This window comes from Rhineura floridana, chromosome 16, assembly GCF_030035675.1.
Source record: "Rhineura floridana isolate rRhiFlo1 chromosome 16, rRhiFlo1.hap2, whole genome shotgun sequence".
NCBI lineage: Eukaryota > Metazoa > Chordata > Lepidosauria > Squamata > Rhineuridae > Rhineura > Rhineura floridana.
Window position 1 is genome coordinate 20,383,284 of NC_084495.1, and position 561,125 is coordinate 20,944,408.

Below are 561,125 nucleotides of genomic sequence, written 5' to 3' on the forward strand. Positions count from 1 at the left end.
AGGATCCTCTGGAAGAATTCCCGCCTAAAGAATTCGGGGGGGGGGCTTCAGGAAGCCTACTCGAGAGTAAGTCTGCACTGGCATACTGCCGCGCCGCACAGTTTTAATAGCCCCAGATCGTATAGTTGTTGTCGGTGGGAAAGTCTTGCCTGCCTGCCTGCCTGCCTGCCAGCCCGATGGTGGAAGAAAGGACTCTTCGCCCTAAGGGGGAATATAAAAGGCAGGACGAAGGGCTAGGGCAGACGGTGCAAGGCGCTGAGTCCATCCGAAGAGGAGCTGGTTTAAAGCTTGGGGCAGCGGAGGTGCTCCGACCGTACCCTGGGAGGAAGAGGTGTGCGTGCACACGCGTGTGTAAGACGCGTGGGGCTGCCAGGGCGGGGGGACTAGAGGGGAAGCGGGTTGAACACTACTCGTCCTAGATGAACTGCGAGCCTGGTAGGGGAGGGCGTTGGGTTAGGGTAGGGGGCAAAACTGCGCGAGTGGGAAGGGGTGGGAAGGCACGGGGGTGAGAGAGGAGGGTCCCGGCCGAGCAGAGGGGAGGGCCTTGGGCAATGGTGAGGAAGACGGGCCCAGGGGAAGAGGAGACGGGCTCGGTCGTCGCCGAGACGGCCCACAGGGGGGCCGGACTGAGCAGGGCGGCGCGGCGCAGCTTGGCGGGGGCTCTTTGCTTGTGCTGTCGCCGCGAGGTGGGACTCGCGGCGGGCCTGGCCGGCGATCGCGGCCTTCGAGGCTTGAGCAACTTCTAGAGCAGGCTCTGCAAGCCCGGACGGTCGGTGGTGGAGGAGAGCGTGGCCGCCAAGCAGGCAGACGACGGACGCTGCCGGCCGGCGGGGGGGGGGATCAAACCCAACAGCCGATCCTCCGGCCGAGCTGGGGCGCCTCCCTCCGGCCGCATCCCCGAGAGGAGCCGAGCAGGCGACGGAAGGAGGTAGGCAGGCCAGCCGCTCCCCGGGGCGCGCCGGTGCTGATCACGGCTTGCGCCGCCCAGGGAGAGAGCGAGCGAGCCGAAGGCAGAGAGAAAAAGGGACGCGGCGCGGCGCCACGGCCCCGAGGGGGCGCCCACCCAACGCAGGTGCGGAACATGAAACACGCGCAGCAGCTCTTCGGGGGCTCGGGCTGCTTCAGGTACCCCCGTTTCTTCCTATCCGCGTGCCATGTCCATCCCAAGTCGCTTGCAGGCTCCCTCCGTCGGTGCAGGTACCGGACTGCACCGCTCCGGGCTTTGCCTTTCTCGCCCTGCTGCGCATAGATGCGCGCTCGCCAGTCTAGGCGCCGCGGAGCCTTCGGCTGATCCGCCGCTTGACCCTTCTGGACTCCGTGCGCACTCTGGGTTTCCTCTCCCCTTCCTTTTATGCCACGCGGGTTTCCTGCCTTTCTCCCCAGCCCCTCCTTGAGGAACCAAAACCGTAGATTCTTTACCCCCCCCCGGCAATCTAACCTCCCACCCCCCCCGAAGGTTTGATGTACCCCGATCCCTCCTCTTTTGTCGCTCCAGTCCCGTGACCTCATCGGTGTGGAAAGCTAATAGGGCATATTTTTGGATTGAATGCCCAGTGCCCAGCCTCCCCCAGGACTTGGTTCTGTGCGTGTGAATAGGTAACCCCGAGGGGGGGGAAGAGGGAAGAAGAGCAAAAGCACAGCAATAGCAGCTGCCGCCTCCTCCTCCTCCTCCTCCCCCCTTCTTATCTCTCCCTCCCCTCGGGTGGAGGACGGTCCCCGCCCTCGCCCCCCGCCCTCGCCCAGCCCCTCACCCTCCTCGGGCAGGGCGCAAAGCCCCTCCCCCTCTCATTCCCCCCCCACCTCCCTTCTTTCCCTCTCCGGACTCGGCTGGCTCAGAGCAACCCCCCCTCCCACACGGGCAGGGCTTGTCGCGGTGCAGCCTGGGAGCCGTAGTCCGCAGGGCAGGGCCCGGCTTGGGGTGGGTGTGGGGGCGGCCGGTGGCCGGACTACACTTCCCGGCAGGCCCCGCAGCAAGTAGCAGTCGGCGGCGGCTCGCTCTCGTCCTCACACTCGGGCTGCCGCTGCCAGGGCTGCCGCCGCCGCCGCCGCCGCTCCTTGCGCTGCGCTCCTGCTCGGCGAGCCCCGCTGACCGGCCCTTGTACTCCTCCGGCTCGGCTTGGGTGGCTTCCCTCGGGCTCGGCCGCTCTTTCTTGTCCCCCGGCGGGGGTCCGCCCCGAGAGCAGGTGCGTGTGAACGCTCCCCAGCGCTTTCCTTTCCCGGGCCCGCTTCTTCTCCCCCCCTCTCTTCCCCCCCCCCGCCGCCTCCGTCGCCATCGGGGAGGGAAAGGGGTGGCGGCGTGTGAGAGGTTTCCATAGAAACAGGGAGCGGGCCTTGGACCGCGGCCCTTTTTTCTCTCTTCCTCTCACCCCCCCCTTTCCTTCCTTCGCGGTAAGGTCCCGTCCAGGACAGGATGGTGACAGCAGGGCCGCTTCTGCTCTCGCCCGCGGAGATCCCCGACGGCGGGGGAGGGAGCCTCATTTCAGGGCAGCAGGGAGAAGAAGATTCACTTTCTCTTCTTCCCAGAAGGGTATGTGGGCTTAGCCCCCCCTCTAATTCTATCACCCCGCTCTCTCTTCCCTGTCTCTTTCTATCGACGGGGCGGACGGAGGGGGTCGACACCTCTTCGCTGCGCCCTTCGGAGACGAAAGGGTGGCTTGCGGGGACTCTGAATGTCGAGGGACTGGTGGCTCTTTCGGCGTGGGCAGCCCGACCTACGCTAGCACCCCGTCTAAATTCTTGTTTTCCTGGGGGGGGGTGTTCTTCAGCGGCCACCCACCTACTGCGTGCATGCGTCGTGGGTCAATCCGTCGATGGAAGGGACCTGAAAAAAGCACACACTTGTGACTGGCCAAGGCACAGTCTTGGTCCCTCCCGTCTGCTTCCTTCCAGGCGTCTTGGGTTGCTGTTTTCCGCCGCCGCCTCCCTCTTTCTTTCCCCTACCCCTTCCCTCCAACAAGAGGCAAGGGCGATGCCCGTGACGGTCCCGAAGGGACGGGTAGCCTAGATCGTGGTGCGCGGGGATAAAGGAGGGGAGAAAGGCGGCACAGCGCGACGAAGAGCGAAGGTTGATGGAATCGCCAGAAATGTTAGACGGCCGGGAGATCGAGATGGGCTGCTGGAGGAGGAACGGAGATTCCCCATCCTCCCGGAGGTTGATTCCTCTGAGCCTCGGCAGAGACCTTGCCTGCGGGGGAGGGGGGGGGAAGAAGCCTGTTTTCAGAGAGAGGGGGATAACTTTTGCTCGGTTTGGGAGGGGAAAGGTATTGATTGGCAGCTTTGCACTCTTTTAACTGGCAGGCTTTTTTAAAGGCCTGCCCTTTAAAATCCGATGTTTCCGTCTTTGCATAGCAAAGCAAAGCAAATATTTTGGGGAGGGGGGCTTGAGAATGCTTGCAAAGCATAAGGTGTGTGGTGATGGGTGGTGCAGAGTTGGCTCTGCATGACATTCCAGGTTGCTTTGCCCTGTCCAGGTACATGGTAATCTATTAGCACACACGCACCCCGTTGGTTGTAATCGTCTCCCTGCCTCCAGGTTGGCCCCACAAATGGCAGCCCTGGGAGCTAGCCTTGTGCGTGTTTACTGGTTTACTGTCGTGTAGTTTTCAGCTTGCCAAGAAAATCGGAGCCTGGCGGTGGCAGCAGGGGAGAGTGAAGGGATGGGACGTTTTTTGAAGCTGAAATAGGGATGAAGGCCGGTGGGGGGGGGAGAATGGGGGGGGGGAGAATGTGCTGCAGGCATCGCGTCATCGCCTGGACAATCCCTGGCTTTGGGCAGAGAGGCATGCACGTGTGTGTGTGTGTGTGTGTGCACGCGCACATGCTTTTTTTCTTCAAAAGGATCTTTTCCCAGCCTTAGTAGGCTGCCTTGTGTTTTTAAAAATGTGATGTTAATCTGCAGCTGCGATAGGTTTCCACAGTGAGGCTTCCTTGCCAGGCTGCAGCAAGCAAAAGAGCAAAGGGAGCAGGCTTTACCTGGAGACCATTGGAAAGTTTGCGAGCGCCTGGCTTCAGCGGAGATGGGTTACTGGCTTTGCACGCTTGGGAGTGTATTGTCCTGGTTGCATATGCTTGAAAGGGGAATGAGCAGGTGTATAGGCAAAGATTGTCTTGGCAGTCATTATATACATACTTGCCTTGTTAGTGAGGGAGGAGAAGGAGGAGCTGGGTTTTAGCGGGGACTTCCACTGCGAGGCCTGTGGTCCGAATACATGCCTTCTACTCAAGCTGGTTGGAAATGGTTGCTGACGCTAGCGTGATAAGGCCTTCACTGGGTACCGTAGTTGTTTTCAAATGAAGAGGGGAGTTTGGCTTTAAGTCTCTAGGAGTTGCTTCCCCTGACCTAGAAACTTTGTTCCTTCAACCTAGATGAGTAGAGAAGGGGAGTGTGTTCTCTCACTTTGAGGTGAGAAAGAGGTACTCTGCCTATACTCAGAGGTATTGTGTTTCAATTGCAGGTTGCCAGCAATGAGTCCTTGCTTCACTTACGTTCTCAATATGCAGTTTCCTGAATCGGTGTAAGAGACAGCTTAAGTAAATAAAGCTACTTTGCCTTTTCCTCATTCCTAACATTTTGGGAACTCTTGGTAGCTGAATTTATCTCCAACATTGTGGGTGCTGTAGATTTGAGTAGGGCAGGGGGCTGGTAAGTATTTTTTAAATATACTGTTGCCATATATGGAATTTGGTTTGGGAGCCTATTTGTTTATGTACTGTGTGTCCGTCACAGGGTAACTTAAAGAGATTGCAGGTTGGGAATAAAGCTCTTTCTTCATCCTGAGAGCAGACTTGAAAACTCAGGGGCTGTAAGAAATGTGGTTAATCCATCTGGCCTTTAACTGTTGACGGAGCTAATTTCCTTTTGGCCTTTGCCTCCGCAAGCACCATGAACAGAGATGTCAATGTTGAGTTTTTGTGGTAGCCACTGAAGCTCTTAAAGCTGTCCCAGCCACTAACTTTCTTGATCTGTTCAGAACCAGCTATGGCCACTGAAATTTATTTATTTGTATGTGTTTGAATAGTGTTTGAAGGCCTTACATTATATCTATCTGAATACAGCTTACCATGAAAACCCTATTCATAGGGTCACCCATAAGTTGGAATCGACTTGAAGGCAGTCCATTTCATTTTTTTCATTTTTCATATCTATATATTTAGTGGTTTTGGCCTGAATTTCAGTAAAAATGTTGAGAGCATCTAAAACTGTATCCAGACGGGATGGAGAGCCTGTGGCTTCCAAGTTGCTGGACTACAACTTCCATCATCAGTGGCCACTCTGGCTGGGGCTGATAGGAGCTGGAGCCCAGCAACATCTGGAGGGCCACAGGCTCCCCCTCTATAGTGTCTAGGGATGGAGCAGGAATTTGATCAGTCTGCTTCTTGAAACAGACAGATTTAATTCAACAGTCCCAGAGTTGCTTGTAGATCAGAGCACAACTCCTAATTGGATTACACATTTTTTTGGATTTTGCTGTGCAGTTTTAGTGTCTAAAAAGTGCACACAAAAATACATTACAGTAGGGCCCCGCTTTACAGCGTTCCGCTAATACAGCAGTTGTGAATTGTAGAAAGGCCCCACTTTACAGCACTTGTTCCGCTTTTATGGTGTTTTTTTGCCGCCGGGCACCATTTTGGTCAATGTAAGTCAATGGGATCCGCTTTACAGCGGTTTTCGCTTTACAGCAGGGGTCTGGAACCTAACCCGCTGTATGAGCAGGGCCCTACTGTATTTATAAAAAGCATATTTTACAGAAAAGCATGTTCAAAAGCATTGATAAATACACATTTTTGGGAAATGCATGTATTAATGCATACAGTTTAAACATGAACTTTTCATACATTCTTTCCAAAAAATCCTCACAAAATAGAAGGGAACAAGTCCAGCAAAAGTGAAACGGGACAGGCAGATTTGTCCATCCTTAATAGTCTCTTTTCTGAGGCTAGTTTAATTTAATGACTTTGAGGCAGAGCCATGAATGAGGAAATCCCCAGTTCAAACTTTGTTCTTCCTGAACTAGGTGCCCTTAGGCAACCACTGTCTCTGCTTGTCTCCCCACTGCCACCCCAAATAATGATATTGACCTACCTTACAGGATTGTTGTAAGAGTTACTGAAATAACCCTCTGAAGAGGAAGGGCGGGATATAATTTTAATAAAATATTTTAAGTGCTTTAAAGTGCAAACTTGTATTATTATTATTAGTAGTAGTAGTATTCCTGTCCTGCCCGTTGCCACCCATGCCAACCAGCAATTTGGTCTAGCAAGAATGATAGTTTTCTGAATCAGTTAATCTGAACTTTGAACAGCCTGCATGGAAATGGTGCGAATGAGTTTGAAAAGGAAGACTACAGTACCTTCCAGGCCCAGCAGGAAAGCTGTAGATTCATGTGCTTTTCCTGCTATGTCACAGGAGAATGTGTGTAGTCCTAGGGGGGAACAAGCCATTGGCTGGGGATGTCCGACAGTGTTGTTTTGTGGTTGGAAAAGGTTGTGCTGTCTTGCTTTAGAAAAAAGTGTTTGATTGTTTGGTGGGGGCTTCAGGTGAAGGTAGACCTAGGGCAGCCTTTCCCAACTAGTGGGCTACCAGATATTGTTGGACCACAATTCCCATCTTTCCTGACCATTGGCAATGCTGGCTGAGGCTGATGGGAGTTGTGGGCCAACAACATCTGGTGGCCCACTAGTTGGGAAAGGCTGCCCTAGGGGGACAATAAATTGAACTAGTTGGTTAAGCGGCAGTCAAAGGGTATATTCATACCAACAAGTGATTTTACACTTTTCTGCTGGAATTTCTATGCCCTGCCTTCAGGGCATCTTAGGCAAGAATACCCAGTTTTCCCCTTTTCCCTTTGCTAGGACTGATGCTGAACTCCTCTATCCAGAGACTTCCCCCAGCTCCAGCTACAAGTGTTCTCAGTCCCTGCCACCTGTTTGCATCCTTCAGAGTCTGTCTGGACCCCTCAGCAGAGAATCCAGTTCATGGTATCCAGGGAGAAAGATATGTTCAGTCCAGGGGGCAGAAAACAGATGTATGCAAAGTCAGGGCTATTGCACATCCTTTCTGCTGAGGACAGAGCAAGAATTAATGGGTTTGAATCCAGACTTTGGAAAACATTTAACATTTCCAAGCACAAGCATTTACAAAACTGTGTAACCCTGTGCATCCTATTTTGGATTATTATACACTAGAATCCAAATTTTGTCATTCCCCCAGCTTTCCAGTGAAGCTCCTTAACAGATACAGACCAAACATGATTTAAGAACTTTGCAGAGTAGTTATGCAATAGGATAACTGCTCTTACTTTTTGGATGGTATCTAGGAGATCTTGTCTAAGGGTAGGAGGTTATTTATTATTATAAGTGATCTTATTCGTATCCTGCCCTCACTGGAAGGATTAAGTGCACTGTACATGAGGATTATCCAAGTTTATATTACAACAGACTTGTGAGGTAGGTTAGGTTGTGTGAACTGAGCCAGGGTCCCCTAGTGAGCTTCACAGCTGAGCAGGAACTCAAACCCATGTTTTTCAGATCCTGGTTTGCACTTGGAGCAACCACACTTCACGGGCTGATCCCACACTGAGACTGTTTTGGAAGATGACCCCCTGAATTCCATCCAGGGTTAGAATTCCTTTTCACATGTTTACTTTGTAGCCCCAAAAATGTGCTATTATTGGTCATTTTTTTGCACATGATCTGGGCATTTTCCCATGAGGAAGTGTTTCTGTTGTGAAAGCCTATTGCATTTTCTCCCCTCCAACCCCCCCACCTCTGATGGAAACATATTGTTGTTGAGAAATTTGAAATTCTTTGCTCAGCTGGGCGAGGGATTGCTATTTAGAGTGCTGTCTGGAATGTGGTTGTATGAGCGAGTATAGTGGATAGTGGCCGTGACTTCACTGATGAGGTGCAACACATGTACGTACACAAAATGTGTAGCACGTGATCCTTAATTCTAATGCGACAGCCTGCAAGCGGGGGGGATTAATTAGTTATAAGAGGGCAAAAATGTGGAGAAGTCCTTTGGTCACTTTCAGCCATTCCCTTTCCACCTGTTCAGAGGGATGGTCAAGGTGTTACTTCAGACTTTTCCTTGAGATTTAGTCCATTTCAGTTCCAGCACGAATCACCTTTTGCACCTTTCCTGAACTTAAGGAAGGAGGTGGGCACAGTTGCCCCTCTCTGCAGCAATCCTATCCACACCTCCTGTCCATTAGGTTTTGACTTGCTTTTCCTCTGTTGCCTTTGAATCAGGACATGAGAACCTGGGAGGCTGCCTTGCATGTTCTCACTAGCAGCCCCACTCCCTTGTTTATACAACTCCTCCCCAGTGTCATTGGATTGTCCACCACTTTGATCATGTTAGCGCAAAATTTAAAAACTCATTTATTTGTCCAGGCCTTTGCAGGGGGTGTGTATGTGTGGGGAAATAAAGGGGCGTAAGGGCCTTATCGGAAGATGTATCTGGTATTGTTTTATGACGGTGATTGACAGTTTTTATAATGCTATATTAAATGTGCTCCCTTTTGGGAAGAAGGACGCAGCACAAGAATGACTGATACATAAATTATACAGAGTCAGGCCATTTACTGACAGGCAGCTGCTCTCCAGGCTTTCCCAGTCCTGCTTGGAGATGCCAGGGATGGAAGCTGGGACCTTCTGCGTACAAAGCATGTGCTCTATAACTGAGCTGCAGCCACTCCGTGACTTGCCTCGGTTATCCCCACAAAAGCTTTAAATGCCATATATGATCATGTTTTGAATTGATCCTCTGGATAAGAGATCCGAATCCCTCCCAATTCTTCCAACAGGCCCACTGAATTTTGGTGTCCCGAACCAAATGCAGCACTCCCAAATGATGATCTTTCTGATGCAGTTGAGTGGATTGCGGTTTGAATAGCTGCGATGAAACGGGACAGGGAGACAGCGGGCGCTGCTGCTTGGGTTCCGTTCAGCTAAGAGCAGTATTATCTCTGGCAACTGGAACAGGCTTCTGGAAAAGGGTGGGGGGAATGGAGAGAAAAGGAGAAGGGGGGGCAGCTCTCCCCCTTTCTCACCAGTTGTACATGCAACACCCAAGCGAAGAACGCCCATCGCTAGGGTGCACTAAATTTGGGGTCCCTTACAAATTACAGCACCCTCAGCCCATTCTGTCCAAAGTCAATTAGGCTGAAAGCAAGGGAACCGAGTAAACATTTATCCATTCTAGCTGAGGTCCTCACGCTTCTGCTTTGTTTTAATGGGAGGTCTGAAATGTACAAAATAATGGAAGGGCCGATGCACAATTATCCCCTGGGGAGGGGGTCAGGAAAGTGTCTTGAAGCTCCTCCCTTAAATTTGTCTGCAAAACAGGGGTGCAGAGCTCAGCTCTGAAGGCCTGGATTCTGCCGCCTCTCCCTCCCTCCCTCCCCCAGTCTTCTCTGGCTAGGGTACCATCCACATGTCCCTTCGGGGGGGCCTGTAGACTGTCAGAGAGAGTGTTGGGTCACGCTAATCTCCGACCAGGACATGTAAAGTGACATTATGGGACCCCAGAGGTGTACATGACTAGATTCCCACTGGGGTCAGGGGGGGGGAGGGTGAGAGTAGTTGCTGCTTCTCAAGGCCCTTCCCCTGCGCTCCTGATTCTGTGTTACAGCTTCCGAAGCTGGGAGAGGGGCAGCTGCCATCAGGATGGCCTTTCAGTGAGCTTGGTCGAGGGCACTTCTGCAAATTCCTTTGTGGAATTCTCTGTGCGCTTGGTGCCTCCTCCTCCTCCCTCCACTGCCTGCCCAGAAGGAAACTCCTAGTAGTTCCTTGGGAACATGTTCTCCTACTGCCTAGATTGGGGGGGTACTGTGTTTCTTTCTCTCCCCCCCCCATTTTGAATCCCTAGATTTTGTTCCCCTGGTTGGGAGGGATTCCTGCTCTCCCCTTTTCTCTCTTCCCTGGGAATGGTTCAGTCTGGCTCACGTCCCACATCCTCCCGAGAAGAAAAAAAAAAGAATGCACTCAACAATGTCAGTTTCTGTGGCTGCATCCTTCGAGAGAGGCCTCCGTGCCTCTGCCGTTGACCCCCATCCTTCCTTGCGCATTCGGCATATGTGCGGCTGCTCGTGCAGCCTCAGTCTCTGCTTTTGGCATCTTTTCTTTTGGTCCACGGAGATCCTGTTCTGTCTGTGCTCTGCTTCTCCTCCAGCAGCATCCTCCCATTTTGTACCAGGCTCTGCTGACTTCCTCTCCTTGGATCCCCCAGGTGTTCCTCCGTGAGCTTGCCTGAATCGTACAGTATTTTCCTTTGCATGTTTACATTAACCCCCCCATGCAAGCCCTATGATAACCTTATAACTTCCCGATGGCTCACACAGTGTGTGTGTGGAGGTTCACGCTTACCTCTTTCTCTTGCCTCTCCTTGTTTTGTTTTATTTACTGGATTTATACTCCACCTTTCCTTCAAGAAGCTCAAGGGGGCATACATGTTTCCCCCTCCCTTTTTATCCTCACAACAATCCTGTTAGGTAGGTTAAATTAAGAGATGGTGACTGGCCCAAGGTTCATGGGTGAGTGGGGATTTGAACCTGGGTCTCCCTAGTCTGAAACTCTAACCACTACACCAGGCAGCTTCTCTTTGAATTTCTTTCCATTGTTGTGTTTTGTGCTAACTGGTCTTTATGAGAAGTCATAGTACTCTTCTCTTTGGTTTGCTCGGAATGCCTATAAGGTCTTCCTGAAGCAGTCTCAGACTGTGGAAATTTGACAGCTCATGTCTTGCATAGCTGTCCTAAGAGCTGCTTTCCTGTCTGGCTACCTTACAACACTTCTGTGGGAAGAGAAGACTACTCCTTTCCTGAACAGAGTTCAGGCTGAGGATTTTCCATCTGTATGCTGTTGTAGATCTCTGGGGCCTGCCTAGGCACTTTGAGATCCAGACACTTTGAACTGAAGGGTTTGGCTGTCCTTTTTGCATTTGCGTTCCTGCAGTGCTCTGCTTTACCTCTAACCATGGGTGTCTGTGTGTGTAGGGGCAGAGTAGGTTTCTAGCACTTACAGATCCTGAGATATAAGGCAAAATGCACAGGCATGATGCTTATTTTCTGTAAGGAAATGAGCCTGCTCTCGTGCACCCACCCCATTCAGTATTTTAGTCCCTTCCCCTTGTGGATACCTTTGCTTCCAGCCTGACATTTGTGTATGGCAGAATCCCACCTTAGCCAGGGGTGGATGTGGCTGGACCTCCTCCTGTCAAAGATAAACTAAGCCTGGGAAAGTGAGTGTTTGCCTGGGAAGCAGTGGCCCAGGGAATTGGGACTGTTTTTGGAAGCAAAGACACCCCCTTGGGGTTGCTGAGGACAAAGGACCCCAGGGGGCAATCTTTGACACCCCCCACCCCACTGCCTTTTCCCTATTTGTTCCCTGTCTGTCTGAACTGCCCCTCGGAAGCCAAAAACAGCCGCTGTGGAATCTGGCCCTAATGCTTTTTGTTTTGGCTTTTACAGGCGGGAGCCCCTGAGTCTAGCTGGCATTGAGTGGCTGTCATGATCTCTGCAGCTCCTCTCTACAGCGGGGTGCACAACTGGACTGGCACTGAGCGGATTCGCATGTGCGGCCTCGGCGAAGAGAGGTGAGGTGCGTGTGGCCTCCACAGGCCAGGAGGGGAGAGTTTCGGCAATGGGCATGTGAGGTGGTTGCATTTCTTATAGCAGGTGTGGAGAACCTTTGGCCCTCCAGGTGCCGCTGAGCTGCAACTCTCACCATCCCTGGCCATTGGCCGTGGTTGCTGGGGCTCATGGGAGTTGTAGTTCAGCAACATCTGGAGGGCCAAAGGTTCCTCCCCCCTGCCATTTAGAGCTGAGATGGACATTGGGAAAAGGATGTTCTCCAGTTTGTTAAAGACGATTCCTTCTGCCCTTCCCTTTGCTTCAGACGAATTATTTATAGAAAGTAACCAATGTTCAAAGATGTTGGGGATTATAGTCCAGCAACATCTGGAGGGCACCATGTTGGCTAACCTTGCTCTTATCTAAAGTAGCCTTTGCCATTCTGGTACCTTTCAGGTGTTTTGAACTACAACTCCCATCAGCCCCAGCCAGTACATCTGAGAGATTTTAATGATCTCTCTTAATGATTTTAACAATATCTTTCGATATATGTGGATGTCTTTGTTTAAAGATACTGACAGTTTTATCCCCACTTCCTCTGAGGAGTCATGGGCCTTCTCTCCTGTTGCTTATCCTCTGTACAGTAGACTACTTGGAATGAGAGTGACCAGCCCAAAGTCACCCAGTGAGCCTCACAAATGAATGGGGACTTGAACCTGGATTGCTCCTTTTCGAGTCAGACACTCTTGACTGCCTCACTACACTGTGTCGAGTCTATTTTGGCATTAAGTGGCACGTTAATAATAACAATAACAATATAACAATAATGGGGACAGTTTTGGTTTAAAGGATGAATTTGGCCTAGTAGTACTTAATATTAACATGGCAGTTTTTAAACTGAAATCTGAAACGTTTGAGGTGCTGGAAGTTTGCTGGACCTTTTGAATTAGTGAGAGATCACGATGTTTCACTTGTAATAACCCTTGCATTCCCAACTGGGGCAAAGGGCCCCGAATCAGTCCTAGGAGGTGACAGTCGCCTCTCTAAGTCCACTGTATGCAGCCGTGCTGTCAGGATAGGGCTTTGGGGCAGATGTCCAGGGACCCGCCCAGCAAAACAAATAGGAGGGGTCCCCAGTGTAGAGAAGCTGCCTTGTCACATTTTGAACTGAAGTAATACACGTGACCACCTAAAGCCCCCCAGTAAAATAGTTGCCCAGAGTCTCAAATTGCCTCGTGGCACCATCACTAATGTCTTTGAAGAGATAAAGCTGTTCTGCCCCCCCCCCCATAAAAAGAAATGTTGGATGGAGAGAAAGAAAGATACTTTTTTTTGGTCAGGCTTTGGTCAGGCTTTCCACTCGCCGCTCAAAACAGAAAAGGGGACTAAGGCCAGGGCAGTTAGTGTTCAGTGGATAATGTTCAGTGCTTGATGCTTCAGATGAAGGAATGGTTTTCTCAGTGGCTGAGATGTGAAAGAGGCTGTGGAGAAGCGTCTGGAGATCTGGGAAGAGATGATGAGGGATCTGAGGAAAATGTTGGTGGGGGTGGAAATCTTTCTGTCATCATCTTAGGCAGGGCTGGATTAAGCTGAGGAGGGCCCCTAGGCTGATTGGTGTTTGGGGGGCCCTATCCCCATGCTTCACCTACCTTTCCGTTGTTTTTTTGCGGCATGCGCAGGCTTGCCATCAATCAAGATGGCGGCCTCTGCCACCATCTTTGTTGATGGCAGTAACACGCACGTGTAGTACGCATGCATGCCATCGCCAACATGGCGGCAGAGGCTTCAGCCCCTTAAGGAAACCTCGGCCGCCATCTTTATTGATGGCAAATCTGTGCGTCGCAAAAAACAACAGAAAGGTAGGTAAAGCGGGAGGATGGCGGTCCGCGGATGCTTCCGCAGATCGCGGAAGGAGAGCAGAGGGGCCCCTGTAGCTCCAGGGGCCCTCGGGCCAGTGCCCCACAGGCCCCCAAGAGCTCCGGGCCCCTAGGCTTCAGCCTACTAAGCCTAATGGATAATCCAGCCCTGCATCTAGGTAATTCTGGGCCTCTTCTTTACCCTGCTTCACCTTTGGCCGTAATCTGACCTGCTACTTCCCACTCTGCTTCCAGTATTCTTGGGGGTACAGTTTGAGAAGCTGTATCCCTGGTCCCAAAGAGTAACCCTGGATTTAGGAGTGGGTGCTGCCGTTTGAAGTGAGAGAAATAAAAGGGGAATGTGAGGTGCTATCTGTCCCTTTTCCCGGCAGTATTCTTCAACCTTGGGTCTCCAGAAGTTGCTGGGCTACAACTCCCATCATCCCTTGACCATTGGCTAAATTGGCTGGGGATTATGGGAGTCGTAGTCCAGCAACATCTGGGGACTCAAGGTTGAAGAGTACTGTGCTAGAGTATGAATTTCTCTAAGACCCGATTTGCACTATACATTTAAAACAGTATTATACCATAGCTTCTCCCAAAGAATCCTGGGAACCCTAGTTTTGTTAAGGGTGCTGAGAGTTCTCAGGAAACCCCTATATCTCTCACAGTGCTACCAGAGTTCCCTGGGAAGAAGGATTGGCTCTTAAGCTACTCTGGGCACTGTAGCTCTGTGAGGGGAATGGGGTCTCCTAACAATGTTCAGCACCCGTAACAAACTACAGTTCCTAGGACTCTTTGGGGAAAGCGATGACTGTTCAGAGTCGTATAATACGGCTTTAAATAGTGCAGATGAGTAGTACAGGCCTTGTACTGAAGGAAAGCCAACTTGTGCAGTGTATGACCTATCAACTGCATCTGGTGGCAAAGGCTTTTCTCTTGTCCCTGGCATAATGCATTCTCTCGCAAGGGACATTCAAAGGCCATTGGGCAATGGGGTGGAGGATGCTTTGGATCTTGCAGGCTTAGGAGAATGTTTTCACTGTCCCCCCCCCAATTCCTTTCTGCAACAGGAGAGCCCCGCTTTCTGATGAAGAATCTAACACCAGCAACTCCCAGCATCTGGGCTCCCCCGACTTCCGTGTTGGCAGCAGCTTTTCCAAGGTGAGGGCAGGGAGCAGCGATGGTGGTGGGTGAATGTTTTGACTCGCTGAGATATGGAGAGCCTTGATGACAAACTGTCTGGCTAGGTTGCCGGTACATCTACAGGAACCTCATTCCAAACTGATGTGTAGTTATTAACTTCACATCGTTTGCTGCCGTGAGATGTAGTGTTAGCTGTGGATTTGGGTGACTTTTTCAAAATGCATTCATAGAGAAGAAGGTGACGTCTGTTGATTAGCCACTGACTGCTAGAGCAACTGCTTTGCATGTAAATAGTCTCAGGTATAATCCCCAGCATTCTCCCTTAAAAGAATCAGGTTGCCTTTTCTTCAGAGGACCCTTGCCTGAGACCCTGGAGAGCCACTGCCAGTTAGAGAAGACATTACTGGGCTAGATGGACCAGTAGTAGTCTCACCTGGCACAAAAACACGTTCCTGTTTTCTTAGCCATGATAGCTAAATGGAACTTCCACAAACAGAGGCTCTGTATCTCTGAATAACAGATATTGGGGACAAACGGGGGGGGGCTTGATCTGATCCAGCCAGAAAAGGATTTTTATGTTGTTTCCCATGAATTCGTGTTGCATAGTGGTTAAAAAAACGGAAGCTGTGAACCAGGTGGTCCTCAGTTCAAACCTTGCGTCTGCCATGATCTTACTAGCTCACCTTAGACAAGCCACTCAGTGTTGGCTCCCAATCTGCAACACAGGGAGAATAATACTGATTTCTGACCTACCGTATGATTCCTGAGAATAACGCACGCTTGAAACAGTGTGCAAATACAGAATGTTGTTAAGACTAATTGCCTTCCTCCCATTGTTGCAGGTGGAGCTCACGGCAGTCTCGAGCAGCGGCAGCGGTGCCCAAGGGTTTGAGGCAGAGGGCATTGTGGAGGAGGAGATTGGGCCTAAACTTAAGGAGCAGCCGTGTGAGCCAGAGTGTGCTGAGAAAGCGTTGAAGGGCGGCGATGCCAACCCAGGAGAAGGTAGAGAGGCCAGAGCCACAAAGCTGGAGAGTGGTGGCAGCGGCCCAGACTGTGTGTGGCCCTCTGCTAAGGAGGCGGCGGCAGAGGTTTCCCCTGCTTGCCCAAAGGCTCTGGAGGAGGAGCATACAGGGAAGGAGAAGAGCACTCCATCAGCTAGCACAACCCTGACCGTCAGTACTGCCGCCACAACCAGCTGCAGCACTTTGACCTCTACCCCGGCCACCTTCACCTTGAAAAGCGTCTGTTTCTCCACTTCTCAGGCCCCTGCTATGCAAAAAATGGCCCTCTCCTTCCCACCTGGAGCAGTCCTAGCCCCCAGCCAGCCCCTGGTTTATCTTCCACCCCTTTCAAGCCCGCTTGGGGTCCCGCCCACCCTTGCCCTGCCCGTCTTACCCCCCTTCCAGCAGGATCCTGGCCTGCCTGGCCTGCTTGCCCCCTCTGAGCTCCACTCGTACCCGTATGCCTTCTCTGTGGCCAGGCCTTTGCCCGCGGATCCCAAAACAGCACCTGTGGAGGCAAACCAGCCAAACTGCCCTCCTCCGCCAGGAGAGAGCGGCACCCCTACGGCCACTGGTCCCTCCGCTCCTGCTGATGGCTCAGACCTCCCTCCAAGCACGCCTGCCTTGGTGGTGCCGGGTGCCAGTGCCGTCCCCCTGCCCGGTGCCACCAGCATGCTCGCCAGGGCCCCAGCAGCCCCCGAACAACTTGCCACGGGCGTCCTGGCCTCCATCTCCCCGCTGAAGTCTCCCCCCCAGCTGGAGCGTGAGATGGCCACCTCCTCGGAATGCAGCGAGATGCCCCTTGACCTCTCCTCCAAATCCAATCGACAGAAGCTGCCTCCTCCGAGCCAGCGGAAGACGCCTCCCATGCCCGTACTGACCCCAGTGCACACCAGTGGCAAAGCTCTGCTCACCACTGTTTTCTCCAAGAGCCAGCGGGTGGCTCAAGCCATGGGCAACCCGGGCGCTGCCTCGCCCTTCGTCATCTTCCCGGAGTTCCTGCGCAATGGGGAGCAGGGCTCTTGGGTGAAAAACTCGACTGCCCTCATCAGCACCATCCCGGGCACCTACGTCGGGGTGGCTAACCCGGTACCGGCTTCCGTGTTGCTGGGCAAGGATTCTGGGGTTGGCTTCAGCAGGGACTCCTGCCATCTTCCCAAGCAGGAGCTCATTTCCATCGTTGACCAGGGAGAGCCCCGCAGTGGCGGGCCGCCTTCCGGGAAGAAAGGCGGCGCAGAGAGGCAGCCAGACCCCCCTGCAAGGCAGCTCCTTCACAGCCGAGGCATCCCGGGGGCCCAGTTGCGCCCATCCAAGGAGCTGACTCTTTGGAACCCTGGCCAGGGAAGCGTTTACCCTCGATGCTCAGTCAACGGAAAGCCCGCCAGCCCTCAGCTTCTGCCTGTGGGGTGGTCGCCCTATCACCAGGGTCCCCTGCTTTCTGTTGGTATCTCGGCAGCCGGACAGCTTTCCCCGAATCAAGTTGGCCTATTCAAGCCAGCCGGCACAGGCGAGCTGGCCACGTTCCCTGGTGTGCAGCCGACAGAGTCCGCCACAGTGGCCCAGAAGGCCCCAGAAGCCCCCTCCCAGGGCAAGGGTTGCAAGGCAGCCTTGCCGAACACGGCTAGCCCTTTGTGTGTCTCACCAGCTCTTCAGACCAACCTCCCAGATACAAGGGGCTCTGAGGGGCTCGTCCCTAAGTACGGCTCTGACAGGCTAGAGGCTGACTCGGTAGTAGAGGCTGCCCCACAGCCTGAAGCTCCCCTGGACAGCTGCAGCCACAAGCGTCCCGGAGACGCCAAGCCTAAAAATCAAGTCTTTGCTGCCTATCTATCCCATGGCCTACCCTTGGCAAGCCAGCCGAGCGTGCGGATGTCCTCGGAGCCGGTGCCCCTTGCGGAGAGTCAGTGCAAGGATCGGAGGTGTAGCACGTCTCGGAACCAGCCGGCAGCAGAAGTCCCTCCCCACAGTGTGCCCCAGGTGGATCTCAGCCGAGTGAAGAAGGAACGGGTGGAACCAGAGATGCCCTTTGCCTCTGCCGCATGCCTGCGCGCTGGGGCAGCCGTGAGAAACCCTCCGAAAGCCAAGCTCAAGGATGTGCTCCACATCAAAGTGGAAGGGGGCTTCCCCTGCAAGTCCAAACGGCGGTGTGATGGTCCAGACCGGCTGGCCCACAAGAAGCCAAAGTGCCGAAGCAGCGAGGAGTCTGGGGCTCCCTGCAAGTCAAACAGCCAGAACCTGCATACCCGCAAGGTGAGTGACGCAGCCCAATGTGAAAGCAGTGCATGGACTCAGAGTTTGGCAGAGCAGCTTCAAGAGGGAGAAGCAGTTGAGACTGGGCTGAGTGTTGGGGAGCCCTCAGTGAGGACTAGCCTCTTGTTGAGCGCTGCAGTTTGGAGGAACACCTAAAAGGCAGTCAGGTCTGAGGACAGGAAAAATGACAAGCCAGGACTGAAAGATGTTGGTGGAATGCTGCCGCTGTTCCTTCAAATGTGCTTCTGATACTGTGGGCAAGAGAGAATCTTGTCTAGACTTCTGGCAGAACTGGGAATTTCTTTGTGATAACACTATGTATCTTAAGTTGCCTCATGAAACTTTTTTTGTGAGAGGTGCTTACACAAGAAGGCTGTTACGATAAGTGTCAATTGTTAACATTAATGTCCTGGTTGACTGTTCTTGTTTTTTAGATTCAGTTTCTTGTTTCTCCTGTATCTGTGTTTATTAGCTAAATGACAAAACAGATTCAGGGGGAATAACTCTTTAATGAGTTGCCTCTGATGTCACATTATCTCTGGGTTTTAAAAACTGTAGCCAAGCTGAACCTCTGTGTAACACTGGAGTATTTAGGGGTGGAGCCAACAAGTGAGTCCCAAGGTGGCCTTGGAAGGATTTCTAGTTCTCTCTGACCATTCCAATGCCTTTGGCTCTTCCCTAGATTTGACATTACTTGTATAGCTAGAGAGAGTATACGACATCAAAAGTAACTTCCAGTAAGAGATTACAAACCTGTCTATTATTATGATCCTATGAGGCAGATTTTCTTGTGCTCCGATTTTATAGATGGGAAGGTACTGAAACTCTCCTTTTGAGACCTGGCAGGCTTTAGCTTTGGATGGCAGCACAGCCTTCCTTGGTTCCCAGGTGGCTACGGTTTACCTAGCGGTGTGGTTACGGCTCAGAGGCACTGTGTATCATACGGTCCAGGGCTGAGGGTTTGCTTCTGTGAGCTGTTTTAATTGCCCTGTCTGTGCCTTCTGGTACCAGCAGCTGCTTGACTGAGACACTGCTGTTAAGAAGCCAAAGCCTGGCTTCTGGTTCATTTCAAAGTTCAGTTCAAAATTGCTGGTGCTGACCATTTTAAGGCCTTACATGGCTTGGATTCCAGATATCCGTGGAACCACCTTCCTCTGTACCAGCAGTAGTGTAAGTGGTAAATTAAGAAGGGCAAGGTCGCTTCACGACAGTCATGCTACACACCCTCCAAGCCACGCCCCTTCCCCATTTTCCCTTGTCTCCCTTGCTGTCTCTGTCCTCTTGCAAGTCCACACTCCACTACAACAGACGTCCCTAGGAGCCAGTCAGCATGCAAGGGGAGGCTGTGTGTTAGCTACTGAGAAGAATCTTCTCGGTGGCTGACTCGCCTCCTTTCACTCTTTGCACGAAAGGACAAGGACTCTTCTCACACTCCCCTGTCGTGATGATTGGCTCATACAAATGGACATGGTTGGTACCCGGCTCCAAAAAACTAATGCGTCTATGACCCACCCGCAACCCAGACAACTACACCCCTATGTACCAGTCTGCCTGCTATCTGAGGTTCACATTTGAAGCTTTTTTGGGGGTGCCTTGTCCTTCAAAGATTAGGTGGATGGCGAGTAGGGCAGGGAGGGACCTTTTGAGCGGTGCTCCCATCTTTTGTAAATGCTTCCTCTGGGAAAGATGCATTGTGCCTGCTTTGATATCATGTCATCACCAGAGAAAGAGCTCTTTATTTTCCCAGACTGTTTACTTTTTTCTTTTACCTGTAAAGCAGTTGGGGTTAGTAATGTCAGTCTGTGTGTCCCTGAATTTTTTTTAATTTGCTGCGTCTTTCTGATATTTCAGTTTGTTCTAGTGTTTTATTCTGTATTGCGTTGTACTTCTGAAAATTCCTTTTAATTGCAAACAGCCCATGGGACATGGTCGTATTGGAGATGCAGGCTATAAACAAAGAAAACTTAAAGAAACTTGACTTAAGTACTCACACACTTGTCCACCACTGACATGTTTCTTCTGTATCCATAGTGGAGGAAACATCACGGTGACCTCCACGAGATCAGCAAACGAGAGAGCCGGTTGGGCTCCACGAAGGAACGTGGCAGCCTCCGTGCCAAGCGCAAGTGCCGGAAGCCATCCCCAGGGCATCGTGGGCACAGCTGCGAAGAAGGTACGGGAGCCCAACCTGGGCCATGGTGATTGCTTTTCCTAAGAATGTCCTACATTCGTGGAAGAATATCTTACACCGTCCCTGTAATCAGCATGGATCTCTCTTAGCTGAGCGTGGCCCGACTTGGCCAGCCTCTTCAAGGATGGGTTGGGAACAGAAGAAGGGGTCCTGCTTTTGGAGAGCAAGCAGCCTTAACAGGACAGGGTTGTAACTATAGTGTATATATATGTGGGGCGGGGTGGAATCTGCCCTGTTGGGGATAACTGAGGCCTGTTCCCTGAAGTTTTGGCTGGCTGACTTTTTTTTTTAAGCGTATCTAGTCTTTTCTGAAAAAAATTTAGGAGATTAAAGGGAAAATGTGTAAGAATTCTAGCCAACTGCTCAGGAAGAATCCTGTTGTGGCCTTCCAGTTTCCATCCAATGACTGCAAAGACTCTGAAATGATTGAAGGGCACTTTACTTAGCAATCAGCTCTAGGTCTTTAAATGTAGTGCTGTTTTATAAACATTAAGCCTATTAGATAACTTCAATTTAGTTTTTTAAAATTGTTTGCAATCCCCTCTCGTAGCCGCGTAGTCTTACCCCCTATGCCACACTGGTTTTGTCTCTGGGACCATGGCAGGACCACTTGCCTGTGGAGCTGGGTGGAAGGTTCATTGTGCTGTTGGACGTTGCTGATTGGGGTGGTGGAGAGGGGAGAGCGAGGCAGTGTCTTCCTCCGTGCCCGTGTGTATCTGTGCCAGGGAAGCCTGAGGAGTTTGATTTTGGTGAATTCCAATGCAAACTGACCCGATAAAATGCGGATTGGAATTATCCTTCGGGCTTTTGCACTTCTCTGAATTTAACAATACAGCTCTCAGCTTTAAATAAAAAAAAAAAGTACCAAAATGCATATTTTAGGAGAAAAGGTGTAAACCGCTCTGAACATCCTTTGCGGGGAAGGGTGGAATATAAATCTAATAAATAAAACAAAAATATGTTAGAATAAGATACATTTAGGAATGCGTTCCTTGAAGTGGAATCCATACTTGAATACACATTTCCTGAATAGCGTTTGAATATGAATTTTTGTGAGGATTTTAAAATAAGTATGTACACATTCACTGATTAATGTGGAAATGGGGCTGAGAACAGACTTATGACTGAACGTATGCAAAATTGACACAGACCAGAGGGAGACCAATCTGTCCGTCTTTAATCTCTACAGGAGATGGGTTGGGGGTCTGGAAAAAAACCCAGCCTCTTGGATTTGTGAGATTACTTTCCAGTCTTCTCACCTGCTATGGCTAAAATCTCCTCTGTGACCCCGGGGAGGGGAAGTATGACTTGACCTGGCCAATAGTTGTCGCCTTTCCAGACATTAGTTTTCAGATCTCTGTCTCTCTGTCTGTCTCTTTTAACACCCCAACCCAAACAACCTCCTCAGCTTTTGTTGAGAAGAAGGCAAAGAACAGCTTCCGGGACTTCATTCCTGTGGTGCTGAGCAGCCGGACACGGAGCCAGTCAGGTTGGTGGCTGAGCAAAGCGACCTCTCGGACCTCGGGTAGGGGAGCCTGGCTGTCTCTCAGGGGATTGTGGTCAGGCTGAAAAGTATTGGTGGCAGATGTGTGTGTTGCGTGAAAGCATCTTAGCTAGCTGCATTAGTCCCACAGCCTTCAAACAACAGTGTAGGAGAAGATAGACAATATCTGTACTTTGGGTCAATTTCATTTTGAAATGGAGTGTGCAAGCTTTTGAGTGACATAGGTTTCTTCCTCAGACTGAATTTAAAAGAAAAATGAATGTGTAGATTTTTGAATTCTTTTCTTTTTTTTGCTACATTAAATAAATTATACTTTTTTTGAGGGGTGGGGGATTCTGAGTGGGAAAATCCGCCATAAAAGCGGGAGGTGGCGCCCAAGCTGATGTCCCTAGATGTAGCTCTTAATTTTGATTGGATGGGGGGGCTTCTTTCCTTTTCCCCTTCCTACAGGAAGCGTGGGGGGCTCTTCTGCAGGCATGTTGGGCGAGTGTGATGGGGCCGGGCAGGAGGTTGTGCCGCTGCTGGACGAGGAAGAAGAGAACGATGAGGAAGAGGAGGAGGAAGAGGAGATTGCCCTGAAGCATCGCAAGCTGAGGAAATCCCATCGCCTCTCCCCTCACGCCAGCTGCAAAGACAGAGAGCGAGACTGGTCGCGGTCGGAGAGGGGCAGTTTCCACGCGAGCAAGAGCCAGGGCCTGGCGTGGCAAGTGGAAGCTACCCGCCAGCTGTGGAGCCGCAAGGAAGTGGAGGAGGAGAGCGGACACGTCAAGAGGAAGAAAAGAAGGCGGCAGAAAAGCTGGAAGTACCAGACTGGAGAGTACTTGATAGAGCGGGAGAAAGAGGAGCACACCAGCTGTTGCCATAAGCGGCGGAAAACAAAAGCAGGTAACAGGTAGCAGGGAGAGCCGCTGGGAAATCCATCAGGAATGGCGACAGGGAATGGGCTCTTGAGACAGCAGCCCTTGGCATAATGGGGGATTCCTTCCTAAGGAAGAATATACGGTGTACATACTATCAGTCCACCAAAATTCAGAAGGTAAAATTTTGCAGCTTGCATTCATTGCGCCAAAGCACATATTGCCTCGCTTTGGATTTGTTACTCTCCTGGCCACGCACATGGCTATGGAAGGTGAATGATACCTTGACTTCTGTGAATCTTAGCCTGTCCTTGGTCTTTGGCGGTTTTGCCATACATTTTGAACCCCGTGGTGCAGTCCTAAGGGCTACATGCGACCCCTGATAGCAGTTGCTGCACTGGTGCGAGGCTTGGCATGGGATTGCAAATCGCACATGGCGTATATGCGAGGCACCCCTGCTGGATGCCCGTCCAACTTGGCTTCCCGACAGATTTCCAAAATAGATCCCACCAGTTTCTTAGGCTGCTTATTTTGTTGCTGAACGGCTGTTAAAGCTATAGGAGCCTTTTCAACAGTGTATCCTGCATCTGCCGCCTCCACAGAATTTAAAGGCAGTGCATAGCCAGAGAGGAAATAACAAGCAATTGTTGTCCCTCTCCTTTCGAGCATCTTTTTGTGTTTTTAACCGTAAGGCCATTGGGAAGGAGAGGGAGAATTGCTCTCGCAGACTTGTCAAATTCATCCTGCTGTCGGCTGCAGGAAAGTGGCCCTGTTTGGCCTGAGGGGGGGTGAACCCTCCGTAGCGGCACAGAGCAAGCCGCGGCCACCCAGCTTGATGGCCACAGCAGCCACCAGGGGGCGGCTGCTCCTGTTTGGGCCCTGCCAGCTCAGGCAGGAAAAGCTGTGGGAGACTTCGTGAGGAGCCTTAAAGGCCCAGAAGCTTTGAGGGTGTGGGGAGGAGAGGGAGAGAGGACAGCGGAGAGATTGTGGAGAAATTCGTAAACAGCACGAAAGCATATGGACTTAAAAGCGCAGCTTCTTGTTGGAAGTCTGTGGTGTGTCTGACAGCAGGTCTGCCTGCCTGTCTGTTTGCTACTCTGTGCCCTCTTGTTTGTGTGTTAATCCTTCGCTTTTGAGCCTCTGGTCAAAGACTTCAAGTTTCCCAGAATCCTTTGCATTTGCACCTCTCTGGCCTTCTAATCCTCCTTCCTCTCTGGTTGTTAGTGAGACCAAACAGTGAACAGGCCCCCACAGGAGGCCTTTTCCAGGTCAAAGGAGAAGACCAGTTAAACCCAGACTCAGTGTGATGTTAGGAAAGAGCCGGTCTGGGACTGGCCTACTCAGTAAGAGGAAGGCCTTCTGTACTATGAGCAGGTGGCTGGGGAGTAGTTCAGAAGGATCACCTTCTGTCTTGGTGCTGCCCTGGCAGAAGAAGCTATGCCCAAGTTCTCCCTTCCAAACAAATGTCTAAAGGCACAGAAGTCTTGCCCCAGAGCAAACAGTGCAGTCATTGACACAATCTCCTGCTGCGTAACAGGAACTGCCTCTTAAGTGCTGCACCTAATTACATAGTTTGCTTTTGAGAGAAGCGTTCCTGGGTGTTCAAAAAGAGCTGCAGGCATACCTGCCTGGTTTTGGAGTGGAATCGTGGGCCTGCAGTGGAAAGCAAATTGAGTTCTGGTGCTTTGAATGTATTATTGGGTTACGTCCTTATGCTATGTTGTAGCCCGCCTTCCCCTAACACTAGGATAGCTAACATGCTGTTCTTCAGATGTTGTTGGACGCCAACTCCCATCATTCCTAACCGTTGCCCGTGCCAGATGGGGCTGATAGGTGTCAAAGTCCAGCAATAACTGGAGAGTACCATGTTGAACACCCCTGCCTATTGCTTTTTAGGGGTGTCACCTGCCACATACTGCCTCATGGTATCATAATGCATTATCCAGAAATGTAACTGATGGTGTCAGGTTCGTGGCCATTAGTTTTCATTGGAGCCAGTGGTTTTGGGGGCTTAGCTACCAGATCAAAGGCCTCAGTTCATATTTCCCAGAATCCTTTGCTTTTGGGCCTCATTGCATCCTAATCCCCCTCTTTCCTCTAGTTTCTCAGATTTCAAGTACCGGGAATGCATGGGGACCAGGATTGAGCTGGAGTGATGCTGGTCTGTGTGCTCACACATGTGTATGTGTATACAGACATGTAAAATAAACCTTTTGAAAGATTAATGGCAGTGAATGGTTGGCCACTTCACCAAGTCTTAGAAATAGAAGGCATTTTATTTAAATTAGAAAACAACAAATTAAAAATAATCAGGAAGTAGTGTTTAGTTTTTTGCAGTGCGCACAGTTAATCCTAAACTGCAAACTCTTTGAGGTTAGTAGGAACTTGTCTTTGGCATGTGTGTTTGTGTGTACTATATTAATAAAGGACCATGTGCACTGATGGCATAATAATAATTATTATAACTCTGGAACTCGCTGCTGCAGCGAGGTGGCAATTGCTCAAAATAGAAGAGGGCAAGGAAAATATGTGTAGAAGTTGTCACATTAGTGTTTCTTGGCTAAAATAGGGCAATCCGTGCAACATTCCATAGATTGAGACTGCTGGACAGTTTTCTGTGACCCACCCAGGAATGGCAATTGAGGGGCATGGGGTGCTGTCCAAAAAGGGCAACTAGCTTAGCCCAGGAAGCCTGCTCTGAAGCCCCTGCTGTTCCCTTCCCCCCCCACACACACACACCTGACTTCTATTTGCATGTTTGGGAGCTAATTTTGAGGCTAGGCAGTCCCTCATGTCATGGGATCCTTTTGCTTTTGAGCCTCCTTCACATTCTCTAATCCTGTTTTTCCTTCTGTTCACCTTTCAGACTTCAGGTACCGAAAGCACAAGGATGCTGTGCTGGGCAAAGGCTCAGAGCTGTGCTTGAGGAGCAGACTTTCTCCAACCCTTCAAGGACGCCTGGACTTCCGCAACGGATTCCTCTTGGATCACTCCAATTCTGCTCCCATCCAGGATGTGCTGGAGAAGCCTTCCGGGAAACGCAAATGCAAAACCAAACACCTGTCAGGCATCTGTGACGAGGGGAAGGTAATGATATCGGTCAGGTGGGGCTGCTGTCAGCTTTGGGTTGAGATGGATGGGAGCTGTGTTCAGAGCTCTGTGCGAGTCCGAGTTACAAAATTCATGAGTCAGACAAGGACTGTGACTTGCTGGTAGAGTGCTTGCTTTGTACTCGGCAGACTCCAGGTTCAGTCCCCAGCACCTCCAGTTAAAACAGGTGTGGGGAGCCTTTGGCCCTTCAGCTGTTGCTGAACTAAACTCCCATCATCCCTGACCGTTGGCTGGTGCAGGAAGGAAAAGGGTTAAACCTACCCTCTCCCAGGGACTCTGACCAGATAATGAATCCCCCCCCACACACACACACAACAGTTGTTTTAAAGTAAAAGTAATGCTTTTAAAAAAGGAAAATAAAACGCTCATCCCTCATTTAATGTGTTTGGTTCTTACTCTGCAGTTGCACTATGCAAAGCAGAATTAACTACAGAGTGCAGAAGTCTGCATCTTGGAGGTCTTGGTTTTCTTTTCTTTTTCAAAGCTGTTAAAATGTTAAAATACACAGACCGTGCCAGTGAGACCCCAGGAAACTGGGCCGGGGTGGTGGTGGCGGCGAGCATGATTGCCACTGATAAGATTTCCAGACTGCAACCCTGTATGTAGTTTTCTGCCCTCTTTCTGGCTTGCAGAAGCAGGAATTAAGTATGCAGACATGTGTAAACATGTTGTTTTAATATGAATTTTGTATACAGGTTGCAGAATGGAGGGGTTTTTTTGTGGTGCAGACTTCTTTTCTTGGCCCTGTTTTTTCACTGTTGGCCCCTTGATCCCACCCCAACCCCGACCAAGTTCCCTCCATCTTTTTTTTTTTCTTTTCAGGCCAAGGCACGGTGGAACCAGTCCAAGACGCGCTCTCCAAAAAAAGCTCGGGAGCCCTGCCCGTTCAACAAGTCCCAGCAGCACAGTTCTGAGAGAGCCCCCGAGACCCCTGCAGCCCCACCGGTGCCCCCCGAAGCTCGGCGCCTGATAGTGAACAAGAACGCTGGGGAGACGCTGCTGCAGAGAGCGGCGCGGCTCGGCTACAAAGTGGGTGCCAGTTCTAGGCGGGTGGGTGGGGGAAAGATAACAGAGCAAGTGGCCAGGGTTGCCTCTGTTTACTAACGCTGGGGTGGGGGCTATGTCTCCAGGACGTGGTGATGTACTGCCTGCAGAAAGAGAACAATGACGTCAACCACAGGGACAACGCTGGCTACACAGCCCTGCACGAGGCCTGCACTCGAGGCTCGACAGACATCCTGCACATCTTGCTGGAGCATGGCGCAAATGTCAACTGCAGTGCCCAGGATGGCACCAGGCAAGTCCACCGAGGAGCCACGATAGCCAAGGACAAAGCCAGGTTTGCCAGAGACCAAGTGTTCCACTGACTCTGGGTCTCAGATGACCAATTTTAACCTCTGGATCTCTGGAATTTCCCTACATTGAAGAGTAAGCCAGTGAGAGCTGGCTTGGTGTAGTGGTTAGTGTCCAATTTAGGACTGAGAAAGCCCAGGTTCCAGTCCTCACTCTGCCATGAAAAAACATTGGGTGACCTTGGATCAGTCATACCCTCTCTGCCTAACGTATTTGCAGGGTGGTTGTTAGGATAGGGAGACTGGCAAGGAGGAAGAGCAAGTACACTTCCTTGAGCTCCTTGGAGGACAGGTGGAATGCAGTGGGTTGCATCCAACTAAGTTAGAGCAGACCCATTGAAATTCATGGACCTAAGTAAGCCATGTCCATTAGTTTCAGTGGGTCTCCTCTGTGTAGGACCAACATTGGATACAACCCAATCTACCTTGCTCCTCTTGGATCACAAACAGCTTATGTTGAACCAGAGCACGTCATACTACAGGTGGTGAGCACTGCCTGTTGAAATGAAACTGCTCTCCTTGGGGAAAAAAAAAGTCTCTGCATATAGAGAAGTAGCATGATAGGGAGAAGGCTGAGCAAGAATCTCCCTGCCTGACCTGTAGTCTGGAAGTGGTACTGCCCAGGAAGAGCACCACACGAAAACCTTTTTTGACTCGTTTAATGAATCTGACGGACAGGCCATCTAGCACAAACCCATCTACCCCAATTGGCAGCAGTTCTGCGAGGTCTGAAGCAGAAGACTTTCCCCAGCTGACTTCTGGATCCTTTATCCAGAGATTCCAGGGACTGGACTGGTGTCGGTGTACATGAGAGGCATGTCCATTGTCGTTGAGTTACAGCTTCTCCCCCATGCCTGGAACTTCTGCAATTCCTGCAGCTCATGATATTATTTATTATTAATAATAATATAGTCGCTGTTCAATTGCCAAGGACTGAAGAGCAGTGACATTTCTCCACATTTTAAGAATGCTTTTTTAAAAAAACCTGTTAAATCTGGCTAGCAGGAGAGCCTAGGAAGTTGCCATCTAGCTCAATATTGTCTCCACTGATTGGCAGCAGCTCGCTAGCTTTTCAGGCAGGGTTCTCTCCCAGCCATATCAGGAGATGCCAGAGATTGAGCCTGGGACCTCCTGCGTGCAAAGCATGTGTTCTGCCATGGAGCTATGGCCCTTCAGAAATGTGTGAATGCAAACAGGCGGGACAGGGTCACGTGCAGGTTCATGAAGGGTTCCCAGAAATAGGACGTCATCACAAGCCTTATTTTTGTCTTTATGATTGTGCAATGGGGAAGGCGGGGAGGACAGGGTAACCTTCAGTCTGCCTGCAGCCTTTTGAATCGACAAAACAGGATTTAAAACGCTCATCTCTTGGCAGGCCTGTCCACGATGCTGTGGTGAACGACAACTTAGAGACCATGTGGCTCCTGCTGTCTTATGGTGCTGACCCCACCCTAGCTATGTATTCAGGACAGACGGCCTTGAAGCTGGCCAGCAGCAAAGGGATGAAAAGCTTCCTTAGTGGTAAGTTTCCTTTTTTTAGGGGGCAATGCAGCAGTTTTATTTTTTCTCCAATGGATGGATGGGTGAGGGGATATGATGCATGTGGAGACTGTGGTGCTAGAATAGAAAATTGTATGGATTTTGCAGGAACAGTACCTGATTTGCAGTAGAGAATTATCTTTCTCAGGGCCACTTCATTGGATTGGTTCTGATGCATAATTTTTCCTCTGAAGCAGAGCTTTGGATGGATTCACATTGCAGGCTATACCTAGAAAATATTGGTTTAAATCTCACATGGATTTTGCAAGAAGTGTCCATGAGCAAAAATCAAGATTCTTGTTCCATGAAGCACTTGCTTGCAAAATCTAATGTGGATTTATCATCCCAATGCAACTGCCTGTGTGTGTGTGTGTATGTTTTAATAGATCTTTGGGAATCTTTGCTAAGCACTCCAGAATGCAGTGACTGCTTAGCTTACTTGTTTCCATCTGTCTTCTTGCAGATTACCTCTTGGATCTGCAGGGGCGAGACGACGGAGACCCCCGCACAGCCTGGGATTTTTACAGCAGTGCTGTATTAGGTGAGTAGAGCCCAGCTGCATTTCCCCCCAGCTCTCCAGCAGAAAAAGTGGCAGAGCTGATTGGCTTCCCTTCACCCCAGAGGCAGGAAGTTTGAAGCAGAGAATGGGAGGCAGGGGATTTCTGGCTTGTTTCCTAATAGCACTGTCTTGTGGCCTGAAACCACTTGCTCCAGCAGCTTAAGGAACAGGGGGAAGGGATCCTCAAGAAATGTGCTTGAACTAGTTTCTTCAAATGACAGGTGATCAGAGTAGCCTGCAAAATTGCATTAGCTGCCTTTTGAAGAAACTGGTTTGGTTGTCCCTAAAGAAGAGTTTTACACTTCAAAATGTGTTGGTCTTACAAATGCATCTTTTCCTTTTCGTCAGTCTAAGTCAGCGATGGGGAACCTGTGGCTTTCCAAATGTTGTTTGTGATTCCTGATGTCCCTGACCATTTGCCATCATGGCTCGGGCTGATGGGAGTCCAACAGCATTTGGAGGGCCACAGGCTCTCCATTCTTACTCTTAAGAGCAGCTGTGAGCCAATGAGGCAAGCAGTAGGCAGCAAGAGATGGGTGACTCTTGGCTATTGTGTTCCAGAGTTCAGGCTAATCTCACTAGGGGAAAAGAGCCTATTACTCCTGTGCCAAAGCAAGTGAGGACGTTCACTTTCCCCCGTAGGTTATGAGGTGGGAGTGAGAGGCAGGATGTGGCCAGGCCTGTTTGTACTCTGCCCTAAAAAGTGGAAGGAAGCTTAACATTTTTGCATCTGTGCAGTCCAGGAGAGTTGAATTTCATGGCTGCCTAAAGTATCCTTCCCTAGCCTGGTGCTCTCCAGGTGTTGCTGGACTCCAATTTCCATCAGCCCCAGTCAACATGGCCCATTGGTCAGGGATGATGGGAGTTGTAGTCCAAAACATCTGGAGGGCACCGGGATGGAGAAGACTGCTCTAAAGGATGCAGGTTGAGCACTGTGCAGTTTTTCTTAACTTGCGCGATTTATTCCAGTTTGGGTTTTGCTTTTGTTTTTTGTCTGCTGTTTATTCTGGTTTTGTGGAGCTACGTGGGTACCGCAGCTGCTGGAAATCTTACATGCTGGCTTCTGAAGTGTCAGGAGGAGACACTGCTTGCTTCAGCTTCTCAGACAAATCTCTGCAGTTAGAAGGGCTAGAAACTTGGGGGGGCGGTGTTAAAACCAGAAGCTGTCATTCTTGCAGATCTGAATTCTGCATCCAATCTGTGCTTTCCCCATCCCACACTCCTGCAGAATCACGACGTAACGCAGCTTCGTATGCGGTCTCTAAATTTCTATCTGCTGCTGCCAGCTGTTCCTCCAGGCTTCTCCATGCTGGGCTTCCTCTGCAACCCATAGTTGGGTTGCTATGGCAGTGGCTGTCCAGCGAGCGAACCGGGCACAGAGAGGCTTAGGCAGCGAGGTTGTGCGTGCAGAGCTCTTGGGGCCAGCAGCGTTTTCCCTCCCTCATCTCCCTTCCCATTTCCTGTGTCCCTCGTTTCAGAGGGGAAAGATGAGATCGGCTGCGACCTTCTGCTCAACCCTCCCGGGAGCTCAGATCAGGAGGAAGACGAGCAGGACTCCGACCGCTTCATGTTTGAGTTCTCTGACAAGCAGCTCCTCCCCTGCTACAACCTGGAAGTGTCCGTCTCCCGGGGGTGAGTACTTGCAGCCTCTCCTTGTTGGCAGAGCTGGAAGGGGGCAGCTTTTGGGACGGGGCCAAATTGTACCATCCCTCTACCCTGTCGGGGGAGAAGGAGCCTTGAAGGGGCATGCAAGCGGTGGAAGGGCCAGTGTCGTCAGAAGGTGAGCCTAGTGGTTAGGCGGGGGGACGGGAGGACAAGCCAGTTAGAGACCATGGGAGCAATCTGAGCAGCTTTTGAGAGCCTGGGGGAAGGGGTGGGGAGTTGCATTTACTTGCTGAGTCAACCCCCCTCCTCCTTTGCCTTCTGGGGCTTGCACAGGGGTGGCAGAGTTTTGCCAGCTGCTCAAGTAGGGGAGGGGCGTTCAGAGAACCCGCTGTGGCAAATGAGGGGCTGGCAAACCAAGACAGGAACGCCACACAAGAGCAGGCTTTATGGTTTTGTGTGGGATGCCTGTTTTGCATGTTTGTGGGGGGGATACCGAACAGTTCCAAAAGGACTGAGGGGATGGTAAGCTGGTGGCCAGGATTCTGCATCTGCAAAACTACAATTCCAAACGCGGTAGTTGCAAAACCATGACCCAAATAAGTGATGCAACGTAAGCAGATCTCAGAAACTTTTGTTTTTGCATCCTTTCGTCTGCTTCGGTTAGACAGAAACTTGGGGGAAGGGATGCACAGCACACAGACAAACAGAGCTGCACAAAAGTTTGGCAGCCTGATCGGTCCAAATCCTGTCTCTTCTCCCTTTACCCCCCCCTTCGCTAATAGCTGCCAGCAGAGACGAGTGCAGAGTTTTCACTCACATCACATGCCAATGAGGCACAGAAGCCTGAGGATTTTTTTTTTAAGCACTAAGGCTCTTTGCACCTACTTGCTCTGTGCAGTTATGGCATCTGGACTGGGGGAAATGGGCTTCCCTCGATATCAGGTGCCGTTGCTTGCAGGTTGGTTTTGGCCCTTGCATTTCATTTTTCAGAAATAACCTTATGGTGGCTAAGAGAGTTACACTTAGAGCCTGGAAGGATAGATACCCACCGTCTATTACTCAAGGGACTGAGGACCTCACTGACCTAGCTACATTGGAAAATATTTCACAATGATGTCAGTTTCGAGTGGATACCTATTTGGACATGTGTAGGACTTATATTCTTATGTGCTTAAATCAAGATGCATGTATGGATGGTTATTGCATCCGTAATGTAAACTGAAGATGGTGGCTTATTGGTGGCAGTGGTGGTGGCAGTAGTAGTAGCGAAAAATGAAATGGACTGCCTTCAAATCAATTCCGACTTACGGCGACCCTATGAATAGGGTCACATAATGAGAAGACATGATTCACTAGACAAGACAATAATGCTGGGGAAAACAGCAGGGAGTAGAAAAAGAGGAAGGCCAAACAAGCGATGGATTCATTCCATAAAGGAAGCCACAGACCTGAACTTACAAGATCTGAACAGGGTGGTTCATGACAGATGCTCTTGAAGGTTACTGATTCATAGGGTCGCCATACGTCGTGGTTGACTTGAAGGCACATAACAACAACAAATGAATAGGGTTTTCATGGTAAGAGGTATCCAGAGGTGGTTTTACCATTGCCTTCCTCTGAGGCTGAGAGGCGGTGACTGGCCTGAGGTCACCCAGTGAGCTTCATGGCTGTGTGGGGATTCGAACCATGGTCTCCCAGGTCGTAGTCCCAACACCTTAACCACTTCACCACACTGGCTCTCTGTAGTAGTAGTAGTTATATATTATTTTTCTTTTTGTATGTTTAATATTTTTATTTCATTTTTCTGTTTTCCCTTTCATTGTTAAATCTGCAAAAACAAACAAAAAACAATTAAATATCGGCTGGTGGGGAGGAGCAGAGTGCGATGGACGGCAGATGGGCAGGGAGGCGTAGAGAGCAGGTCCCCTCTGACTGCCATGCTTCTTCCTTTTGCCCCAGGCCCTGCAACTGGTTCCTCTTCTCGGACGTGCTCAAGCGGCTGAAGCTCTCATCCCGCATCTTCCAGGCTCGCTTCCCGCACTTCGAGGTGACCACCCTGCCCAAGGCAGAGTTCCAGCGCCAGGTGTCGCTGAGCCAGGTGCTGGCCCCAGAAGAAATCCAGGAGCACATGGTACCCCCCTTGGCTCCAGGCGCCGTAGAGACGGTGGAGTTGGTGCGCTATGAGCCGGAGCTGGTTCGGCTGCTGGGCTCGGAGATGGTATTTGAGGCCTGGAGCAGCTGACGGGGGTGTGTGTCAGGCATTCGTTGGACTGCACTGCGAGGCAATAATCTGGACCAATGAGAAGGTGGCCTTGTGGCCAGTGGGCAGGGGCTCTGTCTGCCTGGCCCTCAGTGACAAACAGCAAGCGGTGCTCCTCACCTGCCTGCCCACCCTGGGGGTGGGGTAGGAAGCTGCCGCCTCCCACACCCTGGACTCAGCTGGTTGACCTGCTGCAGGGCCTTGATGGTTTTGAAGCCTCTCCGTGGAACTGCGTCTCTTCCCTCACCCCCAAGCTCTTCCAGAGTATTTATTTAAATTAGTATTTAATTTGTGGTGTTCCTTTTTTGTTCTTGCTAAGTCTGTATCACTGTGATTCGATAGGGGCTGGGGGGGGCTGGACAGATAGACGTCCTGCAGCCCCAGTCCCCATCGGGATGTGCTGGAGGACCAGACTGTGGCTCCCCCCCCCATCCCCCATGACTTAGGCGGAGAGCCCCATTACTTCCCTCCATTTGAGGACCACCCAGCTTCTGTTGGGTGTTTTTCCCTCTCTCTCTCCATCCCCCCCCCCGGCACCCTTTCTGTTAGATTATTTTGTCTCTGAAGTCCAGCCTGCCACTTTTGGAGAGGCAGATGGAGACTGAATTAGTAGACAGCCAAAGGCACCTGATGTTCTCAGCTATTTTCCTCCCCCCCCCGCTTTTAAAATCTCACCTTTGTTCAGTCAGTTCAGGTGGCAAGACAGTAGTCTCCAGCGGTGTGGAAGCAGCAGAGACGAGCCCAGTTGGAGGGCAGGGTGGCGGGGGGGGGGGGTCGTGTCTCTAGATGGTACAGTTTTATTGTACAGGTGCTAACAAGGACTGGACAATCTGTTTTCTGGCTCTCCCCTGCACTGGGGGTGGGGTAGGTTGTTTGGGTGTTAACTTTTTTTGTTCTTTTGTGTTGTGTTTCTCCCCCCCCCAAACTCGGAGAGCTGCATTTCCTTGCACCTCCTCTTCTTTCCCCCCTCTCCAATTTTCCAAACAGGCTGCCTCTTCCTGCTCCCTTCCTTGGAAAAAGGAAACAGCCCTCCCTCACACCCGCCCACCCTCCTTTCTCTTTTACACCAAGGCTTTTTGGGCCTTTGGGGTGTGTGTTCCAGCTGCTGTTTTTTTTCCTTCCTGATTTGTTTTATTCTTAAGCAACGCTTTGGTGTCAAAAACACTTATGTACAGAAAAAACCTGCATCAGGGCCTCCGTCTCCTGCCTCGTCTTTAGGGTCTGGCGTCTCATGGGGGAGGGAGCAGCACCATTGCAGAAGTGCCTTTGCAGCAAGGGGGAAGTGAGCATTGCCTGTGGGCCCTAATGGCTGCCTCTTCCACCCCTTTTAGGCGGCAGGCCAGGAACTGGAGGTTGGGGCTGCACAGATGAAGCGTAGCAGCCACCATTTACCTATACCTTTTTATAGTTGGCTCTTGAAGCAGTTTCTTGACATATCCCTCCCAGGACAGAGCAGGTTGATGGTGGGGAGCAGTTTCTCAGTCTCAGTGAGACAGTAAACACAAGTCCACAAGGAAGGATTTGGCTCCCTACTTCAGTCCATCGCCTAAACTGCTAAACACTGAGGCATCTTGCATGACAGCTGTGATCTGCCCTCCTGCATTCTTTTTGAACTTTTCTCATTTAAGTGATTGAAATTGCCACATGCAGCCAAGCTGTTGTAAGATCCACTAGAGGAAAAAGACAGGTATGTATTGTACTTCCCCACCCCACCCCCAAAGCAGGGCCAATAGCAACTTGCACATGTCTAATAGTGTGTGTGTGTGTAGGGATTCTCTCTCTCTCTCCCAGCATTATCCTAATCCAATGTTTTATTAATTTTTAAAAGGCAAGGGACTTTATCACACAGCTCACTTTTAGGACTCAACCCTTTTGCTCTTTAATGCTTTAAAGCAGGTGTGGGGAACTTTTGGCCCTCAAGGTGTGGCTGAACCACAACTCCCATCAGCCCCAGCAAGCATGGCTGGGATGATGGGAGTTGTAGTTCAGCAACACCTTGAGGGTCAAAGGTTCCCCGTACTTAAAACAATACCGGAGTATCCTCATCCCTTGTGGAAAAATCTTAAGGTACCCTGCTGCTTTATCCCTCATAGCATCCAGCTGTGGTTGAATGCTGTAGTGCCCTGTTGTTTTTACATAAACATCTCAGGCTTGTACTGGGAGAAGGGGAAGGACCAGTTGCAGGGAGACTTGCTTTGGAGTGGATGGTCTTGCTCAGGGACAGGGAAGCTGTGGCCCTCCAGCTGCTGTTGGTAGGCTCCCAACTCCCATCAGCCCCAGCCAACATATCCAGTGGTCAGGGATGATGGACGTTTGAGTCCAACAACGGCTGATGGGCCACAGGTTTGTCATCCCTGATGGAGATTGGTCATGAAAATGAAATGGACTGCCTCCAAGTTGATCCTGACTTATGGCGACCCTATGAACAGGGTTTTCATGGTAAGAGGTATTCAGAGGGGGGTTACCATTGCCTTCCTCTGAGGCTGAGAGGCAGTGACTGGCCCAAGGTCACCTAGTGAGCTTCATGGCTGTGTGGAGATTCGAACCCTGGTCCGCAGGTTGTAGTCCAACACTGTAACCACTACACCACACTGGCTCTCATAGCTCAGTCATAGTTTAGGCTATTATTCCTTGGCAGGACTGTAGGTTTGAGGAATCTGTATTCTCTCCAGCTGTGCTTATCTCAGTTTGTCTTACCCAAATGGGGATAACTTCACAAACCTTGGGTTGGCTTTCTAGCCAGGCCTATTATGGGGGATTGCCACTATCACTTCATTTTCCGAGTCTGCTGGAATGGGCAAAGAACAGGGCGGGGGGGGGCAGTGCTCACTTTTTGTGCAAATCTTTGGCAGAAGAGAAGGTACAGTCTCCACTGTGTTGCCACTGCTTCTTAAAGAAGCCCAGTGGGAAAGTAAAGAAATCACCTCTCCCTTTCCCTGAGTGCTTTCTGGAGCAAAAAAGGGGGCAGTATCTCCCCCCTCCTTTTTGGCAAAAGCCAACACAGAGAAGCAAAATTGCCTCTCCTTTCTTTTACAGCAAATGAGGGAGGAAAAGAGGTATTATTTCTCAACAAAGCAGCACTTTTTAACTTGACTGCAGGGTTCTTGCCTGCTCGATGGAGAGATGCAAGCCTTGCACGAGCAGGTGAATTTCTGAAGCCCTCTGGATCTTACCTACTTTCTCTTGTGCTGCAAGGTGGGTCACTAAAGATGCTGGGTTGAGCTTTAGTGGGCTAAGGTTGATGGCTGTCCTACCCCCATGTAGTGTTCCGCTCTGCTGCTTTCCCTTTGGCACAACACCTTGTTCTTTACTCAAGGCTGGTGCTTGGAGCGTTTCGAGAAGGGATGCTGTTCCAAACTGAACTAGAACGTAAGTGCATTCTGTGCTGAGCAGCGTTAGACAACGAAGGGTAAATCTTACTTGCCTTTAACATGGGATAGCATTTCTTGGCTACTCACTGGAACAAGTAGGCATGATCCCTATTCTGTAAAGCAGGTATTGGTAACCTGTGACCCTGCAGATGTTGAACACCACCATCTCTGACCATTGGCCACATTGATGGGAGTTGCAGTCTAACAGCTGGAGGGGCACAGGCTGCCGTCTCTGTTGAAAGGAGGCACATGCATGCTGCATGATAAACTGGCCAGTGACTACTAAAGCATTGGCGTGAGCCTTATTTAGTTTTCACCTTCCTAATCAGCTGGGGTCCCACCTGGAGCCTAGAATGAAGCTTTAGCAGATTACCACATGGTAGACTCAAGCCCTCCAACTCTTGTGTTTTCCTATTGAGAGCAGGGGACGTTGGACTGGGTGGCTACGACGGTCGAGAGAGAATCCAAGGCCGTTACAAGCCAGCAGCAATGTGGAAGGACACAAACAAAATCACACATGTAGCACCCAACTCCCTGCAGTTGAAGGCACTGATGTGTGACATGCTCAAGGGGGAGGGGGGGCTAGCTTGGACTCATCGAGTCTTCAGTATGACAGAAGGCAACAAAATTTATATCTGAAGTCAGCTAAAAACCACGGCCATTTAGGCCACCGCAGTAGTTAGCATGGGCTCGTGAAAATCTTTTGTAGAACACTTTAGAAGGGAGTTGAGCAGTGGGAGCTTAGTGAAACTGCTGATCTGCGAGCAAAAATATGTATGCCCCTAAGATCAGCCTCTGGTCTTGAGGCCTGGAAAGTGACAGTATAACACAATTTTTCAAAAAGGGAAGCAGTGGGGTTCCAGGAAAATTATAGGCCAGTTAGCTTAATATCTGTTCTGGGAAAACAGGCGGAAAGCATTATCGCCAGTAGCATTTCCAAGCATAAAGAAGAACAAGTCTTGCTGAAGAAGAACAAGCCTGGCTTTTTCTAGAGTACATTTTATCTCACTGATCTGTTATTTTAAGTGTGTCAATGAGCATCTGGATAGGGGTGATCCAGTAGATAGCATGTATTAACAAAACCTTTCATACAGTCCCTCGCTAAAGCCTTCTAAGTGTTGCAGTCATGGAGTAAGAGGACAAGGCCTTTTTATGGATCAGTACCTGATTAAGGGACAGGAAGCAATGTGTAAGAATAAATGGGCAGTTCTCACAATGGAAGGATGTAAACACAGGTCCCCCAAGAGTTAATATTGGTACCTATGTATTTTAACCTGTTCATAAATGAGCTGGAGTTAGGGAATGGCAGTGAAATTGACAAGTTCCCAAATGACACCAAATTGTTCAGGGTAATAACTAAAAAGATCTCTCTAAACTGGGTGTAGGGGCATTAAAATGGAAAATGTAATCAAGCATAAAGTGATGCACATTAGGGCAAAAGAAAAAACACCCAATATCACAATGCTGTTACACAAATCTATGCTTTGTACAGTTCTGTCTCAAAATAGACATTGTCAATCTAGAAAAGGTTCAGAAAAAGGCAATTGAAACAATTATGGGGCTGGAGCAACTGGCCTCTGAGGAAAGCTTACAACATTTGGGGCTTTTTAGTTTACAAAACAAAAGGTAAATAAGGGAAGACATGACAGAAGTGTCTAAAATTATACAGGATGTGAAGAAAGCGGGTAGACTTTTTATGCCTCTCAACACTAGAGCGTGGGGTCATCAAATGAAACTGAAGGATGGGAGATTCAGGACAGGCAAAAAATACTTCATATATCACATAGTGAACTAATCGAATTTGCTACCGGAAAATCTAGTGATGGCTACCAATCTGAATAGCTTTAAAAAGGGCTCAGAGCAGTTCATGGAGGATAAAGCAATCAATGGCTAGTGGCAATCATGGCTTCACACCACCTCTAGTACCAAAGGCCTCTGAATACCAGCTGCTGGGAGCACAAATGGGGAGAGTGTTACTGTGCTCATGTCCTGCTTGCGGACATCCCATAGGCAGCTGGTTGGCCACTGCGAGAACATGACCGGACAAGGTGGGTATTTGGTTTCCCTTCCTGGTTTAGCTGGTCTTCGTTCTCCACTGCAGCAGTTCTGTCACGAGGCTGATAGCAAAAAAGGGTGTTTTAGGAGCTGACGGCCAACATCTCAGCCTTACCCTTCTTCACACAGCCACTCCTCAATGAACAACAAAGAGGTTACCAGGTAAGAGGCCTTGATTGCAATTTAGAAGTTAATCTAGTTTAATGCATGGTGCAAAGAGAGCCCTGGGCCATTCCTGACATTCACAACTATTCACACACGCACACTCTGTGGGGAAGGGGAAGGAGGCAGCAAACAGACACGCTCACGCAGCCCAGGCCTGCCCCTCTCCAGTTTCCAAAGGCATCCCAGCCTGAGGCTTGGGGTGGGACACTCAGTCCTCGTGGATGTTGAAGAGCTTGGCAACTTCGTTGAGGTCAGCGTGCTCTTCCCCGTCCTTAATGATCTGTAGGAGAAAGCAAGCCGTTTCAGCCCGATGTCACTCATTGCTATGTACTGCGAGCCTGCACTGGCCCAGCTGAAGCTTCCTCAAGCACAACTCGCTCCCCTCTGCTATCGCTCCCTTCACGGGGTCTTCTTTGCATCCCCCTGCCCCCTGGAGACCGATCTCGGCACCGTCTCAGCAAACAAGATTAGGTATAAAGCCACACACTTTCAAATAAATCCCAGATTTTACATATTGCCAAAATGTATATACTGCTTGATTGTAAAAAAAGTCTCTTCAGTGGTTTAGAAAAAACATTAAAAATTAGCAACAGAACAATTAAAAACTAATTGAAAACCTTTCTCAAACAATTAAAACAGCAACTAAAAAAATTAAAACGAATAACTGATCAACATCTATGTGTCTGGATAGGCTTGCCGAGAGAAAAGAAGTTTTAAGCAGGCGCTGAAAGGAATACGGTGAAGGCACCTGCCTGATGTCAACAGCTTATGAGAAACAATAAATGGTCCAGCACAAGTCAAATGCAGAACTCCGTATCTCAGATTTCATTCCCTAGCCTCTCCAGTTAAAAGGAGGGCAAAGCAGTGAAATGCTTCTGCGCAGGGCCTTATAGTACTGCCTCCAGCCAGGGTAGATAGTGCCGATCTATAGGGTGACAAGATGACCTAACCACATAAAAGCCAGCCACTGTGATGTAACCTTCAGGTTCCATAGCCAGCTTAACTTCTTATGCGTTGAGCAGGACAGGGAAGGAAGTCTAGTTCTGTACTTCAGTTCCATGAGGCTATTCAAGGAGTATCACATCCAAGCCTCGTATTCTACAAGTTACAACCCACTGATAGCTGTAAACTTTGCCTTTGCACACCATATCCCACTTGCAAGGTCTGGGGATTTTTGCCCCAGTGGAGAAGGGGAGCAGGGTGGGGAGAGCAGGCTGCGCTAGTGTACCGTAATGCTTGCAAAATAGCCATGTAGACCAGGCACAAGGGCATTCCAGTGTGTGTGCACGCATGTGCTCATTCACTAGAAGCACTGTTCTTATCTTCACTAGAATCACCCTATTGGCTCGCAGTCCCCATCTGGTCCATCTAGTACAGCAACTCATTTGCTGACAGCAGCTAACAGGATGCTCTGGAAAGACACTTGCCAATCTCCTGTTCACAGGAGTCCGATTACAGCCTCTTGAGTTGAGCTGGCAGTCAACTCTAGTTCTCATGGTCCTTCCTTTTTAAAGATGAAATTATACAGCCACAAGAGTGGTTGTATACTATAGCCAGCATGGATTTTTCACATTCCACCCAGTAGTGTGTGGCAAATTAAGAAGTGCAGGGTCCCTTCATGATAGCCACAGCCATGCCCCCTTTTTTGCTGCTGGATTGGGAATGAGATCCTTGTTAATGCCTTCTCCCACAACAGATGCTCCTAGGAGCCAATAAGCATGACAGAGAGTGTTAGCTACTGAGAAGAGTCACCTTTCGAGCAATTGGCATCCGATTGAAAATGTTCCACAGCACGATTCCCACCACCACTTTATCCCTGAGGTAGAAAATGATGCCTTTCCCGTAGTCCTCTCCCTGCTGTGGAGCCTGCAGGCTGGAAGGCGAGGCAGCTGAGACCTTCAGCTCTTGTGCTTCCATTTCCGTTTCGCTCTCAGAGCGGATTCCAGTTCCTACAACAGACTTGGTCAAAGTCCTGGCAAGTTCCTCCCTCCTCCTTCCCTCACACCCCAGAGCAGCCTTCCCTGACCTGTGGCCCTCTAGATGTTATTGAACTACAACTCCCATCAGCCTTTGCCAGCATGGCAGGGATGGTGGGTATTGCAATCTAACCGTATTGGGGGGGGGCACAGGTTTCCCATCCCTGGGGTAATCCTATGCAGGCTGTCCTCCCACTCTAAGGGAGGCCAAAAGCTAACCCTAGGAGAGGAGCCGAACACTTCCTGCAATCCAGGGCAACTCCTTTATGAAGGAACGACTGCAAAAATTGAAGCCACGACCCCAAACATGGCATGGCGAAGGAATAAAGTCTCACCTGATTGCTCTGTTGCTGATTTTGGGGTGTCCTTTGCTGTCGCTTTAGCAAACACTCCCACAGTGGGCAAGCTGCTATCCACAAGGCCAATGGCTTCGTAGCCCACATCTGGGCCCAGATCGCTCCTGAAGGACCAGATAAGCACAATAGTGGGCTAATTCAGAAATCCAAGGCAAGCTGTTGCTGTTTTGTTTTTCTTTTTTTTTAAGTACAGAGAAATAAAGGATGACCAAACACAGAGATATTCTGTCTTGAATCTCACTATTGTAGCCCAGGGAGGTTGTTTTAAACACAAATACATAACCACCCATATTTTTACAATGTAGCCTTAAGTCCATCACATTTTGGAGCAGAACTCTTTGATTCTAAAAGCCAGGGATGATGGGAGTTGTGGTCCAACATCTGTAGGCACCATGCTGGCAACCCCTGCATGTAGCCCAGGGGAGGTATCTAGAATTCTGAGATGGGAAAAGAATATACCATTTCAGATGGAGGGGTGGAAGACGGGGGAAATAATGATCTTGAATGTTCCCCTATATTTTTTTATAAAGAAACTCCCTGCAAGGACTAATAAAAAGCTAGCATATAAGGAGGAAAGGTTAGAACCTCTCTGCTTTCTATGTTTTAAGGCAGCCTTTCCCAGCTAGTGGGCCACCAGATGTTGTTGGACCACAATTCCCATCTTTCCTGACCATTGGCAATGCTGGCTGAGGCTGATGGGAGTTGTGGTCCAACAATACCTGGTGGCCCACTAGTTGGGAAAGGCTGTTTTAAGGGTTTTTTTGAGCTTTCAAAAACTGACCCCCCCATTTGTAGCCTGAAATGTTATTTTCTATCTCACCATATCACCCCCACCTTATTCTGCTGCTTGTGGAGACCAGATCTCAGATGGGCCTCCAGGATGGACATGCTGTGCAGAGGGCCCTTCAGTCCTTGCAACAGGTTTTGTGCTTTTTGTGACCGTCTTTCCACACCCCCAGTAGCTCAGTGGGAAGGGCACAAGCTTGTGTGCAGGAGGGCCCAGGTCCAATCCGTGGTATGCCTCGTTAAGGATCTTGGGTAGCAACTGATGAGAGAAGATCTCTGCCGGAGTCCCCGGAGAGCCACTTTCTGTCTGGCAGGAGCAGACAAGGCTGGACCAGGTGGACAACTAGTCTGATGTTAATATCAAAGGCGGCTTCTCCTATGTTGCTACAAGGAGCCCGTGCAACTACAGCGCACTAGGAAGGTCAAGGAGACAGGCCCAAACAGAGCAAAGAGGGGCAGAAGAAGAGAATCCACCTTACCAGAACATGGACTGGTGCCAATATGGCTTGGCTGCTCCTGTCATATTCTCTCCCGCCAGCCTTCCGCTCACCACAGCGTGATCGTGGTGCTCCACGCGTCGCCTGCCTAGCTTGATGTCATAGAAGCAAGCGGCATCCCCTGCCTGGAAAGGAGCGAAGAGTGAGGAATGGCCAGGGGCAGGTCAAGTTAGCAAGGGCTTCTCAGTGCCTTCAAAGTCCCACAGTGGCTTTGGTTTGGGGGCAGTTTTGGGAAAGGCGGCATGGGACTCTTAGGAATGCCCCATATTTAACCCCTGACTGCCACTAGCCACAGCCAGAAACCCTTAGGATTTGTCAGCAGTTAGCAGAAAGCACTTGCAGCCACTTTTTATTTTATTTTGGGAGGAGGGGAAGGCATTGGGGAAAAACCTGTTATCACTATGAGGACTAGAAACTTAACTTTCTCCCCTTTAAATGAAAGCTTAGTTTGTCAGGATCACACACGCACTACCAAGGTCCATGCAAATGTATATTCAAAGATTGCTCCCCTACCCCCCCCAAAAAAAATAATGTGCTTGGATGTTGCTTCCAGCTGCCCTCACGAAGGTCTCCAGAGGGAAAGGAAACAGCATTTGGGGGGGCCCTCCATTGTGCTTAGATGAAAACCCAGCTGAGCCTCTTCCTTGCTCCAGCGACCAGTTGCCATTGCTGAGGCTGGAGGAGCATCAAAAGCCCCTCCATTGCACATGGATTCAGGACCACATCCTGTTTAATTACTCCCACCTGGCATGCCGATGCAAAGGGCTTTGGAGAAGAGAAAAATCAAGACAGGCCAGAGCCATCCTTCTCCAACCTGGTGGCCTCCAGATGCTGCTGGACTCCATTTCCCATCAGTCCCAGACAGCATGGCCAAGGGTCAGGGATGATAGCAGTTGTAGTCCAACAACATCCAGAGGGCACAAGGTTAGGGAAGGCTGGTCTCAATCGCATCCCAAAAGGACTGCTCCTCCGAGATCTCTTCATCGTTCGAACAAAATGGAGGCATCGGACCATCCAAGGAGAGAAATGGAGTCAGGGCAAGGGAAGGCATGTGAGCTGGGAACGTGGTTGGACGGGCAAAATGGATTGCAGGTTGATGGCTAAAAGGAAGGTCACTGGGAGGGTCAGACTGGAAGAACTGCAAATGGATCGTTCTGTAAGTTGTTTGGAAGCATAATGTGCTTGGTGTGTAGAAGAAGCTAGTTATCTTTTGTAAACCATGTTGGGAGGGCTTTCCTCTGAAAGGCTGCATATAAGTACTTGAAATACAGTGGAACCTCACTATGGTGTGGATGGCTGTACCAAGGATTCAGATATACTGTACCAAGGGCATGACGATGTCCCAGAGCACAATACTGCGATTTTTGTTACAACACAGAACCCCTATAAGGCGGGTACATCCTTTGTCCCCTGACCCCCACATTATAACAAGGTCCCACTGTAACAATTGCTGCTCTCATTATCGGTATAATAAGTCTTTATCTCTATCCAGCAGCTCAAGCCCATTTGTCTTTCCACATGCTCAACACACGCACTTACCACCCAGATATTTGAGCGGGCCTGGAGCTCTGCATTAACCCTAAAGCCCCCAAAGTCTGAGTCCACCTCCAGGCCCGCTGATGTGGCCAGTTCCACACTGGGCTCCAAGCCCACAGCTGCCACAATGTGATCTGTCTCCACCTGAGTAGAAAGGGGTAAAAAAGCAGACCGGTGCCTGGGTTATTCATTTTTAACTTACTCATCTAGCACCATCAAAATGCATGGCTCTATGCAGAGAACAAGATGACAAGTCCCTGCCCCAAGGGGCTTACAGTCTAAAATTTGACACGGGAGAAAACAGAGGAAGGGGGAGTAAAAGAGGACAGAGAGCTCAATAGGGGAAAGCTACTGATTGTCATGGCCCCGTCAGAGGACTCCTCCGATGAGGACGACTCGGGAGTAACAGCAGCAGGCCCAGGAGCAGCAGACCCAGAAGGAGACATGGAGGAGACTCCTGAGACTCCAGCTCCTTCTCCCCCTCAGCTGCAGAGCACCCCAGATACAGTAGAGGCCCTGCAGCCAGGCGCAGACAGTGAACAGGATACTCCCCCCTCACCTGCAGAACGTAGACAGCAGAAGGTCAGGCAGAAGAGAGGCAGGCCTGGCCCCTTAAGGCCCAAACGCTGAGGGCTCACACCTGCTGTCAAACCTGCTCCTTATAAGGCACACATTGGCCTCAGCTTGTTGCTGACTGCAACGTCAGGCGTGGCTTCGTGTATTCCTAGTTTCCTTGCAACCTCTTTTGGACTGACCCCTTGGCACTTGATCCCGGACCTCTACTGACCTCGCTTCTGGACTTCTGACTTGGCAAGTACGCTTCGGACAGGCCTGGCCCTTATCAGGTTCCCTCCTCCTAGACCTGGCAGATTTACGGCCAGACTGCCGGCTAAGGACTTTGCTTCCCTGTCAACAACCCAGGAATTTCCAGCCCCCACCGGCACTGCTGACGCAGTGTAGAGCTGACACTGATTTACTTCAGGTACACATACTTAAGCTACTCACAGTATGGAACAGGAACCAAGGAGGTTGAGCTATGTTATAATCATGATTAACTCCTGCTGCACGCATGCACGCACACGCACACACATGTATGTTTCAAAAAGGCAGGCAATCCATTTTGCCACTGCCCAGTACTCACTTTCCTTCCATCCTTCAGTTCTATTAGCAGCCGCTTCCCACTAAGAGATACAGACTTCACTACCGCATTGGGCATTACGTTCACTCCCTCTGAAAGTAAAACACAGAAGACAACTATAGCCTAGGAAGAGAGATGCAGTAAAGCTAACCGGTAATCACAGCCTTCTGAAAACTCAGGCCTGGGTTGCTTTGCTACTAGACAGTAGAGCCAGGCAGAGGAGAGGCACAGAGCAGCAGCAGGGGGAGGGACAGGACCCTGACTGTATCCCACTCCCCTCTGGTCAACAGAAGAAATAGTGCTGGCGTAGCAACATCTTCCACTTAAAGCCAGGGATCAATAACTTGTGGGGTAGGTTGGCCTACTTACAACCACCAGACGCTCACTGCTCCCGATCATTACTAGCAACGTGGTCTGTCTTGCCACCTTGCCTTCCAATACCAAACACACGTGCTGGGGTGCTAACCTGACGGTACTTTATGAGTAATTTGTGCCTCTACGTGCTTGATTGCCTGTTCCTCCCCACCCTGTTTTTGCTTTTGTGTCATACCTATCAGCTCATCAGCCTGCAGGCAGGGGTTGTGGCGTTTTAGAAAAAATCTTTGCAACGTGCAGAAAAGTTTTGTTGTTGTTGTTATGTGCCTTCAAGTCGATTACGACTTATGGTGACCCTATGAATCAGTGACCTCCAAGAGCATGCAAAACACAATGGTCAGAACAGGAGTGCCGGCAACTATTACAACACAGCAGAGAGACAAAACATAAAGGATTGAGGGGCAACATTAACAGGAAAGAGACAGACAGACTTGGCAGGGCAGTTACAGAGGCATGGTAACATAGGAATCATCAGCCTTATACTGAATCACACCCGCTGTCCATCAAGCTCAGTACTGTCGGCGCTGCCTGCCAGTGGCTCTCCAGGGTTTCAGGCAGGGGCCTCTCTCAGCCTGACCTGGAATTTCCAGGGATTGACCCTGAGACTTTCTGCATGCAAGGCAGATGCTCTACCACGGAGCGACGCCCATTCCCCAAAGGCTGAGATGTAGGCTATAAAAAGGGATCTTACCTATGGTTGCAGCAGGGAGCGCAAAGGAAGGGTTGTAATATGAGCTGCACAGAGGTGGGGAGCCTTTTTAATTCGAGGGCCACATTCACACATGGGGGGAAATGGCCAGGTGGGGGTTGTTACGTATTGGCAGTGGGTGCCATTCCCTTCCCTGTCTTTCCTCTCTCCTTCTCTTTTCTTTCTCGGCGTTCAGCACAGAAGAGCTTAACTTCCATGCACAGGAATGAGAAAGAGGCGTCCCCTTCTCAAGGCTTGGCACAGAAATACAGCTGGATACCCGGGGAGGAACACAGCGCTTGCTCCTCACCCCATCGAGTTGCTGGAGGAGAGGAAGAAAGGCAGAGCTAAACGGGAGAGGCTGCAAGGTCAGATGGGAATCCACTGCGGGCCGCATTTGGCCCATGGGACAGCAGTTCCCCACTCCCGAGCAGCGGGGTGAGGCTGACACCAGGCTGTCTGAAAAGCAGAATGCCAAGTTGCCATTATAAGGGCAGATGGGATGCCGAGGGTAGGTAGCTGCTTTGGACTTAAGTGGCTGGACAGACTGACTCCAAGCAGGCAAGACAATGTGCCACCGCCATGCTGCGGACCTGAGATAAGAAGGCTGGCTTTCTGAGCCTGTTGTGCCTTCTGGGATCAAGCTGCAGAGCTACCTCATCACATAATGGTCACGGAACCTGGGGGCCCGTTCTCAGGCAAGGCATCCTGCTGAGAGGACGCTGCAGTATCAAAGCCAGGGCAAGCCAGCTGAGCGCTCAGGCCGCCATACCCCTGGCTGCTCAAGGGTGGCCTCCAAACAGCACCAGCAAGAAGGCAGAGAGGGGAAAGGAGTGGGGTCTTACCTCGCCTGACTTTGTCAGTGGTCCAGTTGCTCAAGTACTCAGGAAGAACCTTGCCCATGTTGCCGTTCTCCGGGAACATCTGGATGACCTCTAGACGCCTCGACTGCGCTACAAAGGGAAGTGGAGAGTTTAGGACTACCTGCCCATTTTGTTTCCGGGCGCAACTCAAAGTGTTTCCTGAAGCCCTCAAAGGCCTGGGGGAAGAGTATCCGAATGATCGCATTTCTCCTACTTAAGCCTGCCCATGCTTTAACACCTTCTGACAAGGGCCTTCTTCAGGTGCCCCCATCTTCAGAGTAGGCAGGCACTGACCTGGAAAAGGGCCTTTTCTGAGGTGGCACCTAGATTAGGAATATGGGAAGCTGCCTTATAGAGTCAGACCACTGGGTCCATCTAGCTCACTACTGTCCGTACCGACTGGCAGAGCCTCTCCCGGGTTTCAGGCAGGATCCTCTCCCAGCTGTTTAAAGTGGAACAATAGTGGAATAAACGTACGGTGTAAATGTGGCCCATGTTGCAAAACTGGCCTACCTGCAGAGAAAACAATGCAGTTCTGTCGTCTTGTACTGGATGAGACAAACTAACATTGCAACTTTATTCTATTCCCATGTCTAGATCCTTGGCCTCGTGCAGAGTGCTTCACAATTCTAGCCTTGTTTACCTCCACAACAGCTGCCCTCCGAGGCAGGTTAGGCAGACAGCAAGAGTGACTTAGGCAAAGAAGCTTGATGGCCGAGCGGCTATTGAAGCCCAGGCCTCACACTCCTAACCCCTGCTCTTGACTCTCACCAATCAGTCATGCTCACCTTTTCGCCCCAAAGCACAGGCCAACTCGCTACCCAGGAAACCGCCGCCAATAACGGTGACTGACTTGACTTCTCTGGAAATTTTCTCCAGCGAACGGAAATCTTCAATCTGCAAGGAGACAGGGGTCCATTTCATCTGTTCTTTTTACTTAACAGCATCAGCAGAGTCAGTACATTTATCAGAAAAGTTCTTAGTTCATAGGTTCTCACTGGGACCAAAAAGCAGCCAGGGGGCAGGGAGAGGGATTAAGAACCAATTCTTCTTCGGTATTGCTTAGGACTTACAAGTAAGCAACGCAGGCCAGGGATCTTTCCATAAAGCACAGAGGTCTAAGGAAGTCTAAGGATGAACCCATGGTGAAAAGATGCCCCCCCTTAGGATTACCTTCCGGAAGAGGGTGAGCCTCTGCTGCACCTCTTTACCCCCTCTCACGATCACAGGAAGATTCCTTGGAGAACCACCTGAGGACAGAAGAGAGATACCAAGATCACACTCAGGTTGAACAGCAGAGCTCTCTGGCGTCTTAGTCAATGCCTCAATCTACCCTACCCTCACCCCCTACAGACTAACAAAGAAAACGATGCAGCCTCCACATCCTAACCTGTGGCAATTAAGCACTTGTCATAGGAGATCTGTGCGCCGTTGTCAAGTTTCACCACGTTGCCTCTGACGTCCATGTGGACCACCTGCAAATCAAACACACACTCATGTCTCCCAGAGAACATAAGATCAGGCCAAAGGCCAAAACTCTGTTCTCATAGTGGTCAACTAGTTGCTTGCAGTAAGTCTGCAAGCAGGACCCAAGCACTACATCATTCTTCCCACCGCCAATTCCCAGCAACTGGTATTCAAAGGCATCCTGCCTCCAACAGGGAAGGGAGAACGTAGCCATTGTGGCTAGTAGCCACTGTTAGCCTCATCCTCTGTGATCTTGTCTACTCCTCTTTAAAAGCATCCAAGTTGGTCGCCTGCAGCCTTTCAACCAGGGCTGTGGAGTCGGTACGCCAAACCTTCGACTCCGACTCCTCTATTTTTCTACTGTCCGACTCCACAGACCTGCTTTCAACAACAGCAAAGCTCCCCGCTGCCAAGACTTTTTTAGCCATCAGAGTTTGCCTCTTGAATACAACTTTTGGACATCTTAATGGATGTTACGCTAACCAGACTGTAATTTCCTGGATTCCTTTTATAAAAACAAACATGTCTAGTCTCTTGCATAGAGGCAGATCTCAGGAACAAGTTACATCTTTTAGCTAGAAGATCAGTAATTTCACATTTGAGTTCTTTAAGAAGTCTCGAGTAGATACCATCCGACCTGGTGGTTTGTTAATTATTTAGATAAGTTCCAGAACTGAATGTCTTGTTGCCACTATTTCGCTCTGTTCTTCAGACTCCCTTGTTAAAAAAAGTCTGTTTTAAGCATGGCTATCTTCCACAGCGACAACAAATTCATGCAACGTTTCTGCCTACTTCAGCCTGCCCGTGTATCAGGGGTAGAAAACCTTTTTTCAGCCTGAAGGCAACATTCCCTCGTGGACAATCTTCTGAGGACCGCATGCCAGTGGTGGGCGGAGCCGGAAGCAAAGTGGATGAGGCAACTGTTGTGACTCTTACTTTTGTACAGAATGCTTGTTTCCAGCCATGCAAAAGCCAGTGGTTTCCCAGCCCACCCTCCCCTCCATCGGGGCAAACAAGACGCATCATCCCAGTTTGATGACACGTTCCAGCCAGGCAAAAAGCACTATAGAGAAGGGCTGGTGAGGGTCATGGCCTAGGAAGACACAGAGCTTGGAAAAGTTACTTTTTTGAACTACAAGTCCCATCAGCCCAATCCAGTAGCCATGCTGGCTGGGGCTGATGGGAGTTGTAGTTCAAAAAAAGTAACTTTTCCAAGCTCTGGGAAGACGTCTGAGGGTCTCCGCACTGGCCCCTGAAACTGAGGTGCTCCACCTCTGTGTGCATCATCTTCAGAGGCCCTCCTCCAGGTGCCCCTGCCGTCTGCGTTGGGAGGAATGACAATAAGAGGAAGGGCCTTCTTTGTGGTGGCCACCACTGCTATGGAATCCTCTCCCCACTGTCTAGTGGAAACTCTTAACATCCTAGTGCCAACCCACTCTTTATTTCCCCGCAAGCCTTTTAACTCCCTAGGAACGTAGGAAGCCACACTGTACCAAGTCAGACCACAGGTCCATGTAGCTACATATTGTCCACACACTGACTGACAACAGTTCTCCATGGTTTCAGAGAGAAGTCTTTCCCACCCCCCGGAGACTGAACCTGGGGTCTTCCACATGCAAAGCCACTGAGCTATGGCCCTTCTCCCAACCCCCTGCTGAGATCTGGGTCATGTTGCTTTTATGTACAGTGGCATCCATGTCTATCTCAAAGACAGGATATAAATCCCTTCATAAATAAAAGACCGATTTCAGATATCAAAGAAACAAAGGGCTGATACGACAGCTGTACTCAATGTCACACTAACCTTCCTTCCAGTGAGGACGGCCACTCCACCATTCTCTATATGAGGCAGGTCACGCGCAGATACATAGAAAGAAGGTGGCTGGAAGTATATACTACAGGATGAAGTGGAGGGAGAGAGATATTTCACTGTAAGTAGTCATTACCGTAGGTTTGCCTCCTCTCATTTATGCCTCCACATGCTTTAATACAGGAGCAGCCAACACGGTGCCCTTCAGATGCTGTTGGACTACAACTCCCATCATCCCCGACCATTGGCCCTGTTGGCTGTGGCTGATTGGAGTTGTAGTCCACCAACATCTGGAAGGCACCATGTTGGCTATCCCTGCTTTAGTATCTTCAGAGGTGTCTCTGCTTCAAAGGACTACCACCATTTTTTATAAGTTAGGCAGATGACTACAAGGGCTCTCTCAGTGGTGGCACCCTCTCGGTGGAATTCACTGCCCTACGAGGCCTGCCAAGGCTCTCGTTCATGACTGTCAGAAAGCTGGTAAAAATTTGGTTCGTTGGGGAAGAGGTTTGCCACTTAAGATTGGTTGCTGCTGCTGCTGGTCATGGTTATGGACTGTTTCAGGCAACTGCGTAGCGTAGCCGTTTTTACTGTGCTTACTCTGTTGGCTTATTATACAATTCAACCGTTTGTAAGCTGCCTTGAGAGCAGCTTTCGGTAGCAAAACAAGACTAACATAAATTAAAATCAAAACTCACAGCATTGCTCAAGACAGAATCAGGCTCCTTTTCATCAGGGGTGGGCCGACTTCACTTTTTTTTTTTTTAACGCCGAATTTCAGTGGTCCACCAGGACGTTTTAAATGTACAGAGTAAGCACACATGTTCATGACCTCTCAGTACCAAAGGCATAACTGGTCTGCTTTGAGCGATCCTGGATGCAAGTCTCAAATATTTCCATCAATTATCATTTTGGCACCACCGGGGTCAGGGGCGGGGCACGAGGGAGAGGCAGGAGGAACAGAAAACCAACCTCCTCTCTTTGCCATTCCACTGCTTGAACCGCAGGGTTTCTGTGACATCTGAGTCTTCCGAAAACCACAGTTCTTTGGAAAGCGGAGGCCGCATGTATGGAAGTTCAGGATCTTCAGACACAATCAGCACCTTGAACGTGGGGCGATGGGAAGATTTATATCAAGTGTCTCAACAACCAAACAAAGCACACTGGATGTCACAACCAAACGCTGTGCTTCCGTCCCTTACCCTGGCCGCGGGATCCCGAGCCCGAATGGATCTGGCAGCAGCGAAAGCGGCAGTGCCTCCGCCGATTAGTAGGAAAGGAACATGAGATGGAAATTCAGGGCGAGGGGCTGCTTCTGTTTCCGGGGCTGCAAACAACCGATAACCAAGTAGACAGTGAAGGCACATCAAATCAAAAAAAGGTTTCCCACCCAAAAGACGGAGAGAAAAGAACCAGTTCTCATCTCTCTGCATTGGGACAATATTATTTTTATTGTGATTAATACCACTGCTTTCTATAGTGATTTGACGTGTGCAAGGTGCATCAAATGTATTTTCTTGTTGCAATCCTCAGAACACCCCTATAAGGTAGGTCAATTTTATTACCCACAAAATGCAGATGAGGGGCTAAGGCTGAGAGGACAGTAGCTTACCTAAAACCATATAATTGCAACTCCCATCAGCTCTCAGCCAGCATGGTCAAAAATGATGAGAGCTGCAGTCCAGCAACATCTGGAGGACCATATGTCCCCTGTCTCCATTGTAAGCATTATTGCAACTGAGCAAACGCTTGGAAGATAACGGTGGTCGCTCCATCAAGACAAAACACGGGAAAAGCACAGGATGGGGAGCCTGTGGCCCTCCAGATGTTGTTGGACTACAGTTCCTATAAGCTCCAGCCAGCACGGCCAATGCTCAGGAATGAGAAGAGTTGGAGCCTCACAACCTCTGGAGAGCCGCAGGTTGCGCATCCCTGTTCTAAAGGCTGAAAGAGACCATCTAGGTACAGATGGAGACCTACCTGCCAGGGGCTTTGTATCCTGCTGGAGGCGCCGATCTACTGCCAGAATGCGCTTCTTATACCGTTCTTGATCTTCTTGCAGCATCTTGTACACCTACACAACCAAACAGGTGACTTCTTTGACATACATTCGGTCCAAGTTTGCATGTAAGCATTAGCATTGCAATTCAGCAGCTGGTATAGCACAGTGAGGAGGAGAGCCTGGCTGGAAGTCCAGAGTCTGTGAGTTCAAATCCCCACTCGTGTCTCTTGGGTGTCAAGGGCCAGCTAAAGATCACCCTCACAGTGAGTGGCTCAGGGATGACGTGCCCTGCCACCTGTGCAGCCGTGGGCAAGCTGCATAGTCCCAAGGAGCCCAGTTGCCCCCCCAGCTGGCAGTTGCGGACAACGAAGGGGCTGGCTGGTGCAGCTGTGACAAGCTGAGCAGGCCCTAGCCAGCTGGGGAGGACTAGCCTCAGAGGGAGGCAATAGTAAACCCCCTCTGAATACCACTTACCATGAACACCCTATTCATAGGGTCACCATAAGTCGGGATGGACTTGAAGGCAGACCATTCCCATTTTTCATTAGCATAGCGATGGGCTTTTGTCCAGCCTGCTCACTCAGGGAAAGTGGCTTTTTTTCAAGGAAACAAAGCAAAACCTACCTAACCGGCAGGAAAGGGAAGAGTCTGAATACTCAGGAGGAAAGGGAGAAACACATCTTATATGAGGACTGTGGGCATGAAATGCAAGGAGGAACACAAGGATCCTCTTCTGCAGATGGGACAGAATTTTTGCAGCTCCAAGTGAAGGTCACTATAGAGGACTGAACAAGTGGAGGATCCAATTTAGCAGGCATGTTAATGTGCAAACAACCAAAACAATCTGAACTGGGGATTAGCCACTACTGGCCTCTGGGGTCAAATCTAGCCCCCTCAAAGTACCATAAATTCAGAGTCAAGATGATTGTGTGGTGGGGTAAGCAGTGGCTGTGGCCTTGGGACTTGTCAGCAGACTAGTCATCCTCAAAATTTCCTCCAGGGAAACTGGCTGCTGACTGGAAAAAGCCACACTGCTCCAAAATAAGCTAGTTCAAAACTTCCCTGTGGACTATTTCTCCCCCTCATAACAAAGGTAAAGAAATCTATGCACGCTTTCAAAAGGGGATCTGCAAAAAACACAGTACCCTGTTAACAGGATATGCTGATTTCATGCAAAAGGTGGACAAAATACTTTCTAAGCAAGAAGCAAACATTGCACAAATGTGAGGAGGAGGGGAGGGGGGAAGAACAGCTAGCAAATACTAAAAATGAAAAAGCATGCATGCCTCTTTTTTATAAGGGTACAAAATGACATAAGAGAGAGGAAGTGTGTGTGTGTGTGTGTGTGTGTGTGAGAGAGAGAGAGAGAGAGACAGAGAGAGAGAGACAGAGAGAGAGAGACAGAGAGAGAGAGAGCCAACCACCATCAACTAAGAAGCTGACTCTTCAAAGAGAGCTGAAGCCAACAACAAGCATTTATCACAACCAGAGGCATGTGCTCAGACCAGTTCCAAAAAGGCAGCTTTCCCTAACCTGGGGCTCCCTGAATGTTGCTGGACTCCTAACCCCATCAGGCCTAGCCAACATGGCTAAAGGTGAGGGCTAATGGGAGTTGTGGTCCAACAACAATTAGAGGAGAGTGGTCTTGTGCTCAGGTCCTCTTGTGGGATCTCCACAGGCATCTGGATGGCCATTGTTAGAACAGGATGCTGGCCTCGATGGGCCACTGGCCTGCTCCAGCAGGCTCTTCTTGCGTTCTGAGAAAGCGCCAGGTTGTGGAAGGCTGCCACAAAGCATGATTTTATAGAAGGACTGGGTTGTGAGGATTGTCGTAAGTCTGCCCACGTGAAAAGGCACGCTTCAGTTATGGCATGCGTCACCCACCAGCCCCTGCAACAAAACTGAATGGAAAGCAGCTTACATAAGCGCCTGCCCCCCCCCCGTGACCGCTCCTCCTACAATTAAGAAGTACACTAGGTTGCTGCCGCCTTGGCCAGGAGCACCTGGAGACATTAGCGATCTAGAAGGGGGTCTAAGATGCAGACACTGCAAAACTGCAGAAGGAGACGGGTGAGGAAAGAAAAGAGGGGAGAGAGAGTGAGAGAGGAAGCAGAAAGCTCTGAGAAGGCTTCCGGCCTTTTCCGCTGCCTTTTGTCAAAAGCAGCATGGCTAAAAGATAGAAGGTGTCAACATGATTTAAGCTTTGTTCATTTATACTAAAGGGCCTCTTTTCATCCCTTATTCAGTGTCGATTTAGCTTTCTCCATGAAGAGAAGAAGCCTTGCTCAGAAGCAGTCACTGCCTCCCTCCCCTGCTGCGGAGGTGTGGGAGAGGCTGAGATCCACACGTAACACCTGCGAGTTCATCAAACATTTTATGCAGAAGAGAACGTTAAGGCAGGCAAAAACTCTCAGATGTCTCAAAAACTCTCCCCACTGCCATGGGCAGTGCAGGTTCTGCTCCCTCGCTGGCCTCGGGTTCTAACCATTTCGGCTTCTTGACATGATGTGCAAGACGCTGACATTGTACATTTGTCTGCCAACGGTCCCTTCCAAGATAAACTGAAGCACACGCCTGGAATCTCCACCTGTGTGCTGTCTGTGATCAGCCACTTCCCTCTGCTTGAGGAACCCAGCCCAATGACTTAACTTGGCAGTTAACTGTGCATGTGCAGCAATGCTCGGTGCACTCGATTTTCATGTGTCTCCACCAAAACATGCCTCACAATCCCTCCCCCAAGCTACCTGCTTTTCACAGGAGGAGCCACATCTGCTTTACAGGTGTTCAACTCAATCTCCGGCATCTCCAGTTTTTAAAAAGGGATCAGACAGCTGGTGATGGGAGACTTCCACCTGAGACCCTGAAGAGCTGCCACTACTCAGCAGACAAATACTGGGCAGCTTCCTAGATTCCTTCGCTTTATCAAGAGGGGTTATTGGCTCCTCTAAGACTATTTTAGGGAAGGTCCTTTGCATGCAGAAGATCCCAAATCCAATCCCTGGCATCTCTGTCTGAAACCCTGGAGAGCTGCTGCCAGTCAGTGTAGGCAATACTAAGCTAGATGGATCTATGTCCAACAGTATAAGGCAGCTTTTGATGTTCCTATTTTAGGCGTTCCCTTGCACTTTCCCTTTTAGAAAATGTTTATAATGTGGTTTTACTGTCATATCCTTTCTTTGGTTTGGGAGGCATCTGATATTGTATAATTGCTCAAGCTAATCAAGGTTAAAACTGGTCAGTTCCACACCTACACAACTCCAGAAAAGTTGGTCAGTTAGCCACTGAATAATAGCAGCTTTTCCACTTTAAAAGTGGCCCATGAAAAGCTTGTCGAGATAGTGCAGCATCTAATCAGGACAAATGAGCCAAGAGTGTACAGCATATCATATGAACACAATCAAAATAAAATAAAATGTAAATGTACTGCCTTCGAATCTGACTTATGGCGACCCTATGAATAGGGTTTTCATGAGGCTGAGAGGCAGTGACTGGCCCAAGGTCACCCAGCGAGCTTCATGGCCTTGTGGGGATTTGAACCCTGGTCTCCCAGGTCGTAGTCCAACACCTTAAGCTTCCTACAAATCCAGGCTGCTTAAAGACTATAGGACTCAATTCTCACAGACAGACAAACCATAGTTTTGCTGTCAGGTTCATGCCCCAGGCTCACACACCTTTTCCTTGAACTCTCCAACAATAGCTTGGAAATCATGGTTTGAAATGGGTTTCCAAATCTGGTTTGGAGGCAAACTATAATTTGTCCAATATGAATATAAAAGCAATCCGCAGTCTACCCAAACAAGGAAGGAAATCAGAGTGTGCAAGGGGAGAAGGGAATGCAATGAACTGGAGGTCTGGTCCTGTTGACTAAACCATAGCTTAAGAACCAAGCCAGTTAGGTTTTTTGCCCTCAGATGAGTCCTACTATTTCAGAATCTGATTTTAAATCATAATATATCACCAACTTTTTAAAAAAAGTACATTGCAAGAGGGAAATTCTTGGACCTAATTTGCATATAACCTATCTCCAAGAATTCTAGACATATGCAAATATCCCGGGAGAAGAAAGCAATTGGTTCGTCTGTTGCTAATGTCATGACCAATGGCATTTACAGCATTCCACAACTCCCGGAAAACAGCAGGAGAGTGATCTCTCAGGCTAAGCAAGTGTGCCTTGGTGCCTGCAAAGTTTGACAGCCTCGTTTAGGGGCATGCTCAGTTTATGATATAAGAGTTGCCATACTAAGCCTCTCTCTTTTTTCAAAGTATCTTAACCAGTAAGAGTAAACACAGAACTCCAGTCGGGCTTATATGTACCAACTCAAGGCAGCGGGCAGAACAGCAGTTAGTTTTTGTACATGTACCGACTGCCCTTGTAACGAGGTAACTGAAACAACAAGAGAAGAAAATATTAACTTTGAAGCCAGGCCCAGCTTTGCTCCCTTAGCGTATTAAGATCCCTGGGAGATTCTGCAGAGAAGCAAAGGGGGGGGGAGAGAAAGGGAGAGAGAGGGGGGGGCACAGAGATGAGAAGCAGGAAGAGCAAAAACTAATTAATTGTTGAGAAAAGGAATGACTACCATGTAGCAGGAGACATGTTGCTTTTTTCTTGACCATCAAGCCTTTCTACTTACATAGGCCCCTGCTCCTAAGGTGGATAAGCCCACAAGGAGGACAAAGACAGCTTTTTCGCCTTTGCCCCCCGGAACACCAGAGTTAGCCATTTGTCTGCTCAGCTGAACTTCTAAGGGAACTTTCCATCGCTGAAGCAAGTTGCCTGGAAGCACAATTTGTTAGGAGGGAGAATTGTCAGCAGCATACTTTAACACACCAACTAAGCTATAAATCGACAGCTGAACAATCCACTGGTCTCAGAGACTACACTGGCACTACAGTTCTTCTGCTGAGACAACAGCATCATGATAAAAATGGAGCTTTTTACCCTCTACTGCAAAACACAAAGGAACATTTATGTCGGCTAGTCACAGATTTAAAGTCATTCATAACATTTGTACCTCACCTTCTCCAAGGGCTCAAGATATCACACATTAGAGCACCCCCCCGCTCCATTTTATCCTCAGCACCATCTTGTGTTGAAGGTTAAGCTGAGAGAAAGACAGCATTCACACATAATGATAACCCAGATTTTCTGACTTTCTGTGGTTTATTGTGAATGAGTGATACACTGGTGTGCATAATGTCCCATCACTCCCACTTCCCTCCTCTCCTGGCATGAGTGGGACGAACAAACTAGGAAGCCTTGGCTTCCCATTATGTCTGAACCAGAGATCACTGTTTGTAGCTCCCAAAGAGGCCACTAGCCATGGCTTCAGATTGGCTAGTGAATGTGGCTTGTTAGGAAGCAACAAACCACGACTCCTAGTTCACACATAATGAGCGGGCAAGGTAATTGGGAGAGCAAGGCAATCCTGCACAGTCAGAGCAACTGGACAGCACACACCAGCACTCTGCTTCTTCACAATAAGCCTTGTGAACACAGCCAGTGACTTGCCCAAATCACCCAGAGAGTTTTGTGGCTGAACAATGATTTGAACCAGACCTCTAGCCTATAGCCAACAATTTACCCACTACATGAGCTCAAATGAAAGATAATTGGGGGACAAAGAAGAGGATTCGCCATGGGCAAATGACATGGGCTGCTTGACATCAGTAAACCCACTGCATGGAAGGAATATCATGTGAAGGAATCAGAACATGTTTAAAAAGAAATCACTGATGACCAGAATCTGAGCACAACTGTGGAGTTCATGGAACCTCTCTGAGATAGATGAATACATTCTGGTTTACACATTACATTTTCACCTACCTCTGACTCACTTGAACGCCCCCATACTTTTAAAAATACTAAGTACGTAAACAGAAACACACTATGAATGGAATTTAGGACGCTAATAAAATAGAACAGCTGAACCAAGAATGTGTGCTTGCTCCCTTTGCTGCTTGCCCTTTAACAACTGGTCGAGACAATTTTATTCCAGTGTGCCCTCTTTTAATCTGACCTCTGTGATGCTTAAACTCAAGGATGGGAAAGCTGTGGGCCCTCCAGATGTTGGATGAGATGCGTAGTCCAACAAAATCTCAAGGTCTACAGGTTCCCCATCCCTGTTTTAAGTGTTGCCTTTTACTGCAGTTAGTATTTTTGACTAATAGTAGTACTTTTATTGTTACTTTCACTACACTCCAGTGCAAAAAGGCAAGATACAAACCATGGCTCTTAGTCCAATCCTATACACATCCCCTAACCCAGCCTTTCCCAACCAGTGGGCCTCCAGATGTTGTTGGACCACAACTCCCATCAGCCTCAACCAGCATTGCCAATGGTCAGGAAAGATGGGAATTGTGGTCCAACAACATCTGGAGGCACACTGGTTGGGAAAGGCTGCCCTAACCGCACTCCCAGGCAAATGTGTATAAGATTGTAGCCTTACTTAGCCAAATTTAAATTACAACTGGATTCAGCAGGATATACTCAAAAGTACTGATAGTAAACTACTTCTCTTGTAACTTCTGAGTCCATAGCTTGAAAGTAGAGTAAAGTCTATTGAGACTTTTCACTGACAGAAAGCAGTGAATGGGTGTGTGATCAAAGCCTCTTACAACATGACATTCCACTCCTGTCCAGAGACAGGTGGACTGATTTCCAGAAACAGAATAACTGTTCATCAGCACCGCATTATCTCCTCATTACTAAGCCCCTGGCCCCCACTACAAGCCTGCAATAATTTTTACTGATCTGCCTTTTACTAAGAGATACTGTTCTTATGAGTAAGAAGCAGGATCATAAGAAAGTGCAGTCTAAAAGTACAGCAAACTGACAAAGGAGTAATTGAGAGTTCTGTCTGCCCTCAATCAGTTTACTCAGTTGCCTGTATGGAAGTCCAGGTTGGCAATGACAAACAGATGGTTACATACAAGCCTGCTTTATAAACCTTCAATGACACAGTAAAAGTTAAGTAAATAAGAGTCAACACACCAACTGTAACTTATCTACACGAGTCTCTCAGCCCAAATCAATGCAGAGTTAAGGTGTTCCTACTGAAATCTTTGGGTTTAGGAGCCCCTAATCTGCATAGGGCTGACCTATTAGCAGAGAGAGAGGCAAACTTTAAATATTCCACCACACAGCAAACCTTCTCTCTTTATTGCTATCATTGCATTTTACTTGGAAACAGAAGAGGTGGACTGAGGCTGCAACTAACACACATTCCAACCCTAAACATACAACAAGAAACACGGACCAAAAAAATTACTGGGACTTATTTCCAGCCAACCCTTTTTATAACCAGCAGGGTGAAATACAGTCTTATCTCCTTGATTTCAGAAATGGGATCACTTTAGAAATTCAACAGCCCAGAACCTATACTGACCAACTAGTTAAATGTATAAACACCCCAAGCGCTGAACACTTCTTGAAATCCTTCATTTGGTTAGCAGATACCAGTAGGGCACATTGATTGACATAGTACTTTGATATTTGCCAATCTAGGCTTACTGAATTCTCTTCTCTCTGGTCTGTTAATCTGAAGTCAGTAATTCCATCCTAACTGCAAATCCTAACCTATCTGGAAATAAATAAATAAATTTTCTTCACAAGTTTAGAGTACTTATGTACTCTAAAGAACTCACGAGGCTTTTTAGGACAGAAGCAAAAAAACGAAACAACCATTATACTTGACTCTGATATTTAATTAAAAATAGCTCTATGTTTTAGGATGGGAATATTTGAGTTCCCTTCACTTGGAAAGATGGTATTTTAGAATCAGAGGCTGTGTAATGCTGTATTAAATAGCTAGCTACATTCCTACTGAATTAATAAATTCAACTGAAATCAACAAGATTAGCTTCCAAGTAAACTTGCCTAGGATTGATGTGTTGGTCCTGGTTCTTTCCTTTAAAAGCTTTGGAGACTTAAAAACATTGCAACCTTTATCCATAAACTTCCTTGCAATCAAGCACCAACTTCGCACTGGATTTGTGTATAATAATATCCAGAGGATTTTGTTAGTTGAAAGCTCCATCCTAAATAGCTCTCCTTGCCTCTGCGCTCAACGCAAGTAGAACCGATTTCCTACTGTGACTATTCCAAATAAAATACCTTCATAACTAGAAGTTGGAAGCAAGTAACCAGATCCAGAATTAACATTTTTTTAAAAAAAAATACACTTTGTTAAAAAAAGACGCGTCATTTATGGCAACTGCATTGCAGCAAAGGAGCCACTAAACCCATTGTACTGATCAGAAGACTGAGGAAGGGGCGGACTTCTGGAGAATCCCCTTCCCTTTTCAAGCCACCCCTGAGGAACCTCCGGCTCACCTGTCTCCGCACGGCCCTGTGACCTTGGGCCGAGCGCCCGCACCAGCCTGGTAGACACGCGGCACCGGAACATGATGGCGGCGTCTACGAGCACCGACCCGATTCAGGTCCGCTGCCGGTCTCCCCTCTCCTGTCCGAGGGACACCCCTCTCCTGCGCACGCGCGGCGACTGTCCTTCTGCGCACGCGTGTTTCTCTGCTGGCATGCCCCGGTGCGGCGGCGCTCTAGGAATCCTTGGTCCGTGCATTTAGGCTGGAGCTGAGTCGCTCTGTCCTCCAGCGGCGCACCTCGTGTGCGGAGTGATCATGCCGCTGTTCTGCCGTCCTGCCGCGCGCTGCCTCCTCCGGGCTGCTACCTCCAAGCAACGTTCGTGGACACGCTGTTACGCTCCGGGTCGGAGTGGTAGTGGCCAGTGGCTGATCACCACGCCTATCTTCTATGTGAACGGCCCGCCGCACATCGGGCATCTCTACTCTGCGGTGCTGGCTGATGCACTGCACCGGCACTGGGAGCTGATGGGCCGGGACGCAGGGTACTTTGCAACGGGTCAGTGAGGACAACTGGCAAGAGGGTTGAGTGAACGGGTTTGTTGTTGTTGTTGTTGTTGTTGTAGACTCGTGTTTGTGTGTCTAGGTCGGAAGGCTGCCAGATTTTGCTGATGTTCTGTGGAGGCTTTTCCTTGAACATCATTTATTTAAAGGGTTCCCAAACTGTGGTCTGTTGTTGTTGTTATGTGCCTTCAAGTCGATCACGACTGATGGCGACCCTATGAATCAGCGACCTCCAACAGCATCTGTAGTGAACCACCCTGTTTAGTTCTTGTAAGTTCAGGTCTGTGGCTTCCTTCATGGAATCAATCCATCTCTTTTTTGGCCTTCCTCTTTTTCTACTCCCTTCTGTTCTCCCCAGCATTATTGTCTTTTCTAGTGAATCAGGTCTTCTCATGATGTGTCCAAAGTATGATCACCTCAGTTTCATCATTTTAGCTTCTAGTGACAGTTCTGGTTTAATTTGTTCTAACACCCAATTATTTGTCTTTTTTGCAGGCCATGGTATGCGCAAAGCTCTCCTCCAACACCACATTTCAAATGAGTTGATTTTTCTCTTATCCACTTTTTTCACTGTCCAACTTTCACATCCATACATAGAGATTGGGAATACCATGGTCTGATGACTTCATTTAGGTAGCTTGTGGCGTGTCTTGTAGTAGGACAGCACTTCCATTGTATTAAAGATTCATATTGAATTTTAATTGTATTTTTATTGCCTCCTTTATTTCTTACACTATATTTTATTGTATTACTTTGTGAATTGATAAGACATTAAGGAAGCAGTAGAATACAATTAAAATCATGCAGCATCTAGTATGGTACATGGCAACTGCTACAACAAGCAGACAAATCATGGAGCGGTCTTCCAAGACTCAGCAGTTTTCAAGGGATCCACGAGGTGGGAAGGTGGGGCATTGTAGAAACCACTGAGCAATTTTACTTCACTTTTTAGCGGAAAAGGCACTTAGAGCTGGTTTACATAATTCAGTAGTCAGACAGTCCCTCAGATTTACTTTATATTCTAAAACAGGGTTTCCCAAACTGTGGTCCATGGACCACCAGTGGTTTGTGAATTTCATTAAGGTGGTCCCCTGAGTGTGTCTGTGGATTTGTGGTTGAAGACAGGAGATGGCACATCCATTGCATTAAATATTAATTTTGCTTTTTACTGCTTCTTTTATTTCTTATATTGTATTTTATTATACTGCAATTTGAATTCTATGGAACTCAAACTGTGATACGCCGGGGTTTGGTACAGAAACAGCCTTGGTCGCCCTGTATGATGACCTCTGTCGGGAGAGGGACAGAGGGAGTGTGACTCTGTTGGTTCTCCTTGATCTCTCGGCGGCTTTTGATACCATCGACCATGGTATCCTTCTGGGGCGACTCGCGGGTTTAGGAGTTGGAGGCACTGCTTGGCGGTGGCTGTGCTCCTATCTTGGGAATCGTCTCCAGAAGGTGATGCTTGGGGAACATTACTCGAGTCCCTGGGTGCTCCAGTATGGGGTCCCGCAGGGCTCAGTTCTGTCCCCCATGCTTTTTAATATCTATATGAAGCCACTGGGTGAGGTCATCAGGAGTTATGGAGTGCGTTTCCAGCAATATGCTGATGATACGCAGCTCTATTTCTCCTTTTCATCTTCTTCAGGTGAGGCTGTTGCTGTGCTGAACCGCTGCCTGGCCGCGATAATGGACTGGATGAGAGCGAACAAACTAAAACTCAATCCTGACAAGACTGAGATGCTGTTAGTTGGAGGGCCCTCTGCTCAGATGGTTGATGTCAGACCTGCCCTAGATGGGGTTACACTCCCCCTAAAGGAACAGGTCCGTAGTTTGGGGATCTTATTAGATCCGCTTCTGTCACTTGAGGCTCAGGTAGCCTCGGTGGCACGAAATGCGTTTTACCAGCTTCGGCTGGTAGCCCAACTACGACCCTATCTGGACAGGGAGAACCTAGCCTCAGTTATTCATGCTCTGGTAACCTCTAGATTGGATTACTGTAATGCTCTCTACATAGGGTTACCTTTGAAAACGATTCGGAAACTTCAGCTAGTGCAGAATGCTGCGGCCAGAGTTCTTACTGGGACGAAGAAATTCGACCACATAACACCTATTCTGGCCCAACTGCACTGGCTTCCAATATGTTTCCGGGCCAGATTCAAAGTGTTGGTCCTTACCTATAAAGCCCTTAACGGCACTGGACTGCAATATCTGATGGAACGCCTCTCTCGCTATGTTCCTTCCCGTTCACTCCGCTCGACGTCTAAGGCCCTTCTCCGGATCCCAACCCATACAGAGGCCCGGAGAACAGTAACAAGATCTAGGGCCTTTTCGGTGGTGGCCCCCGAATTATGGAATGCCCTCCCAGATGAGATACGCCTGGCGCCTTCCCTGTCATCTTTCCGGCGCCAGGTAAAAACCCACCTCTTCACCCAGGCTTTTTAATGTATTTTATGCTTTTAATCTTACTTATTTTATTTCTAGTTTTCTTTTACTTTGTTTATATAATGTTTTATATTGTTTGCGCAATACACACTTGCTGTATTTTAAATATTGTGGTTTTATCATGTTGTACACCGCCCTGGGAGCTGCTAGCTATAGGGCGGTTTAGAAATGCAACTAAATAAATAAAATAAATAAGAATTGGAGGTACTCTGCTAAAAGTGGAGCTTCCATCTTAGCTCTCATGGTTGATAGCCAAATTGATAGGTTTGCTCCACGTAAATTCATCTGAGCCCACCCACCCCTTTTCCCCCCAAAGCCATCTTTGACTAGCTGCATCCATCACAACATCCTCAAGCAATGAATTCTGAAAGTTGATATTTATTTATTATACGTACATCTTGCCTTTTCTCCAGGGAGCTCAAGGTGTGGTGTTAGTGGTTTTCCCCCTCCCCAATTCATTCCTTGCAATGCCCCTGTAAAGTAGGTTGGATTGAGAGATTGTGACTAGCCCAAGATCACCTAACAGGTTTCATGGCTGACTGGGGATCTTAACCTGGTTCTGCTGTCTGTCCGTCCTGTCCCCTGGTTCCCAAATCCATTTTCTGCCCCCATTTCCAAGGTTCTTTATTATTTATTTATTATATTTATATTCCCCCTTTCCTACAAGGAGCTCAAGGCCGCAAATATAGTTCATTTAATCCTAACAACCCTGTGAGGTAGGTTAGGCTGAAAGACTGTAACTGGCCCAAGGTCACCCAGCAAGCTTCATGGCTGAGTGGAGATTTGAACCCTGGTCTCCCAGGTCCTAGTCCAGCTCTCAAACCATTACACCACACCGGCTGTAGGGTTATTCTCAGGGCAAGAATTCCCAGAGTGGTTTAACAATCAATCCCTCTTCCCAGTGAACTCTGGGAACTGTAGCTCTGTGAGGAGAATAGGGGTCTCCTAACAACTCTCAACACCCTGAGAGTGTAAGCATGAACAGTAAATAATTAGTTTGTAGTTCAACTTCTAGTTAAAACAAGCATTCATAAGAACATAACAGCAGCCCACTGGATCAGACCAATGACCCCTCTAGTCAAACATGCTGTTCTCACAGTGGCCAACCAGATACCAATGGGAAGCTCACAAGAAGGACATGAGCGTTAAGAGCACTCTTTCCTTCTGCAATTTCCAAAAACTGGTATTCAGAAACAAACTACAGTTCCCAGGATTCGTTGAGAGAAGCCATTACTGTTGAAGTGGTAAGAGAGTTCTTTATTAGTGCGGATATGGCCCAGATGTTCTTAACACTTGAACTCCTATCATCTCTGACCATTGGCTGTGCTGGCTGGGGACCATAGAAATCCAACAACATTTCAAGAGCCACAGATTTCCCCCTCTGGTCTATTAGATCCTTAGTCTTTTGCATTCTCCTATTTCTCTATACAGGAACTGATGAGCATGGTCTGAAGATTCAGATGACAGCAGCGTCTGCAGGCACTTCCCCTGAACAGTTCTGTGACCATATGTCAGCCAAATTCCGGGAGCTCTTCACCCAGGCTGGCATCTCTTACACTGACTTCATCCGCACCACAGAGCCGCGGCACAAACAGGCTGTAGAGCACTTCTGGACCACTCTGCGGGATCGGGGCTGGCTCTACCAGGCCCACTATGAAGGCTGGTACTGCACTGTAGAAGAGAGCTTCTTGGCTGCTTCCCAAGTCACTGAGCATCTTGATGCCCAAGGCCACAAGTGCATGGTCTCACTTGAGACTGGCCACCAGGTACTGAGAAGCATCTCTGTGTGAGTTCCTTATGTATCTTTTCAGATCTGCTGAGGAAGCCCTGATTTTGGGGGGTTCCATTATGCAGGGAAGTATCTTTTGGGATTTGCAGCAGAGCCTTGTCTGTGATGGCCCCTGTGATCTCATGCAACAGATATGAACCAGCATTTAAGGTATTTAGTAAGCATGTGAAAACTGCTATCTTTTTGAAAGCCTTTTCGTCTGGCCTCTGCCTTGGCTTTAAGCTTAAGAAAGGTTTTGATGCCACTTCTGACATCTAATTATTTATCGATGTAAGAAATGTCTATGCCACTCTTCACTGTAAATAGTCCCAGAGTGTTTCAAACAATAAAAAATAAAACAAATATTATAAAACAATAACTTAAAAAAAATAAAATATGGAACAATGGATAAATACTGTCAGTAATAACAGTAATTATGAATTATCCCCTAATGCATTCACAGAATCTCAGCTATTTTTTAACACTCATAACAGAAATGACTGAGCAATTAAATCAGGGCATAAGGCCAAGTTTGTGTGTATTTTACAATCATGCTGCACAAGCACAGAAATTTGATATTGGGTGCAAAATTCAACATCCTGGGAATCTGCATTTTTGTTTTAGAATTAGAAGAGCAGCTTTCTAGACCTTAAGTGTGCAAAGCGAATATTTGGTGCCTGTTGCAATCTCAGAAGTGAGCAGGCAAACTTTAGCAAGATTTTCAGCAGGAAGCCCTTAATAGGTGTGTTATTCCTTTCCATGAAAAGCAAAGGCGGCCTAAATACTAATAGTGAAGATTCTCTGTCTCTGGATCTTTATGTTACCAAAATGGCACCATCCACACATAAGAGGAAAGTACCAGCAAGCTCAGGCAAACCTCAAGATTTGCAAGAATACTAAAAAACTTAAGGGAAAGAAAAAGCCCTAAAAGTGCAAGAGGAACCAAATGAAGACTGAGTATGCTTAGTGGGCTCAAAATGCTGATTGATTGGGGAAGGGGGAAGAAAGAATGGAAATTCAGTGTGGGAGGGGATGAAAAGACTATCCTGGAAAAGAACATGGCTGACAGAAACTCTGAACACTGACACTCCACACTGCAACATTTTGTTGCAGGTCCCAGTTGCTTATGTAAAATAAGCAGGCACATGAAGGTTGCTTAATTTGCAAAATTGATAAAGGTTGTAGGATTTGGCTACCCTTTGCACCAAACAGTGCAGCATTTGCACAGTCCTGGATCAGGCCAAAACTACTGTCTGGCCTGAAATACTGGATGGATGCTTTCTGCATTTTATGCGGAATTTGATGTATATTTGTTTGTTCACCGCCCTGAGAGCTATTCTGCTAAGGGCGGTATATAAATTGAAATAATAAATAAATATATCTGTATATTTTTTAATAGTTCTCCATTCTGAAGGGAATAGCGAGCATTGACATGAGCAAGCCCACTTTATTGTAGAAAGGCAAAGTATACACACTAAAATAAAATGGATGCATATGGTTTCTGGTTATGGTCTGAAGGCACATGATGTGGCAGTCTTGCTGGAGCTAAATCAGTCAGTGTCTGTATGGGAGACCGTCTTGGAACCCTATGGATGTGTTATGCTCCAGAGCATGCCCTCATGGACTAAGGTCTCCACAAGCCAAAGTCAAGCACAGAGAATCAACTGGTCCAGAAACAAAGTCAGGAAACAGTCCAAGATCAATATTGCAGGGAGTTCAGCAAGGAGGGGGAACGAGAATTAACAACAAGGAGCCAGAAGCCTGTGTTGTTTGAAACAACTGGAGGGCTCAAGAGGGAGGCCTTTTTTTCAGGTGTAGGGAACCTTTGGCCCTCCAGATGTTGCTGGACTAGAACTCCCATAATCCCTGATTATTGGCCATGCTGATTAAGGCTTATGGGAGTTTTGTCCAGCAACCTCTGGAGGACCAAAGGTTTCCTATACCCACCTCATATACTCTGCTTTCCTAAACCACATCCTAACCACAGCTGCAGGAATATCAGGGTTTTCTTACTCACAAGGAGACCAACGACTCTTGGTCCATCGACACATACTGTGCCATCACTCTTTGGCCTGGACCAGCGAGAACTGATGGAAGCACTCCGCTTCCTCCTCTGCTAGTTCCAGGGCTTCCTCATCAGGTGTCAACTCAGAGGGCCCCTCAAGGAGATCCTCAGCACTGGACTGAGGAGGCCCTGCCTGTTCCTCCAGGTCTTTGGCCTGTGGGCGGTCTGCTTCGTCCACCGAGGACTCGGTGTCGGACGGCAGGTCAGGGCTAGGCATAACAGTATGCCTCCTTCCGCTCGGTGGAATACAAACATAATGCAGAGAAGGGGAACCTGTGGCCCTCCAGAAGTTGTTGGACTCCAACTCCCATCAGCTCCAGCCAGCATGGTCCATCGCCAGGAGTAACAGGAGTTGGAGTCCAGCAAAAATCTGGAGGGCCACTGGTTCTATTACTGATGCAATGAATATAAAGGAATGAATAAGTATACTATGAACAGAAGGAGAAAGGTTATGACCAGTTTCTCTCTTGCATCTCAGGTACATTGGACCAAAGAGGAGAACTTCATGTTCAAGCTCTCTGAGTTCCAGGAGCCTCTGCTGAAATGGCTCTGGGAGAGTAAGGCAGCCATCACACCCGAGCCCTTCCACCAGCAGGTGCTCCAGTGGCTGGAGCAGGACTTGCCTGACCTCTCCGTATCTCGTGACCGAAACCGCTTGCAGTGGGGCATCCCCGTCCCTGACGACTCGACGCAGACTATTTACGTCTGGGTGGATGCCCTGGTGAACTACCTAACTGTTGTGGGTTATCCTAACACGCACCATGCCTGGTGGCCAGCTGCCTGCCACGTTGTGGGCAAAGATATCCTTAAATTCCATGCCATCTACTGGCCTGCCCTGCTGATGGCGGTGGGGCTGGCGCCTCCGGAAAAGATCTTTGTGCACTCTCATTGGACGGTGCAAGGGCAGAAGATGTCGAAGAGTCTGGGCAATGTGGTGGACCCGGGGGCCTGTTTCTGGCGGTACTCGGTGGACGGCTTTCGGTACTTCCTGCTGAGGCAGGGTGTTCCTGAGCGAGACTGCGACTACTACGATGAGAAGGCTGTCAAACTGGTCAATTCAGAGCTGGCTGATGCCTTGGGGGGGCTTCTTAACCGGTGCACAGCTCCCAGCCTGAACCCCAAGGGGAGTTATCCAGGCTTCTCAGAGGCATGCTTCCCTAAGGACCCAGCCTCTCGACATGGGAGAGGATCCAGCAAGGCTTTGGCTGAGGATTACAAGCTGGTGACGTTGGTGAAAGACCTGCCTGAGCAAGTGAGTGGCTGCTTCGAACGCTTCCAGATCTACAGAGCTTTGGAATGCATCATGGACTGTGTGAGACAGACGAATGGCTTCGTCCAGAGGCACGCACCCTGGAAACTGTGTCGCAAGGATCCTGAACAGCAGCAGTGGCAGGACACCATCCTCCACATCACCCTGGAATGTCTTCGGATTTACGGGAGCCTCCTGCAACCGGTGATCCCGGCCACTGCTGATAAGATCCTGACCAGGTTGGGTGTTAATCCCTCCGAAAGGTCTCTAAGCAACTTGAACTTTCTTTCCCGCTACTATGGTGGAAAGTGTCCCTTTGAAGGCAGGAGGCTGGGACCAGATACTGGGCTTCTGTTTCCCAAGCTGGAAAAACAGACAGATGCTGCGGGGATTCTGAAATACTAAAAAAAGGAATCGTCCTCTATGAAGGCTTTGGGAAGAACAGGAAGGTGTTGGTGGTGGGGAGTCTTCTGAAAGGGATGGGGAACCTTTGGCCCTCCCAGTGGTGCTAGAATCCAATTCCCATCATCCCTGATTGCTGGCCATGGTGGTGGAAGCTGATGGGAGTTGTAGTCCAACAACATTGGGAGGACCACAGGTTCTCCCATCTGTAGTCTATTTCATACTTTCAAAAGGGGGAAAAATTGGCAGCTTGTGTCTTATGATGACATTTTAACAAATGGATGCTGGTACCATGTGTGTTCTCTCTCTCACTCACTCACACATACACCCTCTTTGGCCCAACCTGGCTGTGTTGCCTTACCACCCTCCTCGCCAGGCCCCAGGTAGCTGTTTTAGTGTAGGGTGGGTGGCGGTGCCACTTTTGAACAGGAGCCAAACTCTGCTCCTTTCTGCAGCTGCCACATTGGGACATGGCATATGTATGGGATGTTGGGGGGCCATCAGCACTGTGCAGAGGGCCTCCTGAAGTCTGGTGCCAGCCCTGGGTCGGGGGATAGATTGTTTTGGAATGGTTGGCTTACTGTGCAATACCTCCTCCCCTTCAAACAAATATCAGGAGAAGATGGAACAGAGATTTCCATTTATTGGTGAGATTTCAACACATTTATACAAAGAGCGCTACATGTTCTGAAGATAATACTAAACTCTAATGGCTGCACTGTTTGTCACAATCTGCACAAGGAAGCAGAAGAGGGCGCATAAGTCAGGAGGGAACATGTTTTGGGTTTTCCCCCCTGCTCTTTGCTGCATTTGGGAATTAATGAGCAGGTTGAACAGCTACCTCTTTCTCTCTCTTCTGGACTAGATGGGCCACTGGCCGGATCCAGCAGGGTGTTTCTTATGTTCTTAAATCTTCCGTGTTCCAGTGTAACTATCCTGGATTGTCACAGTCTACTAGTAAGAGTCCCTTCACATATGCCTGGTGTTAAGTTCCAGAGGAATAGCCACTTTAGTTTGACAGAGTAAAAACAACACATAAAATCTTAAAGCAGGAGTTGGGAACTTGGGGAGTACATTCTGTTTGCGGGGGGGGGGGGCAAGGGATTCATACTGGTTCTGAGTTGGGCCAGAGCCAGCCACATTCTTTTTCTCAAGATCTTGATAATCCCACACTTTTTTCTTTCTTTCTGAGACCCAGATTGGGACTACATTCTTCATTGCACAGATGGGCTGTCTGGCCCTCCAAATGTTGTTGGGACTCCAACTCCCATCAGCCCCAGCTAGCAGTGGGTTAATGGTCAGAGATGATGGGAGCTGGAGTCCCAACAACATCCTGAGGGCCATGTGTCCCCCTTCCCTGCTTTATTATTTGCAAAGATGTATGTCCATTGCTTGACATCTCAGCAGTTGATTATGTGTCCTAACTCCAGCAAAGTGCTGCATTATGTATTGTGAGCTGAAAGATCTCTTGTGTGTAAACCGTGATGATCCTGATACTCAGCAAGCGATGAACATTCATGTATGAACCAACTCCAAAATTGTACCTGCTGTTTGTAGTTGCCTTCCCAGTACCAATGGCTTGTGTTCTTAAGAAGCAGGAAAAACAAATTATAAAACTACATCCAAAGCAATTTACATTGGATGCTTTCTAATTGCTGGAGAAGATTAGAGAAGCCGCAACAGTAGCTTGGAAAGGGTGATTTCTATTGAATTCGTACAGATAGATGAAATGACCTTTTCTATGTGTGTGCATTCAATTTATGGCTGCAATAAAAATCCCTCTGTGTAGGAGCCAATCCTGGAGGCTAAAGGAGATGAAGCAATTTTTAATTTAGTCAGAAGTGCAGCACTGGAGCTGATCCCAAAAACTGCCTGTAAGCCACACCAATCAGTAATGGTGGCTAATGTAATTAAACATTGGAGTACAAGATAAGGCCAAATAGTCCAGGCCTAGCCGTGTTTATGTTGAAGGCAAGCCCCATTAATTTCAGTAGGAGCTATTTCCATGTAACCATGTTTCGGACTGCAGCCCAAACTTTTAGAACGGTAATGTCTTGTGTCCCAAAATAAAGCAAATGAGAAGAATGCACTTGGAGCTGGGAAGAACAGCTGCACAAGGAACAGTCAGAGAAAGACAAAAGTCTTCACAAAGAACAGTGCCTACCCTATACATTGATAGCTATTTTATACATACTTGGGAGGAAGTCCCATTGAACTCAGTGGGAATTATTTCTGAGTAAACATACGTAAGCCTGCAGGATGAGAACTGCAGATGTTTCAATATGTCACAGAACTGAGTACATTTTTCTCAGGCATTATGCCAAATAACATTTTAGTGTTACAAAAACAGAAGAACTGAGATCCAGTAGCCACTCGGCATCTTTCAGCATCCCTGGGAGATGGGATGGAAATGAGGGTTATAATATTCTTTATTAAAGGGTAGAGCTGTACCCTAATTAAATGCAGGACCATAGCTCCGTGGTACATCATCTGCTTTGCATGGAGAAGGTCCCAGGTTCAATCCCTGGCATCTCCAGGTATGGCTGGGGGAAGGCTCCAGTCTGAAATCTTGGAAAGCCACTGCCAGTCAGTGTAGACAATACTGAGCTATATGGACCAATGGTCTGAATTTGAACCAGCCAACTTCCTGTGTTCCTCTCATAGTAGATGTTAACTGATTCGACATAAGGTTGAATTTGAACAAAACAGTACTTCTGCTTTTAGATCAGGAACAGCATTCCAGATGTTAAAAAGCAGAATTAACATAAAATCTAATTATACATTCTCTAAGAAAGTATCTGTTTAAAAAAAATGCAGGATTAATTGAGGGTATCTTTTTATAGTCAATTAAATATTCTATCCCAATAGGCAAAGGTTACAGCTACAAAAATGTGCTGTGTTATAGATGTGTGTGTGTGTGCACACCACTGATAATAAGACACAATTGGGCTGTTTACATGCCATTGGGTTAGTTTTCAGCCCTTCTAGTTTAGCCCCAATAGCTGCTTTAAAAGCCATTCCTGGAAAACGTGAACAAGTGATTAAGAAAAGTGCCTCATTAGCCTCCGTAGTCTCCTCCTGCAGATGTAAAATTTGCTGCCTGTGTCTATCCCTTTGCTTAGCACCAAGCCCTACAGGTGTCAATGTCCACATTTATTAGTTATATCCCACTTTTCCTATAAGGAGCTCAAGGCAGTATACATGAATCCTTCTCTCTCTCAACCCCTCATTTTTACCTTCGCTACAACCCTGCTGAAGAGGGATAGTGACTGGCCGGGGTAGCCAATGTGATGCCCTCGAGCTGTTGTTGGGCCCCAATTCCCATCAGCATGGCCAAAAATCAGGGAGGATGAGACTTGGAGTCCAGCAAACGTTTGGAGGGCACCACCTTGCGTGCCCCTGTTCCCTGGACTGGACCAAGGCCACCCAGTTAACTTCATGGCTGAGTGAGGATTTGAACCCTAGTCTTCCCAGTCCTCCTCTTGACACTCTCTAACCACTACACCACACCAGCATCAGAATGCATTGTTTAGAGTGCAGGTGTTCCTTGGCTGTAATGTGTGTGTAGTGTGGTGCAGTGGTTAGAGTGTCGAACTGGGCACTGGGAGACAAGGGTTCAAATCACCTGCTTGGCCATGAAGTTCACTGGGTGACCTTGAGCCAGTCACTACATGTCTCTGCCTGACCTCCCTCACAGGGTTGTTGTGAGGATAAAACCAGGAGGGGAAGAGCCATGTTTGTACAAAAGATGGAATATAAATGCAGTCATAAATAAAAATAATAGTGTGAGGTTTCTTGATGTGTTTCCTTTGGCAAATCGAGCCCTTTGGGTTCCTTTTGAGCAGCCGAACTTGGCCCACCGACACCATTCCTCTGCCACTGTCGGAGCAAGAGCAAAGGAAAAGTACCCATGCCCTTGCGGAGGTGTGGATGGGGAGGTAGGGGAGAACAGGCAACGACTCGGGGCCGTCCAGGCTCTTCTGATTCCCTCGTCCTGGCTTCTAGTTGGCTAAGCGTAACACAAGGCACCAGTCTGCTGCTGCTGCTGCGGTTAAGGCCCCGCCTTGCCGGGGCTGGGCGCTGGAAGCCGGCTGGCTCCCGGCAGCCAATGGAAGCGTGGCCCGAAGGGCGGCTCCTGCCCACCGAGGCGAGGGTGCTTCAGCGGCTGCGGGTCGCCGCGCAAAGGCGGCTGGCTGGACCGACGGCTTGGAGGAGTCTGGCAGGCAGGCGGGAGTGCAGCGCTCCGCCTCGTCCATCATGCGGGCGCCACCGAGCCGACCCTGAGCTTCTCGGCGCGTCCTGCCGCCCTGCCTCCGTTGGCATTTCTCATTTATCTTCCCATTGCGCGGTGCGCTCCTCCGCTAGAGGCAAGCGGAGCATTACGGCCGCCTAGCCAGCCAGCGCTAACGGCGCGTCCTCCCGGGATGGAGCTGGAGGCCTCGCTGGAGCAGTCGGTGCAGACACGCATCTTCAAGATCATCGTCATTGGCGATTCCAACGTGGGCAAGACCTGCCTGACGGTGCGCTTCTGCGGCGGTGCCTTCCCGGCCAGCACCGAAGCCACCATCGGCGTAGACTTCAGGGAGAAGGCGGTGGAGATTGAGGGCGAGCATATCAAGGTACAGTTGGAAGAAAAGGAAGGGAGGAGGGAGAGGGAAGGAGCCGGGCCTGGTGCCTTACACGACCACCACCACCCCGTCTGTTCGGGGATCGGAGGCTGGGGAGCCGGCTCCTTTTTCCAACGGCTTCTTCTGTTACTACCGGGGTTTTGCTCTGTGGGTTTTTTGGGGGAGATTATCGAGGGTGCTAGCTCAGAAAAGCCCGCTCATTCTCTCTTACTGGCCTTGTCTGAAGGGATGTGGGGCACCCCATCGAGGTGGGGGTGGATGGGAAGCACAATTCGATAGTCTTCCAGAGAGAGAGGATACAGAACCCTCTCAGGCCATGGAAGAACCCTAAGCATCCCCTATAAGAAAGGGAGCAACCATAGCCCATCCACCCAGATTTGCAAGCTGCTTTAGCCACAGAGGCACAGCGTGTAAGGCAAAGGCAAGATATACAAATATGTATATATTCCATCTGATCTGAATTTATTATTATTATTATTATTAATTAGATTTATATACCGCCCGACTAGCGATAGCTCTCTGGGCGGTGAACATAAAATAGCATAAAAATACAATAAATAACAGAATAATACTAGTAATACAATCAAAAATCAAGTACAATAACATTTTTAAAATAAATCAGTTTAGCTTAAAATGCTTCGGAGAATAGGAAAGTTTTGACCTGGCGCCGAAAAGAGAGCAAAGTCGGCGCCAGGCGTACTTCCTCGGGGAGACTGTTCCATAATTCGGGGGCCACCACTGAGAAGGCCCTAGATCTTGTCACCACCCTCCGGGCCTCCCTATGAGTTGGAACCCGGAGGAGGGCCTTCGTAGCAGAACGTAGTGTACGGGCCGGTTCATATCGGAAGAGGCGTTCCGCCAGGTATCGTGGTCCCGCATCGTATAAGGCTTTATAGGTCAATACCAACACTTTGAATCTGGCCCGGAAACATATTGGCAACCAGTGCAAGTGGGCCAGAACAGGTGTTATATGCTCAGACCGCTTGGTCCTTGTCAGCAATCTGGCCGCCGCATTTTGCACTAGCTGTAGCTTCCGAACTGTCTTCAAAGGTAGCCCTACGTAAAGCGCATTACAGTAATCCAAACGTGAGGTTACCAGAGCATGTACCACTGATGTAAGGTCCTCTTTACTCAAATAGGGACGTAGCTGGGCTACCAACCGAAGTTGGTAAAACACATTCCTAGCCACCGAGGCTACTTGAGCCTCAAGTGAAAGGGAAGAGTCTAAAAAGACTCCCAGACTATGAACCCGGTCCTTTAGGGGGAGTGTAACCACGTCCAGGACAGGGTATATATCAACCATCCGATCAGAGAACCCGTCCACCAACAGCATCTCAGTCTTGTCTGGATTGAGCTTCAGTTTGTTAACTCTCATCCAGTCCATTGTCGCGGCCAGGCAACGGTTCAGCACATCGACAGCCTCACCTGAAGAAGATGAAAAGGAGAAGAAGAGCTGCATGTCATCAGCATACTGATGACAACACACTCCAAAACTCCTGATGACCTCTCCCAATGGCTTCATATAGATATTAAAAAGCAGGGGGGACAAAACTGGCCCCTGCGGGACCCCATATTGGAGAACCCGCGGTGTCGAGCAATGTTCCCCAAGCACTACCTTCTGGAGACGACCTGCCAAGTAGGAGCGGAACCACTGCCAAGCAGTACCTCCAACTCCCAACTCTGCGAGCCTCTCCAGAAGGATACCATGGTCGATGGTATCAAAAGCCGCTGAGAGATCAAGGAGAATCAATAGAGTTACACTCCCTCTGTCTCTCTCCCGACATAGGTCATCGAACAGGGCGACCAAGGCTGTCTCGGTGCCAAAATGGATCTAGATAATCGGTTTCATCCAATAGCGTCTGGAGCTGGCCAGGAACCACTCGTTCCAAGACCATGCCCAGGAATGGAATATTCGCCACTGGCCTGTAGCTGTTAAAATTGTCTGGGTCCAAGGAAGGCTTTTTCAGGAGTGGTCTCACCACTGCCTCTTTCAGACAGCCCGGGACCACTCCCTCTCGTAAAGAGGCATTTATCACTTCCTTGGCCCAGCTACCTGTTCCATTCCTGCTAGTTTTTATCAGCCAGGAGGGGCAAGGATCCAGTACCGAAGTGGTTGCACGTACCTGTCCAAGCACCTTGTCCACGTCCTCGAGCTGAACCAACTGGAGCTCATCCAACAAAACATGACAAGACTGTGCTCCGGACATCTCACTAGGATCAACTGCTATAACTTGAGAGTCTAGGTCCCGGCGGATACATGAGATCTTATTCTGGAAGTGATCGGCGAACTGATTGCAGCGGGCCTCCAATGATTCCACCGTGTCCGGAGGGTTTGAATGAAGAAGCCCCCGGACAACTCGAAAGAGCTCCGCTGGGCGGCAGAGAGATGATTTAATAGTGGCAGCAAAATGATGTTTTTTAGCTGCCTTCACCGCTCCTACATAGAGCTTAGTCGAAGCACTAACCAGCGCATAATTGTATCCGTCGGGAGTTCGCCTCCATTTCCGCTCAAGCCGCCTCCTATCTTGCTTCATCGCTCTCAGCTCCGGAGTATACCATAGAGCTGTATGAGCTCTACATAGGAGAGGGCGTGCAGGAGTGATCGTGTTTACAGCCCTGGTCATCTCCATATTCCACAGAGCGACCAGGGCTTCAGCAGGAGCGCCAGTCCTATCAGCCGGAAAATCCCCCAGAGCCCTTTGAAAACCTTCAGGATCCATTAGTCTCCGGGGGCGAACCAGTTTAATAGGTCCCCCACCCTTGCAGAGGGAAGAGGTTACTGAAAGTCTAAACTTCAGCAAGCAGTGGTCTGTCCATGACAAAGGGAGTGTTGTAAGACTCCCCACATCCAGATCACTATCCCCATGCTCAGTAGCAAAAACAAGGTCTAGAGTGTGCCCCAATACATGCATTGGACCACTAACATATTGAGACAGCCCCATGGCTGTCATGGAAGCCATGAAGTCCTGAGCTGCGCCAGACAAAGTAGTCTCGGCATGAATGTTGAAATCCCCCAGTACTAATAGTTTGGGGGATTTCAACAATATATCCGAGACCACTTCCTCCAACTCAGTTAGGGAAGCCGTTGGGCAGCAAGGTGGGCGGTACACCAAAAGGATTCCCAGCCTGTCCGTCTGGCCCAACACAAGGTGCAAACACTCCAGGCCAGTAACTGCATGAACATGGTGCTTGGTGAGTGAGATGGAACTCTTATAGACGACAGCAACCACACCTCCCCGACCCTCAGATCTGCCATGATGCTGAACCAAGTACCCCGGTGGGCAGAGCTGAGAGAGACCAACTCCTCCCTGCTCACCCACCCAGGTCTCGGTTATACATGCCAGATCGGCTGCCTCATCCACAATCAAATCGTGGACGAGGGAGGTTTTATTATATACCGAATTGTAGTGCATTTTTCACCATCATTATATTATGCTCACAACAACCCTATGGGGTGGGCAGTGATGAGAGAGAAAGTGTGACTAGTCCAGTAAACTTCACGGTTAGGTAAGCATTTGAACCTGGGTCTCCCTGGTCTGACGTTCTAATCTCTTCCACCATTCAGGCCCTAAAGATGAGAAGGTTGTTCTGAAGGTTGGGGGATTAATTTCACAGTGGCTGATTTCTAAAATTACAAACCTTGAGGGCTCCACAGTGTCTGAAAGGCAGGTGTGTTGAAAGCATTCCCTGGCCTTCCATCCGTCCCCCACATCTATGATTCCTTATAATGGCAAGAAAACAACAGGGACAGTGTATGCCATGCATTGCATTTACATCACTGGATTACTCAACTTTTGATGACTTGCATCTGTGAACTGACACCTCCTCCCCCGTGTGCGAACACTCACTGGAAAAGGTTGTGCTTGATAAGGAAGTTCAGTCTGTGGTGTCGGGATCCGTGGTGGCTCATTCACACAGGCAAAATGTCAACGTGCCATAATCAAATTAATGGGCATGGATGAACCGTTCCCTCAAGTCTGTGCTATGCTGGGATGCATTCTCTTCTTTATGCCTACATCACTTGTTCCGCTGCGCAAAGGCCTCCTTCCCATCACAAACAAAGGAGAGGGGGAAATGCATTGGTGGAAAAGGCAGAGATGGACAGGAGCAAGATTTCAGCACATTCTGATTGTTGCATCCCAGCCCAGAAGCTGTACTTGACCCTGGTGCTGCTGTCGTGCATCCTGCTCTTGGGTTCTCTGTGGGATTGCACAAAGGACTGTCTGTACGGTGGGGTTTTGAAACTGGAATTGACCCTGGAAGCCTTATTTTTTTATTGCTTTTGCATATCGGGGAGGGCTCGATGTAGAAGTGTAATGCTTCAATCCTCTCTGCTACATCCTTGCAATGTTAGGCCAGTCAAGAGCTCTCATATTGCCAGTGAGGGTGGGAGAAGAGATAAAACCCAGAATATTTCGATACCATCAAATCAACTTCTGCAGAAGTGTTCAGGTTCTTTGGTTACACTCAGTTCTGGGGTAAACGGCACTAACCAGTGCTTGTCAACCTTTTCAGACCCATTTTTAATCGGACTTTGCCTTTTACCAAGCCAGACCATTGGTCCAGGTAGCTCACTGTTGTCTACACCAGCCTCTCCCAATTTGATACCCTCTAGATATGTTGGATTGCATCTCCCATAATCCCTGACCATTGGCCATTCTTGCTGGGGCTGATGAGAGTTGTAGGCCAAAAAATCTGGAGGGCACCAGGTTGGGGAAGTTTCTTTCCCAGCCCAACCTGGAGATGTTAGGGCTTGAACTGGGGACACTTCATGCACTCCATCACTGAGCGAAGGCCCTTTCCTAAAGAGGGAGCTCTTGAGACTCAACCCCACACTGTGGACTTGATACAGCAATGAGCAATTCTCTAATGGCTCAGCTGCAGCGGCTGACCTGTACCGATGGGGCCCACTTGTAATGTCTGGACACTCTATATCCATCTTTCTCCTTTTTCTCTCCAAGATATCCAGATGCAAATGATGGCAGCAGGGCTTCTGAAGCTTTAATAATAGAGGGAAATAATATAAAATTTCCTAATAATAATAATAGGAGAGGGAATTTAGTGTAGTTGCAGCTGTTTTGATCTATGAGTAACAAGCTGCTTCAGTCAACATTATTCCATCCCCTGCTCAACTCTGAAAGGTAGAAGGGCTCTGTCCTCTTTTGCATCGGATAGCTCCTTCTCTTTCTGTTTCTCCTTTTTTAGAGAAAATGGCAGAGATACCATTGGTCAGGGTGCCCCGAAGTTGTTGGTTCTGACCCACACTGCGCTAATAGATGTAATATTTAAGCATGTCTTAAAATAAAATAAAAAGATGCTTTGGAAACGGGAATTTACATTGGAGAGGTGGCAGGAAAGGTTGTGCTTCACCCTTTCCCAACTGCCATTTCTTCACTCCAAACCACACCGCCCCCAGCAGCTTTCCCCCACCACCCAGAGTTGTAAATGCACCTTCCCCTCTGTGTAATGCCAGTTTGCATCCTCTCCCAACACCATGAGTACATCCTGTGGATCCATCTTTGTTGCTAGAGGCCCAGGTGACCTCAGTGACTAGGAGTGCCTTTTACCACCTTTGGCTGGCAAGACAGCTGCGGCCATTTTTGGACCAAGATAGCCTGACCACTGTTGTCCAAGCACTGAAAACTTTCAGGCTGGATTACTGTAATGCGCTCTATGCGGGGCTGCCCCTGAGGTTGGTCCGGAAGCTGCAGCTGGTGCAAAATGCGGCAGCACAAGTGATCACTGGGGCACTCCAACATGTTACCCCACTGCTGAAAGAATTGCACTGGCTGCCCATTAGTTACCAGGCCAAGTTCAAGGTTCTAGTTTACAAAGCTCTATGCAGCTTGGGACCAGGATACCTGAAAGATTATCTTATCCCTTATATACCCAGTCAATCACTGCGCTCTGCAGGTGAGGGCCTCCTGCAGATACCATCTTATCAGGAGATCCATTCTTCACAATATAGGAAATGGACCTTTAGTGTTGTGGCACCAACCCTTTGGAATTCCCTCCCCTTAAACATTAGACAAGTGTCATCTCTGTTATTTTTTTGGTGCCTACAGAAGATCTTCCTCTTTCAACAAGCCTTTTACGTAGAGACCTTATCCCAGTCTGGATCTGTGTTGGAATTGCTTTTTAAGATGGTTTTAAAGCTTTTTTAAAAAAGGGGTTCTAACATGTTTAATATGTTTTAAAGTCTTTTGTTTTAAGATGTTTTAGAGTGCTTTTAATGTTTTTGTTTGCTGCCTGGGGCTCCTTCTGGGAGGAAGGGCAGGATATAAATTTAATAATAAATAAATAAAAATAAATTTCAAATAACCCCATACAGGTTAAAACAGGCATGTGGTCTTCCAGATGCTGTTGGACTCCAACTATCGTTGGTCCCAAGAAGCATAGCCAGTGGTCAGGATTATGGGAGTTGAGTCCAGTAACAACTGGAGTTCTGCAGGTCCCCAGTTCCTGAATTAGAACAATAAAGTTTTGGCTTTGACCTTTAAAACCCAAAACAACTTGGTTCCAGGACACCTGATGAAGTGCCTTCTCCTTCATTGCCCCAGACAATCATTAGCTTGGCTGGTGGCAAGCAAGGGGAAGGTCTTTTCTGCAGTGGTGCCCTCCCCTCGTGAGTTTAGGTGTGCACCAAAAACTCATGATGTTCCAACACCTTCTAAAAATACATTTGTGCTATCAGGTTTTTGTGGGTGCTTCATTCCAACAGGGTTTTTTTAACCATTGTTAACTCTGCCCTGGTTTATCAGCTGCATTTTATTTTATTTTATTTTGCATCATACGCTGCCTCAGGACATTCAGTGGAAGGTGGTATAGAAATATTTTCACAAACAAAACAAATAAAAAGTCCCACAGGGTTCCCATACTGGCTTTTTGGGGCCGGTGCAGTGATAATGTTCAGTTTTTCTCTCCAGCTGCAAAATCTGAGATGATTTAGTGTTGCCAAAGGTCTTAAGATGATTCTTGCTGGATCAGACCAAAGGGCTATTGAGCTCAGCGTCCTCTGAATCCTGGGAACTGTGGTTTTTTAAGGGTGCTGAGAGTTGTTAGGAGACCCCTCTTCTCCTCACAGAGCTACAATTCTGAGTTGTTTCACAATCAGTTCCTCTTCCCAGGGAATTCTGGGAATTGTAGCTCTCAGTACCCTTAACAAACTAGAGTTCCCAGGATTCCTTGGTGGGGGGGAGCCATGACTGTTTAAAGTGGTATGATACATTTAAAGTAGCATAATGCAGCTGGGCCTGATATGAAGACACCTAGAGGCGGGGCCATATTCAACACTGGGGGCAGGGGCAGACACCCGCTCCACATCTGATCGAATAGCCCCTTCACACTAAATGACATATGGGCTTATGTAGGTTCATGCGTGTCAGTGTGAGTTGTTTTTTGTAGATAAGAAATGAAGTTGCCATAATAAGCAAGAAGAATGTGGTCAGTCAGGCCAGGGTTTCCCAAAGTGGTCGATATTTATCCCCTGGGGTCAATGAGACTGTGCAGGGGGTGCATAAAGATCTGAACGTCAAAAAGGGTTTAGGGATGAGAAAGAAGTTTACAAGGTATGTGCAAAGAGTTTTAATTAGGAACTATGATCCTCAGAAATAAAAGGCATGTACAGAGTGCACCTGCCTTTCCAATGAGGAACCTCTGCAATAAGATGATTCCATGCTTCAACAGTATTTCTTATTTTTTACATTTTATGATCCTAGTAATGTTATTGATGATTAATAAATGTTGATTATATATTGATAATTCTTGACTTTGTTTCATTTACATTCCTAAGAATTTGGGTTGGAGTCCATGACACCTTTACAAACTCATCAAGGGGTCAGTGAACTCAGAAGTTTGGGAAACCCTGTGCCAGGCAGAATCTCTGACTAACAGATAACTGGCACTGTGCTAGGTGTTAAGTTGAACATTTGGGCGGGTGCTGTCTTTCTGATGTAAAGCATGGCCTGATGGATATGGGCAGCAAAATAAGGTGGTAAAATAGACTGTGCTACTTTGGGCAGTGGATGGAAGAATCATATTTTAGAATGTAACAGTGTCCTGGTTTGCGCATTTTGCTAAGCTAAACTGTGGCTAAACGTGACCACACAAGTGTGCAGTAGTTGCAGTAAAAATTACAGTTACTTTGCTTCTGTCCTGGTCGTCCTGCTGCCACACTACTTGGCACTAAGCCATGGTTTGGTGTAGCATTAAGGCCAAGGTTTGTTTTTCGGATTACTACTCATGCTTTATCTGGGGGAGGCAAACCATGAGCCCATGTTCAGATGCAACACTAAGCTAAACCATAGCTTAGCTCCAGATAGCCAGGCAGCAGGACAACCCAGGGAGGAGCGAAGCGGCCACAATTTTTTTCACTGTGAGTAGCTGCATACTTGCATGTTCATGCTTAGCCGTGGTTTGGGCTTAGTGGTTGTGTGCGGAATGGGTCAATGTGTTGGAAAAACTCCCTTCAAATAGAAAGCCAGCATAGCAAGCAAAGGTCTGCACTAGGACTTTTCTCCCAGATGAGCTCCTACCCCCCCACACCTATTTGCGCAGTGTGTGTGATGTTATCTTTTTAAATATGAGGAAGCATTCAACAGTGATGCTTTCCCCCTGTTTGAAGTAGAACAGTGCATTCCTATCACCTCATTTTGTTATATGTGTAGGTCCAGTCACCCCCAAGACAAGGACAAAGGCTGGACCTTTTAGCCTTGGCAGATTTCAAGACCAGAGTACAAAGGTCAACATGTGCAAAAAATTGTTGCTTTCAGAGGGAGATTAGGTGCAGGGAGTGCCTGTCCATGTTTACTTAACCAAGAGTGTGGGCTAGAAGGTAGGCCCTTGTTTTCTTGTTAATCTCTTCTTGCCTGGGTTGGGGAGAAGAGTGATCCTACAGATGAAGTGGGATCATTTCATTGAATCTGTATAATGTAGAAATGGTGTTTATTTAGTTTTCTTGAGTTTGCAATCTTTTGTATTTTATCGTTTATTTTATTGAATATACCGCTTCAGTGACTTTTTGTTGTTGTTATGAAGCAGTTTATAGCTCTTCAAATAAATTAATTAAATTAGGTCACATCCACACCATACATTTAAAGCACATTCAACAGTCGTGGCTTCCCCCAGAGAATCCTGGGGACTGCAGTTTACAGAGCAACAGTTCCCAGTACCGTAAACAAACTGCAGTTCCCAGGATTCTTTGGGGGAAGCCATGCTCTTTAAATGTGCTTTATGTGGTGTGGACATGCCCTTACATCATGTAGTGGCCAAGGGTGTTAGAGTAGGACCTGACTTCAAATCATTAGCCAGCCGTGAAGCTCAGTGGTTAAATTTGGGAAAATCTCTTTCTCTCCCTCTCTTTCTGCCACACCAGGGTGGTTGTGAAAATAAAATGAAGGGGGAAGAAAACCATGTTGGATGCCTTGCGCTACTTGGAGGAAAGGCGGGTTATACATGCAGGCTGAAATCCTTTGGCAGCTGTCAGAAGACTCCTGCACTCCCTCAGAGCCCAATAACACCTGTGCCTGCCCTGGATGCATGCGCGTGTGTGTGGATACACACACACACACACACAAAATGGGTGTCTGGATCTGTGAGCTGCCATTTTAAGTTTCCCACAATCCCTCTGGTATTGTTTTGCTCCAGGCATTATACAAAACAAAAATGCAACAGTATAGCAGGGGGGCTGTGTGATTTTTTTTTTTTAATGGTGTCTTGTAGCTGTCTTCTGTCTCTGAAAGGTCCCATAGCCAGGAGCCTTCCAAAAGCGCTTTACTGAGGGTCCCCTTAGGAACATAGGTAGCTGCCTTATACCAAGTTGATCCGTCTACCTGAGTCTGGTCCACTCTGACTGGCTGTAGTTCTGCAGGGATTGAGACAGGCGACATTCCCAGCCCTACCTGATGATTCCGTGGATTGAACCTCGGATCCTTCTGCAGACAAAGCAGATGCTCTGCCATTGCTCTATGGGTCTTCCTCCACTTCCCCCTTAATGCTGAAGCTGGTCCTGTATAAATATTAGCTGCCGGGCTAAGTTCAAGGTTCTAGTTTTGGTGTACAAAGCCCTATACAGCTTGGGACCAGGATACCTGAAAGACCATCTTATCCCTTATATACCCAGTTGATCACTGCGCTGTGCAGGTGAGGGCCTCCTGCAGATACCACCTTATCAGGAGGTCTGTTCTGCACAACATAGGAAATGGACCTTTAGTGTGGCAGCACCTACCCTGTGGAATTCCCTCCCTTTCAGTATTAGACAGGTGCCATCTCTGTCTTCAGCGCCTACTGAAGACCTTCCTCTTTCAACAAGCCTCTAAGTTGAGACCTCATCCCAGTCTGCTTCTGTGTTGGAATTGCTTTTTAATTTTTTTGAAGTGTTTTTAAAGCATTTTTAAAGAGGTTTTGTTTCACTATATTTTAAAGTCTGTTTTTATGGTGTTTTAAAGTGTGTTCAGTGCTTTTGTTTGCCGCCCTGGGCTCCTACTGGGAGGAAGGGCGGGATGTAAATAACATATAAAATAAAATAAATATTGTAAATATCGCTTTCTGCCTGACTTATAGTTTCATCAGGAATTCTGCTCTGTTCCACAGGTGCAGGTCTGGGACACAGCAGGCCAGGAGAGGTTCCGGAAGAGCATGGTGGAGCACTACTACCGCAATGTGCATGCTGTCGTCTTTGTCTATGATGTCACCAAGATGGCTTCCTTCCTCAACCTCAAGACCTGGATTGAGGAGTGCAATGGCCACGCAGTCCCTGCCCTTGTCCCAAAGGTGCTTGTGGGGAACAAGTGTGACTTGCGGGACCAGATCCAGGTGCCATCCAGTGTGGCCCTGAAGTTTGCCGATGCACACAACATGCTTTTATTTGAAACCTCAGCCAAGGACCCCAAAGAGAGTCAGAATGTGGAGTCTATTTTCATGTGTCTGGCTTGCCGGCTGAAGGCCCAGAAGTCTCTGCTTTATCGGGACATGGAGAGGCAACAGGGGAAGGTGCCGAAGATGGCGCTCATGCCTGAGGGAAGCAGCAAAAATGCCTGTCCCTGCTGAACTGTTGAGGTGGCAATTCCAACCATTTAGTGTGTGTGTGTATGTGTGTGTGTGTGAGTGAGAAGGGCAAATAGTTTTGTGCCTCCATAAACTGAACCGAGACCTGCTTGTCTCAAATGAAGTTAAATGTTAAATTGATAATAAAATTTGTATGGCTCACAACTGGTTTGGTTGTAGCTTTATCTCTGCTGGTTTGTGATCTGAACAAGCATTTCCCCTAAGGTGGAGCTGAAGTTCAATTATCTCTGAGCTGATCCATGTGAAACATATACCTAAGGTTAGCAAAAATACAAAATACCACCCAGGTGTTATCAGAGATAAAGGACATATTCTAGCCACGTGAAAACACTCAAGGAGGGTGTGAAGGAGGGACAGTGAGGATGGCCTGAGGAGAGTCACAAAGGCCCCACAGAGAGGCCTGGAGGACCACACTGGGTTTGCCACCCCTGGTGTAGACAATGCTGATCAAGTTGGACCAGTGGCCTGACTCAGTATAAGGTATCCTCTTGCATTGCTGGCTTGAACTGAAGTCAAGTGATGTAAAGGATCTTTCTCTGTAGGTGTGCCTGCAAAAGATTTGGGGGGGGGAGGTTAGGGTCACCTGACATCATTGTCAGGTGTCAAAGTGGCCTGTGAGGGTGGGAGGAGATCAGGAGTCTGACCCACTGGCCAGATCCTGTTCCCCACCTCTGCTTTATGGGGAGTGCAATTGCGTCTAGAATAAGCTGAACACCACTCACCTGGGTGGATGAACCACCAAGTGACATTCCTCTGTCTTGTCTGGATTGAATCTCAGTTTGCTTACCTTCATCCAGCCCATTACCAGGCGCAGGCACTAGTTCAGGACAGCCGTACCCTCACTGGTGTCTGATGAAAATGAGAAATAAAGCTCAGTGTTACACTGAGTATATTGGTGGAGACACCTCAGACCAAATCTCTAGAAGACCTCTCCCAGTGGTTTCAAGCAGATGTTATGAGCTGGGGAACATTTTCAGCTTGAGGACTGCATTCCCTCCTGGGCAACCTTCGAGGGACGACATGCCAGTGGTGTGCAGAGACAGAGGCAAAAGTGGACAGAGCAAAGCAAATGATTTTTACCTTTGTTCAGTAGGCTAGTTTCTATACACACTTCTGTCTATCCTCCATCCAGGCAAGCAAGAAGCATTATCAGAGTTGAAGGACATTGAGCAGGGGGTTGGACTTGATGGCCTTATAGGCCCCTTTCAACTCTACTATTCTATGATTCTATGACACATTGCAGCCAGGCAGAAACACACAAGGAGGGTGAGAAGTTGCGCCAGTTGGGGCTTTGGCTTAGGGAAAGGTGGGTAACTAGGGGCTGTAGTTTGCAGGAGCTTAGTCATCCAGGGTCTTAGACCCCCTTACTTTTTTGGGATCAGGGTCCCTATGTCTCCAGCATCCAATGGGCCAATCAGCAAGAAAGGGGGATGTTTTAGCCACTGAGAAGAATCTTCCAACATTATTTTTTGTCCTTTCCTGCTGATTTTAGCCAAGAGTGAAAGGAGATGAGTCAAACACTCTCCCCTTTCATGCTTATTGGCTCCTAGGAACATCTTTTGTTGTGGGTAAAGGCATTAACAAGGATGTCATTCTCAACCCAGCAGCACAAGGGGGCGCATGGCTGTGGCAATCATGAAGGGACCCTGCACTTCTGAATTTGTCACAACACTGGTGGTAGCTTTGGGAGAGTCTCGAGGGCCACACAGAGAAGCTTTGGGGGGCCCATTTGAACCTGAGGTCCCCCAGGTTCCTGGAAAGAACCCTGCAGAACCCCAAAGCACAACTGATAAGGGATTGAACAGTAATCTAGTACCACCTTCTAGAAACAGCCGTTCAAGTAAGAGTGGAACCACCTAACCCACACAGCCTACCCAGAAGGCCTAGCTGTAGTCAATGCCCCACGGTATAGAAAGTTGCTGAGCAAGTTCAGGAGAATCAACAGGGCCACACTGCCCTACCTTTCTCTCAACAAAGGTCATCCCACAGGGTGACCAAGGCAGTTTCTGACTGAAACCCAACTGAAATTGATCTAGATAATCAATTTTATCTAAGAGTAACTGCAGTTCCCAAAGATCCCAGATCTTTGGGCTGGTAGCCACTGGAGGCTGATCCATTAGGACACATGGGGCCCTTCCCCACCAAGCTCAGTCCGCCTTCAGCTAGCCGTCACCTAAATACCTCCTTACTTACAACCAATCCAAGGGGGTGGCACTGGCTGTCAGCCTCCTGCTCTTTAGTCTCAGTGTTGCCTTTGTACAAGTGCAAATTTCAAAGGATGGATGTGTTTTGGTTCTCAAGTTGTTTCGGAAAGTGAACGTTTTATCAGTTTGGCTTTAAATGTGAATTGATCAGATTTCTCCCCCATCCCTAGCAGCAGCACAGGGTCACTGTCTCTAGTCAGTTCAACCACACTAACATCTTGCACCAGGCTAGTAATTGCAGGCTAGTCCCTTTTGCGGGCTTGTAAAAATGTCCTTTAATTCAGTGATCTTCCACTGGTGGGTTGGGACCTACTACCAGGTTGTGGCCTGATTTAAGGTGGGTCACAACATCATCACTACCCCCATACAAATATAAGGTTAAAAAAACCAAAACAGAAATGGGTCGCAAAATGCATGTTTTGGTGAAAGGTGAGTCCTGGGTCTGAAAAAGTGGAAGGCTATTGCTCTAACCAGATTGGAAGGAGCAGCATAAAATACCTCCTCCTGCCCCTGCAGATTTATGACAGATTACCACCAAACTGTATTTTCATAGCTCAGCACCTTACATGGATATGTAAGCACCATAAATATGTTTTTAAATGGAACAGCATTGTCTGCTGGCTTACACTGCTCCTCTAACATTTCGAGCTGGTGTGAGGAGGAAGGAAGCAATGATGTGTGAGCAATGGCAGCCAGCCTCACAAAGAGGCAGCTAATTACTTTTTGGCAGGCAATTACATCATCAGTGCCTGATGAGCAGTAGTCCATTTCTAAGTGTTTACCTCTCTTTCAGAAGCAATCACCATGCTGGGCTTATCTTGCCTCTAGCCTATTGCAGTTGACATCAGGAACCAAAGCTGTGGGGTCTGTATAATGCTTCTGGGATGCTGAGTGTAAGCCTTTTTCTAGGGCAACCTTTCCACCTAGGGTTGCCAGGTTCAGGGCCTGAGAATTATTCTGTATCTTTAAGAGAAAAGAAAATTCAGTCAAGTGCAGGTTTTCTTGCAACATTGTAATGGGAAAAACCACAAGGTGAAATTCTCCCTTCCCCCTGCACAACTGTGTACAGCTTACCATGAAAATCCTATTCATAGGGTCACCATAAGTTGGAATCGACTTGGAGGCAGTACATTTACATTTACATGTGTGAAGTGTATTGCTGAAGTAATTCGATTGTCTTTCAGAGGTGATTCAGGGTGTGAACCATCAGAAGTAAATGCAAGTGGGCTCTTCTTACAGTTCTTTGCATTTTCTAAGGAGAACAAAACTGGCAAATTGCGAAACTATTCCTGCAAATACACTAACCCTGAAATCCAAAATGAAATAATCCACATCATGGCTAAAACAATTGTAGAAATTGTTATGGAAAAGATTTAATTAAAGTATTTGTGCTGTGTTGTAGGCTGATGAGACTAAGGACAAACAAGGCATTGAAGATGTAGCAATTGCTCTCTGATAACTTGTAAGCATGATGCCAACAGAAATATGTGTTTTAGAGCTTCATTCACAAAGTGCTCAAAGTGTAACATCTGAAATTTTGTCAACACTGACTGGCAAACAGTTAAATTTTGACAAACTACTTGCTCAATCGTATGATGGGCCATCTGTCATGGAAGGCACATCTGGTGATGTTTAAGCTTTGATCTCGAAACAACTTGACTAAAACATTTTGTTTCTTCATTGCTTTACTCACCAACTCCATTTGGTAACAGTACAGCCAATTGAAGGTATACCTGAGATGAAGGAATGTTTTAATTTTTGTGAACAGTTGTATGTAAGTAGAATCTCTGGTAAAAGGGGTCGAGGTCCACTCAGCCTTCCATCCATCCGTGGTTGGTAAAATGCGCACCCGGCATACGCTGGGATGTAAAGAAAGGCCGGGGAAGGAACTGGCAAACTCACCCCATTTATACGGTCTGCCTAGTAAACGTCGCAAGATGTCACCCTAAGAGTCGGAAACGACTTGCACTATAAGTGCGGGGACACCTTTACCTTTTTAAATAATAAATAACCACAATATTGTCTACATTGATAACAATAATGCCAATAGTAATATTGTCTATACTGACTGGTAGCAGCTCTCCAGGGTTTTAGACAGGGTTGAGATGCCAAGGACTGAACTGGGGATCTTCTCCATCCAAAGCAGAGGTGCTTGACCAGTGATATGGGCGTTCCCCAAAAGGACCACCTCACTTGCTAGGTAGAACCTGTTGAGAGATGCCCCTTACGTGATTTACCCAGGAGGAGCAGCCCACACCCACTTTTTAATACCTTAGTTTGAACATGTGGAAATATAAAGCTACATAATCTTAAAAAGCAGAGACGTTTATTACATTTAAATTTATTAAATAGGTTTACATTTATTTTGAATACATTTTTACAATTATTTTAAACACATTTATTCCATTTATTATCAGAGCACAAAGAAAGAAATCACACACACACATACACTCTCTTACTCTCTCACACACATGCACACTCTCTCCCCCCACTCCCTCTCTCTCCCCCCAACAGTCCGATCTTCAATGGTAACGCAAAGAAAAGAGAATTTTCATCACCGAGACTCAAAAGGGTAGAGCGACGTCACTGTGCAACCAGCGCCAATTGGTGGCTTTGGATGTGAAAGGCAGTTTAGACCACGTGTGACTCTACTTTCTATCTCTATGCTGCTTTTACGTAGATCCCAGAAGGAGGCTGGACCAGATGGGTGAGAAACGGGAGATGAGAGGACCAGGATTGGTTACCTTCACGGGAGGCCGCGGTCTATCAGCGAGAGGGGACTGGGTGGGATCATTCTTGCACAGCCTGTCGGGATGTCGGACGCATGCGCGAAAACAGAGGCGAAGGCACCAAAATGAAGTAGGTTGGAGGATGGGAGATTGGGAGTGAAGAGTAAAGGCTGTAGTTCGGTATAGTTTGCGAAGGAGCGGATGCAAGGCTTCTGCTGAATCAGCGCTCAGTCCTAGAAGTTATTTTATGTGAATCGGGGCTCAGCCTGCAACATGTGAAATATTAGCAGGGAAGAATGCTTCTAGGCATGCAGAGAGTGCCTTGTCATTATGCAGTTATCATAACAGACTCTCACGCTCTTGGGACTAGGGTTCTGTAAATATGGCTCTTTGTAGTTTTGAGCCACAGAGCCTAGACCAGCGGTTAAAGCGTCGGACTAGGACGGGGGCAGCCATATTCAAATCCCCCTTTGTCATGAATCTCGCTGGGTGACTTTGGGTTGGTTATCTCTGTCAGCCTAACCTACATCATAGGATTGTTGCTGCTGCAAGGATAAACGGGAAGAACTATGCATGCTGAGCCCTGTGGATGTAGAGTTGGATAAATCAAAAACTAATAAACGTTGAGACACCCTCCCCCCACTCCCTTTAGAAAATAGTCGGTATGGTTGTAAGATTGAGTGTGAGATCTCAAGACTCATGGTGTTTTTTTCTCTTTGTCTTCTTTTCTAGCCCATTAACCAAAGTGAAACTGATAAATGAGCTGAATGAGCGTGAGGCACAACTGGGTGTGCAAGATAAGGTCTCCTGGCATTCAGAGTACAGTGACAGTGCCTGGGTATTTGTAGGTGTGTGTCAAGCTTAAAGGCAGTCTTGGATGCCCAATCCCCAGAGTTGTGACTTTGCTGAAAACATATCTCCCTCTCTTTTCTTCTAGGGGGTCTGCCATATGAGCTGACAGAAGGTGACATTATCTGTGTATTTTCACAGTAAGTAGTTTTCTAATGTCAGAAGCTGAGGACTTGTTTATTTAGGATTTTAAAAAATCCTGCTTCTCAGTTAAAACCAATTTCCAAAGTAGGTAACATTTTTTTACATTTACAGAAATAATTTAAAGAACATTTACAGTGTAGTCTACTCAAAAGTAAGTCTCATAAAGTACAGTGTGACTTACTTCCCGATAAGGGAGTGTAGAATTGCAGCTGCAGGGAATTGCAGCCTCAGCATTGTTTCTGGCTCCTTCTTGGCCGTGGTGCTGATGGTGAACTTTTTATTTACTTAGATTTTAAACTCTCAATGTTAAGTCTCAAAGTCCAATATTAGTCAGAGTAGACCCATTGAAATGAAAGGACATGACTGACTTAGGCCTATTAATTTAAATAAGTCTGCTCTGAGTAAAAATAGCTGGATACAATGCCTGACTGATTTCGTTTTTAAGCAAACATCCAATAATCCATTTGAATGTATAATAAAATAACCCCTTGCTCATCTCTGACTGGTTAATGTTTGTGGTCCTGCAATTCTTCTGGAAAGCACTCATGTTTAGTTTTTTTTTGACCCCCAGAGAATTTCAAAATCACAGAGTGTTTACCAACAGTGTCTTCCCATCTGCCCTTGCTATTTCCACTTGTTGCCTACAAGAAATGCACCTCTTTACTCTGGTCTTTGACAGCGGAGATCCGTATTTTCAGGACCCACCCTATTCCTGTGACTGTAACTTGTTTTAACTGTTTTTAATACTGAGTTATAAATTGTTGTGACCTGCCCTGGGACCTACTGGTGAAGGGTGGATGGTAATAATAATAACAATAAATATCAGCACTGAGATATCACTGGGCTGACAGTAATAAGTGTCTGGGGTTTCCCCCCACTATCTGATGGCTTTTAGCTTTTTTATTTGCAACATTTTACGTACAGCTTTTCAACAGCAAGGTCTCAAGAGTGGTTTTCCATAGTCAAACTGAAGAACAGTTACAAATATCTTTGAAAGTTTTCATTAGTTGCTCTTCCTCAAACAGAATGTTCCTTGAATCCTTTAGACAAGCAATAGGGAAACATATGGTCCTTTCAGACTACAACTCCCATCAACTGCAGCCAGCATAGCCAATGATCAGGGATGATGGGAGTTGTGATCCATCAGCATATGTGGAGGGCTATAGGTTCCCCACCCATGGTTTAGACCTTGTTGGGCAAATGATATCGGCAGGTCCTGGGTTGCTGAACTCTAATGGTGGTGTCTTCTGGTAGAGTTGAGATGATGTAAAAAAAGTTCTGTCCCTCGGCTGCTTATGCTGCTATTTCCTTGCTCGGCCTGCCGTAGACATAGGTGTCTTACTGTCATTTCCTTAGGTAACACAAGATGTTAGTATCTCTAAAATGGGCTTTGAAAAAAAGTTTAGACACAATCAGAGAGGACAGACCTTAGCCATGATAACGAAATTCTGTTTCCATGTACAGAGGCAGTATACCTTTGAATGCCAGATGCTGGATTGAAACAAGGGAAGGCTGTATCATGCCTTGCTTGTGAATCCTCAGAGGCTCCTGGAGGGTTGTTTATACATTGAAAGCAGATTGCCAGATTAGACGGATCTTGACCCAGCGTAGTAATTATGTTCATAGTTCCAATATATGAAGCAGGATTGTGCTTCTCTGCCTTGAGGAATTAAACCCTACGTCAGCATTTGTGTTTTCCCAGTATATTGCTACTTGAGCTGTATCCTTCCAGATTTTTAGTTAGAAGGCTAAGGTCTGGTGACCTCTGTTTTTCCCTTCAGGTATGGGGAAATTGTGAACATAAACCTGGTACGTGATAAGAAGACGGGGAAATCCAAAGGTTTCTGCTTTGTTTGCTATGAAGATCAGCGAAGCACCATCCTTGCAGTTGATAATTTTAATGGGATAAAGGTTGGTTTGGCATTGGAGACATAAAAAGTGTCTGGAAATCCTCTCGGTTGTGGTAGATTATTAGCACTGGGCTGTGCTAAGCTCCCACTCTGGAAGGTGCATTGAGACACTTGGGCCTTGTAGGGAGGGTTTGTAGAAGGAGCTGGTGACTCTACGGCAGGACTCCTAGGGCTGTGTCTGAAAGGAGGCAGTAATTCTAAAGTACTGTTTCTCATGCTGTAGTTGCAGAAATCAAACATTTTCAACAGCGCTCAAAATGACTAGTCAAAGTATTCTTTCAGGCATCAACATTTTAAAGGGCGGACCCTTATTCTGCTCCAGGCTTATGCTTTGGGGTTCCACTCCTGCCCAGCTTCAAAGAAAAGGGAGAGAATAATGTGGACCACTTACACGTGTTTGTCCCGTAACTCCAGTGATTCTCTTCGCAGATTAAAGGAAGAACAATTCGTGTGGACCATGTGGCTAACTATCGCCCACCAAAAGACTCTGAGGACATTGATGATGTAACAAAAGCCCTCCGGGAAAAAGGATGTGGTGTTAAAACACCTCCTCCAAGTTCACCTGAGTCCTCCAAAGACAGTGAGGTGGAAGTAAAGAAACACAAAAAAGGTGACAGCTCTCCTATATGTGTGTGTGTCAAATGTTTAAATCCACTTGAAACTTCCAGGTCTAGAAATGATGAATTACATTTATGTTTCCTAGGGAGAGATGGGGGGAAGACAGCGCCAAAGCATGCTGGGAAGTCCAAAGTTCTGTCAATTTCTTTTACCTTTCTTGGCTTATCTGTCTTTTTACCTGACTAGTGTGGGCTGGAGAGCAGCTGTGCTGGGATGCATTAGTGGTTCTACCTCTTGTTTAACTGGAGGGGAAAGAAGGCAAATGCCTTAATTTTAATGGCTTGCTTCAATATACTGTGAAAAAAATGGTCTTCATTTGTGTCTTGAAATGGAATACAACTGAAGTATCTTTGTAAGGCTCATGTATAAGGCAGGATTAGCAACAAAGCAGACCTGAGATCACACATGGAAAACAATGAACTGGATTGGGGCGACATGGGTTCTAGAAAAGTTTCCTGTCTGAGTACCTTGGGAATGTCATGGCGTATAAAGTGCTAGGAAGAAGAGTTTTCTGGAAAGGTGAAAAATCAGATAATGTGATATAGAGGTAGAAGAGCAGGAATATTAAGGGCCTTTGGGAGGGATGTTGATGGAACCCTTTTTGACATCTGTGTCTTGCCTTTCATCTAAAGAGAAGAGCAAAAAGAAGAAGAAAGATAAGAGAGAGCACCGGAAAAGGGTGAAAGAGGATCAGCTCGGTGACTCACCCCCTTCTAAAACCAGGATCAAAGTGGAGAAGAAAGACCCAGGCTACGAACGATACGCTAGTGCCAGTCAGCAGACCTCGAGTAGCACATCTGGACACAAACACACAAACCTGGTGGAAGAGGAGCCCAGGTATGAGCGTGTGAGAGAGAGGTCTCGTGACAGTGGCACAGACAGGGACAGGCAAGAACAGAGAGCATCCCATAGTGAGGACAAGCACAAGAAGGTAGATGCCCCTAAAGAAAGGTCCCGAGCACCAGAAAGCAGAAGATCTCGAGAACGATGGGAGAGAAGAGATAAGCCTTCCAGGGAGGTGTCCTCAAGCCACTATTAACCCTCTTCCACCCTTGTGAGTGGAAAGAGACACAAAGGGGGATGGTGACCTTAACTGCCAGAGCATCAGGTCAGTGAGATGAATAGTACTGGGGGTCAGTAAGGAGTCTGGCTGACTGGGATGACTTCTTGGTAGGGTGCAGGGTGTGCGCTGTTGGCCTCCCCTTCTGTGCTGCACTGTACTTCTTCTCTTTGGGGAAAAAGAGGCACAAGGAATAGAGCTGGGCTTCTCTAGTTCCTTGGCGGAAAGATGTGTACAGTTGACTGGTCATCTTCATTCTCTGAAGTTTGGAAATAAAGCTTCCATTGGTTTGAGAGTTTGTTTTTTTTAAATCTAGTATTAATAAATCCACTTTGAATAGTTATGGTTGCCCACACTAGTTTATTCTTGTGGAACCTGGAGAATGCAAAGCTCCTGGAACTGCTCAGGTTGTTGTGTATCCTTGTTGTTTTGGATAGTGTAAACACTGGAGCTGGGAGCCCCAGTGTGGTGCCCTCAGACACCCTCTTTGGCACCTGTCAAGACCCTTTGCTCCTCCCAATTTTTATTTTATTTTTCAGAAATTGAGTTTCTTTCTTCCAGGGGGTGTTGTTGCTTTTTCTTCAGTCTGTGTTTTGTTCATTATGGGTATGTGTAGGTGTTCTGTCTGTCGGTGGTAGTGGTGGTGTGGTTCTGAGCATCACCAGTTTTTCTTCTGTGAAAAGGGTATTTTTGGTGCCCGTAACGGTTCCTTAGAATTCCAAATGAGCCCCCAGGGTGAAAAAGATTTGGGACCCCTGCACCAGAAGGTAAAGAATTGGTATGTTTTACCTGTACAGATAACCTTAATTATAGAGCAAAGAGGAAGCAAAGTCTTGTAGTAACTGGGCATGTCACTACTGAAAAGAAAATGAAGGCGTGCTGTTCTTCCTTTCACCAAGCCTCAGTGGGAAGCACCGTAAAAGCTTTTCATTTGGGCAGAATTTTGTTGGATGGAGCAGCAGTGGGGAGCTTTACACCTGGGGGATGAATGCATCCCTCCAAGCCTGTCTCTGGCCCTTGGGACTTTCCCCAGACCACGCCCCTCACTGGCCCTGCACAGTGCCCACATTGCCTGCGGGGAATATGTTACTGAACGGTGATAATGCCTCCTGCTTACCTGGATAGAGAGGCTTGTGTAGAAGCCTCTCGCATTTGCATGGCTGGAATGTAGCCGACTATACAGACCACTGCTTCTTGCCTCTGGCTCCCACCCACCTCTGCTGCGTGGCCCCTGGAACGGTGCCCATGATGGAATGTGATCCTCAGGCTGAACAAAGGTTTCCTACTCCTTGGCCCTCCAGATGTTGTTGGACTCCCAACTCCCGCCAGCCCAGCCAGCATGGCTAGTGGTCAGGGATCGTGTGACCTGGAGGACCACAGGTTAGCCACCTCTTGCATGACAGGGAAAATCTTCACTTGTTGAAGGCACCAAAACAGAGAGATGGCATATACACCTGCCCTGTAGAAAGCCCGTTCAGAAGTGCAGTGGGATAATTTAAATACTTCACTCAATAATCTCAAATGGCCTTCCCTCTAGATGATAAAAGAGTATTCATTTGCTTCGGAAGTACTACTGTTTATTAAATGTATACCCCACCCTTCCTATCAAAGGAGCTCTGGGCAGCAATAATCAACATAAATGTAGTCAGCTAGCCTTCTGTTCATGCTGCTAAGTGGGGCCCTGAACTTCTGTCCCAAAGGCAGCATCACTGAGCCCATCTCCCTGTATCAGCCGTCCGATAGGGAGATTGGGGCTGCATTCACACAATACACTTATTCTACTATTATTCCACTTTAAACAGTCACAGTTTCCCCCAAAGAATCCTGGGAAGCATAGTTTGTGAAGAGTGCAGGGTGATGCTCTCTTGGGATTCCTAGACTGTCAATCCCCCTTCCCTGGGAACTCTGGGAATCATAGCTCTGTGGTGGAAATGGGTCTTGCCACAACTCTCAGCACTCATAACAAACTACAGTTCCCAGGATTCTTGGGGGGATGCCATGACTGTTTAAAGTGGAATAATAGTAGAATAAATGTATGGTATGAATGTGGCCAAAGGCTGCAATCCTAACCCCATTTTTCTGGGACTTTCGAATTCCCATTGAATTCAGTAGGACTTATTTCTGAGTAGACATAGTTGGGATTGCTCTCCTAAACTACCTGCTTAAATGGCTTTAGAACAGCCAAATTCGCAGAGGATAAGTCTCTCAGTGGCTACTAATTGTGATGGCTATATGCACCACCCCCAGGTGCAGAGGCCTTAGGCACTCAAATTCTCTTATGTATGTAGAGGGAACAGCTTGAAAAGGGGAGGATAGGTGAAGCAAGAGAAGCTACCATCTTTGTGGTGGTTGTTTTTCCGGAACAGCAGGAACTAGGATTACCAAATACTCCAATCACTCTTATTGTACCTTTAAAAGTAGCACAACAGGCAGATATTTAGTAGGTGCAGGTTTTCCCTTCACTATATTCATGCTGTGCTGGATTTGTTGACTCCAGTATATGTCACACACTTATTATTGGCACACAAAGCATCTCTGATGAGTTATAGGAAAACATTGGTAAGAATTGGCTCCATTCATTCACTCCATCCTCCAGCCCCATTCAGAAAAATCAGCCCATATTTTTAAGCATAAAAAATGTCAGTCTTGCATTGGCTAAGTGTACACCTTTTGTAGAGAGCTGGCCACAACTCTTTTAATAAACCCTCCCATTAGAGGAGTGATGCTCTCTTGGGATTCCTAGACTGTCAATCCCCCTTCCCTGGGAACTCTGGGAATCATAGCTCTGTGATGGAAATGGGTCTCGCCACAACTCTCAGCACTCTTAACAAACTACAGTCCCCAGGATTCTTTGCTAAAAGCCGTGACTGTTTAAAGTGGTATGATACTGCATTAATTGTATAGTGCAAATGGGACCTAAATAGCAATGAAATGTGTGAGGCTTACTTTTGAGTAGAGAATAGCACCATCTTGCAAGACATGGCAGGTTCAATATCATTGTTAAAGCTTTGTTAAGTGTGAAAATGAGATGAGTGGCTTTGTTATATACCACAAAGTCTAGAAATGTCTTCCCTCTATTTAGATGTGTACTTTGCTTTTGGTACATATTATTAGATGTGTACCTGGGGTTAATTAAAAGTAATAATTCATACTTGGTCGTCAAGCATCTACTTTACATGCAGAAGGTTCCAAGTTCAAACCTGGGCATCCCTAAGTAAGGCTGGAAGAGACTCCTGCGTGAAACCCTGGAGAGCCGCTATCAATCAATGTAGACCAGCGATTCCCAATGTGGGCAGTAGCACCCCCTTGGGGGGCGTTACAGCCTTTCAGGGGGGCATTGGCGTGACTACAAACTTTAGGGGGGCATTTGGGTTCATTAGGGGGGGTGTTGACATTTGGCGGTCTGATGCGACAGTTGAAGCATTTAAGTTTAATTTTATTTAATACACAAATCATTAATTTTTAAACTGTTTTGTCCCCAGTTAGAATGTATTTAATAGTCTCAATTCATGGAAATAACACTATAAATGGTGTGTGCTCTTTAGTAAAGAAATTCTGAATAGCGGCCAGTGTCATATCAAGGAATGGGGATATTAGCCATGCCCCGGCACTAGGTAATGTTCCGATGCTGTCTTGAGGGATGTTGGAACCAATCACGAGAGAGTGTTTGATAAGCTGGGTGTACTGGTGGAGGGCGCATTCTTCTAACGGATGAGTGCCATGTGCAAACGGGTGACGCAGACAGTTATTCGCTGGTTTTCTTCAGGAATGGGACACACTTGCTACCCGTTGTTTCTGTGATGTTTAAATGAACTTGTTTAACAAAACAATGCCAGTAAACTGAATGAGTTTGTTAAGTATATTAAGTATAATAGGTAGCATTGGCGTATACTTAATCTGAGGGATGCGTTGGGCACAAAAAAGATTTTGCAAAGGGGCGTTGGGTCAAAAAAGGTTGGGTAACACTGATGTAGACAATACTGAGCTCGATGAACCGATGGTCTGATTCGGAATAAGGCAGTTTCCTATGTTCCTGTTACATATAACCAACTCCCAAGCTGCTGAACACACAAGTAGTGTAGTGGCAAATTCAGAAGGGCAGGGTCCCTTCATGATAGTCATACCATGCTCCCCTTTCAACATTCCCTCGGCTTCATTGCTCTTATCCACAACAGACATCCCAGAAGGCAATCAGCATGAGAGGCTGTGTGTTTGCTACTGACAAAAGTCTTCTCAGCGGATGACTTGCCTCCTTTCACTATGATTGGTTCCAATCAGCAAGAAAGACAAAGACTCTTTCTAGTGGCTAACACACTCCTCTTTCATGCTGATTGGCTCATACATTGGCTGGGACCATGCTCCCAAAAAAGTAAGCGACCCTGGAGGACTACACCCCTGGGTGTAGCCTTTGGCACGTGCCGCTCCCTCAGTCCACTCTGGCGACTTCACACTCTTTGACACTTCCCCCTTGCTATAAGACCAGAAGCGCTAACCCTGCAGAACTCCTTGACTAAGGAAAGGGGGGCGTAGTCGGAGGGCGCGACGACACACGCTCCCCGTGTGGGCGAGACGGACCCTCCGCCGCTTTGCCATTGGCCAAGTTTTGTCCCGCCTCCTCCAAAACTCCCATTTCGCCCGTCCAATCACAAGCGTCAAGCCTGCTTTGCGCAACAGAGATCACTCGGCGGCGAAGCCTCTTTCTTTCTTTTCTTGGCCTCTGCCGGCTGCCATCCAGGCCCGCTCAGAATCCCGGTCTTTCTCTCTCCAGCTAAGGAAAAAGCACCGCGCCGCCGCCGTGTGAAAGAAGAGCGAGGCTGCTCGTCCGAAGAAGAAGAGGAGGAGGGGGGCCTGGCGGCTCCCTTCCTCAGCCGCCATGTCGGTCCTGAGCTGGAAGCCGTTCGTCTACGGCGGGTTGGCCTCGCTCGTGGCCGAGTTCGGTGGGTACGGAGCGGGGCGGGGGGAAGGTGCGTGTATTCTTCCTTAGCCCCGCCTCTTTCCCGTTACCGGGCAACAGGCCATGCCCCTTTCTGGGCCTAGTCATGACAAGCTCACCTCTAAGGCAGCATAGAAGGTTTTTTAGGACGACCTTTGTGGGCTGTTCCTTTCCCTCCCCCCTCTTATGGGCTCTTCTCCCCCCACCCGCTGTTGCTGATGGTGCAGTCCATTCTGAGTACGGTCCTCAGCGCCTTGCCAAAAAAGGGCAGGGAAGCCAGTGTGGTGCAATGCTTTAAGAGTATCGGGCTAGGACAGGAGATAACCTGCTTCGAATCTCGCTCCGGAATCTCACTGGATGACCTTGAGCTAGTCATACTCTCCCAGCCTAACCTACCTCTTAGGGTTGCTGTGAGCCGGGTAAAACTGAGGCAAAAACATCTCTGGTGCTGAGGGTCTTGCAGGAAAAATTGGAATCTTAAGTGTTAATAGTGGGTAGAAATTGCAGGGTAGGTTCTTGGAAATGGGGAGAGAAAACGGATGGGGGAGAAGAGAGCAGTATGGTGTAGGGTTAAAATGTGGGATTAGGACTAGAGGGGCCTAGGTTCAAAATGCCTGTGAAGCTCATGAGGTGACCTTGGGCCAACATCTCATAGCCTAGCCTACCTTGTAGGGCTGTCATGGGGAGAGAGCACCACGTACACCACATTCTTCTCCTGGGAGGAAAGATGGGATATAAATAGAAGCCAGTGTGTTGGAGTGCTTAGTCTGCTCTACTAAGACAGGAGAGAACCTGGTTTGAATCTCCATCCACCCTGAAGCTCCCTGGGTGACTTTCATCTGGTCGCTGTCTGTCAGGTCAACCTACCTCCAGGGTTGTTGTGAAGATAAAAATGGAGAGGGTAGAACAGAATGTAAAATGCTAAGCGCAGCTTCTCAGAGGAAGGATGGTATATAAAATATAAAAATATAAAATAATGGATGTCTGCGTTCATGGATTGTTCATGAAGTTTTCATTTGGGGACTGATTAGCTAAGTTCAGGGACAGAGTGCCTATGTGTGAATGCTCTCTTTTAGCTGTAAAAGCAACTAAGTGTTCCTGTGGTACCTTTAAGATTTATGAGATTAATTGTGACACATTTTTGTGGACTGGAGATCTCTTCCACAATTGTCTATATGTGCATGCATACATCATGCACATTGCTCTGTGTGTCTGCATAATAAGTTGTGAAGCACCTAATGTTTTCTAGGTGCTATGCAAAGATTTGGTTTTGTTTTTTAAAAAACACAGTTCCTTCTGCAAGCTTACAGTCTAGTAGACATGATATTAAAGGAAATGGGGATTGATGGGAAACAGGAGAAGAAGCGAATTCAGGTGCTAATTCTTCATAAGTTACGTAATTTTTTCATGACCAGATGAAATGGCCACTGAAAGAGACAGTTCTGTGGGAAGAAGAGCCAAATGACAGTTAGTTCCAGCTCAGCCGATGAAGTGAGCCTCTGCTTCCTTTGCTGCAAGTCAGGTGGAATATCATATGTTGCATACATCCATGAATTATGTGTGCATAAAAGTATCAAAGAGTACCTCAGACAAATTTTCTCTGGATCCTGATAGGATGCAATTAATCACTAAATTCTTTTATTTATTACAGTGACTAACAAAACCAGATTAATTTCTTATGGCAAAACGTTTTGGTTTCTTCCTTCTTGAGCTTCTCTGATGTGAATCAAAGGGTGTTGTAGCCAAAGTGGCAGTTATAGAACATCGAGAAAAGAATATTCTGAGGTGTTGCCTTTCCTGTAGCTGAGTAATGTTGGGTATTATCCTCCAGGTTGAGGCTGTGTCAAGTCCAGCGACAAGAGAGAATTTCTGGATCTACAATTTCTTGGATCAGGTGGCATCTCTATTGTAATAATAGATTGGAGAGGCTGTGATACTCTGAACCAAAGTACTTTGCAACTGATGGTTTCAATTTTTGGGTCAAGATGTGAATTTCTGGTTTCTGGAGCATGTGCATAGGTCAGTTGTACAGAATATGGTATCCTCCTGGGTGTCTGTGCTCACGGATATGAATTATATTGCAAGGCCTGCAGGAGGTGATTTGTTTGATGCAATAAGTTCTGCCAGCCATAGTGCTCTTTAAGGTAACTGTTACGGCTCAGTGGAGAGTGCATCTTTGCACGCCAAAGGCACCAGATTCCATTCCTAGCATGTCCAGGTTATGACTGGGAATGCCTTCAGACTGAAACTCTGGAGAGCTGCTGCCAGTCAAGATTCAAGATACTGAGCTAGTTGGACAGAGCTGATTGTTGAGGTGTCAAAGCACCACGCAGGACCCTTTGCAAGCCCTTTGCAGAAAGCCCTGAAGGGCACTTTAAAACGCAACCCATAAGCCGTTCGTTGGGACTCAGAAGCACTGTGACCCGCTGCCTTTTTGTCTGCACATACCTGATGTTATAGCTAACATCAGGTGTTTGACAGGCGAGTGTCAGATGGCCAGAATAGCCTGGTCCTAGTGGCCTAATTAGACCTGTGGGCTGGAGGTTCCCCACTTCTGTGATACAGTGTACATATACATGCACTTAATTTTTCAGTTTGGTGAGCTTTAGCCCACCAAAGCTTGTACCACGAAACTTCCTTTTTCCTTTTGTGCGGTCATAAACTAGCCCTCTAGAATTTGTCTTTTGGTTGTGTAAATGCCCCAATGTGGTTGAAGGATTTACCTTTCATATAATAAGTAGCATTTATATGATTATGCTTGTCTCCTGTAGGGAGAATTCCACCTGGCTGTTAAGTAATTTCTCTCTATAATAGTTTGAAAGAGTTTGTACTGAATATGCTTCTTTTCCGTTTCCCTCTTCCATATGCTTCCCTCTCCCCATTTTTATTAATTGGGTCTTATGCTGCTTTGAGCATGTTGTTAGAAAGACAGCATATCAATGAAATAAATAAACATGTAGCAATTTAGAGGGTTCAAAGCACTTCTCAGACATTATCAGTAATCCTTATTAGCAACCCTGTAATGTAGGCAGTGTTGTAGAATAGAAGGCCAATGGTGATATATATTGACAAGTTTGTCTTGGATTGTGGTGAAAGGCAGGGGAATACCTTGACTCATAGCTTTAGTAGCTGCAACACTACAGTACCTTTCAAAGAGAAAAGGCAACTGATGTGATAACATAAAATTGCCACATCTCTGTAAAATGCATGGAAGGTTTCACCTTGGACTGTTACTGATTCACTATCACTTTTAGAGTAAATTCGGCTGCTGATTATAGTTCCCTCTCTGAAGATGAGTACATCTAGGTCTGGTGAATACTTGGATGAAAGGTTGTCAGAGAAGGCCATTAATGCTTAGAAATACTTAAGAATGCTCAGAGATAACTGTTAAGTCTCTAGTAGCAACAACAACAACATCTTGTGGCACCTGAAAAGATGAATAAATTTATTATGGCATAAATTTTCATGGACCAGAGTTGCATCTGATGAAATGAACTTTGGTCTATGATCGCTTAGAGGAAGGGCCATAGCTCAGTAGTAGAGGATGTGCTTTGAATGCAGAAAGTCCCAGGTTAAATCCTTGGCATCTCCAGGTAGGGCTGGGAATGGCCCCCTTCTGCAACCCTGGAGAACTCTGCTAGTCAGTTTAGACAGTACTGAGCTAGATGGACCAATGGTCTGACCAGGGTTGATCAATGATTTTTTAAAAAAAAAATAAAATTGGATTTTTAAATTTTAAATTGGATTTTAAACTTTTCTTAAAACAACTAGTAAAAAAAGAGCCTATGTCAAAGATATCATCATGAATACTAATTATACAATTTCTAATTATATTCTATGAATATGTTAACAGCAGTCTATGGAGCTGGAAGATAACCTGATCAATCCTATTCTGAAGGTGATGTAAATGAAATGCTCGCTGTCTCCCTCTCTCTCTCTTTAAGGCCTTGCCTCTCTCTAAGTGCAAAGATGAAAAATGGAGTGCCTTCAAGTCGATCCTGACTTATGGCGACCCCATGAATAGTGTTTTCATGGTAAGCGGTATTCAGAGGTGGTTTACCATTGCCTCCCTCTGAGGCTGAGAGGCAGTGACTGGCCCAAGGTCACCCAGTGAGCTTCATGGCTGTGTGGGGATTTGAATCCTGGTCTCCCAGGTCGTAGTCCAACACCTTAACCACTACACCACACTGGCTCTCTCTTTTTTAGTAGAAGTCCATTATTATTTAATATAAAAATACATATTTGGATATGTAAGTTTCATTAGAAGGTTGGTACACACTAAGCAATTATTCATAGGGTCGCCATAAGTCAGGATCGACTTGAAGGCACTCCATTTCCATTTTACTGAAAAAGATGATTAAATAGAATCTTCCTCACTAGTGATTTAAACTGTGATTTAAATCATTAGATTGAGTCTTTCAGAGAAGCGATTTAAATCATGATTTAAATCTATTTAATTTAAATCAAATCAACCCTGGGTCTGATTCAGTATAAGAAGACAGCTTTCTATGTTCCTATTATGCCATAATACTGTAGATTGGTTAATCTGTAACAGTGCCATAAGACTTGTTTTGGAAGGGATCTGGGAAGCAGATGGAACAAATACATCTTATTGGATCCATTTGGAGAGCTTAGGTTAGTACAGTCAAATCTTGGGCTTTGTAGGGAGAAGAACAAACATTTAAGCCTATTTGCATCCCAGTCAAATCCACAATCATTATGGAGAGGCTAGCAGTGGCACAGATTTTGGACAGGGTCAATCAACCAATGATCACCCTTCTCAGCCCTCATCAGGTGTCTGAACAGTTTCCTTCCCCTCCCCCCCTTACAGGAACCTTCCCTGTGGATCTCACCAAAACACGACTTCAAGTTCAAGGCCAAAGCATTGATGCCCGTTTCCGAGAGATCAAGTATCGGGGCATGTTCCATGCCTTATTTCGCATCTCCAGGGAGGAAGGCATTCTGGCACTCTATTCCGGGTAAATCTCTGCCCCATCCTTTACATACAGTAACCCCACAATGCTTCACGTATTTTCACCACCTTTCAAGTTGAGGTTTCAGAACCCATAGATAATGATAGTCAAAATCTGGTACTTGAAATGCTGGAGAAAGCACAGAAAGAAAGAAAAAGAGTGGTGGTGCTCTTGCTCTTCTGAGTAGATCTTAACTGTCTTTTCTTCTACTGCAGGATTGCTCCAGCCTTGTTAAGACAAGCCTCTTATGGCACCATAAAGATTGGTATATACCAGAGTTTGAAGCGGCTTTTCGTGGATCGCTTAGAAGGTCAGTATGCCAAGAAAACAGTGTGGGTCCTTTTTTCTTAAGCTGTAGAGCCTCGTGCGTTAATGGTACTGTATAAATATTTTTTTTAATCTGGTTTGGGCTTTCCTGTCTTATTCCTCTAGCTTCAAATCCCCAAGGTGGCCAAAAGAGCTGCAGCAATCCAGTACCAAAAAAATCTGGAGCTGCACCCAAAGGTGCTGTAGGAAGACACGTTTAATCTTAAAAGACTCAACATGTTTCAAATGATAAAGCTTGTTCCTTGGGGGGTATTTTCTTTTTTGCTTCACTTCTTTCAAGGAAGAGTAAGTTGGCTTTGCCTCCCCTTAATTTGCTACCTTTGCCCGTTTCTACAGCATCTTTGGATGCAATTGCTCTTATTTTATCCTGATTGGGGTCAAAAACAGAGCTCCCACTCAGTGTTGTTCATCAGTGGCTGCTACCTGAAATTTGGTCATTTGGCGATGGGTACACTGGCATAAGAGCATGCAGGGATGTTTCTGCTACAGATAGCACACTTGCTATTCCAGACAAAATTGGAGAGATGGGGGGGGTTCTCCTTCTTAGAGGTAGGTAAGTTGCTACAGCCAGTAAAGCTCTAATCTTCATTCCATCTACTGACTGCTACTTAGCTTCATCTTGGTGCATTTCCTCTCTAGCGCTTCCTGTAAATCAGGATCCTGGGCAGTACTGCCCTCTTGTTTTCCCTTTGGAAGCTTAGAGCTCAGTAATGTTGCTCTTGAGGATTCTGGTTAAGCCGGTAGTCCTGCTGCCCCCAGGCTAGATATGGAGAAGCCATGATAGAAACTGAGGAAAGACTTTCTCTGGAATTTGCAATGGGGGGAACCTAACATCCTGGTTAGAATCCAACAATCATGCGTCCCTGCTTGTCTCTTCACTGCCCAGCACAGTTGCCTCTGTCTACACCCTGTCACATATGTTGTATTGTGGTCTCTCTGCTTCTGGGTATTGTGTCCTAAATGTTTGTTTCCCTGCAGGCCCTGGGCAGCCAGTGACCCGGTCTCCTTTGGAGAGCGCTGCGGTCAGTACCACTGCCCTTCCCAGCATTAACTCTGCTCTGACTCTTGGCTTTTCCTTTCTGACCTAACAATCTAATCCCCTCTGCTGGGTTTTTCAGTCTTGGGGCTGGTGCTTTCAATAGACCCCCCCCCCTCTCCATCAAAGTTGTTTGAACATGGCTCACATGAGAGCCCCATGGGATTGGATGGCATTCCTTTCGAGGCAGATAACTGCTGTGAACAGCAGGTTAATTGGTAGTCTGCTCCTGTGCTCTCACTTCTCAAGCTGTAGAGGTACTCTTTTTAGAATCCCGCAGTTGCACAACACTGTCCTTCATGTCATAGACCCAGGACAGAAGAGGCTAGAAAGTTGGAGCACTTGGTCTTTACATAGCGCTGTATCTTTGTCATCTTCATGTTTCCTTCCTGAAATCTGCTCTCTTGCTGTCCCTTCTTCGGGGTCCAGTTTGGGCTTATAACTCCCTTCCCAAACGCCTTCTTCCTGCTTTTAGATGAAACGTTGCTAATTAATGTCATCTGTGGGGTCGTGTCGGGAGTGATCTCCTCTGCGATTGCAAATCCAACGGATGTGCTGAAGGTAAGATGGACCTGCCTTTGCTGGCATGGCTGCTACTTCCTTCAGTCCCTAGCCTATGGAGGTACTATTTTACCTTCCCTACCCATAGCACTCCTATAGCTGATGCTTCGTGTGTGTGTCTGTCCCACCTTGCAACCCCCAGCGGATTGAATGGAGGGCAGCAAGGAGCAGAGAGGACATTGAATGTAATTTAGCTTACTCTTATAATAGTTGGAAGGGTGTAGAACTTGTGGTCTCTGAGTTTCATTCAGGTGGTCCGCACTGTGTCTGTGGATTTTTGGTTGTGGATCCATCGCATTAAACCTTAATATTATTTTAAAATTGTATGTTTTTTGCTTCTTTTCTCCTTTTGCATTCTTTTGTATTGCAATTTGAATTCTATGGAATATATAAGAATACAATATATAAGAAATAAAAGAAGCAATAAAAATACAATTAAAAAACATACAGCATCTAGCACAGTGCATTGTAATTGCTACAACTGGCAGAAAAATTGAGTGGTCCATCGAGATCCTTAGCAGTTTTCAGGTGGTCCATGGGAAAAAGAATTTGGGAACCAGTGGTTTAGAGCAATAGTCTTCTGCTATTCAGATCCAGGACTTGCCTTTAACTATCACCTGTAACCTATTAAAAAGTTTTATTGATTTTTATCTTTGTTTTTAATGATGATGGTATCTATTACTTCTGTTTGTATTTGGAGAACGTTTTGATCAAGTGGTTTATACATTTTCTAAATAAATGCAAGACCCACTTTGATCCCCCCCCCAAAAAACCCCGTATATAATAATCTTCCTGTTTCTCTCTTGTGACCAGGAGGAAAGGAGGACAGCAGGAGTATCTGTGCAGAATAGGGAATTTCAACAGGTGCAGCTTCTAATTGAGGGATGAGAAAAGCTGTGCTGGTCACTTCCTTCTTCTGCTTAGGCCCCAAATATGTGAGAGACCACCTCCTTCCCTATAAGATCAACAGCGGAGCCCCCCTTGGTAGTTCTGCTGTCCTCAGAAGCTCAGGTGGTGGTAGCGTGGGAGAAATAATTCTCTGTGGCATCCCCTAAGTTATGGCATCTTCACTACACATGCACCTCTTTACCTTGGTCATTTACAACTGAGATGTATATTTTTAGGACCTGCCCTACTTATGTGATTGTAATTTGTTTTTAAACTGTTTTCAGTGTTGTGTTTTAAATGACCTGCCCTGGGATCTTAGGGTGAAGGGCAGGTAATAAAGTAACAATAACAACAGTTTACAGGTAGAGAAGGTTTGTCCTCATTGTATCTATGTGCTGTCTCTCTCATAAACTCTGCAACCTTCTTAAAAAAAAGATAGTGCTGATGATACCATCATAGGTTAGAGCATGACCCACTGATGGACCCTGACTCATCAGTTGAGGACCAATTGCATACAACAAATGGTCTGGGAGACAGTGTGAGCCAGCTGTGTGGACTTGTACTCTCAGAAGGGGCTGTGTCGTGCTTAGTTTCTTGGGCCCCACAAGCAATAATTTTGGATCACAGCTGGCGCATTACTTTTTCAGGAACAATGTGATCTACTTCTCCAATGGGGAAGTCTCTTGCTGATCTCTGTCCTCTTTTAGATCCGAATGCAGGCTCAGGGCAGTCTGTTCCAGGGAGGCATGATTGGAAGCTTTATAGACATCTACCAGCAGGAAGGCACACGGGGGCTCTGGAGGGTAAGTGCTGCTTAGCATGCATTAGGATTAGCCCAACTCTACCCTACGTGAATTATGTGCTCAGAATAAACAGAAGTGCTTATGTATAGGTAAGGAGTTATTAAAAGGCATAGTTCTCATTGCAAAATTTAGTTGTTTTTTCTCCAGACTAGATGGATGACATGGGACAGGTATAAAAGGGGGCACTAATGACATAAAGCCGAAGTTAAAAGTTTTGCAGTGGGCACAGAGCTTCCTCTCCATTACTGCCCCCCACTTCTGGTTAAGGCAAACTGATTCTGTTCCCTAATAGGTGGCTTAAATGACAGGTCAGTGTGGTTGCATGCCTAGCAAAGTGCTAGAGTGTGTGCGTGTGTGCGCGATTAATTTTACTTAGTTCCACCTTATCAGTCACTAGTTTTTCCTTCTCCTTCTGTAGCTGTTGGGTCTGCCTAATAAGCCTCTGCAGGATCTTCATTTGTCCAATTCAGCAGGGGGGATCCAGTAGCTTACTGCTTCAGTGGAAACAACTGGGATAGTGGCATAAGACAAATTGGCTTTGTAGAGATAAGCTGAGGTAATGTAAGTGAGAGGCTTTAGGACTCATTTTGGCCACAAATTGGGGTCCAATACTGCCTCTTTCCTGAATTATTGTTCCAAGTTTTGATCCAAACATGCAGAAATCAAGATGCAAATTCTTAGAAGAAGGGAAACTGCAAGGGAAGAAGGTGAAATAGGTGAAGGAAGAAGGTGAAGGGGAAATCAACATAACGTATTCCAGTCAGGAAGTTTGGGTTTCTATTGCAAAACTGAGGATTTGGCCAGGGAGCAAGGGCACAGGAAACAATCTTTTTTGAAGGAGACCAGGAGCTGTTTTTCCCAGGACCCTCAGTTGACCTTAATAGGCCAGTGGGCCTTTCTGTTCTGAAAGATTATGCAGGTTGCAACTATCAAGTATTTAATATTTAATATTCGACTTATTAGTCACTTATCTGGCTGAATTGTCAGCCACTCTAAGCAACGTACAAAGCAGAACATGTAAACATCAAAACATTAAGAGACTAACAACCCAAGGCAGCTTACACACAAAAAAAATACAAATACAAAATACAAATAAAAACAATACAATTTACAAAAAAAAAAAAATCAAACTAACGAAGTCTTAACATCTCTAAAAAAACAGGAACAGCAAACCAAAAGCATTCATCTTCCTGGTAAAAGGCAGTCCCCAGAAAAATGTCACTAAGAGCAGGGGTGAGGGGCAAGGCAGGTGGAAATGCTTGCCCCTTGATGGTCCCAGCCCAGTCTCATCCCTGCAGCAGCACGACTCAGCCTGCAGCTCCTCCTGATAAGGCCCAGGCAGAGGGGTGGGGCAAGGCAGGTGGAAATGCTTGCCCCTTGATGGTCCCAGCACAGTCTCATCCCTGCAGCAGCACGACTCAGCCTGCACCTCCTCCTGATAAGGCCCAGGCAGAGGGGTGGGGCAAGGCAGGTGGAAATGCTTGCCCCTTGATGGTCCCAGCACAGTCTCATCCCTGCAGCAGCACGACTCAGCCTGCAGCTCCTCCTGATAAGGCCCAGGCAGAGGGGTGGGGCAAGGCAGGTGGAAATGCTTGCCCCTTGATGGTCCCAGCACAGTCTCATATTTGGGGGTGGGGATGCAAGGGAGCTACTAGATGGAAAGTCTCCTATGGCAGCACTGTGGCCAAGCACATGTTTATCTTCCAATCTTTTCACTTGGTAGGGTGTGGTCCCCACTGCTCAGCGAGCTGCTATAGTGGTGGGAGTTGAACTGCCAGTCTATGACATCACCAAGAAGCACTTAATCCTTTCCGGACTTGTGGGGGACACAATCCTCGCTCATTTTATGTGAGTATCTGCCAGTTTTGCAAGTCTTAAACCAACTTGGCTGATTCCTAGGTTTTGTAGGCAATGAGGGGAGGTGATATATTTATTAAAGCAGGTGTAGGGAACCTTTTATCCTCCAGATGTTGCTGAACTATAATTCCCATCAGCCCTAGCAAGTATGACCAATGGCCAGGGATGCCGGGAGTTGTAGTCCAGCGACATCTGGCGGGCCAAAGTTCCCCACACCTGTTTTAAAGGGAGTGTTGGAGCGGAGTTGTACCAGTTGCTGGAAAGCCATACAACTAGGAAAGTGCTGTTTGCACTCAGGTCCTGTTTGCGGTGTTCCTATAGGTATCTGGTTGTCTACAGTGAGATGAGGATACTGGACTAGATGGACATTTGGACTGAGAGAGCAGGACTCTTTATGTTCTTTAAGTTCTTACTCCTGTGGGGCTAGCTCACTTGAAATAACTCGCAACTTGTCTTGTGGCTCTGCGTAGTCTGGGGAGGTGGTGTTCTTCCAGTTGTCTGCTTGCAGGCTGATTTGCCACTTTGCTATTTTGGCAGGGGAGGGGGAGGAACTGAAGCTCTCTGTAGGAGAGTTCTGGGGTGCCCTCCAAGATCAAGGGCTAAAGATACATTTGGTAGGTCAGGTAACTATCCCAATACCTTCTGTGCAAACTCGCCATAGTGCAAGGTGAATAGTCTTGAACCATAAAAAAGGAATAGCAGAAATGAGCATGGCAAGAGGGTACATATTTGGGGAATTATAAATGGCTGCAAGGGCCCATTTGTCAGAGGAGCAATGGTTCAGGTAGACTTGCTACTGCTTAACATCTTGGAGGGCTGACATGGGCATCCTTTTAAGCCAGGGATGACTACCCACTTGAGGACATGATCCAGCTGCCCAGTCAATTTTTTTCCTGGTTCTCTCAAGACTTCACCAATTTTTGTGGCAAGAAAACAACAACAAAAGAACTAATGTAGGCATAGTGCTGGGGTGGGCAGAGCCCAGCAATGTGATGGGTATAAATTACCTCCTTCCCCATTATCAGATTGATTGATTTGATGGGCCAAGAGGGTGATAACCCCTTCTGCTTGGCCGATCTGCATGGGCCAGCTGAGGAGGGGGGGAGTCTATGTGTGTGAGAGACAGTGAGTGTTGGATGGACACATCCGCTTTTGGCCACGCCCACTGTTGCCATGCGGTACCCGGAGGATTAGCCAAGGAGCTCTTCATCTTCATGGAGGAGTCTCTGTCTCCACTACCTGAGTGATGGGTGTGGCTTTTTTATGACTTTGTCCTGGAAATAATGTACACCCATCAAAATATCAAATACAATTGCCAGATTGCCCGTAGCAACCTTGCATTCAGTTCTAGCAGATACCTCCTCTCTCCTTTTGCCTGTTTCCAGGACTGAGACCTAGAACCTTCCACGCTTTGTAATTAGGAGGGGAAAGGGTTTCATCTTTCACTTCATACTGAGAATGAGAGGCAAACCCTGTCCCTCTCTGAGTACTCTGGCAGATACAGAGATCTCGGAAATGGAAGGGGGTCTCATCTCTTAACTTCTGACCTTACCTGTCGAGAAGCTGTAGGAAGAGATTTGCCCTGCTTCTAACCTTCACCAAAGCCGGTGCCAAGTGAGGGACTTACTGTGGTCGTCCTCTGAATGTCAGAAGACTCAGTGGAGGGGCTAGTAGTAACTGCAAATGATAGCTAAGTCCAGCTAAAGTCTGTGGATTTCTGCACACATCACCTGTTCCATTCACGCCTTCATTCTGTTGGGCCTGTTTTGAGAAGCAGTATATCAGGAACGGGAAGAATCTCCAACCCAAAATTGTTACATCTGGAGTGCAAAAAGCAATCTCTTGTATGCTTGTCTTAGTTCCAGTTTCACATGCGGACTTGCTGGTGCCATTGCTTCAAATCCAGTGGATGTGGTGCGGACACGTATGATGAATCAACGGGCCATCGTGGGGAGTGTGGACCTCTACAGAGGTACACTGGATGGTCTGGTAAAGGTAAGGTTTGAAATGGAGTCCCTTTTGAATCTTGAAATATCAGGGAGGGGGAATAGGACATGAGGCAAAATCCTAAAATTGGGAGGAAGGGCGAGATATAAATTTAGTTAATCAAATAAGTAATCATAAGTTGCCCATATAAAGCTAAAAGAATGTAATGATGTGTGTATGGCAAGTGATGTTCTTGCTGCTTCCCAAAAGGGGTTGATTAAAATCCCAGTACTTATGCCATCCACTTGCACTTTGTAGAGGTACTAGGTATGAAGGGGCCTCTTTCAATCCATTCCTTTCTCCTTGACTAATTTTTTAAAAAATAAATTTGGATATAAGATGATCATGAATTTGACTTCTTTAAGAAGACTTCTGCTCATTGGTGGATACAATAGGATTGTGTCTTTTCCAGGACAAGGATAAAGACCATCTGCCTGGAACATGTGCCACAAGCCCCATGCTAATGCAGGACACTTGCACACAAGCACATGTGTGTGTATTTCTGGAAATTTCTTGTACCCGCCCCAAAGCTAGCTACTGGAGTTTGCCTGTGGTTAAAACACTAGAAGGGGAGAGGCAAGTGGTGAACTACTAGAGCAGGGGAAGGGAACTTGTGGTCCTGCAGATGTGCTGTGCTAGAAAGTCCCATCATCCCTAACCCATTGATCATGCTGGCCGGGATTGGTGAGAATTGGACTGCAACAACACCTGGCGGGCCACAGGTTCTCCACCTCTGAATGAGAGGTAATTTCGAGACTGAGTTTGACCCAACAGAAAGCGAATTGCTTTCTGCTCTGCCATATGGCCCCAGGCCGTTGAGAACACTGGGAGGTGGATCACATTGAATCATGAATGCTTTCTCTCTCCTCAGACGTGGAAAAGTGAGGGTTTCTTCGCACTTTACAAAGGATTCTGGCCAAATTGGTTGCGACTGGGCCCCTGGAACATCATTGTATCCTTTTTACACGTAAGAGGCCTTGGTGGGCAAGGAAAGCTGGACAGAGTTCTCAAAGCACTTCTTGCATGGGATTATTTCTGGTGGTAGATATTTGGCCACAGCTAGGCAGATATTATATATGCAACGGTGACCATGTTCTCATGTCACTTTAAACCACGGCTGGGGAACCTCCGACCCGTGGGCCCAACTTGGCCTGTTGAGCCTCCCCTTATGGCTCGCCAGGCTGTTTTGGGGAAGCCACACCCGCCCACCCCTACACCTGACATCATACATGACATCGGGTGTCAGGTGGGTAAGGGCAGGGTTTCAAAGGAACAATTGGGAGCTTAAAGTTATTCTTTTGCTGGAGCAAGGCACGTTCCCAACTTCCACTCAGCTAAAAGAAAAGGTTCCCCACTCCTAGCCTCTAGCATGAGCACCACAATAGATAAGCAGGCTTTGTAGTTCTCAAGCTGCAAAGACAATCAAGTAAGTCCCAGGGATAGTTATTTTGTGTTTGTTTTTTGTCCTGTATTTTGACCAAAAAAGTACTAATCCCATTGTGTTCTGCAACTGACTGTAGAGCTGCCTTATTACTTGAGTTAGAAAATGGCTGCTGTAATGTTTCAGAAGTGGATTGTTCTAGGTTAGCTAACAACAGGAAACTGTTGAGAGTCTCCTTATCCTAGCAGCTTCAGTTCAAGAGCATGGCTGGCTTGCCTCCTGTTGCATGCTTTGGAATGGGAAACTGTAAAATGGTTGCTTATTTGAGGTGAGACTTGGGGCGTAAAATGAGAAAACCAGTTCTTGAAGGCATTTCTTTAACTTGGTGGCAGTTTTTTATCACCTACGAGCAGCTGAAGAGGCTCCCTTTCTAGGGACCAGTTCAGGTTGGTGATCCAGCTGCCTTTCCTGCTCACCTCCCTCGCTCCTGCATCTTCATGTCTTTTTTTTGCCTATGCGGACTGAGGCCTACCATCCCCACTCTGAGTGCTCAGTCTCAGGAGCATAGCTTGGATGAGAAGGGGGATGTTGGGGCCAGAGATACTCGGAGCCTGTTGCATGTGCTTTCCCATGAAGGGAAGAGTGGAGTGCGATGGGGAAAGCGCATGGGTCTGAGCCTATATCTTCTGTGAAGAGATGTGTGATTTTCAAAGGTCCTTCCGAGTGCAGCTTATTGCAGTATGGGTTTTGCAGTAGGCTGTGCCTTCCCCTAACCTGTTCAAGGGGAATCTCAAAAGGAGCTGCTGCATTCCCTCCATTGTCATGTAACCTTATTAAACTATTTATTGGAGGGGTGTGGGTGTGTGTCTTGCTTTCTTCAATATTGTATAAGTTTCTCTTTGGTGCTGGAGCAGGCAGCGTTTGCATTACAACAGCCGTTTACTAACCCCCACGGCTGTACTGCTGTGATGTCACAGAATGCCTGAATTAACCAACTTCTGATGACACAGAATCTTGGTGAACATTCTGACTACAGCGGACAAAGGATCAGTTGTTGAATGTTTAGTTCAGTGCTGCTACTGCCCTGAAGAAACTGAAATTAGTCAGTTTGGCGGAGATGATAATTTGCACTTGGCCTGGTGATTAATGGCTGTGTCTTTGTGATAGAAGGACAGCTAAATCACTGGGGAGAACAAAGCAGCAAAGAAGAAGAGAATGCCCTATATCAATTTGAAATAATCAACCAAGTGCTTGGCTGTGTATTGCTAGTATATATATTTACTATCACCAGTGTCCTTGAGTTTGTTGAAAGTGCCCCCCCCCCAAATGTGGCAAACTCACCTGTAAAGGAACTGGGAATGTGTTTTCTCTTCTCTAGAAGGTGAATAATTATACATCCAAGAGCTCCTATGTATGAAGTTTCAGAAGGTGAAAAATGCATTAATTGCATATAAGTGGCAAACAAATGTTAATGCGTGGCGAATGAGTTGCTTTTTAAGAATGTGGACATCTGAGATATACAGGAAATGAGGTTGCCTGTTGGGATAGAACTTCATCAGTGGGATGCTTTTTATTACAGATTTAAAAACAGGTGCACTGCAGAGTAGGGAATAAAAATAGCCTTGCAGCAGGTTTCCCCAGTGCTGTGTATATTTTGATTTTACCTCTGTGTTTGCCTGAGCCATGGAACAAAAAATAGAAATAAGAGACATGGAGTTACCCTGATGCATTATGTAGTCCTTCACCCTGGAGAGAGTGTGCTATGTACTGATGATGCTGGGTCTGCATAACAACAGCTACAGCCAAGGGACCTCATGAAGCTAGCAGACAGTCATTCTCTTTGTCTTGATCCTTCTGAGGTGCTTTATGGAATTGGCACTGGAAGATCAACTAACTCCAGGATCCTTCCCCTTCACCAGTCAGATGGGCCTACGTCCTGCCCTGCCCTCTGTGCCTGTGCTTTTCTCAGGCAGCATTGTCACAGATGGCACCTTTGTTCTCCCCATGCTGTGCTGTGCCATATTGGCTAATATATATTTCCTCAGTGTTTCTCTAGTATCATTCACTTTGTAAGTGCAAACATAATCAAGGGGCAATAAAGCTGGACAAAGGGGAAATATCTTGCAGCTTCTCTGTTTGCTTATTCTGGAGTAGCTGAATTTTTAATATTTATTCAGTGTCAATTAAGCATTGAGAGTTGTACAGAGTATAGATACAGACCTAAATCAAGCTTCCAGGTAAGTTCGCCAAAGCTGGTATGACATGACACTTTTAATTTTTACCTTGGCCACACCTGACTACCTAGGACTAGTCATCTACAGCTGGGAAGAACTTCCATGGAGCTTCTGTGTTTTGTCCGTTCAAAGCAATTACATGCCCTAGCCCACTGGTTGTATAATAGCCTAGTCAGAGTGGTAAAAAGTAAATAACCTCTGCATAGTGTAGCTGCCTCGCTACCTAGGCTGGCTGGGTGCTAGGTAGGGGTTGCCAACGTGGTGTCCTCCAGATGTTTTGGACTCCAGCTCCCATCAGCCCCAACCAGCATGGCTAACGATGATGATAGGATTTGTAGTCTATTACATGGGGGGGGTACTACATTAGCTAATCTTTTGCTAAGGTATGTGGCCTGGGCATGTTGTACCTGCAGTTTTCTGGCATCCCTCTCCAGATTTAACTAGCATGCAAGGATGAATGTGAGCCAGACTGACACTGGCTTTACACTCAACCTCTCTGTTTTGTTACATTTTGTCCTGCCTGTTCTCCAAGAAGCTCAGAATGATGCACCAAGTTGGCATTCTCCCCAATTTTGCCCTTCTATAACAGCTTTGTGAGGTAAGTTGGACTGAGAAGCTGGGGGCAAAGTCATCCAGTGAGCTGTAGTACAATAACTGGATCTCCTAGCACAGCACTATCTCCTGTTCTGCACCACCTATGCAAGACTCTGCTCAGGGCCTATGTGCATGCAGCTTGTATGTGCATAGGTTCTGTTCAGAGTTTAATGTGTAGAGGGAGAGGTATGTGGCTAGTGTATGAGATCCTTGTTCCACATGCTTTCCTCCCACATCAACTTAGTTTGTGTGAAAAGGGCTAGCCTGGTTTGCCTCTTCTGCATCTTTGTTTTGCTGGATAAGAGGCAAGAGATAAATTGCTACAATTCTTTTGCAATGGCTTATCTCCACTTGCTATTTACAATTATGGGAACTCAAATTATTAGCAGATGATCAGTGTGGAAGCACTGCCTACAGCATCAAATATGATTCTTCATATCATGCAGAACATTAGAAATTGTGTTCATATTTTTCTTTAATTTAACAGCCCAGCCCCATTTCTCACCTCCATTATTCCCTAATGTACAGAAATGATTTAAGTGTTTGCATCTCTCCTTTTAAAGCATCAATCAATACATGGTAGCATATCTCCCACTTTTTGTCGAGTCAGGTTGCAACTGGTCAGTTCACTGGCAATGGCTACTATGTGATGTGACATCTAATTTCATATGCCCTGTCAATTATTAGAGGCTGGAGAACTTGAGACTATTGGCCGTAAGTAAGGCAATGGAACTCTGAAGCTTGCAGCCTCTGCTACTTTAGAGTCTTGTGAAAAATAAGGGAGTGTGCAATAGAATCAGTTGTACTGGCATTAATTATGCTATATTTGTGTTCTTTGCATATTATGTTTTGTATATACATTTCCCTGGATTTCCTCAGTGTAAAAGTGTGTTTGCTGGTCACTCAGGTCCTGGTTATCTCATGCTGCGTTATCAATAATTATATAAGTGTTGCTTTTTCTAGTATATAAAGGTTTCTAAAAAGCCAGCACCAATCACATGGGTGTCATTTCTAGTTATGTCCAATGCCCCTAAAGTTTAGGGTTTTTTCTTCAAAGGAAACGTGGAGAAGCCTAAAACACTTGTGATCAGTGGAGGATCCCAGTTATGTCATTGTCTTCAAAGGGCGATGCTCTTCCCCTGTAGCAGTGCAAACCTGGCAGCCTGCATTGGCTCATCACAAATTCACCAAATGTGCATTGGAGGGGAATGGCTCAGGTTGCCTTCACTCTGGAGAGGCAGCTGAGCAGATGCCCTGGAGCTGGCTCATAGTTCTGTCCTGTTGCCCAGAACAGAGGAGGCTTCTCTTCCTGGTAGTGCAAGACATTCACTCAGTACTGCAAAAAGAAGCAAGAAAGTACAGTTAGCACCATCCTAGAACTTGTTCTCACACATCATACTGCAAGTATGGGGAACCTCCAGATGCTGTTAAACCAACACCCATCATCCCTGACCACTGGCTGTGACTGATGAGAGTTGGGTGTCCATCAACATCTGGAAAACTATAAGTTCCCCATCCCTGTTCGCTGGAAATGGACATTTGCTTTTCTTAAGCAAAAAGAAACAACAAAAAAGGCGAGGGGGAGTGCAATGTAATTTGTACCTCTAAGGTCCCAGCTTCAGTCCCTAGAAGGTCTCAAGTAGGAGAGCTCTGCCTAAGGCCTTGGAGAGTAGATTCACAGACTACTAGGCAGACTAGTAGTCTTAGGGGAAGGGCTGCAGCTCATCTGCACACAGATCCCTGGCTCAATCCCTGGCATATCTAGGTAGGTCCTGCTGCCATTCAGTGTCAACAGTGTTGTGGTAGATGGGCCAGTTGTCTGGCTAACACTGAATATTCCTATGTTGTATGTATGATTTTTATACAGTGCAGTTCTATCCAAATGTAGAATTTGATCCATTTTTACCTGTGAGCTAAATAAGAAGGCCTTTTTTCTCTGATATCTTGCCTGTTTTTTAAACAAGCTTTTCTTGGCATCTTTTAAGCAATCCTTTACCCTCCTTTTTGTTACTAAAAGAAGCAAAGAAGGCAGTTCCTTCTAACTCAAAAGCATTTTGAACTTGTCTCTATTGAGCAAACTATTGTTGACGTATGTGCGTTGTTGCGTGAAACAGCATACGTTACGTTGGAGTTAAGTTGCTCAAGAAACTTCTCAGATGCATTAGATCAGGTTAAGAGTCTTTTATTAAGACATTATGGCTTAAGGCTTTAAGATCCCCCCCTCTAGGAGAGAAGTTCTCAGTTCAAAGACATTACACAGAAGACTCAGCTCAACACAGATAACAGAACTCTCCCAGTCTATCTTGATGCTGCCATGACAACGGCCTTGGCTATCCGTTCCCAGACTGGGCAAAGACATAACTTCTCTTAGCTACAGATTTCCACACTTTCAGACTTGATGGAAAAACACTCAGTGACAGTGTGGTCAATGGTCAACAACTGTGTCCTCAACGCCCTACAGGGCAGGAGGGGAAAATGTAACCTACTGCCTGCTCAGTTGATCTTTCTTTGCACAGTCTGTGGCATTTTATTTATTGGGGTTAGATCCGGATTTAGTCATAGTTGGAGCAGACCCACTGAGATCAATATGACATACTGTAAGTTAGTCCAACCCTTGCTCTATAAACTACATTTTAAAAAAAATCAAACTTCCAAGAGATTTGGGACTCTCCACTGAGTAAAACCCACAACTAGAAGTGGGAGGCACAATGCAATGCAGGGATGGAAACGTCTCCAGCTAAACAGTTGCTCATCTGGGACCCCAGCGGAACATTGACACTCATTTACCTTAACTCTTATCTGAGCATGCGAATCTGAACATTGCATAACACGCTAAACAACTGAACATCAGAGATGAAAATGTGAATTAAAGGAAAAAGGGCATGAGGATAGAGCGAGGGAGGGGGAAAGGGACTGTACTGTTTTATTGTAATAATGTGAAAACCCTAATAAACTAGATTAAAGTTAGTTTACCCCATTTTTTTGGCAGGGTTTGTGCTAGTTGCTTATGACTTCATGATTTATATATAAATTATGGGGATGATTTTGTTTTATTGCCATTTGCTGATTTTTTAAAAAGTACATGTTATATGTGAAATGGATTATTGCATTGTGTTAATTATGTTTTGAATTGTTATAGCATGACAATGTGATTTTTGTATATCTTTTTATAGGTGATAAAACCCACCTTCAGTGCAGTCATGTAGAAAGGTGGTAAACATTAAAATGAAATGAAAATTTAGTCATAGGCTCATGCTTAAATATTACATAAAGATACTGTAGCCAGTGCTGATATTTCAGACACCTGAAGCTTAACAAATCAAAGTGAACTTTTGCAATAATTGCTGAAACAAATTTGCAAAAACCTGCTCATCTGCTTGGCTATGATGTTCACTGGGTGCCCTTGGGCTGGTCACTATCTCAGCCTAACCTACCTCACAAAGTTGTTGAGAGGGAGAACAGTCGGGGCTTCAAAGAGCAGAATTACCTGACATTACTATGATGTCAGTTGATTGGCAGGCATAGCCCTGCCCACCTGTCAAATTGGACCCTCCAGGGGTGGGAAGATAAGGATTTGGCCAGATAAGATTCCCCACCCTATTCTAGAATGTGAGGACTACTCCACAGATTATAGAGAATGCATGAATGTCATACATTCAAGGCAGAACTTTGGGGCACAGTCCCACTCACCAAAATGAGCGCAAGGTTCTCCAAACATGGCAAGACTTGCCTACTACATTTTGAAGTGAAGCAAAGTGATAAGCATCATCTAAAGGTGTGGGGGGAAGAAGCCTGTAAAACCATTAAGTCCAGAGCCCCTGCCCTGTAAGTCTATTCAGTCCAGAGTCTAAAATTACCAACTGTGCTTTCCTCATGCTTCTGTGCCTCAGAAAAACACTCTAACGGTCTTGTCTTAATGCTGACACACGATTGCAACTTCTGCCCTAGCTACAGCAGGGATAACTGACCTGAGGTGTGGGGAAAATGCTGAAATGTTGCCTAAAACCCTCCAAAATAGAGAGTGCCTTCTGGCAATCGGCCTCCATAGCAGCTGATGGGGGTCACGATACATTTAATATTGTGAAGAAAGGGATACATAACACCCAGCAACTTGATCCTTTGCTCAGAGGGCCAGCTGTTCCTCCCTAAGTCCCATAGTGTCAGGGCATCTGGCACATATGATAAGGCCTGCAAATAGCCTTATCCTCCATAAGCAACATGCTCTTAATGGATACTAGCCAATTTTGGACCCTGTGTCTCAAAGCAGCACATAGGAACCTGCTCAGGTCTTTATGCTCTTTAGGAGAAGCCATTCTTTCCGTCCTGACAACAACTAAAGCACATTTAGTTGCGACTTGAGAGGATTCTTGATGGCTGCCCCCAAGCTGCAGAACTCCTTGCCACAGGAAGCCTATCTAAGGTCACAGCCACACCATACATTTTAAAGTGTATTTATAGCACTTCCCCTCCAAATAATCCTGAGGACTGCAGTTTACCCATCACAGAGCTACATTTCCCAACACCCTTAACAAACTACAGCTCTGAGGATTCTTTTGGGGAAACCATGTGCTTTGAATGTATGGTGCAGATGTGATAGTCTCTGATCACCTTCTGCCAGCAGACAAAGTTGAGATACAAGAGTAAAGAAAGAGCAAAACAGACAAAAAACCTGAAGAAGTTACTTTCTGTTGCCCAGAATGTGCATCTTGAGTACTTTTCCCAGCTAAACTGTGCTTTGTGTATTTGCTACATGCCACTCTGGATGTCGGGTATTGTTGGGAGGCGAGTACAGCCTTCACTACAGTCTCTTATCTCGCCCAATTGCCGCTTGCGTCAAAGCAAAGTGGTTAATTTATTTCAGGCTTCCTCCCTCTTTTATGCACTGGCAGGGTCTGAAATAGAAAGCCTCACGCTTCGGTGCTCCCAAGCAAAGCTGTGTTTCCGCTCTCCTGTTGCTTCACGGCTCCGCATTGTATTATTGTAAGCTGCTATTTCTCTGCCAGAATCAGGGCTGGCGTCAGGGGTAGGCCTCACTGGGCACCCGTTGAGGCCCACACTGCTGCAGGGGGACCCACAGCCAAACCTTGGAGTCTTCTGGCCCTGTTGCTCTTAACCGCTGTTGCTTCTGCTGCCTATTCATTTACCTTCTGCAAGCAATGACCAGTGTGAGGAAGGCAGCACAACATCTCTCACTTGCCTTGAACTCTTCATTTGGGTAACTGTTTTTCAGGAACAGGAGATGGACCTGCTCAGGGAGGGGGCCTGCAAAATACATCTAGCCCAAGGGGGCCTCCAAAACCTGGAGCCAGCACTGCCCATACTTCATTAGCAAAGTAGGGTATGAAGGCAGCTGGAATACCTTCCAAAGGCCTGTGGGTGCTCCAGGGTGCACATACGAGATCCTATGGGGCTGGGATTCCACATTTGTTTGACCACTAAGATGCACAATGAGCTGATTTTATTAATATGCATGTAAGCTAGGGTGTGAAATTGTGACCCTCTACATGTTTTGGACACGTCGTTTGGGGAAGGTCCATAGCTTGGTGGTAGAGCATCTGCCTTGCATGCAGAAGGTCTCAGGGGCAAGCACCAGCAGCTCCAGGTAGGATTGGAAATATGCCCAATCTGAAACCTTAGAGAGCCACAGCCAGTCAGTGTAGACAATACTGAGTTGGATAGTCCGATTATCTGATTTAGTATAAGGTAGCTTCCTACGTTCCTATGGACCCCATCAGCCCCAGCCAGAATGGGCAGCGGTCAGGGATGACAGGAGTTGTAGTCCAACGTCATGTGAAGGGCCACAGATTGGCCTCCCAACATATGCACACTCCCAGACCTCTAGACAAGGAGATCTTCACTTTGTATCTTGCACAGACTAAGACAAGCTCAAATGGCTTAGACCTACTTTGCAGAGGACAGTTCTCTGTTTCCGGTGTGGGGAACCGAACCAGTGGCCTTCCATATGGTGTGGGACTAATACTCCCATCAGCCCCAGCCAATTTGGCAGGAATGAAAGGAATTGCACTCCTACAATACCTGGCAGGCCACATGTTCCCTGTTTGAAGGGCAGGCTATCGGGTTCAAGTCTGACTAAAAGAAAAAGAAAGATAAGGAGGGGGGGCTTTGAAGTTGCCCATCAGTGGTTAGCACTGGACAGCAGACTATGCAGGCACATAGGTCACCTGGTCACAATCTTCCCCACTATGGTGAGATGTGTTGTGTTTCTATTTAAATAATTTCTAAATTAGCATCTATAAATATAAATTAACAATTATGCAATTTTAATATAATCTGTACGGTGCCCTCTCTTTGGAGGAGTGATGCATTTGCTCTCTTATAGCAATGTGTAGGTGGCCAGAGTGCTGGGTGTTTTTTGTTTTGTTTTTTATTTGTTGACTTAGGGGCCTTCTTCCACCGCCACTCCAGAATTTGTGGGCCTTTCGGCAAGTTTTACACCTTGCCACTGTCACCGCCGCCCATCCACCTTCCCTCTCCCTCTGGACACAATCCTCGCTAGAGGAGATACCTACCATACCATACCATACATCTTTATTATGGTCAATAACCCGTCAAAAGGGATAAACAACAATCAGGTTACAAACCAAGAAGGATAAAAGATAATTAAAAATTAATAAAAGGCAAGCAAGAACTAAAACTTTAAGAAAACAAGGATAAGCGTTTACATTGCGCTGCATAAAAGAATTTTGCTACTGGTACCAAATGATCACTAATAGCGCCAGATAAAAGCCAGGCCAATTGAAGTTCGGGAGATATATTGGGTCGTTTGTTAAGAAAGGGCAATATGTATAGGTCCCTTTCCGCTAGATATAGCGGACAGGAAAAAAGAACGTGAGAAAGCGGTTCAATCAAGCCTTCCTTGCACGGGCACGTACGTTGCACTAGGGGTATGCCCTGAAATCTGCCCTCCAATAGAGCTGAATCTAAGCAGTTAAAACGGGCCTTAGAAAATGCTAAGCAATATTTGGGATTCGTTAGGGCCTCAAGGTAGGGAGCATGCTTTAATAAATTAAAACTCAAATTATGATAAAGGGGGGAGCAAACTTTAGCTGCTGCTTGTAATGTGGTTTGTCTATCAATGTCTTTGAGCCGAGACCAGATATACTGTCTGGCCTTACAAAAATCTAGGGAAGAAAGAAATTCTATAGACAAACCTAACCTAAAAAGTTTATCTGAAAAGGATTTCATCCAAGTGGATTGGTACCCGTCTTCCCATAGGAGCGACAGATATCCAATAGGACAAGTATACGAGATTTTAGTCCAATAGTTGAAGGCAAGAATCCACGCTTGGCATTCAACCGAGCATAGACCAGCTTCTAATCTTAGGGCCGCACTTGGGACGCAGTTTGGAACTCTGAAAATTTGATGTAAGAAAATGGAGAGGACTGCTTCTATAGTAACATTAAATGCATGGACCCAAAGCGGAGCCCCATAAAGAAGTTGGGCTAGAATTTTTGCTCTGAAGACTTGGAGATACCTGTTGCTCCTTCTTCTTGTTCTTGTTGCTGCTTTCACGTGCCGCTTGGAAGGAGGTGAATAGGAAGCAGCAGCAAGGAGGAGGAGCGATCTCTGGGAATCATCAGTGGGGCCTTTCCTAGAGTATGGGCCTACATTGCCACCCTCTGTTACTGGCCCTGCCTCCTCCTTTAATAAGAGCAAAAGGGTTTGTACTAAGAAATTGTGATGCATAGTGCTGCGAGCCATGCGGCCTTGTTGGAGACAATAAAGTAACTATTCTCTCCCTAGGCTTGGCTTATTGATGGGAGATAATGGACACTACTGGCAGTTGGCTGGTCTAGGCATCTTGGCATACAATTCACAAACACCGTAAGGACCACAGCATCTGCTCTGCATGCAGAAGGTCTTGGGTTCAATCCCTGGCATCTCCAGGTAGAGCTACAAGAGACCCTCTGTCTGAAACCCTAGAAAGCTGCTATGAATACTGACCTGGATGGACCAATGGTCTGACTCTATTTAAGGCGCAGCTTTTCAACAATCCTGTGAACATATGCCCAGCTGGAATGAATCTGAAACCAGGTATATGCGCAAAACTTTGGACTGCACTGGGGAGAGTAACTTTGGGGCTATCAATGTGTGCTTGCTTTTGTGCTTTGCGCTGCCTGCTCAGCCTGTATGCTTTGAAATCAACAGATTCTATGGAGAAGCTATAGATTGCTATGGTCTCACCTCCAAAGGTAACTTGCCCAATAAAGATTGCCCTGAATGTCTTCCCACAGAAAGGAGTGTGAAACAATATTTTTGCCGGTCTCGTACAATGCAAGAGCTTCTCCAAGTTGAAGGCTGTAGTATTTTTATTATTTGTTTACAAAAAAATTGCATACCACAATTTTGTTTTTAAAAAGCGGTTTACGACAATTATAGTAGAATAAAAACCACACAAAAATTAAAGCAGCTCACCTGACTATTATGGAAAATATTTCTTAAATGTGTTGCATTTGGAACTCATAATTGTGATTTATAAATATTATGCTTCTCTACTGATCTCGTTTAACTATTAATACTAGATGAGTGGCTCCATAATGTGAGAATGAAAACATTTAATATATATCCCCTAATTGTATTTGAATTATATTTGTTTTGTTATTAAAAACATTAAAAAGGAAAATGGCAGCAACAAATGCTACTTCCTGCTGTTTCAGCAAACGTTTGGAAATTAGTACAAAAGGCGCCTGATGAATCTCTAGTGGAAGAACATTCCACAGGAGTGGGCCAACACTAAAGTCTCAGTTTCATGTAGGTGTCAAGTGAGCCTCACCAACTCAGGGAACAACCAGCGATGTTGCAACAGGTGATATCAGTGATCGAGCTGGGATATAAGGGTTCAGGTGGTCCCTAAGATACCTTGGACCTAAACAGTTGAGGGCTTTGTAAATTAGCACAAGAAACTTGACCTGGCTTAGTAGATGGGCAGCCAATCCCGCATATTTTGCCCAACATATGTCAAAAGGGCCCCCACCACAAAAACACATGTCCTACAGACACTTTTCTTACCAGATCACTCCTCGAGCTGGGCCAACGAGATGGCATGCACTGAAGCCACAACCCTGCTGGGAGCACGAGAGTGGCTGTTGACCCGGAACAAAGGGAAGACCCTGTTTCTCATGCACATGCATATCCGATAGATCTGAAGGCGCACTTCCTTCTGCCAATAGGCATAGACCAAGGGGTTGACCAGAGAGTTGCACAAGCCTAGCACCCAGAGATACCGCTCGAGGAGGCACTGCAAGACACAGTGCTGGCATGCAACCTGTATGATACTCCCGACAAAGAAAGGTGACCAGGAGAGTGCAAAGCACCCTACCAGAATGGTGACGGTGCGCAGCGCCTTGGTGTCACTGGAGGGCTGAGGAGCTGGGCAGGTTGCCTCCAACCCAATGTGTTCCTGTTCTCGGATCTGCTGGGCGTGCAGGGAGGCAATCTTCAGCAACTGGCAGTGGAAGTAGATGAAAACAAAGAAAGCCGGGAAGAATGCCGCACAGAAGACGGTGAGCATGTAAGTGGGCTGGAAGACTCCGAAGAAGGTGCAGAACCCTTGGTAGGTCTCCTGCTGGAACCTGTGAGCAATCACAGGAAGGAAGCCAATCAAGCAGGCCAGGAGCCAGAGCCCTCCAATACAAGCCCCAATCACTGGACTCCGCATGATTTTGAAGTACCGGAAAGGATGCTTAATAGCCAGGTACCTGTCAAAGGTGACCAGAATAACTGTGAGGACAGAGGCAGCCGAGGGACAGGTGATACAAGCCATTCGCAGGACACAATACTTTTGAGGGGTCCTGTGCTCAGGGCCGGAGAGCTCTTCTGTGACCAGGCCCGTTATGGTAAATCCAACCAAGAAGTCAGCGACGGCAAGATTTAAAACAAAGCACAGCCCAAGACAACCACTCTTCCAGATCAGCTGCACCAATGCAACCGCCACAAGGGCATTGACAGCTATGATGAGGGAGGCCAGGATAGCAAGGATTACCCCAAACCCAACATTCCCCATGGCACTTATTCTTTTTGAAGGAATGAAGGAAGGCTTGAGAGTCTCACGTATTTCCTGGCTGACGTTTGCCAGCAGGAGAACTACTATCAGTACAAGTACCTCGAGCTGCGTCTCAGGGAGATCACCTTGCTTGTAGAACTTATTTGGAACAATCTCAGACAGGGAGGCGATGTGTCGGATGGACATGTGTCTTGTCGTCTCCTGGGAGCTAACCAATTTAGCCAGTGCCTTCTGCCACCTTAAGCTCACTAGCCTTGCAAAGCTCATAGCAGCAGTAACCATTAAAGTGCTAGGTCTAGTCCCTCCCCTAGTTTCCAGACAACCTGAGAGTGGAGAAGGGAAATGCTTCCTGCAACTTTGCTATCCAAGCTAAGGCTGCTCTTCAAGTACCATTGGCAATGAGTCTCTCTGGGTTCTACAATTCCCCACCACCATGGCATGCTTCTGTGATGAAACTGTAAGTTGTTGTATTGTATTCCTAAATTTTATTATCAGGGATTTAAAAAAACATTTCCTACTTGTATATTTCCTTGAGGAGCCTTCCATGCAAAGCTAATTTAGTAAGGTCTAAAACGGGTGGGGAGCCTTTTTTTTTTTGGTCAAGGGCCGCATTCTCCTGGAGATAGTCTGTCACGGTCTGCCTTCTAGCAGTGGGCAGAAACAAAGCTGGTTATGTGAAAAGTGCTAAAATGAGTGGTAGGTGGTGTCAGAAGAAAAAATGGGCAGGGCACCTCTCTCTCTCTCTCTCTCTCTCCCTCCCTTCCATTTTTCTTCACCTGTGTGAAATCAGGGTGAGGATTTAATGCAGTTGCTGGATGGCAAATTACTCTTCCCTGATCTAAAACAAAACAACAAACTGAGCTCTTCAAAAAGGCACACTGGGCAAAAGGAAATAGTTTTGGGGGCGGACCTACATAAGGAAAAGGCCCTGTTTAAAGCACATCTGACACACATTTAAAGCACATGACTTCCCCCAAAGAACCCTAGGAACTCTGGTTTTCCCTTCACAGAGGTACAATTCCAAGCACCCTTAACAAACAATCCAAAGTTCTCAAGATTCTTTGGAGGAAGTCACATGCTTTAAATGTGTGTTGGACATGCTTTGAATGTATGGTGTGGACCAAGAGCATTATAGTGATTTAGAGTTTTGTAGCATGGAATGCATAAAATCACACAAATCCATTTGGGATATCGAGGATCACACATACAACTTTATTTCTTTTACTTCTTCCAATATGGAAGAAAGAGGTGCATTGTGGGATGCATGGGACACACATGGGAGGCAAGCACAGGCAAGCACATTGTGCATTGTTAGGGGGCAAGAGTGATGCAAGCATATGGCTTGCTGCGTCGTATTCTCTTGTTCCATTTTCAGAACAGTCTGTCACTGACAGCACAATTACTACCGCCATCATGTGGTGTTTCAGGGTACACTGGAAGCTGCACTATAGTGATTCACACCACTGGCCCATCTAGCTTATTACTGTCGACACTTTTTGGCAGCAACTCTCCAGGCTTTCAGACATGGGTCTTTCCCACCCCCACCTAGAGATGCCAGGGATTGAAGCTGGGACCTTCTGCATGTAAAACAGATGCTCTACCACTTAGCTACTGCCCATCCCCAAAAGTGGGCTTGGCCAGAGGACTTAATGTTTTAGATTCCAACGACAGTCATGGAAGATGCCCCATATATTCACTTTCGTTTAAAACAAAGAATGGTTGTTTCCTCGGCTGTGAGAACTATACACCAAAAGTCTTTGTGGTTGTAGGAACTGTAGTACATCCTTCCCAACCTTCCCAATACGGTTTCTCATTCCCTAGCAACTTTCCCACATTTTTTTTCATGCTGGTACTTCTCCTTCCTTGCTCTGGCCAATATATGCTGTTCACCCTGGCATCAGCTCCTTTGTCTCAGTTCCTGGCCCTTCTCCCACACCACACCAAATCATCCTATTTATCCTGACCCAAGAACAAAGCCTGGCATCCCCTTTTTGGGCCTCACTGATTGCCATTACTTCCTTTGCTGTTTGCCAGCTTGGACAGTCCAGCACTAGGAAGGCATTGTGGTGTAGTGGTTGGAGTGTTGGACTAGGACCTGGGAGACCAGGGTTCAAATCAAATCAGACTTAGCCATGAAGATCACCTGATGACCTTGAGTCAGTCTCTCAGCCTAACCTACCAAACAGGGTTGTTGTGAGGATAAAATGGGGAGGGGGAATACACCACTTTGGGCTCCTTGGAGGACAGGTGGGATACAAATATGATCATAATAAATAAGTAGGGAATGTCCCATTTTAGAATGTTGTCATAGTCAATGCTGCATACTTTGGGCACAATATTATGTGCCAAAGTAGTGGAGACTATTCCCACAGAGGGCTTTTTCTTTTTTAAGCTCTGGTTGAGCTCTGATTGCAGGTAGGGGGCTGGGGCTAGATTTGCAGAACATGAGGGGAGAAGGATACAGGTCTGGAAAAGTTCAAAGAGGTATACCAAGAAAGTAAGAAGAACCCTGCTGGATCAGACCAAAGATGTATTTAGTCCAGCATCACAGTGGCCAATCAGATACCTATAGCAAACCCAGAAACAGCACAATGAGTACATTAGCACTCTCGTGGTTGTATGGAAATGTACCCTTTATGCCAGAATTCTTGTGCCACCTACAGGAACAAGACTGGTTTTTCCTCTCTTTGCTTTTCTGCTCCATAAGGAGGAGTTACTTTCCTATACATTGCGCAGGTGTGGATGTTATGGCCAAAACATTGTTAAACTCAGGCTCACATGATCTCTCCTCCTCACACATCTGCCAATTCCAGCTCTGGCTGGTTTGCCAGCTTTGGCCCCTTTTGGAGAGAGAAGTCTTGGCCACAGTGCTCTATGCTCTGGTAACTTCCAGACTGGATTATTGCAATGCACTCTGCCCTTGAAGACAACTACTTCAGCTGGTCCAAAATGCAGTAGCCAGATTACTGGCTGGGGTTCCCTTTAGAACAGACCCTCTCGGGTGTTGGGATCAACAGTGGGGGCCCTTTTGGTAGTTCTGCCACCCTTGGGAGTTTTGGGGGTAGCCTAAGAGAGGGTATTCTCTGTGGTAGCCCCTAAGCTATGGAACTCCCTCCTCAGTGAGATGCATCTGGCAACTTCATTGTACAACTTGCAGTGAATACTGAAAATGCATCTCTTTATCCTGGTGTTCAACACCTGAGATGTATATTTTAGGACCCACCCTATTTTCTGTGAAATTGTTTTGGTTGTTTTTAACTGTTTTTAATTATGTGTTTTAAAATTGTTGTATCCCACCCTGGGACCTTTGGGTGAAGGGCAGGTAAAAAAATTATAGTAATAAAAAATACAATAAATAATAATTCTTCCTTGACTTCTAGTTTGAAGCAGTCCGATGTTTGCCATTACATCCAAATCTGCAACTGTGGTTTGATCTTGTCTTCCAAACAGCAACTGGAAACCCACTTCAATCTATGGTTCCTAATTCTGATTTTGAGAGCAAGCAGGAGTTTGTATGCCAAAATAATCTCAAGAATGGCCAAACCATGGTTTAGAGTTGCATGTAAATTATCCCAATGTAAGAGAGTATTCCCCTTGTCTAATGGAACTCACTTTTGGTCAGAATGTGGCTGGTCAAGGAAAAGTGAGCCATTTTGAAGTGCTTGAGAATGTACCAGTGCAGTAGCTCCTGAACAAAGGGTTGCCCATTCAATTGGTTTCAGTCTAACTACCTATAGTTGCTCTGGACCAAGATCCAGCAAGCATAGCAATATTCCTGTTTCTATCCTGAATCACTGCTTTACAGTGCTCCATCATAGTAGCCCACAGTTTATTTCATCTGATTCTAGAGGCTAGTGAGGGAGTCACAAGAACCCTCCCCCTGCAGTCCACCATTAGGCAATATGGTTATCAGGACCAACCATGTTTGCAAAATATTGCGCAATCTTTTCAGTTCTTCAGAATTCTTTCTCAGGCTGTTTTCATCAACACTAGAATGATCTCTTGCACTTCCTTTGTTTATAAATATTTAAATATTTGTGTAAATAAATATTCCCACAAATACAAACCATTGCATGCATTCTTCCCACCCATCCCCGCTTCCTGCGTTACAGTTTGTATGTTTTATTTGTTCTTCAAAGCTGCCTTGAGGGACGTGTAACGTTGAAATAAAAACAAGCACAATCATCATCTTATTTGTATAACTTTCTGTCCTTACTCACTCACGCACACTTACTACTCTGATGAGGATACAACACTACCAAGAAACCTCTCTCTCTCTCTCTCTCTCTCTCTCTCCAGGACCCGGCAGAGTACCTAAGACAGTCTTTAAACTACATTACCCAGAAGCCTTAAGAGAGTTGGGATCCTAAGAAGCCAATCAGAGCAGGCGAAAGCCATTCCCTTCTCTCCCCCTTTCCATTCTTCTTCGGTCTGCTCCTCGAGCCGTCCACACACACATGAAACTACGTTGCCCATCGTGCCCTCGGGCTTCAAGCCACGCCCCCTGGAGACCGACAATCGATGTGATGCCCCGCAGGCAGCTTGGAGACGGGATTTGTGAAGGGACCGAAGCTCTGCTGGCTGGGGCCCACAGGTGAAGAGAGACCGGGGTCCGGATCTACGGATGTTTCAGGAGTATCGCCATCGGAGGGCCGCGGGCCCAGCAGGTGGGCGTTGCTGGGCCACGGGTTCGTCGGGGCGTTGCTTCCTTCTCTTTCGGGCTCGGATGGAGCGAGGGTTATTGGGTCATCTCGCTGCGGTTGTTATGGGAACCGGCAACGGCCTGCACTTTCTAAGAGGGCAGCTCGCCGGGTGTTGTCCTCTGGCCCTGCTTACCTGGCGCAGTCACCGTTTGTGTACCTGGTCAGTCGCTGCCCCTGTTGTGGCCCTATTTTTGTATCGGCTGGTGTGGTGGTGTAGTGGTTAGAGTTCTAAACTAGGACTGGGGAGACCTGAGTTCGAATCCCAACTTGGCCATGAAGCTTCTTCGCTGAGCTTGGGCCAGTCGCGTGCTCTCGCTTGCTCAGCCTAGCCTACCTCAAAAGGGTTTTCATTTCCATTTTGAATTTGTACACCACCTTTCTACATTACTGTACTCAAGGTGGTTTACAACTATAGACATGACAAAATATACCGAAAAAACCCTCACTATTTTCCTATAAAAATTCAAAATATAAATAAAGAAAATTAGCAAAATTCTAGAATCTATTTCACATATCGTATTCACAAAATATTCACCAATGACAGCAAAGCAAAAACACTTCCATCAATTACAGATAAATCATTAAGGATGTAATCCAAGCCCCCCGCCCCCCTAACACTGGGCTGTAGCATGTCTCCTGTCGCTTCAGTCAGCCTCCCGGCACCAACAAAGTGGTACTTAACATCACTCCACCGGAACAGATCTTCCCCATCTCCCCACCAAATGGGTGGGAGGCTTGCCAGTGATATCACTGGCAGTGGAGTATGGTGGAAGGCCCCAAGGGTTGTTCTGAGGATAAATGGGAGGGGGTGTATTTATTTATTTATTATTTGACTTATATCCTGCCCTTCCTCCCAACAGGAGCCCCAGGTGGCAAATTTATTTACCTAAGGCTGTATTCAGCTAAGTCCTACCCAGAGTAAACCCACTCAAATTAATGAAACTAAGTTAGTTGTATCCATTAATTTCAGTAAGTCTAGTCTAGGTAGGACTGATATTGGTAAGACCCATAATTTATATCCTGAAGCTTTAATATAAATTTATATTTTCAAGGTGGCTTGGTAAAAACAAAGAAATGCTTAATAATTGTAATAATAAATTAATAGTTAAGCTTTATATTATTAGTGTTATTATTAATAATATAACAATTTAAAATAACAGCTAATGTAGCAGTAGCTCATTGAAACAGGCAGTGAAATTAAACTGCTCTAGTTTGAAAATGCTTACAAAAGCAGATCTGTGAAAATATAGATAGAAATATTTTTCCCTGCAGCGCTTACATTAGCAGTTCTGTGGAAATAAGAAATGTTTTTGGCCTGCCCCTAAGTGATAGTAACAAGGTCTCCAGGCGAGCCTTCTTTGGGAGGGCATTCCAAGGGCAAGGAGCCCACACAGAAAATTATGACAATGATTATTTTTACTACTACTACTACATTTATATCCTACTTTTCCTCCAAGGAGCTCCAGGTGGTGTGCATGGTTTTCTCCCTCTCTGTTTTATCCTGTGAAATAGGTTAGACTGAGAGAATGTGCCTGGCCCAGAGTCATCCAGTGAGCGTCATAGCTGAGTGGGGATTTTAACTCAGGTTTCCCAGGTCCTAGTTCTACATTCTAACCACCACACCACTCTGGATCTTTTGTTGCACATGTTCCTGTTTTCATCTCTGAAATTGAGAGAATGTGGCATTTGCAAAACTTGAAGCCACTAAATCCATGGGACAGGGAAGGTATTAATGTTTAATTTGTGCCTGACCTTAAACTGAAACCTGTTATAGGTATTGGGACTTACTGCACAATCCTATGCGTGTCTATTTAAAAGTAAACTATAATTTCTGAGCATGTTTGAGCCCAGCACATCCCTCCTTCTTAGAAACCATATATTCAGTATGTGGTTCTTCTGCCCTCCCATACTGTGCTCCCCAAGCAAAAAGTGCAATAAAGCTTCAGTGTTCAGTGTTTGAGGAAGACAACTGATGTACTTGTTTATTTGGACATCAGAAATAAGAGGTGCTGGTTGTCCATCAACTGATTACTTGCTTGCTTGCCGCTCTACGTTAATGATGGGCATTTGACATGCATGTCAAGTGTGAGAATACAGTAATCAAAAATCCCAAGTAAATGTTAATCACATGTGAGGCTATATGTTTGTTTGCTTTCCATATAGAAATTTGATGCTCTAGTCTAGATAATGCCCCCTTCTCTTGTCCACGCCAATTCCTTTCACTGGAAGATGAGTTACTGCACATCATCCTGTGCAACAACAGATACTGCTTTCTGTGACAATAATGGATCCCCTAATCAAATTCACATGAAGGGATCTTATTTTATTTTTATAGATATCTGTACCACTCTACATTTCCAAGGTGAGCTTAAACAGAATGATCCTATCCTCTAAGGCCATATTGGCACATAGTAAGACCTTGCACGTCTATAATTTGATTGTGAGGCGCCACATCAGGTTGCTGATCTGGTTTGTATTACTATTACTGAACTGGTAGATGAGCTGGGAGGAGTTGATCTGACCCAGCTGTGCCCACTTGACTACTTGGTACAGCATCAGTGCAGGCTGCAAGGGTTGGGACAGTAAATTGCAGTTGTCCACAGGACTTCCATCTGTATTACCGTTATATCTTGGAGCTGGCCATGGAGGCCCGTACCTATTGTCAGGCTAAAGAGACAGTAAGCTAGGGTCGTTGCTGGTGCACTGTCCACCCTGCTGGCAGAGGTGGTGGTGTTGTAGGACCCCAGAATGATAGTTCTGGTGATATCGGCATCCATCCAGAGGCCGCCTCTAGTGTCCCAGCTCAGGACTTCATGGCCTCTGTGATTATCTTAGGGCTGTCTCAAGTTGTCATTGATCTGACACGCAGAGCAGAAGAAGGAAGGGGTGGTCATTGTCATGGTCAGATCAGTTTCTGGTGTAGTTTGAACGTAATGCTCCAATTCCCCCTTCTTCCCCAGCAGGTGTGGTGGACTGGTTTGTATAGTCTGCCATTGGAGACTGATGGAATCCAATCCAGTGCATTCCTGAAAGCTCTTGGGCTTTTTCCAGTCTATAGAGCAGGAAAGCCTATTAAAGCCCTTGTCTTGCTGTGGAGCAGTGAGATGCATTGGGCTCTTGATATGGTTGCCCTTGAGCACCATCTCTGGTGCTAAGGGAACTAAGGGTGATGAAACAGGCTGGATGATGGCTGCAGTGCAAGTGACAAAAGACATGCTGTGAAGCTGATCAGGCATGAGTGAGAACACATAACTGTGCCTCCTGTGTGGCAATGAGGGAAGCAAAGAAGACCCACTGCTCTGCTTCCATAACATCCTGAAGTACCCGTTCAGCACTGCTCTTTTATATTGTCACAGACCTGTTGAATTGGTAATGTCCCTCACTTCTGTAGCAATCTTGGTACCGCATTTATTGCAGTCTCCAGTGAGGTGTCTAGCACAACATTTGTTGTGACATCATGTGATCACTTTCAATTGACGTGACTTGATGACATGGACAGGGTGCTTGCAACGATGCACCTAACCATATGTTCTGTTGAGCTTTGCTCCTCTTGACTTATTAAAGTATGCCGAGAGGTATGGCTAGGTGAATCAAGGAAATGGTAAACACATCCTTGCAGGAGAGAGTAATCCCAGCTGTCTTGAAAGAGGCAGTGATTCATCCATTCTTTAAAAAGCACACCCTGGACACACTAGTTTGTGACAACTATTGCCTAGTTGCAAATACCCTCTTCTTGGGAAAGGTGATTGAGAGGGTCAGGGCGGGGCAGTTGCAAGCAGTCTTGGATGAAACGGATTATTTTGACCCATTTCAGAGTTCTGGGACTGAATCAGCCTTGTTTGCTGTGATGGATGACCTTTATCAAGAGAAGGGTGGGGACCATGACCCTGTTGTTCTTACTTTAGCTCTCAGTGGCTTTTTATGCTGTCAACCATGGTATCCTCCTGAACCAATTCAATGAGATGGGTATTGTGGGCACTGTTTTACAGTGTTTCCAATCCTATCTCCATGGTCGGTTTCAGAGAATAGCATTGGGTGATTAGTTTTTGGCACCCTGGCAATTGTGCTGTGGGGTGCCGCAGGGTACCTTCTTGTCCCCAATGCCATATAAAATCTACATGAAGCCATTGGCAGCGGTCCTTAGAAGATATGGAGTAAGGTGTCATCAGTAACTTCTGATTCAGAAGCCATGCAGGTCTTGGCCCAGTGCCTAGACTCAGTGGTGAGCTGGATGAGGGCCAACAACCTGAGCCTGAATCCTGCCAAGACAGAAATGCTGTGCATGAGCTGTTCCTCAATTCAGATAATTGTTCAGTTGCCTGCTTTGGATTATTTATTTATTATTTATTTATTAGATTTTTATCCTGCCCTTTCTCCCAAATGAGTCCAGGGCAGCAAATGAAACAGTTTAACAACAACAAAAAAGCATTCTAAAACCAATTTAAAATATTCTAAGAAACAGTTCGAGATAAAAACATTATTCTGTCCAGTGATATCCACGTTGCCAGGAACAGTCTCCTTCAGCCTCAGGTGCCTGGCTAAACAGGAATGTTTTCAAATGTGGTTGTACTCCTGGTGCAGGAGCAGGTTTGTAGTCTAGAGGTGCTCCTGGATCCATCTCTGTCACTAGAGGCCCTAGTAAGCTCCTTGGAGGAAAGGTGGTATTTAAATGTAATGAATAAATAGTAAACTCAGTGGCTATGAGTGCGTATTCAGCTGGTGCAACAGCTAGGGCAGTTTCTTGCCTGGGATAGCCTCACCACTGCCATCCCATGTCCAATCAGATTGGATTGCTGCAATGTGCACTATGTGAGAACTGCTCGTGCTAGTGAAAAATGCAATGGCTCAACTGCTCAGACTATCACCATCCTGTTATGCCGCTGCTGAAAGAATTGCACCGGCTGCCAATTAGCTACGGGGCCAGGTTCAAAGTTCTGGTATTGGTGTGCAAAACTCTATACAGTTACAGCTTGGGATCAGAATACCTAAAAGATCATCTCTCTCCAACCAATCACTGTGCTCTGCAGGAGAGGGCCTCCTGTAGATACCAACGCATCAGGAGGTCTGTTTCATACAGTGTAGGAATCAGGCCTTTAATGTGGTGGCACCTAGCCTTTGGAACTTCCTCCTGTTACTTATCAGATAGGTGCTGTTTCTGTTATCTTTTTGGTGCCTAGTGAAGACCTTCCTTTTCCAACAAGCCTTTCACATGGGTATTTTTTATCCCATTCTGTATCTGTATTAGACACACACATGCACATATATAGTTGATGTTTTTATTGTCAAATTGCTTTGGGATGTTATATGGGAAGTGATTCGTAAATGAAATAAACAAATAAATAATACTTGATAAACATTCAGTAAGCCTTACTTTCCTTGCATGACAAAAGGATATGTAAGGCATGGATATATTTTGTAGGAAGGAGTCCTTGTAGCAGTTACCTCTAGAACTTCCTGCCACTCAGGGGAGTGTGCTAATATTAACTTTATGGAATCTTGACCATCTTCCTGGTTCGTGTTTATGTCCAGCCTTGTAAATAAGCCCACAAAAGGTAGTAGCCTGCTAAGAGACTAGCAGCCTGCATCTCCACGCTGGTTGTAGAGGAAGGGAAGCTGCCTCCTTTGCAGCCAGATGGAAATTCAGGCAATTAGCTTCTTTGCAGGATAGTAAAAAAAAAAGTGCCTTCTATCAATTGGATTGTTAGAGAAGGCCAGTACAGAGTAATCTTTCCCTCCTCTGCCAGCCCACTTGCTCACCTTAATGGAATTCCTGGTCACTTATAGCTATAAGGTGAGTGGTTTAAATATAAAGTTGTTTGAATATCTGCTGATTGGTAGTCTTGGATTCCTCCTGCCTCTTTTCTGTATCAAAGATATGAGTACAAAATAGGTACGTTGGGGAGTTGAAAAAGCTGGTTTTGAATGTGATTTTTTCCCCAGAACAAAGAAGCACTGGGTTCTCTGAGGGGCTAAATTATGGTAAGGCCTATCTGCTAAGATGACTGTTCACAAGGCACACAGCCAGCGAGATTGGGGCTTGTCAACTGTGTGCTGCTGCTCAGTGATCCAAAGACTGAAATCCTTTGCAAATTCTCAGATGAGCATGCTGTTAATTGCTTCACCACCTGCTCTCTGGCCATCTCCCCTCAATGTTCAGGATTCAGTCTCTTAAAAGTTGCTGATTGGTAACTGATGGGGACAGATGGAGCATTGGGCAGCAATTCCATGCCTTTCCTCTTTAGCATCCCAGCGTTTCCAATTGCCTGCTGTGCAGTTTTATTGACGTTAAGCTCTCCTCTTGTTACTCTGGTTGCTGGCACTCAGTTTGTTTGCGGGATCCAGCATCGCATATACGCCACACATGAGTTGAACTGTGATGTGTTGGTTTGTGTATATATATGTGTTGGTGTGGTAGTGTGGGTAGCAAGATAAAACACGCCGGGACTGAAGATCACCCCTCATCATGTTTTTGGTGCATTTCACAGGTACGGTGTGGGTTCTGGTGTCATGAGCTTCATCTTAGGAAGTGTTCCTCTCCGGTATGTTTGCCATAAGCAGTATTAATTTGGGGTGGTGTGGTGGCCGTTAAGTCTACAGGTACCAGCAGATATTTGAGATTGGTGCCCCAGCCGGAGTTCCTGCAGCCAAGTGTAACAGTCTGAGCTTCCAGAGCTCTTGGATTATATGGATTTAGCAAGAGCACAGTTGAAACATTGGAATAGTTGGAATTAAATCCTCAGTGTATCTTGATAAAACTGGTAATCTCAATAGCCTTTTAATGCTCAGTTCCCATCTTTTAGCCTTCCAAATCTGCCGTGGAGTCACAGAAGGCTCTTTTATTTGGAAAGGGAGGTTCAAAAGAGCTTTCAGTATTTTCTGTTCTTCCATCTCCGTTTCTCTAGACTGTCATTTTCTAAATCTTTTTCTTTGCAGCTTGAAATGTGTTCTGCGAAGGACTTGGAATAGTGACTTTGAATGTGCTTTTTGAAATAGGGAATATTTAAATAGATGGGTATTGGCTTCATCACGTCTAGCTGTGGCTTGAAACAGAATCAAGACACTCCTAAGTGGAAAATAGGTCATCTCTAAATATCAAATGTCAGTGTAATGGGGAAAATGAATACTGTCAATATCCAAAACGTAATTGAGATTGCCTCAAATTGGAAATTAAGCTCTGTTCTTTGTGCAGATTATCACTGCTGATAAGGAAATGCTTTGCAACTGGTGAATATTGAAGATTAAAATGATTCTATATGGGGCAAAAGTCTGAAACTTAGTGTGCTGATTCCATTTTGTCTGCCTTTTTGTAGCTGCTTCTGAAGCAAGCTTTTATGTGTTTCATTGTGTAGTTCTCATAGTCTGTCTCTTCTGTATGTGTGGCATGCAGCTGATAAAAGAAACCCGTGTGGCATGACATCCCTGTAATGTTTATAGATTATAATATTTAGGTCAAGGTGTCTTCCTGCTACATGAGCATTTTGGAAAATGAAGCCGGATATGTGGGCAACTTAGTCTTTGCAGACTATTAGCCACTATAGCAGTCGTGTTCACTGTACAGTTGTGGAGGTCAATGGAGCATGCCATTAGTAGTGAGTGACAGTTGGTTCAAATAGGTTTACGTTTATTGCAATCACTGGAAGCCACAGAGTAGTGAGCTAGTTTTCAGGTTTCACAGCTCTTCTTCAGGCAAGATGTTAAATAAAAAAAGAGAAGTGGTGGTACAGGGCATGTTGGGGGCCAAATTATACATGATCTTAAATGTGTGGTTTGCCATTGAATACAGGTTCCCTGCCCACCAATAAATTAATGTTTCAGACCGACTGATCCAGATCTGAATTGTAGTGGGAGACCTAAGTTTAAAGCTCCCTCACCCCTTGCAGTACACTCCCAATATGGATCAAGCCCCTGGTATTGGCAGTGTGATGTTTGTTTGCAGAGGGGACACCGGCATTTAATGGCAGAACTATACAGTTGGGTCCTTAAGCATGCTAATTCAGTAAACTCTCTAAATTATTGGGCCAAGGGCAAAATATATCAAATTGCATCGAAGTATATACCAGGATGGAGAAACAATTGCTTCCCTTTGAAAATATTCTAAATATTCTAAATATTATGTGTTACTGATTTGAACATTTTTGTCATCTTTACACTTTGATTACCAAATTTATTGTTAAGAAATTATAGAAAAGGAGGAAGATTACCTTTTACCACCTAATGTGACTTTTTCTAGGGGTGAAACAGAATGTCCTCCAACTACTATGTATTATTTTTCACTTTGGCCTCTATTGATTTTATTTTTAGGTGATGCACTAGTTGTAATCTCCAGTTTCATTAGTCTCCCTCACCCCTTTTTTAATTTAGAATCCTGCCTGCGGGAGAATTCCATGAAACTCACAAGCTATCTTAACTTTTTTTAAAACTGTCACTTGGTCCGAATAAAGATAATATGCTGCCACTGTTTTGATTAGTTTCTAAATCAAATGTGGTGATCTGCACTTTTTTTGGTCTGTTTTAGCTCCTTCAAAAAGGTTATCTGTAACTAGGTAAATACGGAGTAACACGTTTTCAAATGTTTTTAGGCAGATGCGTGGGTTTTGTTTCCTTGATGGCTTCATACTTTTGTTTAAAGTTTGTGGGGCTATTGCTGAAGGGTGTGTGATTGTAGTGGTAAGTCTTCAGGTAATACCTTGAGATTTAGCTAAATTTGCTGCCAAGAAACAGGCAAGAAGTTTCTGCAGACTTTACTTTAAAGCAGTAGTTCCCAATCCCCCCCCCCCCATGGACCACTTGAAAATTGCTGATGGCCTTGGCAGACCACTTAATGATTTTTCTGTCTGTTGTAGCAATTGTAGTGCACTGTACTAGGTACTGTATGATTTTTAATTGTATTTGTATTGCTTCTTATATTTTTATTTGCATTCTGCAGAATTTAAATTTTAATACATTCAAATGCAACATAAGAAATAAAAGAAGCAATAAAAATACAGTGAAAAATTCATATGCATATTTAATGCGGACATGCTGCAGAGCTGATAAAAATCAATGATTTAAAAAATAAATAAATCAGATTTCAATTTTTTCTTAAAACAATTAGTAAAAAGGAGCCTAGGTCAAAGATATCATCATGAATACTAATTATACAACTTCTGATTATATTCTATGAATATGTTAACAGCAGTTTATGGAGATGGGAGATAACCTGATCAGTCCTATTCTGCAGGTGGCATACATGAACTATATGTTATCTTGATCGCTCACTCTCACTCACTCGCTGCCTTGCCTCTCTGTGCAAAGACAGAGAATCAATGAATAGAGAATTTTGGGAGATGGAATAGATCTAAACAAGGAGGCAATAACGGAAGTGACAATCCAGTTCTTAACAGCTGTTGCTTCTTCTGCTGGAATAGAATTTTTTTTTCCTTTGGACCAATTCATTTTAAATTGAGAAATAAAATGGAAACTTAAAAAGCAGGAAAGGTTGCATTTCTTTTCCAGACAATGAACAAGGAAGACAAAGGTAAAGAAGACCGAGTTATCTGTACCACCCAATATTTTAAATTTCTCCTGTTGACTTGGTTGAAATTGTTTAACTTTTATTTTTTAAAGAACTTTACATTTATCTAAGAACTCAAATAGTTAACCATTCAAAAATCCATGTGCATGTTTTGTTAATGTTGTTTGTTGAAGAAGAAAACTAACCAGAAGAATAAATAATCTCTTTAGTACAATGTAAAAGCCTGTTTGATGGTGGTGATTCTGGCACATCATGTGAAAAATATCATGATTAATTGAACAGTTGGAACTGGTTCATCTCTTGAATGACTTCACAAGTTCATTCTGCTTTAGTACTAAAATAACCAAATTATCATCCCATTTTTGAAGAAAATTAATCTGAAAACAATTCAGAATAATTGCTTAGTGTGTACCAACCTTCTAATGAAACCTACATCTCTTAATATATATTAAAGTTATATTAAACAATAATGTATTTCTATTAAACAAATTATGATTAAATAGAATCTTCCTCACTAGTGATTTAAACTGCAATTTAGATCATTAAAATTGAGTCCTCCAGAGAAGCGATTTAAATCAACTTGATTTAAATCAACTCAACCCTGACATGCTGAGGATCATCTAAATGAAGCTTGTGAGCCACTGGAGATCCATGGACCACACTTTGGGAACCCCTGCTTTAAAATAGTCAGGTTCAGTTCCTATGTCTGTACATTCTTTGTGAGCTGAGAATAGGCACACTCCCTTGACCCTGTAATGCACATCATCCAGCCTTTAAAACAATCCGAGTGGGAAAGCAAGAACAGCAGCACAGAGATTCCTTTATTACTGACCTATTTATGATTTGGGCCCTATTTAGCTGTATCATGCTATGCTTTTGACTTTGGGCTGTCACCAGACTGATTTGACTAATCATATGGGTTTTAGTTGGATGATTGATTGATTGGACCCACATCTGAAAGGGGAAAAACCATTCTAAAGGCGGGGGGAAGCATGGTTTTTTTCTTTTAATTGATGCTAACATATATGTAGAAAAGGCATCCCCTGTTCTCTCTCAGATAGAAAGGAATGCCTGTTCTATTGGTGTGCTAGCTACTTGCCATCTTTTGTAAATACTTGTATTAGATGTAATTTATTTTATTTTAATTAGCTTCCCAATTAATCAGAGTCACTTTTTTGTCAAAATGTTTTAAATAAATTACAGCCCAATCCTATGCGCACTTACTTGGGAGCAAGTAAACATGTCAGAAAATTCCATCAGAAATGGAAATTGCCTCTGTTCGCATTTTTGTCCCAGGTCTGGAACAGAAATCAGTCCATTGAATACATTCGGTATTCACTCACAGTGTTCTTGTGTTTTTTTTAAAGCCTGCAACCGATACATAATTAATGCTTTTTTTACATTGTTTTGATGTTTTCTTTACATTGAAATGAATGGTGTGGAAATAATTACATCATTAAAGTGTGAAATTCATAGCTTACAAAAATTACATAAATAATTTCATAAATTATAATATTAAACAGCATACAGCAAGACAAATAACACAGTATTTGAAAGAAACTGAATTGCAGCAGAACGGAAACAGTGCTGATTGTGACAAAGACAGGTCAGAACAGAAGTTGCTGCCTTCTTACATCCCTAGGAGCAAGCTCTAGTAGACTTGGTGAGTCTTTCTACCAAGTAAACATGTACAGGATGGGGGTATATACATTGCAGTCCTGTTTTGAATTGGAACTTGCAAGACTATTCCTCAGACTAAGAACATATCTATACCATAGAATTAAACTGGTTTAATAGACATATTCTATAACTAGGGAACTCTGGGACTTGTACTTCCTTAAGTGCTAGGGATCTCTAAGGGAGAGTCCTTAACACCTGCACAATTGACAATTCCAAGGATTCTTTTGAGAAAGCAACAACGCTTAAGCTGGTATAAAACGAACTTAAGTCAGTAATGTAGATATGTGTAGGGTAAGCTTTGAACTGATCAGATGCATAAGCCCCTTGGTGCTATTTTCTTTGTACATTTGTGCAGACTGCGCCCTCATAGATAGGGCAATAAGAACATGCCTCTTGTAAACCAAGCAGCTTACAGATGGTATTCCCAATTGCTGATGCTTTCACCATTCCTTTTAAATTAGCTGTGGCATTTCCAGAATGCACTCGTGTCTCAGATCAGGGGCTTCAAGTCCAGCAATCGTATTCCGCGCACTTTGCATTCTTTTCATTTGCTGCTTGGACCACTAGAGAATTTGAACAGATGGTTCCTAAAGCTTTGGCTGTGTTGTGAACTCCTCCAACTACAAATATATCATCCTGAGCTGCATCAGAGTTCCCAAAATCACTTTATGATGATTAAGGCCAACTGAATTGAGTTGGACCATTATTTCATCTTGGTTCTTGGCCTTGGCTTACAACAGCCACATACATGTAAATACTTCAAGATTGGTTTTAGTTGTTGGTGTTGTAACAATAGCACAAGATTCTCTGTCACCATTTCAAGTTAACGTAGTATTTTCTCTTACTGCTTTTTGCTGTTTAGTTAACCCCTTATTCCCCATGCCTACTGAAGTTAAATCTTAGTATATGTGACTCAAATGAACCCACCTTTCCCTCATGTTTACGGTACTCCCAAGTCCCTCCCTCTGTTTCCTTTTTCAGATTATAAATTGTAAACTCCCCTGGGCAGGGCCCTGTCATTTCTAGTCTGTAAAGCGGTGTGCAGATAGATGGTGCTATATAAATAAATAATTTGCAAGGGGACCATCTCTGCAAGGGAAACAGAGTTGAACAGATCTGGCTATTTCTGTTCCCTGTCACTTACATCTATTCTGTCCCTTTTCTTTATTAATATGCGATTTTAAAAAAAAAGTGCTGGGGAGAGGGAGATCGCATTTGAAATAATATTTCTGAATTATTTTCTCTCAAAATACACATTTCTGAACATATTCACATTTTTAAACACATGTTGATGCAGTGTTTGTTTAAATTTTGCAAAGACATTTTTGAAAGAAGGGCAAAGCTCAAGAGATAAAGACATTCTGATTTGCATGTTAGTCCAAGAGGTCCAGATCAGGTCAGTTCATATAGAAATTCACAAAGAATCTTTTTTTTAAAAGCATCCCTAGAACCAACACTGCAACGGATGATCCTTAATTAACTTCTCTTGCCCTTGGTGAAGTTAGGCTGGGGAATGCACTCAGGATCTTACAAGATCAGTCTGGCATAGAGAAATGGGAGAAGCGTAAGTTAGCACGTGTATGTTCACATTGGATGAACTGGGTGCAATCCTTTTATCTGGGAAGGGACCCTAGCTCTCTCCTCTTGGCCCTGGTTCTTCCAGCTTTCCACCTTTTCTTCCAGGTGAGCCGAATCAAGTGGCATTCCCTGGACTTCGGCATCCCAAATAAATCTGCAGCAGCTACTCATGCATGCATTGTTTGTTCTCTCTGTAGCTAGTATGCGGGAATCATTCCCTGATTCCCATGATCTTTCCCCTTTTTTGTCATAGCTACCAGAGCTTAGGGATGTTAATCTGTTGCATCAAAAATGACTATGTCTTCTTGTACCTTAAAGTCTGAACACATTTATTACAGCATAAGCTTTCATGAAGTAGAGTCTCATCAGACAAGTCCACAAAAGCTAGTGCCATACTTTTTTACTTTGCTATCCTTTGTATTTGAGGAAATGTACACATCCCCTACTTTGTGTCTACTGTCCTGTCTCTTTTTTACTGTGGAGCCAGCATCGTACAGTGCTTAGGAAGTTGGACTAGGACCTGAGAGAGCAACGTTCAAATCCCCACTAAGCCACGAAGCTTGCTGGGTGACTTTGGGCCAGACACAATCTCTCAGGCCAATCCACCTCACAGCGTTGTTGTGAGGATAAAATGGAGAGGAGGAAGAACCATGTATGCTACTTTGAGCATCTTGGAAGAAAGGTGGGTATAAATATAATAATAAATAATAAAATAAAATTGAGAGGTGTGGTAACAGCACTTCTGTGTGCAAGCAAGTATTGCTTATTAGTATATACCAGGCCTATTCATGGGACCTACCAAGCCCCAATGTCTTTTATTTTGTGGCTTGACAAACACACACACACACCACAATTTTTTTGGACCCAGGCGAAAAGAGGAGAATTGTTGAACCTATGTTTGGCTCAGTAGATTGCAAATTGTGCAGGCTTGATATATATATATAATTGGAGAGGCTTGCTGGTTTTACAATGCAAGTCTATAAATTTACTTTATGTATTCCCAGTTCAGAGTTTTCTGTCATGTCTGTCCCAGTACATTGGCAAGTGAGAAGACCATCACTACTGCAACCTTGGTTCAAGGTGCAGGAAATGTAAACCAGGCTATGTAGTGAATGCTCTTACCATAAATGTTTATCATTCTGAAGTGCCCCAAGACTCTCCAACCATCCCAGTGATGGCTGAGACTCGTTGCTGCTCTTCTCACTGGGGCTTTGGGATTAGCATAGGGTTTAACACCTAGCACCATGAAATAAATTTCTTTCGTCAAGAGGCAAGTTTGCGTGAGATGCAACAGGACAGGAGAATTCCTCCATAGCTGCTCATTCTGATGTTTGCTTCAAAAAGACTCTTTCACAAATGGCTCACTTCTCAAGGTTCTTCCTGTGTGACAAGCCACTTAGGTGAGGACTTCAGTCAAGATATTCTGCTCAGTGTAGCTTTTCTTGAGCTTTTGAGGCATTCCAATGCTAGACTGTTTCAGCATTTGTGTGCTGTATCTGCTGTCATAATTGGTTTGTGCTAGGTACCCAGGTTAAATTGCAGCCAAACGTCTGAAGCTTGTGTCTCAAGGATTTTTTCCCTTAGCCCTGTAAGAAGGTATTCAGCACTGGGGGCATCAGTGGCTATCGATTATTACATTCCTGTTTGTTATGATTATTATTTCTGGCTTTGAAAAACCTGCTGGGCCCTGTACAGCAGAGTACAATCTAACTATACCTCCTTTTAGCAAATGCCCTTCAAATTATAAAGTTACCATCAGTTTTTGCACTCAGTGGTATACAGAAATGCTTCGTTAAAACGTAGGTGAATTAGCTTTTATGGTTATTGGACCAATTTAGATTTATTAGGGAGTATGTGAACTTTCTGCTTTCACAGAACTCTTCATATCACCTCTTCCTCATTCCCTCAAGCAGGGAGAAGAGGGTTGGCAATTAGAGAAGGGGAAAAAATCCCTGCAGTGTTTGTTCTGGGGGCTGCTTGTTGCCAACCTCTTTCCTTGGGGAATATCAGGAGGCAAATGGTGCTGTGTTTTTTGTATTACTTAAGGGCTTTCTGTCTCTGAGGCTCCAGTCAGAAACCACTTGGCTTTCACTTGAGTATCTGGGTTTTGTTTGACACTCAGAAAGCATCAGTGGTGATCCCTGATGAATTCTTCCTTGTTCTGTCTTTCTCAGGACTTAACCACATGCCCTTTGACCCTGGCAACAGCAAGCCCCTGCCACTCAACAGCAGGGACAGCCCTGCTGAAAATGGAAGTGAGGCAAGCCAGAAACGGAAGAGGATAAATATGCCTACAGGTAAGCCAAGGGGTGTGTATGTGGAGTAGCAAACTGTGTTTTGTGCCTGGGAGATGTTTTAACCAGGGCGGTGGAGTCGGAGTCGTGGAGTCGGAGTCGGAAGCAATTTTGGGTGGAGTCAGAGTCGGTAGAAATGTACCGACTCCAGCTTCAAAATAAATTTTGATTGACAATTTAAAAAAAATATAAATTCAAAATGTCAAAGAAGCTTCCCATGAAGTCAGCTGTAGTTGAGCATTTCACCATAACTCAAGATGGAAAACATTTTGTGTGTCAGTGTATGACACAGGACCCAGATGAAGACAAATGCTGTGATGCCAAGATCAGCGCATATTCAGGCAGCGATAAAAATGCTCCTACGAGAGCTTCCAGTTTAAAAAGACATTTACAGCGCTTTCCAGGGCTGTGGAGTCAGAAGCAATTTTGGGTGCAGTCGGAGTCGGACAGTAGAAAAATAGAGGAGTTGGAGTCGGAGTCAAAGGTTTGGCATACTGACTCCACAGCTCTGGTTTTAACTATAAATGGGGGACTCAAGAAACATAACAGGACAGGCCCCAAAGGTGCTGCTGCTCCATGGCTGCTTCTGCCTCTCTTGTCTTTCTCTCTTTTTATTTATTTATTTATTTATTTGTTCCATTTTTAAACCGCCCATAGCGAATAGCTCTCTGGGCGGTGTACAAAAGATTAAAATACAAAATATCATAATAAAAACAGCCGAACAATAATAAACACAAACAGAAACCACAGAAATATAAAAGTAAACACATTAAAATGCCTGGGAGCATAGCCAGGTCTTAACCTGGCGCCGAAAAGATAGCAGCGTAGGCGCCAGGCGTATTTCTTCGGGGAGGCTATTCCACAATTCAGGGGCCACTACAGAAAAGGCCCTAGATCGTGTAACTGTCCTCCGGGCTTCCTGACGTGTTGGTACCCGGAGGAGGGCCTTAGCTGCTGAGCGAAGTGACCGGGTAGGTTCATAGTGGGAGAGGCGTTCCACAAGATATTGCGGTCCCACGCCGTGTAAGGCTTTATAGGTCATGACCAGCACCTTGAATCTGGCTCGGAAACAGATGGGTAGCCAGTGCAAATGGGCCAGAACAGGTGTTATATGTGCTGACCGGCTGGTCCGTGTCAGCAGTCTGGCTGCTGCATTTTGCACTAGCTGAAGTTTCCGAACTGTCTTCAGGGGCAGCCCAATGTAGAGCGCATTACAGTAATCCAACCTAGAAGTTACCAGAGCATGAACAACTGAGGCGAGGTCATCCCTGTCAAGATAGGGGCGTAGCTGGGCTACCAACCGAAGGTGGTAGAACGCATTCCTTGCCACCGAGGCCACTTGCGCCTCAAGAGACAAGGAAGGATCGAAAAGCACCCCCAGACTACGAACCTGTTCCTTCAAGGGGAGTGTAACCCCATCTAGAACAGGGTAAACATCCACCATCTGAACAGGGAAGGCATTCACCAACAGTGTCTCAGTCTTGTCTGGATTGAGTCTCAGTTTATTAGCTCTCATCCAGTCCATTATCACGGTCAGGCAGTGGTTCAGCACATCCACAGACTCACCTGTAGAGGATGAAAAGGAGAAATAGAGCTGCTTGTCATCAGCGTACTGGTGGCAACGCACTCCAAAACTCCTGATGACGGCACCCAGAGGCTGCATGTAGATGTTAAAAAGCATGGGGGACAAAACCGACCCCTGAGGGACTCCACAATGGAGAGTCCAAGGTGTCGAGCAATGTTCCCCAAGCACTACCTTCTGGTGACGATCCGCCAAGTAGGAGCGGAACCACTGCCAAGCAGTGCCTCCAACTCCCCACTCCGCGAGTCTCCCCAGAAGGATACCATGGTCGATGGTATCAAACGCCGCTGAGAGATCAAGGAGAATCAACAGAGTCACACTCCCTCTGTCCCTCTCCCGACAAAGGTCATCGTACAGGGCGACCAAGGCTGTTTCAGTGCCAAAACCAGGCCTAAAACCAGATTGAAACGGATCCAGATAATCGGTCTCATCCAAGAGCGCCTGGAGCTGACCGGCAACCACCCGCTCCAGAACCTTGCCCAAAAAGGGGACATTCGCCACCGGTCTATAGTTGTTCAGGTCATCTGGGTCTAAGGAAGGTTTCTTTAAAAGAGGTCTTACTACTGCCTCCTTGAGGCTACTAGGGACTACTCCCTCACTCAAGGAGGCATTTATCACTTCCTTAGCCCAGCCGGTGGTACCAGTCCTACTAGCCTTCACTAGCCAAGGTGGACAAGGATCCAGCACAGACGTGGTCGCACGCACCATTCCAAGCACCTTGTCCACTTCCTCAAGCTGCACCAACTGAAACTCATCCAATAATGAAGGACAAGACATGAAACTGCTGGGAGAAGTCTTTGGGAAGTTTGGGCTAAAGCACGTGTGGGGAACCTTTGGCCCTCCATATGTTGCTGAACTACAATGCCCATCATCCCTAACCATTGGTCATTCTTGCTGGGGCTCATGGGAGTTGTAGTTCAACAACATCTGACGGTTCCCCACACCTGGGCTAAATTGTCATCGGTGTGTGGATGATGCACAGCTCTGCTTCTCATTTCCATCTGCTAGTCCTAGGGAGGCTGTGGAAAGTCTGAACAGGTGTCTGGAGACAGTTTGGGGGGCGGATGAGGCCAAGCAAGTTGAAGCTTAATTTGGATAAGACAGAGGTACTGTAGGTAGGAAATGTGCTGACCTGAATGGAGGTATATGCCCAGTGTTACATGGGGTTGCATTCCCCCCTCCCCTCCTTGAAGGATTAGCCATGCAGTCTGGGGATTCTCCTGGATTTGGCACTTTCTTTGGAGGTGAAGATGGAGTCTGTTTCCAGAATCACCTTTTTATCCATTTTGGCTGATTAGCCAGGTGCAACTCTATCTGGAGAAAGTGGAGCTGGCCTCAGTAATTCATGTCCTGGTTATGTCCCAGTGATGCTACTTTATCATGCTTTTGAAAACTGTTCAGAAGCTTTGGCTGGTATAGAATGGAGCCCCCAGTTGCTTTTGGGGGCCAAGCGACTGGAGCATATAACACCAATTCTGCACTGGCTAGACCAGCCTTTCCCAACCGGTGTGCCTCCAGATGTTGTTGGACCACAACTCCCATCAGCCTCAGCCATTGGCTGAGGCTGATGGGAGTTGTGGTCCAACAACATCTGGAGGCACACCGGTTGGGAAAGGCTGGGCTAGGCTATTTACCAGTGTGTTTTCAGGCCCAAATAAAGTGCTGGTGGTTATCTTTTAAAACCGAAATGGTTTGGGACCAGGATATCTGAATGACTGCCTATATTTTGTATGAACCCCTCCAGGCCCTGAGACTGGCTGCAGTGGCCCTATTAGCATGTCTGCCATTAAGCTTCATCAAGTTGGCAGGAACCAGAAATGAGATCATTTCAGTGGTGGCCCCATCATTGTGGAACCTCCTCCCTCAGGATGTTTGCCTTCCTCCCGCTCTGGTTGTGTTCAAGCAGACCTTAAACACATGGCTATCCTAAGTAGCTTTTAATTGAATAAGATTGTTAGTCTATAATTTTAACTGTTGCTGTTTTTATCTACAGTGTTACGTTGGATAATTTAATTCTTTTTTATCTTATGTTGTAAATTGTTTTTATGATTTTGCACTATGTAGCTCCATGAGAGGACCTAAGTAGACCGTGGCTCTTTCTCTGTATGGAATACATCTTGTTATTCTAGCTCATTCCATGACAGGGGCCCTGAGTTCTGGGATTTCTGTTATTTGTCACCTGATAGCCAGAAGTCAGCAAGTCACAGCTGTGTACATGCTTGAATCAGGATGAATCTGTTTTGGGGGTTTATTTTTGTTGGTCTGGTTGTTATGCAGTGGCAAAAGCAAAATGCTTGTTATTCATTCAGAAAACTCCCTCAGTGCCATTGAAAATGGGTGTGAAAAAGGAGACAGAAACTAGAGGAAAGGGTATATTTTATTGAGCCAACATTGGTTGATATAGGAATATGCCTTGATTTCACAGGATTTCATTAGCTAGGCAACTCCTTTTGTCAGAGGAACAGCTCTGTATGTGAAACTTGATAGTTTGTATGTTCATATACCAATCTGCTTTAGCTCAGTATAGACTTCATTTAATGTATAGCAGTTACATGAGAAGATGTGGGGCACTTCTCATTTTCGTGATTTGTGATAATCAAAAGAATCCTGATGAAAACACCATATCCATCTGAAAAGGAAGTAGAGTCCCATGCTGCACATTGGGATTGACGATGGTGCTAAGATACTACATGAAGCAAAAACATGCTTATTCCTGAGGACCCTCCCCTCCAAAAGGGAGCATTGTACAGGGAACCTGTGGCCAGATATTGTTGGGTTCCAACTCCCATCAGTCACAGCCAGCATAGCCAATGTTCATTAATGGTGGGAGGTAATCGATTTACAGGTTCTTCTGGCTATTAAAGGAATGGGTCAGAAAATATGAAGCACTCCTGCTCCAGTAGAAACTGATCTGATGAGATGTGCAAGGGAGCTCCTGAGCAATCCATCCCCAGTGCTTTCCCTCTGCTGTTGTGCTAGAAAAGAGCAATCACAAGTCTAAGAGGCGGGGACAAGGAATTTTTTCAATCAGAGAAGGTGATTGTGCTGGTGAACTTTCTTTATGACTGGTGGTGAGATTTCCTAGAAGCAGCTTTCCCCATCAAACCTTTACCCTTTTGCCCTGATCAAGCTTTGAGAATGGTTGGGGAGGCTTTCTTGGTAATACAATTGCTTAATGAGGTAAGGGGATTTATGTCCTGCGGGGGGGGGGTGTCTTGGCAGTAGCGCTCTGGCCGTGGAACAGTCTCTTTCCCCCGAGGTTTGGCTGGCAGCGACTTTTATCTTCTGGCGCCAGCTGGAGACCATCCACTTGGCAGGCTTTTCAAGGGCAATATAGGGCTTGCGCTGTGATAGATGAGAGATTTTTTTATATAATATTGACTGTTTTAACTGACTCCGTTTTAGTTTTGCTTATTGTGTATTGTCCCGTTGTGACCTTGAGGTGAAGAGCCTCTTGATGAAAGGGTGGGTTATAAATATATAATGAAACAAACAAATTTCAACTATTAGTACTTGTCATGAGAGCTGAGATGGCCTTGTGGAGTATGTGCTGAGTTTTGTGTGTGTGTCCTTTCCACTCTAAGCTGCCTTTGCACTAAATCTCTTGCTCTACTTTCTACGCTTGGGGCGGACGGGGGACAAGTTTGAAAATCAGTTCAGGAGTTTGGTAGCAGGATTTTGCCACATGCCCTTGGGCAAAAAAATAACACATGTGCTCTGTTCTGGATTGTGGCCTAGTTTTTTTTTTAGGAGTTATGGGCCTGCCATCAGAGAATCAGGCTGGGCCCACATAAGTGCTAGCATGGGTCTATTTTAAGGCCTGTGTCTTTATGAATAGATCTCTTATTTTGGAAAGAGCAAAACCTTGGTTGATGGGTGGGTGGGGAAGAGGGGGCACAGACAAATGTGTTTTGTGTCAAATAGTTTGTCTTTCAGGGGAGTGTTTGTGCATTGTATTCTGTCTTTGGAGTTTACCCCTATCATTTATGGAGAGATGTAGGGCGTCCTTTCACTGGAGAGGTGCCTTTGGCGTCTCTCTCTCTTTCTCTTCCAGTTTTTACCACTAACAAGAAGAAAAAAATCCTGTTGTAAGTGGTGTTGCTAACCAAAAAAAAAAAAGTAATTTGTTAACACGTTTGGCAATCATCATCCCTTCTACAGAGACCATCCCAAATCTGAGTCTTGAGTCTCCTCCTATGGATTTGGGCATGTCTGACCCAACAGCATGGGCCACTGCAATGAATAACTTGGGGATGGCATCGATGGGAATAACAGGAGATCCTCTTTTGCCTGGTAGGTTGTGCTCTTGGTTTGGTATCGCCAATGCAAGTATGCTGTGTTTAATTGTTCCAGCGGAGTGTTGAGGGGAGTAAACGCTCAGAGAACTGGGATCTATGCCCTAAAACGGGGTGGGGATTGGGGAACCTCCAGCCTGTGGGTCTGAATAGACCTGCTAGGCCTCCCCATTTGGCCAGCAAGGCCATTTCAGGCAAGACACACCCACCTGCTGTCATACATGATGTTAAGTATGGGGCAAGTAAAACCCTGGATCAGCCAAAAGGGTTTTTTGCAGACACCACTGATCAGCTGATTGGCAGTGCCTGCAAAACCCTATTCAAAGCGCTCTGCCAAATAGTGCTTTAAAAGGGACTTTGAAAGACCTGTCAATCAGCTGAGCATTGTCTTGCTCCGCCCCTGTTAAACTTGGCCCACGAGGGATAGGGGAGATAAAAATCTGGTCCTCCAGCCAGTAGGCGCCAAAAAGATAACAGAGATAGTGCCTGTCTAATATTGAAGGGGAGGGAATTCCAAAGGGTAGGTACCACTATTCTACAGGTTCACTTCCTATGTTGTGCCGAACAGACCTGATGAGATGGTATCTGCAGGAGGCAATCACCTGCAGAGCGCAGTGATCAGCTGGGTATATAAGGGGTAAGATAATCTTTCAGGTATCCTGGTCCCAAGCTGTATAGGGCTTTATACACCAAAACGAGGAACTTAGCCCGTTAGCTAATAGGTAGCCAGTGCAATTCTTTCAGTAGCGGGGTGACATGTTGGTAATACCCTACCCCAGTGAGCAGTCTCATTGCTGCATTTTGCACCAGCTGCAGCTTCCAGACCAACCTCAAGGGCAGCTCCACATACAGTGCATTACAGTAATCCAGCCTGGAGGTTACTAGTGCATGGACAACAGTGGTCAGGCTATCCTGGTCCAGAAACAGCGGCAGTTGTCTTACCAGCCAAAGGTGGTAAAAGGCACTCCTAGCCACTGAGGTCACCTGGGCCTCTAGCAACAAATATGGATCTAGAAGCACCCCCAGACTATGGACTGGCTTTTTCAGAGGGAGTACAACTGACCAGTTATCCCTGGCATCTCCAGGTAGGGCTGGGAGAGGCTCCTGCCTGAAACCCTGGAGAGCCACTGCCAGTCAGTGTAGACAATACTGAGCGAGATGGATCATTGGTCTGATTCAGTATTGGGCAATGTCCTATGTTATCTAAACCCCATACTATCTCTTTGAAATATTGCACAGAGTTTAAGGTGGTGGTGGTGATTTTTTCCCTTGTCTTCTTTGCAACTCATGGCTTGGCTTACTTGCTTGAGTTGTTTCTAGAACTGTTCATGCACAAGCAACTTTGTGTGGTACAGCCACCCGTTGGGCCGGAACAGTAGATTAGGTAGCAATTCAGCTTAACATTGGTATTTCTGTTATGCTTACTATCTACTCAGCTGTTACCATGGGAAAGGATTTTCAGTCAGGGTGCTTCTGATCTATGAAGTACTTTGAATGTGCAAAGTACTGTACAGTCCTAATTTAATTTATCATCCAATGCTGAGAAGCGGGCCAGTTTAAAGTCCTATGGGAGTTTGGTTTCCTCTGTCCCTCCATGTGAAGTAGGATTCTTCATACTCGTAGCCAAGAAATCAAATGTGTAACCCTTTTGCAACTCCTTATTCAAGTGAGCCAAGTTGGCAATTTATAAACATAAATATATTGGGCTTCCACAGAGGCCTCAGGATTCATTGGAGAATCTTACCCAATTTGGGGGCACTTCAGTCCATGGATGTGTAGGCACCAGTAGGGCCAAATTAGAGGATGCAGCATGTAACATCTTTTCAGGTTCTTTTTATATGACATCTGAGGAATGAGTCTCAAAGGATGGTGAGGCAGAGGGATGCCATAATCCTTTGGGGCCCCTTTCTCTCTACTGCAAGGATGGGGAACCTGGGGCCTTCCAGATGTTGGCATGCTGGCTGGGGCTGATGGGAGTTGGGAGTCCATCAACATCTGATGGGCCACAGGGTCTCCACTCCCTGTTCTACTACCAGTTATTGGGGCCAATAATTATTGGGGCCAAGCTTCCTAAAGGAGCATTCCATGCATACCTTTTACTCTGTGGGGTTGAACTAAGGAAAAATCAAATAAGTTCTGCAACTTTTAGAGCTGTGATTGTGTTGATTGGTTGATTCCCTGTGATACTACAAAGAAACACCTCCTCCCTGTCCTTGGAGCAGTTATGCACTTTAAAAAGTTTCCTTTTTAAAAAAACTGAACAGATGAATGGATGTATGCATGAACATTCATGCCGCACTTCTAAAAATAAAAAAAGACAACCTAGGGTGGAAGAAGCAACGCTGATACGTGAGCCAGCATTCAGTTTGCTAGTATGCATGGTGGTTATTTCAGTTGCAAAGCAAAAGGAAGTCATGCTGATCTTGCAGCAGAGGGACATGTTATGGGCTCTCTTTCTTTTAATACTATCTGTCCTCACCCTTAGCCTCCCAAGCATAAGAATGGGCTTTTGGGGGGATTATGTGGTCTGTCAAATAGCTGCAGTTCTCCAGACTCTTTGCCTTTGGCATCCCCAGGCCCCTGAAGTTTTGATTTTACAAATGGATAATCTGCTTGGAATCCCAATTAGAGTGCTTGTGCCCTTGCATCTGAAATAGCTTGTTGGTCTCTCTCTTTCAGACTTTGACGCTGCCCTTGGAATGATGACAGGGATCCCGCCAATCAGTCCCATGATACCTGGCTTGGAGATAGTGCCGCCACCACCAGTAGTTAAGGAGATCATTCACTGCAAAAGTTGCACGCTCTTCCCACCTAACCCAAGTAATCCTTACCATAATCCTTGTAGTTGAACTGGGATCAGAGGGCTGAGAGTGACATCTGATGAACGAGTCTGGGGACTGAACAGGAAAGGGCCTTCTGTTGATCATGGAGTGAAGAGGAAGCTTTCCTCTGGAATTTTCCTGTCAGGACCTTTGTTTTGGTAGTCTAACCAAGCCAGAATAGCTCTTAGAACATAAAGGTGGTCAGAACTACCTCCATGGAAGCAGTGGCAGCCTCAAGTTCCTTTATGTCCTTAAGGAAGAAGGTCATGTCAGTCCCACCCATGCTATGCTCCTTGCTGACTGTGGTTACTTAATAGTTAAAGCAGCAGTCTAGAACAGGAGTGGGGAACCAAGGGTCCTCCAGATGTTACTGGTGGACAGGGATAAATGGAGGTTAGAGTAACAACATCTGGAGGGCTACAGGTTTTCCATGCCTGAGCTAGAACATTACTTGATGAAGGAAAGCAAATGAATAACTTCCCAAAACTAGTGTGCTTGGTAATGTGTCTCTACCACTTTCTGTCTGAACCCTCTCTCTTACAATATTCTAAAGTTTAGAGAGCAATTGGGAGAGGGAGCTATAGAAATGAGAATAATTAAACTACACTTACAAATCTTTTTTTAAAAAAATGTGTTAGCCTTTCAACGTCCTGAAGGGGAATATACTGCTAGCAGTGCTGATTGTTTAACGTTCTTGACTATGGATTGGAACGAAAGAATGTAGAAGTCATTTTCCAAATGGAAACCTTTGTTTTGCATAGCTGTTGCAGCAGGCTGCTAATCAGTAAGCAATAATGAAAAGCACCCAAGTCAACTTTATAACCTTATTTATAAAGCTGATGGTATTATGTCCAGTGGTGTCAGGTGTTTGCCTTTGGTTGTGCACTGTTTATGTAGTTTATCTTTAGTAGACATCTAGCAGAGAGCTGTCACCAAATAAAAAGAAGTCTCTTTTCTGCTTTGGGAAATACCCCGGGCTGGAAAGATCTTGGTTTTTGACATTTTGAGGCAGGCAGGATATAACCTTGGCTGGCAGGGCAGATTAGCCAAGCTTTCTGACACTTACACATGAAGGCACAGCACTTGTTGTCAGATTGTAGATGAATTCCAGATGTCTTTTGCTTGTGGCAAGCTTATGTATCATATTCCTTGCTGTTCTTAGATCTCCTTCCTCCCGCTACAAGGGAAAGACCTCCAGGATGCAAGACGGTATTTGTTGGAGGACTGCCGGAAAATGCAACCGAAGAGACCATTGTGGAGATTTTTGGGCAGTGCGGAGAGATCTTAGCCCTTCGGAAGAGTAAAAAGCATTTCTGCCATATCCGTTTTGCTGAGGAATATATGGTGGACAAGGCTATATATCTGTCTGGTATGGTATTGCTTGTCTATGCTTTGGACTCAGAGATAAGGGCTCCTGGTGGGAGGAAGGGCGGGACATAAATCAAATAAATAAATAAATATTTCTGTAGAGTTGCACAGGCCACGTGCAGTTGTGTCAGTTGTGCTTTTTCCCAATTGTAGTCAATTCTCCCCAATTCAATTATTTCACTAAGGAGCCTTTTAACTTCACAGTAGCATGCAGTGGTGACACAGTGAACTGTGAATAAATTTGATAAATTTGACTAATATAAATGGAAAAATGCCCAGCTTCAAAATTCCTAAGAGCGAAAATATATTAGTGAATGTTTTTAATGTACTGTTTCAAACAACAGTAAGGAACTCCTCTCTTGTGAATTGACCAGATCATCAAGAGGGGGAGATTTCTAGTGCAACAAGCAACGAATCCCCAGGAAGAAGAATTCAAAATGTCTGCCTAAAGTCTTCTTTATAGTGTTGAAAACACCTGATTGTTGAAACTTACCAGCCTTTTACAACTATCCAAAGCCTACATAGCATAAGAGCATAGGAAGCAGCCTTACACTGAATCAGACAATTGGTCCATCTAACTCAGTATCGTCTACACTGACTGGAAGCAACTGTTAAGGGTTTCAGGCAGGAGCCTCTTCCAGCCATACCTGGAGATTGAATCTGGGATCTTCTGCATGCAAGGCAGATGCTCTACCACTGAGCTATGGACCTAGCTTCTTTGGAGGACTTTGGAGGCTAGTTTTCGTTCTAGAATCTAGGAGGTGTCTAACTTAATGGGTTTCTAATCTGGGCAGTGTGATGGTTCCCTATGAGAGCCATCTTCCCTTGTTATCAGAGGGATCTGGCCAGGCTTCACCAGCTTAACAGGAACAGCAGCAACCTTTCACCTGACCCTTCCTGCCAAGCTTACTGTGTGCTCTTTGACAACTTTGAAATTGTAATTGCAATATTTGTTTAGAGAATTTACATAAAGTGTTTTTGGGGCTGTGTAGCTGGGCTGCAGCATAGTTGTAATGCAATCATTGATAAACCAAGCAAATTGATGTATGTAACAGAGCATGCAGAGCACAGAATGTTCATTTGTGTATCCAGTTTGAACATGAATATTGTTAAGGCTGAGTTGTAGCTACTCATGTTTCCTCCAATAGGAGTTTCTGGCAGTGATGGAGACTGAGCAGACAGACACACACACACACACACGTTGCAAGTGGGAGGTAGAGGTTGAGTCAAATCACAGGATAACTGCTTAAGATTATTTCTGTAACTATATTTGTCAGGTTATCGCATCAGGCTGGGCTCCAGCAATGATAAAAAGGACACGGGGCGCCTACATGTGGATTTCGCTCAAGCCCGGGACGACCTCTACGAGTGGGAATGCAAGCAGCGGATGCTGGCCCGAGAGGAGCGCCATCGCAGGAGGATGGTGGAAAAACAGTTCCATCCTCCCTCCCCACCCCCTGTTGTCCACTATTCATATTATGAATGCAGTATTGTTGCTGAGAAGCTAAAAGGTACTTGGGGCTGCAGAGGAAAGCCCTAAACTGGCAGGCTATTATGTGAGGGCAGTGGTAAGAGGCTGCCATATACCAGGTCAGACTGGTTGTTTGTCTCACCCAGTGCTGTCTGCTCTGACTTGCAGTGGCTGTCTAGGGTCTTGGATGGAGAAAGATCTTTCTCATCACCTGACCCTTTTAACTGACCCTGATGGTTATGTTCTACTTCCACTGTTGGAGGCAGTATGTTTCTTAACAACAGTTGCTGGAAACTGCAGGAGGGGAAAGTGCTCTTGCACTCAGGTCCGGCTTGCGGGCCTGTTATAAGCATCTGGTTGGTCACTGTGAGAACAGGATGCTGACAGGATCCTGATCAGCAGGGTCGTCTTTATGTTCTTATCTTAACTGTGCTATGGTCCTCCTTGTGTAGGCGTAGGGTTGACCTTCTCCTCTATATCCTTTTAGAGTTTTGCCTTCTTGGGTGGACCATTTCACATAGACCCATGAGAGATGAGCCTTATGTTTTTGTATTTTTAAAATATCGCACAGGGATGGATGATTTAAATAACTGTGCTCACAAAATGCATCAGTGCTTTGCATCTGAACAGTAATTCTTTCTCGGGCCAGATGATTCCAAGTTTTTGGAAGCGGTGCAGACGTTGCTGACCTGGATAGAGCGTGGGGAAGTGAACAGACAGACAGCAAACAGCTTTTACTCCATGATCCAGTCAGTCAACAGCCACATCCGCTGTCTTATAAATGAAAAAGCATCCCACGAAAAGGAAATGGAGGAAGCGAAGGAGAAGTTCAAGTTTGCACTCTCAGGGATTCTTGCTCAGTGTAAGTGTACAGGGCTTGTAAGCAGGAAATCAAAGTCTTGCTTGATGAAAATGTACCATTCCTGTTTCCTTTTTTCCTGATGGAAGACTGAACAAGAGAGAAACACAGATCTGGAACATGTGCTCCTTGTTTTAAGAAACGTATTTGGGTTTATTTCTTATTCATTTCTAACTCACCCACCTTATTGCACTAGTATAAAATGTCAGAAAAAAACAGCCAATTTTTAAAAAAAGAAAAAGATAACCCATTTAACATATAAATGCTATATACCAAAACTAATTTTAAATTAACCCAATCTTACCAGGCCATTAATGATCGCTGCAAATAAAGTGTTACAAAGCTTTTAAAAAACGATCAGACTCTCATTTTGAAGGATCTCTGGAAAAAGAGACAGTCAGAAAACACAAATATACCCCCCCAAAACTCCTGGATGATCGTAAACATTGTAATGGGACATAAGGAAGGGTCTGTAAGGTTTGTAGGTACCAGGCTGTTTAGTTCTTATGCTTGAAGGCTAATAGTGAGCCTTAGCAGATGTGCTTACAGCAAACCCACCCCTTCAGGAAACAGGCCAGCAATTTCTGCAGCAGCTGAAGTTCTCAATATTTGTTGAAGTGTCTTCTTAATTTTTGCTCACGCTCCGAGGTGGGTGAGGGAGGTATTTTTTGCCTTAGTGATGTTCCTTCTTGCAGATTGCTCCTGTGTTAATAGCAGCCTTGTACTTTTGGTGATTGCTAAGAGGCTTATGCAACAAAGGTAGGTTTATAACCAAAACCCTCCTCTTCCTGTCCATTTGAGGAGCTACAGGTCGTCTTACTAAATAGGAGATTTAAGCCTTCAAGGTAATGTAATATTGCTGCATTTTCCCCTTTTCCCCCACTTTAAACTCTATGTACAGAATATTTGATGCCCTTTATGAACCCTGAGAGCGCTTTGCATTGCTCGCCAGAATCAATCTCTAAGCAGGAGATTATATTCCTATTAAATGTCCTGCAGAGCTTTTTCTCCTTCATTCTCTGGAACTGAGTAACTAACCAGGAACGTCCTTAGCAGACAGACAGCAACACTGCAGTGCCTCACAGCTGGGAGTATCAACATCTCGGCAAACTCCTGGTCTTGATGATCTAATTTTAAGGTCATCTTGTTATGGATGACAGGGCAGTGCAGCCTTCAGTCTCCTGAGGTGTACCAAGAGGATTCTGAAGTTGTCTACAGTCTGCTTAGTTTTTGTTTTGAATCGTTTTATTTTTGTTAGCGTTAAAACAAATATTGGCCCTGGAGTCCAGAAGGAGGCACAGTACACATTGCAGAGTAAGTAGTAACTCGAGGAGTAGGAGGTAAGGGTGGGTGGGTGGGGGGACAACAAAGTCTCACACTTTAATCTGTTCATGATGTTGGCATTTGTCAATCTTTCACTAGGGCAAGAGCAATTCAAGAGCCTGTCTAAGCAGCTGTGGGTAGGAAACTGATCTCTGTCATCTAAATCTTTTGGCTAGAAATTTGCAGGGAAGGATAACCTGTTTTGGGAAAGGGCCTGTATTACTTTACAAAGTGTGGGGCAGTATATCATACTTCCTACATCATCACCAGGGCTGTGTGTATTCTGGTGTTTAAAAATAAAATAACGTTCCAAGAAAAGTTGTGTGTTGTAACTTTTCATGTACATGTGCAAATAAGTACATGTGCTGATTTTTGAATAATTATTCATAGAGCTGACTTGTACATAAAGCTAAGGCAGACCATGGCTTAGCATGAATTTGAGTGTGAGTCTTCTTGCAGAGGAAATCATGGCTGCTGTGCTCCTTCCCTGATCCTCTTCCTGCCGCACTGCTCTGAGCTCAGCCATGGTTTGGTTTAACATGTTGTCTCAACCCAAGTTTGTGGTTTGTCTCACTGCAGACAAACCATGAGCTGTGAACCCAAGAACAAACCTGGAGTGAGACAAACCATGAGACCATGGTTTAGCTCAGAGCAGCACAGCATCATGACCAGAGGAAGAATAAAGCGGCTGTGATCCCTCTGGGAGCCTACACTAAACCTCAGTTTGTCTTAGTGTTACATGTGAACCAGCTCATTGGTGGTATTGAAGGTCCACTGGAAGTCACATTCCATTTCCTTTTGGCTTCTTTTTGTAAGCTTTGCCTACTTACTTTCAAGCCTGTCTATATAGTGGTATTAAGGATTATAAACTTAATTTTAAAATCAAAGGGAAGATTTCCAGTGCTCAGAATTCTGGGTCCAGGACCAATTTGCAGTTGAAGTCTTACGGAATACACACAGCTCTGATGATGACCCTGTGTTTGTGAAGTAAAAAAACCACCTCTCTCTCTCTTTCTCTCTCTGGCGAAACAACATCTGCTTCTTTTTATTTGAGTGTCTTTCTTCCTCTTGAGTTTCTAGAGAAACTCCTTTTTGGAGTGCTTTTCTAACACTTTAGTGTTGCCCTCCTCCTCCTCAAGACAGCTTACTCTGACCTTCGCTTCTACCTGATTGGACCCACAAACCAACAGAGCTTGCCTCTTGTGCTGCTTTGATCTCTGTGACTCTAGCTTCATCCTGAGCAGTATCTCCGCTGTGGCCCTTCCCCCCAGTAAAGCATCGTAAGAAAAAGAATCAGTGGACCACCTGCCTGATCCCGCTCTCTTACTCCTTTCTCTTGCCCTCTCTGGATGATATGGTGGCCTGGTTCTTCCTGCTGATTTTGAAACTGCAGTCGAGCAGATAGTGGCTGTGTACCATTCTGCATCCAAACAAAAGGCTTGGGACCATTTCACGAAAGCACAACGTAAGAACATCACCGTATGGTGCAAGCAAGCTGAGGTTGGTACCTTCTATTACTTTTTTGTTAGCTCCTTTTGGCCTATAGGCTTGCTTGTACAGGGGTGGGTTTTTCCAGCCTTGCCCTGGCAGGTAAGTAGCAATGCACATGGAGCTAAGTTCATAAGAAATTACAGCACAAGGAAGTTGAGGGGAGGAAACGAACAGCCGCTGAAGAGCACTATTGAGAAGTAGCTTGCAATAATAGTGGGTCACAAATGAAGCACCTTGGCAATGGATGTAAATGCACTTTTCAGCAACATTATACCCATGACCTGAAGATAGCAACTTTGCTCCCTCCAGTAGTGGGGTGGATTCGGGTGCTTGGAGACACATTATAAATCTTCCTGCACGGTACCTGTAGCCATGGGAGGTAGGCCATCATCTGTAACCTCTAGTCATCTGAATGCCAGCTGTTTTGGAACATGAGTGGGAGAGTGTCCTGCTTGTGGGCTTCCCATCAGCTTCTGATTGGCCACTGTGGAAACAGTGTTGGATTAGATGAGCCTTTCACCTGATCCAGCAGGGCTTTTTTTTAGGTTCAGTGGCTGCAAAGATGTGGTAGCGCTGGAACTTGCTGTGTGGTTGCAACAAGTCTACAGACGGTGCACGTGGCATAGCCACCACGGAGAAAAGAGCTGTTGTGCCAGGTTCACGTTGCAGCAGAGGCTGGGTTCCCCAGTAATAATTATGCTTTAGCTGTAATAGCAGTTGAACAAAGGAGTGTGGAATCTCCTTCCATGGAGGTCTTTTCTCCCTTCACATTCGAGGAGACCAGAAGAACCGCTGTCAGGTACTGTATGGTTTAAAGAAGTTCTGCTGTTGCAAGGGGTTTGACTCTTTGACCTATCAAGTTAATTCTAGCTCTGATTTCCAGGCAGCAGTGCAAACTGCCTGCTACCGAAGCCCACAGCAGAAATATTGAATGTGCCAGGCATAATTTGAAGGAAGCTCCTAAGTGAGGGAGTCTTGTAGCACTATAAAGAGTCTGGGTTTTCTAAGGCTTTAGGAAAAGCTAAAGATGGACAGCCCTGTTCCAAAGAACATTTAGAAACTTTCAGTCATGCACTCGCTTGTCAGGCATATGGAACTGAGAACATGAGAGACATGAAAGTTGCATTCCTCTTCAGTAGAAACCTGTGCCCCCCCCCATGTTGTTGGCCTGCAACTCCCATCAGCCCCAGCCAGCATAGCCAATGGCCAGAAATGGTGGGAGTTGTAATCCAACAACATCCAGAGGGCCACAGGTTCAACATCACGCTTTACACCAAGGCTATAATGATAATGATTTAGGGGTCCATAAAAGACTATGATACACCTTTGTGCTAAAATAGGCCGTAACCAATATTGATATGGAAGGGCAGTTTTAAACAAAGATTCCTTTATGTCTGGCCCCATTCAAGAGTAGTGCTTGTGCTTTCATAAGGTTATATTCCGCTAACATTTACTCGGAATAGACCTATTGAAATTAATGACCGTGACTAACTTGGGTCCATTAATTTCAATGGGTCTACTCTGGGTAAAAGTCAGTTAAATACAACCCATAGTGCACTCATTATCTTTCTGAATCACATAGTGATAAATTGTTGGGGGGGGGGGAGAAGCAGCTGGGCATGTGTCATTCTCAGGAAGCTAGTTTTCCAAACAGTAAACAAATACAATGAGGTTCCTTGCAGTTTGTGGCAGCCTCAGGTAAGTAATTGTGATCCAGAACATACGGCAAGTATTTTTTTGCACAATATTATTGGTAGTTTCATAACTGGAATAGAGTATAGAATAATGCAGGATGTCATGAAATGAAATTTAGATCCTGTTCTGCCCGCAGAGGAATTGGCACGCTTGTACCAAAACCCTTTTAATTTATTTCTGTTTGCAAAAAACAATGCTATCGTGCCTTTCTGTTTTCCTAAAAAAGACCTGCAAATGGTTAACGGATGGCAGCATTGAAAGCAACTCGACATGCAACAAAAAGGACGACAGAATCGGCCCAAATAGCAATATGCTGTGTTGTTGCTGTCTGTCTGCCAAATGCTCTATGAAAAAGCCATGCTTTTGCAGTGTGGCAGGAAGCCAGAAGGGATGGGGCCAGACGGGCCTGTCTCAGGAGAGCAAGAAAGATCTGTCATGCATACCTCGCCCACTGCACCTCAGATATTGCTATTAGTGGTTGAGAAGGGACATGTCAGTGGAGAGTTCTTCAGGAGCTACAATTACATGGCCAGTTATTTCAGTTTAACATTATTCCAGTTATTTCAGTTAAGCGCTTTTCAGTCGTGGTCTGTCTTCATCAAGAGAGGAGGTAATAAGAGGTGAAAATGTAGACTTAAGAGGGGTCTGCAGCCCTCCTCCTAAATTTCTAGTTTATGTGAATGTTACTAGATTGGGCTCTGCTCCTCCCCCTCCTTTTGAGAAACTGCTGTAGCTCAGTGGTAAGAGCACGCGGCAAAGACCCCCACCTGAAACCCTGCAGGGCCACTGACAGTTAGTGTGGACCAGAGGTGGCTAACACGTGGCCCATGGGCTGGACCCAGCCCCTCCAGAGCCCCAGACCTGCAACAGATTTGTACATTTAATTTTTAAATGTGTTTTACTGACTGCTCCCATAGGCACCCCACTGTGATGCCGAAAGGCTTTTGGGAGTGGGGGCACCAACATGTGTCAATCTTTTTAAAAAATGTATTTTTATTTCATTTAAAAAAATTTACTGACGACTTCCATGGATCATCCACTGTAATTCTGTGATGCCAAAAAGTTTTTGTGATGTTCAAAATTTGTCCTTGTTTTTTAAGAAATAAAAATTGGCCAGACCTGCTTTTTATACTTTGGTCCTAAGAGGGTTGACTATAGATCAGTGTGGCCCTCAGCCTGAAAAGGTTCAGCCATCCCTGGTGTAGACAATATTGCTCTAGATGTGTCAGTGGTATGAGGCAGATTACTATGTTCCAAGGTTGCATTTGTCCACCATCATGACTATTTTATTTATTTAACAAAATTTATATACCGCTTGATCATGAGAAAACTCTAAGTGGTTTATAAAAAACATTAAAATCATCAATAAAAACAGTTAAAAACAAGTAATTAAAGACATTTTTTAAAAAAATTAAAAACAACAGTAGGCTAAAAAGAGACTAAAACGCATTGTAGGGTATATATATTCCCTATGTAAAGCATATTCAGATAGCACAAAAGTAATGTACACACACTCCTGAATAACATATACCACCATATCTAGTGGTGTTGCCTGTCTTCATCTTAATGGAAATCTCATGAAAATCAGATCCAGTTTTTGATCCATCGTGTACAAACTGAAGAGGCAATATGTTCAGACATCTGACAGGTTGGCTTGGCTTTCGGGGATCACATGGAAAAAGCTGTGTTGCTGGGGGGCAGAGACCACCCACAATAATCCACAGTTTAGTTCTGAATTTAGTTCAGTTTATCTGCCACTTTCCCATGGTGGACCAGGCCCAAAATAGCCCACAATAAAACAGTCAATTATCAAAATACAGTGTTATAAAAAACATAATTACAAAACGTATCAAACAAATGAAAATGGAAGAATGTCAGTGCATCAAATGCAATGATGCAATAAAATGGTACAATCAAACAATCAAATACAAAAGCAATTTCAAAATGAACTGTAAAGAAATGGCTAACCCACACCCTGCTAGTCTTGTTACATTCCAAGGGCTGCAGCAGCCCAGCGTAAATAACAGTTTGGGTTCTTGTGGGGTAGGGCAGGGTCTTCTCCCCAGGCTAGATGGTTTGCAGCTGGGTCCTCATCTCTCCACCATGAAGGCACCGGAAGCAGCAAAGCGGAGCTGCTGAAGAGTGGCAATGATGGTAAATCCTGCTTCCAGCCTGCCAGGTGTTCTGGCCACTACTGCTGATCTCAAAGGGTATATGAATTTTCTTCTACACTTTTATCATGCCATAGAGGAGGCCCATAGCTCAATGGTAGAGGATCTACTTTACATGCAGAACGTTCCAGATTCAGTCCCCAGCAGCTCCAGGTCAGGTTGAGAATGTCCCCTGTCTGACTCTGTATATGGCAGATTCCTATGTTCCATATTTACAGGTAGGTTTCTCAAGGGCCTCAAGTGATCTTGAGCTGTGGGATGCTACAGGAATTGAGGTATTAAGTGAAAGACTATCAGAAAGACAGGGACTGAAATGGTAGTTTACAACATTTTGAGAGCTTGGCCAGAATATCACCAAAGGCACTGGAAGCACCGGGTAGAAAGGGACCATAGCTGAGTGGTAAGTCACCTGTTTTGCATGTCAAGGTCCCAGGTTCAATCCTGGGCATCTCCAGTTGGAAAGATCAGGTAGCAAAATGATGGGAATGAGTCTTCCATCTGATGTCCTGGACAGCTGCTGGGTAGTCCATAGTAGATAAGACAAACTTAGCATAAGGTAGTTTCCTATGAGTCTCAGATGCCCCTGGAGCAAGCCATTCCATTAGTTTAACCACCATTTCTACTTAGCTGCTGTGTGGATTTTCCCTGTATTCTGGGCTATTACTCACTGTAACCCCCTTGCAAGACTATAAATGGGGCCCTCCACTATTGGCATCTACAGAGGATGCTGAAGGTCAGTGGGATTTTGCAGACTAGTCCATGGAACAGGCAAAAGATGCAGAACCAGGCCTCTTAGTTTTGTTCCTCCTTCCAAACCAACAACTTTTCAGACAGGCTACTTCTACCTTAGGGCCTGGCTGTTGCTAAGATCTGGTGTTCCAGGAGCTCAAGGGTTTGACTGGGGAGGCCTTGGTTTACATCTTGCCTCAGCCATACATATAAAGAATAAGGAAACATAAGGTTTGTTTGATGATAAAAGAATGGACGAGAAACATGAAGCATTTTGTTGAACGTGCTATATAAGCTGCTGTATTTATCGCAGAGAGTAGGAGCTCATTAGAATTCCATACTATTTTTTTTCTAAAAACCCGTGAAAGAATCATATCAAATTAGCTGTGCACATTGGGAGCTTGGCTGGTGGTGTTACACTTTGGGCAGTTACGCGTAACACAGAATCACTAGACTTCTCCCTTCCGATTCATCTTGTACTTCCTGCAGGTTCTTAACTGTGCACCAGCATGTGGTGTAATCAGTAGCATCTCTTTTTTATGCTCTTTAAATCCTAGGAAATCCGTAACATTCAGAATGATGAGCTGATGGGCATCCGACGAGAAGAGGAGATGGAGATGTCTGACGATGACACAGAGCCACCAGACACCAAAGAGATGGAAGAGTCAGGTATCTATATCACTTCCACAGTATTAAAAATGTAGCCAGAGTATTCTAATTCAGGGATGAGCAACATTCAGGCATGTGTGTTCTACTTATATTTTTTTTAACCAGGGCCCCAAGTTCTTCCAGCTATAGTCATTGGAGCATCCATCATCTGTGCCCTTTGAGTGCCCTCTCCAAAGGAGGTGCCAGAGGGTGGCAATATAAGGACAGGCTTTTTCAGTGGTGGCTCCCTGATTGTGGAACGCTGTTCTCAGGGATTCACCTGGCACCATCATTTAGGCTCCAAGCAAAGGCTTTTCTGTTCACCTAGGCGTTCAGCTCTTAATTGGGGTAATAGGGTATGGTGATACCCAAGCCTATATTGGTGTTCATCTTTTAAGAAGGGTGGGTAGGATTTGTCCTTTTTGTGTTATTGCAGGATGAGCACTTTTTGTCAATTAATGTTGTTTTAACTTTTTTTGGTGTATATTAAATTCTGTATCATGTCTGTTTTTATAATTGTAAGTCACTTTGAACCCTTTTTTGTAATAAGTGATGAAGGAATGCAATCAACAACAAACAAACACAATTTGCATCCTGTATCCCTTGACTGCACATTCTGGGATGATCTGCCTATACAATATGTTTGCATTCCTGCAGATTCAGATTCTAATGTCCAATCTAAAAATACACTAAGCAAGCTCCACAAAGACCCTGCCAGAGGCACCAATTAATACAGGGGCTGGGGCCAAGGAAAATGATTTGCTCCTCTGGTGTACATCAGTTGCATGTGCTTACTAGTCTCTTTCCAGGAAGCACCTATGGTGTCATGCGTCCCGCAGATCAGTCTAACACAGTCCATGCTACAGCTGTGTCCCAGCCAAAAAACAAGAAGAGCAAGTAGCTCAAGCAGGTGAGCCCAGGCACAGATGGGCACATGTACAACACAAACATATCCAGCGCACAGTTATTAAGGAATTAAGCATTTATGTAGAAGTCGTCATTCTAGAAAATATATACCCATGGTACAGGTGGGGAACAATAAAGGTGAAACTACTCCCAAGGACAACCAATGAGTCCATCATCCTATTTTCTCTTTCTGTGCCTCCCTCCCAGCTTTAATATCTCAGACAGAAGCTCTGAAGGAAGAAAATGACAGCTTGCGATGTCAGCTTGATGCCTACAGGAATGAGGTGGATCTCTTGAAGCAAGAGCAGGGCAAACCGGACCGAGATGAAGACCCAAGCAAAGACCAGCAATTAAAGCTCCTCCAACAAGCTTTGCACGGCATGCAGCAGGTAGGACTCCTTTTGTGCTGTGAAAGGAAAGCACCTCTGAGAAAGCTTTGCAATGGTCTCCTTGTGCCAAAGACAGTCTCTCTTCCCAAACTTGTTGCCCTCCAGACATTTTGAATTCTAACTCGTATCATTCCCAGCCATTGACTATGCTGGTTGGGACTGACAAGGAGTTGTAGCCTAAAACATCTGCAGAGCATTAGGCTGGAGAAAGCTGCTCCAGTGACCTTTTCTTGGAGTATAAAGACACACTATTGTGAAGCTTGCAACACATTCGAAACCTCTTTCCAAAGTTACATCATAAGAATGCTAACCCCCTAAGAAGGAGAACATATCATAGAGCAATACTGTTTAAGCTTAGGAAATATTTAGAAGTGTCTGAGCCTTCCCTGAATCCACTTAACAAAATACAGTGTCTGATGTGCCATTTAGCTCTTCTCCCAGCTGCACAGGAGCAGTGTATCAATTAACAACTCCCACGTAGCTGGAGGAACACTTAAAGGACCCAACCATGTGGACAGGAGCTGATCAAAGTGGGTCTTCTTCATGGAATTGGCACCATGAAAGGGCACCTAAATTGTATGTTCCAAGAGGCTGTTTCAGGGATGTCTTTTATATTCCTAAATGCTGCACAAGGCAAAGGTACTATAGGTGCTCCCTTGTCCCCAGAAATAACAGTTGCAGGTGTTTTATTATCCCAAGGATGTTCAGTTGTCCTTTGAAAATAGACAGCTTGAATAACTTTAACTTTCGTATGCAAAAGTTCTGGATGTTGTATAATAAATGTTTCTCAACACATTGAAGATAGATTAGGCCAGAAAAGGTGTTCCATTGGGGGAAGGGGTTAAGAAAATTGGGGGTGAGAGAACAGGAAAGCAGATGGGGCAAGTACAGATGAGTGCATTTAATTTTCTTGTACTGTGCTCAGTGTCTGGGATTAGGTGGCTGAAAATACAATAAATGAAACAGCCCTTGCTTTTCCTCCTTCCCAGCATCTCCTGAAACTCCAAGATGACTGTGAAAGAAGAGATGCTGAACTGGAAAAAGCAAAGCGAGAAAAAGCACAGCTCGACACATTGCTTGAAAGCCTAAAAGAAAAGGTAAGCATTGTTCCCACACACTGATCTTGCAAGCTCCTGTCTCCCACAGCGGCTGTTTGGATGCTTGAGTCCTGTGCTAGCTTTTTTCCTAAAGACTGTTTGTGGTGATGCATGTCCGCAGCATTGGGTTCAGGAGACTGGTACAAATGTAAGATAATATGCTACTGAAACTATTACTTTTTCTTTCTCCAACTGAATATAGCAAGAGCAGGCAGCTGGACCAGATTGGGGGAAAGACTCCGCCAATCATCAAGACCATGTGAGTCCCTGGGTTTCTTTCTGAATACTTTTGAATGGCATTATTTTTTATATATCCTTGTGAATTCAGGTTCAAATGTTGCTGCTTTCTATATTAACCCATCTCCACTATATTGGGTTGTAGACCGTGTTTTCCTTCATTGTGAACCCTAGACTAAGCACACAGGCCAGAGTGTGCTGCCCTGTAGCTCTGCAATCCCAAGGCAACTATCAGTTGCAACAGAGGGTTCTTTCTCTCTGTATTAGGAGAGAGATTGTACGTTGTCCGACTCTGATGTGCAATTGTGTGTTTTCCAGAAGCATGCTATGCTAATTCTGAGTATGCAAAATACATGAACAATCCATTGCCTGTGAACAAGTCAGTATTCAGTGTGTGTGCGCATGTGAGCGCATGTGTGTGAAAGAGATTTCACTTGGGAATGAGTTCTAAGATGTATTCTCCAGCCACTTAACTTCACTATGTCCATCCTATATTTTTTTTCTACCAGTTCCTCTTTGTTAAAGTATACTTGCTCAGTACCATGCAGGATGCAGCTGATGACTTAACTGGCAAATTACTAGGAAATGGCTTCTGCGCCAGAAAGTAATTATCTGTAATTGTCTTCAGGCTAGCAACTTGTCGCCAGTCTGCTCAGTGAGCCAGGAGAAGGAGAGCAGTCTCGAGGCAGGACTCAGCAGCAGCCCTATCAAATCGGAGAGGGAAGCTTTACTAGTGGGTAAGCACCAGTGGGCCACAATGTCCTTGAGGCCAGGAAAGATTCCACACAGGAAGCTGCTGTATACCATTGCACCATTGGTCCCTCTGCCTCAGTATCAACTGACAGCGCCCTTCCAAGGTTTTGGGCAGGGGTCTTTCCTAGCCCTATCTGGAGATGCTAGGGATTGAACCTGGGACCTTCTGCATGCAAAGCAGGTGCTCTAACACTTAAGTTGAAAGAACAAGGAAATATAAACCCAACCTACAAAGATGGATAGCAATACAGAACTGGGTTTGGGTATCCAGGTATAAAAAATATTGATACCAAAGTTAATAAAATAAATAAAAATGTATTGTGTGTGTGTGTGTGTGTGTTGTGTATGTGTAAACGATACAAGGAAAATACCAAGAAATAAAATCAGATGTCTAGAAACTTGAATGTTATTGACACCTATATGGAATATATCATAACGTCAACTAATGTAGCCAACGATGTTGTGACAAACCAGATTTAGCATCCAAATAGATAGTGGACCAAATGCGTTTCTACCCTGAATGGGTCTTCTTCAGTGGTATTTGTATGCTAGATAATGGACCAGGTTGTGCTGGCTGACCTGTGAAGAATTTGGAAAAGGCCCTGTAAGTAGGAATGATTGGGCAAGCCACATGATAAATCCAGATGCGTCAAAGGATATAAATATATTCTCAGAAGTAGATAGGTCATTATATTATGCTTTATTACAACAGCAAACTCTGCCTGTAGTGACAAAATTTAATCATATATTGTATGTATATTGACCACTGCAGAAGACCCATTCAGGGTATAAATGTATTTGGTCCACTATCTATGTATTTGTATGCTAAATCTTGTTTGTCACAACATCGTTGGCTACATTAGTTAACATGATATAGTCCATATATGTATCAATAACACTGAGTTTCTAGACATTTGATTTTATTTATTGGTATTTTCCCTGTAATGTATATATACATTAATTGTTTGAGATTAAAGTTGGACATTTTTCTTTATTTTTTAACTTTGGTATCAATATTTTTTTATACCTGGATACCCAAATCCAATTCCGTATTGCTCTAACACTAAGTTACAGGCCCTCCCTTCTAAAGATATACCAGCTTTCTAAGCTGAGGTGAAAAGGACTCCATATTACCTCTTGGAATATGCATAGTCTAATTTTATTCTGCATTTCAAGCCTCTTTCATGTAAAAGAAAATGACATTTTTTCCCATGGACTGAATTTTCCACCAAAGTAAAAACTTTTCCATTGGGTGGGAAGAATGATGTGGTCCTGAGGCAAAAACAAGGTTAAGTATCAGTGGCTTGTGCATACTTCCACTGGGTTAAGTCCCACAATGCACCAAGCTGTGAAAACTTTTGCCAAGCCAGCAAAAGTGGTTCTGATAGCTCCAGAACAAAGGCCTATTTGCTGTAAAGAACTTTTGGATAATTTTCTCCGGATCTTGCCCCAACCACCAGAAATTATATCCAGTAATGCAGCCTGGTCTGAATTAGACCCACATATGTAGCAAGACATCATGATGTTTTAGCAAACAAGTTGGAGTGCCCATGGGAATATCTCCCTACTTGAGATGTGGGGAACCTGTGGCAGTCCAGATGTTGAACTCCAGCTCCCACCATCCTTGACCATTAGCCATGCTGACTGGGGCTGATGGAAGTTGGAGACCAAGAACATCTGGAGGGCCACATGTTCTTCACCTTGGCCCCTACGCTAATGACATGTTGCTTGGGCATTCTGCTAAGCCCAAGAATGGCTTCTGCTTATCCCAAAGGGTGCAGAAATGCTCCCATTAGTGACAAATGTCTTCTCTGCCGGCATCTGGGTCTTTGGCGTAACTACCAAAATGTTGTTTTTCTAGGGATAATCTCAACTTTCCTACATGTTCACCCTTTTGGAGCAAGCATTGAATACATCTGTTCCTACCTCCAGCGCCTTGATAGTAAGGTATATATTTGTACTTCTCTCTGTTCAGCAAAGTAAAGGTTTGCTACTAGGCATCCCATGGCACAATTAAATGCAGCCCAAGCTGTTGCCAGTCAGTGAATCTTTCCATGATTTCTGAGTCCCTGCAGATGATTTATTAGATTTAATTCCTGTCCTTCACCATGAGGTCCTAGGGTGGATTACAACAATGTTAAAATACAATGTTAAAACAAATTATATGCAAGAGGATAGGGTGGATCCTAAAATATATATCTCAGGTGTCAAAGGGTAAAGAGGTGTCTCTTTAACTTAAGATGGAAACTACATGAAGGTGAATTCTGAATGTGGTGGAACTTCCAAAAGGGCCCTCTCTGCTGATCTTAACACCTGATAGGGTCTATAGGGAAGGAGGTGGTCTTTCGGATATTTGGTACCTAAATCATTTAGGACTTTATACACTAATGTGAGCACCTTGCATTGAGCCCAGAAACAAACTGGCAATCAATGCAATACAACTGTTTTAAAAGGGGTTATATGAGATCTAAATGGAACCCCAACCACTAATCTGGCTGCTGCATTTTGGACAAGTTGACGTTTCTGAGTTTTCTCGAAGGGCAGCCCCACGTAGAGCACATGCAATAAACCAGTCTGGAAGTTACCAGAGCATGGAGTACAGTGGCCAAGTCATCTGAACAAAAGTGGACATAGCTGGCAAACCAGCCAGAGCTGGAAATAGGCACTCCTAACCAAGACCACCTGAACCTCCATTGATAATGTTGGATCCAGGTGTATCCCCAAGCTACAGACTTGCTCTTTCCAGGGGAGTCCAGAACAGGCCATCTCCCCACCTCCCAGACTCAAGAACTTGGGACACATAACACCAACTCCATTTCACATATTATTGCCGGGGAGGCGGGTAATGGTGTTTCCCAAATGATAGAAGCTATGATGGTTCTTGTTTCCAGTACTTGTGTGCCACAATATTTTTAATAAGGTAGTAAATGTCCTCTCAGGCTTACAGCCACCCACCTATAGCTGCAATGACTACCATTACTTAAAGCAGGGATGGGGAACCTGTGACCCTCCAGTCGTTGTTGGGCTACAACCCTCATCGTCCCTGACCATTGGCTGATTATGCTGGCTGAGGTTTATAGGAATTGGAGGCCAACAACATCTGGAGGGCTGCAGGTTCCCTAACATGTCTTAGAACCTGTGTTCATGCAGTCTGTCTTGCTATGATAACAAGCTCTTGACTTTATCCACATATTCTGGCTGGCCAGTGAATTAGAAACTGAAGAGACTTAAAAAAAGCAGAGGCAACGCCTGGAAAGATTAGGAGCTCTTTAATTCTCTTTTAAGCTGGGATACCAGTCGTAGAACTAATGTTTCTGGTCAGTGAGTTCCCGTGAGAAACAGCAGCCTGTGAATGAACTGAGATAGTTACAAAGAGTGTGTGTCTGGAATTTCTTGTTCATGATAGAAGTGAGAGAATCATCCATTGTTTTTGGTCTTGAGCTATGCTCTTTTCAGTGACATGTTGCTTCTCTTTTCTAGATTTGTGCTAGCGAAGTGGAAGCCCTCATGACGCGACTTCAGCACACTTTCAAGCAGGAGATGAGTGGTGTTGGGGCTAGCCTGGAAAAAAGATGGAAATTTTGTGGCTTTGAGGGACTAAAGATGGCAACATGAACTTGAACCTAGTAGCACTTTGGACAGTGGCACTCATCCAGGATGTTCAGGTTGCAAAAGCCTGTATTCTGCACAGATATGGATTCTTCTCTGGCAGAGCCAGTGGCTTGCCTTGCAGTCCTCAAACAGCATCAAGAAAACTGGGGCCAATTGTTAAGGGCTGTAATATTCCTGATGTATTTTGTTGTTGTTTTTTATGGGTTTTTTTGATAACAAACTGAGTCCTTTTGCAAAAGTCAGTCCTAACACTACTGTTTGGTTCTTTGATACTTTTTACAAAATACTGTTGGCTAAAAACATTTTAAGAGCTTGTTTGTACATAGTGAGAGCCAGTGTGGCGTAGTGGTTAAGGTGTTGGACTGCGACCTGGGAGACCAGGGTTCGAATCCCTACACAGCCATGAAGCTCACTGGGTGACCTTGGGCCAGTCACTGCCTCTCAGCCTCAGAGGGAGGCAATGGTAAATCCCCTCTGAATGCCGCTTACCGTGAAAACCCTATTCATAGGGTCACCATGAGTCAGGATCGACTTGAAGGCAGTCCATTTCCATTTTTTTGTACATAGTACTCTCAAACCCCTGTTGACCTTCAAAATGTTTTTACTTTTGAAAGCAAAACAGAATATTGAGAAAACCACACAAGAAAGACCTTTTTCTGGCTTCTAGAATCCCTTGATAATAATATTAAATGTTTACAAGTAGAAACAGTTGCCGTTTTGCAATAGAAACGTTTTGTTGGGTGAGTTTACTACCACCAGAGGGGCCTAACAGTTCTGTCTCAGATAAACTGTAAGCATCTAACATTTCATTCCAATGCTGCAACTACTCTGTTTCAAGAATGCTATTGAAAATGCCCTTATGTGCATCTCTCTCACACCCCCTGCCTACAGACCCTCTCAGGTGTTAAGATCAGCAGAGGGGTAGTTCCACCACCCTCAGAAGCTCAGGGGAATGGCAGCCTAGGAGAGAGCTTCCTCTCTGGCAGCTCCTAGGTTGCGGAATACCCTCCCCACAGAGGTGCATCTCACACTTTTATTTATATCGTTTCTGACCATGGTGAACACACACACACTTCTTTACCCAGGTCTTTGACACCTGAGATAATTGTTTTCAAGACCCCGCCCTACTTCTGTGACTGTAACTTGTTTTAACTTTTTTAATTGTTGTAATCTGCCCTGGGACCTGCTGGTGAAGGGTGAATCATCATCATCATGTGATGTAATAATAATCATCTGATGGCAACAAGGACACAGAGCTTTGGGGCCTCTGATGCTGATCATATTTGTTTGGCACGATCAGGGAGTGGGCAGGCCACTTATATATTGGCAAAAGAAGAGAAAATGCATTACCAGAAAAACAAAACAAAGGGCATCAATTTGTACATGCTAATTTATATGTATAGATGCAAATTTAGAATAATTACTGTAATTTACATAGACATATGTCTCACCATTGTGGTGAAGACTGTAGGTGACTTGTATGCCAGCTTAGTCTGCTGTCCAGGTGCTGATGGGCAACTTCAAGGCCCTGCTTTCTCTCTCCTTATCTTGAAACCGGACTTGAAACAACTGTCATCTGTAAAAGAGGGTACATGGCGAGCCTACGTGGAAGATTATTTTTAAGGTTTCAGATCACATAGCAGGGAAAAACATGATAATGTAGTCTTGCTTCCATCTGGTGTTTTGGTTTGCCAGTGCCACTAGGGTTGGCAAGTATCCAGCTTCCCAAATCCTATGACTCATGGGAAAGGACATAGTGGTGTCATGGGGGCTACTAGGCTATTTAAAAACATTCTGAATGAGACAGGGCCCTGAGCTGTAGTCCAGTAGTAAAGGGGTAGAATTAAAATACATGAAGTCTCAGGAGAATGGAAACATTGGGGAAGAAGATTTTTTCATAGCAGAAGTCCAGTTTTTCCATTGGGGAAAAATGGAAATTTGAGGGAACTCCTACACAGTATTTTCTCTTTCAAAATGAGCACCTTTTTTAGTGTTTTAAATTTTTTGACCTTTTATTGAACCCCCCAACTCAACCCTATATGCACTTTCCATATCACTCTGAGGATTCTGCTGAAGAGGTGAGAATATATTGAAAATATTAGCACACTTGCAGTTTTAGTGCTCTACCTCTGAAATGGAAATGACAGTAATGCAGCCTTCTATTTAAGCAAGCACCTCAGCACATCATACTGAAAGCCAATATGATGTAGTGATTTGGAGTGTTGAACTAGGAACTGAGAGACCTTGGGCTGGTCACCATTTCTCCCTGACAGGATTGTTATGAGGAGAGAGGGGAAACCAAGTTGGCCACCTTGAGCTCCTTGAAGGAAAGGTAGGATAGAAATGTAACAGACAAATAAATAAAACAACAATGGGGCAAGAGGAATTGCATGTAGGTAAGTGACTAGGCGCATAAAGGAGGGGCAAAGCACTCCATCCAATGCGCCCAGCTCAGAAAACCAGTTGGGCTGCCAGCTTCTCTGCAACGCGAGAGAGGTACAGCTCTCTTTGCCTTTCCTCTGCCAGCCCCCAGCAAACTAGAAAAAAAATCTGCAGACTTGTACTTTTCTGGGCTTATTAGCAAGGCTGCAAGAATGAGGCGCTGTAAGGATGAAATTCGTTCTTTCGCCACCACGAGAGGGTGGAGGGAAGATGTTTAGCTTATAACATCCCACGAATAAACCAGTATGCGGAAGTTGATTTGCATGCCGTCGCCGCAGTTGACAGGTCAGCGAAGCCCCGCCTGCAGGCAGGCATCTAATTGGCCCGATCTCGCCAAGGAAGTGGAGCCCTGAATGTGCCCGTCGCGCTTGATGATGTCAGAGAAGAGTGACTCCCGTGTGCTTTGGAGAGGGAGCAAGAAGCCGTAAACATGCCTCCGAAAGGGAAAAGCGGCGGCAAAGGGGGGAAGGGTGAGGGATGAAGGCGCCGAGCAAGGGGTGGGAGGAGGAATTCCAGCTGGAACCAGGGGACACAGCAGTCGTAATCTCCTCTGTCTCTTACTCCCGGATTTGCTAACAACAGGGAAGCCAGGAATCCTGATTCCTCTTAACTCCTAGAAGAAAATATACAGCCCGAGAGACTCAGCCCCACACTCGCTTTTTTTGGCTGAAGCTGCCTAACGCTATACATTTTAACCCAGTTTGAAACAGGTTTAAGTATCAGGATGGTCTGCAGGGATTTCTGGGCCATGTAGTTGTGTGAGGGTGCCTGGAATGTCTTGATTGATTTCTAGCCCCTTTGCAGACTGACAGTTCCCTGGCATTGTTTGTTTCAGGAGCGTGAGAAGTTTGTAGTTTTGAAAAACTGGTTTATGCATATAGCACTTCATAGATCAGGGATGGGGAACCTGTGGCCCTTCAGATGTTGTTGGACTCTGACTGCCATCAGCCCCAGCCTGTATGGCCAGGAATGATGGGAGGTGTGTTCCCAAAAACTGGAGAGCCGCAAGTTCTCCAGCCCTGTCCTGAATGGAACAAACCAGCTGTTAGGATGCGTGGTGTTTTTGTAAAGAAAGTAAGGCAATACTTTTTATTAGGACTGACTAAAGAGTCACAAATCAGTGAGTAACTTTTCATACTGTCCAGAACTCTGACCTGAACTTACAAGAGCTGAACAGGGTGCTTTATAACAGATGCTACTGAAGGTCGCTGATTCATAGGGTCACTGTAAGTTGTAATCGACTTGAAGGCATATAACAACAAAACCAGAACTCTTCTTCAGGCTGAATATTAAGCAAAACAGGGATGGGAGGAGAAAAGAAAAAAACTGGGCATGGTGTTGGAAGTACCCAACACTATGGTTTGTGGTGCTTCCATGTGCTTTTGCTTCCTGCCTGCGTTCAAATGTGTGTGGTGGTGGTGGAGGAGGAGCAACCTTTACCCCACAACAGATTGAGCCTATCGTGCATCTATGCATTTTCATGAAACTAGCCACCTGGAGTTGGGCTGCACCTGACAAGCAAAGCCCAGGACAGGGGTAAGCTTGGCACTATAGAAGGAAGGTGCCATTGCCCATCCACGTTGTCTCACTGTTGCCACTGGTCATGTGTTTTCAAAGCAGGTGCATCCTCTGGCAGTGATGCTGCAGATAAGAAAGCCCAGGGCCCTAAAGGAGGTGGCAGTACTGTGAAGGTGGGTGTTTTGTGTCATTTCATCTTGGATGGAGTCTTTGGGAGTGCAACTTTACACAACAAAAGGGAATGGGAAGCGCCCCGTGAAAAGTACAGCATTGTGTTACTCAGTTAAATTGGGGTGGGTGCTTTGTTTCCTAGTCTGTCACCACTCACTTACACAGCTACCTTGATACTGATCCCCCTAGGGGTGGGGAACCAGGTGTTGCTGGACTATAACTTCCACCATTCCTGATGATTGGCCATTCTGGCTGGAGTTGATAGGAGTTGGAGTGCAGCAACATCTGGAGGGCCACAGGTCCTCACATCTGCCCTGCAGTAATGACTCTCTGCTTGGACATCCCACGGTATTGTGACTAGGTGCTGGAAGCCGGATCAAATAGCAGTCAAGTGTCAGAAGTGTGGTCAGAATTGAGGTGGGGGTAAAGACATAGCGATTTGTTGGATTACCTAGTGAGGGACTGCATTGTGTGTTCTAGTAATTGATTGTTACATTGATTCATTTAATATTTGTATGGCACTTTTCCAGCAACCAAGTTGAGCTCAAAGTACCTCACAACAGTAATAAAGCATTAACAAATGAAAATAGCACATCTTACTACAGAAAGAAAATATCCAGTAAAAATACAATAAGTACAAGAAATGAGTCAGAACAACGAAAGTACAATATATACAATAACTGAATAAAAAAATGGTAAATCAAAAAATATCAATGTTATGTCCGGCATGTCAGTCAACCCTGGTGGCTGAGGATGATGTTCGTGTTTTTTCAGTGTGTGTCTGATCTGCATTCTGCTTTTCTAGGTGAGGCATATTTTGTGTGAGAAACACAGCAGAGTCCTGGAGGCCCTGGAGAAACTAAAGGCTGGGGTGCGCTTCAGCGAAGTAGCCTCTCAGTACAGTGAGGACAAAGCCAGACAAGGGGTATGTGCCTCTTCCCCCCCCCCCAAATCAGTGCAGGACTAGGGCAGTTGATAGAGCATCTCCAGCTACAGTGGCCACTTTCCTTTCTCTGCCCTGAGGACTTGAGGGAAGGGGGCAGTGAAGGTGTGCTCTTGCTCGCACCTTAGCAGCCTATTTCGTCCTGGGAGCAACGGTCATATTTGGGAGCACTGAGCTAGTTGAGATCTGGACTTAAAGGGCCAGAGTGAAGTTTTGTGGCAGCAGCAGAGAGACTCAACCAAGTGAAAGTTGTGTGTATAGCACTTTGCAGAGTAACTTGAGCAAAAACAAAAAAAACCCCAGATCTCTGGCCCCAAAAAGCTTATAATAGAAATCCTAACAGGAGAAGAATTTGGGGTGGGGGGCGAGGAGAGGGAAAGGTAACAAAGGATGAACACAGCCAAATTGTTGATTTGGTATCTTAGTAGCCTGTCCAACAGGGAAAGCAAAATAGTCTTGTCAGGAACATGTGGCAAGCAAATTACAGTTTCTTGGAAACGGCACCGAGGTCAAGACTTGTGATCAATAGCTGTACATATTATAGAACGGGTGAGCAGAAGGTAGATGGGACCTACTAGTATGTTGCTGGATGATTTCCAGTAGAGTGGCAAGGGTTTTGGACTCTCAGTTGTTTGACAATATCAACAATATTTCCCACCCCTTTCTAAATTAGGCTGTTGGAATCCCTGATCTGCATTAGCTCGGATGTAGATTTGGACTTGTAAATACAACGCACTCTGGTGTGTGGGCTCATGGAGTACAGTACCTGCCCCTTGCAATTTCCATTTGCATCTGGCTCTACCCCCTGAGCCATTCTTTTGCACCTGGCTCTAGTTGGTGGCCCTTGGAGTTCTAAGAAAAACCAAAGTACTGGAGTCTGGCAGAGATCCCTGCTTTACCGCTTTCACAGCCCCCAATTGTGTTCCTTTTCCAGGGAGACCTGGGCTGGATGAGCAGAGGCTCTATGGTGGGACCATTCCAAGACGCAGCCTTCGCCTTGCCAGTCAGCAGCATGGACAAGCCCGTGTACACAGACCCACCTGTCAAAACCAAGTTTGGCTATCACATCATAATGGTTGAAGGGCGTAAATAAAAATGTTCTCTGCAATGCTGGGAAGTCCTTGTCTTTCATTTAGTCCAGGTGGGGGGATCTTTGTCCCTCCAGATGTTGCTGAGCTACAGCTCCCATCAGCCCCAGAAAGACTGGCTAATGGCCAGGGATGATGGGAGTTGTAGTTCAGCAATATCTGGGGGACCAAATATTCCTCACACCAGCAGATGTGAAGGCCCAGAAAAAATTGGGGAAAAACTGGTTTTTGCCTTTTTTCTGAAGCTGTTTTTTGTCTTCTGAAAAATTGGGAAAAACAGAAAAGTTGGTTATCTGTCCCCTCCCCCAATTTCCCTGTTTCCCCCCCCCAGGTCTTCACATCTTTATCCACACCTGATTCAATCCTTTAATATGGTGGTGTGGGAAACCTTTTTCCCCCAAGATGTGTCAAGTCTGGTGAGTGCATGCAGCGGTATGCGCTTCTGTCATTTGATGGGCTGTAGGAATGGTGGAGTGGAAACACTGGTGGCGGAAGGGGGGTTTAATTTAGAAAAAAGGCACCTGAAGAGGGACATCTTTGAAATTACACATGGTGTAAAGACAGTGCATAGTTTTTCACTCTCTGACAATACCAGAACTCTCCTTAATCCAATGAAATTGACTAGGGCTAGATTTGGAACAGACATTAACTTATGAAATATTGCCACAAGGGGTGATGGCTTCTAGTTCAGGCAGCTTTAAAAGAGATTTAGAATATTCATAGCAAATAAGGCTGTCTTTTGGCAAGTAGTCACAATGGCTATATGCTACCTTCAGGGTCAAAAGCAGCATGACTCTGAATACGTTGGTGGGTATATGACGGAGAGCCAGTCGTATAGCCAGTGTGGCGTAGTAGTTGCGGTGTTGGACTACGACCTGGGAGACCAGGGTTCGAATCCCCACACAGCCACGAAGCTCACTGGGTGACTTTAGGCCAGTCACTGCCTCTCATCCTCAGAGGAGGGCAATGGTAAACCCCCTCTGAATACCGCTTACCATGAAAACCCTATTCGTAGGGTCGCCATAAGTCAGGATCGACTTGAAGGCAGTCCATTTTCATAACGGATATATTCTAATTACGGCTGGGTTGCGAAAGAGTTAATGCCTCTTCTCTCCCTGCTCTGTCGTGTGACTTCGCCCCCGTACAATCCCGATTTCACGTGACCTTCCTCGTAGAAGAGAAACCGGTCGTTCTCTTTCTGCAAGATTGTCCCCTCCTTCACAGGCTTCTAAGGAGTGGATTGATTCCTCCCACAGGTCGCCTGAGAGCTGTGTGATTGGCTGAGCGGCGAGAGCGAAGCGCTGCGATTGGCTGGCGTGCTGCCCCTGGCGTCGGGCAGACTGAACTCTGTTTGCAGTGGTCCCAAGCTCGGGAGTGGCGGAACCGGAGGGAGGCGAGAATGCAGCGGAGCGGAGCGTCGAGGGCAGCAGCCGTAGCAGCGCTGGCGGTTGAGGTGCTGGTGTCGCTGGCCTGCCCGGCGAGCGCGCTGGAGAACGGGCTGGCGCGGACGCCGCCCATGGGCTGGCTGCACTGGGAGCGCTTCCTCTGCGAGACCGATTGCGTCCGATATCCCCGCCGGTGCATCAGGTAGGCGTCTGGGAGCTTGGCCTAAGACGGCCGCCAGCCGGAACGTGGCTTTTTAATTCTCTTTTCTGCTTGCATGAGTGCGAGCGCACCAAAGGGATGTGTGGCACTCCTCACATGTTCAGGGGCGTTCTTGGGTTTTATGACGCCCATCTTCGTATGCATTTGGGTTAACATGTCGTCAAATTATAATAGTTGGGCTCAGTCGACAACGCCAGGACCGTTTTATCTCCTGCTACAGCTGGGACGGTTGTGTTATTACAAAGGATTCTGTGGTGAACCGTCACTCTGCTTATCTTGCTTTGAGGTTTGTATGGAAACGCCACAGTCTGTGCCTCTTGCACTTACTGGCATTTGGTCATGAATCCTCACCCACCCACGCATGCACATACACCCTTCTTTATACCTGTGACGCACACTTTTATATCTGCGTGTATTAGAGAGAGAGATCTGTTATGTGCATCAAGTTCATGGAAGGTTATGCCACAATAAATCTTTAAAGGTGTTACAAGACTTTGTGTATGACCTGTATCAGTTGTCATTTCTTCTGTGAGCTAAGACAGGCCTTGGATGGGGAACTTGTGGTCCTCCAGATGATGTTGGAGTACAGTTCTCATCTTCCCTGATGGTTGGCCATGTTGGCTGGAGCTGATAAGAGTTGGAGTCAAACAACATCTGGAGGGCCACAGGTTCCCCAATCTTGTGTGCTTTAAAAAAGGGATGACTCTATGGAGATAGGAGGTTACAGATAAGTTTTCCACTTTTTAAAATGATGTGGTTCCTTTGCTTTTTAAGAGCTGCATACACCAACAGGTGATGCTTTTCCCTCTGTGAAGATTGTGGAGAGGGACAGTTTCATCTGTTGACTGCCTGTTTTGCAGATGTTAAAGGGACAAGAGCCTTTGCTCTTGAAAAAGTTAAAGGTGAATGCCAGATGTGTTAATTCTCTGACATTGTGAAACTCCAAAATGGGAATTTGTGTCCACATATTCTAGTATGTGCTGATGATCTCCGCTTTTGACAACTGTCTCTATTTGCCATGTGCCATTTGATGGGAAACCGTAGCATTCGCTGGAGCTATACTGTCATTTGTGCTGTTGTGGAAGTATTTAGCGGGAGATGGAAAATACCTTGAAATTCTAATATAATTTTAATAACCCCGTTTTTACTGGCATGTGTGATCTGGACTCACTTAAGAAGTGGTCTAATCATCAAAATGAAGGGGTAGAATGGAGTACATACCGCATCAGATTGCAGATCAGTTTTCGCCTAGATAAACAACAGTAATAACAAGCTCCCTGTAAATAGCAAAGTAGATCAGCAGAGCTAGAACCTTTCTGGCTGATGGACTAAGTTTTTAAGGTGTTTCCTAGTAGGAGAGAGGGAGAGAGGGGGAGAGAGAGAGAGAGTGGGGGAGAGGGGGAGAGGGGGAGAGATTAAAAAGTAATACTAGCCTGCAGTCGGAAGTGGTTCAGTCCACTGTGCTACCTCATTCTGCTAAGTGTGTAAACCCAGACCAAAGATACAAATTGTACAGTTTGCACAAATCATATGACTGACTTGACTTGGCAGTAAGACTCTCTCCCTGCTTGCTGGCCTCTTTCCACCTGGCCTGGAAGGGTGGGGCCTTGACTGACTGCAGCTGTAAAAGGTATCACTACCTGAAGATGCCAGAGACCACCTTGACTGTGGGGTGTTGTTTAGGGGCTTCTGTTTGGGTAAAAGTTTAATTTCTGATGATCGGTTTTTTGTTTTGCTGTTATTGGGATTATGCTTCTGTATTTTATTGTTGGATTTTATTAGGAATTATAAGGATGTATCCATTTATTGTATGTTTTTATGATGTTTTTGTTAACAATGACCATTTGAATTTATTTCTTACAATGAGTTATGTAACTTTTTTTCTGTTCATGTTGTGAGCCGCCTTGTGCATAAATTGTTATGGAAAGGCGGCATACAAATAAACAGTGATGATGATGATGACTTCTGGTGTTCCACTTAACTTTTTTGTGCCTTAAGTGCAAAGAAGACCAATAGCGGCTTGCCTGTGGCTGCTATTGTGGTTTCCTCTTTAAAGGTCTTTGTAGCCTAAAACTAAGGTATTCCACACTCCAGGGATTGTGTGATTCAGGGAATTAGCTAAGCTTTCCATGCCATGGGATGGAACTCAATCATCATGATTTATTTTTACATAGTGCCACTGGTGCACACAGGCATTTTATAGAATGGTAGGTCCTTGTCCCAAAGAACTTAGTTTTTCCAGATGGGATGAGAAAATTTGATATAATCTGAGGAAAGAGCAATGAGGCATTGTTGCTGCTTGGAACCATAAGAGTTTAAGCTTCACAGAAAAGCTGACTTTTGGGGAGAGATTTAAAGGCTATCACTATGAAGTTCAGAATGCATAATGGTATTGCTTCATCAGTAAGATGAATGGGTGGGGCTTATGGCACTTCTCAATAGTCATTATTCTATTAGCAACATTTCCATCTGAATGATGATATTTCATCAGAAGCAGAAACAAGCTTCCATGTTGTGGTTGGCAGTTTGTAACCCAGGTATTAACGCAGGTATTAAATACCTTCTAGGTGTGTTTTTGGGGGGTTGCCAGTAGAAGCAGAAAATAGTTCTATTTTCGCTATAGAAAAACATAATGTAGATCTTCTCTTTCTGGTGCTTTAATGTCAACCTGGTTGGTTATCTTGTCAATAAATGCAACCTGTTGCTATCCACCAAGATGTGTCTTCTCCATCCGTCAGACAGTGCCTGGCTTGCAAGTCCCAAGGAGTGACATTAGCAAAGTCATGACTTTTCGCATGGTTTCCTTCCCCGCCCCACACCACTGTTTTGCCATGTGAAGCAATGACCTGATCTGCGATGCCTCTTCCCCCTTTCCTGCCACCAAGGCCACAATTCTCTTCCCGGCAAATGGGGTGGGGTGGGGACAAAAGAAACAAAAAAATGACAAGGAGGTGAAAGGACTACAAATGGGGAGGAAGAAACAAGGGTCCATGGAGGTGGCACGGGTGAAGAGGTTCTGGTTGATCTCCCTCTGGCCTTTTCTCTAGTGCCTTCCCCCCTTTCCCTGCTGTGCTTGCCTTGCTGGAGAAAGGCCAATCTGCCTGCCTGCGTATTGTGCCCCATATATTTTTAATGTTCACCACCCAGAGAGCTGTTGCTAGTCGGGCGGTATATAAGCTTAATTAAATAAATTAAATAAAATATATGTGCAAGGCATGTGCCATTTCCATTACAGATTTCTAATTCTCGCGTGGGGCTGCTTTCATGCCAGGATTGAGTAACTGATAAATATATCCGCACAAAACAAGTTGATGACTGATGTAAAGATTCTGATTTAATGCACGTGCGATAAACAACCCCCCCCAAAAAGGGGGGAAAAGGTGTGTGTGCACGAGTGGAAAAAACCTGTGCCTGTGCATAACGGCTGAGAGACTGATGATGATATTTAGCAATTGGTAAGGAATGCACATTGGGGTACAACATAATCCACATAATCATTTATCCGCCCACTGGTGTGTATCCGGATTCATTACAATCCAAACAGAATCAAATTATAAAGATGCGTACATCAGGGGAAGGTTAGTTTTAAATTGCACAGAGATAAAATGGACGGACAACTTCTTAAGCAACTGGTGTGCATGTACCCTTAGTATATTTTGTATTTATTTAACGGAATTTGTGTACTGCTTAATCATAAAACCTCTAAGTGGTTTACACTAGATGGGATATGAATCATGGAAAACTTAGTTTATCCAATTACCATAATCATTTTATTTGTTTAGCGATATGCCATTACAAACGTAGATCATTCAAGGCTGAGACACAAATTTAGCTCTTAAATTCCTAGCTGCCAGGGGAAATAAGGAAACACATAATGATATATATATTTCTTTGTCCGATAACAAAAAACACACAAACTCACTTGGTGAAACAAAATTTTTCCTATGGCTAAATTCAGACAGCTATTCCTCACGAGGATCTTTATATAAAGGACACTGGGTAACATAGACATCCTCTATAGCTATTTTACAAAACACTCAAAACCGGTATTCTAAGGGAAGTTTTTTATAACAGCCGTTGAGAAATGCAGAGGTCATTTATCATTACCTCCATTAGTTCTCATGGACGTAGTAATCTGTATGTGTGTTGTACCACTTTGGACTTCAGGTGGGAACTCGCATGATGGAATGCTCCTCCATCTAAAAAATAATCCCGCACACAGAAGACTTGTATTTCAGGGAAATGACTAAGCTAGAACCCTTCTGTTCTCCCTGATGTGCTAGCTTTCTGCATGGATGGATTCTTTTCATTTTTTGAAATGGCACCTCCAGTGTGAAGTGGTGCAACACAAGTCTATAATCTACACAAGAACTAGATTTAAGACTGCTAAATATTGATGGATGTGCGTGTCTGTACTTGCTTATGATGTATATATTTTAAAACAGTAAAGCAATAGGACATTGGATCCTACTTGCTGCTTTGCCACCCAAACACTCAGCTGAGTGTTGGCATCCAGCTTTGAGACATAGCCTAGTGGTAGAGCACATCTGTCTGCAAAAAGTCCCAGGCTCACTCAGTCCTTGGCATCTCCAGTTAACAGGACCAGGCAGCAAGGGTGATGGGAAAGATCCTTTTTGCATGAGACCCTGCAGAGCCTCTGCCAGTTAAAGAGTCGATAGTGCTGAGCTAAATGGGCAAAGAGCCTGACCTGATGCAAGGCAGTGTCACTCAGTGGCAGAGCATCTGCCTTGCATGCAGAAGGGCCCAGGTGCAATCCCAACATCTCCAGGTAGGATTGGGAGAGCTACTGCCAGCCAGTGTAGACGATACTGAGCTAGATGGACTATGGTCCCATGACTTTCTAGCTCCCGTTAAGCCCTGCCCATTTGCCCTCTCCAGCGAGCAGCTGTTCATGGAGATGGCAGATACGATGGTGTCCGATGGATGGAGGGATGCTGGGTACCAGTATCTGTGTATCGACGACTGCTGGATGGCTCCAACACGCGACAAGCAGGGCAGGCTCCAGCCGGATCCAAAGCGTTTTCCTAGCGGGATTGGCAAACTAGCAGACTATGTAAGTGGACGATTGATAACTTTCTCCCTGAAGCTTCTTTCACCTCGAAGAAGTTGAGAATATATAAAGGAGGTGTTGGAAGAGGCTGCTGCTGCTGCTGACATCCGAGTCCCTTCCGGAGGAGGTTGGGAGTTTGCTGACCTGCTTCGGTTTCCTAGTCTTCTTTCTATCCAGGTCTAACTGCAGCACTATAGAACTGCAGGGCTGAAAGTGACCAAGGTGAGGAATGACCCTCTCTGGGTGCAATCGTCCGTAAGAACGGTTAAGAATTGTCCTACTGGTTCAGACCAATGGTTCATTTAGACCAGCAACTGGCTTCCATACAGAAGTCCAGCAATCTAGAATCTCACAAGCAGGATGTGAAGGCAACAGCTCCCCCTAGTTCTCTGCCTCCAGCATCTGGTATTTAGATAGACAGCCCACTGAACATGGAGGCTTCACTTTGCTAATCTGTGTTATGACATGTGTCCTTAGGAACATGAGTGTGTGAACTTGCCACCCACATGTCCCATGAAACACACCTCCTTGAGAGGAGGGGGATCTTTTGCTAAGGATAAAACAAGTGCTTTGCCCTGAAATGTGCCTAAATGGTGCGTATATAACCCAAATGGGGTGGGAATTATAGTCCAGCAAGCTCTAGGGCCTTGCCCCTCGTAACACCTGGCAGTGGCCACTGATAGGATAGTCCCATCCTCCATGTACTTCTCTTGTGTTGATCCCTTTGTGACATAGCATCATAACCCTCCTTTGTAGAAAACTATTGTACCCTTTCTTACCCTCTTTCTTTTTAACAGGCCAAATTATTTTGACCTCAGCTCATGTATGTTTTCCACTCCTCTGATCTTGCCATATTTTGCCTTTCAACCTCTGTCATCCAGGTCCACTCCAAAGGACTGAAGTTTGGCATTTACGCAGATGTTGGGAATAAAACATGTGCCGGTTTTCCTGGAAGTTACGGCTACTACAATCTGGATGCAGAGACCTTTGCTGCCTGGGGGGTGGACCTGCTGAAGTTTGATGGCTGTCACTTTGGGACACTGGAGCTGCTGGCAGAAGGTGGGTCCCAGATCTGGACTTGCCAGGAGGCCAGAGGGGGGGCTTTAGCCTGGACGGAACTTGCTGTTTTTTAGAGACCTCCACCCAGTTTACTTGTCTAGAAATGGGGGAGAGGGCTGTCCCCTTCTCTGCCCTCCCAAAACCACTTCCGCAATCTCAGACAATTTGCTGGACTGTCTACAGTTGGGAGAAGCCACTTGCAGTTTCTATTCTGCCCTCCCATACTCAACAGATCCTTGTTCCAAAGGCTGTCTTCCATTAAGGGCCTTAGTCAGTTTCAGTTATTTATTATTGCATTTATATCCCGCCATTCCCCCAAGGAGCTCAAGGTGGCATACATGTTTCTCCCTCTCCATTTTGTCCTCACAACAACCCTGTGAGGTAGGTTAGGCTGAGTGAGCTTCCTGGCTCAGTGGAGGATTTGAACCTTGGTCGCCCAGGTTCTAGTCGTGACACTCGAAGCACGTTGCCACACTGGCTTTCTGGTGCCACATTTTAAGAAGGGCACTGACAGATTGAAGCATGTTCAGAGGAGGTGACCAGTATGGGGATGGGGGTCTGGAAGTCAAGTTCAATGTGTGCAGGGATGGGGAACCTGTGGCCCTCCAGATTGCATTCCAGTTTGCAAAAGCTGCAGCCAGCAGGGCCAATGATCAAGGATGACAGGAACTGTAGTCCCTCAGTATCTGGAGGGCCACAGGTCCCCACCCAATCCAGAGCCAGAATTAAGTCAAATGGGCCCCGTTGACCCCTAAATTGCATGCCCTTGGAATTTTCACTTCCGCATTGCAGACCTTGGAAGGAAGGCTTGGCTTCTTGTTTTAATTCTAGGGTCTCTGTTCCTTGCCATCAGGTTATAAGAACATGTCTCATGCTTTGAATAAAACCGGCAGAAGCATGGTGTACTCATGCGAGTGGCCGCTGTATGAGCGATACCTGCAGAAGGTAAGGAGAGGCCGCTTTGCATACTCGCTGTTGTCCTTGCTGAAGAGTCAGGAGGGGGCGATAGCCCTCTGTGTCAGCTGAGGAAGGAGAGGCTGTGTACCTGTGTTTGTGTATGCCCGTGATTGTGTTTGTGCCCACACACGTGCACATGCTGCATGCAGGGGAGTGTGAGGTGGTCACACCTACTGCCAAGAAAACCTGGCTGAAAACGGTTCCCTGTTCTTGCTGCAGTGTTGGAATGTATTGTTTTGTCTCTTTGGAGGACAAGAAGGGGAAAGGGAGATGTCAGCTCTATGAGGTAAACGACTGCAGAACTTGTAAAGAGTGAGCAAGCACCTATCCAGGTCCTTTCCACTCTTCATTTAAAACCAAGGAGAGCCAGTGGTGCAAAACCTTTTTTTGGGTACTGCCCTGCACACACTCTAGTAGAAGATCCAGCTAACCTGGTGTGCACCCTCACCTACATTCTGGTGTGATGTTTAAGAGGGCAAAAAGTGAACTCGGTGGATGTAGACGAGTTGCTGTCTCTCAGCCTTGGCCCTCCATTTGTAACGAGTAGCCTACCTTGCAGGGTGGTTGTTAGGCCTCCTAAAAGCATGTGTAATACACATGCTTTGTGTGTGAAAGATCCCAAGTTCAATCCTTGGCATTTCCAGATAGGTGTGGGGAAGAACCTTGTTTGAAACTAGACAGCCCCTCTAGTTGGTGTAGAATCTACACAGCAGACAGTACTGAGCAAGATGAACCATGGGCTGAATATATATAAGGCAACTTCCTATGATTTCTGAAGCATGTTGAACGTACACAAATAACATCAGTTCCCGAGGTTCTTCCGTGTGCATCCTGAAATCAACACAATCCGTTCCACTCTGACGCTGGACTCTTGTTTAACTCAGTCTTGGGGACTGGAAGGTGAGAAATATTTTAAATAAATAAGCAAGCCACCTTTTCCTCTTCCCCCCCCCTTGGTAGCCCAACTACACAGAGATCAAACACTACTGCAATTACTGGAGGAATTATGCTGACATCTACGATGCCTGGAACAGCATCAAGAATGTCTTGGATTGGACCTTTTATAACCAGGACAGTATCGTGGACATAGCTGGGCCAGGGGGCTGGAATGACCCGGACATGGTAAGGGAATGTGTTATTGGCTAATTTGTTGCAGATCCCACTCTGTTGCTAAATCCCGTCCCCCCCAGCCTTTCAGAGCCCAGAGGAGGAGGCTGTAGCTCACTGGTAAAACACCCACTCTGCAAGCAAAAGATCCCACGTTCAATCTGTGGCACCTCCCAGTAGGGTTGGAAGAGAGTCCCATCCGAAACCCTGGAGAGCTGTTGCTTGTCACTGTAGACCAGCCTTCCGCAGCCTGGTGCCTTCCAGGTGTTTGGGGCTATAACTCCCATCAGCTGAGGAGTCATTTCTTAATTATTTTTTGGGGCCGTATTATTTGTATGGTGGTAGTGCTACTGTTACAATCTACTGTAGATCAGGCCACAGCCAAGTAGAGGCTCCTGACCCGCTAGTGAGTACCGGTGCTGTAGACCGTACTGAGCTAGATGAACCAGTGCTTTGACTTGCTATAAAGCAGCTTCCTCTGTCCCTAAATAAAGCTCATCCCAACTGTCTGTGCTCCTCAGCAGCTGCTGAAGATGGGGAATCCCTGCTCATTCGTCCACCCGGCAGTGTTCCCCACGTGTCTGCCTTTTCTATATGCTCTCCCAGCTTTTCTGCAGAATGTCTGGATTGTCAGTGGGGGAGGGGGCATGCACGCACATGTAGAGGAAGCAGCATTTCTTAATTTAATGTATTTTTGAATCACTTTCCCCAAAACATTCCAAAGCTATTTAACAATAAAAACATCAATAAAAATGTATATTAAAAACCTTTACAGAGTCCAATACAGGTAGAGGAGGAAAAAATCTCCACTTAAAAGGCTTGAGAAAGGAAGGCCTTCAGTACTTACTGAAAATATAATAGACACTTCCTGTCTGATATGTAGAGAGAGTTCCAAAGGTTAGGATTCCTACATTGTATGGAATGGACCTCTTGATGAGATGGTGTTTGCAGGAGGCCCTTATACCAGGTCAGACCACTTGTTCATGTAACCCAGAATTATCTGCTCAGACTGGCGGTGGCTCTCAAGGGCTTCAGGCAGACACAGGTCTTTCCTACTGTCTGATCTTTTTAACTAGAAATGCCCGGGATTGTATCTGGGACCTTCAGCCTCTGAGCTGCAGGCTGGTGATAATCAAGGGCTGGGTGTGGGGACCTCCAGGGGCTGGCCGCCAGCCTAGTTCAATTGCCTAATGCATTGCCCTAATATGTAAAGAGTTGTAACCCCCTTCCAATTTTATCTTTCCTGCACCACCTCCTACACCAGCTGGTAATCGGAAACTTTGGACTGAGCTGGGATCAGCAAGTAACACAGATGGCACTCTGGGCCATCATGGCTGCTCCACTCCTCATGTCCAATGACCTACGCCGGATTAGCCCACAGGCCAAGGCTCTGCTACAAAACAAGGAAGTGATAGCCATCAACCAGGATCCGCTGGGCAAGCAAGGATATCGAATTACCCAGGTAAGACCACAGGGGGTGGGTGGGAAGGAAATATCATTTCCAAGTCAACGAGTTCGATTTAGTACTGTTTCCAATCTGGATGTCTTTAGCCTTATTACTTTAGCAAAATTTAAAAACGGTACTCATCCAGATCATGATCTAAACAGGAACATTGGAAGGTGCCTTATAGCAGTCAGATTATTAATTCATTGAGCCCCGTATTATCTATTCTGGACTGGCAGTAGTGGGACTTAGGCAGAGGTCTGTCACACCAAGTGCTATCCCATCCTTTTAATGGGAGACACTTTACGGAAGGACTGTACATTTTAAGGATCTCAAGAGCAAATGGTTTGCACCATTAACAGTATGAGCTGGGAAGTTCCCTTTCAATTGTCACCTCAGACGTGAACTTACAGGGCAGCTGCCTTAAGCAAGCTGTCTTTCTCTCTGCCATAGCCAACGCTGATTGATTTAAATCAGGTGGAATCTTTTTCAGTCTGAAAGCCACAGAAGTAAATCCTTTGGGAGGCCGCATGCCAGAGGTGGGCAAGGCCAGAGGCAAAAGTGGGCAGAGCAACAAGTGTAACTCACACCTTTAAACAGTAAGCTACACTCCATCCATACAAAACTCCAGATGTTCCAACACACAACTCCCATCAGCCCCAGATAGCCAATGGACAGGGATAATGGAAGTTGTACTCAAACATCTAGAGGGCTACAGGTTCCCCACCCATGCTTTAAAGCAATAAATGGCATTGGATCAGGGTATCGAAGGACTGTTTTCCTCTAGTATGAACCTGATGAAAACATGAAATTCGCATTGGAGGCCCTCCTTCAGGTGCCCCTACTAGAGAGGGCCTTTGCAGTGGTGGCACCATTTATTGAACACCTTTGCCCAGCAGGTAAAGAAGGCCCTCACATATATTTTCTGTTCTCTGAGGCCTGTTAGTACTTTAATAGTACTGAATGTTTAACAAGATCTGTGCCCTTGCTGCTGCAAGGTTTCTTTGTGAGAAGCTTTGTTTTAATAGAAACAGCAGCTTATGAGCAAGAGTTTTACATGACTGTTCCTGCAGCTACTAATGGATGTTGTGTATTCTTTCCAGGATGACAGCTTTGAATTGTGGGAGCGGCCTCTCTCTGGCGGAGCCTTTGCCATAGCTGTGCTGAACCGGAAGGAGATGGGTGGGCCGCAGACTTTTACCTTCTCTACCGCCTTCCTTGGGAACGGCTTAGCTTGTAACCCTGCCTGCTCCATTAAGCAGATCCTACCCATTAGCAGGGATTTGGGGCTAAAAAACTGGCTTTCATTTTTGAAGGTGGTGGTGAACCCAACTGGCACTGTGCTGCTGAAGACTGTAGTGATTGAGGAGAAGTTGGTTATACGTTACGGAAACAACCACTCTCCAGAATTCTTATAACACAACGGGCTCTTTTCCTTCATTCCTTCCCCTAAGAAGATCTACTCAACAGGCAGCCGTTAACCTTCCTAAACGTCTGGGAAGGGTTGCTGCAACATCTCCTTAGCTCAGTGAATATTAATTGCCAAGAAATGTGCAGAAATGGCCTTTTGCTAATCCTGCGCCGATTTCTAAATTTTCTCTGAAGTGTAACAACCTACACTTCTGGAGAAATAGCTAGTGATTGATGCCTTACTGGTGGTAGCCAAACACAGTATCATCACTATATTTTCTTCTTCTACCTCTTGGGGGTACTGTGCAAGATGAATGTCATATTTTAAGAAAAACGCAGTGACTATCAGCCAATGTCTCCTCCGAGCAGCAATGTGCACCAGTTTTTTCTATTGCCAAAATTGTGGTGAATGTATTGACATTTTTGCCACATGACAAAAAAAATTAACTGTGTTTTGAGGGTGGAAAAATACACAATTGTTTTGAATTGAATTAGTGAAAAATCTGATGTATCTTTTCATTTAGTAGGGCATGCAAATCCATCTCCAAACTTTTGTGCAATATCTGTGTCTGTATTTTGACTTCACCATTTTTACCACAGAAAAAGTTGGTTCAGAGCCACAGTGAGCCAAAAATTGAAGAGATTTGGAATAACTGTATTTAGAACCACAAACTCGTTTTGATTTAAATATGAGTCCACATTGTAACAACTGAATCATCTTTCAAATGAGTCAGAAAAGCTTAAAACCCAAAGATGAATCTGTGATTGTTAAGGGCAAAGTGTGGACACTTTTTTGAACTGGTGCATGTTTAAAATAATTGTATTTTAAAATATTTGTTTAAAGTAAAGCACAATTTGCCACAAGTCAGTAGTCACTTTGCTATGTGTAGTGAATGGCAACTCTGTTGAATACCAAGGCATTAGAGGCTTCAGCTTATTCTAAGTACAATACATACAACCCTGTTACTTTTAAACCCTCCTCTCCCCTAAAGATAGCACATTTGAGATCAGACAGCACCCCCCTTTCTGTTGAACTTCAGCTGCTTGATGAAGACCTATTTCAGCAGGCATTTTAAGCAAACTGTACTATGCCTATTTATTGAAGGTGTGTTTTTACCTGTGGTTTTTATGTTTGTGTAAACCACTTTGTGACCATCTATGCAGAAAGTGTTGTATAAATCAGGAAAAATCCTAGATCTGTGGCTGCTTGTTGTTATATGCCCTCAAGTCAATTCCGACTTATGGCAACCCCATGAACCCTTTTTTTGGTTGCATGAATAGGGTTTTCATGGTAAGGTATTCAGAGGGGGTTTACTATTGCCTCCCTCTGAGGCTAGTCCTCCCCAGCTGGCTAAGGTCTGCTCAGCTTGCCACGATGCACAAGCCAGCCCCTTCCTTGTCTGCAACTGCCAGCTGGGGGGCAAATGGGCTCCTTGGGACTATGCAGCTTGCCCACAGCTGCACAGGTGGCAGGGCACGTAACCCCTGAGCCACTCACTGTGGGGGTGATCTTTAGCTGGTCCTTGACAGCCAGGAGACACGAGTGGGGATTTGAACTCACAGACTCTGGCCTCTCCCCTGTGCTATACCAGCTATCATCTGTAGCTGCTTACAAGCTTGAAATCTCAGGCCACTTCACTAAAATAGTCATTCAACATGATTGTAAAAGTGGTAAATACTGCCAAAATGTTTTCAGTGAATTTTGCATCTCTCTCTGCCACAAACTATATTTCTATTGCTAGTAATGAACACTGTAAATGAAGGAATATGTTCACATGATCAAGTTAGTAGGGTTCTCTGGTTGTTGTATTCCAGGTGCTGCTGTTGATAGGACAAAAAAAAGCTAAAATAGAAAGAACCTAGTCGGTTCGAGACACTGGCTAAGGAGGAAGAAACCAAAGTTTGGTTATGATTTCTTGAAACTGAAGATTTATGTTCAGCTGATGTTAAGTTGTATACATTTGGTAGTTGTATATATTAGACAAATCTCAAAATTTTGCTCCAATACACTTCCCTGCATATTATCTTATGAGCACACAGATTAATAGGCTATACTGATTGGGCTGATTTGTGGCTCAGTCAGACCTGCCCCCCCCCATGGTATGCACTGTGGGCAGATGGCAATTCCCTCCTACATGTTAGGGTTGACTGCTTTACCTAGTTTCCCATGGGGAACACCAACCTACAGTGTGTGACTGCACGTTTAATTACTCACCAGTGAGGAAAGGCACTCTGCCTCTGGCTTGGAGCCACTCTTAGAATTACAACTGCTTAGCTCCAACAGCAGAATCCTAGCAATGAAAATAGTCCCAGAGAAATCTGCTCTGTCAGTGATGAATCCTGCTTATAAAGCGAGATATGCATAAATGCTGAAATGGGGAATTAGCAAATCCCTTGTTTTGGTGTCAATCCTGAGTTTTGTGAGAGATGACATCAAATGAGTTTACTTACACAAAAATGAATTTGCAACACGTGGGTGTGTTTCAACAGGACTTTAATGGGTTTCGTGCCAAATAACAAGATGAATGCCTAGAACTGGATAACCTGGCCCTGTAGGGGAAGAAGAAAAAAACAGAATTAAGTGTATACCACAGCAACTGAAAAGGCATTTTTAACTTGGCAGCTTCCCCCTCCAAGTTTGCAAAAGAGACCCCGTCACTTGCAATCAGCTGACCAGGACCACTCCAAGAAGTGCTGAAGGTACATCTAGAAAATGATTTCAAACCTGTATAACCAATAAGTCCCACGTAAGGGACCATGAAAAGTATACTTTTACATACTCTTTGAACTCATGGCACTCCTCCAAAAATTAACAAGCTCTCAAGGGAAGGCCTCACACAAGGCAGCTGAAAAAATTCACCAGGGTATATATACCTTCCTCATGTACCTATCTATTCATCCAACACTTTCCTGTCATTTTGCTGCACCCAACCCCCTTTTGCAATTTTTGTGATGGTCCAACAGTTATTGTCTCCCAGTCACTAAAAACCCATAGTTAGCCAGAGACGCAACGTCACATGTGGGCCACCGTTGTACAGACCGTAGCTTAGTGCAGCACTGTACCTTTCTCTTCTTGTCTCCTCCCAGCTCAAAGTGCTTGCACCTCTTAATGGCCAGCATCCTTTTTGACCTGCAATTGGGCTCCACACACTCCAGCCTCAGCACAATCTTCTTTGTGGTCTTTGCCTGAAAAAGAAAGCAAAGGCTTATTCAGGCCCTGACCCAGGCAAACATCAACTTTTGCCCTCTACCTTCCCTACAACTACTGCAAAGCAGAAAGAGGAGCAGAAAAGTGAAAACTTTTGAGACCATCAGCCAGGAGAGTTTTCTGTGAAGGTGAAAACACTCTGGGGTTCTTTAAGCTTTTGCAATTTGGGGGAATGGTCAACAATTACATGATCGGAGCTCCTAAAAACGAAGATCAAGTTCTGCAAGTCCTGATATTCATTCACCCGTTCCTCAAGTAAGTTTGAACAAGAATCCTCCAGATCACCTCAGATCCACAGCAGCACACTCGTTTCACTACAAAGTTTCCACAACCCTCTGGTCATGCTCACCTTTTTGCGGAAGATAGGCTTTGTCTGACCACCATAGCCACTCTGCTTGCGATCATATCGACGCTTTCCTAAAGAGAAAAAATCAAATCCTTCAGATAAAAGCAAAGTCTGCTTGAAACTCGCATCCTCGGAACACCATGGGATGCACGTAGTAGGTTGGTTGTCTGTTACTATAACATGCTTTCCCCCCAGCCTCACATCCTTATGAGTGGTAAAGGTTATAATATAAGGCTTCCATGCAGTGTTGGATGGTCTACTGAAATAATTCCTGGATGGTAACGCTAAGTGGGGAAGGATCCCTGTCTCCAGATTTAATAGAAAAGCTTACATTTCCCAATTTATGATTTTGAGATTTCACAGAACCAGGTGATGTTTATCTTGAAAGAGTTAAATATTAGTTTTCATGAGGCTTTTTTATTTTCATTTTATGTTCTGGTGAGGGTCAAGTTCTTTTTTCTTTACCAAGAAATCACACTGTGTTATCTCTGATGTTGTATTGTGTGGTGAGGTGTGCATGAATGTATGCATATAGCTTATCTTCATATTTAACATGAAGTGAACCTGGGGGTCTTTCTGTTTTTCCCCGTTCGGTAGGGGGAGTGGACACAGAGGTCCCACGCCCCAAAATAAAAGCAAAATCTACCAAGTAAAAGACCACATATCTAAGTGGGCTCACTCCATTCTGCCCACATGCTCTGTACTCATTCTGCATTTCTTGAAAATTAATGAAAGATGTGCCCAAGAAGCATTTTGCAAATAGCAACTCACTTTCCAAGAATCTACCCAACAGCCTGGCAAGTTTTTTCTATTTCCCCGGCCTGTTCTTTGTGATCCCAAGGAATCAAAGATCTGTGCAGTTCTGCAACTTACCCTGAGCGTACAAAGATTCTTTGCCCTTCTTATACTGGGTTACTTTGTGGGGCTGGTGCTTTCCACATTTCTTGCAGTAAGTCCTGCGGGTTTTGGGGACATTCACCTGGCAAAGAAGAGAGAGGGTCAGTTTTACAGCAGCAGTGAGCGTCTCTCCTTGGCCTTGCATACAAAAACATTCCCATTTTGTAGTACCTGAGTAATTAGCATGTCACAAGGAAATATAGGATAAGGTGTTCCTCCACAAGACTGATTGAACAGGAAGAGCCATCTGAAGCTCAGCAAGAAAGCAAGTAGAGAAGCCCAGGTTCCATCCTGGGGCATCTCCAGCAGCTGGGAAAGGCTTCTGCCTTGAGGAGCCACTATGAATCAGAGTAAGTAGAGCTGGGCTAGACGGATTTAATATAAGACAACTTCATATAGTATTCATATGCATACCTTAGAATAACCGCCCTGCAAGGCAAACCTTATTATCCTCCATAGGGCAAATGAGGAAGACTGTGGCTGAGCATGTATTGTTTACATAAGGTCCTCTATGAGTTCAGAGCAGAAGTGGGATTCAAACCAGGGGCTTCCCCATTCATAACTCAGTCTCTTAACCACTATGTTACATATCTTTTATCTAGGTCTGTTCCCTTCAAGTCCCAAGACTTTCCAAAAGCCGCCAGTCTTAGTAATGCAAAAACTAAGGGAACTCGGATGCCAAGCTATGATAGCCTGAACGTGCATTAACTATTGTCTCTCATTTTGCAGCTCCAGAAACTCACTACAGAGAAGAAACATCCCAGCTCACTAGACTAGGGGTCAGTTCATATACAATCTACAATAAAATGGGAGATGTTTTACCTGAGCTGGTGTAGTTTAACGTTAAGATTAGGTTGTGATCCTAAAATATCCAGACCTCTGTCATGAACTCGCTATGTAACGTTAGGCAGGCTGCTGCTTCTCTACTCTTGCTGCCTCATGAGATTAACACTGCACATAAACGGCTATGAAAAGGTGCTAGAATGCCAACAATGTTTCTCAATTGCACCACTTCAAAATCGCAAGTCCTATCTATACACAGAAAGTTAGCATGTCAAGAAGGCCACCCTTTGTCTCAGCATGCTAGTTTTCTACCTGAGGGAGTGTTCAAATACACAAACCCTGTCTGAAGTAGTGCAACTTGATTTGCCCCTCAAGTTTTCTCCTCCTCTCTATCCCCATCATTTTCTGTTGTCTCTGCCCTGCAAAATGCCCTTCCCTTTGAATTACTTGAAGCAACCACCAGTTGCTTCAGATGTCTTGTGAAGACGTATCTTTTTACCCAGGCCTGACCCCTAAGATTATACCCTGATCGACGTATTTGAATCCTCTGAATTTGTTTTATTTGCTTTTAAATACCGTTGTGCGTTTTTCTATTGCAGTTTTACATCGGGTTGTGTTTTAATGATATATTGTTGTTTTAGACTGTACACTGCTGAAGAGATTTTTGAAATATTAAGCAGTATTAAAATGCTTTTAAATAAATTAATGTGACAGAGCCAACTACCTTACAAGACTATTGCACCACTCAGTACTTAATCCAGGACAAGACTATGCTGACTGATTTCCAGACACTGGAAGGAAGACTAGTCCCCACTTCCAAATGCTAACCTTAGGACTGTGTACTGGACTTGATTACCCATCCCTTAATATCTTCTACAACATCCTTTGACCTTTTATTATCTGGGCTGGTTGACTGCCGAAGAGATAGGGGCATGTGTAAATCAGGGAGGGAAGAAAAGGGAAGGGTGGGGGGCCAAAGTATAGCAAGATTGGTCGGCAGGCGCTGGAATGGTGCTGGGGGCAGACCACGTCAACGGAGAGAAACAAGGGATAGATACATAATATCCATCCCTTGTTCCAGGTCTGTCCAGAACCAGAAGGAAGCTGGGGGACGCAGGATTCCTACTGACCTTCGACTGCTGATGTGTAATGCCAGGTCTGTAGTACAAAAGACATCTATCATTCATGACTTGATCTTGGATGAATGTGCAGACCTGGCATGTATTACGGAGATCTGGTTGGATGAAACCTCAGCTCCTATTCTTGAGGCTATGTGCCCACCGGGTTTCCGTTACGCACAGCAGCCGAGGGTCGGAAGGCGGGGAGGGGGAGTGGCAGTTATTTACCGAGAGTCGCTGCTCTTTGCCAGACCTCCCCTTCGTGGGACTAGCTTCGTTGATTGTATGTACTGGAGGTTGGGCTCTAAGGGCAGTTTAGGGATCCTGCTCGTGTACCGCCCGCCCCGCTGCACGGCAGACTCCCTGGCCGAGGTGCTCGAGGTGATCTCAGACGTGCGAATGTTGTCCCCAGAGCTGTTAGTTCTGGGTGACTTTAACATACACGCTGAGACCACTCTCATGGGAGCTCCTCGGGATTTCCTGGAAACCATGACTTCCTGGGAACTGCGCCTTAGTAACACTGAGCCCACCCATGTAGCCGGTCATACTCTTGACCTTGTATTTGTCCCGGGGGGGGGAGGGTAGTGTGCTGAAGTTAGGGGCTAATTCTTTTACCCCTGTGTCATGGTCAGACCATTATCTGGTAAAGATGGATCTCTCGATGCCGCACGGCCTCTGCAGGGGTAAAGGTCCTATTAGAATGGTCCGCCCCAGGCGCATGATGGATCCAGATGGTTTCCTGACGGCGCTTGGGGAATTGGAACCCGCTGAAGGTCGCTCGGTCGAAGCCCTGGTGATGGAGTGGAACGAGAGGATCACCGGGACCTTAGACCGAGTGGCTCCGAAATGTCCTCTCCCCCTGAACAGAACTCAAGTAGCACCATGGTATACACCACGGTTGCGTACATTGAGACAGGAGGTGAGACGACTAGAGCGCCGGTGGCGGAAGTCGCGCTCCGAAGATGCCCGAACACAGGTTAGAGCAGCAATAGCTGCCTACCAGGTGGCGGTAAGGGCAGCAAAGAGGGAATTCTTTGCTGCCTCTATTGCGTCAGCAGAGTGCTGTCCCAGGAGGTTGTTCCAAGTGGTCCGAAGCCTGGTCGGTCCAGTTACTCAGGAACCCTTGGAACAGTCTAAGGCCTCCTGTGACAAATTGGCAAAGCACTTTGCTGATAAAATCGAGCACCTGAGGAGCTCGATTCCGTACGCCGTGGATACAGTGAGTGAGCTAGAGTTGGCCAGTTGCAAACCGGTCAAATGGGATCGATTTCGGCCTCTTTCTTCTGAGGATGTGGACAAGGTGCTCTCATCTGTAAAGCCTACCACTTGTCTAAATGACCCTTGCCCAGCATGGCTCCTTATGAGCTGTAAAGAGAAATTGGGTGAGGGGATCAAGGCAGTGGTTAATGCATCCTTGCAAGAGGGTGTTATGCCACTAGCCTTCAAGGAGGCTATTATAAAACCCATCTTAAAGAAGTCCTCCTTGGATCCCCAGATCTTAAACAACTTCTGCCCGATTTCAAACTTACCATTCTTGGGCAAGGTCATTGAGAGAGTGGTGGCAAATCAGTTGCAGACACACTTGGATGAAACGGATTATCTTGATCCATACCAATCGGGTTTCAGGACTGGACATGGAACTGAAACAGCCTTGGTCGCTCTGGTTGATGATATGAGGAGGGCATTGGATAGGGGAGAATTCACCTTCCTTGTCCTCCTGGATCTCTCAGCGGCTTTTGATACCGTAGACCACGGTATCCTTTTAGATCGTCTGGAGAGTTTGGGATTGGGAGGCACGGTCTTACAGTGGTTCCACTCCTTTCTCTCTGACAGGCGCCAACAGGTAGCATTGGGTGAGGAGGTTTCAGACCCTTGGCCTCTCAATTGTGGTGTGCCACAGGGTTCTATCCTCTCTCCCATGCTATTTAACATCTATGTAAAGCCGTTGGGAGAGATCATCAGGAGATTTGGGCTGCAGTGTCACCAATATGCGGATGACACTCAGCTCTATCTCTCATTTAAATCTTCACCGGAGAGGGCTGTGGAGACCATGTCCAAGTGCCTGGAATCCGTGAGTGGATGGATGGGCAGGAACAGGTTGAAGTTGAACCCGGATAAGACCGAGGTACTACTTGTGGGAGACAAGGGAGGGTTAGGAGATGTTGACCTGGTGTTTGATGGGGTGAAATTGCCCCTACAGGACCAGGTCCGCAGCCTCGGAGTTGTTCTTGATTCCAGGCTGTCCATGGAGGCTCAGATTTCGGCTGTGAGCTGGGCAGCTTGGTATCAATTACATCTTATACGTAAGCTGCAACCCTACCTCCCTGTTCAACAGCTCACGCTCGTGGTACACGCCCTGGTCACCTCTCGATTAGACTACTGTAATGCGCTTTACGTGGGGTTACCCTTGAAAATGACCCGGAAATTACAATTTATACAGAATGCAGCGACGAGCTTACTTACCAACAGCCGCCGCCTGGACCACATCACGCCAGTATTACTTGATCTACACTGGCTGCCGGTTGTCTTCCGGGCCCGATTCAAGGTGTTGGTATTAACCTTTAAAACCCTAAACGGTTTCGGCCCTGCTTACCTGAAAGAGCGCCTCCACTGCCACCAACTATGCCGCCCTACTAGATCAGCCACACAAGGCCTTCTCTCAATCCCGCCAACCAAAACAGTTAGGTTGGTGGGTACTAGGGAGAAAGCCTTTTCTGTGGTGGCCCCCACTCTCTGGAACTCCCTCCCATGTGATCTCCGACATGACCCTTCCCTAGACGTATTCCGCAAGGCCCTGAAGACGTGGCTATTCCAACAGGCCTATGAGGTCCTTGGGATGGGTAAATCTCCATGATTTTGTCATCTGTCGTATGCTGCTATTATAACTGTTTTTATATGTACCGATGACTGTCCAATATTTTATTTATTGTTATTATGTGATTGCATTTGAATTTTTGTATTTTATCTCATTTTAATGTACGTCGCCTAGAGTGGCTAATTGCCAGATAGGTGACAAACAAATTAAATATTATTATTATTATTATTATTATTAAATGCAGCCCTTTACTTATTCCCTTGTAAGTGAATGGCCGGCATTCATTTTCAGAAGACTAAGTCAAATGCTGCATCGGGATGGAGCAAAATCTGCCTTCCATCCAGCACTGGATGCCTTCCTTGCTGATGGGGATCCCACAGAGAACGTTAAGGGGGTGATTTTTGCAGCATACAAGCCCTCCATTCTTGCCTTAAAACAGAGAAGCCATATTGATCCATTAAAAAAATGTCAAAATCCATTTAGACATCGCTTAATAAGTGTAATCAAGCAGTATATAAACTGGCAAAACAGTTTTTTTAAAAACATATAGGACAACCAAAATATCTGAAGAGCGAACATGCTTTTCAGTTCACCGCACATCTCACACATTTTACTAGTAAGTATTAAATACCAGTAGTGAGGAAAATGAAATGCAAGTAACTACAGAGCATTTTCCACATTAGAATACAAGAACAGTCACTGTGTGTAAATACCAGCAGAAGGATGAGCATCCACTGACGTTTACGACAGGCTGCTTTACAAAATTCTAGCCTCAGCAGGCCACCAGTTTGCCAAAATTCTCTGCCCGCCCAGAAACTGTGTGTGCATATGCTTTTGGTCTATAGGAGATAATACTGCTATAAATCATGTCAGCATCAAGCAGAACGAAAGCAAGTCCTATAACATCATTAAGGACAAGGATATAAGGCGGCCCATCTAATCCTACATTCTGATCCGACATTGGCCACCAGATGCAACTGGGAAATTTACAAGCAAGACAGGAGCGCAACAGCACTCTCATGTTTATGGCTAGGGCCACTGGCATTCAGAAGCACACTGGAGGTCATAAATAGCCTTAGTTAGTAGCCATTGATCGGCTTACACAACGGAACGCTCCCCCATACGAAAGATAAAATCCTTGCAAATAGACAACTACCATGTCAAGGAAAATGTTGGGTTGGAGCCCATTCCACTGACAGGCTAGTTTTCTACATGCAGGGACTTTAACGTATACGGGAACATTCTGCCGTGTGCGCCTCCACCCGCAACCTGCACCACAGCCCAAGACACCGACCGCTTGGGCCCTACACAACTTAAGCGCGATCAGCACTATCGCCAGAGGGTCAGGGGACAAACAGCGGCAGGGGAAAAAAGCCGGTGTGGGGCCTGTCCTTCCACTCCATGCCCGTTCCGGCCTTGCCAACCTCGGGCCTTTCCCGCCGCCCTTCTCTTGACAACTCGCTAAGCACCCAACCAAACCCCAACACCATATCGGCTGGCCCTCCCCACTTCCCTCAGACCCACTCCCGTATCCCTGCCCCCAGCCCCCGAGGAGGATGGCACCGGATTCGACAACTCACCATCTTGCCAGCAACAACGTCGTCCAGAGAAAGAGCCCCAGCCAGAAAGCGGAAGTCGCCGGTACTCAGGAGAAAAAACACCAAGAAGCCAAAAGGCTAGAGCGTCACGCTCGTCCAGAGGAGAACAACATAAGAGAGCCGTGCCCGCCACCTACCGGAAAGAAAAGGGAGTTGCGGACACGTGTGGTTTTACGTCGGCAAGTTTTTTTTCACGGCACGCTGATTTGGGAGTAACGAAGCCCCATTGAACTCAGTGGGACTTACGCCCAAGTAATAAGCACGGTGAAGATCGTACTCTCTGAGTTGGCATAAGGAGGAGAATTTTGCCAAGTACAACGTTTCGCGATCAGTGTATTATAACGACGGGAGAAGGTGCAGGTGGTGGACTAGATCCCCCTTTACGCGACTCTTAGAAAGACACAGCAGTCTGGCACTGGTTAAAAGCTTCAAATCAACATGCGAACTAAAAAAAAAAAAAAGAATGGCAAGAGGAGGGGATTATACTAGTAGACCCTCATGGCCGGCCCCCACCCACCCCGTTTTATTTAGCCATTTTGTCAGGCAGACAACTGCTCACGTACTCCTTAACGCAGTGCATGACTTGGAAAGAGGAAGCGTCTGTGGCTCGGCTGCTCCGAAGATTTTCTTTTTTTGCACGTTATCTCCAACGGGCCCCACACGTGCTTTCAAGGGCTGCCTTGTGGGCCTGGTCTCTCCTCTACACGCGCACAGCGCAATAATGAGCTTTGCGCTGTCTAACGGGGTCTCTCTCTCCCTGCCTGAGCCAAACAGCTATTTCGCCAGTACTGTGCGCATGCATGGAGAACTCTCCCTGCCTGGAGTTAATCTCGGTTGTGTGGGGCAGGCTGGGGTTGAAACAGAGAACACACAAAGCCCACATCTGGGCAACGGACATGTTATGAAAGAGTGCGGCTGTGTTCAGGCTGTTGAGTTCCCCAGAATTCTTAAAGCCACAACCACACCAGATATGTATTCCACTTTAATGGCTTTCTCCAAAGAATCCTGGGAAGTGCAGTTTGTGGGTGTGCTGAGATTTGTTAGGAGACGCTGTATTCCCTTCACAGAGCTTGGAAGAGCAGGAGACTGTTAAACCACTCTGGCCATTAGAACTCTGTCAGGGGAATAGGAGTCTCCTAAAACACTACACCCTTCACAAACTACACTTCCCAGGATTTTTTTTGGGGGGGAAGCCATGGCTGTTTAAAGTGGAATAAATGTCTGGTGTGGATGTGCATTGGATATGGGGTGGATCTGCCTTATGCCAATGATAGTCTGGCAAACTGGTAAGCAAAACAGGCGGGGAGGGAAAAGGTTGGCTGATGTTAGTTGGAGCCATGGATGGAGGCATGTTGTATGACAACAAGCATCCTGATGTGTTTGGAGGGCGTTTCCATGTCTTCCCATTATCATTCATTCATCCCACACTTTTCAGTGCATTTCCTGTCACTTGCAAAAAGTCTGTATTTTCTTAAAAAGTGGGTTTGTTGCATTAGGGCAACAGAGTGCTTTAACCCACTCTAATTGCAGAAACCTAAACTTATGGTATGCACTTGAACTGCTCCCACAAAACAGCAGCAGTCTGGTGGCACCCAGAATATGCTTCCAAATGGCTTTTATTGTGGGATATGTGCTCCTTATGTGTGCAAGTTTGGGTTTTTTTACAGTATCTGTATAATATCATTGGTATAAGGCAGATCCACCCCATATCCAATGCACATTTAAAGCACATGACTTCCCCCAAAGAATCATGGGAATTATAGTTTGTTAAGGATGCTGGGAAGCTGTAGCTCTGGGGGGGAACCATAGTTCCCAAGATTCTTTGGGGAAGTCAATCATTTTAATTGTGGTTGCATGTGATTTAAATGTATGTTGTGGATCTGCCCTACATAATGCCAGCAAGTTTCCCCACCATCATCCCATTTAATCAGGATTTACCCTTTTCAAGGGAAATGCAGTAAGTTCAAAAAAAACCTCCATTTGTTGCCAACAGCCTGTTAGCAAATTAGGAATGGAAAGATCTGTCCATTTCAGTTCTCTGTTTCTCATTTTTTCCAGTGTGAAACCAGTTCTTCACATTTCTGCAGCAATTAGCATTTTCTTTATAAATCCTTATGATAACTCTTCAGCATTTTAGTGTGATTTCTCCTAATAAACACATTTTTGTATGAGTTGGACTAATGTACACATTTTTGCAACCAATTTCTCCTAACGTAATACATTTCTGCATGATATGTTTCACTAAGATATTCATTTTGTTGCACACTTTCCCCTACTGTATGCATTTTTGAAAGCTTCTGTTGGCTTGCATCACACATTTGGAAGGATGGCTGTGTTTTGGTTCTCATACTGTTTCGGAAACTGCAAATTTGATAGATTCGGCTTTAAATGTGAATTGAATAAAATGTCTCCCCCGTTCCTGTTGCAAATGAAGGCCCTTGTCTGGAAGCAGCCTGAGGATGGCATCATGGTTGAAAGGAAATAAAGACAGTTTGGTCAGAAACTAAGAAAAGGGGAACTGAAAGGGTGGGGTTAAGCTCCGGATGACAATCTTCCCTGCAGTTCAACACAGTGCTTCAAATGAGTCTCCTGCTACTGCCATCCCCTTCACCGGCCCTTCAGATATTTTGAAACACTCCATATCTGTGTGCTGGTTGTTCCACAGTCCAGAAGCATCTCAAGGAACTTGTTGCTTGTGAGAGGAGCCTGCTGCAGCCACGGTGTGTGGAGAAGGAAGAGCCAACCAGTGAGTCTTTCTTGTTTTGGGCCGACCCAGAATCAACAGAGCATTAAAGGATAGAGGGGTGGGGGTGGGGAGGAGTAGAGCAAACTATCAAATGGAAGAGATAGAAAGCAAGCAATGAAAACCGATTACTTTGTAGCTCCGTTCTGGAATTGAGTGGAAATCCTCAGCGTGGTGTGACCTTGGGCCTGAGGGCGCCAATAGCATCAGAGCAATTGCAGTCTAGTTCAGTGTTGTATAATTAAATTGTGGACCAGGCAGACTTTCCAGTTTTCTGTTCTCAGGTATATTTCCTGACCCACACCCCTGCTGCTTGCACTGGTCGTCAGCACCCAAATCCTGGATGCCATGTCTTCTGAATCCTGTATCTTGTGCAGATACCTGTGAATACATAGGAACTTAGGAAGCTGCCTTATATCAAGACAGACCATTGATCCATCTGGCTCTATATTGTCTGTACTGACTGGCAGGCGCTCTCCAGGGTTTCAGACAGGGCACATTACAATCCCTACCTGGGGATGCTGGAGACTGAACCTCAGACCTTCTGCAGGCAAAGCATGTATTCTTCCCTTGAGCTACAGCTCCTCAGTACAGTGCATGTGTGCACGCTTCCAAGGGCCATGGCATCAGGACCAAAGTTCTAGTGGCCATTGCAAGCCATCAGTGCACAGAGGCCAGTCATTTACTTTACTTACTTTGTTTTATATAGAAAAAATCCCCCAAAACATTAACTTTTAAAGAAAAGAAGAAATTAGAATTCTGTTTAATCTTCTTCCTTATGTACGTGGCTTCAGTAATCCTTTGCTGCATTGCTATGCTGTCCAGCACTTTGGAGTCCCATGGGCCAAAAAGTGGTATATAAAAAACAACAATGGCAATAATATAAGAAACTCATCAGATGTTGTTAGGGATCGGAAGTGGGGAACCTGTGAGCATCCGGATGTTGCTGGACTCTGTGAATGCTTGATGATTGGCTGAATGTTTAAAATGGCTGACAGTATAAATGAAAGGATGACAGGTAAATCTGGGGGAATGTGAGGTGGTGAATTGTGGAATCTGGGAGGAGAAGAGAAAGAGTGGATTGCTTGGTGGGGTTTAGAGAGTTGTTTACCAGGAGGGAGGTGGAGTTCGGATTAGTATTGAGTAAAACCATATGCTTATGTGCCTTAAGAAGAAATCTTGTTAATCTTGTTAGCTTTGTTATCTGTAATAAATACTTAATTTGGTTTACCAAAGGCCTGATCCTTGGCTGGGGTTTCACAGACCAGAAGGGAGGGTAAGGTAATGACCAAGGCTGAAGGGGAACTGTAACAAATGGTGGCAGCGGTGAAGAGAATAACAATACCAGTATTCAGAGTCTCTGGGAATACTAGTATTGGGACGTTACTGGTGGTTGCCTAGCAGGGGGATCTGTTGAGATCTGTGCTAGAGCGGGGAGAGAAATCATAAGAGAGAGCGGTCCGGACTGGTGGAGTCCCTGGTGGTGCCTAGAGACAGGCAGTAACCACAAGCAGGTAGGAACCTGACAGGGAGAGCCAGGGAAGGACACCTCACAGACTCCAATTCCCATTAGCCCTAGCCAGCATAGCCAGTGGTCATAGATGATGGGAGTTGTAGTCCAACAGTATCGGGAGGGTTTTTTTTGCCAGTCCCTGCATTAATATAATTTATAGTGCAATCTTATGCATGTTTATTCAGAAGTGGTGGGACATTCTGGAGTGCAAACTTGCTGGCTATGTTAGAGCCACAGATGGAGTCTGAATTTAGACACAGTCTTAAAATGGAATGTAGGAGGAGGTAGCATCAGGGGTGTGGTCATCTGGGGTTGGATGTGGGGGGGATCTTAGCCCTTACTTTTTTGGGAGCCAGATACCAGCAAGATCCTATGTCTCCAGTGTCCTATGAGCCAATGAGAATGAAAGGGGAGTGAATTAGCCACTGGGGCCACTGAAAGTGTCCCAAGTAGTATCAATTGCAAGCAAGCCTTCCTTAGTTCATACTTCAAAAAGCCAAGACAAGTTGTGGAGAGTGAGAATTCTGTAACTGCAGAAGAAGAGACAGTTAATCCTGCTGATAGCACCTCATCTACATCATCAAGCAGCTTGGTAGTAGCAGGAGATAAATATATAAATGCTGAATTCAGTAATTCAAGCAATATTTCTGACAGTGTGAAAGGACAGTTAAATGGTGACAGTGATAGAGAAGCAGAAAGCAGTATTCAAGCCTAGCCAGCTTATTTTATAATCTTAGAAGGGGGGGTGGCTGTATGAGGGGGCATGCCTGTGAATATCATGAAGGGACCCCGCACTTCTGAATTTGCCACTACTGGGTTGCATATATTCAAATGAGGATCTGTTTGGTGCTTTGCAGGTTTCAGGTTGCATGGAGAAACATACAATAGTTGATTCTCCATGCTTATAAAAATGAAAATTTATAATCCACCTGTTACCCAGACCAGTCTCTGTCCTTAGGCAAAAGACAAAGGCTTCCTGAAAACAGGAATACATACAGAGAAATTAGGCAGTTTTTATGCTAACAAAATTGAGGAGGTAGCACATACCGTTCTTGTACAGTTCTTCTTTCTGATGGCCTTATCTCAAAACCTCACTTTTGGGCAGATGATGAGCCTTATCAAAGCCTTAGAAAGATCAACAGATATCGCTGCTATCTCCAAGCAGCCAGTGTCTTCTCTTGTATGAATTTGGACCCAGTTCCAACTGCACGAGCAACTCAGATGGTAACTTTGGCCAGGCATGTTTTTAGCAGCTGAAAGAACAAGGAAATATAAACCCAACCTACAAAAACAGATAGCAATACAGAACTGGGTTTGCGTATCCAGGTATAAAAAATATTGATACCAAAGTTAATAAAACAAATAAATAAAAGTATCCAACTTTAATCTCAAACAATTTATATACACACACACACACACACATATAACAATACAGGAAAAATACCGATAAATAAAACCAAATGTCTAAAACCTCAGTGTTATTGACACATATATGTAATATGTCATAACATCAACTAATGTAGCCAACAGTGTTGTGATGTACAACAGCAGAGCATACAAATACTTAGTGAACCAAACACTTTTCTCCCCTGAATGTTTGCTGGCTGACCTGTGAGAGAATTTGGAAAAAGCCCTGTAAGTAGGAATATTGGGCAAGCCACATGATCCATCCAGATCCATCAAAGGATATACATATATTCTCAGGAGCAGATAGGTCATTATATTATGCTTTGTTACAACAGCAAACTGTGCATGTAGTGACAAAATTGAATCATATATTGTTATGTATATTGACCACTGAAGAAGACCCATTCAAAGTAGAAACGCATTTGGTCCACTATCTAAATATTTGTATGCTACATTTGGTTTGTCACATTGTTGGCTACATTAAAAACTGATAATGCTGAGGGAATTGCCTTGGCTGCCCATTAGCTACCGGGCCAAGTTCAAGGTTCTAGTTTTGGTATAAAAAGCCCTACGCAGCTTGGGACCAGGATACTTGAAAGACCATCTTATCCCTTATATACCCAGTCGATCACTGCGCTCTGCAGGTGAGGGCCTCCTGCAGATACCATCGTATCAGGAGGTCCGTTCTGCACAACACAGGAAACGGACCTTTAGTGTGGCAGCATCTACTCTGTTAAATATTAGACAGGCACCATCTCTGTTATCTTTTTGGCACCTACTGAAGACCTTCCTCTTTCAACAAGCCTTTTAGGTAGAGACCTTATCCCCAGTCTGCGTCTGTGTTAGAATTGCTTTTTAAGGTGTTTTTAAAGATTTTTTAAAAGATTTTTTTCAAAGATATTTTGTTTTAATATGTTTTAAAGTCTTTTGTTTTTAAGATGTTTCAGAGTGTTTTTTAGTGTTTTTGTTTGCCGCCCTGGGCTCCTAAGAGGAAGGGCGGGATATAAATTTAATAAATAATAATAAAATAATATTGGGGAAAGACATATGCTTTGCATGCAGAAGATCCCTAGTTCAATCTCCGATAACTCCAGTTAAATGGCCGGGTAGAAGGTTTGCTGGAGACTTTGCCGAGCTGTTGGTATTCAAAGTAGACAAGGAAGGGCCATAGCTCAGTGGCAGAGCATCTCCTTTGCAGGCAGAAGGTCCCAGGTAGGGCTAGGAGAGATATTGTCTGAAATGGTGGAGAGCCACTGCCAGCCAGTGTGGGCAATACTGGGCTAGACAGACCAAATGGTGGGACTCAGTAGAATGATATCTGGGAGGCTTACAGTAGCAATAAACTGTTAAAATACAACCGTGAAAACAATATCACAGCAGATTTCAACAAAACTGAAAATATATTTCAACAAAATCAATAAACGTCAAAATAATTATAATCAATAATTACAGCATATTAATACAATAAAGTACAACAAAAGGCCTGAGAATATGAAAAAGTCTTTGAGGGGAAGGGCTATGGCTTAATGATAGAGCATCTGCTGTGCATGCAGACAGTCCCAATTTCAATTGTTTTAAATTTTTAAATTGTGTTTTAAATTGTTTTTAAAATATGTGTTTTTAAATTTGTATATTTGTTTTAATGTTTTTTGTTACTGTAAACCACCCAGAGAGCTTCGGCTATGGGGCGGTATATAAAAACAATAAATAAATAAATAAAACTAAATCCCTGGCATCTCCAGGTAGGGCTGGGAGAGACTCCTGTCTGAAATCCTGGAGAGCCACTGCCAGTCAGTGTAGACAATATTGAGCTAGATGGACCAATGGTGTAACTTGGTATATGTCAGCTTCCTAAGTTCCTATGTTTGCTTGGCACCCAAAGGAGGCACCAGGCAACCCTCTTTAGGGACAGCATTCCACAGTAAGGGTGCCACCACCAAAAAAGCCCTCTCTCAAACAGCCATCTGCTGCCCCTCGCTTGGCAGGGACACCCACCAGAGAAGTGCCTCTGGAGATGATCTCAGTGTCTGGGTATGTGCATCTTGAATATTTAGCATATCTTTGATTTCATAAGAAAGAGAGCTAACTAGGTTTGGGTCATTAATAGGGCAACCTACGCTTGTTTACTCAGGTCTATTCAGCAGGGCTTCCTCCCAAGCCTGTATGCTTATGATTGCAGCTGTTTCTTTTTTGTTGGTAGCGGCAGTCCAGCACATCCAAAGCAGAAGAGGAGGAGGAGGAGAAGGCAACAAGAGCCATGTCAAATGCTATCCTGGAGAGCATCTTTCTGAAACGCTCTCAGCAGAAGAAAAAGACTTCGCCTCTCAACTTCAAAAAGCGCCTCTTCTTACTGACGGAGAACAAGCTCTCATACTATGAGTATGACTTTGAGCGTGGGGTGAGTCCTGGAGAAAGGGAGAAACAGAAACAAGGGGGCCAGATGCAAAAGGGCCGAGGGCTTCAGCACCTTTAATAGCTGCATTTAAAAAGAGCTTTCAGCAGGTAACTTATTAAAGGTGCAGGAGCCTTGTCCTTTTTTGAACCTGACCAGTCCATGGCCACAGATTTTAGATGTCGTTAAGGGGCAGCAAATGTTTATTTATGTATTTATTTATTTTATTATTATTCATGGCTGAGTGGGAATTTGAAGCTGGGTCTGCATAGTCCTTATCTGACATGCTAAACCAAGAATGGAGAACCTATAGCTCTCCAGATGTTGCTGGACTCCAGCTCCCCACAGCCCCAGCCAATGGTCAGGGATGATGGGAATTTAAAAACAACTGGGGGGGGGGGAAGCACGGTGGCATATGTCCTCCATCCCGGCTCTCATCACTACCTCACACAAGCTCTCCGAAGACACTCAAACAGCCTGATCTTGCAAAGGAGATGTACATAAGGAAGGAGGCTTCTGTCTGTGCAGGCAACGCAAATGCAGATGTGCATTATGACGCTCATCTCAGTGCATCTTGGTGCAGATGGTGAGAAGGATGCACATTTTCATGCTAGGGTTGTGTACACACCATATATTTAAAGCACATTCCCCCTGGGAACTGTAGTTTGTCAAGGCTGCTGGGAACTGTAGTTTGTCAAGGCTGCTGGGAATCGTAGCTCTGTGAGGGCTAAACTATAATTCACAGGATGCTTTGGAGGAAAAAAATATGGTTTACGTGTGATTTAAATGCATGGGGTGTGTGCCGCCTTCATCACTAGCTAGGCAACTAGTGCTGGCTCAAAGCCGGACTATCTTAAAGTACTCCTGTTTTCTCCTTGCAGCGCCGAGGAAGTAAGAAAGGCTCCGTGGACATTGAGAAAATCACCTGTGTGGAGACTGTGGCTCCAGAGAACAATCCTCCACCAGAACGGCGGATCCCAGTATTGAGACATTTATGCATCTTCATTCCAGGCAGGATCAATGGAGACTGATGGCTCTGATGTCAATGAAGCAATGAATCCACTCCAGGTTTTGGTCTGAACTTCCAAGGAGCTGTCCAAGGTGTTGCTGCAGCTCAGACAGCTCCTTGAAAATTCAGGCGAAAACCCAGAGTGGATTTACTGCCCCTTTGACCTTGGAGCCACCGGTCTCCACTGGGCAGGAAGCTCCAGTGGCTGCCGAGAGCAGCCAATTGGTGGCGGGGTGGGCCACACTGTACTGCATTGTTCCACTGTTACATTCTTCCACAACTTACCATCCAGGGACAGAGCCCCACACCAGCTGTGCCCCGTGGCTGTTGGTGCTTCAGTCTTCTTGGGTGACTGGTCTTCTTATGTTCAGTGGTTTAATGGGGCTCCCAAGAAGGGTCCATATGCTCAACAAGGGAGTCCAGGATAAGGGACCAACACAGCTACCTGAGTTTTTGGATTCTCCTGGTGGGTGTGCCTATGGACTTGGGCCTTTGAGGGCCTGTCTGTGTGGGCTGTCATGACAAAGTCCTGCATTTCACAATCTATCACTGCACCACTGGCCCTAGGTGCTTAATGGGGATTGGGGAAGGGCCGTAGCTCAGTGGTACAACATCTGCTTTGCATGCAAAAGAGCCCAGGTTCAATCCCCGGCATCTCTAGGTAGGGCTGGGAGGTAGGATTGTCATTGCCAGTCAGTATAGACTAGGGATATACTAGAATTCCATCCAGTTCGGATTTGGTACCGAATTTTCCATTAATTTGCTTATTCTCCATCACTGAGGACTGGATTTTAATGTAGCAAATTTCCATGGCTATTTTTGAAAACAGACCTTTTTTTAAAAAAAAACAAACTTCCAAAATATCAATGTTAAGTTACAATTTATTGGTATTTCCTTTTAAAATAATATATCCTTCAAAATGTCAATATTTTTACAGGAAATATCTATCTTTCCTTCAAAATATCAATATTTCCTTAACAAATATCAGTATTAATATCAATATTTTTTCCAAGTGAAAAAACCCTACGGATTGGTAAAAGCAGCGGCTAGTGGACAAAGAACAAACTCGAATCAGTGCCAGCCTGTTAGGTTGATGAAATGCTTTCGAACCAGCACCAACCAACAGATCGCATCCCTAGTGCAGACCCAGGGGGGAGGGAACTTCAGGTTCAGGAGCCAAATGTGGCTCTCCAGGCCTTTCTGTCTGGCCCTTGGAACCCCCCTCACTGGCTCTGCTTCACATCCTAAACTGGCTGGAATGTGTCCTTGAAGCCTGAGAAGGACTCTTCGCTTGCCAAGATGGTGGAGAGAGGGGAGTGAGTGTGTGCATGTAAAAACTAATCTACTGTACAAAGGTAATATTTACATTTGTCACTCTGCCCACTTGTGCCTCTCCACAGTCTTCTGGTCATGGGTTTTGGTGTGTGGGGACTGGGAACCAATTCTAATGCGCTAATCTCCCATTTCTCTCACGTACACATGCAGCAAAAAGGAGATGTAAATGAGACTGAGCAAATCTCCATCATAGAGAGGTTTCCCTATCCTTTCCAGGTGAGCTGTCCTCCCTATTAGACTTCCTGTCCCAGACATTTAGGTCGTATGTCTCAGGAGAAGGGGGGGGGAGAGAAGGGGGGGGAGAGAGATTGTAACGCCTTTCTACCTGTCATGTCTAATGCTCTTGGAAAAAATGGAAAAGGGCTGCCTTCAAGTCGATCCCGACTTATGGCGACCCTATGAATAGAGTTTTCATGGTAAGCGGTATTCAGAGGGGGGTTACCATTGCCTCCCTCTGAGGCTGAGAGGCAGTGACTGGCCCAAGGTGAGCTTCATGGCTGTGTGGGGATTCGAACCTTTGTCTCCCAGGTCGTAGTCCAGCCCCTTAACCACTACACCACACTGGCTCTCAAAGTCTACTGCTTCACAAATCTGCAGCCTGGCTGCACGGTCAAGCCACCTGCTTACAGGTGTGGGTAAAACATTCTCAGGTCTATGCATGCAAAGATGTAGGTGGAAGATCCCATCAGCAAGGTGATTTCGACTCAAAATGTGTTTCTTGCTCAGAAAAATACAGCCGAAGCAATGTTACCCTGCGGCTATGTACACACCATATATTTAAAGCACATGATTTCCCACAAAGGATTCTGGGAAGTGTGGTTTGTTAAGGGTGCTGGGAACTGTAGCTCTGTGAGAGGTAAACTACAGTTCCCAGGATTTTTGGGGGGAAGTCATATGATTTAAATGAGCTTTAAATGTACGGTATGCAGCCTTAGATAATCCAACACTCTGGATTTAATAGTTTTATGCCTCCCCTCCCCGACTAAAGGCGTAATCTTGACCCCCAACCAGCTGCACCAGCACTTGATGGAGCAGTTCAGCTAGTGCTGCATCCACAGTCCTGATGCTTGCGCCTGCCAGAGCAGAAGGTGGGAGCAGAGGGGGAGGAAAAAATGTCTCTTCTCTGTGCCACATCCCAGGCTGACATAGCAAAGAGGCCAAGATCAGGCCTGCTGTTGCTGCATGACTGCAGCAGGATCCACACAGGATCCAGGGGGAAAAGGTTCCCCACCCCTTTCTTACCGGTTGGAAGCCCCTCTTTAGATTTTAACACGCATTACTCCTTTCAAAGTGTGGCAAACCAGCCCTGCTGCATTTAAGGGCCCCCTGTGCTTAGCAGGGCCTTGGATGTCTGCCCCAAAGTCCTGTGCTTCTGACGGCACCATCGTCTGTAAGAACTCACCTTCTGACTGTGCTCCCCTCTAGGTGGTGTATGACGAAGGGCCCCTCTATGTCTTCTCCCCCACGGAGGAGTTACGGAGCCGCTGGATTCACCAGCTGAAGAATGGTGAGTCTCTGTGAGGTTAAAAGTTGTATATTTTGCACAGGAACAGTATCTTGTGGGAGGGATTGAAGCACATACCGGAAATATAGGTGCTATGTCACCCTGGCACAACAGAGCCACTTTGAAGCAAAACCAACCAGACTTTTTGCAGTTAGGAAAGTGATGGGGAAATGCACTTGAACAAACGATGAACAGGAAGTTGTATAATTGTCCACTGCACAAGCAAATCAGGATGAATGCTGAATAAAAACCAGACATAGGCTGTGTACATATTACCGACGTAAAACACAGCTAGGTCATTCTTTTTCTCAATTTGGATTAAAGTTGGTTCAGGAAAAAATACATAAAAATCCAGTATTTCATAAGAACCAACACAATAGATACAGGACAGAGATGGCTAACATCGTGTGTACATCAGTCCCCAAATCAGCCGTGGGAGTGCACTGGGCCAGTCACTGCCTCTTGGCCTAACCTACCTCACAGGGTTGTTGTGAGGATAAAATTGGGAGGGGGAGGACCATGGATGCCACTTTGAACTCCTTGGAGGAAAAAAGGTGGGATATAAATGTAATAAATAAATAAATCTTCCGGACAGGCCCTGTTCGAGTTGCCCCCAGCTTCGTAGGTTAGGTGGGTGGTAACACCTGTATCAGGGCTGGCACCAGGGCTGAGGGGACCCTGGGAAGGATACATTCTAGGACACACCTAGCACTGCACTGGTGCTCCCCAAAATAAGCTTACCAGGGGACAGAGTGGTGGGGACAGGCAGTGGGTGGCAGGCAACAACAGGTGCAGGCTTTTAATATGCCATAAGACTGTCTCTTCAGGGCCAAGATTAAGCAAGGAGACATGCTGGGGAGAGGGTTAACACTATCGACCACATTTGGATGATCATATCTTGGCTTCATAAGCTGAGATATGAATGAGCCTTTGGCCCATGCATGCAACTCTTCGCTTCCTCCTTTCCCTTCAGCTGGCAAACAAGCCAGGAAGCTCTCATTAGCAATTGTTTCCTGTTTTGTCCTAACTGGGAAACTGTGGCTAGCAGCTTCAGGAAAAGCCGGGACATTAAACCAACTTCAAACTCTGTTTTCATATCCTGGCTTTTTCTGAAGCTGCTAACCATCGTTTCCTGGTTCAGAAAAAATGGAAAGCTATAGTTAATGGAAAACTTCTTGGATTGTTTGTCAGGTTGTGCAAAGTGGCTCCCCGTGCAAGAAGAAGACTCATTCAAGTCAAGATTCCAAAATCTGCCATGATGCTCATTACAGGACTGGGCTACAAATGAATCAGTACCAGGCGCTGTACAAAATGTAACCCCACTTTCAATCCCGCTACAGTGATCTGCTACAACAGCAACCTGGTGCAGAAGTATCACCCCTGCTTCTGGACTGATGGACAATACATCTGCTGCTCCCAGACAGCAAAAATGGCAATGGGCTGCCAAATCCTAGAAGGCAAGAGCAGAAGTAAGAGTTCACTTTGGCTTCTCTTTACCTGTCTTCCCTTGCAGCAATTCTAGTTTCCCATGACCAGGAGCTTATATGTGTCTGTCCCTTTCACCATACTTGGTTTTTTTTCACGTAAAGGAGGGATGGGGGAAGCTGTGGCCCTCCAGATGTTGCTGGACTCCAATTCCCATCATCCCTGTCCCTTGGCGACACTGGCTGGGCCTGGGGCTGATGGGAATTGGAGACAAGCATCATCTGGAAAGCCACAGCTTCCTCCATCCCTGATGTAAAGAACTGAACATTTACCTCACCCAGTGGAGGTTGGTCCATCTGGGTGATAGGGCAGTGCCCTACCAATCTCATTCTACCCTCAGCCAGCCCCCACCTGCCTGCCTTCTTACACACATCTTGTCCAGGCGGTGGACCTGGCTGTCAGCTTCCTCCTCTTTAGTGTTCTCCTTGTAGGACTCAGCAGGGAAGAGGATGGGGACAAAATTAGTTGGTTCCAGCTGTCATTGGCTCTGGCTAGGGGTGGGATGGCGCTTCGAAAGCATTCTGTCAACCTAACAGGCAGTATCGGTTCGAGTTCATCCTTTGTCCCCTTTCTGCTGCTTTTACTGGTCCAATTTTTCCCCTCTCCAAAAATATTGATATTAATATTGATATTTTCTTCCAAAAATATTAATATCGATGTTTTCTTTCAAACTGTTGATTTTTTTCAACTGTTATTTTGAAAGGAAATCTCGATAAATTAAAGAAAATACCAGTATTTTGAAAGAAATACTGATAATTTGAAAGAAATACTGATAATTTGAAAGAAATACTGATAATTTGAAAGAAAATATTGATTAAGGAAAGCGGTTTTGCCACCTTCTCCTTCTCCACTGTGACTGAGACTGGTCAATTTTCATGTTAGCAAGGAAGCAAAGACCAGCTGAGGAGGAAAGCAGCTTTCAGTGCCCCCCCCCCTCCTAGAGTCAACATGGTTGAGACTTGGCTTTTTTCCTCCCATTTGGAGTTTGGATTATTGGAGTGGGGGGTGGTAGCAGAGAGAGAGAGAGAGAGAGAGAGAGAGAGAGAGAGAGAGAGAGAGAGCACTGTTATGCTGTGCTGTGTGGTGCATAAAACAATACAAGAACAATCTATTTGAGGGAATATTTGAGGGGGGGGAAACTGTGTTGGGGGAAAGCCACTGAAATTCAGATCAAACAGGTTTGCTCTGCAAAGATGGAGAATACTAAATCTGAATTCTGCTGAATTCTCACCCATCCCTAGTTCTGGCTCCATGCCTTCCGCCCCAACAGTCCCAATGAGCGCCAGACACCACTTATTTTATATGTGAACAGGACAGACACGCAGATAAAAACACACGTGGCTGCATTGTCATGTCTAGTTTGGCATATTTAGCCTAGTTTCAGTGTATAGAACCAGGAAACTCTCCCTTCTTGTGATTCCCAACAACTGGTATTCAGAGAGACTAAACCTAGGCCTTTCCGCATGCAAAACCTATGCTTTACTACTGAGGAGTGCAATATAGCAGTTCACTACTATGGACAAGTGCCATATATGAGACTAAGACTGAATGCACCCTAGTCACTTCAAAAGCAGCAAGAATGGTTTTCCTGGCTGCGTTTTGAAGTGACTCTGCCTTTGGCTGGACTCATCTCCCTTCCCCACTGCTGGCTTCAGACCTTTCAGGACCGCCCATAGCAAAGCATTGGGCCAATCACTGTCTGTGCCTGAGCCTACAGCAAAGCATTTCCATTGGCCACACCTGGACTGGCAACGGATTGATCTACCAGTCATTTGCGAAATCTGTCTGAAGCTGGATTAAAAAAAAATCTGCAGGGGAGCTGATAAAATCAGGTCTTAGAGTAAAAAGGGGTGGAGTTTGACTAGCGTCATGCGCCCATTTTCAGAAAACAGAGGTGGAGATGCACTGGACCGGCACAACAGTAAGTGTGTCTCTGCCCTAAGGAAGGTATTCTCAACATCACTTGTGGATAGGGATAGACATATCAGTCTCAGTTTCTCCTGTCTCATTTTTGCTGGCATGCCCTCTTGTCTTCCTCTTGCTGGAGGTTTCAGAAGTGGCCGTTCTCTTCCCAAGTCTGACAAGCCTCTACCACCGACTCCAGAGAACAACAAGGTATGAGCAGCAGCAGGAGTGGCAATTTTTGCAGCAGGTGCAACTTGGGGAAGTGATGGGGGGACCTCTGGCCCATTGGCTGATCTTGGTCAAGGGGATGATGGGAGTTGTAATCCAGCAACATCGGGGGGGGTGTTTCCACAAGTTTCCCACCGCTGGGACAGGTGTTGAGAGTTTCAACAGCATCTCACTGCTTTCCTGTTTCCGCACCAACCCCGGCAAAGATGATGAAGAAGGTGTTGCCCCCCGAACCGACGCCCAGTGCCCAGTCTAGGACACGGAAGGTTGTGGCTCTCTATGACTACGTCCCAATGACTGAACAGGACCTGGAGCTTCAAAAAGGCAAAGAGTACCTTGTCCTGGAGGAGAGCAATGAGTCTTGGTGGAGGGCCCAAGATCAGAACGGGTAAGTTCTGAAGATTCTTTGGGGAAAGCCATGTGCTTTAAATGTATGGGGTGGTATTCAGTGCTAATCCTATTTAGACCAATTGAAGTTAGTAGACATCGCTAACTTAGATTCATTAATTTCAGTGAGTCTACTAAGAATAGGACTTAGTTGAATACAACTTACGGTGTGGAAGTTACTGAGCAGTAGTCAACAGATCCTGCGGGGGGGGGGGAATTGGAAAGGCTAATGGTTACTATGCTTTCTACATTTCTTTGGCAATCTGTTCTAAGTAATTCTTTTTACAATTCTTTTTCCTTTTGTTTTTGTTACAAAAAGGCATAACCTGTTGTATTTCATTTCTCTGTAATAAATAAAATAAAACAGTAGTTCTTATAATAACTGCAACAGAAACAGCTTATTTATTTAACACATTTTTACCCGGCTCTTCAGTGCCCCCTCCCAAAAAAAGTTCTCAGAGTGGTTTACAAATCAGGAAGGAAAAATGGAAATGGACTGCCTTCTTTCCAGCCTTCTTTGAGGAAACCTATAACAGATAAATTATATAAAGTATTTTCATCCTGCCTGAACATATGAAGGTGCCTTATACCATTGGTCTGTCTAGCTTAATGTTGTCTAAGGCAGAAGTTTCCAAACCTTTCTCCACAGACCACTTGAAAATCGCTGTGGGGCTTGGTGGACCACTTTAATGATTTTTTTTTGGTCTGTTGTAGCAATTGTAATGTACTGTGCTAGATGCTTTATATTTGTAATTCAGAGGGGGTTTACCATTGCCTCCCTCTGAGGCTAGTCCTCCCCAGCTGGCTAGGGCCTGCTCAGCTTGCCACAGCTGCACAAGCCAGCCCCTTCCTTGTCTGCAACTGCCAGCTCCTTGGGACTGTGTAGCTTGCCCATGGCTGCACAGGTGGCTGGGCAAGTAACCCCTGAGCCACTCACTGTGGGGGTGATCTTTAGCTGGCCCTTGACGCCCAGGAGACACGAGCAGGGAATTGAACTCACAGACTCTGGACTCCCAGCCAGGCTCTCCTCCCCACTGTGCTATACCAGCTGTTAAATCAGGACAAGAAGAAGCCAAATGGATTTGGTCCCTCAGTAGAGCAGATGGAGCACCCCCTGCTTCCATCCTTTCCTTGTGCAGCCAGATGGAATGGCCACTGGTAGATGACAGCTGGGGGAGGGAGGAGCCCAGTGGAGGTGGTTTTTCAGCTGAAACAATGGAGTGGTTCTGCTTCTCATCTACCTTCTGCTGCAGCTTCTATGGGGCTACTAGTTTAACAGTCATACCCTCTCCCATACAGAGAACTATAATTCTATGAGAGGGGGCTAGGGACCTATAACTGGTATTTCTTTGCAATTTCCAGCCTTCTTTGAGGAAACCTATAACAGATAAATTATATAAAGTATTTTCATCCTGCCTGAACATATGAAGCTGCCTTATACCATTGGTCTGTCTAGCTTAATGTTGTCTAAGGCAGACGTTTCCAAACCTTTCTCCACAGACCACTTGAAAATCGCTGAGGGGCTTGGTGGACCACTTTAATGATTTTTTTTGGTCTGTTGTAGCAATTGTAATGTACTGTGCTAGATGCTTTATATTTGTAATTGTATTTGTCTTCTTTTATTTCTTAAAGTTGTATGTTATTGTATTATGATTTTAATTCTATGGAATTCAAATTGTAATACAGTAAAATACAATTTAAGAAATAAAAGAGGCAAGAAAAATACAATTTAAAATCAATATGGATATTTGATGGACCACCTGAATGAAGTTTACAGACCACAGTTTGGAAGCCCTGGTCTAAGGCCTCCCCCAGGAGATACAAGGTTTTGAACCTGGGACATTCTGCAATGCTCCCCTACTGAGCTAAGGCTCTTTCCTCTTGGGTTTCTGCCAGTCGCATAGGAAGTGACTTGTGATTTCCCCCCCTTTCATCCTACAGGAAAGAAGGTTACATTCCCAGCAACTATGTCACAGAAACAAGAGATTCTCTGGAGATGTACGAGTGAGTGTCCTTGAAACTGTGGGTCTGAGGGTAGAAGTTAAAAATATAAGAATATCTGTTCCTTTGTATTCATCAAGGTACATTCTGGGGTCAGGATTGGGGGTACAGATGAGGGAGGAATTTGATTGGTTTGCATTTTAATGAACCTTCCAAATTTGCACTCTCTGAACTAATTTGTGAACTGAATCACAGCTCTCCTTCCAAACGTGCACCTCTCCAAATTTTGCAATGCAGTTCATCAAAGAATGCATATAAAAATGTGTCAGTGCAAATAATGTACAAACATGCATTCCATTAGTAGAAATGGCTTGCAGAAATGCATATACTAAGCGAAACTGCGTGCACAAATGCATATATTAGAATAAATGAACATGGAGATGCATAAGAATTATGTTGCGTACTTTTTATTTTTTAATTTCAAATGTATGCGGACTTGGGGCAAACCAAACTTACGACTGGAAAAATGAGAAATGGAGAAACTGAAATGGACAGATTTGTCTCTTCCTGTGTGTGACTCTTCCTTGCAAATTCCTCCCCCCACCGGCCATGTTTAATCATCCTACTTGGGGAAAGAGGGGAAATGGCCTTGGAGAGGGAAAACTGATGGGTGCAGGAATGGTTAAGCATCCATCCCTCTGTCCTGCCAGAAGTTTCCCCTTACAAATGCTTCCTCTGACTCCAGATCTGCAGTCTGGGGTACACCCGTTTGCCAAGGTACCAAGTGGTTCTGTCCTGACTGGGTGGAGAAAATTTGGGCTTCATTTGAACGTTTCATCCCAAATGTAGGGTCTCCCAACACCAACACCTCTCAGCCCCTTTCATAGGCTTTCCTCCCTAAAAAGTATTACGTTGTGTTTCAGGTGGTATTTGAAAAACATAACCAGAAGGCAAGCAGAGGAACTGCTGAAGCAAGAGGTGAAAGTACAAAAATGCACACCTTCCTTCCTTCCTTCCTTCCCTTTCATTGTGAGCTAAATGATAAATTCAACAAATAATAACAAAAATACCGTACGGGTTTTTTTGGCTAGGAGTAGGGGAGCAATTGGTTTTATTTTTTGGATGGCTGGATCTTTGACCTTTCCTTCCCTCCCCCCAAAAACAGAATTTTGCAGGTGCAAGAACAATGCCCACAATTAGGTTTATTGAAGGACTTCTAGGCAAAGTCTGAGGAGGGGCTTCCACATGCTGGTAGAGTCAGAAGAGCATTACTGGAGTTGGCACTAGGGACTCCAGGCTTCTTCCTGCCTTACTCCAACAGGGTTTCTGGTATATTGGAAGTTCGCTCTTTGTCCCCCCCCCCAATTCCTCCCCCTCAACATGCAATGTATTAGTGATCTCGTCTGTTTATAAATTATAAATTTCAGGGCAAAGATGGTGGTTTCATCGTCCGAGATTCCATCAGCAAGACAGGAAAATATACTGTCTCTGTGTTCGCCAAGTCATCTGGGTAAGTGTGGCTTGCTGATGCAGAAATCAAAGTGACCCATGCACTACACTAGTCCTCAGCAGAAGACTCACCTGTACACCTGATACAGGGATTCATCAGCCCCAGATGGAGCATAGCTGCCCCTGTCCCAGTTCTGAAAGCGAACTGTGTTCTCTTCTGGTCTAGTCCTGCTACAGTACAGTTGGCCAACTCACAGGCTGCTTGAGGCCCTTGTCCTCTCTCTGTGTGGCCCCAGTGCCCACCTCCCGTACCTCCACAGCAACAGAGGAAGAGGTGAGAGAATGAACGGGTGATGGACAAATGGGGTGCATGCTTGTGTATGAGTGTGTGTGTGTAATAGATGATGACAGGAAGAAAAAGAGAAGGGGTGGCAGAGAAAGAGAGAGGAAAGAAGTGTCCCTGCCCACTTCTGGCTTTGGCCCTGCCCAGCTAGCACTGCTCTCTTGGAGGAATGTGGTCCTCCTCTCAGTGGAGGGTGGCCCATTAGGGTGAATGGGGCACTGCCCCACCAGCCTCAGTCTGCCCTCAGCCAACCCCCATCTGCCTGTCTTCTTTCATGTAAGCAGTTAGGAGATGGCTTTGCCTGTCATTGGCTCTGGCTCCACCTATTGCTGGTGTCCTTGCTTTCTGCCCCTCCAGTTTTAAAGACCACTAGCCGCCACTTCCTTTACTTCTGAAAAGGTTGCTCACCTCCGTGCTGCCCCCTTTGCTACAACCTCCTTATCCTATCTCATCCACCTCATTTTATTCTTCTCATTTGTTGTGTGGCGATGGCTGAAATCCATCAACGGCATTCTCTGGCTGGGATTAATGGTTTTACCACCTCACTTCCAGTTATCCCGTTACTCGGAGGGTGATGGTCCCTGAGAACACCTGAGTTAGCCTTCCTCTGGATTCTTCTCTGTTGATGCCTTACACCTTGTAGGTTCAGGTCCAGCATCAAATCTGGAGAGGTGTTCCTATTTTGCAGGAGTGATAGCTGGCCGAAGTGGTTGGCTTGATGCTCAGTCCTCATGCTGCCCCCTCCCTCCTTCCCACAGCAACCTCCCACTGGAATGCCTGTCTGCAACTTATGCAAATACCCCTCTGTACTCCTGTACCATCACATCCCCTTGCATCATCAGCAATGGTGCAGAGAAGCAGAATTGTGGGAGGAGCACAGGTCTAGTGGTGTTGTTTCCACAGCAGGAGTGATGTCATTTGCTGGAGTGCTACTTGCCAATGCTGTAAGCCTGGGGAGTTGAGGCACAGGCCTTCTACATGATCTCATCAGAGCTTGGAAAAGTTACTTTTTTTAAACTACAACTCCCATCAGCCCCAGCCAGCATGGCCACTGGATTGGGCTGATGGGAGTTGTAGTTCAAAAAAGTAACTTTTCCAAGCGCTGGATCTCACTGATAAGTAGGCTAGGCCTAGCCTCAGACAGTGACTGGCCAACATTACCCAGTGGACTTTGTGGAGCTGTCAGGGTTATGAACCCAGGTCGCACCAGCCAAAGTCCAACATGCTAACTGCTACATCTAACTGAAACTGGCTGCTTCTTCAAGTACCACATAACGCTTGTTCTGCACTTGCAAGGAATCATTCGTACTCTTGGTGTGTGTGCAAGAGGAATGAAAGAGCAGGCGCAACTAATCAAGCCCCTACTCTTTGGAACTCCCTGCCCATTGATATTAGGCGAAGGCTTTTGCTGTCTTGGTTTTGGCACCTTTTAAAAGCAGAAGTGCTGGTTTTATTTATATTTTGATAAATTTTATGTTTACTTGTTTTTAACATTTGATTTTATTGATTTTTAAGTGAATATTTTATATTGTCCTATGTAAATATTTTATATTGGTCTATGGGCTCCTACTGGGAGGAAGGGCGGGATATAAATCTAATAATAAATAAATAAAATAAAATGCATAGAGGTTTTTCTCAATTAAGCAGTATATAAATCTTGTTTAATAAGTACACCTCTCTTTGTGAGCTCACTATTCTATGAGTCTCAGCTGATCCTAAAAAAATGGATATGGATATTATACTATGTATTGCTGTTCTTTGGGGTAGGTATGTACTGTATATGTATGTGTGTATGTGGGACACTGGTTTCATCCTTATTAATGTAAACAGCTTTGCTCTGAAGTGCTGCAATGTGTATTCCTTTGAAGTTCTGTCTCAATGAGTTGATAACAATAGCCATTAACATCTTTTATCAGCGCTGTTGTAACCTGAGGCAAGAGGCAGAACTGACAGGCAATGATCTGCCTAATTAAAATTTAAATAGAAACCCAAGAGACCATTGGTAAGCCAACAGCATTAACAATTTCGTTAGCTATTACAAGAGGATCGGAAATGTAAAAAAAAATAGAGGGGAAATGTTGTGGATCGACACCACAAGCCAGTTGCGAAAACCAAAACATGGACCAAAGAACAAACCCCATCCCTACTGATCACCAACCCACGATTGATTTCACAGGGACCCACAGGGAATGATCCGCCATTATGTTGTGTGTTCCACCCCCCAGAACGAGTACTTCCTGGCGGAGAAGCACCTTTTCAGCACCATTCCAGAGCTTATCAACTACCATCAACATAACTCAGCAGGTGAGGAGTAAAAAGGTTGAGGGCCAAAGGCATTTGTTGGCTTTCATGATGGAGATGCAGAGATAGGAGGAGGGAGAGGGATCAACACCAACATCTTCACAAAGGCAAAAAAGACACACTAGCTCCTTGTTCTTCAGCCTTGAGTCCTCAGATGTTGTTGAACTACAACTCCCATCAACTCCAGCTAGCTTAGTCAATGGTCAAGGACAACTGGAGTTGCAATCCAACATCTGGGGACCCAAGGTTGAAGAACAGGGAGCGAGCTAAGTTGTGTGGTTGAGGCCACTCGTATAGGGATGTGCCAGAATTCTGCCCAATTCAGATTTGGTAATGAATTTTTCATTAATTTGCTTATTTTCTGTCATCGCAGATTGGATTTTTATGTAGCGATTTTCCTTGGCTATTTTCAAAAAGTTTTTTTTAAAATCCACCTCTAAAATATCAATAACGATAATTTTATCAATATTTCCTTTCATTTATTGATATTTCCTTTCAAAACAGCAATATTTCAATTATTATTATTTATTAAATTTATGTCCTGCCTTTCCTCCCAGAATATTTCAATATTTCTTTTAAAATATCAATATTAATATTTATTTATTATTTGATTTATATCCCGCCCTTCCTCCCAGTAGGAACCCAGGGAGGCATATCAATATTTTTTGCAAGGGGAAAAAACCTGGATTGGTAAAAGGAGTGGTAAGTGGGCAAAGAACAAACCCATATCAATACTGGCCTGTTACATCAATGGAATGCTTGTGAACCAGCACCAGCCAATGTATCCCATCTTTACACTCGTATACATTTGCAACGATGGTTCCTGTCTTGCACAAAATGGACCACTCAGCTGTAAATGGGAAACTGATCTCATGGGCCAGCAAAATCACAATGGCTGCTTGATGGGAGGCTTCTGTCTAATGTGAGGAACATCTTGAACCCCTACTCTGCAGGGATATAGACCAGGACTTTGTGCATGCAGCAATTCTGCAAGGATTAGGGATGGAGGAGAAATTTGATTCAGTTCGCTTTTAAAGGCGAAGCTACCTAATTCACACTTTCCAAAAGGATATGCGAACCGAAACACTGTCATCCTTCAAAATGCATGCTTCTCTGAATTTTGCAATATGGTTCTCCAGCCAAGTAATGTGTACAAAAATACTTATAGTGTGGAAAAGAATGAGTAGAAATGGATATGTTACTGAAAATAACATACAAAAATGCATTTTATTGGAGAAAATTGCTTTGGAAAAATGTGTATATTAGGCAAAATTCAATACCCGCATGGCTCCTGTGAGCAGCCAAACCACAATAAATTAAGTAAAATTAAGTAACTGCAAAGTGACCGATGCAGATTGAAAGAAATTATGCAACTTTGCTCAGTGTCCAAAGAATCATAGAACTGCACATTTGGAAGAGATCTTGGAGATCACTTAGTCAATCCCCTTACTCAGTGCAGGAACTGCAATGAAGGATGCAACTACAGCATCCCGGACAGCTGGCCACCCTGCCTCTGCTTAAATACCTCCAAATGAAGGAGAGTCCACCACCAAAGCCAATCTGTTCCACTGTTGAACAGCTCTTATCCTACCGACGTTTCTCCTCCTGACATTTAGCCCAAATCTGTTCCACTGCAGTTTTCACCCACTGGTTGGTCTCCTGTCCTCTGGAGTAACAGAGAACAAGACTGCTCCACCTTAAGAAATTTGAAGACAGCTATCATGTTTCCCTGTAATCTTCTGTTCTCCAAACAAAACATACATATCTCTTGCAACTATTCCTCATCAGACTTGGTTTCCAAACCCCTCTTCATTCCGGTCACCATCCTTTGGGACATGCTCCATTTTGTCAATATCCTTCTTAAAATATGGCACCCAGGACTGCACACAATATTCCTGATGAGGCCTGCCCAGCAGAATGACTACTTCTTACACTATGCTTCTGCGGCTAAGATTGTATTAGCATAATTTATACAGGTTGCACAATTTGCACTGGCCATCTCAGTGCTGAATGTTGCAGAGCATATGCAGTTCTGCATATATAGCATATTATTGATACAGTTTATATTCCTTTGCATCGATCTGGAAACATTATCATGAATGCAGTCCCCAAATATAATTGTTTCGATGCACCCTAGGGCTTATTTCCAGACTGAAGTACCCTGTGTCATCACAACAGAGAACTGCTCCTTCTACTGCAGGACTTGGATATGGTAAGGGTTGAATGTCCTTAATTTGGGATTTGTCTGTATATTGTACCTGCATGCTTGGTGGCTGCAGTGAAAGCTGGGCTTGGGACAGGACGGTGAACCAAATGGCTGTTCCTGCTGCTTTATCTCTATATCTGGGTTGGGGAACCTGTGGCCCTCCAAATGTTGTTGGGAATACAGTTCCCAGCATCCCTGACCATTGGCCATGCTAACTAGGGCTGGAGTCCAAAAGCATCTGGAGCGCTGTAAGTTCCCTGCCTGCAATGACTTGCTCCCACGCTGTCTTGTGTTGGTTCTAGGGGCATGGGAGATTGATCCAAAAGACCTGACATTCCTCAAGGAGCTGGGGACAGGGCAGTTTGGGGTGGTGAAGCATGGGAAATGGAGAGGACAGCACAACGTGGCGGTCAAGATGATCAAGGAAGGCTCCATGTCGGAGGATGCATTTATCGATGAAGCCAAAGTCATGATGTGAGTGGCAGCAACTTTTTACTTTTTCTCTCTCTCTCTGTCTTAGAGTCTTTCTCTTAGATGATTCTTTCTTCAGGAACAAGGATGGGGAGCCTCAAGATTGCTGGACTACAACTCTTAGGGATAATGGGAGTTAAGTCCAGCAATGCCTGGGGGGCTACAGGTCTCCTATTCCTGCTTTAGCTGTTGATGCCAGGGATTAAGGGCTACTCCAGATGACCTCCTTATTGAGCATTCTTCTTGATTTGCTTGCACAGAGTTTACACAGAGGTTAGATGATATCCAGTCTTTATTAAACATTTGTTCTGATTTGTTTGTGGGGGTCACATGGTTTTAAGACAAAAAGCATGCATTCCGATTTGCTTGTGCCATGGTGATATATCTTCCCATTAATAATTTGCTTGTGCCACACTTTTCAATGCCCCTTTCTTGACCACAGTAAAAGTCCCTTTCTTTTTTAATGCAGATTTGTTGTGCCAGGGTGATAGAGCACTTTAATCCATTTCAATGGCACAAATCTAAAATTCCAGTATGTGTTTGAATCCCTCCCACAAAATACTAGCAGTCTGGAGACACCTTTTGCATGCAACACATATGCTCTGCTGCTGAGCTATAGGAGGGAATCCAAAGGGCCATTTAGTCCAACCCCTCCTGCCAAATCTCTCACTCATTGGTGCTTCCACAGAGCCAACAATCACACCCAGAGTAATCACACCAGATGACTTAGGACCTTTCAAAACAGACACAAAGATACCCAGAGTCCTTTAAAAATAGCACAAGGATGGAGAACCTGTGGCCCTCTAGATGTTGTTGTACTCCAACTCCCATCAGCCCCAGTCAGCATGGCCAATGACTAAGGATGATGGGAGTTGTAGTCTATTAACATCTCAAAGTTCACAGATTCTCCATCCCTGAAATAGCAGGATGCCCTAACCCAGGTGATGGTTTTATTAGTATTTGTGCTCTTGTAGAGAGAGATAACAATGGAGAATGGGAAGGGCCATTGCTTAGTGACAGAGCATCTGCTTTGCATGCAGAAGGTCCCAGGTTCAATCATCAGCATCTCCAGGTAGGGTTGAGAGAGAGTCCTGTCTGAAATCTCGGAGAGCCACTGCCAGTCAGTGCAGACAATACTGAGGTAGGTGGACCGAAGGCCTGACTCGGTATATTGCAGATAATTATGATGATTTCTTCTCCCCCGGGGAAATGTGGTGAAATGGTCTTTCCCCTCCATCCCATTTCTCTGCCCACCATTAGGTTGAAGAATCTCAAGAGGCCACTGTGCACAAAGCTACTAGTCCAAAGTTGCTAAACTCATTTATCGTAATAGTAGAACTCTGGGCCATCCAGTGAAGCTGAATGTTGGAAAATTCAGGACAGACAGAAGGAAGGACCTCTTCACACAGTGTGGAGTTAAACTGTGGAATTGCTCTCAAAACCAGTAGTGATGGCCTCCAGCTTGGATGGCTTTCAAAGAGATTGCGACAAATTCATGGAGGATAAGGCTACTGATGGCTACCAGCCATGATAGCCATGCTCTGCCTCCACTGCTGGAGGCAGTAAGCCTCTGAATACCAGTTGCTGGGAATCGTAAGTGGGGAGAGCACTGTTGCTGTCAGATCTTGCTTGGTTGCAGGCTTCCTATATGCATGTAGTTGGTGTTGTGTAAATTTGTATAGATATTAGCAGAGATCGGCAATGGTCTGAAATGCGTTTGTGCCAGTGTGTGTGTTTACCTAAGTAGCAGGCTTTTACCCTGCATTGAGATCACTGAGACTTAAGACTTAGTAAAATATGAAAAACTACTTTATTTACAGAAATACGTAGTAGATAGAAAGGCATACCTAGTTCTAACTAACAAGCTAAGTTGGAGGCGCAACTCTCATGTTTGGAAGTTGCCCTCATGGCTCAGGAGAGAGAGAGCAGAGACAAAGGTGTCTCCTCTCTCTCGGACAGTCGAAAAAGAGAAGAGGCGAAAGGGCGGAAGGAGAAGGGGCAGATAAGCTTCCCTAGGCATATCAGTCTAAAGACAGAAGGAAGTCAGTCAGAGCATCACAGGTAAAGGTAGGCAAGCCTAGCCAGCTGGAGGACCCTAACTCTCTCTCCCTTCTGGAACATAAACAAAAGAACAAAACAGGAGTTGCTCTTGCCCCACTTCCAACAATTGGCCACTGTCAGAACAAGATCCTGAACTTGATGAGCATTTGGCCTGACCCAGCAGGCTCTACTTAGGTTCTTATGATGTTTCTTGCTCCACTCTTTAGGAACCTCTCCCACGAGAAGCTAGTACAGCTGTTTGGGGTCTGCACCAAGGAGAGGCCAATCTTGATCGTTACGGAGTATCTGCCCAAAGGCTGTCTCTTGACCTATCTAAGGGACACTCGGCGTTCCTTACAGGCCAGTGAACTTCTAGAGATGTGTAAGGATGTTTGCGAGGCCATGGAGTATCTGGAATCCAAGCAGTTCCTGCACAGAGACCTGGTAGGTGATGCCTTTTCACTGCTCTATGTGTGCCTCTGCCAGGTTAAGTGAGATGGGTGGCTTCTAGGGAGAGGGCCTCCTTGTTAGTGGCACCTCTGCTTTTTAATAACTTCCACAGAAAGGATTACCTATCACCTTGTTTGAAGTGTTTTATAAACCTGAATAAGTAGGTGGAGACCTGCCTTTTAAGTCATGCCTTTTAAACAGTATCTGTTTTTGCAAAATCTGGCCTTTCAGTGGTGTGAGCTGTGTCTTATTTCATAATCTTTGCTGCTATTTGGAACACAGGAATATAGAAAGTTGCCTTATGCCGAGTCAGACCACTAGTCAGTGTAGTTCAGTATTATCCACACCATAGCTTGGAAAAGTTACTTTTTTAAAACTACAACTCCCATCAGCCCCAGCCAGCTTGGCCACTGGATTGGGCTGATGGGAGTTGTAGTTCAAAAAAGTAACTTTCCAGGCTCTGATCCACACTGACTGGCAGCAGCTCTCCATAGTTTCAGATGGGGGACATTCCCAGTCCTACCTGGAGATGCCAAGGATTGAACCTGGGACCTTCTACATGCAAAGCATCTGCTCTACCACTGAGCTACAGTTATTGGTTTTATGCTTCTTCTCTGCTAGAAAGGAGGTTTTCAGGCTGCATTTTGTTTTGTTCTTGCATTTTAATGACTCTATGTTGTAATATTTTGTTACTGTTGTTTTTTATTCCTGCTCTGGGAACCGCCCAGCTAATGTGTGTTACTTGGCAGCCTATACAAATCTAGTAAATAAAGAAAATTTTGCCCATGGCCTACTCCTCACTGATGCAGGCCAACCACTGTCTGGACTAGCTGAAAGCAGGGACTCGCATGATCAAATGTCTCTGCAGTGCATACAGAAACATTTCCTGCATTTTTGACTTGTTCCCAAGTAGGGATGGGAAAGACATTCACTTCACTTCACAGTTAAAGGTGAACCTACCTACTTTGTGTGTGCGCACGCACACATATGGAAAAGGAACAGTGGCTCTGCCTTTTTAGGCTGTGGTGTTCTCTTCCCCGAGACCTCTTTCTCTTCTCTCTCTGCCACAGGCTGCTCGCAACTGTTTGGTCAGTGGACAAGGTGTTGTCAAAGTCTCTGATTTTGGTCTCTCCAGGTCAGTGTGTATGCATAAGTGTGTAGAGGGAGCTGGGTTGCTCAGTTTTTATCTTTCTCATTTTAATATGGCTTTTTTGTATTCCTTTTGCTCTCTTTCTCATTATGACTGCCATTCTACTGCCCTTTGTCATCTAGTTTCTTTGCATCCTTCTCCATCAGTTCACCCACTGTAGCCACTATTTTGGGTTACCTCTTTTTACCTACATCTTTAGGCCTTTTGCCTGATTAAACAACACTTAGTTGTTGCTTGTTGTTATTACCTTCTCATAAATTGTCTAACATTTTCTAAGCATAGCACAGATATTAACAATTAGAAAGTTCCTGCCTGCAGCTCACAGTCTAACAGACATACAAAAGGAAAAAGGAATGTGGAGGGATGAGGAAAGCTAGCATTGAAGCTACTGCTCCTTCTCTAGCCAATGGATGCAGGTAGTCTGGCCTCCCCCTTACCATGATGTTCTTCCTGGGAAGCAGGGGGTGCATATCTAGCTCATATGAGTTTTAGTTGTTTGTCTGATTCATTAAGTGTATGAACTGGCGTGTGAAAAAAAATGCAGCAGCTGGTTCTAATGGTTTTGATGAGCAGCACAAATTTAGCTTTTCAAGAAAGCATTTGCTGAGATGGGCAATGCAATCCTATACAGAAGCTGCATTTGAGTTCAGTGAGGCTTACTCCTAGGAAAGTGTTATAGCAGGGGTGGGGACCCTTTTTCAGCTTGAGGACTGCATTCCCTACTGGCGAATCTTCCAGGGATTCCCTAACTGCAAAAGTCCACGTTTTTTTAAAAAAAGTGGATATGTTGCACTGGAATGACAAGAGCACTTTAATCCAATTTAATTGTGCAAACCTAACTTTCTAGCATGTGACTGAATCCCTCCTACATAATACTGACAGCCTGGAGGCAGCTTTTGCGGTTAAGAGAGTGATGGGAAAATGCTCTAAAGGGAAAACTATTCATTGACATATAACCTCTGCACAAATGAATCAGGATGAATGGTCATTATTGTATAACCTCCCCCAAAACAAATCAGAACAAATGCTCAATAGAGAGCGAACATTGTATAACCTCTGTGCATGCAAATTGGGGTGAATGCTCAGAAAATAGATCATTGCTCAGTAAAAAGGTCATCTGGAGGAAGCCCTTAGTCGTTCAGGTACCACAAGATCCTGTAAGTCAATATAAATTAGCACAAGTAAAATCTGTCTATGCAGGTATGTCTTGGATGATGACTACATTAGTTCCATGGGATCCAAATTTCCAGTCCGGTGGTCCCCTCCAGAGGTTCTTCTGTACAGCAAGTTCAGCAGCAAATCAGACATTTGGGCGTTTGGTGAGCTGAAAGCATGTGATACTGATGTGGTGGAACCCAAAATAGTCATGGCTTCCTGTGAAGAATCCTGGCAACTGTCATTTATTAAGGGTCCAGAGAGTTGTTAGGAGACCCCTGTTTCCCTCACAGGAATTCCCAGAGATTCCCTGGGAAGGGGGATTGATCATTAAACCAGTCTGAGAATTGTAGCTCTGTGAGGGAAATAAGAGTCTCCTAATAACTCTCAGTGGGAGTCACTGTGGTGTAGTGGTTGGAATGTTGGACTACAACCTGGGAAACCAGGGTTCGAATCCCCACACAGCCATGAAGCTCACTGGGTGACCTTGGGCCAGTCACTGCCTCTCAGCCTCAGAGGAAGGCAATGGTAAAACCACCTCTGAATACCGCTTACCATGAAAACCCTATTCATAGGGTTGCCATAAGTCAGGATCGACTTGAAGGCAGTCCATTTCCATTTTCAATAACTCTCAGCACCCTTAACAAACTAAGTTCCTAGGATTCTTCGGGGGAAGCCAGGACTGTTTAAAGTGGTATTATACTGCTTTAAATGTATTGTGTGGATGGGGTTTGTACTAAGGAGTACACAGAACTCTGTGCTGCTGATATGATTAACAGGCCCCAGAACAGATGTGAGGGGTAGGCCTTTAAGAACCCTGCCTATAAATACAAAGTAGGTAGCCAGAAATGTCAGGAGCTTAAACAAAGGGACTTTTAAAAAAGCTAAAGGACTGTTTCCTCCCCACGTCCCAAACAGACAAGGGACAATGGGAGAAGAACGTCCATATTATAGCTTCTAGAACAGGGGGTGGGGAACCTTTGGCCCTCTATATGTTGCTGGACTCCAGCTCCCATCATCCGGGCCTCAACCAGTGCTGCCAGCAGTCATGGATGATGGGAGTTGTAGTCCAACACCATCTGGAGGGCCACAGGTTCCCCAGCCTTGTCCAGAGGAACGATGCTTGGGTACTGACAACAGCAAAATTGGTTTATCTTGTCCACTTAGCATGTCACAAATTTCAGTAGAACCATGCTGAGGTTTATAGTGGAAAGGATTTGTAGTGGTGTGGGTATTGTGTGATTTCAAAGGAACTTTTATTCTTTAGTGACACATAAATACCTGTTCATCTTCGCATGGCAGACCTATGGCTCTGCAGTGCTGTGTGGTCATTGCACTGTCACCAAAGCTGGCCAGTGTCCTAGCGATCCTGGGCACTCTCAGCAGCATGGCCAACAGCACAAGAATTAGAAACAAAAGCTAACATAGCAACATGGACAACCACTCCGACAATGTGCCTTGAAACTTTGCTGCTACCTGAAATATTGAACAATGATAATGCCCCCCTGCATCAGCAATGTAGGGAAAGCACCAATCAGAGTGAGGCATCAGTGAGAATTCCAAGACGGCATCAACCTGCCCGGCAACACTCCCTCCATACACTACGTACAAGCATACTCTCAGGAAGAATTCACAAAGCCTCCCCCTGAGCTGGTGCCAGAGGCTGGCATAGTAGGGCACCAGCCAAGGTCCATAGCCAAGCAAAGGGCCCACTGCTGAATCCCTGGCCTTGCTCCTGCTATTTACTGTTGCTTCCTATTCACCTGCTCTATCCAAGTGGCACATGAAAACAGAAACAAGAGCGAGGAGGAGGAGCAACAGCACCACTTGCCCAAGCTTCTCCTTCTGGCATTGGTGAGGATTGAGCTCAGAGGGAGAGGGAATGTGAATGGGCAGTGGTGACAGTGGCAAGGAGGTGGGCCTACTTGAAGCCAGCATTGCCTCTCTTGTTAGAGTCTCCCACGGCCCAGTTGTCAGGAAGATGCATGTAGAACACAGAGGCATCCCAAATGAAGGGGGTTGAGTTCTACTGTGGTGCCAATGATTCTAAGTTCAATGATGGTGCTTTCCTGACTGACAGGTGTCCTGATGTGGGAGATTTACACTTTGGGAAAGATGCCCTACGAGAGATTTAGCAACAGCGAGACTACCGAATATGTGACTAAAGGGCTGCGTCTTTATCGTCCCCAGATGGCCTCTGAGAGAGTCTATACCATCATGTACAGCTGCTGGCATGAGGTAAAGCTTTCCTTGCGCTGCCCCAAATGCCTGCTTTCGTTTTTATGAACAAGATTTATATGTCACCCAATAACAAAGTCCTCTGGGTGGTTTACAATCACAATGAAACACGACTATAAACAATAACATCTAAAGCAATGAATAACAAGCATTTTATTTATTTATTATATTTATATCCACCTTTCCTGGAAGGAGCTCAATGTGATGTGCAAGGTAGGTTAGGCTGCGAGAGAGTGACTGGCCCAAGATCACCAAGTGAGCTCCATGGTTGAGTGGGGATTTGAACCCTGGTCTCCCAGGTCCTAGTCCGACACCCCAATAAACATCACTTTTCCCTCCAGTCTCTCCAACACCTCCCAGCTCTATCTTTAGGCACTTTTCTTTATGCCATGTATGGGGAATCTTTGGCCCTCCAGATGTTGTTAAACTACAACTCTCACCATCCCTAGCCATTGGCCGTGCTTGCTGGGGCTGATGGGAGTTGTAGTTCAGCAGCATCTGGAGGGCCAAATACATGCTTAATGCCAACCTGAGTACAAGCAGAGGTCTTTCTAAACCCTGCTGCCTCATTCTTTAATTCCCCTCCCAGGCATTGAATCTGGGAGGGTCCTTATTCAAGTGCTACCACTGAGCTTCAGACTGAAAATGGCACTCACAGTATTGACGCAGGGATATGCACTTGTTTTATTCCAGTCTAGTCTATAATAATCCCATCCAATATTTCCTATTTGTCTTATTTTGGTGAGAATATAAGAAGGCCTATCTAGTTAAGCATCTTATTTTCCACAGCAATCAATCAGATGCCTCTTAGGAAGCCCACAAGCAGGACATGAGCGCAATAGCACTGTCATGCTCAAAGTCCTCAGCATATAGCATGCTGCCTCTGATCTTGGAATTAGAATACAGCATGATTATTATTAGCCTCTGGTAGCCTTAGCCTCCATAAATTTGCCTAATCCCCATTGAAAGCCATCCAATTTGTGGCCCTTGCAAAATCTTGTGGAATTCCATAGTCAACTCTTTTCTTTGTGAGGAAGGTTGAATCTCCCAACATTCTGGTTCATTGGATGATGGTTCCAGTATTGTGAAAGAGGGAGAAAAAGGTTTCCTTATCCACTTTCTCCACCCTAGCTATAAGAGATAAGAGAGGCTTTGGATACTTAACATAAGGGTTCTCTTTATAGGGAGGTGGGCAGGGTGGCAACAGAGCAGGCATTTTCAGTGGTGGTTCCACAACTGTGGAATGCTCTCCCCAGGGAAACACAGCTAGCACTAACATTGCCAGCTTTTAACTACCAGGTTAAGACTTTCCTGTTTGCCTAGCCTTTTGTTTTGTTTTAACTTAGATAGTACTTTGGTATGATTTATGGCCTGATGTTTTGCTCATCTTTTAGCGGGGTGGGATAGGATTCATCCTTTTTACTCTTGCTGTTGGATGAACACTTCTAGAAATTATTGTTTTATTGTATTTTTATTCTGTATATTTGATTTTAAGTGACTGACAAATTGTTTAGTATATATTCTGTAAATCACTTTCAGACTTTTTTTATAAAAAGCAATGAATAAATGCAATCAATCAATCAATCATCTCTCTTAAAGAAACTCATCAGTGTAAGCTTTTTCCTTTCTTCTGTTCTTTTGCTTCAGAAAGCAGAGGAGCGTCCCACCTTCCAAGTCCTTCTGAGCCACATTTTGGATTTAGCAAATGAAGACCCCTGAACTGCCACCCAGCACCCAATTGCTCTTTTGCTACTGCTTGTTTTTGCTATTTTTGTATATTTGCTCATGAACTTCTGCATGGATTAATCTACAAGGGAGTCCATCGTGGCAGAAGTAATTGGACCTATCAGACAACACCAGATTCTCTTTTTTCCCCTGCGTCCATATAATAACTGGCTTGTATCTGAAGTCACTGAAGTACTCAAGAACTAACATATGACAGAATATGCTGGTTGGATATTATTTCCCTCCTCAGCAGAGCAAATCCCTTTATCAGAATGCATGGTTCTTTCCTTGTAACTTGAAATAGCATGATGGGATTTAAATAATTTTTCAAAGATGATGCAACCATTTGGAAACCTGTTGTGCTACAATGAAGTAACAATTACAAGATATGAAAATGAAGGATATCTCATTAAAAAAAGGAAACATACCTGATTGTTTTTTCATCTTTCCTGGGTACTTCCCTGCACAGCACATTGCTGTCCTGATTTTCACACACTCCCCATCACATCTGCTTTGCCCTGCCTGAAGTATAAATTTATTTATTTATTTACTTTTAAAAGACTGAATTTATACAATTACACTCATGGGCTCACACATTAGGAGAAGGGCCATAGCTCAGTGGTAGAGCATCTGCCTTGCTTGCAGAAGGTCCAAGGTTTAATCTTCAGCTGCTCCAAATAGGACGGGGAGAAATTCTCTGCCTGAAACCTTGGAGAGCTGGCGTTGCTAGACAATACTCAGTGTAGATAATCTGACTAATGGGACTGACTCATTATAAGGCAGCTTTTTAATTTTTCTGTCCCCCAATAAGTTAGATTCTGTATGCTGGGAATTATTCCATGGTGGTCCTGCCGTCGGAAAAGGAAGGGGGAAGGAAGGTAACATGAGCTTGTGAATATAGGCTCTAGGATAACAAAGGAACTCGTTTTTATCTTCTGCTTCAAACACTGGTAAATTTGGAGAACTTAAAGTAATGCAGAAATTGAGGCAGAGCAATGCATACAACTTCTAGCAAGATTAGTCACAGCAAAATCCGTTCCATTTTAAAAGGTGCTAATTTTTCTGTGAGAAAACCCAGGAGCGAAGCGCTACACATGAAGGAAAAGCAGAGAGCCCTAAACTATGTTGTATGTGGACTGAGCTTCTTCCTCACGGGAGAGAGATTATGCCCATAATATGTGTGTTGGGAGGGGGGAGTGAGAGGCTGAGAGGTTTGGGACAATCCTGAAATTTAGGCTGCATACGCACTAAGTGTGTGTTATGTGCCTTCAAGTCGATTACGATTTATGGCAACCCTATAAATCAGCGGCCTCCAATAGTTTATTAGGAAAAAGGAAGATTAGGAATGAAGGCTCGGAGGCAGTTACTTAAAACAGCTACGTAATATAGTTTACTACTGTTAACCCCACATTGCAGATTATGAGTTTTGTTATTCATGCTGACACCTTATAATGTAGTCTAGGGCAGCCTTTCCCAACCTTAGGGTCCCCAGATGTTGCCGTACTGGTTTCTGTAGTTCCTGACTGGTGGCCATGCTGGCTGGGGCTGATGGGAGTTGTACTCCAGCAATATCTGGGAACTCAAAGGTTGGGAAAGGCTGATCTAGTTTTATCCCAAATTACATGGAGAGCTAAGGTTGACAGAGTGGCTTACAACATCCCCGTAATGTAGTCCACTACTAATATTCCCACACGGTCTGCAGGAGAGCATGTGTTGAGGGTCAGAGAGAGCAGCTTATGGGAACCCTACAAGGTCACATGTCTACTTTGCAAGGAAAATGCTGAGGGGCAGAGAGAGCTATGTGACAATTCTGTTCCAACCAGCAGCGCGCAGACATCTGGGGTTCTGACCGCTCTATCAAAAAAGATCCCAAATAATACTGGGAGGCAGTGGTGGGAAAGTTGTGGCCCTCCTGATGTTGTTGGACTCCAACTCCCATCAGCCCCCAGCCAGCATAGCCAATGGTCAGGGATGATGGGAGTTGTTGTCCAACCGCATCTGGAGGGCCACAGATTTCCACATCCCTGCACTATATACATTTTCCCGGGAGTAAGTCCCATTCAACTCAGTGAAGCTTACTTCCGTGTATGGAACTGAGCTGTAAAACCAGCTGCCTGATGACTACTCTAGCCTCTCTCCGCCGGCTCTCTCTATGGCTGGCGCGCCCACACAAACTTACAACTCCGCCGGAAAAAGGAAGTCCTTTCAGTTTTGCACATGCGCAGTTATGCGCCAGGCAAGGCTTTGCGCGCTTGCGCGGAGGGCTGGCCTGGGGTGGCACGTGAAGGTCGCCCGCTAGCCAGACTGCTTCATTCACTCGCTCGCTCAAGTCAGGCCCGGCATGGACTCTTCGTCCGCCGCGGGGGACTTGGGAGCGGCCGTCAACGACCCGCAGCTGCAGCACTTCATTGAGGTGGAGACACAGAAGCAGCGCTTCCAGCAGCTCGTGCACCAGATGACGGAGCTCTGCTGGGTAGGGCGGAGCGGGACGGGGACCGATAGCCTTAGAGGATAAAGGCCGCCTTCATGCGGCTTGTAATTAACTTGTGAACTTGTGGAACTTCCCGCTGCAAGTTATGGTGCTAGCCCTGGCTTAAAGGATCAGGCAAAATCTTTAAAAGAGGTTTTAAAAGGGAACCAGAGAAAGGGATAGAGGAGGAGGACCAACGGTTCAGGGGGCGAAAGTCTTCTTTAAGCTATGTGTAATTCATTTGTGGAACTCTCTGCCACAAGATGCGGTGATGCCCCCTGAAAAGTGGCGTTAAAAGCTGGTCTGGCAAGATCATGGAGGAGAAGGAGGAGGAAAACTGATGGCCCTGGCGTGAAGTTTCATTTTGTGCTATGGATGATCAATTCAAATGAATTAACATGTTGCTGCAAGATGGTGGTGATGGGCTGTAGCTTTAACAGGTCAGGCAAAGGGCTGATGGCCCTAGGCAGGGTTAAATTCTTTGTGCTACATGTACTTACATTTGTGGGGTTTACTGCTGCAAAATTGAGGGGATCAGGCAAAATCATGGAGATCTGATGGCCCTGAGAGACAGCTTGGTGGAACTCTCTTCTGCAAGATGATGGCCTCTGCCTTAGGTGGCTTTAAAAGACAATCGGGCAAAGTCCTGTAGCAGAAGGAGAGGTCTATCAATGTCTTTTAGCGGTGGTGGTTAAATAGAACCTCCAGGTTCAGAGGTAGTGTGCTTCTGAATGCCATACACTGTTGGAAACAACCAGTGGAAGAGGACTCTTGCCTGCATGCTCTGCGCTGTAGGGAACAGGGTGCTGGACTTGATGGATTATCAGTCTGATCCAGGCAGGGTGCTTTTTATGTTTGTATTGGTGGCCTGTAGTGTGCAGGTGCAAGCTCACTACCTAGAGTTGCTGCCTACTCTCGCCACTGCCACCATGGCAGAGCTCCAATTCCTTTAACAGCTGAAGTGTAATAAGTGGTGTTGGCATAGAGATGTACTCATGAAGAAGTGTACACCCACTGCAACCTGCCAGTGATGCTGCTGATTATGGGTCTAAGCAAAGCTTGTATTGTACCACTGGGTTGTGACACCTCATTTGTGTATTTGGCTTCCCTCTTTGTTGGGTACTGAGAGAATTACCATTGCACAAGTGCAGATGTTGTAGCATATGCTAAGAATAATCATAGGGAAGGTTATTTTTGGTTTGAAACTTGGGAGCACTGATTTTGGCCACTGCCTTGACTACTGTCTGTTAAAGGTCTTCTGGCTCCAGCGATAAGGGGGATTCAGACAAGCCCCCCCCATGTGTTGAAAGAACACATGGGGGTGTTTGCAGGGCTTTATGGGCTAGCCCCACCCTTGCTGTCTGTGTGTTCAGCAATGTAAAGGGACTCTACACATGTGGAGCTCCTTCACGTGAGAGAAGATCCTGTTTGGGTCATATTTCTCTTCTCCATGTGGAGGCGCTCCACACACCTACAGCAGCATGTGCATAGAGCAGCCTCACACGACAGCCAAATGTTCAGATGTTGTGGCTGTTGTGCGTGGCAGCAGTGGACATAGCTACCCAGGCATGTCAAGAGATGGAACCTGGAACCTACTGTGTGAAAGCATGTGCTCTACCGCTGAGCTGTGGCTCCTAATAGTGTTGCCTATACCAGGATAGAGGCAAGTTATGAATCAGGAAAACTGCAGGTGATGTTGCAGTTTTTTATATAGTATTCTTATCACAGGGACAGCCGTGGCGGTAGTGATGACCAGGGCTGTGGTGTCGGTATGCCAAACCTTCGACTCCGACTCCTCTATTTTTCTACTGTCTGACTCCGACTCCACCCAAAATTGCTTCCAACTCCACAGCCCTGGAAAGGGCTGTAAATGTCTTTTTAAATTGGAAGCTCTCGTAGGAGCATTTTTATCGCTGCCTGAATATGCGCTGATCTTGGCATCACAGCCAGCGGCATCACTAGCAGGAGTGCGGGGGGGGGTGCGGACCTCCGGCGCGCACCCTCCCAGGTGCATGGATGGGGGTGGCTGTTTTTGCGTATGCGCGCATGCCCTCACCACGCGCTCCAGGCTGGCGGTGGAAGGCCCGTCCCGGCTTCACCGCCAGTGAGCGGGTGCCTGCTTTCAGTCTCGCCTGCCTGCCTCCGAGGAGGAGTTGGCTGCGCCGACCTGGAGCGCTTCTCGGCTCTTTTGCCGGGCAACAGCGCAGGGCGGGGCGGCTCTGGGTGTCACCCGGGTGCAGTCCACACCCTCCGCAACCTGGTAGTGACGCCCCTGATCACAGCATTTGTCTTCATCTGGGTCCTGTGTCATACACTGACACACAAAATGTTTTCCATCTTGAGTTATGGTGAAATGCTCAAATACAGCTGACTTCATGGGAAGCTTCTTTGACATTGTGAATTTATATTTTAAAAAATGTGTCAATCCAAATTTATTTTGAAGTCGGAGTCGGTACATTTCTACCGACTCCGACTGCACCCAAAATTGCTTACGACTCCGACTCCACAGCCCTGGTGATGACACTGGAGAAGGCAATGAGGATGGTGAGACAACCTGGGTGTTTGTGTTCTGATGCTGCTGTTCTGTTTGGAGAAACTGAACAAGGAAGCCAGGCATGTTGCGGTTGTGTAGTGTGCTACAGAAAAGGGTGGTAAGGGGAGCAAGGATGGGAGACCTGTGCATTTTTGAACTAGTTCTGCACTTCAAGGTTCTGAGCTGCTGCTTGCCTCTTGGGTGCCCGTAAGCCCTAGAAAAGAAGGGAAGGGTCGTAGCTCAATGGTAGAACATCTGCCTGCAAAATGCTCTGATCCCCAGCATCTCCAGGGATGGCTGGAAATGTCCCCTGCCTGAAATCCTGGAGAGCCACTGCCCGTCAGTGCAGGCAGTACTGAGCTAGATGGACCCAATGGTCTGATTCGGTATAAGGGTTTTTCCTACATTCCTCAATAATTCTTTCTCCTCTATGTCTTGAATAGGAGAAATGCATGGACAAACCTGGCCCCAAGCTGGACAGCCGAGCGGAGACCTGCTTTGTGAACTGTGTGGAACGTTTCATTGATACCAGTCAGTTCATTCTCAACCGGTTGGAGCAGACGCAGAAATCCAAGTTGCCCTTCTCTGAAAGCTTGTCTGACTGATTTGGCCCTTGCAATGTCTCCGTTTCCTTTGTTAAAGGGAAAGCAACCTACTGAATGGGAGAAGAGGAGAAAGAGGTGGGCGGGGGAAGGAGAACAGAGGAAAGGATCAAAAGTGGTATTAAGCTGTGAGGGAGGTTGGCCTCCACATTTGTGACAGACTTCAGGACTTCCTGGCCAACTTGTCAGTTCTGGTTTTCAATTCCCATCTTGTGAGCTTTAACAGTCAAGCAAGTGAGGCCGTGCCACATCGCTTACTTGCTGACTAGCATGGGCTTGTGCTGCCCAAGGTGGTTTATTTCTATAACAGGAACTTCACACCAGAACTGTAGTATGAACATCTTGCTTTCCCAACAGTCTGGCCAGGGAAGTGCACCTATCAGTACTCAAGAACTTCTTCCTTCTTGCTGAGATACAGGGGCTTGGAGGCTTCAGATTTTAATGTGGATCCTGGGAAAGGCAGGGGTGCAAATGTGCCTTTAAAAATGGTACTGCGCTTTAGCACGACTCTTTTAGGTTATATAAATTGCTCGCCTGCCACTTGAACATGCAACTGAGTTTGACCTTTTGTAAACCGCATCTAGCGTTTCAGTTGGACAGAGAAAAACAGACTTAACTTGCAGAAGTGTGCCAGTAAGGTGCTTATTCAAACCCTTGTTAGCATAACTAGGAAGAAAATACTCCACCGGAAAAGGGGAGGGAATGTCACTCATGTGGTCATGTAAATGTTTCACTTAATCCAAGCACAAAAGTCCAATTTTTACTTTCTCCATTAATTCCTTTCCTCCAGATCAGCAGAATAAACATTAATTAGATCCATTTTAAACTGCTTGTTCAGTTGGTAGTGGTTCCTTCTGCTGGGATTGCTAGGGATTCGAAAATAGGGGGACTGTTGTCAGTAGTAATGATGGTGTTCTGGAATAAGGAGCACTTGAAAGGAATTATCGTGCTGGACTGCTAAAGGATAGCTGGAAATGTTGTTCTCACTGTTTCCCAAGCTGTCATGTGTGAATTAAGCATATTAAGAGGTACATTGACCATTGCTCTGCCAGTAAACCCACGCATTATTAGCCTTCAGGTTTTGTAGCAAGTTGCTCACTTGTATGTTTATTAGTGATATATGCTCCCAAAAGAAACCATGTCTGTAAAGCTTGCCTGCCGGCTGGTCTAAACAAATCCTTACTTGCCACAGGTGACCAAGTCAGTTGTTGCATGGAGACCAGCCGAGCCATAAAATGATCAATGCAGAGGAAAGGAATGGGTTGGGACGCAGGGATAATCACAAGAGGCTTCTATCAGTTCTTCATCATAAATTGTTTCATTAACAGACATCACTGAAATAACGCTGACCCAATATGTCGCAAGACTCATTGCTTTTGCTGCAGAGTCCCGTGGCACCTTAAAGACTAGCAGATGCATTGTGGCATATGCTTTTGTGGGGTAGCATTGTCTCTGTCTGATATGTAAAGTTGTTACCTAAGTGGCTAGGTGTATATGAGTACAGACTTCTTTTTCCTTTACAAAATGAGACCCATAGACCAGGCAATGCAAAAGAGCAGTCAGTGTGCAAATAAGCCCATAAAGTTTACTAGCCTGCTGGGGACTGACAGAGGAAAGAGAGGCTCATGCAACAGCCTGTTTCACAGGAACATATTCAGTAGCTCAGTACACTAACTCAGTATTATTTACACCAGCCTTTCCCAATCATTGTATTGTAGCCAACGGAACAGATTGCAGTGTGTGTACTGCCCACGAGTTTCTCTGCTTTGCAAATGTACCCATGGGTCCAAAAAGCTTGGCTACCTCTGCCTTAATACTTTAAAAAAATGTTCATCTTATGGCCACTTAAAATACATTGGTATTCAACTAAGTCCTACTTAGAGTAGACCCATTCAGATGAATGAACCAAAGTCATGTCCATTAATTTCTGTGGGTATACTCTGAGTAGGCCTAGTGTTGAATACCACCCATTGTCCTTGCATTCAGAAAGTTGTAAAACGCTGTTATTGCTAAAATCAGGCACATACAAAGTAGCAGCTGCGTTCTCATAAGAGACGTGTATATTATGCTTAAACAGTTACACAAAAACAGGTCTTACCAATTTCAACTTCCGTGCATTCTGATTCTAAAGTACACTTATTCAGAAGGTCTGAGCTCCTTCAAGAGTGAAACTCCCTGCTTATCACCTAGTTTCATCGGTGGGGCACTCTACATGGTAGGGCTGAGCTTGCCCGTACCCTGAGTGGCCAGCTATCCATTCCAGCTTCTGCCCACATGCTCTCACATGAATTCCCTTAATCTCCATCTTCCTTAAAATGACCCAGAGAAAGAAAAACACAAGGAGAATCCCTCTTCTCTCTTGCCTGTCCACATGCAAGCCCTCTTCCTCGTACAGATCTTCCCGTTTCTCCTCTTTAGTTCCTCGAGATGCGATACAACTGTGGCAGGTCAGTTACAAGACAAAGAGGCCAATTCTGCTTTGTGCATACCTGTCTCTGGCTAGGAGGACCCTCAAGTATTTTACTTGTGGCTACTCCGTAAGATTCCCACCCACCCCCATGTGTAATCCATAAGATTCACCCCTCTTCAGCAATGCACCCCCTCCTGCCCAATGCCACATTACCAATTAATTCTGAAACTCCATGGAGTTTCAAAAATAGTTTTCTGTGTTCAAGAAATAAGTCCAAAACCCACTCAGACATCAGATTTTTGGTCCTGGTCTATCCGTCTTTCTCCGCATCACTTCTGGATGCATAAAAGGGAGGGAGAGAGCAGATTCAGCCCCAGGACTGCTACTTGCTGAATGCTAGCTTGACCTGTTTGGGTCTTCTATTTGGTTCAAGTATGTTACCAGTGAAAAGAACACAGTTTCAAATAGCTCAGTGTTGCCTACGGGTGTGTGATTCAAGTTCTGTAGTGGAAAACAGCAGCAGTCTTAGGAAGCCCTTTGGAAGAGCTTAAAAATGGAATGGGGTGTGTTGGTCTTTTAGCCAATAAGCTATACGTAACACATTAGCTTTCATAAACTTGGACCGTCCTGCACCTCTGCTTTCTCTGTCCCATCTTTCTGGGTGTCCAAAAGGGGCTGGTGAAGGCAAGACTGATGCTTGCCCCCTGTTCTCCAAGCAGCTGCTTCCATCTTGGATCCGTTATCCTTCAGGAATAGGGGCAGCAAGTCTGCAGTGAAGGGGACGTCTCTGAAAGCATGCAGCAGGAAGATGCCAAGGACAATGGTGAGGAAACCGCTGATGGTGCCAATGATGTTCATCAGGACCAGATGCTGCCACTCCTTGAACAGAATGGCAGAGCAAGTCATAACTGCCGTAGTGAAGAGGACATAATAGATGGGTGTGACCACAGATGTGTTGAAGATATCCAAGGCCTTGTTCAGGTAATTAATCTGGATGCTGATGCAGATCACAAGGCAAATGAAAAGCACCCAGCCCAATGGCTCCTTCCAGACAGGCTTCCCAGCAAACAGTTCTTTCAGGGCAATACCCAAGCCTTTCACACATGAGACAGAGAGCGAACCAATAGCGGAGCAGACCAGCACATACACCAGGACGTTGCTGTGCCCGTAGCGAGGCCCGGCCACAAAGATAAGAAGAACTGAACTGGCCAGCATACACACAGCAAATACTATGAATCCTGTGAGGAAAAGGGGAGGGGGGAGAAATAGTTAAGGACAATATGTAACTTTGAGGCACAGCTGACACTAGCAGGGTTTAAACAGTTTTGCCCAGATCAGTGACTGCACAAGCCGGATGAGATTAGTTGAATCTGGTGAGAAAAATAGATGGAGGAACCCAGTCTCTCTAGTTATTCAAGCCTGACAACAGCAGGGCTAAGACAGCGGCTCAAAGGATTAGACATACAGACCTCAGGGTGTAAGAAATGAACGCTTGCACTGGGTTTGACCAAAACTAATACTTTCTTCAGTTGGTAGTAGCAATATTTCTACAAATTTTCAGGCTCAATAAATCCAACTAAATGTTATCAGTGGGTGGAGAAAGAAAAAAGCAGAACAGGTGCTATAAAAATTTCTTCACTTGCAGGTTACTTTTTATCAACAAGACTTCATTCCCTTCAATGAAATTGGGGAATGACATTTCTGTTGAGTTCTTCTCCCCCAAAACAATATTTTGCTAATGTGTGATGTGGATAAAGACAAGGGGCAAGTTAGTACCTGGATCCTTCAGTTTCTCAGCCATTGACTCCACACTGGACACCTCTTCCTCCTGGGGGGCATGGATGACCATCACAGTGGAGCCTAAAATGCTCAGGATACAGCCAATCTTCCCATGAAGGTTTAGCTGCTCATTCAGGAAGTAGGAGGCTAAAACTGCACTATAGGAAGAAATGACAGTGTTAAAAGAGGACCTGAGGTTGGCATGTTTGGAGACCTTGTCTCTGGGTAAGGATTTAGAGGATGGGAAGCATCTGATCGCCTTCTGCTTACCTGACTAAAACACTTAGTGCTCCTAGAGGAGTGACCAGTGTTGCTGGGGCAAAAGCGTATGCAGCAAAGTTGGCAGCTTCTCCAATTCCCACTGCAAGAGAGAAGCAGGCTGCCATAGGTTAAAAAGGACATTTGCACAGAACAAAAAGGACTTTCCCCCCCTTCATAATGTTATTTGTTATTTAGTTTAATTTTAGTAAATTGTATTGCTTTTATTGATGTATTTTTATACTTGTGTTTATTTTTCTTTGTAAGCTGCCTTGAGGGCCTTTGGCCAAAAGGCGGGGTATTAATAAATTTAATAATAATAATAATAAAATAGCGCAGAGCAAATTTTGTCTTGCTTTTAAAACAGATTCATAAATAGACGCTTGACTACTCCCTTGTGAGTTAAAAAAAAATCAGGTGAACAGCAGATGAGGTCTGTTAAATTCAGAGAGTTTTTCCTCCCCAGGTTATTGGTATTGTACAAATGACTAAATTATTAGGCAGGCCAGTCATGAATTTTGTAGACTTATTTGCAAGGTTGCTTTACGATCCAGCTTCTTCCACCAAGGAACTCATTTGGAGCTATTTGGTGGTCATGTAAGAAGGCAAACGCAACAACGAAGGCTACCTACATGTAGACAAAGGCTGTAAAATCTTGCATGGAAGTACTTACTGGATAGCAGTCCTGCCCACCACATCCACTCCTTCAGGTATGCATGACCCCCTAGACCTGGGAAAAGAGCAAAAGAAACCTAAGATGAAGTTCAAATGAAAGCAAAAGCTGGTATGGAAAAAGTTTTCCAACTCTTAGGAGCCTGGGCAACCTGGTGTCAGGGATTTTCCTGTCCACGACGCACAGCACAATAATTCTGTGAGCTCCAGTTTACCATTACCTGCTCTGGTAGATCCTCTGCCACTCAAGCTGAGAAGCCCTTTCTTCTTTAGGATAAAGCTTCCTCCAATGAACAAGCTGGAGCTGAGAGCCAGGCCCAGTCCAATGTAGAAGTCGAAATGTCCCATTAAATCCTTCATTCTAATCACCTGAAGTTTTCAGAGAGAGAGAGAGAGAGAGAGGGCAGAGTTTAGATGTCTGCTCTAGAAGAACAGCCATGTTGAATCTATTATAGCAGGAAATCAAAACAGTGATGTAACATTGACAAGTATGTCTTACAAATGTTTCACTAAATGATAATTCTGTCTTACATTCACTTATGACCTGCATATATTTATTTGAAAGTAAGCCCCACCAATTATGTACAGGGGACCACACAATTTACTAGAAGTGATTTTTATGTGAAATGGCCTGATGTCCAGTAAGCATATAAGACCTGTCCATTCTACTCTTGATAGGAAAAGGAAAGAGAATTATTTTGTCTGACCCAAGCTTTGTGGAGTGCACTGTCTTTATCATAACCTCATATAGACTAGTTACCTCTCTTGTACTACAGGTGATGTGGAAACTAATTGTTAATGATCTTCCATAAGTCTGCTGAATGACAAGGAAATACCTGAAACGGCATATATTTCTCCCCTCTCCATTCTGGGTGGAGAGGCTGCAATTTAGATGTTTGTAAAGAACAACAGACTGCAATTTGAGTCTGAGATTGAGAGACATCTGAGTTTCGAACTCTGTAAGGTAATCAGATGCTGGCTATCTCTGGAGATGCTTCCAGGCTGTCACTATTTTGAGGGTGGGATTCAGATGCATACTGGCAAATCCAGGTTGTGCAATTAAAATGGATTTGGCACTCTTGTGCATCAAACCCACTTCCAAACACACACACACACACACACACTGAACTTCTTGTGGAAAGGAAAGTGATATAAAAATGCACCGTTGCTTGATTGGACATTGTATAATCTCTCCACAAAAAAATCAGGATGAACACTCCACAAACAGGTTGTCTAGAAGCGACCCTGATGTGGAAGCAGCGGGTTTTGGCTCTGTGTTGCAAGTGGTCAAGCTGTGCCTTCACCTGTGCTCAACCTGTATATTTGTACTTAAACATAAAACAAAAAAGCCAATAAGCCTACAGGGACCTCTTCCTAAAGGAAAGGAAACTAAACCAGGATAAGCATGGCACCCTTGAAACTTCTCCCTGTTTACAGATGGTGGGATGGTGAGTGAACAATATCAACTAATTATTGATTGTGTACCTTGATAGAAAGGCAAATCAATCAAAGTAGCTAAATATTAGATAATTGCTAGCTTATTACTTGTCGCTGTCACTGATAAATTTTGTATAAACATATCTACCTGGGAGACCAGGGTTCGAATCCCCACACAGCCATGAAGCTCCCTGGGTGACTTTGGGCCAGTCACTGCCTCTCAGCCTCAGAGGAAGGCAATGGTAAACCCCCTCTGAATACCGCTTACCATGAAAACCCTATTCATAGGGTCGCCATAAGTCGGAATCGACTCGAAGGCAGTACATTGAAAGCTCTGGAGTAGAAAGGCATTATTTTTATTATTATAACTACATTTATATTCCACTTTCCTCCAAAGACCTCAAGGTGGAGTACATGGTCCTCCTCCATTGTATCCTCATAACTATCCTGCGAGGTATGTTAGGCTGATAAATAGTGACGGGGCCAAGGTCTCCCAGTGAGATTCAAGGCTTAGTGGGGATCCTGACCTCTCTGGCACTTTAACCGCTACACCACACTGGCTCTGTAAACAGTCATGATATATATATATGAGTATATATCAGCGTGTGTAAATATATATACATTTACACACACATATTGTGTCTTTGTGTGAAGCTGCCAGCACCATATAAAATTAAAGGTACTTCTTTTGAGAAGGTATAGTTTGAAGAGAATCAAGTTATAAACTGTTTTTTCTCCTCCAAGCTCAGGGCTCTTCCCTGTGGTTCCCCCAGCCCTAAAGAGCACCCACCCCCAAGAAGCTAAACAGGGCAAACTATATGGAAATAAGACTACGGATTTATTAATCCGGGTTTGAAGGGGAAGCGCACCTTTTCGCAAATGTGAAGCCAGCCTTATGGGATGGGGAGAGAAAGCCCTTCCTCAAGACGGCGGAGGGATGCCGGTGCCGGCAAGGCTTGTATTGGGGGAAAAAGGATATCGATACCTGCCTCTCTCGTCTCTCTCTTCCCGTTCGGGTCCTGCCGCCCTCTCTTTCTCTCTCTCCCTCTCCTTCCACGCCTTGTCAGCCGAGTAGCCGTCCGTTCCGCTTCCGCAGCGTCAGGGTTTCCGGGAGAGACTGGCCTACCTCGGCCGACCGGGCGGGCGGCTGGTGAGTCACGGGAAAGTGGGCGAAACGGGTCCCCGAGTTAGGCCTCACCTGGCTGTGGGCTTCTAAGAAACGGCCTCCCTTGGACACCCTCCCACCCTAATTTCTTACTCCCACAGAGGTCTCTGCATCTCCCAAGATCAGGGCGCCCCCAGACTCTCCCAAGACCCTACAGTTCCCCCCCCCACCGCAATCCTTTTCTTTCTCCAAGCTCAGGACCTTTCCCTGCTCCCCCCGCCTCCCCCATTGCAGATCGATCCGAATCCTAAAACAGCCTCCCTCCGCGAGAGGGTAGGAAAACAGAACCCCTCTCCCTACAACAGCGCCCCGCTCCCCCTCCTTTTCTCTTATAAGCTCTGGGCTCTTCTCTGTTCTCTCTCCCCCCGCCCCCATTTCAGAGCGAGCCTGGAATGCCCACATATGTTTTAATGCCTTCTTGCTTACTGTTGATTTTAATTTATCTTTTGAGCGTTTTTAAATACTCAGGTTTTTTTCTTGGCAATTTTAATGTTTTTATTTTTACTTTTGTAAACTGCGTAGAGGTTTTATTGCAATCAAGTGGTATAGAGATGTTGAATAATAATAATAGTAGTAGTAGTAATAAATGATTATTAAGATGATGTCATAGGAAAACCATGCACAACACCCATACGACTCGTTTGTCATTTTTTCCCCAAGGCCACCATTCTGCATTGGTATCCCCTGTCTATTTCAGAGCAATCCCCCCCCCATTGGGCATCCCTGAGAACATATGGAAAGAGGATTCTCCAGCAGTATAACAGCTCCCCCCCACATCTTCCTCCAAGTTCAGAATTCTTTCCTCTTATACCTCCCCTGTTTCACAGGGCCTCCCTAAGAAGATATAGGAAAGAGCCCCCCACCCACCTTACAGAATACTGCCAAGAAACTATAGGAAAATTAAACTGTGGAATTTGCTCCCACAGGAGGCAGGGATGACCATCAACTTGGATGGCTTTAAAAGAGGATTAGACAAATTCACGAAGGAAAAGGCTATCAGTGGCTACTAGCCATAATGGCTGTGCTCTGGCACTATAGTCAGAGGCAGTCTGCTCCTGAAAACCAGTTGCCGGGAGGGGAGGGTGCTCTGGTGCTCAGGTCCTGCTTACGGGCTTCCCATGGGCATCTGGTTGGCCACTGTGAGAACAGGATGCTGGCCTAGATGGGCCACTGGCCGGATCCAGCAGGCTGTTCTTATGTTCTTATGTCTCTGCTCTGTTTTTTCTAATAAGCTCAGGACTCTTTCCTGACATTTTACACCCCTGCTCCAACATTTCAGAGCCACCCTCTTTCTTATTGATTGATTGATTGATTGATACCCCTCCTTTCTTTTCATGATAGAAACCAAAGGCGGCTTACATATGGTTTCCAGGTGGTCTCCCATCTGGGCACTGACCAGACCTGACCCTGCCTAGCTTCAGCAGAGTGCTGGCCTTATGTGCCTTCAGACCACAGCCAACTCCTCAGAAGGTCCTGAACAAGGCTTCTGTCTTCCTTCCACTATGAGATGCCTGCACTTTCTTACCCCTTTCACAAGGTAAACTTCAGACCTTTTCCCCATAGCAGGGTGCCTGTCCTTCTCCCTGATCCATAAAAAAAATCTGAAAATGTCCCCACATAGTCATCTAGCTCCCCTCCCACACTCTTACAGTAGTCTCAAATAAGTGCTTTTTGGAACACTCTTGTATTGGATGGTTCCTGTACAATATATTGATGGATTAGATTTATTCCGAAGCATGAAATTCTATGCACATTTACTAGAAATAAGCTCTATTGAATTAATTGGAAAGATATTCCCAAGTAAATGTGTAGTGAACATATACTGAGGCAGACTTAGTGTCCTAATTTTTTAAAAATAACTAATTCAAAAAACATGGACATGGAAATGGACTGCCTTCAAGTCAATCCGGACGTATGGCAACCCTACAAAATGGGTTTTCTTGGTAAGCGGTATTCAGAGGGGGTTTACCATTGCCTTCCTCTGAGGCTGAGAGGCAGTGACTGGCCCAAAGTCACCCAGTGAGCTTCATGGCTGTGTGGGGATTCAAGCCCTGGTTCCCAGGTCGTAGTCCAACACTATAACCACTACGCCACACTGGCTCTCTGAAAAAAACATAAGAACATATAAAAGCCATGCTGGATTAGACCAAAGACCCATCTAGTCTAGCATCCTTTTCTCAGAGTGGCCAACCAAATGCCTATGGGAAGCCACCAAGCAGGACCTGAGCGCAACAGCACCTTCCCCGCAACTGGTATACAGAGGTACCCTGCCTCCCACAACGATGGTAGAACACTGCTATTGTGACTAGTAATCGTCAACAGCCCTTATCCTCCATGAATTTGTCTAATTCTCTTTTAAAGCTATGCAAAGGTGACGGCTTTAACACAATTTTAATGTCCTGTTGTATATGTAAGTAAGATGGTTAAAGGATGCATTTTCATACACTTTCATCAGGGGGATTTTAATCAGGGAGTTGGGGGGGAGAAGCTCAGGAGTAGAGCGCATGCTTTGTATGGAGAAGGTCTCAGGTTCAGCCCCTGACATCTCCTTTATCAGCATGGGAAACGGCTACTCAGCGTAGCGATCCTAGCCTAGGAGGCCCAGTGATCTGACTCAGCATAAGACAACATCATATGTCAGTTCATCCAGATGAATGTAGAGTGCAAAGGTGTGGTTTTGTACATGTAGTGATGGCCTCATTTGAGTAGAGTTTCCCCTGTTGCCATGCAAATTGTTATGATTTCCAGCTAACCTGATATAAATATTTATACCTCTGGTATAAATCAGCCCTCAGGTTCTCCTCTTGTAAAGCATCATTTGCAAGGAAGAGCTGGTGTTGTGTAATGATTTGGTGACTAAACTGAATCAGGATGCTTAAACAGCCTCAGACCCTTCCTTTATCTCTAGTATGGAGATAATAATACCTTGCATAGCTGTCGTAAGGATTGCAGCAAGATATCGCATGCAACGTGCTTTGAACACTACAGATATGTTTCAAAATTCTAATGTTAATTGTTACTTTCAGTATGTGTTAGATCACTGCTTCTTGGTAGTGTCCTGTCTCTGCAGTCCTTGAAAATGCTTATATTTTGATATTGATTAATTACCGGCAACCTGTAAAATAGCTGAGGATCGTCTAACTTGTGGGGAATGTTTTAAAACCTATATAGCAAAGGTAGCCAACATCATGCCCTCCAGATATTGTAGACTATAACTCACATCAGATCTGACTGTTACCATGCTGTCTGGGGCTGATGGGAATTGGAGTCTACAACCTCTGGAGAATACCACATTGATTACCCCTCCTATATAGAGAGTGAGAAGAGTTCAAGGGAATCACTCTTATATTTTAATAGAATCTTATTCCTGGAGAGAGGGAAACAACAATTTGGTGTATTTAATCTCCCTTGATTATAGCAGGCAATGTTTAATCTACATTTGTTTTTCTTTTATTTATTTTTAACTGGGTTTTTTTTTCTGCATTTATGTTTAGTTGTTTTGAATGGTACAAGTTTTAATAAACGTTTGCGTGAAGCAAGAAGAGGAGAGATGGCATCTACAAGTAATGCATTCGTTTCTTTTACGTTTCTCTGGTGTTGGGTCTGTAGCTCTTTCTAGAAGAAGGATCAAAAATACAAAGATTACTCCTTCCTTTCTGAAATGATCCAAAAGAGAATTGCAGGCCTTTGAAGTGTGATTGGGGGAATGGGGGACCCCAAAAGATGATGAGCTGCTGTGATTTGAGGCAGTGGAATCTGTAGCCTGTCACACATGTGGCATGCCTAGTCATCTTTAGATAAGGGGTATTTGTCACTAGTTTGGTGGGAATCAATCACCACCTTTTCTTCCCCTCTCAGCACCCTATGTTCTGCTCCAATGGCTGCATTCTCATGCTTTAAACAGTAATCTTATACTGTGTGGTTGCTGCATTCCTTTGGTCTTGTCTGTGATCAAATCTGAATTTCTCCACTGTTGGTCACTCCTTATTTGAAAGGACTAAGGATGGCTTTTGCAAAGGAGGGGTGAGGGAGAAGAGGAGGGCTTGTGCTAGCTTAATCTTGCTCTTACCTCGAAGCTGAGAAAGTTTTGCCCTGGCTGATGACTGAAATCGCAACTCAGAGTAAGTGGTGGGCAGAGCAGAGTGTAGTGACTTTGTGGGGAAACATTTCTGCTTTCACCGTCATGCCTTTTATTCCTTAAGCCTCCAGTTGCATCTCTGGCTTTGGGTCTGGAATGTGCTTTTAATGTGTGGCGCAAGTTCTCTAGTTCCCTCGAATGAGGTGCTTTGGAGCAGAATGTGTTTGTGTTTACTGCTATTTTACGATGCTTAGCAATGCAGCAGGTTGGATAGCAAAGACTGAGAGACGCTGCTGCTAGGCCAGTGGATAACCATGCCTTGTCTTCCCTTGTTTCCTGAAACATAAGAACAAAAGATGAGCAAGAACAAGGACGATGCTCCCCATGAGTTGGAGAGCCAATTCATTTTGAGACTGCCTCCGGTAAGAGACCCTTTGCAACAAATAAACTTTAAAGTGCTTTCTGTTTGCGGCCTGATTCTGTTGCTGGCGGCATGAATATGGGCTGGTATCCTCTAACTTTGCCTCTCCCTCCCTCCACCACCCACTTTGCTTTCCAGGAATATGCTTCTACTGTGCGGAGGGCTGTTCAATCTGGAAGCGTCAACTTGAAGGACAGGCTTACCATTGAATTGCATGGTAAGAGGACAAGGTCAACTAGTTCTAACTTCTTGGCTTCTGCCATTATTCCTCTTTGGCCTCGAGCTGCTAATCAAATCCTGGAGTTCAGAATGTTCAGGCTTATTAGGAAGGTATTGTTGGGGAGCCCTACAGGAAATTGCTGGAAAGAGAGAGGGATTGTTCTGCCGCTAATGTCACTGCACTCTCTGAAGGCTGTGGAGAAGGTGAATTGAAGAGGTTTCTGTAAATGGGTGTAGTACAAACAGTCTCTCCTCTTATCTGTACATCAGGAGGGTGATATATCTAATCCATCTTCCTGCTGTTAGGGCTGGTTCACATGTACATGTGCATCACTTGATTTGGTTTGCTATACAGTTGATGACTGGCTGCTGAGCGTGTGAACAGACTCCACTGAAAAGTATTTTGTATTTGAGGTTATGTAAGGATTCTTTCAGTGATGGCCCAATCATGTTTGCAAGTCATCACTGGACGGTGAAGTAATCAAAGCCCTGAAAAAATAAGCCAGTATTATTATCTGTTGTAGAGGGAGAAATTATTGATGTATAAAATTATGTATGGCGTGGACAGAGAGAAAAATTATCTTTTTCTCATAGTACTAGTAGAACCTGGCACCCACTGGAGCCAAAGGGTGAGAGATTCAGGACAGACAGATAAAAGTAAGGAATTCTTCCTACAGTATATATTTAAACTATGGAATCTGCTATTACAAAATGGAGTGATGGTCACAACTAGGATGTCTTTAAGAGGGGATTTAGACCAATTCTTGGAGGTATTATGCTCTCAGTAGCTACTGTTATGATGGCTGAATTGCCTCCAGTATCAGAAGCAGCATGTCTCTGAATATCAGTTGCTGAGAAACATGAGCAGGAGAGGACTATTGCACTTCTGTCCTCTGGGTAGCCACTGTGGGAGATAGGAAATTGAACTAGAAGACCTTTGGTCTCGTGTCCAGCTTGTGGGCTTCCCATTGACATTTGGGTAGCTACTGTGAGAATAGGATGCTGGATTAGATAGGCCAGGTATGGGGAACCTCTGGCCTTCCACATGTTGCTGAATTCCAACTCCCATCAGCCCCAGCAAGCGTAGCCTGTGGACAGGAATGATGGGAGTTGTAGTTCAGCAGCATCTGGAGGGCCAAAGGTTAGGCCTTTGGTCTGATCCAGCAGGGCTGTTCTTATGAACATGCAAGCATGAAGTATGCTGGAACTGTGTTCTGAATTGTTAATAGAATACAAAGTATCTTCAGGTGTTCTATTGAACATCTCAGAGCACCGCCCTATTTTCCTGTTGATTTCTGCAGCAGATGGCCGTCATGGGATTGTGCGAGTAGACCGCGTCCCGTTAGCTGCCAAGCTGGTAGACTTGCCCTGCATCACTGAGAGTCTGAAAACTATTGATAAGAAAACTTTCTATAAGACAGCAGATATTTGCCAGGTAAGTATGGCCATACAGTCTGAATATCAAACTTTCTCCATTGGCTCCCCTTGTACATGGCCTCACTTATGATACTTCTTCTTGACCCTAAATTCTGCTGCCACTCATTTCTATACTAGAAGTACTTAATGGAATAGCTATGATGTAAAACATTTAGTCCTAGTCTTGAGAGTGAAGAATTCTTTACTGGCGGCTGGTCCCCTGAAGCAAGAAACCTGAGTGGTCCTTGAGATGCTTGTGTCAGAGGTTTGACCTCCTATGTAAGTAGAAAAATCTTTCTGCTAGAATAAAGCAAAGTTCTCAGATTTCCCAAACGCTATAAAGACCCTGACTGGTTAGAATGGCTCTTTACAAAGCATACCTGAATAAAATAAGGTTTGGGGTTCTTCAAGTTTTGCTCGTTTGATAATATAACAGATATATATTGGTAAGTGCCAAGAATATAAAATGAGATGTAATAAAATGAGATGCTCTTATAAAACATCTCTAACCAAAAATTCCAGAGCTTGTCTACTCTGTCTCCCATAACTGACTCAAACTGAAATCCTTGTGTTGTGCTTGCTCAGTACTCACCCCATCTCCCCTCTTCAGCCTTTCTTCATTATCACAAAACTGTTCTCCTCTCAAGGCCAAGAGGGAGTCAAAACATGAATTAGCTTCTGTGGCTTGCAACTGTCTCCTTGCTATACAGATTTCACAAAAAGCTCGATTCCAGACAATATGGTTGACTGCTTCTGTGCCCAAACTATTGGTGCCAAAAAGATTTGTTGTCTCCCCTCCTCCACAATGCTTTTATATATAACCAGTGCCAGCTTTGGGTTTTGGGGAGCTGTCAGGCTAAATGCTCTCAGTGGGCCCTTACCTCCATGAACAGGCCCATGTCTTCCTTGACGCCATTACTGCTGCCCGTTCACTTGCCTTCTTTCTGAGCTGAATACACACAACCAAAGAGAAGGAGAGTGCAAGGCAACAGGAGAGGACCATGTTCTTTCTCCTCACCCTGGTCATTGCTTTTAAGTTTGGAGTGTGGAGGTGAATAGGCAGCAACTCCAAGTGGGAAGAGCAACAGGCCTGGAAGCTCTGGAGGTAAGCAGTGTGTCCCGTGCATGGATGTGGGCCTTGGTCGATCCTCAACAATAACAAACCAGGCTAGGGAGAAAATATCCCTGACTGTTCAAACAGAAACATAAAGCGCAAAAGTCTAGATTAACGAACTATACAAAGTAAACATGCTATATTTTCAACTTATGTATATAAACCTTGCGGCTGTAATGTCAGTGAGTGCATTTGCAATATCTAATACAAGCAATTAATAAGAAAAAAAGTTAAACCTTGTCATGAATGTGAAAAGTAAAAACAATACAAAAATAGAAAAATGTGGGAAGTACAAATTTTAAATAGAACCATTGCAATGCACAAACTTCAGATGGCTACATCCATAAAATATGATGATGATGTTGTATCCACAGCATGTGTAAAAACATGCAATAATATAATATTATGAGCATCATAATACGAGCATTACAGCCGTCAGGTACCCAACCATGCCAACCCTTGACACTGGCCTTGCATATAAAAGTTGCCTCTCTCTGTGTTTTTTGGGGGGTTTCAGATGCTTGTATGTACTGTGGGTGGTGAACTCTACCCTGCTCAGGAAGAGCCAGCTCCTGCAAGTACTGACGGCAAAACAAATAAGAAAAAAGACAAGGACAGAGAGAAAAAGTTCCTCTGGAATCATGGCAGTGAGTAGTAGAACTATCTTCCACTTCACCTTCCCTACTTGGCTTTCTGTGAGCCTTCCCCTCATCTCCATCCCTTCCAATGATCCTGAAGGGGCGGGGCTCTTGTTTGCCAATACTACCAAGATTCACCCGTGCTTATTTCTTTGGTTAAGGATGCTACCCTCATTCAGCCGCGTCAGTGGGAGCCGCTAGCTATTCTCTTCCTTGCGGCCTTGCTCACTAGCCAGGGAGAAAGAGAGATTTTTCTTTAGTAAATCGTCTGTCCTTCAGGTCTCCCTTTTGCTTAATATAATCTCTTTGCTGTGGTGTTCCAGTTACTCTCCCCCTAAAGAACGTGAGGAAGAGGCGGTTCAGAAAGACGGCCAAGAAGAAGGTGAGTTGCATCCCCTGGTTAGCATTGGCTTTGTATCACTGCTCACACTGCTAGGGCAAAACCACAGTGCAAACCAAAGGAGTCTAGAAGTCCAACCAAATCGGATATATATTTAAACTAGTCTGGTATGACTTCATGACCTAAGTTAGCAAGAGAGGCAACGGCAGAGAGCGCCGACACAACATGTCTCCATCTGGAACGCTTAATTAATGCTCATATATAGAAGTGATAGATTGTAACCTCTAATTATATTTATATTGTTGTATATTTGTTGGTTTTGGATTATTGAGATCATTTAAAGGAAAAAAAGAAAAAACCAACCACAAAAATGAAAAAAGCCCCAATGGCAGGCAATAGGAGTCCCATGCATTTAAGAGCAAGGGTTCCCAAACTATGGTCTGTGGACCGCCAGTGGTCCATGAGCTTCATTCAGGTGGTCCGCAGCATGCATATTGATTTTTAATTGGATTTTTATTGCTGCTTTTATTTCTTATATTGTATTTTATTGTATTATTTTTTGAAATCTTACTTGAACAAAAGAAGCAATTAAAAATACAATTAAAAACCATACAGCATTTAGCACAACACATTACAATTGCCACAGCAGGCAGAAAAATCATTAAGTGGTCCACCAAGAACATCCGCAAATTTTGAGTGGTCCATGGGAAAAAAAGGTTTGGTAATCACAGATGTAGAGAGAATTGCATGTAGAGAAAATTGCTAATAAAAGGATTTGTTCTAAAATACTTTAGGCCTGAAGTAAAATTTACCCCAAGCACGTGGATTTTTTTCCTCCCCCCCCCCCCTTGAAATTCTGCTCTGAAGGTTAGTTGGATATTTTAAAACTGCCTCTTGGTTAGAGAATAGAGGAAATATCAATACCAAACAAAGGCTGGTTTTTGCCTTACTGTTGAGACTTGCCTTGCTTGAAGGAGTGGCAAGAACATTAGCAGAGAAATAAGGTAGGTTCTCTCTCTCTGCTGGCTTTCCACCCAATGTCCTCTCTGTAATGTGAGCCTTTTCCACAGCAATGGCATTCAGGAGGTTATGCGTCTGATGAAATAGACTCTTCACTACAAAAACACACAAACTCATGCCACAATATGTTTATTAGTCTTTAAGGCACTTCAAGACTCTTGTTTTAATTCAGCAGATTAGAAGTTCAGTTACAGGATTATTGGCAGAGTAAGTTTTGTAAAATGTTTCTGAATTCTTACAGCAGAGAACTTGGGAGGGGGGAAATGCTGCTAGCATAGAACATCTGCTCTTTGCTCTTAGGACCATAGATTTATGAACTCAGAGCACCCCTTTTAAGAAGATAAGAGCCTTGCTGGACCAGACCAGACAGCCATCTAGTCCAATATTCTGTTTTCACAGAGATTAACCAGATGCCTACAGGAAACCTATTAGGAGGACATGAGCTCAGTACCCCCTCACACTTATGATCCCTAGAAACTGGTGTTCAGAGGCATTGTAATATATAGCCATTGTAGTCATTGATAGTTTCAAGGCAAGCTATGGCTCCAAACTTTCTTTCATATTGTAAATAATCCACTATAAGTCATTCTGGGTTTTTGTTTTTTAAAAATGGGGAGAAGTTTCATGTCGTCTGCTGAGAAAATGTAATAATCCGGTCAGCAGGAACAAGTTTAACCAGTCTTGCATGGTGTTTTTGTTGTTGCTGCTGTTTTCAAACTGGAATTCCCATGATTCAAGTCAGCTTCCTCCAACCTGCTGCCTTCCAGATGATTTGGGCTGCTATTCCAATCAGCCCCAATCAGTGTGGCCGATAGTTAGGAGTGATGGGAGTTGTAGTCTGAAAAATGTAGAGGGCACCAGGTTGGGGAAAGCTGTTTTAAGGCAAACCTAATGTGTTCTGAATGATCCTGAACATGTAGCTTTAAGAACTGTAAGAAGTTCCTTGCAGGAACAGATCAAGATCTGCCTTGTCCTGCGTTCTTTGCAAGAATCTCGGCAATCAGGAGGCCCTAGGTGGTTTACCAGAAATTGTCCCCCGCGGTCTGCTGTTTGGACCACAATCTCCTTTCTACCCACCTCCATTTAAAGGTGTTCAGTAGGTGTTTGGAGAGGAAGTTGTGACCTGTTTGGAATAGTTGCAGGACTCTTATGGCAAAAAGGAGGAGTGATGGATTTGGGGATGAGAATGCCCATGATGGCGTTCTCTGTGGCAGGAAGTAGGACTGACACCAGGCTGAGGCACAGCCAATTTGTGGGTGCATAACATCCTCTTTCTCTCTTTCTTCTCTCTGGCCCAGTACATTGAGTCCCCAGATGTGGAAAAGGAAGTGAAACGCCTGCTGAGCACAGATGCTGAAGCTGTCAGTGTCCGTATCCTTTCTTTCTAGGATTTGCCTTTTATCTAGACCCATTTGCCATCCTTGCCTGAACATTCATATACTGAAAGTATGAAGGGGGGGGGCAAGGTTCTTTTTTTTAAGCAATTCTTTTATTTGCAAATTTAACAGTGAACAGGGCCAGACATTATTTAATGTCCTTTATGTGGAAGGTTAGAGCGAGCTTTCTGACTATCGAAAGAATATTGCTGTAGATATGTCATATGTGTGTAGATTCTATTTTTCCAGAATGACACTTCCCCATTAAACGGAGTTTCCCTTGACTCTTCCTTACCTGCTCTCAGGCTGGGAGGTCATAGCTGAAGATGAAACAAAAGAACCTGACAACCATGGTTCACTCACAAGCCTGGATATTTCTTCTCCTGGGATGTCCGGACACAAAGCAAGCCATGGTTCATCAGGTACTTCCAGACTTCAGTAGCCTTCAAATTTGTGAGAAGAGTTGTAGTTCAGCTCAGCTTGTATGCCAAAGTTTCCAGGTTCAGTCCCTGGAATCTCCAGTTAAATCATAAAGCAGCTGATGGGAGACACACCAAGACCCAAGAGAGCTGCTGCCAGTCAGAGTGGACAGACCTGGACTAGGTGGACAAATCATCTGACCTGGCAGCTTCCCTTGTCCAAATTCTAAAGCACTGATGTTCACCTGCTTTGATTCTAGATTTGTTTTCATGGAAAATACGTGCACTGGAGAATAGAGTGCAATAGGGATTCATCTCCCTATTGTCTTGAAACACTTTAATATTTCCATTGACGGGGACCTTTTGGGTACAGAACTTTATATTTGTTTTGTCCCAGTGAGGAATTTCCCTTGTCCTATTGAGGAAGGTGGAGGTATATTTAAAAGTATAGGCACAAGGAGGTTATTGGGGGACACGACAGGGTTAGCAGCACTTTTCAGTGAAAAATGTACTGGGTGTTTCATCAGCCATCCTCCTTCCTTTTTTCCTTGCTGCTACAAAGCGATAGAACATGATGAACTCCGGGAGATGTTTAAGGACGTCAGCAGTACCAGCAGTGATGAGGATGAGAGGGATCACCACGATGATGAAGACCTGAACATCATGGACACAGAAGAGGACCTGGAGAGGAGGCTGCAGGGCAAGCTGAATGAACTGGATGGGCAACAGGAAGAAAATGAAGGGACCAACCAGATAGGTTAGATGCCTGGGGCCCCTTGAAGAGGGTTATATGGTAGATGGAGTGGGCAACTTGGATCAGGACCATGCCAGATCTGGCTCATGCCAGAATGTGCAGAGGAGTGTTTGGCTTGTTGCTAGGGGTGTCAAGTGATCTGCTCTGTCTTCCAGCCATGGGAATCCAGAAGCAGATTGACAACCTGAAAGGCAAGTTGCAGGAGACCCAGGAACGCAGGAAACGGCAAGAAGATCTCATCATGAAAGTAGAGAACCTGGCCCTCAAGGTGAGTCCAGCATCATGGTCCCTGTTCCTTCTCTTGAATCTCGAGAGAGCCTGGATAGACGCCTGCTCATATCAGCTGAGACTGGAGAAAGTTTATAGCCAAGAGGTGTCTTGTTCAGCAGAGAATACAGTCTCTATGGCAAGAGACTTCAGCTTGGTGATATACATGATTTACAGAAAGTCTTGAGGTTCAATCCTTGAATCTCTAGTTAAAAAATGATTAGGTAGCAGTTGAGAGGAAGGATTTTGGGGAGCCACTGCCACCCAGAGTAGACCAGGGATGGGGAATCTTTTTCAGATCAGGGTCCGCATTCGCACATGGGCAACCTCCGGGGACCTATTTGAAAACTGCAGTCCACAAGAGATGTCCAAATGGCCTGGAGCGAATCTGCCAAGAAGAATGGGCCAAAATCCCTCTGACACTGTATGCAAACCTGGTACATACCTACCCCAAAAGACTTAAAGCTGTTATTGCAACGAAAGGTGGCTCTACCAACTATTAATGTGTGTGGGTTGAATACTTACACAAGCAGTATATTTCAGTTTTTATGCTTCTTACAAACATTTCCCAACATAAAAGCAATGTCACCTTACAATAATTGATTTTGAGTTCAGTGTTTCAAAATAAAATATCATACAGAATGAAATTACAGTGTACCGTTTGTAATTCAGTAACAGAGCATTGGTCAGGGGTCTGAGTACTTTTGCAAGGCACTGTATATGGTCTGCTCCTTTGTTGAAGAATTCCAGCAGCAGTAACCATGTTTGCTGCTATTGCTTATTTTCCAGACCCGCCTCCAAGCTGTGCTGGATGAATTCAAACAGCAGGAGGAGCGAGAGAAACAGCAGGTAAGGTGGTCTGTAAGAAACAAATGGAAAAAGGGCTGGAAAAGAATTGGAAACTCACAAACAATGCAGACATCTTTTTTCTATGCAGCAATGCATCATATTGTCCCAACTGTGAGCATAAAAAGCCTTTTGTCATGGGAAAGAATTATATTGTGCTCAGTGTGAAATGCTTGCTGATAGCTGAGCTGTGACCAGGTGGTTTGTTCTGTAACTTAACAGCTCTTAATTAGATATGATCTTGGTCTGCTTAGTGATTTCCTCTTCTTTCAGACTAACAGGAAACAATAGTTATAACTCATCTTAAGCTCAGGATGGCTTCATAGCAGCAGTTGTACATGACTGTGGAAATCATATTGTTTGGTTGAGACCACTCACAAAGCCCTTGTCCATTTCCTTGCCACCCTTGTCATCCCCTTAACCCAGAGGTCCCAAAGTGCGGCCTGCGGCCCCAGTGGTCTGTAAACTTCATTCAGATTGTTTCTGTAAAAACACAGTTAAAAATCATACAGCATCTAGCAGAGTGCTTTACAATTGCTACAATGGCTGAAATCAATAAGTGATCCACCAAGACCCTCTGCAATTTTCAGATGGTCCGTGGGGAAAAGTTTGGGAACCACCACCACAATCATAATAGTTTCCTTAGGTTGGAAAGATCATATCCTAAGCTGTCTCGAGTTTTCCCAAGCATATTTGCCATTTTAGTATCTGATGAAGATCCTACTTTGTGACTTACAACAGAGCCTGGAGTCAGCTGCCCAGAGTCACTACGGATGTTGAGTGCTCCTAGAGAACAGCTGGCCTTGAAGGCCCACAGATTCTTTTTTTTTTGGAGGGTGAGGGAGGGAGTGTGATAGTGGGAGATGCAAACTAGCCATGATTTGGAGAGATCCATTGCTGAGCATTCCATCTTTTAAAATATATATATATATAAATGCAACCATGCTCAGGGCAAGGAGAATTACACTGTGGCTATGGCGCTGGGAGAATGGGTTTGACCCCATGCTGTTTTCCTAATTTCACCGCTCTCCACAAAATGTGCTATTTTCCCTGTGGGAGGAAAGATACAAACATTTGTAAGATTTCCCCTGCATGGCAGTTAGCAGTTTTGGGGAGGAATTTTAATTGGGAAAGTGATATTGGGGTTGGGGAGGGGGAGAATTCCCATCTGATATCCCTCCACCACCACTCCGACTTCTATTAGTTTTAAAAACACCATCAATACAGGAGATCCTTATTTCAGATCTCATATGTCATGTCTAGTTGTCCTCTAACTAGAGAGCTAATGAGAAAGAGGAATGATGAGAAAAAGAGCTGGTGTGGGTGCATCTCCCTCGAGGTCAAGAGATTACAGGGAATGAAATGAAAGATTTTGGGGTACTTATTTTGAAGGATGCAGGTGGGTTGAGTAATAATATCTCTTTTATCTCCCTACCTTTTCTTTTTTTCTTTAGCTGGCTTCTCTCCAAGAACAGCTGGAAGCCCTTATGGAAAAGTGAGGCCAGTTCTAACTTTTCAAGTAGTGCAGCTATGACATCGTCTGGAAACCTTCAGAGCCTGCCTTTCCTTCTGGGGCCTTTAAATTCACCAACATTAATCTCCTTATATTCTGTGACTGAGAAGGAGGTCGCTTGCAGTTTTAGTTTTGTTTTTTCCAAAGAGCTGGTGTTTTGCAGATAATAGACTAGACATGCAAATACCAACAGTTGGGGGAAACACAGGTTTCCTGGAACAAGATTAGTGTTCCTGCTTAAGACAGAAAAATATTTGTTGCAGTCTTGGTTCTAAAAAATACCATCTTTTTACATATTGCTCAGCCGGCATGCAACATGCTCATTTTTTTTAAGGCAGTTTGTGCTCCTAAGAGCAGCATGAAATGAATTCTTGCCTGGAAGGAAAGGTGGTAGGGCAGTGCAGAGAGACTTCTCCTTATTTGTAAATATTGCTTGTAAGAAGGAAGACAACACTGTTCCCATCCTAACCAGCCTTCACACTTTGACAGAGTTTGCCATCTCCTTGTCTGTAAGAGGTTTTCATACAAAATAAAAACCAATAAAGGTGTATGTGTTGGCATCTTGTCTTCTAATATGGACAGTCTGCCCTAACTTGTTGGATGTGCGTCGGAGAACCTCATCTTTCTTCCTCCAGAGGAATGGCTTTCTCTTTATGGTTACAGATAACTATTTCAAGAAGCAACAGCCATCTGAGCTATACATTTTTTTTCCAAAAGGGAAAAAAAAGCTTCATTTCTCTCCAGACACCTTAATCCTCAAGTATTCTGCCATCTCCTCATGTTCTATCTCTCCACCCTCTGCACTGCCTTATTCACAAATGAACCCTGATACGGAAGGAGCAGAGTGGAAATAAACAGCTTTTGCTGATACTAAGTGGCAATTGTAGTCAATGTGTGTTAGATTAAATTTTTAAAGGAAGCAATTTAACTAACTAGACCTCTGTGAGTTTTATCGTTTTTTAAAAAAAGGATGATGTGCACACTATTTTTTTTGTAAAGAAGAAGGGGGCAACCTGTGGCCCTCCAGATGTTGTTAGGCTCTGTTCCCCTAAGCCAGCAGCACTAATGGTCAGAGATGATGGACATTGTAGTCCAGTAACATCTGGAGGCCACAGGTCAATCCCTGCTGTCCAGATGCCATATAAAACAGATGGGAAAACAAATTCTAAATTAAAAGCTGACTCTCCGCATCTGTGTCATTTTTGTATAATTCTACTTGGATCAATATAGCTTTCTCCCATGTGAAGTTTTGGTCTCTGGATTTGCAGCAAACTAATATCCCAGAATTAGGATGTCCTCTTGGTGATCCATCTGTATCTTGGAGGGAAATCGACTGTGAATGGCCTGTGTGCTCCTGGCATTGGCAGACATAAAAATGTTTTCTATGTACTTTTTAAAAATGAGTTGCACTTAGTTCCCATTGAAATCAACTGGGCAGGTTAGTCATGATTTTGCCCCATTGATTTCAAGGGGAGCTAACATGGATCCAACCCTGTGTATTGATGCAAACCATGCATCAAAGTCATGCAGTGGGCTACAACAAAAAGGTATTCAGCAGCGGAACAAATGGAAGGGGTAGCAGTGGTACCAAATACATTATTTACCTGGGACGCCATTTGGTCTCGGGCCATCCCTGGCAGGGAGGATTCTAGCCTAGCTTAGTTCAGCTTAGCTTTCCTTTGCAGAGGGAATATTTTTGTGTAGAGGAGAGAATTCACTTACATGAGCCCTCATCTGTAGGCTACAGTGGGAAAACTGAAAACCACTTTCACCACCTTGGAACTAATCCTGGGAAATTGCTGGCATCATCTAGAAGGATGATGGGGGATTGCTCTGTTTACTAAGTAGCCTGATCTAATTCCATACAAGGTAAATCCTGGATTAACCTGGCATGGCAAGGGGATCAGAAAGGCAGAATTCCAGTGTGCAGCTTCCCCAGCACATTGGAGAAGGTGGTAAGGACTGAGCAGGAGATCTGTGCCTCTGAAAAGGGTCTCCACAGAGAAGAATTGCTACTCCGTTACTTTCAGCAGAGTCTCTTGCAATTGCAGGGAACATCAGGGCTGTGCTGTTCAGAACATAAAGGTCAGAAGAAATTGGGACATAGTCCCATTGAAATAGGTCAGGTATGGAATGTGGGTTGAAGTGGGTCTGTCCCAGTAAGGCCCTGTAAAACAAACTGAATTGAGAGTTCTCTGGAACAGAAGAAAGATCTGCTAGGAACTTGGCCATGGAGGAAACCTATCTACTGAACATGAAAGGTGTCAAGAAAAAGATTTTGCACGGAGGCTATGGAGAGTTGCCAGACTTCAAAGACGGGAGCAAGGTAAATGACTGCAAGCACAGAAGAGGCTGCCTACAGAAATGTTGTATAAATAGGAATATAGGAAACTGCCTTATACCAAGTCAGACCATTGGTCCATCTAGCTCAGTGTTTTCTATACTGTGGCAGCGGCTGTCCAGAGTTTCAGACATGAGACTTTCCTAGCTTTGCCTGGAGATGCTAGAGAATGAATTGGGGACCTTTTGCATGCAAAGCATCTGCTCTGCCACTGAACTACAGCTCACTGAGCCTCCATATTCAGAGACAGTATACCCCTAAATATGAATTACTGGGATCAACAGCACAGCCGGGTGATTGCCTTCATATCCTGCTTATGGGTTTCCTGGATGCATGTGGTTTGTCCCTGTTAGAGCCAGGATGCTGGCCTAGGTGGGCCTTTGATGTGATCCAGCAGGGCTGTAATGCAATTAGAAGGAGGAAAGGCGGCAATAGATAATATTGGTGCCATGGGGTGGACCTGGGACATTGATCTTGAGTTCTCCCCCTCTTCTTTCTCCTCTTTTCTGTCTTTGCTGACAGCTGGCTCTAGAACATTGTTTCTTGGGTTACAGAGTTAAAACAAACCCATACTTTTAAAGTCAGGGAATCCTATTTCAATTGGATGACATTGCCCAATGGTTAGAGCGGTGGAGGCTAAGTGTTTGGGTCCCTGTCCTAACTCTCAGTTGTGGGCTGCTTTTAGAATCATGGCACCCATTTGCTGCTGGAGAAAGGAGAACAGTTCCCACCTAGGAAGAGGAAGCTCCCATACAATGGAGGGTTGCTATAAAGAGTTGCATGAATATCGCGGGGGCAATGCAAAGGTGGTTCTGAAGTCCAGTGCTTTAGAGTCCTATTATTAATCTTTGTCTGTCTCTGATCCAGGTCACATTCCACTTCCAGACGCTGAAAGACAACTTTGAACGAACAGTGATAGATGACAGCCGAGAGGCTGGTATCCCCATGGAGATTATTGTGGGGAAGATGTTCAAAATCGAGGTGTGGGAGACCCTCCTGACATCCATGCGGATCGGCGAAGTGGCAGAGTTCTGGTGTGACGCTGTTGTGAGTGTGCAATTATGCCAGACTTACCCTGTTTTATTGTTCTAATATTGGATTTTATAAATAAGTAGGATTCCTTTATAAATAATAACTACTGTTTTCTATCCCATCTAGGTGGAGGACCCCTCCTCCTACAAACGGGATACATGGGCCATGAACAAGTACCTTTAGGAATAGGGATGGGGTAGAAATTTAATTCAATTCATGTTTAAAGCTGAATCTATGAAAGTTGCACTTTCTGAAACTGTTTCAGAACTAAAACAGTAATCTTTTGAAATCGCACTTTCCTGAATTTCTCCAACCAATTGCAATTCTCCAGTCAAACAATTCTTACAGAAATGCATACAAACAGGGAAAGTGTGCAGAAAAGCGAGTATATTAGTAAAAATAACATGCAAAAATGCATAATATTAGGAGAAATGGCTTGTAAAAAAGTGTACATTAGTCAAAATGCATCCAAAAATATGTTTATTAGGGGAAATTCGCACTAAAATGCCAAAGAATGTTCATGAGGATATTGTTTTAAAATTGCAAATTGTGGGTTCAAATATCTGTTAAGTCACAGACACTCACCTTCAGGTCTTGGGCAAATTGCCATCTCTTCACCTCAGCTTTGTCATCTGTGAAATGGAAATAGTAGAGACCCTTGTACTGGGTTGTTGTGAGCTGACTAAGGTCACTTCCAGATTACCTGTTTATTGAGCATTTATCCTGATTTGTTTGTAGGAGGATTAGATGACTGAATCAAAGCAAGTGTTACCCCATATTTCCCTCCCAGTGCATTTCCCTGTCACTTCCCTTATTACAAAAAGTCAAATATTTTGGGGAAGTGGACTTGTTGTGCAAGACCTCTCAATCAACAATAATTGTGCAACCTGCAATTCCTTATGTGATTGAATCCCACCTGAAAATAGTGACAGTCTGGAAGCGCCCTAAGATAAATTATTTAGCCTTGGGATTAGGATAGGATGGGCAATGCCTGCTCTGCACTACAGTTAACCAAATTCAGTGCCAAGAAAAGTGCATGTGTGAACATGCATTCTCGCATGCTGCCTGATCCTAACCACCTCTTCTTGGCATTTAAAACAGAGCAGCGAAATCTCTTGTAGGGGAGCATAGTACAGCAGGATCTCCAGCAATCTCTTCACCTTTAAAGCCCTAAATGCTTTCTTGAAGGGCTGTGTATACACATATTAATCTCCTTGGGCCTTAAGATTTCTGTTCTCCAATGGGGAAAAATCAGAGTGCCAGGGACAGGGCATATTTAGAGCACCTTTGGAACTCCCTTCTTCCCCTCCTTAAACAGACTCTGAAGACCTTTTTATTTTTTAATAATAATAATAATAAAATAAAATTTTATTTGTTAGTTGCTCATCTGTCTGACTTAACAGACACTCTGGGCAACTTACACAATATAAAATACAATTTAAAACATATTCATACAACAAGCTTTCAAGAGCCATAAGACAGGAGATAACATGTCAATCAACAGTGAGCACCTGAACATCAGAATGAACAGTCACACACCCAGTCACTGGCTTACCCACTATGGAGAGATGTATTTCTATTCAAATTATTTTTAAATGTGCATCTATATATATAAATTAGCACCTGCAAATTGTATGCAAATCTGTGTTGTTTTTCCTCTTCTTTGGTGATGCAGAAGTGGTGACCTTAAATCTTTGGTATGAGAAGTGAGGTATTATATGTGTGGGGGAAAGGACCACAGCTCAGTGCTAGATCACTTGCTTTGCATGCAAAAGGTCCCAAGTTCAATCCTGGGCACCTCCAAGTAAGGGTGGGAAGGACTGGAGAGACTGTTCGTAATCAAAGTAAATAATTATCTGTCTTGGTATAAAGCAGCTGCCGATGTTTCGATGTTTGTTTATTTATTTAAACAATTTATATACTGCTTATATTTAAATGAAACTCTTCAAGTGGTGTCCAAGTTAAAACATCTTAAACAGCAAATACAAAACAACCTACACAATTTATAAAATGTGATTAATAATTGAACAGGACACCCTCTTTAGTAACAACGTTTAGTATAAACATTGCATATAAAAATTAACAAAACAAATACAAGAAAAAGTCATTACAAACATAGCAGACTGAACAAAATATCCCAAGGGAAAATAAACAATGTATTTTCATTTGCGCAATGTTGGAGGCCACGTGTATACAGCAGAAAGAGGTATTCATAGAGGTTTCGCACTTTGTCCTGCTTGCTCGCCAAGATAATCTTCCCTCTGCTGTTCAGCTGCTTCCAGCACATCACGTTGTCCACAATGCACCTGATGCCTTTTATGCTCTCTCGCTCTTCCAGTCTTACGCTTCTCTCCTTTGTGCTTTCAGCACACAGGGATGTACGCCTTGGTCTCCAAGGCCATGAGAAAAATTGCTGAAGACAAAGATCCTCTGGAGGGCCAGAAGCACTGCTGTGGGATGGGCAACATGTTTGATTATCACAGCACAGGCTACACAGACCTGGATGAGCTGCAGCGGACACCGCAGCCCCTTATCTTCATCATGGAGCTGTTCAAAGTGAGTGGGAGAATTGGAAGGAAACCACAGACCGTCTAGTCCAATGCCTGTAGCAATAGATTGTTATTTATTAATTAATTACCTTTACATCCCCTTTTTCCTCCTAGCTCAAAGCAGTATACATTAATCTCTGCCCCACCTTCCCCATTTTATCCTCACTACAACCCTGTGTAGTAAGTTAGCCTGAGATATATTAGCAATTGGCCCAAGGACACTCATTGAGCTTCATGGCTGAGTGGAGATTTGAACCTGGATCCCTTCCATTCCCGGTCCAGTGCTGTAGGCACTACACCCCAGTGGCTTGGCAGTGGGCTCCAATGAGAACCAGTTAGTATTCAGCTGCATTAAGCACTGAAACTTTTTGTGGATTGTACCACTACAGATGGAGGGGGGAAGTATTTGTGTTTCAATTATCCCACCACACACAAAAAAACTCTGCTCTTAGAAAACTAGCATGACTGAGGAAAAGGCTCAGCTAACCTTATCCCTGATGTGGTGTTTTTCCATATCAACTTCCTGTGCATTCTGTACATCTTCAGAGGTCTGAGACCTGAAACATGCTCCATAGGGAGGCTCATTTGTATGACTCATCATGTGTCCTTTATGACACTAGGAAAAGTTCCCCAGACCTTCCAAAACCCAAGTTGACCTTAATTTTAGCTGTACTCCCCGATGCTTGCAAATAAGTATGCACTGAGACAGCCTTGGTTGCCCTGTATGATGACCTATGTCGGGAGAGGGACGGAGGGAGTGTAACTCTGTTGATTCTCCTTGATCTCTCAGCGGCTTTTGATACCATCGACCATGGTATCCTCCTGGAGAGGCTCGCGGAGCTGGGGGTTGGAGGTACTGCTTGGCAGTGGTTCCGCTCCTACTTAGCAAGTCGTCTCCAGAGGGTAGTGCTTGGGGAACATTGCTCAACACCGTGGGCTCTCCAATGTGGAGTCCTGCAGGGGTCAGTTCTGTTCCCCATGCTTTTTAACATCTATATGAAGCCGTTGGGTGTGGTCATCAGGAGTTTTGGAGTGCGTTGTCATCAGTACGCTGATGACACGCAGCTCTATTTCTCCTTTTCATCTTCTTCAGGTGAGGCTGTCAATGTGCTGAACCGCTGCCTGGCCGCAATAATGGACTGGATGAGAGCTAACAAACTGAGGCTCAATCCAGACAAGACTGAGATGCTGCTGGTGGACGGTTTTTCTGACCAGATGGTGGATATACACCCTGTCCTAGACGGGGTTACACTCCCCCTAAAGGAACAGGTTCGTAGTCTGGGAGTTGTTTTAGATCCTTCCCTGTCACTTGAGGCTCAAGTAGCCTCGGTGGCACGGAATGCGTTCTACCAACTTTGGTTGGTAGCCCAGCTACGTCCCTATCTGAGCAGGGAGGACCTAACATCAGTGGTACACGCTCTGGTAACCTCGCGATTGGATTACTGCAATGCGCTCTACGTAGGGCTACCTTTGAAGACAGTTCAGAAGCTGCAGCTCGCGCAAAACGCTGCGGCCAGATTGATAACGAAGACCAAGTGGTCTGAACATATAACACCTGTTCTGGCTCGCTTGCACTGGCTGCCAATATGCTTCCGGGCCAGAATCAAAGTGTTGGTTCTGACTTATAAAGCCTTACACGGCGCGGGACCACAATATCTGCTGGAACGCCTCTCCCAATATGAACCTGTCCGTACACTACGTTCTACATCGAAGGCCCTCCTCCGAGTTCCGACTCAGAGAGAAGCTCGGAGGATGGTAACAAGAACTAGGGCCTTCTCAGTGGTGGCCCCCGAATTGTGGAACAGTCTCCCCGATGAGGTGCGCTTGGTGCCAACGTTGCTATCTTTTCGGCGCCAAGTTAAAACTTTCCTCTTTTCCAGGGCATTTTAATCTAATTTTAATCTTATCTAGTTTAAATTTCCTGTAATTGATTTTAGATTTTCATTATTCTATATGTGTTTTTGTTGTATTATGTATTTTGTATTTTTGCTGTACACTACCCAGAGAGCTATGCTAGTGGGGCGGTATAAAAATATAACAAATAAATAAATAAATAAATATGTTGTGTCTGCTGTTTTAAAGGGCGGTTCACGACAGATGCTCTTGGAGGTCACTGATTCATAGGGTTGCCATAAGTCGTAATCGACTTGAAGGCACATAACAACAACAACAACAACAAATGAACATGGGAAGCTGTGCTACACAGAGTCAGACCATCTAGTCCATCTAGTTCAGCACTGTTCACACTGTCTCCAGAGTTTCAGGCAGGCAGTCTTTTCTACCCGTACCTGGAGTTTCTGGGGATTGAACTTGGAACTTTCTGCATCTAAAGATTTTTTCTGCTGTCCTGCAATTTATTGATTTGCTATTTTATTGTTCTAATATTGGATTGGTTATACATTTTATAAATAAGTAGCATTCCTATATAAATCATAACTACTGTTTTCTATCCCATCTAGGTGGAGGACCCCTCCTCATACAAACGAGATACATGGGCCATGAACAACGAAGAGCAGCTATCGGCCGTGCCAAAGCTACATACTGAAGGCAACTGCCTGGTCCTGTCCAGGAAATTCAAGGAAGCAGCAGAGAAATATCAGGAAGCTGTCATTTGCTTGTGCAATGTCCAGGCCAAGGTGAGAGTTGGGTTTAGATAAAATAAATATGATTAAAATATATTGGATCTAAATGGACTGGCTGTCTCCACATGTGCCTACCTGAATGGTAAGACCTTCTGTTGGCGCCCCCACCATCTGAAGTGAGGTGGGTGGCTACCTAGGAGAGGGCCTTTCCGGTGGTGGCTCCTCAATTATGGAATGCTGTCTCGGGAGAGCAGGTGCTCTACCACTGAGCTACAGCCCTTCTCCAAATCCACCCTCTTGTTCTTTGCTGGGTCTCTCGACAGGAGAAGCCGTGGGACGAGGACTGGCTGAAGCTGGAGAATCTCATTACGCCGCTTGTGCTGAACTATTGCCAGTGCCAGCTGGAGCTGGGGGAGTATTATGAGGTGCTGGAGCACACCACCGACCTACTCCAGAAGAACAACGGTGAGCTGCCCTGACTACTAGCAGACCACTCTGGCATCATGTCCTGTAGCATTATGTGTGAATCAACCCAACGTGCCTGGGAGAGTAATTGGGGAGGAAACAAGTCAACAGGTGGGTTAGGGCCTATTGAAACATCGTTACTAGAAAGAGAGAGCGAGAGTACATTCAGAGTGGGTGGACTTAAATTTTATGTGGTAATCTCAGCTCACAATGTAAGAAGTACATTCTTGCATGGCCCATGAAAGCAGAACAGTTTGAGATTGATAAGATTAGATTTTTGGCCCCATCTGCACTGTACCTTTAAAACAATATTGTATCTCTGTAAACACAGAGCTTGGAAAAGTTGCTTTTTTGAACTACAACTCCCATCAGCCCAATCCAGTGGCCATGCTGGCTGGGCTGATGGGAGTTGTAGTGCAAAAAAGTAACTTTTCCAAGCTCTGTAAACAGTCGTGATTTTCCCACCCTCCAAAAAGATCCTGGAACTTTAGTTTAAGGGGTGTAGTTGTGCAGGGTCTCGGGAAATCTTAAGACTCCTTACTTTTTTGGGAGCAAGGTCCTGGCAGGGTCCCTATGTCTCCAGCATCGTACAAGCCAATCAGCATGAAAGGGGTGTGTGCTAGCCACTGAGAAGAGTCTTCTAACATGCTTCCTTCTCCTTTCCTGCTAATTGGAGCCAATCAGAGTGAAAGGAGATGAGTCACCCAAGGGAAGATTATTCTCAGTAGCTAACACTCTCCTTTTTCATGCTTATTGGCTCCTAGGGATGTCTGTTGTTATGGGAGAAGGCACTAACAAGGTTCTAATTCTCAATCCAGCAGCAAAAAAAAAAAAAAAAAAGAAGCAGGAGGGGCTTGGCTTTGACTATCACGAAGGGACCCTGCACTTCTGAATTTGTCACTACACTACTGGTTAGGAGGTACCCTCAGAGAGCTACAATTTTCAGAGTGGCTTAACAAGCAATCCCTCTTCCCAAGGTATTCTGGAAATTATAGCTCTATGAAGGGAATAGGGGTCTTCTACCCATACCCTTAAAAGACTCAATTTCCCAGCATCCTTTGGGGGAAGTAATGATTGTTAAGGTGATATAGTAGTGTTTTAAATGTATAGTGCAGATTCAAACAGATTCCATGAGACAAGACTAGAATTTATCAAATTCATTCATGAGTACTAGCAAACGAACTGAATTTTGTCCTTTGCCAGAAAACGTCAAAGCCTATTTCAAGCGGGCCAAAGCCCACGCCGCTATCTGGAATGACCAGGAGGCCCGAACAGACTTCTTGAGGGCGGCCCAGCTGGATCCATCGCTGGCTGCCACCGTGAGGAAAGAGTTAAAGCTCTTGGGAGAGAGGATAAGGCGGAAACATGTGGAAGACCGCAAGAGGTACCAAGATCTCTTCCAGCAGCCTCCTCCTAAAGGGGAAACTGAAGGGAAATCAGCGGAGGAGACAGAAGAGCTGTCAGACCCTGGCCTTGGGCCACAGATGGAGGAAAAGAATCGAGAAACCCAGAAGCCTGAGAGAAGAGGAGCAGAGGAAGGGACAGGGACTGGACACACAGAGCAAGGCAACTTAGCAGAGGAAAAGGACGGGCTCCTTATGAAGATGGATGGAGAGGATGCTGCTCCTCAGAAAGTGAGGGAAGAGGAAACGGGAAAAGACGAGCGGGAAGGCCAAGGGGAAGGAAAGATGCACAGTCATTCTGGAGATGATGTGACAGGCTGTGAAACCTCTGGGAGCAAGCACCAGTTAGGGTTTGGGCAACAGAAGCTTCAAAAAGAGAGGGGCAGTGTAGAAGAGATGAATGCTGGGCCCTGGGAAGGTTTTGCGACCCTGAAGGAAGAGGCGGTGGAAAGGAGAGACATCTCTCGGAGCTCCGGGAAGGGAGGAGGGGGAGTTGCAGGAAACTGTGTAGGGGAAGGGTCTGTTGAAGGAGACTGTGAGGCTGAGGGGAGCCTCAGAGCAGAGAACCCCACTAGAGAGAGGGAAGAATATGAAGCAAGTTGTGGGGGAAAAGAAACCAAGACTGGGGAACAGTTGAGGGTACCAGGCGATATGGACTTTGGAGCAGAAAATTCCAAGAAAGGAGCAAGAGTGGCGAGTCCTGAGGGACGCAGGGAGGGAGATTGCTTCCAAGTGTGGCAGGAAGGCTCAAAGAGAGAAGCAAAGGGGACAACAGAGCTTAATTTCAGGGGAAAGGCCAGCTCCTACTGGGAGAGTAGTGGAGGGCCAAGAAACGAGAATTCTGTTGGGGAGGAAGAGGTGCCTGGAGAGGAAACAGAATTGGGAAAGGAAAGAGGAGAAGCTGATGATCATTCTATGCCAGGGGTGGCAACAGGTTGCTATGAACCAGGCCCAGGACACTTTGAGGGAGAGACAGACCCAGAAGACGGAGAGACGGCAACTGGGGATCGCAGGATAGGAAGAAGCGATGATAGTGCTGAGGAAGTGATCAGCCTTGGAGCAAAGCATGTCAGAGAAGAGAAGGATGGCTACAGAGAGGCAGCTGGCTGTAGGAAGGAAGGAAGGAATGAAAGCTGGCTACAGATCTAGGCTACTGGAGGAGGCACAAAGGGATCAGGCAGGAAGACTTTGAGGCAGAAATAAGCAGAGAATTTGAAGATGGGAACAAGAGGGGAGAACTCTGAGATGAAACAAGCAGATGTGCAAGACAGGTGGGAAGAGCCAGAAGAGAAAACGGGAGGGGAAGAAGAACTGAATATGGGGCAAGAATCTCTCTGGGCCAGGGGTGAAGTGTCAAGAAAGAAGGGTAGAGCTATAGATACCGCATCATCCACCTGCTGCAGAAAAGATGGAAATGGCTTGACCTGAAGCAACAGGTGAGCTGGATGCTTCTGCCCTGAGATAATCCAACCGGATGCAGAAGGAAACTCAGAAGAATGAAAAATATTGGGCAGTAGAGCCAGTTGCCAAGGCCTACTGTGACTTTTGGGACCAGTGTCAGAGTGAAGGTGTGTTAGCTAAAGATACTTGAATTGGCCAATTCAGCTTCTTGCAAAAAGGCAGCTCAGTTCTAAGAGCTGCTTATGCTGATCAAGGGATACGTCTGGTGCAGCAATCGCAGGTGCAAGGAGGGAGCTGTCGTTGCATCTAAACCCAACAGGGTTTCATGCCTATCCTATCTTGGTCTGTTGGTAATTCTTTTTGGCTCCCTCCCCTTCCTGCAGAGTTGCCAGCTAAAAAAAAGGCAACCCTGTACAGCCACTCAACTGGTATTTTGCCACCGAAGGTGAAAATGGATGATGATTCCGCCCCCGCCATCCAAAAGTTTAATAGCAGATGCTTTAAACTATGTTTTAATTCTACAATGCCCAGAGAACTCATTTTATGAAGCATCTAAGCAACATAAATGAAGCTGCAGGTGCTTTGAGAATTAGATTACTGTTCATGCTGTGTCCATTAATTCTGGTGTTGCCCTGGCAAACAAGTTTTATATTTGACCACAGATGGCGAGAGGCATAAAGAAACACGTCAAGACTGGCTGCAAGGTGGCCCTAGCTTACAAGCTGCCATTTTAAGTTTCCTATCATGCCTCACAGCTAAGACATTGTGGGAAATTTTTAAATGGTGGCTTTCTGCTAGCTACCAGAGAGTACGGACTGTTGATATTGGGCCTGAAATGTGTTACAACATAATAGGAAACACCAACTCTCCATCAGTGTATAATTCATAAACATGATTGTGGCTTGTCCAGCCGTGCAATCACATATGCTTAGAGAGAGAAAAGGATGGCTTTGGCACAGAAAGCGGGGAAATAACTTAGACTGGAATCTTTTCTAACAAGCTGCTATCTCACAAATTGGATTGTTGTACCATATGCTGTCTGTGGAGTGAATTGGCCTATACTTGGATCCCACAAAAAAGCAAAAGGGAAGTGTTGGCAGTTAAAGCAGTAATGCATGTTACAAGTGACCTAAACTGCGGGTGGGCGATAGCCAGAAAGGCAATCTATTCTCGCCTCTGCTGATTCCTCCTCTAAAGTGTTTGTTGTTTTTGCAGGCTTTGCGCCTTCTTTTCCTTTGTTCTTATTCATGGCTCCCTGAGCACAGGCCACATGGCTGCTTCAGCATGTATGACTTTACATTTGTAGTAATAAACCTTAAGTTTCTTTGTTCTTTCAATTAGCAGTCTTAAGAGTTATCTCTGCACTCTGCACTCCACTGCAATGTGTGTATGTATGTGTATATATATATAAATAATACACAAAAAAATCATACAGGAAAAATATGTGATTCTTTTTTTCAGTTATATAGGGTATGAGGGTTGAGCTTTCGGCTTAATAGAAAAGGTGAATTTTGTGCCACCCTAGTCAGAGGCAGCATGCTTCTGAAAACCAGTTGCCGGAAGCCTCAGGAGGGGAGAGTGTTCTTGCACTTGGGTCCTGCTTGCGGGCTTCCCCCAGGCACCTGGTTGGCCACTGTGAGAACAGGATGCTGGACTAGATGGGCCACTGGCCTGATCCAGCAGGCTCTTCTTATGTTCTTATGATAGTCCCTCAGCTTTTCTGAGTTGTTCTATCCATAAGGAACAAGTACGGGAACAGTTGTCCCACAGAGGTGATTTTTCAGATGAAGGTACGGCCTTGGCTTGAGGAAATCTGGGTTAAAACACCGATACAGCCATGAAACTTACTGCATGGTCTTGGCCTACTCACTATCTCTTCCAGCTAGGGATGGGAGAGAAATTTGATTCTGTTCACATTCAAAGGCAGACATACCTAATTTGCACTTTTTGAAACCAGATGTGAACCCAGCCATCCTTCAAAATTTCCACTTCTCTGAATTTTGAATGTATATGAAAATGCACATACGAGGATAAAAGTGTACATACAGATGCATATATTAGTGCAAATTGCTTTGCAAAATGTGTACATTAGGAGAAATTCACAAACTAATGTTGAAATATGGAGAACTGAATTTAAGATTGGAAAAATGAGAAACCAAAATTGACATCTTCACCAAACCTTTCACATCTGGCTCTTACAAACGTAATGGGAGGAACCCCTCTTGTGTTACCTTGAGCAAGACACAAATAAGAAAAAACAATTCTCCTGTCACTTAATTTTGTAAAATTTTCTTTTTAAAGGATCTTTTCAGGCTATATGAGAGAACATAAAAAAAGAACCCAGAGCTCTTCCCAAGAAAGGCAAAATCCCGAGAACCAAAAATGAAACAACACAACACTACAAATACAAATTTATTCATTTTTTCCAGAGCAGAAATAGAAAAGACTCAAGTGAAGACAGCACATTATAACCAGTCATGATTAGTTCTGCTCCTGTTTTTTAAACAAAGAAACTCTTGACTCGCTTGCGCCCCCTTTTAATTGCTTCAACAGACACAAGCTTAAGAAAAAATTCCACGTGGCCAACTGTCACCTGCAGTTGCAACTCTAATGAACTGCGGCATGGGTTCCTGGTGGTTTTCAGAAAGTGGGAGGAGAGAGAATGATGAAGCTGGGAGACTGAGGAAGCCACCACATACTACAGAGCAATTATTCTTTTCAGAAATAATTGGACCTTTATGTCCCTTGATGACACACTGTACAATAAATTACATATATTCCAAAATCAACAAACTTCTGACAAGCTCAATAGGCAACTACAGATTCTCTGATGGCAGGGGTGAAGGCACAAGACTTAAGATTTTACTTTATGATAAAATCAACAAAGTGGCTGAAATTTTAAGTTACTTGGATGCTGATTTTATAAAATTAAAGAATAATAAATCTATTTACACAAACAAAAACTTAAGAACTTCTCCTCCACATCTTAGCACCATGAAGAAAAGTGATCATGTTAAACCACATAGTTTCTTCATATGTTATAATTAACAATATTGCCCGTATTTCTGTCTTCGTTCACCTTAGATGAGATAAAGGAAGAGAGTGGTTGGATTTAAGTGTGGGCTCCTGTGCCTTTTAGGAACTGTGCAGAAGAGGGAATTTTGGTAGGTGCTGCTCTCCTGCCTGCTGCATGATAAGGTGGCCTGACTAAAATTGTCTGTCCTATACAGGTATTAAAGGTTAAAAAAATAATGAGTGAGGAGAAACTCAATTCAGTTCACATTTAAAGGTGAACCTACCTAATTTGCACTTTCCAAAATAATATGTGAACTGAGAAACAGCCCATCCTTTGAAATGTGCACTTCCGTTCTCCGGCCAAGTAATCTGTACAAAAACGCATATATAAGGGCAAAATGTACATGTTTGTTTGTGAAAATGCATTGTATTAGGCAAAATTGCATATAAACATATGTGCATATTAGAAGACATTCATATGAAAAAGCTGATGAATTTTCAGGCGTTTGCCATTTTTTACAAACTCATATGAAAGGTGGAGAATGGAACTTAAGAGTAGGGAAATGAGAAAGAGACTGAAACTGACAGATTTGTCCATTCCTAGTTAAAAGCCCCTGTTCCTCCTTTGCACCTGGCCACCCTGACTGTGGATATGGCCTGCCTCAAAGTCCTGGTTGGTTCTGTGGGCTAACGTGGTTACTAAACTCTTGATCACATACAAAACCATCACTTAACTCACATGCAGTAGTTCCATCAGAACAGGTCTTTGGGGCAGATGTCCAGGGCCCTTCCCAGCAACATGAGCAGGAAGGCCCCCAGAAGCAGCAGGGATGGATTACCACAATTTGAAGTAAGAGAAATAATATGCATTGCCCCTCTCCTCTTTAGATGTCAGACTCTTAAAATTGCCTAGCTGTGCTGTTGTTGCCCATGTGCTACATTAGGAAAAGAATACACTCTTCCTGCAATGTGTGGACACTAGGGATGGAAAGATCTGTCTGTTTCAGTTCTCTCAGTTTCTCATTTTTCCAATGTTAAATTCAGTTCTCTACATTTCTACAGAGATCTATGATTTTTTTTAAAAAAATCCTCATGAAAATTTACCACCATTTTAGTGCAAATTTCTCCAAATTAACACATTTTTGTAGGCAGTTTTAACAAAGGTAAAACATTTTTGCAAGCAGTTTCTCATCATTTCATGCCCTTTTGCATGTTATTTTCACTCATGTATTCATTTTCATGCACACTTTCCCCTAATATATGCATTTTTGTAAATGTCGTTTAATTGGCAAACTGCATCCCAAAATTCTAATAAATTTCAAAGGATGGCTGTGTTTTGGTTCTGGTATTGTTCTGGAAATTGCAAATTTGATACATTCTGCTTGAAATGCGAACTGAATCAAAATTCTCACCCATCCTTAGTGGACACCCAATGTGAATACTGCACATGATCTCACCTCAAGAGAGGAACACAAGATGTCCCTTGGCATGTTTTTTCCAGAAACAAGAAGAGAGGAAGCATAGCTTACAAGAACTGTTGAGAGGAGGAAACTTATGGCCTAAGCCAGAGATGGGGAACCTGTGGCCATCCAGATGTTGGGCTCCAGCTCCCATCAGTCAGAGTGGCCAATGGTCAAGGATGATGTGGGTTGTAGTCCAGCAATCTCTGGAGATCCACAGGTCCCTCGCCTCTGTCCCAAGCATTCCTGCATGCTACTTTATGTAACCACTTGGCGTATGGGACATCCACATGAGGCTCACTTCCAAACTGGAATTTCATTCTCTCCCAAAACTGAGACATGTTTGTTTTTTAAATACATTTCAGAATCACAATGGAGATTTCAGCAGGGCCTTTTTAAAGACTCAAACATCAAGCCAAACAAGGAATTTCTTTGGAAGGAAGAAATGGCATAGGCCTACAAAGGACATTCTTGGCCCAGGCTAAAGGTCCGCCATTGTAGAATACTTAACAAAATATTCTTTGTCATGCCTTAATCACACACACATAGGATAACTTCTTGTGCGTACCACCTTGATGGTCTAAAAAAAATTCTACATCCCTCTACAGATACCATGACACAAATCAGCCTACTTCATTTGGTATCCCCCACTCCCACATTCACCCTGGGAGCCTACCAGATTCTCAACAGCCAACATGCTGTAGCAACCCACTAATGTAACCCACATAAATTTACGACATGCTACAAACAACCCTCGCAACCTACAGTGCTTTCAACATACGTAACATTCCTTACAATCCATAATGCTGCTACAAAGAGCTAGCAGATTGCATTGTGGCACCACCAACCAAGCAAAACCCACTACATACCTTCCATTTTTCAGGGATCGCATTTAGTTTGGCAATACTGCAACTCAACAGCAGAGGCAGGCCTCAAATGTATAGTTGCCGTTTTATTTTTTTGAACTGGCAGCCCCTGACTACATACATATTCTGCAAATTATGCAACGTCCACAGAGAACCCACTACAGACATGATATATGACAGTGAATTCAGTGATAGGCAAAGCCTCCAATCCACTTGATCGTAAACCAGTTTCTATCATCTGTCTTTGCTTCACAGCATATTTTGCAATTCACAGCCCACTATTTTCAGCATTATCCATTGACACCTTCAAGCCACAACCACAGATATTTGCTTTAAGATATACTTTCCAGCACCTAAAATACTTCACTAATTGTCATGAGCTGCCCTTTCACCTGTGAGTTTGTCACCTGCATCCCCAAAACACAGCTTCAGAGGATCCGGCAGGATGCTGCAAAGCAAGTTGATCTAGTGGATGTTCAGGGCCAAGCTGGGGGTGAAATCCTGAGCAATTAGGCTGTGACTGTGATGTGCATCAGACACTCCATTCCTAACGAAGAGGGAAGGGACACATGGTTTCAGGTTTAAATTAGGAAACCTGTGGTACATAACCACCTTGTGCCAAGATTGATCTTGGATTGGCCCAAATCTGTCAACTCTTGTGCCCAAATGCTGTCGGAAGAATCAACAGATTTGGGCTACGTGAATAGCATAGTATGCTTTGTTCAAGTCCAGTGTGTTTTAGATGAGCATTGGACCTGCACAAATCAGTGTGTGCAGAGACACAGCCATAGTATCACTGGGAGCTGACCATTGCCAATTGATTTTAATGGGCTATGGTTTCTAATGTCTTTTTTTCTTTTGGGGGGGCATGCCTCTCTGCCCCTTTTCTTTCTGCTTATTGTCTATTGGAGCTGTAGAAGCTCTGGTGTCCTTGGTCTCTCACCTAGAGAAATCACCCACACTCCATGCCTTTCCCTCGGCCGTTGTTTGGGACATAGGAAGCTGCCTTATACTGAATCAGACCATTAGTCCGTCTAGGTCAGTTTTGCCTACACTGACTGGCAGAGGCTCTCCAGTGTTTCAGGTAGGGAATCTTTCCAAGGCCGAGTTGGAGATGCCAGGGATTGAACCTGGGACCTCCTGCTTGCAAAGTAGATGCTCTTCCACTGAGCTATGGCCCTTCCTGATGCAGATGCAGCAGTTTCACCCCATAACTCCTAACATATTCATTGCCACACCAACCAAGAACAAGAGCCTTGAGCTGCCTGATCCACAACAGGTGGATTATGTAGATTTAAGCTTATTGCAGCCCATATTTCAAATTATTACAATAGGATCACACTGTCTTAAATCTAAGCAACTCCAAAGGGCTAACTCTAGTCCATCTGAATAGTTGCAATCTGACTGAAGAGGTTGTACTGCTGAGGGAGTAAACACAACTCAAAAGGAGAAGCCCATGCCAGGAGTTTTGTTCACCCCAAACCACAGAGAGACTATGCTCGCAAGTGCTCCTACATCTGAGTATTTTGTATTGTGTTTCTCTTGATTATCATTTGACCTGGGTGGCATGTAATTTAAAGTTAACAGCATGCGCAAGAAGTTCAAGACAGTAGCTATCCATATGCTTCTCAAGCATGGATTGAATCAATGGAGAGGGATTGCATCCCTTACACACTGATCCAATGGGAAGGGATTGCACCCCTTACCACAATCTGTAAATAAATCTTATGGATGTCAGGAGGTACTGGCTCCCAACACCCCTTGTTCGCAAGAGGTCACTCGGATGAAGGTCATTCCAACTCCAAAAGGAAGCATATCGATCTTGGGAAAAGCTGCTGGGGCAGACAAAAGAAGAGGTGGAGCTGCCTCCCATCACATTAAAAAACAACAACAGAGTTTGGAACAGAGCAAAACAGCAAAGCCAGCATAAACACATTAACAAGGAATTAGAATTTAATGCACATGGAAGTCCATGACAGCACTTAAATACAGTATATATAATATGTATTTATATATTATGTGTGTATATATATAAATATGCAAATTAAAATAAGGCTCTCTGTTATAAAGCTTCTCTCCCATAAGGCTGCTGTTACTGCCATTGGAACAAGGTGTTTTAAAGTCTGCTCTCTCCCTCATTTTCCATTTCTCTGAGATTTCATCTGGGCCGTGACTCCATTGGCCACTGAACTTGGTAGATATGGAGACGCCTGGTCGCTTGCATGTTCCTTTCACAACACACCAAAGCTTCCCTTTCTTTTTTCTTTTTCTGTTTGAAGAGGTTTTGGATCCCCCCCCCCAAAAAAATATACTTGGTTGTTTATCAGTCGCTGTAGGACCATTCCAAGTCCCTGCGGCTTGTGTCATCTTAAACCATCATCCAGTGGAGGCCACAGACAGTTAACTTGGGCAAAATCCACTATAGGTCACTTCCTGGCTCAACTCCAAAATCAGCCCCACAAAAGGCAATAGTTCACAAACTGCAGTGGGGGGGGGGAACCCTATTCATGTCAGTTTGTAGTCTGTGCAGAAAGGCATCTCCGTGTGCCATTTGTTTCCTTCCTTTCACAATTCCTTGGAACCAGGCCTCTCTCAGAATCAGGTTTTGACCTCATCCAGACTACAGGTAACTCTGGATTGCCCTTTCCCGAAAAAAACACTCTGTGGGTATTAAGGAGTGCTTTCCTGGAAGCCAAACCCTGCAAGGATTCTGGTGACTTTCTGATGAGGGTGTCCCCTTAAGGATCCGAGTGACGCCTGTCACACGGGGCGGGGGGGGGGAGAAGAAGAGAGAGAGAGGAGCAGCTGCTGAGGAACTGGTTAGACAAAGCCTCTTGCTCACAGGAGGTATTAGATAAGGGAAGTCAGACCTGAAAGAGAAAACAAAACCGGGTCGTATCCAATGGAATCTGTGCTGGTACCTGCTGGGTTAATGTTATGAAGGTCGCCTCCAGACTGTTACTTTTTTGCAGAAGGTATTCAGTTACACAACAGAAACTTAGGTTTGCACAATGAGTGGATTAAAGCCCTCTGGTGTAACAAATCCACTTAAAAAAACCCAAGCCAAACGGAACTTTTTGCACTTAGGAAAGTGATGGGGAAATGTACTAAAAAGTGTGGGACAATGATAGATTGACAGGAAGACATATAACTTCCGAGTTTGGAGAGTGGAGATGTTAAAGGCTGTGCATATTGTGTTTACTGCATGGGTATCATCTGCACTGGACCATTTTCATTTGATAATACCTGCACTCTTGTTAATTTTCAGCACTGAAATTAGTACCTCAGACAACAGGCATTAAACTTTAGCAAAGTGTTCCTTAGTAACAGCATAAGGCATATAGACAAATGTTAATCAGATTGTGTGCATGTCTACTTAACTCCTTTAAGTTGATTAAATTCCCTCCCCCCCAGGTTTTCCATACATCCATCTATTTTACAGTCTCATGTAAATATGACATTAAAGCTGCAACCTTAACGGCCATAAGTTACACATTGGTTCCCTCTCTCTGATGCTGAATCCCCTGCCCACCTGTCAAAGTGATCTGTAGGGAGTGGGGGAGCAAAGGATCCCACCCACTGCCCAGATCCTGTTCCCCAATACTGGTCTACATTGGCAACAGCTCTCTGGCGTTTCAGACAGGAATCTTTCCCAGACAGAACAGATGCATTCATAAATTGTTGTATCTTTACTAGGGATGGGATCCATTGGCTGGTGCCAGTTCAAAAGCATTCCATCAACCTAACAGACCGGTACCGATTTAAATTCATTCTTTGTCCACTAGCCGCTGCTTTTACCGATCTAGTTTTTTTTCCCCCTCATAAAAAATGGATATTAATATCAATATTTTGAAAGCAAATATTGATAAATGAAAGGAAATATTGACAATATCATTATTATTGATATTTTATGAGATGATTATTTTTAATTATTATTTTTAATACAGCTGTGGAAAATCACTGCATAAAAATCCAATCCGCAATGGCACAGAATTAGCAAATTAATGAACAATTAATTACCAAATCCAAACTGGGCGGAATTCCAGCACATCCTTAATCTGTACACCTAAACAGTGTCTGGTAGCCTACCTCAGATGGAAAATAGTTTCTGTGTGGGGCTTCATTTATCCCTGAAGTGAGTCCGTCAAAAACATAACATGCTCATCCACAATACAGCCGATGCTCAGCAGTGTGCATCTGTACTGGAATTGTTTTTAGGACGTCTTGTTTTTAAAATGTTTTGTTTGCCACCCTGGGCTCCTTTTTGGGTGGAAAGGCAGGGTATAAATTTAATAAACAATAAACACTTTCTTGGGTCCCTTTTCATTAGGGTTTTGCCTGAGATACAGAGGTGAAGATAGCCTTGGGGCCTATTCTGCCATTGTGAGGCAAAAAGGAGGCTTGTGTTATCCCTATCAGATTAATACTGACATGCTGGCAAAGCAGTAAGGCAAGGTTACAGGGTTGGTATACCCAAACATCCATGCAGGCTGGGAGCAAGTCTTTTTAAAAAAACACAACATTTAATACCAGCTGATACCAATTTCAGCTTTGGGGAGGGGAACACCTAGGAGAACTTGAGAGACTTCTTCAGGAAGGCCAAGGGGTGTGGTCTTTGCCTTGTCAGGAAAAAAAGGAACCATGACTCTAGGGCACCCTGAAAGTCCTTCTCAGGCATTCTTTACGCATGTGAAGTAAGCAATGTGGGGAGAGGAGAGAGCGCCTGGGGACCAACGCACCTAGCTCTGTTGCCATTCTGATCACCTTCCAATTTGTAGAGCACAACTGTCTCAAGGGGGGAGTCTTTTACACTCAGGGAGGTTCCTCTCCCACGTTTTAGCACCAGCTGCTGGAAACAGCAGGAACAGGGAGTGCTCCTGAACTCATGTCCTGCTTGTGGGCTTCCAATAGGCATCTGGTTGGCCACAGTGGGAACAGGATGTTGGACTACACGGGCCTTTGGCCTGATCCAGCAGGGCTCTTCTTAGTACCCTGATTTTCTAGGTCTCTAAAAGATGTGGGGAGCTTTCATGAGATCAGGTAAAAAGGCTGCAGTGAGGGTTTCAGCCAGGCCTAATGCCACCATGCAGCATCCCTGGGCAGCTGCCAGGCTTCCTGCGCATCCCAGCCGAACCACCACAAATGGCTGCCTTGGGGCCTCCAGTGGGGGCCACCATTTTAATTTCTCCCTCAGTAACCAAGGGCAGTGCTATTTCAGCGACATTGTGGAAAATTAAAATGGAGGTCACCCTGCGCTGACTGAAGTAGTAAGAACAGACAAACTTGCTGGGGGGGGGCTTTTGTGGAGAGCCTCCTCAAACCTGGAACTAAACCTCCAGCACTCCTACCGGATAAGAATAAAGAAGCTGGAGACGTCAAGTGCTTCCGAAATGTCTGCTCAGGATAGTGGTAGTGGTTGTGTTTGGCTGGGGTCTTTGTCCTAACATTGCAGTGGCCATAATTTCCTATTCTGAGGACTATTTAAAGTGCTGTCCAGTCCAAGTCCAGTTTAAAGACAAAGAAGCAAAAGCCAGGGGAGAGAGAGAGGGGCCTTGATGTGGCCACCCTACCAAACATGACCCCCAGATTTCATCACTGGAAAAATCTAAACCCGCAATATTCCGTATCTGCATGATTTTATTTCATTTTTCCTAATTTATGCCATTTCCCAAAGTTCTGTTTTTCCACAAAAGGCTGTCCTGACCATTTGAAGGATGGTTTAAGACCTATTTATGGCCTGTGAAAGAGACTGGGAGATATATTAAGTGCAGTTGCAGTGTCTCTCCAAATGGAGGAATGAGACTGATCACCCCTTTCAAGATCGCTTCATGCAGACCAGCGTTCTTCAGCTTTGGGTCACCTGATGTTGCTGGACTACAGCTCTCACCATCTCCAGCCATCTTACAAAATAGTCAAGGATGATGAGAGTTGTAGTCCAACAGTGTTTGGGGACCCAAGGTTGAAGAACACTGATGCAGACCAGGAATGAGGAATCCATGATCCTCCAGATATTACTGGACCTAGAACTCCCATCATCCCTGAACTGAGGCTGATGGGAGTTGGAGTCCAAAAATATTTGGAGGGTCACAGATTCCCCATCCCTGATGTAGACCCAGATTTCATGCAATGTACCTCCAGAGTTGGGAAAAGCATTCCGAAGCTTCTCCATGATATCCTCCAGACACAGACTGACGTCCTGAGTACTCACCTCCACCTCATCTGAGAGAAAGGAACATGTGGGGGGAGAGAGAGAATACTACGTTTATATTGTTGTATCTGGGATTTTCAATGAAGAGTGGATAAAAGGGCTCTAATTAATTAATCATCATCATTCTGCTGAAAGACTGGGGCTAACATTGCCAGACAAGCTAACACTGCAAGACAGACCTGGGACCACCTGATGATAAACCCCTTTGTGCATCATAGGCCACATCAGTACCATACATTTAAAGCAGATTTAAAGCACATGGCTTCCCCCAAGGAATCCTAGTTAAGGGTGCTGGAATGTGTAGTTCTGTGCGGTGTAAACTACAGTTCCCACAGTTCTTTGGGGAAGCCATGTGCTTTAAATGTATAGTGGGCCAAGCCATAGCCTAGCTCAAACACAGGCTTATGTTGTCAAAATCCTATTCTCAATCAGATGATAAAGAAGAGAGTATCTATGAGCATGTAACAAAGGAACCTGCCCTTTTCTCAGGAATAATCTCCACCAGCCTTTGTACATCTAGCATTAGGAGAGAGGCCTTCCTTCAGTGGAAACCGTGTGACCCCCATCAGGGAGCTTCAGCAGAAATAGGAAGGAGAGGAAGAAACACAGTAGCCCACAGGGCACTGATCAGGGGAGAGGAGAGCTTCATGGCACCACCGAACCTCACCTGCAGTTCCTGTGTCTGGAGTGCCAGAATCTTTCTCCCTGCACTGACTCTCCTCAGATGGATGGGGAGAAGAAGCCAAGGATGAGGCCGTAGAGCCATCGCCTTTGGAATCTGTTGGAGGCTGAGAAGAGAAGAGAGATGGTCAGGATGCTTGTCGCCAACTGCTCATGTGCCAACCCTCCCTCCTTCCTGCATGGCACAAGGCTGCTGGCTCCTGCCCTCCTTTTGCCACAGCCTCACAAACCCAACTACAATCTCAGGGTTGGTCTAGAGCAGCCTTTCCCAACCAGTGGGCCTCCAGATGTTGTTGGACCACAATTCCCATCTTTCCTGTCCATTGGCAATGCTGGCTGAGGCTGATGGGAGTTGTGGTCCAACAACATCTGGTAGCCCACTAGTTGGGAAAGGCTGGTCTATACACTAAATAGATGGTCTCCAACTGATGGCTTGTGACCCACAAGAGTGTCATAGCCTGACCTAAAGGAGATCACAACAGCGGTGTTGGTACCGTTTTCTTTTCACCAGGTAGTGATGGGAAGCACCATAGCTCAGCTGCCATATTGAGCTAGCTGAAGCAATGCTCTGACTCGGGCAGGTTTTGAAAGTGACCTTGATTTAGGATGAATGTTCCATATCCAATGCAGGCCAAAAAAAACACATCACTCGAGTTACAGCCCACAGTCAATACCTGCAGAAGCAGCTCCCTCAGGCGCTGCAGCTGGGATTCTAACTGTTTGTTGTGGTCCTCCAAGATCTGCATCCGTGTCTCCAGGCGGCTCTTGTGCTGTCGAAGGATCCGGGCCTCCGCCAGCAGCTCTTCGTTGTGTGGACCCTGTGTCAGTTCTGGAGTTCCTTCTGCTGACTCTGCGGCCTCCTCGTGCTGCCATTTGAGTCGCTTCAGCTCTCCCTGGAGAACCCTGCAAGGAGAAACCCAGCTGAGGATGAAGCAAGAACGTGTCAGCATCAAGTGCTTAACAAATACAGGAATACCCCGCTATACGGACCTCCACTTTAAGGACACTCACGAGTATGGACATACTTACAGTAGCACCATTCCCGTTTATGTACGCTCGCTTTGCAAGAATGGACACTTAACCTTTGGTTGTGGCCTGTTCTTTTGGTGCGTGGGGGGTGGTTGAAAGAGACGCGATTGCGCGACCGCAGATCAGCTGGGAGGCGCGATTGCGATCAGCTGGGAGACGTGATCGCAATCAGCTGGGAGGCGTGGCAGCGCAGCAGCAGAGGCTTTAGCGTGGGGCTTTGAGGCTCCACGTGAAGGAGAGGTGGCACAGTGGCGGCGCAAGTGAAAAAAGGTAGTGCTTCACTTTAAGTACATTTTCGGTTCACGTACGTGCTCTGGACCCATTGCGTATGTTAATGCAGGGTATTCCTGTACTCACCAGCTCAATATGGGTTTGCAGCAGATGTTACAGGTTAGTTTTCATGTGAAAACCCCAACTATGGCCCCATCTGCGCTATACATTTAAAGCACTACTTTAAACAGTCACGGCTTCCACCAAAGAATCCTGGGAACTGTCATTTGTTAAGGGTGCAGAGAGTTTTTAGGGGACCCCCTACTTCCCACACAGAGTTTCCTGGGAAGAGGCATTGCTTTTTAAACCACTCGAAATTGTAGCTCTGTGAGGGGAATAGGGGTCTCCTATCAATTCTCAGCACCCTTAAACTATAGTTCCCAGGAATGTTTGGAGGAAGCCATGACTGTAAATGTATAGTGCAGGTGGATATGAGACTATCATCTCATTAACCAAGGCAAACTTCGACAGGAACTTCTGTCCCTTTCATACCCAAGACCCCAAAAAGATTCACACATGCCTTGCATGTCTATAATAGCATGATGATAAGAACTCTGTTCGTCATAATCACTTTACCTGTTCTCATCCTCCAGGTGGGCCAAGATTCTCTCCAGTTCCCCTTTATCATCTGTGTTGGTGCTGTTCTGGGGCTGCTGGATACTGACCGGTTCTCTGTCTGTGATGGGGCTGGAATGGCGCAAAAGATACTGGTCCTCGTCCCTGTTGTGGACAGAGCTGTGATGAGGTTAAGGCAGAAGAGAAAGATGCAATAGCGAGGCCTGGGTTTCTGCATAAGGTGAACTGTTGAGAGTCCCTTCACAGGATGATGACTCTAGAGCAGGGAAACTAGACCTGTTACTAGGAGTGTCTTGATGTACGACACCTCACATCTGGCCTGCAGAACCAATCCAAACAACTGGTCTGCTAAGCTTCTTCCCCTTCATCGGAACACAAGAAGGTGCCTTATTCTGAATGACTCCATTCATCCGTCTAGCTCAGTGTTGTCTACTCTGACCGGCAGCAGCTCTCCAGGGTTTCAGACAGAGGACTCCCTCCCTGCCCCACCTGGAGATGTTGGGGATTGAACCTGGGACCTTCTGCCTGCATGGCAGATGATACTCTACCACTGAGCTACAGCCCTTCATCTTGTTCTACTACTTGTGATGTCTTCAATCCAGCCTCCACATTTCTTTATGTCTTTCACATGCATACCCATAGCCCTGCATCCCTTTCCTAATTTTTGATGTGTCTTTTAGATTGTAAGCCAGTGGACAGGGGCTGTCCTGTGTCTTGTTTGTTACTGATACTTTGCAGGCTGCTCTGGGAGCAATTTTGCCTGAACAAAGAGAGCGGTAAAATTGATATACATTTTTAAAAATGTGGATGGGATAGGTGGAGGTTAGCCCCTCCTCCACTTTTTATCTGAATAATACTTGCACTAATGGGATAGGGGATGATGACATTATTTGGGGAAATGTCGTAGCTCAGTGGTAGAGCATCTGCCTTGGATGCAAAAGGTCTCAGGTTTAATCTCTGACATCTCCAAGCAGGACTTGGAATGTCCCCTGCCTGAATCCCCAAACAGCCACTGCCAGTTAGTGTAGACAGTACTGAACTAGACAGACCAAAGGCCTGGCTTGGTATAAAGGCAGCTTCCTATTGTCTTCCCAGCACGGAAAGGAAACCTCAATGTGTGCCAGTGAAGAGCAGGGGTGACATGAATCATAACAACTATAGCTTGCTATGCTATTTGATCCTTTCCAAAAAATGTACACCCAATTTGCCTCTGAAAGAGCCTATGGCATTTGCAAGTGGGAGAAGCCAGACTGAAGGCAGCACAGAGCTACACTCTACCATGATGCTCATTTCTGCTACCCAAGGGAACTGGGGTTAATGTCCACCTGGAACCCTTCCCAACCAAAAAATAAAAGGTGATGCAGCAGAGGGGATGAGTTGGGAACATTTGCGTAGCTTCAGGGTGCAGCCCTGTACACACTCACCAGGGAGTAAGTCTCATTGAACTCAACAGAACATATTTTATTTTATTATTACATTTATATCTCATCTTTCCTCCAAGGAGCTCAAGGTGGCATATGAACATGGATCTCCCCTCCCAATTGTATCCTCACAACAACCCCGTGAGGTAGGTTGGGCTAAGGGACAGTGACTGGCCGAAGGACACCCAGTGAGCTTAATGGCTGAGTGGGGATTTAAACCTGGATGTCCCAGGTCCCAATCTGACATTCTAACCACTACACCACACTGGCCATTTCCATGTATACATGCATAGGATTGCATCTAGCTTAATGGGGCCTCTGTCTAGGCCTTGGTATCTCCCCTCCATGCAATTTGACATAGCACAAGATATCAAGGCTCCACAAAGTTTGTAAGAAAGACAGTAGCAACTCACAGGCTGTCGTCCGGAGAAAGGCTGTCATTGTAAAAGGAGGAATTCTGGCTTTCCATCTCTGCAAGCCTGCAGGAAAACAGAACAGAGCCAACGAACTGAATGGAAATGATGAGGAGAGGCAGGAGAACTTCCAGGACACCCCAAAAGGTGCCAGATGGGAGAGAAATTGCAGGTCTCATAAGGGTACGAAATTCTGGGTATGAAACAGGCTCCTCCAAATATTCCCTTGCTGGATCGGACCAAAGATCCATCTAATCCAGCATTCTGTTTCCACCAGCAGCCAGACGGATGCCCCTGAGACCTCATGAGCAAGGAATGATGGCTATCCCGTTTGCTCCCATCATCTGGTACTCCCTGAACAAGGGAGTTTCATTTTGCTACCATAGGGACCGCTATGGGTTTTTTTGTGGGTGTAATCCGCAATGTGATTGACACAATAATAGCGCATTAGTGGTGCAGTTATATTGGACCATCGACAGATCATTCCACTTCAGTTAGTTGTCCTGCGATGTTTCCCTAATGCTACCACATCACTGCTATCCAGAGGGGCACTCGTGCACTATAACGCAACAAAAGCACGACACCTGCCCCCCTCCCCGGAACATTTGGTATGAAGCGTTCCAGGATTTCAGCAGGAAGCTACAGGGCATGCACTGTTTGGAAAGGAAGCAGTATGTCCTCACCAAAATTTGTGCAAACCATTTTGAAAGTGGGATTGTGTACTACCGCCCAGATAAGATCATGAATGCAGTCCAGAAGAGCCCACACTTAGCAGCCATCGAGGAACTTGTCCTCCAGGAACTTTAAGTTACATCCTTAAAAAGAGCTCTGTTTCTCTTAGGAACATTGTGGTGATTGATGTAGGTCATCTTCTGCCTCTTTGCTACAGAGGCTGCTCTGGTGTAACCAGCTTATTCTCCACCCACTATATCTGTTGTACTGGGTGTGCCACCCCCTTCCCCAAGCCGCCCAACACCTTTGCTTGGCCCCTCTCTTAGAGTTGTCAAGTGGTACCTGCTGGCGAAGTGCTCGATCCGAGAGTGGGTATCGGCATGAGGTAACATCGGAGAGGAAGCTGGCCTGGAACGGACAGGCAGAAGTCAGGAAGGATTCAGATCTGAAATTCTCAGCAGCTGCCCAATAGGGGTCTGTGAAAGTGTCACCTGTATCAGGAGTTCTGAAACTAGCCTCTGGTCCATTACAATCCACTTCATTCAGGTGGTCCATGGCATGTCTGCATTAAATATTCCCACCGATTTTTAATTATATTTTGATTGTTTCTGTTATATTGTGTATATTATTGTATTACAATTTGAATTCTATGGAATGCAAATTGTTGCATCATAAGATACAATATAAGAAATAAAAGAGGCAACAGAAATGTAATTAGAAATCATACAGCATCTAGCACGGTGCATGACAATTGCTACAAGAGGCAGAAAAATCATTAAAGTGGTCCACCAAGACCCTCAGCGATTTCCATGTGGTCCGTGAGGAAAACAGATTGGGAACCACTGACCTATATTATCTGTGGGGAGATCTCCTAGCCTTTGGGAAGGAACACCAACAGGCTTCATGGCATTGTCCAGTTCAAGGAAGAAGGCAGGGTGGGGGGTTTGGTGGCCAGCCCCAGACTCACAACTTACGTTTCAATGAAATCTGCCTCCAGTACAGACTGGACTGGCAGGTACCCTCTCTGGGGATGCTTGCTGAAATACTGCTTCGACCGGAACTTGTTTTTCAGGGTGGTGGCAAAGTCCCTCATGTCCTCACTAGAGGTAGTCTGCAGAGAGACAAAGAGGAGGCTGAGAACTCTACCTGCCGGATCTGACCAAAGGTACATCCACTTGAGCATCCTCTTTCCAACTGTGGCCAAGCAAATGTCTCCAGGAAGACTGTAACCAGGGCAGGAAGGCAATATCCCTCCCTCCCTCTTGCATCTAGCATAAAGGGAGATACAGCTTCTGAATACGGACATGACATTAAGCGATCATGACGACATGGCACCGAGAGACCTCTTTTATATGACAGCCTTTCCCAACATGGTGCCCTCTGGGTGTTGATGGGCTATAACTCTCATCACCCATAATCACTGGCTGCCCTGGCTGAGAGCGACGGGAACTGTAGTTCAGAATATCTAGAGGGCACCACTTGGGGAAGGCTGTTCGGTAAATTTGCCCAATGACTATATACTGTACATTAAGGCAGGGATTCCCAAACTGTGCTCTAGGGGATTCATTCAGGTGGTCTGCGGCAGGTCCACATTAAATATTTAGACTGATTTTTTATTGTATTTTTATTACTGCTTTCATTTCTTATATTGTATTTTATTGTGCTACAATTTGAATTCTATGGAATGCAAACTTTAATAATATACAATATAAGAAACAAGAAGCAATACAATTACAATTAAAAAGTCATACGGTATCTAGTGCAGCATATTACAATTGCTTCAACAGGCAGGAAAAATCATTCAGTGGTCCGCCAAGACCCTCAGCAATTTTCAAGTGGTCTGTGGGGGGAAAAGTTTGGGAAGCGCTGCATGAATGTGTTTGTAGTTAGACATAAACAGAATACCAAAAGTAACAACAGTAGCAACAGAGGGTGCTTAGAATGCACATGCTATATATATATCAAAGTTAAAAACAGATGAATCTTATAGAATACATACAAAACACTACTGACACTAGCTTAAAAATCATTTTCATGCATTGGTAGAATGCCTCTCAAAATTATTTGGGTTTGCAGCCAACAGTAGTAGTACTTAGAGTAGACCCATTGAAATGAAAAGGCATTTTATTACTGAGGTTCATTCATTTCAGTGGGTTTACTCTGAGCAGAATTTAGTTGGTTACAACCATTTATCTTAAAGCATACATGAGGACCCAGCATTACACTGAATTTACAAAAATCAACAAGTGGTGCCCAGTTCTCCATAACCTCTGAAATTCTCCTTTGTTCTTAGAAAGATACCCATTTGGACATTACCGTGAAATCCCAGATCTTTACTATCCATTCTTTCATGTTTGGTGTTGTAGCTAATTTCCCACATTTTGCACACTAGTCTAGCAGCTGTTAGATGACTAGTGAATACTCTATGTTCTTTTTGTATTAAATCTTTTGTATGGGCTACAAGAAAGAGCAATGGGTCCACTCTGATGTCATAGCCTATTTTCATTCTGTTAAACCATGTATTTTCTTCCAGCATTTTTTTTTATAACAAAGGCTTAGTAATGCAGGCAGGTTGCTGTATGGCCAAGGCCAGAGATAGGAAACCTGTGGCCCTTCTGGTGTAGCTGGTCTACAACTCCCGTCATCCCTGACTGCTACTATGCTAGCTGGGGCTGATGGGAGTTGGAGTTCAACAATATCTGAAGGCCCACAGATTCCCCACTCCTGCTGACCCAAGTCTAAGTGATGGTTTCAGAGCTGGCACCTTGAGCAACTCAAGGCCCATTCACACTACACATTTGAAGTCCTAAGATACCACTGTAAACATTCATGGCTCCTCTCAAATAATCCTGGGAACTGTAGTTTGTTGAATTGCTCAGAGTTATTAGGTGACCCCTATTCTCCTCACAGAGCTACAATTCCCAAAGGTTCCCAGGGAAGGGGCATTGACGGTTAACCACTCTGGAAACTATAGTTCCGTGAGGGAACTAGGGTTCTTCTAACCACTTTCAGCACCCTCGACAAACAACAATTCCCAGAATACTTTGAGGGAAGCTGTAGCTGTAGCTACACTGTGCAACTGTAGCTGGGGCCTAGATAGTAGTATCACTGGGAAAACACCAGGGTCCACTAACGGTTCTCCCTAGACAACTCCTCGCTTATTTTACCGGTGTGTAGTACTCCATAATTGGATAGTGCAGCTTGTTGCCTTTGCTGGCTCGCCCCGTCAAGAAACAAGTCTGGCAGATGTCCACATTGAACTGCTTCAGACTTCGGTACCTGGAACAAAGGAGAATCAGGGCTGGATCACACAATCCGCAGCATCAAAATGACAAAGCGTTTTCTGGATCACACGATCAGCAGCATCAAAATGACAAAGCGTTTTCTGGATCACACGATCAGCAGCATCAAAATGACAAAGCGTTTTCTGGATCACACGATCAGCAGCATCAAAATGACAAAGCGTTTTCTGGATCACACGATCAGCAGCATCAAAATGACAAAGCGTTTTCTGGATCACACGATCAGCAGCATCAAAATGACAAAGCGTTTTCTGGATCACACGATCAGCAGCATCAAAATGACAAAGCGTTTTCTGGATCACACGATCAGCAGCATCAAAATGACAAAGCGTTTTCTGGATCACACGATCAGCAGCATCAAAATGACAAAGCGTTTTCTGGACCGCACCCACTTCAGGATGCAAGGAGGGTTTGTATGTCTGAATGCTCCCCTACTTTTTTGTTTTGAGTCCTCCATACAGAAAATGAGTACATTAGGAAAAAAGAGTTCCAGTTTCCTATGTGCAGAGGGGATTGTTTGGTGTGGGAGAGCATTCAAATTGTTTCATAAGCAATCTTCTGGGGTCTGCATGCCAGTGGTGGGTGGGGCCAGAGGCAAAAATGGGTGGAACAACACATGCAACTCCTATCTTTGTACAGTAGCCTATATTCCAGCCATGCAGGCACCCCTTCATCCAGGAAAGCAAGAGGCATGATTACAATTCAAGGACACATTCCAGCCAGGCAAGGGGACTCAAGGAGGGTGTGGGGCAGGGGTGTGGCCTGAGGAAAAGGGGTGTGGCTTAGAAAAGGCGCATTGCTTAGGGAGAGCTTTGAGGGCCAGATAGAAACAGAGCTTGGAAAAGTTATTTTTTGAACTACAACTCCCATCAGCCCAATCCAGTGACCATGCTGGCTGGGGCTGATGGGAGTTGTAGTTTAAAAAAATCAACTTTTCCAAGCTCTGGATAGAGAGACATGGAGGGCTACATGTGGACCCCAAGACCTGAGGTTCCTAACCCCTGCTTTAGTAGAACTGTATCCACTGTAGCACCCTCCATACCTGAAACCTTTGATCGGGCATTGCCGGCAGACAGAACACTTAGTCTGGTGTTTGACTTGCTCAGCAATCATCACTCGGTGCAGGACTGCTAGCCACACCATCGACTGCGGCTCCAGGTTAGCCCATTGCAAGAACTGAGCAGCCTCAATTGCCGGCTTGCCGTTACCCTAGAAGAAGAGAGAGGAGGTGGGAGCTGATCGCTATCCATAAGAATAGATTGTAGGGCTCCACATCTGTTGTGTATCTACTTCGCTTTTATTATATTTTAACAAAATTTATATACCGTTTGATTGTGAACAACCTCTAAGAGTTTTTCCAAAACACTAAAACAATGAATTAAAACAGTAAACAAGTAATTAAAACATTTTAAAAAATGATTAAAAACAACAGTAGACTAAAAAAAGATTAAAGCATATCAGCATCTATATGTCTAGATAGGCTTGCTTAAAAAAAAACTATTTATATTTATACTATTCTGTTCACATTTACCCTTGAAATTGCCACTGGTCTTACTCATTTTCCTGGTTTGCAAATTATTTGATTAAAATGATTGAAGCCATTAAATCATGTTAAAATTAAATATTATATATATATATAAAGATATTTTATATTGCCCTTCAAATTCCCGGTGTGGCTTCTATAAAAAAGACATAATATACAGCAAAACAATTAAAATCCAAGTACCAATAATTTTTTTTTTTTTTTAAAAGAGGCAGTAAATCTCAAATCAGCATTAAAACCACCAGAATAAAAAATTAGGGGGATAAGCTTGGTTAAAAAAACAACAAAAGCCCTTTGTCTGCTGCCAAAAAGATAACTACTGAGGTGTCAGGAGAACCTTGCTGGCAAGAACATTCCACCATCACCATCACCATCTCCTTCATTTATTATCTACTCTTTACCATAAGGTCTCAGGGCAGGTTACAGTAATTTAAAAATGCAATATTAAAAACAAGTTACAGTCACCAGAATAGGGTGGGTCTTGAAAATATATATCTTAAGTGTCAAAGGCCAAGGTAAAGAGGTCTGTCTTCAGCATACAATGGACACTATACAATGAAGGTGCCAGATGCACCTCTGTGGGGAGGGAATTCCACAACTTAGGAGCTGTCACGGAATGTCCTTTTGTAGGTTGCCACCTCCTAAACTTCTTATGGTCATGGAACTACCAAGACGGCCCCCTTCTGCTGATCTTAACACCCAAGAGGGTGTGCAGGGAATTTGACAATCTTTCTTGGGATGCCGCAGCCGAGAAGGACCTCTTCCTGATATGCACACTTTAGATTGCAGAGTCAATCACTGAAGGCTCTCTACTGAAGCTCCTAATATACAGCTACCTAGGGAGATAGGAGGTCTTAAGCCTAAATGATATTGCAATACTAGATGTTAAGTGAACTTCCATGTGAAGGGAGGCTTTTCTGCAGTAGCTCCCCATCTATGGAATGCTCTCCCCAGTGAAACCCACCTGGCACCAACTTTGGTATTGTTTTGGAAAAGATGTTTCTGTTTTTCCGAGCAGTTGGGTGGCACCAAAGATTGGATGTTTTTTACAGTCAACATATAGTTAAAGCACATTTAAGACCCACAACTTCCCCTAAAGAATCCTGGGAACTGTATTTTGTAAAGGGTGCTGGGAATTGTAGCCCTGCAGAGGGTTAACTACAGTTCGCAAGATTTTTTGGGACAAGTCATGTGCTTTAAATGTGTGGTATGTAAGCAGCCTCTGTATTTTTTGATTCGTTTATGTATTTTGATTACTGTATTTCATTCTTGTAAATTGCTTTGGGACTTTTTGTTGTGGAAAGCGATTCATACATTCAATAAACCTAAACCTAAGGAACCTAAACCTGTGAGCTTGTTACCTTTGGCTTCATCCTGTACTGCTGCTGTTAACATTAAATGTCAGGTGCAACATGGGTGGAACCACAGGGTCCTACCGATCCCTTTATTTTGGCTGGTTGATGGTTGCGTGGGGAGGACCTATGCAACTGGGCCCACCCATGTGGCAATAGGCCTTGAAATGTACCTTGCAGCAGAGTAGGATGGAGCCTCAAAAAAGCCACTGAAGGGCACCTATCTTCTCCATTGGCTCCTTCTACAACTCTTCTCGCTAAAGCATCTCTTTCGGTGAGGTCCATGTGGACAAAGCACCCATCTGCGTCACTTACAAAGCGAAAGCAGCTGCGGACACTGGGTTCCACGTTGCTCCCACCAAAGGCGGCCACCTCCCCCAGCTGCCGTGGAACCTGGATGGCCTCATGGAGCAGGATGCCAAGGTGCCGCTGGTCACAAAGTCCGCTGGCGTTTGCCACCTGACTGAAGAGATCTGAAGGGCACAAGGAAAGAGCGTGGAGGCACCACAAAGGGTGGGACAGGGGCGGTGGGGGAGAGGGAGAGAGAGAGAGAGAGAGAGAGAGAGGAGGAGAAAGGCTCAAACAGCAGCCTTTCCCAGAGCTCTCAAATCATGAGGAAAGTGAAGCTTTGGAAGAGAGAAGGTACGACTCTTAACAATTAGATTTAAACCACAGAGTTAACACTGGCTTAAAAGACTCTCCCTCTCATGGGAACTGTAGTTTTATAGATCTGTATTTCTCTAACAGAAAACTCTCATCACCTTCATTGAACTACAGTTCCCAGGATCCTTTGAGGGAAGCCATGACACTTACACAAACAACCTACATTTGTACTGTAGTTCTGCCCTAAGGCAGTGGTTTGAAAAACTTTCTACCTCCGGAAAACCTTTTCACTTCAACTAGTATGCCAAAGAACCTCGACATCAGAGGTGGACAACCGCAGTCTGTCAGGGGTTTCAAATTTGACCCATGAGGTTATTTTGCTCAAAGCATGCCCACCTCCCCCATACCTGACATCAGATGTGGGGCAGGTAGAGATACAGCTGGCAATGCTTCATTAGCAGCCTTAACATGTGCTCCCGATGGTGCGTTGGCAAGGGCAAGCAGGCTTTGGCTCTACCATCCATCAGTTGACAGATGGTAAAGTCAAAGCCTTGAAAATGGAAATGGCCTGCTTTCAAGTCAATCCCGACTTATGGCGACCCTACGAATAAGATTTTCATGGTAAGCGGTATTCAGAGGTGGTTTATCATCGCCTTCCTCTGAGGCTGAGAGGCAGTGGCTGGCCCAGGGTCACCCAGTGAGCTTCATGGCTGCGTGGGGATTCGAACCCTGGTCTCCCAGGTCGTAGTCCGACACTCTAAGCACTACACCACACTGGCTCTCCAAAGCAAAGCCTTAGGCAATTAAAAACCCTGTGCAAGGCTCTTTGCAAGCCCTGCATGGTGCTCTGAAAACCCGACTTCGGGACTTCAAAGGCACTCATTCACCTGATGTCATTATCCCACTAATTCAGAGGTGGACAGGAAGGAAACAGGTGGCCTGTTTCAAAACTCAATAGAGCACCACTGAAGTGCTTTTTCCTGGATCAAGGCAGGACTGGAACTGGGAGGGTATCTCATGCAGGATGGAGTGTCGTTTTGCATAGCCCCGCCTATTAATGCAAGTGGGAGGAGCAACACCTAGGACGCTACTCTCCTGCACTGCAGGAAAACAGGAGTGTTGTGAGCGCATGAAATTCCCATATTTCCATCTGTGCAATACTGGAGAGGATGCAGGATTCATGCAGTTGACTTGTGATGCAGCTGCAACTCCGCTTGAACTTGCATCTCTTCACCCTTGCTAAACCTGGAAGCTTCCCGCTCTTCAACCATCTTCCCAGGGTGACTCACACTGGAATTTTTCCTTCACTTCCGTTCCACACAGACACGCTATGCCCGTCTTGAAGGAAAGTGCCCGCATCTTGCCGCTGCGTCCACTGGAAGACAAAAGGCACAGAATGAGGGGGGGAAAACAGCCATATCTGTGCCCTGCAGTACTTTCCACCAAAAACTACTGATAGGATAGATCCAATCAGGCCCTGCAAGAGGCCTATGCAAGTTGTGATACGAGTATAGCCCATCAGCCTGCATGATGGCCCACCAAGGGCTCAATAAAACCTGCCTTTCCTGCCTGCAGCTGCAAAAACAGAGAGCTTGCCAAGTACCTTGCAGGCCACAGTGTATGGCTGGTGGCCTGTGTTTGGCTTACCACACCCACCCTAGCAAAATGTGCTTTTTCCTTGCAGTGCCACATCAAGGCCAGCCACAACACTTTCCCAGTCTCCACTGATGGGAGCCTCCAAGGTGATGCAAACCAATCCAAAGGGTGCAAACCCCTTTGTCCCTCCCCTTAAATATTAGACAGGCACCATCTCTATTATCTTTTTGGCACCTACTGAAGACCTTCCTCTTTCAACAAGCAAAAGGCTTGTTATCACAGTCTGAGTCTGTGTTGGAATTACTTTTTAAGATGTTTTTAAAGCTTTTTTTTAAAAAAAGATGTTTTGTTTTAACATGTTTTTAAATATGTTGTGTTTTAATATATTTTAAAGTCTGTTTTTATGATGTTTTAGAGTGTTTTTAGTGTTTTGTTTGCCACCCTGGGCTCCTACTGGGAGGAAGGGCAGGATATTAAATAAACAAATAAATAAACAAACAAACAAATAAATAAAACAGACAATCCCATGAAAACATTACAAAAAAAACCCCACAATTAAAATAAGCAATAAAACAATCCCATTAATCCAATTGCCTAGAGACATCCATGGTTGGAAAAAAGAGGCCTGGCTGGTCTGGTCTGATATTAACAAGGAATTTCTTATCGGTACAGATGCCTTGGAACATACCTGTCAAAAACATTGAGCAGCCAGTTCAGGGTCATGTCAACGCAGAGAGGAACATTCACAAGGATGCCCCTTTCCTCCTCGAGCCGCTCGTAGAGGGCAGTCAGGCAGTGGATCACCTCCACCACGTCCATCACGTGGTCACTGGGCTGCAGCTCATGTTCATTGAAGACTTCCAAGGCTGTCGGTAGCGTCACCAGGTCCACTGCAGGGTCCAGAGGGGAGGCAGCGAGAAACAGAAGTTGGAGCATTGTGGGAGATGAAATAAAGAAAGAAATTGTCACAGATTGGCTTTGTCTGACCTGGTGCTACATATGATGTCAGGTGTGGGGTGGATGGGCATGGTTTCAGAGAAACAGCCCCACGGGCCTAACAGGGGAGCCTAGTGGGCCAGGTTTGGCCCATTGGGTGGAGGTTCCCCACCTCTGCTTTAAAGACACTAAGGGAAATAAAAGAGCCCAGGAGCTCTTCATTGCAGTCAGAGGTGCCGTTTGTCTTCATGCAGGATTTGGCCCCATTGTCAACTGAAAGGAGGATGGCTTCCTGCCTGGGATGCTTATGCTTCCTTGCAGAAACTAGCCTTGGAGCTATGCCTCTCTTGGTGGCCAGTTCTGGTTCTCTCCTCCGCGGGGCATGCAGTGGACATATGGCAGAAGCTTTCCTTGTCAAGATCAGATGACCTACCAGGTAAATAAATGTCAAATCTGGCTGCTAGCTCAACAACAACAAAAGTTCATAAAGTGTTGCCTTGAAGCAGGCAGGAATGGAACTGAGGGAAGCTATTCCTCACTGAAGAGGGATCGAGCATGGTGTTGTCAGGCCCCTGAAGCAAACCCATTCTTGGATAACCTCCACCACTGAAAGAGAAGAACTGATTCACACAACCTATAAACCAGAAATATTGTATGCGTGGTGGGGCAGCTCTTCACCTGGGCTTTGACATAGTGTGCAAAGGGAGCATATGCAGGTACAATCCCAATGTGTGATGTGCCAGATTTCTGTGATACTCCCACCACTCTTTCAAGTCCCAGAATTGTGGCATTCGGGTGTACAAATAGGCATCTTTATCAAATCAGATTTTGTGGGTGTGAGCTGCTCTTTCATCTATACAGTATTTCCAGTTTAGAGATTGTGGAAACTGGACCTAATTAATCTAGGCAGAAAAGGCAACATGACTGTACAAGTAAAGGAGCAGAAGAGAACCCAGGGCTTACGTCGTAAGGCCTTCTGTACGCGTCGCAGTTTCATGGCTGTACGATAAGCAGAAAACTTGATGTTGTTCAGGTCAGCTGTGAAAAAGGAGAAAGAAAACTGAAACCATAGACCAGACTTCACCAACCTGTTGTCCTCCAGTGGTTTTTAATATATATATATTCTATTGAGATTTCCAATAATTTACAATACTGAGATTAGAGAAACAACAAACATAAAGAACAGACATGGGTTGCTTCTGCCAACTTTGTATATTCTCAGGATACAGGATAACAGAGGTGCAATAAACCTAGAAGAGAAGTATGAAAGGCAAAAAATAACCACGTTTTCATCTAATACAGTCTCTTCAGAAGGAGGCCTCTTGTATGAGCGAATTCCATAGTTTAACTATGTGCTGTATGAAGGACTTTCATCTGTCCTGAAAAGTGACAAAAAATCATGCAAGTGATTTTTCAGTCCTTGACAGGCAGCAAAACCTCATTTGAACAAACCATGGCTTAAATAAACCATGGCTTGGCATTATATGGAAACCAGGTCAATGTATACAAGTAACTTGTATGTTTCTCTGTATCTATATATGTCCATGTTGCCCTTATTATTTTATTTATCATGCATTTACAGTACCATCCTTTACATGCCTATCTAGAAATAACACTCATTGAGTTCAGTGGGACTTACTCCCAGGTAAGTGGACATATATTATATATTATATTTTTTCTATACTGTCCTATTAAAAAAAGCAGGGCAATGTACATTAAGGGAAAAATGCAACAACAACAAATCTGATCATCATAAAAGCACAAGAATTAAAAGGCAACAAAATCTTAAAAATCAGATAGAAACAAATCAGGAGGACTAAAATTATGTTCCAAAAGCCTGGGAAAATAGATCTTTGCCTGATGCTAGGAGGTTAGCAAAGTAGGCACCAGGTGGACCTCTCTGGAGAGAGCATTTAATATTTATGGGTGCCACCACTGAGAAGCCTCTCTGCATTATGCCATAAAATGGGGACCCACAGAAGGTCCTGTTCAAAAGATCTTAATGTACTGGGAAGTATATATGGAGACAGGCAGCCCTTGACATACCCTGGTCACAAGCTTCAAAGGCCAAAACCTGTATTTTGAAATGGCCTGGAAACAGAGAGCCAGTGCAACTGGCATAACACTGGGGTAATATGATTATAACCCCCAGTCCCAGGTAGGAAGCCAGCCACTGCATTCACAGCAAACTGAAGGTTCCAAACCACCTTCAAAGGCAACCTGAAGCAGAACACATTACAATACTTTAACCTGGAGAAGTTATCAGAGCTTGGATCACTGAGGCCAGACTTTCTTTATCCAGACAAGGATGTCGGCGGAGCACTCTGTGCCAAAGAAGCGACCTGTGTCTCCTGTGACAAAGAGAAATCTGGGAGCACCCTCAGACTCTGAACCCAGTCCTTCACTTCAACCCAAAGTGAGGGCACTTCCAGACTGCCACTATTTTTGGGTAGGATTCAATCACACATGGGCAAATACAGGCTATGCAATTATAGTTGATTGGGAGGTAAACCTGCTTCCCCAAAAGATTGGATTTTTTTTGTGATAAGCGACAGAAAAACGCACTGGAAAGTGTGGGACAATACTTGCTATGATGTCAGCTTCCTCCCACAAACAAAGCAGAGTGAATGCTCATAAATAGCCAACGGCATCTAATCTCCTTGCAAACAAATCAGATCGTTTGAAAATGCCTTGGGAAAGAGAAGAGCAACAGACACCGCATTAGATGAGGCAGCTTTTATTTCTCCATTGGGAGGCCCTCTAGTCCATAACACTAGTTGCACTGTAGACCCTGAAGGTATTAAAAGCCCTTCTTACCTAGTGTTTGGTATAACTCAGTCATCTTGGGATGGTCCCAACAAGTTGTCTGAGCCTGATGGCTGAAAAGAGAACCAAGATTGGGAGGAATTAAGCAACAGGCGACACCATACACTATTACATGGTCTATTTTTTTCCAGAGTTGTGTACTGGTGCAAGTGTGGGCATCTTGTGAGATTTGGGGGCAAAGAAAGGGATATCCTGGAAGATCCCACAGGCACTGTAATGTGCAGAGGGCGTGGGCAGGGACAAATGGCCACACATGCAAATCGCAGCAGGAGTGTCAGACCAGCTATGAAATAAAGCGATACAAGGGCTGAAGCACGTGGATGTCTCGAGGACCACAGACTCCTATAGTACTCCATACAGAAGTTGCAAGTGTTACTGAGTGCAACAGGGGTGTGTGTGTGTGGAATTGTGGGTAAGAAAACGCTGGATATGTGGCAAGAACATTCAACACTGCTATCAGTCACAACGGGCAGAACAAGAGAACAGGCTCATTCTGATGCAGCTGGACACTCACTTGATGTAGTATGGGACCTTATTGGGAGAAATAGCTCGTTCCCAGGGGACTTGGACCGAGGCTGCAAGGAAAAAAACGGGAAGGTGACGGGTAGAAAGGCCAATATGCATATGATCTAAATCAGCCTTTCCCAACCGGTGTGCCTCCAGATGTTGTTGGACCACAACTCCCATCAGCCTCAGCTATTGGCAATGCTGGCTGAGGCTGATGAGAGTTGTAGTCCAACAACATCTGGATGCACATTGGTTGGGAAAGGCTGATCTAAATGTTCCCATTATTTACCAGCAACTACACTTTCTTTTCTGATCTTCATACCTGGAAAATCACAGGGTTGTATCCAATTAAGTTTTACTCAGAGCAGACCCAATGAAATTAATAGATCTAAGTTAGCCACGGACATTGATTTAAAGAGGTTTACTCTGAGTAGGACTTGCACTGGATACAACCCATGGTCCCTTTTTTGCCTTCTGGGGAATATTTTGCTAAACATTTGCTAATGTTCAGTCATCCTTCAGCTCCTTCTCCTGAGTCTCTAGGGTAGGGATAGGGAACCTGTAGCCCTCCAGATGTTGTAAGACTGCAACTCCCATCAGCCCCAGGCACCATGGCCAATGGCTTGGGATTGATGAGAGCTGGAATCCAAGAACATCTGGAGAGCCACAGGTTCCTCCATTCCTGCTCTAGAAAGTGAAATCTAAGTGGGTCTGAGTGCTGATGCATCGTGTCTCTAGTGCACAGCCATGTACATACATGTGCATGGACACTAAGGCACCATGCAGTACACAACCTGCCATTTCACACACTGCAAGATATATTGTGAACTGTTGGTAATACCACAGGAAAATTAAGTTTTAAAAACCAGTAGATGGTGTAGCTAATACAAAGTAAATGAATACAGCATACAGTGGTAGAGCCTTTAATGACATGCAACAGTGGAGGGAATGGCTGACCGAGTGATCCTCAATGCAAAAACAGAAGAGTTACAGTGTTCCAGCTGGCCAGCCATGCCCTTTTCCAGACACTCCATTCCATTTTCCCACCCCTTCATTTTTCCATTAAAAAAATAAAAATAAAATCCTGTCCAGTAGAAAACTAGCACAGCAGGGAGTTGGGTGGGGCAAAACGTTACTCCCTGATGAGCTAGATTTTTTTTAAAACCTCCTAGAGAGATCTCTTAAACATTAAAAAAGGGCATTTTGCAGCCTGAAAAAGTACCATCCACTCTGCCACCTCAGAATACTAACATCTCATTCTGCTGCATGCACATACGGGGCTTGAAACAAACCAGGGAAATGGGTGGGGGGCAAAGACAGAACAGCTCTTCCCCTCCAAAGCCTGAAGTTGGAAACTTTGTTCACATACTTGAAAGGAAGTGCTGCGATCCTGGCCCAAAGTCCCGGTGGGCATCCTGAAGGTGTTTCAGCCGGTCGTTGACAGAGATCTAGGTAGAGGTTGGAAATGTCAAAGAAAGTTGAGCGGGGGGGGGGAACGTGCAGCATTTCAGCCTATGCAGCATTTCACGGCTGCAGCATGTGTGTGTGTGTGATTGTACAGGCACTTGAATTAGGCTACTGCAGCGCTGAACCCCCCACCTAAGTCTAAAGCTGAAGCCTGGCACAATATTTGTACAGCAGTGGAGCCATTTTGAAAGCACCCTCATCACATTTTCAGTACAAATGTACCTTTCCTTCATCAGGCTGCGTTTGAAAAACAACAACAGTTCTGCTGCAACTTTTCAGCAAAGCCAGCTGTGGAGAGCACCAAGTTGCTAACACCAATGACGTCATCCAAATAATTCCCCATCCCAATTATGCAGCTGTTCTTTAAAAAGGGTTTCCTTTTTTTTTTTAAAGTGAATATATAAGCAGATATACGTATATGTGAAGGTTTATAAATTAAATAAATAAATAGGGTAGGCAGCTTGCCTGAAGCATGATATAGAGGGAAGGCTCCGCATTTGACTTCATGGAATATACCATATTGGTTTGAATATAGGGAGCACTTTCACCCCAAATCTGGCTTGTATAAAACCTAAGTACAGCTTATAATCACGCTCTTATAGGTGCAGGGGCCATGATTGAAGAGATCTCAGTTTAGGGGTGCAGCCTGTATTTGGGGACGGCTTATGTTCAGACCAGTGCGGTACATCGGCTTTAATTTGCCTCTGGATGTTGGCTTTCACCAGCTAACAGAGTTCTTTTGCCAGTGCCTAGCATACAACTACACTCAGTGCCGTCTGGTTGTTACTGACCTGTGATGGGCCTTCTTCTTGTCTGAACCCGTAGAATCACAGAGTTGGAAGGGGCCTATTAAGGCCATCGAGTCCAACCCCCTGCTCAATGCAGAAATCCAAAGAGCTCATGCCAGTCAGCTTAGGGGTGGAGACCTCAGACCTGGGGCCCCAAATGCAGCCCTCCAAGCCTCCCTACTTGTCTCACAAGACTCTGCCCAGGTCACTCCCCTCACTGGCCCTGCTCCACACCCTCCTTGACTGATTTTGTCTGGCTGGAAAGCATCCTTGGAATCCGATACTTCCTGCTTGTCTGGAAGGCGGATGGAAAGTTATGCGTGATTATGTAGAAAACTCTTGGACATTTGCATGGCTGGGATGTACCCTGCTGCATGCAGGTAAGAGTCGCTTCCATTGCTCCACCCACTTTTTCCCATCTGGCCCCACCCACCTCTAGCATGCGGTCCCGGAAGGTTTCCATGAAGGAACGTGACCCTCCGATTCAAAAATGCTCCCCACCCCGATGCAGACAATTCTGAGCTAGATGGACGGCTGATCTGACTTGGTGCCAGGCAGCTCCTTAAGTCCTCCGGCCTCCTCACCTGCAGCTGTTTCCAGCGTGTGTTGATCTGTTCCAGGGCACGCGAGTTCTCCATGGACAGGTGCACATCCGAGATAGCGAGCTGATGGGCAAGGTCGTTCACGAGCTTCACTCCATCCTTCATGGGGGAGAGCTCCTCTTTGAACAACTGGAGATCCGCCCCATCCCAAAGGGAAGGAAGCAAGATGGAGGCAGAAAAAAAGGGAGAAAGAAGGAGGATAAGCCAGCGAGCCATTTCAGAGTCTAGAAATACAGGCAAATGGGGTTGAATGCACACAACCACACATGACCCAACTCAGGTTGGAACTGGTGGAAGAAAGCAAGCAAAGAGACATGATCCAGACCTTTCACCTGAGGGATGGGGAACTTTTGTGGCTTGGCAGGTCAAACCATCTGTTCCTACCCAGCTGGGCCAACTTCAACAGGGGTCTGGGACAACCCTCCTGTCAATCCCCAGATGCCATTGTCACAAGAGAAGAGCAGAGAGGCTTGGAGGGCTGCATTTGGCCCCCAGGCCTGAGTTCCCCACCCCTAGCGTAAGCTGACTGGCACGAGCTCTCTATGGGTTCAGACAAGGCAGCGGCCCATCATAAGTCAGTGACAACCAGGAAGCACTGCAAGTGGAGCAGGATGCTGGCCACTTGCTAAAGAACTCTGTTAGCTGGTGAAAGCCAACATCTGGAGGCAACCGTACTGGTCTGCATATAAGCCATCCCCAAATACAGGCTGCACCCCTAAACTGAGACCTCTTAAATCATGGCTCCTCTGACAGGTGGGTCATCCTGCCCACCAAAGCCCCTTGCGCAGTGTTTTCCTAGTGCTCAACAGCCAGCCGGTTGCAGGGCACCTGGGAGCCATGGTATAAGGGGTTCCACCAGCCCTGCACTTGGCAAAACACTGATCATAGGTCTGGCAAAAAGTTCCTTGGGACCAGAAATTGATTGTTAAACCACTCTGGAAATTCTAGCTCTGGGAGGGGAATAAGGGTTTCCTAACAACTCTCAGGACCCTTTACAAATTATAGCTCCCAGGATTCTTTGGGGGGAGGCATGACTGTTTAAAGCGGCATGATGCTGCATTAAATGTGTAGTGCGGATGGGGCCAACATCTAAAACGATTAGAAAAGAATGGACGCAAGATAATCATGGTGACCCTTTACAACAGCAATGATAGGTGATAACACAACCTGGCAATACTACTCTAACTAACACCTGCAGTGGGAAAGGAAACCATGGTCTCTATTCAGGCGCAAACCAACAAAGTGGAATTGAAGGATTACACCTCACGCATCTGATAAGTGTAATCCATAAAATGTTACGCCATACGTAAGTTTGTTAGTCTTTTAAGGTGCCACAAGGCCCTTTGCTTGTTTTCAACAACATCTCTGTCTCCCCACTTGTCCCCTCCAGGTCAAATGGACAAGTCGAGGGTGAGGCCATGGCCTCAAACTACCTTGGTGGTCTGGATGTGCTCTGGCAAAGAGTCGATGAAGAGATCTCCAATGGGCTCCCAGGTCTCCCGCATGCTCTCAGCTTGGTTGAGGGTGGTGCTGAGCTCTTCCATGGTGCCCTTGATCTCCAGCAGCTGCTCCAGGGTCCGCTCAATGTGGCGGTGCTGGTCGACGCAGCGGGCGGTGAGCTTCTCCCACAGCTCGCTAGCCACAGTTGCCTGTTTCCACACAAAACGGCTGATGTTCTGGATCCGGTGTCTTGGGGAGACATCTAGAAATGGAGCAGGAGGAAGGGTGAGGACAACCGCTCAGGAGACCCCCACTTAGGAAACTGCCTCACACTGAGTCAGACCACTGGTTTATTGAGCTCTGTATTGTCTACGCCGGTGGGGGGGGGGACTGGATCCAGCTGGCAGGTTGGATGCTTATACACACACACACACACACACACCACAGGTCAAGGTTGACAGGTGGGCAGGGCCACCAGACCAACCTCAAGGGTAGCCCCAGAGTGAGCGAACTGCAGTAATCCAGCCTAATCAGGTTGCTGAAATTTGAATGTGTCTTCAGCATGGTGAAATAGGCACAGTGGTATTGCTTGGGCTTCTGGAAACAAAATGGCTCGGCTGTGCTCAGAGAAGGAGCAAGGGGAAGTAGGGGCGTGGCCTTAGAGGCTACCCACCAAAACATCACCAGACATGGGAAAAACCACCCACTTCAAAAAAAAATGTTTACGAGCTTCCACACCTGCAGTGACTATAAATGGGTTATTTTTACTTATCGAATTTTACGAGGTAAGAGGAAACCTGAAAGTAAAAAAAAGTATGGGCTGGCATTTTGATGATGTGGAATGTGGATGCCGCAAAACAAACTCGTATGCAAGAGCAGCACGGACTCCACAACACATCCAAGTAGCATCCTAACCCCTCTTCCCTAACTGACCCTCCTCATTCTGAAGAATTGACTCTGAGTTGCCTTGGGATGCTCTTCTCCAACCCACGTTTAGGGCATCTGCCCAGTTGCAGCCTTCAAGGTATCATCTCTTAATGAGGCTAACCTCTATGATATTCCTCTGAAGGTCAGGAGCATATTATCCCCTGATAAGCTCATGGAGTATCCAGGACATGGAGGGATTATGGGATCTCTCCAGCATGACACAAAGCAGGTGCCTTTTGGCTCTCACCCAGCAGGACTAGAAGAGGCTACTTGACAGTGGAGCATGGGTGGACTGGGAAGGGTCATGAAGGGTGGGGAGGGTTGCACACCTTTGCTGTCTGGATTGGAGTCCTCCACTTCTTCAAACGGGTGCTGTGTGAGAAAGGCTTGAGCCGACTCCAAGACAGAGTAAATGTACGGGCCCCGAGACTTCACTTCTTCCATAAATGCCTGTGTCGGGGAGAAAGAAGCAGGAGTGAGCTGCAAAGCTGTCACCATGGCACATGACAACCCAGTGCTAGCTTCAGGATTTTGGGTGCCCTCAAGCATGCCACCCTCAATGGGCTCCTCCTAACCTGGAAGAGGTGGGATGAGGAAGAGGGGAACTGAGAATTCTCTTAGGCTGCATTGGATCTATTTGGATATTCTGTGCAAGGTGGAAATAGTAACATTGTTAAGATGGTGGGCCCTCTGCTGGTCTTGGGGCCCTGGCAAATGCCCTACTTTGCCAACCCTGCTGGAGCCAGCTCTGCAACACACTGAATTTACACAAGACATAGGACAGGGCAGCTGATGTGTTGGCCAAGCTCTGCTCCAGATAGGCCAGCATTGGGGAAGCATCGCAGAACACCGTAAAGCAGAATAGAGCCACCAGTAATACACTACTATTGTGCCAAGAACATGTTGCAGAATGCACTAGCAATAAAACGCCAGTCTGGAGGGGCCCAAGTGGATGGCCATCACTGCATCCCATGGGCCATCTTGTGGGCACATACCGCATGCCTCTCCTTCTCCTGCTGCACCAGGAGGACGTCCCCGCGGAGCGGCAGCTGGGCGGAGAGTTCCTCATCTTTCTGGCTGAGCCAGTCTATGATCTCTTGCAAGGGAATCTGCAGCTTGCCACTGTGGTCCGAGAAGGCCTCCAGGCGAGCCCTGAGGAAACAGAGGCAGGTGGGCAAAGGAGAATGAGACCACAAACAAAGAAGGATGGTGTTCTAAACAATCATTAGCATAAACCACAAGTTTGGCATGATGTCCGAATAGAGATCAAGGTGACCAGGTGTCAAGGAGGATAAAGCTTCTGCACCTTTAATTGCTCTCCAAAAGACACTGTTTATAACACACCAGGAGACTCAAATTGGGGACTTAGGCAACAAGGCCCAGGACCCCTGGGCTGCATATAAACCACACATTTAAAGTACCTTCTCCCCCCCCGACTCCTGGGAACTGTAGTTTCCCCCTCACAGTGCTACAATTCCCAGCATCCTTAACAAGCTACAGTTCCCAAGATACTGGGAGGGGCGGACATGAGCTTTAAATGAATGGTGTGTACTAGGGACGGAAAGGTCTGTCTTTTGCTTCTCAGTTCCTCATTTTTCCAATGTTAAATTCAGTTCTTGATAAATTCTGCTGGAAATGCAAAATTCAAGCATTGCAACTGAAATTCAACTGAATTGAAATTCTCACCCATCCCTGGTGTGTACGCAGCCTTACTCCTTCAGACACCAAGGAGTTCCTATCCCAGCCTTTCCCAACTAGTGGGCCACCAGATGTTGTTGGACCACAACTCCCATCAGCCTCAGCCAGCATTGCCAATGGTCAGGAAAGATAGGAATTGTGGTCCAACAACATCTGGTAGCCCACATCCTGATTGTTCCTGTGCTGCAATGCCACCCTGATAATGGCCACAGAGGGTACTGCAGCTGATCAGCTCAGCTGGACCATGTGACCTGAGGAACCAAAGAGGGCCCAACTGGCTCTATATCATTGTTGCTAACGGCTTGGTTCCTTAGTCATAGGAGCAGAGGAAGCCGCCTTATGCTAAGTCAGACCATTGGTCCATCTAGCTCAGTGCTGACTACACCGACTGGCAGTGGCTCTCCAGGGTTTCAGACAGACGTCTTTCCCAGCCCTGTCTGGTGATGCCAGGGCCTGAGCATGAGACCTTTTGCATGCAAAACATGTACTGTGCTGCTGAGCTATGGCCCTTCCTTTTCAAAGTCCAAGAACCTGTCCCCCTGCCCCGCCTCCTTGCTCTGGAGGCAGTCAACCCCCAGCCTGCCTTTAACCACAGTCATTGAAAGCTTAGAAAACACACCAGTCAGGAAACTAGACAAGAACTTTAGTTCTGTCTCTCTTGAACAAGGACAGAACAGACGCAGGAAATGCCTGACTCCACCTAGATATAACTAAGTCTAGTGCCACCTAGTGACTAAACTATAGAATGACAATGTCCACTCAACCACATCTTCTGCCTTTGGCCCTTGAACAAACTGAGCAAGAAGGGAGTTTCCTACCCTCTGCATCAGCAGCCTCTCTTGCAGCCAAGCTGCAGCCTGCTACATCAGTAGCTGCAGCTTTTCCAGTCTCCCCAAATTCCCTCTTCTGCAGATAGCTAGGAAGGCACAGAATCCTCCTTTGCATTTGGACATCCTAAGCAGTATCTATCTGCATCAACTTTAGTATCTGCCAGACTGGCTTACATAGGCCACATGAAAACAAGGCACTCTGCCAGGCATCTCACCGAAGGCTGTGCGATTTCTTTTTAATTTCATTCCAGCAAAGATTCATCTCAAGAGGCATCTGTGGCCCAATGGCACCGTTCAGGGGCTTTTGGCTCACACAGGCTGGTGCAGCACCATCTTGGGCTGTTTTAACCTAAGCATAAACACAGGAAGTAGGAAACACCATTATCAAAGGAAAGGGGAAAGTACTTGGTGACCACAAGACAAGAGGACCTCTTTTTCCTCGGGGGGGGGCTGTAAGGGAGGGGATTTTTTTGAACTATCCTAAAAATTCATTATTAATCCAAGTGTTAACTGATAAAAGATATTTTAGTTGATTAACCAATTACCTTCGCATGAACGTAGAAAATGAAGAGCTTGGATTAAAAAAAAGATTTTTTTTAGTTTACTTTTACATCATTAAGTAATTTTTAAAAGCCCAAATATAGGGGGACGGCTCTACCTGTTATTTTACAACCAGGAGGAGCATCTGGTATTCTGTACATAGATGTTGGTCACATCCACACCATACATTTAAAGCACATTTGACACACATGGCTTCCTGCTGAATGTTCCTGTTGAGTGCCTTCCTTCACAATGCTCTAGTCCATTTTGGTGTAGTGGTTAAGGTGTTGGACTACAACCTGGGAGACCAGGGTTCAAATCTCCACATAGCCATGAAGCTCACTGGGTGACCGTGGGCCAGTCACTGCCTCTCAGCCTCATGAAAACCCTATTCATAGGGTCACATTAAGTCGGAATCGACTTGAAGGCAGTACATACACACACAGTTCATTTCCCCTCCCAAATAACTTCCAGGTTATTTCCCCCTAAAAGTCAGCATTCCAAGTTCACTTAGTCCTCATTGGGCTTCCCTCCTTACCCTCTCTCTCTCTTTCTCTCTCTCTCTCTCTCCCCCCTCAGGTTAATGTATTTCTGCAAACTTTGGGGTTCCTCCTATCCTGCTGATACCTCTCTCTTGGGCATGGTGGTGCTATTTTGGCTACCTAAGGGTTGGCACTCACACCCAAACACTGGAAATAGAAGGAATATAATGAGAAGCAGTGGTGGCTGGTGGCTCCATGTCAGTGGGGCAGTGGAATCCACTCTGGGTTTTAGTCCAAACTTTCAAGGAGCTGTCCAAGGTGCTGAAACATATTCCTTTACTAGATTGGGCCAGGATCTGCATAGTCCAGCATTCTTTGCAAGAATCCCAGCAACTACAGACACAGAATGTTCCCTGGTGGATTATTTTATGCCCCATGCTCCCCCTCCAAACTTTCGCAGTTGGATGACAAGCCAACAATCTAGTAGGGAAGTCCGGCTAACTTTTTATCTTCTGAGGGTATTTAACCCTCTTTCATATCAGGGGTGAAGAACCTCTGATCTGTGGGACAAACTTGGCCTTCCAAGAGTTCAAATCTGGCCATGAGGCCAAATCACACCAGCCTGCCCCACAAACACCTGCTGTCAGATGTGGGGCAGATAAAGATGTGGTTGCCAATGCACAATCAGGATCCATAAAGTCTGCTCCAAATTGTCCATTCGCAAGGGAAGGCCAGCTTTGGATCAGCAGCTCAAGAGAGATCCCTGTGAGGAACTCGCTCGTGCAGCCAATGTCTGCAAAAAGCCAGGAAGCTGCTGGGTGGGAATCCCTGCGCAAAATGCTTTGCCAGCCCTATGCTCAATGCTTCCCAAAGCCCCTTGTGTTGTGGTTCCCAAGTGCCTGACAGCCAGCGCAGGATTTTGACCAGGTGGGTTGGACAACCCACCTGCCAATCATCAGATGTCACAATGACATCACGTGACTGACAGATGGTGGACGAGATAAGGATATGGCCCGCAGAGCTAAAAAAGTTCCCCACTTTTGAATAGGAATTGGGCGTCTCAGACTTGCTATTTCCAATAGGACGAAAGCTGCCAATGTCACCAGTGGGAGGGAAGTTTCCTCCCACTTTTGAGGGCCAGGCACAGGGGGGGGTGCACTCCAATTAGGACCATGGCAGGAGCAAGGGTTAAAGCCCCCTTCCCAGTCCCAATCCTGCTCTCCCCCCATAAATAAAAACACAGCTACACAAGCAGCAATGAAGCACATGATAAACACCACACAGAGCTTGGCCCTAGTTAAAGTCCGGCTAACATTTCCTACACGCCACCTTAAGACTCTTACATACTGCAGACTTTTGTACTCGGACATCATGCCCAGCCTTTTCTCTCTCCCCTGCTCCCTCTGCCTGTTTTGCTTAATTTCCAGCCTGAATAAGAGTTCTCAGAATGGAAAAGCTGCTTTACGATACTGTGACATTCTAATCAATACCTAGGGCCCCTCCAGGCGACATATTTATTCAACATTCATCCTAATGTACTTGTGCAAAGCTTACGTGGAGGTTAGAATATATCTAGTCCTTAATGAGCATTCATTCTGATTTGTTTGTAGAGCAGGGATACGGCAGTGAGAATTCATCCTGATTTGCTTGTGGGGTGTTTACATGGCTCTCTGTTAATAATTTGCTTATGCATTTCTCCATCACTTTCCAAACTGCAAGAAGTTCACTTTTTTTTAAAGTGGCTTTGTTGATGACAGCGCCCTTTTATCCATTTTACATGCACAAACCTAAAATTTCAGTATATATGTGACTGAATCCCTTCTGCAAAATACTGACTGTGTGGAGGCACCCCTTATCAAGGTATTACCCTACTGTAACTTTTGGGTCCCCTCCCCCCGCGCCCCCCGCAATTGATCAACATGACAACCTACATCTTGCCCTTCACTGTATCCTCATGGGAAGGAAATCTGTTTGAATTTCTGACAGTTCCTGCAAATATGAAAGGCACAAGTATTCTAGAGGAATGCTATTAGGTCATGTTCAAGATCTTGTTAACATATAAAGCCCTGAACAACCTGGGACCAGGTTACCTGAAAGACCACCTCCCCCTATATAGACTTGTAAGATCATCTGGAGATTCTTCTCATGACACTGTTGTTGTTGTTGTGTGCCTTCAAGTCGATTACAACTTATGGCGACCCTATGAATCAGCGACCTCCAACAGCATCTGTCGTGAACCACCTTGTTCATATCACTATAGCCCCACAGAATATCATAGGATGGTGACCCAAAAACGGGCATTTTTCTGCTGTTGCCCCTGTACTGTGGAATACTCTTCCCTCTGCCTTATGTAAAGCAGCAACCATCACATTTGCTTTAGATGTCTTGTAAAGGTGTATATTTTGCCTGGGCTTTCCCTAACTCATAAGATCGGACCTTGATTCATGTGTACGAATTCCCTGAATTTCTGTTTTACTTGCTTTTATATGCTTTTTATGGTTTTATATTGTTTTAAGGTTGTATTTTTGTTTAAACGGAGAATGTTTTCCTATTGTACATACTGTACACAGCTTCGAGATTTATAAAACATTAAGCAGTTTAGAAATGGTTTTAAATAAAGAATTGACTAGCTAACTAACTAGACTACTAACGCTTCTGATGCCGAGGCAAAGGCAAAAACAGAATATACCTCTGACATTTAAAAAAAGAACAGCTACACTTAGTTCTATTTTAAGTGAGCAAGGAGTTTGAATAGCAATAGCAAGTAGACTAAAAGAATGAATCACTCCTGAGAGTGGCATGAGTCTTCCATCCTTCTCTCCAAGGAACTACGAAAATACCTAACCGTAATACATACATTTCCTTAACACACAAAAAGCTTATTTTCCTAACCGATGTCTTTAAAACATAGGCATTATTTAGGATATCCATCTTACTCTGCAAATGGATTTCGGGACTGAGCAAAATGGGAGGATCTTGCTCTTAAGCAGATAAAAGAGCATTCTCGTTTGTTATGATCTGTGGGCAACACAAACTGAAACTGCCCAGATACACACGTTCCACATTGTAAAGAAAAACAGCACCAACAATGCAAAAATCCAAAAGGGTTTTCATAAATGAAGTTTCTGGTAGAGAATTAACAGTCAACACCCATATCCAATCTGCCATTGATTGCATCAACATCCAAGCCACGTTGGTGCCTTGGGTGGGTCTGCCAGGCTCCCTCTTTACCTCTTTCTAAATGGTCACCAGTTAATGTTTAATGTATGACAAATGGAAGCTGCAACAAAATGTTGCAGTTTGGAATGCTCCTGTTCAGGACGCTTCATTCCATTCCTCCTGCCCCCCCTCCCCCGGTCAATCAGGATTCTGTAACCACGGAGTACTCTTGGTCCCCACAGGGCTGTTTATGGGGTTTTGCCCTTGGATTCCCTCCTTTTGTACTTCTGCAAATCTTGGGGCTCCTTGAAACCTTCTGATATTTTCCTTTTGTGTGTGCGTGGGGGGGGGGTCATTTTGGCTACATAAGTATTAAGTAGCCACACAGAATGCCTGAACATCAGAAATAGAGGGATCAAGTGAGACCAGTGGGGCTGGTTCAACTGGGCAAGTGGGGCACTGCCCCGCCAAGCTCAGTCTGCCCTCAGCCAGCCCCTACCTACCTCCTTACTTACAACCAATCTAAGGCATGGTTACACTGACTGTCAGCCTCTCCTCAAGCCTGGTGCCAGCAGGTGGCTAGGTCGGGCACTGGCCTGAGGGCCCAGGAGCTCACAGGGCACCCTCACCACCAGTGCTAGGCCTGGTCACCTTCTCCCACCACCCATCTGTGTAGCTGTGGGGGTCTGCCAGTGCCGCTACCACCGTGCCTACAATGTCCGTGAGACAAAGCTTCCCATGCCATGGAGGCCTCACATGCTTCTGGAGGTGGTTGTGGAAAGGCTCGTGGCGGAGAGCCCAGAGCCTCCAGCCACTGAAGGAATGGGTGAGGGGCTGAGGAGGAAGTGGCACCGAAGAGCCCCAGCAGCAACAAAGACAGACAGTAGGAGGAGGCGACTAGGCCCAGAGCAGGTGGTGGTGATGAGGGGCCCACTTTGCCTGAGGGCCTCCAGAAACCTGTAACTGGCCCTGCTCCTTCTCCTTAGTCTCAGTGTTGTCTTTGCAGAATTCAGCAGGGAGAAGGATGGAACCAAAACCAGAATTAATTGACTCTGCCTCCAGCCCTTTGCTCCGGCTCCACCTAATGTTGACTTCCTTGCCTTCCGCCCTACCAGTCCCAACGGGCATCAGCCTCCACTGCGTGGGGTCTGCAACAAAATGTTGGAGTGCTTCCTGTTCAGCATTCCTGACACTCCACAACATCACCTACCACCACCACCCCATCCAGTTTTCATTCCCTGCCTCCCAACAGTCAGCATTCCATGCTCACTGAGCATGCTCAGTTCTCAATGGCCTTAGGATTTTTAGGGTTCCTTCTCTTTACGTTTTTTTTTCTAAAGACTCTTTTTTTTTTGCACACTTGCAAACCCAAACCAGCTGATATCTTGTACACTGCCAATGCTGTTTTGGGTATTTAAAGACTGGCACTCTGATAATGGCGATCGCTATTATTATATATGATAATCTGCTATTTTTAAAAAACTGTTAAAATGCCATCTGTTGGAGTTTTCTGGTTTTGTATTGCTGCCTATCAGCACATTGACTGCAATTATTAATTTGCTGTTTTTGTGATCTTATCTTATATTTTTCTCTTTCTTTTTAGCATAAGCTATTTAAGATTAATTTAGTTTTCTGTGGAAAAGCAGCTGCAGCTAGCCAGAAGCAAGCCACTAATTTGGGCTCCCAGGTACCAGCCCAAAAGGAACATTTCCAGTATTAAAATGAAGTCCAGGACTCTCCACAAACAACACACACAATTGCTCGGGGCTGATAATGTTTAATGGTACATCAACGAAGCTGCACCTAACCTGAGATTTGAGCCGGCGAGTACTGGACCAAGGACTGGGAAACTCAGGGCATGTACACATTATTGGCTTACAACACAGCGAGGCCATTTTTTTCCTCACTGCGTCTCAGTTCAGATTTGCACACCGCTGTACACATCAGCACGGTTTGGGTGTGTATCGAAATCTCCTGCTCCATGTACACACCAGTGGGTGGAGACAGGGTGAGGATGTCTTAGACCAATGTGTGTTGCTTGGCTTGTTTCCCCACCTTGTCTCTCCATCCAGAATATCATCAACATGCTCCCATCATTTGCGCATGCGCACAGGTGTTTATTTACATGTCTGCACACACTCCCTCGCCCTTGTGTTTACCTGATTTCCCCTATTCCAGAAGGGATTTAGGACCACACCCAGCAAATACTTTTTGTAAATACCTGGGATTTGCCACACATTGATTAAGGTAACAGTTCTCAGGTCAGAGAGAAGCTGGCTTGGGGGAAAGCGAGGCTTCTGGGGCAGGCTTGGGCTCTACCTAGGACTGCTAGGTGTCCTTCGTTCACACCCTTAGATGGAGTAGAAACTGGCAGTTCAGAGCTAGCTCCTTTTAGGACAGGAGTGGAGTCCGGGAGTGCCTGGCGGGCCAGGAGGTTGCACTACTTGGCTCAGGGGGCGGAGTCTCACCATATCTGACAGGGGTGGGGCCTGACTGAAAAAGGGGTGGAGCCAAAGGCAAAAGCCCAACAGGACCACACACCCATGTCTCCCCTAGCACTTTCACTTCATCATGCATTTGATTGGGTGACCATTTTTTGTGGTGAGGGTTCTAGGGAAAATAGCCTGCTATTAGTCATTTTATATGAAGAAAATATCTCAAAGCAACTTGACAAGATAAAAATACACCACAGGATAAAACACACCACTTTGCTTCTGACCTCTCATTATTTTCCTCTGCCTAGATTCCCTAAGAAGGAGGCTATAACTCAGGAACTGTGGATCAAACCTTGAAATCTGGCTCTTTCATTTACGAAATACAAACACTTCCTAATGCACATAAATTCACAGTCTGCTACCTGGCGTAAAGTAATCCAGGAAGCCTGGTCTGGGCTTCTATGTTGGCCAACTACTTATCTGCACCATTTGCCTTCACATTACCCCAAAGTTCCATAAATAAACTTAATAAACTTTAATTTATAGGCCGCGTATCTGGCCAATGGCCACTCTAGGCGGCTTACAGTAAAATATGATAAAATACAATAAATAAGATATAGTCAATACATTACATACAAGTTCAGTATAATAAATTATCAGCATTTCAATACAAGGCTAATTTATCCTAGAAGTCTCAGAGGTTGTAAAGGCCTGGTTAAAGAGCCAAGTCTTCAGGCCCTGGCGAAATATTTCTAGGGAAGGGGCATGTCGAAGATCTATTGGGAGGGAGTTCCAGATCGAGGGGGCCGCCACAGAGAAAGCTCTCTCCCGAGTCTTCACCAACCTAGCCACTTTAGTTGGCGGAACTGAGAGCAGGTCCTGTGTGGCAGATCTCGTAGGGCGGCACAATTTATGACGGTGGAGGCGCTAAATGATTAGTGCACCATGATCAGTGCACTTCCTTTTTAACCTCTACTTTTGACAGGTGGAAGCATAACGTAGTGCACACACATGCTGCAAAAGAAAGGTGCAGTAGGGCTCACTGATAAAATGCAATGATGGCTTGATGTCATTCCCAACACGTTTCAAGTTTGTTGGGATATGTATTCATCAGATAGCTCAAAATCCAGTAGTCAGTACAGCAAAGGTGGGGATCGCTAGTTTGTAGGCTGGATGTAGTCCACAACATCCTTGCGCCTCTCCATAATGCCAGCCTCTCCTCTAGGTATGGGGAAGAAATCCATTTCAATTTGCACTGAAAGATGAACCTACCTAATTCACACTTTCAGAAACAATATGCAGACTGGAACACAGCTATCCTTCACATTTCTCTGAATTTTGCAATACAGTTCTTCAAGGCGAGTAATGTGTAAAGAAAGGCATAAACTGTTTTAATGTAACAAAATGTATACATTGCTTGATTGTAAGAAAGCGTCTAAGCAGTTTACAAAAGTAGAGTGTTCATAAAAATGCATACAGCAGTGAAAAGAACATATAAAAATTCATTAGATCAGGGGAAATTGCTTTGCAAAAGCATGTATATTAGGCAAACTTGCATACAAAAATTTATATATTAGGAGAAATTCGCACTAAAATGCTGATGAGAGCACTTAACAAAAAGTAAAGTGGTGTGGAGAGGTTGGAAAAATGAGAATCAGAGAGAAACCAAAACTGACAGAGTCGCTCATTCCTACTCTTCTCCTTGCGCCACCTCCAGGGCTCTGTTTCATAGTGATTGCCTCTTGCGGTGCCACTGTGACATTATTTGCGCTGGCCATAGTTTCCCCCTCGAACTAACTGGCCGTTTCTTCTTCAAAGCAATGTAGCGTTTATAGCCTTCCATTAGAAGCCGTCAACCTCAAGGCCTCCAGCAATGGCAGGCTGAAGCCTTGTAAGGCTCTTAGCACAAAGGCACCCTAAGGGAGTGTTGCTGTTGGGAGGGCAAAGGCTACTCAGCAACAATATTACATGGTCTAGGGAAGGAGCCAGGAGGGGGATTCTAACAGAGAATTTGGTCCATGGGGGAGGGGGAATTCTCCAGCAAAATCTCCTAACATAGATTTGCTTGTAAAAATTCAAGTGCATATATTCTACTTTTCAATATATAGATATTACAGCATTCCCTATTATGGAAATTATATTTGAAGGCTTAGGAATGTTGGGGAGAAGATTGGGTGTAAAGTACTGCATTTGGCAAACTAGTTCTTAATATTTTGAGGCTTAAAAGGTTGCACCAAAAAACTTTTAAGATTTCAATTGCTTTTTTTAAGAAGGCTTGCTCTAAGTATTTTCAACGAAACTGGACAACTCTGCAAATTTGCAATGTCCGATTACAATTTTGGGAAGCGTCAATTCTTGTCAGTTTTGCACCTGTTCTAGGGAGCGCGTTGCAAATGCAGCAGGACCACAGTTGGCAGCATCTATCTACCTGGCAGGAAAGTGGCTAGGCAGAGGTCAGGTTGGTGCATCAATCTCAAGACGGCCTTTAATTTTACAGGCCCCTGATCTGCAGCGACATCAAAAGCAACACAGATTAGGGAAAAAAACAGGCAGCACAAAGAAAACTTAGACAGATAAGCATCAGAAATCATTCATGCCACTGCTGCATCTCATGACTCCTTCGAAATGGAGAGCTGTTGCCTTTTTATGCACTGATTCTCACAATGCTAAAGTAGGTTAGCCTTCCTCCGTCAGCCAGGAACAATGTTCAGAGGTAGACACCCCAAGCCATGGAGGAGAGCCCTAAGGGAATGGGTTTTTTTTTCCAGACCACCCGTTTGCCACAGAGTGACGGCAAAAGACAACTCCAGAGGTTTCAAAACCCACCGCCACATGGAGCCAGGGGTCAGACCAAACATGCAACCTTGCACAAGAGGTTCATAACTCACCAGGAGCCACAGGACATCGAAACAATGCGATGGCCAGATGTGAATGGTGCCCCCATCACTCCTTCCCCCAAACCCAAATCTTCTGGGGGAGAAGGGGGGGGGACAGAAATCAGTTTCAGCATCAATACTCCAACTGCTCCCTACAATTGCAGGGAAGTCAGGCTGGTTGATTCACCCCACCCTGCCCAGAGATCAGATCCACATGAACGGCTTTGTCTGTAGATCCACACACGCACCCTGCCGTTGCAGACGGCTCTCCCTTACCTGCGCAGAGGTGAGGATCCCCAGCAGGGCTCCCCGGCAGCTCCATGGGAAAGCATGTGCTGACCACCACCCTTCTTGAAGCCATTCAAAAAAGAGAAAGAAGGGGGGGGGACATCCAGCAGCTGCAGGCAGGAAAGGAAGGGAGGGCGGGCAGAAAGGAGTGGCTTGCTACCCTCTTTGCTGACCCCCTAGGAATCTTGCAGGGGGGTGGCAGCAACAGCCACTGTTTGGCCTGTGAATCGCAGCATTGTTTGTGTGGAATTCCAACACCCTCCAAACCACTTGATTCTTGGGGGAGGGGGAGTGAGCAGCTGCTTATGTGAGAGGGAGGCTGAAGGTCACGGGCAGGATCCTGCCTTCCTAGCGTGGACTTGTGACAGTCACGCTCAACTCTGTGATGCTCAGACCAACGGAATGCCAGCTCAAAACAGGAACCTCCACAAGAACAGAATAAGTGAACCCAGTGTGCTGTCTCCAACAGTGAACAGCCAGATGCTCGGAAGTCACAGTCATAAACAGGGCGTAGCATATCACACAGTGCATGGTAGGGAAGGCAGGGCACCCATGTGGATTGCTGCCCAATTAGATCTGAACCAAGTCTCTCCCCTGCCCCAACGACATCTTAACTGCATCCACACTATGACCCTTTAGCTCTGAGGCATTGCCCCTCTGCAATCAGCTGGAAGTGGAATTAAAATGGAGCACTTATAGTGCAATATGATCCCAGAAGTGCCCTTTCCCATGACCAATATCCCGCAATAGCATTTACTTACAAGTTAAATGCCACTCTGCCTTCCTCACATTCTTTGGAATCCATGGAACAGTGGAGGCTGGACCATTTGGGCGAATGGGGCACTACTCCACCAACTTCTGGGTACGCCAGCCCCCACCTGCTTGCCTTTTTACTTACAAAGAGTCTTGGAGAGGGGGGCTGTCTGCTTCCCCCTCCTTAATCTCAATATTGCACCTTGTAGAACTCAGCAGGGAGCAGGAGGATGGGGACAAAAGTAGGATTCGTTGGCTCTGCCTGTCATTGGCTCTGGCGCCACCTACTGTTGGAATCCCAGCTTTCCGCCTTATCAGTATAGGCACCAGCCACCAATGCTATACTTTGTGATGGGGCTTGGTGCATGACGCAGGGAGAAAAGGTCTCTGTGTATGCGTGTGTGGGGAAACCAGCTGTTTTCTTGAAGACTAAAAGCACTTCAGTGTTGCTACTTTCAGCTGGGATTCAATTACATACAGCAATTTCAGGCTGCACTATTGAAGTTGATCTGACACTCTTGCACAACAAATCCACCCCCCCCCAAAAAACAGGACTTTTTGTGATAAGTGACAGGAAAATGTGTGGGATCATGGGCCTCTCAAGACATCCTTTTTATTGTGCATTTGTGATGATTTGTGCTCATGAAGGTACCAGGACAGTTATACACAGGGTTGGCCCCAGGCATGCTGGGGCCTTTGGGCACCAGCCTGCCCTGGCACTCCTCTTCTGCGATTCGCGGCAGGATTGGTACCGCAGATCGCAGGGCGGGAGATCCCAAGCTGCCCCCCATTCCCCCTCTCTGCCGTTTTTTCAGCAGCATGCCTGCACGTGCAGGTTTGCCATCAATCAAGATGGCGGCAGAGGCTTCAGCCCCTTAGGGAATTGATTGATGGCAAACCTGCACACGCAGTGCGCGCAGCCGCAAAAAACAGCAGAAAGAAAGGTAGGTGAAGCAGGGGAATGGTGGGCAGCTCTGAAGCTCCTGCCCTGCTATCCGCAGCAGCAATCCTGCCGTTGATTGTGGAAGGGGAGCACAGGGGCCCCCATGGGCCCCTGTAGCCCCAGGGGCCCTCGGCCAGTGCCCCACCTGGCCGCCCTTTAGAACCGACCCTGGTTATACACAATCCCGCTTTCAATACTGTTTGCATCTGCAAACATTTTGGGGAAGACATACCGCTTCATTTCCAATTGGTGCATTTCCTGTAGCTTCCTGCTGAAATCTTGTAAATATTCAAACCACAAGGGCATCTCCAGACTGTCACTATTTTACTGAAGGAATTCAATCACATATCTGAACTTCAGGTTTTCGCATTTAAAGTAGATTAAGGGACTCTGTCTCTCTAGCACAACAAATCCACTGAAAAAAAAGGTGGACTTTGTGCAGTTTGGAAAGTGATGGGGAAATGCACTGAAAAGTGTGGGATGAACAAATGACTAATGGGAAGACCACAGTCCAAAAGCAAATCTGAATGAATGTTCCTTGTCATATAACCACCCTGCCACAAATCAGAACGAATTCTCATAAGGACTGGATACAGTCTAACCTCCACATATGCTTTCTGCAAGGAAATCAGTCTGAATGGTTCAATAAATAGGTTGTTTGGAGGGCCCCCGTATGCAGGAGGGGGGTTGTCTTGCTTTTGTTATGCTATAGCACAAGAGTGCCCCTCCAAATGGCAATAATGCAGGTAACATTATGGGGAAGCATCGCAGAACAACTAATACAGTAGGGCCCCGCTTTATAGCGCTTTGCTTTATAGCGATTCGCTAATACAGTGGTCTCAATTAGACGCAATTAGACTAAAGCCCCACTCATACGGCGCTTGTTCCGCTTTTACTGCAGTTTTGGGGCATCGCGCGCCATTCTATTCAATCAGTTCCACTTTACAATGGTTTTCGCTTTACAGCGGGGGTCCGGAAAATAACCCGCCATATGAGTGGGGCCCTACTGTAAAGTGGAATGATGTGTGGATGGTCCAGTATAAATCCACCGCTAATGCACTACTATTGCATCGTTGACATGTTGCAGAATACACCTCCAAAAAAACACCAGTCTGGAGGAGGGGACCAATGACTGCTTGATGCAATGTCATATAACCTCCCTGCAAATAAATCAGAATGAATGCTCAGTAAATAGCAGGTGGACTAACCTTCCTGCAAACTTTGCGCAAAGAAATCAGGATGAATGCTCAATAAACAGATCATCTGGAAGTGACCCAGGTTCCCTGCAGGGAATACTGAAAATTCCTTGGCTTCACCACACCCTTTAGCACTGAAGGAAGGGGGAAAATGTCTTTGTTTTGGCCAAGAGGATTCTGTTCCCGTCACTAATGGTCTCCCACAGATTTTTTTACTGGTGTTTATGCTCAGTCCCACCTACAGGCACATGATGAAAAGCTCCCTCTCTCTTTCTGCCCTCTGCTTCTTTCCATCAGCCTCTTGCACTCTTGCGTGCCTGTCCACCACCTCTGCCTTTCTCTCTGTCTCTAAAATTTCTATAGTGAAATATTTGTGGGGCTGAAGCCTGCCTGGAAGCTATTGCAGAAGGCTTAGAAAACACCAGTTAAGAGCCTGCTGGATCAGGCCAGTGGCCCATCAAGTGCAGCATACTGTTCTCACAGTGGCCAACCAGATGCCCCAATGGGAAGCCTGCAAGCAGGGCCCAAGCACAACAGCACTCTCCTCTCCTGTGGTTTCCACCAACTAGTATTCAGAAGCATATTACCTCTGACTAGCAGCCATTGATAGCCTTGTCCTCCATGAATTTGTCTAATCCTCTTTTAAAGCCATCCAATTTACTGGCCATCACTGCCTCTTGTGGGAGCGAATTCCATAGTTTTACTATGCGCTGTGTGAAGAAGTACTTTTGTCTGTCCTGAATCTTCCATTCAGCTTCATTGCATATCCATGAGCTAGTGTTGCAAGAGAGGGGAAAAAACTTTTCTTCATCCACTTTCTCCATGCCATGCATCATTTTATACACTTCTTTCATGCCACCAGTTACTCGCCTTTTCTCTAAACTCAAGTTCCCCAAATGCTGCACCCTTTCCCCATAAGAGAGTTGCTCCATCCCCTTGATCATTCTGGTTGCCTTTTCTGAAGCTTTTCCAACTCTACAATACCCTTCTTGAGGTGAGGCGACCAGAACTGTACACAGTATTCCAAATGTAGTTGTACCATAGATTTGTAGAACGGCATTATGATATCGAGAGTTTTATTTTCAATACCTTTCCTAACGATCTCTAGCATGGAATTTGCCATTTTCACAGCAGCTATACACTGGGTCGATATCTTCATCAAGCTATCCACGATAACCCCGAGGTCTTGTTCTTTATCAGTTACCTCCAGTTCAGACCCCATAACCACATATATGAAATTAAGATTTGTTAGGGCAAGAACCATTTTCTTTCTGTTCTTAAAACGGGTGGGCAATCTTTTGGGGGTTGGGGCTGCATCCTTTTGGGAGAAAGTGGCTGGCAGACACACACCACCACTAGGCGTGGCCAAAGTCAAAAGTGGGTGGGGCACCTTTTCCCTCTCACTCCCCCCTCTCTTAGGGATGGAAAGTTCTGTCAATTTCACTTCCTTCCGTTTTTCATTTTTCTACTCTAAAATGCAGCTCTCCAGATTTCTCCAGCAATTTGTGGATTTTTTTTTAAATCCTCATGGAAATTCTCTTGGCATTTTAGTGTGAATTTCTCCTAATAAACACATTTTTGTAGGAAGTTCTGGCTTATACACATTTTAAAGCATTTTTTCATCATATAATGCATTTTTGTAAGTTATTTTCATGCATATATTCATTTTCATGCACACTTTTCCCTAACGTACGTATTTTTGTAAACAATGATGGTGAACTGCATTGCAAAATTCAGATAAGTGTGAATTTCGAAGGATGGCTACATTTTGGTTCTTGTGTTGTTTCGCAGAGTGCAAATTGAGCTTGAAATATGAACTGAAACAAATCTGTCGCACATCCCTACTCGCTCTAGTCATCTATAATCAATCCATTCTCATTCTCTCACAATCACACACACAAGCATCCCAATTCATCTCTTATATCAGGGAAGGAGGACAATGCAGCCTCACGTACACGTAGAAGCAAAGTATCAAAAAGCCCACCATGGACACCCTTTCCCTTTCATCCTGTATAGGCCTGGAAAGGCTCAGACGTGATGGAAATGCGGTCCCTGCATGCTCAAAACCACAACACATAATTAATGTGAGTAGTTTGCTGCTGCAGGATGTGGCGATGACCACCACCGTTGAGGCTTTTAAAAGGGATTTGGCAAATGCTTAGACGATGAGCACTCTATTGCTGGCTACTAAGCATCCATGGTCAGAGGCAGTGTATTATTATTTATTTTTATATAATTTGTTAGTCACCTCATATCTAGTGGTCTCTAAGTGACTTACAACACATTTTTTAAAAACTCACAATATAAACTGAATTTAAAAACATATACAAAATTTAAAACCCAAACAAAAAGGACTAAGACAACATACCGAAGGCCTGAGTGAAAAGGGAAGTCTTGGCCTGGCACCTAAAGACGGATAGAGAAGGCGCCAGGCATGCCTCGCTGGGGAGAGTATTCCACAACCGGGGAGGCCACCACTGAAAAGGCCTGTTCTCATGTTGCCACCCTCCGAGCCTCCTGTGGAGGGGACACATGAAGAAGGGCCTCAGATGACAAATGAAGGGTCCGGGTCAGTTCATACAGGGAGAAGTGGTCCTTGAGATCCTGAGCCACACAAAGCTTTATAGGTCAAAACCAGCACTTTGAATGTAAATCTGAACACCAGTAGCTGGGGAGGCAAGCAATGTGGGCGGGCTGCTGCCTTCATGTTCTGCTTGTGGAGGCATCTCATTGGCCACTGTGAGAACAGGATGCTGGACTAGATGGGCCCTTGTTGATTGGGAGCTTTTGTGCAATAAACCCGCTTCTCCCAAAAGATCAGACTTTTTGCAATAAGAAAAGTGATGGGAAAATGCACAGGGAAGTGTGGAATAACACTTACTTTGACGCAATGTTATCTAACCTCCCTACAAACAAATCACAATGAATACTTAATACATAGGTCACCTGGAACCGCCCTTAGAATCCTGATCATACCTCTTGGTTGTCTGAATAAAGAGGGGCAGGTGAATGTGTTGAAACTAACCTGCTGCACCAAGGTAAAATTTACATTTTTGCTCCGCCCACTTTTCCCTCTAACCCCACCCACCACTGGCATGTGGCCCTTGAAAGGCCGCCCAGGTGGAATTGTGGCCCTTGGTCTGAAAAAGGTTCCCTACCCCTGAGCTGGGACGACATGGTCTTTATCACTGTACGTCCCAGCATCTGAAATGTTCTACCTGGGAAGATAAGAATCTCTGCTAAATTTTCATAAAAGAATGCAGATCCTTTTTTAATTATTTCAGTTGGCTTTGGAGTGCTTTAGCAACTTGTGTTGCTTTGTTTTATTTCTTAAAACTTAATTTTAATGGTCTTGATCTGTTGTTTTGTTTTGCTGTTGTTTTTATTTCATTTTACTTTTAGTTATCGGTTTTGGAAAAAGCAATTTATGAAAATACCATAAACAAAGATAAATAAAAAAAACAACTGTTGAGGTTCTTACCTGAGACTGCGTATGGGAGGTGCTATTGCGACGAGATTGGCCTGTGGCATGCCACTCATGACATCTGGGGAGGGTGAAAGAGCATCCCTGCATGACCATTGGCTGCATTAGAACAGATGCTCATGAGGGCAGATCCTCTTTGGAACACTGGAAATAGAGGGGAGCAGAAGTTACTCAATTGCCTCATGGGATCCAGGAGACATTTGCCCTAATCCTTTCTTCAGCGTGATTACAGGACTTTGCCATCTTGTACTTTTGAAAACCTCTTTTTGGAGAGAATTATTGAGTCGAAAGGCACCTCAGAGGTCATCTAGTCCAACCTCCTGCTCACTGCAAGATCCATAGAAGCAACTATGGTCACATCTACACCATACATTTAAAACGCTCTTATACTACTTTAACAGTCATGGCTTCCCCTTGAAAGAATCCTGGGAATTGTAGTTTGTTAAGGGTGCTGGGAGCTGTTAGGTAGTTCTGTGGCATTTTAGGAGGCAAGCCTGTCTGCAGAATCCCATATCAATGGTACGCCAAAGGCCGTCTCACTGGGTTGTTGCAAGGATAAAATGGGGAAAAAGAAAATGATTTATGCCACCTTTAGCTCCTTGGAGAAAACATGGGATATAAATGTAATACTAAAGAAACTTTTGTCAATGAGTAAATTCGAGGGTTACAAGGATTCCTTTCCTGAAATGCAAAGTGTTGTTCGAGAAAAACCCCTTGCCCTTACAGCTTTAAACAACTAGAATGACGACTCTTCTGAGGTTTTTCGTTCCTCACCATTCAAGCTATGCCTGTTCCTTAAAGGGAGCCAACAGCGGATTATGAAGGCAGAGATGCCATCTGACGAGAATGGTGCCGTAACAGGCCTCACAAAACCAACTTCTGTTTAGGGCTTTTATTATGGAGTCTCCCTGGGAATCTCATTGAAATAACTGCATTTATGTTGGTTTTTATATAAGCAACAGCCAAAAAACCACAAAACCCAACCCTCAGTCTCATCCCATGCAAGGACTGAGCTGCCACTCGAGGGCCCGTTAGTGATGCCAAGGGATTTCTCTTTCACAATAAGATGGAAACAGGACTACATCTTTCAAGGCTCATCTCCATAAGCAAGGCTCATCCCCACCCGCAAGGTCCTAGAATATGTTTATTCAGAAGTAAATTCATGAATGATCCCAGTTACTGGACCTTTGATTACTCATTCCCTGGTAGCTCTTGGCTGCACAGTGGCCTTTAGTTAGCTGTTTCCTACTTATAACTCCTGCAATCCCAGAATTTTCTTATTTATTTATTTAATTTATTCATTCCACCATGAGGAAAAAACTAATTAAAGGGCTGGTTTTGGTTGGGAAGACTAATTATGCCAGGTGATCATGTTGTGCAAACATGGTGTAAAGGCAGCACAGAAAATTAAAAAAAAAAAACCCAAAGAAAATAATTAAAGAGCCAGTAGCAGTGAGACATCTTCACAGCGCTTTGCAAGGCCACACTGGATAGGCTGGACTTGGTACTACAATTGCATCCAAAGTCAAAAAAAGTCACGGCAAACGAGATGCAAAACTAGATGGGATGGCAATGGGGAAAAAAAAACCAGGATCCAATGATTTGTCAGTGACTATCCTCTGGTTCCTCTTTAATAACAGACAATTAATGATGTTAATTGCAGAGAAAATGGCTCACATGGGACAAACCTTGTTCAAGTGAACCAGTTTTGTTTTTGTATAGCATGTGGAGGCTTTACCACAAGGTGGTCACATGATGACCGGGCTGTCTTTATTTCAATCCTCCTGGATGCAAGTTTTTCACTCAGTTCACCCCAGTCAACCCTTCAGTTGTACAGCCCAGAACAAATCCAAAAAGGAAAACCTTCCAGAATTGCAAACCTTTAGAGCTCCTGCTTTCTCTGTGACCCAGCTAGCACATAAAGGAACATAGGAAGCTGCCTTATACTGAGTCAGACCATTGGTCCATCTAGTTTGGTGTTGCCTACACTGACAGGCAGCAGCAGAGTTTCAGGCAGGGGTCTCTCCAAGCCCCACCTGGAGATGCCAGGGATTGAACTCGAGACCTTCTGCATGCAAAGCAGATGCTCTCCCACTGAGCGATGGCCCTTCCCCACTGTTGTTGAACCACAACTCCCATCGGCCCCAGCAAGCATGGCCAATGGCTAGGGATGATGGGACTTGGGAGTTCAGCAACAATTTCCTTAGCATCTTCACTTAACTACAGTTCCCTACTGAGTCAGAGCACTGGTCAATCTAGCTCAGTACTGTTCACACTGACCGGTGGCGGCTCTCCAAAGTTTCAGGGAAGGGACTGAACCTGAGACTTTCTGCATGCAAGGCAGATGCTCTGCCACTGAGCTACAGCCTTCCCTCAAGCCTCTTTCCTTCTCGTCCTCAGCAGCAGAACTCTGCACCACTCCACTAGTACCATAATGGCCCCTCATGGCTGCCATACATATTGTTATTATTATTATAAATATATTTATACCCCGCCTTTCGGCCAAAGGCCCTCAAGGCGGCTTACAAAAAAAAATAAACACAAGTATACAAATACATCAATGAAAACAATACAACTTACAAAAATTAAACTAAATAACAAATAACATTATGAAGGGGGGAAAGTCCATACATACCCAACATGATAAGAAATCTAATAAAATAAAGGGTCTCTCCAGACTGGTTTTTTTGGTTGGGGGGGGGGTTCACCTAGGTTAATCCTTCAGTTGCACAGCCCATTGGGAGCGCTTCCAGACTGTCGCTATTTTGCAGATGGGATTCAATCACATCCTGGCAAATTCAGGCTACACAATTCAAGCTGGTTTGGAGCACTTGTGAATGAAACCCGTTTCCCCCAAAGACTGGACTTTTTGCAATAAGGGGAGTGATGGGGAAACACACGGGGAGGGAAGTGCGGGTAACGCCTGCTTTGACACAACATCCTCTAATCTCCCCACAAACAAATCATGATGGATGCTCATTAAATAGCAAATGTTGTCTCAACGCTCGGCAATCAAGGCAGGCCAAATGCTCATTAAACAAGTTGTCTAGAAGCAACCTAACACAATAGCACATTAGTGATGGATTTCTACTGGACCGTCCACACGTCATTCCACTTTATTGGTTATTCTGCAATGTTTCCACAATGTTGCTGCAGTGTTGCCATCTGGAGAGGTACTCTTGTGCTACAGCACAACAAAAGCAGGACACAAACACACATCCCTGGAGCATTTTGTAGTACAGAAAGTTACAGGATTTCGGCAGGAAGCTATGGGACATGCACCAGTTGGAAATGAAGCAGTATGTCCTCCCCGAAACATTTGCAGGCACACACATTGTTGAATAGGGTCAGAGGCAGCATGCTTCCAAACAGGCCCTCCCTTAGCATGTAGTTGGGAGCCCCCTATATTTGCTCTGGGTCACCGTCTTGGTCTTGGTTGAGTCGCCGTAGGTGCGCAGGCACCAGTCCTGGAACTGCCGGCCCATCTCACTGTCCCCGGGGTGGCTACCGCTCGCTGACTGCAGCAGGAGCGGTGGTGGCAGTGGCGGCTTCGGCATGGCGGGCAGGCGGGCACGCGAGCGAACCCCTGTGCCAGGCAGAGAGAAAGAGAGCAAGATAACGTTGCGCCCTGCCTGGCGTGGCGAAGGCGAGCAGGCAGGCAGGGAGGAGCCGGCTGGTGAGCAGATCACCAAGAGTGGGAGCCCCCCAAGGTGCGGGGCCCGGGGCAACTGCCCCGCTTCCCAGTGCCTAGGGGCGGCTCTGCTTCCAAATACCAGTTGCTGGAAAACACAGGAGAAGAGAGTGTTTTTGTACTTGGGTCCTGCTTGTGGGCTTCCGATAGGCATCTGGTTGGCTACAGTGAGAACAGGATACTGAACTAGTTGGGCCACTGGCCTAATCCAACAGTCTCTTCTTATGTTCTTATTAAAGCAGGATCATAAATCATCATGAATGATGCATCATACAAAGAGTGTCTGGAGAGGCCCAAAGAAACACATCAGCCTAATTGGGGTATCAGCAGCCAATGCAAGCAACAGGTGTACAAGACCTGGATGCCAGGTCAGGGCTTACATCCAGGCCTAACAGGATTCTGCAATGCTGCAACCACTATGGACAAATACAGCAGTTAGTAGCACTCAGTGCAGAATTCAGCACCCCAAAAATCTCAGCTTGCTTGCTTTCTATTTAAAAGCTACGATTCCAGCCCATAAGACGTGAGAACGTTTGTGCTAATACTTGGTGAAATATTAGAAGCTGCAACGGGATGAGGACTAGGTGAGATAAGGGGCGAGGCTACAGCACCCTCTACAGCAATTTGACCTTCTCTGCAGTGAGCAGGAAGAGAGTGCTAAATAGGCAAACACACTTGACTTGTATAATTTAGGCAGGTCACAGAATTCAGCTGAGAAATGGAACTGATTTGGGTTTTTTAAATGCAATGTTTATGCTAGATATAGCTCTGATCACTGCAGTGGAATATACCAGGTATTATGACTCCCATCAGCTAGGTCAAAGCCCAGCTTGAGGAATGGCCATAGTTTAGTGGTAAGAGCATCTGCTTTGCATGCAGAAGGTCCCAAGTTCAATCCTCAGCATCTCCAAGTAGAGCTGGAGAGAACCCTATCTGAAATTCTGGAGAGCGTCTGCCAGACAGGTAGACAATACTGAGCTAGATGGACCACTGGTAGATGACTCAATATAAGGCAGCTTCCTATGTAGAACCACATTAAGGCTGCCTGCAATCCTAAGCATGTCCACTCAGAAGGAGGCCTCCTTGATTTCAATGGGGCTTACTCCCAGGTAAATGGGGTGAGGACTGCATGAGTTTCATCCTTTTTCTTTAGGCTATCCCTAGCACATCATTTTCTGCACCGATTAGTAGGCTCAAGATTATCCAGCACTGTATGAAAAACCCAAGTTTAGTCTGAATGTAGCACAGGGAATCTGATATGTTATATATGGCAGGGATTCATATTTTATTTTACTCCTTCCAAAATGTTTTACTGAGCCCTCCTCTCTCCTACAGCAGATCCCAGCAACAACAGGGAGATGGATGCATTTTTCACACACTTCTCTTCACTTTTTGGCTCCATCATTCTGGACCCCCCTTCCCTATAGCGTGACAAGGCTAGATTTGTTTGGCTAGCTACACCTTGTTATCCAGGATTTACAATGGCATCTTTGTAGTTCTACCACAGGCATGGTGCCCAAAATCCATCTTTAAAAACAAAACAAAAAACTTGCTACATGCTCAAATTCAGTGCACTTTCTTTTAGCAAAACATGGGACGCTGTTTCACTGAGAGCCTGTTTGTATAACCCTGTTGGCTTGGCCAAGTCAGGAGCAAAACAAGGCGACACCCTTTCCCATTAAAAAAATAATTTCTAAAAGTATTGCATGCAAATCTGCCTTTTCATCCTTCTATCTATCCCAATATACAAGGAGTCCATTTATCTCTCAAACTTAAATGAGCATAAGTCCATTCCTCCAGGGACAGCAAATCCTTTTGCTGAATCACACTTAATTCAATGGGACTTGTTCCCACTAAGTAGGATTGCGGCCATAAGCTAGGAGTGGCAAATTTAATTTAGCTCAAGGGCCACACTGCCTTCCAGGGGCCACAGGGCAGTGGCAGGTGGGGGCAGAGGCACAAGTGAGTGGTGCCACAGGTGTGACCTTTACCTTTGTACAGTAGGCTACATTCTAGCCATGCAAAAGCCAGACGATTCTAAACATGCCCCTTCCCAATTCAGGAAAGCAAGAGGCCAGTTGTCACAGTGCAAGGAAACATTCCAACTAGGCAAAAACAATCAAGGAGGACACAGAGCAGGACCAATGAGGGATGGAGCCAGGAAGGAGACAATGGCCTGTGGGAAGTCCAGAGGGCCAGATACAGAGGCCTGGAGGACCACATTTGGCTTCTGGGCCCAAATTCCCCATTCTTGCCATAAGCATATCCATCTCTACAGCCGCTGACACTTTAGTGAACCATTCTTTGATTATAGCATGACTACTGTTTTCACCAGCTATAGCAGTACAATCTTGAAAAGTATCAAAAGGATAATGATGGTGATGATGATCAATATTTATTACACGCCCTTCACCCAAAGGTCGCAGGGTGGGTTGCAACAATTTTAAAATACAGTATGAAAACCAGCCTAAAATCAAAAAATAGGGTGGGCCCTACAAACATAGGTCTCAAATGTCAAAGGCCATTCGCCTAAAACTGTACAATGAAGTTGCCAGATGCACCTTGGTGGGGAGAGGGTTCCACAGCTTAGGGGCTGCCACAGAGAAGGCCCTCTCCCAGTCCACCATCCTCCAAACTTCCGAGGGTGGCAGAACTACCAAAAGGGCCCCCTCTGCTGATGTCAATGCCCAAGAAGTTCTGTAGGGAAAGGAGGCATTCTTTCACATATTAGGGACCGAAGTCATTGTGGGCTTTAAACAGTAGCATGAGCATGAGTTTAAATATAACAGCATATTGAAAATCATCATCCAAATAATTCTGGGGGGGGGGCAGTTAGGGGATCAGAGTTCATGACAACACCACAAGAAATATGAGAGATAATCCCTAATAAGATCAGAGGCCAGTATATGTGAAAACAACTCCATCCCCATTCAAAGTCCATTAGAAATTCAACTCAAGATGTGCTAGAGGAAAACAAAAAAAATGTTTTCTGGGCCTTTGAGGCCGTTATCCTGTGCATGCTTACTTGGGAGTAAGCTCCACTAAATCAGTGGAACTTACCTTTGAGCAAACATGCATAGGATTGTGCTGCTTATGAATTTAATGTCCCAGTCAACAGATGCACTGAGAGGCTCTGCTTCAGGTGTTGCCACCTTCCAAAGCAAGGTGGGCAGTGGCTCACTGAGCCTTCTCCATCGTGCTGCTGCTTTTATGGAATCATCTTCCCAAGGAGCTCTGCCTAGCAGCAACTTTGCCACCCTTTAAGCTCTAAACAAAGACACTTTCATTCTTCCTGCCTTTTTAAATGCATTGTTTTAGTATACTGTAAGTCAGCCTTTGCTATCCTGAACATTGGAACGTAAGAAGAATACAGAAAGCTGCCTTCTACCGAATCAGACCCTTGATTCCTCTAGCTCAGTACTGTCCGCACTGACTGGCAGTGGCTCTTCAGGTAGCCTCTCCCAGTCCAACCTGGAGATGCCAGGGACTGAACGTTGGACCTTCTGCATGCAAGGCAGGTGCTCCACCGCTGAGCGACAACCCTTCCCCGGTCAGATGTTTTCGACTCCAATTCCCATCATCCCTGGCCATTGGCCATGCTGGCTGGAGTTGATGGACGTTGGGAATCCAACAGCATCTAGAAGACCACAGGTTCCCCATCCCTGATTTAATGCATCTAATGAAATGCACTTTCTGCTCTGGTGTGCAAAAAGCTTATGCCACAATATATTTGCACTAGTTTTGTTGGACACTTTAAACTCCTTATTCTGACATATTCCTTTGTTCCTTGTTTGCTAAACTGTTGTACACCATCTATCACCCTGTTAAAAAGTTTCTCTCTCTTTCCTGCCTGAAGTTCTGCCATTCCTGACATCTTGAACATCCTTTCTTTTGCTACAGTACGTTCAGTTCACAGTTGCTGGTTAAATATTTATCCTCTTTAAAAACAAAGAACAGTCAAAATGTTATTATATTGACATTCACCTGGACAAGCAACATCACTCTCTCGGCTTTGAAATCCTGAGCTTGAAAAGCCAGAGGTGTATGCTGTATTTTGAACACTAGTTGATGCAATGAGGCCAACTTCTCACCTGGCTACCTATTTGTTTGGAGGCCAGGACACCTGATCTTTTCTGAACTGAAACCTCCAACTCCCATTTTTTCCAGGATCTCCTGGTATGAAAGGCAGTTCATACTTTAAAAAAAGGATGGCACAGTCCTCCCTATTGTGCAGCTCATATGCTTTTATTCCTATATCTCTGGCCAGTTTTTTTTACCAGTTCCATGCACTAAGTGTCTATTCTTACAACACAATTAAATGTGCTTACCCTGTACTAAAGGTGCACGTCAAACTCACAAAACTCTTTGCTTAAAAATAAAGGATGACTGCTTGACCCGCATTAACATTCTTGCGTGTGTTATGGAGATACTAACAAGGAGCCAAAACAATTGTGTTTAACGTCTATTCTACTGCTTTATTCTTCACGATTCAACTGCAATAAACAAAACCAAAAAAGCGGTGACTGTGAAAAAGAAACCACAACAAATGCTTTTGGTACCCTGTAATAATCACAGCAACATTTGATACCCTGTAATAATCACAGCAACGCAGGTCAGATGGTCATGCTTGATTCTTAAGTATAGGGATTTGTGAGTTTGGTGTGTGTGCTTATTAGTACTTAGGCCCATTTCATTGCTTTCATAGAATCATGGAATAGTAGAGTTGGAAGGCCATCAAGTCCAACCCCCTGCTCAATGCAGGAATCCAAATCAAAGCTTTAAAGAGCAAAGAATGAGCAGACCTTCAAATCTTGCTCTGACTACCTTTTCCAACATTTTTGCCTTAATGAAATCTGACATGCCCCCCGCCGGAGTCAAAGTGCCCCCTCCTGACTTTTTCCTCTGTCTTTTCTTATTTGATTGCCAACTTTGGGCGGGCGGGCAGGCAATGACCACATACCCTACTCCGAAGCTGTTGGGCACACACCATTAGCTTCTAGAGCAGCAGTTTTTAACCTTTTTGGGGGGCTCACAGAGCCCTTTGAGGCTTTGACAAAACCTATGGACCCCCACAAATAAACAAATGGAATTTTTTTTGTGCCTGGTTCATGGGTCCCCTGAAGCCTTCAGGTTTCACAGCCATAGGTTAAGAACTCCTATTATAGAGGCTCACTATCGATTATTTTTTACACTTCCTCCTCCCCCGCCACAAGCCTCTAATATTTAATTCATTTTCCTTTTTCTCAAGGATCACCCCTCAGATCTTCCAGGGTGTTGCCTGCAATGGATCCCCCAAGATCTCTTTGTTGCCTCAGAAGAAGATGCTAAGTAAACTTGGGGCCTTCATTCCATGATCCCCCCTCCACCCACCCCCCTTATCAAGGCAATCATTTTGTTATTACAGATTTTCTCTTTCTTGGGAGATTTGCGGGGAGGAGGGGGGAACGCAAAGAGCGGGCAGTTTATTGTTCAACACTATGCACAGGCAGAATCTTGCGAGATTAATTCGGCTAGTCCTCTGGAATGTATCAGAATGGGCAGGAAAATAATCTGGGCAAAACTGGCACTCATCTAGGAGGAAATTCTCAAGAGAAAAAGAAACTGAAATGCAAAGGGTTTTTTAGGGGGTATTTCTAAGATGAGAGGCCCCTCCCCTTCTCAGCTGTTGAGGACACAGGGCGAGCAGAGATGATGGGGATGCGATTGGTGATGGTGGGGATGTCTTTGTAAGGCTGGCTCAACCTCGATCCTTTATGATCGTCTTCTGCAAGTATCGATGGTGGTGGGCCTACCTTGTTTTCTTTCTAGGGATGGGTGGGTGGGTGGCGGGTGACAGGGCTGTCGTTGGCCGGCTCAGCAAAGGAGGTGCCGGTCCCCCCCGTGCCAAAGCAGCATACTGAGGTTTGGGAGGCAATCCCAGCTCCAGCAGATCGGCGGCGGCAGGAAGTAGAGGCGAGCCAGCAGATCACTTTCTGGCGGCAACAGCAGCAACCGTCAAAGCGAAAACGCTCCTCCTGGACCAGGAGAGGAGAGAAGGATGGGGAAGAGAGAAGGGAGGGAGACGCAGCAAGCGAGAGAAGCCGAAAGACGCGCCCCGGCGAGGAAGAGGAGGAGGAAGAGGAGGGATCGGCCCCCCTGCGTGACCCCGGAGACTCTTTTCTCGCTCTCCCTTTCTCAGCTGGGAAACAGGCTGAGCTTCCTCGCAGCCTTACGGAAGCGAAGCGTGCAGCGACGGGGCGTTCCCTTGCCGCTATTCGCACGTGCCCTTCCAGCTAGCACGGTCTTGCATGAGACGCTGAAATGCAACAGGTCACGAAGGTGTGCTCTGCCTTACACCCCTCCCCCCCAAATCATCCTCATCCTCATCACTTGCTCTGCAAGGTAGGAACAGCGTCATCGGCTCGGCTGGATTTCTGCTCAGCACCCAGCTGCTGAAAAAACACAGGAGGCCTGACATAGGAAGCTCTTAGGAGAGCCAGTGTGGTGTAGTGGTTAGAGCAGCCTTTCCCAACCAGTGTGCCTCCAGATGTTGTTGGACCACAACTCCCATCAGCCTCAGCCAGAATTGCCAATGGTCAGGAAAGATGGGAGTTGTGGTCCAACAACATCTGGAGGCACACTGGTTGGGAAAGGCTGGCTTAGAGTGTTGGACTATGACCTGGGAGACCAGGGTTCGAATCCCCACACAGCCATGAAGCTCACTGGGTGACCTTGGGCCAGTCACTGCCTCTCAGCCTCAGAGGAAGCAATGGTAAAAACACCTCTGGATACCGCTTACCATGAAAACCCATTTCATAGGGTCGCCATAAGTCGGAATCGACTTGAAGGCAGTCCATTTCATACCGAGGCAGACCATTGATCCATCTTAGCACAGTGTAGCCAACACTGACTGGCTGTGGCTCTCCTGGGTTTTAGAAAGGGTGTCTCTCCCAGCCCTACTGGGAGATGCCAGGGACTGAACCTGGGACCTTCTGCATGCAAGGCAGATGCTCTCCCACTGAGCTATGGCCCTCCCCCAGCAGTTGTTGAACTACAACTCCCATCAGCCCCAACAAGCATGGCCAATGGCCAGGGATGATGGGAGTTGTAGTTCAGCAACATCTGGCTGGCCAAAGGTTCCTTATACCTGGATTAGAGTGTGTGATGGTGGAGGTGCAGCAGGCGCTCAGTGGGTTAGACGCCACCTAGAACTACTAACCAAACTTCCATCCCATGTAAGCACAAACATGACTCAATCATGAGAATCAGGTAAACTACAGTGGGCTTAAATTCAAGCATAAAGTGAATCTTTGGCTGTAAACAGAGAGTATTCCCAAATCATTAAGCTATTAAGTGGCCTCCAATTTGAAAAGGGACAGAAGACTTGACTTCTCAGCAAGCTCCTCTAGCTGCCTCCAGCAATTGAACATGATGGAAAGGGAGCCAGTATTCACTTGACAGTGGCATTGTAAGCAGGGCAAGATGAAGAGTTCCTCCAGGCAACCTTTTTATTTTGCAACCCTGATGATTTGGGCTCATGCTCAAGGCATCTATACGAGATCCCACTTTCAATACTGTTTGTGCCTGCAAATGTTTTGGGGCTTCATTTCCCATTGCTGGATGTCACTGTAACAGCCTGCTGAAATCCTGTAACTTTAATACAAATATTCCAGTTTATTTTTTGTCCTGCTTTTATTGCAGCATAGGAGCAGCCCCTGTCGATGGCAACAATGAGGTAAGATTGGGGAAGCATTGCAGAACAACCAATAAAGTAGAATGATGCATGGATGGTCCAGAATAAACCACCACTACTGCACTATTACTGCATCAAAGCTATGTTGCAGAATACGCCCACAAAACACACACATCAGAAACAGCTTTAAGGGGCTGTAGTAGGGCTAGGATGGTCAGAAATCACAGAATTGAACGAACCAAAGCTTGTCAGGCAGCAGCCATAGGGAAAAAAGTATCATAGGTTCGTTTAACACAGTAGTAGTCTTCACACCTTTCCAGATCCAAGAGTCATCTTTAGCCTGAATGTGAAGCAATAGGATCCCAGACCTATCTTAACTTTGAAAATGTATGTGTCTCACAGCACCTATCTATACTACAACCATATTGCATGTACATGTGTTCTTAAAAAACCCAGTAATCTCCCCACTCAAGGTAATTCCCAAATTCCTTAGGGGGAGAAGAGTTTTCTAACAATTTTCTTAATATCTTCACTAAACAACAGTTCCCAGGATGCTTTAGAGAACTCCAACCTTTAAGAGTGTAATATCTAAGTTTTTATTATTTATTTATTTAATTTATTTATTAAATGTATATCCAAGTAGGAGCCCAGTTGGAGTGGACTCCTTGAAATTAATGGACCTAAAATTACTAAAGACCATCTATTTAAATGAATTTACTCTGACTATGCTTAACATTGGATGTCCCCCAGGATTGTATTATACAGCCATGAGTGGCCGTATACTGCAGCCAGCATGGCTTTTTCACATTCCATAATGTTAAATTGAAAATACCCCCCATGCCATTCTGCTGCTTCCCATAAACTCATTTCAAAACAAAACCTTACCAAACTTAGTCCTGAACTCAGAAAAGCTTAACACTCTAAACTTTCATGACGTTACACAAAACAGAGAAAATCGAGAGTTCATTGTAAAAAGAGACAGAAAAAAACCAGACTCCTTTTGGACTTTTTTCTGTCAGAGTTCTCATAATTTGTTGGAATTAATTAAAAATCAGCCATGTTCACAGAGTACCTGTAATCCTATTATTGACCTTGCCCCATACTCTGACCATCTTCTGCAGTTTAAAAGTAAAAAAAAATGCCTGGCCAATTTTTAATTAATTTAAGAAATTTAGTATTGGAGTAAATGATAAGCCTGGCCATGCTCTGTAGGAACAGTCAGTGATCTAAAAGCCAGACTGACAGCTGCTTGTCTTGCCTAATCAGGGGGCCACACCCAGACCACACCTTTGTTTCACTTAGACAGTCATGGCTTCCCCCAAAGAATCCTGGGAAGTGTAGTTTGTGAAGGATGCTGAGAGGAGACTCCTGTTCCCAACAGAGCTCTAGTGACCAAAGTGGTTTAACAGTCAGCGCTCTTATTGAAGCTCTGTGAGGGGAACAGGGCATCTTCTAGCAATTCTCAGCACCCTTCACTAACTACACTTCCCAGTATTCTTTGGGAGAAGCCATGACTGTCCAAAGTGAAATAAAGGCCTGGTGTGGATGTGGCCAGGGACAGCTTTGGTTTACATTTGGGTGGGAGACTACATGTGTTTGCTGTAGAATAAAAACGTGGGAGAAATGTTGAAAAACAGTGATCCTGTTCACTGTGTTTTCTCTTTGGAAAGGAAAGGACCTTCCCTTCTGCCCAGTGTCAGCCCACCCGGTCTCCTCCCCTCACGCCGGTCAGTTTCACCTATCCTAAGCATGATTGCACAGGAATAAATCCCATTTAACTCAAAAAGCATGCAAATGATCAAACCTGCCCTCCCCTCCTCTCCCCTTCTGCCCCTTCCCTTGCCCCTCCCCCTCTGCCCCTTCCCTTGCCCCTCCCCCATGGTCAGTTTTACCTATCCTATGATCACACAGGAGTAAATCCCATTGAACTCAATAAGCACGCAAATAATCAGACCTGCCTTTCCCCTCTTCTCTCCTCCTCCCTTCTTCTCCCTCCAGCTCTCCCTCCCTCTTCTCCACCCCCCCCTATGGTGAGTGGTGCCAACATCTACAATCAGCCCAAATAACAGAAACAAGACATGCACTGTGGTGATCTTGTTTTAGCAGGGAGGAAGCAACAGTATTAAGAGAGTTGATACAGTTGAGATAGTCACTTTAAGTATGTTTGATTTTCTTTGCAATTTTAATGAAATTTCCTAGAGTAAATCTTTTTTTTTGCTTCTGTTTCTGTGAATACTGTATGTGAAGTACAACAACACTTTGCGACACTAAAAAAAGCTACAAAAACAATTGTGGAATAATGGCACTGACTGTTCTGCAGAATAGTTTCCTATGGACATGAGAGCATATTTATTTATTTATTTATTATTTCAATTTATATACCGCCCTTAGCGAAATAGCTCTCAGGGCGGTGAACAAACAAAATAAAATACAATATATCACAATAAAAATACAAAACATATACAAACAAACAACGAAAAGCACAGCAAAAACAAAATAAATACTACAAAAATTAAAATACAGATTAAAAGATTAAAAAAGTTAAGAAGATTAAAATGCCTGGGAGCATAAAAAGGTCTTTACCTGGCGCCGAAAAAATGGAAGTGTAGGCGCCAGGCGTACCTCTTCGGGGAGGCTGTTCCACAACTCAGGGGCCACCACAGAAAAGGCCCTAGATCTCGTAACCACCCTCCGGGCTTCCCGATGGGTTGGTACCCGGAGGGCCTTAGATTCTGAACGAAGTGAACGGGTAGGTTCATAGCGAGAGAGGCGTTCCACAAGGTATTGAGGTCCCACGCCGTGTAAGGCTTTATAGGTCAAAACCAGCACCTTGAATCTCACCCGGAAGCAAATAGGAAGCCAGTGCAGACGCGCCAGGACAGGTGTTATATGCGAAGACCGACTGGTCCTCGTCACTAATCTGGCAGCTGCATTCTGCACCAGCTGAAGCTTCCGAACTGTCTTCAAGGGCAGCCCTACATAGAGCGCATTACAGTAATCCAATCTTGAAGTTACCAGAGCGTGGACAACGGAGGCGAGGTCGTCGCTGTCCAGATAGGGGCGTAGTTGGGCTACCAGACGAAGATGGTAAAACGCATTCCGTGCCACCGAGGCCACTTGGGCCTCGAGAGACAAGGAAGAGTCGAGAAGAACCCCCAAACTACGTACCTGTTCTTTCAGGGGGAGTGTAACCCCATCCAGAACAGGGTAAGCATCCACCATCTGAGCAGGGAAGGCGTTCACCAACAATGTCTCGGTCTTGTCTGGATTGAGTCTCAGTTTATTAGCTCTCATCCAGTCCATTATCGCGGTCAGGCAACGGTTCAGCACATCAACAGACTCACCTGAGGAAGATGAAAAGGAGAAATAGAGCTGCGTGTCATCAGCGTACTGATGGCAACGCACTCCAAAACTCCTGATGACCGCACCCAGCGGCTGCATGTAGATGTTGAAAAGCATGGGGGACAAGACCGATCCCTGGGGGACTCCACAATGGAGAGTCCATGGTGTCGAGTGATGTTCCCCAAGCACTACCTTCTGGTGACGATCCGCCAAGTAGGAGCGGAACCACTGCCAAGCAGTGCCCCCGACACCCAACTCCGCGAGTCTCCCCAGAAGGATACCATGGTCGATGGTATCAAACGCCGCTGAGAGATCAAGGAGAATCAACAGAGTCACACTCCCCCTGTCCCTCTCCCGACAAAGGTCATCATACAGGGCGACCAAGGCTGTTTCGGTGCCGAAACCGGATTGAAACGGATCTAGATAATCGGTTTCATCCAAGAGCGCCTGGAGTTGGCAGGAGCATCTGTTTGCACAAGATGAAACAGTGGGAGGTGAAATATATTCTAGCAAAATTCTAGGTGTGTTTTTAATTGATCATGCCCACCTTCCCTTAAGTGGAGTGGTTTAAGCATAGCAGGCTGAAAACACATCTTGCGCAGGTCAAGTTTGTTTTTTCCAACAGCTGGAGTCATTGCTTAAGTAGCAACATATTGTAATCAGTCTGATTTTACATCAAACTGCAGTTTCAGATTCAACTATTAATGCACCCAGAATAGGAATAGAAATAGAACATAACCTCCCATTTGAAACACAAAAGGCTGTCTTCACCACCATGACATTGACCAATAAAAAGGCTCTGAAATTAATAAACATAAATTTGACAGATTTCTAGGATGAATGAGAGAAATATAATTTTCTAGGTTAGATTCTCTGTAGAAACAGTAGTAACACAGGAAAAAAGCAAAGTAAGAAGAATGCCAACAAACACACAAAAATGTAATTCCCCATCTCTGGAGACTGCAGGTGTTGCCACCACTCACCCTATGCTCAGAGGCACGTTACCAAATTCTTCTAAGCTACACAGGAAGTGGGTTGGACTGTGAAAGACCAACTCAAATTGTGTTTGCATTTTTACAAATTTGTAGGGCAGGACAAATCTCAGAGAGAGGTCAGGTCTCCTGCTCCCCTGGTGCATTCTCTATAGCTGCCTAATTTCCCTGCTTTTTAAAGTTTGATATAAATATCTGTTGGCTATAGGTACATTCTTAAACTGCAAGGTTTTTTGCCTGTTAGTGAATACATTTGTATACGATATATCCTCCATGTACAATCCGTCTTTATCCTTCTATGTGTATGTGGATTTTAAAAAAAGGTTATATTGCTACTGATGTGTGTACAATACACCTAAATAAGGCTGCAATCCACTAGTTGAAGATCCATGGCAGAGAAAATGGGATAGGATGCATCCATGAAGTAGTTGCTTCAGTTTTATTGCTGCATAGATTGACGTTCTTAAGCAGCCCAAAATAAATACTTGCAGAAACAAGTCTTTGTAAAGGCACCACTACAACCCTAAACAGTTGTAAGAAACTGATGGTGCGTCTTTGGCAAAGCATCCAATTGCACTGGTGTGGGGACACTTTATTTTATTTATATCCCACCCTTCCTCCCAGCAAGAGCCCAGGGTGGCACCTTGTGCAGAAGAACATTCAATCATGCAGGCTCCTGCTTGCAGTCTAAAGTGGCACATCCCAGGCTCTGGTCAGCCACCTTATTTGCTATTTACAAGAACAAGGCCTTAATCCAGAATTGTCTTGAACCTGAATGGAAAGGCTGTGCATTGCACAAAAGGTGCTTACAGAGCAAATAGTTCAGTGACTTATGAAGACAAACCAAACCACAAGCTGCAATATGTTACACGCCAGACAAAAATAAACCCAGAGTTGCTATTAATCTGGTCTGGGGAAAAGATTTCAAGTAGCGGGGCTTAAGCCATTCCCTTCTGTAGCAGTTATAAGCAATTAAAGAGACCTTGGGAAGCCACCCATTGGCAGGCTTCACTTAAGCAGTTCAGTTTTCCAAGTGGCTCCAGCTGCACCCCCTTCTAAATGTGCGGCTCCTGATTTATTCATGGCATTAGGAATGCAAAACACAAGCACGAGGAAGTAGGCCAACATGAGAAGAGAGCCAGAACATACAGCAAGCAGTTTTACCATTCTAGCAGAAAGAAAAAGAGAAATCATTAACTCCTTAAAACAAGGCTCAACAGATTGGAACAGTCTGTACAAGAGGAAGATGAGATGCTCCGCAAAAGAATAAAAATACAAATTTTTCCTCTCCAAAAAAAGACTGATTAACAGATGGAAAGAATAACATGGCTTTGGAAGCAGTTTGTAAATGCCTTAGGGCAGAGTTAAACTACTTCCCAGATGCAGGCTGTACACAATGAATACTGAAAAAGTCTGTGCTACAGAATGCGAGAGAGGTCTGACCCTCCAGTCACTGCTGCTGCCCATCTGCCACCAAAAGCTTACTGAAACAAAGGGAAAACATGCAACAGCACTGCTTGCTTGGAACACTCCACATCTTCAGTTCAGTACTTTGATTGCCACCTCTGGAATCACAGCAGTTTAAGAGCCTAGTTGTACAGTGACAAACTGGCCAATACATGCAGTCGCTGCTCTATAATAAAAACCTTTGATTTTTTCAGCAACAGAATGTGGTTTACAGCTGAACACCTGCTAGTGCCTTCCTGATTGCAATATAATGAACCCCCCAAATTAAACGCTAGGAGACAAAGAACGTAACAAAAACATCATCTGCACACTGTTTCCAGTGATGCGCACTGGGTTATCAGCAACTGTTATGCGTGGGTGAAAGCGTGCACTTGATTATATGTTGCTGCTGGATTTGCCAAGGACCATGCTGCTATGCCCTCAAGGCTGCGCAGCTTTGCTCCCTTTCGCCAAAAGGCAGTACATGCACCAGGCAGAACCAAATTCCACACTTTGAGCCAAATCAACAGGTTAGGCAAGTATTAGTGAGCAGCATTATATGAAATAAAACATCTGACTACTTTATTCTGAATCACAAATTGGACAAGTCATACCATTGGAGCCAAGTGGAAACAAATTAGGAGGTAGGATGAGAACATGGAGAGCAGTGTAAGAGATAAAGGCTACAACAAGTATTAGAACCTTTTGAGCCCTGCCAGCTATTTCAAACACTTCTCCAATACTATGACCAGATTTGTTTTTGTTAACAATTTTAAAACAGTAAACTCAGGAATCCAAATTCTTTGGCAGATTCCAGTTTTGTACATGCAAGTCTGCAAGCTGCCAGTGCTTTATTTTTAGGTTATTCTAGTTTATGTATTGTTAATTTATTTTTATTCTTCTTCTGCAAGTCATCTTGGGGGTTTAATGCAGAAAGGCCTAATAGAGTAGTTAAGCACAAGCAAAACACAAGCTGTTGTGCACAAAAATGCTATTTGGATGAGAAAAGGGCTCATCCAGATAGCTATAATTTTACAAACAGAATATTAGTCCACTCTTTCTGACAGCTACAATCCAGATGCATGGACAGCTTTAGTCCTCACTGATGCCCACAGCAGATATTAATATGGGATATGTCTACATTGCAGGCTTCTGGCTTTCATTGCAAGGATATTGCCGGGGTCAGAAGGATATCTGTCCTTTCTCCGGATGCCTAACATGATGCCTGCATGCTTCAGCACTAAACCAGTGGTATGGAAAGCTATGCTGTTGTCAAATGGGAATCACCAGTGACTAGGTGGTATGGTCCCTAACAAATCAAAGGAGAAAATGTTGTAGGGATGATATCACAAGAGGCTTACAGAGGAAGTTGAAGGCTTTTTCTGATGTAATCACGGAACACATTTGAGAAATGAAAATGGAGTTAGAGATAGTTTTTTTAAAAAGGCACACTAGTGTGAACATTAAGTTGTCAAGAGAAATATTCAGTTCCTACAAGTGTACCCTACACCCTCAGAGGGAACAACTGGAAAAAAGTTGCCAATAACTTAATCGGACACAATAAAAGCAGAAAGCATATAAATTACTGAACACATATTGTATAAATATCTACTATACAGTTATGTACATAGCTAAAAACACACATAAGAAAACTGCCATTTAGCCAGCCATTACAACAGCTCCAGGGTCTTTGAGGTATCAACAAGGCGTGAAATGCAACACCAAGGTGTTCTAGCTGCTGCCATGTTTACCCAACACAAGGTTAAGGCTGGGAATTCTCATTAGCATTACCACTCTCCTTAATGTTTCGGTTTACTGACAGAAATAATGTCTCTCATTTCCTGAGGTGGAGAAAAGGATAGTGACCGTTGGGCAGGCTGTGTTTCCGTCTTAAGTGTTTACTTTAGTCAAAAAGTCTCCAAAAGAGAGAAGGTTCAGTGTTGCACAGACCAGCTCAGCAAGGACCTCCAGACTTCCCAATTGCTGAATCAGGAAGTCAGCTCCATGAAACAAAGGGACTGTCTTCACAAAAATGGGACTCCAACATCCAATGTTTTAGCTTGGCTGTCCAGAAGAGTCTGCAAGAATCACTCTTTTGATCCTGTTCACTTGCTTGCTTTTGTTTGAGAAGATTGAGAGACCCGGTTGATGCTATTTTCAATGAAGAGTTTCAGGCCTTGTAACTCTTGGGAGTAGAGAAATTCCATGTACCATTCCCACTGTCTCCCCTGCAGATAAAGTATTTATGTATTTAATTTATATCCTGCCCTTCCTCCCAGCAGCAGCCTGGTATTAAGCATTACAACTATTAAGATTGTTACACCAATTCAGCTGTATTGGATTCTTTACCACACAGTGTCCTCTCATTTCCTCTCCCACTGCCCAGCACTTGCAGGCCAGTCCACACTGCAAAAGCTCAGCATAGCCATGACGCTAACATGCTGTGACACGAACTTGGTGATGGGGAATGAGCTATCATCATGCAGCCTCCTCCTCATGAGTCAGTTCACATATGGCAGTTTCAATTAGCTATCAACAGGTATTCCTCTTTGCAGCAGAGCAGAGTTTATGCAAATACAGAACACGCCTTGATGCCAGTACACCTATTAGCTCCCTCTGAAATTTTATATTCTAATTGATACTGGAAAACAAGCAACAGAGATCCAGTTAAGACCTCTTAGCCATTAAGGGAACCACTGCATCTGTTTGAATTCTAGGAAAAGTAACTTTTCAGGCCAAGGACTTGCCACAGCCAGAGATGTGGCACCAAATGCTTGCCATTTAATTGTTTCTCTTCATGAGAAAACACATTGTGGACACAGCTACAGCTTGTGAGTGCAAAGATGATGCAGGTTTATCAGCAGCACTGACCATCAGCCTTGTCTTCTCTTACCCCCTTTTCTAGACTTTTTAGTTGTTTCACTCCTGAGTGTGGTACTATTCTAAAGCCCAGCTCCAACCAGCCAGCTTCCCAAGAAATGTTGCCTTTTGACAAGTAAACCACTTTACCTGAATTAATTTGAAGTTTGGGGTTTTGTCTTCTGGTTGTACCTGAAGGGAAGGGGAAAAAGTGTTAGAAATGAAAAGTTTTCCTGAAAAGTTGAGCCCTTTTCAAGGTTGATTTGCCCTGACCTAACAAATTGAACACATTCACTCTAAAATCAGCCTCTGAAACTAGTCTACCTAAAAGAAGTATAGCACTACAGAAACACTAAATGCCCTGTGGATTACATGAATTGTTTTGGATTCTATTGGGGCAACAACAGTCTTTACAATGCCTCAGGAGTTGCTCCATGAAATAACTGCATCATATGTCTATGAAAAAAATAGCATATTTGACATTTTGCAATGGGCCTTTCAGATTGAGTTAGCTTGGAGAATAGCTCCAACTCACTTTCAGCTCAACATATGGAAGTCCATTGGAAGAAGAGAGCAAATTCATACGTATGCCACCTGGGGAGAAAATGTCTGAGAATCTAGCCATCAGCTAAACTTCTGCTGCATGACAGCACCCTCTGGTGAACTGAACTGCAAATTTCAGCCTAGTATGCCTGCCAAAGGCAGAAGGCAACATCAATAAGTATACAGCCCTAGAGATGAAGCCATAACTCAGTGGCATAGCTCATATTTTGCATAAAGATCCCAGGGCTGGGAAAAAGATTCTGGGGAACTACTGCCAGTCAATGTAGACAATACTGAGCCAGATGGGTTAATGGTCTGACTTGATATTAGACAGTTTAACTTTTTGGATAAAAGTCCATCTGTCCAAATAGGAGCAAGCCTTTGCTAGGTCCCCAGAAGTTGTACAAAAGGGAACAGTTCATCCAGTGCAGCTTCCCTTAGCACTGAAGCACAGTGACATAAAAACTTGGACTGGTTGTAACTTTTTCCTTCTATACTACTTTTTAAAAGAGACGTGGAAAATTGGTTTCGCATTTTGGGAGCTATCAAACTAAGGGAAAGATACCCCCTCATGTCAGTAGAGAGGGTACTGGTGCAGCAACTCCCCGGAACCCTTCTCTGGCAACTTCTTCAGTTCTAGAGTTCACCAGACATTGCCCAGTCATTCAGGCATATTTTTGCAACCATATGGGCTAGAAATTTGCTTTTTAAAAAACAAACAAGACTGTGGTGAAGTTGAATTCTTCACCCCACATAGGGTAGAGTTCATAATCCTTCTCAGAATCGGCTCACTGGACATGACTAACGTAGGTACATTATTTCACTGCATCTACTCTGAAGGCTACCCACAGGAAGGTGCCTTAAACCAACTCAGACCAATAGTCCATCTAGCTCAGTATTGTCTACACTGATTGGCAGCAGTTCAATAGGTATTCAGACAGGAAATATTTCCAGCCCTACCTGGACATGCCAAGGATTGAGCGTGGGACCTTCTACATGCAAAACATGTGCTCCACCAGTGAATAATGCCATTCCCATATCTTCAGTGTACTCCTAGCTGTGATGATTAAAGAAGCAGAAGCCTTCCTTTAAACTTCGGATCCAAAGAATGGAGCCAGGACTACTTGAGGCCACTGGGCAGGAACAATGAGGCAGCACTTTGTGTCTCTGCTTGCTGTTGCCCACAGCTAAGCTTTCATGGTTAAATGGAGATGTGAACCCAGGTCTCCCTGGTCAATGCCCAATACTATTTCTTCCTGCACAGCACTGACTCCAGCTTGAGGCTTTATGGCTTAATAGGAGGTAGTTTACGGTGGGTCAAAGACTGGAGTATAACACAATGAAGACATCACAGTAACAAACAATGATCAACATACATACTCAATAGTCTTCAAGTATTACAGAAATGGGGATGATACTGGAAAAATACAAAGTATTCCTCACCTGCTGCAAGAAGAGCACAGCATAGCCTGTCAAGGCAGGATGATATACTACGTTTAAGCCCTTCCTGTATCCCTGCACCCTGGTCTTCTCCAGCACTTCTGGATCCATATGAATCCCCTGAGGGTGGAAGTCCTTCTGGAACACATTTGAGGTCCACAAACACCCAACCATGGCTGTTAAGTATTGGTTGTATTCGTTGCAAGTCCGGTTGCTGAACTTGAACTGCAGCATCGTCTAGTAAGACACAAGACAATCTACATGATGTTTCAGCCCCATGATAGCTCCCCTTCATCTTTATTAATGCAGGGGTTCCTGAACTATGGTCTGTGAACTTCATTCAGGTGGTCTGTGGCATGTCTCTGGATTTATGGTTGAAGACAGGAGATTGCTCATCCATTCGATGAAATACATTGATTTCTAATTGTATTTTTATTGCATCTTTCATTTCTTATATTGTAATACAATAAAAACAATATAAGCAATAAAGTAAGCCATGAAAATATAATTAATCATACAGCATCTAGCACAGCACATTACAATTGCTACAGCATGTAGAGAAATCTTTAAGTGGTCCATCAAGATCCTCAGCAATTTTCAAGTGATGCGTGTGTGAGAGAGAGTTTGGGAACCACTGAGACATGCAATGCAGAAGGTCAAGTTAAAACAAGGTGATAGGAAAATAAAATGAGCCTTGGTCAGGCATCTCCAGTCATAGGCCGGGTCATAGCAGTGGCGGGTAGAAGTTGGGAATGCTGAAGAGAAAGAAAACAGCCTTCAACAGAGGGGTGGAAAAAGAATGAAGTCTGAGAACATGTCATATGGGAGAAGAGATGTGAAATGTAAGGAAGGCAAAGGCAAACCCAGTCACTGAAGAGTGTCAATTAAATTATATTAAATTTCAGAGGAAGGAGCCAATGAAGATCTTTGTTCCAATCTGAACATATGGCAATAAGGGTCTTAATATGTGGTACCTTTTTAGCCTGTTGATTTTGTTTTGCAGCTACCAAGCTGGTTCGATACCTAAGAAAGAACAAAAAGGAGGATGTGGATATATTCTGCCTTGTACTATACATGCAAAGAACGAACATGTGTAGTGTCTGAAAAAATCCCGTTTGAATCTTGATTCTAACATTTACCCACTAGGTGGCCTTCGGCAAGCCGTTTTCACTCAGCTTTAGCACCCCCGAATATTGCAAATAGTACTAAAGACATGCTTTACAGGGTTGTTTTAAGGATCACACCTAGATGCTTTGAACACATGAAACACAGACAGTTGTTACTACTCACAGGTGAACAGTGGCTATCCCAGAGCTGATACCTACCTTACTTTGTGCCCATTCTCAACATTAAGAGGCACCAAGAGACCATTAATTTTTCCTCGTTACCTTTGGTACCATTCTTATGTTATGCGACACAAAGCTCTCTTGTGCTTTCCTACGTTTTCTTGCAATAGGAGCCATGTACAAAGTAGACCTTGAAAGGAAAACACAGACCCCATACAAGAAAGCTCTTTATCACCCAACAACAAGCATACTGAACTTGGTTCTGAATATAGAGATGCAAGGGCAAGTTCAAGAGGTACATTTTACAACTCAGAAGCAGCTGTTACTCAGAAAAGACAAAAGCAACATTGAAAGGATGCTCATTTCTGTTTGCAAGTGTGCCTGTGTGAAAAAAACGCAATAGGCTATGCAAGAACTAAACAAAAGGCAAGGCAAAAGATGGAGCATAACCTCAAGCGGCAAACAGCAGCACTGGTGTCAGTTACACAAAAAATGGAAGACGCTAGAAGTATGGGTCCTGACAGTTGTCTGTGTAATAAGCACTATTTTCAGTGTATCTTCTGTGAGTTCACCCTTCCATATTAATTATCTTGCAGCTTTCTCAGAGGGGAAACCACAGAGCCCTATACCAGCTGTCAGCAATTGGCTACTTCTCACACCAGACACAACCCCTGGAACTAATGCTGCTAAGAATGGCACCACTTTAATATAGCAATTCCTCCAGAGAGCTGACCTTTTTTAAAATAATCCAGATGCACAGCCAGCCTCGAAGGGTCAGATATCTGTTGGACATTAATGAGCATAGCATCACTACCCCACCACCCACACCACCAGTTTGAGACTTTGGGTTAGATATTTGATCACTCCTAAATAATTCAAAGTTCAGGATAGCTTCACCAGTATCACACAGGTAAGTGTATAATAGTAATGTAACAAAGAAGCTCGGTTCAGCTGGAATTCTGTGCATGCCCTGGAACTGTGTGTAATTTTGCTTTGCTCTGGGCAATGAGTGTATCATTCTGGTCACCAGAGAACAATGCAAGTTAGGCTGGTGTAAGCTGTAGGTACATACAAGTCACAAGTAGGAGGTTGGATCCTGCTCCAATTAATTCCAGAATCCAGTACCACATCTAATGCAAGCAAGACCCCCAATCAGCAAGTAATCTTTCATTGGGAATAAATGAGCATCAGCCAGCAAGTGCAAGTTAAGTACCCTGGCTATATTTCCTTAGAAGCCCAATCTGATCCCTTTTCAGCAAAAGCAAGAGCACCTTGATAAACATAGATCAAATGAACAGAAACGCCCCAGTAGCTGGTCTCTAACCCTGTGGCATGACATTAACTCAGCTCAAGATGTCCCAAGAACTTTCTTTTATTATGTAAAGTCACTCATGTCCAAGCCTGAATGCTGTGTGAAATAACCTTTCACATTCAAGAGACGGAAAAGCTTTAACTGGCTGCACAAGGCTTCTCTACTTTTGCCCTACCTTCTCCCCAGGAGCAGTATTATCACTATGCCATTCCAATTCAGCTTTTCAGGATGCTACCAAAGGCTTCTCCATGCCACTTTTCTCCAAGACACAGTACTTCCAATATGAACTGTGGAAGCAGGGTTCCCACTTCCTCCATTTAGTCTTTAGCAAGACCCCTTTTCTACCACCATGTTTTCTTCATTTCCTTGCCTCCAAACCGTAGTGTGTTATTTTGTTATAGAGTTCAAGATTTTTATTTATTTAAAACAAATTGAAGGAAGTATTAGTAAAGACTTCTTTAGTAAGGACTTCTGCCTGGCAGGACCAGGCCCTAGGTACCCAGCCAGCCAGGACTGATTCTTACCACCTGTCCCTCTTTGGAGGGATACATAAGCCGGCTGGCTGAGGTGGCCTGGGAGACCCAGGCCCTGCAGGAGAAAGAAAGCATCGCCCCAAGGGAAGGAGAGGCTGCTGCTGCTGTGCTGCTGCTGCTGCTGCAGGACCACCACCTCCACCACCCTTCCCAGAGGGACTTCTGCCTGGCAGGACCAGGCCCCAGGTACCCAGCCAGCCAGGACTGATTTACCACCTGTCCCTCTTTGGAGGGATACATAAGCCGGCTGGCTGAGGTGGCCTGGGAGACCCAGGCCCTGCAGGAGAAAGAAAGCATCGCCCCAAGGGAAGGAGAGGCTGCTGCTGCTGTGCTGCTGCTGCTGCGGGACCACCACCTCCACCACCCTTCCCAGAGGGACTTCTGCCTGGCAGGACCAGGCCCCAGGTACCCAGCCAGCCAGGACTGATTTACCACCTGTCCCTCTTTGGAGGGATACATAAGCCGGCTGGCTGAGGTGGCCTGGGAGACCCAGGCCCTGCAGGAGAAAGAAAGCATCGCCCCAAGGGAAGGAGAGGCTGTTGCTGCTGTGCTGCTCCTTTCTTTTTCTTTTTTTTACTTTTTGTTGGTGTGTTGATGCAATTTGAGATGAATGGGTGCCTGATTATATGAATGTATGTTTGTTTATATGCTGTATATATGGCTGTATATATAGCTGTTTTTATACGTTTAATTGTTGTATATTTTAGTTGTATTATGTGCTTCGGAGAGAGTTTTATCCATCAGGCGGGGAGACTTGAGGGGGCCCCAATTGCCGTAGTGACGGGCAAAGGAAGGTATGGCGCTGTGAGAAGGACGTGCCAGGTAAGGGGAACGCGGTCCAGACATGTTGTGGCTGTGCCTTGTTCCGGTCCTTCCCACACCCGCAAGGTCGTTGGTAGTCCTATCAGCCAACTCTCAGATCTCCAGTTGCTGTTATTAAATGCCAGATCGGTATATAATAAAACCTCCCTCGTCCACGATTTGATTGTGGATGAGGCAGCCGATCTGGCATGTATAACCGAGACCTGGGTGGGTGAGCAGGGAGGAGTTGGTCTCTCTCAGCTCTGCCCACCGGGGTACCTGGTCCAGCATCATGGTAGATCTGAGGGTCGGGGAGGTGGGGTTGCTGTCGTCTATAAGAGTTCCATCTCATTCACCAAGCACCATGTTCATTCAGTTACTGGCCTGGAGTGTTTGCACCTTGTGTTGGGCCAGAGGGACAGGCTGGGAATCCTTTTGGTGTACCGCCCACCTTGCTGCCCAATGGCTTCCCTAACTGAGCTGGCGGAAGTGGTCTCGGATATATTGTTGAGGTCCCCCAGACTAATAGTACTGGGGGATTTCAACATTCATGCCGAGACCACTTTGTCTGGCGCGGCTCAGGACTTCATGGCTTCCATGACAGCCATGGGGCTGTCTCAATATGTTAGTGGTCCAACACATGTATCGGGGCACACTCTAGACCTTGTTTTTGCTACTGAGCATGGGGAAAGTGATCTGGATGTGGGGAGTTTTACAACACTCCCTTTGTCATGGACAGACCACTGCTTGCTGAAGTTTAGACATTCAGTAACCTCTTCCCTCTGCAAGGGTGGGGGACTTATTAAAATGGTCCACCCCCGGAGACTAATGGATCCTGAAGGTTTTCAAAGGGCTCTGGGGGATTTTCCGGCTGATAGGACTGGCGCTCCTGCTGAAGCCCTGGTCGCTCTGTGGAATACGGAGATGACCCGGGCTGTAAACACGATCGCTCCTGCACGCCCTCTCCTGTGTAGAGCTCATACAGCTCCATGGTATACTCCGGAGCTGAGAGCGATGAAGCAAGATAGGAGGAGGCTTGAGCGGAAATGGAGACGAACTCCCGACGGATACAATTATGCGCTGGTTAGTGCTTCGACTAAGCTCTATGTAGGAGCAGTGAAGGCAGCTAAAAAACATCATTTTGCTGCCACTATTAAATCATCTCTTTGCCGCCCAGCGGAGCTCTTTCGAGTTGTCCGGGGGCTTCTCCATTCAAACCCTCCGGACACGGTGGAATCATCGGAGGCCCGCTGTAATCAGTTTGCCGATCACTTCCAGAATAAGATCTCATGTATCCGCCGGGACCTAGACTCTCAAGTTATAGCAGTAGATCCTAGTGAGGTGTCCGGAGCACAGTCTTGTCCTGTTTTGTTGGATGAGCTTCAGTTGGTTCAACTCGAGGACGTGGACAAGGTGCTGGGACAGGTACGTGCAACCACTTCGGTACTGGATCCTTGCCCCTCCTGGCTGATAAAAACTAGCAGGAATGGAACAGGTAGCTGGGCCAAGGAAGTGATAAATGCCTCTTTACGAGAGGGAGTGGTCCCGGGCTGTCTGAAAGAGGCAGTGGTGAGACCACTCCTGAAAAAGCCTTCCTTGGACCCAGACAATTTTAACAGCTACAGGCCAGTGGCGAATGTTCCATTCCTGGGCAAGGTCTTGGAACGGGTGGTTGCTGGCCAGCTCCAGGCGCTATTGGATGAAACTGATTATCTAGATCCATTTCAATCGGGTTTTAGGCCCGGTTTTGGCACTGAGACAGCCTTGGTCGCCCTGTACGATGACCTATGTCGGGAAAGAGACAGAGGGAGTGTAACTCTGTTGATTCTCCTTGATCTCTCAGCGGCTTTTGATACCATCGACCATGGTATCCTTCTGGAGAGGCTCGCGGAGTTGGGAGTTGGAGGTACTGCTTGGCAGTGGTTCCGCTCCTACTTGGCGGGTCGTCTCCAGAAGGTAGTGCTTGGGGAACATTGCTCGACATCGCGGGCTCTCCAATATGGGGTCCCGCAGGGGTCAGTTTTGTCCCCCCTGCTTTTTAATATCTACATGAAGCCGTTGGGAGAGGTCATCAGGAGTTTTGGAGTGCGTTGTCATCAGTATGCTGATGACACGCAGCTCTACTTCTCCTTTTCATCTTCTTCAGGTGAGGCTGTCGATTTGCTGAACCGTTGCCTGGCCTCGACAATGGACTGGATGAGAGTTAACAAACTGAAGCTCAATCCAGACAAGACTGAGATGCTGTTGGTGGACGGGTTCTCTGATCGGATGGTGGATATATACCCTGTCCTGGACGGGGTTACACTCCCCCTAAAGGACCGGGTTCGTAGTCTGGGAGTCTTTTTAGACTCTTCCCTCTCACTTGAGGCTCAAGTAGCCTCGGTGGTTAGGAATGCGTTTTACCAACTTCGGTTGGTAGCCCAGCTACGTCCCTATTTGAGTAAAGAGGACCTTACATCAGTGGTACATGCTCTGGTAACCTCACGTTTGGATTACTGTAATGCACTTTACGTAGGGCTACCTTTGAAGACAGTTCGGAAGCTACAACTAGTGCAAAATGCGGCGGCCAGATTGCTGACAAGGACCAAGCGGTCCGAGCATATAACACCTGTTCTGGCCAGCTTGCACTGGTTGCCAATATGTTTCCGGGCTAGATTCAAAGTGTTGGTATTAACCTATAAAGCCTTATACGGTGCGGGACCACGATACCTTGCGGAACGCCTCTTCCGATATGAACCGGCCCGTGCACTACGTTCTGCTACGAAGGCCCTCCTCCGGGTTCCAACTCACAGGGAGGCCCGGAGGGTGATGACAAGATCTAGGGCCTTCTCAGTGGTGGCCCCCGAACTATGGAACAGTCTCCCTGAGGAAGTACGCCTGGCCCCGACTCTGCTCTCCTTCCGGCGCCAGGTCAAAACCTTCCTATTCTCTGAAGCATTTTAAGTTACATTGATCTAATTTTAAAAATGTTTATTGTATTGTTGATTGTATTTTAATATTATTTTGTTATTCATTGTATTTTTATACTATTTTATGTTCACCGCCCAGAGAGCTATCGCTAGTCGGGCGGTATATAAATTTAATAAATAAAAATAAATAAATAAATAAATAAATAATAAAAAAAGACAAACGGAGTTAAGTATGAGGAGGAAAGGAAAATAGATATAGAAAATAACTCAGTGAGAAGACAGAGATCGCCAGCAGGATGTACTCTGAGCTGAGACAGGAAACGAACTAAGCCTCAACAAGACGGGAGGGGCAAAAGTATTTGCTGAAGCGTTCCTTGTCTGAGCTGTGGGGGGGGGCTACATTATCTGCTTGGAAACCTCTGTCATCCATGAAAGAGACACCTCTGTGTCTCCCTCAGAAGTATTCCTATTTTTAACCAATCAGAAAAGGTTCTAAATAACCCAGGAAAAAAATTAAAAAGGAAACTACCGGGATGGAAGCATTCTCATTGGTATCTCTGGAGTTTCATAGGTAAAAGGAGACTACCTAGCCACTTCCACTGGTGTATGGGTCTACCTAAATCCATAAGAAGTCACAACCAGCTACGTAGTGAACTACTAGCCCATTCTTTGGAGTGTACTAAGCTTATGGGAAGAAGCCTAGCCTTTTCCCTCCCCAGTTTCCCCCTACTGCTAGACAGATAAGTGCTGCATCTCAACTTTCCTCTTATCTCCTCTATATTCCCAAGAGAGCCAGTGTGGTGTAGTGGTTAAGGTGTTGGACTACAACCTGAGAGACCAGGGTTCGAATCCCCACACAGTCATGAAGCTCACTGGGTGACATTGGGCCAATCTCAGCCTCAGAGGGAGGCAATGGTAAACCACCTGAATACCGCTTACCAAGGAAACCCTATTCATAGGCTCGCCCTAAGTCGGAATTGACTTGAAGGCAGTCCACTTACTTTCTATATTCCCAAATATTGCACTAATCTGTCTCTTGTGCGATGAGAAAACTACTACTCTGCATGTAACCTTTTCCCCTTCTTGGTTTTTTGCTTTCCCAATACCAGAGCCAGATCTCTCAAACTCCACCTCAGGTTTCTTATTAGGCAGCTCTCTGCCTCTAGCCTCTCCTCACACTCCATACAAAAGTAATTAAGTATATGTGGATGAGGAAGCCTATGCGTGCATTATTACTCTGTTTTATTCTGCATTTCTGTAGTAGTATTTCAAATCACAAAACCATTTTGTTGCTTACAACTCATTTCATATTGGCATATCACAATTAAACCTTTATTCATTTATAACTAACAATTACAGCTTCAGAAAATGTGTAGTTATCACTGGTTCTCCGGAACTACTGTTGGTCCATGCTAAATTCACCAAAGCAAGGTTATGAAATGCAATTCCGACTCCGTGCATACAATTGTCTTTAGCAAACGCACATGTAATATACGTGTTCGTGCAGATGTGGTGCACTAGGTGATCTGATATCAACTGGTTATTACCAAAGAATGGAATGTTAGGCACTTCCCATCAATGTTCCTTTTGGGGAGTGTGCAGAAAGAACCCAGCCCCACCACTATATACTCAGGTGGGTGAGTGGGATATGTCCATATCATAATGGACATGCTTCTTTGTGACTGCCAATTGTGGGCCCTCATGTTTTTTGCCATGCTAGCTTAGGAAGGGGGTTCTTTCTTTGCCCAGGTTTCCTTTGTCTGCATTTGATTCATGCTGTTTCTGGCTTGGCTAAGTGAAAACCATGACAGAGTCTCAGGAACTGACTAGAACACTTAGAACTTTGTAACATGATCCTGCCTGGCCTAGGCAATGGGGGATGTTAACCCTATCTTTCCTGGATTCCACTTGCATGCTAACTGGAGAACTCTGTTCGTTAACATAATGCTGAAATGGGACCACCTCTGCCCACTACGGGGAGAACGAGTTCCTCTTACAAGCAGAAAATGCTGCAAAACCAAGCATCAGGCCGCATGCCCTCTTCTGCCCCCCACCCCCTGGCAAAAGGAACCCAAATAAATCTACAACACTGAAAGGTAAGAGTTGCCTTCATTACTCACTAAATGTCAGCTCAACAAGTTAGAAAAATCTGCCTTCTGGCATCATAAATAGATATTGCAGATTAGTGGTAGAGAAGGTGACATGACAACTAGTAGTCTACAACAGGAAATACGATAGTCATCCAGAAAGGTTTTGAAGCAGAGCTTGAAATGAGGAAAAGATGGGAAGTGTTCCCAGCAGAGATGACAGAAAATGGAACCTCTTCAATACCTGTACATAATGTGGCAGAGCTGGTCAAGTGTAACAGAATCCATGCTGAGCAGTGCTGGATAGAAGACTCCAGCAGGAGGCATCACAACCAAGGGGAGGTTATACTTCTGATACACATCACACACCTTCAAGGAAGGAAGGATAGTCATATGAACTTGTGTGCTCAGTTCTCTGCCCTCAGCATGCCACCTTCACTTTAAAAATAGAGCAACTATCTTGTTCTTGTCTACTCACACACCAACCCCCAGTCTAATACATGGCATATAGAGCTTTATACTTGGGAGGCAACCTTGGCCTCCAAGCTACCCAACATATTTCTTTCTCCCCCCCCCCATAATCCCTTGGGGCCCAGTGTTAGCACCAAGGCATTCTTAGAAAAGGAAACACCTACAACGAAAGTGTTGTTGAACCGACTGGGAGCAGTGACCACAGTGCTAGTAAATTAAACATACATGTAACTGGCCAATTGCCAAGAAAATCCAACATGGTCACATTTGACTTCAAAAGAGGAAACTTCACAAAAATGAGGGGATTGGTAAAAAGAAAGCTGAAAAACAAAGTCCAGAGGGTCACATCACTCGAAAATGCTTGGAAGTTGTTTAAAAACACTATATTAGAAGCTCAACTGGAGTGCATACCGCAGATCAGAAAAGGTACCGCCAGGGCCAAAAAGATGCCAGCATGGTTAACGAGCAAAGTCAAGGAAGCTCTTAGAGGCAAAAAGTCTTCCTTCAGAAAATGGAAGTCTTGTCCGAATGAAGAAAATAAAAAAGAACACAAACTCTGGCAAAAGAAATGCAAGAAGACAATAAGGGATGCTAAAAAAGAATTTGAGGAGCACATTGCTAAGAACATAAAAACCAACAACAAAAAATTCTATAAATACATTCAAAGCAGGAGACCATATAGGGAGACAATTGGACCCTTGGATGATAAGGGAGTCAAAGGTGTACTAAAGAACGATAAGGAGATTGCAGAGAAGCTAAATGAATTCTTTGCATCTGTCTTCACAGTGGAAGATATAGGGCAGATCCCTGAACCTGAACTAACATTTGCAGGAAGGGATTCTGAGGAACTGAGACAAATAGTGGTAACGAGAGAGGAAGTTCTAAGCTTAATGGACAATATAAAAACTGACAAATCACTGGGCCCGGATGGCATCCACCCGAGAGTTCTCAAAGAACTCAAATGTGAAATTGCTGATCTGCTGACTAAAATATGTAACTTGTCCCTTGGGTCCTCCTCCGTGCCTGAGGACTGGAAAGTGGCAAATGTAACACCAATCTTCAAAAAGCGATCCAGAGGGATTCCCGGAAATTACAGGCCAGTTAGCTTAACTTCTGTCCCTGGAAAACTGGTAGAAAGTATTATTAAAGCTAGATTAACTAAGCACATAGAAGAACAAGCCTTGCTGAAGCACAGCCAGCATGGCTTCTGCAAGGGAAAGTCCTGTCTCAGTAACCTATTAAAATTCTTTGAGAGTGTCAACAAGCATATAGATAGAGGTGATCCAGTGGACATAGTGTACTTAGACTTTCAAAAAGCGTTTGACAAGGTACCTCACCAAAGGCTTCTGAGGAAGCTTAGCAGTCATGGAATAAGAGGAGAGGTCCTCTTGTGGATAAGGAATTGGTTAAGAAGCAGAAAGCAGAGAGTAGGAATAAACGGACAGTTCTCCCAATGGAGGGCTGTAGAAAGTGGAGTCCCTCAAGGATCGGTATTGGGACCTGTACTTTTCAACTTGTTCATTAATGACCTAGAATTAGGAGTGAGCAGTGAAGTGGCCAAGTTTGCTGACGACACTAAATTGTTCAGGGTTGTTAAAACAAAAAGGGATTGCGAAGAGCTCCAAAAAGACCTCTCCAAACTGAGTGAATGGGCGGAAAAATGGCAAATGCAATTCAATATAAACAAGTGTAATCTGAATTTCACATATATGCTCATGGGGTCTGAACTGGCGGTGACCGACCAGGAGAGAGACCTCGGGGTTGTAGTGGACAGCACGATGAAAATGTCGACCCAGCGTGCGGCAGCTGTGAAAAAGGCAAATTCCATGCTAGCAATAATTAGGAAAGGTATTGAAAATAAAACAGCCGATATCATAATGCCGTTGTATAAATCTATGGTACGGCCGCATTTGGAATACTGTGTACAGTTCTGGTCGCCTCATCTCAAAAAGGATATTCTAGAGTTGGAAAAGGTTCAGAAGAGGGCAACCAGAATGATCAAGGGGATGGAGCGACTCCCTTATGAGGAAAGGTTGCAGCATTTGGGGCTTTTTAGTTTAGAGAAAAGGCGGGTCAGAGGAGACATGATAGAAGTGTATAAAATTATGCATGGCATTGAGAAAGTGGATAGAGAAAAGTTCTTCTCCCTCTCTCATAATACTAGAACTCGTGGACATTCAAAGAAGCTGAATGTTGGAAGATTCAGGACAGACAAAAGGAAGTACTTCTTTACTCAGCGCATAGTTAAACTATGGAATTTGCTCCCACAAGATGCAGTAATGGCCACCAGCTTGGATGGCTTTAAAAGAAGATTAGACAAATTCATGGAGGACAGGGCTATCAATGGCTACTAGCCATGATGGCTGTGCTCTGCCACCCTAGTCAGAGGCAGCATGCTTCTGAAAACCAGTTGCCGGAAGCCTCAGGAGGGGAGAGTGTTCTTGCACTCGGGTCCTGCTTGCGGGCTTCCCCCAGGCACCTGGTTGGCCACTGTGAGAACAGGATGCTGGACTAGATGGGCCACTGGCCTGATCCAGCAGGCTCTTCTTATGTTCTTATGAAACAGTGAGAATACTGGCCTAGACACTTTGCATTCCAGCACATCCAGATAACATGCTACTAAAAAAAAAAAAAAGGGGACCTACTATTGCCTGGTAAATCTGGGGATGCTGACGAGCAGTGGCAAGTGTGGCAAGGTGACAGGGAGTGTCCTAGGCTGGGAGGGTAGCAGGAAGTGTCCAGAGTGCGCCTATTTGGTTTTTTCTGTACGGTGTATGTTTTTCTGAGTATCATTAATTTACTTTCTTGGAAATATGTGGTTTGGCATTTTGGACTCAGATGCAATCTATACCATGTCAACCATTTTGCAGTGGTTTCTCAAATATGAAAGCCTGCCCATTGACCTCAAAAGGTTAGTGACCCCAGCCTTGTTCACTTTGTGACCAGGTCATCTGAAAAATCACCGTTTCCAGTCTGAACCTGCCCGTTCACTAAGATCTTCACCAGAGGCCCTTTTCTGGGTGCTAACTGGAGACAGACCCTTTTTGGTGACGGCACTCCAATTATGGAATCCTCTACCCAGGACACTTGATTGGCACCAAGTTTATTAACTTATAGATCTCACATGAAGATTTTATTCACTTGCATTTTAGTAAATATTTTAAACTTATTTTTTATCATTTCATTACTGGTTTGTTTCAGAAGGTTTTGTTGCTGCCTTCTCTTACTGTTTATTTATGTTCATTGCTGTGTTTTAAATGTAACTACTAATTTTTGTTGATCACCTTGGAAGCTGGTTAACTGAAAGGCAGAGCAGAAATATTTTAACAAAAATGTCTAAAGAACATCTGTAGAGAAAAAAATATGAAACTTGTGTGAACAAGATACCTATTCACTTCTTCAAATGTGCTTTTGAAAGTACCTTTTCTTCTGATTTGTTTCCACCCCCCGAAGTATCAGAGCCTACTCAGGATTGACAAACACAGAGTGTCTAGAGTTTTGAAACTAGTTTGCAGTGTAAACAGTTTACATACTATTTCATAGAAATCCAGGATGAAATGCATCAAGAAAGTAGAGTTGTTCTCCAAGCGCAGAGCAATAGTTGAGAGCCAGCCTACAAACTGAATGAGCTCTGCCACAGAGCTCACCAGGCCAGAAAGGGTAGTATTCCTGCAACAGGGAGAGACACAGATATGAGGCAGGGAGTGATTGTACCCATGTGAGGTGCACGTTTGCTTGCCTGCCATACTGTACTGGAGATGTGCTACCTTTTCAAAGATTATACTTACAACACATCAACATTCAGTTCTGTTGCCATGTCTGCTTGCATGATGTGCCAGTTTAGCCAGTTCAGTAATAGCTCCCTCAGGCTTTCAAGAACACTGCACTGTGGAAGAAAAAGAACATGGATCCACTTCATTTCAGACTTGGAGGAGAGTCCATGCCACCAATAAGCTAGAAAGACCAGGTTAGCAGGAAACACAAGTTTAAGAATTCTCCCAGGGTAGTTAGCTTGTTTAGCAATTACCATTATTTGTTGTAAGCCAGAATCCTTGATTTGTACATAGCACTAAGCAGAGATTCTTTAAATTGGAACTACACCCTGCTGAAGCCCCCCTCCCAGTCATATGGGAAAAAGAGGGGAGAGGGAGAAGTGTGCAAGCCCAAGGCTCTGCTTGGGCTCATTCTAGCTCAAGCACACAACACTAAACTATGATTTAGCATTATGTAAAACCAGCCCACTGTTTTTGGAAACACATGCACGCACTTATCATGAGGTACAAATAGATTTCAAAAAAGGTGGTCTCCTCACATTCTCTGTAAGACCAACTAAGCATCACTGGGCTAATTTACACACAACAAGAAAGTCCATCTGAGTCTGACAGGTGCTTTGCCTCGTCCCTTTAACAAAGATGAAATCTCAGTGGTATTCAAGGATTTGCCTCGTATCAGCCCCAATGAGTCTGCTGTTTAGGTCCAAATGCATGTTGAAACCAACTCTATGGCATATCAGGCAAACATGTTTTGTGTGTTAGGGATCAAATCTGGTACTTCTAACATGCCAAAGCAGGCCCTCGCTGGCCTCTATCCCTCCATTACCTTAAAATAAAGGGATGATGTGAAAAAAAGCTGTGTCAGTGGTCGGCAGAGATGAGGCTTCATTTCTGAAAGCAAAGAAAGGAACAGTGATTTTGAAGCAAGCCTGTTTGGACCACAAAGCAGGATAAGACTGGTTAGGCTGCATCACATACCTGAGAAGGTGCTGAGGGGGATCCAACTCACCAGCTGCAGGACCTGTGACTGACAGCAGCAGCCATCCCAGAAGGGCAGGCTCCTGTACAAGAATTCTTCACAGGATGAGAAGCCCTCCTGAAAGGCACAATTGACACTGCTAAAGATCCTTGAAAGCCATCCCTTTCATGCACCCAACTTGGCAATGGTCCTTCATAAGCAGGAAAAAAATAGAAGCTGTTTCAAACAATTCAAGGTATCAGCTAGTAAAGCATATTTGTCAGGACTGTTGCGTTAAATGTTTTATGTCAGGGATGGCAAAAGTTTCTAACAATTCAAGTGATTTTCTTTGGCTAAAGAATAACCTCTACTGTTCCTCCTGCCAAGCAGGTCCCAACATATTGCTTCTTTTGCTCATCCTCTTCTAACAGCCAGTCATTTCTGCTTCTCACTCAGGACTAGTTTGCCTTCTCTAGAAACCCTACATTTGAATTGCAGATTGGCCGTGTCACTCACTGCCTGTCCCTAGATAGCATCTTTTTCCTCCATCATGTGACTGTTAGAGGAGAAAATGACCCTTTAAAATATCTGAAGGGCTGTCACATGCATGTGAGAGGCAATTTGGCCACCACTGTTTTTCAAGGAAGCCCAAAGCTGTGTAATTAGTTTTGACAGCAATACGAGCATCAATGGAATATTGATGTTTTAGCCAAGATCCAGAATGGGCAAAAGGCAATGAAGCATGGACACTAGAGGGAGATAGGAACAAGGCTTAGAAATATCAGCCTTCAACTACTTAAAGAATAGCCCAAGCACTCTGCCTTAGCACCTCAGTACCCAAGCTTCCCAAAAGATTGGGTGGTATTCAATGCTAATTCTACTCAAATAACTTCTACCCACTGAAGTTAGACATGACTAACTGGTTCATTAATTTCAATGGATTTCTGAGTAGGGCTTAGTTGAATACATACATGCCTGTTCTTTTAACAACTCCCTTTATAATCAGAACAGTTAGATTTTTTTAAAAAAATGGAAGCAGGGAATATGCAGAATCCAAGTATTTCTCTACGGCAGACAGATCACTGATAGCTCTACTCTTAGGCAACTTAGCTAAGACAAGTCCGAATGTCCTCCAAGGAATGAGAGTCACATCTGAACTAACCTGCAAGAAACACTCTGCTTCGAAGACCCTCTCCAAGAAGTCCTTGAACTCCAATTCATACTGCTGGTTCTCAACTTTATACCAAGGGCATTCTGCATCAAGGAAGAGGGGTAAAACAATGCTTATCTTCAAAGTCCTTCTTCCCTGTTTACCCCAAGTTGCCATCTCTGTATACAGTCTGCCACCCATCATGCCTTGGCAAAGTTTAGGTCCACCGAGATGGTAACCAGTGAATGGAAGGCACCAAGACAGATTTCAGGGGGAAGGCTCACATGACAACATGTTCCTCTGTACAAGACAAAATCCTGGCAGACAAAATCCTGGCAGATAGAATACTAGTGCGTCAGGGAGAGGATTAAGCTAAAACCCATCTCCCCAAGATTCTTTAATCCAGAGGAAGAACTAACCACATGAGCTTTCATCTCAAACAATATATCTCAGACACAAGTTTACCACTGTGAGAAAGAGAACCTAGGCTAGACCTATCATGGCAACTGGGACATCAGTTCCCTCCCCAGTTGGTCTCAGATTGGGTTCCCTACCTTCTCTGAATGTTTGGCCCATCCAGTAATACATTCTCTGATAGATGGAGTCATCTTTGACACAGTTAATATGGTGGAGCAACAGAGGATTCCCTAACACTGAGCCTATGCGGGAAGGAAGCTGGAAGAGAAGCAGGAAGAAGGAACTGTTCAGAAGAAAACATGAAGACTTCATAGTACAGCCAACACTCCCATATTTTTCTCTATTCAAAGCCCTGCACCTCCTCCACGCAGCTATGTCTGTCAAGTGAGAATCACCAACAATTTACAGTCTAATCTTTTCATTTTAAAAGAATGCCTCATTCAAAGCAGCACTAGTTACAAAGTATCTTCAGTTCATTATAGAAACTGAAGAAAAAACACCTTTTTGAGATCTCACAAAACCAGAATTGAGCAGGTAGTTCAAGTCAATGGTAAATTCAGAGACCACCCACTGCACCTCCTCCTACGGTTCCCCAATCCACTAGCTCTTCTTGTTCTATCCACAGTCTTGCTGCCAACAGCATACAGGTCATGTTCCTCAAAGTGTTTCATAGCCAAAATGAAGCTGCTTTGTCATCATTGTTGCTTCATCCTGAACAAGCAGAATATATGGATACTCCTTGGCATTACACCAGCACAGCTGCTTCCTGCCCCACTACCTTACTAGAAGCAGCATTCCATCTTGATGCAGTGGAGAGAGATGGGACAACCAACAGGGCCTCTCCATTGACTTGGCTAAGGGACAAGCTGGCATTTTGCTCCTTTAATCGTTTCCACTCAAAATGGCAATTTGAAGAATGTTGTAACTTTAAGAACTAGTATCAGTTTTTTTATTTTGTTCTTATCCCTTTTCTTTTTGCATTAAGCCTTTTGGAAAGTGATCCTGTGGGCAGGACTGTCTTATTTTTCATCTATGTACACTGCTTAGTAAATTTTAGCGTAAGTGATAAATGCAGTTCATAAATGACACTCAAAAGGAACAAGTCCAGTCATGCCCAATTAAAACTAACTTGTAACTTACTGTTCTACATGCTTGTGGCAGTTAACTCCAATGTGGCGCTACAAATAAATGAAATTTCCCTCAGACACAAGCGATTTTATATTTTGTAAATTCTGTTACAATGGACTCTGATGTTTCAAACCTTTCACCCATTGTGCAAGCATAGTACCTCCCCCACCCGATGGAGGATTTTACTCAAAGGGGTTTGGGGAATCACTCAATTAAAAAAATTTTAGGGGACAGAAATGAATTGTGCGTGGCTGTAATGGGTCAAGCAAAACATTACTATCACACTAACTTAACTGCTGCATTGATGTAACTTTTTTAAGGATTCTTTTTTGTTTAGCATCCATGCCTTCCAGGTTGAGTTACACAGAAAACTGCATGAGTAAGGCAAGACCGTATAGTCAGACTTTGAGGGAAAAGGACATGATAGTTGTTTAACAGAGGGCTGCAATAATCCTTAAATTCATATTTTTACATTAAATTGGAATCATTGTCACACATTCCAAGATGTTTTAAAGCTATGCTTCCATAGGAGTCTATTTGACCCCAATATCAGATTCATCAAGTGCTATTCACAGACACAGGAGGGTTAAATATGCAGCACTAATAATTTAATCCCTAGTACTAATTACTTAGATATCTACCACTTACCTCTAAACAATGGATATTCTGCAGAAGCTGGGGGAAGGTCTGTAGCTGTTCCACTGGGAAAAATTCAGCCTGATGGATGAGATCAGTATGGTTGGGCTTTTGACTCTCATTTGAGCATCTAGAGTTGGTACTGCATACAGGTAGTGCCAACTTTGTATTCCATTTCTGTGGTGAAAATAAAATGCCTTATTTAAACAGCTCACAACTACATTTCCAATTTATGCTTACAGTGTCAACCCTAACCACATTATTCTTCAATCCTTTTCTAAAGTTGTTCCTTCTGTGGTGGATCTCCTTTACAGTTCTCTCTGTAATTGTAATGTGCAGGGGAAAAGAATAAGACCAAAGAATATTTCACGCTTTGTGAGCCTTACATATTGTACTGCATTTACAATATAATTTAGCCAACAAATGACTGATGCTATAGCACATGCAGATTTAATCAAAGTCTGGATGCAAGACTACTGGAAGCTTCATGTAAGCTACTCCGAGCTTTGCAAAGGAAAAGAAATAACAAAATAGTTCAACACTATAATCAGAGAACCCTTTTCACATTGATTTATCTGTGAGTAGACAGAGTTTCTCAGGCCATGTCTGATATTAACTAGTTGTTAATAAAGTAAATAATTAAATGAAAATTAGCATGTGTAGTTGCAGTCTAGTAACTACATTCAAAGTATACCAAACAACTCACCCTCTTCTGGGACTGGGGAAACTTCATGCCTGTTAAATTTAGCTGAGATGTAGGCAGTGTGCCATTAATACGCCATTTTATATTGCTGATTGCTGATTTCCACAGATTCTCTGAATTCCTAAACCGTATCTGGGGGAAAAACAGAATGTTGGTCTTGCTGTGATAAGTTATTTTTCTATAGCAGACGGGTGGTATCCTGAAATGGTTTGGTCCTGACACCTGCTTCAATAGGCAGGGCTATGCAAATCAAACTTGTAATTGCCATCCTGCATGAAAGAGAGCCTCCCCCAGTTTTGGGGCGTAATACAACAATAAACTGGACAGAAATGCTCATGGTAGCACAGGGACAGCCACCCTTAACAGCAAAAACAGTCGCAAGAGGAAATAGAAAGATATGTGTGGTCTCCAGATTCCACTTGCACTGAATGAGAGCCAAAGACCACTCCCTGCTCTTTCCAGGAGTGAAAGTCACCTCTCCAAGGCAGGTACGATGCCCTCCTGCCAAGGCAGGTACGATGCCCTCCTGCCAGTGTAGAAAAAACTTAGCATGCTAAGTCCAGCGTTCTCTTTTCCTACAGTGGAGAAGGGTATCCTTGAATGGGATGCTCTGTACCAACCCTGTAGCCATGAACAACCAGGAATTCCATGTAGATGAATTAGCAAGTTGGAGGTGGAGGGGCAGATAGCTCACTCCTTCTCCGCCAGCCAATATTGTTTTCATGTTTGTTGTGGAGAAAGGAAAGGCTCTTCTTCTTTAACGGAGCAGGCTGGCAGAAGGGGAGGATGAATCACTGTCTCTCTCCTCCACTAGCCAACATAGTAGAAGGTGATTTATTAGCACTTTTGGCCAGCATTTTTTTTTAAGAACAGGCTAGTAATTTATTATGTTCCTCTATACTTTAGAAGGCTGTTCTGTACTTTCTTTGTAATATTAGAAATGCACAGCAGAAAGAGGGGCAGTCCACAGCACACACACACCCAACCCAGTCCACTGGCAGGGTCAGCTTCTTTGTGCATCAAGCCCAGTGGGAGAAGCCAAACATCTATGTTGTAAAGTCCACCTATGTATCATCTTTTCTCTCCAGGGACCTGACTTCCAGCTTCATAAGACACCCCCACCCCCGGTAACAGGCAAGCCATGTTTAGCTGCAATGACAAAGGTGCAGAGAACAGCGAGTGCTTTTGCACTCAGGTCCTGCTTACCACAGGCATCTGGTTGGCCACAGTGTGAACAGGATGCTGGACTAAATGGGTCAGTGGCCTGATCCAGCAGGCTCTTCTTATATTAACAGGCCTGATTAAGATACTGTATATAACTGGTACAAGGTATTTGTAAGCTCGCCCTTTCAAACTGTTCATTGTCTGTTTTTAAAGTATTGTTTAGCAGAGGAGCACTCATTACTCTTATCCTAAGTGGCAGTTAAGATTATAGCTGGTCACTTAATTTACATTCTATTTTGATTTGGTTAGGTTATATGGACACATCCTTCTTACAGTATCCCAACTAGCCAACTCTTGGATATTTGGAGTTGGCACTACTTCACTGTGAATTTTACAAGGAAATAGAGAGCCTCAATAAAGTCCTTATCTTAGCTTCAATTTTTCTGATTGTTTTAAATAATCTATTTTAGATTTGGCTCAGCTTATAGTTATAGAAACATTGCTATAAATGACACCTTATGCACTTTGAATATCATCTAAAAAAAGAGAAGTTGATCATTTTTGAAGTTTAATTTCTTTAGAGAGTAAAAAAGTGGAAGACAAATCCTCAAATGCATCAACACCAGCATTTAGCCTAGATACCATGCAGGATCCCACACAGCAACTTGTTCATTACCAGATTTTCAAATTATGTAACTGTCAAGGTTGCCTAAGTAAAGAATACTGCCATCCAAGCTTTTTCCAAATCATGGTGAACTTTTTTTAAAGCTATGATTTTCTGGTGGAAATTGCAACAATGACATGACAACCTTGGCTTCCCCTTTATCATTAATTTCCTATTAAGCAGCATGACATGAAAGTTTAAGGATGCAGCTATGTATACATTTCTTCTTCATCATCAATCAATTTGATAATTTGGTCACACTGATTTCAGGTGCAAATGCTTACAGAGAAACCGCACCACAGATCTCATTCCCACCTATTCTCACCTTTGTTTTTGTGGACAGAGTTATGGACACCATTTCAGGAGCAAAGCTCTTATACATCAATAGCAAAGCCTGCAGAGGAGGTTCTGTTCCCTGAAAAGGTAGAAAAGTTTGATGTTGCACTCCTGTCACATCCAAACATACTAGGTGGGAAACCATGAAATCTACTCCATTAGATATAGCAAGACTCTAGCCATGACCCCACAAATGCTTTGGGGGAAAGAAGAGGAAGATGACTATACCAGTGACTGGCAAGAACTTTCAGAGGAAGGATGTGATATAAATGTAATAAAACAAGAACAACAAGAGAGAAACATAACTTAAGGAGATGAAAAACTGACAAAAGCATCACACTTTCATCTCTTTTGTTCATTTGTGGTATACAGCTGTTGCCTAGGAAGCAAAGGACAAAGGCTGCACTATTTCTCAGGTGATCTCATCATTAGACTTAGACCATCACAAAAATTGTAAGTTGTTTCTTGCCCCAACATTTAAATTTCAAGTGACTTACCATCCTGACTTGTAGATCTAGGAGTCTCCTCACACGGAAAGGTTTCACTAGGGAAAACAAAACAAAATTCAATAGTTATTCTTTAGTTTAAGAATTTCTATTCTGTCTTTCACATAAGAAAACCGTAGGTAAAACAGCAAAGGAACTTTTATTCCATGTGAAGTAGTCTATCAGACATGGAAACAAGATAGCCCCCAGAAGCAAGAAACGCAACTCTTGCTCTGTACCATTACAGCCCCAAATTCAGTCAGTTGAATAAAAGAGCTGAACAACAATTTTTTGGGGCAGTAAATTTTTAATGGGGCTTCTGCAGGCAATTCAAGTCAGCAAAACAGATCCCCAGGTCTGGGGGTGAGGGGATGACTAGTTCCTGTGAAAAATGACAAAAGACCTGTGATGAAGGAATTAAAAAGATGATCACTTTTATAATTAACATAAAATATACCATGAATTCACTTAAGATCTCACCATTCTCTCTTCTGGTCAGCAAATACAGCACATGGCAGGCAAAGGGGAGCTGCAGAAAGAAAAAAAATACCAAATAGCAGTTAATTCAATACTTTCCATGACAACACAGTCATTAAAAGCAGGTGGCATTTAATTCAGGAAGTCTTTTAATGTCAAAATTACACTGAACTCAGCTTTATAAATCAGTTTACAAAAATTACAAGCCTGGTTATGGACAGTACATAATTGCAAAAGGTTTACTTGGAAAGTCTCATTCACAGGGTGGGGGAGCACAACCAGCTGCACCAGCACTTTAGCTGGACCCTAGAAAGGAGGTCACCATATAATTCCTTGCTGCCTATGGCTACTAGGCAAATTCTTAAGCTAAAGGCTTATTTAATTAACCTTTGCATCAGGCTGAGGGAGAAATATCAATAAGTTAAGATATGCAGATGATACCATACTACTAGCAGAAACCAGTAATGATTTGAAACGAATGCTGTTGAAAGATAAAGAGGAAAGCACAAAAGCAGGACTACAGCTGAATGTCAAGATGACTAAAATTAAAGACAACAGAAGATTTATGTAACTTTAAAGTTGAAAACAAGGTCATTGAACTTGTCAAGGATTATCAATACCTTGGCACAGTCATTAACCAAAATGTAGACTACAGTCAAGAAATTAGAAAAAGCTAGGACTGGGGAAGGCAGCTATGAGAGAACAAGAAAAGGTCCTCAAATGCAAAGATGTCACTGAACACTAAAGTCAGGATCATTCAGACCATGGTATTCCCGATCTCTATGTGTGGATGTGAAAGTTGGACAGTGAAAAAAGTGGATAAGATTTGAAATGTGGTGTTGGTGGAGAGCTTTGCATATACCACGGACTGTGAAAAAGACAAATAATTGGGTGTTAGAACAGATTAAACCGGAACTATCATTAGAAGCTAAAATGATGAAACAGACGTTATCATACTTTGGACACATAATGAGAAGACATGACTCACTAGAAAAGACAATAATGCTGGGAAAAACATAAGGGAGTAGAAAAAGAGGAAGGCCAAATAAGAGATGGATTGATTCCATAAAGGAAGCCACAGACTTGAACTTAGAAGATCTGAACAGGGTGGTTTATAACAGATGCTATTGGAGGTTGCTGATTCATAGGGTCACCATAAGTTGTAATAGACTTGAAGGCACACAACAACAACAATCAGGTGATTGGGATTTTTTAAATATACAAACAATAAGCAAAATATACTTTCTTTTATAAAGCTATAAAGGTTTATAATATTTTAATAGTTTAGTAGCCAGCCAGAACCTTTTTCTTTTCATAACTGTCTTCCCTTATTGTGCTGAGATGTATGGTGCAGCTAAACAAAAAAAAAATAATAATAAAAATAAAAATAAAAATAAAAAATAAAGAGTAAAATATTGACTTCCCATTTGTCAAAGATCAGATCAGTTATAAGTCTATAATATATAACAATCCTGTCTCTTAAGTCATATTATAAAATCACTTTCCTCCAATAGTTATCTTACTTAATCATCAAATCTCATAAACATTACTTTATTCTTTCCACAAAAAGTCAAAGAGAGGTTTCAATTCTTTAAGAAATATATCTATCAATTTTTTTTTCCAGATAAGCATATCGATTAATCCATCTCATTACTAATTATGATAATCTTATTGTCATAACCATAGTCAAAATAAACATTTCAATTAATCCATCACATCAGAATCTGTTAGGTTCAGTAATTTCAGTAGCCATTGTTCTATTATCCCTATTAGTTCCATTTTCCATCTTCCATCTTCAGTAGTCTTGTTAAGTCCAGTAATTTCAGTATCCAATCTTCCATTATCAGTATTCCATAATAATCTTGCTGTCAAAGCCATAGTCATATAGTAAGAGTCTGATGGGAATTACCTCTATCCCAAATATTTTCTTGCCATCCATTCTAAATAGGTTGCTGAAATACTGCTGTAAAATCATATCTCTGTTCTTTTTTTCAAAATACACTGGGTCATCTCTTGAAAGTTTTTCCATTGTCACATGGCTGCAGTTAATTCCATAGATTTTCTCTATATTGGGCTCCATCACGTCATTCCAGTCCAGAAGATTATCCATGCCATTGATAACTTTATCTCTAGAATCTTCATTAATTTCTTCAGAGATAACATTGAGTTCCAAACAATAGATTTTATTTCTAAAGTCCATAGACTCCAAATCTTTTTCCTGTTCCACGTTTGTTCCAATCTCCGGGGTCTCCTCTCTCACAGGGACCCCTATTCCAGTCTCCAGGGTCTCCTCTCTCACAGGGACCCCTGTTCCAGTCTCCAGGGTCTCCTCTCTCACAAGGACCCCTATGTCTTTAATCTCCTGTGTCTCCAAACAATAGATTTTATTTCTAAAGTCCATAGACTCCAAATCTTTTTCCTGTTCCACGTTTGTTCCAATCTCCGGGGTCTCCTCTCTCACAGGGACCCCTTCCAGGGTCACCTCTCTCACAGGGACCCCTATATCTTTAATCTCCTGCGTCATTTTACTCAATTCAATTTTCAACTCCTTACAACCCTGTCGCAGGTTTTGTTTCGTTATCTCAATCTCATCCATTATTTTCTGAAACATAGTTATTTCCAGATTCTCAGCCACTTTCTTAATTGCCATTTTAAAAGAAAAATATAGGAAAACCACTTCTTATTTCAGCAACAATTGGGTTAATACTCCAAACTTGGTGACATCACAGTATAAACAGAGCAGACAGCCTTATCTCTCCATAGTTAAGTAAACAAAATGCAGTTCCCAGGATCGAAACAATTAATGGCAGTCGTCAGAAAACAGATTCGTCAAAATAGACCAAAAAGAGAGTAGTCTCAGACAATATAATATTCTTCAAAATAAAAATCTGGAATAGAAATCCCTCTTCTGTGTATATCTTTAGAATGCAAATCCAGGACAGCTTTTTGCAACAAAAACAGAGATAAGCTATTAATTAGTGCGTAGCAGAGAGAAGTTATGGCTCCCCAGTGAGATGTCAAAAACCGATCAATCTGGCAAATCTCTTTTAAACAGCAACAATTTAAGTCAAGTAAAAGAAAAATATAGAAAGAAGGGTGCTTGCCTGTTAGTGCGTTCTCTCTTAGAAGATAAGGTGAACGTTCGCTTTATCAGATAGAGCTTGCTGTTGAAAATCCGTCCCACCTTCGTCGGCTGGACCTCGTCCCATAAATTAATGAGATCTGGTCGCCCCAACAAAAATAGGCTTTGAGGTTAATCTCTTCGTTTCTCCCTACCCGGGAGAAGTTTAATCAGTCAAAAAAAAAGAAAAAACTGACTGATATATCTGAATAAGCTTCTTTTGAGGCAGGAGCCCGTCTCAAAAGCAGGCACAGGCTAAGTCACCCTTCCCGGAAGTCTATTTTTGATTTTGTTTTTTGTCTTTGAATGTTTTATGATTTCGTCTTGTATGTTTTATGAAAATTTGAATAAAAATTATTGAAAAAAAAAAAAAAAAGATGTATGGTGCAGCTTTGTAAGGTAAGATAACATTGAACAGACACTGAACATTCCTGTGCTCTCCAAGATGTAGGAAGGATTGCATTCTGAAATGCTTAGCTCATAGCGAAAATGTATTGGCACGTGAAGTGCTGAACATTGCCAAATCGACTAGAACATAATGCAATGCCAATGCAATGCTCATCAAATGCCTATGTAATGCTGATGTGTAACCTCCTGATTCATTAATGCTAAAGTCTTTGTCCTGAAATGTATAAAAACCCAGCCAAGCAATGCTATGTTGCAGCTCTCTACCAACATCATGGGAAACTGACCGTGTGCACATAACCAATAAAGGCCTAACTTTGCTGCAAGCCTGTGACTTCAGTTTCATCTAGGACCTCTGGTCCAACAAATCCCAGAATTCCCCATCACAGGCTTCTTACAAAAATGAAATGTTTTTAGAACAATAAATCAGATTATAATACAATTCCACATTAGACCCAACACCACATCTATCTATACCTCTACCTAGGCAACTAAGCTATTCAAGAAAATGCAAAATGATGTTCTAGTCTCAGAAAGGAACAATGTAAAGTCATGACCTTCAAAGAACCCTGCAAATTTTATTCTCACTGTATAATTACACAAATACAGAGAAAAACAAAAAGCAAAACAACTTCTGAACACAATGATAAAATACAATGTATTCTGAAAAGCAAAAAAGAAACTATTTTAATCTTTTTCAGACAACCAGTACTTTCAGTTGACAAACAGGTTGCGATCATACAGTCTTCTGCAGTGGCATATATTGAAAAGTAAATTCACTGCTTCCGTTTTACACTAGTGGTCTGTAAATTTTACTTCTGCAGTATTTCAGTATCGACAGACAAGAAAACTATCTTGCCATATCTGAGCATTTTAAGTTGTAGTATATCAAGTGTATAAAATTAGTTAACCATAAGATTAGATGTCTTACAGGCATGTTGAAACTATACATTTATCTTTTAAGGGCCCTTGGCTCTCCAAATTGTGTCTATTCTCTCACAAATAAGCAGAGCTTGGAAAAGTTACTTTTTTGAACTACAACTCCCATCAGCCCAGTCCAGTGGCCATGCTGGCTGGGGCTGATGGGAGTTGTAGTTCAAAAAAAGTAACTTTTCCAAGCTCTGCAGATAAGTCTCTGTAATACAATTTGGTTCCTTTGTTTCTACATAAGTTTTTAGTTTCTTGGTATAGACCCAGAAGAACAGTAGGAAAGGCACTGGATACATTTTATTTCAGGTGGATGGATAGTCCAGTAGTAAGTGGGTATTCAAACAAGATACAAGTTGTATAGGTTAATGAGTTCAAACTGTCTCAGTTTTGTTTTTCCATTATTATTATTATTATTATTATTATTATTATTATTATTATTATTATTATTATTATTATTATTATTATTATTATTATTATATTTATTAGTCGCACCATCTGGCTGGTTGTCCAGCCACTCTGGGCGACGTACAAGTAAAATACATTATACATTACAATATTAAAATATAAAAACCCAATAATTGAAACTTAACCCAACCCAAAGGCTTGTCTGAAAAACCAGGTCTTTAAAGTCCGGCGGAAGCTCATCATCAAAGGAGCATGACGGAGATCATTTGGGAGAGAATTCCATAGGGTGGGAGCCACTATTGAAAAGGCCCTCTCTCTGGTCCTCACCAGTCTGGCCATTTTAACCGGTGGGATCGAGAGAAGGTCTTCTGAGGCTGATCTTGTTGAGCGGCATCCTTGCTGATGCTGGAGGCGCTCCTTTAGATAGACTGGTCCGAAACCGTATAGGGATTTAAAGGTTAAAAACCCAGAAGGATTGACCCCTCTTGCTCTCTCTCCAGTGGGGTCAGGAGAGGGACAGCACAGCCCCCCCCATGCCATCTTGACTGTACATGGTTTGAAAACCTCAAATTAAATATTAGCCACCTCACAAAATTGAGCCTGACTGAGTGTTCCCAAGACAGGTTTGAGGAGAGGCTGTACAGAACTAAACAAATTGCATTATTTATCTACAAATCTCAATTTTTGTTTTGTTTCTTAAAACTGCTGAGCAACGCCAGGTATTTCCCGCTAGTCAAAGGGGAAATGCAACCTCGAGGGAGAGATACAACCCAGGCACTATTTCTTCATTACAGAGCTCCTGTGATGACCAGCTGGAATGGAAAGAGTTCAAGGAGAGGCAAAGGAGCCAAACATTGCTGATCTTTCCAGGAGAGGAGATGGAAAGGCCCTGCAGCCTGATGCAATGGCCGCTGCTAGGCAGCACTTGAGGAAGGACTCTGGTGGAGCTCAGCTGGTGGAAACTAAATATATTTCTGCTAAGGCTAAGAAGTGAATTGGAGCACATCTGCTAAGTTAGGCAAAGGAGCTGAACATTCCTATCCCTTTTGGTTAGCTGGGGTCTCCAGCCTTTTGGGACCTATGAGCACATTGGGAATTTAGAGCAAGTGCCAAGGGATGGTGTGGCCAATCCTGAACTTTCTGCAGGGAGCTGGCCAGTCACAAAGTGACAAATGTTAGATCCAGGAAATTAAAAAAGAAACATCATAGATTTGCATGATTTTTAAACAAGGACACCCTCTCACCTCCCAAATAATCAAATGAAAGATTGCTTTAGGTATCTATTGACTGCAGAGTAAAAATCACCAATCCAGTGCTTGCCAGCACCACCACAGCACAAAACAATCAATGTGTTTTAATTTGATGGGGCTTTTCTCAGGATGCAAAGTAAAAATCTTCCAAATTCAAGAGGGCCCATATTAATTCTACTGGACTAAACATTTAACCAAACACCAGGGCAAAACCGTGTGAGCATGGAGGATTTCACAACGGTGATTTTAAGTGATTTAGGTAGATCCAGGAAAATCCAAAGGAGGCACCCTAAACACACCCAATTCCCAGGATTTTCTCCCCTAAGATGATGTAGGTGTAGAGTTGGCAATAACAGGTACAAGGTGCCTTTCAAACACTCTTTACAGCAATAATGAATGATCTTTGAAGACCTGGAAGACTACCTTTAATGCAGAGTTGGGGAACCTGCAGTGCTTCAGGTGCTGTTGGACTCAAACTCTCATCAGCCCCAGACACCATAGAAAATCACCAGGAATGATGGATGTGTTAATCAGAGCACTTTTAATTCAGACTCCACCCCCACCAAATATGTTGAAGGAGGAATCCTCACAGTATTTTCCTTAATTATATGGTGAGTTTTAGCAACAAGATTGATATTTATTTTTAAAGGGACAATGCACATAAGAGGCAAATAAATAATCTTACAATATTCTTTTTCAAGAGCACAGGCCCTGGTATAACAAACAAGCCTAAGGTACTGTGGCTTGTATCCAATGGTAACCCTACTCAGAATAGACCCAGGTCTACTAATTTCAGCCATGTCTGTTAATGTCAACGGGTCTATTCTGAGTAGGACTACATGTAAACATATTGCCTGCAAGTCGATTTTGACTTATGGTGACCCTATGCATTGGATAAAACTCTGTATATTCTGAATCAACCCTGATGCAGTGAATTTACCTTTTCAGTATATGCAACTGAAGAAAACTGTATTGCCACCACGTGTTTGGCAACTGAGTGTTGTTTATTTCTTTTTTCAGTATACACTGTATTTTACTATTGAATTCTGAAGTTGTTTTATTTCATTGTTTTGGCAACAGAAAATGTTGTTTATCTGCATTATGTTGTTAAGCTACATTCTCTTCTGTCTTCTAAAATACACAGGTTTGTATCCAACCTAGGTGGCTTGTAGGTTGTGGAATTCTCTCCCCCAGAGAGGTGCATCTGGCACCTTTATTATATAGTTTTCACCATATGCTGAAGAATAACCTGTTCACCTTGGCCTTTGACATACGGATTTCCAGAACCCATTCTATTCTAATGATTGTAATTTGTTTCATCTGTTTTTCATATTTAATTTTAAAATTGTTGTAATTTACCCTGGGACCTGGTGGTGAAGGAAAGGTAATAAATACATTTTTTAAACAAATAGGCCCAATGAAATTGATAGACCTAAGTTAATCACATCAATTACAATAGGCCTACTCTGAGTATGACTAATATTGGATACCAACAGGTGTGGGGAACCTTTGGCCCTCCAGATGTTGCTGAACTACATCTCCCGTGAGCCCCAGCAAGCATGGTCAAGGATAATGGGAGCTGTAGTTCTGCAACATCTGGAGGGCCAAAGGTTCCCTACATACGGGATACAATTGATAATACTTATTGTTGTGTTCAGAACTTGTTTCATTTTAGTTTATATTTACATATTGACTAAAGTGTACTTTTTTTTAAAGATTCTGACTTTTTACATTGTGCCTTGTTGCCAAGTAGTCAGGAATGAACTACTCTTTGTTTCATTTTGATTACTATCAGAAAAAACAAAAGTTAGGTCATCCAAAAGAACATGGTGTTCATTTTTACCTTACCAGTTTCTCATCTTGTAAGAGGCTGAAGAAGAAACCATAGAGAGCATTAACCTTTTCCTTCTGATCAATGAAGTCAAACATTGCAATTAGCCATTTTAAAAACATCACCTATAGGAGGAAGACAGGTATCAGTAAACAAGAGTAGGGTCAGTACTCCAAACCTCTTCTAGAATATGTTCAGGGTATACAACAGGATAAGCCAGAACGGCAAAAATATCATTCTTAAGAACCAAGACACCACCATGCTTGCCAAATTACCTGAGTGTTGCGAGAACACTTGCCAACACAGAGCCAAGACACGGCAGAAATGACAGAATCTGCTGTTACTGCCGAAATGGGAATCAGATTCTTCAGCAGTCTGGTGTTTATTGCTTCAGCTAGAAGACAATGAAATACACTGCTTAATATTTCGGGATTGTCTTCACTGTTGCTAATTCATCACAAGCTAATAAAAGCTGGGGTTCTTGTTAAGGGATAAGGCATAGCAATGCAGCTACTGTCAGACATACTTTAGTGTCAAGATGATGAACAAAATTACAAGTTTTTCTTTACCAAACTTGCCACTAAGTGCGATGTTCAGCAAGATATCAGTTTCTTCTGGTGCCAAGCCTCTCTTTTGGGCAATCTTTTCCACAGTCCCCAAATGTTTCTGTAAAGCTTCATTCTTCAGTGAAGTACGATCTTTAACTAAAAAAGTCAAGATGCAATAGTAAAATACATTCTAAAAACCATCCTCATGCACAAGCACTGGCTTGTTTTACCATCAACTTGCAACAGCAAAAAACCCTCCTCACCCTCATTCAAAATGAACCTCTCCATTGGCAAGGTAACCCCACTGAGGTGCCATGACATTTATAGAAATATGGAATTCCTGTTTAGCTTGCCGTTCACTATTTTGCCATTTGGTTTAGCATGTAGGTGCAGATAGGGACATGCCTAATGTTTTATTGGCTAGCAGTGCTAAAGTGCTGGACTATTCTGTGTGCACATGTCAAACTCACTTGACACTTAAAACAAATTTGCTAGTCACTTTGTCCAGTAGTAAGGTAGATTGCTTTTAACGAAACATTTGACATAATACACTGTAACAAAACACACACATCCTGGTTATACAGAAAGCTAGAGGAAATATAAACATTGGTGTTTGCAGATAACTGTAAAAGGTTGCTAGAATATTTTTATTTCACTAGCCTGAAACAGCTTCTAAGCAATGAGATTGCTGGACCAATGTTGATTTGTAACTAGAACTACCTGCCTGCTTTCCACCATGCATATTTGTAAGCCATTTATGATAAAGTATATACACTTGCAATTGTTTCTGCTCACAAGGAAGCATACCTTGTAAAGCTGCTCCCGAATGCCCTTTTTTTAGGAAAATAAGGGATGTAAAAGAATGCAAGTTTACAAAACTGACAAATGGGATGTATGGTTTCACAACATGAAAGAATGCCTTTGATAGGATTTGTTTCCTAGACAAGAAAACTGATAAATTGCAGGCTTTAACCATTTGATATAGTACCACACAGGGAACTTGATAGTTGTCAACATAGATACTTTTTAAATTACTAGGAACTGGATAAAAGAGGCACCAAAGGACTATAATAAAGCACTGTATTTCGATTTAAAGTTCTTCAGATAAATCACTCAGAAGACAATTTATTTCTCAAAAGCCTATTGTTAGGACAGGTAGAGAATTGTGGAAGGTCAATGGGTTGTATTCAGCTAAGTCCTGCTCAGAGTAGAACCACTGAAATTAATAAACTTAAGTTAGTGATGTCCATTAACATCAACAAGTCTATCTTAGGTAGGGCTAGCCTCAGATACCGCCCTCTACAAGATTGATAAAAATCAATGATTTTTTTTAAATGATTTTTTAACTTAAACTGGATTTCAAACTTTTCTTAAAACAATTAGTAAAAGAAGAACCTAGGTCAAACACATCATCATGAATACTAATTATACAACTTCTAATTATATTCTATGACTATATTAAAAGCAGTTTATGGAGATGGACGATAACCTGATCAGTCCTATTTTGCAGGTAGTACATGAAATATACGCTCTCCCCCCCCCTCTGCCTTGCCTCTCTCTAAGTGCAAAGATAGAGAAGGTCAATGAATAGAGAATTTGGGGAGATGGAGTAGATCTGAACAAGGAGGAGACCACTGAAGTGGCAATCCAACTCTTGACAGCAGTTGCCTCTTCTGCAGGTATAAAGAGAATTTGTTCTTCCTTTTTCTTCCTAATTCATTCTGACTGAGCAATCCAACTCAGGGGAAGCCGGTATATGTTGTGCTGGAGCAACAGAAGCTGGCTTAAAGTTACACCGCATCCAATTGCTATTCAGGAGCCTCTGGGTTGGCTGAATGCTGGCTCAGCCAGGAGCTGCACACAGGGACCAGAAACTAAAAGTCTGGTATCCCAAATACTCCTACTGGGAGGAAGCCCTCTCCATTGACTTCTATTGCAATTATTTTCTTAGACCGACCTTTTTCCCAACGTAACTTTGTCTGTACTGGAACCTGCAGGAGTGCTCCAACACAAGTTAGATGTGGCCTAAGTCCCTTCACCTCAGTTCCTTGCCTGACACGCCCCTTTATTGGACCTTATGCCGGCTCCACTTGCACCAGTCTTGGCTGAGCCAGCTGGGTCCTGGCTGAGCTGGGATGGCCCAGCTAAGTGACTTACACTGGTGTAGCCCGGCTGAGCCAGGAACCTAGCAGGCTCAGTTGGAGATCCACTGCATCCAACTCCTCTCAGCCCAGTGTAAATGCAAGTTGGATTGCGTCTTAATTGAGAAATAAGTTGGGAACTGAAAAAGCAGGAAATCTTGTATTTCTATTCAAGACAATGAACAAGGAAGACAAAAGTGAAAAAAGACTGAGTTAACTGTGCCACCCAACATTTTAAGTTTCTCATGTTGACTAAATTGAAATTGCCTTAATATTATTTTTAAAAGAATTTTGAATGGAAATGGACTGCCTTTAAGTCGATTCCGACTCATGATGACCCTATGAACAGGGTTTTCATGGTAAGTGATATTCAGTGGTTTACCATTGCTTCCTCTAAGGCTGAGAGGCAGTGACTGGCCCAAGGTCACCCAGTGAGCTTCATGGTTATGTGGGGATTCGAACCCTGGTCTCCCAGGTCATAGTCCAAAACTCTAACTACTATGCCACACTGGCTCTCTAAAAGAATTTACCTTCATCTAAAAACTGAAATAGTTAACCAGTTAAAAATCCATATGCATGTTTTGTTAATGTTGTTGTTTGTTGAAGAAGAAAACTAACCAGAATAAACAATGTTATTAGTACAATTTAAAAGCCTGTTTGGTAGTGGTGATTCTGGCACATCATGACAAAAATATAATTAATTGAACAGTTAGAGCTGGTTCACCTCCTGAATGCCTTCACTAGTTCATTCTGCTTTAGTACTAAAATGACCAAATTATCACCCCATTTTTGATGACAACTAATCTGAAAACAACTCAGAATTGCTTTGTGTATATCTACCTTCTAATGGCATCTATATCTCTGAATATGTATTAAGGTTATATTAAACATTAAGTACTTCTACTAAAAATGATTAAATAGAATCTTCCTCACTAGTGATTTAAGCTGCAATTTTCTTCTCTGAAGGAAAGCGATTTAAATCATGATTTAAATCAATTTGACTTAAATGAAATCAACCCTGACCCTATAACACAAAGTCTTTACCAAGAAGTGTGGGGACACCCTCCAAGAGGTTCACGTGCATGGAAACCAGACCATGCGTTGTCAGGGATAAAAGGTGGGCTTTGCTCCCACAGAAATGTTGTACCCTAGTAAACCACTTTACTGTTCCCCCCAAATGAGTGAATAGCAGCCACCTATCTGGGAGAAAGTAAAGAGGTACACAGAGACATCACTACAGTAGAGACCAAACCTATCTCTAGCAATCCTAGCATCCAGAATGAGAAACCATTTTTGAGAAACAGCCACCTCTGCCATGTCCCAGACAACAACTTTGTTTTACTGTGTCTACAGGACTAAAAGGAAATAACACCAATGAAAACTAGCTCCTAGCTGCATAGTCCTACCCTTGGTTATGTTCCTTGCTCACAGAAGAACATGAAGCAGAGTTACTAAAGTTTTTATCTGGCTACATACACACCATACATTTAAAACACATTATTTCCTGCAAAGAATCCTGGGAATTGTAGTTTGTTAAGGATGCTGCGAATTGTAGCTCTATGAGTGGTAAACTACAATTCTCAGGATTCTTTGCAGGAAATAATGTGCTGTCAGTGTACTTTAAATGTATGGTGTGTACATAGACACAGTGCCTTTGGAGAGGTAAGCAAGGACGTTGAAATTGGCAGACAGCACTAACTTCGGACAGGCAGGGCACTCCTTAAACAAGTGAAGAGAATGGGAACGAACTTCACTTAAGATTGAGCATCCAAATATTAACATCCTCATTCAACTCGTCATATATAAAATACCTTTATGGCTAGATAAGCTAAATTGTGAATAGGAATACACATTAAAAACACATCATATTGAAAACCACAGAGTACAGTACTGACAATCAGACATGTACCAGATTTCCACCCTGTTCCTGATCCAGCAAATGATACATGCATATAACATTGATACATTGCCACCCTGGGCTCCTGGGAGGAAGGATGGGATAGAAATCAAATAATAATAAATAACCAGACTCTGTATGTGCATCAGCACTAATCCCTGGTTTTGTTCTTACTTTTCTCCAAATAGCTTAGGGCTTCTTCAAGAGGATCTTGGCCATGGTCTGTCTCTTCACTGGAAGATTTTTGCTGATCTCTGCTGTTCTTCTGTGCACTTTTTCTGCCAGAACTCTTTGTGACACTTGCTCCCCATGAAGAGAGATCAGTTTGTTTACTACAGTTAACTGGCACAGCTTGCGTAGGCTTCTTAACATTTTTGCTTTTCTTCATTCTTTCCAATAACAAAAAAAAAAACGCAATACAAGTTCAGTTTTTTTCATTTGCTAGTATTAAACTTTTCTCCAACAACAATCAAGCTTGGTGCAGACAGTGGAGAGCTACCTGTAAGAAAAAGGAAAACCACTTTATCAATGAATCCAATGATCTGGAAATAGTGATATGCAAGAAGCAAAGTCACAGCAATGCATCCCCAGGAAAGTACAACAGTCCTCTTTAGAAAGGTACACAAACGATTATATATACAAAGATTTTATTTTTTCTGTTCAGAGGGGGATAGGAGTGAACAGATGTAGGGACATACAAAGCTGTCTCATACCAAGTCAGACTATTGGCCCATCTAGCTCAATACTGCCCACACTGACTGGCAGCTCATCAAGGTTTCAGGCATGAGATGTTCCCAGCCCTACCTGGAGTACCTGAAAGGTTGCCACACAGAGGAGAGCCAGGATCTCTTCTCGACTGTCCTAGAGTGCAGGACATAGAATAATGGGCTCGTTACAGCAAGCCATATTTCAGCTGAACATCAGGAAATATTTCCTGACTGTTAGAGCGGTACAACAATGGAACCAATTACCTAAGGGGGTGGTAGGCTCTCCAACACTGAAGGCCTTCAAGGGGCAGCTGGACAGCCATCTGTTGGATATGCTTTAATCTGGACTCCTGCATTGAGCAGGGGGGTGAACTCAATGGCCTTATAGGTCCCTTCCAACTCTATGATTCTATGCTGGGGATTGAACCTGGAATCTTTTGCATGCAAAGCACTTAGCTACGACCCTTCCCCAGTTATGGCTTTGTTTACACCTCATAAGCTAGGGTTGTTGGCTTATTATGGTTTACCATTAACAAACACCATGCTAATGCATGCTGCCTGATCCCTCCTTTTTCATTCCTTCACTGGTGAGAGTTGGAGAAATAAACCATGAAGTGACTGTTAAGCTTGGCTTCCCATGACATCCAAACCAGAAATCATGGGTTGCTTCTCCTTAACAAGCCAGCATTCAAAAGTAAACAACAAACCATGGCTAATTGGGGCTACCACCGAACCTGGTTTAGAACCTGCAACCGGTATAGAATGTGACAGCAAGAGGCTCAAGTGGCCTCGGTGGCACGGAATGCGTTTTACCATCTCCGTTTGGTAGCCCAACTACGCCCCTATCTGGACGGCGACGACCTTGCCTCAGTTGTCCATGCTCTGGTAACTTCAAGATTGGATTACTGTAATGCACTCTACATTGGGCTGCCCTTGAAGACAGTTCGGAAACTTCAGCTAGTGCAGAATGCGGCAGCTAGATTATTGACGAGGACCAGTCGGTCTTCGCATATAACTCCTGTTCTGGCTCGCCTGCACTGGCTACCTATTTGCTTCCGGGCGAGATTCAAGGTGTTGGTTATGACCTACAAAGCCTTACATGGCGTGGGACCGCAATACCTGGTGGAACGCCTCTCCCACTATGAACCTACCAGTTCGCTTCGTTCGTCATCGAAGGCCCTCCTCTGGGTACCAACTCATTGTGAAGCCCGGAGGGTGGTTACTAGATCTAGGGCCTTTTCCGTGGTGGCCCGAGTTGTGGAATAGCCTCCCCGAAGAGGTACGCCTGGCGCCTACACTATTATCTTTTCGGCGCCAGGTAAAGACCTTTTTATGCTCCCAGGCATTTTAATCACTCTAATCTTTTTAGCTTTTTAATCTTGTATACTAAGTCTTTATTTTTATTTTCTGTTTAACTGTATTTGTTTTTATGTCATATATGTTTTTGTGATTTTATTATTGCCATGTATGTATTTTACCCTATGCTGTTTACCGCCCTGAGAGCTATTTGCTAAGGGCGGTATATAAATGTAACCAAATAAATAAATAAATAATCTGAGCAGTCAGCTCCCTCACATATCTATTCTGTATTGGTTACATGCGCTGTTTATTTGTTTCAAGGTGATGGTTTTAGCCTTTAGAGCCATAAATGGATTGGGACCACATTATCCAAAGGACTATCTATACCAGAGTGAACTTGTATTAAAAGTGCTCAGCTGGCAGCTACTAGGGATAAGGCACTCTAAAACTGTGGCCTGTCACCTACAGTATTTCCTCCTCAGGGAAATACATCACTGCTGGTCTTAAAAAAACGCACCCAGTGAATCCACATTTATTAGTCTTTAAGCAAACTGCACTGTGCTTGCAAAAAAAAAAAATCTTTTCACTGCCACTGGTTTTAATTTCTTTACTTGTGTTTTTGTTTTAGCTTGCCACATAAGCCATCTTGCAAGGATAGCATGCCCTAAAAAGCGAGTTAAAAACCGTTTAAATAAAGAGGCCTTCTACAACAACAAAAATCACACAGGTCCCCCTGCCCCAAATAACCTAAAACTAATTCTGAAATAACTTAATTAACACATAATATGGGACAGGAAGTCATCGTTCCTATCAAGTCCAGTCAGATAGAACCAAACCTATGGATAAATTCTAATTCAGCAGGAGCCACAAGACTGTTGCTGCTACAGCAGACTGAAAGCTCCATGGAGAGGTGGGTTAACATAACTGGCAGGGCTTCTCTCAACTCAGGGATGGGAAATCTGTGGCTTTCCAACTGTTGTTGGACTCCAACTCCTCTGACTCCCCAGCCAGCTTAGTCCATAAGCAGGGACGATAAGAGCTGGAGTGCAACAAGAGGAGGAGAATGGAGAGGGCCAAAGGCTCTTCAGTCCCTGTCACAATGGAAGGCACGGAGAAGGGGGAGTGTAAAGGTTGGGCTATCTTGAAACGTATAGCTCATCGTAGTTCTCAACACCAAAGTACAGCATACTCGCAACCTACCTTTCCCCACCTTCGCAAGCCGTTTGTCCTCAGCCTAAAGATTTAAACCTCCGTTCTTCCTTTTCACCAGCCCTCGGTTCTCCTCACGTCTAGCTGCTACTATAATTCCCTTCTCCAGTCCAGGAGCCCCGTCAAGGTCTACCTTTCCCACCCCCGCTGTCATAACGACCGACCGTGGAGAACCGCCTCTTCTTAACCGCCCTTCAGTTCAAAAATTTTCCCCGCGCAGGCGCAGATCGTAATCTAGGCGCCACAGTGGGGCGGGGCCGTAGGAAGAAGAAAACCTTGTGCTCGAGCAACTTGGTTCCCATTGGTTGTACCATTCCCACTTGTTGGTAGGAGCGTCGCTGATTCGGTATGAGCATGCGTGAACTTCTCCTCCACCTCTCAGACGCAAAACATAAAAATGTTATCACCGCAGTCTCCCGAAGCGTGCGGGGTTAGAGCAGCCTTTCCCAACCAGTGTGCCTCCAGATATTGTTGGACCACAATTCCCATCTTTCCTGACCATTGGCAATGCTGGCTGAGGCTGATGGGAGTTGTGATCCAACAACATCTGGAGGCACACTGGTTGGGAAAGGCTGGGTTAGAGAGGTAGAGCTCCCACCGTGCATGCTCACAGTGAATGCGAGAAAATGGATGGACGTTTGGTGTTGTGTGAGCTGTTAGTGACTCTGAGGCGAAGTGGCTGTTTTTGATTCTCCCTCCCCGTCAGGCAGATGCAACCTTAAATGTAAATGTACGGGTTTCAAGTCGATTCCGACTTATGGCGACCCTGTGAATAGGGTTTCCATGAGGCTGAGAGGCAATGACTGGCCCAAGGTCGCCCAGTGAGCTTCATGGCTATGCGGGGATTCGAACCCTGGTCTCCCAGGTCGTAGTCCAACACCTTAACCACTACACCACACTGTTATTTCCAGCTTTATAAAATTAAGAATAATTACAAATTATAAAAGGGCCCTTGTATAGTTCCACAGAACATTTCCTATCAGCCATATATTTGCGACTTGCTTCTGAGTAAATATATATAGGATTGGGCTGCAAAAGTCTGAGCTTTGGCTCAGGATGCCCTTCTGCTTACTTACTAGGTGCGCTTAGACAAGGCAACCTATCTCAGCCTGGGCATCTCCCACCCTGTCAGCATCTGTAACATGGTATAACAACACTGAACTACACTACAGAGTTGTAAGGATTACAGGATGATTTGTGTGAAGTGCTTTGAACATTCTAAAGCCTTGTATAAATGTTTAAAAGCAAAACGGTAATTAGATGTCTGTTAGGAAACTGACTAATTCAGGGGTCGCAAACCTTTTTGGACCAGAGGGCACATTTCAAATTTTGAGACAGTTCTGGGGGCACCAGTCACAACATGGATGTCATGGGGTGTGGCATAACAAAATAGGTGCCATGGGGGTGTGGCATAACACAAAATTAGTACAGTCATGGTGAAACCTTTCCCATAATTGTGTTTCCATACTAGAAAAGGCTAAATCTGTTGGATTTGTTGCCATACAGCTGTTAATGTCACAAGAACCCTGTTTTTCCCCAATGGCGCAGAGTGGTAAGTGGCAGTAATGCAGCCGAAGCTCTGATCATGGCCGGAGTTCGATTCCAACGGAAGGAGGAAGCTGAATCTCCGGTAAAAGGGGTCGTGGTCCACTCAGCCTTCCATCCATCCGTGGTCGGTAGAATGAGTACCCGGCATATGCTGGGGGGTAAAGAAAGGCCAGGGAAGGAACTGGCAATCCCACCCCATATATACGGTCTGCCTAGTAAACGTCGCAAGACGTCACCCTAAGAGTCGGAAACAACTCGCACTATAAGTGCGGGGACACCTTTACCTTTACCTTTTTAACCCTAAACCAAAGCACAGGCTGCTATCCTGTATCTATTTACCTGGAAGTAAGCCCCATTAAACACAAAAGACTTACTTTTGAGTAGTCATGTATTACCATTGTACTGTAGGTTAACTATGCAGTGAATTCTTACTGAATGTCTGGGCTTTAGCTCCTGCATAGCAAAAGACATGCCTAAGTCTCTTTCCAAAGTTTTCACATTTGTCTTTTGGTGGGAGGGGGGATTCTTTAATATCCATCCACACTTTTTGTGTAGAAAATAACTTCTAGGGACTACCTGACCTCAGATGAACTCATCACAGAAAAGATGCATCCTGGTTGCTAGGGAAAAAGAAAGGGCAAACTACAGAGATTCCAAGGACTAATATGACAGTGCACTAAAGGTGAGGGAAAAACAGAAGCTCTTTCGGACCTCAGGGATTCATATTGCCTTGTTTCCAAACAACTCATTTATCAATCACAGCTCTGACTTCCAGGGCTGGTGCCAGGCATGCTGGGGCCCTTGGGCACCAACCTGCTCTGGGCCCCGGCATGCACACATGCACGCACACGCCATCTACCTGTCTCTCCTGTCTTTTGCAGCTGCGTGTGCTGTGCGCGCAGGGCTACCATTAACCAAGATGGTGGCCGAGGTTTCTCTAAGGGGCTGAAGCCTCCACCACCATCTTGGTTGATGGCACGCATGGTGCTATGTGTGCGCATCCCTGCCCCAGCTAAGCCGAGCTGAGGAATTTACCCTGGCATAGCCCGGTTGAGCTGGGACCCAGCCGGCTCAGCTGGAGAACCGCCACATCCAACTCCCCTCAGCCAGTGTAAATGCGAGTTGGATTGTGCCCTAAACCTGCAACTTTCTGCATAATGTGGTCTGTCGGGGAGATATCCACTGCCATTTCCAATACAGGGTTTTATCCCATATAGTCTCACTACCTCTTGATCAAATTGAGTTAATTCTGCCACTGCGCAAGTTAGTCACACCATTGATTCTGTGCCCTAAATTATAACAAATAGTATGTCTGTATATTCAGTCTCTTCAGTACGTTGGACAGCAGTCTCCATTGGCTTCTCAGCCGAAGGGTGTGCAGGATGTTGGTATGGACTAATGTTTTGTTAGAAACATGGGAAACTGCCTTTGACTGTGTCAGAGCATGGTCCATCTAGCTCAGTATTGTCTACACTGAATGACAGCGGTTCTCCAGGTTTTCAGACGGGACATTCCTACCCCTACCTGGAGATACTGAGGATTGAACCTGGGGCCTTCTGCAACCAAAGAAAGATGCTCTACCACTGAGCTGTGGTCCTTCCCCCATTATTGTTGCCATGACTGAATTGAGAGCTTGTCCTACACAGTACTCCCAATGCTCTTCCTTGAAGCTATGTATCACAGGGGATCACTGGCAGTAGTGGGCAAGCTGTCCTGCCATGACTGATCTCCATATGAATGAATCCATAGAGATTCTAACAAAATAGTTTGAAATCCACTGGTCTAGATTAATAATTTGAAACCTTTAATGTTTAGCATCTGGACATACAGTTAGAGCCTCTTCATGTATGACCTGGGTTTGTCACCATGTAATGGACAAGACAGACTTTAGGTACAGTGCTGAGGAAAAGTCCAGGCCGGCTTCTCATAAGTGTGCTGTGAATGCACATCCATACTTTTCCCATCCAGCAGGGAAAGGAAGTACAGACCATGTCTCTCGGTCCATTCCTGCTGTAGAGGAATAATGGTTTCTTATGGGGCCTCTTCCACCTCTGAATCATGAAAAGCTGGCCACACAGTCCTTTCTCACAGTCATTTTTGTGGTGAAGTCACCAGCAGCAGCATTCGTTGTGTTGATGTTGTGCTCCAGCCCCAGGTCTTCCAGATTCCTGTGTTCACCCTTACCTAGGAAGATTGTCTGTAGGGCTTATCCCATCAGCTATTCTAGAACAACAAGCCCAGAACTCACAGAGGGCATATCAGAGTTCAAGGCAAGTTGAAAGAATCCACAGCCTCTTATAATTTCAGAGTTTCCCAGCTTACCGCTCTATCGTCCAAGAATAAATAATCATGTCAGTAATAGTAAACTGGAACTCACAGGAAAATACAAGGCATTTCAATTCTAAGTATGTTACACACATGTAAAATTCAACAATTTACAATGACAATTCCCCCCAAATTTCAAAAAGTTTGTTTTTATAAATTAAGGGAGGGGCAAAGAAGGGGAGAAGGAGGAGGATTCAAACCAGACAATACCAAAAAAAGGCAACATATTTTTTAAAAAAATCAGATTTCCCAGGACAGTTTAACCTTTCAGTTTATTTGCCCTCCAAGCTCAGCACTAACACAACTGAAGCAGCTTCTTAACAGAGACCTCACTCTGCCTTGGCTCATCAGATCCCCATGTGAGATGGGAAATTAATCCTGTTCTTAGAGACAAGCCCTTACTCACCGACAGTAACCTGCCCCTTTTTAAAATCAGAGTGAACAGATGGCAGAAAAAGCAGGTTTACGTGTAGGCAGACAGTGAGCAGTCCGTGATCTTTTGACAGTAGCAGACTGTGATGTCCCTGTATTTTAATATCTGTAAATATGGTAAGTGCGGGTTTAGTAAGTGATATATGGTAAGTGACTGAGTGAGAGGGGGGAGTACATGGGCTAGAATGCTGGAGAATGCTGTATGATGATTGGCTGAGTATTTGAATGGCTGAAGGTATAAATGAGAGGATGACAGTTGAGTTGTTGGGGAGTTGTTGGTTGGTTGGTTGTGGAGTGTGGATTGGAGTTGGTTGTGGGTTGGATTATATTTGGCTGGTATTTAGGCAGAATATATAAGACTGGAAACATAAAGAGTGACACTATATGAAACCATACGCTTGTTGAACATTCCTAAAGTAATCTTGTTATTTCCTGGTGTTATCAAATAAATACTTTTATTGGTTTACCAAAAGCCTGATCCTTGGCTGGGCATACACAGACCAGAAGGGAGGGCAGGGTAATTACCAAGGCTGGAGGGAAACAGTGTAAAATAAATGGTGGCAGCGGTGAAGGAAGAAATTGTAACATCATCAAGTATCCAGAGCAACCCAGGATTGTATGCTTTATAGACAAAGATACAAGGGGGTTGTGGACGGAAAGGGCACCCAGACACAAAGTAACAATAAGCCATAGGGGGAGACTAAGGCGAAGTCTCTAGCAGTATTGTTTACAGGGAGTGGCTGGTGGTGCTGCCTAGCAGTGGGATCTTGTGAGAGCTGTGCTAGAGTGTGTGAGAGAACAAATAAAAACTGAGATCCTGACAGGTGGTGGCCCTGGTGGGAGTATCACAGGTAGAGCCAGCTGGTAGGATCGTCACACAGACAAACCGACTTTGGAGTAGGCAGGGTTGGGTGGGGAATGACTGGAGGGTTTTTTTTATTAGGAATACAGCATTCTTTATTCTCTGCTGAGAGAGGTGGGTGAGATGTACCACTTGACTCATCTGAAGCAGGAAAAAAAAGTTTGTCACTCCAGCGCTAGATGCTAGGCAAAGAGGGGAGAGTATTGGGTAAGTGCCCAAGCGCAGGGTTAGAAATCTCCCACTCCTTTCACCTCTGAAGAATGCAGACTGATGAAGAAACAGTAAAAGTTACATGGATCAGCCACCACTCCCTCTCTCTCTTTCTCTCTCTCTCTCACTCACTCACTCACTCACACTCCACAAAAGGTACATTCCCCTCTAGAACCATTAAATTAATTCATGTCTACATATGTGGGGGTGCAGAAGAGGGCAGCTCTAGAAGTTAGGGTGCACAAGCCAAGCTGTTGCATAGCTGGCAAATGTAAGGTTTCCCCCATGCTCCAAAATGTAACCCGTTACAAAGACCACAAAAAGAAAATGAAATGCAAATCTTGTTAGGTGTTTTGGAGAGAGCTGCATGGAGGGTCCCCGTGTGTCCCTCAAAAGCACCCCACTAGGACACCTTGATTTTGCCCTTTTCTGGGACTGCCTCTGCAAGAAGTGGCTGCTCCTCTCCATTCACCGACAGGGTCCTCTTCTCTAGCAACTGCTCCTCAGGCTGGCGGGCAATCAGCAGGCGGCAGGTGAGCAGGATCCCAAAGACTAGGGCATGAGCATAGCGCTTGAGTGGGTCACCCACCAGCTGGTGGAAGAAGAGCACAGCCAGAACAAGCAAGAGCAGCAGAAAGTTAGCCACATCTTTGGGGCGCCCGGGGACCAGTGTCATGACAATGCCACAGGCCACCTCTAAGGCTCCGATGCTCTTGCGGAGAATGATGGAGCTGACTCCCATCTTTTTCAGCATGGGCAATGCACGGACATAGCTCTTGTAGGCTCGTTTCTGCAATCAAAACAGCAAGAACATGGCATTCAGTACTGGCTTGGATCTGACATATAGCTTTTTTCTCTCATCTCACATGCGCAGGCTCCAAATGGAGTATTATTATTATTATTATTATTATTATTATTATTATTATTATTATTGTCTTTAATTATACCCCATATTTTTCCAAAACTGGAACTCATGGCGGCTTCCAGATAAAAAATACATATAATTAAAAACATACAAAGTCTACATTAAAATAAGATTAAACTATTTCCAATATTAAAACCATACACACATATAGCTAAAAAAGTTCAAACTAGTTTAAAAATGAGTACCCAGCTTAGACCTGAATAAAGCTGTGAGAGGAAGCTCAGTCTTGCCCATAATGAAGTAAAGCCACCTTTATATAAGGAGAAGCTGACAGCAAAGACAAATATGGCATTTTCCATCTGAGAGCCAGTATTTTCCACCACAGTGCTGAAAGGTTCTCAGTTACCCATGCCATGTACTGAGGCAGGGTCTTTCCCTCCAAGCTATTAATTAATTAATTAATTATATTTTATACTGATTAATGTAATAAAAATTTCTAAGTGGTTCCCATAGAAACAACAAAAATACAACAACATTCAACAAAATTTCCTAAAAACAAGATAAAAACAAAACGCAACTGTATATCACAAATAAAACTGAGCAGTGTACAAAACAAAACATTAAAAAATAAGTCTTGGTCTTTACCAGGAAATGCACTTTACCAGATAATATGATCCCAAATTGTTTAGGGCTTCAAATATCAACAACAGAACATTGAACAAGGCTCAGTAGTAGTTTTATTATTATTATTAGTAGTAGTAATAGTAATAGTAGTAGTAGCAGTAGCAGTAGCAGCAGCTTTTTTCACAAAAGTCACTCAAAGCAACTTACTGAAACAAACATTAAAAACAAGCATAAAAACAAAAGTAAACCATCTAAAAACGTTCACCAATAACATGTATAAAAGGGTAGATCTGGCTCAATCCAACGCATTAAAAAGATGAGCAGAAGAAGAGGCCACAAACATACTATAACTTCCAATGTAAGGTCCAAAAGCCTGACACCTAAAAACAGATACCCTCATAGCCCCTCACTGAGTGCATTAGAGAAGTCCAGTCATGAGGTTACCAACGTATGGATCACCATGGCAAGATTATCCCTTGGTGCACCAACCAAAATTGATAATGGGTGCTTTGAGCCACTGGGGTCACCTGAGCCTACAGTAACAATGATGGATCCAGGATCACTCCATAACTACACAGTTGCTCCTTCAGAGGGAGAGGAACCCTTTCTATAGATGGTACACAACCCAGATTCCCAGACCTGGAAACAGCCATCCATAGGGTTTCATCTTGCTAAGATTCAGTCCCATAGCACTGAATCCCATTCTCTAACTACTAAAAACTTGATAGGCTTTGGGGCTAATGAGGTATTTTAAATATTTAAGGGAAGTATATAAATATCAAGGCTGCAATATAACAATGTTCTGGTATTCTACTAAGATATTTATTTATTTATTAAATTTATATCCCGCCTATTATGGAAATATGCAGATACTCAGCATCTGAACTGCGTGTGTGTCAGTGTGTGTATTTACCTAGTAGCAGGCTTTTACCCTGCATTTAGATCACTGAGAAGACTTAGTAAAATAAGAAAACTACTTTATTTATAGAAATACATAGTAGATAGGAAAGGCATATCTAGTTCTAAGTAACTAAGTTGGAGGCGCAATTCCCAGACTTGGGTATTGCTCTCATGGCTCAGGAGAGAGAGCAAAGACAAAGATGTCTCCTCTCTCCTCGGACAGTCGAAGAAGACGACAAAGGAAGGAGGAGGAGCTCAGCTTCCCTGAGCATATCAGTTTACAATGGAAGGAAGTTAGGCAGAGAAGAGCACAGGTAAAGGTAGGCAAGCCTAGCCAGCTGGAGGACCCTAACTCTATCTTCCTTCTGGAATACAAACAAAAGAACCAAAAACAGGAGTTGCTCTTGCCCCACTTCCAACACCGCCCTTCCTCCCAGTAGGAGCCCAGGGCAGCATTTAAAGCGGCTAATAGCACAGATGTGGGGAACCTGTAGCCTGCCAGATGCTTTTGGATGGCAGCTCCTGTCATCCCTGATTGCTGGCTTTGCTGGTTGGGGCTGATGAGAGTTACAGTCCAGCAACATCTGGAGGACCATAGGTAGGGTTGCCAGGTCAGAAGCATCCCAAAACCTGAGATTTTAGGGGCGGGCCCAAGTGATGTCACGGGGCGGGCCCAAGTGATGTCATTAAGCATGATACATTAAGCATCAATCACAGCTGCTTGGAGCATACAATTAAAAAAAAATCTCACTGGAAATTAAGATAGAAATCTTAGCTAAAAGATGGAGCCTGGGTAGGGAACATTTAATCTAGCCTACTTGCTTTCGGCAAGAAGGGTTTAAGTGCCTTCAGGCCAGGTCAGTCACCAGAAGGCCACTGTAGGAAGAAAGGAGCCTGGTGTTGTGGAGATGTTAGATGGGAGCATTTGGGAGTAAAGATGGATGCCCCTGAAGGCTGCAATTCTAAACACACGTACTAAGGGACTAAGCCCCCATAGAACTCAACAGACTTCTGAGTAGATATAGTTTGGATTGTGCTGTTGGTAAAGCTTGGCTAGGGATCCTCTGCAAAGACATCCATATCCAAGCAGGGTTGGCAACCCCCTGCCTGGAATGCCCTGCCCTTATCTTTTAACGTGGCTGCTCCAAACTTCTTTACAGATTTGACCCTTCACTTCAGAAAGAGGTCTGAGAAATGAGTAAGAGTAAGAAGTTTCTCTACCCTTTCTGTCTGCATAGATGCCCTCATCCTTCCCCTGCGCCCAGCAGAAGCTCTGGGCCAGGCGGGACGCAGTGGCATCTCATAGAGGACACCCTCCCCTTTCATGAAGTGTATGATTTGTCCTGGCCCAGAGCAGATTTTGGGGTAGGCACCCCCAATTACTTATTTTTTTCTATGTGTTTTTGTCCATTTTGATTTTGCATAGATGCCTTTTTCCATGCCCTGCGCCCAGCAGAAGCTGTGGGCCAGGCGGGACGCAGTGGCATCTCATAGAGTACACCCTCTGCTTTCCTGGGGCATATGATTTGTCCTGTCCCAGAGCAGAGTTTGGGGTGGGCACCCCCAGTTACTTATTTTTTCCTGTATGTTTTGGTCTGCTTTGATTTTGCATAGATGCCCTTTTCCATGCCCTGTGCCCAGCAGAAGCTCTGGGCCAGGTGGGATGCAGTGGCATCTCATAGAGGACACCCTCTGCTTTCCTGGGGTATATGATTTGTCCTGTCCCAGAGCAGAGTTTGGGGTGGGCACACCCAGTTACTTATTTTTCCCTGTATGTTTTGGTCTGCTGTGATTTTGCATAGATGCCCTTTTCCATGCCCTGTGCCCAGCAGAAGCTCTGGGCCAGGCGGGATGCAGTGGCATCTCATAGAGGACACCCTCCCCTTTCCTGGGGTATATGATTTGTCCTGTCCCAGAGCAGAGGTTGGGGTGGGCACCCTCAGTTACTTATTTTTTATTATTTTATGACATCATTATGTATTTATGATAATATCAGAAGCCTGATGATTTTAATTGCATAAATGTATTGTTATTCTTGATGGGGAAAAGTCCCCCGATCACAGTGATATATCATACAGGGTACCCCAACATATATTTTGGGGTTCAGAGACATGTTAAGTTTGGTTTGAAGTTGCTGTAGTTGTCAACTCTTCTTTTTTAGTGCTTTGAACTTTCAAGCAAATAAGGAACTGGGAACTAGGAACCAACTTCAGCGTCGTATCAGTTAAATAGATTAAACAGTTGCGGGGGGCAGCGGCTGACGTTTTGGTGTATATCTCGGGAACCAGACCACCTAGAAACCTTTTTTTTTAAATTGAAGCTGAGAGTCCGGAGATTAAGGGGTGCTAGCTGGAGAGCTGCAGGGCCCCCCAAAAATTGGAGACTCCGGCCAAAAACCGGAGACCTGGTAACTCTAACCATAGGCTCCCCACCCTGTGTTAAGGAACACAAAAAATACTAGTCCTCCTTCTGCCATGTTTAGGTATCCAGGCCTAAAAGTGTCTGCCACATCTAGTTCTTCCCCAGAGATGTTCACTTTCTGAAGAGATGGGGAAAACTGGGATTTTGAAGGACTGCAGAGCTAAAATTACTTTCATTAATACTGTAGATGGGAATAGGGTTGCCAGGTTCAGGGCCAGAGACTGATCCTGTATCTTTAGGAGAAGAGAAAGTCAGCCAAGTGCAGGTGTTCTTGCAACTCTTTAACGGGAAAAACCACAAGGTGGAATTCTCCCTTCCCTCTGCACAACTTTTAAAGATACAAAAGACCTCTTGGTTGCCAGGCCCAGCCTCCAAGAGGTCTTCTGTATCTTTAAAAGTTGTGCAGAGGGAAGGGAGAATTCCACTTTGTGGTTTTTCCCATTACAGCATTGCAAGAACACCTGCACTTGGCTGACTTTCTCTTCTCCTAAAGATACAGGATCAGTCTCAGGCCCTGAACCTGGCAACCCTAGATGGGAACTTGACAAAGGATGCTTGCAGGGCTACCACATTTAGTTGATTAATATGTTAGATGAATTAATTAAAATATTTTGACCGGCTAAACAGCATGCTTGGTCAACAGATTTATTTTATTTTTAAATATATATTTTTAATACTTCTAAAATCAGCAGATGACACCTACCATCTCAGAAGATACATTCTGTCCTGATAAGAAAATAATGCCTCTTCTAAGATGATGCCTATACATTTGTCATCCAAAACCAACTGAAGAATTCGTTCTTTAGAATGTTTTTGTCATATGCAAATATATGCAGATTTAAATTAACAAATTACCCATTTTAAAATAAAAAGTCCTACAATGAATCAACTAACAGCACAATTCTATATATGTCTACTCAGAACTAAGTCCCATTGAGTTCAGCTGTACTTACGCCCACGTAAGTGGGAATAGAATTGCAGCCGAAAATTTCTTTGAGTGACAGCCCTAGATGCTAGTTAAGAGCCAATGACTTAGGGTGCAACTCAACTGGTATTTATGCTGGGCTGAGGGGAGTTGGATGTGGAGGACCCCCAGCTGAGCTATGCCAGCAGAACACCCGCATCCATGTCCCAGCTGGATCCACCAGGGTCCACCAGGGAAAGCCCAGCCCAGTAGAAGAAGAACTGGTAGAAGCCAATGGAAAGCCCGAAAAAGGGGCCTTTCGGGTGCATGTTGGAGGAGGGGTTGAGGGGAGGTGTCTTAGACCACATCCAACTCATATTCAGAGCACTCCTGCATGTCCCGATCCAGACAAAAGTTACACCAGGAAAAAGGGTGATCTAAGAAAATAATTGCAATGGAAGTCTGTTCTTAAGATGTTTTAGAGCGTTCTTAGTGTTTTGTTTGCCACCCTGGGCTCCTTCTGGGAGGAAGGAGGACGGGATACAAATTTAACAAATAAATAAATGGAAGTCAATGGAGAGCACTTACTCCCTGTTAGGGGTGTTCATGAGAGCCGGCTTTTACTTTCTAGTCCCCGAGCGCAGCTCCTGGCTGAGCCGGCATTCAACCAGCCTGGAGGCTTCTGAACAGCAATTGGATGTAGTGGACCTTCCTGACAGCTCTTCTTGTGCCAGCTCCCCTTCTGCTGGCTTCCCCTGAGTTGGATTGCGCTGACCATACAACAGGTAAACACTCATATTCCCTAAACCGGTGGTTCCTGACGGTCGGGACCCCCAGAGAGATCGTGAAGTTATTCCAGGAGGGTCACAAAGAACCAAGAGAAGAATTATTTATTAATTTTAAAAAATAATTAATGGCTGGTCTGTGCACCACCAACCTGTAAGCCTGCACTGCATGTGCCTGCAGCAGCCTCCGCTTCTCCTTCCTTCTAGCCACACAGAGAGCTGAGCAGCACAGCACTCGAGAGAAGGGGCCAGCTGGGCTTATTTAAGATCTAGTGCCTCTTCTCCCCCCTCCCCTTTGTCAGCAGCAATGAGGGAAGATTGATCAAGCTGATTGGCTCTGGCTGTAGAGACAGAGGGACTCTGGGATGGGGGCACCTGCCAAAAAAGTAACAGGACTGAGTCCTGGAGCGTCCCCCCACAAATACACACCTGGGCACTCATTAAAAGTTCACTGTACAGTTAACTTATAGGACAATGTATACATGTCTACTCAGAAGTAAGTCTCTTCATATTTAATGGGGCTTGAAAAATGAAATGGAAATGGAGTGCCTTCAAGTCGATCCCGACTTATGGTGACCCTAAGAATAGGGTTTTCATGGTAAGCGGTATTCAGAGGTGGTTTACCATTGCCTTCCTCTGAGGCTGAAAGGCAGTGACTGGCCCAAGGTCTCCCAGTGAGCATCATGGTTGTGTGGGAATTCGAACCCTGGTCTCCCAGGTCGTAGTCCAACACTCTAACCACTATGCCACACTGGCTCTCTAATGGGGCTTACTCCCAGGAAAATCAAATTGCAGTAATCAGACCACACTAAGATTCCATTGAAGCTCTGAAGCTGTACTATTGGGGGGGGGCATAGGGCTTTATAATACAAAGTTGGATCATTCTGGCTGAAGGAAGTAAAAATTTATGTTTATAATAGGAGGACTCTGGCTGCAGTCCTAGCCAGGTCTACTCAGAATTCAGTGTAACAACAGTCATATGTGGTTACACTGTGTAGGCAGTAAGTAAGCAAAAATGATGGGTGAAGTAAGTTTTAAAATTGTGAAATTACACGTGTTGCTGTTTATCAAGGCTTTGAGTGTTGTACATGTTCATTTTCAATATTTTTAAAAAATATTTTATAATCTGTTAAGTTGCTCAAATTGTGTTGTTTTTATGCTTGAGTTCTTTGCATGGTTTTGGGTGCGCATTGGGGCTTTTGTGCCTTTAACTGCTGTGTGGCAGGCAGAAATTAACCAGAAATTAAATTAAGGCTTTTCCAGTATGGAAATACAATTATGGGGAAAGCTTCACCTCTTAACATTCTGTCTGTTAGTCATATGATTATTGTTGCCATATGGAGCTTCCTCAGCCGAGTGCTGAAGAGGAGGCATCATTATAAACAGGTGGAACATTAAAAACCAGAGTCCGAATGCCCTGGCATCAACCAGGCTCTGTTCACCATTCTGGGTGGTTTACTTTTATCTTCTTCCTTTCATTTCCTTCAGAATTTGTTAAAAGTTGTTTATATTACTGTAACCTGCCCTGGGACCTTCTGGTGAAGGGCAGTTAGTAAATATCATCATCATATTCGTTTTTGTGATGAAGAAAAGGTGACATTATTTAACATTCATTACGTATTTTTTCATTTAACAGAAACGAAAATTACAGTTAGCATGTGGGGGTTGCAGAAATTTTTGAGGTTACAAAGGGGGTCCCATACTTATGGAGGTTGGGAACCATTGCCCTAAACAATAGTTGGAGGGGCTGAATTTATTTTACTGTCTTTACTTTGCAATATTGCTGTTCTTGATTAAATACATCCCAGTGTTTCCAGCAGTGAACTTAAAATAAAAATAGGTACCACTTTCTAACTGGGCTTCTTTGGGAGGAAGGGCAGGATACATATTTAATAAATAACCTAAAAATAAACTGGCCAGGAAAATAACCCTTTGATCTGGAAGCATTATCTCCATCCTAGGAAGAAGGGAGGCAAACTGGCTATCCTAGAGATCATAATTGGCGAGCCAGTGTGATGTAGTGGCTAGAATGTCGGACTGGGACCTGGAACACTGGAGTTCAAATCCCTGCTCAGCCAGGAAGCTCACTGGGTGACCTTGAGCCAGTCCTGGCTCTCAGCCTAACCTACCGCACAGGGTTGTTGTGAAGATAAAATTGGGAGGGGAAGAACCATGTTTGTATGCCACCTTGAGCTCTTTGGAGGAAAGGTGGGATATAAATGTAATAATAAAAAATGTTTTAAAAACATTCAGAATCACTTAACATGTGATTCTTTGACACCTGAGACATATATTTTTAGGACCCACCTAAAAATAGGTTGTTTTAAACACACACACACACACACACACACACACACACACACACACTCTAAAGGGAGCCAACAACATCCAGGCCTCGAAAGGGAGGAAGTTAGAAATTTAACACCGTACCTCATAGTGCACTTCACATCCATACCCAGTAGGATCTGTCTAAGCTCTCCGAGGTAGACAGATGCTTCCAGCCAGGTTTTATATGTGCAGGCAGTACCACTTTCCCCAGTCTCTCTTCTTTTCTCTCTCTAGGCTTCCCATGACTCCTAAGAGTTTAGGTGCACCATTTCCAAACATTTCAAATGCTGGCATAAGTCAAGTGTCTACTCGGGCAAGCTTTTGGGTTTATGCTGATGTAGACACCTTTAATTTTCGTGTGTTGTGTTTTTCAATCACATTCCTGAAGTCTGAGAGTGCGCATTTCCACCATCACAATAGGGATGGAAAGATCTGTCAATTTTGGTTCTCTCAGGTTCTCATTTTCCCAATTTTAAATTAAGTTCTCCACGTCTGCAGCAATTTGCTGGTATTTTTAAATCCTCATGAAAATTCTCTAACATTTTAGTGCAAATTTCTAATAAACACGGTTTGGGAGGCAGTTTTCACTAATACACATTTTTGCAAGGAATTTCTTGTCATATGATGCATTTTTGCATGTTATTTTCACTCATTTTTGTGCACACGTCCCCCTAACATACGCATTTTTGTAAACTTTGGTTGGTTGGCAAACTGCATCACAAAATTCGAGTAAGTGTGGATTTCGAAGGATAACTGTGTTCCAGTTCTCAAGTTGTTTTGTAAAGTGCGAATTTGATAGATTTGACTTTAAATATGAACTGAATCAAAATTCTCATCCATCCCTACATCACAATGATATGTGGGTTGGGATTTAGGGTAGAGGTGTGCAATATTTTTTCGCACTTGGTATGTCATTCATTTTTATTATTAATTAATATTATTTATTTATTTATTTATTATTTGATTTATATCCTGCCCTTCCTCCCAGCAGGAACCCAGGGCAGCAATAATATCACATTTGTTTTGCTAGTGTTGCTGTTTTCCTTTTTAAAAATGTGTTTGTTTTTTACAACAATGTATACCATTAATTTGGTTCCCCCTCCCCTTTGGAGAGAGCTCTCCAAATGCAACACACACAGAGTAGGAATGGCTGGAAGGAAAACATTATCTGAATGGAGAGTTAAGGGCCATTGTGGCAGTAACATCCAGATCAGTCTCCACTCTCTGTCACCTCCCTTGTTTGAAAATGCAAGCTCAAACTGAAAAGCTGACCATGCTGCAAATGCTATATATGCAGTTGTTGGGTATCTTGCTTATAAGGAAAATAATGGGCAGGCAACCCATTATTCCAGGAATTAAAAAAAAACCCCAAAAAACAAACAATTTTGAGGTTGGGAGAATTTTAGCAGAGAGAAAAAGCAAAATAAGACGTATGTTGCATGATTTTTAAAATAAGACACAGACCACATTTTCAATGGGAGATGCAGAATATGAAAGCAGAGAGATTAAATCGATGGCCTGCTTTTCTGAGATATTGTTAAAGCTTTGAGACAATTCTAGATAGTAAGCTGGTGAAAAGGTTATATGTGTGTGTATGTGTTTAAAATGCTATCACCAAAAGAACCCTCATTAAAGCAAAGTCAGTTGTGTTGACGAGGTCACCAATGCTAATGACACCGAAATCTCATTAAATAAAAGCATAAGGACAAGAAAGGAAGGACTGATGCGAAATGAGTTTTACAGCCAGCTTGACATGATTTAACAGTCCTATGACTGCCCTTTACTCCCAGGTTCCAAAGTATTTTGCCAGTGCCAGGGAGGCAGCTTAGCACAAACAGAGTGGATGAGACCCATTTTTCTGATATTCCGGATTGTGTGGCAAGGCAAAAATAGAACGTGCCAGATAGTTCCACTGTTGTTTGCTTCTTGAGACTCTAAGAAATTCCAGCCATTTCAGCAAAGGAATATCTAGGACAGAGGAGCAAAACATCAGAGGGGAGGAAGAGAGGGCAAGAACACAAAACCCCATGATGGGCTTTGTCAGGCTTTGGCTACCTGTATGGCGACATAGGTGGGGTTCACCGGTGGAAACTGGAGAGGATGGACGCATATTGGCTGACTGAGAGAGGCTGCCTCTCTGCCAGAAACCCCAGGCTTACGAACAACCCACATGTGATGTTTTCCAGAACCTTCTCTTTGGGAGACAAATGAGGGGTAGGGGTGGGGAGGAAACCAGATTGCTGTTTGCCAGGGTTGACCCAAGACATTTGGGTACCTGCAGCAGAATATCCACTTGATACTCCCATGGAGTGGTAACGCAGACAAAATAATGCGACCGTTTGTGGCCCTTTCATGATGTGCAGCATCTGCTCCCTGACATGAGTCGTCTCCTCCTGTTGGGCCAGCTCTGCCCTTTGCCTGGCAGGGGGATCCACTTTAGATAGTTTTGAGGCAAAGAATGGGGCCCTTTATTACTTTGCTCACCATCATCAAAAACACTTGGACCACCCCTTCACTTGACTGAAATATATCTGCATCCATGCTCTGAATGGGTCTTCTCGGATCAGATAAATCTATCTCTGTGCAGTGCTCTCCCCCCTCCATCCTATTTACCCATCTTCCTGCTGCCCTTCTCATTTGATAGGTGTTTTTGCTGGGGTGGGTGGGGGGTGGAACAGGCTTAAAAAGGAATGCAAAAGGAGCCAAACCACTAACTAAGAGGAAATATTATTTTAGCAGCCGCAGGGGACGGTTCACGCTCTGGGTCTCTATTCCCAGCCAAATGAGGACGAGGATGTCATTTTGTGGTACCCGTTTGTTCCCCTTCTTCTCCCATCCTTGGCACATCTACAGCAGCTGCTGCCTTCTTTTTTTTACATGGCTGATCCTGCTTGCAAAGAGAGAAACAGACAGCAGCAGCAGGAAGAGGAATGCCAGCCAGTTCTGGCAGCAAGATGTCTCCCAAGGCTGCTGTACTACTCACCATCTCATTGTAGGCATCTCTGCTGAGCCTCGGGGTCAGTTTGATGGTCCCCATAAAGACAAAGAAGAGCCCCAAGGCTACCGAGAGGGCCACAATGGTTATAGTCCTGGGAGAGGCCATCGGGTCCGGTCTTACCACTGTCGGGCTCTCTGTCTGTGTAAGAGACGGTCAGTCACCATTGAAGGAGATCAGGAGAGGCAGGCTGCAGAGGGAAGAGAAAATGACAAAAGAGAGAGGCAATTCTGCCTTTCCTGTTCAGTCATCTCTGGGTCCTAATGTCCCACACTCACAACAACAGCAAGTTGACATCTGTCAAAGAAGGGGCAGGAAAGATTGTGGATCAAAAAGCAGGATCTTGCTACAGCACCCCTGTTCCAAAGTTATTTGCAAATCCTTCACAAAATCTACTGCAGCTCTTGTCCTCAAAAGGAAAGCAACAAAAAAAGCTACCCCCCAAGTATTATATCCATATAATACCATATAGAGGCCATATCATTGGCCTCTCCCCTTTCCAATCATGAGGTGCTTAGTTCTTGCATTTCTATGCCTGAATCTATAAAAAAAATAGATAGTGACATGGCATGGATATCAAGCCCCCCCTATTATTTTTAACCCAGTGAGCAGGCAAGCCTCGGGTCATCTCCTTACTTGTTTGAATCTCAGGCATAGTGCAGACAGGAAGATGGTCTTTAGGAACTACTACTAGCAGCTCAGGGATCTCCTTCTCTAGCCAGGGAAATTGTCCAACCTTTTATTCCTCTCCTCCCTCTCTCCTGTCTCTCAGCCATCTGCTATGCCCTTCTCATCCTCCCATGACACTGAACAATCACACCTAAATTCCCTATCGATACACACATCTGTACTGCATACAATTTGAAGCAAGCAAATTTGCCCTTCTTTCAATTGGTATAATAATTAGCAGGGTTAATAGCACCCCATACTGAGCCCCAGATGTCTGCCGTGTAGATTATGCGGGGCTCAGAAGCTTGCTACAGGTGCATAATTACTGAGATAATGAACACTCAAGTGCTATATACGCATTAAGTGTTATGATGATGATGGGGTAGTGTTGCAGGGAAATCCCAAAGAGTGGTTGAGAAATAAATGGATGCTGACAAATGTTTCAGCTTTGTGGCTCCTCTGCAACCAATAAATCCTTGAGGTCTAGAAGCCGATGGAACGTGCTTGTTGAAGCACTGCTTTCCAGTACGTTCATTGACAACCTGATCGTAATATTTAGGGTCATCTGCAGCTCCTTTTCCCATTTTTTTTGATGAGGCTTGCACAAGAGGGCTTCATAGTCAATTACATCAATTCACTAATAGGTTTTGTGTTTTGTGCACCATTGAATGAGCTGTGCTGTTTGAAAGCCAAAGAGTGGGTGGTGAAAAATGGAAGAAGGTTGACAGTTTTAAAACAACAACATATGGTCTCAGTCTCTGGAATGCTTTCTCTCCCCCTGCCCCATTATTGGGGTAGGTTTCAATCTTTCTTTCTCCAGTATCTTTGTACAGGGTTGAAAATTGCATACTGTATATAATATTTTTCCAGCTGCTGGAAATACAGACATGGATGGGTAAAACTTAGAGTAGACTTTCACTAATTTGTGGGAGGAACTCAAGTTAGGGTTGCCAAGTCCATGGCCTGATCCTGATCCTGTATCTTTAGGAGAAGAGAAAGTCAGCCAAGTGCAGGTGTTCTTGCAACACTGTAATGGGAAAAACCACAAGGTGAAATTCTCCCTTCACCCTGCACAACTGTTAAAGATACAGAAGACCTCTTGGTTGCCAGGCCTGGCCTCCAAGAGGTTTTCTGTATCTTTAAAAGTTGTGTAGGGGGAAGGGAGAATTCCACCTTGTGGTTTTTCCCATTACAGTGTTGCAAGAACACCTGCACTTGGATGACTTTCTCTTCTCCTAAAGATACAGGATCAGTCTGAGGCCATGGACCTGGCAACCCTAACTCAAGTACATACTATATGCCGCCCTGGGCTCCTACTGGGAGGAAGGGTGGGATATAAATCTAAATAATAAATAATAAACTTTAGATTTGCACAATTTAACTGCCTTGTTGCCCTGGTGCAACAAATCTGCTTTTATAAAAAAACAAACAGACTTTTTGCAGTTTGGAAACCCGCATTGAAAAATACAGGGTGAACTAATGATTAATTGGAAGATGTATAAACACCCCATAAGCAAATCAGGATGAAAGCTCATTGTCATATAACTGCTTTGTAAACAAATGCCCAGTAAACACTGGACATAGTCTAACCACTAGGTAAGGTTTGTGCAAGTAAGTCAGGATAAATGCTGAATAAAGTTGTGGTCTGGAGGAGCTCTTAAGCAGTCACAGAGGCCATATAACATTTTTCCTTGTTCTAACCGCAAACATAAATCCATGTACAGCATTTCTCCACAATGTGCAAAATTTTATTTCAGGTAGTCAGATACAAAGGTGTAATTTACAACTGCTTTTGAATATATTCATTTCCCTTAAAAACCGTTGACTTTAGGGCAATAAAAGTTATGAATGAAATTGTTGAAAATGCTCTTACAAACAAGGTTTATAATAATAGTCTTCCTAAAACCAATGGTTTCTGGGGCAAAAAAAATACAATTTATGAAGCAAGGAAGCATTGCGGCCCTTTCATAGATTTGCAGCCATTTTGGGCAAAAAACTGACAGGGTCAGGATGATGTGATCAAGCCGGAAAATATCCTTTACTATGCATGAACACATCCCAGAAGAGAAACTCTCTATATGCACTTTTGTCAACAGGCACATGGGTGGCCCCTAGACTAATATTAGGGTGTTTTTTTTGAAAGTTCATAATAATATAGCTTCACCTTCGGAATTCATATAATCTATACTAGTCTCATGTTCAGCTTTTTTTTTTTAATTCCTCATGAAAATTCTCTAGCATTTTAGCGCAGATTTCTCCTAACAAACACATTTTTGTATGCAATTTTGGCTAATGTACATATTTTTGCAAGCAATTTCTCATCAGATAATGCATGTTACTTTCACTCAGATATTCACTTTTATGCACACTTTAACCTAACATGTGCATTTTTGTAAACACCGTTTGCTTGGCGAACTGCATCGCAAAATGAAAATAAGTGCAAATTTCAAAGGATGGCTGTGTTTTAGTTCTCATATTGTTTCAGAAAGTGCAAATTTGATAGATTCAGCTTCAAATGCGAACTAAATCAAATTTCCTATCCCTAGTGTATCTACAGTAGTGGTGCCCCAAACGTTTTCCCCCTAAGGGCCACTTGAAAATTGCTGATTGATGGTGGACCACTGAATTATTTTTTCTACCTGTTGTAAGGTGCGGTGCTAGGTGCTGTATGATTTTTAATTGTATTTCTATTGTTTATCATATGTTTGTAAAATCTTTATTACGGTCCAAGACCAGCGGTTATCATATGTTTCATTTTATTGTATTACAATTTTCATTCCATAGAATTCAAGTGGTAAAACAATAAAATACAATAAAGGAAAGAAAAGAGGCAATTAAAAATCAATATGAATATTTAAGTGCACATATGCCACGGACCACATTCTTGGAATCCCTGGTATATGGATTATTGCCACTACTACTGATAATGATATTGATGATGTTCACATGAGCTTTTGAGTGGCACAAACAGTTCAGGCATAGCCATTCATTTACTGAATTGAGTTAGTTCGTCTTCAGTGAGCCACTGGGGGGGCGGCGGGAAGCTGCCACCAGCAGAGATTGTGAGGTCTTTGGAAGAACCAGAAAGGCTGGAGAAGAGTTAGAGCATCTATGGGCCCCTCCAGATGTCCTTTTTTAAACTGCACATACATGATGATTTATGCTCATGATGGTTTCAGGGTGCTTACATGCGATCCTGCTTTCAAAACTGTTCATGCCTGCAAAGGTTTTTAAGCAGTTACATTGCTTTGTTTCTAATGAGCTCATGCCTCCTAACTTCCTGCCAAAATCCTCTAACTTTTTATACCACAAATATTCTGGTTTATTTTTTGTTCTGCTTTTGTTGCGCTATAGTGCAAGAGTGCTCCTCCCGATGACAATAATGAAGTAACATTGGGGAAGCATGGCGGAATAACCAATGAAGAGGAATGATGTGTAGATGGTCCAAAATAAATCCACCACTAATGCACTGTTGTGCTAATGGCACGTTGCAGAATATATCTGCAAGGGACCCTGTTTCATAAATCTTTATGGAATTATACAGAACTGTCTCATCACAGTATGTTCTATATTAGCCTTCCTCCAGGTTCTCCTGACCTTAGAAGGCTTTTCTACTGAGGTAGTAAACAAGGGCTTTTATTTATTTTTAAAGGGCCTTTATTTATTTAAAAAGTATTTTTAGTTTTACAATGTTTACATCACTGTTTAGTCTAACAGCTACTCTGCTGTTACAGATTTATAGAAACTGCACAGACTCTGGCAGCTCTCCAGGAGAAGAAAGTTCCATCCTTAATCTTCCCCTTTGCTGTACTTTTGCCATTTATTTTATTTTATTTAACAAAATTTATATACTTATTCATTAAAAAAAAACTCTAAGCAGCTTACATAAAATAAAATAACAATAAGGGTACAAATTGACAGTCGTAATCGACTTGAAGGCACATAACAACAACAAGTAGACATGATCAAAATATAGATAAAAGCAACAGTTTTCAAAACAATATGCATAATAAACATGTGGTCATGATGTGCAGATGGTGGTACTAAGGGAGGGTCAGTCTCAGTGGGACACAAAGGAGAAGGCAGTCTCTGTGAGTATCTAAACCACAGATCCTTTCTGTTTTCCTTCACATATGTGATCCCTGCAAATCACCTTCTTCCTAGGATGAGGCAGCAAGTCTTATTGGATTCTAATTTCACAGACGTGTGTGTGTGTGTGTGTGTGTGTGTGTGTGTGTGTGTGTGTGTGTGTGTGTGTGTGTGAGAGAGAGAGAGAGAGAGAGAGAGAGAGAGAGAGAATGAATATGAATGGTGTGTGTGTGAGTGAATGTTGTGTATTATGTGCGAATGTGTATTAATAGATGTGTGTTTGCATATAGTAGATGTAAATCAGCAAACCTTTTTTGGCTTTGTGGGCCAGATCCTTAAGAGGATCGGCCTTGTGGGCCAAATTTGACAGGTGGGCAGGGCTGTCAATCACCAGAAGTCATTATGATATCACATGATTGACATGTGGATTATGCTGCCCCTACATCAAAATCCCTTGAAGGGTTCCCAAGATTTTCTCCTCTTTGTTCTTCCCTTCTTGGCAGTGCTGCCGATTAGCAGATGTCACTTCGGTGTGGTTTGGGGAAAATGGCTCCATGGGCCAAACTGGACCCCTTGGTGGGCCAAGATTGGCCTGCAGGCCAGAGGCTCCCCACCCCTGATGTATATGAATGGGTGTATGTTGATGAGGGAGTGCGGGTGGCCCCATGAACCACTGGCATGTAGTTCCTGGAAGGGGAGCCATGAAGAAATGAAAAAGGATCCCCACTCCTGCCTCCAAGCTATCCAGGGCCGGCTGAACCACTAGGCAGCATGAGATAGCTGCATCAGGCAGCAGATGCTGGGAGGTAGGGAACAACAGTGAGGCTCTGGGGAGCAGTATGCACCATGCGGCCTGAAATGTGCTCCCTAGGTGAGCCTGATACCCTCAGGTGCAGTGAAGGATGCTGTTCTGTTGCCAGTGCTGAAATGCAAGAGTCAACCACCAGTCTAGTCAACATCTGTATATGGAATTGGGTGGGGTGGGGGGCAGCATCTTTTTTGTCTGATGCAACAACATGTCTTGGGCCAGCCCTGGAGGCACCCTGAGAATAGCTTTCCATTTTGCAAGGGCTGTTTCAGACTGACAGTCAATGTACGCTCCCCTGCTCAAACAACTGGAAACGTCTTGCGGAGGAAGAAGAGCTTGGAACCCCTCAGAACTTGGCTTGGTCCACCTGCTGCAGTGCCTTTGATCCTTAGTACTGTACTGATTCCTCCCCAGTGCCAGAGAGTGGGGGCACCTGGTTCAGGGAGGGGGCATGGATGATGGCTTCTGCCCCTCTTGCTACACTTTCAGAGCCAACATGGCCCTCCGATACAAATCTGAGGAAAAGAGAGAGAGAGAGATAAAATAGGGTGGTGGCCACTTACATATTAAAAAAGAGGACACCAGAGGATGGTATTCAATGCTAGTCCTACTCAGAGTAGACCCATTGAAGTTAATAAACATGACTTGCTTAGGTTCATTAATTTCAATGGGTCTACTCTGTGTAGGACTCAGCTGAATGCAACCCAGATTTGCATAATATGTGCATATGCCAATAGTCGAAATTTAGAAATAATCGATATAATTTAAGCATAAATAGAATATATCTCACCTTAGTGGGGAAAACTAGACCACCAGGAAACCTGTGTGCTTACTCAGACCACATCCACACCATAAATTTAAAGTTATTATTATTATTATTATATACCGCTTACATGCTGTAATGGTTTCTAAGCAGTTTATAAGCATAAATTCAAGTATAAAATCTGTATGGAATAAAATAATTCCATCAAAACATCAGTCTCAGGCCATGAACCTGGCAACCCTGCTCCTCTCCCACCCTTAACTACCCTTTTCTGTTCTGGCCATGCAGACAGGTATTTCTGTACCTCTGCATGCATACCTTAAAAAAAATGTCCCAGAAAGTGCACAAGAGCATGTATGACCTATTTAAAGCTGCAATCCAATACTTGTCTACTCAGAAGTAAACTCTACTGGGTTCAATGGGACTTATTTCCATGTAAGTGTGTATTGGATTGCAGCCTTAGGCCAAGTACACACCATACATTTCAAGCATATTGTTTTCCCAAAAGAATCCTGGGAACTGATAGAACTACATTTCTCAGCACCCATAACAAACTACAGTTCCCAGGATTCTTTGGGGGAAGTCAGGTGCTTTAAATGTATGGTTTATGCTACTTTAGTGATCCTGTTTCACAACGGGCAAAATGGAGGCTTCTGGGTTTTTTGGGGGGGGAATATCTTTTTCCATTTGTTTGTTTTTAATTTTTAATACTGAGTTTTTGCACAAGAGTGATATTTACTTGATTTGGTATACAGTTTGCGCAAAAGTGACAAAGAGGTCATGCACAAAACCTCTGGTTTTTTTTAACTTGTTTTGTTTTTTTAAGCCCAATGAATGTACTATAGTTAGAGGGGGCTTTCCCTGACGGGTTTATTGTGGGATCAGTATTCCTCATGCATACATTTTTTCAGAGTGTCCATATGACATCGTTGGCATCCAAATAACCTGCATTTCCCTCCATCCAAACTTATTCTGGACTTTACCTTTATGGGAAAATTCAATACATTGAAAATAAAATCTCTTGCCAATGATCCATTTGCATATTTAGTTCCTGTCCAGGGGCACCCACAGGCTCCAAAGTAATTCTCCACATTTGCTGTATGGAGATCTTGAGAGAACATCTCCTCCAAGCCAGACATGCAACCATAAGTGGAAACAGACATTTTTTTGTTTGATAGTAGGGGCCACCAGACACAAAATGGCTAGGTTGTGCTCAGGTACAGGTGTGGCAATAGAGACCTCCCTCCCCCCAAATGTCCTACACATGTAACAAAAAAAATTTACTAACAAGTAGTGATGGGATTCAGTTTGCTTTTAAAGGCGAACCTATTGACTTTGCACTTTTTGAAACAATATGAGAACTGAAGCACAATCATCCTTTGACATTCACAAGTCTCGAATTTTGTAATGCAGCTCTCCAACCAACCAATGTTTACAAAAATGCATATATTAGGGGAAAATGTACATTAAATTAATTAGTGAAAATAACATACAAATATGCATTATATTAGGGGAAATTGCTGTGTAGAAATATGTCTATTCATCAAAACTGCATACAAAATGTGCTTATTAGGAGAAATTTGCACTAAGATGCTGATGAATTTTCAAAAGGATAAAAAAAATATGAATTGCAGAAATGTGGAGAACTGAATTTAAGATTAGAAAAATTAGAAAATGGAAGAAATTGACATATCCATCCATTGCTACTTTCACATCAACAGTGCTTGCAGGTGTGTAGGTGCTGTGAAACACTTCTTGCATGCATGGACAGAACCAATTTCACAAAATAATTCCCGGAGACCTCTTTCTCCATGTACAATTCTGATTCCAACCCCACTGTCCTTATGACTGCTTTTTGTTAAGATGCACAGCAAATCCTAAGCAAGCCACTTCAAAAATGCAATTAATGTAATGTGTAGTTTGGCCCTGAAGTGCTCCGCTATAAGATTAAGAGTTCTCTTGAAAAATCTTTACCAGCCACCGTTTTGTGAGAATTTCCAGTGTTGCCAAGGATCTGCTTTATTTGTTTCTCTTACCCCCCCCCGTTCCGCAAATGGGTGGAGGTTTTCTCCTTTTAACAGCAGAAGCAGGCAAACATGCATCAGGGGCATCTTTCCCCATTGCTGCATCTCCATTCTGAGAGAACATGGGACACCCAACTCCTCTCTCTGTTAAAAGGTGACATGCACAGATCAGGCCTTCTGCGTTGCTACAGTGATTTTTGTGGGGTGCAGGCCCGGCTGAAAGGGCAACATATTCTCGGAGCAGAAGTAGATGGAAAGGGGGAGTGAGTTCCTTGGCAACCAGCAGGGCTTCAGCTGATTGCCTTAGCAACCTTTGTCTGGCACTATGCAAATAAACAATAATTCCATGGTCATATAAAACCAGGAGAGATTAATGGTGAACCTCTTATTACCCAGAATGCTTTGGTTACCTAGGCCCTAACAGCAGCAGTTAACTGTATTTTTTAAAATGATACTAAGGCTCAAAGAGGGGGCAGACCAAGACATTGAGAAGGACAAGATTGTGTCACCTTCCTGTTCCATGTACAGAAGCAAGCTGCGTTGGCTGTTGAATCTTACTTCAATACTGGCAATAGGATACCATCCTCCACTGAACGTAGGGCAGTGGTCAAGATTAGGGAGCCCAAGAAAGGGGTTATGGGGCTGAAGATGCTTTCTCCTGCCTCTTAGCACCTATCTTCTGAGGCAATTTCCTTACTTTGCTTAATGCAGGTGAGGGGAACCTTTGGTCCTCCAAATTTGCTGAACTGTAAATCCAATCAGCCCCAACCAGCATGGCCACTGGTCAGGGATTAAAAGCTTTATTCAGCAACATCTGGAGAACTAGAGGTTCCCCATTGGCCAAATGATAGGGCAGCCCTGTCTAAACCTGATACAAATCCATATCCTTGACCTGGAAACTCCATCTCTTGTATCTTAAATTATTGGGACTGTCTGAGAAAAAAAAAACACCTCTGCATGCAGCCAGAGGCCATATCATTTTTTTCTTATGACTTCACATGCTTTGGAGTCAAGGCATCACCCCTCTTAGTGCCAGTAAAGATTTGAGGAGAAATGTTCCCCCAAGAGCTCCTTTTACGTATCACGCAGAAAGATTCAACAGAGGTGTTTTTCTCCCTCCTCCAAGTGGATGGTGACTGGGGGTGCCCAGAAAATGGACATTATGATTTATATAGTGTTATCAATGTGCATGGTACTTTATAAAATGTCAACTAAAAGACAGGTCTCTAGGTGTCTGCCCCCAAGGTGCTTATAATCTAAAGTTTGGAATTGCTTTTTAAGACGTTTTTAAATCTTATGAATAGGGTTTTCATGGTAAGTGGTATTCAGAGGTGGTTTACCATTGCGTTCCTCTGAGGCTGAGAGGCAGTGACAGGCTCAAGGTCACCCAGTGAGCTTCATGGCTGTGTGGGGATTCGAACCCTGGTCTCCCAGGTCACAGTCCAACACTTTAACCACTACACCACACCCTATTCGTAGGGTCGCCATAAGTCGGAATCAACTTGAAGGCAGTACATTTACATTATAACTAACCAATGTGTTGTTTGGCAACTGGAGTTTGTGGCATGCTCTTCAATAGTAATTGCAAGGCTAGAGTGAATACACTGGAGCACTGTTAGGTGAGACAGGGAGTCATTTTTGCCTCCCTGCCCTAGAAACTGTTAAAACAACATTGAGAGGTGTGTACCCATCAGCCTTTCATCAGTACTCTCATGTACTGCTAAAACTCCTGCTCCACCAAGGATCACTGAGCCCTCAATCCCTCAATCCTCCCAGTGTAGTAATAATAATAATAATAATAATAATAATAATAATAATAAAGCAGTGGTGATAACACAAACATCCTGACATTGGTAAACTCATTGACACCTACAGTAATACATCTCAGGCCACAGATGGCAGAATTTCACTTCTTGCTAAATTGGAATCACGGTTTCACATCCTGTTATCACCCAAACCACAGGCTTCCTGTTCTAGGGTGAAGCTGCTGAATTACACCTCAGAAAAGTAAATTTAACCAGCTATGGCCTGGATTGAAATAGCAGGTTTTTATCTGACTACTGGTGTTAATTAGCGTGCTATTGCCCAAATGCTTGTATTGTCAAAAACACTAATATATGAATGGTCATTTGAACTGATTTTACACACACCAAGCTTTTTAAGTAATTGTTACATTCTACTTTTTTGAACGGTAGTTGTCTCTGACTTCTCTGCTTACAATCCTATCCCCTCACCCCCACCATGTGCATGTGCATATTTCACCATGTGAAATAAATATATTCCTGCAAATTTAGGATTACACTTCATTCATCTGGGAAAACAGAAGCCCCATCTGCACTATACATCCTGGGAACTGTAGTTTGTTAAGGGTGTTGAGAATTGTTAGGAGACCCCTGTTCCCCTCACAGAGCTTCAGTTTACAGAGTGGTTTAACTAACAATCCCTCTTTCCATGGAACTCTGGGAACTGTAACTCTGTGAGGGGAATAGGGGTTTCCTAACAATTCTTAGCACCCTTAACAAACTATAGTTCCCAGGATTCTTTCGGAGAAGGTATGAGTGTTTAAAGTGGTATAATACTCTTTCAAATATATAGTGCAGATGAGGCCAGAATCTAGTCCATGAAAGCTTAGACCATAATAAATTTGTTAGTCTTTAACATGCCACAAATCTTTTTTTTATCATATCAAGCAGGGGCTCTTTATTCAGCAACCTATCATCGGCCCTCATTCCCGTTTTTGTCCATACCGCAAGCTTCCAGTTCCTAATCCAATTATTGTTATCCCTAAATACAAATCACTCTGGGCAATCCTCCATCTCCTGCCATCAAAATATTGAGCTAGCAAGGAAATCACAGCCCAGATCTAGTTTGTACTGATGTAGTAAACCTCTGTCAGGGCTGTACCACTTCAGACTGCAAATGGGAGCTCACCTGACTCAATATTTTCTCCCCCCTGAAAATTAGATTCCTAAACATAGCAAGTTAGTATATCATAGAAAAGTGCAGCATATAGCCTTTCTTTTTGACATCTAATCTTCTATGTGCAGCATTTTGCATGTGTGTGCATGGAAGAGTATTTGTGTGAGCCCCCACCTGCAGTCTGAAGTGGTACAGTCCTGACAGAGGTTTACTACCTCAGGACGAACTAGATTCTGGGCTGTGATTTCCCAATTTGATGACAGGTGTTGCAGAAAGGTGGCCAAATCAGAGAAGCTGGAAGGTGAGGATGCTACAGAACCAGTTAGCTGTAAGGGATTTGCACAGATTAAGGCTGTGCCCTAGTAAGGACTCCTGTGGTGAAGGCGGAGGGCAGAGAGAAGAGAGAAAAAAGCAAGACAAAGAAGGGCCATAGCTCAGTGGCAGAGCACCTATTTTGCATGCAGGAGGTCCCAGGTTCAATCCCCAGCATCTCCAGGTAGGGCTGGGAGAGAGACTCCCTGCCTGAAACCCTGGAGACCCTCTGCCAGTCAGTATTGGCAATACTGAGCTAGATGGACAGATACGTCTGACTTGGTATAAGGCAGCTTCCTACGTTCCAAAGAAAGTGGAAGAGCGTGGTGTGGTGGTTAGATTAGGGGTGGGTAGCCTGTGGCTTTCATGTAATTTCAAAAGCTCTTTGCAAGGAATCAGGTCAGACCTTTAGCGAAAGCAGTTTTTTGTCCCTCCCCCCAACAGCCTGCTCAGTGAGGAGGGATTGACACGGGGATGCGGAGTGAAGTACATTCTTTTAACCAACTTGCACCAGCAAACAAAGCAGGATTGAAAATAAACTATGTTTTCATGTGACAAGTAAACCAAGACAGTGTTGCAGTTTGTACTAAGCAAGAAGTGGTCAACGCAAGCTACAACTGACCTTATGAGAGGGTGAAAACATATCCAGCAATGCCGACTTACAGAAGATAATAATGGGTTGTGAGAGTTAGTGTGCAAATGATCCAGTATCTTTTTATGATGGTGGTGTTTGTTTCATTGCTTTATCTTTAACATTTGGATTGTAAGATGCCTTGTGAAGGGTTACTCTAAAAAGCTGGGCAGAAATAGACAAAATTAATCCTTAAATCAGCACACATTTATTCACTGCACTTATCATCATCATTGTTTTCTAACTGCATTTATACAGCTGCTCCATAACAGGAGTTCAGATGGTTCACAAAGCTGCAAACATTAAAAACATTAAAAGGCATTTTAAAAACTTCAACAACTTAATTAAAAGTCTGAAACCGTTTAAAAGTGAGAGGCCCAGACTGTAAAACATAATTATTGAAAAGGCTGGAATGAATAGAAAAATCTTCACCTCACACTGGAAAGCCCATAAAGATGGCACCAGGCACACATCTCTGGAAGGCTGCTCCATAACAATGGTGCCACTACTGAAAAGGCTCTCTCCCTAGCGGAGAACCGCAGGCCCAGGAGCCAACTATACCCCTACAGGCTTCTATCTGATCCTTGGGACTCTCCATAGACAACGCCCCTCACTGGCCCAGCTTTGTGCCCTCCTCAAGTGCTTTTGCCTAGCTGGAATGTGTTTTGGAACATGCCCTTTGCTTGTTTGGATAGATGATGGAGAGATATGTGTGGGTGTGAGTGTGTAGAAACCTCTGCCTTTGGCATGGCTGAAATGTAGCCTATACAAAGGTAAGAGTCACATCCATTGCACCGTCCATTTTTGCCTCTGAACATGCCCACCATTGGCACATGGCTCCCAAAGGTTTGCCCACAAGGGAATGTGGCCCTTAGGCTGAAAAGGGTTCCCCGCCCTTGCTCCAGCCTTCACTTGGAGCAAGGCTTCCAAAGAGCATCTTGAGATATGGGCAAGTATATATGGGAGAAGGTGTTCTTTTAGAGTCCAAGCCAGTTTGGGTTTTAAAGAACCATCATTTTAAATTGGGCCCAGAAACAGACTTGGAGCCAGGAGGCTGGCAAAGTACAGACATAATAGGAACAAAATGTTAAGTCCTTCCAGTCTTGCCCAGTCCCTATTCTGGGCCAACTTTCTGAGCTGCTTACAGTACATGCATGTCCCAGGTGGGCTTTATGGCTTCAGTTTATTTGTTTTTGTTTAAATAAAATGTTTCCTGTCCTCATGACAATACCATTTTATCAGTAGCAATTTATGAAGAACATTTCATGCATCTGAGAAAACAGGCTGTAGCTAGGGACAGACAAATCTATTGATTTAAGAATCATAGAATAGTAGACTTGGAAGAGGCCTATAAGGCCAATGAGTCCGACATCCTGCTTAGTACAGGAATCCATATTAAAGCATCCTGACAGGTGGCTGTCCAGCTGCCTCTTGAAGGCCTCCAGTGTTGGAGAACCCACCACCTCCCACGGTAACTGGTTCCATTGTTGTACTGTGACACTGGACTTTAGTTGTTTAAATTAAAGATGTATTTTGCTTATTTGCTGCTTAAAGTAAAAAGTGCTGGGCCTGTTTAGAAATATAGCACAGTAAATTGACAGTTAACTTGCTTGTGTGTTAATCTGCTGACAAGTTAATTTACTTGTGTGTGTGTAAAGAGAAATGCTAATTTGCTGACATGCATTATCATTGTTTGTTTAAAGCTGTGTTTGCAAAATAGCTATAGCTGGGAAAATCAGTTGTTGTTGCAAACTACAGCTGTACTGTAGAAAAGTATCAAACTATGTTGCAGATACACAAGGCTAAAATGAACATAACAAGATAACAAGTGTGAAAAACAATCTCCTAATATGGTTACCAGGAGGAAATGGGTATGGACTAATGATGTAGTTATTATGATATTGATGCATGCATAATTAGTAAAACAAAGCTTATAAAAAGGCCAGCACTGCAGTGTTTTGCCAGAACTGGCTTGGCCCTTCTCCACGTGCACGTGTTAGCAATAAATATACTCCATCCTCCATCTTGTTTTGTTCGTTTCTGAGACTCTAGTGGGTGAGTATTGGGAGCGGATCCAAGCTACTAGAACCCCCAAAAGGGGCTAGGGCGTTTTGTTTGTTACAGTACCGCTCTAACAGCTAGGAAGTGTTTTTCCTGATTCAGAGCTTGGAAAAGTTACTTTTTTGAACTACAACTCCCATCAGCCCCAGCCACCATGGCCACTGGATTGGGCTGATGGGAGTTGTAGTTCAAAAAAGTAACTTTTCCAAGCTCTGGATCTGGCTTCCTGTAACTTGAGCCTGTTATTCTGTGTCCTGCACTCTGGGATGATCGAGAAGAGATCCTGGCCCTCCTCTGTGAGACAACCTTTCAGATACTTGAAGTACTATCATATGTCCCCTCAGTCTTCTCTTCGCAAGGCTAAACATGCCCAGTTATTTCAGTGTCTCCTCATAGGGCTTTATTTCCAGTCCCTCGATCATCCTCATTTTGGTTTGTCTGTTTCTTGTTTTGTCCCATCTTAAGTTCCATTCTCTGTATTTCTGTATCAGATTGTGATTTTTTAAAAACAAGTCCTCACGAAAATTTGTCAGCTCTTTAGTGCATATTCCTCCTAATACACACATTTGTATATATTATTTTCATCTATGCATTTTTACGCACACTTCCCCTAATAAAAGCATTTTGATTCACAGTTTTGGTTGCCTCACAAAATTCAGAGAAATGCAAATTTCAAAGGATAGTTGTGTTTCAGTCTGTATATTTTTTTTGGGGGGGGGAGGGGGAATTAGGTAGGTTCATATTCAGTTCCAAACTGAACCGAATGTCTTCTGTAACCCTTGCTACTGTGCATCAAACTTGTGCCACAATATATTTATTGTCTAGCATGCCACATGACTCTTGGTTGATTTGCCAGCAATGAAGACTATCCAATACTTAGCAAATTCAATATGCTTTATATATGATTAGTAGAAGTGGTATTGGTTTCACTGGTGACCCTAATTTGGGTGGCTGACTAAGCCAGCATCAAGTTACACACCTCTTAGCCAGGACTGAGCGATGAGATAAGCATCTCAGTTCAGCATCTCTCCTTTCCACAAGTGCACAGCTATAATCCACTGTCAGCAAAGCTCCAGACGTACACCACAAAGCCCAGCACTGTTGTCACTAATTTATACTTGAGCAGTCAGCAGTGGATCTCATCCACAGCCTCCTCCTGAGACATGCTATCTGGACCTTCAAACTGGCTTGGTGATGCAGGACTTGTTCCGGGTTTCCATGGGAACGGTTGCCCAGGGATACTCTCTGTGGTAGAATTTATTCCCTTACGTGATAACAGAAGCTCCCTGTTAACAAGCTTGGGGGGGGGAGAGAGAACCTCTCCGTGCCCCTCTGGGCATTCCATGGAGGCCACCTTTTGTGAAAGGGCTTCTTCTGGAGCATACCTGGTTGTCACCATGCAACCATCGTTTTAAGACCGTGCACAGATTTTTAAGCATTTCACAGCACCCTTGAGCATCTTTTGGTGCTTCTCCCATTCTCAGTTAATGAAGACCGAAGACTGAGGTGGACTGCTGATGAGAGGCAAGGCCTGATGTGTTCTTGTGCCAGGTGAGACAGCAAAGAACAGGAGTGGGGAACCTCAGGTCAGGGGGCCAAATGCAGCCCTCCAGGCCTCTCTGTCTGGCTCCTGGAATTCTCCCCAGGCCACACTCCCTTTCCCCAGGCCATACCCGTCACTGGCCCTGCTTTGCACCCGGAGTCTTATTGCCTGGCTGGAATGAGTCCTTGAACTCTGATCATGCCTCTTGCTGGTCTGGATGGAGGATAAAGGGGTGTGTGTGTCCTCAGGCAGAGACCACTAACCTATGGAACAAAAGTCAACATGATATTTGTTGGTCTGCCAACTTTTCCCTCTGGCCCTGCCCCTGTCCACCACTGGCATGTGGCCCTTGGAAGGATGTCTAGAAGGGAATGCGGCCCTTGGGCTGAAAATCACCCCCAACCCTGAATGAGAAGAACTGCTCATGTGTCTTTTGATATGTATCAGAACTGCATAGGATCACTTAAAAGTTATCTTCCCCCTTAAGGCAGGGGAGAGCTTGGGTTTGTAGAAATTAACTGGTAACAAACAAACAAAAAAGGAACAGGCTAAATTTGGATGAGGAGCTCAGTCTAGACTTGCCAGTGTTTTTACAGGCCCTGCTGCTGTGCCTCTAAGATACACAGCAGTGAAGCAGGGAAACGGGTTGGCACCACTTCATCATGTCAGGAAAAGCCACACTGGTTGCATTTCAGTCTGTTGTTAAAGAGCAGGGACAGTAAAAAAAAAACGTTTTAAAAAAAGAACTTTGGCAATCCTATCTGTGGCCTTTGATGCTGTATGTGGAGTTCTAGTCATACTTACCAGGAAGTAGGGATGGAAGGATCTGTCAGTTTCCATTCTCTCACTTTCTCATTTTCCCAATCTTAAATTCAGTTCTCCACATTTTTGTAGCAATTTGCAATTTTTTTGCAAAGAAATCCACATGAAGATTCTTCAGCATTTTAGTTGACATACAATAATTTAAATGACAATGTAAAAGTATAATAATGACAGGTATAACATGACAATGACAGGGTAACAGATAATACACAATTTTCCCACAAACAAATATATTTTTGTATTCAGCTTTGGCTCATGTACACACTTTTGCAAAAAAATTATCTTAATATACTGCATTTTTGTATGTTTTTTCCACTAATAGATTAATTTCTATGCACAGTTTCCTCTAATATATGCAGTTTTGTAAACACTGATTGGAGAATTGCATCGCAAAATTCAGAGAAGTGCAAATTTTTAAAGATGGCTGTGTTTTGGTTCTCATATTGTTTCGGAAAGTGCGACTTTGGTAAATTTGGCTTTAAATGCAAACTGAATCTAATTTCTCCTCCTTCTCTACCAGGAAGTAAACTCCCTTTGAATGGCAGGACCTACTTCCGAGAAAGCTTGTTAATATGGATCATGACATTTTTAGTGAACACCATTAATGCAGTATAGAAAGCGGAAGGGAAACAACCACTTTATACCTGGAACCCACATTTTTTCCAGTGTAGGCTTTTCATTCACTTTACAAATGCAGGAGATGGGGGAGGAGAGATTTAAGTGACATTTCTGAATCTCTATCTGTGTCTTCTGCCATGTGATATTTATTTATATGTATCCTTGACCCTTTCTAATGCACATTATTATTCAAGGACATACAACAATTAAAATGATGTAAAAGCATAATAACGACAAGCATAACATGACAAGGACAAGCTAAAGAGATAACACACAATTTCCCACTAAAACCAATTCAATGTGACAAATTCAAAGCCTACTGGAATGATGATGATGTAACTGGTTAGCAGAAGGCAATCAGGGATAAGGGGAAGGGCCATAGCTCAGTAGAAGCATCTGCTCTGTGGGTAGAAGGTCCCAGTTTCAATCCCTGGCATCTCCAGATAAGACTGGCAAAGACTTCTGCCTGAAACTCTGGAGAGCTGCTGCCAATCAATGTGGAACAGTCGGTCTCTCTTCTTTGGTCTACAAGACTGTTTTGGCAAAGCTATGCCCACTTGCCTTACACCTGATGCCATATACGACTGTACTCTGAAGATCTACTCCAGGTGTGGAAAGCCTTGGTTCTGCCAGAACCTGTGAACTACAGTTCCCATCAGCCCCAGCAAGCTTGGCCAATGGCTAGGGATGATGGGAGTCATAGTTCAGCAACGTCTAGTGGGCTGAAGGTTCCCCACACCTGATCTGCTCTTTGTATGAACTCATGCTAGATAGGATAGATAGAGAATCAAGCAGGAGCATAGCTAATGTTGTTGTTATGTGCCTTCAAGTCGATTTCGACTTATGGCGACCCTATGAATCAGTGACCTCCAAGAGCATCTGTCATGAACCACCCTGTTCAGATCTTGTAAGTTCAGGTCTGTGGCTTCCTTTATGGAATCAATCCATCTCTTGTTTGGCCTTCTTCTTACTCCCTTCTGTTTTCCCCATAATTATTGTATTTTCTAGTGAATCAGGTCTTCTCATTATGTGTCCAAAGTATGATAACCTCAGTTTCATCATTTTAGCTAATGGCAGATATAAAAAAGAAGAAACAGCATTTAAAGGGCAACATGTAACCACTTCCTGAAAATTCTTTTCTTTAATTGAAATACACTCAAACTAGGGTTGCACTTAAAAAAATAAGACTAGATTAATGTGCCTTTAAACAGCAGCACAAGGAGGCAGACACTCAACTGATTAAGTCCTTACCATTGCTGCTAGGTAAAATGGCACCTGCTGGATTTCAGCTTATTGCATAGCTGTAAAAGACACAAGAGCTTGGCACTGTCCCTTTAAGGCTCATGTCTTCTCCCCACTGTTGCCTTCACCACAAGCTCTGGCCATTCATGATAACTTGGATAAAGCAGCCTTTGAATGCTGGAGAACTAATTGCACACAAACAACAAGGGACTGGCATCAAAAGATAACTGCTGGCTCTCACTAGAGGAAATGCAGCTGACAGACAGGAAGGACGTTTCTTATAAGGGCTCGGATACTGAATGGGGAGACCTGTCACTAGTCCGCTCAAGGCAGGAGAAAGCAAGGGGCTTAGTTAAAGTTTAGCTTAGCCTTTTAAGTGTGTAACAAGTAAGAACCAGATCCTGGTTTCTGCTGGCAAAGGGCCCATCGGTGCTACACGACACCATAAAATAGAGTTCTCAGCGTTCCCTTTTATTTATTTATTATTTATTTATTAATAATATTTATTAGTCGCTTTTTCCCAAAAAAGGAACTCAAAGCGACTTACAAAAAAACAAAACAAAAACCGTACTCGAAGTGGCCTACAACCAAAGCAAACAACAATTACAAAAACAATTTCATAATAAAACAATATTTTCTATAGACGGCTCTTTTCTGTAGCAGAAGTGAGTGATAATAGCCGGTGGCAGCTGGTGGCTCCATGCCAGTGTGCAGTGGAATCTGCTCCAGGTTTTAGTCTGAATTTTCAAGGAGCTGCCCAAGGTGCTTCAGCTCCTTGAAAGTACAGTCTAAAACCCAAAGCAGATTCCACTGCCCCACTGACGTGGAGCCCCCAGCTGCCACTGGATCCAGGTCAATGGCAGAGCACCTACTGTGCATGCTAAAAGTCCCAGGTTCAATCCCTGGTGTCTCCAGGTAGGGCTGGGAGAGATACCTACTTGCAGTCCTTGAGAGCCCCTGCCAATACTGGCAGATGGACCAATGGTCTGATTCGGTACAAGGCAGCTTCCTATACAGATCCATTTAAAGCAGGATGGGAATGTAAGGCTCTCTAGGTGTTGCTGGACTACAGCTCCCATCATCCCTGATGTTGGCCGTGCTGGCTGGGGGCTGACAGGAGTTGGATCCCAGCAACATCTGAAAGGCGAAGAATTACCCATCCCTGACTGATATCATGTTTTCAGCAGGACAGCAAAACTTTTACTTCCTTTTATTCTGTTATTATATTTATATCCTACCTTCCCTCCAAGGAGCAGTTGTATAGTGGCAAATTCAGAGGTGCAGGTTCCTTTCATGTTAATCAAAGCCACACTCCTTTTGTTTTGCTCCTGAATTGAGGATGAGATCCTTGTTAATGCCTTTTCCCACAGACTTCTCTAGGAACCAATAAGCATGAAAGGGGAGAGTGTCAGCAACTGAGAAGAGTCTTCTCAGTGGCTGACTCGCCTCACCTCCTTTCACTTTGATTGGCTCCAATCGGCAGGAAAAGACAAGGAAGCATATTAGAATACTCTTTTCAGTGGTTAACATACTCCCCTTTCATGCTGATTGGCTCGCAAGATGGTGGAGACATAGCAACCCTGCTGGGACCCTACTCCCAAAAAAGGAAGAGGTCTAAGGCCCCCTGAGACCCTGGATGACTACACCTCTGCCAAGGGGCTGAAGGTGGTTTGCGTGGTTCTCCAGCTCCCTATTTTATCCTGACAACAACCCTGTGAGGTAGGTTAGGGTAAGAGACTGACTGACCTAAGGTCACCCAGCAGGCTTCATGACTGAGTGGGGATTTGACCCCGGTTCTCCAAGGTGCCAGTCCAGTACTCTAACCACGATAGTACATTAACCTTAGCTTATAAGAAAGAACAGATGTTTGATCTTTAGAAATCAGCTGGTGAACTATTGCCTAGCTGGCCTGTCACTCAACGCGGCCACCTGCAGATAGGGATGAGGGAGAAATTCTATCCAGTTCATATATAAAGCTGAATCTATCAAATTTGCATTTCCCAAAACAATATGAGAACTGTCCTTCAAAATTTGCACTTATCTGAATTTTGCAACGCAGTTCTCCAATAAGTGTTAACAAAAAAATATTTATTATTTATTTCATTTATACATATGGTTCCCAAGCATCCAGCCACTGACCAGGTCCAACCCTGCTTAGCTTTAGCAGGGAGCTGGCCTTATGTGCCTTCAAACTACAGCCTGGGACCCTTGTGTACCTTCAGACCATAGCCTGGGAAAATGCATATATTAGGGGGAAACGTGTAAAAATGAATATATTAGTGAAAACAAAATACAAAAATATTGGGAAACTTTCACACTAACATGCCTTCCCCCCCCCAGTAGGGCTCCTGTGCCTGTAAGAACTATATTAACAGGCAGCATTTAAATGAGGCACAGCTTACCGATCAGGGCAGGGATGGGGAACTTGCAGCTCTCCAGATGTTGCTGGACTACAACTCTATCATTCCTGGCCATTGGCCTTACTGGCTGGTGCTCATGGGAGTTGGAGTCCAGCAACATCTGGAGAGCTAAAGGTTCCCCACCCTTGTATTAGGGCATCAACTTACTGAGAAAAATACCTGCTGAATGTTGGTGTGTTGCACATCTGTAAGAGGCACATGAGCACTTTACGGGAGGGGGGGGTCCCATCTTTTCTCATAGACGGCCTGTATGGATCCTTATTAAGAACCTATGCAGTAGCACCACTAAACATAATGGGAAGGGCTTGCTGACATGTGCGTCCCATTTCTACAAGTGATAGAAGTTGTTGTTATTTTATATATCACTGGATGCCAGAATGGACTTCTAAGTGGTATTGCAGGGACAGGGCCACTGAATTTAATTCCCTGAATTTAGGAGGAGACACCACTGAAGTCTTACAGCATTTTTATACTTTTGGGTTTATTTACTAACACGCAAGCAGAGCATCAGTGGAGGCAAAATGGCAGGGCGCCCCTGTCAAGCAGGGACTCTGTGCTGCAGCCTGCCCCCCATCAGCTGTCCAGATACAGGCACCCTCTTCCCCAAGACATCTCCAGCTCTCTCCGTGGTTCTGGCTTTGTTCCCAAACTGAGTATTTTGGTCTTTTGCATAGGTAGAGAGATCTCTGCCTTAAGGAAACCATCTGCTAACAATTAGTTTTCATCAAGGGACATCCTCTGGCATTCTCAGTATTAGGAAACATTGACATTCTTTTATCAAATCCTGGACTCTGATCAGGCATTGCTTTAAGAGAGTGAAAGTCTCTCTCTCTAGTGAGTGTGTGTGTGTGTGTGTGTGTGTGTGTGTGAGAGAGAGAGAGAGAGAGAGAGAGAGAGAGAGAGAATTGAAAAGGGTATCTGTGAATGAATGAATCAAGTGTTATGAGTGAAAATAATGCCCCAGGATCAGTTACCACAGAGGAATGGTCCCCAAACTTCCCCCCCCCACAGACCACACCAATTTAAAATTGCTGATGGCCTTGGGGGACCACTGAATGATTTTTCTCTTTGTTGCAGCAATTGCAACATGCTCTGCTAGATGCTGTATGGTTTTTAGTTGTGTTTTGATTGCTTCCTTTATTGCTTACATATTATATTTTATTGTACTACAATCTGCATTCCATAGAATTCAAGTTGTAACACAATAAAAGAAATTAAAGAAGCAATAAAAATACCGTTCAAAATCATGATGAATATTTTTAATGTGGACATGCCACAGACCACCTGAATGAAGCTCGGGGACCACTGGCGGTCAGGGGGTCAGTTTGAGAATCCCTGCCACAGAGGATTCTAGATGCCTTCTGGGCACCATCGCCGTTGACAAAGGGAGCCAGCCAGGCCAGAAGCAGAAGTACACATTGTGCACTAGCATGAACTGAGGACTCAAAGAATTAGCCAGAGATGGCTGCCAGTGCTGCTTTCTTCCAGCACTGCAGGTAAGCCAGCTCTGGCAGTGATGCTTCGGATCCTTTCTCTTGGCTGGAACCCAGAAGTACACCAGACCTGATTCGCTGCAGAATGTGGGTGGAGACAAGACAGTAGGAGACGAGTGGGTGAACAGAGTTGCCAGTTTGTCCACTGCCCCTTTTTCTCCTTGAACATCGGCTGGGTGTATTAGTGGGGGAGGATAATGTTCCTCTCCAGGCTGAAAAGAAAGAAAAAAGCATCACCTGCCAACTTCTGCATACCAAGCTGATGTTCAAGGCACAAGAGCGCTTCTTCTCTGACCACTTGGCCATCCGAGGTACGTGGCTAGACTCAGGCACGGCCGGTAGATCCAGGACCAGGAGGTCCAGCAACCAGCCAAGTGGCCACATGCTCAAACTGACCCAATACTAGCCAGGTACAAGTGACAATGCTCAAGAAGATGCTCCACAGAAAGGGAAACCTTGTGATTGTTGAGAATGTTGCTTCCCAGTGGCATGCCCACTCTGTAGTTGAAAAATAATATAAGGAAGATGTTGCAGCAACAACTGCTATAGCATAGTCATTTGGGAGCCTCCTGTGGTTGTGGGGACCCATACCTGTGCCTTGTAATCTAGCCCTAATGGTGCCTCTGGTGAACAGACCCTGCTTCTGAAGCCAGTAGACAGACTATTGCAGCTAGGGATGGAAAGATCAGTCAGTTTGGGTTCTTCCGGTTTCTCATTTTTCCAATTTCTGCAGCAATTTGCATTAAAAAACTTCTCCTGAAAATTCTCTAGAATTTTAGTGCAAATTTCTCCTAATAAACACAGTTTTGCAGGCGGTTTTGACTAATGCACATTTTTGCAAGCAATTTCTCATCATATAATACATGTTTTCATGTTATTTTCACTCGTTCATGCACACTTTCCCCTAACATATGCATTTTTGTAAACATTGGTTGGTTGGCAAACTGCATCACAAAATTCGAGTAAGTGCAAATTTCGAAGGATGACTGTTCTGGTTCTCATATCGTTTTGGAAAGGGCGAATTTGATAGATTTGGCTTTAAATGTGAACTGAATCAAAATTCCTGTTCCTCCCCAATTGCAGCGAAAATTTGCACAGGGTTCAGCCAGCAGATAAAAGGCCTTATTACCCTATCCTATGCAGAATGGATCAATGGGGCTTACTCCTTAGGAAGTAGTGTAGTGCAGGGCCCCTTCCTGATAATCACAGTCCCTCCCACTTTTTTTGCTGCTGGGTTAAGAATGAAATCCTTGTCAATGCCTTCTCCCAAAATAATACATGTCCTTAGGAACCAATAAGCAAGAAAGGGGAGAGTGTTAGCTACTGAAAAGTTTTCTCAGTGACTGATTCACCTCCTTTCACTCTGATTGGCTCCAATCAGCAAGAAAGGACAAGGAAATGCATTAGAAGACTCTTCTCAGTGGCTAACACACTCCCCTTTCATACTGATTGGCTTGTAGGTTGCTGGAGACACAGGGACCCTGCTACCAAAAATGTAAAGGGTTTAAGACCCCAGACCCCACACCTGCTAAGCATACATAGGATTGCAGCCTTACACAATCCCTAAAAGGGTATAAATTGGAGGGTAAACTTGCATATATGTGTTTGAGAAGGAGAACCTATGGATTCAGGCCAACACCCCCACTCTTCATTGTGCAGAGTGAATCCAGTATAGGTTTTCTGAACAGGGGATCAAGATCAACAGACTCATGAGCTGCTAAAAATCCAGCCTCTTCCAACAAGCTACGTTTCATACCGAGTGCATCTTAGCTGTCAAAAGTGGTCATCTAATTCTACCCAAGATTCTACACATCAGGACAGAGGTATGTACCTGCTTGTGGAGGTATCCATTGATCCATTTAAGTGTCAACTCTAAGCAAATAAGTAAGACTGCCCCTTCCTGTTCTGTCAGAAAGAGGAGAATGTTAAACTGCCTTGGGCTGCAAGCCTGTACATGCTTACCTAGCTGGGAGTAAGTATTATTGAACTCAGTGGTGCTTACTTCTGAGTTGACATATATAAGATTGCACTGTTAATTCTACAGCACCAGATTTTATTCTTCTTTGTTTGCAGTTGTCCTGAGGTTTGCATAGGTGTTGCCTTGCTCTGGAGTCTTGAAGCAATTAGTCTAAAATGCACCTTATTCAGCATCCTATTTTCTAAAGTGGCTAATAGTACTTTGCGTACTCACAAGCAACACGCCGAGGGTAGACATTACTTACCCCAACTTCTGGCACGTTGACGTTGACTGCCTCTGTACCTAGAAATTCTGCTTAACTACCAGCAACATTTAATCAGTTAATTGATTAATCAATTATAAAGTGATTATAAAGTGCTCCTTGTTAATCAAGCAACAGATATGCATATATACTTGTTAAGAAAAGTACTTATACAAATGGCAGATGACAAACACTAGCTCAAAGGAGACATTCTCCCTTCTGTCATGCATAGGAAGAAAGCCTCTAATTTATTCTTTATTAGATTTATATGCTGCCCTTCCTCCCAGTAGTACAGTAGTTCCTTCTAAGATGATGCCAGCTATGATATGCCTGCATAATCTAAAATAGGGGGGACCCTTCCCCCCTGACCACCAAGGTCCTTGGCGGGGGGAAGTGCTCAGAGTGGTGGATGTAGCCACTACTCAAAGTGGGCAGGGCCAAAGCATATATACACAAACCCACAACGTTCATTCTACACTTGCGAGAATTTGATCTTTTAGTGTGGCAACTCCTACCCTCTGCAGCTTCCTGCCTATTGATATTAAGTAGACACCTTAGTTTTTGACACATGCTAAAAACTTTATTATTTAGGCAAGCATAACAAGACATAATTTTATTAGATACATTTGTGGTTTTTTAATCTATTGATTTTAGCTATATTTTGATAAATTTTATTATGTGTACTGTTTTTAAAGTCTGTTTTTAATGGCTATTTTAAAATTATTGCATTATTTCATCCCCTTTTGTCTCAACTGCTTAGATCTTTTTTGATTAAGCAGTATTTAAATCTTGTTAAATAAACAAACATTCACGGCCCATTTGCACACACACACACACACACACACACACACATATACACAGAGATATATATGCACCACACAATCTTTCTGAAGAAACAAACATGCTTTCTTTTAAAAAGTATATTTTTTCTTAATAATGTTTTTTTACCCATATAGAAACATATGCACGTAAAGTAATGGACTACAATGCATACAATTAATAGATGAAAGTGTCTTTAACAGAAATGCAGCTCTAATTTGCAGTCATTCATAGACCTTGTTTTCCATTTTAGTCCTTTTCAGCAAAGCAGCCGATGCTAGTGACCACCACTACACCTTGTGGCAGTGAGTTCCATAGGTTAATGAGGGTCTGTATGAAGGAAGACTTGCTTTTGTTACTCCTTAACCTACACCCAGTCACCACACTTGGGTGACCTCAAGTTGGAAATATAAGAGAGGAAAATTTTATCTCCATCCACATCACTCATAATTTTATAGATCTCTGCTATGACACACACCCCCCTGTAATTTTTTTAAAATTAAGTAATAGACGTTTGCCTTAGGGTCTGCTTTCTGTTGCCCTTCCAGGGATCTAGACCTTGGCAAATGAAGCATTATCTGCTTCTTAGCACAATTGTTTGCAGACAGATTTGAGACTGGTTGCTCTGTCTTCCCTCCCTCAGCCATCTGCCTTCAGACTCAGTACCTTACTATATTTGGGAAAGGGACTGTGTAAGTCTCTTGGCATGCTTTATTGCTTTCCTCCCACAGCCAGGCTTTCTGCTAGGTCCTAGCACAAGCCATTTTCCTGGCAAGGACAGGAAAACTGTTGTGCATCAAATCCAGAGGTGCTTGGGGCTTTAAGTTCCCTTCAGTTCTCTTCCGGAGATAGTATCTCTAATGCTTTTCAAGAAGAAGGGGGGAGGGAAGCAAAAGAAACTAAAGAGATGAATTGCAGGCAAGGGGATATTTAAACAAATGCCTCCTTGCGTACGTTGCAATCAGAGGGTGCTTTATGTCCCACGCCCATAAACAGACCGAACTGTCCTGCACAAGAGGAATTCTCATTATGTTTCAGACAGCAATTGCAACACAGAAAACTAGGTTCTATTTTTATCTGGAACAAAGAACATTGTTAAACACATTCAAAATTCAAAGCCCTAAACGGCATCGGACCGCAATACCTGATGGAGCGCCTCTCTCGCTATGTACCTACCCGTTCACTACGCTCGACGTCGAAGGCCCTTCTCCGGGTCCCAACCCATAAAGAGGCCCGGAGATCAACAACTAGATCTAGGGCCTTCTCGGTGGTGGCCCCCGAACTATGGAATGCCCTCCCAGACGAGATACGCCTGGCGCCTTCTCTGTTATCTTTTCGGCGCCAGGTAAAAACTTACCTTTTCGCCCAGGCTTTTTAAATTTTGTAAATTTTTAAATATTTTAATTTAACATTCTAAACTTAATATGATCTTAATTTAAATCTCAATGGCAATTTTATTAATGTTTTATAATTGTACTATATATATATATTTTTTCCACACTTGCTCATATTTTAATTGTGATTTTATTTGTTGTACACCGCCCTGAGAGCTTTCTGCTATAGGGCGGTCTAGAAATGTAATTAAATAAAATAAAATAAATAAATAAAATGCTTTGAATTGAATAAATAAATAAATAAATAAATAAATAAAGGGTGGCATTGTAAAAATGTTTTTAAATATAATAAATCAAACAAACCCAATCTAAAATAAAATAAAATCAGAGACCCATTCTCTGCCTTCATGCTGCAGTCTCCATAGATTCAGTGGTGCTTATTTAACAAAACTGTTTCATTTGTTTTTTTAAAAATTGCTCCTGGTTTATATGAATTTGGGAGCGGGGGTTAAGGTACTCCAAATCCATGGCTGGTATTTTATTTATCTATTTCCCGACCAACTATGAGGACTAGAAGCCTATTTCGATAACATTGTTGCCCACAGTCACATCCTGTGGTAGTGCATTCCAAAGATTCACAGTGAAGAGAGGGAAAACTTCCTCTTGGAAGAGAAATATGGGTTTGCGCATTTGCAGTAGTGAAGAGGAGAAAAGAGGTCCTTTGTGCTTCCCATTTTGCCTTCAATATCTGCCTTTTCTTCAGGGCAGGCTTGAAACAACTTGTGAGCCAAAGACAACACACCAGCTGTGAATTTGTTTCTGACACTACCTGCAAGGAGCTCAAGGCAGGCTTAGATTATCATTCTCCATGTTTATTTTCACAACAACCCTGTGAAGAAGGTTAGGATGAGAGACAGCAACTGACCCAAGGTCACTCATCAGTAAGCCTGCAAGGATCTGTCCATTTTGGTCCTCCTAGTTTCTCATTTTTCCAATCTTAAATTCAGTTCTCCACATTTCTGCAGCGATTTGCAATTTAAAAAAAAAATCTTCATGAAAACTCTTCAGCATTTTAGTGTGAATTTCTCTTACTAAACACAGTTTTGTATGCAGCATTAACTAATGCACACATTTTTGCAAGTCATGTCTCTTAATAGAATGAATTTTGGTACGTTATTTTCATGAATGTATTAATTTTTATGCACATTTCCTCCAATTGCATACATTTTTCTAAAGGTTACTTGATTGGAGAACTGGATCACAAAATTTGGATGAATGCGAATCTCAAAAGATGGCTTTGTTTTGGTTTTCATATTGTTTTGGAAAGTGCAAATTTGATAAATTTGGCTTGAAATGTGAGTTGAATTTCTCTCCCATCCCAATCAGTGAGCTTTATGGCTGAGCAGGGACGTGAACCCAGGTCTCCCCCTCCTAGCCTGATACTCTAACTGCTACACCACACTGACTCTCAAATGTGAATGAGTGCCCTCTGACCTTTGGGCCTTGGTGCCTGCCTGAGACTGATCACAGAGGTTTGTTAAGCACCCAACAGACCACAATAAATGGCTGGTGGGCTGCATTTGGCCACACATAGCATGCCTTATCCAAGGCCATCTCAGGTGTTAGGAATAATTCCAGCTGCTCTGTGTAATGTCTCAAAGTAGCTTTACTTGTTGTGGTGTGGTCTTGCACTCAGCTCCCACCCCCAAGGAATTTAGCACCAGCTGCCCTACCAAAGTTTTGTTTTGCGCCAGAGCAATCTCTCCTTGTTCCACAATGTCATAAGCAGAAGGTTCAAGGCCTCCTCTGCAGTCCTCACAGGCCAAGTTCAGTACACAGTCAGAAGTGTGCCTTGCCAAGTCTGTTGCTTTCAATTTGAACATACAAACGTAAGAACCCTGCTGAATCAGGCCAAAGGCCCATCTAATCTAGCATCCTTTTCTCACAGTGGCCAACCGGATGCCCAGGGGAAGCCCAAGAGCAGAACCCAAGTGCAAGAGCACTCTCCCCTCCTGCAGGTTCCCAGCAACTGGAGTGCAGAAACATACTGCCTCTGATCGTGGAGGCAGAGCTTCTTGGCGATCACTCATGACCGAGTAAGATTGTCTTCCAAAAGATAGTTGTTAACAATGGATCCGTCTGAATCCATATCCACCGCCGATGTACCAGACCATGACTAGGGGCTTCTGGATTTCACAGTCCTGCCCCCATCGCCATTTGTTAATCGCCATGGGACTTTTGTTATGGAAGACGCCTGTGCGTGAATTTGTTTTATGCGGGGAGATTGGTGCATCACGATCAACACACAATCTTGACAGAAAAAGGCTTTGATCCAATGGCATGGGTACCATGACGATTGGAAGTCCTTTATCTGCTGCAGCCTTCATCCGCCTTCACAGCCGTTGTAACATACACATTGTTATCCTCCGCCTGTTCTGCCGTTGAGGACATAGCCATCATGGCTACTAGCCACGGATAGCTTTATCCTCCATTAATTTGTCTAATTCTCTTTTGAAGCCATCTAAGTTGGTAGCCATCACTATAGCTTGTGGTAGGGAATTCCATAGTTTAACTTCACTGGAGTTCTAGTATTGTGAGGGAGAAAAACTTTTCTCTATCCACTTTCTCCCCATATAATTTAAACACCTCTATCATGTCTCCTCTTACTTGCCTTTTTTCTACACTAAAAAGTTCCAAACATCATGCATGATGCAACTTGAGTATTATGGAACTTCAAAAGCATGAAAACTTTGATTTGGCTACCTTCTTCAAGCTTGTGGGTTTGAATCCCCAGTCATCTCAGGAGCTACCAGATGTGATGCTGGCCACACAGTGGGTTTTTTATGTGTGCATGAGTGTGTTCAATCCATGGGGTTTAGGAATTTCAGGGGCAAGCCATGACAACTGCTTGGGAATTGTCAGATCCTGGAGCCAGCAAATTATTTTCTTGCTGTTGAAGTCAGGAGGGGGAATGTGGCATCAAATACTTCTCTTGGGATTTCTGCCGGTTCTCCTTTTACTGAATTCAAGCCTCCTCTTGTGGAGCATAGGTCAAGGATTTCCTTTGGACTTAAGGGCTAGAAACATTTTTTAGTATTATTTAAGGCTGAAGTTCTCAGATTTTTAAAATACTTCTTTATTCAACTGTTAATGCTCATATAGACACAATCAGTAAATACAAACCATCAAAACAACAGGAACCCTTCAAACAATTAAGTTCTCAGAATGTTGAACCCGAGCTATCATCACACAGGGTCCTGGCTGGTAGAGCATCTGCTTTGCATGCAGGAAGTCCAAGGTTCAGACCATGATATTTTCAAGTAGGACTGAGGGAGACTTCTATGTGAAACCCTGGAGAGCTACTGCCAGTCAGTGTAGACGATACTGGAAGGACCCATGGCAATATAAAGCAACTTCCTACATTCTTCCTCAAAGTTGGCCTTAGGCAAAATGATGTCCCAGGAAGGGAATAAAAATGGCAGACTGAACCTTTAAAAACTGCACTGATTAAAAACTGCACTGATTTTAACCACTGGTTTCAAAGCTGCACTGTTTTTTTGTTCCTTCTTTCTTCAAATTCCCAAGCAATGCTGGGCACTTTCCAGTAGTGTTTTATAAAACTGAGAAATAAGTGGCTAGCATTGATTCAAAATGATATTCAATTGTATCTAAATATAGACAAAAACCACCACCATGCAAAATTTGCTTGTATTTTATGTTTGGTTAGGACCAGTGCACGTTTGAAAGGTTCAGTCCGCCACCTTGATTCAAAATGGCATCCAATTATATGCAAACATAGACACAAACCTGTTCCTTGATCTCATGAACCATCATGCAAAATTTGGTTATGATGTCTTCAGAGATGTCCAAATGCGTAGAGAACAGGTAAAGGGACAAATGACTTTCCAAAATATATAGATGTGTTTTATTAACATTTACCTAAACCTTGTTGTTGTTATGTGCCTTCAAGCCAGTTACGACTTATGGCGACCCTATGAATCAGCGACCTCCAATAGAATCCGTTGTGAACCACCCTGTTCAGATCTTGTAAGTTCAGGTCTGTGGCTTCCTTTATGGAATCAATCTATCTCTTGTTTGGCCTTCACCTTTATTACCCCCTTCTGTTTTTCCCAGCATTAATGTCTTTTCAAGTGAATCATGTCTTCTCATGATTTGTCCAAAGTATGATAACCTCAGTTTCATCGTTTTAGCTTCTAGTGATAGTTCCGGTTTAATTTGTTCTAACACCCAATTATTTGTCTTTTTCACAGTCCATGGTATCTGCAGTGCTCTCCTCCAACACCACATTTCAAATGAGTTGATTTTTCTCTTATCCACTTTTTTCACTGTCCAACTTTCATATCCATACATAGAGATCAGGAGTACCATGGTCTGAATGATCCTGACTTTAGTGTTCAGTGATACATCTTTGCATTTGAGGACCTTTTCTAGTTCTCTCACAGCTGCCCCTCCCCAGTCCTAACCTTCTTTAATTTCTTGACTATTGTCTCCATTTTGCTTAATGACTGTGCCAAGGTATTGATAATCCTTGACAAGTTCAGTGTCCTCATGGTCAGCTTTAAAGTTACATAAATCTTCTGTTGTCATTACTTTAGTCTTCTTGATGTTCAGCTATAGTCCTGCTTTTGTGCTTTCCTCTTTAACTTTCATCAGCATTCGTTTCAAATCATTCCTGGTTTCTGCTAAGAGTATGGTATCGTCTGCATATCTTAAATTACTTAAATTGTTTTTTTACCTAAACCTACTCAGATGTATATAGGTCCTGGCTGTTCTGCACTGACTCATCCATGTCCTGCCCTCCATTAGCACTGTAGAGTTCCCTCAATAGAAAATTACTGGCTATGAGCCTGTGCTCAGCTCTTTCATCAATATAAAAGTCTCTGCTTTCATAGCAGAATAATCATACTTCCGGCTATTGGCTATAGATGGAATGAGCTGCCATATTAGGACAGGGAACTGTTGGCTTTTTCCACTAGGGTGGAACATCCTATTCTAGGTACCATACAAGAAAAGGCTCTTAGACCCAGGAGTAGACTAATTGGTCAATTTCAGATTCTTCAATGCACACCCCCAGTCTTAAGTTCAGTTTGCCACATTTCTGCATTTAAAATAAAAAAACTCCTCAAAAAAATCCATGAGCATTTCCGTGTCTTTTCTCCTAATATACACATTTTTGCATGTATTTTTGCCTAATATACACATTTTGCAAGCAAATTGTAATTATTTTTGTACTTTTTTTACCAATAAATGCATTATTTTGCCCACCTTCCCCTAACTTACACATTTTTGTACACCTTTTCTGGTTGGAGAACTGCATCACAACATTCAGAGAAGTGCAGTTTCAAAGGACAGCTGTGTTTCAGTTCACATACTGCTTCAGAAATTGGGTGTGCATTGGGTAGGTTTGCATTAAAAGGCAAACCGAATGGAATTTCTCTCCCATCCGTTACTTAGGCCTGGAGTTCCATTCATCCACAAGATGACAGTGGTGTGCAAGTGTTATGCAGTTGGGTCATGAGAGCATTGGGTGGGTGGATTTCTTGCAGCATGACCTTTGTCATGCAGCTCCTTCTTAAATGGAAATAAAGCTGGGATGGATAATTTCCTGTTTCACAATATCATGGCCAGATTTACACAACTGCTTTGGATACTTCCCCCCTCCCTCATTATGTGCAAACTCTTTCTTCTTTTTTTGCAGATTCCAACCCTAAGCATGTTTCTGCAGAAGTCCCACTGACTTACTCAATGGACAATTAAATGTGTTTAGGATTACAGTCTTATTATGTGCATGGTGCATGCTATAGGAACACAGGAGACAGGCCACTGGTACACCTAGCTCAGTATTGTTCACATTGGCTCACAGAGGCTCTCTAGGGTTTTAGAGAGGGTTACATTCCTATCACTACCTGGAGATGCCAGGGACTGAATCTGGGATGCTCTGCACATAAGGCAGATGCTCTGCCACTGAGCTATGGCCCTTCCCAGTCTCCTGGCTATGTTTCAGCCACTGCAAATACCAGCCGGCAATACTCTTAGCCACTTGTAATCTGCCGTGGAAACATTTGCCTATTGTTATACTTATCACCTGGAAAAGACACACATGTAATTAGCAACTCCTAAGTTCAAAACCTGCCCATCAACATAGATGCCCATTCTTTATTCATTTCTGCAGCTAAATGGACCGGATGGGAAGTGGGTGACAATAAATAATTGAAAATGCACATTTTATTAGAAAGCATTATTTTTCATAGCAATGTAAATACAAGTAGACCACAGAGTCTATACAGAGCTATGAGCTGCATGGTGTGGTGAGTTCCAAATGTAGATAGGGAAATCTAGATGATAAAATATTGCATTGGCACAACCCAGCCTAATTTAAAGCACCTTAAAGTTCCATGAATATGAAAGCTAAGCGTGTTTCAAACATCTCCCACTGAAACCAGTAGAACTTAAAAACTGCTTTAAGTTTGGCTGGATTATGTCTTGTGTTAGAAAAAGAAAATCCACAGGAACAGCTGTTTTTGCCTGATGCAGCAAGGGATGGACTTTTCACATGTGAACTCTATGTGAAAGGGAATATTAACCTATTTTATGTTTATACTGAGTAAAGGGGGAGGACATGATTGACAGAGGTTTATAAAATTATGCATGGCATGAAGAAAGCCTGGGTCATTCAATGAAGCTGAATGTTGGGAGATTCAGGACTGACAAAAGGAAGGACTTCTTCACAGAGCACAGAGTTAAACTATGGAATTCACTGTCACAAGATTTAGTGGTGGACACCAACTTCAATGGCTTTCAAAGGGAACTAGGCAAATTCATGGAGATTAAAGTGATCAACAACTACTAGTCATGATAGCTATGTTCCACTTCCAGTACTGGAGATGGCACACCTCAGAATTAGTGTGGTGTAAAGGAGAACTTCCCAAACTGTGGTCCATGGACCACTACTGATCTGTGAACTTCATTCAATTGGTCCGTGACATGTCTGTAAAAATACAATAATGAAATCATACAGCATCTAGCACAACACACTATAGTTGCCAGAACAGGCAAAAAACAATTAAGTGGTCCAGGAAAACCCTCAGCAATTTTCAAGTGAAAAAGATTTGGGAAACAATGGTGCAGAGATTAGACTCTTGGATTAGGACAGGGGTGAGGAAGCAGATCCAGCAAACAGACTGATTCCTTACCTCCTCCACAAGCCGTGTTTGATAGGTGGTCCCTGCTGACCTGTCAGTCACCTGGTGTCACAAATACATTGGGTGACCTGTTTTGCTTTGGCCAAGTAGTTTGAAAGCACAGGAACTGTACTTTGCAAGTGATGATCAGCTATTTACACCTGCCAAGCCTTCCCATTTGGCCTGCGAGGTTGTTTTGGCCGAGTCACACTCACTTGCCTCATACCTGAGATCATACATGTGTGGGGCAGGTAAAGACATGGCTTGGCTGAAAGTGGGGTTTGCAAGCACTGCCAATCAGCTGATGGATGGCACCTGCAAAACCTGCACATAGGTTCAAATCCCTACTCAACCCATGAAGCTCTTTAGTGATCTTGGGCCTGTCATTGTCTCTCAGTCTAACCTACCTCACAGGGTTGTTGTGAGGGTAAAATGGAGAAGGGAAGAACCACCTTGAGCTTTTTGGAGGAAAAGCGGGATAATGATAAGGATAATAACAACCCAGTTACAGGGGAGCAACATTGGGAGAGCTCTGTTTCCCTCTTTTCTTGCTTGTGGGCTTCCCAGAGGCATCTGGTTGGCCACTGTGGCTGAACAGGATGCTGGATTCTCAGATAAGCCTTGATCTGATGCAGCAGGGCTCCTTATGCAGTGGAGACTGGTAGCTCTGATGTCAGTGGGGCTGTGAATCCGCTCCAGGTTTGATTCTGAACTTTCAAGGAGCTGAGTCTCTTCTGTTTCTCCCAGCAAAACTCCCCCCATCACTTGCAGACACGAGGGATAGCTACACCTGTTGAATTTCCGCCTGTTCCCATTCAGCTATGGAAGGCGCAGGAGCCCCCCCCCTTCAGAAGGAAAGGCTGCTGCTAGTACTGGCCAGTGCCAACCCTATCGCTCATCAAGGCGTTCTAGAGACGGCATCTTAAGAAATGAAACCTTTTCTCGTAACCGACGTGCGCTAGGACCGAGGGCTGCCGCCCACAGCGAGCCGCAGACACACCTGTTTTCCCAGCTCAGCCCAAACAGACAGGGCGAACCAGCCAGCGGGCTGTGAAGCGGGAGAATCTCGTGTCTGGCCCCGGATCGCGCTGCGCAACGGGGCGCTAGATCGCCAGCTCGCCTCTCCTTCTGCCTACGGGGCCAGCTTTTGAGCTTCGTGGAGCACACGGCTCGGCCGGCGGCGCGACGAGACAAGCAGCTGGAAGGAAGCGATCTCCTCCCCCCCTCCCGCCACACGGCGCCCTTCGTCGTGGCATCTGGACTACAGCTCGCTCCCCCACCCCCTTCGCTGCTGACTTCTTGTCGTTTTCTTTTCTGTCCTTTCAGCGGAGCCGATCTGCGCTCTCCTTGGTCCAGGGGGAAGACGCAGCCCCGACGGCGATGGTAGCGGGGTGACTCCGGGCGACGCGGTCCTGTTCTCCGCGGATCTATAAAGAGGAGAAGGAGAAGGACACGCCTCCCCGAGTAAGGCGAGGGGCTCCGGGCATAGCTGCCTGCGAGGGAGCCACTGGAGCCCCCACGTGGTTTTGGGCGAGAAGGAAAGCAACGCGGCTCCTTCTGGGAAGCCCCTCTTCGCCTTGGATTGGGACCTACACCAGGCGCCCGAGCAGGATCGGTGCTGGAGACACGACCTTAAAGCCACCCGCGAACCTCCAGAATCAAGCCTGCGCCTCTCCATCTGGATCTTCTTGGCCTCACCGAGGCCCTTCTTTCTTTTCTGCGGCGTTTGAGTCGCTGGTTTCTGGAGTTACCCAGGACCGCCTTTGCGTGTTGCTTCCCGCGATTCTTGCCAGTGTGGGAAGAGCCCTGTGAAGTTTTCTGCCGTTTCGGAGGGCAAGCTCTGAAGCCGCGCCCGGATTGCCACAGAAACTTGCCCGAACCAGCCGGGCGGACTCAGCCTTGCTCTTCCTTGCTCAGTGAAATGGGTGGGTTTGAAAAGGAGGAGGAGGAGCGCTCCCAGCGGCTGTGACAACCTTTGGGTTCCGTTTTGGACTCTGTATTGTAGACCGGAATCTGAAAAAGGAAAGTGGGTAGAGTTATATGTTTGCAGAGAGAGAGGCTACCTGTTGGTGGAAAGGGACTCTTCTCTATAAAAAAATAACTACAGCGAAAATCACTGGCCTCCCCCTCTTTAGGGTTCTCCTTTGGAGGAGACCAGCTCTGGGCCTGTGAGGGTGGAGGGTCCGTGGGCCCAAGGATGGACTCTGTGATAGACTTTTCCGCTGGGGAATGCTCGGACCAGCCCCCTCCCAGGTGGGGCAGGAACCGCCCCCGCCACGTGGTGCGCAAAGTCGCCTCCCAAACGGTGACCAAGGTGAACCCGCCAGTGGGGGTCGTCTTCATCACCCTCTTATACTGTGGGGAACTTGTGTCTGCCTGCGTTGTGAGCTACTCCTACAGCCTCTCGGATGACATCTTCTGGCTCTCCCTGACGCTCCTCTTGATGCTGATCCCTTGCGTCTTGGACCAGTTCACGCTCATCTTTGTGAACCGGGACCTGACCAGTGACAAGCCCTTTATTTTCTTCATGCATCTTGTGCTGTTGGGTCCTATCATCAGGTGAGCGCTGCTAAGATCTCTGTCTGGAGATGGGCCTTAGCTCAGCCGCAGAGCATTTGCCTTGCAAGCAGAAGGTCCAAGGTTCAGTGCTTGGCATCTCCAGGTTGGACTGGGAGAGACACCCTGTCTGAAACCCTGGAAGAAGTGCTGCCAGTCATTGTGGGCAATACACAGCTAGATGAAACAATGGTTGGAGAAAGGACTTTGTTCAGTGGCAGAGCATCTGCTTTGCATGCAGAAGGTCCCAGGTTCAACCTCTGGCATCTCCAGGTTGGACTGGGAGAGACACCCTGTTTGAAATGCTGGAGAGCTGCTGCCAGTCAGTGAAGACAATACTGAGGTAGATGGGCCAAATTTCTGACTCATTATAATGCAGCTCTCTCTCCCCCTGCCCCTGATCCTCCTCAACTTACTGGGGACTGAGGCTATTTTGTGTAGACAGTACACTGTGATGCATAAGCTCTATGCTTGAAAAGAAGAAAAGCAAAATTCTGTGCCAGGGTACTCTATAGATATATATATATATAAAGAGAGGGAGAGGGAGAGAGAGAGAGAGAGAGAGAGAGAGAGAGAGAGAGCGTATCCTGGAAGCAAAGCACAACAGCCTCCATAAATTATATAGGTGACTTTGTATTATGCTTCTTAAGATACCTGGTGGGGAGATGTCAAGTTGATATAGTCAGGTAATTTTGCACTCTGGATTTAATGGTCTTTTGGGCTCTCTGTTTAGATGGTAATGGGTATTGCTTGAAAAAGTGGTAAGCCAGCCCTGCTGCTGTATTTGGAGGGCCCCTCCTGCTCATTCTGTAGGCTGAGATCCTGCCCAGAGTCCTACCCTGATGGCATCGTTAGCTAAGAGCCATTGAGAATACTAAAATAAAGTCTGCCCACTACGTCTCTGTTCACTTCTCCCAGCATGTGATGCAGGAGTGGCAAACCTCAGATGTCTCTGTCTGGCCATCGGGACTCTCACTATGTCACACCCCCTCCCTAGGCCACATGTTTCATTTGCCCTGCAGTGCGCCTTCCTTCAGTGATTTCATCTTTTTTGGATGGAGAGATGCGTGTGTGTAGAGATCTCTGGATTTGATGTGGCTGGTATGTGGACTACAATACAAAGTTAAGAGTCACATCTATTGTCCTCCCAACTTTTGCCTCTGGCCCTTCCCACTGCTGGCATGCATTCCCCCACTAGGGCCGGCGCCAGAGGGCAGCCAGATCGGGCCCTGGCCAAGGGCCCCTCCTTAGAGTGGGGAGGTAGCACTCCCATTCCGTGATCCACGGCAGCATCGGCTCCCTACCGTGATGCGGATTGCTGAGAGGGAGCTCCCAGTCACCCCCCAATACAGTCAGTGTGGACTTCAATAAACCCACACACATGCCCCACCTATCTCTCCTGTCCCTGTGAATGATGTGCGCCCCTGCCGCCATCTTGGTTGATGGTAGGCATGTGCGCACCTCATTCACAGGGATGGGAGAGGTAGGTGGGATGTGCAGGTGGGCTTATTAGCCCTGCACTGCCTGTAGTGGGGGTGCTATGACACTGCAGGCCTGGGGCAGACTGGTGCCCGCCTTGTCCCCCGCCCTGGAATTGCCCACAAGGGAATATGGGCTTCAGGCTAAAAAAGGTCCCCCACCCCTGATCTAGCAGATAAGAACATAAAAAGAGCTTGTGCATCAGGCCAGTGGCCCATCTAGTCCAGCATCTTGTTCTCACAGTGGTCAACTAGAAGCCTGTCGGAATCCCTCAAGAAGGAACTAAACACGACAACCTCTTGCGGTTTCCAGCAACTTCAATTCGGAAGCATACTGCCTCCGACCATAGAGGCAGAGCATAGCCATCAAGGCTAGTAGCCACTGGAAGCCTCATCCTCCACGTATTTGTCTAATACTTTTTTAAAGCCATCTTAGTTGGTGGCCGTCACTGCCTCTAGTGGGAGAGAATTCCATAGTTTAACTATGCGCCATGACTCCTCTTCCACATTAGTAAGCCTGTCTTTGCAACCCAAAGGGGTAAAACACGCTGCATGATGAAACTGGAAAGCTGTAGAGTTCAGAAACTTGCTGAAGATGCTGCACTTCTGTGTTGTGATTTCTGAAGCATAAAGCATGCACAGCCCTGGTTGATGTCTCACATCTTGGCACCAAATGACATATGTCACACGTGGGAGATCTGTGACCTGCTCCCCCGATGTAAGCAGAGAAAACATCAGCAGCCGGGGCAGGGGACTGGATGGGGCAGCAGTGCTGGAGGAAAGCAGTTTAATCCTCCCCTCCCGTGCCAATTTCAGAAGCAGAATCTGCTCCCCTAAAGGTACTATGAGTCCCACTTTGGGGGGAAAAGTCAAGTTACATCCCTCTTCCTGAAGTGCTGCTGCTCTGATTCAGAGTTCCCTTCATGAATGTTTTTAAGTTAAAAAAACAAAGCAAAACAGTGGGAGATCCAATCAAACAGGAAGCGGCCTCATCCCTAGTCAGAGCCTTGATCCATCTAGCTCAGTCTTGTCTACACTGACTGCAGCAGTTCTTCAAGGTTTCAGGCAGGGACAGAGCTTGGAAAAGTTACTTTTTTGAACTACAACTCCCATCTGGATTGGGCTGTCCAGTGGCCATGCTGGCTGGGGCTGATGGTAGTTTAAAAAAAGTAACTTTTCCAAGCTCTGGCAGGGGTCTTTCCCAGCCCTAGCTGGAGATGCCAGGGATTGAACCTGGGACCTTCTGCATGCAAGGCAGATGCTCTGCCACTGAGCTATGGCCCATTCAGATGTCCCTTATCACACTTTGGTCTTCAGTGCTTACCACTTTGGTAGGACATCATAGACAGGTATGGTGGAGAGGCCGGAGACCGACCTGCGAGCTAGACAGAGGGGTAAATTGGTTGTCAGCACATGGGCAGGTAAAGGAAAGCAAGCTGCCACAATAATCCACTCTGGATGACTTGTCCAGGTGTTTTCTGTTGGGATCCTGGCAGCGAAGAGAATGCAAGATGATTCTTGCCTGGGGTTTTGAATAGCTGCTTCACATACTGCATAATTTCTACATGGACAGTGCTAGCATGTAAGAATGAGTTCGCAACATAGATCGCTGCATGTTTGCAACTACCAGTGGATGTGCATGCAGCGAAGTACACCTGTGTGTGCAGTTGTCTTGCATGACGATCTACGCAGGTTCCATGCTGATTCCAACAGGAGCATTTTCCAAATAAGAATTCCATGTCTTGGGCCTGAGCCGTTGCCCATCTTCACCAGAAGGGACTTCGTATTCCCAGAATGTTTTGCCATTGCAAAAGTACTTAGGAATCGTGGTACAGAGGAGATGGGCCTGAAGTTACAAGGTGGAAGTCTAATCTTCCGGTTCATACCTGGTCTGGGGATCGAAGGGTGGGCAGAGCACCTTTCTACTCCCATCAGCCTGCCGTGGTCTCTGCAGGGGGACATTGCATGGGGAACGTTCTGCATCATCCTCCACTTGTAGGGAGAGTGTGGGATGACTAGCTCCTGTCTAGTCACCATGGCTGCGTAGACACCATCCATTTAAAGCACCCCCCCAAAAAATCCTGGGAACTGTAGTTTACCCCTCACAGAGCTATAATTCCCAGCATCCTTAAAAAAAATCAGTTCCCAGGATTCTTGCCCTGGGGGAGGCAAGATAACATGCTTTAAATGTGTGATGTGTATGCAGCCATGTCACTTTGGAAATATCCCTATCTGTTTCTTGGAGACCAATCTTGTGAGCACACCCAGGCTGCCGTTGGAGAGTCATGTGTTCTCTGTAAGGTTGGGAACTTGCTTTTTTCCCCATTTGCTTGTTTTACAAGGCAGAAGATTGTGTTCTGTCTCCTTGATGCATTGCTAAGCTAGGCAGCAGAGCCAGGGAACTGGCTTGATGTCATGAGTCAAACCTTGGGGTGGTGGGTGGGGTAAGCAAAGGCTATAATTTTAACCCTGCCTCTGCTTGTTCACTCTTCCCGCCTCGGTCTCTGCTGTGCTTTTTCTTTGCCTCTTGTTGATACCAGAAGGACTCTCAATGCACAAAGGGACAGGGGAATTCAGGCTCTTTTTAGGGTGTTCTCAACACTAAAAAACACACTTCGGACCCACTGTTGTGTCACTTGTGAATGTGGTCATTGTGGAACAGGACGCAGAAGAGAAATACACTGTATGTTGTAGCAGAGGGAGGCCTTACATTCACCATTAGCGATGGAGAGGACCTTGCATCCAAACAAAAAGAAGTCCTAATGTTACTATTTTAAAATATTTATATCAGCTTTCGCCAAGCTGGTACCCTAGATGTTTTAGGCTACAACTCCCATCAGCCTTATTGGCAGATAACACTGGGGAAAACTCCTGCTCTGAAACCCTGGAGAGCTGCTGCCAGTCAGTGTAGACAATACTGAGCAATGGTCTGACTCGGTATAAGGCAGCTTCGGTATAATTAAGATCAGATGGACAAATCTGACCCCAGAGATATAGTCCACTAGGAAGTTGGGATGGGCGAAGCAGCCTGTTTTATAATTCGTGGGACCACTGGTTCATTTAGCTTAGTGTTGCCTGCACTGACTGGCAGCAGCTCTCCAGGGTTTCAAGCAGGAGCCTTTCTTCCCCAGCGCTAACTGGAGATGCTGGGGATTGCATGCAAAGCCTGTGCTCTGCCACCAAGCTACGGCCCTCCTCCTTCAGGAGCCTTGATGAGATCAATGAAACCTGTGCAAAGGCATGGCGGTGTTCCTTTCAGCCTCTCCCATTCACACCAACAAGGCTCAGTGCAGGAGAACGTGAAAGAAACAGTGCAGGCACATCATGTGGAGAAAGTGGAAAGAGAAATATGTTTTCCCCTCTCATGATGCAAAAAGTCAGGAATACCCTGACTGAAATTGATTGGCAGTAGATTCAGGACAGATGGAAAAATTGGTTCTTCGCACACAGAATGACTTTTTACTTTTTGGCTTTACAAGAGGATTAGATAAACCTAGTCATGTAGTGGCAAATTCAGAAGTGCAGGGTCCCTTCATGATAGTCACAGCCATACCCTGTCTCATCCTTTTTCTTTTATTATTTATTTTTGCTGCTGGGTTGAGAATGAGATCCTTGTTAACACTGTCTCCCGCAACAACATATGCCCTTACCAGCCAATAAGCATGAAAGGGGAGAGTGTTAGCTACTGAGAAGAGTCTTCTCAGTGACTCACTCACCTCCTTTCACTCTGCTTGGCTCCAATTGGCAGGAAAGGGCAAAGAAGCATGTTAGAAGACTCTTCTCAGTGGCCGTTGCATTCCACTTTCATGCTGATTGGCTCGTAGGATGCTGGAGACATAGGGACCCTTTTGGGACCCTGCTCCCCAAAAAGTAAAGGGTCTAAGACCCCAGATGACTATACCCCTGGATAGATCCATGAAATTCTATCCAAAGGCTGTTAGGAACATAGGAAGCTGGCTTTTACCAAGTTACTGCCTTTTACCCTTGGTCCATCTAGCTCAGTACTGAGTACACTGACCGGCAGCGGCTTTCTGTTGTTTCAGGCAGGAATCTCTCCCAGGCTTAGCTGTAGATGCTGGGGATTGAACCTGAGACCTTGGGCATGCAAGAAGATGCACTACCACTGAGCCACGGCCCTTCCCCATGATCGCTTAATAGAGCCTCCAGTTTTCTGAAGGGGACTATTGCTTTCAGCCTGTCCTGCTTGTGAACTTTCCAGAAGCATCTGGAAGCAGGCCACTATTGGAAACAGTCCTGTGGCCTGATCCAGCAGGCAGTCCTTTCTTTAACTTCCCAGCGGATTGCATTCATTTGTGATTTACCATCTTGGGCATGAAAAAGTCCCGGCCGGCCCTGTTTACAAGCAGGAAAGCAGAGGTCATGGCAGCTGCTGTCTCTTGCTCCAGCATAAACCTTCAGAAAAATAAATCATTGGGCTACCCCCCACTCCACCCTGCCAGCCCTGAGCGCCAGCTGGCCTCCAAGGCCCTGTCCTCCATTCCCGCACCCTGTCCTTTCTTTTGCTCTCGTGTCTATCGCATGCCCTATGCTTTAATTTCACTCTCCCTTCTGCCTTCTCTCATTGGTGGGAGAACGGAGTCGAGTGTGCCTTCAGTTCTATTCTCAGCATCTGGAACTCTACAAAGAGCCGCTCTGTATATTTGCTGTTTGCAGGCTGTGCACACTCCCTTTCCTTTCAAGCTGTATGAAGCTTTCAAAACATAACTGTACAATGCGCTTCATTGAGAATGGTCGTGTGGGGGCCTCGGTTTGAGCCAAAGCATAGCCCTGGGAATGGGCTTCTGTGCAAAGCTCAGCTTTAGAATCAGCGAAGACATAATACAGAGGTGTATGCTTCTGAGCATATACAGAGTGCCTTTCCCTCCAATGCACCCCCCCCATAAGTTGGAAGGGGCCTATAAGGGCATTGAGTCCAACCCCCTGCTCAATGCAGGCTGTCTGGCTGCCTCTTGAATGCCTCCAGTGTTGGAGAGCCCACCACCTCCCAAGGTCATTTTGGTTCCATTGTCATACTGCTCAAACAGTCAGGAGGTTTTTCCTGATGTTCAGCTGAAATCTGGCCTTCTGTATCTTGAGCCCATTATTCCGTGTCCTGCACTCTGGGACGATCGAGAAGAAATCCTGCTCCTCCTCTGTGTGGCAGCCTCTCAGGTACTTAATCCTATTCAGAGTAGGCTCTTTGAATTTAATGAGGATGACCAACAGGTTCATTAATTTCTGTGAGTTTGCTCTGAGTAGGACTTAGTTGAACACCACCCCATAACTGGGTCAGAAGCAGAGCACACGGATGCAAACCCATCCCAGTTTCAGTCTCTCATAGCTCCACCTAGGGCTAAGGGAGTCCCCACTCTGAGACCCTGGAGAGCTGCTGCCTGTCAGTGTAGATAATACTGAGCTAGGTGGCCAATGGTTTGTCACAGAATAAGGCAGTTTTCTATGTTTGTAAGAGTCTGGGTAGGAAAAGGCGGAGGATGCAGGTCATACAGTAACAACAGGGAGGAGGCCTGGGCCTCATTCAAAGGGAATGACATCATGGCCTGCTTAGAACACCTTGCACCACCCTGCACTTAACTACCTGAAAGGCTTGGCCGCTCTTCCTCCCTTTTTAATTGGCTCTGCTGGACCTCAGTGCATGGGAGCTTATTTCTGGGTTGGCGGAGCTGAAAGCATCTCGGTCTAGTTACAGCCTGAGTCAGTCTGGAGGAGAAGAGCGGTCTTGCCCTCATTGCACTCTCTCGCTGGTTTCCTCGGGAAGGGTGTGCGCTCTCAGTCTCATACTTTGCCTTGGGAGACAGTCATGGGTGTGCTGCTTTGTTTATGACTCTGGGAAAGTCTTGAGCAGTGGATGCGTTAGGAAGCTAGATGTTTATCACCAGTCACATTCTTCTAGCGAAACTTTTGTGATTTAGAGAAAGTCTGCCATAGTTACTACTTCTGCAGTAAGAGACAATGCATAGGAAGGAAATCTGCAACCCTATGCTTCTAGACCAGGGGCGGGCAGAAGGTAGATAGGGATCTGCTGGTAGATCTCTGGCTCATTTGTAGTACATCTGACTCCCAATCGTTTAACAGCAGCAGCTACAAAAAGGTGTTTTTGAGGACCCTAAATTAGGCTGGAAGCAAGGGATAAAACCAGGAGTGGGTTTTTTTGTGTGAAAGGACAGTGAGTGCAGTTCTGGTACTAAAAACAATTTCTTGGGCTAAGCATGTGCTCATAGGCACTTTCTGTTTGAAGGGTGTGTCTGCTCCGTCCTCCTCCACATCACTGTTTTAAACCTGGCTTTGATTGCACTTGGGGATTTTTATTTTTAAAAGCAGATCTCTCAAGCCCACCCTTGCTCTAGACCAGCCTTTCCCAATCGGTGTGCCTCCAGATGTTGTTGGACCACAACTCCCATCAGCCTCAGCCAGCATTGCCAATGGCTGAGGCTGATGGGAGTTGTGGTCCAACAACATCTAGAGGCACACCGATTGGGAAAGGCTGCTAGACAGTCCAAACAAATGGACTTCCAGTGCACGTTACCATGTCCCAGGCAAGCTCCCAGTTGTGTCCCACCACCTGTGTCCCAGAAATGGTACCAGATTGAATTTAAGGATGGCTGTGGAACGTCAAAGCTGAAGTCTGAAAACACAGTATAGGAATCAGTGAACAAGCATGGGGAAAGGAATGGGAGGGGTGAAATCAAGGTGGCAGCTGGTGGTTCCATGTCAGTGGGGCAGTGGAATCCACTCCAGGTTTTAGTTTGAATTCTCAAGGAGCTCCTTGAAAGTTCAGACTAAAACCCAGAGTGGATTTCACTGCCTCACTGACAAGGAGCCACCAGTCACAACTGAAGGTGACAGTCCTTGCTCCCTGTCTATGCACTTTCATTTTAAAGGTATAAAAACATGAAGCAGCCATAGGCGAAGCAGCAACCATCAGTTGCTTCATATGTCTTGTGAAGACTTATCTTTTTGTCCAGGCTTTCCTGGACCCATATGGTTGGACCCTGTTGGACGTGTTTGAATCTTGTGAATGTCTGTTTTATTCGCTTTTACGTGCTTTCACATGTTTTTATATTGCTGTTTCAGGCTGTGTTTTTGTTTTACTGTTTTAGTGATCTATTGTTTGGTTTCTTAGGCTGCACGCTGCTTAGAGATTTTTGAAATATTAAGCGGTATATGAAAATGCATTTTAATAAATAAATACAGCCCCTTTTTGTACAGCTCTTGTGCCATGGGCAGCACCTATTTTCAATTGCACAAAGCAGGGGTAAGACACCTGCAGCCCATGGGCCAGATGTGGCCTGTGGGGCCTTCTCTTCCTTGGCCCCATTCCCACAAAGCAATTAGGCCTTTTTTTAAAAAAAAAACAGCTTCCATCGGCTTAATATGTATATATATAGAGAGAGAGTTCTGTGTGGGGACGGGTGTGCACATAGAGATTTTGTTTGTATCTTCAAAATTAATGCATGTATGTTGGGAGTTGCCACAAATCCACTCCCCCCTACTTGTGAGTTCACTGAAAGTGTGTAAGTGGCTAGTTGATGCATTCCTCAAAGGCAGGGTGAGCCTGGTTTTACAGATGAAGTGACAGACAGGCATATCCACAAATCCATTCTGGCCATGCCTCCTCTGGAGGACTGCATCTAGTTCTTTGCACCACATCTTTTTCAAAAAGGACACTGATGAACTGGAGCTTGTCCAGAGGAGGGTGACCAAGATGGTTAGGGGTCTGGAAACCAAGGTCATAACTACACCATACATTTAAAGTACTTTCCTGGTACTTTTGCAGTCATGGTTTTCCCCAAAGGATCCTGGCAGCTGTAAAATGTATCTTTCACACAGCTACAATTCCCAACACCCATAACAAACTACAGTTCCCAGGATTCTGTGAGAGAAGCCATGTGATGGTGGGAATGTGACCCAGCCCAAGTGCTATGAGGAATGGTAGAAAGAGCTATTTTCCCCGGAGAAGAGCAGGCTAAGGAAAGGCATGATAGCAGTCCTCAAGTATAGGAAGGATTGCAATGGAGAAGGTGGAGCAGGCCCATTCCCTGTTGCTTCAGAGGGTAACAAGTGGAAATGGAAAGAAGAGCAGCCGCTTGTCCGTGGAACAGACAGCTTCAGGGGATGGCAGGGCTCTCCTGCGCTGGAGGTGTGCAAGGAAATGCTGGGGAGCCATTTGTCAGGGATGCTGTAGTTGCAGGGTTCCCTACTGAGCAGGGGGTTGGACTAGATCAGAGTTCTTCCACCTTGGGTCTCTCCAGACTTTGTGAGACTACAACTCCCATCATCCCTGGCCAACTTAGCCAATGCCCAGGCCCCAGCATCTCCAGGTAGAGTTGAAAGAGAACTCTGGCTGAAATCCTGGAGAGCTGCTGCTAGTCAGTGCAAACACTACTGGGGTAGCTGGACCAATAATCTGACTCAGCAAAAGGCATCTTCCTAGGTTCCTAATACTAATTTATGCGCCAGACTTTAATTTTTTTCAAAATGCCAGGTGAACATTCATGAGTATCTCTATTCACTTGACCCATTGGGTGCTGCCCTGGGCTCCTACTGGGACGAAGGGCAGGATATAAATCTAGTTAAACTAACAATAAATAAATAAACCTCTGAAGAGACGGGCTGGTGGTTTCTGTACTGATGTGGACATACTTTCTCTTTCTTACAGGTGTTTAGAGGCCCTGGTGATGTTCTACCGGTTGGGGAGAGAGGAAGAGCCGTACGTCACCATCACTCGCAAGAAGCAGATCCATAGAGACTCTGAGATTGAGCTGGAGCAGGAAGTGGGGCACTCTGTGCGCCGGCTGGTCACTCACCGGAACGCCTTCAAGCGCATGGCAGTCATCCAGGCCTTCTTGGGGTCCACTCCGCAGCTGACGCTACAACTCTACGTCAGCGTTGTGGAGCAGTATGTCCCCACCAGCCGAGGTAAAAGGCAGAGCAGTACAGGATGTCGCAGAGCAGAATGGCATAGGATGGAAAGGGGGTGGGTGAGCGGAATTTTCAGCTGGGAACCAGTTTACTCACCTGGTGCTGGTCCTGGGAGGTTCTCTCACCTCCCTCCCTCCAGACTCAAACAGGGTTTCGACTTACAACAGAATAAAGTGGCAGAATGCTGGGGTGGTAAACTGAGCAGTTTCACTTCGGAATACATGGGGGTTGCTTCCTCATCTAAGCAAAAACACAAACCCCTTGATAATAGACAATTATGACATAAGGCAGCATTTTACCTGCTGTGCTAGTTTTCTGTTTGCAGGGAGGTGTGTGCTGCTTAATAAAAAGGATCGCTAAGCAGTTTACAAAGAAAGGGGTTTGTTAAAAAAAGGCTTAAATGGTCATTTACAGTAGCCATGAAAACAGACTTTTAAAAACAGTAGACATAATAATATTCCCCGAATATAGATAAAAGCAAGTTTTTTTTTAATGTAATAAAATTACATGTCTGGGTAAGCTTGCCTAAGGAAAAAGGTTTTTAGCAGGTGTCAGAACATGCAAGGGAACATTAAAAATAGTAACTTTTCTGCGTGCTCTGCTCCTCTACTTTTAACAGCTGTCTGCCATGCAGAAAGTAAGCAGGTGACGCTTTTCATAGACTGGAGATAAAGTGACAGGAAAAACCTTAAATGGGAAAGCTTCAAATGATTAATTTCTGCAAAGCAGGCTGCTGCTACCGGCATTGGAGGAGGATTGGCCACCCTAACTGTAGCTATTTATATACTTTGGGCTTTCATCACAGCAGTAGCCTGCCTTTTGGCTGGTGCCTGTTCAGCTTGTCACGTCCCTGGCTAAGATCACCTCTGATTTCCTCTGTTGTTGTTGCTACAGATACAGATACTTCTGCTTTCAAAGCAAACTTGAGCTGTGCAAGAAGCAAGCTTGTAATTGGACCTGTAGCAGGTTTAAACAAAACCAAACAAAGCGAAACACTACCCATGGACACACGTGTGAAAGAGCAGAAGGGAAAGGCCCAGCATGAAATCAAGGAACTTAACAGTTGACATGATCTCTGCCAAGGGGTGGGGGCCATAAGGACATAAGAAGAGCCCTGCTGGTTCAGGTCAAAGGCCCATCTGATCCAACATCCTGTTTTCTACAGTGGCCAAATAGAAGCCTCTGGGATGCTGAGGAGGAGGATACGCAATGGCAACGGTGCAATCTCTGGCTAATTTTGTTATTGATTTAACAATATATATATATATATATATAGCTTGATTGTAAGAAAACCTTTGAGCAGTTTACAAGACGTATTAAAATTATCAATAAAACTGGAAACCAGTAATTAAAAACATTTAAAAGACAGTTAAAATCAGCAGAAACTCAAAAGAGATGAAAACACAGCGACATCAATGTGTCTGGATAGGCTTGCCTAAACAGAAATGTTTTAAGCAGATGCCTGCTTGATGTCAGTATACTAGTAGTAATGTTATATATGTGTGTATACACACACACTTAATAGTAGTTGTTGGCTTTATATAGAAATAATAAATATTAATATTCTTCTTCTTCTTCTTCTTCTTCTTCGTAATAATAATAATAATAATAATAATAATAATAATAATAATAATAATAATAGCAAAGAGTCCCCAAAGCTTATATTAATTTTCAATTGCCTGGCTTTGTTGAGTCAGGACGTGACCCTAGCAGTACAGGCTTATATAAGCAAACAAAATAAAAATGGTGGTTTTTTTTGGTTGGAAGCATGTTCTCACAGAAAACACCTCTGTGGCTGTAGCAGCACTGAGGACCCTTGCCATTTCGTCACAAGCCTAGTGAAGTTTAATGCTTGTCTTCCGGTTGCCGCTCATGGTGTTATGTAATTATGTGGGAACCAAGTTCTCTTTCGTAGTTCTGGAAGAACTTGTCGATGCAGCCTCAGAAGATGTTCCAAAATGAGAAAAATCTAAACAAACTGATAGACCTATCTTTTTTCCCCCTACCAAATTTTATCATACACATTATTATTTATATGAGTGCACATCTGTTTGAATGTGTGTGATGCTTTACAAAAGAGATGAAAAAGACAGCACCAAGCACATACACTCTAAAGGCCAAGATGTGTAAAATAGTATGGAGCAGAGCTTGTGAAGGGTGTGGCCTGATGAAGGGGTGTGGCCTAGGGAGAGTTTGGAGGACCAGATAGAGAGGCCTGTAGGGCCACATTTGGCCCCCAGCCCTGAGGTCTCCCACCCTTGCTTGAGATGGCAATACGCATTACTTCACTTATTCCAAAAGCTGGGAAGCCAATCCAGATGGATTTGGGGCCTTCCTCCTCATGCTGCTGCCTGGCATCCTGGATATCTGCCCCCAGATCTGACCCTGAGTGCACACTGGAGTTTGGCAGCAGACCTTTTGACAGGGATAAAGACAACTGCAGGCTAGGGAGCAGAAGATGTCAAGATGGGAGAGAAGTCTTGCCCATATTTGTAACTGGCAAGGCGAGAGATGAGAGTAAACCAACCATATTTACAAAGGGCACTTCCGGCCTGGGATTCAGTCCCATGCAAGTAAATTTAGGTTGTGCAGTTATCCCAAAATATTAGACTTTGACAGTAAAGAAAGTGATGGGGAAAATGCAAAGTGTGGGATAACACTTGCTTTGATGCAACATCACCTGACATCCCTGCAAACAAATCAGAATGAATGCTCATTAAATAGCCAACGTGTCTAATCTCCCTGGAAACGAATCTGGAGGAATGATCAATAAACAAGTTTTTAGGAAGCACCCTAAGTCTAGATCCCTTCTGTCTTCTAAGGAGCTCACCCAAGGTTGTGTGGACAGGAGTATCCCGTTTTGTCCTCGCAGCTATCCTGAAGGAATGGTGATTGGCCCAGAGCCTCCCAATGAGCCTTTCCATTGAGAAGGGATTGGCAGCTAGGTCTTCTCCGTCCATGCCTCTATCTACCATGCTACCCTTGGTCTAGCAACAGGATCTCACTTAGTATACTTAAAGTAGACGTAGGCTGGTTCCAGAACAACTCAGGAACGCCAGAATGAACCCAACAGGAATACTCAGCAAAATGAAACACTTAGTTGTTTGGTGTCGTATTCTGCCACCAAGTGTCATTTAGCTTTCCCCTGCGGAAATCAGTCGTTTACATCAGTTCCAAGACTGTTACAGCTAATGGGCTGGAGTGCTTGTGGCTTGATGATATCCTGTTTAAGCACTTCAAAAACAATGTGTTGTATAAAGGAAGCCTCTGAAGCATAAAGCTCATAATCACCTACTCTCCAGTGCTTGTATCTTAAATTACTTATAGCTGGCAGTCAAGATTGGATCTCCTGCATGGAAGCTGCTTAAAATGGCTTCTTATGCAGACAGCAGATAAAGCTCTTTCTGGGCTGCGCCACTTCAGTCTTCAGTGGGGAGGTCAGATGGTTGATTGTCTTCCCATGAAAAAAGTTCACTGCACTTAGAAAGTTAGCATATTAGGGAGAGGTTTAGCCTAGAACTCTTTTCCCATGATAGCTAGGCTTTTAGATATACTAGCAGTCTCATACCTGGCATTGCTTGGGAATTCAGAGAAACTAATACATCAGTGCAGCTTTGAAAGCAGAGGTTAAAATCAGGGCAGTTTTGCCATCTTGATTCAAAATGGTGTCCCATTGCACCCAAACATAAACAAAAAACTGCTCCTTGATCTCAGGGACTATCATGCAAAATTTCATGAATCATAGAATCATAGAATTGGAAGGGGTCTTTAAGGCTATTGAGTCCAACCTCCTGCTCAATGCTTACGATAGCTTAGATTTGGTTAAAACTAGTACAGTTTTGAAAGATTCAGTCTACCATCTTGATTCAAGATAGTGTCCAACTGTATCCAAACACAGACGAAAACCTGCTCCTTGATCTCAGGAACGATCATGTGAAATTTGGTTATGCTTCTTCAGAGGTGCCCAAATGCCTAGTGAACAAACAGCTTTTCAAAATACATAGTGTGTCTGTCTCTGTTATCTGGAGAAGAATTCAAACATCTAACCTGCCATGGAACAATTCAGAAATAGTTATTGCCAGATCTATAGACCCACGTATGGGTCTGTAACCCACTTAGACAACTGAGTTATATGGGCGGTATATGAATGTAACAAATAATTATAACACCAATAATTCATCTACTCTTTGCATGAACCATGTGTTGGATGTGAAACACAAAGCAGCTTTTTACATAGAATGTTTTTATGTGGAGAGTTTTGCTGTGGAGGATCGCCATACAATCAATAACGGTGATCAGTCTGGTAAGCTGCTCAATATGTTACAGCTGCCACGATGGACTGAGATGTCCCTGCTAAATAGGAATATGCTATAATTCTGCCCAATTTGGCTTTAGCGCAGAGTGGTAAGCTGTGGTAACGCAGCCGAAGCTCTGCTCACGGCCGGAGTTCGATTCCAACGGAAGGAGGAAGTCGAGTCTCCGGTAAAAGGGGTCGAGGTCCACTCAGCCTTCCATCCATCCGTGGTCGGTAAAATGAGTACCCGGCATATGCTGGGGGGTAAAGAAAGGCCGGGGACGGAACTGGCAATCCCACCCCATATATACGGTCTGCCTAGTAAATGTCGCAAGACGTCACCCTAAGAGTCGGAAACGACTCGCACTACAAGTGCGGGGACACCTTTACCTTTTACCAACTTTTCCATTAATTTGCTAATTCACTATAGTTGCAAATCAGATTTTTATGTAGTGATTTTCTGAAGCTATTTTTGGAAACTTTTTAAAAAAAATCCAAATTGAAAAGATTGATATAAATATTGATCTTTACTGCTATTTCTTTTAATTTATCGATATTTCCTTTCAAACTATTGATATTTCCTTTAAAAATATTGATACTAATATTAATATTTTTTCCAAAGGGGGAGGGGAACTAGATAGGTAAAAGCAGCAGCTTGTGGACAAAGAATGAACTTGAATCAATACCAGCCTGTGAGGTTGACGGAATGCTTTTGAATTGGCACCGGTCAATGGATCCCATCCCTACTACAGAATCACAAATCAAACCTTTTCCCCTGATGTGTGGTGCATTATGCTAGGGATAAAGAACCTGTGGTGCTCCAGATGTTGTTGGACTCCAACTCTCATCAGCTCCAGCCATCATGGCCAATGGTCAAAACTTCTGGGAACTGCACTCCAATAACATCTGGAGAGCCACAGGTTCCTCATCCCTGCTTTGCGTACTAAATTGTACCCATACTACATATCGATCCCTCTACAAATAAATCTGTGCATTTATTTCAGAATGTGCCACAAGTGAGCTAAAGGCTATCATGAACTTCTGGTTGACACTGAAAACTCATCTCAACCATAGATCGAGGTTGGGGAACTTTTTCAGCCCAAGGTCCACATTCCCTTCTAAGCAGCCTTCCAAGGGCCACATGCCAATGGTGGGTGAGACTGGAGGCAAAAATGGGTGGAGCAAGTCATGTAAATGTTACCTCTGTACAGTAGGCTAGTTTCTACACCCAGTCACATACTCTCTCTGTCCTCCATCCAGGAAAGCAAGAAGCACGATCAGAGTTGAAGGGCACATTCCAGCTAGGCAAAAGTACTCGTGGAGTGAAACAGGGCCAGAGAGGGGTGTGGCCTGGAGACAGTTCCGAGGGCTAAACTGAGAGGCCTGGAGGACCACATTTTGCCCCTGGGCCTGAGGGTTCCCATGCCTGGCATAGGCTACAGTTGTAAACCATTTAGAAGCCATTTTGGCATGTAAGCAGTATATTAATTAATTAATATAATTAATTGATTATAACAAATAATAAATATAATTGATTGATTGATTGATTGATTGATTGATTGATTGATTGATTAAAAGCTCAGGTGGAGTGAACCAGGACATGCAGATGGCATGGGTAGTAAATTCCATTGCAGTCAATTTCTGAATTGTGAGTCAGGAGCATCTGCTCTCTTTGTAACCCAGAGCAAGCTCTTTGGGTGTGACTCAGTTTTGACACCTCTTTAATACAGGATCCTGCCCAACTCCCAGAGGTGTGGTTGCAGTAATGACTACCTGTAAAATGACAGGAGGTATTCTGACTGCTTAGTCTGAGGCAGCCCTGCTGTGTTCTTTCTGCGGTGATTGGCCTTAGAGCAAGGAAAAAAGAACATCTGCAGAACGCTGGCCTACCAGTTGGCAAACCAGCTCTGCTGTGTTTCGGGACCCTCCTGCTCATTTTGCTGACTGTGGCCCTGGACATCTGTCCAAAAGTCCTGCTCTGTTGATACTGGTGATTGAGGCTTTTTAGTTTAGAAGAAAAAGAAAATGGTGTTGGTGGGGAGAGATATGGTAGACGTTTATAAAATTATATATGGTGTGGAGAAAGTAAATAGAGATTTCCCCCCCCCCTCTGGCTGCCTCCCCCTCAATACATTACTTCCCTCAAGGAATCCTGGGATCTGTAGTTTACCCCTCACATAGTTACAATTCCCAGCACCCGTAAACTACACTTCCTCGTATACTTTGGGGGAAGTGATGTGCTCTAAGTCAGTGTATACTGTCTCAATCAGCATCATTTGGTGTTCCCCCCAATAACATTGATTTAGCAATAGATCCAGGACAGACAAAAGCAACTTCTTCATACAACATACAATTAACTTCACTGCCAGAAGAGACTGTGGTCACTTCCAGATGACTTGTTTATTGAGCATTCACCCTGATTTGCTTACGGGGAGATGAGACTGACGTCTGCTACTTATCGAGCATTCATTATGATTTGTTGGCTGGGAGGTTAGATAACAATTGCGTCAAGCAAATGTTATTCCACACTAGGGATGGCAGAGGAATTTGGTTTAGGCCACATTTAAAGGTCGAAAATCTCTAAATTGCACTTCCTGAAATAATGTGCAAACTGAAACACTTCCGTAATGTGCTCTGAAGTTTGCAATGCATTTTTCCAGCCAAGCGATGCATAGAAAAACGCATATCCTAGGGTAAAGTGTGCATAAACAAAAATGTTAGTTTTTGTACATCACTTTGAGTTCACTTTTCTGAAAAAAAGTGACTGAGAAATGATAATACTATTAATAAAATGCATATACAGTATATAAGTGAAAATAGCACGTAAAAATATTCGGAAAAACCGCTTTGCAAAAATGTGTGCTAGGCAGCAACATTGCATATGAAAATGTGTATATTAGGAGAAATTTGCAGTGAAAATCTGATGAATTTTCATGAGAGCTTTTTAAAAAAAAAACACAAACCAATATGAAAATCTGGAGAACTGAACTGCTTTGGGGGGAGGGGGCAGGTTTGTTGCACAAGAACTCCAAATCAGCTTTAACTACATCACCTGAATTTGTCAGTATGTGACTGAATCCCACCTGAAAATCCCGACAGTCTGGAAGTGTCCTGGAAGGTGACGGGATATGAAGGGGGGTCCTTAAGCACTTCTCACTCTCTTGCTTGACTGCTTGACCACTGAACGGAGGACAAGGACTCAGCAGCCCCTTTGCAGTCCTAGAACTGCTTACATATGTTCATGTGGAGTGTCAGAGAAAGGGAGGGCGCTGCCCCCAAGGGAGAAATCCTTACCCACCCTTACACCACTAATGCTGGATCTTCCTGCAGCAGATCAGCTCCCAGAGTTACAGAACTTTTGTCACTCTGCAGGTGTGCTGAGCCCCTCCCTGGAGTTTCCACCCCACAGTTTGAGGCATGCATGTTTGCAAACTCTCAATTTGCATGATGTATTTCGAGAGCCAAACAGAGAGCCAAGAGGTATTTCCATGGAGCGGTATTTGGAGCTCGGAGGTGGCCATAGCCCGAAGCAGAGTCTCTTTCTGTTTGAATGGTGCTGCCTAGCCGGTTTTGAATGATTGAGTGAAAACACATTTTTCTCCCTGTCTAGATCTGCCTTTCAAAAACATCTCAAAAACACAAAACACCCAGCTCAGCTTTAATGGTAGTAGGTGAGACACTTTCAAATTTTACATATGTTTTCCATCCTTGTGTGCAGGAAAACCTGCTGGGTCTCTGGCAGGAAACAGCTTAATTGTTTTTTTAAACAATGGCTGGTTCCTGCAGAAAGAATGCCGATCAAAGGTCACTTTAGGCATACCTGTACAGAAACGTCTGCCTTTGTTTGTATGGTGGTTGCATAAATATTCAACACAGCAACAGTCACCAGTGACCTTGGGGTGGGCAGGTAATTTAAATAGAGCCCTTCAGCCCAACTCATCGGTAGAATAGGACTTTTCGGTGGGCCAGCAGCTGGTGACCAGCCACTGGCCTGATTTGATCAAGGGGGCTGCTGTTGGCCAGCCACTGCTGTACATGTTTGGTCAGGTGAACAGCGAGAGGCTGAGTGTGCATTTTCCAGCAACCGTCAGCAGATGTCAGAATCATACGATGAGAGAGACAGGCTTGTTACTAGAGGGCAAGCCAAAACCTCTGCATCAGGACATTTGTTTCACATTTTAGCACTGCTACTACCTAGGCTATTTTTGGCCTGGATATCTTGCACCCGTACCCCTCTCTGGCAGCAGCTGACCCAACACCTGCCCCGAACAGTCTCTGTCTAGTGTATCTCATTTGGGTCATCCATGAAAGTGTCTCTCTCGGTCCTGTAAACTATTTGAGCAGCATCTGTCTCAGCGCACTGGAGGGAAGAATGAGAAACCAGTTTGCACCATATTCTTATTAATGTTTCTCCTCAGTTAGTTTCAGCAGGCTAGTACCTTTTTTTAACCAGGGCTAATAATGTTTGTGGGCTTATTTATAAGCCAGACATGCACCCAGCTGTGGTGATGAGCCTGGCACATCACACAAGCCAATAAGCACTCGGTGGGAATGCTTCTCTGTGCTCACCCTTTCTTCTTCCTTCCCATTTAGCAGTCCTGATGTGTGTCTGCTTGGTGTCGGTCACCTATGGAGCGTTGGTCTGCAATGTCCTGGCCATCCAGATCAAGTATGACGACTACAAGATCCACCTGCGCCCGCTGGCCTTCATCTGCATGATCCTGTGGCGTAGCTTGGAAATCTCCACCCGCATCACCATCTTGGTCCTGTTTGGGAGCGTCTTCAAGTACTATGCAATGGCCGTCGGCGGAGCCAACTTCCTGCTCTTCTTCTTCTTGCCGTGGGTACAGTTTTGGAGGAGCGGCGCCCAGCTGCCTGACAATGTGGAGAAGAACTTCAGCCGGGTGGGCACCGTCTCCGTCCTGTGCACCATTACTTTGCTTTACGCCGGCATCAATATCTTCTGCTGGTCAGCTGTGCAGCTCAGGCTGGCCGACCGGGATTTGATTGCCAAGTCGCAAAACTGGTGGTGCTTGGTGGTCTACTATGTGTTCCGGGGCTTGGAGAACGGCGTGCTGCTGGTCGTCTGGTACTTCTGCATGACGGACGTCTACGAGTATTTGTGCATCCCCTTCATGGTGTTGCAGCTGCTGGTCGCCTACTGCTTGGCAATTACTTTCATGCTCATCTTCATGCAGTACCTCCACCCATGCCGCCGCCTCTTCACGCACAACGTCTCTGACTTCTTGCAGTGTGTCTGCTGCAAGCCGGCAGAAGAAGCAAAACCCGTGGACCTGGAGCCTCCCTTGGAACCTGGAGTGAGGCACAGCATAGTCTGACAGGACAGTCGTCCAAACCAAACCGTAAACAGAGCTGCTCATGGAAGGGGTACGGATCATGCCCCGTATCTAGCCTCAACACCCATTTACCTTGAGGAATCAAGGGAATTTTATGGTGCTATAATATATCAGCAGTGGGGGTGGAGGTGGGGTAGCAATCATGGCTGGACGGTGCCTCCAGAGCACTATCTGGACTGACAGACCAAACCTGGTGGACAAAGAAGGGGTGCAAATTTCACTCTCCTTATCTGCCTGCTGAGCCGGGCAGCTGTTATGTTCAGAAGGACTGTGTTGTCATTTCCAGATGGCAGCTTTTCTTCTGATGTGTTTTTGTAAAACACTACCTTTTCAGCCAGGTTGAAGGGCACTCAGGATTAGCTGAAGGAGGGGAGATCCTTTTGAAGGATGGTCAGTGGGTCTTGATGCTGTACCCCTCTCTCTAGCCCAATGCATCCTTATGGACGCCACAACCTTCCTTAGGTTACGTAGAATTGTGGCCCTGCATTTTCAAGAAGTCTGGACAAACCCTCTTAATATTGCCAGCTGTAGCTCTAGGATGTGACTTTGTTGTCCTTCCACAACCCTGGTGCTCCTCTAACATTCGTAGTTCTGTATTTATTTATTTGTAGAGCTGGGAATGGACATTTTAAGTGCTGGGAAGCATCTTGCGTTTTTTTAAAAATTGCCCTCATTTTATCCTATCGTTTCTACTGTGCCATACAGGACAGCATGACCACATGAGAGCTCATCAGGCCCAGAGCAAGGGGTAGAGTCAAGGGGAGTGGGCCAAGATTTGCCTTCAGCTGCTTGCCTTCAGATCCTCAGCAGTGCCGTAGCTGGGCACATATTCATATTTTTTACAGGAAGGGTCAGTCTAAGGGATGACCCTTCAGCGGCACGCTTCTGTGTGGCGGGTGACCACCTTGGTGTGGTGGAGTCTAGGGTTGAGGTCAGCCCCTGTTGTGCTAAGTGTGCTGGAGAAAGTTAAGTCACGGTCTGGTTGGTGATCTGGGCCAGTGGGAAGCCATCCAAACAACTGGTTTCCTACATGCAAATGTAAGTCAGGCTTGACTTAAAACAAAACAAAAATCCATCAGGTGGAAGTGCTTGTGCATGTTCAGCCCACAGTTTGACAGAGTCCCACCCCTATCAATCCCCTCTGTGTAATATCCCCACAAGAAGGGAGCCTCTTAGTAATGTGATGCATGCCAATAGGCGAGCCTCTTGGCATATTCAGCAGCCTGAATCCAGGATCAGGTGCACATCAAGTCCCTGCAGTGTTTATGTACATGGATCTTCAGTTTTATGTGGCTATTTAGCAGGGCTGTCTGTCTCCAGATGTTGCTGGACTACAGTTCCCATCTTCCCTGATAATTGGCCATGAAGGCTGGGGATAATGGGAATTGAAGTCCAGCGACTTGTGGCAGGCCACAGGTTCCCCAGCCCTGCCTTAGACTGTAGATACGGTTCCATAAACACAATTTAGGCCCCTCAGGTCTTTTAGATTCTAGTATCTTGTTTCAACCTCCTTTCCAGCCAGTTATCTCCTGGTGACGTGAAGCATTTTTCTTTTCTGTCTTAAAAGTTCTTTCTTGCTCAAAACTTGATTGGTCTTCAGGTAACCTGGTGCAAATATATATTTTATTCAAAACCTCCTAATGGCCTTTGCGTTCTCTTTTCCACAAACTGAGTAATTTATTAGCTATATCTACTAAGGCAGGGGTTGCCAATGTAGTGCCCGTGGGCACCAGTGTGCCCGCCAGTACTTCCCATGGCACCTATGAAAGGTCTTAGTAAAAATCCCCTCAAAAAATCCACAGTGCACAAGACTGTTTGCTCTTCCTGCGCAGTGGCTCAACCTTTCCTACATTGAACATGCCCCCTTCATTCGGCACCAGGATTGGACACCCATTCTCCCTTCCATTCTGGAGAGCTGCAAAGCATTTCCCTCTGTGAATGAGGCTGGTGGTGGTTGATCAAGTAGATGCTCTTTTAAATGTGGCAGCCCTTTTCTGTCATGCCAGTCCCCTGCCCCCACAGCCATTTCATCACTGAAATGCCAATGGCAGTTTCTGAAAATTCCACTGGCCCTAAAAGGATTGCGGTACAGAATAAATAATGGGCTGCAGAAAGGATCGAGACCCTTCACCCACCTTCATTTTGAACTGCAGCCTCTCTTACAGCATGTGGTGCAAGGCAGTGCATCACAAGCAAGCCAATTCAGTAAATGACCAAAAGAGTTCTAGCACGTTTACAATCTTGGGTCAAGTTTCACAATCTCCTGTCTGACTTTCACCAACATCAGCTAGGGAAGGACCCAGCCTAGAGACAAGATGAGCGCAAACCAACCTCAGTCTAGGAAAACCTTGGTTTCAATTTGTACTTTGCAACTGTCCGACAGACACATCTGCACTATACATTTAAAGCACTATTATATCTCTTTAAACTAGGAATGCGATTCATCCCCACCAGTCCGCTCCATCCCTCTCGCCCCTGGCATCATAGAGAAGGAGGAGGCAGGAGAGAAGGGGCCTTCCATGGGTGGAAGGTTAAGTGGCAAAAGCCTCTTGAAGCAGGGCCAGACTGCAGAGAGAAACAAAGAGGGGGTGCCACTCCATGCGGCAAGCACCAGGTGCAGGCTTGGGTGGGCAAAAAAATCCACTTAATTCTGACAGCAGGGAATTGCAATTAAGTGGATATTCACCCATTGCAGCCTGCAGCCTGCCCCTTGTCCTGCAGCGTGGTGCTTCCTCTTCCTGTCCTCCATGGTCTGACCCTGCTGGGGAGGCTTTTGCAGCGGCAATCGCTCTATCTTTCTATTGGGGAGGGCCCCTTCTGTCATGCCTCCTCCTCTATGATGCCAGGGCAGAGCGGATTGGTGGCAGGGTGGGGAGGGGAACCCTTCCTTACTTTAAACAGTCATGGCTTCCCCCAAAGAATCCTGGGAGCTGTAGTTTGTGAAGGGTGCTGAGAGTTGTTAGGAGACCCCTCTCCCAATCGTCGAGCTACAATTTCCAGAGTGATTTAACAATCAGTCCCTCTCCCCAGGGAACTCTTGGAACTGTAGCTCTGTGAGGGGAATAGAGGCCTCCTAACCATTCCCAGAAGGCTGGTATAGCACAGTAGAGAGGAGAGCCTGGCTGGGAGTCCAGAGTCTGTCAGTTCAAATTCCCGCTTGTGTCTCCTGGGTGTCAAGGGCCAGCTAAAGATCACCCCCACAGCGAGTGGCTCAGGGGTTACATGCCCTGCCACCTGTGCAGCTGTGGGCAAGCTGCATAGTCTCAAGAAGCCCAGTTGCCCCCCAGCTGGCAGTTGCAGACAAGGAAGGGGCTGGCTTCTGCAGCTGTGGCAAGCTGAGAAGGCCCTAGCCAGCTGGGGAGGACTAGCCTCAGAGGGAGGCAATGGGAAACTCCCTCTGAATACCGCTTACCATGAACACCCTATTCATAGGGTCGCCATAAGTCAGGATCGACTTGAAGGCAATCCATTTCCATTTTTCCAACACTCTCAGGACCCTTCACAAGGTACAGTTCCCAGGATTCTTTGGGGGAAGCCATGACTGTTTAAAATGGCATGATACTGCTTTAAATTTATAGTGCAGATATGGGCTAACAGGGCTCTGTGTTCAGAGAACTCCAGGCACAGGTATCGCAGTTCATTTCCTCTGGTTCTATACATGTTTTTAAAACACAAGGCACAGGTCAATACACAGTCTTTCCCCACAGATTTGCTGTTTAATGAAGGATTTTTTTGTTAATGTAGCAGTGGAGACATCAAGGGGTTTTAGAGACTGGTGATGGAGACACAGATGTAGGAGGCATACAAGGTAGCCAAAGGTTGCAGTGAGAAATGTCACAAGAGATATCCTCTAAGTGATGAGGTCTTGCTTCTTATGCAATCACTTTTCATGGGGATGAAAAACATGAGGTTAGGTAAGTCAGGAATGGGCAACCTAAGACCTTCCAGATATTGCTGGACTACAACTCCATCCCTGACTATTGGCCATGCTCGCTGGGGCTGATGGGAGTTAAGAGTCCAACAATATCTAGAGGGCCATAGATCCCCCATCCCTAGTCTGTACTGACGGGCAGTGGCTCTCTAGGATTTCAGACAGGAAGCTTCCCTATCCTTACCTGGAGACGCCAGGGATTGAACCTGCGGCATTCTGCATGCAAAGCATGTACCTTGGCCCTTCCCCCAGATAGCAGTATTGGAAGGTACAGCTTTTTCACACAGGAGGTGGGAGTCGATATGTTGGAATGCCCCCTCTCATTTAAAAAACAAAGCTTGCACATAGAAAGCTAGTGTGTCAGGGAAACTTGTAGACTGCTGTTCTAGCCTGGGAAGGTGAACCTGTGGCCCTCTTGATATTGTTGGACTACAACTCCCATTATCCTGGACTATTGGCCATTCTGACTAGGGCTGATGGGAGTTGAAGTCCAACAACATCTGAAGGACAGCAGGTTCCCTATCTCTGTGGTAGCCAAAGGCATCATTCAAAAGGGGTAGCAGAATAAATACTCCTGATTTAAAAATAACAACAATGTATGGGTCATGTTTTACTGTAAGCAGTCTGCTATCAGATGCCAGAACAGGAGAACAGCCACCAAGGTTGTTTTGGAATGTTCATAATTAGCGTTTTATGTTCTCTCCAAACTTGAAAAGAAACAAATGAAGGGAAGGTTTCTTCTCTGAGTGACTGATCCTTGATCCTTAAGAGTGTGTAATGCTGTAAGGTTAGCAGAGTAGAACTGCTGCCCACGTGTTACCCTGAAATGATATTTTAGTCTTCTTCGGTCATGTTTTTAATGATTGAATCTCAAGATCAACATGACTTAGCATTTCGATCCTACACTGAAGAGATGCCTGCTAGTGGGCAGAAAGTAACCACTAAATGGCAGATATGATTACACGGGATCTAGTGTAGAAGCAGTGCAACAAGCGAGACTTCAAAATGGTGTTAAAACTAATAATAAACAGTAGAGTCATATATTAAAAATCATCTCACTTGCTCATATACCCAATCAACCGCTGTGCCCTGCAGGTGAGGGCCTCCTGCAGTTGCTATCTTATCAGGAGGTCCATTCCATGCAAGATAGGAATTGGGCCTTTAGTGTTGTGGCAACTACCGTTTGGAATTCCCTTCCCTTAAATTGCCTTTTCATCACCTACTGAAGACCTTCCTCTTCCAACTAGCCTTTTAAGTAGAGCTCTTTCCCAATCTTCATCTGTACTGGAATTGTTTTTGGATATTTTAATTGCATCATCATCATCATTATCATCATCATCATTGATTTACCCACCCTTCACCAAAAGTGAAGGTTACAATTTTAAAATGCAGCATTTATGTGTGTTTGCTGCACTCTGCTCCTTTGATCATCATCATCATCAATCATCATCATCATCATCAATCATACTGAAAAGTCCAATGTGTTTTGGTTGAAGATAGACAGTTAAGTTTCTGCTATCAAGTGTGTTGGGCTTTTCACTATTTTATAGAACTATGTTATTTGACAGCTTGATTTTTTAAGGACCATGTTGCAGCCTCATGCTTCCTTAGCTTGTTAGGGTTTGGGACCGATGCCCCACTTTTTTCTCTGTAATCCAGTTTAATACTGCCAAAACATAGAGCTGAAATGAAAGTTTGCATAGATTTGCAACTGGCCCAGATTTCCAGTTTTACCACTCATATCTTGAATGTGAAATCTTGAACTCAAAAAATTGAAATTTGCAGTTTGAACATGACATTTTTACCTCAAAGTTCAAGTGCTTTCTTACTGGTGTCTCAGCAGGTATGGAACATGAAACCTCATAAGCTGTCAGATACTAATGTCATTGCATGTCTGTCAAATGCTGTCAAGTGCCAAATACTATTTCACATCAACTATAATATGCAGTTAAGTACTAAATACTCTTGCATGTCAACTATCAAATATTGTTGAATCTGAAATACTATGACATGCCAGCTGTTAAAAACTGTGAAATATCAACTACTGAAATAAAATGTTGTAGGGTGTGAAATACAGATATTAAATACTTGGTAAATATCCAACTTAAGAAAGTGATCTGGAAGACTACTTGACAAAACATTTGCAGAGGAAAAATTCCGAAAAGAGTTTTTTGGGGAACAAATTTTGTTTCAGCTCTATGGGAGACAACCATTTTGTCCTAGGCTTACCCCAGCTGCAGAAGTCATCTCGCAACAGCACAATGGGTGGAAGCACTAACTTGCCCAGCTGGTTCATCCAGGCAAGAAAAGCCACAGAAAACAAATTATGTAAATAGCAACGTACAATTTGGCGTAGAGGTACTCTCAGGTTAGCTGTCTCAGCTAGGGCTGTTGGAGAATTCCGTCAGAAATGGACCTGGGAGCAGATATTTTTACAATTCCACGTTTGCCAGACATCAGTAACAGAAGTAATTCAAGCAGTATTTGCTATTGTTGTGGGGTGTTTTTAGTCCACAAATGTTACATAAATAATTGTTTTTGAGGTTTACCTTCCATTGAAATTTATTATGTAATTACATCATTTATTATATGTTAGTATCAGCAATAGTAGATAGCCAGACAAACAACATAGTCTTTAGCACAGGGGTTCTCATACTGTGGTTCATGGACCGTCAGTGGCCCACAAGTTTCATTCAGGTGGTCCGTAGCGTGTCTGTGGATTTGTGGCTGAAGATGGCCCATCCATTGCATTAAATATTCACATTGATTTTTAATTGTATTTTTATTGCTTCCTTTATTTCTTATATTGTATTTTATTGTAGTACAATTTGTATTCTATGGAATTCAAACTAATATAATACAATATATGTTGTTGTTATGTGACTCCAAATCGATTACGACTTATGGCAACCCTATGAATCAGAGACGTCCAAAAGCATCTGTCATGAACCACCCTGCTCAGATCTTGTAAGTTCAGGTCTGTGGCTTCCTTTATGGAATCAATCCATCTCTTGTTTGGCCTTCCTCTTTTTCTACTCCCTGCTGTTTTCCCCAGCATTATTGTCTTTTCTAGTGAATCATGTCTTCTCATGATGTGTCCCAAGTATGATAACCTCAGTTTCATCATTTTAGCTTCTAATGACAGTTCTGGTTTAATTTGTTCTAACATCCAATTATTTGTCTTTTTCGCAGTCCATGGTATGCGCAAAGCTCTCCTCCAACACCACATTTCAAATGCGTTGGTTTTTCTCTTATCCGCCTTTTTTCCCACTGTCCAACTTTCATATCCATACATAGAGATCGGGAATACCATGGTCTGAATGATCCTGACTTTGGTGTTCAGTGATACATTTTTGCATTTGAGGACCTTTTCTAGTTCTCTCACAGCTGCCCTCCCCAGTCCTAGGCTTCTTCTGATTTCTTGACTATTGTCTCCATTTTGGTTAACGACTGTGCCGAGGTATTAATCCTTGACAAGTTCAATGTCCTCATTGTCAACTGTAAAGTTACATAAATCTTCTGTTGTCATTACTTTAGTCTTCTTGATGTTCAGCTGTAGTCCTGCTTTCATCAGCATTCGTTTCAAATCATTACTGGTTTCTGCTAAGAGTATGGTATCGTCTGCATATCTTAAATTATTGATGTTTCTCCCTCCAATTTTCACACCTCCTTCATCTTGGTCCAATCCCGCTTTCTGTATGATATGTTCTGCGTATAGATTAAACAAATAGGGTGATAAAATACAACCCTGTCTCACACCCTTTCCGATTGGGAACCAATCGGTTTCTCCATATTCTGTCCTTACAGTAGCCTCTTGTCTAGAGTATAGGTTGCGCATCAGGACAATCAGATGCTGTGGCACCCCCATTTCTTTTAAAGCATTCCATAGTTTTTCATGATCTACACAGTCAAAGGCTTTGCTGTAGTCTATAAAGCACAGGGTGATTTTCTTCTGAAATTCCTTGCTCCGTTCTATTATCCAACGTATATTTGCGATATGATCTCTGGTGCCTCTTCCCTTTCCAAATCCAGCTTGGATCTCTGGCATTTCTTGCTCCATATATGGTAAGAGCCTTTGTTGTAGAATCTTGAGCATTACTTTACTTGCATGGGATATTAAGGCAATAGTTCGGTAATTACTGCATTCTCTGGGATCCCCTTTCTTTGGAAGAGGGATATATATTGAACGCTTCCAGTCTGTGGGCCATTCTTTAGTTTTCCATATTTCTTGACAAATTTTTGTCAAAATGTGGACAGATTCAGTCTCAGTAGCTTTTTTTTTTTTTTTTTTAACAATAATTTTTATTCAGATTTTCATAAAACATAGACAACAAAATCATAAAACATTCAAAGACAAAAAACAAAACAAAACAAAAATGATTAAACAAAAATAAAATAAAATGTTGACTTCCCATTTGTCACATATCAAATCAGTTATAGATCTACAATATATAACAATCCTGTCTCTTAAATCATATTATAAAATCGCTTTCCTCCAGTAGTTATCTTAATTAATCATCAAATCTCATAAACATTACTTTATTCTTTCCACAAAAAGTCAAAGAGAGGTTTCAATTCTTTAAGAAATATATCTATCAATTTTTCTCCAAATAAACATGTCAATTAATCCATCTCGTTAATAATTATAATAATCTTATTGTCATAACCATAGTCCAAATAAACATTTTGATTAATCCATCTCATCAGAATCTGTTAGGTCCAATAATTTCAATAGCCATTATTCCATTATCCCTATTAGTTCCATCTTCCATCTTCAATAGTCCTGTTAAGTCCAGTAATTTCAGTGTCCAATCTTCCATTATCAGTATTCCATAATAATCTTGCTGTTGTAGCCATAGTCATATAATAAGAGTCTGATGGGAATTTCCTCTATCCCAAATATTTTCTTGCCATCCATTCTGAATAAGTTGCTGAAATACTGTTGTAAAGTCATATCTGTGTTCTTCTTTTTTACAAAATGCACTGGCTCATCTCTTAAGAGTTTTTCCATTGTCACATGGCTGCAGTTAATTCCATAGATTTTCTCTATATCAAGCTCCATCACATCATTCCAGTCCAGAAGATTATCCAAGCCATTGATAACTTTATCTCTAATATCTTCATTAATTTCTTCAGAGATAACGTTAAATTCCAAACAGTAGATTTTATTTCTAAAATCCATAAACTCCAGATCTTTTTCCAATTCCACATTTGTTCCAATCTCCAGGGCTTGTATCTTCCCTTTATTTTTTCTTTTCTCATCTCTGATCTCATTCTCCTCTCTCACAGGATCCCCTATTTCTTTAAGCTCCTGCGTCATTTTGCTCAGTTCAATTTTCAGCTCCTTACTACCCTGTCGCAGGGTTTGTTTCGTTATCTCAATCTCATCCATTATTTTCTGAAACATAGTTACTTCCAGATTCTCAGCCACTTTCTTGATTGCCATTTTTAAAACCACGAAAACAAAGCAAAACAAAAATAAAGAAGAACCACTTCTTATTTCAGCAACAATTGGGTTAATATTCCAGGCTTGATGACATCACAATATAAACAGAGCAACCTGCCTTATCTCTCTATGTTCAAGAATTCAAAACAAATTTAGTTCCCAGCATCAAAACAGTTAGTGGCGTCGTGAAGAAGCAGATTCGTCAAAATAAAATAGACCAAAAAGAGAATAGTCCCAGACAATATAATATTCCTCGGAATAGAAATCAGGAATAGAAATCCCTCTTCTGTTTATTATCTTTAGAATGCACTTCCAGGACAGCTTTTTGCGACAGAAACAGAGATAAGCTGTTAATTTCGTGAATAACAGAGAAGAGCTATATCTCACCCAGAAGTTGTCCAAAGCCGATCAATCTGACAAATCTCCTTTTGCTGCAACAATTTAAACCAAGTAAAAAAATAATAGAAAGAAGGGTGCTTGCCTGTTAGTCCGTTCTCTCTTTAAAGAAAAGATAAACGTATCGCTTATACAGATAGAGCTTGTTAGGAAGTCCGTCCGGCATTGTTGGCTGGACCTTATCTCATAAATTAATGAAATCCAGTCCTCCCAACAAAAACAGGCTTTTGAGGTTGATCTCTACGTTTCTCCCTGCCCGGGAGAAATTTCATCAGTCAAAAAAAAAAATGTTCTGACTGATTTATATCTGAATAAGCTTCTTTTGAGGCGGGAGCCCGTCCCAAAAGCAGGCACAAGCGAAGTCACCCTTCCCGGAAGTCCCAGATTCAGTCTCAGTAGCTTGTAGCAACTCTATTGGTATGCCGTCTATTCCTGGTGATTTGTTTCTTACAAGAATTTTAAGAGCAGCTTTCACGTCACATTCTAAAATTTCTGGTTCTTCATGATATGGTTCCTCCATGAATGAATCTGTCATCCTGTCATCTCTTTTATAGAGTTCTTCCGTGTATTGCTTCCATCTTCCTTTTATTTCATCTCGGTCAGTCAGTGTGTTCCCCTACTCGTGGTTTAAATTTCCCTTTCATTTCTCTAATCTTTTGGAATAGGGCTCTCGTTCTTCCCATTTTGTTGTCCTTTTCTATTTCTATACAATAACTATTGTAATAGTTTTCTTTCTCCGTATGTACTAGTTGTTGTATAGTTGCATTTAGGGTTCTGACCGTGTTTCTATCTCCTTTTGCTTTTGCTTTCCTTCTCTCTTTAACCATTTTAAGAGTTTCTTCAGTCATCCATTGAGGTCTTTCTGTCTTTTTAACAAGAGGTATTGTCTTTTTGCACTCTTCCCTGATAATGTCCCTGACTTCAGTCCATAGTTCTTCTGGTTCTCTGTCAACTAAGTTTAAAGCCTCAAACCTGTTCCTTATTTGATCTTTATATTCTTCTGGGATGTTATTTAAATTGTATTTTGGCATTATGAGTGCTTTGTTCTTCTTCTTTAGCTTTACTCTGATTTTCGATATGATCAGTTCATGATCTGTACCGCAGTCTGCTCCTGGTCTTGTTTTTGCAGAAAGTATGGAACTTCTCCATCTTCTGTTTCTAATTATATAATCAATTTGATTCCTATATTGACCATCTGGTGATGTCCACATGTACAGTCGTTTTTTTGGTTGCTCAAAAAATGTGTTGGCAAGAAACAAATCATTGGCTTCACAGAATTCAATAAGTCTTTCTCCTGCTTCATTTCTGTCACCTAAGCCCCATTTCCCTACAATTCCTAGTTCTTCTCTGTTCTCTACCTTTGCATTCCAGTCCTCCATGATTATCATCATATCTTGTTTTGGTGTATGATCAATTTCCTCCTGTACTTCTGCGTAAAATCTCTCCAATTCTTCTCCTGTGTTTGATCTTGGAGCATAGACTTGGACGATGGTTATGTTAATAGGTTTCCCGTTTAATCTCATTGATATCACTCGCTCAGACCTTGCATTGTAGCTCCTAATTGCTTTTGCTATGTCACTTCTCACTATTAAAGCAACCCCGTTTCTTCTTGATTTCTCATTTCCTGCATAAAATATTTTGTAGTTGCCTGATTGAAAATGTCCCATTCCAGTCCATTTTAATTCACTCACGCCAAGTATTGTAATGTTGATACGCTCCATTTCTTGCTTTACAATTTCTAACTTTCCCTGGTTCATGCTTCTCACATTCCATGTTCCTATTGTGTGCATCGTACAACTCCGGACTCTCCTTTCACATCTGTGTGCATCAGCCTCTGGGCTTCCTTTCGGCTTTGACCCAGTGGCGTCATTAGTCACAGCGCTACTCGTACTTGTCCATTGTTCTTCCCCAGTAGCTTGCTGAACGCCATTTGACCTGGGGGTCTCATCTTCCAGCACTATCTCATGTCACATTTTGGGTACTCTGTTCATAGGGTTTTCGTGGTAAGAGGTATTCAGAGGTGGTTTACCATTGCCTTCCTCTGAGTATGGATGCATCTTAGTCTGGTGTCTCAGCTTTGACCATTCCGCCAGGGGTGCCCCTGCTAGGAGTCTAGTCTCTTGGTCTAGACTCCTGACGGCATTGCTCTCAGCTTCTTCAACACTCTCAAACCACCTCACCACGTTAAGGTGTGCATCCTAAAGGGGGAATACAATATATAAGAAAATACAATTAAAAATCCATCTAGCAGAGCCATTACAATTGCGTCTACACACAGAACCATCATGAAATGGTCTGCCAAGACCCTCAGTAATTTTCCAGTGGTCCATTGGAAAAAAGTTTGGGAACCCCTGTTTTAGCGGAAGCTGAACTGCAGCAGAATGGAAATGGCGCTGATTGCAGCAGACAGAAATTGCTGCTTCCTTACACCCCTAGTCTCAGCTGCAAAAAAAGAGAAAAAAACATTGGGAAGTGTTAGTGTCCAAGTGTCAGGACACCAGGGTCCAGCAGTAACCCAGATACAGAGGCAGAGGAACTAGTGGAGGCCCCGAACACTGCCACAGAACCAGAGACCCTCAAGACCAAGACTCCTGCCCTGGGCATAGATTCAGCCATGAAAGCCAGCATACCTCCAAGGGCCCCACACTCTGAAGCCAAGGCATCTGGGCTGAGCTCATTGATTGAGTTCATTTATATGCTGCCCTCCTACAGCAAGCTGTGCCCAAAGCAGCTAATAACATGCATTCAAAATCTCAATATATAAAGCATTGGGGTAAGGGAGAGAAGACGGTTTACAAAAGCCGACAATATATTCCGGAGAGGGTTAGCTACTGAGAAGAGTCTTCTCAGAAGCCGACTCGCCTCTTTTCACTCTGATTGGCTCTGAAAGGACAAGGAAACATGTTACAAGATTTATTAGTGGTCACCACACTCTCTTTTCATGCTGATTGCTTGTAGTGTCCCAGACCTGCCAACCCCTCCTTCTTCCACCTTGTTCGCATTCCTTAACTAGCAGGGTAGCTAATTTTGGATGCCTTTGATTCTGATGGTGTGTTGGCAAGTTAAGACACGTCCTGCATCCCTAATAGGGATGTGCATGCCAGCGTTCAGATGGTGTGTTGGCAAGTTAAGGCACGTTATGCAAACCCATCTCTCCACTCAGCCCTGCTGCCAGAGGAAGACAACTTGCTTCCCAGGTATTAAGTGGCAAGTGGAGGCAACAGCACTGCTGACAGGGCCCACCAAAGGCAGCCTGCTCACAGGTCCTCAAAGCCTGGAGCGAGGCCAGATTCACTTCCCAATCCTAGAAAGGCATGCAAATGTGGATGCTAATAGACAACTTGGTTGTGACCTGGAACCCACTCTGGACTCACAGGAAGAAGGTGATTCCTTTCAGGCGTTCCACAAATGATTAGCACAGCCTTTTCCAACCAGTGTGCCTCCAGATGTTGTTGGACCACAACTTCCATCAGCCTCAGCCAGCATTGCCAATGGTCAGGAAAGATGGGAATTGTGGTCAAACAACATCTGGAGGCATACTGGTTGGGAAAGGCTGGATTAGCATCTATTAACTAATAGGATAACAAGGGGGAATTGGCAGGTCTGCAGGTGAATGACAGACTCCCACATGTGTGTGTGTACCCAGATACACCCCCAGATGGGCTGTTTCAAATGAACTTTTAAAGGTCTCAGATATGTAGGCAATCAAGTCAAATCAGCCAAATGTTTTTTAAAAAACTCCCTTTACATTTGGGCCCTATGGTTTTATGTGCTACGCCAGGTATAGCCAACATGGTGTTGTCCAGATGTTGTTGGACCCCAACTCCCATCAGCCCCAGCCCCAGGGATGATGGGAGTTGGACTCCAACAATATATAGAGGGCACCATATTGGCTACCTCTGTGCTACACCAACTTCAAAATAAGTTTGGCCACTTCTTCCTATGAATCTGCAATGCTTTGAGTTTGGTGGCCTGGCAAATAGTTTATTAGGGTGTATGCTTGCTCAAGTGCACCCCACCTCACATGGCCCTCTTACAAAAAACACAAGGAAGTTGCTTCTGGCAAACAACAAAATGGTTACAATTTAACTTTGCAAGATCTGAGCCAACACACACACACACACACACACACACACACACACACACACACACACACACACACACACACACACACACACACACACAGAGAGAGAGAGAGAGAGAGAGAGAGAGAGAGAGAGAGAGAGAGAGGTGTAACAGACTGGAGAGGAAAGAAAGATTGGGGGAATCCTGTTCTGAACTGGATCTTGTACCTTTGAATGGAAGACTGCAGCTCCCTCAGTCAACCTATTTACTAAACATTTGTCTTGCTTTTCTTACACAAAGCTTATATGGAAAGTAGACGATGTCTGGTCTTTATTGAGCATCTGTTTTCATTTGTTTGCTAGATTATACGACCAGGGTTGCAGTCATCCGAGATTGTGGGGTCAGCGTGTGTGTGTGTGCCAGCCAGGTCCCTATGTATGAGCCAATCATCATGAAAGGGAAGTGTGTTAGCCACTGAGAAGAGTCATTGTCCTTTTTTGCTGAATGGAACCAATCAGAGTGAAAGGAGGTGATTCAGCCACTGAGAAGACTCTTCTCAGTAGTTAACACACAACATCCCATTTCATGCTCACTGGCTCTTAGAGATGTCTATTTTAGTGGACTGTGGACTCAGAGTTGACACAGAGAACAAGGGACGCAAAGGAAAGTGGAAAGAGGGCGTTGTTGAGGGGGCTTGGCTGTGGCTATCATGAAGGGACCCTGCACTTCTGCATTTGCCACTACACTACTGTAATGAGCATTCATCCTGAAGGTATCCTCACATGGTGGCCATCCGGCTTCCTGTTAATCATTTGCTCATCCATTTCCCCCCTTACTCTCTTAACAGCAAAAAGTCAATCTGTGTTGCTGGTTTTGTGGATTTGTTGCTCCCAAAGATAACAAGTGCTTTAATCCACTTCAATTGTGCAAATTTCTGGCATGCTTGCAAAACCCTAGATTGAACTAGACATAATGTTAATTATGCAGTTTGGTCTGAAGGGGCCTGAGCTAGAAATTGGGACCATTGCATGGGGGAGGGCTTTAAACCCCTTTAAACCCCTTTCCCTGCTGAGGTCCCAGTGAAAATCCCCCCCCATGCCTGCTATTTGCAGTGGGAGAAAAACCTCCAGTGGCACAAATTGTAGTTTTTCTCCCATTGCAAATAGCACATGTAGCTTCACCCCCATTGGAAGCACAGCGGGGCAAAGGGGTAAAGCCTCCTCCCCCACACGCTGTGGTCCCAAACTACCTCATTCCCCACCACCACCACATGCCAGCTGCTTGTTTAAAAAGCCCAATAACCAGGCAAAGCCAAAGAATATAAAAGTCACATCTGATTTGACCCTACGTCTTGGTGCTTTGCAAGCGCCAGCAGTCAGCTGATTGTTGTGCTGTGCACAAGGCTTTGCCTCCACAGTTTGAGGAGTTCCAAACCAGGCTATGGTCTGAAAGCACATGAGGCCAGATCCCTGATGAAGCTAAACAGGGTCAGGCCTGGTCAGTGCCTGGATGGGAGACCACCTGGGAACCATATGTAAGCCGCCTTGGGTTTTTAGCATGAAAAGAAAGGCGGGGTATAAATGTAATAAATAAATAAACTGCATAGGCAAAAATGGCTCACCTGACATCATTATGATGCCAGGTGATTAACCGGAGGGGCAGTCACTTGTCAAACTAGGCCTGCATGGGGTGGGGAGATAAGAAAATTAGAAGTAAAACATATAGTTGATGACACTTTTGACCCTTGACAATACATACATAAAATTGTTGAGTTTTCGCCTGCTTCCATTAAAAACTTGAACCTGGTAGTACTTACACACTAATTTGGATAGATTTATCCTGGAGAGATATATCTCAATAGAACTTCCTTGTACTGTTAAGCCTTTAAATATAATCCTCAACAGGAGATAAAGTTATTGTTTGTTCCCATTCATGCCTCAGAAATCATTGATCAAAATCAAATACGAAGAATCAAATCAAATTTTTATTGTTTTGGCCAATAACCAGCATAAAATAGAGACATAAAACTCTCATAAGAGGAGATTATCTTAATACAGTACTGGCCTAGAGCAAGAGATGGAGGGATCCAGCACAGCAGATTTACTGAGCTACCATCTCTACCTCACTGGCTGGAGCAGCAGTATGGTGAGTTGCAGAGCCTACCCCTGCTAATCCATACATGCTAGGGGTATAGTTGTCTGGGGTCTGGGGAGGTCTTACACCCTTTACTTTTTTGAGAGCAGGGTTCCAGCAGGGTCCCTACGTCTCCAATATCCTGTAAACCAATCAGCATGAAAGGGGAGTGTGTTTGAAGATTCTTCTCAGTGGTTAACATGCTTCCTTGTCCTTTCCTGCTTATTGGAGCCTATCAGAGTGAAAGGAAGTGAGTCAGCCGCTGAGAAGACTCTTTTCAGTAGCTAACACTCTCCCCTTTCATGCTTATTGGCTCCTAGGGACGTCTGTTGTTGCGGAAGAAGGCATTAACTAGGATTTCATTCTCAACTCAGCAGCAAAAAAAAAAGGGAAGGGGTGTGGCTATAACTAACATGAAAGGACTTCTGAATTTCCCAGGACACTACTGATACACACTCTTCCCCAGTGGTGCCTGGTGCCTGATACGCACTCTTCCCCAATGGTGCCATGTGCCCTTTGGGACTGGTTGAGCAGAAGGCAGGGAGTCCAAACAGTAGCCGGAGCCAGAGTCAATGACAGGCGGAGCCAACACATTTTGCCCCATCCTCATTCCTGCTGAGTTCTACAAGGGCAACACTGAGACTAAGGAGGAGAAGGATACTGACAGGTAGTTCTGCCACCTCTGGAGTGGTTGTAAGTAAGAAGGCAGGTAGATGGGGGCTGGCTGAGGGCAGACAGGTTGGTGGGGCACTGTCCTACTTGCCTTGATGGGCCAGCCTCCACTGCCCTTCTCAGAAGAGCAAGCCTCTGAAATCTGCCTGAAAACATAAATAACTGCGGTTTTCTTTAAGGGAGTCAACAATGGTCCGTAGGACTCCACCCTTTCCTCTCCCTCAGAGCTGAAAGTCCAGGGCTCTTTTAAGTGCCAATTTCTTTTAGAGCAGGGATGGGAGTCCCTCCCAATGTTGCTGAACTACAGCTCCCATCATCCCTGATCATTGGCCATGCTGGCTGGGGCTGATGGGAGATGGAGTCCAACAACATCTAGTTTAGGGTGGCCAGTTATGCATCACCAAAAAAGAGGAGAAAGTGGACACCGATTTGCCTAAAATTTGCATAGGTAATTTATATGTATAAATGCAAATTTAGAAATAATTGCTATACTTTAAGTAGAAATACAATACCCCATAATGGGAGACTCCAGATGGCTGTGTGTGCCTGCTCAGTCTCCTGGCCAGGTGCTGCTAAATGTTGGTGGGCAGCTTCAAGGCTCCTGCGCTCCCCTTTTATGGTTCTTTATCCTTAAACCAGACTTGGATGGGACAACCCTCGAATAGAGGACGTTTTCCAAACAGAGGACTGTCCTCTATAAAGTGGGATACATGGCCACCCTACACAGATTCCCCACCTGGGTATTAGAGGAGGGCTGACGGTCATCAGACACCATGTTCACGCACTTGCAAGACCATTTTCATAACACTCATTTATATTCCGTGGACACTGGTAGCTCCAATGTTACAGGGTGATGTCCAATGTTAGTCAGTTCGCAGTTAAACCTATTGAAATCAGTGAACTTAACTTAAGCTTGTTGATTTCAATGGGTCTACTCTATGACCTAGCTGGATATCATATCACCCAGAATTCACAAGGCAGTGAATCCACTCTGGGTTTTAGTCCACATTTGAAAGCACCTTGGACAGCTCCTTGAAAGGTTGGACTAAAAACTGGAGCAGGTTCACTGCCCCACTGACATCAGAGCCATCAGTCTCCATTGTTTATACAGCGAAGGCAGCACTGCACCTTAGGCACATGTTAGTTATTTCATTTTTTTTTTGCATTTATTTAGCCATCCCATAACGTGTTCTCTGGGCAGGGCACAAAACCAAAAGTGTAAGTGCAATAAAATACAACATAAAACAATACAAACTGCAATAAAGTAATTTTAAAAACTGAAATGCAATTAAAACACTCTGGGTGATATGATAGGCTATAGAGCAGATCCATTGAAATAAGTGGGCTTAAGTTAAGTTTGTTGGTTTCAATAGGCTTAACTGTGAACATGACTACGCTGGACATCACACTTTTATTTTCTGCATTTATATAAGGAAGCCTAAAAACTTCTCTGCAAGTCTAGTCATTTTGACATTGCCTCTTAAGGGAAAAACACTTTCCCTTTGTTTCTAGTGTTAGTTATGGCCAAGCAAGCACGAGAACCTTCGCCTTGGCGCTAACAAAGTTGGGTCCTCAACTCTGTTGGACTGGCTGTTGGTGGAGTTATTAAAGTTTCATGAAGATATCTTTTTAGAAAAATGTTGAAGAAGGATAACTGGAACGGATAAAAAAAACTTCCTATGGCTACAATATCCATTTATCAAAAGAAGTAGATATCTCTGTTTCCTCTTCAACAAAATGGGTGTAATAGCACTGGGCTTTTGTTGTATGCCGTGTATAGTCAGAGCCAGCGGCAGTGGTTGACCAAGTTGGGCACTGGTCAAAGGCCCCAGTGGCTCTGAAGGGTCACTCACCTGCCTGAGCTGGCTGTGCCACCTTACTACCCTCCTCGCCTGAACCCCAGGTGGCCATTGTAGCGTCAGCAAGAGGGCAGTGCCAAACTTGGCTCCCATCTGTAGCAGCTGCATTGGGGCATGGTGTGTGTATGGGGCACTGGGAGTGTGGGCTGATTGGCTGCACTGTGCTAAGGGCCTCCTGAAAGTCTGCCACTGGCCCCACATATAGTTCTGTTCTTATACACCCATTGTTGGTTCATAAAGAAATGGTGTTGCACTTTGCCACTTTAAAGAAGGCCATAAAGCATACAACAACAATACCCTACAGACAGATGACTATAAAATAAATCTTGTATCACTAGCAGACGAGCAAAACTGTATTTATCACTTTTCGCTTTCACAAAGAACTATCGAATTGCTTCACATGATAAAACCACAATACAACACAATAGCCGAAGGACAACTTTTAGCCAATAGTCTCTGAGTAACATTTTAAAGTTGACGATGAGGACATTGAACTTGTCAAGGATTATCAATACCTTTGGCACAGTCATTGACCAAAATGGAGACAATAGTCAAGAAATTAGAAGGCTAGGACTGGGGAGGGCAGCGATGAGAGAACTAGAAGAGATCCTCAGATGCAAAGATATATCACTGAACACTAAAGTCAGGATCATTCAGACCATAGTATTCCAAATCTCTATTTATGGATGTGAAAGTTGGACAGTGAAAAAAGCGGATAAGAGAAGAATCAGCTCATTTGAAATGTGGTGTTGGAGGAGAATTTTGCGGATACCATGGACCGCGAAAAAGACAAACAACTGGGTGTTAGAACAAATTAAACCAGAACTATCGCTAGAAGCTAAAACGATGAAACGGAGGTTATCATACTTTGGACACTTAATGAGAAGACATGATTCACTAAAAAAGACAATAATGCTGGGAAAAAAGGAAGGGAGTAGAAAAAGAGGAAGGCCAAACAAGAGATGGATTGATTCCATAAAGGAAGCCACAGACCTGAACTTAGAAGATCTGAACAGGGTGATTTATAATAGATGCTATTGGATATCGCTGATTCATAGGGTTGCCATAAATTGAAATTGACTTGAAGGCACATAACAGCAACAAACATGTTTGCTGCTTTTCTTTGTTGGGGATCTAGGTTGGTCATGCAGCCGTCAACTTTGACAGGTCCACTGACATGGTGACGGGCCTGCGGCAGAAAACTTCATTTGGAAGACCCATGTGGCACAATGAATTCTCAGCAGTGGCAGCTGCCCACCCCAGGTGAGGTTTGCCGCTCTGTGTGCACAGGCTGTTGGAGCCGAGAGCATCGTTATAAGCTTTTGTCACCTCTCTCTTTGTCCTGTGTGTAGGACTAACAGCAAAAACTATCCAGATTCCACATCAAATACACCCATATCCTGTGATCTAAATTGAGTCATTCAACTCACAGACTGCTGCATATCATTCAGTACCAGTCATAGGTTAGGACAGTGGTTCTCAAACTTTTTTGGTTTGCGGCGCACTGTTAAAACATATACAAATTTTCTGACGCACTTCGTGTACAAAATTAAAAATATATTAATATATTTTAAACTATGAATAAAAATAACTTAATAATTATATACTTTCATAATATTTGCAGCACACCTAGCCACCTTTTGCACGCACCAGTGTGCCCTGGCGCACCGTTTGAGAATCACTGGGTTAGGAACATAGGGAGCCTGCCTTATGCTAAACTAGGGGTTCCCACACTGTAGCCTGTAGACCAACAGTGGTTCACGGGCTCCATTCAGGCAGTCCGCAGCATGTCCACACTAAATATTCATGTTGATTTTTAATTGTATTTTGATTGCTTCTCTTATTCCTTGTATTGTTGTTTACTGTATTAGTTTGAATTCTATGGAATGCAAATTGCAATGCAATAAAATGCAACACCAGAAACAAAGGAAGCAATCAAAACACAATTAAAAAATAATTCCGCCTCTAGCACAGCAGATTACAATTGCTACGACAGGCAGAGAAATAATTAAGTGGTCCATGGGGAAAAAAAAGGTTTCAGAACCACTGTACTAAGTCACAGCATATGGTCCATCTAGCTCAGTATTGTCTACACTGACTGGCAGAAGTTTCTCCTAGCCCTATCTGGAGATGCCAGAGATTGAACCTGAGATGTTCTGAATGCAAAGCAAATGCTCTGTGTTTAAATATAATCAGCTATTTAAATATTGCAGTCCTATTCCTTACCCTTTCCCATTACTAACAGCCTGCTTGCAGGCTTCCCATAGGCATCTGGTTGGTCACTATGAGAACAGGATGCTTGCTCAGATGGGCTTTGGCCTGACGCAGCAGGGTTCTCCGTTCTTATGAATAAATTATGCCCCTCGAAAGCCAATATGTGCACATTTCCCCCAATTTGCATGCTATATTCAGATCACAGCATTTAGCCTTTCTGCATGTAGAATTGCCATCTTATTTGTATTTCTCAAGTGGCGAATGTGTACAGTCCATGCATACGATACTCCCTTCTGAAGCCAATTTGTAGGGGTTGTTTCTGACATTAACTGCTTCTTCCTTGGGCTTTGCAGGTCTGTGGTGGGTGTATTTCTTTGTGGGCCAGAAAGCCTGGCTAAGACTCTGCAAAAGCATTGCCATCAGCATTCCAGCCTGGACCCCCGAAATGTCCAGTTCTACTTCAATAAAGAGAATTTCTAAGTAAAGCACCAGAAAACAGTGCTCCCCCTCACCCCCCAGCAGCCAGGAGTTGCCCAAACTTGAAACTGAATCAAGGCTACTAAATGTTGTGGTTACAGGTGGACCCAGTTCCACCTCATCTTGGGATTGTGTGGCTGGGATCATCCACACCCTAAAATCTTCATTGTTTCTGTTGGGAAAAGCTGAAGACCCAACAACTTTTTCATGCAGGAAATGGAGCATTATCTGATGTAAATATCCCTTCAATGTGCCAGTAGATTCTGCAAACATGTTGCCTTCAAGAGACCATGCAAATAACCAATTCTGTTAACATATGGACTGTGAACTGCACTACATATTCCATGCACTTGAACCATGCTTAAGCTGCCCAGAACACTAATTTCTATTTTGAAAACAATGGTTAAAATGTACTCTGTGGCTAAATATTCAGGACCGTAATACTTACTTCTACTCAAGTAGGGAGTTAACATTTCCCATGTACTGTCCTTTAATTTTGCAAGGCTGAAAATCAATTCAGGTTTGGCAGACACAAAGGATGTATTTGCACGCTGTATTAAAGTAATCAGCCCACCGGGGAGATCTTCAGCCCATGAAAGGACTCCTCCAGTAAGAAAGTTACAAGGGCAACCTTTATAGAATGCACATAGCAGGAATCTAACAAGGAATTATTTTAATGCGGAGATGCTTTTCAAGTACAAATTAATCAATAAGCGGCTTTGAGCTGTCCTTGAATCTAGCGTACCAGGAAAGGTACAAGTAACAGCAAAGACTGGTTTGATACAGTGGGGAGCACAACACAGAATGCGACATTAACCTCAGCCAGGGCTGGCTAACTGGTGGCCCTCCAAATGTGGTTGGACTCCAGCACCCAAAGGCCCAAGGCAGCATAGCCAATGGCAAGCGATGATGGGACGTGCAAGTCCAACAGCATCTAGAGGTCCATTTACCCATCCCTGACCCTAAAGCATCAGGTTTTCAACACCTGGAACCTGTAGGTTTGTGGATCGTGATGTTCTTTTAATGATTATTTTTTAATAGGAGAATGACTGAAAGCAGAGGTGGAGAACCTTTTCTTCTTTTGGGGACTAGATGCTGGTGGTAGGCGAGGTCAGAAACAAAGGCATCTTTCTTGCTCTCAGCCACTTCCTTGGCCTCCTTGACACCAATATGAAATCAGGCTGTGGGCTGCAGGTTCTTCACCTTCGATTGAAAGAACTGGGAGAGGGTGACCCAAAGAGAAAGCACTTTTTTCCCTTTAATGGTGTAAGGATTTTGACAGCCCCAACTTTTCTTATCCCCAAGAAGCTGCACTTTCTAAAATGTCCTCTTTGAAGACACTGGAAAGCTGCTCTCCTTGCTATCATAGCTCTCAAGAAAGAAGAAATATGCTAAAAATTAAAAGTAGGTCTCCTGCTGTAGGCTGAGGTCAATAGGTCTCAAAAGCTTGAAGACCACTGCTTTTGAGCAGAGGGGAACCTGTGGCCCTCCAGATTTTGTTGGGACTTCAACTCTTATCGGCTGCAGGCAGCATGGCCAATGGTCAGGGATGATGGGAGCTGTGGCCCAGTAGCATGCAACGGGCTCCCTACCTGTGGCACAACGGTCTAATAATGCCCATGATGCAACTCGGTGGCCTGAAGCTAAGTAGCCTGGCCTTTCAGCCTGCCTGGGAACCGCAGCAGTCCCTCCTATCCCACTCTTCTTCCAACTGGGGCAAAAAGTACAATCAATAATGCTAGTGTAGGGATGGGGACCCCGTGGGGCCTTCCAGATGCCCTTGGACTCCAACTCCCATCAGCCCCAGCTAGCATGGCCAGTGGCCAGGGATTATGGGAGTTGGAGTCCAAGGGCATCTGGAGGGCCACAGGGCCCCCATCCCTGTACTAGTGTATGCATGGAGGGACTGGCTGCGTTGACCATCCCTGATGTGGTCCTTTTAACAATAAACCCCATGAGGACAGGACGAGTGCACAGCATAGCCTCTCAGAGGCTGTGGAACAAATATCCCTCGGCAGTCTATGCAACATCCAATCCTGTCCCATTTTCTAGAGGTGCTATAAGAGTTTCTTGTCTGGATTAGCTTTTACTGCATGGGTGGGAAGCCTCAGGCTCAGGGGCCTCTCTATCAGGCCCCCAGAACTCTCCCTAGGCCATACGCCTTGCTGGCTTCATACCTTGCCTGGCTAGAATGTATCCTTGAACTCTGATCGTGACTCTTGCTTGCCTAGGTGGAGGATAGAGAGGGATTCGTGCCACTGTGCAAAGGTAACATTTACATTCATTGCTTTACCCACGTTTTGCCTCCAGCCCTCTGAAAGTTGCCCAGAACGGAATTTGGCCCTTGGGCTGAAAAAAAAGTTCCCCACCCCTGTTTTGTAGGATGGTGGTGAAAGAGGCATGTGAGAATTTTAGTCTACTGCCTTTGAAAAAACTGGGCAGGGTGGATGATGCAATAGATTGACAAGGGCGAGAATGACTTCATGGCAGTTACAACTTTGTTTTGCATGACAGGGAGAAGCGGCTGGGGAAGCCAGTGTAGCGCAGATGTACAACAAACCAGGACTCAAACCCAGGACAAGTGTTTTTATTTGAAACACAAGGAAATAAACAAAATGGGGGGAGAATAAAAATCAACAATCAGGGGGGGGAGTACAGGAACCCCCTCCCCTCATAACTGCACTGGCTCAGACAATGAAATGGCATACAAGTGGTCTCCGGGGCCATCTCCAATGTGTCATTTTGTCAGAAGGTTTCCAAACCTAAGAGAACAAAGAATTCTGTTAGGAAGAGAGGTGTTGTCCCCAGTTCTGCCAAACCCCTGCCGAAAAACCTCTAAATGGGGATCTCGGATAGATCCTTGAAAGCAGGAGGGGGAATAGTGGTTCCATCTATCCAGCACTGATAGTAAAAACTGCAGAAAATGTGGCAACAATTTGTAAGGCCTTTCTAAGTGTAAGAGCATCTGAGCACTCTAGAGAGGCCTCTGTGCCCGGAAGGATTTAAAAAAAAAAAGGCTGGGCACCCATTGGTTTGGAGCTGCCTGAAGTAAAGTGTGATATCTTGCTCCGCTTCCAAGTACAATTCCATGGCTACAATTCAACCATTATTTTCCTTTGGCTTTTTCAGCATAATTCTCCCCATATGAAATATCTTCCAGAAGTTCTACAGAAATGTAACTGCTGTTGCAGACGCATATTAAGTAACAGTGCCACCTTGCTGACCCTTCATAGATATGTTGTACTGGGGGACTCCTCCAAGACCTTGTCTTGCACAAACCCCATCAAGAGCAAAGTTCAGAGCATGGGTGTATTTCTGAGCTCCATTTCCAAGGGGTTTGGACAGGAGAAATATCCACTGGATTTTTCCCCTTTAGTATCTTGGAACTATCTGTTGGAAACGGAAGGCAATGGGTATTCTCTCTCTGTTTTCCCTCAGAAAACCAGAGGCACTTGTCTAGTAAATCAAATAGTGTTGCTTTTGTTAACTTTGTGCCCCTCAGATGTTCTGGATGACAACTCCCATCAGCCCCAGCCAGCATGGGAATTATTGCCTAAAACATCTGGGAAGCAGCAGGCTGCCGAAGGCTGAAATAGAGGGATGCAATATGTAGGAACTGAAGAAGCTGGCAAACTTTTCGAAATGAGAAGACTGACTGAGGCTGAGAAGCAAGAGTCCTCCAAGCCGGCCTCGACACGGTCTGAGGCTGTTCCGCCGAGCCCAGTGCAGCCCCTGCCAACAATTTCTCGACTCCCCTCTTACCCAAACAATGCAAATCAAGGGGCGCTGGTGGACTTCTGTATCTGCTCTTTCAGGATCAGGATGCTCTGCCTTTGCTCTGGAGGCAGCATCGCTATCTGGTCTGCCGTTAGCTGGAGGACCTGCATGATGAGTGCAGCCTACGGGGGGATGGAAGAAACGGATAAGGGTGCACCCAGGCTTTAAAAATAAATAAATAAATAAAATTCTTAGGGTCATATTCAACTAAATCCTATTCAGAATAGACCCACTGAAATTAAATTAAGTTAGTCGCGTCTATTAACTTCAATGGGTCCACACTGGGTAGAGCTAGCATTGAACACCATCCTTGGTAACTGAATCGTTCCCTGAATCGAAAACACAATCCTCCTCAACTTTTTCAGAGGGCTTACCTTCTTTGGATGCTTCCAGCGTATACTCTCCCTCTGCCCTCGCTCCCCCCGTCCCACATAACCATAACACGAATAAGTGTGCAATGCATCCTATTTGCACTAGAGGGGTTGCTGCAGACCATTTCAGCCTTGTGTTAAGAGGTGGGCCACATAAGCCGCACCCTCAGTTAACTGGTGACATGACCGAGGTGAGTAAAATTACGCATGGTGGGGAGGAAGTATCTTGTACTACTAAACCTGGGATCGTCCAATTTAGCTGAAGGGTGGGGGATTTGGGACAGACAAAAAGAAGCACTGCTTCATGTACTGCATAGTTATAACTGTGGCGTTTGCCACCACAGGACGATGTAGCGATGGCCATCAACTTCAATGGCTCTGAAAGGAGACTGGACAAATGCATAGAGGAAAATGGCTATATTACCTCCAGTGTCAGAGGTAGCATGCCTCTGAGTACCAGCTGCTGGGCCGTGAGGGGGAGAGTGCTCCTGCTCCCACGCCCTGCTTGTGGACTTTGCATAAGCATCTGGTTGGACACCGTAGGACAGAATGCTGGACGAGACAGGCCACAGGACTCTTCTTATGACATTTACAGAGAAGCGTTAAGAGGTGGTATTTAAAAGGACAGAAAATCACCTGCACTAGTCGAAACCAGTAGGGAAATTCTTGTTCCCCGTATACTCTTTTTCATTTCAGGATTCATATGCTGCCTAGCCCAGCACAATTCAAATAGCAAAAAAAAAAAAAAAAAAAAACACCACAGAAATAAAGCAAATCACACATAAATACAAATACTAGTAACCAAATCACATAAGACCAGCATATTACACTTTAAAAGCTAGCTTCAAAAGATATGTAAAGCACATCATTTTGAAAGTCAAGAGGGGTGTGCTCGACCACACTTTCTCATTCAAGAGCCTTGGGGCCACCACTGAAAAGACCTTGCTCCTAACTGTCACTGATCTTGCCCCCAGCAGTGGTTGGCAGCACTTTCCTGAACTCCTGTTCCCAGTGTTGCTGTGGTGTACTGGGAGGGGCAGGGGCTAGATGGTGGCAAGGTGCAAACTGCTAGATTAGCTCTGCCAGTGAGTTCGCACCATGCTGGCCTCGCCCCTTCTGACACGCTACATTGATGCTGGTGACGGGACGTCAGGTAAGTACTGCCACCCCATCCTGCCGACCGCTGCTGCTTGCCTCTTTAAGAAAAGAGAGAGGCTCAACGAGGGCTCTTCCGTCGGGTGAGCAATGTTTGGCTTACCTTTTCATGATCTTGAGGTGTTACTTGGTTTTGGCCAGGGCTGAACCCTCCAGGCTGCCCAGCTGCTTGCACGCTTGCTCCTGGCATGCCTCCAGCCTGCATGGCTGCCGCTGGCATATTAGGCACCTGCAGACACGAAGGGAGAACTGGTAAAAATGTACTGCCCCCTTCCCTGCTGCGTTCATGAAAATGGACAACATGCACGTGGTGCCTTGCAAGACAGCTCCAGAGATTACGAGCTGCTCTACCGCTGGACACTAACAGCTGGGGGGAAACCACAGGAAGATGATCATCCATTGATGAGAAAAGCACAAGGACACTTAGCCTGCTGTCCCAGAAGTAACTGAGCAGTAATTCACCAAACCCCAGCCAATTTAATTTCTGACAACTGTGAAAGAAAACAGGCACCCTTCTGGCCCGTTCCCCAGTCCATGGATTTTCCAGCTGATGACTTGGAAAGGATGAGTATGTTAATGGCTAGAGGAAGCCTGGTAGCAGGAGGAGGTTGAAGAGTGCATGAAGAGCTGGCCTGGAATCCCTGACATGATTTCCACAGACAGTTCCTTGGCTCTCTCTAATGATTTCTCATACAGACTGGTTTTGACCTTGGAACTATTAATCATTTTTCTGTTGTGAAGGTAGAGGGCCTGCAGAAGTGTTTCCCTTTTCTTCCAGAGCAGGGACTGGGAACCTTTGGCCCTCCAAATATTGCTGGCGTACAACTCCAATAATCCCTGGCCATGGGCCACATTGGCTAGGGTTGATGGGAGCTAGCGCTCAGCAACATCTGGAGGGATGCGAGTTCCCCATGACTACTCTAGAGGTTTATGTGAGTGCTAGGGCAACCACTGAAGCCACTCCAGCCTTCAACAGGATGGCATTAAATATGAAGATTCCACACACACAGCCCGCCCATTTGGAAAGGATTATTATACCAATAGTTGGCATACCCCGGTGAGGCTCTCCAGGTGCTGACATCGAGAACTTGCCTGAGGACCCCCTGGTGAAAATGCAACAACAAAGAGGTGCTCCACATACCTGTCGAGGCCCCTGAGGGACAGTTGCTGCCATGCTAAGAGGCCCAGGACCTTGAATTCCTCCAGTCATCGGACCCCTTGGGTTGGGACCAGGGCCCCTAGGCTCCATGCCTCTGGGTTCCATTCCCCTTGGAGGCTCCATGCCTCTAGAAGGCTCCATGCCTCTGGGCTCCATGCCCCTAGGGGGTTCCATGCCTCTGGGCTCCATGCCCCTGGGATCCATCCCACGAGGTTCCATGCCTCTGGGCTCCATCCCACGAGGTTCCATGCCTCTGGGCTCCATCCCACGAGGTTCCATGCCTCTGGGCTCCATCCCACGAGGTTCCATGCCTCTGGGCTCCATCCCACGAGGTTCCATCCCACGAGGTTCCATCCCTCTGGGCTCCATCCCTCTGGGCTCCATCCCTCTGGGTTCCATCCCTCTGGGCTCCATCCCACGAGGCTCCATCCCACGAGGCTCCATGCTTCTGGGCTCCATCCCACGAGGCTCCATGCTTCTGGGCTCCATGCTTCTGGGCTCCATGCCTCTAGGAGGCTCCAAGCCCCGCATTTCCATCACTCTAGGCTCAATCCCTCTGGGCTCCATGCCCCTGGTATCCATCACTCTGGGCTCCATTCCTCTGGGTTCCATGCCCCTGCCATCCATGCCTCGAGGTTCCATGCCTCTTGGATCTCTTCCCCCTGCATAGAAGACCATCAAAACTAAAACACACAGTTCATTTTATAGATGAAGAAGCAAAACTGGGAGTTACCAGCCTGAGACCACGCAAGAAGCCCATTCCAGGCTTTACTGGTCCTTCTTTCTGTGCTTCGTACAAGTGCATTAAATGTGTTCGATGTCATCCTGACAGCTGAAGTTTTGTAGGCTATGCAAACTTGGGGGCAAAGACTGACAGAGCGGTAAGAAGAGAAATCAGGGACACTTGGTAAACAGCTTAGCATCTACAGTTAGGAGTATACTATTTACAGATACTTGCTTTCAATTCTCTCCTGTTTTGCACTCCCTTACATTTGCTTTTAGATCAAAAGCCACTCTGGGCAAAGATCAGCTTATTTATTTTTGCAAAATAAGTATGGTACGCTTTTAGACACAATGGGAACGATCCAGCCAAAGTAAAATCCCAGGAGTTGCAGTGATGGAGATTTAAGTACATGCTGAACTCTATTACAGAAATTGATGAGCTTCTGTGTACTTTGCCGGGGTAGCCAATGTGGCATCCACTGGATGTTGTGGATTCTAACTTCTATCAATCCCAGCCAGCATGCCCAATGGTTGCGGACAATGGGAGTTGTAGGTTATAACATCTGGAGGGTACCATATCGGCTACCCCTGTGCCACATTAGTATTGTCTACACGGACTGGCAGTGGCTCTTCACGGTTTCAGGCACTAGTCTCTGCCAGCCCTACCTGGAGATGCTGGGATTGAACCCAGGACTTTGTGCATGCAAAGCAGATAGATGCTCTACTACTGAGCTACACCCCTTCTCCTGATAAGAGATAAGCAAGAAAGGAGTTGGACCTGCCTATTGCCCCGCAAGCACCCTTCCACCATCAAGTGCAAGGAGTTTAACAGATGAACAATAAGAAGGCCTAAGAGTCACATGCTCGTCTACAAGAGGTGACCTAATCAGAAAGGTCACTTTATCTGGTGTGTCTCTTATCCTTCAAGGCTATGTAATTCAGCACTTCTAAATAGTGATTTAATCTATTCAGAGCCAATTCTATTGGTGCAATTAACAACAATGTTTATATCCTAACCCAGGCGTACACTCTGAGAGGTGGGTTCTCTATATAACCCGACTTCAGGAGATTATATTGATCTGCTAAGACTTTGCAACCAACACTGGTGAATCACTTACTTTGCTGGGATTTATACCGCTTGCATTAAATAAATGTCCCTTTTCCTTTAAGCTCGATACCCTCTCTCACCTCGGCCATCCATTAAGGGCCCTCGTGGCTCTCCCATCAAGGGTCTGGGTTCTCCCATTGGTCCACCTCTCATTTCATGGGGGGGTGGCCCCCGGTTGTCATGGCCAGGCATATGGTGCATGGGGGCGCCCTGGTGGGGAGGGCCCTGGTGTGTGGGTCCAAGGTAACCCCTGCAGAAGAGGATGGGGGAGGGAAGAGAGAAGAAAGATGTCAGATCTCAGGTCCAGTTCCCTCACACAGCAAATGAGGCGGCCAAACTCAGTCTGGACTATCCTACTTCCAAGCTCATATGACAGAATGCTCTTCCTATATAAAAACAAAAACAACAAATCCCACCCTGCAACATAAAATAAGATGGCAGGTAGAAGACTTCTAGCCTTGCCATCCTCCTAACATGCTAGCTTTCTAGCTTTCTTTCATGCAAATTCCCACTTGCGATATGGTGGCACAACCCAGGCACACCTGCCACAAAACACCAGGGCTAGAACTGGGAACCCACAGCTCTGTGTGTGTGTGTGTGTGTGGGCTTCCCTATGTTGTGAGTCTTCAGAACTGTGGTTTGCATTGAAATACACAGAGCTGTGACTAAGTACTCTCAGGGTCTGGACTGGTGCCCCCCATCCCAGCCGGCCAGGAAGGGATATAAAGGGCTCCCTGTTTGGGTTGGGGCTTTGCCTGAACAACTATGGGTCTTCTTGCCTCTGGTGTGTTTTATTGTGTCTTTCAGCTCTGACTGTCTAGCACAACTCCTGGCTCTCCTCTGCCAGATGCCGAAGCTTCAGCCCTGACAGCAGGAGAGCATGTGAATCTCCCTCCCAATGCACATCCCCTTACAAGTCTGCTGGCACAGTCCACACACAGAACCAGGCCCCAGAAATGCACACATACATAATTCAAATGAAGCTGCCGCTCTGCGCTCTGCAGCCGCACAACAAAAGGCGGCCGGGGGGGGGGGAATAAGGAGGAACAGACACTGTCACTTGTATTTTTAGAATCACTGCAAGCAGTCCAGGCCTACCAAGAGCCTACAATTCCTCCCGCTGGGCACCGACTCCACAAGTTCTAATTTGTTTTGCTTACCTGGGCTCCACTTCTCCAGTAACTGAGAGCAAAGTTCCCCCACGCGGGTCATTCGGGGCATCTCCCAGAAGGCCTCGAGGCGGTGGGCCGCTAGCTGGCATTGGCCCACGTTGCATGGGGGCCCGTGGATCTGGCATGGGCACTGTCGGGAAGGCAAGAAAGGGGGAGGCATGAAGGTCTTGGGGAGAGAGGCCCTACTGCTCAGGTTGAAGTTCATCACCTCTGTGCACCCCCTTCACCCGAGGAGCACTGTGCGCTGAGGAAGAAGCCACGACGGGGCTGGACTATCTTCCACACAGACAATGCAGCCTTGTATTGTTCCTTTTCCCCCACGATGCTGAGCCTGCCTGCTCAGGGATGAACAGAATCAAGAAAAGGAGAATGTGCACAGAGAAGGCAGGATCTTTTGGAACGCCTCTGACAAGATGTTTTGCATTTTGGTAGCAAATAGAAAATACATGCCTATTGCATTAGTTGCACTACAGATCATAGCTATATACCCCTTTAAAATCCATGGAAGCAGCAACTAAAAGGAGGAAGTTCTGGATTGCATGTATTTTAAAGGGAAAACTATGGTGCATATGGCATGCACCCTGTGTTTATTTCAAAAATGAATATTGCTCTTCTAAAAAAGATTCGCAAGGACGTATTCTGTGCTCTGGTGTCTTATCATTTATACAGTACCATCCATGTACATGGCGCTGTATAGATTGCACCCTTCCGGAACCTGGTGCCCTCCCAAGATGCCCATCAGCCCCAGCCAGTTCAGACAGGCTGGCACAAAGTAACGTATGCAACTGCAAAAACACACCACCACCACAAGTTCCCAGCCCCAAGGCGCTTACAATCTAATTTTTAACACTGGGGTGGGGGAGGGGACAAAAGAAAGAGGTAAGAAGAAAAAAGCAAGGCTTATCGAGAGGGTAGACACAGATGCCGTTACACAGATGGATTCATTTCCAAAGCTTTAGGCTTCGTATCAGGACCGTGTGCACACTACCTTATGAAGAAGCAGCCCCATCTTCGGCTGACACCATCAAGAGGCAATCACAACTGAAGCTGCAAACACCAGCAGTGAGGAGCGTCCATCCTGCGATGTTGATCAGCGCTTATAGCCCCAGGCGGCCCCTACACACTGAAGGCATCCCCCCCCCATCCATCCCTGCACGACGTCTTCTGCTCTGCTCCCCAAGCTACGAGGCCTTGCAAGCCCTAAGCAAGCCGTGGTCTCGTTACATACACCCTGCACTGCATGCAACGAGCAAGGGAAGCCAACAGCAGCTATAGGTACCTTGGACTCGCTCAATAGAGGAAGGCCTGGCAGGTCCCACGGGAGAGAGCTGCAGGTTCCCTGGCCGAACAGCAGGAAGAGAGGGAGAAAGAGCAGTCACATCAATACCAGATGTACTCGCTGCACACGGGCGGACACACACACACACACACCTGGCTAGATGATCCCTTCCCTTTCTTCTGGCACATCTCCAGAGAGATGCTTCCCTCTTAAATGAACAGGAGAGACCTCTCCATTAACCCCAAAGGCTCGAGATCTTTCTGGACCTTTATCCAGCATAAGCATTTAGTTCAGGTTTAGGGAAACCTGTGGCTCACCAGATGTTGGGAGAGTGAAGAGGAAGGCACCCCAAATGCACTGCAGACAAAGAGAGGGAAGCCCTCGAAGTGCCGAGCCAGCAACCAGCCGAAAATGAAAGTGGCAATTGCTTATTGCTTCCCTCTCTTTCTCGGCGGCTCTCCAGATGTTGATGGACTGCAATTCCCAGCAGCTCAGTGACCATGGGAACTGTAGTCCTGCAGCGTCAAGAGGGCCACAGGCAGCACCCTGTTAACTATAAAACGCTGAAGTTAAGAGTACTGCAATGCATAACGTGTGGGGCTGCCTAAGAAACAGAACTTCAACAGGCTCAGAATCAGACAGACAGCTTATTAACTGGAACCTGCATAGCCAACCACATCACTGCCCCAAGATGTAGTGACGGCAACCGACTTAAGATGGCTTTAAGTGGGGATTACATAAATTCATGATAATTGATGGCTACTAGTCAGGATGGCTGTACACTCTGATCCAGGATCAGAGGCAAATTCCTGAATCCGTCACTCTGGGGAGTAACAGTGAGGGAGGGTGATTATGTCCCACTTGTGGACTTCCTATAGGCTTCTGGTTGCCCACTGTGGAAAACAAGACACTGGGCTAGATGGGCCTTTGGTCTGATCCAGTAGGGCTCTTCTTACCTCCTTATCTTGCCAGTGCTTAAAAGCCTGTTTGCTTCTGGTGTGATCTGTTGGCTGTCCGCTCCCATGCAAATCAGTCCAATTGTTAAGATCTTTTGCTGAGGTTCTGCTCTGGGCAGTTCACCCCCTTTTGGAGGCAGGTTGAGGAGCTACCAGAGCCAGAGCCCTCTCTGGGGTGGCACCCTGACTTTGGAACAACTGCAGGCATATTCTCAACAGGTGCCTATGTTACATTCTGGTAGGCCCCAACTAGATATGCTTTCATTTGCCTATCTTTCTGACAATCTTTCATTTGTTTTTTTCTTTAATTGTGACTTATTTTCTGTTTTACTGGCTGCTGCTTTGCTGCCGTTCTTATTGCTGGTGTTTACATTATTTGCCATAAATAATGCAGCGGGGAGAGTATTGGGGAAAGGTGGAATATAAAGCACATCACTTAGCAGAGCCAACAAAGGCTGCAAAGGATATGCAAGCCTGTCCAGGAGAGACACTGCTAAGAAACCTGTTGGTTAATTTGTTTATATTTTATGTTTATATCCTGCCGTCCTTTAAAAGGTTCATGGTTCTTGTTCATCCCCCGTGCTATCTTCACAACAACGCTGTGAGGTAGTGGCCCAAGGTCATCCCGCGAGCTTCATGGCTGAATGGGAATTTGAACCTGAGTGTCCCCAGTCGTAGTCTGACGTTCCAACTATTATGCCACACTGGCTTTCAATTTAAGCACATTTAAGGAATGTAGAAAGGAGAACGTTCCCCCGATACAACAACAATAAAAGGACTGACATATAAGAAGTACAGAGCCCTGGTTTGCACATAATGCTAGCCCATGGTTTGTTTAATTATGAGTTGTCCCACAGGTGCTCAAACAAACCATGGCTTATTTCTCCAGTGTTTGTTTTGTTTTCCAGCTGCTCTTGCCTCGTGCCTTTGTAGTTTGCTGAACGTTTGGGTGGCGTGGTGAAACAGAGTCATGGTTAAGGATGGGTGCTGGGTTTGCATCTAATGCCAAGCCATAGTTAAAACAAACCACAGTTTTTTATTGTGGTTGGTAGGCAGTAAACAAACCATAATTAAACTGCTGGGCAGGGTTCACACATAGCACTGAGCCACAGTTTAGTAAACCATGTTTTAGCATTATGTGTGAACCAGGCCAGAAAAATAAACCAGGATGGGCCACGTAACAAAAGTGCATGGAGATGCTTGGGTATGAGACGTGAGGGACTCGGATACAAAACCGCTAACTCTGCAATGAAGCTCACTAAAGCTGCAATCCTTTGCACAGTTACTTGAGAGTGAGCACCACTGAACTCAAGGGTGACATGTTTCAAATTGGGCTACAGGTTCTCTTTCTTAGCCGCTTATTACTGAGAATAATAACCGCTAAGAATAATACTGTAACTTGCCCTTGGGACTGAACAGGGAAGAAGGTTAAATACATACAAAAATACATATTTATTTACTTGTTATGGCCATCAACATCATGATCTGTTGATGAGCTTCTGGGAGCATCTAGATGTTTGAGCTAAAATGGGATCTTCATCTGGCCCAACAAGGCAAATATAATTTTGTTTTGTTTTACAGAACCAGAGACACATTTCAGTGCAACCAGGTGGAAGAACAAACATGCAGCAACATCTCCCGACACAAACCTCCTTGGCCTCCATCACCAGAACAAAGCAAGCCCATTAACCTTGTGCGAAAGAAAAAAAAAAAAGGAGGCTGGCAAAGCATTTCAAGGAGTGATGGCGCCCTCTGCTGGCTAAATGAAAGAAAGCAGGCAGTAACTTGGTTCAAGCGCTATCAACCAGACCACAGAGCCCAACCAAGGGGTGTTTTTCCTGTTTTCTGCAGTGCATGCAAAGTACCTGATGAAGCATTATTGGGGAAAGCATCACTCTCATTGTCCACTAAGCACAAAGAGAAATGGAGGGGCAGAGTTATAGAGAGCCTGGGATAGTGTAGTTTTGGGGGAGGGATACCCTGATACGAGACTCCCTCCCCGCCCCAAACTTGTCAGCAAGTCAGCCTGCAAAGTGGGAGCCCAACCAGACATTGATGGATTATCTGCTTTACCTTGGCCACGTTCTAGGAGCATCGGGCCACCTCCTGGCATGCCCCCTGGGGAGAAAAAGAGTCATGTCAATCTTCTTAAGCACAGGAATACATCTGGCTACGTTCTACTCACAGTAAACCCACTGAAATTAATAGACCTAAGTTAGCCATGCTCATTAATTTCAATGGGTCTATTCCGAGTAGGACTAACGTTGGATATGACCCACTGGGTAGTATATGGGTGAGGGTGGGGAGAAGCCAGAAAAACATAAAAAGCAAACTTAACGATTTAAAACCAGCCTTGTAAATCAGCCAGCATAGATTATTCACCTGCCATTTTTATTTATTTATCTTACTAGCCTGCTACGAGGCTAAATGCCTGCCTTTCCATGCTGGCTGTGGAAGAGGGGAAGCCATGCTTTCCACAGCCTGCATGGACATGCAAGCTCTTAGTGGGTTAATAAAAAAAGAAAAAAGCCTTCTGCCGAGTGGCCCAGTGGAAGACGGACTGCTGTGTTTCCTTCTTCCATGTCTAGCACAGAAGCCAAGTGGGTTGCCGGAGGAAGGTCAGAGCAATCCATCCCTCCTTCCCCAGCCATCTCACTCGCTAGATGCGATTTCCAGGCTGCCTGCGTTGTCAAGCGAGTGGTTAAACACAAAGCTAACTTAAAAACAGCAAAGCAGAACCCCAGCAACACCTGTGTAAGACAAAAATAAAGCCAAAACAATAAAACCCAGAATATTTTACTCTACCCTTCCTAGGCTTCCGCCATCCACCCGGAAGCACAATTAAGCTTGCAACAGCATGCTTCTTCCAGAGAGATGGCTGTGTGTCTTTGCAGCAATTATAAAACAAGCAGAAATCTTGTGGCACCTTGAAGGCAAACAGATTAACTACGATGGGGGGGGGAGGGGAGGAAATCTGCCCCCCCCCCAAGATATTGCTGGGTTACAACTCTCATCAGCCTTCACTGCTGTCCATGCTGACTGGGGCTGATGGAAGCTGGAAAGTTCAACAATGTCTAGAAGGCCCCACAGGTTCCTCATCCCTACATTATGGCATAAATGTTTACGGGTGACGGCAAGCATGTTGTCTTGCATCTGTTGAAGTGGGTTCTCTAGCCCAGAAACATTTATGCCGTAATGAATCTGTTAATCTTTAGGGTGCCACAAACCTGTTAACCTTAGAATTCTTTCTCTCTAATGTTAGATGTCTGGGTGTGTGGACAAGGAGCAGGGGGAGTTAATCCGAGGTGATAGAGAGGGATGTTCAGATGCCCCCCTCTTATATTACTTTTTCACAAATTCCAGGGCTCAGCTAGAAATGAAAGCAGGTTGTGGGGTCAAATCCTGGGCTCAAATAACCCCTGTTTTGAGCTACTTATCAGAGCCATCAACTGATAGAATGAATTAGGCTCCAAAACTGCAAAAAACAAATTTTGTATCAAGTAGAAGAAACTGACATAGGACTGTTAAAAACATGACAACTGCTTATAGCAATTAATACACCCATTTAATCTAGCCTTTCCAACCTGGTGTCTTCCAGATGTTTTTGGAGTATAACCCCCATTAGCCCCAGTCAGGGACGACAAGAGTTGTAGTCCAACAACATCTGGAAGGCACTAGGTTGGGAAAGGCTGGTTTAATCACATACCAACAGCTGCAGGACTTGTAGAGACTGCTGAAATCCATGCTAATATAGCTCTTGAGTAAGGCTTTGTGGAAATGGGTTTGAGTAACTGGCTCTACCTGTCCGTCATTATTGAGTATGGTCCTTATTTGGGATTTTGTGGAAGTGAAGTAAATAAACCAGAGATTTTAATTTGTTTAAAAAACGTTTAAAAAGGAAAAATTAAAATGTATTACAATCCTTCATATCAGATCTCTTGTTGATCAGTGGTTCCCAAACATTTCCGCCCCCATGGACATCTTGAAAATTGCTGAGAATCATGATGGACCACTCAATGATTTTTTTCTGTGTTGTAGCAATTGTAATGCACAGTGCTAGATGCTGTATGATTTTTAATTGTATTTTTACAGACACACCATGGACCGCCTGAATGAAGCTCGTGGACCACAGTTTGGGAACCCCTGCTATAGATTATAAACGTTAATTGTCTCAGATTTCTACCTGGCTCAACAGTCTAATCCTATGCATGTTTACTCAGAAAGAAGGCAACCTGTGCTCCATGGAGCTGATTCCCAGTGAAATGTGAACAGGATTTGCAGTCTTCCATTAGTTGCCATCTCTGGCCAAATTAAGCCTTTCTTTCCTGAGGTTTCCAACATCTGACCCAGTGACTCCAGCTCAAGAATTACACCTGCCAAATCACGGACAAATATCTGCACACTGAAGAACTTACCTCCTGGAGCCAAGGGGCCGGGACCAGGTACAGAGGTTGGCATCTGGCCTGGGGCTGGCACTCCTCCTTGCATGGGTGGCTGCATCAGAGGAGGGGCTCCATTGACATGCATACCTCCCTGGTTGCAGAGAGGGGGAGAGAGAGGGGGGGAGAGAGAGGGGGGAGAGAGAGAGCAAGAGAGAGAGAGAGAGCACACATCAAGGCCTTATTCTCATTGAGGTGGTCAATCTGCATCTGGGCCAAGTCAGACTGCATGTGGGGGTTTGCATGACTGTTCCTCCTTATTCCCCTCAAATAATAATAAAATCCATGCACACACACAAAGAAGGAACATCAGGTGAAAGAGTTTCCTAGCCTTGCCACCTTCCCTGACATGCTAGTTCTCAACCTGCAGGAAATAGCTTTGTGCAGTGGAGCGCTCAACCATGGGAAACACTGCCTCCCCACCCCCACCCCCGGAGTCCACAGGTTGCCCACCTCAATGCCTCACTCAGCAACACACCTGAGAACTTCCCAGCCTTGTTCTACAAGCCATTTCCCCAGCAAGCCCAGTGTCTTCCCCTCCTCTTGCAACATCCTTGCACAGGTAAATACACAAGAACCACCTGTTACAAGTGACCATGAAGCATACACGTACCCGCATCAGCACCCACCCAAGGCAAAAAAAAAAAGAGTACTTCTTCTCACAGTGCATAGCTAAAATGTGAAATTCGCTACCACAAAATGTAGCAATGGCCGCCAACTTGCTCGCCTATACAAAGGGATTAGACAAATTTATGGGAGGATAAGGCTCTGGTCTGAAGCTAAGCAGGGTCAGGCCTGGTCAGTGCCTGGATGGGAGACCACCTGGGAACCATATGTAAGCCGCCTTGGGTCTCTATCATGAAAAGAAAGGCAGGGTAGAAATGTAATAAATAAAATAAAATAATTAATTAATGGCGACTGTATCATTATGGTGTCATTATGGCTGTATATTATCTCCTGAAACAAAGCCACAATGCCTCTGACCAGGGCTGTGGAGTCGGAGTTGTGGAGTCAGAAGCAATTTTGGGTGGAGTCAGAGTCGGTAGAAATGTACCGACTCCGACTCCTTCATAAATAGCAAATGTATATTAACTAGTAATAACAAATTTACTGTAGTAAAATGGTAGCACAAGGCATTTCATCACCACCACGTGAATCCAGAGCTTGGAAAAGTTACTTTTTAAAACTACAACTCCCATCAGCCCCAGGGATTGGGCTCGTGAGAGTTGTAGTTCAAAAAAGTAACTTTTCCAAGCTCTGGATTCATGTGGTGATGAAATGCCTTGTGCTACCATTTTACTACAGGAAATGTGTTATTACTAGTTAATATACATTTGCCATTTATGAAGGAGTCGGAGTTGGAGTCGAAGGTCCGGTGTACCGACTCCACAGCCCTGCCTCTGACAGCCATTTTCTTGAGGACAACAGCAGGAGAGGACTATTGCCCTCATGCTCTGCTCATGGGCTTCCCAGAGGCATCCGATTAGTCCCCGTGGGCAACAGAATGCTGGACTAGTTAGGCTTCTGGCCTGTACCAGCAGGGCTCTTTTTATGTTCTCAGTACAAACTGTTCTTTTCCCACGAACACTTAAGAACATGCACTCACCCCTTCTCCTGAATTCACACAAACCTTCTTGTTCTACTAACTTTTTACTGATGTGCCAATGTACTCACCATCTTCATTCTTTCTACTTTATTAACCCATTAAAATACTAACATTATTAGCAGTATTATTACTGAACTATTAATTAATATGAATGCACTAATTAAGTCTTTATTAATTTTATCACGTGTTAGATATATTTACAGCCAATTAAGTTTTAAATAAAATCATCATCATCTTCATAAAAGAACGGGAAATGACACGTCCCTTGAACACTCACAGACCATGACATACACAGCAATGCACATACTGTTTAAAATTGGAAGCAGACTCAGCACACAGAGTAAGGGTAAAATTCGACCCAAAGCAAAAGCCTCTTACTATTGGTTGTGGCTGGGAGGAGGGGACGTTTGGCTGGTTCATTGGTACATTTGGACCAGGCCCAGGTCCAGGCCCAGGCCCAGCCCCTGGCCCAGGACCTGCTTGTGGGTTGCCTGGAATCAGAGCCGGGACGGTGGTCTGCCGATGCAAAATTTTCTAGGGATGGAAAAATGGCAGTGAAAAGCTGATAAGTGCACCACGAAAATGCGCACGTTGCAAAAACACACAGGCCTCTCCCCAGAGCCAACATCCCCCCTCCCCAAGGCAGGAGAGGTTGCAGCAAGCGTACCAGAGCAATCTCCGGATCAACAATCCGCATCACCACTTGGGCTTGCAACAGGGCGTAGGCCAGCTGAGGGTTCTGCAGCAGCATGCTCCGGGCCTCCTGAGGGCTGTTCTGGACACACAGCTAAAAAGAGGAAGAGAGAGGGTGAGGAGGCGCACATGGTGGCTGAACTGGCATCTCCCGGCATTTAGAGCGTTTCTTCCCCAGCCCAGGATCCGACAGCTCACTTAGAACCACACAGATAACTCCAGAAACAAGACTTGGAAAACCCAGTAAGACCGTGCAGGCCTTTAAGCACTTCCTCCTCCTCCTCATTATCATCATCAACAACAATAATAATTTAGTTAAAAACAAACTATCTTCTGTCAAACGAAAAGTTAAAGGAGAGCTTCATTATACGTCTGCAACCCTGCTGTGGCTTCTGTGCCAGTCGCGGAGGAAGAGGCTTCCGTCTCCCTACAACTAGTATGGAAACCAAGCGATTGGTGGAGGAAGGGCAGAGGGATCTGTCCCACCTCCACCAGCATGCTCACTCGCCTACATGGAATTCCTAGTCGCCTATGGCCACCAGGTCAGCTGTCAAACACTCGCCTGGACAGCTCTCTGCCTTGCCAGCCACTGACCTTCATCTGCTTCATCAGCTCAAACATCTGCTCAGGTGGAAGGCTGGCCACGGCCCTGCTGATGGACTCGGGAGCGTCTTCAGGATTCACGGGGTCTCCGTAGGGAGACTCTATGATGGGGGCACCTGTGCCCAGGCCTAGCAGAAGAGATTGGGTGGAACTTTAGGGCCAGAGATTTTCACCTCTGCGCATCTTGATGGGCAGCCCATCTCTGCTGACGCCTTCACCCCACCCCACCTTCCCTAAGGCATTCCGACTCACTCTTTAACTCCTCTTTGTTTTTCTCGCTGGCTGCATTGTCCACACGCAGGGCTCTCCCACTGAACTCGCGCCCATTGAGGTTCCGCATGGCGCTGAGCGCCGTTTCCTGGTCTTGATACTCACAGAAGCCATAACCTTTTGGTTTGCCCGTCTCTCGATCATATACCAATCTAGTCAGCAAGCACACAAAAGGGAAATTTTAACAGGCAGGAAGACAGGGGAGGGAGGGGAAAGGGTTTCAGGAAAATTGTGCAGGGGAGAGATGCTGCAGTTAGGCTCATTGGCTATGCTGTCCTATATAGGAAGCTTCCTTACACAAGGGCAGGCTATTTGTCCATTCAGTCCAGTATTATGTACTCTGACTGGCAGCATCTTTCCAGGGTCTCAAGCAGAGAAGGGTCTTTCCCCGCAACTGCTACCTCAGGGATGGGGAAGCTGTGGCCTTCCAGATGTTCTTGGACTACAACTTCCATCATCCTGACTGCTATGGCCAAGGCTGATGGGAGTCCAACAACTTCTGGAGGGCTACAGGTTCCTCATCCCCGTGCTATCTAATCCTTTTGGCTGGACACTTATGAATTAGATTTATATCCCACCTTTCCTCCAAGTTGGCATACCGAGTCACCCCATTTTATCTTCATGACACCCCTGTGAGGTAGGTTAGACTGAAGGTATGTAAGGAACTGGTGCTGGGACCTTCTGCTTGCAAAGTAGTTTTACTTCTCAGTAGTATTTCTCAGCCAAAATCCCTCCCCCAAAGATCCTTTGATCCCCTCCCCAAATATCCCAATGCCACCCTCATCTAGCTTCTCAGCCCTTCAGGTTCAGTTCTCTCAATTCAGGAAATCCTAACAGTGAAGTTTTCTCACCTGAAACTAACGACAGGTCCAACCTCTGAGAAAATGTCCTTTAACTGCTCCTCTGTGGCCTCATATGGGATGTTCCCCACTGCAGGAGAGAGAGAGAGGGGTGGGTGGGGATTGTTAGTACCTGCAGCATCACTGGAATAAGCTGAGCATCTTTTCAGACACAAGTTAAGGCATGCTTGTTCCATCGGGGTTCTGGAAAGGGAAGATAGTTTTAATGTTGCTTTTGTGTAAGTTTTGCTATTTGGATTAGTTTACACTTGCCAGCATTGTTTTAACTGGATTTTTAATGTATTTACTGAAATGTACTGTGCCTCGTCCTTATGTTGAAAAACAGTTAAGAAATACTGTTGGGAGGTGACAACAAAGATGAGGGCAACAGAAGGATCAGTAAGTGGTCAGAAGCAATCAAAATTACTTCTTGCATGCTACTGTTCCAAGCAGCCAGGAATGGTCACATCTCTTCTCATCGCCCATAGTGAAACCTCTTTTTGTATTCAAAACCAGGGAAACCTCAACTTAAAGGTGGGTTTAAGCAGGGCTGTGGGGTCAGTATGTCAAACCTTCGACTCCGACTCCTCTATTTTTCTACTGTCCGACTCTGACTCCTTCATAAATGGCAAATGTATATTAATAAATTAATATTAAAATATTAATTTTATTTTGAAGTCGGGAGTAATTTCTACCAACTCCGACTGCACCCAAAATTGCTTCCGACTCCGACTCCACAGCCCTGGGTTTAAGGTTAAGCGCCCCGCCTAAGATATATGATAGCTAGAACAAATAGCATGGCTTTGGAGAGCGGGGGTTGTTATCCAGCTAAGTTCTACTCAAGTAGACCCATCAAAATGAATAAATCTAAGCTAATGCCCATTCAATTTCAATGGGTCTACTCTGAACTTGACTAACACTGGATATAGTCCTGGGATTCTTAACAGTGCAATCCCATGCAGGTTTACTAATAAATTATCCTATGTTAAATTAGTCTTACTTCTAGGTTAGGACTGCAGCTTAAGCTCTTGATGGAATGCTGGCTCCAGGAACGGCATCTATTTATGTCTGCTCCTCACTCATTTCCCTCAGCTGTTTTGATTCTAAGCAACAGGCTAAGGTAAGGAAACAGGCTGCAAATGGGCTGTTATACAGGATCTGCAGGTAGATCGACTTGCAGAACTTTTGGAAAGGGGATTGGCGGCCCAACAGATCACTCTGTTATTCAAACAAACGAAAGGACATTTTTCCTGGCTGACTAGCACAGATCTCCCTGTACAAGCTTTGTTAGAACCCTCAAGGCACTTTTCAGAGACACCCGAGATGTATGAAAAGGAGCAGAGTTGCACACAGTGCATTGTTGCATTACACTCCTACTTCTCCCCACACCTCTTTAATGCTGTTCTTTCAAGAGGAAATGGCTAGAAAACTGGACACACTGCCAAGGTGAATGCAGAAATCTACAATAGTGCGGGACAGAACATTTCTGCAGATGGGCTTATGTAACACTCACAGAGAGATGAAAATCCCAAAAGCAAGTGTAGAAAGGTGTGTGCAAAGTATATTTCTTCCCCAATGCATCCGCCTACATATACATATATAAAGGCTGCATATCCTAGGTCTGAACAGGAGGAAGTAGTTTTTCTTCTCACATAAGAAGATAAGAGTTATCTGATGAAATTGACTGACATAGACTCAAGACAAACCAAAAAGATGTTTTTCATACAACACATAACTCATTTATGGAACTTGCTGGCACAAGGCATGGTGACAGCCACCATCTCAGTCGCTCTTAAAAGGAGATTAGATAAATTCATGGAGGACAAGGCTGTCTTTCAATGGTGACCAGTCATGACAGATATATGCAATCTTCAGGTTCAGAAACAGTATGAGGCTGAGGAACAATAATAGAGGACTATTGCATCCATGTCCTCCTTGTGGCCTTGGTGCTTGGATGGCCACCGTGGAGAACAGGATGGACAGATGGACTTTTGGTTGGATCTAGCAGGGGTGTTCTGAGAGAACGCATGTTCTTACAACAGCACTAACAAAAGTCTGTCAATAGCTATTAGGTCTGCTAGCTAAATGGAACATCCACATTCAAAGGATGCATACCACTGAATACCAGTTGCTAGGAGGCAATGGATGGAGGAGATGGCTATTGCTCTTACGCTCTGCTTGTGGGCATCTCAGAAGCATCTGATTGGCCACTGGGGGAAAGAGAAGAGTGCATTTGATCTGACCCAGCAGGGCTCATCTTATGTTCTCATGGCACATTCTATATGACTGAGACAAAATTAATTGAAGGAACTTGTTTTAGCCAGTTTTTTTTTCAAGTGTTGAAAGGAAAGAGAAGCGTATAGAGCACAGAAATATAGGAAACCGATTTCCAAGTATTAAAAATGTGTTCATCGTGATAGTTAAATGCCCTGTAAATCCTTTTCCCTCCCCTTCTTCTTGAATCAGGGGCTTCTTGAGTCCATTGCCATTCCACTAACTCAATAGCTGATGCGAACCAAGGCTGGTCTTGATATTTACACACACATTACCCCAGATGGCGCTTCTATTAAGGTATAACACACAAGTCTTAAACACCAGCAAATTTTGAAAAAGAACACTCTCCAAAGACTAATATAAAAAACTAAAGGAAACTGAATCTCTCCTTTCACCCTCAAAGAACTTTCTGTTGGTAAAAACAGACACACAACTTTGTTTGTGGAAATGATGATTTAGGCAGTCAGAAAATAAAATTTACCAGCCCCTCTCCAAAACGCTGCAAACAGTATACCTAAAATGCCATTTCATCACAGCCGGCCAAAGTATACTTGTCCTCTCCAGCTGTGCTCAGCTTCCTTCCACTGCAGAAAGAAAAGCAATCCAAGGACATGTTTTACATCTTGCATCTGATGTAGTCCATGAAAGCTTATACCCTAATAAATGTGTAAGATGCCATAAGACTTTGCTGTTTTATAATTAAAGCTTAAAACTCCCAGTTCCCTCCCACAGTTGCTATTACCCAGATTAAGGCAATAAGCAGGCATTCCAGAAATCTAGCACCATTATGGCTCTCTCCCACATCATCATCATCATTATTATTATATCCCACCCTTCCTCCCAATAGGAGGCAGAATAATCTGGTAAAAGGATGCAATCCTAAATGTATTTACTTGGAAGTATTGCAAAGTATGAACAGGGCTTGCTTCTAAGCAAATGTGTTTGCAGTAGAGACTGGCAACATGTACAATGAAGGATTATTTTTTCATTCTGCACCATCTACCTACCATAATTTTGAGCAATGCTTTGAGGGCATTCCTGGCTCAGCCCCTAAGTCCATCCAGTTCAGCATCCTGTCCCCAAACAGCTGTCACCCAGATGCTCTGGGGAAGTTTGCAAGCACAGAGGCAACAGCCCTCTCCTGTTTGACCTTCTGCTTTATTGATGACTGTTCCCAGATCACAGGAAGCTGCCTTACACAGACCCTTAGTCCATCTAGACTAGAGCAACACTATCTACAGCAACTGGCAGCAGCACTCCACAGCTTCAGACAAAGTTTTTGCCCAGCCCTACCTGGAGATGCTGGGCATTGAACATGGGATGGAGCGACTCCCTTACGAGGAAAGGTTGCAGCATCTGGGGCTTTTTAGTTTAGAGAAAAGGCGGGTCAGAGAACACATGATAGAAGTGTATAAAATTATGCATGGCATTGAGAAAGTGGATAGAGAAAAGTTCTTCTCCCTCTCTAATACTAGAACTCGTGGACATTCAAAGAAGCTGAATGTTGGAAGATTCAGGACAGACAAAAGGAAGTACTTCTTTACTCAGCGCATAGTTAAACTATGGAATTTGCTCCCACAAGATGCAGTAATGGCCACCAGCTTGGATGGCTTTAAAAGAAGATTAGACAAATTCATGGAGGACAGGGTATCAATGGATACTAGCCATGATGGCTGTGCTGTACCACCCTAGTCAGAGGCAGCATGCTTCTGAAAACCAGTTGCCGGAAGCCTCAGGAGGGGAGCGTGTTCTTGCACTCGGGTCCTGCTTGCGGGCTTCCCCCAGGCACCTGGTTGGCCACTGTGAGAACAGGATGCTGGACTAGATGGGCCACTGGCCTGATCCATCAGGCTCTTCTTATGTTCTACCACTGAGCTATGGTTCACTCATCATCTGGATGAGGCATTTTCCATTCAAGTTTCCACTCAGCCCACAAAACATTGTTTTCATTCTGAAAGCAGCAAGGCAATAAGACTAAGTGGTCACTGAAAATAAGTTGGGGGGGAGGAAATCAAAGGACCACAAATAGGTCTACTTTAATTGAAATGAAAGGCTATTAGGAGTAAAATGGTATTTAAAATAATTCACATTAGAAACAGTGCAAACACAAGGCCACATTGCTAACAGAAGTATTTGTTTCCCAGTCCCCAATTTACAGAGGCAGTGACAGAGCAGAGAGTTTTGAAGTGTTTTATTTAGAACACGTTATCCAGTGAGGAACAACAGACACAAGATAGATCCTGAGTGCTGGATCCTGTGTTATCAACTGGCTTTTAAAATGTTTGCGCTCAATTTTAGGCAAGAGACAGTAAAATATGTATGCATTTGAAGGCAATGACTTAGCAAGCAAATGGTAGGGCACCCCTGCCCCAAATCTGTATGTCTGCCACCTGATGATGCATGTGGAGAACTATATGTGCTGAGGGAGAAAGAGGGAGAAACAGGAATAAAAATTATGCGCCGACAGTAAAGAATTAAGCTTGTCAGCCCCTTTCTTTCAGTAGCAGTTGTTTTTAAAACTATACGAGGGAACCTTAGATGCCTTGGAAGTATACCAGAGGCTCCTCAATGAGGAAAAACAGTACAAGCAGCCTTGAAAGACAAATTTCCCACTACTAGAGATAATTTGCCTCATAACACTAACGAAAAGACAGGGTTTTGGGAAGGAGAACCAGTGAATGAAAACTGTTTATCCCCAGTTCCACCTGCTGCTTCCGCCCTACAGGCTCCTCCCCAGCCTTTTCCCCATCCATTTTACCCCAGTAGCTGTGCCTGAAGACCAGCAATAACTCCTCAGCTGGAGGGAAAACACCTTGAAAAGAAGAATGGCTTATCACCCTTTCCCAATGATTCTTCCCTGAAAATATCCTGCACCACATGAACTTTGCATATACAAGTTTAGGAACCCATGTAATTTCACCTTCCAGTGATGCTCAAACAGCAAAGCTCAATAGCCCTGTCCAGGCTCTCCTGGTGAAATAAGTGTGCATCCTAGAACTTCTGCCCCACGATCTGTGGCAGGGGTTCCTCAGCAGGCAGGGTGATGTAAATAGGTTTTACAGGCATGCCCAAAGCTTAGAGAACCCTAGAAATTGCAACTGTCTGTGGGGCTTTACCAGTGCAAACCCAGTGTAGCTCACTCTATGACCTACTAGTTGAACAGACCGCTGCTCAACCAGTGCAACACCTGAACAATTGTTTTTCGTCACTGTGAAGGAACTGGACTTTGCTGTCCTGGACTGTCAATAGGGACAATGTTTTTTATGGGATGCTGTGTATAATATGGGAATGCATATTTGCACTTGTCTATTTGTTTAGGTAGTTATAGGGTTAATTAGCTCAAATGACCTGGTCCAGCTGATCACATGACCTGGTCTGGGAGCACAAGGCAGAATAGATACCATTGCAGAAGTGTGGGCAGCCTGGCCCATTCACGACTTCCTGTGACTTACTGGGGAGGGGCATATGATTGACAAAGTTTTTATTAAGGAACAGCCATCCTTTAGTTCTTTAGAACAAGGTGTCTTCTCATGGTGGGTGCCTGGGAGAGACAGACAGAAGTTTGTTGAGCCTGGAAGGGAGGCTTCAAGGAACTATGGGAGAGTATAATTCTCCTGAGAGCCTAGTGAGTCTAGGGAATGTTTAGACTAGGGCAAGGAGATTGTGTTTATCCAGTTTTATTTTGGTTTTGCTTCAAAGGGGAACACACTGATTTTCTGTAATTTCTCCACAAGGATATTCTGGGTTTCTTGTATTTTTTTTTTCCTGTATCACATGTGGTGGCATTTTTCTGCAAGTCCCATATTTTTTTTTCCATTTTGGTAAACTCTTTAATTTTATAATGTTTATAAACTTGATGTGGTCTCTCTCTATCTCTCTGTTTCACCACTCATGCCTGAAGCCGTTATATCATACTACCTCAAGAAGCTGTGGGGAGACCCAAGAAAGGTTTTTATTACTGTTGTCATTATTAGGCTGCCTATAATCAAATGAAGCACCCCTCGTTTGGTTGCAGCATACCATTAAAGGGTGGGCAGATACCAGAGGGGTACACTATGTTGTGGCCAGATTTCCCTTCCCCAGGTAGCCAGAAACCCAGGGTGGCTGGGTGTGGCTGTCACAGTCACCCTCCCAATTCTACAGGTTAGGAGCCATTTGGAAGGGGGGGGAACACAACTGTCCTCACAACCACAGAGCCTCAGGCAGGATCAGACAGGCATCTATTGGTAGATCTGACTGATTTGCAGTACAGCAGCAAGTATTCTGACTCCTATTTGGTTAACAATAGCAAAAACACCTTCTAGAGTAGGCTGTTCAGATGAAGAAAACTAGGGTGGAGGGACAGAAGTGGGTTTGTGTGAGACAGGACTGTAAGCTCACTTCTGGTGTGGAAGACAAATTCTTAGTCTGAGAGGATGTGCTCAGAGGAACTCTGTTCCTCAACAATGGTATATCCTCCAGCACTTTTTGCACTTGGCTCCGACCAGTGGATCTCAGGGTTCTAGTAAAACAAACAAACAAAAACAAAGCAGATCCCACAAGCCTGAATTCTGCACACCAGAAGCCTAAGGCCCGGATGGGGAGACTATAAATGAGACATATCAATACAAATGTTGATATTGTTCCCCCTCCTTGCCTGCCCTGTGGCAACTCAAAGCCAGCAACGTACCATAAGGACCAGGCATAGGGAACCTGCGGCCCAACATATGTTGAACTACAACTCCAGTCAGCCTCGGCTAGCATGACCAACGGTGAGAGATGATGGCAGCTGCAGTACAACATCTGGAGGACCACGTTCGCCAAGGTGATACCCTCCAGATGTTTTGGACTACAATTCCCACCATGCCAGTCTAGCACGACCGTGTCGGCTGGGGCTGATGGGAGGTATAGTCCAAAACATCTAGAGAGCACCAGCTTGGACTAGAGCATCGGAGCAGAACTGAGCGTTGAGTCTCCATGGAGCTAAAGGCGGTGGGGGGGAGGAGTCAGAGGAGACTCCGCTCGGCTCACCCCCCCTCCACTAAGCGGGGTGAGTCGTGCGCGCGGGCGCCCCCTCTTCCCGCCCCCTCTCTGCCCTCACCAAACACAGAACGCAGGGACCGGTCCACCGCGGGGTCCCGCACCGACAGCCCCGCCATCTTCCGCCTTCTCCAGCTCCTTCACCCCACTGCGGCTTCTACCGCTCGGTCCGCCAAGCTTCCGATCCCTTCGCCAAAATGCTCCCCCTCACTTCCTTTCCTCCGAGGTCCAACTTCCTTTGCCCTTACTGCCAGAAACAGTATCCCTCAACTTATCGTTCCTCTTCTACGCTGTGTGATTTTCGTTTTTGTTGGTAGTCTCCGCCTCTCTCACGTTGCTTTACAAGAGTGTGGAAGCTAGTGGTGAAGTTAATTTTTGAAAACAATTTTTCCTTTCTCTCTCCTCCCGCACCCGCAACACACACCCTGGTGTTTTCAATGCACTCCGATATTCCTAGCCGCGGTTTCTATAACCGGGGGCGGCGAGAGAAACCTGTTTTTCTAATTATGGGATTGGCCGCTGAAATCTTCGGGGTGGGTCCCGTTTCAGATCCTACACTAAGGCTACAATCCAATGCATGTCCACTCAGAAGTAAGCTCCAATAGGTTCAATGGGATTTACTCCCAGGTAAGTGTGCATTGGATTGCAGCCTAAATGAGTTAAAGATGTGAGATTAGTAGGCTGACGTCTGGTCCGCGCAGCTTTTCATACACACGGAGAGCTTCGGCTATGTGGCGGTATAGAAATAAATAAATAGACTTTCAGGCAGTTTGCCCTCAACAAACATGGCGGCTCTAGGGCATCTCTCAAGAGCAGTAGACAGAGCTAGCAACCAGCCAACGAGTTCGGAGGGATAGAGAGACATCCGTCTCCTTTTCCGGTTGCGCAATCTAAGGCGGAGGGAAATAGAAAGTATGGAGTAGCGCGCACGCGTGGTTTGAGGTAGGGGAAGTACTTGGGTGTTTCATTCCTAAATAATGTCCTTTGGGGTGGACAGGTGCAAAAGGGGACAGAGTTTCTATGTAGTCCTGTATAGAAGAGCGAATTAACGGAGGCGTCGCTTGCCTGATAACCTACAACGACTGAAATTCCCTCTGCTGTACAGGGGGCAGGAGCAATCTCCTTTTCTTCACCTGGCCACCCTAGAGGCGCTATAAGGAAAGAGACGTAAGAGCCCGGGATTTAAAAGGGCATGGAAGATGCCCAGGACGAGTTCTGTAGGATTGACAAATCTTTTAGTAGAAGGTAGGATGCCCGGGTGTAAGAGAGGACGGAAGGAAGGAATGTTAGCAGGTGTTGCGTCTCATAAAAAATTCACACCAGCTGAAATGCCGTCTTCTACGCAGTTATGAAAGGGGCAGTATCCCTGTCCTCTTTTTCACCTGGCCAGCCTAGGAGTGCGATGAGTGTTAGGCAAACATGGTCCTGTGTATGTTTACTTAGAAATGAGCCCAACAGGCGTTACTTCCAAGTAAGTACACAGGATTGCAGGCTTTTGAGGGGTTACATTTTCGACCAATGTTAGGTCTTTAATAATAAATAGCAGGCTTTATAAATTTATTGTTAGTAAACATTTATTTATTGTATCATATTTGTATCCCAGTGTTCAGGCAAAAGGCTCCCAGAGTGGCTTATATAAATCAATTAATAAATGACAACCCCTGCCTGCAGGCTTACAATCTAAAAAACTGCAACCCATAGAGGGGCAGTGGCAGGGAAGAGGAAAAAAGCAAATTCAGCCACCAGTTCTTAAAGGTTGATGATGGTAGTTCCCAAGATGTTTCTCTTTCTTGTCTGGTCCCCTCAGGGTAAAATGGATTCTTTAGAAACCCCTGTTGTGGCAAGTGAGGCTTGTATCTAGGAATCTAAAATCTTCCAACCCTTTCTACAGAAAAAGAAGTGGGGGAAAATAACAAGAATGCATGTGATTCCTCCTCTGGTGTTTACAGCCCCTGCAAACAGGAGCCATGTTTAAATCCTTCAGTAGTTTTAAGTTTCTGACTAGTTTTGTGGAGAAGCCCTTTTTTGCTGAGGAAGCCAGCCAAAGCCACATAGAAGGAACTTCTTTTATCTGGGATGATGGTATATGCACATTAAGTGTTGTCATTTGTTCTGTATTCTATAGTCTTAGGATGTTTTAGTGATTTTATTATATACCGCTATGATTTTTTTTACAAGTTGGTGGTTTAGAAATACTCTTACCAATAAAAGAAGTAAAATTTCTTCCTAGCTTGGTTTTAGATAAAAATCTTCCCTTTTATTCCATAGTTTCTGACAAAATGGATGCAGAAGATTTGTGCTCTTGTGGTACCAGAGCTGTCATTACTGAGCCACAGTTTACTCAGCTGTTCAGGTATAGTTACAGATACTAGGAGGTGGGGTGGTGGATTGTTTCCTTTTTTTAGAAGGAGAAGATACCTTTCTTGGACATTTACTTTAGCATGTTGTACGTGTGATAATTAAAGTGGAGATGCTTTGCAGATGAATATGGGGCTTTTGCAGATATGAACAGTCCCAGTTCTCAGTGTCTTAGGGCAGGTGTGGGGATGCTTTGGCCCTCCAGATGTTGCTGAACTACAACCCCCATCATCCCTAGCCATTGGGCCAATTTCTGGAGGGCTAAAGGTTCCTCACACCTGGTAGAGTAGATAGCTTTCTCTGGCTCTTCATTGACTTGTCAGTTTTGCAGGAAACAATTGCAAAGAGAGAAAATCCTGGACAACAATTACTGTGTGCAGAAGCTTCCCAGTGGTGCCATGGCATTGCCTGTATTAAGCCAAAGGATCACGGCAGAGCATCTGCAGCAACTGAAGGAAAGCATCCCACCTGGGACCACCTGTGCCCTGACATGGATCCAGGTGAGCTGAGTTCTTATTGATAAGGAACCAGTTGCTTTTTTTCCATGACTAATGAGGGGCTTGTCAATTGTCACTGAGTGTTATCAGCCTATGTCCCTTTCTTATTTTTGCTCTGTCCTCTTCAGTCTTTTCTGCTTGCCTCACTTTGCTTGATGCCATTGGTCGATCCCCTCAGATAACACAATATGTCTGTGTTGGTAATAGTGGAGTGTCACACGCTGATAGGTCACAGGGACTGGTCTGCCTGGAGTCAGGCAGCTGTGCACTTAAGGAATCATTTAGACTTTAAAATGAATGCCTTGCAGGTGCTGATTTGTAGAATAGCTTCTGAGCCTTTTGCCATGAAGGTGTGGTTGACACTTGCTGCTAACAAGTTTGGATGGGATGTGAAAATGGAGTAGGTCATGTATACTAGAGAGGAACCTGGCTAATCATCTGCATCTCGTTCCCAGAATCCAATTCCGTCAAAAGCTGTCCAGGTCCGGTCACCCGTCCAGAAGCTGCGTGACGAGCTGCAACGCTTGATGTTGAGCCATGGAGCTGCCTGGTCGATAGAGTTGGAGAGAGATCTACCACGCTCCTGGCAGCGGCATGGGGACCTGGTTCTGCTGAGCGAGGACAGCTTCAGAGATATACGATGGGGAGAGCTGGGTAAATTAGAAACACTGCATTGTGCCAGACCACTCTGGGCATCTTCCTTCCTTGGCTAACCCATCATACCTGGTGTCTTTCAGGAGAACAGCTCTGGGAGGTGGTGGCTGGTGCGCTGCGGAGCCGACGCTTAGCAAAATGTGGACATGTGCAGTCTGATTTGTTCCGATCCCCAGCTGTGACTCTTTTGCTGGGGCAGGATGGCTGGGTTGAACGTGTGGACAATGGAATTCAGTAAGGGAGAGGTGCAGTGTGATGTTTTTCTCCCCCCCCTTCTCTTTATTTGAATTCTACTTACAAGTGGAGGCAATTAGACTTTTTCAGTTCTAGAGCTTAAGCTTAGAAAGTTGATCACATTTAAGGAATTCTTATCCTGCTCTTCAGTCGAAAACAGAGCAGCTTACAAAGATAAGTGCTAACACAGTCCCTGCTCTCATGCTTGTGCTCTAAAAGAAGCAACGTGAAAAGAAAAGAGATGGGCAGGGAGGAGGGGGGGGAGCAAGCTGGTTCTTAGTTACAAAGTTAAATTCAAGGAGGAGGAACCAGAGGTTGTTGGTCTTTCAGTTGAACTGGTGGAGAGGCCCTGCAATCCTGCCTCTCCCTCTCCTATGGCCTCATCTTAATGTTGAAGTAAAACTGCCCATTGTACCTGGGATGGCTGTCTTGTCCGATGAATTCCAAGCAGTTCTCGTGGCAGGATTTTGAGTCAGCATCAATGTTCTTGGTGAAAATAGTAGGATTTTGAGTCGACTCTGGAAAGCCTAGCGGATTTTTGAGGACCAGAGTGGAATAAGGGGATGGTGAATGCTGCACTTTGCAAGGCAGAGAAGGCTGCAGTCCTATACCTGCTCACCTGTCAGTAAATTGTGTCATTAAATTGTGCTAAACAAGATTGTTCATTTAAATTAATTTAGAATACTTGTATCCCGCTTTGTATACCTGAGAGCAAGAGTGGGGAAAACTGTGGCCCTCCAGATGTTGCTGGACTAGAACTCCCATCCTCGACCATTGACCATGCTGGTTGGAAAATGATGGGAGTTGGAGTCAGCAACATCTGGAGGTTTACCAGTTCCACATTACTGGCCTATCTGGTTGTGTATGATCTGTTCTTCTGACAGTTCTGTGAGACTTTATGGTAATTAATATAAATTTAAAAAGGCATTTAAGCTGAATTTCCCTTTCTCTATACTTTCTTGAGTGCTTTTGCTACCTTGTTATTGCTTTTGTTTCTTTGTTCTCGAGGTATAGTACAACTTGATCTTCCTGGCTGATCCAAACAGTTAGTGATCCCATTAACATAGTTCCTATTTCCTACTGCTTATATTCTATTTAAAACTTGTTTAATTTGAATTTGTTAGTTGCCCTGAGACTCCTATTGAGGTGATGGGTTATGATACCCATAATTAGTAAAAATAAATGTCCTACTTTATTTACGTTTATAAAAGTATTTATATATTGCCCTCTCGCAAAACTTCAGGGCGGTGTACAGCAACATAAAGAAAACCCCTTTAAAAACAAATTATTAAAATCACTGGCTACTTGAGACATTTTTAGACAGCTGTATAGCACAAAGTCTTCAAAAGATGCCTGAAAGTCAACAGTGTGGGTGCCTGCTGAATCTCTGCCAGAAGAGTGTTCAACAGCATGGGACCGGTGACCCTAAATGCTTAACTTCCAGTTCAGGCCAGTTGGGCCTTTGTAAAATGGGGGACAACTAACAGTGCTCCCCTGGATGATTTCAGTGATTGGGTGCAGCTGGTCCTTCAGGTATCCTGGACCCACGTTATTCAGTGCTTTGTATATTGACACGTGAAAACTCAGTATTTATTTATTTATGGAATTTCTTACTCACCCTTCACCACACAGTTCTAGGGTGGGTTACAGCAACACGTAATACAGTATTAAAATCAGTTAAAAGAATTTACATTAAAAAAAATCCAGAAGAATATTCAGAAATATACGGTGGGTCCTAAAACTGTATCTCAAATGTTAAAATCCCAGGGTAAAGAATAATTTTGCCTGGTTACCCTGTTCCTCGTGGTTTTTGCTTTGCACACCTTAAGGGGCCTTCCAGGCAGGTGAATTTTATCAAGAACAAGTTTGGTTCCTTTGACGTCTTCTGATTGCCTCCGCAGGTATGTGTTTGATGTGACCTGCTGCATGCTGTCTCCAGGAAATATCACAGAGAAGCTGCGGATAGCATCTCTGAAGTGTGCTGGGGAAGTGGTGGTAGACCTTTACGCCGGTAAATATTGTAATTCAGAGCAGCAAAGATGCTCCTGCCTCTACTTGCAACCTCGTTTTGGGCACAGCCCATTTCTAAATGATTTAGCAATCTAGAGACTTAGCTGGGTCCTGAAGCCTGCCGAGCTGCTTGAACCATGTAGAAAAGTAACACAAAAACAATCTGCTTGATTCCTCCACAGTCCCTCTCCATTTCGTCTTCCAGGGCTCTAAGCCAGGGCTAGGGAATCTGTGGTCCTCTGTTGCTGGACTACAACTTGCATCATATCTGGCCATTAAGCATGCTTGCTGAATGTGATGGGTGTTGTAGTTCAACATATGGAGGGCCACAGATTCCCCATCTCTGCTGCGCTGTAGATTCTGCACTGAACAGGGGTTTAAACTAGATGACCTCTAAGATTATGTGATTCTCTTAGAAGACCCCTGATGGGTCAGATCAAAGGTCTGTTTAGGTCCAACGCTGTTTCCAAACAGGATCAAGTAGAATGCCCCTAAAAAATCACAAGCAAAACCCTCTACCATTATTTGTCCCCAGCACCCACTATTCGTAGACATACTGCCTCTGAACCTGCAGGTTCCATTTACCCACTATGGCTGTGCTGCTGGTGGATTTGTCCGTGTCTATGCTGTTGTCTAATCCTCTTCTGATTAGGAGCCATCTAAGTTAGTGGAGCTCAGGGTGACATACATGGCTCTCCCTCTGCCAGTTTTATCCTCACAACAACCCTGTGAGGTAGGTTAGGCTGAAAGTGAGTGGCTGGCCCCAGGCCACCCATTAAGCTTTATGGCTGAGTGTGGATTTGAACCTGGCTGTCTATGGTTCTTTACGCAGGAGATGTGGGCCTGCCTGCACTGAGCTGAGCTACATTTCTTGCACATAATGTGGTGTGACTGTTGCTGACATCATCTCTCCACTTCTTTCACATGATTTTCTGGCCCTAGTAGGAAAAAATGGATTCCTTGCTATGCACTGCAGGCAAAAGCCAAATAATGAACATAAGAAGAGCCCCGCTGGATGAGATCAAAGAGCCCTGCACCATCCTGTTTCCAACAGCGGCTAGTCAGATGCCTCTGGGAAGCCCACAAGCAGGACATGCATACAATAGTATTCCCACTTGTGAACGCCAGTGACTGGTATTCAGAAGCACACCGCCTCTGATCCTGGAGCTAGTAGCCATTGGTAGCCTTATCCTCCATTCATTTGTTGAATCCCCATTTTAAAGCTTTCTTAAGGTAGGCTACACCTGGAACTTGGACCTAGCTCCTGTTCTTTCTCTTGTCTTCAGGGATTGGCTATTTCACCCTGCCTTACCTGGTTCATGCTGGGGCAGCCTTCGTCCATGCCTGTGAGTGGAACCCGCGTGCTGTAGAAGCTCTGCAGAAGAACTTGCAACTGAATGGTGTGCAGGATCGGTGCCTTGTTCACCAGGGAGATAACAGGAAGGTTAGTAAAGAGGCAAATGCAATTGGGATGAGAGTTGTTGTCATGCCAGCATCTGAACTACCTTTGAAAGTAAGGTGGAGGCCAAGCAAGGTCTCTTCTAAGGTTTGGGGGGAATCTATTTGCAGCAATGCATAGCCCGTCTTTGTCTTGCCTTCCTTTCTTTCCTGCAGGTCGCGTCACTGTAACTTTTAATTTCAAAGTGTGAGAAGCAAATAAGGGCACAGTCCCCAGGCTGGGGATGGCTAACCTGTGGTCTTTTAGATGTTCTTTGGCTTCAACTCCCATCAGCATAGCCAACAGTCAGGGATGATGGGAGTTGTAGTCCAGCAACATCTGGGAAGGCTGCAGGTTAGCTGCCCTTGGGATATAACCTAAAAGGATAGGGTAAAGCAATAATGCTGCTGCCATTTCTTTTAATTCCTGTTTCTATCTTTTTTTGTGTATTGTTGTGTCTTATGACCCATATTACCCACTCTGAGATATTTGGATGTGGAGCAGGATAAAAACATAAGAGTCTGCTTGATCAGGCCAGTGGCCCATCTAGTCCAGCTATGCTGTTCTCACAGTAACCAATCAGTAGCTAGCTCTGTCTACAGTAGCCAATCAGATGCCCATGGGAAACCTGTAAGAGGACCTGGGCACAAGAGCACTCTCCCCTCCTGCGGTTTCCAGAAATTGATATTCAGAAGACCGTAGAGGCTAGTAGCCACTGATAGCCTCCAGAAATTTGTTTAATCCTCTTTCTAAAGGCCTCCAAGTTGGTGACCATCGCTGCCTCTTGTGGGAGCAAATTCCACTGTTTAACAATGTGTTGAGTGAAGAAGTATTTTCTTTTGTCTGTCCTGAATCTTCCAACATTCAGCTTCATTGGTTGTCCAAGAGTTCTAGTGCTATGTGAGAGAGGGAGAAAAAGTTTTCTCTAACCACTTTATCTATGCCATACATCATTCTGTACACTTCTATCATGTCATCTCTTACTCGTTTTTTCTCTAAACTAAAAAGCCCCCAAAGCTGCAACCGTTTGTTATAGGGGAGTTGCTCCATTTCCTTGATCATTTTGGTTGCCCTTTTCTGAACCTTTTCCAACTCTCCTAGCGATCCCTAGCATGGAATTTGCCTTTTTCACAGCTTTTGTATACTGGGTCGATATCTTTATCTAGCTATCCATGATGACACCAATGAGCATATATGTGGAATTTAGATTTTTTGCTCCAGCATGCATCACTTTACACTTGTTCACATTCAACTGCATTTGCTGTTTTACCTCCCATTCACTCAGTTTGGATCCCTTTTTGTTTTAACAGCCATGAACAATTTGGTATCGGCAAACCTGGCCACCTTACTGCTTATCCCTAACCCTGGATCATTTATGATCATTTATTAAAAGCACAGGTCGCAGTTTCAATTCTTAGGGGATTGAACTTTCTACATCTCTCCACTGGGAGAACTGTCCATCTATTGCTACTCTCTGCTTCCTAATACTCAACCAATTCCCAATCCACTGCCAGTCAGAGTAGACAATACTTGGGTAGATGGGACAAATATTAACCTTGCATAATGCAGATTTCTATTTTTTTTCTGCATCTGCAGCTGGAACTTTGGGATGTGGCTGACAGGGTGAATCTGGGGCTGATCCCAACATCGGAGGAAGGCTGGCCAGTTGCCTGCCAGGTTTTGCGGAAAGATGTGGGAGGCATCCTTCATATCCACCAGAATGTGGAATCCTTTCCAGCAAAGGCTCTTGAAAAGCCCCACAAGCCACATCTGGATCAACCTCATGAGCAGCTTGTGGTGCAAGTGGTGCCTAATATACAGAAGGACAAAGTGGTCCATGGAGACCAAAATATAGTGCAGGATGCTGGAAGGGGGAATCTGACTCTCTCAGCCAGGCACGAGTGGCAGAGGTGGGCAGAGGCCACAAGGATCCAGATCAGGACTTTGCTTCAAGAGTTGGATGGGAAGCAGTGGAGGACAAAAATCCTGCACATTGAGCAAGTGAAATCTTATGCCCCTCATGTGCACCATCTAGTCTTGGATCTGGACTGCCGACCCCTTGTGTAGCATACAGGGAGTTGACTGTCTTGCAGGAGCAACTCCAGAACAGGGGCTCCCAACCTTTTTGGGCCTGGGTGCACACTTGGAAATCTAAGGAACTGTCGTGCGCAGCACAGGATACCCATTATGCAGAAGAAAAACTGATGATATTCAGAACCCCTCTCAAACAGGCAAAACACCTGCCTCCCTCCGAATCCAAACAAAGCACAGATAAAAAGGAGGAAATACCTCCCTTCCAAACAACAAAAGCAACCAGAAAAACCTCATTTAAAAATAAAAAAATTAGGAGGAACTAGGGGATCTTGGTGGCTTCCAGTAGGGTTCCTGAGGGTGTTGTGGTACCCTCGTGTACCAGAGTGGGGACCCCAGCTCTAGAATATTGTAGTTTCTTCATGGCAGTCAACAGGGAAATTTGGAGGGAGCAGAATTGGATGAGAGTAGAAGAATTCAAAGGCCTTCTCAGTCTGTTTTGCTTTGCACTGGGTCAGTTTGTCGCAACCCTTGAAGCTGTGGCTCAAAGTGTTTGTGATCTTGGGCTGGTCCAAGAGTGTAGCGCTAGTTAAGAATGAATCTGCAAATGTTGAAGGTGCCTGGCCAGAACCAGGCAACAGAAGTGACTTCTGGATGCTGCAAGTTTTTCTTTTTAAACAAATGTTGTTACACATTTAGACCTGCATTGCTTTTTAAAAAAGACCTTTTGATATTAATGAACACAAGTTAGCCTTGAACATTCATTCCAGTGGGTCTACTTTGAATTGGACTAGTATCGGACATAACCCAATCTTTGTAATACTGCTGAAGTTTTACTCATCTTAACTGAGCTTGCTGACGCTCCGCACCACCAGGGGCTGCCAACTTTTTTGGGTCCCCCTGGTGCATCTGCAAACTGGATATTTATTGGCACCAAGCACACGCTGCAACCAAAGGTACATGCAACCTGTTCTATTTGGCACAATAGAACACTTCTTTCAAGCCTAATTTCAGCAAGAAGAAGGGACCATGTGGACACCAGCGAAGGCCTGGGTAGACTTATGTGTGTCCACAGGTGCCATGTTGGTGACTCCTGCTGAACACTGTATTATAAGGGTCAGTAGCTGGCAGGTTGCAAACAAGTTGAGGTCCATGGATGATCCCTGCTGCCATCTTAATTCACAGGGCCGTCTCCTACCTGTTCCCTCTACCTTGTGAAATTACTGGAAGAAAAGTAAACAACTGCTCTGCAAATTGCAGAGGAAAAGAGCTTTCTCCTGTCTTGACAACTGTTAAGAACCAAGGACAGGGAACAGAGGGTGCAAAAGTTATAGGAAGGACCAGGCAAAGGGAAACGCAATGTTGATAGTAGATTGGATTCTTCATCAGATTAGGGCCCAACCTTGCCAATGCTTAGGGCTGCATTCAACACAGCACTCAGGTAAATGTTTCATCAGTGCAAGGATTTTTCTTGCACAGTGAAACATTCTCCCCCCTGTGCGTCCCCTAAATCTGTTCTGGGTTTTCCCCCAACCCTGTAGAGCAGATTTGGGGATGACATGGGGGGGGGAGAGTCCAGTTGTGCTAGCAGTAATACTTGCGCTCACCCAATTAAGTAGTTGAATACCACAAAATTTCAAATCTACCTCCTTTTTTTTGGTGGGGCAGCATATTTTGGATTGGGTTGCTAACCAGTGTCTAGTGCAAAGAGATCTCCTCTGAGTAGATCGGTGGTGGGGAAACTCAGGCCTGGGCCCCAAATGTGGCCCTCCAGGCATCTGTATTCAGACCTTGGGACTTTCCCCAAGTAACACCCCTTCCCAGAATTGCACCCCTTACTGGCCCTGCTCCGTGCCCCCCACTGAGTGGTTTTGCCCGGCTGAAATGTGTCCTTGAGCTGTGATAATGGCTGTTGCCTGAGAGGTGTGTGCAGGGGCATAGTTGTGCTGGGTCATGTGTGTGTGCTGTAGACTCCTTTTTTTGGGAGCAGCCAGGTCCCTATGTAGGAGAATATAATGAAAGGGGAGCATGTTAGCCACTAAGAAGAGTCATTGTTCTTTTGTGCTGATTGGAGCCAATCAGCGCGAAAGGAGGTAAGTCAGCCATTGAGAAGACTCTTCTCAGCAGCTAACACACAGCTTCCCCTTTCATGCTGGTAGGCTCCTAGGGACATCTGTTGTAGTGGAAAGTGGACTCGGAAAGCAAGAGAGATGTGGGGAGGGGCATGGTGTGACTATCATGGAGGGATCTTGCATTTCTGAATTTGCTGCTGCACTACTGGCTGTGTGTAGAAACCTGTGGCTTCTGCATGGCTGGAATGTAGCCTACTGTACAAAGATAAGTCACATCTGTTGCCCTGCCTGTTTTTGCCTCTGGTCCTGCCCACCCCTGGAAGGTTACCCATGAGGCAGTGTAGCTCTCTGACCCCTGGAACAGATAAATATGAAAGCCTTGCGGCTTTAATAGTGATTTTATTTTGTTTCTTGTAAACAGATTACCTAATCATTTGCTTCTTTCAGAAGAGACCTTTCTTGTTCAATTTAAATGAGTCTGAATTGGTGCTCAGTGCTAGTAGTGTCCTTCTAAACATGCTCAGCTGTGGCCGCTTCTCAGCCACATCCAGAGTGTCATTTTGTAAGGTATTCCATTATGTCGAGATCTAGCTGTGTGTTGCATCAATTTCAAGTGAGACTCCGGTGGGAATAGTGGTGAGAAGGGAGCTAGAACTGACTCCATTCCAAAGAGGAGTACATACCCTTACACCTGAATTGTTTCTTTAAATACGATAAGAGTGGCACCTTACTAGCCTTTTCATAAGGAGCAGAAATATTCCTCTGCAGTTGGGGATGCTACCAAGGGCCACATTTATCCTTAGCCAACCCTGTGAGGGCCACATGCCAGTAGGGGGTCTGACCAAAAGTGTGCCTGACCCCCCCACATGTGCACACACAATCCCCCCCATACAGATCAGCTGAGGGAAGGGATTTAGCACTCTTTTCATCAAATGGCAGATCTGACAGGAACATAGGAAACTCTCTTATACCGAGTAGGGCCCCTTGATCCATCCTGCTCAGTTGTCCATACTGACTAGCAGTGACTCTCCAAGTTTCAGACTGGGAGGGGACATTCCCGGCCCTGTCTGGAGATGTTGGGGATTGATCCTGGGACCACTTACATCCGAAGCCATGGACTCTGTCATGGCGTCACATCCCCCCTCCTCAACTCCAACTTAGGGCTGCAGTTTGAACCTTGTTTTCCATGGAACCCAGTGGCTGACTTCGGAGGGCCTCAATGCTGTTTGCCTTTGTGACCTTCCATCCGCGTTGTAACTCCCTGTTGGTGTTCTGTGAGCTTTGGCTCCATCTGGGATTCACGTAGCCTTTGCTCTTTGGCTTAATTTAATCTCCTTCTGCCGGCAGGGTAACAATGGGAGCTGTGAACTCCTGGCCCGGGTGGTGCCTGCGTTCAGTGTGAGGGCCTGTCCTTTGTGTTATCATTGCTCAGAGATAGAGCCCAAAGTAAATGGAGGGTGAGTCATCATGGGGCAGCTTTCCATTTGTTCCGGAAGCCGCCTCCCCACCCCAGAGGATACGTAAGAGAGTCCCGACATGGTGCCAAGCAGCAGCAGCAGTGGCGCCTGCCAAGGGGAAGAGCAGAAAACTTTAGAGGGCAGGCTAAATGGAAGGATTTTATCGCCGGGTGCAGGAGGAGGCTTGGAACTCTTCATAGGCCACAAGTAAAAGCTGCTCTCAGGCCTGAGGCCTCTGCAAATCAGTCTGGTCCGACCCCGCCCACATTAGCTCCTGTTTGGGCTTCGCGTGTGTGTGTGTGTGTGTTCTTGGGGAAGGGTTCTAATGCTGCAGCCAGTGATGTTGCACAGCCCTATAGCTCATGGACGCCCTTTGGACCAGGCTAGCCCATCTCTGCCTTGCGCTAACCTCCTGTGGTAGTGTTCAATTTAATAAGAGCGGCTGTGTCTCTTTGCACAAAGCAGAATGCTGGACTAGATGGACCTTTGCTTTGATTCAGCAGGGCTTTCTTTTTCTAAGGTGGATGTGGGAGGCTGCCGTAGTGTGTATCGACTGCACGGGCCAGCAGCAGTTCTCCAGGCTGTGAGGCAAGGGGAATTCCCAGCCCTACCTAGAGACGGTGGGGACTGAGCCTGGGACCTTCTGCATGCAAAACTGCTGATCTACCACTGAGCTATAGCCCTTCCCCAACCTGTCATCTTTCAGACAAAGGAACCTTTTTTCTGTTGAGGACTGCCTTCCCTCGAGGGTGATGTGTTGGGGACCTCATGCCACTGAAGGGCAGAGCCAAAAGGCAGCAGGGCACCCCCTCTTTCCTCTCTCTCTCTCTCTGCCATTCCTTCCCCTCTGGTATTGCCATCGGCATGAAATTATACGGAGGGTGTCTGAAATTAGGCTGTCAAACACAGAAAAGAGCCTTACTGACTTGGATCAAAGGTCCATCTAGTCCAGGTGTGGGGAACCTTTGGTCCTCCAGATGTTGCTGATCTACAACTCCCATCAGCCCCAGCAAGCATGGCCAATGGCCAGGGATGAGGGGTGTTGTAGTGCAGCAACATCTGGTGGGCTAAAGGTTCCCACACTTGATCTAGTTTAATGCCTTGCATTCCACAGTGGCTGACCTGATGTTTCAGGGGACAAATCCATGAGCAGGGCATGAAGGCAATAGTCTTTTCCTCTTGTTTCTCGGCAACCAGTATATTCGGAGGCATGCTGTCTCTGAACTTGCTTATCAGGACAATTTGGAAGACAGTTTTTCAGTTAATTTTAGTTTTCATGGTAATACGCCATTGCAAGTTTTATACAATAATACACACCACAACTATAATGTAGCAGCCTATCAAAGGAGGAGATAGTTCAAGTAATGACAGGTAAAAAGTTAGTCTATAAGAACCAAAACAAAATGGATGTCTTTGCACATTTGCTACACATCATTTGAAACTTCCTGCCTAATGCTTTCTTGGGGCTTAGTTCCATTCCAATATCTAATAAACGGTTGCAAACATTTTAAAGCGGCCTTTCCAGATTTGAAGCCAATCTACTATGTAGTAAGCCAATCTATGTGTCGTTACGGTCTGTCCGCTCCTCCATCAGTGGAAGACATTGCTGTGTCCCAGAGTTAACAGCTGGTATGTATGCTGCAAAGAGTATGTTGCCTATAATTGTACAGCCTTGTTTTTTCTGTATAGCATCTTAACCTTTTCAAATAATAGGTAGTTCACACCCAGTGATTTCTTTAATAACATTTACAACTTTTTTCCAACAGATGTTTATCTAAGTGGGGGCCCCGCAACAAAGTGTTGCCATTTCTGTTCAGGGTTCCAGCTACTCCATTTCCTCCCCGCTGCCCCTGCACAACGAATCCATATTTAGAAAACAACAACAACCCAGTCATTTCTAGTTAGGAAAGTGATGGGGAAATACAATGAAAAGTGTGGTATGAACAAATGATTAACAGGAAGATGTATAGACACCCCTTCTGCAGAATGAATGCTAATCAAAGACCAGACATAGCTTAATCCAGTGGTGCTCAACATTTTTGGTATGGCAAGCCAAGGTCCAAATTTACTTCGTATGGTGACCCACTGATTTATTGCCACATGAATTTTGCACTTTTAAGTCTTTTCTTCCGCCAGAGATTAGCCCTCAAGTGTTAAAGTGTAAGACTTGAGCATTTCCAATGTCCAGTTATAAGTATCAACACAACATTGTATTATGTCAACAAAACAAAAAAATGGTATCAGTTAAGAATTACAAGCAATAATTGTTTGGGTTTACTAGTGAAATAAATTTAACAAACAGTACAATCCTGTGTATGTCTACTGGAAAGTAAGTGCCACTGTGCTTATTTGTATTTATTAGATTTGTTAGTCACTTGTTACCTGAAGGTTTCCGAGTGACTTATAAAATTGTTAAAAACACAAATATGTCATATCATGAAAATAATATATCATACCTGGGACCTTAGTCCCAGGCTATGGTCTGAAGGTGCATGAGGCCAGCTCCCTGCTGCAGCTAAGCAGGGTCGGGTCTGGTCAGTACCTGGACGGGAGAGCGCCTGGCAACCATATGTAAGCTGCCTTGAGTTTCAATCATGAAAAAGAAAGGCGGGGTATAAATATAATAAATAAATAAACAATAAAATAAAGCCCATAATGTCACAGGTAGCTTTGGCAGCACAATAACAACACACAGGATCATCTCAGTCTATCAAAAAGCCTGGGGGGGAAATGTAAGTCTACCTGGCATGGAAAAGATGTCAATTAAGATGCCAGGTGGAAAGCCAGTGTGGTGTAGTGGTTAAGGTGTTGGACTATGACCTGGGAGACCAGGGTTTGAATCCCCACACAGCCTTGATGCTCACTGAGTGACCTTGGGCCAGTCACTGCCTCTCAGCCTCAGAGGGAGGCAATGGTAAACCACCTCTGAATACTGCTTACCATGAAAACCGCCATAAGTCGGGATTGACTTGAAGGCAGTCCATTTCAAGACACCAGGTGGACCTCACTGGGGTCGCATTCCACAGATGGGGAGCCACAACTGAAAAGGCCCTCTCCCTTCACTCTCCCAGCCTCTCTCCTAGAGGGGAGCTACCTCCCTGTAATGCCTGTTTAGGATTGCGGTCTGTACTCAAGTCTCATGTTTAATAGTTCCCCCCCCCCCGCTTTTCGAATGAAATTAGCTAGATTTCGTACAATTTAAAAAATGCTATGGAATACAAGGAAGAACTATGTAGCTGAAAAAAAGCAACAGGTAAAAGCACACACACATGCACATCGCAGACAGATTTTAGTTAATCAAAAGTTTGTAATAGGTGACCAGTTAGTAACCGATCGAGCGATGCAGCGTTCTTACGAATAACAAACAAATCCGGACCGCCTTTCGCTTTAAGAGCTTGGCCCAAGGGCGCGGTGCCTTTAAGGAAACGGCTCCGCCCAGGTCAGGGAAAGTTTCAAGCTGTTCCTGCCGCAGTTGCAGCTGTTGGTGGGAACCGGGACGCGAGCCGGGAAAGCTGCGGGAAGCGCCGCGTGCAGGTACTAGTACCCTTCCTTTTTCTGTGCCTCTTCCAATCCAATCCGCTTTCCAGTCCTGGTCGCCTTCCAAGAACACGAGGGGGTCCTTAGCTTTTGTTTCATTCTTCCCTAGCTTTCTATCACTGATCGCATAGCTCCCCCCCCCCCGACTTGCAAGCTGTTTGCCTGATTTTAATGGCTAGAGGGGTCTTTAGTTCATTTCCTAGTGGAGAAGTGCTTGCCTGGATGTTCTGGCCTGTCCCGTTCCTTTCCGGGTGACGGTGTGTAAGGGCTGACTGGCTGGGTGACTCGTTTACAAAGGAACTCTGTATATGCTTAGAGGCACGGGTTCCAAGCAAATACAGCTTGGGCTTACCTGGAAGTAAAGCACGGGCTCCAGGTAAGCCCTGCTTAGCGATCCCCTAAGGACGTCTGCTCAAAGTTGTCTCTTGAGGGCAGGGGTATAGTCGTCTAGGGTGTGTGCGTCTTAGACCCTTTACTTTTTTGGGAGCAGGGTCCCTATGTCTTCAGCATCCTATGAGACAATCTGCATGAAAAGGGAGTGTGTTAGCAGCTAAGAAGAGGCTTCTAACATGCTTCTTTGTCCTTTCCTGCTGATTGGAGCCAGAGTGAAAGGAGATGAGTCATCCATTGAGAAGACTCTTCTGAGTAGCTAACACTCCCCTTTCATGCTGATTGGCTCCTAGGGATGTCAGTTGTTGTGGGAGAAGGCATTAACAAGGATCTCATTCTAAACTCAGTAGCAAAATAAGGGGGGGGAATGTGGCTGTGACTAACATGAGGGGACCCTGCACTTCTGAATTTGCCACTATGGTAGTGCTTGAGGATGTGTGTGTGCACACGCGCATGTTCGTCCTCTATTCCTGCTTAACCTATTCTTTGCTCCTTCGTCCTACTGTTTTCCTTGGTTCATTCTGGTTTACAAACATGCTTCATTTATTAGATGCTGGGGCTTGTTTAGAAATTTCAGCTCTTCCTATTTGCCCCAAACAGTGGATGTCTGATGGCCTTGGAGTTTGATTTTGAGCCAGAACTTGATGGTGAAACATGTTTGGGATGAGTGTGTAAAGTTGGGATAGTCTCTAAGCATGTGCAAAATGCCTTTTCCCTTTGCATAAGTGAGTAGTTGCAGCAGACGCTGGAGCTACAGGGGAGGAAAGGTCAAGTCCGATGACATAGCATCCAGGCAGACTTCATGTGCTCGAGTGGAAGGGAGAGAACTTTATACATGTTCAAAGGTGCTGCCTAATTACACTGCAAGATCCAGGGCGGATCTACTGACATTATATGCTGAGAGAGTCACCAGTCTGGTGGGTTTTTTTGGCCGGTATATTCTGCAGCATGTCACCAACTCAATAATCTTTAATGTTATTTAACAAAATGTATATATTGCTTGATTGTAGTAAAACTCGTAAGCCGTTTACAAAACAACAACAACAAATAATTTAAAACAATTAAAAGATATTAAAATCAACTGTAAGCGAAAGTGATTTAAGCATGTCAACATCTTCATGTCTTGCTTATACAAAAATGTTTTAAGCAAGCACCTAAAAGAGTACAGTGAAGGTGCCTGCCTGATGTCAATAGGCATGGAGTTCCAAAGTGTAGGTGTTGCCACGCTAAAAGATCAATTACTTACAAGTACAGTAGTGATGGATTTATAATAGTGAACTCGTAGTGGATTTATATTTGAGTGTCCACACATCATCCTGCTTTATTTCCTGTTCTGTAATACTACCCTAATGTTGTTGCATTATTGCTGTTTGGAGGGGCAACTTTGCGCTAAAACACACCAAAAGGGATGGGGAATGAACTGGATGGGACATGCACTGATTGGAATGTCTGCCTGGAAACTTTTGCAGGTGCAAAAAATATTGAAAATGGAATCCCATACCATCATGAGCATAAATCAAGAATGCGCAATAAAAAGGATGTCTGCAGGTGTCTTGACTCATAGCATAGGCTGGTTAAAATTAAGTTGTGTTTGCAGGCTTTCTGGGACAACGGCTGGCTTTGTTTCTTCTCAAGAGAAATGTGGGTAATTGTTTGAGGAATGATTGATGGCTGCCTCCTTCATAATTGGAAGAAGGGTGTGTCTGTGTGTGAGAGAGAGACCTAACCAGGCATACCAGTTAAGTGGGACACTTAACATTGTGTGCTGCTTTTCTGTGCTAATGCTAAAAAAATTGAGAGTGTGTCTGGCAAAAGTTTTTAAAAATGTCTTGTGCGTTGAAATTTTGGGAGCCACAGGACCCTGTGGACTGATATGCTGCTCTGTTTTTTTAACGATTCAGCATTTCAGCGCTTATTCGAGTATCTGAAACACAGCTTTTGAGGCCAGGCACAGGTCCTTCAGCAATGGCATGTTTCTGATCTTGGAATGTGGAGCGGTGTGTTTCCTGTGTTTATGTGGTTGTTTGGTGGCCCCACCAGGTGGAGGGGGGAATCTTGAGACTCCCTTCCTGGTGTCCCAAGAGGTGTTTGTCTTTCAGATGCCAGAGCTGAGACATTCTTCCTCCTTGCTGTGGGAGAGTGTCTTTGTGTATTACTGCAGGGCAGGGCAGACTTCAAGCTTGCATGATCGACTTGGCCTTTTTCTCGACCCCAAGCCCACCAGCAGGAGCCAAGTGCAAAACAATGGTTTTAGAAAAGGGCTGGATATACACTCAGAGGTGCCCTGTTCCTTAATTCTACATGTCTCTCAGGTTAGGGCAGCATTTCCCAACCAGTGTGCCTCCAGCTGTTGTTGGACTACAACTCCCATCAGCCTCAGCCATGCTGGCTGAGGCTGATGGGAGTTGTGGTCCAACAACAGCTGGAGGCACACCGGTTGGGAAAGGCTGGGTTAGGGATTTGTTTTCAGAGGGAGAACAGAGCTCCCAGTCCTTTCAATGCAAAAACCCATTACTGCTTTCCCCACAAGCTTTCTTCATTTTACCAGCCAAATTTGTGGGGGAAAGTTGTTGCTATTGTTAAACCAGGGGTCTCTGAGCCTATGGGCACACTTTCAAACCAAAGTAACTGTTGTGGGCATCCTACGACCTGTTCTGTTGGCTGTACTTTTTTCAAGCCTAATTTCAGCAAGGGAGGTAAAAGAAAAGTGGAGGAAGGGGACCCTGCAGGTGCCGGGGAAGGCCTCTGTGGAACCCATGTTGGTGACTCCTGTGAGGAGTCAGAAATCTTGGGTGATCTATTGTGACTGAACCTGGGACCTTCTGCATACAAAGCAGGTGCTCTGCCACAGAGCTATGGCTCTTCTCCTTGAGGAATGATTGGAAAGAGAAAGGAAGTTGCTTTGCCAGGTAGTGACTGGTGGCAGGAGAACAGCCCTCTCCCCTCTCCTCCTTCGGGTTCAGTACAGTTGTTGATGTGCTTTCTCTTCTCTTGCTATGTGTGCTGCCTTGTATGTATGCTTCATGCCATGGGTGTACACATATGTGCAGAAGTGATCATAAGAATGAGTGTGTGTGCATGCAGCCGTACCCAAAGTATATGCCTGGGAGAAGTAAATAAATTTGGTGTGGTGATTGCATGCTGTGGGTATGAGCAGCTGCTGTGCATATGGTGCTGCTATGTGGATGGTTGAATGTGATCTCACTACATGTTGGTGTTCAGAGTTGTTTTCCAACCATGTATAGAGCTAGAGATGTGAAGACCAGGCCACCCCAACCCCAAAAAATTCAGACACCCCCCCCGACATCTCCTCCCTTGGTGTTTTTCTTAATTTTTCCAGCATTTCCTGTGCCTTCATATCTCTAAACAAAGCACTGTGGAATAGTGTGATTTATCTGACCGGGCTATGTTATCTGATCATTGGTGTTTTGTAGCATTTCCTACTTGGTCATTTCCTATCTGTGATACTGAGTGGAATACCATCTGGGAACTTGCTTACACCAGCATGTATAACTGGGTGGGCTGACTGCGAGAACCGTTAAAACTGACATGTGCGCATTGAATGGCAAGAGCGATGCTCTCTGCAAGATATGGTGATGGCTACTAACTTGGGATGGCTTTAAAAGGGGCTAAGACAAATTCATGCAGGATAAGTCTGTCAGTGGCTACTAGTCATGTGGGTTACATGCTATGTCCAAGATGAGAGGAAGCATGCCTCTGAACACCAGTTGTTTGAGAACAGTACTGGGAGAAAGCTAATGTCCTTGGGTCCTGCTTGTAAGCTTTCTGTAGGCATCTAGTTGCTCATTGTGGGAAACAGGATGCTAGATTCTTTACGTTGTTTATGACCATATAATGAAATGTGTTGCTGATGCTGGACTAGAAATGCATTTGGTCTAATCCAGCAGGGCTCTTCTTATGTTCCTATGCAATGGGTGTACATATAAATTTGTGCTTAATGTCTGACAAGCACTCTAAGTCCTCTTTTCTTTAAGGTTCTTGCTATCAAATTTACATTGCAAATTACTTGCAAGCTTACTGTTTAGGCTCTCCTCTTTCCCTTTTGTTGCTCTTCATTCCGAAACACCATGTAAATCAGGGATGGGAAACCTGTGGCCTTCCAGGTATTGCTGGACTCAGGACCGGTGCCAGAGGCTGGCCAGGTCGGGCCCTGGCTGAGGGCCCCTGAAGGGTCCCTCCTTAGGGTGGGAGGATGGTGCTCCCATTCCGCAATCCCGACCCTGCCACGGATCATGGAGAGGGAGCTCCCAGGCACCCCCCCATTACAATCAGTGCAGGCTTCAATAAGCAACGACGCACATCCCACCTACTTCTTCCGTCCCTGTGAACTATGTGCGTGCTGTGGGTGCATGCCTGCCTTTAACCAAGATGTTGGTGGGGGCTGGGGGAAATGGTGCTTCCCAGTTAGATAGGCTTTTTTTTTTTGGTACTGCTGAGCCTGTCTTCCTGCCTCTCTCAATATAAAAGGAGGGATGTGGGGGGGGGATGACACACCACATTGAGGGCCTTTCCAGTGGTGGCCCTGAATCCCATTGATCGCAGAGTATGCATAGTTATTGGTTATAACGTGAATTTGGCAGCAGGATACAAGAAGGCAATTCAAGCAAGCCCCCTCATGTGTTAAAAGCATAGGTGTGGGGGCTGGCTCCCCATTCCTCCCCGTTGCCAGTGCACTTGTCAGCCACACACCCCATTGGCAGTGTGTTCACTGAGCATGGGGGGACCCTCGGAGTATACTGATGTGCATATGTAGAGTTTCTAGAAACTGTAGGGAGATTGACTCTGCTGGCACCCTCAGCTGGTTAAGCCTCATTCTTTGGCTTCATGGTGACATAGGGGAGTGTAGGATGGGGACCTGGTCTGTGCTTTTCATATCTCTTTTAAACTGCTTAGACTGGTCTGTGGCCTTGTCTCTGTGCTCTCCATCATTACAGTTTTTTCACATAGCCATCATTTCTCTTCAGGTCCTTGATGTTTCCCTCTGAGGCCTGCTTTGTAGATGACAGGTAGCTTGGCATTGATCAAAACAGCACCAGGGCGGAAGCAATGAAATGCAGTTGATGGTTTTGGTTTTTGCATGGATCCAAGTCCATGAGCTGTTAGAGAGAAATTAGTTTTATAAAAAGTGGAATGCTTTGGAGACTTTCATGGAGTTGCCTCTGGGGTTTTTTTTGGAACAGTTAGATTGTATTTTTATTTTGTTTTAATTATGATTAGAAATCCAATGGTATCTACTCTGACACTGTTGTAATCTCCCCTGCAGCCCAATTTTTGAGGTTGTGGGAGAGGCGAGGAAGGGGAAGTTCTTTTACCCGCTTTTGGATGTCACCCGTAATTCTTAGCATTGTTACCTCAGCTGTCCTCTGAAGTGGAGATGAGGGTGACACACAGGTTCATTCCTTTCATCTTCACAACAACCTTGCGAGGTAGGTTTGTTTTAGACAAGTTTTGTGCTGGTCCAAGTTCACCAAGTAAGTTTTGTGGCTGAGCAGAGCTTTGAAGCAGAGTCCCTGTTATCTTGGCACTTGACCATACTGGCTCTCCCACTTTGCAGTATTCCTCTTTTCTAGGATAATTTTTGAGTTATATTTTTTCAGAGTGGGGGAGGAAGGAATCTGGCTGGGGGACCACAGAAGTGTACATGGTAATCCCCTGCCTGTCATTGTGTTCTTAGTCTCTCCCCTCCCTTCATACTGATGTAACCTGTTTAATAAATATTTAATAAATGGTGAGTAATAAAATGTAATTGTAGGTGAATTTGAAAACACTGTTAGCATGAGAGAAGGGAGAAGTGTCTTGACGTGTGTAAATTGAAAATGAGGTTTGGTCAGATATTAGCCTAGTACTTGAAGCTTTCTTTACTTACCGTTCTGATAAACTGAGATTTGGGACACCACAAAAATATAATCAAGCCAGCAATCTGCCACAGTTAAGTGCCTCCAAGGCTAACTGGAGGGAGATAATTTGAACAGACAGGAACAGTGCTAGGTATTAACATGCCCATATCAGAGATCAGCATAAAATATGGGTATGCATTTCATGAAAAGCAAACAAACTCTGACTATTGCTGTCAGGGCTTAATTTTCCTCTGGGCAAATTAAGATGGTAGGTGAGTGGTGTCTTGCTGGTACTAGAAATGGAAAGATCTGTCAATTTCAGTTCTTTCTGTTTTTCATTTTCCCATCTTAAATTCAGTTCTCTACATTTCTTCAGCAATTTGTGATTTTTTAAAAATCCTCAAATTCTCATGCATTTTAGTGCACATTTCTCCTAATAAATACATTTTTGTAGGCAGTTTTGACTAATGCACACATTTTTGCAAGCAATTTCCTGTCATATAATGCGTTTTTGTATGTTATTCTTCACTCATATTCATTTTTATTCACACTTTACCCTAACATATGCATTTTTTGTAAATGTTGTTTGGGTGGCGAACTGCATTGCGCAGTCCAAGTAAGTGCAAAATTTGAAGGCTGGTTGTGTTTTGGTTCTCATATTGTTTCGGAACGGGTGTATTTGATAGATTTGACTTCAAAGACAAACTGAATTTAATTTTTCCACCATCCCTAACTGGTACTTTGCCAAGTGCGCTCTTGCAGAAAGACAAACAAGTTTTTAGAAAGGGACAAGCTATCCAGTGCCTGGGCCACCCTCTAGCATCACCCTTGTCAGTAGAGATGATTTCAGTCTAATCAAATGGATCTGAAATTCCTTAGGTCTGTTACCTCCCGAGTAGAGAAAGGCTTCTATATTATTGCAGCAAACTATGGTGCAGAGTGGTAAGCGGCGGTAACGCAGCTGAAGCTCTGCTCACGGCCGGAGTTCGATTCCAACGGAAGGAGGAAGTCGAATCTCCCGTAAAAGGGGTCGAGGTCCACTCAGTCTTCCATCCATCCGTGGTCGGTAAAATGAGTACCTGGCATGCGCTGGAGGGTAAAGAAAGGCCTGGGATGGAACTGGCAATCCCACCCTATATATACGGTCTGCCTAGTAAACGTTGCAAGACGTCACCCTAAGAGTCGGAAACAACTCGCACTACAAGTGCAGGGACACCTTTACCTTTTTATTAGTTGATTTACCAATGTTATGGAAATCTAAATGCACGTTAACAGAATATGAGTATATTCAGGGGACTTTGGGTTGTATCCCAAGCCATACTTGGAGTAGGCCCATTGAAATCAGTGGACACAAGCAAATTAAGTCTACTGATTCCTCTGAGTGACTTAGTCAGATGCAATCCTGAACTTTTTTTCCTTGGCTTTTAATTCAGATCTCGAGTATTAAAATGTTAAGCATCCAAAGTTGTTCTCTCTCCACCCGCCCATGCAAACATCCAGATATTGTCTGTGTGGAATAGGAACTGCCACTCAATCTAATCCTTTTAGCAAATGTTCCAGTTGATGCTATACTTGAGAGTTTCTTCAACAAGCATTTCTCTGCCTGTCTTTTCTATTCTTCCTCTTTCATTATATATTCTACTAATAATGAACGTTTACAACTATATATCCAAAGTGGAGCTACTGAGGTTGAGAAGGAGGGAACTCTTAAGGTTTGCAGAAGTAGAAAAACTACATGGGGTTTTTTGGAGGGGCAGGGGAAGGAAACCGCAGGGGGCAGCCTCTCCAAAAACAGGATTGAGCATGTGGAATGTTTATTGGGTGGGGATGGAATGCAATATCCTGGAAAAATGCATGGCTGGCTAGAACACTAAATAGGAGTGCTGCAACATTTTGGTGCAGGTTCCACTTGTCTCTGCCCACTTTCAGCTTTTCGTTTGTTCCACGGATGACTTATACACACACATACCTCCTTGTGCTCCTTGGGACGTAGGGTGGGAGAGAAATTTAATAAAGAGATAAAATATGCACTCCAACTCCCAGCCAACATGGCCATTGGTCAGGAATGATGGGAGTTGTAGTCTGGTGGACTACAAGTGCCCCATCTATGTCCTGTGTGATACAGTTCACAATTGTTATGTGCAGAGCTGGCATAGCATAGTGGCCAAGAGTCAGCGCTAAAAGTCAGGAAGCTCCTAGTTCGAATCTTGTCTTTGCTGTAAACTTGCCAGGTGGCCTTACCCAAGACCTAGTCTCTCTCATCCCTATCCGCAATATAATATTTGAGCCTTCTGCAGGCGCAATCTATTTTAAAGCTTTAACTTGCAGCAAAACAATCCAAATACAGTAGGGCCCTGCTTTACAGCACTTCGCTTTACAGCGATTTGCTAATACAGCGGTCTCAATTAGACACATTTAGACTAAAGCCCCACTCATACGGTGCTTGTTCCGCTTTTACGGCGGTTTTCAGGCATCGCGCACCATTCTATTCAATGGGTTCTGCTTTACAGCGGTTTTCGCTTTACAGCGGGGGTCTGGAACATAACCCACCATATGAGTGGGGCCCTACTGTAACACGTTTTGAAACCAGACATTGAGGCTTCATTTAGCTAGGTGAGTTGCCTTCAGAGGTAATGTATTGAGCTTGCATCAGCTGATGTCAACAGGTTACATCAGAGATGCAAAACCCGTGACCCTCCAGAAGTTGGACAACAACTCCACCATCCCTGACCGTTGGCTATGCTGACTGTGGCTGATGGGAGTTCCAACATCATTTGGAGGTCCATGGGTTCCCCATTCCTGGTTTAAATGGACTTGGAGTGTCTTGCTCAGCCATATTAACCTCTTCATTTTCTTTCTACCTTTGAGAACTTGCAGCTGCACCCAGGGAAGGGGAACAGGAACTGGTTTCCAGCCGGTGGTCATGATGGAAGCTGTTGACTTGTCCTTTCTTTCGGAGGCTGAGAGGGAGCTGATCCTACAAGTCCTACAACGGGACGAAACGTTGCGGAAAGCAGAAGAGAGGAGAATTAAGTGAGAATGCAAAATCACAAAACGGGAGGGAGGCATGGTTGGCAGGGTTGGGTACTCGCCAAGGCCACGAAGCCTTGGAAGGAGACAAAAGGGAGCTGTTCTTGCTTTGGAGGACTGAGTGGGCCGGATCACCCCTCTTCTGGAACAGGAGCACACTCTAGTGCCTGAGTCTGCGTGGTAACCTGCCCAAATCTGATCAAGCCAGTAGGAGCTTGACCCTAAGCAGCCATTTTTTCCTACTTGCTTGAGACGGCAAAAACAAAGAAGTGATCAAGCTCCTGTTGGGCTGCTCTGGCTTCATGGCTTGTGAACTGTGCAGGCCTGCCCTGGAGGATTCTGGGTGGTTTTGAGTGCTCTTCCCATTAACGTCCTGCATTTTCAGGATTGCCACTTGTTGATGAAGGTGGTCCTAGCAGTATTCTCTTGCCTGGAGTCCTCCCCCACTATCAAACATTGCCCACCCATTCCTGTCCCTTGATGGTTAGAGGTCCTTTGGTGTTTATCAGTGGCCTGGTGGAACTGGGCTTCTTCACTGCAGTGCGGCATTACTGTAGAACAGGGGTGGGGAACCTGTGGCCCTCCAAATGTTGTTGGACTACAGCTCCCATCAGCCCCAGACAGCATGGCTAGTAGTCAGGGATGATGGGAGTTGTGGTCCAGAAAGAAGATTCCCACCTCTATCGTAGAGGCTCTTCTCTATTATCTGTTTACGCTCCTCATGGCAATTCCCTCCTCCCCAACTCTACTACTTATATTAGCTTGAAGACCCTCTTTTAACAAGCCTTTTAAATAGAGACCTTATCCCAGTGCACAACTGTGTTGGAATTGTTTTTAATTTTTTGAAAAAGTTTTTTTTGAAAAAGTTTTGTTTTTATGAAGTTTTGTAAGATTTTGTTTGTAATATGTTTTATAGATATGTTGTAGTGTCTTGACATCTGTTTGCCGCCCTGGGCTCCATCTGGGAGGAAGAATGGGATATAAATTTCATTAATGAATAATAATAATAATAAATTTCTTTTCTGCTGTGGTTTGATTTCTGCCAAAAAACTCCTTTATTTGTCTTGCTGTCCACTGTGGCAAAATTAGGTAACTTACGCCGTTTTGTAAATTATGCAAGTTACACTGGGCTCCTACTGGGAGGAAGGGCGGGATATAAATCTAACTGATAACAGTTGTTGTTGTTGTTGTTTATTATGGTATTCCTTCCCATTCATTTCAGTGCAAAGGAAACAGTGCAAATGTGGGAAAAGCCCATATCTTTTGCGGACTGAAAGCAACAACAACCGTGAATATCAATAGTGTTGCTGGATTGATTTCCATTCTGGACATGCGTTGAATAAGCAAGCACTGACAATTTGCACTCCTATTTCTGTTTTTGTTGGAATTATCTGGTATACCTGCTTGGATTCTAACTACTACAAGTGGAAGGAAACTCATGCAAAGGGCATTTATTATCCCCTTCAGCCCTAGTGCCCTCCAGAAAGCTTCTCCGGAGGATCAGTGACCCCCCCCCAACAGTATGGGATGGGCACGTGGGGTACTGCTGGTGAAGAGGAAATTTCCCAAATCCGTCGGAGGCACCTTCTGTGAGCTGAGAGTTTGCAGAAGGTGTCCTTGCCAGATTTTGGGCAATTCTTCCTTTCAACAATAGCTCCCATGGCCAGCCCTAGCACGAGGCAGAGTGAGGCAGCCACTTCAGTCAGCTGGTTTGGGGTGTTACGAAAGGGCAGCAAATAGCTGTTTATTATGATTGTGTTTCTCGCCAGGAATAAGGAGAGGCAATTATCTTTTGTTCTTCTGCTGTTTAACAAAACTTCCTCAGGAAATGCTTGCAGGCGAGGGACTGTCGGTCAGCTGTAGACCACATGTCTTGATGGCTGGGCTGTAGGTTTTGGCGGGCCCTTTGCAGGCTGCCTTCGGTGCCCCCCCTTCCCAACACCAGTTAGGCCTTTTTATATTACTGATTGAAACTTTCATATTATACTGTTTTGAGGCCCCGCTTCTCTTTTTGCTTACATGTGCTAAGCTAGTGCATCAGTTAGAGATTTTACATATTTGTAAGATTGCTTACCTGCACTTTGCCATAAGCGTTCATCCTTTATATACCCAATCAGTCACTGGGCTCTGCAGGTAAGGGCGTCCTGCAGATACCACCTTATCGGGAAGTCTATTCCACATGATATGGAATCGGGCCTTTAGTGTTGTGGCATCCATTCTTTGGACTTGCCTCCCTTTAAATATTAGACAGACACCTCTCTGCTATCTTTTTGGCGCCTGCTGAAGACTTACGTCTTCCAACAAGCCTTTTAAGTGGAGACCTTTATCCCAGACTGCTTTTGTATTGGAACTGTGTTTAAGATGTTTTTAGTGTTTTATCACCTGTTGGCTGCTCTCTGCTCCCTTTGGAAAGAAGGGTGGGATATAAATGCAGGAAAGAAAAAAATAAGCCTCCATGGCTGGTTACAATAATAAAATATACAATTCTCAAACACACAAAACTGTTTCAAAGGGCACAGAAGAGTATATTAGCACACACACCCCATCTGTCTGATGTACTAGTTAATTGCAAGTAAGTCTTGGTGTTGTTTTTTATGTGAGTTTTAAATTACTCACTTTTATTCATCACTTATTACATAATAAAAGTCTCAAAGTGACTTACAACAAACTAAAAATATAATTAGTTACCAAATTGATAGAACTATAATTAATACTTTGGTTGATTTGTAGTTATTGCTATGTTGATATCCCATCTTAGCTCTGAGGAACCCAAGGCGGTGTATGTGCTTCTCCCCGTCCCCATTTTTATCCTTGCAACAACCCTGTAAGGCAGGTTAGGCTGAAAGACAGTGATGGGCCCAAGCTTCATGGCTGAGTTGGGGATTTGAACCCTGGCCTCCCAGGGACCAGTCCAACACTCGAACCACCACACTACTCCTCTTCCAAATAGGATACCCTCATCTGCTTTGGGCCGAGTCAGAAATCAGTCCATCTAGCTCAGGGCCATCTATTCTGACAGGCAGCAGCTCTTTGGGGCCGTGGACAGGGGTCTTCCCAGGCTCCTTGTTACTTTAACCAGAGATGCCAAGGACTGAAGCTTCTGCTTGCAAATCAGGAGATGTACCACTAACCTGTGCCCCCCTCCCCTACAGTCTAGATTCCTGCCAACTCATTCTCAGCGCAGCGCAATGCTCCTGTTTTTTATCTTTAGTCCTACTAGTCCTACTTGAACCAACCAGCATCTGGGTCTTTGGAGTGGATGCAGCAATGCATGGTGATTCAAGCCTCCGTCCCTGTGTTGGGGGGTTCTTAGTCATTTTTCCTTTGTGCTCCGTGCAACAGGCGCCTGAAGAATGAGCTGCTGGAGATCCGTAGAAAGGGAGCCAAGAGGGGCAGCCAGCGATACAGCGAGAGGACATGCGCCCGCTGCCAGCAGAGCCTGGGCCGGATAAGTCCCAAAACGAATACTTGCCGTGGTTGCAACCATCTGGTGTGCCGGGACTGCCGCTCCTATAGCGCCAATAGCTCCTGGCGTTGCAAAGTCTGCACCAAAGAGGCGTAAGTTTGGCAGCTTGAATGTGCTGATGCAGCTTGTTGTCCTTACCCTCTGTTGTCTTGTGCGTTCCTGTTGGCGTTGATTGTTGTCTCTGAATCTGCATATCTGAATCCCAATTTTTGATGTAAAGCTTAAAATCTGCTTTTTAATTTGAAAGAAAATATGCAAGATTCTAGCCCTCAGTGTGTATGCACAAGTCATTTCGTCTAAAGGCTTTAGGAGTTTTAATTGCCCTGCTCAATAACCATTTCCCTGTACCTCACTCACAAGGGAGGTAGATGCAGTTAGCAAGCCTGGGTTCTTGTCGCCAAGGCTATGACACTGATAAAAGACCTGTCAAACCAAGAATGCTGCTGTTCTTACTTTAGAGAACTATCTGAGCGGAGGGAGGGCCCCACATGAACACACCCTAGATAAATACCTAGAAGGGAGCTTTGCTGCTTCCACTGCATAGCTGCTTTTACACAATCCAAAGCCTGCACCAAAACATCAATTTCAGAATAAAGTATGATTTTAATGCACTTTAATGGAGGGCTAGAAACTTGGGTTTTCTTTTTTAAAATGAGGTTAAAGCAATTCTCAGCATGCCAACTTCTGTTTTTTGTGATGGAGTCCATGTTTGTGTGCTTGTTTTGGCACTTGCACACACACACCTGGGCTAGTGAAAAGTGACCATAGGTGATTAAATTGGTCTCTTGCAGCCCTCTTTTTTTTTTCCTTCTTCGCAGTGAGCTGAAGAAATCGACCGGTGACTGGTTCTATGATCAAAGAGTAAATCGTTTTGCTAACAGGCTGGGCAGCGACATCATTCGAATGTCCCTTCGGCGCAAACCACAGGGTAGGATTTCTTGACAGCTCTTGCTTTGGAGAGGAGTAAAGAATCACTGGACCTTATGCAAGATATGGGTTTTGCTATTTTCCAATTAAACAGAATTAATAATAATTAAATAAAGTTTCCCCAGATAACTTCTTAGCTGGCAGTCAATGTCCTAGTCAGTAAACTCTTTATACTTCACTCTTTTTTTGCATCTAACTTGGCTTGGTAGCTTGAGCTGTCTGTATATTGCAATCCTCAGTATTTCATTCTTCAGAGGCGGTGACTGCATGGGCTGTTGCCTGCACCATGAGCGGGAAGAGAGGCAAGCAAGCCAGGCAAAGTATGCTTTTACAAAGCATGTATCTATTTTTCTCTGGCTGCCTCCCCTGAACAGCCTTTTAATTTTAACCTTCTGGACATTAACCTTCCCAATTCTGGCCCACCCTACTCCCAATTCTGGGTAGAGTGGAATGGCACTTAGACGTGGGGTGAATTACAAGGCCTTGGGCCACATTTTCCTAAAACAAGCTATGCTTTTACTTACGGTTTTATACTTCAAGAAGTTAAACACTGTTGAGAAAATGATTTTAGGGGGGAAAGTAATTTTACTTAGAATAGTTAGCAAATAAAAATAAACAGCTATATCTGTTTTATTCTATACTTCTCAGTTTGTGTTGCTCAGTTCAGTTTCTGGGTCCCTGTGTAATTTTTCTTCTGCATCCTTTCTGCTGTGGTGTTGTCTGAATGAGGTCTAGCTCTTCAACTATATGTCTCTCTGGCTCCAAGACAGCTGCCTTTCCCTCTTTTCTACCTTATATTATGTGGCCTTGTTTGCATACAACACTAAGGCAAACTATGGGTTAGTGTGAACGAGCAAGCATGCTGGTGCACGTTAAGAAAGTCCTGGCCATTTTGCTCCTTCCCAGTTCCTGCTCCTGCGATGCTACTGGGAGCTAAACCGTTTGTTTAGGGAGGACAAACAGTGGGAGTCAGCAAAGAATAAACCTTGGGTACAGCTCATGGCTTGTTTGGATTGAGAGAAACCACGAGCCTGAGTTCTGCCTTAACACTAAGCCAAAATCTTGTCAATAGCTGAGATTTTGTTGCTGTGCACCTGCTTGCTTGCCCGTTCATGGTAAGTCATAGTTTGCTTTAGCTTTTAAGTGCAAACCAGGCCAAAGTTTCAGCCAATCAGAAGGAGAGGAGACTCCCAGTTAAGTTTTGAATTCCCCTTAATTACTGAGTTCCTAGGAAGGATGGGGGTTGTAGTTCTGACAATATCTGGACAGCTATGGGTTGTTAGCCATCCCTAAACTACAGCCTAACCTACCTTGCTAGGTTTGTTGGGTGGGAAGTATCATGTGTACCACCTTGAGCTCCTGGGAGGAAATGGGAGATAGAAATGTCATCAGTAAACGTGGGCTGTTCCCAGGGCAGGGGTGCGCTGATCCCTAAAGGTTTTCTTTCCTTTCATTGGGCCTTTCTTTTTAGCTAACAAAAGAGATACTGCGGGGCAAGCCCTCCTTCAGAAGGCCCAGCTGACCGATCCAAAAGGCTCCTCTGGGGCCGCACCAAAGAGTCCCCAGCAGCAACGCAAGGAACCTAGGTGACTCTCTCTTTCCATTAAGTTGGGGCTGTTTTGCCACCTGGGGTCTATTTTATCCCTCTCACCAGTGGTAATACATTCTGCTCAAGATCGTTCTGTGGAGATCAGTTCCAGAGCAGTGAACATGAGAAAGAATAAAGCATTGCTAACAAGTACAGCACTTCAACAGCCAGAAGATTTTGACCTGGACTTGTCATCAGTGGACAAGGTCTCAGTGAAGATTTCTTGCTAAACACCAATAGCTCATATGTAAATTCAGAAGAAATTGTTCCTGCCTCCTTGTCTCCAGAAAGCATCAGTCGTCAGGTTATACATCTATTATTTTTAGGGGCCCGCAAGGCCTTGAGTTGCTGTGTTTCTGTGCTTTTCTATGTTGTATACTTGTCTATATTCTCCTGTATATATCTGTTTCTCTTGTCAATTGGCTTTGGAAGAAGTGAGGCTGTCCAAAATGTTGTCTATGGAGCCATGAAGAACTTTGGGTTGGTTGGCTTGTTTGTTAAGTACAGCAGCTGACGATTTTTTAAAAAGTTAAAAGCTTTGCATAAGTTTTTAAAAAATCCTACATTGCTCTGCTTTAACAACCTTCTCCATGCAAGAACTCTTCAGAACTGTGCTGGAAGTGCTCTAGGCAGTCTCACATGGTAAGGCCTATTGGGAGGCCTGTAAGACATTTTGGAGGACACAAAAAAACCCCACAAAGAAAGGCCAGTGTGAAGCTGCCAAGTTTTAAAAAAATTGCAAACAACACCACCATTTGGCCACCTCTTAATTATTATTTTTAAAGAGAGAGAGAAACCACTCTCCTCCCCCATACAAGGGTTTATGGAAGGAATTGAATTCCCTTAACTTCCCTTTAAAAAAAAGTTTCTGGATCTAGTTGTCTGCAGTTTAGCAGACTTAATCCACTCAATAGGAGCTCCTGTATCTGTAAATTTCATCCACTTAGGCCAAAAGGTCATAAGAACATAAGAACATAAGAAGAGCCTACTGGATCAGGCCAGTGGCCCATCTAGTCCAGCATCCTGTTCTCACAGTGGCCAACCAGGTGCCTGGGGGAAGCCCGCAAGCAGGACCCGAGTGCAAGAACACTCTCCCCTCCTGAGGCTTCCGGCAACTGGTTTTCAGAAGCATGCTGCCTCTGACTAGGGTGGCAGAGCACAGCCATCATGGCTAGTAGCCGTTGATAGCCCTGTCCTCCATGAATTTATCTAATCTTATTTTAAAGCCATCCAAGCTGGTGGCCATTACTGCATCTTGTGGGAGCAAATTCCATAGTTTAACTATGCGCTGAGTAAAGAAGTACTTCCTTTTGTCTGTCCTGAATCTTCCAACATTCAGCTTCTTTGAATGTCCCCGAGTTCTTGTATTATGAGAGAGGGAGAAGAACTTTTCTCTATCCACTTTCTAGAAGAACTTTTCTCTATCCACTTTCTAGAAGAACTTTTCTCTATCCACTTTCTAGAAGGTCAAATGTTATAGGTGTGTATAGATGTCTCTATTGTGAATGGGAAAAGACAGAGCCTCACTTTATACAGAATAAGTTGGAACCCAAATATAGAGAGAGCAGAGTGACTCGGAAACAGATTGATTTTTTAAAAAATGTACAGAGGCAGACACAAGGTGAATCTTGTTGGCCTGTGCATAATGATGTTTAATTTTTGTAAATTGTATTGTTTTATTGATGTATTTCTATATTTGTGTTTTTCTTGTAAGCCGCCTTGAGGGCCTTTCAGCCATAATGCGGGGTATAAATAAACTTTAATAATAATAATAATAATAATAAAGTTAACATGTGCTGCTGGTGGTCAGTTTAGAGGGAGGTGGGAAGCAGACCTTGGCCTGGTTTGCACGTCACACCAAAGCCAAAAGTTTCCTGCTCTTCTCGGAAGACTAGAACTTGGAACCAGTTACATATTAAGAAGAATGAGGTGGCCTTCTTGAGGATGGCATTCTCGATTGCGCCACCTATTACTGGAATGCAGTGGCTTTCCCACTAGGGCAATGCCACCCTCAGACTGAAAAAGGTTCCCCTCCTCTGGTGTAGGCAGTGCTGAGCAGGGGTAGATCAATCATCTGACTTGCTATAAAGCAGCTTCCTATGTCTTCCATGTCCCCTACTACCTTTTACCTAGAGATGCCAGGGATTGAACCTGGGTCCTTCCACATGCAAAGTATGTGTGGGGTCTGTCTCGCTGCTCACCTGCCTGGATTCTTCCTTCCAGCTTGGCCCCTGATCAATTGGAGCTACGAGATGCAAAGAGCGACACGGAATCCACCGAGAACATGAGCCTGGACGGCTACCGCCCCCTCTCTCCTCCCACAGCTCCTGGGTCCAGGTTAGAAAGACCAGCTCCTGATTTCCTAGAGGTGAAGGTGTAATTTCCCAACCTTTAGAACAGAGGCAGGGAACCCGTGGCCCTCCAGATGTTGCTGGACTACAACTCCCATCATTTCTGGCCGTCAGCCATGTTGGGCGAGGCTGATAGGAGGTGGAGTCGGACATCGTCCAGAGGGTCCCAGAGGTTCCCTGTCCCTGCTTTAGAATGTTGGCGGGTGGTGGAGGAGCCACTTTAGAGGGATGGGAGCATTCTAGGCAGTTAAATCTGTTGAGCTCAGTTGAGGGGAGAGTGGAGTGAATGAGGCTTGGTAAGTGGGGGAGAGCAGAAGGCCTCCCCACCCTCTTCACATACTGAATGGTGGGATGGGGGGCAGGGATCAGGATTGTCTAAGCTGCCTAGAGGGCACCTTTATAATAAAAATGAGGACAGAGTCATTGGGGTTTGTGCATTGGGGTTTGTTGTTCTGTGGAAGGCCCCATCTGCTCTATGCACTTAAAGCAGTATTACACCACAGTCATGGCTTCCCTCAAAGAATCCTGGGAAGTGTTGTTTGTGAAGGGTGCTGAGAGTGAACCTCCCTTCCCCTCACAGAGCTACAGGTTTCGAGGCAGATATGCTGCTTCATTCCTAATCAATGCATTTTCCATAACTTCCTATTGAAATCCTCTAACTTTTTATACTGCAAATGTTCCAGTTATTTTTTTCCCTCCCACTTTTGTTGCCCCGTGGCAGTAATGCAATAACACTGGGGGGACATCACAGAACAACTAATAAAGTGGGATGATGGTAAATCCACCACCAACGCACTATTATTGCATCAATAACATGTTGCAGAGTACATCGGGCTGGACGGGCCCCTGGTCACTATGGAGAGATGGGCTGCTCAACTAGATGAATGTTTTTGGTTTGCTCCAGAAGGGCTGTTGTTATGATCTCCTCTCTTTTTGTGTTTTTGTAGCTCTCGCCAAGAGGGGACGAAAGCTCTCAGCCCTTCGGTGTCCAATGCATCCAGTTTGACCCTCCCCGTCCGTTTCAGACAGGCTTCCCCCTCCGATTCAGAGAGGGTAGGTTTGCATTTTTTCTTCTCTTGTGGATTACCAAGACATCAGGTTCCTGCGGGCTTGGTTTGGCACTCCAGTGCAGTGGAGGTGAGCATCCTGGGAAATGCATGAATCTCTTTTCCCAGGGCACCTCGCCTCTTGGCATCAGTGTATGCTGCTTGACACATGGGTCCTTATTGGTTATATTGACTGGCACAGTGTATAGCATTGGAGGGAACATCATACCTCACCTGCACATCTGAAGTTGCTGGACTTGAAAGTACCAAAGTGACACTTGGTGCTTCCTAAAGTTGGGACTGGCCAAATGCTTCTGGGCATCAGTTTCACTTACCATTTCCGTATGCAATCTAGTGTGTGGGATGGGGGCTCTGCTTCTTTTCCTGATCTGTGTAGTTGGCTTATTCTCTCCTAGGAAGCTCGTTTGGGGAGTCGTGGTGCAGCTTCAGCCGACGAGAATGAAACCTTATTCAAGAAGAATCCCAGGAGAATTCAGAGGCCTTCAGGTAAAAGAGAGCCAGGATGGTGGTGTGGCTAGAGTGTCGGACTGAGATCTGGGAGCCTGGGGTTCACATCTCTGCTCGGCCATCAAGCTCACTGCGTGACCTTCAGCTAGTCACTGTCTCTCAGCCTAACTGATCTCACAGGATTGCTGTGAAGATAAAAGTGGGAGGGGGAGAACCATGTTTGTATGCCACCTTGAGCTCCTTGGAGGAAAGCAGGGCTATAAATGTAATAATAAAATAAAATAAAATACCTTGTATATAAGGTGCTGCTATATGCCATGATGGCCAGCATGGTGTAGTGCAGTTGCTCCCAAGACTTTCCCCCTGCACAGACGACTTGAAAATTGCTGAAGGTTCTAGCGGACCACTTCAAAAATGTTCTGCTTGTTGTAGCAATTGCAGTGCTCTGCGCTAGATGCTGTGTAGCTTTTAATTGTATTTTTCTTGTATCTTTTATTTCTTACATTGTATTTTATTGTATTTCAATTTGCATTCAACAGAATTCAGATGGTAATACAATAAAATGCAAGCTAAGAAATAAAAGGAGCAATAAATATACAGTTGAAATAAATATGAATATTTAATCCAGACATACCACGGACTACCTGAATGAAGCTTGCGGGCCACTGGTGGTCCACGAACTCTAGTTTGGGAATCCCAGGTGTAGTGGTTAGGGTGTTGTAGTCAGTTTGGAGACATAAGGGTTCAAATCCTGACTCGGCCATGAATCTTACTTGGCGCCTTTGAGCCACTCGTGCCCTCTCCTTTCTCTGAGGGCTCTTGGTAAGGGTTAAAAGTGTGTGCGTGTGTGTTGTGACCTTTGGAGGAAAGGTCCAATATCAATAAAGAAATATACTGAATTGGATTGTCAGTCCATCTACTCCTGCACCACCTACTCTGACTAGCAGCAGCTCTTCCAAGGTCTTGGTCAACTCTTCCCCACCCCAATAACATGAGACATTTTAAGCGGATGAAAGATGGAAGAGCTATAAAATGCTAGTTAATGCTTGAAGTGTGGTAGGATGGGGTGGAACGTCTTTTCATCTTGAAAGGATGTGTAGACCAAACACCTGTTGGGGTGCTCTTTGGGTCCAGGATGATGCTCTTGGATAGGAGATAAAGGGATGGGTTTCATTGGTAGCCTGGGTCCTCTAGCTCTGTGATGCTGACACTGGTGGTTCTCTCTTCTCTCGACCTATCCCCGTCCCAGAGTACACCAAATCAGTGATTGACCTGCGCCCGGAGGAGCCTGTTGGGGAAAGCGGGCCTCTAGGGGACAGAAGCAAATCAGTTCCAGGCCTCAACATTGAAGTGGTATGTCTCTTAAGGCTGGGGTGGGGGAACTTTTCCTTCTTTTTGTTAATAATTTTTATTTATCTTAAGCATAGCAAAACAACAATGGGGTGCACAAACAGGAAATTAAGAATATCTTAACATTGTGTTAAGAATCGGCAGAAGAGTGGAAGTTTTTCTGCACCTAGATGCAAAGAGAGTATAGTACAAAATAATTACTCACATTTAAAAACCACAGATTGTGGAAAACCTTGGGATCCTTGGTATTACAGCCTGTCTCGTTAGTGTAAGAAATAAAACACCATCATTCTGCGACAAATACATCCTTTTGTTTTGTTTATTTAATTTATAAAGATATATTTAAACCACTGTTTCATTTAAAAACATCAAAGCGGTTTACAAGTATAAAACGTACAATAAAAACCATTAGAAATGGTAAAAACAAAGGTGAACTATTGCAAAAATGCATCTTAATTGCCTGCATAAGCCTGGCAGAACAGAAAGGTTTTCAGCAGGCACTTATAAGTTAAAACAGAAGGCGCCTGCTGAATCTCTGTTGGCAGAGCATTCCAGAGAACTGGACCAGTGACACTGAAGGCTTGATTTCATGTCGATGTTAAAAGAGCCTCGGCAGCCCGGAGTTTTTCTACCTTTTGCAGATGTGGGCGGAGTGAATTTTACCTTTGCACGATAGATTAGTTTCTACACACATTCACACAGCTTACTCTGTCCTCCCCACAGGCGAACAAGAGGCATAACCTGAGTTCAAGGACACATTACAGCCAGGCAAAATCACTTGCAGGTGCAAAGCAGGGCTGGTGAGGGGTGTGGTCTTGGCCTGGAGGGTTTTTTAGTACCTTGGCCTGAGATTTCCCATGTCTGGGTAGAAACACACTCATTGTTCTGCCAGTTCCAGTGTGTCTCTTTGTGTTTCTATCTTTCTCTTCTGAAAACAGCGGCACATGACACTAGTCAAACCCTGCCCCTTTTTACTGTAAAACCTGGTGGGAGCAGCTTGTGTGTGCGTTTTTTTAAAAAAATCAGCTTCAAAGAGAGTTTGCAACTGATTGGTAGATCAGCCCATTCCCCCTCCAGTTGTGGCCGATGGAAACACTTTGCTCTGGGGACTAATGTGTTTACAGCCCCTGTCTTAAGTTCCACAATGTTTGGGCAAATACTGAGAACTGCTCTTGGCACACTGGGAATATTTGATGTCCATATGATCTTTCAAAAGCCCCTTAAATCTAAATAAAAGATCATTATGAGACATAAGCAGTTCCTTAAGCAGAACCGTCCCAATCATAGGGGCAATCTTCGCAACCACTTGGGGTGCCAAACTCCCGGGGGCACCTGCCTTGGCTGTGTCAATATCTTTGTGAAAGAGCCTCTGTCTATGCTTTTCGAGGAGGTGCATGTAGGCAACTGAGCAGCTCATTGGCCAGGTGGGTGGGTCAGTCGACCTTGTGTTTCATAGGATGCAGTCGGGAGCCTATGGACCTGTAGTGGCCACCTGGGGCATAGAATGATGGCGCTAAGAATGACAAAGGGAGAACAGTGATTTGCTGGTAATTTTTTTAAAAAAAATTGTCCGGGGCAGCAGATTGAACCATCAGCTTTCCTTTTGGTAAGATGTGCTGAAGCTATTTAGATGAAAGCCGACTTTCTTTGTGTTTTTTCTTAGGATGAGGAGGAAGAGGAGGACATAGACAACCTGGTAGAGATTCACCGGAGAAGGGCAGCCCGGGGCAGCATGCGCAGTGGCACATCCTCGGTGGGTCCTGGTCCCAATGTCTGTTGCCTAGGACTCCTTAGAGCAGGGAAGGGGAGCCTGTGGCCCTTCAGATGTTGCGGGACCCCATCTGCCTCAGTCAGCATGGCCATTGATCAGGGATGATGGGAGTTTAATCCCAACAACATCTGGAAGGCCGCAGTTCCCCCATATCTGCCTTAGAGAAAATGAAGTTCCTCCTTGTGCATTCCTATCTGCTTCTGTAGGTGGAGTACAGGATATTTATTTTGTTTGCAAAAATGTCTGTCCTGCCAATACTAAGAAAAAACAGACCATGCGTGGTGAACTGCATAAATCAACAATAAAATCTTACATCCATGAAGCATCATAGGTCAGTAGATCAGCTGACTACATCGTAGGAACATAGAAAATGGCCTTATACTCAGTCAGACCCAGACCTCTGGTCCATCTAGCTTAGTATTGCCTACACTGACTGGCAGCAGCTTTCCAGGGTTTCAGACAGGGATCTTTCCCCAGCCCGACGTGGAGATGCCGGGAATTGAACTGAGACCTTCTACATGCAAATCAGATGCTCAACCACTAAGCTGTGGTTCTTCCTCCTCAACACAGCTGGATTAAGACTGCCATCTGCGGAGGGTGGGGGACAGCTTTAGCTCCACTGCTGTCAGAGAAAACAATTATTCTCCCTCTCCATGCAGCGTAGAAAAAATAGAGGTGGATTTGAATGACTGGAATGGACCCAAAAACAACAGTCGTGGGAAACCTTAAAGGCATAACAATTTTTTTTTTACCCAGTTGTAAAAACAGTGAATTCTCTTGTGCTTGTATCTGCTTGTGGGCTTCCCGTAGGCATCTGGTTGGCCACTGTGAGAACAGGATACTGGACTAGATAGGATATTGCCCTGATCCAGCAGGGCTCTTACGTTCTAATATTATGTTCTCACATTATGGCATAAACTTTTCATGGTTTTCACCTGTTAGAAAGTTTATGATGTACACATTTGTTTAATCTATAAGGTGCCCCAGGACCCTGTCTTTCTGTCTGTGTTTCTTTTGCAACAGACTAAACACGGCTCCTCCTCTAGGAATGGAAATGCAGGTTGGACGTTTTGGTTTAAAACCTTCCCGCGTTGGTTATAACAGCTGGTCTAAATGCAGAATTACATGGCAATGCAGGTGTAAATTTGGCAGGGAAGGCAAAAGCCACAGTCAATTGTGATGGATGCTTCCTTTCTTTTCTCAGAGCACTTTGGGGAGCATGGTCAGCATTTACAGCGAAGCAGGTGACTTTGGCAATGTCTGTGTTACGGGAGAAATTGCCTTCTCCTTGAGCTATGAGCAGAAGCTGCAGACCCTCTTCATCCACATCAAGGAGTGTCGCCAACTGGCCTATGCCGATGAGGCCAAGAAGCGTTCCAACCCGTGAGTGCGCATCGGGCAGGGTGTTGCGCTGGAGGAGGGGATTGGGACCTCAGCTGCTTACAGGGAGGTGGAAGGTTAGGCCTAGCTGCTAGGGCGGGAAAGAGAGGTTTGGTTTTGGACCGTGCAGTGTCAGTGGTTCAGGTCGGACACGGCCCCGAACGGCAGCTAAGGAAGCTTCAGGAAGTTCAGTAATTTAATTATGACATTCATTTCTGTGCCTCCTGGAGACAGGAGAGCCGAAGAGGCAGAGAGCAAAAGCAGGTGAGTAGCTATAAGCCCAGTGGAGGATGGTCCATTGGGGCAAGTGGGACACTGCCCTACCAACCTCAGCCTGCCCTCAGCCAGTCGCCACCTGCTTGACTTCTAATTTACAACCAGTCCAGGGCTGTTAGTCCCACTGCTGTCACTGTAGAACTCAGCCAGGAGGAAGAGAGGGGCCTATCGACCATTAATTGGCTCTGCCTGTCATTGCCTCTGGCTCCACCTCCTGTTGGGCTGCCTGCTTTCCACCCCATCAATCCTGATGACACCAGCCACCACTGTGTAAGCTATGGGTTTTCCAGATTAATTTGGAAGCTCAAGCCATGAGTTGGGCTTGGTTCTAAGTATGGTTTCTGCACACCATGTTTGTGACGGGATGCCTGAAATTGAGCATGTTATGTGTGCTTATGTGTACTGGCCAAAGGGTAGAGAGAGTATGGTTGTTTTGCACAACACATAACGTAACACTCTGGATGGAGGGATATGAGCAGTGTTGCAGGGAGATCTGTTCCCCCTCAAGAACCATGTGTACAATTTGAGGATTCTTCCAGACTACAGAATACAGCTTCCTGGTTGCTCTTTGGGGGGAAAACAATCAGAGCACATATGACACCAATTCTGTACTAGCTGTGTTGTTTGTTGGTATGCTTCTGGGCCCCATTCAAAGTGTTGGGTCTTTACCTTTAAATCCCTAAATAATTTGTATCCAAGTTATTTGGGTGATAGTGTGCACCTATATGAGCCTCTTAGCCCCTAAGGTTGCATGTAAGATCCATGTGGTTGGCAGACAGAAGAGACAGGATCTTTTCAGTGATGGCTCCATCATTATGGAAAGCTCTCCTGTGAGGTGTGTCTGGCTCCTTCGTTGACTGTTTTTAAATAGCTTCTGAAGACGTAGTTGTTGACATTGACTTCTAATTGATAAATAATGCTGGCTCATGCTCTCAAGTTGAAATTTTAACCCATGCTGCTATTGGAATGAATTGTTTTTATGTAGTGGTGTGAAATTTGTATCTTTTTAATTGGTTGTTTAATGGTTTTTTTTAATAGTGAGCTGCTTTGAAAGGGCTGTTCTGTCCATGAAAGCTGGTATAAAAATACTTTGAATGAATGAACAAATATTTTATTTCAGCACCATTTTCGCATGATTAAATGTGGGCTGGTTCAGTCTATGTGTTGAGACGAAACTAATTGTTGTGCTTCCTAAACAACAGGCCCACAACCCTGAAATCCATTTTTGGATAAAGGTGCCATACGTAAAAATAGATTGTTTTGCATCTATGCATTTATTACATTTGTATTCTGCCTTTTCTGCAAGGGCAGTGTGTATAGATCACTTCTTCCTCTTCTCCCTCTCCCACATTTTCACGGTGACCCCTGATTACGCTGAGAGAAGGTCACCCAGTGAATTTCATGGCTGAGCCTGCACGGATTTAAGCTTTTGCCAGATCTAGCCCACTTCACTGGTGTAAACTTGTGGAGGGTTACAGCTGAGCCACCTGTCGTTGAAGCATCGGTTTGCACATCAACGTGAATGGTCTAAAAATGTTTCGTGCGTGTGGTAGTGGTGGGGATGGAATCTGCAAGTGGCTGGGAAGAACCTGCTGTGCGGAGACATCCAGACTCCAAGGATACTGATGCAACTGCATGACCCCTTTGTCCTAGGGTGACCTGCCGACTTCACTGGTTGCGTCACCATTAAAAAGAGATGGTGCAAATGGTGTATGTGTTCCTGCTGGTGGCCGCAGAAGGGCAGGGACTTACCTTGGGTGCGAAGTGAATCTGCTCATTTTGTCTCCTGCAGGTACGTGAAGACATACCTTCTCCCGGACAAATCCCGCCAGGGGAAGCGCAAAACCACCATCAAACGGAACACCGTCAGTCCCTTGTACAACGAGCTGCTCAAGGTGGGGATTGTGGGCAGGAGATAGCCAGGCTCACTCATGTACCGTCCGTCTGCAGAGGTGTTGCAGAAGTATGAAATTGGCACTCCTTTGCAAAATCAAGCATCCTGAGAAAGCTTTTGTTTCAAACACTATGAGCTGCCTAGCGTTGGTGCTTGTGAAGTAAAATGAACAGAACCTAGCCATGATGGCTACATTCTTCCTCCACTGTCGAAGGTAGAATTCCTCTGAATTCCAGCTTCTGGGAATCACTAGCAGGAAAGTGCTATTGTGCGCTCATGTCCTGCTTGTGGGCTTCCCGTCAGCATCTGGTTGGCCACTTTGAGAACAGGATGCTGTACTAGATGGGGCTTTGGCCTGATTCAACAGCTGGTATAGCATAGGAGGGAGGAGAGCCTGGCTGGGAGTCCAGAGTCTGTGAGTTCAAATCCCTGCTTGTGTCTCCTGGGTGTCAAGGGCCAGCTAAAGATCACCCCCACAGTGAGTGCCTCAAGGGTTCCGTGCCCTGCCACCTGTGCAGCCGTGGGCAAGCTGCATAGTCCCAAGGAGCTGGCAGTTGTGGGCAAGGAAGTGGCTGGCTTGTGCAGCTGTGGCAAGCTGAGCAACCCCCTAGCCAGCTGGGGAGGACTAGCCTCAGAGGGAGGCAATGGGAAACCCCCTCTGAATACTGCTTACCATGAACACCCTATTCATAGGGTTGCCATAAGTCGGGATGGACTTGAAGGCAGTCCATTGGCCTGATTCAGCAGAGCTCCTCTTATGGTCCTATAAAGCTAAAGTTATAAAGCCAGTGTTGCCCTGCAACAGATGGAACATGACTTGTGCATTGTTGGGGTGTGCGCTTTGGGTGGCAGCAGTAATATTGTTTATTAGTTATGCTGGCGGTGTGTGTCGCCCAAAGTACCTGGATGAACTGTAAGGCTGAAAAAGGTTCTGATTTAGTGGCATATGTTACAACAGGTGGTGAAGGTCTACATTAGGGGAAGGGAACCTTTTTTTAGGCTGAGTGCCACATTTACCCCAGTGGAAAGCTCTCAAGGTCTGCATGCCGGTGGTGAGTAGGGACAGGCTCACACTCAGTCTCAATCATATATATGCACACATGTATGGACGCAGCTGTTTCCCATAGAAATAAAGGCGTACATTTAATTCTTAGAAACTCCATCAACTTTCACTTTCCGTTTTCTCCATAGAGTTTGTGTAAATGTTTTTTTAAGTTTGTGTAAAAAAAAAAAGGAAGGAGAAGCTCTTCAGCACCATTGGTTTTTCCTAACTCTGCAAAAGGAAAAAGTAATCCTGGGAGAAGAATGCAAATAATATCAGTGCGCAGCTGCAGTACTAGCCTGGTATTACAGCGATTTAAAGCCTCAAAGTTCAAAATGCAATTGCATCCGCAAAATTGCATGCTTGCAGTTGCAAAAGGCACGGACTGCCTTTTACATACTTGCAAGGAACCCAAGTCTGCTGAGACACTTTCCCCTCTCCTTTGATCATCTTTTATAGGAAGGAGCTGCGTGGGCCAGGGATTCCCCATCCATTGTCTATACAGTGGTATCTGCATAGTGGGCAGGACTTCGGGGCAGTGCTAGGGCCCCACTTGGCAGAATGAACAGGAAGGGCTGGCATGCCACAAATTGAAGTAAGCGCGTATCACAGATAATACACATTATCTAAGAAGGGACACCCCCCTGACCATTAAGTGTATAGCGTAACAATTACCTAACTGCTGCAGTACTGGGCTTGCACATAGTTAATTGTGGTAAGTTTGTCACAAAAACCCTGAATTACTTTGTCTCCCTTCTGGTTGTCTTATGCTGTCGAAGGTACCCTTGCTAAATGCTTTTCTTTCTGCCTTCCAGTATGAGATCGACCAGTCTCTCCTGCTCACCAGGACCGTACAGTTCTCTGTCTGGCATCACGATCGCTTTGGCCGGAACACTTTCTTGGGAGAGGCGGAGGTCCCGATGGACTCCTGGAACTTCAAGAGCCAGTTGGAAGAGAGTCTACCTTTGCATGGCAAGGTCCGTCCTACACCTTGGCTTGCTTCGGCTGACCTCCCCCCCTTGTAAAGTAACTTCACCTTAAAGAGGTTGCTAGATGCTCTAGGGAGCCCTTATTAAAGCTGACTCTCGAGTTTCTTGCTTTCTGCTATTACCTTTGCGTTAGCCTGCTGTTGGGTTTAAATCACAAACCTGGTACCTGTTTTGCTAGAATTTGGGTACCAGGTGAAGACCCTTCCTGTTTGCACAGGTTTCAATCTTGTTCATAGTTCACGTTCTGAATATTCTAATTCTTTGAAGCTGCTGCAAGCTTTTTGTTTGGCCTGGAGATTGTTCTATCTTGTGCTTGGTTTTATTGCTATTTTTAGATGTTTTGTGTACATTATATTGTTTTCTTTGCAAGCTGTCCTGGGAATGCTAATTTTGACATTGAACGGTGAGGTATAGGTTTTTAGAAATATATTATCTGTACTCTGAGCCATTCTTCTCCTACCCATACTGTTTTTTGCACCTTCTTTATACTTCTTCGCAACCTTTTTAGAAACACCACCCCTGTGTTCCAATATGCCTTTTAAGTCAAGATCTTTCCCAGTCTGTAGCTGTATTTAAAAAAATTGTTAGATTTTAAAAAAATGTTTTATTGTTTATGTGCTTGCTGCCCTGGGCTCCCTGGAGAGGAAGGGCTAGATATACATTTTTATGATAATAATAAATACAGATCTTGCCTCCTACTGGCGGGAAGGGCTGGATATAAATTTAATAAAATAATAGCATCCCTCATATTTTATACAGACACACCTCCCCTCGCTCAGTATTATCACCTTGCATCAGTAAATCCTGCAGGAATCATGCTGGTTGCACAATCCTGAAATTCAAGTCCCATATTTGTCGTAATATATATCATTGCCCATTTCTGTCCTAGAACACTGCAGACTCAGCTGCCTCTCCTCAATACAAAGGCGAATTGGTTGTTTCCTTGAAGTTCATTCCACCTGCAAAGCATCCCAATGTGGGAACAGGAAGAAAAGGTGAAGATTCAGTATAATTTAAGCAGCTTTTGTCTGACTGCAGCACAAGCCATCTAGATGGCAGCTTTCTATTTTTTCTCATTTGCCTGTTTGTATCCAAACCTTTTTCGACCCCATAAGGTTTAGAAACTTGACTTACCTTTTGTTAACAAAAGCAGAGATTTGTAAGGTTCTGTGTTGGATGGCTGGTAGATGGCTTTCATACTCCCCTGTTTAAAGGAAGCTTTTTTTGGGGTGGGGGAGGGCTTCTGCCATTCATGCTCATCACAAGGGTCTCTTTGTTAGGGAAAAGGGAAGAAGGAGGTGAACTTCAGGTCTGGATCAAAGAAGCCAAGAACTTGACAGCAGTAAAATCTGGAGGAACTTCTGACAGCTTTGTCAAGGGGTAAGCAAACGGGAGCCTTTTAAAACTGGGTAATTGGTTGAAAGGGAACTGGTGACTGAGGGGTTACGGTTAATGTTCTCCTGTTTACCTACAGTAAGGATCATGTGCATGTATGTGTGTGTCAAATCATAAAAACAATTGTCTTGTATTTTGCTTGGCATCTTGCATGCTTATTTTAAACGAGTGTGCTTGGCTCTGGGTAGCAATTGTTTGTAAGGCTGTGTAAACTCTTGTGTGTTTAAAAAGAGGCAGCGGGAAAATCTGATTCCTATACAAGAGAAGCTGAACACTGTGACCTTACACAGACTGCACAAACTGCTTATTTTGCTGAATTCTGCTTTTGCTAGCCACAGGAAAAAGTTGGTAAGCGTTTGCAGAGAGTGTCTTCTGACAGCTGATAACTCTCTCTGCAGCTTCATAGGGGCTAGAAACTTGTAGGAATCTTCTAAAGATTCTGAATTCTTCCTCCTCCACCTCTCCAACCAATTTCTACCAGCCCTGATTTCTTCAGTAAGAGAGCACCAACCCCCTCTTTGTCCACAGATATTTGTTACCTCTGAGGAGCAAGGCCACTAAAAGAAAGACGCCGGTTGTGAAGAAGAGTCTGAACCCCCACTACAACCACACCTTGGTCTACAACAACATCCCTGTGGAAGAGCTGCCGCACATCTGTCTGGAGCTTACTGTGTGGGACCGGGAGCCCCTTTCTAGCAACGATTTCTTGGGTGGAGTCCGGCTTGGAGTTGGGAATGGTGAGGAATCTGCTTGGGGTGTGTGCACCTGTCTGCCTCGGTGGAGATTATCCTTAGATGGATTACTCCTCCCACTTATTGCAGAGGCGGGGCCCTGCTAATCAGTGCAGACTGTTAAATTTCCACTTAAGCTAGAGGCGCTCTGTCCATGGCCAGATTCCAGCCTTGCCTCCTCCACAGCAACGGGGTTCTTCTAGGGAAGGTGTGAGGAACCTTCAGCCCTCCAAATGTAGTTGCTGAACTACAGCTCCCCTCAGCCCTTACCATTAGTTGTGCTTGCTAAGGCTGATGGGAGGTGTAGTTCAGCAACATTTAGAGGGCCAAAGGTTCCCCACACCTGTTCTAGGGGAAGGGACGTAGCTCAGTGGTGGAGCATCCGCTTTGTATGGAGAAGGTCCCAGGTGCAATCCCCGGCACCTCCAGGTAGGACTGGGAATGCCCTCTGCTGAAACCCTGGAGAGCTGCTGCCCGTCAGTGTAGATATTGCTGAGCTAGATGGACCAGTGATCTGGCTTGGTATAAGGCAGCTTTTCCCAACTAGTGGGCTACCAGATGTTGTTGGACCACAACTCCCATCAGCCTCAGCCAGCATTGCCAATGGTCAAGAAAGATGGGAATTGTGGTCCAACAACATCTGGTGGCCCACTGGTTGGGAAAGGCTGGTATAAGGCAACTGCCTATGTTCCTAAGTTCCTGCTCCATCATCATTTTCATTTATATCATCCAAGGAGCTCAAAGTGGCATACAGGTTCTCCCATTCCCATCCTCGCAATAACCTTGTGAGGTAGGTTAGGATATGGAACAGTGACTGGGCCAAAATCACCCAGTGAGCTTCGTGGCTGAGTGGAGATTTGAACCCAGGTTATAGCCCAACAGAGTGTTAAAATTCTCCTTTTTAAGGCCTTTTCTGCCCTCCTTTCCCTGCTTCAGTCAGTTTCGCTTTAGTTTATAAGCCACTTTTTCCATAGTAAGCTCGAAGCGCAAAGCTGCTCACAATGAAACATTTAATTATCAAAATAGATAACATATGTGTTTGTTACAAAACACATCAGTCCCAATGAGACAAAATCAACAGTTCAATAAACATAGGATCCATTTGACATTACACTGAAATAAAATAGGCTTAATATGTTAACAAGTCAAGAGCTGAATCAAAATTGATGGGCCAAAAAATAGGTGCATGAAAATAAGTCTTCACAACTAGGGTTAGTCTTGCTGCCCTCCCAAGGGGCTGCAGCAGCTGGGCTTAAATACAGTTCATGGCATGGAGGTTCTCGCCAGCCTGCCTCATTTCTGCTCCCCCCTTTCAACAATGTGAAATTTTATATTGACACGAAGTTGAAAAACAGGCAACGAAAAGGTAGGATGCCATATCAGAATAATGCAGGAAGATCACTAAGAGGAAAGGGTGAAATAGCTGTATAAAGAAGCGGTCTTGATTACAGCTCTATTATATCAAATCCACTTCTTTTGAAAGAGTGTTTCTTGAATTGACAATATTTGGAGAAGAAGCTGCGACATGTAGTAGTGGTTTCAGCTGAAGACAGAACATTGCTGGGCACTCAAGGCAAACACCAGGGTTGGACATGTAATTAGAGATTTTGTAGCTCATGTAGGGCTAGTGGATTCTTGGTGCATGGCTTATCCCAGGGCAAAGTGTTATGCATTTCTATTTTAGTGTATGACTGTTTAAAAAAAAAAAAAGCTTTCAGTATTGTACAAGCATGATTCACCTGTCTTGTATCTTTTTTGGGGTGTGTGGGAGATAACTTGCAAAGCACCTGCTTTGCATTCAGAAGCCCCCTGGTACAATCCCTGGCACCTCCAGCAAAAATGTATCAGGCAGCAGGAGACAGGAGGAAAGTCCCTTGCCTTGAGTGTCTGGAGAGCTGCTGCCTGTCAGAGCTGACAAAATGAGACTAGATGGACAGACGCTCTGATCAAGTACCCCCTTTTCCTATGCTCCTGTGACAGGAGTGGGGACACTTTGGCCCTCCAGATGTTGCTGGACTCCAGCTTCCATCAGCCCTGGCCAAGATGGCCAGTGATCAGGGATGATGGGAGTTATAAGAAGAAAGCTGCGGCATCAGGCCAGCGGCCCATCTCATCTAGCATCCTGTTCTCACCATGGCCAACCAGATGCCTATGGCCAGTGTGAAAAGCTCAAGAAGAACCTATGCACAACAGAGCTCTCTCCTCCCAGCAGTTCCCAGTAGGGATGGGATCAGTTGCCTGGTGCCAGTTTGAAAGCCTTCCATCAACCTAACAGGCTGGCATTGATTCAAGTTTGTTCTGTGTCCGCTAGCCACTACTTTTACCGACCTGTGTTTTTTTTTCTCTTGGAAAAAATAGGAAAAAATAGCGATGTTAATATCGATATTTTAAAAGGAAATATCGACAAATTATCTTACTTACAATCACTGTTTTACAGGCAGATTTTTTTTTTTAAAGTATGTTTTCAAAAATAGCTGTGGAAATTTGCTGCTTTAAAATCCAGTTCTCAGCAATTGAGAATAAGCGAATCAATGGAAAATTTGTTACCAAATCCAAATTGGGCAGAATTTTAGCACATCCCCACTTTTCGGCAACGGGTATTCAGAGACACAGCCTCCGACGGTGGAGGCAGAACACATATATCCATGAGTTCTAGCCCAAGGGCCCCCATTCCCCATCCCTGCGCCATGACTTAGCTAGGGATCTCAGATACCCAGATCAATGCAATTAGCTGGCTGCCGGTGGATCTCAGCTGCTTTCTGTTCTCCGCAATTAGCTGAGCGTGCATTTTTACCTCCTGTCCTTTCTCGTCAGGAATGAGCCATGGCCAAGCGGTGGACTGGATGGATTCTATGGGTGAGGAGATAAGCCTGTGGCAGAAGATGCGCAAGTACCCGGGATCCTGGGCAGAGGGAACTCTTCTCCTTCGCGCCACCATGGCCAGGCCAAGACTGTAACTCTGTTCCAGCTGGCTTTTGTGAGCCTGAGCACAGGAGGCAAAAGACAGACTGGTCTGCTGCACTTGAGAGCTTAGGGGACACAGCAGCAAGATTTCGCAGCTTCTGACGTGTGTAGCAATAGAACCAACTTCGCAACGGCTCTTGAAGCTGGCTTGTTCAGAAGGGATGTTCTTGGCAGCCTATTTTATTTAAAGGGTCTTTCTTTTGTAACCAACTTCGTTGGGCTTATATTCTGTGCAGACCCTTTCCCTGGGGTCTCCCAAAGTGCCTTTTACAAACTTCTTGCTTTTCCTCATTGTCTTTCTCTCCCTGCATACTCCTCCCCCAAATCCTTTTCCTTGTGTCTTTGTTTAATAAGCCTTCTGCTGCGCACTGTATCTCTACGTCCTGTTCTTGATTTTAAACGTTATTGCCTTCTGTTGTGTACACAGGGGAAAGGGTCACTGAAATAAAGTTTGGATTTATGAGCCAGAGGCTGCAGAATTTAAATATTCACCGCTGAGCCGTTCTCATTGGTGTATTAGCAGGAGGTGAATATGTGCTGTTAAAGTAAATGGACAGAAAGGAGAAGATGCAGTTCAGTGAGTGACCAGCCTACAATTCCCATTGATCAATGACTCTGGCCTTTTCCATGTGTGGTGGTGGTATGATGAAATCTGTGTTTGGGGAAGAGCCGCAGCTCAGTGGCAGAGCATCTGCTTTGCATGCAGAAGGTCCCAGGTTCAATCCCTGCCATGTCCGGGGAGGGGGGCTGGGAATGTTCCCTGCCTGAAACCCTGGAGAGCTGGTGTCAGTTAATGTAGACAATGCAGAACTAAATGGGGCAGCGATCTGACTTCGTATAAGGTAGCTTCCTATGTTCCTATATTATATTCTCTGTGAGCGGACCTAATGCTGACAGATGGATTGTTCGGAGTCTGGTTTGTGCTGCTGCAGGTGTGGGCTCCTATCACTGAGCACTCTTTTTCATATCAAAAACAAACGAAACAAAAAGCACTCTACCTAGAAAACTAGTGTAGAATCGTAGAATGCTGAAAGGGACCTCAGAGGACATCTAATCCAACCCTCTGCTCAATGCCTGAACCTTTGCCATCTCTACCAGATGGCTGTCCAGCCCCTGCTTAAAATATGAAGGAGAGTCCACCACCTCCTGAGGCAGTTTGTTCCATTGTCGAACACCTTATACTGTCAGCAGATTTCCCAGGAAGGGCCGTAGCTCAGTGGCAGAACATCTGCTTGCATGCAGAAGGTCCCAGGTTCAATCCCCTACATCCCCAGGTAAGGCTGGGATAGACTTCCTGTCTGAAAACCTGGATAGCCACTGCCAGTCAGTGTAGACAGTAGTGAGCTTGATGGGATGACTCAGGATAAGGCAGTGTCAGTAGTATATACTACTAGTGTCCTATGTTCCTCTAAAGTTTAGCCAAAGTTTTTTTTCCTTGAAGCTTCCACCCATTAATTCTAGTCCTCCCATGTGGAGCAACAGAGAATAACTTTGCTCCATCTTCTGTATGACAGTCCTTCAGGTTCTTGAAGAGAATATATTAGGGAGAAATTAGAAAAGAACCTTTTCCCCTACTATCTAATTTTCTACATGGAAGGAATATCTTCTTTTGTTTTTAGCCTTTCTATCAGTGGTGTGAAATAGTTACAGCCCAGACACAGAGTTACCACCTCAGGGGAATTAGGCCTAGAAATAAGGTTAGGATCTATACCATTTCATGTGAAGTCCTGAGACAGTGGAATAGACATTGCTATTTTAGTCTGTGTGTTGGGGATCCAATTTTTTTAATACCTTCCCCATCCCCTTTATAATAATCTTCCTTAGCACATCAGAGAAATGGGTTGGAACATTTAGCCTGATGTACTACCTTTCTCCTTGCGGGGATTTTTAATGTAGGGGGTGCAATTCAAAGGGTTTTTTGCTGCATGTGCAGAGCAGTCCTCATTTGCTTAAAATGCCAGCTGAGCTTACCAGAGGCGACACAGGCAAAGGTGGTATTGAGACCATTTTTAAATTTTTGTGATTTCTGAATGGACCAGGGCCTGTAACGCTGATCTTTGTCGCCTTGCTATA

At 45.1% G+C, this 561,125-nt stretch overlaps 24 protein-coding genes and 2 long non-coding RNA genes across 70 annotated transcripts; 15 read left to right on the forward strand and 11 right to left on the reverse strand.

Moving 5' to 3' along the window:
• Positions 1-231: 231 nt before the first annotated feature.
• BCORL1 (BCL6 corepressor like 1) lies at positions 232-34,010 on the forward strand. Of its 7 annotated transcripts, none has more exons than XM_061598519.1 (14): positions 232-331; positions 11,472-11,596; positions 14,503-14,593; positions 15,418-17,826; positions 19,858-19,999; positions 21,426-21,506; positions 21,972-22,406; positions 25,245-25,465; positions 26,312-26,518; positions 26,620-26,786; positions 28,217-28,362; positions 28,844-28,921; positions 30,418-30,571; positions 32,504-34,010. In XM_061598519.1, the coding sequence occupies exons 2-14, from the start codon at positions 11,511-11,513 to the stop codon at positions 32,784-32,786; spliced, it is 4,500 nt and encodes a 1,499-aa protein (XP_061454503.1). In that variant the 5' UTR covers positions 232-331; positions 11,472-11,510; the 3' UTR covers positions 32,787-34,010. The 7 variants fall into 7 exon arrangements, with proteins under 7 accessions (XP_061454503.1, XP_061454504.1, XP_061454501.1 ...); XM_061598520.1 differs by lacking the exon at positions 232-331 and adding an exon at positions 377-435; XM_061598517.1 differs by lacking the exon at positions 232-331 and adding an exon at positions 537-928.
• Positions 34,011-38,402: 4,392 nt separating this feature from the next.
• Positions 38,403-60,410, reverse strand: AIFM1 (apoptosis inducing factor mitochondria associated 1). The gene is made up of 16 exons (XM_061598337.1): positions 60,222-60,410; positions 56,521-56,663; positions 51,868-51,961; positions 51,090-51,214; positions 50,860-50,990; positions 49,882-49,972; positions 48,001-48,085; positions 47,784-47,860; positions 47,399-47,507; positions 46,593-46,700; positions 44,688-44,776; positions 43,550-43,690; positions 41,993-42,135; positions 40,707-40,831; positions 40,148-40,344; positions 38,403-38,675 (listed from the first exon to the last, which is right to left on the reverse strand). The coding sequence occupies exons 1-16, from the start codon at positions 60,292-60,294 to the stop codon at positions 38,604-38,606; spliced, it is 1,803 nt and encodes a 600-aa protein (XP_061454321.1). The 5' UTR covers positions 60,295-60,410; the 3' UTR covers positions 38,403-38,603.
• A 21-nt stretch (positions 60,411-60,431) lies between these two features.
• MARS2 (methionyl-tRNA synthetase 2, mitochondrial) lies at positions 60,432-70,332 on the forward strand. Of its 2 annotated transcripts, XM_061598339.1 has the most exons (4): positions 60,738-60,767; positions 63,069-63,184; positions 64,649-64,983; positions 67,529-70,332. In XM_061598339.1, the coding sequence occupies exons 3-4, from the start codon at positions 64,678-64,680 to the stop codon at positions 68,702-68,704; spliced, it is 1,482 nt and encodes a 493-aa protein (XP_061454323.1). In that variant the 5' UTR covers positions 60,738-60,767; positions 63,069-63,184; positions 64,649-64,677; the 3' UTR covers positions 68,705-70,332. The 2 variants fall into 2 exon arrangements, with proteins under 2 accessions (XP_061454322.1, XP_061454323.1); XM_061598338.1 differs by lacking the exon at positions 63,069-63,184 and having other exon boundaries at positions 60,432-60,767.
• Positions 70,333-72,780: 2,448 nt separating this feature from the next.
• Positions 72,781-84,537, forward strand: RAB33A (RAB33A, member RAS oncogene family). Its single transcript, XM_061598383.1, has 2 exons — positions 72,781-73,320; positions 83,920-84,537. Exons 1-2 carry the CDS (start codon positions 73,126-73,128, stop codon positions 84,373-84,375), a joined length of 651 nt encoding a protein of 216 aa, XP_061454367.1. The 5' UTR covers positions 72,781-73,125; the 3' UTR covers positions 84,376-84,537.
• Positions 84,538-87,915: 3,378 nt separating this feature from the next.
• RBMX2 (RNA binding motif protein X-linked 2) lies at positions 87,916-94,200 on the forward strand. Of its 2 annotated transcripts, none has more exons than XM_061598826.1 (6): positions 87,916-87,920; positions 90,059-90,174; positions 90,264-90,315; positions 92,101-92,230; positions 92,659-92,839; positions 93,480-94,200. In XM_061598826.1, exons 1-6 carry the CDS (start codon positions 87,916-87,918, stop codon positions 93,884-93,886), a joined length of 891 nt encoding a protein of 296 aa, XP_061454810.1. In that variant the 3' UTR covers positions 93,887-94,200. The 2 variants fall into 2 exon arrangements, with proteins under 2 accessions (XP_061454810.1, XP_061454809.1); XM_061598825.1 differs by lacking the exon at positions 87,916-87,920 and adding an exon at positions 89,349-89,456.
• A 4,208-nt stretch (positions 94,201-98,408) lies between these two features.
• On the forward strand, positions 98,409-113,502 carry SLC25A14 (solute carrier family 25 member 14). 3 transcript variants are annotated; one of them, XM_061598276.1, is made up of 9 exons: positions 98,409-98,871; positions 103,672-103,819; positions 104,029-104,123; positions 105,652-105,737; positions 107,333-107,428; positions 109,152-109,276; positions 111,145-111,280; positions 112,143-112,223; positions 113,045-113,502. In XM_061598276.1, exons 1-9 carry the CDS (start codon positions 98,781-98,783, stop codon positions 113,084-113,086), a joined length of 900 nt encoding a protein of 299 aa, XP_061454260.1. In that variant the 5' UTR covers positions 98,409-98,780; the 3' UTR covers positions 113,087-113,502. The 3 variants fall into 3 exon arrangements, with proteins under 3 accessions (XP_061454260.1, XP_061454261.1, XP_061454262.1); XM_061598277.1 differs by having other exon boundaries at positions 98,412-98,844; XM_061598278.1 differs by lacking the exon at positions 98,409-98,871 and adding an exon at positions 99,108-99,259.
• Positions 113,503-115,683: 2,181 nt separating this feature from the next.
• Positions 115,684-125,504, reverse strand: GPR119 (G protein-coupled receptor 119). Its single transcript, XM_061598275.1, has 2 exons — positions 124,511-125,504; positions 115,684-116,816 (listed from the first exon to the last, which is right to left on the reverse strand). Exon 1 carries the CDS (start codon positions 125,502-125,504, stop codon positions 124,515-124,517), a length of 990 nt encoding a protein of 329 aa, XP_061454259.1. The 3' UTR covers positions 115,684-116,816; positions 124,511-124,514.
• A 344-nt stretch (positions 125,505-125,848) lies between these two features.
• ENOX2 (ecto-NOX disulfide-thiol exchanger 2) lies at positions 125,849-173,390 on the forward strand. Of its 6 annotated transcripts, none has more exons than XM_061598268.1 (16): positions 125,851-125,961; positions 129,804-130,171; positions 145,154-145,276; positions 151,017-151,148; positions 153,830-153,970; positions 155,135-155,341; positions 156,618-156,851; positions 157,461-157,673; positions 160,387-160,493; positions 165,637-165,748; positions 166,841-167,022; positions 168,012-168,119; positions 168,322-168,378; positions 168,985-169,093; positions 170,971-171,056; positions 172,590-173,390. In XM_061598268.1, the coding sequence occupies exons 2-16, from the start codon at positions 130,129-130,131 to the stop codon at positions 172,722-172,724; spliced, it is 1,989 nt and encodes a 662-aa protein (XP_061454252.1). In that variant the 5' UTR covers positions 125,851-125,961; positions 129,804-130,128; the 3' UTR covers positions 172,725-173,390. The 6 variants fall into 6 exon arrangements, with proteins under 6 accessions (XP_061454257.1, XP_061454252.1, XP_061454254.1 ...); XM_061598270.1 differs by having other exon boundaries at positions 129,804-130,098; XM_061598273.1 differs by lacking the exon at positions 151,017-151,148 and having other exon boundaries at positions 125,849-125,961.
• LOC133371163 (uncharacterized) lies at positions 172,436-175,441 on the reverse strand. The gene is made up of 3 exons (XR_009759271.1): positions 175,286-175,441; positions 174,173-174,297; positions 172,436-172,670 (listed from the first exon to the last, which is right to left on the reverse strand). It is a non-coding gene; the product is annotated as an uncharacterized LOC133371163 (long non-coding RNA).
• Positions 175,442-175,490: 49 nt separating this feature from the next.
• Positions 175,491-178,903, forward strand: PIN4 (peptidylprolyl cis/trans isomerase, NIMA-interacting 4). 2 transcript variants are annotated; one of them, XM_061598280.1, is made up of 4 exons: positions 175,491-175,633; positions 176,784-176,854; positions 177,658-177,777; positions 178,730-178,903. In XM_061598280.1, exons 1-4 carry the CDS (start codon positions 175,594-175,596, stop codon positions 178,886-178,888), a joined length of 390 nt encoding a protein of 129 aa, XP_061454264.1. In that variant the 5' UTR covers positions 175,491-175,593; the 3' UTR covers positions 178,889-178,903. The 2 variants fall into 2 exon arrangements, with proteins under 2 accessions (XP_061454264.1, XP_061454263.1); XM_061598279.1 differs by having other exon boundaries at positions 175,492-175,633; positions 176,781-176,854.
• A 1,086-nt stretch (positions 178,904-179,989) lies between these two features.
• GLA (galactosidase alpha) lies at positions 179,990-192,400 on the forward strand. Its single transcript, XM_061598274.1, has 7 exons — positions 179,990-180,470; positions 185,388-185,562; positions 186,441-186,618; positions 187,472-187,563; positions 188,536-188,697; positions 189,947-190,144; positions 191,230-192,400. Exons 1-7 carry the CDS (start codon positions 180,283-180,285, stop codon positions 191,542-191,544), a joined length of 1,308 nt encoding a protein of 435 aa, XP_061454258.1. The 5' UTR covers positions 179,990-180,282; the 3' UTR covers positions 191,545-192,400.
• Positions 192,401-194,013: 1,613 nt separating this feature from the next.
• Positions 194,014-202,430, reverse strand: RPL36A (ribosomal protein L36a). The gene is made up of 5 exons (XM_061598282.1): positions 202,284-202,430; positions 195,964-196,069; positions 195,094-195,161; positions 194,600-194,722; positions 194,014-194,086 (listed from the first exon to the last, which is right to left on the reverse strand). Exons 1-5 carry the CDS (start codon positions 202,284-202,286, stop codon positions 194,066-194,068), a joined length of 321 nt encoding a protein of 106 aa, XP_061454266.1. The 5' UTR covers positions 202,287-202,430; the 3' UTR covers positions 194,014-194,065.
• Positions 202,431-204,867: 2,437 nt separating this feature from the next.
• Positions 204,868-236,136, forward strand: BTK (Bruton tyrosine kinase). 2 transcript variants are annotated; one of them, XM_061598784.1, is made up of 19 exons: positions 204,868-205,047; positions 210,165-210,362; positions 211,238-211,336; positions 212,851-212,916; positions 214,126-214,207; positions 215,545-215,673; positions 217,734-217,804; positions 218,029-218,210; positions 220,151-220,213; positions 221,074-221,128; positions 221,578-221,660; positions 224,119-224,246; positions 226,381-226,455; positions 226,752-226,923; positions 229,188-229,404; positions 230,481-230,545; positions 231,761-231,879; positions 233,796-233,953; positions 235,601-236,136. In XM_061598784.1, exons 2-19 carry the CDS (start codon positions 210,222-210,224, stop codon positions 235,670-235,672), a joined length of 1,977 nt encoding a protein of 658 aa, XP_061454768.1. In that variant the 5' UTR covers positions 204,868-205,047; positions 210,165-210,221; the 3' UTR covers positions 235,673-236,136. The 2 variants fall into 2 exon arrangements, with proteins under 2 accessions (XP_061454768.1, XP_061454769.1); XM_061598785.1 differs by having other exon boundaries at positions 217,737-217,804; positions 235,601-236,135.
• LOC133371404 (uncharacterized) lies at positions 218,636-237,885 on the reverse strand. The gene is made up of 3 exons (XR_009759316.1): positions 237,758-237,885; positions 236,107-236,200; positions 218,636-218,736 (listed from the first exon to the last, which is right to left on the reverse strand). It is a non-coding gene; the product is annotated as an uncharacterized LOC133371404 (long non-coding RNA).
• On the forward strand, positions 237,876-242,109 carry TIMM8A (translocase of inner mitochondrial membrane 8A). Its single transcript, XM_061598795.1, has 2 exons — positions 237,876-238,151; positions 241,125-242,109. The coding sequence occupies exons 1-2, from the start codon at positions 238,020-238,022 to the stop codon at positions 241,284-241,286; spliced, it is 294 nt and encodes a 97-aa protein (XP_061454779.1). The 5' UTR covers positions 237,876-238,019; the 3' UTR covers positions 241,287-242,109.
• An 18-nt stretch (positions 242,110-242,127) lies between these two features.
• LOC133371402 (magnesium transporter NIPA2-like) lies at positions 242,128-249,025 on the reverse strand. Of its 3 annotated transcripts, none has more exons than XM_061598794.1 (6): positions 248,829-249,025; positions 246,624-246,771; positions 246,404-246,460; positions 245,743-245,833; positions 245,470-245,630; positions 242,128-244,931 (listed from the first exon to the last, which is right to left on the reverse strand). In XM_061598794.1, exons 2-6 carry the CDS (start codon positions 246,760-246,762, stop codon positions 244,303-244,305), a joined length of 1,077 nt encoding a protein of 358 aa, XP_061454778.1. In that variant the 5' UTR covers positions 246,763-246,771; positions 248,829-249,025; the 3' UTR covers positions 242,128-244,302. The 3 variants fall into 3 exon arrangements, with proteins under 3 accessions (XP_061454778.1, XP_061454775.1, XP_061454777.1); XM_061598791.1 differs by having other exon boundaries at positions 248,709-248,917; XM_061598793.1 differs by having other exon boundaries at positions 248,825-248,912.
• TAF7L (TATA-box binding protein associated factor 7 like) lies at positions 248,780-263,973 on the forward strand. 4 transcript variants are annotated; one of them, XM_061598789.1, is made up of 14 exons: positions 248,782-248,989; positions 250,346-250,541; positions 252,499-252,567; positions 253,431-253,504; positions 253,642-253,720; positions 255,024-255,157; positions 256,770-256,899; positions 257,214-257,271; positions 259,542-259,621; positions 259,932-260,048; positions 260,608-260,802; positions 260,955-261,067; positions 261,856-261,915; positions 263,367-263,973. In XM_061598789.1, exons 3-14 carry the CDS (start codon positions 252,555-252,557, stop codon positions 263,409-263,411), a joined length of 1,098 nt encoding a protein of 365 aa, XP_061454773.1. In that variant the 5' UTR covers positions 248,782-248,989; positions 250,346-250,541; positions 252,499-252,554; the 3' UTR covers positions 263,412-263,973. The 4 variants fall into 4 exon arrangements, with proteins under 4 accessions (XP_061454774.1, XP_061454773.1, XP_061454771.1 ...); XM_061598790.1 differs by lacking the exon at positions 252,499-252,567 and having other exon boundaries at positions 248,780-248,989; XM_061598787.1 differs by lacking the exon at positions 250,346-250,541.
• A 1,413-nt stretch (positions 263,974-265,386) lies between these two features.
• LOC133371399 (aryl-hydrocarbon-interacting protein-like 1) lies at positions 265,387-275,085 on the forward strand. Its single transcript, XM_061598783.1, has 6 exons — positions 265,387-265,751; positions 266,634-266,813; positions 269,166-269,354; positions 271,807-271,983; positions 272,253-272,394; positions 273,598-275,085. Exons 1-6 carry the CDS (start codon positions 265,656-265,658, stop codon positions 274,944-274,946), a joined length of 2,133 nt encoding a protein of 710 aa, XP_061454767.1. The 5' UTR covers positions 265,387-265,655; the 3' UTR covers positions 274,947-275,085.
• Positions 275,086-277,655: 2,570 nt separating this feature from the next.
• Positions 277,656-338,330, reverse strand: DRP2 (dystrophin related protein 2). Of its 7 annotated transcripts, XM_061598542.1 has the most exons (24): positions 337,866-338,330; positions 328,380-328,526; positions 312,442-312,575; positions 310,694-310,850; positions 310,028-310,148; positions 308,765-309,033; positions 307,314-307,460; positions 305,844-305,922; positions 304,482-304,542; positions 303,959-304,020; positions 302,105-302,179; positions 300,894-301,095; positions 299,899-299,984; positions 298,322-298,479; positions 296,154-296,320; positions 294,977-295,088; positions 292,784-292,920; positions 292,152-292,217; positions 291,138-291,203; positions 289,304-289,447; positions 288,103-288,331; positions 287,415-287,535; positions 286,672-286,758; positions 277,656-283,409 (listed from the first exon to the last, which is right to left on the reverse strand). In XM_061598542.1, exons 2-24 carry the CDS (start codon positions 328,485-328,487, stop codon positions 283,390-283,392), a joined length of 2,808 nt encoding a protein of 935 aa, XP_061454526.1. In that variant the 5' UTR covers positions 328,488-328,526; positions 337,866-338,330; the 3' UTR covers positions 277,656-283,389. The 7 variants fall into 7 exon arrangements, with proteins under 7 accessions (XP_061454526.1, XP_061454528.1, XP_061454532.1 ...); XM_061598544.1 differs by lacking the exon at positions 328,380-328,526; XM_061598548.1 differs by lacking the exons at positions 328,380-328,526; positions 337,866-338,330 and adding an exon at positions 327,267-327,294.
• Positions 338,331-346,080: 7,750 nt separating this feature from the next.
• Positions 346,081-387,663, reverse strand: CENPI (centromere protein I). 5 transcript variants are annotated; one of them, XM_061598757.1, is made up of 21 exons: positions 387,392-387,662; positions 384,360-384,574; positions 380,169-380,303; positions 379,875-379,993; positions 379,617-379,724; positions 371,661-371,709; positions 371,193-371,239; positions 370,685-370,774; positions 368,535-368,663; positions 367,841-368,005; positions 366,202-366,322; positions 365,660-365,751; positions 364,518-364,635; positions 364,366-364,430; positions 363,555-363,652; positions 363,300-363,435; positions 359,540-359,664; positions 351,342-351,390; positions 350,371-350,604; positions 348,535-348,576; positions 346,081-347,753 (listed from the first exon to the last, which is right to left on the reverse strand). In XM_061598757.1, exons 2-21 carry the CDS (start codon positions 384,571-384,573, stop codon positions 347,631-347,633), a joined length of 2,259 nt encoding a protein of 752 aa, XP_061454741.1. In that variant the 5' UTR covers position 384,574; positions 387,392-387,662; the 3' UTR covers positions 346,081-347,630. The 5 variants fall into 5 exon arrangements, with proteins under 5 accessions (XP_061454741.1, XP_061454742.1, XP_061454740.1 ...); XM_061598758.1 differs by having other exon boundaries at positions 380,178-380,303; positions 384,360-384,680; positions 387,388-387,662; XM_061598756.1 differs by having other exon boundaries at positions 384,360-384,680; positions 387,388-387,662.
• Positions 387,664-390,789: 3,126 nt separating this feature from the next.
• TMEM35A (transmembrane protein 35A) lies at positions 390,790-405,303 on the reverse strand. 3 transcript variants are annotated; one of them, XM_061598428.1, is made up of 3 exons: positions 405,236-405,303; positions 404,588-404,789; positions 390,790-393,567 (listed from the first exon to the last, which is right to left on the reverse strand). In XM_061598428.1, the coding sequence occupies exons 2-3, from the start codon at positions 404,705-404,707 to the stop codon at positions 393,181-393,183; spliced, it is 507 nt and encodes a 168-aa protein (XP_061454412.1). In that variant the 5' UTR covers positions 404,708-404,789; positions 405,236-405,303; the 3' UTR covers positions 390,790-393,180. The 3 variants fall into 3 exon arrangements, 1 of the variants encoding a protein (XP_061454412.1); XR_009759277.1 differs by lacking the exons at positions 390,790-393,567; positions 405,236-405,303 and adding an exon at positions 403,371-403,572 and having other exon boundaries at positions 404,588-404,675; XR_009759278.1 differs by lacking the exons at positions 390,790-393,567; positions 405,236-405,303 and adding an exon at positions 404,345-404,491 and having other exon boundaries at positions 404,588-404,668.
• Positions 405,304-427,149: 21,846 nt separating this feature from the next.
• Positions 427,150-440,265, reverse strand: LOC133371514 (uncharacterized). The gene is made up of 3 exons (XM_061599048.1): positions 440,252-440,265; positions 439,588-440,205; positions 427,150-427,225 (listed from the first exon to the last, which is right to left on the reverse strand). Exons 1-3 carry the CDS (start codon positions 440,263-440,265, stop codon positions 427,195-427,197), a joined length of 663 nt encoding a protein of 220 aa, XP_061455032.1. The 3' UTR covers positions 427,150-427,194.
• On the forward strand, positions 439,579-467,924 carry XKRX (XK related X-linked). The gene is made up of 3 exons (XM_061598583.1): positions 439,579-441,146; positions 451,299-451,558; positions 460,449-467,924. The coding sequence occupies exons 1-3, from the start codon at positions 440,785-440,787 to the stop codon at positions 461,192-461,194; spliced, it is 1,368 nt and encodes a 455-aa protein (XP_061454567.1). The 5' UTR covers positions 439,579-440,784; the 3' UTR covers positions 461,195-467,924.
• A 17,052-nt stretch (positions 467,925-484,976) lies between these two features.
• CSTF2 (cleavage stimulation factor subunit 2) lies at positions 484,977-510,258 on the reverse strand. 5 transcript variants are annotated; one of them, XM_061598598.1, is made up of 16 exons: positions 509,910-510,258; positions 502,568-502,646; positions 501,699-501,868; positions 501,438-501,574; positions 500,818-500,937; positions 500,529-500,684; positions 498,521-498,638; positions 496,179-496,223; positions 495,971-496,012; positions 493,150-493,209; positions 491,859-492,000; positions 490,779-490,948; positions 488,850-489,529; positions 487,812-487,937; positions 486,168-486,304; positions 484,977-485,167 (listed from the first exon to the last, which is right to left on the reverse strand). In XM_061598598.1, the coding sequence occupies exons 1-15, from the start codon at positions 509,965-509,967 to the stop codon at positions 486,182-486,184; spliced, it is 2,226 nt and encodes a 741-aa protein (XP_061454582.1). In that variant the 5' UTR covers positions 509,968-510,258; the 3' UTR covers positions 484,977-485,167; positions 486,168-486,181. The 5 variants fall into 5 exon arrangements, with proteins under 5 accessions (XP_061454582.1, XP_061454581.1, XP_061454583.1 ...); XM_061598597.1 differs by having other exon boundaries at positions 493,150-493,218; XM_061598599.1 differs by lacking the exon at positions 495,971-496,012.
• Positions 510,259-510,705: 447 nt separating this feature from the next.
• Positions 510,706-524,851, forward strand: TRMT12 (tRNA methyltransferase 12 homolog). 5 transcript variants are annotated; one of them, XM_061598675.1, is made up of 8 exons: positions 510,706-510,790; positions 512,117-512,201; positions 512,538-512,706; positions 513,159-513,357; positions 513,441-513,591; positions 515,493-515,602; positions 516,888-517,045; positions 518,636-524,851. In XM_061598675.1, exons 2-8 carry the CDS (start codon positions 512,128-512,130, stop codon positions 519,104-519,106), a joined length of 1,332 nt encoding a protein of 443 aa, XP_061454659.1. In that variant the 5' UTR covers positions 510,706-510,790; positions 512,117-512,127; the 3' UTR covers positions 519,107-524,851. The 5 variants fall into 5 exon arrangements, with proteins under 5 accessions (XP_061454659.1, XP_061454658.1, XP_061454656.1 ...); XM_061598674.1 differs by lacking the exon at positions 510,706-510,790 and adding an exon at positions 510,799-511,319; XM_061598672.1 differs by lacking the exon at positions 510,706-510,790 and adding an exon at positions 510,799-511,093.
• Positions 524,852-526,023: 1,172 nt separating this feature from the next.
• Positions 526,024-559,515, forward strand: SYTL4 (synaptotagmin like 4). Of its 3 annotated transcripts, none has more exons than XM_061598353.1 (17): positions 526,024-526,133; positions 535,253-535,417; positions 538,757-538,972; positions 539,699-539,808; positions 541,279-541,393; positions 543,619-543,732; positions 544,694-544,799; positions 545,209-545,299; positions 546,510-546,613; positions 548,274-548,363; positions 549,586-549,764; positions 551,830-551,932; positions 553,789-553,950; positions 554,852-554,957; positions 555,243-555,342; positions 555,886-556,094; positions 558,903-559,515. In XM_061598353.1, the coding sequence occupies exons 2-17, from the start codon at positions 535,308-535,310 to the stop codon at positions 559,043-559,045; spliced, it is 2,058 nt and encodes a 685-aa protein (XP_061454337.1). In that variant the 5' UTR covers positions 526,024-526,133; positions 535,253-535,307; the 3' UTR covers positions 559,046-559,515. The 3 variants fall into 3 exon arrangements, with proteins under 3 accessions (XP_061454337.1, XP_061454339.1, XP_061454338.1); XM_061598355.1 differs by having other exon boundaries at positions 526,035-526,133; positions 535,262-535,417; XM_061598354.1 differs by lacking the exon at positions 526,024-526,133 and adding an exon at positions 526,322-526,512.
• The last annotated feature ends 1,610 nt before the right edge of the window (positions 559,516-561,125 follow it).

What these genes read in the sequence shown, in the direction of transcription:
- BCORL1 (XM_061598519.1), top strand. Translation starts at nt 11,511, where the DNA reads ATGATCTCTGCAGCTCCTCTCTACAGCGGGGTGCACAACTGGACTGGC. An exon ending in TTGGCAGCAGCTTTTCCAAG is followed by an intron (nt 14,594 to 15,417) that starts GTGAGGGCAGGG and finishes CCATTGTTGCAG; the next exon opens with GTGGAGCTCACGGCAGTCTC. An exon ending in TTACAGCAGTGCTGTATTAG is followed by an intron (nt 28,922 to 30,417) that starts GTGAGTAGAGCC and finishes CCCTCGTTTCAG; the next exon opens with AGGGGAAAGATGAGATCGGC.
- AIFM1 (XM_061598337.1), bottom strand. Translation starts at nt 60,294, where the DNA reads ATGTTCCGGTGCCGCGTGTCTACCAGGCTGGTGCGGGCGCTCGGCCCA. An exon ending in ACAGGGCCGTGCGGAGACAG is followed by an intron (nt 56,664 to 60,221) that starts GTGAGCCGGAGG and finishes TTGTGCTTCCAG; the next exon opens with GCAACTTGCTTCAGCGATGG. An exon ending in CTCGGGATCCCGCGGCCAGG is followed by an intron (nt 50,991 to 51,089) that starts GTAAGGGACGGA and finishes CCCACGTTCAAG; the next exon opens with GTGCTGATTGTGTCTGAAGA.
- MARS2 (XM_061598338.1), top strand. Translation starts at nt 60,527, where the DNA reads ATGCCGCTGTTCTGCCGTCCTGCCGCGCGCTGCCTCCTCCGGGCTGCT. An exon ending in CGCAGGGTACTTTGCAACGG is followed by an intron (nt 60,768 to 64,648) that starts GTCAGTGAGGAC and finishes TTCTCTATACAG; the next exon opens with GAACTGATGAGCATGGTCTG. An exon ending in CACTTGAGACTGGCCACCAG is followed by an intron (nt 64,984 to 67,528) that starts GTACTGAGAAGC and finishes CTTGCATCTCAG; the next exon opens with GTACATTGGACCAAAGAGGA.
- RAB33A (XM_061598383.1), top strand. Translation starts at nt 73,126, where the DNA reads ATGGAGCTGGAGGCCTCGCTGGAGCAGTCGGTGCAGACACGCATCTTC. An exon ending in TTGAGGGCGAGCATATCAAG is followed by an intron (nt 73,321 to 83,919) that starts GTACAGTTGGAA and finishes TCTGTTCCACAG; the next exon opens with GTGCAGGTCTGGGACACAGC.
- RBMX2 (XM_061598825.1), top strand. Translation starts at nt 89,422, where the DNA reads ATGCGCGAAAACAGAGGCGAAGGCACCAAAATGAA. An exon ending in GGCGAAGGCACCAAAATGAA is followed by an intron (nt 89,457 to 90,058) that starts GTAGGTTGGAGG and finishes CTTCTTTTCTAG; the next exon opens with CCCATTAACCAAAGTGAAAC. An exon ending in ATAATTTTAATGGGATAAAG is followed by an intron (nt 92,231 to 92,658) that starts GTTGGTTTGGCA and finishes TTCTCTTCGCAG; the next exon opens with ATTAAAGGAAGAACAATTCG.
- SLC25A14 (XM_061598276.1), top strand. Translation starts at nt 98,781, where the DNA reads ATGTCGGTCCTGAGCTGGAAGCCGTTCGTCTACGGCGGGTTGGCCTCG. An exon ending in ATTCTGGCACTCTATTCCGG is followed by an intron (nt 103,820 to 104,028) that starts GTAAATCTCTGC and finishes CTTCTACTGCAG; the next exon opens with GATTGCTCCAGCCTTGTTAA. An exon ending in TTTCGTGGATCGCTTAGAAG is followed by an intron (nt 104,124 to 105,651) that starts GTCAGTATGCCA and finishes TCCTGCTTTTAG; the next exon opens with ATGAAACGTTGCTAATTAAT.
- GPR119 (XM_061598275.1), bottom strand. Translation starts at nt 125,504, where the DNA reads ATGGGGAATGTTGGGTTTGGGGTAATCCTTGCTATCCTGGCCTCCCTC.
- ENOX2 (XM_061598268.1), top strand. Translation starts at nt 130,129, where the DNA reads ATGTTTCAGGAGTATCGCCATCGGAGGGCCGCGGGCCCAGCAG. An exon ending in GAGGGCCGCGGGCCCAGCAG is followed by an intron (nt 130,172 to 145,153) that starts GTGGGCGTTGCT and finishes TGTCTTTCTCAG; the next exon opens with GACTTAACCACATGCCCTTT. An exon ending in GCTCTTCCCACCTAACCCAA is followed by an intron (nt 153,971 to 155,134) that starts GTAATCCTTACC and finishes TGCTGTTCTTAG; the next exon opens with ATCTCCTTCCTCCCGCTACA.
- PIN4 (XM_061598279.1), top strand. Translation starts at nt 175,594, where the DNA reads ATGCCTCCGAAAGGGAAAAGCGGCGGCAAAGGGGGGAAGG. An exon ending in GAGGTGGCAGTACTGTGAAG is followed by an intron (nt 176,855 to 177,657) that starts GTGGGTGTTTTG and finishes CTGCTTTTCTAG; the next exon opens with GTGAGGCATATTTTGTGTGA. An exon ending in AGGACAAAGCCAGACAAGGG is followed by an intron (nt 177,778 to 178,729) that starts GTATGTGCCTCT and finishes TTCCTTTTCCAG; the next exon opens with GGAGACCTGGGCTGGATGAG.
- GLA (XM_061598274.1), top strand. Translation starts at nt 180,283, where the DNA reads ATGCAGCGGAGCGGAGCGTCGAGGGCAGCAGCCGTAGCAGCGCTGGCG. An exon ending in TATCCCCGCCGGTGCATCAG is followed by an intron (nt 180,471 to 185,387) that starts GTAGGCGTCTGG and finishes TGCCCTCTCCAG; the next exon opens with CGAGCAGCTGTTCATGGAGA. An exon ending in AAGGATATCGAATTACCCAG is followed by an intron (nt 190,145 to 191,229) that starts GTAAGACCACAG and finishes TATTCTTTCCAG; the next exon opens with GATGACAGCTTTGAATTGTG.
- RPL36A (XM_061598282.1), bottom strand. An exon ending in AGAATCTTTGTACGCTCAGG is followed by an intron (nt 195,162 to 195,963) that starts GTAAGTTGCAGA and finishes TTTTCTCTTTAG; the next exon opens with GAAAGCGTCGATATGATCGC. An exon ending in GAGGAGACAAGAAGAGAAAG is followed by an intron (nt 194,087 to 194,599) that starts GTACAGTGCTGC and finishes CTTCCCCTACAG; the next exon opens with GGCCAGGTTATCCAGTTCTA.
- BTK (XM_061598784.1), top strand. Translation starts at nt 210,222, where the DNA reads ATGTCAAATGCTATCCTGGAGAGCATCTTTCTGAAACGCTCTCAGCAG. An exon ending in GATTCTCTGGAGATGTACGA is followed by an intron (nt 220,214 to 221,073) that starts GTGAGTGTCCTT and finishes GTTGTGTTTCAG; the next exon opens with GTGGTATTTGAAAAACATAA. An exon ending in TCTGATTTTGGTCTCTCCAG is followed by an intron (nt 230,546 to 231,760) that starts GTCAGTGTGTAT and finishes CTGTCTATGCAG; the next exon opens with GTATGTCTTGGATGATGACT.
- TIMM8A (XM_061598795.1), top strand. Translation starts at nt 238,020, where the DNA reads ATGGACTCTTCGTCCGCCGCGGGGGACTTGGGAGCGGCCGTCAACGAC. An exon ending in AGATGACGGAGCTCTGCTGG is followed by an intron (nt 238,152 to 241,124) that starts GTAGGGCGGAGC and finishes TGTCTTGAATAG; the next exon opens with GAGAAATGCATGGACAAACC.
- LOC133371402 (XM_061598794.1), bottom strand. Translation starts at nt 246,762, where the DNA reads ATGAAGGATTTAATGGGACATTTCGACTTCTACATTGGACTGGGCCTG. An exon ending in CAGAGGATCTACCAGAGCAG is followed by an intron (nt 246,461 to 246,623) that starts GTAATGGTAAAC and finishes CTCTTTTCCCAG; the next exon opens with GTCTAGGGGGTCATGCATAC. An exon ending in TGAGAAACTGAAGGATCCAG is followed by an intron (nt 244,932 to 245,469) that starts GTACTAACTTGC and finishes TTTTCCTCACAG; the next exon opens with GATTCATAGTATTTGCTGTG.
- TAF7L (XM_061598789.1), top strand. An exon ending in GCTTACCATTGAATTGCATG is followed by an intron (nt 253,721 to 255,023) that starts GTAAGAGGACAA and finishes TGATTTCTGCAG; the next exon opens with CAGATGGCCGTCATGGGATT. An exon ending in AGACAGCAGATATTTGCCAG is followed by an intron (nt 255,158 to 256,769) that starts GTAAGTATGGCC and finishes GGGGGGTTTCAG; the next exon opens with ATGCTTGTATGTACTGTGGG.
- LOC133371399 (XM_061598783.1), top strand. Translation starts at nt 265,656, where the DNA reads ATGGAGGAAACCTATCTACTGAACATGAAAGGTGTCAAGAAAAAGATT. An exon ending in AGTTCTGGTGTGACGCTGTT is followed by an intron (nt 266,814 to 269,165) that starts GTGAGTGTGCAA and finishes TTGTGCTTTCAG; the next exon opens with CACACAGGGATGTACGCCTT. An exon ending in CCTACTCCAGAAGAACAACG is followed by an intron (nt 272,395 to 273,597) that starts GTGAGCTGCCCT and finishes GTCCTTTGCCAG; the next exon opens with AAAACGTCAAAGCCTATTTC.
- DRP2 (XM_061598542.1), bottom strand. Translation starts at nt 328,487, where the DNA reads ATGCAGCCAATGGTCATGCAGGGATGCTCTTTCACCCTCCCCAGATGT. An exon ending in TGAGTTATACCAAACACTAG is followed by an intron (nt 302,180 to 303,958) that starts GTAAGAAGGGCT and finishes CCTTTTTCACAG; the next exon opens with CTGACCTGAACAACATCAAG. An exon ending in CACCTGGAGGATGAGAACAG is followed by an intron (nt 288,332 to 289,303) that starts GTAAAGTGATTA and finishes TTCTCCTTGCAG; the next exon opens with GGTTCTCCAGGGAGAGCTGA.
- CENPI (XM_061598757.1), bottom strand. Translation starts at nt 384,573, where the DNA reads ATGAAGAAAAGCAAAAATGTTAAGAAGCCTACGCAAGCTGTGCCAGTT. An exon ending in CCCCCTCAGCACCTTCTCAG is followed by an intron (nt 364,431 to 364,517) that starts GTATGTGATGCA and finishes CTTTGCTTTCAG; the next exon opens with AAATGAAGCCTCATCTCTGC. An exon ending in GAACTGAATGTTGATGTGTT is followed by an intron (nt 363,436 to 363,554) that starts GTAAGTATAATC and finishes TCCCTGTTGCAG; the next exon opens with GAATACTACCCTTTCTGGCC.
- TMEM35A (XM_061598428.1), bottom strand. Translation starts at nt 404,707, where the DNA reads ATGGCCTCTCCCAGGACTATAACCATTGTGGCCCTCTCGGTAGCCTTG. An exon ending in GAGATGCCTACAATGAGATG is followed by an intron (nt 393,568 to 404,587) that starts GTGAGTAGTACA and finishes TTTTGATTGCAG; the next exon opens with AAACGAGCCTACAAGAGCTA.
- LOC133371514 (XM_061599048.1), bottom strand. An exon ending in GGGCTGAGCTGGGAAAACAG is followed by an intron (nt 427,226 to 439,587) that starts GTGTGTCTGCGG and finishes CTTTCTTTTCAG; the next exon opens with CCTGGAGAGGAACATTATCC.
- XKRX (XM_061598583.1), top strand. Translation starts at nt 440,785, where the DNA reads ATGGACTCTGTGATAGACTTTTCCGCTGGGGAATGCTCGGACCAGCCC. An exon ending in CTGTTGGGTCCTATCATCAG is followed by an intron (nt 441,147 to 451,298) that starts GTGAGCGCTGCT and finishes TCTTTCTTACAG; the next exon opens with GTGTTTAGAGGCCCTGGTGA. An exon ending in GTATGTCCCCACCAGCCGAG is followed by an intron (nt 451,559 to 460,448) that starts GTAAAAGGCAGA and finishes CTTCCCATTTAG; the next exon opens with CAGTCCTGATGTGTGTCTGC.
- CSTF2 (XM_061598597.1), bottom strand. Translation starts at nt 509,967, where the DNA reads ATGGCGGGGCTGTCGGTGCGGGACCCCGCGGTGGACCGGTCCCTGCGT. An exon ending in AGCTGATGAAGCAGATGAAG is followed by an intron (nt 500,938 to 501,437) that starts GTCAGTGGCTGG and finishes TCCTCTTTTTAG; the next exon opens with CTGTGTGTCCAGAACAGCCC. An exon ending in ACTGGAGAAGTGGAGCCCAG is followed by an intron (nt 490,949 to 491,858) that starts GTAAGCAAAACA and finishes CCTCTTCTGCAG; the next exon opens with GGGTTACCTTGGACCCACAC.
- TRMT12 (XM_061598671.1), top strand. Translation starts at nt 511,816, where the DNA reads ATGTTTAAATCCTTCAGTAGTTTTAAGTTTCTGACTAGTTTTGTGGAG. An exon ending in CAGTTTACTCAGCTGTTCAG is followed by an intron (nt 512,202 to 512,537) that starts GTATAGTTACAG and finishes TCAGTTTTGCAG; the next exon opens with GAAACAATTGCAAAGAGAGA. An exon ending in CGTGTGGACAATGGAATTCA is followed by an intron (nt 513,592 to 515,492) that starts GTAAGGGAGAGG and finishes TTGCCTCCGCAG; the next exon opens with GTATGTGTTTGATGTGACCT.
- SYTL4 (XM_061598353.1), top strand. Translation starts at nt 535,308, where the DNA reads ATGATGGAAGCTGTTGACTTGTCCTTTCTTTCGGAGGCTGAGAGGGAG. An exon ending in GCAGAAGAGAGGAGAATTAA is followed by an intron (nt 535,418 to 538,756) that starts GTGAGAATGCAA and finishes TCCGTGCAACAG; the next exon opens with GCGCCTGAAGAATGAGCTGC. An exon ending in GCCAAGAAGCGTTCCAACCC is followed by an intron (nt 549,765 to 551,829) that starts GTGAGTGCGCAT and finishes TGTCTCCTGCAG; the next exon opens with GTACGTGAAGACATACCTTC.